Below are 569,438 nucleotides of genomic sequence, written 5' to 3'. Positions count from 1 at the left end.
TGTTTTGGAAAGCAAAGAGCTGGCCCTGGAGGGGGGAAAGCTCTGGGGGAAGCTGACAAAAGCAGCCATGGTGGCAGGCCGGTATAGTCTAGTTCCTGCAGTGATGTCCCCTCAGTAGGCCATGTCAGTGGCTGTTGGCAGTGAGGCCTTCCGAGATGGCAAAGGAAGATTAGGTTTTGTGGAAGAGATGGAATGGGGAGTATATCCAAAGGAGACATGGGTCAGAGGGAAAGAGAAGGAGGCAAAGAGAGTGAGTCACCTAGAGAAAAGTGTCTCTGTGAGGTACTGGAAGGTGGATGAGAAGCCCCATTCCCACCTGGATGAGGTAAGAAAGTGATGATTTGGATCCCACCTGGAGGTGGAATTCAGGTCTGTCCTCATGCTGGGCTGTACAGAAAGACCCGCGAGAGAGGATTCAGGGTCTTGTAGGAAACGCAGTATATCTGGGGAGAAAACAATACAGATTTTGGAATGTGGCAGTGCAAACTAACTTCTTCCAGAATGATATTTCAAGTGACCTGTGTTTCTACACCCACCTTACATCTCAAACCGTTTGCTCTTTTGTCCAATTTTTCCCTTTTCCTTCACGTTTGCAACCTCTCAGGCATCCTGAAAAGTGACTGCCATGGATTAGCATTGCTGCAGGTGTTGCAGGGAGACACTTGAAAGGTTGAACTCAAGATGGGGTTTCGTCCCGGAGCCTACCTTCAAAAGATCCAGCTTTCTCTGGGAACAGGAGCCTTTCAGCATCTTGAGGAGCTCACACACCTGAGGAACTTCAGCAGAGGTCACTGTAAAGGTTTGTGGAAGGTGAAAAGAGGTGGTTCACTAAGTCTGTTAGATGTAGTCCCTTTTCCATTCAAAGGAGCTGAGACCGTGACTCCGGAAATAGCTGGGCACTGGTGGTCTGTGGGTGGTGAGCAATTGTGCTCTACATCACTTGTTTTCCCTACTATTTACCCTCATTATTGTTGTTGTTGTTGTTGTTATTTTCCTCCTTTTCTGGCCTATTAAACTGTCTTTATGTCAACCCATGAGTTTTACCTTTTTTTCCACTTCTCTTCCCCATCCCACTGGGTGGGGGAGTGAGCGAACAGCAAACAGCTGTGTGGTTGTTTTAGCTGCCTGGTGGGTTAAAACACAACAGCCATACATGTCTTATCCTTGCAAATGTGAACAACAGCTCTTTAATGTCCCTGCAAAGCCTGACCTTCCTTCCTGAGATCATACACTTTTGCCATGCCTTGCCTCCCCTCGCCTCACCTTTTCTTTCCTTCACCATGCCAGGGGTTGCCCTTACCTTAATACTAGAGGCAGACACTGCCTCCTTCTCCACTGCACTGGGGCTTTGGGGCTCATCAAGCTGCCAGAGAAAATCCTCTCTATCTCCCTTTCACCTGCTCCAATGCTGTGCAGCTGGCTCACTTGCAGCTGCTTGCTCACTGGTGAATGCCAACCGCTTGCTGGGAATGATGAAGGAGCTTGGTGCCTGGGCGAAGGCACTCCAACCTGTGCCCTGTGGTTGGGCTGGTGCGTGCCCTGGGCCATTCAGGGACAGCTCATGATTCATGCTGAGTGCAGAATCAAATCCCGCTGTGACTGCCAGGTCTCTGCAGAGCTGGGGGTATCTCCTCTCGCACAGCACCTTTCTGGACCAGAGTTGCGTTGTGGCACTTGTGGGGCAGCTGAGGTCCTGGGCCTCAGGAAAGCTGAAATCTAGCCCTCTAGACATGTAGAGTCAATTGGGAAGACTCAAGACACCCAAAGAGAGGCTGTCTGCACTGCCCAGGGCCACTGCACAGGTCGTGGACTTGACAGAGTTGTCTTCTGCATGTCCTGTGTCCAAGGGTTCAGTGTGGCTGAGGGAAGACTGGTCTGCACTCGGTGAGAGCCGGAGATGCAGCTGATGAGAGTGAGGTTCCCAGCATGACACTTTCACTGACACAGAAGGCCTCTCCCTGCTCTCTGTCTGTCCTAGAGTACCCTGGACATAGATCTGGGCTTCAGCCATGGCATGGAGGTGGTGTAAGGGCTGGTAGGAGAGTTTGTGTGTTCACTTCTGATCATCGCATGATGAAGCAAGCCGTGCAGAGGTGACCAGGTATGCAGGCCGTGATACGAGCTCATGCTAGCTGGGGAGTTCAGAGGCCACAAATGATGAAATGCAGGATCAGTGTCTCCAGAAGGATGGTTTGTCCCATTTACCGTGCACATCTGCTTTGGGATGGGCTAAGTCCAGTGTGGGAGCTGATGTCTCCTCACTGACTGTGGGGAGAGTCTGGAGAGTCTGTTAAAGCAGGTCCAGAGGAGGGCCACACAAATGATGGGAGGGATGGAACCCCTGCCCTATGAAGAAAGGCAGAGAGAGGTTCTCCTCAGATTTTACTGACACGGCTTCTCCGCAAGTCTACCACATCCCTGAGCCTCCCAGCAGACTCTCTGAGAATGAAGCAGCACCCACAGGAGAAGAAGAAAGACCTAGGGAGTTCCTACTGCCATTTGGACATGCGCAAGTTCACTGGATGATGCATCAAAGGGGGTTCTGAGAGCTGACTGGGCAGCCCCTGGAAGGAAGATGGAGCAAATACTCTCACACTCACTCACAACCTTTGTGTACACTCATGCTTGCATTACAATTGAAGAAACTCCTCCAGACTTCATGTTCCCATCTACTCTTAGTGATCTCCTTAAGGGAGATGTGGGGGTATGAGACCAGCCCTAGATCTGGAAAGGAAGTGGAGCCTCACTGGGGGATTTACACAGCTGCAGAACATGGTGTGTCTAGGACAAGCCAGACTCCCCACAGCCTGCAAACACTGAGGCTGGGACTCCAGAGGTGAGTGTGACTGGTCCCAGTAACAAAAGGCACTCAGACTCTTCAAAGCATTCCTTCAAATGCCGTCTATTAGTGCTAAGAACAGAGAGAAAGAGAGGACAGTATAGGTAACCTTACATCCCTTCAGATGCTTAGAACCCTGAGCTGCTCTATGTCAGCTGCTCTGACAGAATGAGAGAATCACAGAAGAGTTGAGGTTGGAAGGCACCTCTGGAGGTCATCTGGTCCCACGCCCCTGCTCAAACAGGGCCACCTAGAGCAAGCTGCCCAGGACCGTATCTGGGTCAGTTGTGAATATCTCTAAAGAAGGAGACTTGGCAACCTCCCTGGGCAACCCGTGCCAGTGCTCTGGCACTTGCGCAATACAATATGTTGCCCTCTTGCCAGGGACAGGACACTGTGCAGATCCCATCCACAGAAGGGTTACCCCATTCTGGCCAGTTGTGCTTTTAGAGCATTTTCTCAATCGGAAACACCTCTAGTCACCATTTCTACTGTCAAACACTACAACCTTGCCAGTTGTTTAGTACAGGTGAACAACTACCAGCAGCTTTCACATCCCTGTTTCTTAGGGTGTAAATCAAGGTGTTCAGCAGGGGAGTCAGAGTGGTGTAAATAACAGCTGCAGCTCTGCCTGTAGATGGTGTATATCACCATTAAAAAAAGAACCTCTGGAACAATGCCCTTGAAGTGTAACACCCACATGGATCTTGTGCCCTTTTCACACCTTTCCAAGATCAATTTTCTTGGACAGGTTAACCAGGGGTCATGCCAAGAGCCACGAGCAGCTGTCCCTTCTGTCACAAGACATGCCATCCCTCCCTCTTCCACCAGGATAATTGCTGATGGTATCATCCTGAACAAGGACCTTCTGCTTATTACGAGGTCTACTGTGGGAGGGCTAGGAAGTCCAGCTGTGCTGCTGGAGATGATGGGTATTGATAGCATGACTAGGGAAGAAGGATTTCCGACATGGAAGTGAAGTGGCTTTATAAAACTTTGGCCTTCAGTTGTTTTGAGAGATGTTTCATTAGGCATAATTCCCTGGTGCAGGACGGTGGAAGGGGGTTTTCCATTCTTCCACTTGTACACTCTTGTCAGGACATCTGGATTTTCATGCAAGCAATAGGATACGAGGCTGTAGTGGCTGCCAAGAGACATTTCCACCCATCAGAAGGGATGAGATTTGCAGGTATAAAATCTCTTTGCTCCCCCCAGAATGGCAGCCAATTCCTGAGCACAAATTCTCAAGGGGGGGACCCATGAAGCAGTCAAGAGATGTGTCTTCCCCTTCAGCTCTCTTGGGAAGTGCACCCAATACCCTCATCCTTGCTGATCTTCACATGCTCCTGCAAGCTCTGTATCAGAGCAATTTGATCTCCCTCAGAAATACACCGTTTCTCTGTCCCCATTTCTGTGCTGACTGCCCTCACCTCCCACATGCTCAGCTCCAGTTTCCAGCATCGACGCATTCAGCAGCATGGGCGACATTTCCCTGCTACTCCTGCCCATGCATGCTGGCCATGACACCTAGACTGGATGGTGGAGTGGAGATGAAGGTGGAGTGGTGGCTATGGGCCATCCCAAAGGCTGTTCCCTGCTTTACCACTTGTGCCATTCTGCAAAGCAAACTATCTTCCAGAACCCCACACCCCCTGCCACCGCAGTGCACTTCCAACTATAGCGAGATAAATGCCCTTCCTCAAGAGCTCATGGGGATGCTAACGGGTCAGGGCCTCCTGCCTTTCTGGGCTTTTGTGGGCAGAGACAAGGCAAGGCAAGGCCTGATGGTCACTGGCAGCAGAGCATCCAGGGATGTCTTCCTCAGTTCCAAGTGACAGTGCCCAAAAGAGGAGCCACTGCAGGCTGTCCCAACCTCCCATTCCTCTGTGAATGGAGAATGTGCCCTCACCCCCTTCATCCCCAGAGCAACCCCCTTCTCCTTTGGCAGCATGGGGAGTGTCCACAGAGGGAAGGACCACAAGGCAGCCAGGCTTGAATGCAGCAGAACTTTAATGAGTCAAAAGAGGGAAACAAAGTCGCTCCAAGTGAAGGAGAGCAGTGCAGGGACCCCTGGAAGCAGTCAAGAGTCTGTGGTCCTTGGCCATGGAGAAGTTCCTGCGTGCTGTCTTTCCGCCTGCCCCATAGCTACAGAGGAGACAGATGGTGCCCACCAGGCTGCTCTTGGTGAGACCTTGCTGCCAAGGGGAACCAAAGCAAACAAGGAAGAGGGAGAGAAAAGCAAAGCCATCCAGCTATAGTGAAATCAACATCCAAAATCTCGATCCTCTGCCCAGCACCATCTTCTGAGTTCCTCAAGGTCTCTCAGTGGGGTGTTTCTAGCATCTTTCTCAGAGGAGGCACCTCCTGCCACCATAGCGTCTGGAAATGCCAGAGAGGTCACAGCACCCAGAGGTGATGGGCACTCCATCACAGCTGAGGATGCTGCCAACAGCAGCAGAGGTGGATGAGCCCACAACAGTGTTCTGTGGGAAGGAGCTGAGGATGGGGCCGGGCAGGGTCACCACCACAGCAGGTGGCTCAATGACGACGGTGGAGTTCTGGCACTGCCTGACACAGGGCTCGTTGCAGCTGTTGGCCAGCGGGGTTGGGCCACATGGCCGGCATGGCAGGCACTGGTTGTAGCAGGACATGTCTCTAAGGGTGGAGGTGCACCTGGAAGAGAGGGCAGGGAGGAAGCAGAGCACAAGGGCGGGTGAGGAGCAGCCTGCTATTTTCTGTGTCACAAAGGAGCCAAGGCCACTCCTGAGTGGGAAGCTGGAAGCTGGACCCACACAGACTTTATCGCCCTACAAAGAGCAGCCTGGTCCAGGGAGTCTCTATCCTAATTCGTAAACCAAAAGTCCTCTCAGCCCTGTCCCAGCATCTCTCTAAGCATACCTCCTCCCCATTTCTCTTTCCCGTAGTAATATGCTTCAAGCCCCAGCACAGGACAGAGCCAGTATCAGCTGAGAGGTCCATCAAGGAAATCTCTCACTTTGGAAGAGGAGGAGAAGGGGCTCCAGACTCACCTGGTTCCCAAGGAGAAGGAGACAGGAGAAGAGGATGAGAGAGCAGGGGCTTGGGCTGGCTTTTATACCTGCCCTGTGTTGCTGCAGGACCAGAAGCACCCTTTGCAGAGGTAACAATTTTCTGACAAGCTCATCTTGCATGCAAAACATCACAGCTAATGATACAGGCTGTGCTTTCTTTTCCAACACTGCTGCCTTTTCATTTCCAAGTTTGTGCCATGCCCATTCCCTGATGAAGGCTTCTTCTGAGCGCTGGGGTGAAAGGCTCCAGGATTTCTAGGGCAGGAATGCAGCAGCGCAGACAGAAGGCTCAGCCCAAGTGCTGGATGGGTCCAGAGCAGACAAGTGACGTTAGCCTGTGTCACTGTGTTGGGTCTGTTTGCAGTGCTGTTCTCAGGAAGAAGCTCCTGCCGTCCTTAGCTGGACCCCCAAGGGATGGCTTGTATGCGGATGTGCCACCTCCATCTCTTTCCTTCCCTCCTCAGCTCTCCCCCATGCTCACTTGTTCTTGCCTCCCCAGGTGTGTGGGTTGTGCTGCTAGGTTTTGACCCCATCCTGACTAACACTGCCCTCAGAAAAAAAATTCTTGCTGGTTTTGGCTCATCCCCTCTCTGTGCATCTGTGAGTACACAAAAATTGCCATGTGCTTGCCTGGGGCCTTGTCCTTCCCCAGAGTGCTCTAGCCCTGCTGCTGTTGTTCCTAGGTGTCCTTAGCCAAGTCCATGGTTCGTTGTGTTCCTATGTGTGTTCCTGTCTTGTGTGCTTTTGTGAGCAGCTGGGTTTGTGTGGATGGGTGTGGGAGCACAAGTTTGTGCATGATTCCATGCCAGTGTGCAGGAGACTGTGCCTCTGTATGGCGGGGAGTGTGTGTGCGTGTCTGTGTCTGTGTCTGTGTCTGTGTCTGTCTGTCTGTCTCCTTGTGCGTTCCTCATCAGGAGGGAATGTGCTGCTTATGGCAGGGACACTCTGCACTGCTCTGTCCATGAACACCACAGAGCAGCAGGTTCAAAAGATCTGAAGGAGCCGGAGTGCAGCTGAGTGGTGATGACACAAGCCTGCTAGAGATCTGTCTAGGGAAGAGGCCCTGAAATGCAGCCCCTGCCTCCTGAATCCTCTTTTTCCTGCCCCTCCAAAGCTCATGCTCCGCTGCTGCCGATTTTAGGTCCCAACAAGGATGGTTTCACTCCAGCTTGGATCCCTAGTTTAATTCCATGTGAACAATATTGTGAGTGCCTCAGCATGGCTGGCAGTCCCCACTCCCTGCCTCTCCAGACAACACCACAGCTGCTCTCCCCAGCGATAGAGAGTTCAAAAGGATGAGGTTTGCTTTATGGGCATGGAGAATGGCTGAGGAATCCTGCTGACCATGTGCTGGCCATCCCTGAGTGCCCCCTCTCATGTCCCAGCCAATGTCAAACGTACAACTCATTGACCTGGTGCTGTGTCAGGCAGGGACTGAGACCTTGTCCCAAAGAGATACTGAATGAAAGGAACACGAAGCCTGGCATTGCTGTGCTCTGAGGAGTGCGACAGACTCTCTGTCTTTCACAGGAAAGCCAAAGAGCTGATGACTGCTTTGGACTTCAGCCTACAAAGACTTTCATGCCCCCCATTGGACTCTCCCTGAGTGCCCAGCAACTGCTCCTGGGAAGCAAGGGACATTGGATCTGAGCTACATCCCCCAAAGCCTGATGCTGTCCCACAGGCATGTCCAGCACTGACCCTCTTTCCAACACAGGCTGTCCACAGTGTGTAAAGTTCCTGAGACCATCTCCCGTCCTGAATGTCTGCCTGCCTGGGCTCAGGTCCAACTTGGAGGCAGTGCTGTTGAGGGCTTCCCTCCTTCCCTGTAATGGCCTTTGGTGAGATGAGGGCCAGGGAGTTCTTCTGGAAGAGCTCAGCCAGGGCTGATTCCCCTCTCTGTGGAGCTGTTTTTGAGCTGAGGCTGCAGTGTAGCCAAGGGCCCACCTCAATGTTTTCTCAGGAGGTGACAGACACTGTGGAGAACAGAAGGGAGAGCAGGGTATGTGTACCTGGAGTTTAGAAGGATGTTTGACACCCTCTCCTTTACTTCCTTTCTGACCAAAAGGGAGGTGCAAGGGTTCATTAAGAGGATGATAAGGTGGGTGGAAAACTGGCTGGACAACCACACTCCAAAAGTTCTGACCATGAAGAAATGGGTGACTGGAAGCTCCCAAAGGCCAAAAAGAGCACAGGCAAGGTTTTGCTCCTGAGGGAGGAACCAGCCCATGTGGTCATGCAGGCTGGGGGCTGGCTGCCTTGGCAGCAGATGCACAGAAAACGATGTGTGGTTTTAGGAGACACCCAGCTGAACGGGAGACAGCAGTGTGCCCTTGCAGCAAACGGGACCAACTGCATCCTGAGCTGTGTTAGTCAAAGTGAGGCCAGCAGGTGCAGGAAAGGGACCCTGTCCCTCTGGCCCTTGTGAGACCACCACTGGAGTACTGCATCCAGGTTGGGGCTCCCTGGTCCAAGAAGGATATTGACAGAGTGAAGCAAGTCCAACAAAGGCCACCGAGTTGATTAGGGGGGCTGGCAAACATGATGTGTGAGGAGAGTCTGAGAGAACTGGGCCTGCCCACCTTGGAGAAGAGCTGTCTCAGGGGAGACCTTCTTGCTTCTACAACTGCTGAATCAGAGGGGACAGAGAAAATGGACCAAGACACTGGAACTGCTCAGCATTAGGAGTGGAGGCAATGGACATCAGCTGGGATATGGAGAAATCGGATTAAGCAGTAGCCTAAAAGAAAGAACAACAACTGGAAGGTGTTTCCCAGGGAGGTTGTGCAACCTCCATCCTGGGAAGTCTTCAAGGCTGGACTGCATATGACCTTGAGCAACCTGATCTAATGGGATCTGTTCTGAGCGTGGGATTGATCTAGATGACCTCTGGAGGCCCCTTCTCACCTACCTTCTGACTGTGTACCTTTCACGGTGCCCTACCTGACCCCTGCGTGCCCATGTCACACTTGTGCTCACATCCCCTTTACCACGACACAACTTTTAGGCATTGAGCTGGGAGCGCAGAGAGGCAGCTGAAGGGAGGCTCTGGGCCTCCTCCCTGCCATCTGCAGGGCATCAGTGGCTGCTGTTTCCAGCCCCTGAGCTCAGAGACAGCTCTGGAAAGCTGGTCCACCTCCTGGTCAGGGTCCTACAGCTGTTCCAGGCTGCAGCTGGCGCTGTGCAGGCTTCTTCTTGCTGAGGGGTCATTGCTGGAGGATGGGGAGAGTCGGACTGGCAGGAGCCAAACTTCTGCCGGTGCAGAGCCACGGAGCACTCTCAGCCCGGTCGAGACCCCGAGCATCGCAGTGGCAGGGCTCAGCCCCGGGGCGGAGCTGGTGGTGGAGGAGAGGAGAGGAGAGGAGAGGAGAGGAGAGGAGAGGAGAGGAGAGGAGAGGAGAGGAGAGGAGAGGAGAGGAGAGGAGAGGAGAGGAGAGGAGAGGAGAGGAGAGGAGAGGAGAGGAGAGGAGAGGAGAGGAGAGGAGAGGAGAGGAGAGGAGAGGAGAGGAGAGGAGAGGAGAGGAGAGGAGAGGAGGGGGGGAGAGGAGAGGAGGGGAGAGGAGGGGAGAGGAGGGGAGAGGAGGGGAGAGGAGGGGAGAGGAGGGGAGAGGAGGGGAGAGGAGAGGAGAGGAGGGGAGAGGGGAGGGGAGGTGGCACCGCGGGCGGAGCAGAGAGCCGGGGCTGGCGGGGGGCAGCGAGGCGCGGGCGGCAGAGCGGCGGGATGCGGCGGTGCCGGGGCGCAGGGCTGGCGGGGCTGGCCGCGGTGCTCCTGGGTGCGTGGGGCTGGCGGTGGTGGCGGGGGACCGGGCCGGTGCTGAGCTTGGGGTGTTCCCCGCAGGTCCCTGGAGGCTGCCGTCCCCTCTGGCTTCTTCACGGACCTCTGTCCCCGAGCCATCCTCCCGTCCATCTCTCCCTCTGCTACCATTCCACATTCCCTTAGAAAAATCATCGCTCTGTTCTTTCAGCAACCCTGTCTGACTCCTACTTTCCACCTGTGCCTTTCCATATAATTAATGCAGTCATTCCTTCCCACTTGCTACCTACTTTCTTTCTTTCTTTCTTTCTTTCTTTCTTTCTTTCTTTCTTTCTTTCTTTCTTTCCTTTTTCCCCCTTTTCTCTTCAGTGACTCCCCCCTTCCAACTCTCATTCCTACACTCATCTCTCCACCAATTCTTAATGGGCACTTCCATTACTGTACATGTCAACAGCCTCTGGAAATCCTTCTCCTCATCATATCTATATTGTCCTGGCTGCTTCTGCAGGATTTCCTCTGGGCAACAGCAGGCAGGGCTGGGCAGAAGGCAGCTTTTCAGGGTATTTTTTTCTTCTTTTTCTCGTCGGCAGTGACTGCGGGCAGAACCCAGGTGCAGCAGGAGCCGTCGGCAGAGACCACTGAGGGCACCGGCATCAACATCACTTGCTCACACCCCAACATACAGACCGGCATGTTCATCCACTGGTACCGTCAGCTCCCGGGCCGAGGCCCCGCATTTCTCGTGAGCGCTCTTAAAGAGTCCAAAGAGGTGCCGGACCCGCCGGGCCCCACGCCCCTTCCCCCGCCCGACCGGCACCGGCACCGGACCTGCTGAGGCTCCGCAGACCCCGCGCCACGCAGCCCTGCCAGGGACGTGCCCCCAACGCGGATCCGGAGACGCCCCCCGGGCAGAAACCTTCTCCCGCCCCTCACCCCATGCTCACCCCCGCACTCCCACCGGGGCGGAGACAGAAATCCCCCGGCACGGTGACGGCAGCGGGGCAGGAATCGCGACCGGAGCGGTGGCGGTGTCCGGCGGTGCCCGGGCAGGAGCGATTGCAGCCGCCGGCCCCGCTGTCTCCCGGAGAGGAGCAGCGCCTTGCTGCTGTGCAGGGGGAGGCGGGCAGCAGAGATCCTCCTGCCCACGGGCAGCCGGACAGCCCTCGGTCCTGCCGCAGGGACCGGCCACTGCTGACAGGGAACACGCAGGGCCTCTCTCGCCCTTCTGACGTGCCCCACTAGGTTAGCCAAGGCGACCCTGAGCAGGTGCTTTCCTCTGCTCTCTAAACACGGGCACTCCTCTCACAAGTGGGGAATGAAAAACTTTCCTGCCAAAAGAACACCGAAAAAGGGGTGGGGGGGGATGTTTCACATTTTGCTACTTTGTCAAAGCTGGGACATCCAATGTGCACTGGAGTCCTCCAGCTACAGGCTGTCACAGACCTTCCCAAAGGTTCCTGCCACTGTTACAAAGTCATCAAATGGAGTCAGGAGTTCAAGCTCCACACCCACAGGAGAAGGCAATGTCGGGGTCACAGGCTCCTTCAAGCACTCCCCACAGTGGCTCAGTGTTGAGACCACGAGCTTGTTTGACAGGATTCAGAGCCTTTGGACTTGAGGCCCAGCAGACAGGCTAAGAGCTTGGACTGGACACACTGACGGCAGCGTCAAGGGATGCCAGGTTCCTAGGTGGTGAGTGAGTCAGACACAGATTTGCTAAGTTGCCCAATGGAGCAGGAGGCCTCTGGGAAGAGACCATAGGCTCCAGGCAGTCCCCAGGGACCTCTGTGTGTCTCGAGTAGCTGAGAGAGCTGTTCAAAGCCCATGGTCAGAGGCTTCCAAGGCACAGAGGGAAGGATCAGCCCTGCTCCCTGTCCCAGCTGGGCTTCGTAACTGTGTTTCCAGAGAACTCCTGGCAGGTGGACAAACAAGGCACAGCAACAGGCACGGCCAGGCGAGCACATGGATCAGACACAAGTTCCCATGGATCGACCCCTCTTGTTCCTGCCTCCATCTGTCCCCATGCTTGCTCCAGGCCAAACTCACTTGATCCTTCCCTTTCCCTGCCTCTCATCCTTCCCCTAAACATCCCAAGTCTTGCAAAATCCCCAAATCCTTTTCCACAGAGTCCCGTAAGGAGTCCAATACACTTATAGGCAGAAACACTGTTGAATTCAGAAGGTGATCCTCTCCTCTCATCCACCTGGGGGGTGTCATCCCCAGACAAGAGGTCGACTCTGATACCTGAAAGGAGGTGGAGTAGAGGTCTGTGAAGAACAGGGTTGTACTGGATGTCCTCCCACCAGAGAGAAGCAGTGTCTCTGACTCTGTGTGGGATGTCAACAGCAGGTGCTGTTCCCAGAGACATTTGAAAAGGGAGAGAACTCCCCTGCGGGGAGAGAGAGTCAGACACCTAGATCTCGGAGCTTTTGCCTCTTCCTGGTTCTACCTCCTTTCAGACACTACGGAGGGGCAGGATACACTGGAGTGGCTGCAAAAGGGCCTGTCTCCATCCCTGAGAGAGGTGGGTGCAGGCTCCTGTCTCTGGCTGAGCACTGACTGGCAGGAGATGTTCATCACGGACACTCCTCCCCCGCAGGGGACTTGATGGGCTGGTTGTGATCTCCAGGAGAAGCAAAAAGCAGGAAAACAGCCTGCAGCCGTTAATTTTGTTCTTAACAGAAGAAAGTAGTAGAAGATAGTGCTGTGTTTTGGATTTATGATGAGAATAATGTTGATAGTACACTGAAGGTTTTACTTGCTGCCAAGCAGTCAAGGACTTTTCAGCTTCTCATACTGGCCTGCCAAGGAGAAGGCAGGGGGCACCCAAGAAGCTGGGAGAGGACACAGACACGGCAGCTGACCTAAACTGGCCAGACTTTTCCTACTGCAGCCCAGGATGCTGTTGGCCTTCCTTGCCCCCAGGCTGCATTGCCACAGCAGACTCAGGAACAACCCTGAGACACTGAAACTGAATGGGACACAGCAGTGAGTATTCAGGAGAAGTATCCCAGCTGCGTGTCCAGTTCTAACTCTTCCCTCAGCATCCACCAATGACCACCGTTGGAGAACAGCATGGTAGGAGACATGAGTGCTCCTGTGGCTTTCCCTCCTAGCCAAAGAAGCCCAAGGAAGGAAAATGTCTTCCCAGCCCGGCATCTGGGGATCAGTGAAAGCCTCACCTTGTGAGCAAGACCCATCAGCCAGGCACGGGACAAGATTCCCTGTTCAATCACTTGAGCTGTCCCCCTGCTTCTCATGTCTCTCCTCCAGCTCTGGGGACTCACCAGTGCTTGGGTGGGGGGAGTCGTTGTGTCCCTGAGTCCCAGAGGGTCCTCTGTCCAATGGAAAGCTGCTGATGTCTGCAGTTCTGTGATTTAGTTTGTTCATGTGTGCATGTTTCTCTCGTGATGCTCAGTCTGGTTTAGAAAGCAAAGAGCTGACCCTGGAAAGCATCTGTGCTGGAAGCTGACAAAAGCAGTGATGGTAGCAGGCCAGGATGGTCTCATCAATGGAGTGATGTCAGCTCAGTAGGCCATGGCATCAGGTGTTTGCAGTGAGGGCTTCTGAGGTGACAAAGCAAGCTGAGTCTCTGCCCCTGGAGAAAAATATCTCTGTAGGGTACTGGGAGGTGGATGAGAAGCCCCATTCCCACCTGGATGGGGTAAGAATGCGGTAAGAATGATGAGATTTGGATCCCATCTGGAGGTGCAGTTCAGGTCTGTCCTCATGCTGGGCTGTACTCAAACATCTCTGAGGGTGGATTCAGGATCTTGCAGGAAAGGCAGGACATCTGGGAAGGCAAACAATAGATATGTTGGAATATGGGGGCGCACACTAATGCCTTCTAGAATGACATTTCACAGGACCTGAGTGCTTTTCTACACCCACCTTCCACCTGAAACTCACTGCTCATTTGGCCAGCCTTTCCCTTTTCCTTCATGTTTGTAACTTCTTGAAAGTGACTGCCATGGCGTAGCATTGCTGCAAGGAGACGTTTTGGAGACTGAGCTCAACATAGGGCTTCCCCCCAGAGCCTTGCCTCCAGAAACCCACTTTTCTCTGGGCTCAGAAGCCTTTCAGTGTCTGGAGGAACTCACACACCTGAGCAAGTTCAGCAGAGGCCACTGTCAGGGCATGTGGAAGGTGAGAGTGACTGGTTCTCTAAGGCGGTCAGATCGAGTCCCTTTCCCTTTCACAGGGAAGAGGAACTAAAAGGGACAGTGACAAACAAAGCACACAAGGACACCAATCTCTGAGTAAGTGATAAGGGAGCCAAGGAGGGAGATCAGAGCTCTTCAGCCTCTGCTTGATGGGCCATTAGGAAACTGCGGGTGTGGCTTGGAAGTGGGTCAGGCTGAGCTTTGGAAGTGACAAGAAGGGACAGGAGGAACATGAGGATTATGGATGTTTGAGCGGGGTCCTGCGGGACTAGGCAACACTTCTTAAGCAATGCTGAGGGGAAAGGTCGAAGGTGGGGGCATGGAGGGGACTGGGGAGGAGCACTGGGAGGCAAGAGAAAGGATAAGAGGAGGTACCTGCACCCAAGCAGGGGCTGGTCAGTGCACTTGTTGGGAGGAGCCCTGTGCCTCTTCACCACAGTCCCTCCCCCAGCCGCCTTATTAAATCCTTTCTGAACCATCCTTCTGTGCAACATCACTCCTTTTGCCGCTTGTGAGTGGCAGTAAACAGAGAGAGTGGTGTGAAAGAGAGATCTGGGTGCCAGTAACTGGGCAAACAACCAATGGCCATAGGGATTGTAGGCCTGGGTGCCAGCACCTGAGCGGACCAGGGTGTGTGCAGCAAGGTCTCAGTGCCAGCAACTGGAGAAGAGGCCTCTGGTCACAGAACCTGTCGGTGTCTGTGCCAGCAGCTGAAGCGACCTGGGTGTAAGCCAGGTGTGAATGCCGGCAACTGGAGAGGGAAGAGCGTGTCACAGGGGTAATACATCTCACTGTCAGCAACTGGAGGGACCACATTGCACGTGTTTTTGTGGGAGGTCTAAAAACCAGTGACTTGGAGGGACCTCGGTGTGTTTCTCATTTCTCTTAGTGAATTTAACCCAATGTGCATGGGTGCATATGTGGAATTTGCTAGCATAGTTCAAGCTGGTGTAGGCAGTGAGTGGGAGGAAAAGCTGCATCTAAAACCTGAGCCAGAGGTGGGTGAGGGAGCCCACGGCCAGCACAGGGATATTAGACAGGCTGATATTACCAAGCCGTGGTAATGTCTGAGGGATCTGCAGTTGTGAGAGGAGGGGGTGATTGCATGTGTGTTTGCTATTGAACAAGAGTCTGGCCTAGCCAGAGAGAAGAACACTCCTGTGCTGGGTAAGAGGGCTGTGTTGGCTTTGCGTGCAAGGTTTTGGTAGTGGGGGGGGCTACAGGGGTGGCTTCTGTGAGAAGCTGCTAGAAGCTTCCCCTGTGTCTGATAGAGCCAATGCCAGCCGGCTCTAAGATGGACCCATCGCTGGCCAAAGCCAAGCCAATCAGTGCCTCTGTGATAACATATTTAAGAAGGGAAAAAAAACAAGTTAGAGAGAGGTTTTTTTATAGCCGGAGATAGGAGTGAGAAGATGTGAGAAACTCTGCAGACACCAAGGTCAGCGATGAAGGAGCGGGAGGAGGTGCTCCAGGCGCCGGAGCAGAGATCCCCCTGCAGCCTGTGGTGAAGAGCATGGTGAAGCAGGCTGTCCCCCTGCAGCCCATGGAGGAAGGATGAGGGGGTGTAGAGATTCCACCTGCAGCCCGTGGAGGACCCCATGCCAGAGCAGGTGGAGGCACCTGAAGGAGGCTGTGGCCCGTGGGAAGCCGACACTGGAGCAAGTTCCTGGCAGGACCTGTGGGCCCGTGGAGAGAGGTTCCCACACCGGAGCAGGTTTGCTGGCAGGACTTGTGACCCCATGGGGGACCCACACTGGAGCAGTCTGCTCCTGAAGGTCTGCACCCCATGGGAGAGACCCACGCGGGAGCAGTTCTTGGACTGTATCCCGTGGGAAGGACTCACATTGGAGAAGTTTGTGAAGGACTGTCTCCTGTGAGAGGGACTCCATGCTGGAGCAGGGGAACGATGAGAGGAGTCCTCCCCCTGAGGATGAAGAAGTGGCAGAAACAACGTGTGATCAACTGACTGCAACCCCCATTCCCCATCCCCCTGTGCTGCTGAGAGGGGAGGAGGTTGAAGCCGGGAGTGAAGTTGAGCCCAGGAAGATGGGAGGGGTGGGGGGAGGTGTTTTAAGATTCCATTTTATTTCTCATTCCTCTACTCTGTTTTGCTTAGTAATAAATTAGATGAATTTCCTCTCTAAGTTCAGTCTGTTTTGCTCGTGACGATAATTAGCGAGTGATCTCTCCCTGTGCTTCTCTCGACTCACAAGCTTTTCACTATACTTTTTTCTCCCCTGTCTAGTGAATGAGGGGAGTGATAGAGCAGCTCTGGTGGGCACCTGGCCCCCAGCCAGGGTCAACCCACCATAAGGGCCCAGGCTCCAGCACCTAGATGGGCTGAGGACCTCTGATGACTCTTGAGAAATGCATGAATGTGAGTGTGTTAGTGACTCCAGAGGGTGAGGGTGTGTGCATTTTGGCTAGGGAACTGTGTGTCACAGACATACTGGAGACAGTCCAACAAAGGGCTATGTAGAAGATGAAGAGGAGCCTGGAGCATCTGTGACATGGTGATCGGCTGAGCAAGCTGGGTCTGCTCAGCACAGAGAAAAGAAGTCTCGGGGGAGATCTCATCAGTATGTACAAATACCTGAGGGAGGCTTTGAAGAGGGCAGCGGCAGGCTCTTCTCCAAGGATGAGAGGGCAAGAGGCATTTGGCACAAACTGAAACAAAGGAGGCTCTCTCTTAACGAGCTGGGGTTTAGCACATAGTGCAAATACTGCCCTTGCTGAGACTCGCTGGCATTGTTAAGTTTTCATGGGATTTTCTTAGAAATAGATCACTCCTTATTTCTACTGTTGAGCAAAAGGACATTTATATGAAAGCACGGTGCTTCCCTCCCAGATCAAGACAACGACATGGTGGCAACGTTGCCAAATTTGCCAAGAGATATATACAGCTCAGCACAGCCCAGGTCTGTGCCTACCCAGGTCACATTAATTTAATGAGAAGGAACAGTTTGTTCTCTCTACCATGCCTGGTGCATGGGATCAGTTTGGAGTTAACCTGGAAAGGATGTGGTGGTAGGGCACCCCATCTGCAGTACCCCACCCCTTCACATGCCCTTTCAGCTCTGGGCTGCAGGGCTATTGCTATCTCCATCCTTCACAGTGCAGCACTCCAGTGGGTGCCCCATGTGCTCCCTGGGAGTAGGGGGTGGCCCCCTGATCCCTCACCCTGTTCCCTGCTGACCCCTCACCCTTTCCCCTGGAGTAGAAGTAGGTTGTCCTTGTCATCTCTGTGGCTGTGGCAGACCCCCTCTCCTCTCTCGCACTGTGTGTTATCCCAGCAGAACAAGACACAGCCAGAAGCCCTGGGCTGCTGCAGAGCAGGGCTCCTCTCCTGTCGTGGGGGATTGGGGGGAGAGGACTTATTCCCAGGCAGCTGAGGAAAGAAAGGGGAGACATGAGAGAAACAGGAGAGCCTTCTTTTCCCAGAAGAAATATCAGTGTCCCCAGAGAGCTAAGGACCCCAGAGGGAGATGTGGAACCTCATTGAGGAAGAAACCTGTGGCCTCCCAAATGGGAAATGTTGCCTCACACTTGTGGTTTTGCACCAGTTCCGTCAAGATGCTCTTACTATTGGAAACAAACTTAGAAGAGAGAGGAGAGGTACTTCAGACCACTTCACCACCTTTTCTCTCCCTTTCAAACCACCTCTCTCTGCTTCTGTCTTCTGATCCACCTGCTGTCACCAGAGGAGATCTCAGCTCTCTCCGCAGCCCCACATTTCTCCCTTTCCAATGCAAGTGAGCAAATCCTGCCAAAGCTATCCCAGGGACTTTTAAGCTCTCATCCCATTGACATTAACAGCGTGTCCCACTCTGCCTCCTGGCTGGCACATACCTGACATGGCTTCCAGTTTCCTCCTGCTTGGCAACACAGCCAGGGCTCCCTCTTTTCAAGCTTAGTATTGCATGTGCTCAGGGAGCTAGGACCCTTCAGAGGTGACAGGGATAGGGAAGCAGGATGAATCTTTTTGCCAGAGCTCCATGGGCTCCTCAACATGTGTGAGGGCTGCTGGTCCCAGCACAGAAAGGCCAAGTGCTACAGCCTGTTCCTTGGTCCTCTGGGCAGTAGGAGCAGGAGTAGGAATGATTAGCAGGGACACAGCACAGCTCTCCTCAGGGTCTATGGTGGCCTGAGAGCTCTGACCTCCTGCCCGAAATTACTCTCCAGCTGGCTGTCCCCAGGCCCCAGGATTTTCCTGCAGGGCAAAGGACAGAGAGCCTTCTCCACCAGGGGTTTGCATTCTCTCCTGGCTTGCTTCCTGAAGCCTTTCCCTGCAGAGCTGCTGACCTTCACTTTCTTCCAGGCACCATGGGGCAGACCACCATCACCCAGCAAGAAGGACAAGTCACAGTGAAGAAGAAAAAAGACACCTTCCAAACAAGCTGCACCTACCAGACCTCCTGCATTTGAGGCTCTCCCTGGTGCCAGCAGAGGAGAGGCCAAGCTCCCCAGCTGGTCTCATGTCACACGGCGCTGGCCCCAAGCGCAGTGCCCGTATCACCATGTTTCCCATTACCACAAGGAATGCGCAGCTTCCTGCGGCTGGAGGAAGTCGAGTCCACAATGTAATGCTTCCTGTCCATTCCAGACATCAATTTATGCAGACGGGCTCTTAAATATTCCCACAGCACACTACATGAAGATGAAGTCTTCTTATTGTCAGTGATGTAAATATACACAGAAAGCTCTGCTGTCTGGTAAAGTACAAGCTGCACATATGTGAGCCATTGCATTTACATATTATCAATTTGTTCATCCTGACCACTGTTAAGCACAGGAGGCTCATCCATCCTCCCCAACGGCAACTGGGTTTCTCTTGTCTCGAGACAGAGACACCTTAAAGCTGCTTCCATTACATTATTTCCCTCCTGAATTTCAGCCATGGCAGTTGATGTAAAGAGCTGCTGTATCTTTGCCTTCTCCTATCTGCATGACTAATGATAAACCAGAACAAATGCAGACAAAGAAAAACTCGACCCAGGCAGCTCCCAGCATGGGGCATCCATGGGCCCTCAATTCCCCTGTGCTCTCTGAGGAGACAGCCCCAGCCTCAGCCTCATATCAGCAGGTGTCTCATCTACCCCACTGGTAGAAAGAAAGAGTGCATGACTACCTCCCTGGTGGTTGCCGTGATCTCCTTCAGGGAGACCTGGGGATCTGTAACCAGCCCTCCCAGCTCCTGTGCAAGAAACAATACCGCGGCAGAGGATTGTGTGTCTGCTTCCAGCCCAGATTCCTGCAGGCTGCAAATGCTGAGGTCTGCAGACTGAAAAGAGCTTGAACCAATGAAGTTGCTCCCAGGTTATCTGCCAGTAAAGGTATTCTCTTCAAAAGCCAACCTCCCACCCCACAAAGAGCAGCTGAGAGGAAGAGATTTTGTATCAGTGTGTCAGTGTTGCAGTTCACATATCTGTGTTGAACTAGTTGCCTCCCCTCTCAGTAGCTTTGCCTTCCTCCTCTTGTGAGGAGTTTGAAGATGTGTGGGCTCAGAAAGTGGGTCGAGCGTCTGCTGCCAAACCAACCCTTGAGCAAGGCCTTGGGCAGAGGTGTTTCAGCAAGTTCAACACTTTGCTGCAGCAGTTCAGTAGGTCCCCTTCCACAGGGGAGGGAAGGTGGTCTCCAACCCCTCTGTGCATCAAAGCAGTCATTTGGAAAGCTTCTGGCCACCCTTGGGTCACACAGGCAGCAGCCCCAGCCTCTCTTCCTGCTGTGCCTCTCTCCTGCTTCCCTCTCCCCTCTGCACAGAAAATTGTGCTAGCCTTCAAGGTCACCTGCTGAGCTACCTCCTAGCAGACCTCCATGCAGACTAGGAGGCACATCCATGCCCAAGAGGAGACTGCCGGCCTCCCACTGCCATACTGCAGTCCCATGGCTGCTCACTCGAGGTCACCACTGATCAGGCTCCCCAACCACAGGACATGCTCAAGAGGGCATTTCTAGGGAGAGGCAAAGCATGGCAGGCCACTGGCTCTGGAGCAGCCTTCCTCAGTTCCCAGGAACAGTGCCTTAAAAGGGCCGACAGCACTGTATCCCACACTCCCCGTACTCTGCAAACAGTGAAGAATCCCCTTTTGCCTCCACTCTGAGCACCCCACCCTAGACTTACACCTTGCTCACTGAGCGCTTGGGACAGTGTCCAGAGAGGGAAGGACAACACAGAAAGAGGCTGGGCTGCAGCAAAACTTTCATGCCACAAAAGACAACAATGAAGTTAGTATGAGAGTTGTGCCACCGTGAAGAGAGCACCGGGCACAGTCAAGATTAGGTATCCTTTGGCTGTAGCAGAGTTCCTGCAGGATGTCCCTCGGCTTGCCCTGAGGAGGCAGGGGTGCTGCAGGTCCCTCCTAGGCTGGCCTGGGTAGACCAAAGGGGATGAGAAGCCAACATGGAGAGGAGAGAGCAAGGACAGAGCAGAAGGAGGGAAAGGCAGGCATGACCCATGCTTTCAGGCTGATCCCATCCAGCCTTACATTGCAAGGAGAGTCAGAGATGCTCGATCTCTCTGAACGAGAATGGCCAGGAACTCCATCCTCCCTTCACTCACATGTCAGCACACATAAATATACATGAGCATGCACACCCAGGTACAGAATCACAGAATCACAGAACGGTAGGGGTTGGAAGGCATCTCTGGAGATCGTCTAGTCCGTGTTCCAGTTTGTGCCCGCTGCCCCTTCTCGTGTCTCTGGGCACCACTGAAAAGAGTCTGGCCCCATCCTCTTGACACCTGCCCTCTAGATATTTAGAAGCATTTAGAAGACCTCTCAGTCTTCTCCTCTCCAGGCTAATCAGACCCAGCTCTCTCTGCCTTTCCTCATAAGAGAGATGCTCCAGTCCCCTCATCAGCTTTGTCCCCCTCCACTGGACTCTCTCCAGTAGCTTCTTGTCTTTCTTGAACTGTGGAGCCCAGCACTGCACACAGTATTCCAGATGTGGACTCACCAAGGCAGAGTAGAGGGGGAGGAAAACCTCCCTCGACCTGCTGGCCACACTCTTCTTAATGCACCCTAGGATACTGTTGGCTGCCTTGGCTTCAAGGGCTCATTGCTGGCTCATGGTTAACTTGTTGTCCACCGGGACTCCCAGGTCCTTCTCCGCAGCATTGCTTCCCAGCAGGTCAACCCCTAACGTGTACTGGTGCCTGGGCTTGTTCCTCCCTAGGTCCAGGACCCTACACTTGCCCTTATTGAATTTCATTAGGTTCCTCCCCACCCAACTCTCTCGCCTGTCCAGATCTCGCTGAATGGCAGCACAGCCTTCTGGTGTGTCGGCCACTCCTCCCAGTTCAGAATCGTCAGCAAGCTTGCTGAGGGTACACTCTGTCCCCTCGTCCAGGTCATTGACGAGTACGTTGAACAAGACTGGACCCAGTACTGACCCCTGGGGCACACCGCTAGCTACAGGCTTCCAGCCAGATTCTGTGCCACTTATCACAATCCTCTGAGCTCTGCCATTCAGCCAGTTCTCTACCCACCTCACTCACCACTCATCCCACCCACACTTCCTAAGCTTGCCTACGAGGATGTCATGGGAGATGGTGTCAAAAGCCTTACTGAAGTCAAGGTAGACAACATCTACTGCTCTCCCCTCGTCCACCCAGAAGGCTATCAGATTGGTCAGGCATGATTTCCCCATGGTGAATCCATGTTCACCACTCCTGATAACCACCTTCTCCTCCACATGCTTATTGATGACCCCCAGAATGAGCTGTTCCATCACCTTTCCAGGGATGGAGGTCAGGCAGTCTGGCCTGTCGTTTCCCGGGTCCTCCTTCTTGCCCTCTTTGGAGACCAGAGTGACACTGGCTTTCCTCTGGTCCTCAGGCACCTCTCCCGATCTCCATGACTTTTCAAAGATGATGGAGAGTGGCATAGCAATAACACCTGCCAGCTCCCTTGGCACTTGTGGGTGCATCCCATCAGGGCTCATGGATTTCTGAGAATCCTAGAATGCTTTGGGTTGGAAGGGACCTCAAAGATCAGGTAGTTCCAACCCCCCTGCCATGGGCAGGGACACCTTCCACGAGACCAGGTTGCCCAAAGCCCCATCCAACCTGGCCTTAAACACTTCCAAGGAAGGGGCATACACAACCTTTTTGGGCAACCTGTTCCAGTGCCTTACCACCCTCACAGTAAAAAAATTCTTCCTAACATCCAATCTAAATCTACCTTCTTTTAGTTTAAACCCATTAGCCCTTGTCCTATCACTACATTCTCTGATAAACAGTCCCTCTCCATCTTTCCTGTAGGCCCCCTTTAGGTACTGGAAGGCCACGATTAGGTCTCCCCGGAGCCTTCTCTTCTCCAGGCTGAACATTCCCAACTTTCTGAGCCTATCCTCATAGGAGAGGTGCTCCAGCCCTCTGATCATCTTTGTGGCCTCCTCTGGACTTGCTCCAAGAGCTCAGTGTCTTTCTTGTACTGGAGACCCTAGAACTGGATGCAATACCCCAGGAGGGGTCTTACAGGAGCAGAGTAGAGGGGCAGACTCACCGCCCTCCACCTGCTGACCACGCTATTTTTGATCGATCCCACTGTCCTTGTCACTGACAAAGATGTTAAACAGCGCTAGTCCCGGTACCGACCCCTGAGGAACACCACTCCTCACTGTTCTCCACTTGGACACTGAGCCATTGACCACAACTCTTTGAGTGCGACCATCCAGCCAATTCCTTATCCACTGAGTGGTCCATCCATCGAATCCATGTCTCTCCAATTTTGAGACAAGGATGTCATGCGGGACAGTGTCAAATGCCTTGCACAAGTCCAGGTAGATGACGTCTGTCACTCTTCCCTTATCCACTAACGCTGTAACCCCGTCGTAGGCGGCCACCAAATTTGTCAGGCATGATTTGCCCTTAGTGAAGCCATGTTGGCTGTCACCAATCACCTCTTTATTTTCCATGTGCCTTAGCATACCTTTCCAGGAGGATCTGCTCCACGATCTTGCCAGGCACAGAGGTGACACTGACTTGGACCTGGTGAGGCCCTGGTGAGGTCGCACCTCTAGTACTGCATTCACTTTTGAGTCTCTCACTACAGGAAAGACATTGAGGTGCTGGAGCATGTCCAAAGAAGAGCACCAACACTGGAGAAGGGTCTAGAGCACAAGTCTGCTGAGGAGCGGCTGAGAGAACTGGGGTTGTGCAGTCTGGTGAAAAGGAGGTTGAGGGGAGACCTTATTGCTCTCTATAACTGTCTGAAAGGATGTTGTAGTCAGGTGGGTGTCGGTCTCTTCTCCCAAGTAGCTAGTGATAGGACAGGAGAAAATGGACTCAAGTTGCACCAGGGGAGGTTTAGATTGGATGTTAGGAAAAATTTATTCACCAAAAGGGTTATCAAGCATTGGAACAGGCTGCCCACGAGTGGGTCACCATCCCTGGAAGTATTTATAGGAGGCGTAGATGTGGCGCGTAGGGACATGGTTTAGCGGTAGACTTGGCAACGCCAGGTTAATGGTTGGAACTGATGATCTTAAAGTTCTTTTGCAACCTAAACGATTCTGCGATTGTATGCCCTGGGGAAAGGCCAGGCACCACAGAACAGCTGTGTGGGGTTGGGCACTGGCTGCTGTTGTTGGGGCGCCCTGTCTAATGGAAGCTGCGTGTGTGTGAGACGCATGAGGGCCCTGGTGTGCGGCCTGGCCAGGCTGATTTCAACAGCAACCTGTGAGTGGCCTTAGCCCTGCACATCTGTGTACCTGCGGGGCTGTGCAGGGAACTCTTTAGGGGGTGGAGGGTGTATAGGGTGTAGAGGTGGAATTCCCTTCTTGACCTCTCCGAGCCTCCAGCAGTGCTGGGCTCCTCACTGGGGGATAGCAGTGATTGGGCTCTGCATCTGCAGGAGATGGCTCTGAGGCCAAGGGGCCATATTGGAGCAGAGACACCAGAATGTAGGGCCTGATCACCACTGGCTGTGGAGGAGCTGAGTATGTCTTCCTCAGCTCGGAGGGACAGCGACTGGAAAGGCCCCACTGCCTTGTGTCCAACCCTCCCATTGCCCTGGGAATGGTGAAAAGTCTGCTTGTGTCCTCCCCTTCTCCCCCACCACCCAAGGCAAAGCCTGTCATCCTTGGAAACACGAGACAATGTCCTCCAAGAAAAGGATTGTGTGGAGGCAGAAGCTGTGATGCAGAAAACTTTAATGACTGTGAAGGGGGAAACAAGTTCAATTGTAGAGGAGGCTGCCGGTGCAGGGACAGCACCAGTCTGTGCCCATTGTCCACAGTGGAGATCGCACAAGGCATACATCTGCCAGTCCCACAGAGGGAGAGGGATCAGCAGGTGCCCCAGGTTGGCTCTGGGGGTCTTTAACCACCTAACTTTACATCCCCTCAGATGCTGGGCACCCTGAGCTGCTCTACATCAGTTGTGCTCACAATGCTGAATGTTGGAAGGGACCCCTGGAGGTCATCTGGCCCACCCCCACTTGCTCAAGCAGGGCCACCTATTGCCAGTTGCCCAGGATCGTGTGTAGGTGGTTCTTGAGCATCTCTAAGGGGGGAAACTCAGCCACCTATTCCAGTGCTCAGTCACTCCCACAGAAGCGTAGAACACTGTTGCCCTCTCACCAAGGCACAGGCACTGTGCAGATCCCATCCACAGAAGAGTTGACAGTTGAGGGTTTGGGTATTTTTTTCTTCAGAGGAAACAGCTCTATTCCTCATTTGAACTGTCAAACACTAAAACCATACCAGTTGTTTATTGCATGTGAACAAATACCGGGAGCTTTCACATCCTTCTTTCTCAGGCTGTAAACCAAGGCATTCAGCAGCAGAGTGAGAGCCATGTAAACAACTGCCACCGCTCTGTCTAGTGACCATTTTGAGGTCACTTCGCACGTAGGTGAAGGCACACGGGCCATAGAAACAGGCCACAACAGTGAAACGGGAAGCATGTGTTGAGACAACTCTGCACTTGCCTTCCACACAGCAGAGTAGCAGGATGCTTCTCGCTCTGCACCTGTAAAAAGTGAGGATGAAGAGGAAGCAGGCAAGGACCACACCACCAATACAGAAGATGATCATGGCCTTGTTGTCAGAAGTGCCAGCACAAGCCATGGCCAGGAGATCTGGTGCATCAGCAAAGAAGTGGCAGATGTGCCTGTGCCCACAGTAAGCCAAATAGGAGGTGAGCATTGAACGCGGAGCAGGAGGCAGGCAACCGGCCAGACGCACACAGCCTGATGCTTGACGGCCCCATAGCACAGAGGGCTGCAGACAGCCAAGCAGTGGCCATGGGACATGCGAGGGTAGAGGAAGAATTGGTCCCTGCCCAGCAACTGAGAGGAGTACAGCTGGGCCATGCAGCTGTGGAAGGAAATGGGTATGCCCTCTGACCTGAGGAAGTTCTCCAGCATCTTTGGAAGAAAGGCACTTGAGAAGAGATACAGAATCTTTGGCCTTCAGTCATTCTGAGATATGCTTCAGGAGCCATAATTGCCTCTTGATGGAGGACATCAGTGTTGGGATTTCCATCCTTCCGTTTCTACACTTTTGTCAAGACTTTTCATGCAGGCAATCGGATATGAGACTGTAGTGGCTGCCAAGAGACATTTCAATCAATCAGAAGGGATGAGATTGACATGTAAAAAATACTCTCCCCCCTCAGAATGGCAGCCAATTCCTGAGCACAAATTCTCTGGAGGGACCCATGAAGCAGTCAAGAGCTCTGCCTTCCCCTTCAGCTCTCTTGGGAAGTGCACCAAGTAACCTTGTCCTTGCTGATCTTCACATGCTCCTGCAAGCTCTGTATCAGAGCAATTTGATCTTCCTCAGACAGACACCATTCCACTGACCTTATTTCTGTGCTGACTGCCCTCAGCTCCCACATGCTCAGCTCCAATTTCTAGCCTTGATGCATTCAGCAGCATGGGCGACTTTTCCCTGCTACTCCTGCCCATGCATGCTGGCCATGACCCCTAGACTGGACAGTGGAGGGGAGATGAAGGTGGAGTAGCAGCTATGGGCCGTCCCAAGGGATGTTCCCTGCTTTACCACTTGTGCCATTCTGCAAAGCAAACTATCTTCCAGAACCCCACAACCACCTCCTGCAACCCCAGTGAAGCTCCAGCCATAGCAAGGAGAATGCCCTTCCTCAAGAGCTCATGGGGTGCTGACCCCTCAGGGCATCCTGCCTTTCTGGGCCTTTCTGGGCAGAGAAACAGCAAAGTAAGGTCTGATGATCACTGGCAGCAGAGCATGCAGGGATGTCTTCCTCAGCTCCAAGTGACAGTGCCCAAAAGAGGAGCCACTGCAGGCTGTCCCAGCTTCCCATTCCTCTGTGAATGGAGACTTGTGCCCTCACCCTCCTCCACCACAGAGTAACCCCCTTCTCCTTTGGCAGCATGGGGAGTGTCCACAGAGGGAAGGACCACAAGGCAGCCAGGCTTGAATGCAGCAGAACTTCAATGAGTCAAAAGAGGGAAACAATATCACACCAAGTGATGGACAGCAGTGCGGGGCACACCAAGGTCAGCCAATCGTCTGCAGTCCTTGGCCATGGAAAAGTTCTTACATGGTGTCCGAATATCTGCACAACAGGTGGGAACGGATGCTCTGACCAAGCAGGCTGTGGTGGGACTTTGCTGCCAAGGGGAACCAAACCAAAGAAAAGGGAAAGAGAGGCACAGCCATGCCGCTATTCTGAAAACACATCCAAAATCTTGATCGTCTGCCTAGCACCATCTTCTGAGTTCCTCAAGGTCTCTCAGTGGGGTGTTTCTAGCATCTTTCTCAGAGGAGGCACCTCCTGCCACCATAGAGGCTGGAAATGCCAGAGAGGTCACAGCACCCAGAGGTGATGGGCACTCCATCACAGCTGAGGATGCTGCCAACAGCAGCAGAGGTGGACGAGCCCACAAGGGTGTTCTGTGGGAAGGAGCTGAGGATGGGGCCGGGCAGGGTCACCACCACAGCAGGCGGCTCAATGACGACGGTGGAGTTCTGGCACTGCCTGACACAGGGCTCATTGCAGCTGTTGGCCAGTGGGGTCGGGCCACATGGCCGGCATGGCAGGCACTGGTTGTAGCAGGACATGTCTCTAAGGGTGGAGGTGCACCTGGAAGAGAGGGCAGGGAGGAAGCAGAGCACAAGGGTGGGTGAGGAGCAGCCTGCTATTTTCTGTGTCACAAAGGAGCCAAGGCCACTCCTGAGTGGGGAGCCGGAAACTGTGCCAGGAACCACACGGTCTTCATCATCCTATAAAGAGCAGCCTGCCTCAGACAGGGTCTCTCCTAATGTGTATACAAAACCCACCTCAGCCTCGTACCAGGCTCTGTGTAAGGAAACCGTCTCTGCACTTTCCTCTGTCATGACAAGAAGATCCAAACTCCAGGGCTGGACAGAGCCAGTATCAGGTGGGATGCCTATCAAGTGGAGATCTCACTTTGGACGAGCAGGAGAAGGGGCTCCAGACTCACCTGGTTCCCGAGGAGAAGGAGGCAAGAGAAGTGGATGAGAGAGCAGGGGCTTGGGATGGCTTTTATACCTGCCCTGTGTTGCCGCAGGACCAGAGGCACCCTTTGCAGAGCTAACAATTTTCTGACAAGCTCATCTTGCATGCAAACCATCACAGCTAATGATACGGGCTGTGCTTTCTTTTCCAACACTGCTGCCTTTTCATTTCCAAGTTTGTGCCACGCCCTTTCCCTGATGAAGGCTTCTTCTGAGCGCTGGGATGAAAGGCTCCAGGATTTCTAGGGAAGGAATGCAGCAGTATGGGCAGAAGACTCAGCTCAAGTGCTGGACGGGTCCAGAGCAGGCAAGTGACACAAGCCTGAGTCCCTCTGTTGGGACTGTTTGCAGTGTCGTTCTTAGGATGAAGCCCCAGCAATCCTCAGCTGGACAACCATGGGATCCCGTGCATGAGGACGTGCCACATCCATCTCTTTCCTTCCCTCCTCAGCTCACTCTGATGCTCACTTGCTGTTGCCTCCGGAAGTGTTTGGGTTGTGCTGCTAGGTTTTGACCCCATCCTGCCTAACACTCATCAGTCCCCAGGGGTCCTCAGCAGAGTCCGTGGTTCCTTGCGTTCCTACATGTGTTCTTGTCTTGTGTGTCCTTGTATGCAGCCAGGTTTGTGTGGATGCATGTGGGAGCACAAATCTCTGCATGATTCCGTGCTGGTGTGAATAAGCATGGGGGGGGGGGGGTGTCCTTGTGTGTCCCTCATCACAAGGGAATACGCTGCTCTTTGCAGGGACACTCTCCAGTGCTCTGTCCATCAGCGCCACAGAGCAGCAGATTCCCAGCCTCAGAAGGAGCCAGAGTGCAGATTGAACGGCGATGGCACCAGCCTGCTAGAGATCTGTCCAGGGAAGATGCCCTGAAATGCCACCCCTGCTTCTTGAGACCACTTTTCCCAGCCTCTCCAAAGCTCACACTCCACTGCTGCTGATTCCAGGCCCCAACAAGGATGGTTTCACTCCAGCTTGAATCCTTAGTCTACATTCAGTGCTCTCCCTAGCAATAAAGAGTTCCAAAGGATGGGGTTTGCTTTATGCGCAAGTAGAAAGGCTGACGAATGCTGCTGACCATGTGCTGGCCATCCCTGAGTGGATCTGCTTCCACTGCAGTCTTGGTGGTGCCTGGGGTGGGACACAGGTCCTCTCTCATGTCCATGTCAATGTCAAATGTACTTGTGCAGTTCATCAGGCCGATGCTGTGCCAGGCAGGCACTGAGACTGTGGATCAAACAGGTACTGAATGAAAGGAACGTGAAGCCTGATACTGCTTCCTGTGAGTGGAAGGACCAACCCTGTGGCTTGCGCAGGAAAGCAAATGACTTGACGGCCACTTTGGACTTCAGCCTACAAAGACATTAATGCGCTGCACTAGAATCTCATTTTATTATTGAAAAAGAGTGGAATCAGGTTTGAGGCCATGTTTCCCAAAGTTTGCTACTCTCCCAGTCATGTCCAGAACAGACCCTTTTCTGACAAGGGCTGTTGTGCACAGTGGGTAAATTTCTGAAGCCCATCTCCCCTCCGGAATGTCTGTCAGCCTGAGCTCACGTCTAAGTTGCACGCAGTGCAGCCAAGGGCTTCTCTCCTCCCCTTTAGTGACCTTCATGAGATCAGTGCCAGGGAGCTCTGCTGGGAGAGCTCAGCCAGGGCTGATTCCCCTCTCCATGGAGCTGCTTTTGAGCTGAGGCTCTCGTGTAGCCAAGGGCCAACCTCATTGCTTTCTCAGGAGGTCACAGGCACTGTGGAACCAGAGTAGGGCAGGAGAGGAGTGTACCTACAACTTAGAGCTTTGACACAATTCTTCACTCCTTTATGATCAAATTAGTGAGAAATGGATTCAGTAAGAGTATGATAAGGTGTGTGGGAAATTGGCTGGATTACCAGGCTCAGAGAGTTGTGACCATGGTGCAAAGCCCAGCTGGCCAATCCTTATTACTGGGGTCTAGCAGTAGAGACAAAGTAGCAGGAGCAATAGTGTTTCATGTTTTCATGAACACCATGAGTAATGGGCAGTGGGGAATTAGCAGCAGGTGTGTGGATAATACCTGGGGAGGTAGTACGTGTCGGACACAGCTCCTATTCAGAGGACCTGGACAAGCTGGAGACATGGGCTGACTGGAAGCTCACAGAGGCCAAAAAGAGCAAGGGCAAGGTTTTTCTCCTGAGGGAGGAACCAGCCCATGTGGTCATGCAGGCTGGGGGCTGGCTGCCTTGGCAGCAGATGCACAGAAAAGGATGTGTGGTTTTAGGAGACACCCAGCTGAACGGGAGACAGCAGTGTGCCCTTGCAGCAAACAGGACCAACTGCATCCTGAGCTGTGTTAGTCAAAGTGAGGCCAGCAGGTGCAGGAAAGTGACCCTGTCCCTCTGGCCCTTGTGAGACCACCTCTGCAGTACTGCATCCAGGTTGGGGCTCCCTGGTCCAGGAAGGATATTGACAGAGTGAAGTGAGTCCAACAAAGGCCACCAAGTAGATTAAGGGGGCTGGCAAACATGATGTGCGAGGAGAGTCTGAGAGAATTGGGCCTGCCCACCTTGGAGAAGAGCTGTCTCAGGGGAGACCTTCTTGCCTTCTACAGCTACTCTTCAGAGGATACAGAGAAGATGGACCTGGTTCCTGGAAGTGCCCAGGAGGTAGAACATGAGGAGTTCTGATAGTTGGGGTTGTCCAGCCTGGAGAAGAGAAGGCTCTGGGGAGACCCAAATAGCAGCCTTCTAGTATCTAAAAAGGCCTACAGGAAGTGTGGTGGCCACCAATTATAGAATCATAGAATCATAGAATGGTTTGGGTTGGAAGGGACCTTAAAGATCATCTAGTTCCAACCCCCCTGCCATGGGCAGGGACACCCTCCACTAGACCACGTTGCCCAAAGCCTCATCCAACTTGGTCTTAAACACTTCCAGGGATGGGGCATCCGCAACCTCTCTGGGCAACCTGTTCCAGTACCTCACCACCCTCACAGTAAAGAATTTCTTTCTAACATCTAATCTAAATCGACCCTCCTTCAGCTTAAACCCATTACCCCTTGTCTTGTCAGTACACTCCCTGATAAACAGTCCCTCACCATCTTTCCTGTAGGCCCCCTTCAGGTACTGGAAGGCCGCAATTAGATCTCCCCGGAGCCTTTTTTTCTCCAGGCTGAACCAGCCCAAGCTCTGCTGCTTGTTAGATGCTCTGTTAGTTGTCAGGGCATATCCAGCATTTGAGCTGTCAGGATGAGACTTGTAGGGATTAAGTCCAGTCACCTCCACACTCCAGGGCCCAGGAGCCCAGGACAGTCCCTCCTGGCCCAGGGACCTTCCTTCCCCAGCCAGCTGTCCTCTGGCTGCCTTCCCCTTCATTCCTGCCCTGCAGGGCTCCTGCAGCCAGACAGGGCCTTTCAGGCTGGCTGAGCACAGGATGGCTTAGGGCTCCGTGGAAATTCTTCCAGTCCCCTCATGGCCTTGCTGGGCCTTGTTACTCTCCCTGGGGGCAGGCCTGCTTCTGGAATCCATCCCTCTCATGTCCCAGGTCCCTGAGGTGGTGGTTATTTCAGGGAGGTGATTTGCCACACTGCCGCCTTAGCTCTCACCCTCTCTCTGTGCTGCGCCTGTGCTCCATGGACGTAGAGTGCATCTCCATGCCTGCAAAGCAGGTGGGAGATGTCAGGCCAGGTCCCTGCTTTTGGTGGGGAAGTACTTGTGCCATGCACAGCATGACGGTAGTACTGGTGCCACAGGGAAGTCCCAGCCCTGGGCAAAGACACAACCGGGCTGTGCTGTCAGAAGAAGTGCTGCCTCTGCCAGCAGGGATGCTCTCTGTGGCAAGCCAGGAGAGGGTGAGCCCAGGGTGCTGAGCCCAGCCATCCCTCTCCCGTCCCGCCAACCCCGGCCCTGACTCCTCCGTGGGCCACGGCCGCGGCCAGAGCCCCGCTGCCGCCGCTCTCGCCTCCCTCTGCGCCCCACAAGGGCCGAGGCGAGATCTGGAAAAACGCCATCGCAGGGCAGGAGAGGGCAGGAGAGGGGAGGGGAGGGGAGGGGAGGGGAGGAGAGGGGAGGAGAGGGGAGGAGAGGGGAGGGGACGGGAGGGGAGGGGAGGGGAGGAGGGAAGGGGAGGTGGCGAAGAGGAGTATCCGGAGCAGAGAGCCGGGGCTGGCGGGGGGCAGCGAGGCGCGGGCGGCAGAGCGGCGGGATGCGGCGGTGCCGGGGCGCAGGGCTGGCGGGGCTGGCCGCGGTGCTCCTGGGTGCGTGGGGCTGGCGGTGGTGGGGGCGGGGGACCGGGCCGGTGCTGAGCTTGGGGTGTTCCCCGCAGGTCCCTGGAGGCTGCCGTCCCCTCTGGCTTCTTCACGGACCTCGGCTCCCGAGCCATCCTCCCGTCCATCTCTCCCTCTGCTACCATTCCACATTCCCTCTGAAAACTCAACGCTCTATTCTTTGTCGAACACTCCCCATTTTCTACTTCCCCCCGTGCCTTTCCATATAATTCATGCAGTCATTCCCTCCCACTTGCTACTTTCTTTCTTTCCTTTATCCCCCTTTTCTCTTCAGTGACTCCCCTCTTCCACCTATCATTCGTACCTTCCTTTCTCCACCAAGTATTAATGGGCACTTACTGCACATTTGGATATCCTCTGAAAACCCGTCTCCTCATCATCTCTGTATGGTCCTGGCTGCTTCTGCAGGATTTCCTCCGGGAAACGGCAGGCAGGACTGGGCAGAAAGCAGGTTTTGAAATTTTTTTCCCCTCTCTTTTTCTGCTTTCTGGCAGTGGCTGTGGGCAGAGCCCAGGTGCAGCAGGAGCCGTCGGCAGAGACCACCGAGGGCACCGGCATCAACATCACTTGCTCACACCCCAACATACAGACAGGAGACCTCATGTACTGGTACCGTCAGCTCCCGGGCCGAGGCCCCGCATTCCTCGTGAGCGCTCTTAAAGAGTCCAAAGAGGTGCCGGACCCGCCGGGGCGGCTGTGGGTGGCGGCAGACCGCCGGTCCAGCGCCCTGTGGCTCGCCCGACCCCGGCGCGGGGACGCGGCGGTGTATTACTGCGCCCTGAGAGACACGGGGAGAGGAGCCGGGGCTGCGGCCGGGCACGAACCACGAAGCAGGAAGGGCGGCGGGCGGGGCCGGGCGTGTGTGTCGGGGGCGGGGGGACAGCCCCGGCCGGGCCCGCCAGGGGGCGCTGCCGCTCCGCCCGCCGGGGCCGCCTCGCCCCGCCCGGCCCCGCCCGGCCACGGGCCCCGCGCCCCTTCCCCCGCCCGACCGGCACCGGCACCGGCACCAGCATCGGGCCCGCCGAGGCTCCGCAGACCCCGCGCCACGCAGCCCTGCCAGGGACGTGCCCCCGACGCGGATCCGGAGACGCCCCCCGGGCAGAAACCTTCTCCCGCCCCTCACCCCATGCTCACCCCCGCACTCCCACCGGGGCGCAGACAGAAATCCCCCGGCACGGTGCCGGCAGCGGAGCAGGAATCGCGGCCGGAGCGGTGGCGGTGTCCGGCGGTGCCCGGGCAGGAGCGATTGCAGCCGCCGGCCCCGCTGGCTCCCGGAGAGGAGCAGCGCCTTGCTGCTGTGCAGGGGGAGGCGGGCAGCAGAGATCCTCCTGCCCACGGGCAGCCGGACAGCCCTCGCTCCTGCCGCAGGGACCGACCAAGGGGGCATGGCAGCGCCTGGGCATCTCTTTCATCCCACTGACATTGCCAGGCCCTGGTCGAACAGAAAGACCCAGCTGAACCACTGCCAATACAAGGCCTTGCTTTGAAACCTCAACCAGAAATGCTTTCTTGGTAACTCTGTAAATCAGCTCTGAGACACAGTTACAAACTGATTCCTCCGGCTCCACAGTCCACTTCCCGATTGCTCCTGTGGGTGTTGGAGAGGCATCCTTTCGAGCGCGTAGTTCTACCTGACCACCAATGCGAGAACGAGATACTGATTCTCACAGACACCTACAAGTGTATCCCACAGTGGCTAGTGCTCAGGACAGAGAGCTTGTTGCACAGGATTCCCCTTCACCTCCAATTAAGAGCCTTTGGTGTTGAAGTGAAGTCCAGGAGGTAGGAGAGAAGCTTGAGCTGGGCACTTGTTGAATGACACATCTGAGACTCAAGGTCCAAGCTCAGCAGTGAGCCACAAAGAGATTTGCTAAGTTGCCCTATGGGGCTGAAGGTCTGAGGTGAGTGAGAACTGGAAAGAGACCCCTGATCACGGGTTCCTGGGCCCCTCCAGTCCCCAGTGTGGCCTGTGTGGCTGTAGGAGCTGGCTCAACTGTGAACGTCCGTGTTCACAGGCTTCCAAGGCAGGCAGGAAAGGTTCAGCCCTCTTCCCTGCTTCAGCTGGGGACTGGTGTGGCAGCTGTCGCTGTATTGCAAGGGAACTGCTTTGCAGTCACTGGAGAGCAGAGGGCAGTCCACTGTCCTGCTGCCATGGTCTCGACAAACAACAAGATGCTGAAGGCCTTGTGGGAGCAGGGTTGTGAATGGGGGCTGCTATGCTGATAACCTGCTTCCTGCAGTCCCTGCCAAGCGTGTGAGCAAAGGTCCCTGGGTGAGAAGTGGCAGAGGAGCCCTGCTCCAGACATTAAAATCAAGTGGCCCTTTTGCTTGCCTGAGTATTGGGGTTCTGGGGCCCGGGGTGGGACAAGCAGCTGGAGGTTGTGGGTAATGTGGGTAGGCGAAGGGACACAGAGGGACTGCCTGTACAACAGAGAGCTGTGTTGCAGAGTCTTCTTCCTGCCAGAGGGAGGGAGCGTGTCTGTCCCTGTGCGGCTGTTTTCTGCAGCAGATGCTCTTTACAGTTGTGTTTCTCTTCAGGTGCCTCCTCTATGGCCAGAGGTGAAGGGAAAGAGTGTGCAACACCTGGGCCCAGGCACTTCCTTGTGTGCCTGGTCCTTTCTCCATCCGGACACTCCCAGGGACAGGGTGGACATGGGTGGGTGCAGGGGTGCCTTCTCCATCTCCTGCAGGGCTGGGTGCAGGCCTGTGCAGCTGGCTAGGTGGTTGATGTCAGGAGAAGTTTGTGAGGGATGCCTGTCCCTTTGATGGATGTGTCATACTGAAACCATGAGTCTGTAATCTCTCTGGAGGGCTTTGAATCAAAAAAAATTCACTCAATAGCCAATGTGATTATTAAGCAGGTATCCTTTATTGCAGTGCTGGGAGTCGCACCGGGATATTTCCATGAAAATGCGTCTCAACGAGAAACAAATTGCACATGATTTATATTACATAACAGTTACATATTCATTAGGTTTCTGATAAATTTAATACATATTAATTATTATTCCAGGAACTCATGAATATATGCTACTGTCCTGATATGCCTGCACAGTTTCTTTCTCGGGTGGTCGTCAGGGGTCGTCCTCCTCAAATCTTCCTCTTTCTCCTCTTCTTCAGTGTACACAGCTGGGTGACCTCTTCTTCATTTCTCCATTTTGCAAGCTCAGCAACCTTGTTATCTGTCCTGCCCAGATGGTCCCAGGCTTGTTGGCATATCGGGCCCCCTTTATCAGGATGCCTCAAACTTTTTGTCTTTTTTCTAGTTCGTACCCAAGGACTGTTCCCTAATTTGCAGCTTCTCTTATCTGGTTTCTACATTCCAACTATTTTACTAATTGTTTTCTTTCATACTGGAGCATGAGACAGGTGAACCCTGAGTTTGTGGGGCCTGACGCAAGTGTTGCCAAATTATATATTCTCTTTTAAAATTGTTCTACGCTAATTAGTTTCCCTTATTCAGCTTTCCCAAGACGGGTCCATGGTAGAGTTTGGGGGAAAGACCCAAAGAGGCCTTCCTGGAGCAGCAGGGAGAGAGTTTTGCTCCACCCTCTGGGCTGTGGTTTGGAGGCCTCTTTGATCTGGCAGAGGCAGCAGAAGATGGGAAGTTGCAAGCATCAGGACCCTCGTGCTGGCAGGTCCTTGGGCACCCCACGAAGGGAGAGCGTGACATGGTCCTCATTTTCCTGGCAGCCCTGGTGGAACTGGCAGACTTTGGTGAGATGTGACTTTCAGGCTGGGGAGAATGAGGCAAGGGTTTGTGCAGCTGGTGGTGGAAGCGGGGAGACGTGAGTCCTGACTCCCCAGGGAAACTGGGAGTGTTTCTGTAGGGAGAGCAGGGGCTGCAGACGGGTACTGCAAATAATCTGGGACATGTCAGGAGGAATGGGCATAAGAGGAGGAACATGACCTCACTTTACATTGGCAGGTACTGAGCATTCCTGAATGTGCCGCTAATACATAGGCAGCCTGAAAGAAGGAAAGCTGCTAGGAAATGGAGCAATGAGGCATCCAGGAGCTTCTCTCCTAGATGTATTGCAGACAATGCTACCAGTCTCTGTAGGGGTGGTCGTAAACCTTGGGGGACAAACAGTGAAGGCTAACTCGGTGCAAGAGGAGCTGAAATGCCATACAAGGACAGGGCAAGGTCAGAGGACGTGTTGTGCCATATGGAGGAGCTGTTCTAGCAAGAAGATATGGTCAGAGGTGGGAGAGGAGCAGCTCACGTCTTCTACTGCTGAAGGAGAGACGAGCAGTTAACATAGCTCAGAGGCAGATATGGAGAGAATCAGTGGACTGAAAGACCAGCATGAAAAGCAGGGAGATGGGGGTGGGGGGGTGAGAAGTGACAAGAACCTGCAGAAAGAAGTGTGCAGGGACAAACAGCTCAGCATTTCAGAGGCTTCAGAGAAAAGTGAGATGGGAAGTGGGGACAGTTAGCAAGCTGATGAAGTGACAGATGGACACAGACACAGGCAAGCAAAGCTGAAAGCTCCTTCTGGCTTTACAGGTCATGCCCAAAAGGACTCTGTGCTCCAGTTCCCAGCAGAAATGACCATCCAGGTGGGACACAACGCGACTCTGCACTGCAATTTCTCCACCAGCTATTCCAATCCATACATGTTTTGGTACCAGCAGTGCCAGACTCAGTCCCCTCAGATGCTGCTGCGGGTGGACAAATGGAAACCTCAAGTGGATTCAGGGAGGTTCTCCTCTACACTGTCTGTGGAGACCTCGCAGGTGTTTCTGCATGTGCGGGATGCCGAGCTCCAGGATGGCACTGCCTATTTCTGTGCACTGAGCCCACAGCAGTGCCCACAGTATGCAGCACTGCACAGAAACGTGGGGCATGCTCTGAGGGGCGCTTCCCTCCCTGCCACTGCTTGCATATAGCTCTGAGCTCAGCCTGCCCAGCAGTGGCACCTGGAGGCTGTGGTGAGGCTGGATCTCTGCCTCCCTGGCCTGTGCTGCTGTGTAGCACATGGCAGCGTGACTTTTACAGCTGTGTCTAGATCCAGGGTCTTTGATGATGAAAAGGATCCAAGAAACCTGACCTGGTGCAGACCCATTGCAGGTTACACCACGCACAAGCCAAACCAGGCATGTAAATGCCCTCTCCTTAAAATAGCTGGTACACTGGAGTGAGTACTCAGGGCAAGCAACCTATCAGCTTGTCTTCTTGTTCCCTTTCCCTGTGCCTCCACTGATGGCCACAGCTGGAGAAGGAAGCTTTTGTTAGGAGACACAACTGCTCTTATGGTTTTGCCACGTGGCCATAGTAGCCCAAGAAGGGAAGAGCTCTTCCTTGCCCAGCATCTGGATGTCAGCTAAACCCTCAGCAAGTGAAAAGACCCATCAGCCAGACACAGGACAAGATTCTCTGTTCAAGCCCTTCCTGTACTCGTCCACTGCTGGAGAAGGGTCCTGCTCTTTTTCATGTCTCTTCTCCTTCTCAGGGGAATCACCAGTGCTGGAGGGAGCCCCTATGTTCCTGAGTCCATGACAGTTTCTCTGTCCAACAGCTGGTAACCACATCTCTGTGATCTTGTTTCCTCCCACAGGCAACAGGAATGGCTCTGGGGACGTATTCCCAGGCAATCCCACCCCAGCACTGCATGTGGAAGCTCATCTGGAGGGTGCTGACTTTCCAGCTTGATCTCACCCTCTGAGTTGGAATCTGTTACTCCTGAAGCATCATCCAGGTCACCTGAGAAGCCCCAGGGTACTTAGTTGTTGTCCTACTGCTGTTCCAGGATGGCCTGCCTCTCCCAAGTGATGTGGGTCTGCTCTGCCAGCCCTGGTGGAGGCTTTGCGTGCCCCTATTTATCTCAGGGGACTCTAGGCAGCATTGATGGAGTGTGGACAGCAGCCCTCAGGGGCCTGCACTCCACTGTGTCTCAGGTCCCTTGAACATTTCATGTCCTGCTTGTGGTTGATCTCCAGGGCTGCAGAGGGCTTCAACACACCGCAGACACGATTCTCCCCGCAAACCAACATCATCCCTAAGGAGGATTGAAAAGCAGTGATGGCTACCTGGGGACAGATCCAGGCTCAGGTAAAATGCTGTCAGCCTGTGTAGGAATGGCCCAACTCGTGAGGGGAAGGCTGGGTCAGTGCAAGGAGCGTTGAAATTCCTTTCTGCCTGTACAGGTGACGTGCCCAAGGACTCTGTGCTCCAATTCCCTCCAGAAAGGACCATCCAGGCAGGACACAACACAACGCTGCACTGCGATTTCTCCACCACCGATCCCAATCCCTACATCTACTGGTACCAGCAGCTCCCAAACCAGTCCCCTCAGGTGCTGCTGTGGTGAGCAAGTACAAAGCTTGCGTGGATTCAGGGAGGTTCTCCTCTGTGCAGTCTGCAGAGGACTCCCAGGTGCTTCTGTGTGTGCAGGATGCAGAGCTCCATGACAGCACTTTCTCTCTGGATTCTGAGCCTACACCCGTGCCCTCAGTGTGCAGTACTGTGCAAAAAGGGGAGGGTGTACCCTGGGGAGCAATTCTTTCCCCACCTCTCCTTGCATGGAGGTCTAAGCTCATCCTGCCCAGCACCCACACACTGGTGCTGTGGTGAGGCTGGGTCTCTGCCTCCCCAGCCTGTGCAGCAGGGAGAAAATCCGAGCATATTTCAATGAATCGCAGAATTGCTTATGCTGGGAGGCACCTTTTGAGACCATGCAGCCCCTGTTCAAGCCAGGTCACGTAGAGCAGGGTGCCCAGGACCATGTTCGGTCAGGTTTGTAAACTGGTGCCCACTGCCTCTTCTCCTGTCAGTTGGCACTACTGAGAAGACTCTCCTCTTCATTCCCTCCCATCACATATTTACACACATTGCCAAGATCCCCCACGAGCTTTCTCTTCCCCATGCTGAACACTGCCAGATCTCTCAGACTTTCTTCACCGGAATGACGCTTCAGTCCCTGCACCATTTTCCTGGGCTCACTCTGACATCTTTTTTGTACTTGGGAGCCCAGAACTGGCACTCCAGAGGTGGCCTGACAAGCGCGAAGTAGAGAGGAAGCGTCAGGTCCCTTGTCCTGCTGGCCACGCTCTTCCTACTGCAGCCCAGGATGCTGTTGGCCTTCCTTTCCCCCAGGGTGCATTGCCACGGCAGGCTCAGAAACAACACTGATCTGCTGAAACTGAGCAGGACACAGCAGTGAGTATTCAGGAGAAATACCCCAGCTGCTTGTCCAGCTCTAACTCTTCCCTCAGTGTCCACCAATGACAACTGCTGGAGAAGGGGGCTCTTGGTAGGAGACATGACTGCTCCTGTGGCCTTCCCTCCTAGCCAAAGAAATCCAAGGAAGAAAAACGTCCTCCTAGCTGGGCATCTGGGGATCAGTGAAAGCCTCACCTTGTGAGCAAGACCCATCTGTCAGGCACTGGACAAGATTCCCTGTTCAACTGCTTGAGCTGTCCCCCTGCTTCTCATGTTTCTCCTCCAGCTCTGGGGACTCACCAGTACTTGGCTGGGGGGAGTCCCTGTGTCCCTGAGTCCCTCTGGATTCTCTGCCCAACACAAAAATGCTAGTGGATGCATTTCTGGGATGTGCATTACTGGGATCTAGTTTGTCCCTCTTTGCACACCTGTCTTGTTGCGCTAATTCTGTTTTGGAAAGCAAAGAGCTGGCCCTGGAAGGGGGAAAGCTCTGGGGGAAGCTGACAAAAGCAGCCATGGTGGCAGGCCGGTATAGTCTAGTGCCTGCAGTGATGTCCCCTCAGTAGGCCATGTCAGTGGCTGTTGGCAGTGAGGCCTTCCGAGATGGCAAAGGAAGTTTAGGTTTTGTGGAAGAGATGGAATGGGGAGTATATCCAAAGGAGACATGGGTCAGAGGGAAAGAGAAGGAGGCAAAGAGAGTGAGTCACCTAGAGAAAAGTGTCTCTGTGAGGTACTGGAAGGTGGATGAGAAGCCCCATTCCCACCTGGATGAGGTAAGAAAGTGATGATTTGGATCCCACCTGGAGGTGGAATTCAGGTCTGTCCTCATGCTGGGCTGTACAGAAAGACCCACAAGAGAGGATTCCGGGTCTTGTAGGAAACGCAGTATATCTGGGGAGAAAACAATACAGATTTTGGAATATGGCAGTGCAAACTAACTTCTTCCAGAGTGGTATTTCAAGTGACCTGAGTGTGTTACTACACCCACCTTACATCTCGAACCGTTTGCTCATTCGTCCAATTTTTCCCTTTTCCTTCATGTTTGCAACCTCTCAGGCATCCTGAAAAGTGACTGCCATGGATTAGCATTGCTGCAGGTGTTGCAGGGAGACACTTGAAAGGTTGAACTCAAGATGGGGTTTCGTCCCGGAGCCTACCTTCAAAAGATCCAGCTTTCTCTGGGAACAGGAGCCTTTCAGCATCTTGAGGAACTCACACACCTGAGGAACTTCAGCAGAGGTCACTGTAAAGGTGTGTGGAAGGTGAAAAGAGGTGGTTCACTAAGTCTGTTAGATGTAGTCCCTTTTCCATTCAAAGGAGCTGGGACCATGACTCCGGAAATAGCTGGGCACTGGTGGTCTGCGGGTGGTGAGCAATTGTGCTCTACATCACTTGTTTTCCCTAGTATTTACCATCATTATTGTTGTTGTTGTTATTTTCCTCCTTTTCTGGCCTATTAAACTGTCTTTATGTCAACCCATGAGTTTTACCTTTTTTTCCACTTCTCTTCCCCATCCCACTGGGTGGGGGAGTGAGCGAACAGCAAACAGCTGTGTGGTTGTTTTAGCTGCCTGGTGGGTTAAAACACAACAGCCATACATGTCTTATCCTTGCAAATGTGAACAACAGCTCTTTAATGTCCCTGCAAAGCCTGACCTTCCTTCCTGAGATCATACACTTTTGCCATGCCTTGCCTCCCCTCGCCTCACCTTTTCTTTCCTTCACCATGCCAGGGGTTGCCTTTACCTTAATACTAGAGGCAGACACTACCTCCTTCTCCACTGCACTGGGGCTTTGGGGCTCAACAAGCTGCCAGAGAAAATCCTCTCTATCTCCCTTTCACCTGCTCTGATGATGTGCAGCTGCTCACTTGCAGCTGCTTGCTCACTGGTGAATGCCAACCGCTTGCTCTCTGTTGGCCTGAGAATATTCTCTGGGGTTACAGTTCCTGCCAACCGCTGTAGCAGGACGTGCTCTGTAAATAGCCCATTATCAAATTTGTGGAGGACTCAAGTTTTGCTCATTACAAGGCTTTTGGTAAAGGAGGGATGGACAATGTGGAAAAAATATATCTGGTGCCTGCAAATTAGTTCAAGCAGCTACAAGTGCTGCTGTTACCCAGGGATGACATGAGGGCTGATACAGTCTACTCTTTGCATGCTGAAACGAGGGACATTCTCCAGAAACCAGGTTTGGTGGCCTATGAGAAACCTAAGGTCTCTACAACTGCTCTTCAAAAATACTTGGCACACGAGAGCAGAGCAATCAGAAAAGGGGGAAAATAACTCCTGTCTTTCCAGAAGAAAAGAAGACAGAGGTAGAAAAGCCCCTGGAGACTCCTGAGGACCCCAGTCTGGTTGTTCAGCCTGTGTGTGGGAGCAGCAATGCTGCACAAAGCACCGGGGCCACTTCAGCCCCAGGGCTCTGGGAATGCCGAAGGAGCTTGGTGCCTGGGGGAAGGCACTCCAACCTGTGCCCTGTGGTTGGGCTGGTGCGTGCCCTGGGCCATTCAGGGACAGCTCATGATTCATGCTGAGTGCAGAACCAAATCCTGCTGTGACTGCCAGGTCTCTGCAGAGCTGGGGGTATCTCCTCTCGCACAGCACCTTTCTGGACCAGAGTTGCGTTGTGGCACTTGTGGGGCCGTTGAGGTCCTGGGCCTCAGGAAAGCTGTGCTGGAGGAAGGCAAGGCAACAGAGAGCAGTGTTGCATGTCTGAGCAGCAGTCACTGTCCTGGGGCTGCCTTCACCCGAGAGGGTGTTGGGTTCAGAGGGATTCCAGTGCATGGCCTGCTGTTGCCGATATCAACACTAACTTGTGAACACCTCAGCCAAGAGGTTGGCAACAACTGGGCCATGCCAGATGCTGTGCTGAAGGGGGATAGGGCTGCATGGGGAAGCTGTCCCTGCTGCCCATGCCCAGGTGTGATGACAATGGCCCCAAGATCAGATGATGGAGGGGTGGGACAGGTAGACTGAGGACTGTGGGCCATCTGCATGGCTATTTTCCCATTCCCAATTCCAGCCATCCTTTAGCAACGTATTCTTCTGACTCTCCTTCTCCAGTACAGCTCCTCCCAAAGCAAGAGGAGCACTCTTCTCCATGACCTTGGGGGACCTCCCTGGCACAGCCCACATGCCCACAGGTCCTCTCTGGAGGACAGTAGTTGTCAGGATTCCTGTTCACATGACATGCTCCAGGGCCAAGGGGGTATTTCTGAGAGGAGACACAGCAAGGCAAGGGCTGATGGCCATTGGCTGTGGAGTAACTAGGGTTGTCTTCCTCAGCCTCACGAGGCAGAACCTGAAAGAAGACTTCCTGCAGTGTGTCCCACCCTCCAATGCCTGTATAGGAGTCATGATGGCTCCTCCTAATTGCCGCTCAAAGCAATGTCATTCTCTCTCGGCGGTCAGTATGCAGATGGAAAGACCACCGGAGGGACACAGACAAGGTTGCATCAATTTATTACTGAGTCTAAAGAGGGAAATGAGGTCAATCCAAGTGGAGGTCCCCAGTGCGGGGACAAGCAGGAGCAGCAAAGAATCTGTTTCTCTTTTCCTGTTGACAGAGTTCCCACAGGACCAACCTGTTGACCTGCCTGGCAAAGGAGACAGTCAAGAAGATTACTCCATGCTGTGAGGTAAGCACAAGACACCAAAGACAAGAGAGGAAAAGTGTGAGGGGAAGAGAGGAAAGGTAGGCATTGGCCGTAGTTTCAGAGAGCTCAGGCTGGCCCAGTCTTGCCCTTGCTGTGCAAGCCACAGATGGTTTAAGCTGCCCTTAAAACGATGCCACAAATTTTGATCCTCTGTCCAGCATCATGTTCAGAGTTCCTGGGGGTCCTTGTCCGAGGCCGTTGCCAGTATCTTTAGCAGGGGGGGCATCTGCAGCCACAGTAGCAGCTGGTGATACAGGAGAGGTCACAGCACCCAGAGGTGATGGGCACTCCATCACAGCTGAGGATGCTGCCAATGGCAGCGGAGGTGGACGAGCCCACAACGGTGTTCTGTGGGAAGGAGCTGAGGATGGGGCCGGGCAGGGTCACCACCACGGGGGAGGGCTGGATGACGACGTTGGAGTTCTGGCACTGCCTGACACAAGGCTCATTGCAGCTGTTGGCCAGCGGGGTCGGGCCACAGGGCTGGCAGGGCAGGCAGGGCTGGCACTGGTCGTAGCAGGACATGTCTTGGGGCAGAGGTTCACCTGGGAGAGAGAGTAGGGAGGAAGCAAAACATGGCGATGTGTGAGGAGCAGCCTGTCACCACACCATGAGGGAGCCAAAGAACATGCAGGGCCAGGAGGTGGAGGCTCAGCAGAGATGTATGAGAGCTTCTTGGCCTCGTCCTGCCAGGGCCCATAAAAGCCACAGAGCTCCTATGCAGCCACTGTTTAGCCCCTGATTCCAGAAGCCACCTCAGTACAGTCCCAGCTTCCCTCCATGCCTAACCTTCTCCCCACTTCCCTCTCTCGTGACAAGCAGCCCCAACATCTGGCACAGAACAAAGCTGGTGTCACCTGAGAAGCCCACTGAGATGAGACCTCCTTTTAGAGAAATCAGAGAAGGAGAAGGAGCTTCCGACTCACCTGGTTCCCAAGGAGAAGGAGGCAAGAGAAGTGGCTGAGGAAGTGAGGAGTTGGGCTGGCTTTTATCATGGACCTTTGCTGCCAGAGGCATCCCTTGTAGAGGTGATTATTTTCTGACAAGCTCATCTTGAATGCAAAACATCCCAGCTAATGCTGTGGGCTGTGTTCTGGCTTCCTGCACTGCTGTCTCTTCATGTCCTGCTTTATGCCAGGCACATTCCTCAGTGAAGGCATCTTCTGTGTGACAGGATGAGAGGCCCAAGCATTTCCCATGCAGAACACGTCAGTGTGGGCAGAGGACTCATCTCACATGCTGGAAGAGTCCAGAAAAGATCACTCAAGATGAAGTAAACAGCTGGCTCAGACAACACACACGCACAGACACACACACAGGCACACACACAAATCTAGCCCTCTAGACATGTAGAGTCAATTGGGAAGACTCAAGACACCCAAAGAGAGGCTGTCTGCACTGCCCAGGGCCACTGCACAGGTCGTGGACTTGACAGAGTCTTCTTCTGCATGTCCTGTGTCCAAGGGTTCAGTGTGGCTGAGGGAAGACTGGTCTGCACTCGGTGAGAGCCGGAGATGCAGCTGATGAGAGTGAGGTTCCCAGCATGACACTTTCACTGACACAGAAGGCCTCTCCCTGCTCTCTGTCTGTCCTAGAGTACCCTGGACATGGATATGGCCTTTAGCCATGGCATGGAGGTGGTGTAAGGGCTGGTAGGAGAGTTTGTGTGTTCACTTCTGATCATCGCATGATGAAGCAAGCCGTGCAGAGGTGACCAGGTAGGCAGGCCATGATACGAGCTCATGCTAGCTGGGGAGTTCAGAGGCCACAAATGATGAAATGCAGGATCAGTGTCTCCAGAAGGATGGTTTGTCCCATTTACCATGCACATCTGCTTTGGGATGGGCTAAGTCAAGTGTGGGAGCTGATGTCTCCTCACTGACTGTGTGGAGAGTCTACAGAGTCTGTTAGAGCAGGTCCAGAGGAGGGCCACAAAAACAATCAGAGGGATGGAACCCCTGCCCTATGAAGAAAGGCAGAGAGAGGTTCTCCTCAGATTTTACTGACACGGCTTCTCCGCAGGTCTACCACATCCCTGAGCCTCCCAGCAGACTCTCTGAGAATGAAGCAGCACCCACAGGAGAAGAAGAAAGACCTAGGGAGTTCCTACTGCCATTTGGACATGCACAAGTTCACTGGATGATGCATCGAAGGGGGTTCTGAGTGCTGACTGGACAGCCCCTGGAAAGCAGATGGAGCAAATACTCTCACACTCACAAAGTTTGTGTACGCACATGCTTGCATTACAATTGAAGAAACTCCTCCAGACTTACATGTTCCCATCTACCCTTAGTGATCTCCTTAAGGGAGATGTGGGGGTATGAAACCAGCCCTAGATCTGGAAAGGAAGTGGAGTTTCACTGGGGGATTTACACAGCTGCAGAACATTATGTGTCTAGGACAAGCCAGACTCCCCACAGCCTGCAAACACTGAGGCTAAGACTCCAGAAATGAGCGTGACTGGTCCCAGTAAGAAAGGCACTCAGACTCTTCAAAGCATTCCTTCAAATGCCATCTATTAGCGCTAAGAACAGAAAGAAAGAGAGGACAGTATAGGTAACCTTACCTCCCTTCAGATGCTTAGGACCCTGAGCTGCTCTATGTCAGCTGCTCTGACAGAATGAGAGAATCACAGAAGAGTTGAGGTTGGAAGGCACCTCTGGAGGTCATCTGGTCCCACGCCCCTGCTCAAGCAGGGCCACCTAGAGCCAGTTGTCCAGGACCGTATCTGGGTCAGTTTTGAATATCTCTAAAGAAGGAGACTTGGCAACCTCCCTGGGCAACCCGTGCCAGTGCTCAGTTACTTGCACAATACAATGTGTTGCCCCCTTGCCAGGGACAGGACACTGTGCAGATCCCATCCACAGAAGGGTTACCCCATTGTGGTCAGTTGTGCTTTTAGAGCATTTTCTCAATCGGAAACACCTCTAGTCATCCTTTCTACTGTCAAACACTACAACCTTGCCAGCTGTTTAGTACAGGTGAACAACTACCAGCAGCTTTCACATCCCTGTTTCTTAGGGTGTCAATTTAGCGGTCCAGCAGGGGAGTCAGAGTGGTGTAAATAACAGCTGCAGCTCTGCCTGTAGATGGTTTGAACCACCATAGAAAAAAGGACCTCTGGCAACAATACACTTAGACTGAACTGTAACACCCACATAGATCTTGTGCCCTTTTCTGCCTTTCCAAGATCAATTTTCTTGGACAGGCAAACCAGGGGTCATGCCAAGAGCCACGAGCAGCTGTCCCTTCTGTCACAAGACATGCCATCCCTCCCTCTTCCACCAGGATAATTGCTGATGGTATCATCCTGAAGAAGGACCTTCTGCTTATTACGAGGTCTACTGTGGGAGGGATAGGAAGTCCAGCTGTGCTGCTGGAGATGATGGGTATTGATAGCATGACTAGGGAAGAAGGATTTCCGACAGGGAAGTGAAATGGCTTTATAAAAGTTTGGCCTTCAGTTGTTTTGAGAGATGTTTCCTTAGGCATAAGTCCCTGGTGCAGGACAGTGGAAGGGGGTTTTCCGTTCTTCCACTTGTACACTCTTGTCAGGACATCTGGATTTTCATGCAAGCAATAGGATATGAGGCTGTAGTGGCTGCCAAGAGACATTTCCACCCATCAGAAGGGATGAGATTTGCAGGTATAAAATCTCTTTGCTCCCCCCAGAATGGCAGCCAGTTCCTGAGCAGAAATTCTCAGGTGGGGGGACCCATGAAGCAGTCAAGAGATGTGCCTTCCCCTTCAGCTCTCTTGGGAAGTGCACCCAATACCCTCATCCTTGCTGATCTTCATGTTCTCCTGCAAGCTCTGTGTCAGAGCAATTTGATCTCCCTCAGAAATACACCGTTTCTCTGTCCCCATTTCTGTGCTGACTGCCCTCACCTCCCACATGCTCAGCTCCAATTTCCAGCATCGACGCATTCAGCAGCATGGGCGACATTTCCCTGCTACTCCTGCCCATGCATGCTGGCCAGGTCCCCTAGATTGGATGGTGGAGTGGAGATGAAGGTGGAGTGGTGGCTATGGGCCATCCCAAAGGCTGTTCCCTGCTTTACCACTTGTGCCATTCTGCAAAGCAAACTATCTTCCAGAACCCCACACCCCCTGCCACCGCAGTGCAGTTCCAACCATAGCGAGATGAACGCCCTTCCTCAAGAGCTCATGGGGATGCTGACCCCTCAGGGCCTCCTGCCTTTCTGGGCTTTTGTGGGCAGAGAAACAGCAAAGTAAGGCCTGATGGTCACTGGCAGCAGAGCATCCAGGGATGTCTTCCTCAGCTCCATGTCACAGTGCCCAAAAGAGGAGCCACTGCCGGCTGTCCCAACATCCCATTCCTCTGTGAATGGAGAATGTGCCCTCACCCCCTTCATCCCCAGAGCAACACCCTTCTCCTTTGGCAGCATGGGGAGTGTCCACAGAGGGAAGGACTACGTGGAAGGCCAGGCTTGAATGCAGCAGAACTTTAATGAGTCAAAACAGGGAAACAAAGTCACTCCAAGTAAAGCAGAGCAGTGCAGGGACCCCTGGAGGCAGCCAAGAGTCTGTGGTCCTTGGCCATGGAGAAGTTCCTGCCTGCTGTCTTTCTGCCTGCCCCATAGCTACAGAGGAGACAGATGGTGCCCACCAGGCTGCTCTTGGTGAGACCTTGCTGCCAAGGGGAACCAAAGCAAACAAGGAAGAGGGAGAGAAAAGCAAAGCCATCCAGCTATAGTGAAATCAACATCCAAAATCTCAATCCTCTGCCCAGCACCATCTTCTGAGTTCCTCAGGGTCTCTCAGTGGGGTGTTTCTAGCATCTTTCTCAGAGGAGGCACCTCCTGCCACCATAGCAGCTGGAAATGCCAGAGAGGTCACAGCACCCAGAGGTGATGGGCACTCCATCACAGCTGAGGATGCTGCCAACAGCAGCAGAGGTGGACGAGCCCACAACGGTGTTCTGTGGGAAGGAGCTGAGGATGGGGCCGGGCAGGGTCACCACCACAGCAGGCGGCTCAATGACGACGGTGGAGTTCTGGCACTGCCTGACACAGGGCTCGTTGCAGCTGTTGGCCAGCGGGGTCGGGCCACATGGCCGGCATGGCAGGCACTGGTTGTAGCAGGACATGTCTCTAAGGGTGGAGGTGCACCTGGAAGAGAGGGCGGGGAGGAAGCAGAGCACAAGGGTGGGTGAGGAGCAGCCTGCTCTTTTCTGTGTCACAAAGGAGCCAAGGGCACTCCTGAGTGGGAAGCTGGAAGCTGGACCCACACGGTCTTCATTTCCCTACAAAGAGCAGCCTGGTCCAGGGAGTCTCTCTCCTAATTCGGAAACCAAAAGTCCTCTCAGCCCTGTCCCAGCATCTCTCTAAGCATACCTCCTCCCCACTTCTCTTTCCCGTAGTAACATGCTTCAAGCCCCAGCACAGGACTGAGCCAGTTTCAGCTGAGAGGTCCATCAAGGAAATCTCTCACTTTGGAAGAGGAGGAGAAGGGGCTCCAGACTCACCTGGTTCTCAAGGAGAAGGAGACAGGAGAAGAGGATGAGAGAGCAGGGGCTTGGGCTGGCTTTTATACCTGCCCTGTGTTGCTGCAGGACCAGAGGCACCCTTTGCAGAGGTAACAATTTTCTGACAAGCTCGTCTTGCTTGCAAAACATCACAGCTAATGATACGGGCTGTGCTTTCTTTTCCAACACTGCTGCCTTTTCATTTCCAAGTTTGTGCCATGCCCATTCCCTGATGAAGGCTTCTTCTGAGCGCTGGGGTGAAAGGCCCTAAAATTTCTAGGGCAGGAATGCAGCAGTATGGGCAGAAGACTCAGCCCAAGTGCTGGATGGGTCCAGAGCAGGCAAGTGACACACGCCTGAGTCCCTCTGTTGGGGCTGTTTGCAGTGTCGTTCTTAGGATGAAGCCCCAGCAATCCTCAGCTGGACAACCATGGGATCCCGTGCATGAGGACGTGCCACATCCATCTCTTTCCCTCCCTCCTCAGCTCACTCTGATGCTCACTTGCTGTTGCCTCCGGAAGTGTTTGGGTTGTGCTGCTAGTTTTTGACCCCATCCTGCCTAACACTCATCAGTCCCCAGGGGTCCTCAGCAGAGTCCATGGTTCGTTGCGTTCCTACATGTGTTCTTGTCTTGTGTGTCCTTGTATGCAGCCAGGTTTGTGTGGATGCATGTGGGAGCACAAATCTCTGCATGATTCCGTGCTGGTGTGAATAAGCATGGGGGGGGGGTGTCCTTGTGTGTCCCTCATCACAAGGGAATACGCTGCTCTTGGCAGGGACACTCTCCAGTGCTCTGTCCATCAGCGCCACAGAGCAGCAGATTCCCAACCTCAGAAGGAGCCAGAGTGCAGATTGAACGGCGATGGCACCAGCCTGCTAGAGATCTGTCCAGGGAAGAGGCCCTGAAATGCCGCCCCTGCCTCTTGAGACCACTTTTCCCAGCCTCTCCAAAGCTCACACTCCACTGCTGCTGATTCCAGGCCCCAACAAGGATGGTTTCACTCCAGCTTGAATCCTTAGTCTACATTCAGTGCTCTCCCTAGCAATAAAGAGTTCCAAAGGATGGGGTTTGCTTTATGCGCAAGTAGAAAGGCTGACGAATGCTGCTGACCATGTGCTGGCCATCCCTGAGTGGATCTGCATCCACTGCAGTCTTGGTGGTGCCTGGGGTGGGACACAGGTCCTCTCTCATGTCCATGTCAATGTCAAATTGAACAGGCTGCCTGGAGAGATTGTGGATGCCCCATCCCTGGAAGTGTTCAAGGCCAGGTTGGATGGGGCTTTGGGCAACCTGGTCTCGTGGAGGGTGTCCCTGCCCATGGCAGGGGGTTGGAACTGGATGAGTTTTACAGTGCCTTCCATCCCAAACCATTCTATGAGTCTACAGTCTTCCTTGACATGGGGTTCATCTCTATGACCCATTTCAGTATCCATCCTCACCTCCTGTTGGTGTGTCATCTCATCTGTCCTGACTCTGCCTTAGGCAAGTGTCACACCTTCTCCATCTGCACTGCCTACCTCAATGTAATGGCCCCCAATTCTGTGCCCGTGGCCTCAAGTACCTGAGGACAGGATCCCAGAACCCTGCACACAGCATGGCTGCTGACTTCTTGCACCACAAGGATGCCCCTGTTGAATCCCCTCATGTTCAGCCTGAGGAATCAGGAGATGAAAGCTGACCTCACCAGGTGGTCTTGCAGGATGGGGCTGGGCTAGAGTCAGTAGGAATTCTCCCTCTACATGAGACACCTGTGGACTGAGGAAGAGGAGGGAGGATCATGGAGTTGTGAGTCATGATGCCAGCTGGGGAGAGAAGCTGCCTGAGAAAGTGCTGGAAAGGAGGGCTGGGTTTGTTCTTGTGTTTGAGAGGCAGGAAGGCTCCAGCTGGCTCCAGAAAGGTGCTCTTTCTCTCCCAGCAGCACTGATTTGTCCTCTCAGAGGTTCAGCTCCTCCCCCTGTACTTGTCCCACCTCCCCTGCTCCCACCACCTCCTCCTCTGCTCGCCCTCCTTGCCCTGAGAACTGCCCTTCAGCACTTGCTTCCTCCTGCATTCGTGCCTGACAGTCCACACCTGCATGGCATCCCCTGGAGACTTGACCTGAGAGCTTGCTTTTCCTTTCATCTTGATGGATGCGAGCACCCAGCAGAACCCCGTGCCCTTTCCTTCCAGGTGTCGTTTCAAATGCCCAGTTTCCCAATGAGACACTTGGAGGAAATAAGAGTGCTGTAAAACCAGCAGGTACTTCACTTCCAAAACGTCCTGCCACGCCCTGTTGCTGTGCGGTTCCCGCTGGCCAGCAACACCTTCCCCGTGGCCGAGGTGCCCGTGCCGGGGACAGCCTCTGCCCGCACTCCCGCACACCCAGTGTCGCTGCGGGCAGCTCCGCTGCGGCCGCTCTGTCCCGCGGCGCCGCCTTCCTGCTGGCTCCGTGCTGCCAGCGGCTGCTCGCGGGGCCGCTGCCGACCGTTCACGGGCCACTCGGCCGGCGACAGCGGCTGCAAGGGCGGCAGGAGCAGCCGGAGGGGCCCCGGGGCGGGGTTTTGGGGTGTCTTGTCCCCGGGCAGCAGCACCTCCCGACCCGTTGCCGGGTTCCATGAGCTACGGCAGCGCCGGATGTCCCCGCGACGGCGGCTCGTCCCGCTTCGGTCTGCGGCGGGTGGTGCGGGAGGACCAGAGCTCGGCAGCGCCGCGTTCCCCGGCCCCGGCAGGGCTCAGCCCCGGGGCGGAGCTGGGAGGGGAACAGGGGGAAGGGGAGAGGAGGCGGGGTGGGCGGAGCAGAGAGCCGGGGCTGGCGGGGGGCAGCGAGGCGCGGGCGGCAGAGCGGCGGGATGCGGCGGTGCCGGGGCGCAGGGCTGGCGGGGCTGGCCGCGGTGCTCCTGGGTGCGTGGGGCTGGCGGTGGTGGCGGGGCGCTGGACCTGGGGCTGCTTGGGACCGGCGCTGGGCAAGAGGCTCGCCTCTGGCCCTCCTGCTTCTCTCTTTCTCCCTTGCTCTTCCCGTCTTCTCCTTCCTTTCTCCCCTCAATGACTCCCCCCTTCCAACTCTCATTCCTACACTCATCTCTCCACCAATTCTTAATGGGCACTTCCATTACTGCACATGTCGACAGCCTCTGGAAACCCTGCACCTCATCATCTCTGTATGGTCCTGGCTGCTTCTGCAGGATTTGTTCTGAAAAACAGCAGGTAGGGCTGGATAGAAACTAGTTTTTGATTTCCCCTTCCCTCCCTCTTTTTCTCCTTTCTGGCAGTGGCTGTGGGCAGAGCCCAGGTGCAGCAGGAGCCGTCGGCAGAGACCACCGAGGGCACCGCCATCAACATCACTTGCTCACACCCCAACATACAGACCGACGATTACATCCACTGGTACCGTCAGCTCCCGGGCCGAGGCCCCGCATTCCTCACGTTCGGTCATAAAGGGACCAAAGAGGTGCCGGACCCGCCGGGGCGGCTGTGGGTGGCGGCAGACCGCCGGTCCAGCGCCCTGTGGCTCGCCCGGCCCCGGCGCGGGGACGCGGCGGTGTATTACTGCGCCGTGGGAGACACGGGGAGAGGAGCCGGGGCTGCGGCCGGGCACGAACCACGAAGCAGGAACGGTGGCGGGCGGGGCCGGGCGTGTGTGTCGGGGGCGGGGGGACAGCCCCGGCCGGGCCCGCCAGGGGGCGCTGCCGCTCCGCCCGCCGGGGCCGCCTCGCCCCGCCCGGCCCCGCCCGGCCACGGGCCCCGCGCCCCTTCCCCCGCCCGACCGGCACCGGCACCGGCAGCACCACCTCCTCCTTGCAGTCGGTGCCTGCGCTCGGCACCTCTTCTCCTTGATGGCTGCTGCGGAGCTGTGCTCCTGGAGGCAGCAAACAGCCACGCTTGCTCAGCGCTACACATGCAGACGGACACGGTCCCTGCAAGGCAGGGAGGGCAGTAGGGTGTGTCCCACGAGGCTCTCTTGCTTCCCCAGAAAGGGCTCAGAGCGTTCTGGGTAACGTGACATCCTCTGGCCTGTCCGTAAAGGCCTGCTGCCAGCGTTGTCTCAGAAATGCATCTCAGAGGGCACAGATTCCCATCCTGCCCGTGTCAGGCTGGTTCTTCTCTTGCCTCTGTCCTCCCCTTGCCAAGGCTGCTCAGCTGGTTTTGCCTTTTTTGAAGGCAAAGTGATAGCTGTACGTTCTTCACGTGAGGGCACGGCACAGGGATTTCATGGTGCCATGAGTAAACTGAATTCAAATGCTCCAGAAAGATGCTCGTTGGCCAGCGGACATCGGGCCACAGGGTCGGCATGGCAGTCACTGGTCATAGCAGGATACATCTCAGGTCCAGAAGTGCTCCTAGGAGACAGAGCAGAGGGGAAGCAGAGCACAGGTACATGTGAGGAGCAGCCTGCCATGAGCCAGTCACCCTTCCATGAGCCTTTCAAAGGCACCTGCTGAGCCATGAGATAGATACTGTGCAGTGAGGCAAAAGAGTTACCAGTGTTGCCAGGCCCAAGGAGGCTGCTGTGTATCTCTTAAAAGAATATCTCCTTCAGCCAAATCCCAAACACTCTCTGAATGAGACTTTCACCCCTCTACCCCCTCTCATGGCAAGCAGCACCATGACTCAGCATAGGATGGAGGAGTACACATCTGCATGAGCAGAAAAAGGACATGGGGAAAGGGCTTCAGACTCACCTGGTTCCCAAGGAGAAGGAGGCAAGAGAAGTGGGCGAGAGATCAAGGAGCTGGGCTGGCTATTATGGTGGCCCTGACCTGCCCCAGTGTGGTGGGCTGACCCTGGCTGGGGGCCAGGTGCCCACCAGAGCTGCTCTATCACTCCCCTCGTTCACTAGACAGGGGAGAAAAGGTATGATGAAAAGCTTATGGGTCGAGATAAGGACAGGGAGAGATCACTCACTAATTATCGTCACGAGTGAAACAGACTGAGCTTAGACAGGGAATTCATCTAATTTATTACTAAGCAAAACAGAGTAGAGGAATGAGAAATAAAATGGAATCTTAAAACACCTCCCCCCACCCCTCCCATCTTCCTGGGCTCAACTTCACTCCCGGCTTCCACCTCCTCCCCCCCTCAGCGGCACAGGGGGATGAGGAATGGGGGTTGCGGTCAGTTGATCACACATTGTTTCTGCCACTTCTTCATCCTCAGGGGGAGGACTCCTCTCATCGTTCCCCTGCTCCAGCATGGAGTCCCTCTCACGGGACGCAGTCCTTCACGAACTTCTCCAACATGAGTCCTTCCCACGGGCTACAGTCCTTCAAGAACTGCTCCAGCGTGGGTCTCTCCCATGGGGTGCAGACCTTCAGGAGCAGACTTCTCCAGTGTGGGTCCCCCACGGGGTCACAAGTCCTGCCAGCAAACTTACTCTGGCGTGGGATCCTCTCTCCACGGGTCCACAGGTCCTGCCAGGAGCCTGCTCCAGCATGGGATTCCCATGGCCACAGCCTCCTTCAGGTGCCTCCACCTGCTCCAGCGTGGGGTCCTCCATGGGCTGCAGGTGGAATCTCTACACCCCCTCATCCTTCCTCCATGGGCTGCAGGGGGACAGCCTGCTTCACCATGGTCTTCACCACGGGCTGCAGGGGGATCTCTGCTCCGATGCCTGGAGCACCTCCTGCCCCTCCTTCTGCACTGACCTTGGTGTCTGCAGAGTTTCTCACATCTTCTCACTCCTATCTCCGGCTGCAAAAAGCTCTCTCTCTAACTTGTTTTTTTCCCTTCTTAAATATGTTATCACAGAGGCGCTGATTGGCTTGGCCTTGGCCAGCGGTGGGTCCATCTTGGAGCCAGCTGGCATTGGCTCTATCAGACACAGGGGAAGCTTCTAGCAGCTTCTCACAGAAGCCACCCCTGTAGCCCCCCCCACTACCAAAACCTTGCCACGCAAACCCAACACATCCAGGCCCAGAGGTAGCTTCTAAGGAAGTGGCAATTTTCTAAGGTGCTCATGATGAACGGAAAACATCCAAGGTAATAACTTGGGCTGGGTGGTTGTTTTCCTTGATGCCACCTTTTCATTGCCTGGCTCTTGCCATACCCATTCCCTCATGGAGGCTTCTTCTGAGTGCTGGGATTGAGAGGCCCCAGGATTTCCGGGGCAGGAATGTGTCAGTGCCAGCAGACGACTCAGCTCAGGTGCCGGAGGGGTGCAGTGCAGGCAAGTGATGTTGTCCTGGGGTATGCTGGTGGGGTTGCCTGTGGCTACATTGACAGGAAGGGGCCCAGCTGCTCCCAGCCCTGCAATCCTTGGCTGCTCACCCAAGGGCTTCCTTGTGTAAGGCTGTCCCGTGTCTTTCTCTTTCTCTCCCTCCCAACTCACTCCAATGGTCACTTGGAGGGAGTAGGTGGGCTGCACTGCTAGATTTCATAGAGTCTAAATATTTTACCCATGCAACTAAGCAGCCTTCCCCAAGATTTGGGTATCGAGGCCTGCAAAGTTTATGATGTCCCTCGTTTTTTCAATGCTGCTGAAAATCAAAGCTATGTGGGCCCTCTTCTACCACTGGGAAATTATGGGGTAGACAGCATGATGCTGGAAGAGAAAAATCAATTTTGGGCATGGCACATAGCCCTTCTTGATGCCTTTGACATCCGTTGCCAGATTCAGTTCCAATTGGGCTTTGGCTTTCCTAACCTCATCCCTACATGCTTGGACAGTGCCTCTGGATTCCTCCCAGCTTACCTGTCTTGGCTTCCCTCTCCTGTTTTCTTCCTTCTTCTGTTCTGGTTTGGCCAGGAGCTCCTTGTTCATCCCTGCAGGCCTCCTGGCATGCTTTCCTGACTTTCTGGTCTTTGGGAATGGACTGCTCTTGAGCTTGCAGGAGGTGTTCCTGGGATGCTCAGCAGCTTTCTTGGGCCCTTCTAGCCTCTAGGGCCTTACTCCACAGGACTTTCCCAAGCAGACCTTTAAAGACACCAAAGCCTGCTGCCCCAAAGGCCTGGATTGTGAGCTTGCTATTTACCCTCCTCCCTCCCCTCAGGATCCTGACCACCTCCACCATTTCATTGTCACTGCAGCCCAGGCTGCCTTTGATCTTCACATCCCCAACGAGCTCTTCCTTGTTGGTACATATGAGGTCCAGCAGAACACCTGTCCTTGTTGGATCTTCTCTCACTTGGGTGATGAAGTTGTCGTCCATGCACTCCAGAAAACTCCTGGCTTCCTTATGTCCTGCTGTGTTGTCCCTCTAGCAGATATTGTGGTGGCTGAAGTTCCCCATGAGGAGCAGGGCCTGTGAATGTGAGGCTGCTCCTGTCTGTCTGTAGAAGGCCTCATCCACTGGCTCTTCCTGGTCAGGTGGCCTGTAGCGGATACACACTACAATGTCACTCTTACCTGTGCTCTCTTTAATGCTCACCAATATGCTCTCAGCTGCTGCATCACCTATCCCCAGGCAGAGCTCCATGCACTCCAACTGCTCTCTCACAGAAAGGGCAAGCCCCCTTCCTTGTCTTCCCAGCCTGTTCTTCTGAAGCAGCCTCTGTCCCTCCATTGCAACATGCCAGTCATGGGAGACATCCCACCCCGGTTCCGTGACCCCAGTGTGATTGTGTCCCTGCAGCTGCACACAGATCTCTAACTTCTTGTGTTTACTCTCCATACCACGTGCATTAGGGTACAGGCAATTGACAGAGGAGTCCAGCATGTTGACGTCCTAGAAAGGGTTTTGGGGACTTCTCCACAATGATGCCTTGTAGGCACTTCCTTGCTTACATGCAACTGCTAGAGGTGAGCCCACTTAAGCCCTGTTTTCTTGATCTTGTTCAAAAAACAAGGCTTCAAGGCACACGTGGCTCCTCTTTAGCTGTGTGGGCAGTGAACCTATTTTGTAGTTGTAAGCCCTTTGGTGGGGCAGGAGCCTTCCCCTTGGTGTTAGAAGTCACCAGGTTCCATGCTGGGGTTGTCCCCTCAGAAACTGCTCTTAGGAGTGTAAGGCCCTGATAACAAGTGAATGTCCAAACACCCATCTTGACATGGACAGGGATGGGCTGATGATGGACAGGGAGCGTTGAACAAGAACGGAGCCTGCGGAGGCAGGATAACGTCTTGTGAGACCACTCCTCTATTCCTAAAACACGTGAACAATGACCATCTGTGCCCTGTGCACCATGTGCCTGTGAAAGATCACCAGTCACTTGGTCAGCCCTGAAAGGGGGGGGGGGGGGGCAGTGAGACCCCCAGGACCCCCCAACCCACCAACTCATTTCTAGAACATTTCTGAACATTCCTGAGCACATACTGCGCCTGCTCAGTGATGACAGACCCCCGCCTATGGGGCGGGCACATCGGGTTATAAAAAGGGAAAAAGTAAGTTTTTGGCATGTGCCCATGTGGTGGGTTGACCCTGGCTGGAGGCCAGGTGCCCGCCAGAGCCGCTCTCTCACTCCCCTCATTCACCAAACAGGGGAGAAAAAGGCATAACGAAATGCTTGTAGGTTGAGATAAGGACAGGGAGAGATCACTCACTAATTGTTGTCACGAGCAAAACAGACTGAACTTAGAGAGGAAATTCATCTGATTTATTACTAAGCAAAACAGAGTAGAGGAATGAGAAAAATAAAATGGAATCTTAAAACACCTCCCCCCACCCCTCCCATCTTCCCGGGCTCAACTTCACTCCCAGCTTCAACCTTCCCCCCCTCAGCGGCACAGGGGGACGGGGAATGGGGGTTACGGTCAGTTCATCACACGTTGTTTCTGCCGCTTCTTCATCCTCATGGGGAAGACTCCTCTCATCGTTCCCCTGCTCCAGCATGGAGTCCCTCTCACAGGGTGCAGACCTTCAGGAGCAAACTGCTCCAGCGTGGGGTCCCCCACGAAGTCACAAGTCCTGCCAGCAAACCTGCCCTGGCGTGGGCTCCCCTCTTCACGGGTCCAGAGGTCCGGCCAGGAACTTGCTCCAGCGTGGGCTTCCCACGGGCCGCAGCCTCCTTCAGGTGCTTCCACCTGCTCCAGCGTGGGGTCCTCCACAGGCTGCAGGTGGAATCTCTACACCCCCTCATCCTTCCTCCATGGGCTGCAGGGGGACAGCCTGCTTCACCATGGTCTTCACCAGGGGCTGCAGGGGGATCTCTGCTCCGGCGCCTGGAGCACCTCCTCCCCCTCCATCTGCATTGACCTTGGTGTCTGCAGAGTTTCTTACATCTTCTCACTCCTCTCTCCAGCTGCAAAAGCTCTCCCTCTCTAAGTGTTTTTCTTCTTCTTAAATATGTTATCACAGAGGCACTGATTGGCTTGGCCTTGGCCAGCAGCGGGTCCGTCTTGGAGCCAGCTGGCATTGGCTCTATCAGACACAGGGGAAGCTTCTAGCAGCTTCTCACAGAAGCCACCCCTGTAGCCCCCCCGCTACCAAAACCTTGGCACACAAACCCAACACAGCCCTCCACCTGAAGACTACAACTATGAGCAGAGAACATCGCTGGATCCAAGGGTGGTGATATCTTTTCTCTCCCTCTCTCTTTTCTTTCTCTCTTTTCCTCTCTATCACTCTCTTTGTCTCTAACTTAATTTTCGGCATGTTAGGGTAATATCGTCACATGTTTTGCTGAAACCTTACCTTTCATAGTTCTGCTAAATTTTGAGCATTGTTATGACCTTTACCAAGCCTCTATCTTTTCTAGTTCCACTGAGTTTTAAGTAAATTTATAGTTGGTTTGAACCTCTAAAGTAATTGTCATTACTTCTGCTTACCGCGCAGAGAATTAAAAAGTTAACTCACTCTCACCCCCTGAGTGGGATTGGACAAGGAGTCTACAAGCGCTGGTCAGTTTTTCAGAACCACCTTTTAAAAGCACAGGCACAGGCATTCCATTGTGTTGAAAGTTAAGCAAGCAGGGCAGAAGACCAGCCTGGCTGAACAGGGAACTCCTCGCAGAGCTCAAGAGGAAAAAGAACTTGCAAGATCTTTAGAAGGAAGGTCAGGCTTTGCGGGGAGATTACAGAGCTGTCGTTCGCTTATGCAGGGAGGAGATATGAAAGGCTGTGGTGGTTTAACTTGGCAGGCAGCTAAAACAACCGCACAGCTGTTCGCTCACTATCCCTGCCCACAGTGGGATGGGGGACAGAATTGAAAAGAAAAAAAGTTAATACTCCTGGCTTTAGAAAAAGACAGTTTAAGAGGACAGAAAGGAAGGGAGGAAGAGGAGAAGTAGTAGAAGTAGAAGTAGCAGTAGCAGTAGCAATAATAATAATAATAATAATAATAATAATAATAATAATATAAATAATATTAATAATAATAAAGTATATAGAAAATAAGTGATGCACAGCACAATTTCTCACCACCTGTAGCCGATGCACAGCTGCTGCACCTCCTGGCCAACCCCCCAGTTATATACTGAGCATGATGTCATATGGCATGGACTATCCCGTTGGCCAGTTTGGGTCAGCTGTCCTGGCTGTGTCCCCTCCCAGCTTCTTGGATGCCCCCTGCCTTCTCCTTGGCAGGCCAGTATGAGAAGCTGAAAAGTCCTTGACTGCTTGGCAGCAAGTAAAAACATCAGTGTGTTATTCACATTATTCTCTCTCTAAATCCAAAACACAGCACTCTACCAGCTGCTAGGAAGAAAATTAACTCTACCCCAGCTGAAACCAGGACAAAGGGCAAAGCTCAATTAGAGTTGAAACTGGCTAGTGTCATGTCAGACAACAAGAAAGGCTTTTTGGAAGCATGTTAACAGCAAGAGGAGGCCTAAAGAAACCATTGGGCTGATACTTGTTGAAGATGGCCACCTGACTAATGGGAATGAAGAAAAAGCAGAGGTATTCAAAGCTTTTTTTGCCCCAGCCTTTAACAGTACCGGTAGACCTTGAGCTGCCTGGTCCTGTGAGTCAGAGGACAACAGCTGCGGGAAAAGTGACTTTCCATTGGTAGACACTGAAATTGGAAGGGACCAGTTGTATCAGCTGAATGTTCATAAGTCCATGGGGCCAGATGGGATTCATGCCAAAGTACTGAAGGAGCTGGCGGATGTTATGGTAGGACCCCTTTCAATCATCTACCAAAAGTCTTGGAGGTCTAGGGAGGTCCCTGCTGACCGGAAGCTTGCCAATGTTATCCCAATTTACAAGAAGAGCCTGAGGGAAGACCCAGGAAACTACAGACCTGGTAGCCTAACCTCAGTTCCTGGAGAAATAATGGAGAAGATTATACTGGTTGCAACTGAAAGGCATTTAAAGCGCAATGCAGTCATCAGGCAGAGTCAACATGGGTTCACAAAGGGAAAGTCCTGTGGAACTACTGTTCTTCTGTGATAAGGTCACCTGCCTAGTGGATGAAGGGAAGGCAGTGGATGTAGTTTTTCTGGATTTTAGTAAGGCTTTTGATACTGTCCCTCACAGCATGCTTCTGGACAAGTTGTCCAGCTGTGAGATGAGCAGGTACACGATGTGCTGGCTGAAGAACCGGCAGAACGGCAGGGCTCAAAGGGTTGTAGCGAACAGGGCTAGGTCTGGCTGGTGACCAGTCACCAGCAGTGTGCCTCAGGGCTCAATTCTAGGGCCAGTTCTTTTCAATATTTTTATCAGTGATCTTCATGCAGGAGTTGAATGCACCATGAGCAATTCTGCTGATGATACCAAACTGGGAGGTGCTGTTGACTCTCTTGAGGGACAAGAGGCCTTGCAGAGGGATCTAGATATTTGGAGCACTGGGCAATCATCAAAGGCATGCAATTTAATAAGATCAAATGCAGGATTCTGCACCTGGTACGGAGCACTGCCAGACACAAGTATAAATTGGGAGAGCAGCCCTGCAGCAAGGGATCTGGGGATGCTGGTTAACAGCCAGCTCACTATGAGTCAGCAGCATGCCCTGGCAGCCAAGAGGGCAAACCACATCCCGGGGTGCATCAAACCCAGTATAACCATCTGGTCAAGATTGGTGATTATGCCACTGTACTTAGCATTGGTGCAGCCTCACCTAGAGTGCAGCATGTAGTTCTGGCTCCCACAACTTAAAAAAGATGTTAAGATACTTGAATGTCTCCTCTCCTCTCCTCTCCTTCCCTTCCCCATGCCAGAGGTTGCCCTTACCTTAATGGACAATGTGGAAAAAGCATACCTAGTGCCTGCAAATTAGCATCAGCATCTATGAGGCCTGAGCTCTCATAGAGACCCTGAGCCAGGGGCCAAGCCAGAGCTGGGACCCATGGTTGCATTGGGTCTAGGTGGGCTTGGTCCTGATGCTCATTGTCCTTGTGTTACCATAGGACTCAGCACTGCCTCGCACAGAACCTGGACTGGGGGGAGGTGCCCCCCATCCTCACCCCATGCAGGAATGACCCTGTCCTCCACCCTGGTCCTGTGGTGCTGGCGGTGTGTGGGGTCTGTGTGAGAGCAAACCCCCACACCACAGAGTCCCAGGGTCTGCAGATGAGGGAAGGCCTTGGCCTGAGTGTGGGGAGCAGTGGTGCTGCACGAAGCACCGGGGCCACTTCAGCCCCAGGGCTCTGGGAATGCCGAAGGAGCTTGGTGCCTGGGGGAAGGCACTCCAACCTGTGCCCTGTGGTTGGGCTGGTGCGTGCCCTGGGCCATTCAGGGACAGCTCATGATTCATGCTGAGTGCAGAACCAAATCCTGCTGTGACTGCCAGGTCTCTGCAGAGCTGGGGGTATCTCCTCTCGCACAGCACCTTTCTGGACCAGAGTTGCGTTGTGGCACTTGTGGGGCCGTTGAGGTCCTGGGCCTCAGGAAAGCTGTGCTGGAGGAAGGCAAGGCAACAGAGAGCAGTGTTGCATGTCTGAGCAGCAGTCACTGTCCTGGGGCTGCCTTCACCCGAGAGGGTGCTGGGTTCAGAGGGACAGGGGGCTCCAGTGCATGGCCTGCTGTTGCCGATATCAACACTAACTTGTGAACACCTCAGCCAAGAGGTTGGCAACAACTGGGCCATGCCAGATGCTGTGCTGAAGGGGGACAGGGCTGCATGGGGAAGCTGTCCCTGCTGCCCATGCCCAGGTGTGATGACAATGGCCCCAGGATCAGATGATGGAGAGATGGGACAGATGGATGACTGTGGGCCATCTGCATGGCTATTTTCCCATTCCCAATTCCAGCCATCCTTTAGCAATGTATTTTTCTGAGTCTCCTTCCCCAGTACAGTTCCACCCAAAGCAAGAGGAGCACTCTTCCCCATGACCTTGTGGGACTGATGACGTCCCTGGGACAGCCCACATGCCCACAGGTCCTCTCTGGAGGACAGTAGTTGTCAGGATTCCTGTTCACATGACGTGCTCCAGGGCCAAGGGGGTATTTCTGAGAGGAGATGCAGCAAGGCAAGGACTGGTGGCCATTGGCTGTGGAGTAACTAGGGTTGTCTTCCTCAGCCTCACGAGGCAAAACCTGAAAGAAGACTTCCTGCAGTGTGTCCCACTCTCCAATGCCTGTATAGGAGTGATGATGCCTCCTCCTAATTGCTGCTCAAAGCAATGTCATTCTCTCTCGGCGGTCAGTATGCAGATGGAAAGACCACCGGAGGGACACAGACAAGGTTGCATCAATTTATTACTGAGTCTAAAGAGGGAAATGAGGTTACTGCAAGTGGAGGCCCCCAGTGCGGGGACGAGCAGGAGCAGCAAAGAATCTGTTTCTCTTTTCCTGTTGACAGAGTTCCCACAGGACCAACCTGTCAACATGCCTGGCAAAGGGAGACAGTCAAGAAGATTACTCCATGCTGTGAGGTAAGCACAAGGCACCAAAGACAAGAGAGGAAAAGTGTGAGGGGAAGAGAGGAAAGGTAGGCATTGGCCGTAGTTTCAGAGAGCTCAGGCTGGCCCAGTCTTGCCCTTGCTGTGCAAGCCACAGATGGTCAGCTGCCCTTAAAACGATGCCACAAATTTTGATCCTCTGTCCAGCATCATGTTCAGAGTTCCTGGGGGTCCTTGTCCGAGGCCGTTGCCAGTATCTTTAGCAGGGCGGACATCTACAGCCACAGTAGCGGCTGGTGATACAGGAGAGGTCACAGCACCCAGAGGTGATGGGCACTCCATCACAGCTGAGGATGCTGCCAATGGCAGCGGAGGTGGACGAGCCCACAACGGTGTTCTGTGGGAAGGAGCTGAGGATGGGGCCGGGCAGGGTCACCACCACGGGGGAGGGCTGGATGACGACGTTGGAGTTCTGGCACTGCCTGACACAAGGCTCATTGCAGCTGTTGGCCAGCGGGGTCGGGCCACAGGGCTGGCAGGGCAGGCAGGGCTGGCACTGGTCGTAGCAGGACATGTCTTGGGGCAGAGGTTCACCTGGGAGAGAGAGTAGGGAGGAAGCAAAACATGGGGATGTGTGAGGAGCAGCCTGTCACCACACCATGAGGGAGCCAAAGAACATGCAGGGCCAGGAGGTGGAGGCTCAGCAGAGATGTATGAGAGCTTCTTGGCCTCGTTCTGCCAGGGCCCATAAAAGCCACAGAGCTCCTATGCAGCCACTGTTTAGCCCCTGAGTCCAGAAGCCACCTCAGTACAGTCCCAGCTTCCCTCCATGCCTAACCTTCTCCCCACTTCCCTCTCTCGTGACAAGCAGCCCCAACATCTGGCACAGAACAAAGCTGGTGTCACCTGAGAAGCCCACTGAGATGAGACCTCCTTTTAGAGAAATCAGAGAAGGAGAAGGAGCTTCCGACTCACCTGGTTCCCAAGGAGAAGGAGGCAAGAGAAGTGGCTGAGGAAGTGAGGAGTTGGGCTGGCTTTTATCATGGACCTTTGCTGCCAGAGGCATCCCTTGTAGAGGTGATTATTTTCTGACAAGCTCATCTTGAATGCAAAACATCCCAGCTAATGCTGTGGGCTGTGTTCTGGCTTCCTGCACTGCTGTCTTTTCATGTCCTGCTTTATGCCAGGCACATTCCTCAGTGAAGGCATCTTTTGTGTGACAGGATGAGAGGCCCAAGCATTTCCCATGCAGAACACGTCAGTGTGGGCAGAGGACTCATCTCACATGCTGGAAGAGTCCAGAAAAGATCACTCAAGATGAAGTAAACAGCTGGCTCAGACAACACACATGCACAGACACACACACAAATCTAGCCCTCTAGACATGTAGAGTCAATTGGGAAGACTCAAGACACCCAAAGAGAGGCTGTCTGCACTGCCCAGGGCCACTGCACAGGTCGTGGACTTGACAGAGTCTTCTTCTGCATGTCCTGTGTCCAAGGGTTCAGTGTGGCTGAGGGAAGACTGGTCTGCACTCGGCGAGAGCCGGAGATGCAGCTGATGAGAGTGAGGTTCCCAGCATGACACTTTCACTGACACAGAAGGCCTCTCCCTGCTCTCTGTCTGTCCTAGAGTACCCTGGACATGGATATGGCCTTTAGCCATGGCATGGAGGTGGTGTAAGGGCTGGTAGGAGAGTTTGTGTGTTCACTTCTGATCATCGCATGATGAAGCAAGCCGTGCAGAGGTGACCAGGTAGGCAGGCCATGATACGAGCTCATGCTAGCTGGGGAGTTCAGAGGCCACAAATGATGAAATGCAGGATCAGTGTCTCCAGAAGGATGGTTTGTCCCATTTACCGTGCACGTCTGCTTTGGGATGGGCTAAGTCCAGTGTGGCAGCTGATGTCTCCTCACTGACTGTGTGGAGAGTCTACAGAGTCTGTTAGAGCAGGTCCAGAGGAGGGCCACAAAAACAATCAGAGGGATGGAACCCCTGCCCTATGAAGAAAGGCAGAGAGAGGTTCTCCTCAGATTTTACTGACACGGCTTCTCCGCAGGTCTACCACAACCCTGAGCCTCCCAGCAGACTCTCTGAGAATGAAGCAGCACCCACAGGAGAAGAAGAAAGACCTAGGGAGTTCCTACTGCCATTTGGACATGCACAAGTTCACTGGATGATGCATCAAAGGGGGTTCTGAGAGCTGACTGGACAGCCCCTGGAAGGAAGATGGAGCAAATACTCTCACACTCACTCACAACCTTTGTGTACACTCATGCTTGCATTACAATTGAAGAAACTCCTCCAAACTTAGATGTTTCCATCTACCCTTAGTGATCTCCTTAAGGGAGATGTGGGGGTATGAAACCAGCCCCAGATCTGGAAAGGAAGTGGAGCCTCACTGGGGGATTTACATGGTGTGTCTAGGACAAGCCAGACTCCCCACAGCCTGCAAACACTGAGGCTAAGACTCCAGAAATGAGCGTGACTGGTCCCAGTAAGAAAGGCACTCAGACTCTTCAAAGCATTCCTTCAAATGCCATCTATTAGCGCTAAGAACAGAAAGAAAGAGAGGACAGTATAGGTAACCTTACCTCCCTTCAGATGCTTAGAACCCTGAGCTGCTCTATGTCAGCTGCTCTGACAGAATGAGAGAATCACAGAAGAGTTGAGGTTGGAAGGCACCTCTGGAGGTCATCTGGTCCCACGCCCCTGCTCAAGCAGGGCCACCTAGGGCCAGTTGTCCAGGACCGTATCTGGGTCAGTTGTGAATATCTCTAAAGAAGGAGACTTGGCAACCTCCCTGGGCAACCCGTGCCAGTGCTCAGTTACTTGCACAATACAATGTGTTGCCCCCTTGCCAGGGACAGGACACTGTGCAGATCCCATCCACAGAAGGGTTACCCCATTGTGGCCAGTTGTGCTTTTGGAGCATTTTCTCAATCGGAAACACCTCTAGTCACCATTTCTACTGTCAAACACTACAACCTTGCCAGCTGTTTAGTACAGGTGAACAACTACCAGCAGCTTTCACATCCCTGTTTCTTAGGGTGTCAATTTAGCGGTCCAGCAGGGGAGTCAGAGTGGTGTAAATAACAGCTGCAGCTCTGCCTGTAGATGGTTTGAACCACCATAGAAAAAAGGACCTCTGGCAACAATACACTTAGACTGAACTGTAACACCCACATAGATCTTGTGCCCTTTTCTGCCTTTCCAAGATCAATTTTCTTGGACAGGCAAACCAGGGGTCATGCCAAGAGCCACGAGCAGCTGTCCCTTCTGTCACAAGACATGCCATCCCTCCCTCTTCCACCAGGATAATTGCTGATGGTATCATCCTGAAGAAGGACCTTCTGCTTATTACGAGGTCTACTGTGGGAAGGATAGGAAGTCCAGCTGTGCTGCTGGAGATGATGGGTATTGATAGCATGACTAGGGAAGAAGGATTTCCGACATGCAAGTGAAATGCCTTTATAAAAGTTTGGCCTTCAGTTGTTTTGAGAGATGTTTCATTAGGCATAAGTCCCTGGTGCAGGACGGTGGAAGGGGGTTTTCCGTTCTTCCACTTGTACACTCTTGTCAGGACATCTGGATTTTCATGCAAGCAATAGGATATGAGGCTGTAGTGGCTGCCAAGAGACATTTCCACCCATCAGAAGGGATGAGATTTGCAGGTGTAAAATCTCTTTGCTCCCCCCAGAATGGCAGCCAGTTCCTGAGTACAAATTCTCAGGTGGGGGGACCCGTGAAGCAGTCAAGAGATGTGCCTTCCCCTTCAGCTCTCTTGGGAAGTGCACCCAGTACCCTCATCCTTGCTGATCTTCATGTTCTCCTGCAAGCTCTGTGTCAGAGCAATTTGATCTGCCTCAGAAATACACCGTTTCTCTGTCCCCATTTCTGTGCTGACTGCCCTCACCTCCCACATGCTCAGCTCCAGTTTCCAGCATCGACATATTCAGCAGCATGAGCAACTTTTCCCTGCTACTCCTGCCCATGCATGCTGGCCAGGTCCCCTAGATTGGATGGTGGAGTGGAGATGGAGTGGTGGCTATGGGCCATCCCAAAGGCTGTTCCCTGCTTTACCACTTGTGCCATTCTGCAAAGCAAACTATCTTCCAGAACCCCACACCCCCTGCCACCGCAGTGCAGTTCCAACCATAGCGAGATGAACGCCCTTCCTCAAGAGCTCATGGGGATGCTGACCCCTCAGGGCCTCCTGCCTTTCTGGGCTTTTGTGGGCAGAGAAACAGCAAAGTAAGGCCTGATGGTCACTGGCAGCAGAGCATCCAGGGATGTCTTCCTCAGCTCCATGTCACAGTGCCCAAAAGAGGAGCCACTGCAGGCTGTCCCAACCTCCCATTCCTCTGTGAATGGAGAATGTGCCCTCACCCCCTTCATCCCCAGAGCAACACCCTTCTCCTTTGGCAGTGTGGGGAGTGTCCACAGAGGGAAGGACTACGTGGAAGGCCAGGCTTGAATGCAGCAGAACTTTAATGAGTCAAAACAGGGAAACAAAGTCACTCCAAGTAAAGCAGAGCAGTGCAGGGACCCCTGGAGGCAGCCAAGAGTCTGTGGTCCTTGGCCATGGAGAAGTTCCTGCCTGCTGTCTTTCCGCCTGCCCCATAGCTACAGAGGAGACAGATGGTACCCACCAGGCTGCTCTTGGTGAGACCTTGCTGCCAAGGGGAACCAAAGCAAACAAGGAAGAGGGAGAGAAAAGCAAAGCCATCCAGCTATAGTGAAATCAACATCCAAAATCTCGATCGTCTGCCCAGCACCATCTTCTGAGTTCCTCAAGGTCTCTCAGTGGGGTGTTTCTAGCATCTTTCTCAGAGGAGGCACCTCCTGCCACCATAGCGGCTGGAAATGCCAGAGAGGTCACAGCACCCAGAGGTGATGGGCACTCCATCACAGCTGAGGATGCTGCCAACAGCAGCAGAGGTGGACGAGCCCACAACGGTGTTCTGTGGGAAGGAGCTGAGGATGGGGCCAGGCAGGGTCACCACCACAGCAGGCGGCTCAATGACGACGGTGGAGTTCTGGCACCGCCTGACACAGGGCTCATTGCAGCTGTTGGCCAGTGGGGTCGGGCCACATGGCCGGCATGGCAGGCACTGGTTGTAGCAGGACATGTCTCTAAGGGTGGAGGTGCACCTGGAAGAGAGGGCAGGGAGGAAGCAGAGCACAAGGGTGGGTGAGGAGCAGCCTGCTATTTTCTGTGTCACAAAGGTGCCAAGGCCACCCCTGAGTGGGGAGCTGGAAGCTGGACCCACACAGTCTTTATCGCCCTACAAAGAGCAGCCTGGTCCAGGGAGTCTCTATCCTAATTCGTAAACCAAAAGTCCTCTCAGCCCTGTCCCAGCGTCTCTCTAAGCATACCTCCTCCCCACTTCTCTTTCCCGTAGTAACATGCTTCAAGCCCCAGCACAGGACAGAGCCAGTATCAGCTGAGAGGTCCATCAAGGAAATCTCTCACTTTGGACGAGGAGGAGAAGGGGCTCCAGACTCACCTGGTTCTCAAGGAGAAGGAGACAGGAGAAGAGGATGAGAGAGCAGGGGCTTGGGCTGGCTTTTATGCCTGCCCTGCATTGCCGCAGGACCAGAGGCACCCTTTGCAGAGGTAACAATTTTCTGACAAGCTCATCTTGCATGCAAACCATCACAGCTAATGATACGGGCTGTGCTTTCTTTTCCAACACTGCTGCCTTTTCATTTCCAGGTTTGTGCCATGCCCATTCCCTGATGAAGGCTTCTTCTGAGCGCTGGGGTGAAAGGCTCCAGGATTTCTAGGGCAGGAATGCAGCAGTGCAGACAGAAGGCTCAGCCCAAGTGCTGGATGGGTCCAGCGCAGACAAGTGACATTAGCCTGGGTCACTGTGTTGGGTCTGTTTGCAGTGCTGTTCTCAGGAAGAAGCTCCTGCCGTCCTTAGCTGGACCCCCAAGGGATGGCTTGTATGACCATGTGCCACCTCCATCTCTTTCCTTCCCTCCTCAGCTCTCCCCCATGCTCACTTGTTCTTGCCTCCCCAGGTGTGTGGGTTGTGCTGCTAGGTTTTGACCCCATCCTGACTAACACTGCCCTCAGGAAAAAAATTCTTGCTGGTTTTGGCTCATCCCCTCTCTGTGCATCTGTGAGTACACAAAAATTGCCATGCGCTTGCCTGGGGCCTTGTCCTTCCCCAGAGTGCTCTAGCCCTGCTGCTGTTGTTCCTAGGTGTCCTTAGCCAAGTCCATGGTTCGTTGTGTTCCTATGTGTGTTCCTGTCTTGTGTGCTTTTGTGAGCAGCTGGGTTTGTGTGGATGGGTGTGGGAGCACAAGTTTGTGCATGATTCCATGCCAGTGTGCAGGGGACTGTGCCTCTGTATGGGGGGGTGTGGGTGTGTGTGTGTATGTGTGTTCATGTGTCTCCTTGTGCGTTCCTCATCAGGAGGGAATGTGCTGCTTATGGCAGGGACACTCTCCACTACTGTGTCCATGAACACCACAGAGCAGCAGGTTCAAAAGATCTGAAGGAGCCGGAGTGCAGCTGAGTGGTGATGACACCAGCCTGCTAGAGATCTGTCCAGGGAAGAGGCCCTGAAATGCAGCCCCTGCCTCCTGACTCCTCTTTTTCCTGCCCCTCCAAAGCTCATGCTCCGCTGCTGCTGATTTTAGGTCCCAACAAGGATGGTTTCACTCCAGCTTGGATCCCTAGTTTTATTCAGTGTGACAACATTGGGAGTGTCCCAGCATGGCTGGCAGTCGCAACTCCCTGCCTCTCCAGACAACACCACAGCTGCTCTCCCCAGCGATAGAGAGTTCAAAAGGATGAGGTTTGCTTTATGGGCATGGAGGATGTCTGAGGATTCCTGCTGACCCTGTGCTGGCCATCCCTGAGTGCCCCCTCTCATGTCCCAGCCAATGTCAAACGTACAACTCATTGACCTGGTGCTGTGTCAGGCAGGGACTGAGACCTTGTCCCAAACAGGTCCTGAATGCAGGGAACACGAAGCCTGGCATTGCTGTGCTCTGAGGAGAACGACAGACTCTCTGTCTTTCACAGGAAAGCCAAAGAGCTGATGACTGCTTTGGACTTCAGCCTACAAAGACTTTCATGCCCCCCATTGGACTCTCCCTCTGAGTGCCCAGCAACTGCTCCTGGGAAGCAAGGGACATTGGATCTGAGCCACATGCCCCAAAGCCTGATGCTGTCCCACAGGCATGTACAGAACTGACCCTCTTTCCAACACGGGCTGTCCACAGTGTGTAAAGTTCCTGAGACCATCTCCTGTCCTGAATGTCTGCCTGCCTGGGCTCAGGTCCAACTTGGAGGCAGAGCTGTTGAGGGCTTCCCTCCTTCCATGTAATGGCCTTTGGTGAGATGAGGGCCAGGGAGTTCTTCTGGAAGAGCTCAGCCAGGGCTGATTCCCCTCTCTGTGGAGCTGCTTTTGAGCTGAGGCTGCAGTGTAGCCAAGGGCCTACCTCAATGTTTTCTCAGGAGGTGACAGACACTGTGGAGAACAGAAGGGAGAGCAGGGTATGTGTACCTGGAGTTTAGAAGGATGTTTGACACCCTCTCCTTTACTTCCTTTCTGACCAAAAGGGAGATGCAAGGGTTCATTAAGAGGACGATAAGGTGCGTGGAAAACTGGCTGGACAACCACACTCCAAAAGTACTGACCGTGAAGAAATGGACTGACTGGAAGCTCCCAAAGGCCAAAAAGGGCACATGCAAGGTTTTGCTCCTGAGGGAGGAACCAGCCCATGTGGTCATGCAGGCTGGGGGCTGGCTGCCTTGGCAGCAGATGCACAGAAAAGGATGTGTGGTTTTAGGAGACACCCAGCTGAACGGGAGACAGCAGTGTGCCCTTGCAGCAAACGGGACCAACTGCATCCTGAGCTGTGTTAGTCAAAGTGAGGCCAGCAGGTGCAGGAAAGTGACCCTGTCCCTCTGGCCCTTGTGAGACCACCACTGGAGTACCGCATCCAGGTTGGGGCTCCCTGGTCCAAGAAGGATTTTGACATAGTGAAGTGAGTCCAACAAAGTCCACCGAGTTGATTAGGGGGGCTGGCAAACATGATGTGTGAGGAGAGGCTGAAAGAACTGGGCCTGCCCACCTTGGAGAAGAGCTGTCTCAGGGGACACCTTCTTGCTTCTACAACTACTGAATCAGAGGGGACAGAGAAAATGGACCAAGACACTGGAAGTGCTCAGCATTAGGAGTGGAGGCAATGGACATCAGCTGGGATACGGAGAAATCAGATTAAGCAGTAGCCTAAAAGAAAGAACAACAACTGGAAGGTGTTTCCCAGGGAGGTTTTGCAACCTCCATCCTGGGAAGTCTTCAAGGCTGGACTGCATATGACCTTGAGCAACCTGATCTAATGGGATCTGTTCTGAGCGTGGGATTGATCTAGATGACTTCTGGAGGCCCCTTCTCACCTACCTTCTGACTGTGTACCTTTCACGGTGCCCTACCTGACCCGTGCATGCCCATGTCACACTTGTGCTCACATCCCCTTTACCACGACACAACTTTTAGGCATTGAGCTGGGAGTGCAGAGAGGCAGCTGAAGGGAGGCTCTGGGCCTCCTCCCTGCCATCCGCAGGGCATCAGTGGCTGCTGTTTCCAGCCCCTGAGCTCAGAGACAACTCTGGGAAGCTGGTCCACCTCCTGGTCAGGGTCCTACAGCTGTTCCAGGCTGCAGCTGGCGCTGTGCAGGCTTCTTCTTGCTGAGGGGTCGTTGCTGGAGGATGGGGAGAGTCGGACTGGCAGGAGCCAAACTTCTGCCGGTGCAGAGCCACGGAGCACTCTCAGCCCGGGCAAGACCCCGAGCGTCACTGTGGCAGGGCTCAGCCCCGGGGCAGAGTTGGTGGAGGAGGAGAGGAGAGGAGAGGAGAGGAGAGGAGAGGGGAGGAGAGGGGAGGGGAGGGGAGGGGAGGGGAGGGGAGGGGAGGGGAGGGGAGGCGGCACCGCGGGCGGAGCAGAGAGCCGGGGCTGGCGGGGGGCAGCGAGGCGCGGGCGGCAGAGCGGCGGGATGCGGCGGTGCCGGGGCGCAGGGCTGGCGGGGCTGGCCGCGGTGCTCCTGGGTGCGTGGGGCTGGCGGTGGTGGGGGCGGGGGACCGGGCCGGTGCTGAGCTTGGGGTGTTCCCCGCAGGTCCCTGGAGGCTGCCGTCCCCTCTGGCTTCTTCACGGACCTCTGTCCCCGAGCCATCCTCCCGTCCATCTCTCCCTCTGCTACCATTCCACATTCCCTTAGAAAAATCATCGCTCTGTTCTTTCAACAACCCTGTCTGACTCCTACTTTCCACCTGTGCCTTTCCATATAATTAATGCAGTCATTCCTTCGCACTTGCTTTTCTCTTTCTTTCTTTCTTTCTTTCTTTCTTTCTCTCTTTCTTTCTTTCTTTCTTTCTTTCTTTCTTTCTTTCCTTTTTCCCCCTTTTCTCTTCAGTGTCTCCCCCCTTCCAACTCTCATTCCTACACTCATCTCTCCACCAATTCTTAATGGGCACTTCCATTACTGTACATGTCAACAGCCTCTGGAAATCCTTCTCCTCATCATATCTATATTGTCCTGGCTGCTTCTGCAGGATTTCCTCTGGGCAACAGCAGGCAGGGCTGGGCAGAAGGCAGCTTTTCAGGGTATTTTTTTCTTCTTTTTCTCGTCGGCAGTGACTGCGGGCAGAACCCAGGTGCAGCAGGAGCCGTCGGCAGAGACCACCGAGGGCACCGGCATCAACATCACTTGCTCACACACCAAGATACAGACCGGCGTGTTCATGCACTGGTACCGTCAGCTCCCGGGCCGGGGCCCCGCATTCCTCGTGAGCACTCTTAAAGAGTCCAAAGAGGTGCCGGACCCGCCGGGCCCCGCGCCCCTTCCCCCGCCCCACCGGCACTGGCACCAGCATCGGGCCCGCCGAGGCTCCGCAGACCCCGCGCCACGCAGCCCTGCCAGGGACGTGCCCCCCACGCGGATCCGGAGACGCCCCCCGGGCAGAAACCTTCTCCCGCCCCTCACCCCATGCTCACCCCCGCACTCCCACCGGGGCGCAGACAGAAATCCCCCGGCACAGTGACGGCAGCGGCAGCGGGGCAGGAATCGCGACCGGAGCGGTGGCGGTGTCCGGCGGTGCCCGGGCAGGAGCGATTGCAGCCGCCGGCCCCGCTGGCTCCCGGAGAGGAGCAGCGCCTTGCTGCTGTGCAGGGGGAGGCGGGCAGCAGAGATCCTCCTGCCCACGGGCAGCCGGACAGCCCTCGGTCCTGCCGCAGGGACCGGCCACTGCTGACAGGGAACACGCAGGGCCTCTCTCGCCCTTCTGACGTGCCCCACTAGGTTAGCCAAGGCGACCCTGAGCAGGTGCTTTCCTCTGCTCTCTAAACACGGGCACTCCTCTCACAAGTGGGGAATGAAAAGCTTTCCTGCCGAAAGAACACCGAAAAAGGGGTGGGGGGGGATGTTTCACATTTTGCTACTTTGTCAAAGCTGGGACATCCAATGTGCACCTGAGTCCTCCAGCTACAGGCTGTCACAGACCTTCCCAAAGGTTCCTGCCAGTGTTACAAAGTCATCAAATGGAGTCAGGAGTTCAAGCTCCACACCCACAGGAGAAGGCAATGTCGGGGTCATGGGCTCCTTCAAGCACTCCCCACAGTGGCTCAGTGTTGAGACCACGAGCTTGTTTGACAGGATTCAGAACCTTTGGACTTGAGGCCCAGCAGACAGGCTAAGAGCTTGGACTGGACACACTGATGGCAGCGTCAAGGGATGCCAGGTTCCTAGGTGGTGAGTGAGTCAGACACAGATTTGCTAAGTTGCCCAATGGAGCAGGAGGCCTCTGGGAAGAGACCATAGGCTCTAGGCAGTCCCCAGGGACCTCTGTGTGTCTCGAGTAGCTGAGAGAGCTGTTCAAAGCCCATGGTCAGAGGCTTCCAAGGCACAGAGGGAAGGATCAACCCTGCTCCCTGTCCCAGCTGGGCTTCGTAACTGTGTTTCCAGAGAACTCCTGGCAGGTGGACAAACAAGGCACAGCAACAGGCACGGCCAGGCGAGCACATGGATCAGACACAAGTTCCCATGGATCGACCCCTCTTGTTCCTGCCTCCATCTGTCTTCCCATGCTTGCTCCAGGCCAAACTCACTTGATCCTTCCCTTTCCCTGCCTCTCATCCTTCCCCTAAACATCCCATGTCTTGCAAAATCCCCAAATCCTTTTCCACAGAGTCCCGTAAGGAGTCCAATACACTTGTAGGCAGAAACACTGTTGAATTCAGAAGGTGATCCTCTCCTCTCATCCACCTGGGGGGTGTCATCCCCAGACAAGAGGTCGACTCTGATACCTGAAAGGAGGTGGAGTAGAGGTCTGTGAAGAACAGGGTTGTACTGGATGTCCTCCCACTAGAGAGAAGCAGTGTCTCTGACTCTGTGTGGGATGTCTACAGTAGGTGCTGTTCCCAGAGACATTTGAAAAGGGAGAGAACTCCCCTGCGGGGAGAGAGAGTCAGACACCTAGATCTCGGAGCTTTTGCCTCTTCCTGGTTCTACCTCCTTTCAGACACTACGGAGGCGCAGGATACACTTGAGTGGCTGCAAAAGGGCCTGTCTCCATCCCTGAGAGAGGTGGGTGCAGGCTCCTGTCTCTGGCTGAGCACTGACTGGCAGGAGATGTTCATCACGGACACTCCTCCCCCGCAGGGGACTTGATGGGCTGGTTGTGATCTCCAGGAGAAGCAAAAAGCAGGAAAACAGCCTGCAGCCGTTAATTTTGTTCTTAACAGAAGAAAGTAGTAGAAGATAGTGCTGTGTTTTGGATTTATGATGAGAATAATGTTGATAGCACACTGAAGGTTCTACTTGCTGCCAAGCAGACAAGGACTTTTCAGCTTCTCATACTGGCCTGCCAAGGAGAAGGCAGGGGGCACCCAAGAAGCTGGGAGAGGACACAGACACGGCAGCTGACCTAAACTGGCCAGACTTTTCCTACTGCAGCCCAGGATGCTGTTGGCCTTCCTTGCCCCCAGGCTGCATTGCCACAGCAGGCTCAGGAACAACCCTGAGACACTGAAACTGAATGGGACACAGCAGTGAGTATTCAGGAGAAGTATCCCAGCTGCGTGTCCAGTTCTAACTCTTCCCTCAGCATCCACCAATGACCACCGTTGGAGAACAGCATGGTGCTCCTGTGGCTTTCCCTCCTAGCCAAAGAAGCCCAAGGAAGGCAAATGTCTTCCCAGCCCGGCATCTGGGGATCAGTGAAAGCCTCACCTTGTGAGCAAGACCCATCAGCCAGGCACGGGACAAGATTCCCTGTTCAATCACTTGAGCTGTCCCCCTGCTTCTCATGTCTCTCCTCCAGCTCTGGGGACTCACCAGTGCTTGGCTGGGGGGAACCCCTGTGTCCCTGAGTCCCAGAGGGTCCTCTGTCCAATGGAAAGCTGCTGATGTCTGCAGTTCTGTGATGTAGTTTGTCCATGTGTGCATGCTTCTCTTGTGATGCTCAGTCTGGTTTAGAAAGCAAAGAGCTGACCCTGGAAAGCATCTGTGCTGGAAGCTGACAAAAGCAGTGATGGTAGCAGGCCAGGATGTTCTCATCAATGGAGTGATGTCAGCTCAGTAGGCCATGGCATCAGGTGTTTGCAGTGAGGGCTTCTGAGGTGACAAAGAAAGCTGAGTCTCTGCCCCTGGAGAAAAATATCTCTGTAGGGTACTGGGAGGTGGATGAGAAGCCCCATTCCCACCTGGATGGGGTAAGAATGCGGTAAGAATGATGAGATTTGGATCCCATCTGGAGGTGCAATTCAGGTCTGTCCTCATGCTGGGCTGTACTCAAACATCTCTGAGGGTGGATTCAGGATCTTGCAGGAAAGGCAGGACATCTGGGAAGGCAAACAATAGATATGTTGGAATATGGGGGCGCACACTAATGCCTTCTAGAATGACATTTCACAGGACCTGAGTGCTTTTCTACACCCACCTTCCACCTGAAACTCACTGCTCATTTGGCCAGCCTTTCCCTTTTCCTTCATGTTTGTAACTTCTTGAAAGTGACTGCCATGGCATAGCATTGCTGCAAGGAGACATTTTGGAGACTGAGCTCAACATAGGGCTTCCCCCCAGAGCCTTGCCTCCAGAAACCCACTTTTCTCTGGGCTCAGGAGCTGTAGGTAGTTAGGGCCCGGCGGCCGGAAGATGTCGCGCTGTACGGAAAGATAAGACCCCTCTCTTAATAGCCAATAGTGTTTAATTTACGACATAAGCAGACGGATGTGATGTTGTAAACCTAAGCTATATAATGCTCTGTTGCCCACCAATAAACGCCATTTGCCGTCCACCACATTGGTGTCCGCGAGCTGATGGACCGAACGACCTGGGATTGGTCGTCGCGCCGTTCCTGAACGAGGTCGCCACGCCAATGATAGGCAACAAGTGGTGCCGAAACCCGGGAAACTCGCCTGGAATCGGGTGAACGGTGGCCGGAGCGGCAGGACCAGCCCGGCGGGGAGGACGCTCCCGGACCAACAAGGAGGATGGAAGCCCTTGTGAAGGACCGAATCATCGGACACCCCCGTAACCTGTATACCCCGGTGGCAAGAGAAGTTGACAAACTGCAATGCCTCTGCGTGATCTTGACTCTGGGGCTTGTTACTACAGGAAAGGCAGAATCAAATTACAATTACCATCAGCCATTTAAATGGTCCCTCCTTCGATTTTGTAACACGACTTCCGATAATGATCTAATTGATTGTTCTAATGCGGTTATTGATTGCTCAATTCTAGCCATGTCCTCATCTACTGCCTCTCTCAGGGCGCTGAATTCTTTGCTCTGTTGTACCAGGGATGTTACTCCTGTGCCTAGTCCTGCACCTCCTATAATCATTAGAGTAGCTATCGTTAGTACTGTAAAGGGTTCCCGTTTTGACAGATGATGTCCTGGGGTAATATATGAGTCGTAGGCATATTCTTCAGGATGGTAAAAGATCTTAGGGATTATAGACGCCTGGACGCAATATTCTGAGGATTCATCAAATATTTCCAAGGACAAACAAGGTGTAAGTCCAACAGTGGAACTAATCCACTTGGCATTTTTGACCGGTATTAACCACCTTGCTGGGGTTTTGTACCGTGTCTTACCAATACATAGTTGTTTATTGTGCTCTGGGACTTTGCCTATACACATGCCACTTCCCACCACCTGTGCCAATGTAATGGTTTGTTTTTCTGTGTCCCAAATACATTGGGCCGGATTTATGCCATTTGATTGTAAAGGCATATCCGTTATTCCTACAGCCTCATAAAAGGGTGGTTTTCTTCCGTAGCATAACCAGCAATGTTCTGTAAGGTTTGGATTAGTTTTGTTCAATACCTGGTAGCTAGCTTGCATCATTTTCCAGAGAGGATTTCCATAAGGAATTTCGACGGTGGGTGGCGTGGTAGATGTTTTCTGGTTGTTGGTCTTTCTAATTACGTAGTCCTGGCTGTGAATAGCCCGGACCACTCTCTTACCAATTGCTTGGTTGGGGCCTGTTGGCCATGGATCATTTGGGACAACCTCTTTTTTTATGATGATTAAACCACCTCTGTCTGTCCCTGGTTCTGTGTATCTTATTCCCCACATTTTTCCAAGTAACCAGCTGTTCTCTTGGGACTTGGTAACATTTAAGAAGAGGTATCGGCAATTTCCGTGTCCTCGCCATGCTTGCGGTGGAATGCACCCATATGGACCCCATTGGACTTTTAGGTATTTGTCTCTACCACTACCCGGTATCCAAGCAGGGGCTATGGTCTCACATCCCCAATAGCTACAGTAATATTGATTAGGGGAGTTGCAATATGCCTTTCCAGGATTAGAGCTAGGACACATATAAAATCCTAGGTATTCCCAGCACCGGTCTCTCGGGACAAGCTGGCACAAAGAGGTAGTGAAACTTGGCGCACCTGATGTTATTTGAGTTGCGATAATCTGGTGATCCTCAAATCGGAAGAGGGACCATTTAAATGGCTGATGAGGGTGGCCTGATTTTACCTGTTCTATGGTGACAAGCTCTAGGATCAAAATCACACAAAGGCATCGCGGCCCCCCCCCCGCGGGGGCTATTTTGTCGTTGTTTGATTTCTCCCAGTGCGGAATTTTCAGGTTCGGACGGGGTGTTTGTCGGCTTGTCGTCTTCTTTTGCCACCGGGGTGTACGGGTTACGAGGGCGTCCAATGATCCGGTCCTGTGAACAAAAACTCATAGTTTTCATTAGTTTTATTCTGGAGGTCTGGTTTAATAGATTTAAGCGGACACCACTTAACTATTCCATCTTTTTTGATTGCGGCATATCCTCGCCCTGTAAGGACTAATCTCCATCCTTTTTCCCATTCTCCCAGCTCATTTCTAATTATGACTAACGGGCCTTCCTCTAATGCCCGAGTGGCCCAATGTTTTTGGGTGGGACTATTCACCTCTTCTCCCCTGGGGAATTGGTTTAGTGCTAATAAAGCAGTCGCTAGTAAGCGCGCCTGATCTCCTGGGGGAACAGTGTTGGTAAAGCCTTCTGCTTTTGCTAATACCTCTAATTTAGATTTTAAAGTTTGGTTTGCTCGTTCGACTATGGCTTGTCCCGTGCTATTATACGGAGGGGGGAAATGTAGGTAGTTAGGGCCCGGCGGCCGGAAGATGTCGCGCTGTACGGAAAGATAAGACCCCTCTCTTAATAGCCAATAGTGTTTAATTTACGACGTAAGCAGACGGATGTGATGTTGTAAACCTAAGCTATATAATGCTCTGTTGCCCACCAATAAACACCATTTGCTGTCCACCACATTGGTGTCCGCGAGCTGATGGACCAAACGACCTGGGATTGGTCGTCGCGCCGTTCCTGAACGAGGTCGCCACGCCAACGATAGGCAACAAGTGGTGCCGAAACCCGGGAAACTCGCCTGGAATCGGGTGAACGGTGGCCGGAGCGGCAGGACCAGCCCGGCGGGGAGGACGCTCCCGGACCAACAAGGAGGATGGAAGCCCTTGTGAAGGACTGAATCATCGGACACCCCCGTAACCTGTATACCCCGGTGGCGAGAGAAGTTGACAAACTGCAATGCCTCTGCGTGATCTTGACTCTGGGGCTTGTTACTACAGGAAAGGCAGAATCAAATTACAATTACCATCAGCCATTTAAATGGTCCCTCCTTCGATTTTGTAACACGACTTCCGATAATGATCTAATTGATTGTTCTAATGCGGTTATTGATTGCTCAATTCTAGCCATGTCCTCATCTACTGCCTCTCTCAGGGCGCTGAATTCTTTGCTCTGTTGTACCAGGGATGTTACTCCTGTGCCTAGTCCTGCACCTCCTATAATCATTAGAGTAGCTATCGTTAGTACTGTAAAGGGTTCCCGTTTTGACAGATGATGTCCTGGGGTAATATATGAGTCGTAGGCATATTCTTCAGGATGGTAAAAGATCTTAGGGATTATAGACGCCTGGACGCAATATTCTGAGGATTCATCAAATATTTCCAAGGACAAACAAGGTGTAAGTCCAACAGTGGAACTAATCCACTTGGCATTTTTGACCGGTATTAACCACCTTGCTGGGGTTTTGTACCGTGTCTTACCAATACATAGTTGTTTATTGTGCTCTGGGACTTTGCCTATACACATGCCACTTCCCACCACCTGTGCCAATGTAATGGTTTGTTTTTCTGTGTCCCAAATACATTGGGCCGGATTTATGCCATTTGATTGTAAAGGCATATCCGTTATTCCTACAGCCTCATAAAAGGGTGGTTTTCTTCCGTAGCATAACCAGCAATGTTCTGTAAGGTTTGGATTAGTTTTGTTCAATACCTGGTAGCTAGCTTGCATCATTTTCCAGAGAGGATTTCCATAAGGAATTTCGACGGTGGGTGGCGTGGTAGATGTTTTCTGGTTGTTGGTCTTTCTAATTACGTAGTCCTGGCTGTGAATAGCCCGGACCACTCTCTTACCAATTGCTTGGTTGGGGCCTGTTGGCCATGGATCATTTGGGACAACCTCTTTTTTTATGATGATTAAACCACCTCTGTCTGTCCCTGGTTCTGTGTATCTTATTCCCCACATTTTTCCAAGTAACCAGCTGTTCTCTCGGGACTTGGTAACATTTAAGAAGAGGTATCGGCAATTTCCGTGTCCTCGCCATGCTTGCGGTGGAATGCACCCATATGGACCCCATTGGACTTTTAGGTATTTGTCTCTACCACTACCCGGTATCCAAGCAGGGGCTATGGTCTCACATCCCCAATAGCTACAGTAATATTGATTAGGGGAGTTGCAATATGCCTTTCCAGGATTAGAGCTAGGACACATATAAAATCCTAGGTATTCCCAGCACCGGTCTCTCGGGACAAGCTGGCACAAAGAGGTAGTGAAACTTGGCGCACCTGATGTTATTTGAGTTGCGATAATCTGGTGATCCTCAAATCGGAAGAGGGACCATTTAAATGGCTGATGAGGGTGGCCTGATTTTACCTGTTCTATGGTGACAAGCTCTAGGATCAAAATCACACAAAGGCATCGCGGCCCCCCCCCGCGGGGGCTATTTTGTCGTTGTTTGATTTCTCCCAGTGCGGAATTTTCAGGTTCGGACGGGGTGTTTGTCGGCTTGTCGTCTTCTTTTGCCACCGGGGTGTACGGGTTACGAGGGCGTCCAATGATCCGGTCCTGTGAACAAAAACTCATAGTTTTCATTAGTTTTATTCTGGAGGTCTGGTTTAATAGATTTAAGCGGACACCACTTAACTATTCCATCTTTTTTGATTGCGGCATATCCTCGCCCTGTAAGGACTAATCTCCATCCTTTTTCCCATTCTCCCAGCTCATTTCTAATTATGACTAACGGGCCTTCCTCTAATGCCCGAGTGGCCCAATGTTTTTGGGTGGGACTATTCACCTCTTCTCCCCTGGGGAATTGGTTTAGTGCTAATAAAGCAGTCGCTAGTAAGCGCGCCTGATCTCCTGGGGGAACAGTGTTGGTAAAGCCTTCTGCTTTTGCTAATACCTCTAATTTAGATTTTAAAGTTTGGTTTGCTCGTTCGACTATGGCTTGTCCCGTGCTATTATACGGAGGGGGGAAATGTAGGTAGTTAGGGCCCGGCGGCCGGAAGATGTCGCGCTGTACGGAAAGATAAGACCCCTCTCTTAATAGCCAATAGTGTTTAATTTACGACGTAAGCAGACGGATGTGATGTTGTAAACCTAAGCTATATAATGCTCTGTTGCCCACCAATAAACACCATTTGCTGTCCACCACATTGGTGTCCGCGAGCTGATGGACCAAACGACCTGGGATTGGTCGTCGCGCCGTTCCTGAACGAGGTCGCCACGCCAACGATAGGCAACAAGTGGTGCCGAAACCCGGGAAACTCGCCTGGAATCGGGTGAACGGTGGCCGGAGCGGCAGGACCAGCCCGGCGGGGAGGACGCTCCCGGACCAACAAGGAGGATGGAAGCCCTTGTGAAGGACTGAATCATCGGACACCCCCGTAACCTGTATACCCCGGTGGCGAGAGAAGTTGACAAACTGCAATGCCTCTGCGTGATCTTGACTCTGGGGCTTGTTACTACAGGAAAGGCAGAATCAAATTACAATTACCATCAGCCATTTAAATGGTCCCTCCTTCGATTTTGTAACACGACTTCCGATAATGATCTAATTGATTGTTCTAATGCGGTTATTGATTGCTCAATTCTAGCCATGTCCTCATCTACTGCCTCTCTCAGGGCGCTGAATTCTTTGCTCTGTTGTACCAGGGATGTTACTCCTGTGCCTAGTCCTGCACCTCCTATAATCATTAGAGTAGCTATCGTTAGTACTGTAAAGGGTTCCCGTTTTGACAGATGATGTCCTGGGGTAATATATGAGTCGTAGGCATATTCTTCAGGATGGTAAAAGATCTTAGGGATTATAGACGCCTGGACGCAATATTCTGAGGATTCATCAAATATTTCCAAGGACAAACAAGGTGTAAGTCCAACAGTGGAACTAATCCACTTGGCATTTTTGACCGGTATTAACCACCTTGCTGGGGTTTTGTACCGTGTCTTACCAATACATAGTTGTTTATTGTGCTCTGGGACTTTGCCTATACACATGCCACTTCCCACCACCTGTGCCAATGTAATGGTTTGTTTTTCTGTGTCCCAAATACATTGGGCCGGATTTATGCCATTTGATTGTAAAGGCATATCCGTTATTCCTACAGCCTCATAAAAGGGTGGTTTTCTTCCGTAGCATAACCAGCAATGTTCTGTAAGGTTTGGATTAGTTTTGTTCAATACCTGGTAGCTAGCTTGCATCATTTTCCAGAGAGGATTTCCATAAGGAATTTCGACGGTGGGTGGCGTGGTAGATGTTTTCTGGTTGTTGGTCTTTCTAATTACGTAGTCCTGGCTGTGAATAGCCCGGACCACTCTCTTACCAATTGCTTGGTTGGGGCCTGTTGGCCATGGATCATTTGGGACAACCTCTTTTTTTATGATGATTAAACCACCTCTGTCTGTCCCTGGTTCTGTGTATCTTATTCCCCACATTTTTCCAAGTAACCAGCTGTTCTCTCGGGACTTGGTAACATTTAAGAAGAGGTATCGGCAATTTCCGTGTCCTCGCCATGCTTGCGGTGGAATGCACCCATATGGACCCCATTGGACTTTTAGGTATTTGTCTCTACCACTACCCGGTATCCAAGCAGGGGCTATGGTCTCACATCCCCAATAGCTACAGTAATATTGATTAGGGGAGTTGCAATATGCCTTTCCAGGATTAGAGCTAGGACACATATAAAATCCTAGGTATTCCCAGCACCGGTCTCTCGGGACAAGCTGGCACAAAGAGGTAGTGAAACTTGGCGCACCTGATGTTATTTGAGTTGCGATAATCTGGTGATCCTCAAATCGGAAGAGGGACCATTTAAATGGCTGATGAGGGTGGCCTGATTTTACCTGTTCTATGGTGACAAGCTCTAGGATCAAAATCACACAAAGGCATCGCGGCCCCCCCCCGCGGGGGCTATTTTGTCGTTGTTTGATTTCTCCCAGTGCGGAATTTTCAGGTTCGGACGGGGTGTTTGTCGGCTTGTCGTCTTCTTTTGCCACCGGGGTGTACGGGTTACGAGGGCGTCCAATGATCCGGTCCTGTGAACAAAAACTCATAGTTTTCATTAGTTTTATTCTGGAGGTCTGGTTTAATAGATTTAAGCGGACACCACTTAACTATTCCATCTTTTTTGATTGCGGCATATCCTCGCCCTGTAAGGACTAATCTCCATCCTTTTTCCCATTCTCCCAGCTCATTTCTAATTATGACTAACGGGCCTTCCTCTAATGCCCGAGTGGCCCAATGTTTTTGGGTGGGACTATTCACCTCTTCTCCCCTGGGGAATTGGTTTAGTGCTAATAAAGCAGTCGCTAGTAAGCGCGCCTGATCTCCTGGGGGAACAGTGTTGGTAAAGCCTTCTGCTTTTGCTAATACCTCTAATTTAGATTTTAAAGTTTGGTTTGCTCGTTCGACTATGGCTTGTCCCGTGCTATTATACGGAGGGGGGAAATGTAGGTAGTTAGGGCCCGGCGGCCGGAAGATGTCGCGCTGTACGGAAAGATAAGACCCCTCTCTTAATAGCCAATAGTGTTTAATTTACGACGTAAGCAGACGGATGTGATGTTGTAAACCTAAGCTATATAATGCTCTGTTGCCCACCAATAAACACCATTTGCTGTCCACCACATTGGTGTCCGCGAGCTGATGGACCAAACGACCTGGGATTGGTCGTCGCGCCGTTCCTGAACGAGGTCGCCACGCCAACGATAGGCAACAAGTGGTGCCGAAACCCGGGAAACTCGCCTGGAATCGGGTGAACGGTGGCCGGAGCGGCAGGACCAGCCCGGCGGGGAGGACGCTCCCGGACCAACAAGGAGGATGGAAGCCCTTGTGAAGGACTGAATCATCGGACACCCCCGTAACCTGTATACCCCGGTGGCGAGAGAAGTTGACAAACTGCAATGCCTCTGCGTGATCTTGACTCTGGGGCTTGTTACTACAGGAAAGGCAGAATCAAATTACAATTACCATCAGCCATTTAAATGGTCTCTCCTTCGATTTGAGAATCACCAAGTTATCGCAACTCAAATAACATCAGGGCCAATCGCAATGATCACGATGACACTGATCTTTGGACCCTGCATACTAAATAGGCTCGTGTCGTTTGTCAAAAGCCGACTAGAGAAGGTCAACATTATGTTGGTAGAACACCAACAACTGCTTTAAGAATGTATTTACTCAGTGTTACCCCCAGTTATCCCTGAAGTTACCCCGACTTACACCCCATTACTAACGGTTACCCCCTAACTTCCACCCGTTTATTGTGCCTTATCTTTTTTATTCAAATTTATAACATATACTTTTTAAGAGTGTCATATAATATAGAATAAGAATAGAAATAGACCTTATTCTTAGAATTGTTATATTTTAACTAATTTACTTATGCATAGGGAGGGGGGAAATGTAGATAGCTAGGGCCTGGCGGCCGGAAGATGTCGCGCTGTACGGAAATATAAGACCCCTCTCCTAATAGCCAATAGTGTTTAATTTACGACGTAAGCAGACGGATGTGACGTTGTAAACCCAAGCTATATAATGCTATGTCGCCCACCAATAAACGCCATTTGCCGTCCACCACATTGGTGTCTGTGAGCTAATGGACCGAACGACCCGGGGTTGGTCGTCGTGCCGTTCCTGAACCAGGTCGTCACGCCAACGACAGGCAACAAGGAGCCTTTCAGCGTCTGGAGGAACTCACACACCTGAGCAAATTCAGCAGAGGCCACTGTCAGGGCATGTGGAAGGTGAGAGTGACTGGTTCTCTAAGGTGGTCAGATCAAGTCCCTTTCCCTTTCACAGGGAAGAGGAACTAAAAGGGACAGTGACAAACAAAGCACACAAGGACACCAATCTCTGAGTAAGTGATAAGGGAGCCAAGGAGGGAGATCAGAGCTCTTCAGCCTCTGCTTGATGGGCCATTAGGAAACTGCGGGTGTGGCTTGGAAGTGGGTCAGGCTGAGCTTTGGAAGTGACAAGAAGGGACAGGAGGAACATGAGGATTATGGATGTTTGAGCGGGGTCCTGTGGGACTAGGCAACACTTCTTAAGCAATGCTGAGGGGAAAGGTCGAAGGTGGGGGCATGGAGGGGACTGGGGAGGCAAGAGAAAGGATAAAAGGAGGTACCTGCACCCAAGCAGGGGCTGGTCAGTGCACTTGTTGGGAGGAGCCCTGTGCCTCTTCACCACAGTCCCTCCCCCAGCCGCCTTATTAAATCCTTTCTGAACCATCCTTCTGTGCAACATCACTCCTTTTGCCGCTTGTGAGTGGCAGTAAACAGAGAGAGTGGTGTGAAAGAGAGATCTGGGTGCCAGTAACTGGGCAAACAACCAATGGCCATAGGGATTGTAGGCCTGGGTGCCAGCACCTGAGCGGACCAGGGTGTGTGCAACAAGGTCTCAGTGCCAGCAACTGGAGAAGAGGCCTCTGGTCACAGAACCTGTCGGTGTCTGTGCCAGCAGCTGAAGCGACCTGGGTGTAAGCCAGATGTGAATGCCGGCAACTGGAGACGGAAGAGCGTGTCACAGGGGTAATACATCTCACTGTCAGCAACTGGAGGGACCGCATTGCACGTGTTTTTGTGGGAGGTCTAAAAACCAGTGACTTGGAGAGACCTCGGTGTGTTTCTCATTTCTCTTAGTGAATTTAACCCAATGTGCATGGGTGCATATGTGGAATTTGCTAGCATAGTTCAAGCTGGTGTAGGCAGTGAGTGGGAGGAAAAGCTGCATCTAAAACCTGAGCCAGAGGTGGGTGAGGGAGCCCACGGCCAGCACAGGGATATTAGACAGGCTGATATTACCAAGCCGTGGTAATGTCTGAGGGATCTGCAGTTGTGAGAGGAGTGGGTGATTGCATGTGTGTTTGCTATTGAACAAGAGTCTGGCCTAGCCAGAGAGAACACTCCTGTGCTGGGTAAGAGGGCTGTGTTGGCTTTGCGTGGCAAGGTTTTGGTAGTGGGGGGGGCTACAGGGGTGGCTTCTGTGAGAAGCTGCCAGAAGCTTCCCCTGTGTCTTATAGAGCCAATGCCAGCCGGCTCCAAGACGGACCCGCTGCTGGCCAAGGCCAAGCCAATCAGTGCCTCTGTGATAACATATTTAAGAAGGGAAAAAAAACAAGTTAGAGAGAGAGCTTTTTGCAGCTGGGGAGAGGAGTGAGAAGATGCAAGAAACTCTGCAGACACCAAGGTCAGTGCAGAAGGAGGGGCAGGAGGTGCTCCAGGCGCCGGAGTAGAGATCCCCCTGCAGCCCGTGGTGAAGACCATGGTGAAGCAGGCTGTCCCCCTGCAGCCCATGGAGGAAGGATGAGGGGGTGTAGAGATTCCACCTGCAGCCCGTGGAGGACCCCATGCCAGAGCAGGTGGAGGCACCTGAAGGAGGCTGCGGCCCATGGGAAGCCCACACTGGAGCAAGTTCCTGGCAGGACCTGTGGACCCGTGGAGAGAGGATCCCACGCCAGAATAAGTTTGCTGGCAGGACTTGTGACCCCGTGGGGGACCCACACTGGAGAAGTCTGCTCCTGAAGGTCTGCACCCCATGGGAGAGACCCACGCTGGAGCAGTTCTTGAAGGACTGTAGCCCGTGGGAAGGACTCACGTTGGAGCAGTTCGTGAAGGACTGCCTCCAGTGAGAGGGACTCCATGCTGGAGCAAGGGAACGATGAGAGGAGTCCTCCCCCTGAGGATGAAGAAGTGGCAGAAAGAACGTGTGATCAACTGACCGCAACCCCCATTCCCCGTCCCCCTGTGCTGCTGAGAGGGGAGGAGGTTGAAGCCGGGAGTGAAGTTGAGCCCAGGAAGATGGGAGGGGTGGGGGGAGGTGTTTTAAGATTTCATTTTATTTCTCATTCCTCTACTCTGTTTTGCTTAGTAATAAATTAGATGAATTTCCTCTCTAAGTTCAGTCTGTTTTGCTCGTGACGATAATTAGCGAGTGATCTCTCCCTGTGCTTATCTTGACTCACAAGCTTTTCATTATACTTTTTTCTCCCCTGTCTAGTGAACGAGGGGAGTGATAGAGCAGCTCTGGTGGGCACCTGGCCCCCAGCCAGGGTCAACCCACCACAAGGGCCCAGGCTCCAGCGCCTAGATGGGCTGAGGACCTCTGATGACCCTGGAGAGATGCATGAATGTGAGTGAGTTAGTGACTCCAGCGGGTGAGGGTGTGTGCATTTTGGCTGGGGAACTGTGTGTCACAGACATACTGGAGACAGTCCAACAAAGGGCTATGTAGATGATGAAGAGGAGCCTGGAGCATCTGTGACATGGTGATCGGCTGAGCAAGCTGGGTCTGCTCAGCACAGAGAAAAGAAGTCTCAGGGGAGATCTCATCAATATGTACAAATACCTGAGGGAGGCTTTGAAGAGGGCAGCGGCAGGCTCTTCTCCAAGGATGAGAGGGCAAGAGGCATTTGGCACAAACTGAAACCAAGGAGGCTCTCTCTTAATGAGCTGGGGTTCAGCACATAGTGCAAATCCTGCCCTTGCTGAGACTCGCTGGCATTGTTGTCTTTTGAGTTTTCATGGGATTTTCTTAGAAATAAATCACTCCTTATTTCTACTGCTGAGCAAAAGGACATTTATACGAAAGCATGGTGCTTCCCTCCCAGATCAAGACAAGGACATGTTGGTGGCAACGTTGCCAAATTTGCCAAGAGATATATACAGCTCAGCACAGCCCAGGTCTGTGCCTACCCAGGTCACATTAATTTAACAAGAAGGAACAGTTTGTTCTCTCTGACATGCCTGGTGCATGGGATCAGTTTGGAGTTAACCTGGAAAGGACGTGGTAGTAGGGTACCCCATCTGCAGTACCCCACCCCTTCACATGCCCTTTCAGCTCTGGGCTGCAGGGCTATTGCTATCTCCATCCTTCACAGTGCAGCACTCCAGTGGGTGCCCCATGTGCTCCCTGGGAGTAGGGGGTGGCCCCCTGATCCCTCACCCTGTTCCCTGCTGACCCCTCACCCTTTCCCCTGGAGTAGAAGTAGGTTGTCCTTGTCATCTCTGTGGTTGTGGCAGACCCCCTTTCCTCTCTCGCACTGTGTGTTATCCCAGCAGAACAAGACACAGCCAGAGGCCCTGGGCTGCTGCAGAGCAGGGCTCCTCTCCTGTCGTGGGGGATTTGGGGGAGAGGACTTATTCCCAGGCAGCTGAGGAAAGAAAGGGGAGACGTGAGAGAAACAGGAGAGCCTTCTTTTCCCAGAAGAAATAGCAGTGTCCCCAGAGAGCTAAGGACCCCAGGGGGAGATGTGGAACCTCATTGAGGAAGAAACCTGTGGCCTCCCAAATGGGAAATGTTGCCTCACACTTGTGGTTTTGCACCAGTTCCGTCAAGATGCTCTTACTATTGGAAACAAACTTAGAAGAGAGAGGAGAGGTACTTCAGACCACTTCACCACCTTTTCTCTCCCTTTCAAACCACCTCTCTCTGCTTCTGTCTTCTGATCCACCTGCTGTCACCAGAGGAGATCTCAGCTCTCTCCGCAGCCCCACATTTCTCCCTTTCCAATGCAAGTGAGCAAATCCTGTCAAAGCTATCCCAGGGACTTTTAAGCTCTCATCCCATTGACATTAACAGCGTGTCCCACTCTGCCTCCTGGCTGGCACATACCTGACATGGCTTCCAGTTTCCTCCTGCTTGGCAACACAGCCAGGGCTCCCTCTTTTCAAGCTTAGTATTGCATGTGCTCAGGGAGCTAGGACCCTTCAGAGGTGACGGGGATAGGGAAGCAGGATGAATCTTTTTGCCAGAGCTCCGTGGGCTCCTCAACATGTGTGAGGGCTGCTGGTCCCAGCACAGAAAGGCCAAGTGTTACAGCCTGTTCCTTGGTCCTCTGGGCAGTAGGAGCAGGAGTAGGAATGATTAGCAGGGACACAGCACAGCTCTCCTCAGGGTCTATGGTGGCCTGAGAGCTCTGACCTCCTGCCCGAAATTACTCTCCAGCTGGCTGTCCCCAGGCCCCAGGATTTTCCTGCAGGGCAAAGGACAGCGAGCCTTCTCCACCAGGGGTTTGCATTCTCTCCTGGCTTGCTTCCTGAAGCCTTTCCCTGCAGAGCTGCTGACCTTCACTTTCTTCCAGGCACCATGGGGCAGACCACCATCACCCAGCAAGAAGGACAAGTCACAGTGAAGAAGAAAAAAGACACCTTCCAAACAAGCTGCACCTACCAGACCTCCTACATTTGAGGCTCTCCCTGGTACCAGCAGAGGAGAGGCCAAGCTCCCCAGCTGGTCTCATGTCACACGGCGCTGGCCCCAAGCGCAGTGCCCGTATCACCATGTTTCCCATTACCACAAGGAATACACAGCTTCCTGTGGCTGGAGGAAGTCGAGTCCACAATGTAATGTTTCCTGTCCATTCCAGACATCAGTTTATGCAGACGGGCTCTTAAATATTCCCACAGCACACTACATGAAGATGAAGTCTTCTTATTGTCAGTGATGTAAATATACACAGCAAGCTCTGCTATCTGGTAAAGTACAAGCTGCACATATGTGAGCCACTGCATTTAATTATTATCAGTTTGTTCATCCTGACCACTGTTAAGCACAGGAGGCTCATCCATCCTCCCCAACGGCAACTGGGTTTCTCTTGTCTCGAGACAGAGACACCTTAAAGCTGCTTCCATTACATTATTTCCCTCCTGAATTTCAGCCATGGCAGTTGATGTAAAGAGCTGCTGTATCTTTGCCTTCTCCTATCTGCATGACTAATGATAAACCAGAACAAATGCAGACAAAGAAAAACTCGACCCAGGCAGCTCCCAGCATGGGGCATCCATGGGCCCTCAATTCCCCTGTGCTCTCTGAGGAGACAGCCCCAGCCTCAGCCTCATATCAGCAGGTGTCTCATCTACCCCACTGGTAGAAAGAAAGAGTGCATGACTACCTCCCTGGTGGGTGCTGTGATCTCCTTCAGGGAGACCTGGGGATCTGTAACCAGCCCTCCCAGCTCCTGTGCAAGAAACAATACCGCAGCAGAGGATTGTGTGTCTGCTTCCAGCCCAGATTCCTGCAGGCTGCAAATGTTGAGGTCTGCACACTGAAAAGAGCTTGAACCAATGAAGTTGCTCCCAGGTTATTTGCCGGTAAAGGTATTCTCTTCAAAAGCCAACCTCCCACCCCACAAAGAGCAGCTGCAAGGAAGAGACTCTGTATCAGCGTGTCAGTGTTTCAGTTCACATGTCTGTGTTGAACTAGTTGCCTCCCCTCTCAGTAGCTTTGCCTTCCTCCTCTTGTGAGGAGTTTGAAGATGTGTGGGCTCAGAAAGTGGGTTCGAGCGTCTGCTGCCAAACCAACCCTTGAGCAAGGCCTTGGGCAGAGGTGTTTCAGCAAGTTCAACACTTTGCTGCAGCAGTTCAGTAGGTCCCCTTCCACGGGGGGGGAAGGTGGTGTCCAACCCCTCTGTGCATCAAAGCAGTCATTTGGAAAGCTTCTGGCCACCCTTGGGTCACACAGGCAGCAGCCCCAGCCTCTCTTCCTGCTGTGCCTCTCTCCTGCTTCCCTCTCCCCTCTGCACAGAAAATTGTGCTAGCCTTCAAGGTCACCTGCTGAGCTACCTCCTAGCAGACCTCCATGCAGACTAGGAGGCACATCCATGCCCAAGAGGAGACTGCCAGCCTCCCACTGCCATACTGCAGTCCCATGGCTGCTCACTCGAGGTCACCACTGATCAGGCTCCCCAACCACAGGACATGCTCAAGAGGGCATTTCTAGGGAGAGGCAAAGCATGGCAGGCCACTGGCTCTGGAGCAGCCTTCCTCAGTTCCCAGGAACAGTGCCTTAAAAGGGCCGACAGCACTGTATCCCACACTCCCCGTACTCTGCAAACAGTGAAGAGTCCCCTTTTGCCTCCACTCTGAGCACCCCACCCTAGACTTACACCTTGCTCACTGAGCGCTTGGGACAGTGTCCAGAGAGGGAAGGACAACACAGAAAGAGGCTGGGCTGCAGCAACACTTTCATGCCACAAAAGACAACAATGAAGTTAGTATGAGAGTTGTGCCACCGTGAAGAGAGCACCGGGCACAGTCAAGATTAGGTATCCTTTGGCTGTAGCAGAGTTCCTGCAGGATGTCCCTCGGCTTGCCCTGAGGAGGCAGGGGTGCTGCAGGTCCCTCCTAGGCTGGCCTGGGTAGACCAAAGGGGATGAGAAGCCAACATGGAGAGGAGAGAGCAAGGACAGAGCAGAAGGAGGGAAAGGCAGGCATGACCCATGCTTTCAGGCTGATCCCATCCAGCCTTACATTGCAAGGAGAGTCAGAGATGCTCAATCTCTCTGAACGAGGATGGCCAGGAACTCCATCCTCCCTTCACTCACATGTCAGCACACATAAAAATACATGAGCATGCACACCCAGGTACAGAATCACAGAATCACAGAACGGTAGGGGTTGGAAGGCATCTCTGGAGATCGTCTAGTCCGTGTTCCAGTTTGTGCCCGCTGCCCCTTCTCGTGTCTCTGGGCGCGACTGAAAAGAGTCTGGCCCCATCCTCTTGACACCTGCCCTCTAGATATTTAGAAGCATTTAGAAGACCTCTCAGTCTTCTCCTCTCCAGGCTAATCAGACCCAGCTCTCTCTGCCTTTCCTCATAAGAGAGATGCTCCAGTCTCCTCATCATCTTTGTACCCCTCCACTGGACTCTCTCCAGTAGCTTCCTGTCTTTCTTGAACTGTGGAGCCCAGCACTGCACACAGTATTCCAGATGTGGACTCACCAAGGCAGAGTAGAGGGGGAGGAAAACCTCCCTCAACCTGCTGGCCACACTCTTCTTAATGCACCCTAGGATACTGTTGGCCGCCTTGGCTTCAAGGGCTCATTGCTGGCTCATGGTTAACTTGTTGTCCACCGGGACTCCCAGGTCCTTCTCCGCAGCATTGCTTCCCAGCAGGTCAACCCCTAACCTGTACTGGTGCCTGGGCTTGTTCCTCCCTAGGTCCAGGACCCTACACTTGCCCTTATTGAATTTCATTAGGTTCCTCCCCACCCAACTCTCTTGCCTGTCCAGATCTCGCTGAATGGCAGCACAGCCTTCTGGTGTGTCGGCCACTCCTCCCAGTTCAGAATCATCGCAAGCTTGCTGAGGGTACACTCTGTCCCCTCGTCCAGGTCATTGATGAGTATATTGAACAAGACTGGACCCAGTACTGACCCCTGGGGCACACCGCTAGCTACAGGCTTCCAACGAGATTCTGTGCCACTTATCACAATCCTCTGAGCTCTGCCATTCAGCCAGTTCTCTACCCACCTCACTCACCACTCATCCCACCCACACTTCCTAAGCTTGCCTACGAGGATGTCATGGGAGATGGTGTCAAAAGCCTTACTGAAGTCAAGGTAGACAACACCTACTGCTCTCCCCTCGTCCACCCAGAAGGCTATCAGATTGGTCAGGCATGATTTCCCCATGGTGAATCCATGTTCACCACTCCTGATAACCACCTTCTCCTCCACATGCTTATTGATGACCCCCAGAATGAGCTGTTCCATCACCTTTCCAGGGATGGAAGTCAGGCAGTCTGGCCTGTCGTTTCCCGGGTCCTCCTTCTTGCCCTCTTTGGAGACCAGAGTGACACTGGCTTTCCTCTAGTCCTCAGGCACCTCTCCTGATCTCCATGACCTTTCAAAGATGATGGAGAGTGGCATAGCAATAACACCTGCCAGCTCCCTTGGCACTTGTGGGTGCATCCCATCAGGGCTCATGGATTTCTGAGAATCATAGAATGCTTTGGGTTGGAAGGGACCTCAAAGATCAGGTAGTTCCAACCCCCCTGCCATGGGCAGGGACACCTTCCACGAGACCAGGTTGCCCAAAGCCCCATCTGACCTGGCCTTAAACACTTCCAAGGAAGGGGCATCCACAACCTCTCTGGGCAACCTGTTCCAGTGCCTTACCACCCTCACAGTAAAAAATTTCTTCCTAACATCCAATCTAAATCTACCCTCTTTTAGTTTAAACCCATTAGCCCTTGTCCTATCACTACATTCTCTGATAAACAGTCCCTCTCCATCTTTCCTGTAGGCCCCCTTTAGGTACTGGAGGGCCACGATTAGGTCTCCCCGGAGCCTTCTCTTCTCCAGGCTGAACAATCCCAACTTTCTGAGCCTGTCCTCATAGGAGAGGTGCTCCAGCCCTCTGATCATCTTTGTGGCCTCCTCTGGACTTGCTCCAAGAGCTCAGTGTCTTTCTTGTACTGGAGACCCTAGAACTGGATGCAATACCCCAGGAGGGGTCTTACAGGAGCAGAGTAGAGGGGCAGACTCACCGCCCTCCACCTGCTGACCACGCTATTTTTGATCGATCCCACTGTCCTTGTCACTGACAAAGATGTTAAACAGCGCTAGTCCCGGTACCGACCCCTGAGGAACACCACTCCTCACTGTTCTCCACTTGGACACTGAGCCATTGACCACAACTCTTTGAGTGTGACCATCCAGCCAATTCCTTATCCACTGAGTGGTCCATCCATCGAATCCATGTCTCTCCAATTTTGAGGCAAGGATGTCATGCGGGACAGTGTCAAATGCCTTGCACAAGTCCAGGTAGATGACGTCTGTCACTCTTCCCTTATCCACTAACGCTGTAACCCCGTCGTAGGCGGCCACCAAATTTGTCAGGCATGATTTGCCCTTAGTGAAGCCATGTTGGCTGTCACCAATCACCTCTTTATTTTCCATGTGCCTTAGCATACCTTTCCAGGAGGATCTGCTCCACGATCTTGCCAGGCACAGAGGTGACACTGACTTGGACCTGGTGAGGCCCTGGTGAGGTCGCACCTCTAGTACTGCATTCACTTTTGAGTCTCTCACTACAGGAAAGACATTGAGGTGCTGGAGCATGTCCAAAGAAGAGCACCAACACTGGAGAAGGGTCTAGAGCACAAGTCTGCTGAGGAGCGGCTGAGAGAACTGGGGTTGTGCAGTCTGGTGAAAAGGAGGTTGAGGGGAGACCTTATTGCTCTCTATAACTGTCTGAAAGGATGTTGTAGTCAGGTGGGTGTCGGTCTCTTCTCCCAAGTAGCTAGTGATAGGACAGGAGAAAATGGACTCAAGTTGCACCAGGGGAGGTTTAGATTGGATGTTAGGAAAAATTTATTCACCAAAAGGGTTATCAAGCATTGGAACAGGCTGCCCACGAGTGGGTCACCATCCCTGGAAGTATTTAAAAGAGGTGTAGATGTGGCGCGTAGGGACATGGTTTAGCGGTAGACTTGGCAACGCCAGGTTAATGGTTGGAACTGATGATCTTAAAGTTCTTTTGCAACCTAAACGATTCTGCGATTGTATGCCTGGGGGAAGGCCAGGCACCACAGAACAGCTGTGTGGGGTTGGGCACTGGCTGCTGTTGTTGGGGCGCCCTGTCTAATGGAAGCTGCGTGTGTGTGAGACGCATGAGGGCCCTGGTGTGCGGCCTGGCCAGGCTGATTTCAACAGCAACCTGTGAGTGGCCTTAGCCCTGCACATCTGTGTACCTGCGGGGCTGTGCAGGGAACTCTTTAGGGGGTGGAGGGTGTATAGGGTGTAGAGGTGGAATTCCCTTCTTGACCTCTCCGAGCCTCCAGCAGTGCTGGGCTCCTCACTGGGGGATAGCAGTGATTGGGCTCTGCATCTGCAGGAGATGGCTCTGAGGCCAAGGGGCCATATCGGAGCAGAGACACCAGAATGTAGGGCCTGATCACCACTGGCTGTGGAGGAGCTGAGTATGTCTTCCTCAGCTCGGAGGGACAGCGACTGGAAAGGCCCCACTGCCTTGTGTCCAACCCTCCCATTGCCCTGGGAATGGTGAAAAGTCTGCTTGTGTCCTCCCCTTCTCCCCCACCACCCAAGGCAAAGCCTGTCATCCTTGGAAACACGAGACAATGTCCTCCAAGAAAAGGATTGTGTGGAGGCAGAAGCTGTGATGCAGAAAACTTTAATGACTGTGAAGGGGGAAACAAGTTCAATTGTAGAGGAGGCTGCCGGTGCAGGGACAGCACCAGTCTGTGCCCATTGTCCACAGTGGAGATCGCACAAGGCATACATCTGCCAGTCCCACAGAGGGAGAGGGATCAGCAGGTGCCCCAGGTTGGCTCTGGGGGTCTTTAACCACCTAACTTTACATCCCCTCAGATGCTGGGCACCCTGAGCTGCTCTACATCAGTTGTGCTCACAATGCTGAATGTTGGAAGGGACCCCTGGAGGTCATCTGGCCCACCCCCACTTGCTCAAGCAGGGCCACCTATTGCCAGTTGCCCAGGATCGTGTGTAGGTGGTTCTTGAGCATCTCTAAGGAGGGAAACTCAGCCACCTATTCCAGTGCTCAGTCACTCCCACAGAAGCGTAGAACACTGTTGCCCTCTCACCAAGGCACAGGCACTGTGCAGATCCCATCCACAGAAGAGTTGACAGTTGAGGGTTTGGGTATTTTTTCTTCAGAGGAAACAGCTCTATTCCTCATTTGAACTGTCAAACACTAAAACCATACCAGTTGTTTATTGCATGTGAACAAATACCGGGAGCTTTCACATCCTTCTTTCTCAGGCTGTAAACCAAGGCATTCAGCAGCAGAGTGAGAGCCATGTAAACAACTGCCACTGCTCTGTCTAGTGACCATTTTGAGGTCACTTTGCATGTAGGTGAAGGCACACAGGCCATAGAAACAGGCCACAACAGTGAAACGGGAAGCATGTGTTGAGACAACTCTGCACTTGCCTTCCACACAGCAGAGTAGCAGGATGCTTCTCGCTCTGCACCTGTAAAAAGTGAGGATGAAGAGGAAGCAGGCAAGGGCCACACCACCAATACAGAAGATGATCATGGCCTTGTTGTCAGAAGTGCCAGCACAAGCCATGGCCAGACAGCCAAGCAGTGGCCATGGGACATGCGAGGGTAGAGGAAGAATTGGTCCCTGCCCAGCAACGGAGAGGAGTACAGCTGGGCCATGCAGCTGTGGAAGGAGATGGGTATGCCCTCTGACCTGAGGAAGTTCTCCAGCATCTTTGGAAGGAAGGCACTTGAGAAGAGATACAGAATCTTTGGCCTTCAGTCATTCTGAGATATGCTTCAGGAGCCATAATTGCCTCTTGATGGAGGACATCAGTGTTGGGATTTCCATCCTTCCATTTCTACGCTTTTGTCGAGACTTTTCATGCAGGCAATAGGATATGAGACTGTAGTGGCTGCCAAGAGACATTTCCACCCATCAGAAGGGTTGAGATTGACATGTAAAAAATACTCTCCCCTCAGAATGGCAGCCAATTCCTGAGCACAAATTCTCTGGAGGGACCCATGAAGCAGTCAAGAGCTCTGCCTTCACCTTCAGCTCTCTTGGGAAGTGCACCAAGTAACCTTGTCCTTGCTGATCTTCACGTTCTCCTGCAAGCTCTGTATCAGAGCAATTTGATCTCCCTCAGAAAGACACCATTCCACTGACCTTATTTCTGTGCTGACTGCCCTCACCTCCCACATGCTAAGCTCCAGTTTCCAGCATCGACGCATTCAGCATCATGGGCGACTTTTCCCTGCTACTCCTGCCCATGCATGCTGGCCATGACCCCTAGACTGGACAGTGGAGGGGAGATGAAGGTGGAGTAGCATCTATGGGCCGTCCCAAGGGATGTTCCCTGCTTTACCACTCGTACCATTCTGCAAAGCAAATCATCTTCCTGAGCCCCACAACCACCTCCTGCAACCCCAGTGAAGCTCCAGCCATAGCAAGGAGAATGCCCTTCCTCAAGAGCTCATGGGGATGCTGACTCCTCAGGGCATCCTGCCTTTCTGGGCCTTTCTGGGCAGAGAAACAGCAAAGTAAGGCCTGATGGTCACTGGCAGCAGAGCATGCAGGGATGTCTTCCTCAGCTCCAAGTGACAGTGCCCAAAAGAGGAGCCACTGCAGGCTGTCCCAACCTCCCATTCCTCTGTGAATGGAGACTGTGCCCTCACCCTCCTCCACCACAGAGCAACCCCCTTCTCCTTTGGCAGCATGGGGAGTGTCCACAGAGGGAAGGACCACAAGGCAGCCAGGCTTGAATGCAGCAGAACTTCAATGAGTCAAAAGAGGGAAACAATATCACACCAAGTGATGGACAGCAGTGCGGGGCACACCAAGGTCAGCCAATTGTCTGCAGTCCTTGGCCATGGAAAAGTTCTTACATGGTGTCCGAATATCTACACAACAGGTGGGGACAGATGCTCTGACCAAGCAGGCTGTGGTGGGACTTTGCTGCCAAGGGGAACCAAACCAAAGAAAAGGGAAAGAGAGGCACAGCCATGCCACTATTCTGAAAACACATCCAAAATCTCAATCCTCTGCCCAGCACCATCTTCTGAGTTCCTCAGGGTCTCTCAGTGGGGTGTTTCTAGCATCTTTCTCAGAGGAGGCACCTCCTGCCACCATAGCGGCTGGAAATGCCAGAGAGGTCACAGCACCCAGAGGTGATGGGCACTCCATCACAGCTGAGGATGCTGCCAACAGCAGCAGAGGTGGACGAGCCCACAACGGTGTTCTGTGGGAAGGAGCTGAGGATGGGGCCGGGCAGGGTCACCACCACAGCAGGCGGCTCAATGACGATGGTGGAGTTCTGGCACTGCCTGACACAGGGCTCGTTGCAGCTGTTGGCCAGCGGGGTCGGGCCACATGGCCGGCAGGGCAGGCACTGGTTGTAGCAGGACATGTCTCTAAGGGTGGAGGTGCACCTGGAAGAGAGGGCGGGGAGGAAGCAGAGCACAAGGGTGGGTGAGGAGCAGCCTTGTATTTTCTGTGTCACAAAGGAGCCAAGGCCACTCCTGAGTGGGGAGCCGGAAACTGTGCCAGGAACCACACGGTCTTCATCATCCTATAAAGAGCAGCCTGCCTCAGACAGGGTCTCTCCTAATGTGTATACAAAACCCACCTCAGTCTTGTGCCAGGCTCTGTGTAAGGAAACCGTCTCTGCACTTTCCTCTGTCATGACAAGAAGATCCAAACTCCAGGGCTGGACAGAGCCAGTATCAGGTGGGATGCCTATCAAGTGGAGATCTCACTTTGGACGAGCAGGAGAAGGGGCTCCAGACTCACCTGGTTCCCAAGGAGAAGGAGACAGGAGAAGAGGATGAGAGAGCAGGGGCTTGGGCTGGCTTTTATACCTGCCCTGTGTTGCTGCAGGACCAGAGGCACCCTTTGCAGAGGTAACAATTTTCTGACAAGCTCATCTTGCATGCAAAACATCACAGCTAATGATACGGGCTGTGCTTTCTTTTCCAACACTGCTGCCTTTTCATTTCCAGGTTTGTGCCATGCCCATTCCCTGATGAAGGCTTCTTCTGAGCGCTGGGGTGAAGGGCCCCAGGATTTCTAGGGCAGGAATGCAGCAGTGCAGACAGAAGGCTCAGCCCAAGTGCTGGATGGGTCCAGCGCAGACAAGTGACGTTAGCCTGCGTCACTGTGTTGGGACTGTTTGCAGTGCTGTTCTCAGGAAGAAGCTCCTGCCGTCCTTAGCTGGACCCCCAAGGGATGGCTTGTATGACCATGTGCCACCACCATCTCTTTCCTTCCCTCCTCAGCTCACTCTGATGCTCACTTGTTCTTGCCTCCCCAGGTGTGTGGGTTGTGCTGCTAGGTTTTGACCCCATCCTGCCTAACACTCATCAGTCCCCAGGGGTCCTCAGCAGAGTCCATGGTTCGTTGCGTTCCTACATGTGTTCTTGTCTTGTGTGTCCTTGTATGCAGCCAGGTTTGTGTGGATGCATGTGGGAGCACAAATCTCTGCATGATTCCGTGCTGGTGTGAATAAGCATGGGGGGGGGGGGGGGTGTTGTCCCTGGGTGTCCCTCATCACAAGGGAATACGCTGCTCTTGGCAGGGACACTCTCCAGTGCTCTGTCCATCAGCGCCACAGAGCAGCAGATTCCCAGCCTCAGAAGGAGCCAGAGTGCAGACTGAACGGCGATGGCACCAGCCTGCTAGAGATCTGTCCAGGGAAGAGGCCCTGAAATGCCGCCCCTGCCACTTGAGACCACTTTTCCCAGCCTCTCCAAAGCTCACACTCCACTGCTGCTGATTCCAGGCCCCAACAAGGATGGTTTCGCTCCAGCTTGAATCCTTAGTCTACATTCAGTGCTCTCCCTAGCAATAAAGAGTTCCAAAGGATGGGGTTTGCTTTATGCGCAAGTAGAAAGGCTGACGAATGCTGCTGACCATGTGCTGGCCATCCCTGAGTGGATCTGCTTCCACTGCAGTCTTGGTGGTGCCTGGGGTGGGACACAGGTCCTCTCTCATGTCCATGTCAATGTCAAATGTACTTGTGCAGTTCATCAGGCCGATGCTGTGCCAGGCAGGCACTGAGACTGTGGATCAAACAGGTACTGAATGAAAGGAACGTGAAGCCTGATACTGCTTCCTGTGAGTGGAAGGACCAACCCTGTGGCTTGCGCAGGAAAGCAAATGACTTGACGGCCACTTTGGACTTCAGCCTACAAAGACATTAATGCGCTGCACTAGAATCTCATTTTATTATTGAAAAAGAGTGGAATCAGGTTTGAGGCCATGTTTCCCAAAGTTTGCTACTCTCCCAGTCATGTCCAGAACAGACCCTTTTCTGACAAGGGCTGTTGTGCACAGTGGGTAAATTTCTGAAGCCCATCTCCCCTCCGGAATGTCTGTCAGCCTGAGCTCATGTCTAAGTTGCACGCAGTGCAGCCAAGGGCTTCTCTCCTCCCCTTTAGTGACCTTCATGAGATCAGTGCCAGGGAGCTCTGCTGGGAGAGCTCAGCCAGGGCTGATTCCCCTCTCCATGGAGCTGCTTTTGAGCTGAGGCTCTCATGTAGCCAAGGGCCAACCTCATTGCTTTCTCAGGAGGTCACAGGCACTGTGGAACCAGAGTAGGGCAGGAGAGGAGTGTACCTACAACTTAGAGCTTTGACACAATTCTTCACTCCTTTATGATCAAATTAGTGAGAAATAATAAACACAGTAAGAGTATGATAAGGTGTGTGGGAAATTGGCTGGATTACCAGGCTCAGAGAGTTGTGACCATGGTGCAAAGCCCAGCTGGCCAATCCTTATTACTGGGGTCTAGCAGTAGAGACAAAGTAGCAGGAGCAATAGTGTTTCATGTTTTCATGAACACCATGAGTAATGGGCAGTGGGGAATTAGCAGCAGGTGTGTGGATAATACCTGGGGAGAGGAACGGGTAGTACGTGTCGGACACGGCTCCTATTCAGAGGACCTGGACAAGCTGGAGACATGGGCTGACTGGAAGCTCACAAAGGCCAAAAAGAGCAAGGGCAAGGTTTTGCTCCTGAGGGAGGAACCAGCCCATGTGGTCATGCAGGCTGGGGGCTGGCTGCCTTGGCAGCAGATGCACAGAAAAGGATGTGTGGTTTTAGGAGACACCCAGCTGAACAGGAGACAGCAGTGTGCCCTTGCAGCAAACGGGACCAACTGCATCCTGAGCTGTGTTAGTCAAAGTGAGGCCAGCAGGTGCAGGAAAGTGACCCTGTCCCTCTGGCCCTTGTGAGACCACCTCTGCAGTACTGCATCCAGGTTGGGGCTCCCTGGTCCAGGAAGGATATTGACAGAGTGAAGTGAGTCCAACAAAGGCCACCAAGTAGATTAAGGGGGCTGGCAAACATGATGTGCGAGGAGAGGCTGAAAGAACTGGGCCTGCTCTTCTTGGAGAAGAGCTGACTCTGGGGAGACCTAAATAGCAGCCTTCTAGTACCTAAAGAGGCCTACAGGAAGTGTAGTGGCCACCAATTATAGAATCATAGAATCATAGAATGGTTTGGGTTGGAAGGGACCTTAAAGATCATCTAGTTCCAACCCCTCTGCCATGGGCAGGGACACCCTTCACTAGACCATGTTGCCCAAAGCCTCATCCAACCTGGCCTTAAACACTTCCAGGGATGGGGCCTCCACAACCTCTCTGGGCAACCTGTGCCAGTACCTCACCACCCTCACAGTAAAGACTTTCTTTCTAACATCTAATCTCAATCGACCCTCCTTCAGCTTAAACCCATTACCCCTTGTCCTGTCAGTACACTCCCTGATAAACAGTCCCTCACCATCTTTCCTGTAGGCCCCCTTCAGGTACTGGAAGGCCACAATTAGATGTCCCGGCAGCCTTTTTTTCTCCAGGCTGAACCAGCCCAACTCTCTCAGCCTGTCCTCATAGGAGAGGTGCTCCAGCCCTCTGATCAGCTTCGTGGCCCTCCTCTGGACTCACTCCAGCAGCTCAATGTCACTCCTGTACTGGGGCCCCCAGAGCTGGATGCAGTACTCCAGGTGGGGTCTCACAAGAGTGGAGTAGAGGGGCAGGATCGCCTCCCTTGACCTGCTGGTCACACTTCTTTTGATGCAGCCCAGGACACGGTTGGCTTTCTGGGCTGCAAGCGCACACTGCCAGCTCATGTTGAGCTTCTCAATCAATACCCCCAAGTCCTTCACCTCAGGGCTTCTTTTAATACATTCCTCACCCAGCCTATAATTGTGCTTGGGATTGCGCCGACCCATGTGCAGGACCTTGCACTTGGCCTTGTTGAACTTCATGCAGTTTGCACGGGCCCACCTCTCCAGCCTGTCAAGGTCCCTCTGGATGGCATCCCTTCCCTCCAGCATGTCGACCACACCACACAGCTTGGTGTCGTCGGCAAACTTGCTGAGGATGCACTCGACCCCATTGTCCATGTCGCTGACAAAGATGTTGAACAGTGCCGGTCCCAGTACCAACACCTGAGAAATGCCACTCGTCACTCATCTCCACTTGGACATTGAGCCATTGACCACAACTCTTTGAGTGCGACCATCCAGCCTATTCCTTATCCACCAAGTGGTCCATCCATCGAATTCATGTCTCTCCAATTTAGACACAAGGATGTCTTGTGGGACAGTGTCAAATGCCTTGCACAAGTCCAGGTAGATGATGTCAGCTGCCTGTCCCTTATCCACCAACACTGTAACCCCATCACAGAAGGCCACCAAATTCGTCAGGCATGATTTGCCCTTAGTGAAGCCATGTTGGCTGTCACCAATCACCTCCTTATCTTCCACGTGCCTGAGCATAGTCTCCAGGAGGGTCTGCTCCATGATCTTGCCAGGCACGGAGGTGAGACTGACCAGCCTGTAGTTCCCTGGGTCTTCCTTTTTACCCTTCTTAAAAATGGGGGTTATGTTCCCCCTCTTCCAGTCGGCGGGAACTTGGCTGGACTGCCAGGACTTCTCAAATATGATGAAGAGCGGCCTGGCCACTTCATCCACCAGTTCCCTCAAGACCTGCGGATGCAACTCATCAGGTCCCATGGACTTGTGCACCTTCAGGTTCCTTAGATATTCTCGAACCTGATCTTCTCCTACAGTGGGCGGTTCTGCATTCTCCCAGTCCCTGCCTTCTGTGACCTGGGCAGTGTGGCTCAAGCACTTGCCAGTGAAGACTGAGGCAAAGAAGTCACTGAGTACCTCAGCCTTCTCCATATCCTGGGGAACCAGGTCACCCGTTTCATTACGAAGGGGACCCACATTTTCCCTCGTCCTCCTTTTATCACTAACATACCTATAGAAGCTTTTCTTGTTGTCCTTGACATCCCCGGCTAGACTAATTTCTATCAGGGATTTGGCTTTCCTAACCTGCTCCCTGGCTGCTTGGACAGTTTCTCTGTATTCTTCCCAGGCTACCTGCCCTTGCTTCCACCCTCTGTAGGCTTCCTTTTTTTGTTTGGCTTTGCCCAGGAGCTCCTTGTTCATCCACGGGGGCCTCTTGGTGGTTTTGCTTGACTTCCTCTTTCTTGGGATGCATCGCTCCTGAGCTTGGAGGAGGTGACCCCTGAATATTAGCCAGCTGTCTTGGGCCCCTCTTCCTTCCAGGGCTTTGTCCCATGGTATTCTACCAAGCAGATCTCTGAAGAGGCCAAAGTCTGCTCTCCTGAAGCCCAGGGTAGTGAGCTTGCTGCGTGCCCTCCTCGCTGCCTGAGGATCCTGAATTCCACCATTTCGTGGTCACTGCAGCCAAGGCTGCCCTTGAGCTTCACATCCCCTACCAGGCCCTCCTTATTGGTGAGAATAAGGTCCAGCATGGCACCTCTCCTCATGGGCTCCTCTCTCACTTGGAGGAGAAAGTTGGCATCGACACATTCCAGGAACTTCCTGGATTGCTTGCACTCAGCTGCATTGTCCCTCCAGCAGATGACAGGGTGGTTGAAGTCCCCCATAAGGACCAGGGCTTGTGAGCGTGAGGCTGCTCCTATCTGCCTATAGAAGGCTTCATTGGCTCAGTCCCCCTGGTCAGGTGGCCTGTAGCAGACCCCCGCTGTGATGTCCCCTGCCCCAGCCCTCCCTTTAATCCTGACCCATAGGCTCTTGGTCAGCTCCTCATCCCTTCCCAGGTGGAGCTCCATGCACTCCAGCTGGTCAATGACATAGAGGGCGACGCCCCCTCCTTGTCTGCCCTGCCTGTCCTTCCTAAAGAGCCTGTACCCTTCCACCCCAACACTCCAGTCATAGGAGCTATCCCACCATGTCTCTGTAATGCCAATAGGGTCATAGCCTTGCAGGCACACACACGTCTCCAGCTCCTCTTGTTTATTCCACAGCCAGAGCCTGGTACCTGTTGCACAGGGGTACGTGGGATGGCAAGGTGGGTGAGGAGGTCTCAAGTACGTGAGGACGGGATCACAGAACACTGTGCACAGCATGGCTACTGACTTTTGCACTGGAACAGGCTACCCAGAAAGACTGTGGATGCCCCATCCCTGGAAGTGTTCAAGGCCAGGTTGGATGGGGCTTTGGGCAACCTGGTCTCGTGGAGGGTGTCCCTGCCCATGGCAGGGGGTTGGAACTGGATGAGTTTTACAGTGCCTTCCATCCCAAACCATTCTATGAGTCTACAGTCTTCCTTGACATGGGGTTCATCACTATGACCCATTTCAGTATCCATCCTCACCTCCTGTTGGTGTGTCATCTCATCTGTCCTGACTCTGCCTTAGGCAAGTGTCACACCTTCTCCATCTGCACTGCCTACCTCAATGTAATGGCCCCCAATTCTGTGCCTGTGGCCTCAAGTACCTGAGGACAGGATCCCAGAACCCTGCACACAGCATGGCTGCTGACTTCTTGCACCACAAGGATGCCCCTGTTGAATCCCCTCCTGTTCAGCCTGAGGAATCAGGAGATGAAAGCTGACCTCACCAGGTGGTCTTGCAGGATGGGGCTGGGCTAGAGTCAGTAGGAATTCTCCCTCTACATGAGACACCTGTGGACTGAGGAAGAGGAGGGAGGATCATGGAGTTGTGAGTCATGATGCCAGCTGGGGAGAGAAGCTGCCTGAGAAAGTGCTGGAAAGGAGGGCTGGGTTTGTTCTTGTGTTTGAGAGGCAGGAAGGCTCCAGCTGGCTCCAGAAAGGTGCTCTTTCTCTCCCAGCAGCACTGATTTGTCCTCTCAGAGGTTCAGCTCCTCCCCCTGTACTTGTCCCACCTCCCCTGCTCCCACCACCTCCTCCTCTGCTCGCCCTCCTTGCCCTGAGAACTGCCCTTCAGCACTTGCTTCCTCCTGCATTCGTGCCTGACAGTCCACACCTGCATGGCATCCCCTGGAGACTTGACCTGAGAGCTTGCTTTTCCTTTCATCTTGATGGATGCGAGCACCCAGCAGAACCCCGTGCCCTTTCCTTCCAGGTGTCGTTTCAAATGCCCAGTTTCCCAATGAGACACTTGGAGGAAATAAGAGTGCTGTAAAACCAGCAGGTACTTCACTTCCAAAACGTCCTGCCACGCCCTGTTGCTGTGCGGTTCCCGCTGGCCAGCAACACCTTCCCCGTGGCCGAGGTGCCCGTGCCGGGGACAGCCTCTGCCCGCACTCCCGCACACCCAGTGCCGCTGCGGGCAGCTCCGCTGCGGCCGCTCTGTCCCGCGGCGCCGCCTTCCTGCTGGCTCCGTGCTGCCAGCGGCTGCTCGCGGGGCCGCTGCCGACCTGTCACGGGCCACTCGGCCGGCGACAGCGGCTGCAAGGGCGGCAGGAGCAGCCGGAGGGGCCCCGGGGCGGGGTCGGTGTGGTTTTGGGGTGCCTTGTCCCCGGGCAGCAGCACCTCCCGACCCGTTGCCGGGTTCCATGAGCTACGGCAGCGCTGGATGTCCCCGCGACGGCGGCTCGTCCCGCTTCGGTCTGCGGCGGGTGGTGCGGGAGGACCAGAGCTCGGCAGCGCCGCGTTCCCCGGCAGGGCTCAGCCCCGGGGCGGAGTTGGCGGAGGCGGAGAGGGGAGGAGGCACCGTGGGCGGAGCAGAGAGCCGGGGCTGGCGGGGGGCAGCGAGGCGCGGGCGGCAGAGCGGCGGGATGCGGCGGTGCCGGGGCGCAGGGCTGGCGGGGCTGGCCGCGGTGCTCCTGGGTGCGTGGGGCTGGCGGTGGTGGCGGGGCGCTGGACCTGGGGCTGCTTGGGACCGGCGCTGGGCAAGAGGCTCGCCTCTGGCCCTCCTGCTTCTCTCTTTCTCCCTTCCTCTTCCCTTCTTCTCCTTCCTTTCTCCCCTCAATGACTCCCCCCTTCCAACTCTCATTCCTACACTCATCTCTCCACCAATTCTTAATGGGCACTGCCATTACTGCACATGTCGAGAGCCTCTGGAAACCCTCCACCTCATCATCTCTGTATGGTCCTGGCTGCTTCTGCAGGATTTGTTCTGCGAAATAGCAGGCAGGGCTGCGTAGAAAGCAGATTTTCAGGTTTTTTTCTTTTTTTTTCCTCCTTTCTGGCAGTGGCTGTGGGCAGAGCCCAGGTGCAGCAGGAGCCGTCGGCAGAGACCACCGAGGGCACCGGCATCAACATCACTTGCTCACACCCCAACATACAGACCGACGATTACATCCACTGGTACCGTCAGCTCCCGGGCCGAGGCCCCGCATTCCTCACGTTCGGTCATAAAGGGACCAAAGAGGTGCCGGACCCGCCGGGGCGGCTGTGGGTGGCGGCAGACCGCCGGTCCAGCGCCCTGTGGCTCGCCCGGCCCCGGCGCGGGGACGCGGCGGTGTATTACTGCGCCGTGGGAGACACGGGGAGAGGAGCCGGGGCTGCGGCCGGGCACGAACCACGAAGCAGGAAGGGCGGCGGGCGGGGCCGGGCGTGTGTGTCGGGGGCGGGGGGACAGCCCCGGCCGGGCCCGCCAGGGGGCGCTGCCGCTCCGCCCGCCGGGGCCGCCTCGCCCCGCCCGGCCCCGCCCGGCCACGGGCCCCGCGCCCCTTCCCCCGCCCGACCGGCACCGGCACCGGCAGCACCACCTCCTCCTTGCAGTCGGTGCCTGCGCTCGGCACCTCTTCTCCTTGATGGCTGCTGCGGAGCTGTGCTCCTGGAGGCAGCAAACAGCCACGCTTGCTCAGCGCTACACATGCAGACGGACACGGTCCCTGCAAGGCAGGGAGGGCAGTAGGGTGTGTCCCACGAGGCTCTCTTGCTTCCCCAGAAAGGGCTCAGAGCGTTCTGGGTAACGTGACATCCTCTGGCCTGTCCGTAAAGGCCTGCTGCCAGCGTTGTCTCAGAAATGCATCTCAGAGGGCACAGATTCCCATCCTGCCCGTGTCAGGCTGGTTCTTCTCTTGCCTCTGTCCTCCCCTTGCCAAGGCTGCTCAGCTGGTTTTGCCTTTTTTGAAGGCAAAGTGACAGCTGTACGTTCTTCACATGAGGACATGGCACAGGGATTTCACGGTTCATTTCATGAACCCAAACGCTCGAGAGAGATGCTCAGCGTCGTGGATGTCTCATCGTAGCTCAGCTCCCTTGTGCAAACACATTAGCAGCTCCCACCCAGTGTTTTTTCCCTTCCCAAGGACATGCACAGGGATCTCAACCCAAGGCTATTATTAACACAAACAGGCTCCCTGGGCATTTCAATTAGGCAGTTAGTAATAGCGTAATTAAGAAACCAACGCACCCAGGAATTACCAGACATGGAAGGAGTTGCAACAGGCATCAGCCCTCACATGGCAAAGGTGCATTCCAACAAACCACAAATGTTTGTCAGAGCTCTGCCAAGTTGTCTTTACCGTGGTCTACCACCTACTCCTCAGCCCTGGCAGGCCAGACCTTCAGCTGGGCAAACTGCTTACCTTGCCTTCCCACAATGGTTGATTTTCTTCCTCTGACACCAACAGACACAAAGGATTTACTCCAGCACACCTTTGGTTCCACCCTCCAGCCTGGGTAGCTGATTCCTTCAGGACTTAACAAAGCTGTTCCAAACAGGGCAGTACGTTGACCCAAAGGGAATACAAATGTAGTTAAGCAGGGTGACCTCCCCAGGTGGCACGTGGCCCTGCTTGTCTTTGACTTCTCCATGTGTCTCCTAACCATGGTGGGAATAGCCTCGTCCTTGTCACTGTGGGCAGTGAGCAGCCCCTGAGTGTCCCGATGCATTTCTTCCTTGGCAGGCTTTCCTTCTTGGAGATCTGCTGCACCAGCACTGTTGTCCCCAAAATGCTGGAGACTTTCCTTGCCACCAGAACTACCATTTGTGTTTCCCCCTTTCATTTTTCCACTTCTTCCTGTGTATGACTGAGTTCCTGATCCTCTCAGCTGTGGGGTTGTTTTTGATCATTATGTCATCATATGCAAACTGCTTGGTGAAAAACACTATCATGACAAAGAAGGTCTACTTCCTCGCAGTACTGGGAGGATGTGCCGTGGGCTTTGTGGTCATCTTGTCCCAGGTGGCTCTGCTGCTGCTGCAGCCTCCTTTCTGCACAAAGAAGGTTGTTGACCATTTCTACTGTCATGCTGGGCCAGCGTGAGCATGGCCTGTTTGAGATGGGTTGACTTTGGCTGGCTGTCAGATGGCCATGAAGCTGCTCTATCACTTCCCATCCTTCAACAAGGCAGGCAGAGAAAATACAACAAAAGGCTCGTGGGTCGAGACAAGGACGGGGAGATCACTCAGCAATTACCGTCATGGGCAAAACAGATTCGACTTGAGGAAATTAATTTCATTTATTGCTGGTTTAGAAGAGAGTAGGATAATGAGAAATAAGAACAAATCTAAAACCACCTTCCCCCTACACCTCCCTTCTTGCCAGGCTCAACTTCACTCCTGAATTCTCTGCCTCTTGCCCCTGAGCAGCACAGGGGGAAGGGGAATGGGGGTTGCATTCAGTTCATAACACGATTTCTCAGCCTCTCCTTCTTTGCCCCATAAACCAACTACATTCCACTCCTCACCTCTGTCAATCACATAGATAAGAATTATCAGTAATACACACATCCCGCACATAATCTACAATGTTCACAAACTTCGCTTACATCAACAAAAGACTTCCTCACACCAAAATCAAGATAACACCATCACAGCACCAACAAAAGTGGACAATTTACAGACACTCCACTCCTCGTCCCTTCACCACAATGACAACAGCAGAAATTCCTCACAATTATTCCACGCTCTGGTCGAGGGAGGTGATTGTCCCACTCTTCACGGCAGTGGTGTGGCCCCACCTCCAGTACTGTGTGCAGGTTTGGGCACCTCAACATAAGAAGGACGTCAAACTATTGGAGCGTGTGCAGAGGAGGGTGACAATGATGGTGCAAGGTCTCAAGGGCAAGACTGATGAGGAGCAGCTGAGGTCACTTGGTTGGTTCAGCTTGGAGAAGAGAAGGCTGAAGGGTGACCTCGTTGCAGTCCACTACTTCCTCAAGGGGGGCAGTGGAGGGGGAGGAGCTGATCTCCTCTCCTAGTGACCAGCAATAGGAGACATAGAAATGGTATGAAGCTGCTTCAGGGAAGTTCAGATTGAACATCAGGAAAAGGTTCTTCACTGAGGGGGTGACAGCTCACTGGAACAGGTTCCCCAGGGAAGTGGTCACAGCACCAAGCCTGTCAGAGTTGTAGGAGCATCTGGACAATGCTCTTAGTCATGTGGTTTAGTTTTAGGTTGTCCTGTGAGGAGGAGGGAGTTGAACTCAATGATCCTTATGGGTCCGTTCCACCCTGAGACAGTCTATGATTGTATGATTCTCTGATGACACAGTACGCATAAAAACACGTGCATGCACACCCAGTTACACAGGAACACGTGCGTGTGCACACAGACACACATTCATCCCTGAGACTTGTCCTCACATAAATGTTCACATGTGTTCGTGTTCACTTGCACACTCACACTTGCATGGAGGTACATATCCAAGCTCGTGTACAAACACAGATGTATATGTGCTCGTCTGCACACATTTATGCCCACGCATGTACACACACATGCACACTGACACCACACACACTTACTTGCTCATCTGCAAAAAACATGCACGTACACAAACACATGCACAGACACACTGAGAAATGCCCTTGTTCTCACACACACACACACACACACAGAGACAGAGGCAGACACTCACTCTCACGTGTGCTTTTGCAAATGCACGCACAAGTGCAAACAGACAGGCACAAATTCACCCCCAGGCACAGACAGATGCGTATGCACATGAGGAAGCACAGCCTCTCCCCACACACCCTGAGAACTAGGACTCCACCGGCCAGCTTCTGCCTCTGTGCCTGTGACACCTTGAGGCAAGGCCTTGAAAGCCCAGTGCTGCGAAGGTAAATGAGGCATGAGAGACAAAGTCAAAGCTAGAGACCATCCCTATTGCTGCAGCTCCAGGTGTTCACCACCTTACAAGTCCAAATAACCTCAAAGTCTGAGAAGCTCTGGCCCACCCCTGGTGATCACCGTAGGGCAATTGTGGGGGTCTGGGAGCAGTTCCAGCTTCATCCCAGGGAGAGGTGCCACCCTGACATGCTCAGATGGCAGTGAAGGGTTGTGTGTCTGAGGTGAGCAGATGGCCCGCAGCTGCAAATGGTGAGGCTGGGAGACCAGAGAGGAAGCTGGCCTGATGAAGTTGCCTCAAGAGAAACACCCTCTCTTCAAAAGGCAAACAAATCTGAATTAGCAGGTGGCATGAGGAGGAGATTTCAAACTGCCCGAGGCAAAGTGTCTGTCAGTTAACATGACTCATGAGAGCTCATGGAGCTGCACTGCTGAGAAGTTGGTCTCCACATGTGCTTTTAACACTGGAACTGTCTCCAGAGCCACAGGAGTGATGGCAGGAGGGTGCGCTCGGCAGTGCATAGGCACCAGGAGGACAAACCTTGTGCCCTGAGAGCCTCCCAGCAGGGCTGGCATTTTCCCAGGGTCCTCACCTGGCCTGAAAGGCTCCCATTCAGATCTCCCCCTACTCTGACCTACCTCCCTTGGAAGGAGTCCAGCTCCTAGCTGCGCTCTGCAAGTGCAGCACAGGAAGCATGGTGCCAGCCAGATGGGTTTCTTAGAAATCTTCTGGGAAATCAGCTGCAGCACTGCTAAATGAGCTGCTGTCGTTGTTAGCCTTGGGCAGCCATACTAGATGTGTACCATGTGTGCAAAAAGCATGCCTGCGAGCCTGAAGGGAGAGGGTCCTTAGCTTGTGAACACTTGACTCCTCTGCATGTAGAAGTGAGACCTGGGCAGCAGAGCTCTAGAGTTGGAGAAAGCCCTGGGAAGTGTCCTCATGCTTGCAAGCAGAGAACTAATGTCTTTGTTCCTGACACAGGCACACAAATGTGTGCTGATCCTCCTCGTCCTTCTCCCACTGTGCAGGAGGCTGCATCAATCATCCCTCCTCTGAGCAGGTTCTGGCAACCCTGCTCCTCCTTCCTCTGCCAGTCAGCCTGAGGCCCTGTTTTTGCAAGGGTTTTATCCAAGTTACACTGCTGGAAGGTCCTGATATTTCAAGAGGTCCTGGCCACAGGAGCTGCCGAGATGTGTTCTGGTGATTTTTGCATTGTGTTGTCCCCTGCACAGACACCTCCAGTGCTGCTCCAGATGGCATTCGGTGTAGATTCAAGGGATAGCACAGGCACTGACTGTGTCTGGGGAACGCTCTCTGGTGACCCAGGTCCTCTCATAGAATTGTAGAATGGTTTAGGCTGGAAGAGACCTTTAAAAGTCATCTAGTTCTAGGCTCCTGCAATGAGCAGGGGTATCTTCAACTAGATCAGGTTGCTCAGGGCCCCCTCCAACCTGACCTCGAATGTTTCCAGGGGCAGGGCATCCACAAACTCTCTGGGCAGCCAGTTCCAGGGTTTCACCACCCTCATTGTCAACAATTTCTTCCTTAGAGCTACTCTGAATCGACCCTCTTTTAGTTTAAAACCATGACCCCTTGTCCTATCGCTACAGGCCCTACCTCTTAGAAGCCCCCTTTAAGTATTGAAAGGCCTTCCCAGAGCCTTCCCTTCTCCAGGCTAAACAACCCCAACTGCTTCAGCCTTTCCTCAAAGGAGAGGTGTTCCATCCCTCTGACCATTTTTGTGGCCCTTCTCTGGACCCATTGCAACAAGTCTGTTTCTGTCCTGTGCTGAGGACTCCGGAGCTGGATGCAGTATTCCAGGTGGAGTCTCACCAGAGCAGAGTAGGGGGCCAGAATTATCTCCCTTGACCTGCTGGCCACGCTTGTTTTGATGCAGCCCTGGATATGGTTGGCTTTGTGGGCTGTGAGTGCACATTGCCACCTTATGTCCAGTTTTCCATCCACCAGTACCGCCAAGTCCTTCTCAGCAGGGCTGCTCTCAATCCCTTCATCCCCCAGCCTGTGTTGATACCAGGAGTTGCCCCAACGCAGGTGCAGGACCTTGCACTTGGCCTTGTTGAACCTCATGAGGTTCACATGGGCCCGATCCATGAGCTTGTCCAGGTCCCTCGGGATGGCATCCTGTCCCCCATGTGTTTCATCCGCACCATTCAGCTTGGTGTCATCCTCAAATTTGCTGAGGGTGCACTCAATCCCACTGTCTATGTCACTGAGGAAGATATTAAACAGTACTGGTCCCCATACGGACCCCTGAGGGACACCTCTCATCACTGATCTCCATCTGGACACTGAACCATTGACCACTACCCTCTGGATGTGACCATCCGGACAATTCCTTATCCACTGAACAGTCCACTCATCAAATTCATCTCTCTCCTATTTAGAGAGAAGGATGTTGTGGGGGACTGTGTCAAGGCCTCACAGAAGTCCACACAGATGACATCAGTAGCTCTTCCCTTGCCCAGACAATTCCTCTCTTAGCATGACAGGTTATTTCTTGTAAGGCTAAAGAAGTCCGTTTATTCTCAAAAGTGTTTCTGAGAAATTAAGCATGTCTTTCCTGAAATCCAGGAAATGTTCTCCCTCCTGGGACTGAAGTTCCTTTGGGCGGGCGACTCTTCCATTAGACGTGCTGGCCAATGCCAACCCAAAGTCACAAACGGGCAGAGATCCCAAAGACACCGTGTCACCTAAACCACTCGTCCAGATAGATGACCGAGACCCACTTGGCGCTGCTTGACAGACTGCCCCCTTCACTGCACCACACTGCTACACACCAGACGGGCAAGGAGTGTCTGTCCCAGACTGGGAGAAGAGCTGCAATTGCACCTTGGACTTCAGTGAGCACCACAGCGCTAAGCTGAAATGAAGCTTTGAGTAGCTCTGCTGCTTGTTAGATGCTCTGTTAGTTGTCAGGGCATATCCAGCATTTGAGCTGTCAGGATGAGACTTGTAGGGATTAAGTCCAGTCACCTCCACACTCCAGGGCCCAGGAGCCCAGGACAGTCCCTCCTGGCCCAGGGACCTTCCTTCCCCAGCCAGCTGTCCTCTGGCTGCCTTCCCCTTCATTCCTGCCCTGCAGGGCTCCTGCAGCCAGACAGGGCCTTTCAGGCTGGCTGAGCACAGGATGGCTTAGGGCTCCGTGGAAATTCTTCCAGTCCCCTCATGGCCTTGCTGGGCCTTGTTACTCTCCCTGGGGGCAGGCCTGCTTCTGGAATCCATCCCTCTCATGTCCCAGGTCCCTGAGGCGGTGGTTATTTCAGGGAGGTGATTTGCCACACTGCCGCCTTAGCTCTCACCTTCTCTCTGTCCTGCGCCTGTGCTCCATGGATGTAGAGTGCATCTCCATGCCTGCAAAGCAGGTGGGAGATGTCAGGCCAGGTCCCTGCTTTTGGTGGGGAAGTACTTGTGCCATGCACAGCATGACGGTAGTACTGGTGCCACAGGGAAGTCCCAGCCCTGGGCAAAGACACAACCGGGCTGTGCTGTCAGAAGAAGTGCTGCCTCTGCCAGCAGGGATGCTCTCTGTGGCAAGCCAGGAGAGGGTGAGCCCAGGGTGCTGAGCCCAGCCATCCCTCTCCCGTCCCGCCAACCCCGGCCCTGACTCCTCCGTGGGCCACGGCCGCGGCCAGAGCCCCGCTGCCGCCGCTCTCGCCTCCCTCTGCGCCCCACAAGGGCCGAGGCGAGACCTGGAAACACGCCATCGCAGGGCAGGAGAGGGGAGGGGAGGGGACGGGAAGGGAGGAGGGAAGGGGAGGTGGCGAAGAGGAGTATCCGGAGCAGAGAGCCGGGGCTGGCGGGGGGCAGCGAGGCGCGGGCGGCAGAGCGGCGGGATGCGGCGGTGCCGGGGCGCAGGGCTGGCGGGGCTGGCCGCGGTGCTCCTGGGTGCGTGGGGCTGGCGGTGGTGGGGGCGGGGGACCGGGCCGGTGCTGAGCTTGGGGTGTTCCCCGCAGGTCCCTGGAGGCTGCCGTCCCCTCTGGCTTCTTCACGGACCTCGGCTCCCGAGCCATCCTCCCGTTCATCTCTCCCTCTGCTACCATTCCACATTCCCTCTGAAAACTCAACGCTCTATTCTTTGTCGAACACGCCCTATTTTCTACTCCCCCCCGTGCCTTTCCATATAATTCATGCAGTCATTCCCTCCCACTTGCTACTTTCTTTCTTTCCTTTATCCCCCTTTTCTCTTCAGTGACTCCCCCCTCTTCCACCTATCATTCATACCTTCCTTTCTCCACCAAGTATTAATGGGCACTTACTGCACATTTGGATATCCTCTGAAAACCCTGCACCTCATCATCTCTGTATGGTCCTGGCTGCTTCTGCAGGATTTCCTCTGGGAAACGGCAGGCAGGACTGGGCAGAAAGCAGGTTTTGAAATTTTTTTTCCCCTCTCTTTTTCTGCTTTCTGGCAGTGGCTGTGGGCAGAGCCCAGGTGCAGCAGGAGCCGTCGGCAGAGACCACCGAGGGCACCGGCATCAACATCACTTGCTCACACACCAACCTTCAGGCTGACAGTTTTCAGTGGTACCGTCGGCTTTCAGACCAGGCACCGCAACACATTGTGACAGGAGTCACTGGAGCTAAACCAGTGCCGGACCCGCCGGGGCGGCTGTGGGTGGCGGCAGACCGCCGGTCCAGCGCCCTGTGGCTCGCCCGGCCCCGGCGCGGGGACGCGGCGGTGTATTACTGCGCCGTGGGAGACACGGGGAGAGGAGCCGGGGCTGCGGCCGGGCACGAACCACGAAGCAGGAAGGGCGGCGGGCGGGGCCGGGCGTGTGTGTCGGGGGCGGGGGGACAGCCCCGGCCGGGCCCGCCAGGGGGCGCTGCCGCTCCGCCCGCCGGGGCCGCCTCGCCCCGCCCGGCCCCGCCCGGCCCCGCGCCCCACGCCCCTTCCCCCGCCCGACCGGCACTGGCACCGGCATCGGGCCCGCCGAGGCCCCGCAGACCCCGCGCCACGCAGCCCTGCCAGGGACGTGCCCCCAACGCGGATCCGGAGACGCCCCCCGGGCAGAAACCTTCTCCCGCCCCTCACCCCATGCTCACCCCCGCACTCCCACCGGGGCGCAGACAGAAATCCCCCGGCACAGTGACGGCAGCGGGGCAGGAATCGCGGCCGGAGCGGTGGCGGTGTCCGGCGGTGCCCGGGCAGGAGCGATTGCAGCCGCCGGCCCCGCTGGCTCCCGGAGAGGAGCAGCGCCTTGCTGCTGTGCAGGGGGAGGCGGACAGCAGAGATCCTCCTGCCCACGGGCAGCCGGACAGCCCTCGCTCCTGCCGCAGGGACCAAGGGGGCATGGCAGCGCCTGGGCATCTCTTTCATCCCACTGACATTGCCAGGCCCTGGTCGAACAGAAAGACCCAGCTGAACCACTGCCAATACAAGGCCTTGCTTTGAAACCTCAACCAGAAATGCTTTCTTGGTAACTCTGTAAATCAGCTCTGAGACACAGTTACAAACTGATTCCTCCGGCTCCACAGTCCACTTCCCGATTGCTCCTGTGGGTGTTGGAGAGGCATCCTTTCGAGCGCGTAGTTCTACCTGACCACCAATGCGAGAACAAGATACTGATTCTCACAGACACCTACAAGTGTATCCCACAGTGGCTAGTGCTCAGGACAGAGAGCTTGTTGCACAGGATTCCCCTTCACCTCCAATTAAGAGCCTTTGGTGTTGAAGTGAAGTCCAGGAGGTAGGAGAGAAGCTTGAGCTGGGCACTTGTTGAATGACACATCTGAGACTCAAGGTCCAAGCTCAGCAGTGAGCCACAAAGAGATTTGCTAAGTTGCCCTACGGGGCTGAAGGTCTGAGGTGAGTGAGAACTGGAAAGAAGCCCCTGATCATGGGGTCCTGGGCCCCTCCAGTCCCCAGTGTGGCCTGTGTGGCTGTAGGAGCTGGCTCAACTGTGAACGTCCGTGTTCACAGGCTTCCAAGGCAGGCAGGAAAAGTTCAGCCCTCTTCCCTGCTTCAGCTGGGGACTGGTGTGGCAGCTGTCGCTGTATTACAAGGGAACTGCTTTGCAGTCACTGGAGAGCAGAGGGCAGTCCACTGTCCTGCTGCCATGGTCTCGACAAACAACAAGATGCTGAAGGCCTTGTGGGAGCAGGGTTGTGAATGGGGGCTGCTATGCTGATAACCTGCTTCCTGCAGTCCCTGCCAAGCGTGTGAGCAAAGGTCCCTGGGTGAGAAGTGGCAGAGGAGCCCTGCTCCAGACATTAAAATCAAGTGGCCCTTTTGCTTGCCTGAGTATTGGGGTTCTGGGGCCCGGGGTGGGACAAGCAGCTGGAGGTTGTGGGTAATGTGGGTAGGCGAAGGGACACAGAAGGACTGCCTGTACAACAGAGAGCTGTGTTGCAGAGTCTTCTTCCTGCCAGAGGGAGGGAGCGTGTCTGTCCCTGTGCAGCTGTTTTCTGCAGCAGATGCTCTTTACAGTTGTGTTTCTCTTCAGGTGCCTCCTCTATGGCCAGAGGTGAAGGGAAAGAGTGTGCAACACCTGGGCCCAGGCACTTCCTTGTGTGCCTGCTCCTTTCTCCATCCGGACACTCCCAGGGACAGGGTGGACATGGGTGGGTGCAGGGGTGCCTTCTCCATCTCCTGCAGGGCTGGGTGCAGGCCTGTGCAGCTGGCTAGGTGGTTGGTGTCAGGAGAAGTTTGTGAGGGATGCCTGTCCCTTTGATGGACGTGTCATACTGAAACCATGAGTCTGTAATCTCTCTGGAGGGCTTTGAATAAAAAAAAATTCACTCAATAGCCAATGTGATTATTAAGCAGGTATCCTTTATTGCAGTGCTGGGAGTCGCACCGGGATATTTCCATGAAAATGCATCTCAACGAGAAACAAATTGCACATGATTTATATTACAAAACAGTTATATATTCATTAGGTTTCTGATAAATTTAATGCATATTAATTATTATTCCAGGAACTCATGAATATATGCTACTGTCCTGATATGCCTGCACAGTTTCTTTCTCGGGTGGTCGTCAGGGGTCGTCCTCCTCAAATCTTCCTCTTTCTCCTCTTCTTCAGTGTACACAGCTGGGTGACCTCTTCTTCATTTCTCCATTTTGCAAGCTCAGCAACCTTGTTATCTGTCCTGCCCAGATGGTCCCAGGCTTGTTGGCATATCGGGCCCCCTTTATCAGGATGCCTCAAACTTTTTGTCTTTTTTCTAGTTCGTACCCAAGGACTGTTCCCTAATTTACGGCTTCTCTTATCTGGTTTCTACATTCCAACTATTTTACTAATTGTTTTCTTTCATACTGGAGCATGAGACAGGTGAACCCTGAGTTTGTGGGGCCTGACGCAAGTGTTGCCAAATTATATATTCTGTTTTAAAATTGTTCTACACTAATTAGTTTCCCTTATTCAGCTTTCCCAAGACAGGTCCATGGTAGAGTTTGGGGGACAGACCCAAAGAGGCCTTCCTGGAGCAGCAGGGAGAGAGTTTTGCTCCACCCTCTGGGCTGTGGTTTGGAGGCCTCTTTGATCTGGCAGAGGCAGCAGAAGATGGGAAGTTGCAAGCATCAGGACCCTCGTGCTGGCAGGTCCTTGGGCACCCCACGAAGGGAGAGCGTGACATGGTCCTCATTTTCCTGGCAGCCCTGGTGGAACTGGCAGACTTTGGTGAGATGTGACTTTCAGGCTGGGGAGAATGAGGCAAGGGTTTGTGCAGCTGGTGGTGGAAGCGGGGAGACGTGAGTCCTGACTCCCCAGGGAAACTGGGAGTGTTTCTGTAGGGAGAGCAGGGGCTGCAGACGGGTACAGCAAATAATCTGGGACATGTCAGGAGGAATGGGCATAAGGGGAGGAACATGACCTCACTTTACATTTGCAGGTACTGAGCATTCCTGCATGTGCCGCTAATACATAGGCAGCCTGAAAGAGGGAAAGCTGCTAGGGAATGGAGCAATGAGGCATCTAGGAGCTTCTCTCCTAGATGTATTGCAGACAATGCTACCAGTCTCTGTAGGGGTGGTCGTAAACCTTGGGGGACAAACAGTGAAGGCTAACTCGATGCAAGAGGAGCTGAAATGCCATACAAGGACAGGGCAAGGTCAGAGGACGTGTTGTGCCACATGGAGGAACTGTTCTAGCAAGATGATATGGTCAGAGGTGGGAGAGGAGCAGCTCACGTCTTCTACTGCTGAAGGAGAGACGAGCAGTTAACATAGCTCAGAGGCAGATATGGAGAGAATCAGTGGACTGAAAGACCAGCATGAAAAGCAGGGAGATGGGGGTGGGGGGGGTGAGAAGTGACAAGAACCTGCAGAAAGAAGTGTGCAGGGACAAACAGCTCAGCGTTTCAGAGGCTTCAGAGAAAAGTGAGATGGGAAGTGGGGACAGTTAGCAAGCTGATGAAGTGACAGATGGACACAGACACAGGCAAGCAAAGCTGAAAGCTCTTTCTGGCTTTACAGGTCATGCCCAAAAGGACTCTGTGCTCCAGTTCCCAGCAGAAATGACCATCCAGGTGGGACACAACGCGACTCTGCACTGCAATTTCTCCACCAGCTATCCCAATCCATACATGTTTTGGTACCAGCAGTGCCAGACTCAGTCCCCTCAGATGCTGCTGCGGGTGGACAAATGGAAACCTCAAGTGGATTCAGGGAGGTTCTCCTCTACACTGTCTGTGGAGACCTCGCAGGTGTTTCTGCATGTGCGGGATGCCGAGCTCCAGGACGGCACTGCCTATTTCTGTGCACTGAGCCCACAGCGGTGCCCACAGTATGCAGCACTGCACAGAAATGTGGGGCATGCTCTGAGGGGCACTTCCCTCCCTGCCACTGCTTGCATATAGCTCTGAGCTCAGCCTGCCCAGCAGTGGCACCTGGAGGCTGTGGTGAGGCTGGGTGTCTGCCTCCCTGGCCTGTGCTGCTGTGTAGCACATGGCAGCGTGACTTTTACAGCTGTGTCTAGATCCAGGGTCTTTGATGATGAAAAGGATCCAAGAAACCTGACCTGGAGCAGACCCATTGCAGGTTACACCACGCACAAGCCAAACCAGGCATGTAAATGCCCTCTCCTTAAAATAGCTGGTACGCTGGAGCGAGTACTCAGGGCAAGCAACCTGTCAGCTTGTCTTCTTGTTCCCTTTCCCTGTGCCTCCACTGATGGCCACAGCTGGAGAAGGAAGCTTGTGTTAGGAGACACAACTGCTCTTATGGTTTTGCCACGTGGCCATAGTAGCCCAAGAAGGGAAGAGCTCTTCCTTGGCCCGCATCTGGATGTCAGCTAAACCCTCAGCAAGTGAAAAGACCCATCAGCCAGACACAGGACAAGATTCTCTGTTCAAGCCCTTCCTGCACTCGTCCACTGCTGGAGAAGGGTCCTGCTCTTTTTCATGTCTCTTCTCCTTCTCAGGGGAATCACCAGTGCTGGAGGGAGCCCCTATGTTCCTGAGTCCATGACAGTTTCTCTGTCCAACAGCTGGTAACCACATCTCTGTGATCTTGTTTCCTCCCACAGGCAACAGGAATGGCTCTGGGGACGTATTCCCAGGCAATCCCACCCCAGCACTGCATGTGGAAGCTCATCTGGAGGGTGCTGACTTTCCAGCTTGATCTCACCCTCTGAGTTGGAATCTGTTGCTCCTGAAGCATCATCCAGGTCACCTGAGAAGCCCCAGGGTACTTAGTTGTTGTCCTACTGCTGTTCCAGGATGGCCTGCCTCTCCCAAGTGATGTGGGTCTGCTCTGCCAGCCCTGGTGGAGGCTTTGCGTGCCCCTATTTATCTCAGGGGACTCTAGGCAGCATTGATGGAGTGTGGACAGCAGCCCTCAGGGGCCTGCACTCCACTGTGTCTCAGGTCCCTTGAACATTTCATGTCCTGCTTGTGGTTGATCTCCAGGGCTGCAGAGGGCTTCAACACACCGCAGACACGATTCTCCCCGCAAACCAACATCATCCCTAAGGAGGATTGAAAAGCAGTGATGGCTGCCTGGGGACAGATCCAGGCTCAGGTAAAATGCTGTCAGCCTGTGTAGGAATGGCCCAACTCGTGAGGGGAAGGCTGGGTCAGTGCAAGGAGCGTTGAAATTCCTTTCTGCCTGTACAGGTGACGTGCCCAAGGACTCTGTGCTCCAATTCCCTCCAGAAAGGACCATCCAGGCAGGACACAACACAACGCTGCACTGCGATTTCTCCACCACCGATCCCAATCCCTACATCTACTGGTACCAGCAGCTCCCAAACCAGTCCCCTCAGGTGCTGCTGTGGTGAGCAAGTACAAAGCTTGCGTGGATTCAGGGAGGTTCTCCTCTGTGCAGTCTGCAGAGGACTCCCAGGTGCTTCTGTGTGTGCAGGATGCAGAGCTCCATGACAGCACTTTCTCTCTGGATTCTGAGCCTACACCCGTGCCCTCAGTGTGCAGTACTGTGCAAAAAGGGGAGGGTGTACCCTGGGGAGCAATTCTTTCCCACCTCTCCTTGCATGGAGGTCTAAGCTCATCCTGCCCAGCACCCACACACTGGTGCTGTGGTGAGGCTGGGTCTCTGCCTCCCCAGCCTGTGCAGCAGGGAGAAAATCTGAGCATATTTCAATGAATCGCAGAATTGCTTATGCTGGGAGGCACCTTTTGAGACCATGCAGCCCCTGTTCAAGCCAGGTCACGTAGAGCAGGGTGCCCAGGACCATGTTCGGTCAGGTTTGTAAACTGGTGCCCACTGCCTCTTCTCCTGTCAGTTGGCACTACTGAGAAGACTCTCCTCTTCATTCCCTCCCATCACATATTTACACACATTGCCAAGATCCCCCACGAGCTTTCTCTTCCCCATGCTGAACACTGCCAGATCTCTCAGACTTTCTTCACCGGAATGACGCTTCAGTCCCTGCACCATTTTCCTGGGCTCACTCTGACATCTTTTTTGTACTTGGGAGCCCAGAACTGGCACTCCAGAGGTGGCCTGACAAGCGCGAAGTAGAGAGGAAGCGTCAGGTCCCTTGTCCTGCTGGCCACGCTCTTCCTACTGCAGCCCAGGATGCTGTTGGCCTTCCTTTCCCCCAGGGTGCATTGCCACGGCAGGCTCAGAAACAACACTGATCTGCTGAAACTGAGCAGGACACAGCAGTGAGTATTCAGGAGCAATACCCCAGCTGCTTGTCCAGCTCTAACTCTTCCCTCAGTGTCCACCAATGACAACTGCTGGAGAAGGGGGCTCTTGGTAGGAGACATGACTGCTCCTGTGGCCTTCCCTCCTAGCCAAAGAAATCCAAGGAAGAAAAACGTCCTCCTAGCTGGGCATCTGGGGATCAGTGAAAGCCTCACCTTGTGAGCAAGACCCATCCGTCAGGCACTGGACAAGATTCCCTGTTCAACTGCCTGAGCTGTCCCCCTGCTTCTCATGTTTCTTCTCCAGCTCTGGGGACTCACCAGTACTTGGCTGGGGGGAGTCCCTGTGTCCCTGAGTCCCTCTGGATTCTCTGCCCAACACAAAAATGCTAGTGGATGCATTTCTGGGATGTGCATTACTGGGATCTAGTTTGTCCCTCTTTGCACACCTGTCTTGTTGCGCTAATTCTGTTTTGGAAAGCAAAGAGCTGGCCCTGGAAGGGGGAAAGCTCTGGGGGAAGCTGACAAAAGCAGCCATGGTGGCAGGCCGGTATAGTCTAGTTCCTGCAGTGATGTCCCCTCAGTAGGCCATGTCAGTGACTGTTGGCAGTGAGGCCTTCCGAGATGGCAAAGGAAGTTTAGGTTTTGTGGAAGAGATGGAATGGGGAGTATATCCAAAGGAGACATGGGTCAGAGGGAAAGAGAAGGAGGCAAAGAGAGTGAGTCACCTAGAGAAAAGTGTCTCTGTGAGGTACTGGAAGGTGGATGAGAAGCCCCATTCCCACCTGGATGAGGTAAGAAAGTGATGATTTGGATCCCACCTGGAGGTGGAATTCAGGTCTGTCCTCATGCTGGGCTGTACAGAAAGACCCACAAGAGAGGATTCCGGGTCTTGTAGGAAACGCAGTATATCTGGGGAGAAAACAATACAGATTTTGGAATATGGCAGTGCAAACTAACTTCTTCCAGAGTGGTATTTCAAGTGACCTGAGTGTGTTACTACACCCACCTTACATCTCGAACCGTTTGCTCATTCGTCCAATTTTTCCCTTTTCCTTCATGTTTGCAACCTCTCAGGCATCCTGAAAAGTGACTGCCATGGATTAGCATTGCTGCAGGTGTTGCAGGGAGACACTTGAAAGGTTGAACTCAAGATGGGGTTTCATCCCAGAGCCTACCTTCAAAAGATCCAGCTTTCTCTGGGAACAGGAGCCTTTCAGCATCTTGAGGAACTCACACACCTGAGGAACTTCAGCAGAGGTCACTGTAAAGGTGTGTGGAAGGTGAAAAGAGGTGGTTCACTAAGTCTGTTAGATGTAGTCCCTTTTCCATTCAAAGGAGCTGGGACCATGACTCCGGAAATAGCTGGGCACTGGTGGTCTGTGGGTGGTGAGCAATTGTGCTCTACATCACTTGTTTTCCCTAGTATTTACCCTCATTATTGTTGTTGTTGTTATTTTCCTCCTTTTCTGGCCTATTAAACTGTCTTTATGTCAACCCATGAGTTTTACCTTTTTTTCCACTTCTCTTCCCCATCCCACTGGGTGGGGGAGTGAGCGAACAGCAAACAGCTGTGTGGTTGTTTTAGCTGCCTGGTGGGTTAAAACACAACAGCCATACATGTCTTATCCTTGCAAATGTGAACAACAGCTCTTTAATGTCCCTGCAAAGCCTGACCTTCCTTCCTGAGATCATACACTTTTGCCATGCCTTGCCTCCCCTCGCCTCACCTTTTCTTTCCTTCACCATGCCAGGGGTTGCCCTTACCTTAATACTAGAGGTAGACACTACCTCCTTCTCCACTGCACTGGGGCTTTGGGGCTCAACAAGCTGCCAGAGAAAATCCTATCTCCCTTTCACCTGCTCTGATGATGTGCAGCTGCTCACTTGCAGCTGCTTGCTCACTGGTGAATGCCAACCGCTTGCTCTCTGTTGGCCTGAGAATATTCTCTGGGGTTACAGTTCCTGCCAACCGCTGTAGCAGGACGTGCTCTGTAAATAGCCCATTATCAAATCTGTGGAGGACTCAAGTTTTGCTCATTACAAGGCTTTTGGTAAAGGAGGGATGGACAATGTGGAAAAAATATATCTGGTGCCTGCAAATTAGTTCAAGCAGCTACAAGTGCTGCTGTTACCCAGGGATGACATGAGGGCTGATACAGTCTACTCTTTGCATGCTGAAACGAGGGACATTCTCCAGAAACCAGGTTTGGTGGCCTATGAGAAACCTAAGGTCTCTACAACTGCTCTTCAAAAATACTTGGCACACGAGAGCAGAGCAATCAGAAAAGGGGGAAAATAACTCCTGTCTTTCCAGAAGAAAAGAAGACAGAGGTAGAAAAGCCCCTGGAGACTCCTGAGGACCCCAGTCTGGTTGTTCAGCCTGTGTGTGGGAGCAGCAATGCTGCACGAAGCACCGGGGCCACTTCAGCCCCAGGGCTCTGGGAATGCCGAAGGAGCTTGGTGCCTGGGCGAAGGCACTCCAACCTGTGCCCTGTGGTTGGGCTGGTGCGTGCCCTGGGCCATTCAGGGACAGCTCATGATTCATGCTGAGTGCAGAACCAAATCCCACTGTGACTGCCAGGTCTCTGCAGAGCTGGGGGTATCTCCTCTCGCACAGCACCTTTCTGGACCAGAGTTGCGTTGTGGCACTTGTGGGGCCGTTGAGGTCCTGGGCCTCAGGAAAGCTGTGCTGGAGGAAGGCAAGGCAACAGAGAGCAGTGTTGCATGTCTGAGCAGCAGTCACTATCCTGGGGCTGCCTTCACCCGAGAGGGTGCTGGGTTCAGAGGGACAGGGGATTCCAGTGCATGGCCTGCTGTTGCCGATATCAACACTAACTTGTGAACACCTCAGCCAAGAGGTTGGCAACAACTGGGCCATGCCAGATGCTGTGCTGAAGGGGGATAGGGCTGCATGGGGAAGCTGTCCCTGCTGCCCATGCCCAGGTGTGATGACAATGGCCCCAAGATCAGATGATGGAGAGATGGGACAGACAGATGACTGTGGGCCATCTGCATGGCTATTTTCCCATTCCCAATTCCAGCCATCCTTTAGCAACGTATTTTTCTGAGTCTCCTTCCCCAGTACAGCTCCTCCCAAAGCAAGAGGAGCACTCTTCCCCATGACCTTGGGGGACCTCCCTGGGACAGCCCATATGCCCACAGTTCTCTCTGGAGGACAGTAGTTGTCAGGATTCCTGTTCACATGACGTGCTCCAGGGCCAAGGGGGTATTTCTGAGAGGAGACACAGCAAGGCAAGGGCTGATGGCCATTGGCTGTGGAGTAACTAGGGTTGTCTTCCTCAGCCTCAAGAGGCAGAACCTGAAAGAAGACTTCCTGCAGTGTGTCCCACCCTCCAATGCTGATATAGGAATGCAGATGCCTCCTCCTAATTGCCGCTCAAAGCAATGTCATTCTCTCTCGGCGGTCAGTATGCAGATGGAAAGACCACCGGAGGGACACAGACAAGGTTGCATCAATTTATTACTGAGTCTAAAGAGGGAAATGAGGTTACTGCAAGTGGAGGTCCCCAGTGCGGGGACGAGCAGGAGCAGCTAAGAATCTGTTTCTCTTTTCCTGTTGACAGAGTTCCCACAGGACCAACCTGTTGACCTGCCTGGCAAAGGGAGACAGGCGAGAAGATCACTCCATGCTGTGAGGTAAGCACAAGACACCAAAGACAAGAGAGGAAAAGTGTGAGGGGAAGAGAGGAAAGGTAGGCATTGGCCGTAGTTTCAGACAGCTCAGGCTGGCCCAGCCTTGCCCTTGCTGTGCAAGCCAGAGATGGTTTAAGCTGCCCTTAAAACATTGCCACAAATTTTGATCCTCTGTCCAGCATCATGTTCTGAGTTCCTGGGGGTCCTTGTCTAGAGGCCATAGCCACCATCTTTAGCAGGGCAGGCATCTACGGCCACAGTAGCGGTTCGTGATACAGGAGAGGTCACAGCACCCAGAGGTGATGGGCACTCCATCACAGCTGAGGATGCTGCCAATGGCAGCAGAGGTGGACGAGCCCACAACGGTGTTCTGTGGGAAGGAGCTGAGGATGGGGCCGGGCAGGGTCACCACCACGGGGGAGGGCTGGATGACGACGGTGGAGTTCTGGCACTGCCTGACACAGGCCTCGTTGCAGCTGTTGGCCAGTGGGGTCGGGCCACATGGCCGGCATGGCAGGCACTGGTTGTAGCAGGACATGTCTCTAAGGGTGGAGGTGCACCTGGAAGAGAGGGCAGGGAGGAAGCAGAGCACAAGGGTGGGTGAGGAGCAGCCTGCTATTTTCCGTGTCACAAAGGAGCCAAGGGCACTCCTGAGTGGGAAGCTGGAAGCTGGACCCACACGGTCTTCATTTCCCTACAAAGAACAGTCTGGTCCAGGGAGTCTCTATCCTAATTCGGAAACCAAAAGTCCTCTCAGCCCTGTCCCAGCGTCTCTCTAAGCATACCTCCTCCCCACTTCTCTTTCCCGTAGCAACATGCTTCAAGCCCCAGCACAGGACAGAGCCAGTATCAGCTGAGAGGTCCATCAAGGAAATCTCTCACTTTGGAAGAGGAGGAGAAGGGGCTCCAGACTCACCTGGTTCTCAAGGAGAAGGAGACAGGAGAAGAGGATGAGAGAGCAGGGGCTTGGGCTGGCTTTTATGCCTGCCCTGCATTGCCGCAGGACCAGAGGCACCCTTTGCAGAGGTAACAATTTTCTGACAAGCTCATCTTGCATGCAAAACATCACAGCTAATGATACGGGCTGTGCTTTCTTTTCCAACACTGCTGCCTTTTCATTTCCAGGTTTGTGCCATGCCCATTCCCTGATGAAGGCTTCTTCTGAGCGCTGGGGTGAAAGGCCCCAGGATTTCTAGGGCAGGAATGCAGCAGTGCAGACAGAAGGCTCAGCCCAAGTGCTGGATGGGTCCAGAGCAGACAAGTGATGTTAGCCTGGGTCACTGTGTTGGGTCTGTTTGCAGTGCTGTTCTCAGGAAGAAGCTCCTGCCGTCCTTAGCTGGACCCCCAAGGGATGGCTTGTATGACCATGTGCCACCTCCATCTCTTTCCTTCCCTCCTCAGCTCTCCCCCATGCTCACTTGTTCTTGCCTCCCCAGGTGTGTGGGTTGTGCTGCTAGGTTTTGACCCCATCCTGACTAACTCTGCCCTCAGGAAAAAAATTCTTGCTGGTTTTGGCTCATCCCCTCTCTGTGCATCTGTGAGTACACAAAAATTGCCATGCGCTTGCCTGGGGCCTTGTCCTTCCCCAGAGTGCTCTAGCCCTGCTGCTGTTGTTCCTAGGTGTCCTTAGCCAAGTCCATGGTTCGTTGTGTTCCTATGTGTGTTCCTGTCTTGTGTGCTTTTGTGAGCGGCTGGGTTTGTGTGGATGGGTGTGGGAGCACAAGTTTGTGCATGATTCCATGCCAGTGTGCAGGAGACTGTGCCTCTGTATGGGTGTGTGTGTGTGTTCATGTGTCTCCTTGTGCGTTCCTCATCAGGAGGGAATGTGCTGCTTATGGCAGGGACACTCTCCACTACTGTGTCCATGAACACCACAGAGAAGCAGGTTCAAAAGATCTGAAGGAGCCGGAGTGCAGCTGAGTGGTGATGACACCAGCCTGCTAGAGATCTGTCCAGGGAAGAGGCCCTGAAATGCAGCCCCTGCCTCCTGACTCCTCTTTTTCCTGCCCCTCCAAAGCTCATGCTCCACCGCTGCCGATTTTAGGTCGCAACAAGGATGGTTTCACTCCAGCTTGGATCCCTAGTTTAATTGCATGTACACAATATTGTGAGTGCCTCAGCGTGGCTGGCAGTCCCCACTCCCTGCCTCTCCAGACACCACCACAGCTGCTCTCCCCAGCGACAGAGAGTTCAAAAGGATGAGGTTTGCTTTATGGGCATGGAGAATGGCTGAGGAATCCTGCTGACCATGTGCTGGCCATCCCTGAGTGCCCCCTCTCATGTCCCAGCCAATGTCAAACGTACAACTCATTGACCTGGTGCTGTGTCAGGCAGGGACTGAGACCTTGTCCCAAACAGGTCCTGAATGCAGGGAACACAAAGCCTGGCATTGCTGTGCTCTGAGGAGAGCGCCAGACTCTCTCTCTTTCACAGGAAAGCCAAAGAGCTGATGACTGCTTTGGACTTCAGCCTACAAAGACTTTCATGCCCCCCATTGGACTCTCCATCTGGGTGCCCAGCAACTGCTCCTGGGAGGGAAGGGACATTGGATCTGAGCTACATGCCCCAAAGCCTGATGCTGTCCCACAGGCATGTCCAGAACAGACCCTCTTTCCAACACGGGCTGTCCACAGTGTGTAAAGTTCCTGAGACCATCTCCTGTCCTGAATGTCTGCCTCCCTGGCTCAGGTCCAACTTGGAGGCAGTGCTGTTGAGGGCTTCCCTCCTTCCATGTAATGGCCTTTGGTGAGATGAGGGCCAGGGAGCTCTTCTGGAAGAGCTCAGCCAGGGCTGATTCCCCTCTCTGTGGAGCTGCTTTTGAGCTGAGGCTGCAGTGTAGCCAAGGGCCTACCTCAATGTTTTCTCAGGAGGTGACAGACACTGTGGAGAACAGAAGGGAGAGCAGGGTATGTGTACCTGGAGTTTAGAAGGATGTTTGACACCCTCTCCTTTACTTCCTTTCTGACCAAAAGGGAGATGCAAGGGTTCATTAAGAGGACGATAAGGTGCATGGAAAACTGGCTGGACAGCCACGCTCCAAAAGTACTGACCGTGAAGAAATGGACTGACTGGAAGCTCACAGAGGCCAAAAAGAGCAAGGGCAAGGTTTTGCTCCTGAGGGAGGAACCAGCCCATGTGGTCATGCAGGCTGGGGGCTGGCTGCCTTGGCAGCAGATGCACAGAAAAGGATGTGTGGTTTTAGGAGACACCCAGCTGAACAGGAGACAGCAGTGTGCCCTTGCAGCAAATGGGACCAACTGCATCCTGAGCTGTGTTAGTCAAAGTGAGGCCAGCAAGTGCAGGAAAGTGACCCTGTCCCTCTGGCCCTTGTGAGACCACCTCTGCAGTACTGCATCCAGGTTGGGGCTCCCTGGTCCAGGAAGGATATTGACAGAGTGAAGCGAGTCCAACAAAGGCCACCAAGTTGATTAGGGGGGCTGGCAAACATGATGTGTGAGGAGAGGCTGAAAGAACTGGGCCTGCCCACCTTGGAGAAGAGCTGTCTCAGGGGACACCTTCTTGCTTCTACAACTACTGAATCGGAGGGGACAGAGAAAATGGACCAAGACACTGGAAGTGCTCAGCATTAGGAGTGGAGGCAATGGACATCAGCTGGGATACGGAGAAATCAGATTAAGCAGTAGCCTAAAAGAAAGAACAACAACTGGAAGGTGTTTCCCAGGGAGGTTTTGCAACCTCCATCCTGGGAAGTCTTCAAGGCTGGACTGCATATGACCTTGAGCAACCTGATCTAATGGGATCTGTTCTGAGCGTGGGATTGATCTAGATGACCTCTGGAGGCCCCTTCTCACCTACCTTCTGACTGTGTACCTTTCACGGTGCCCTACCTGACCCCTGCATGCCCATGTCACACTTGTGCTCACATCCCCTTTACCACGACACAACTTTTAGGCATTGTGCTGGGAGTGCAGAGAGGCAGCTGAAGGGAGGCTCTGGGCCTCCTCCCTGCCATCCGCAGGGCATCAGTGGCTGCTGTTTCCAGCCCCTGAGCTCAGAGACAGCTCTGGGAAGCTGGTCCACCTCCTGGTCAGGGTCCTTCAGCTGTTCCAGGCTGCAGCTGGTGCTGTGCAGCCTTCTTCTTGTTGAGGGGTCGTTGCTGGAGGATGGGGAGAGTCGGACTGGCAGGAGCCAAACTTCTGCCGGTGCAGAGCCACGGAGCACTCTCAGCCCGGGCAAGACCCCGAGCGTCACTGTGGCAGGGCTCAGCCCCGGGGCGGAGCTGGTGGAGGCGGAGAGGAGAGGAGAGGAGAGGAGAGGAGAGGAGAGGAGAGGAGAGGAGAGGAGAGGAGGGGAGGGGAGGGGAGGGGAGGGAGGGGGGGGGAGGGGAGGGGAGGGGAGGGGAGGGGAGGGGAGGGCAGGCGTCACCGCGGGCGGAGCAGAGAGCCGGGGCTGGCGGGGGGCAGCGAGGCGCGGGCGGCAGAGCGGCGGGATGCGGCGGTGCCGGGGCGCAGGGCTGGCGGGGCTGGCCGCGGTGCTCCTGGGTGCGTGGGGCTGGCGGTGGTGGCGGGGCGCTGGACCTGGGGCTGCTTGGGACCGGCTCTGGCAAGAGGCTCGCCTCTGGCCCTCCTGCTTCTCTCCTTCTCCCTTCCTCTTCCCGTCTTCTCCTTCCTTTCTCCCCTCAATGACTCCTCCCTTCCAACTCTCATTCCTACATTCATCTCTCCACCAATTCTTAATGGGCACTGCCATTACTGTACATGTCGACAGCCTCTGGAAACCCTGCACCTCATCATCTCTGTATGGTCCTGGCTGCTTCTGCAGGATTTGTTCTGAAAAACAGCAGGTAGGGCTGGGTAGAAACTAGTTTTTGATTTCCCCTTCCCTCCCTCTTTTTCTCCTTTCTGGCAGTGGCTGTGGGCAGAGCCCAGGTGCAGCAGGAGCCGTCGGCAGAGACCACCGAGGGCACCGGCATCAACATCACTTGCTCACACCCCAACATACAGACCGACGATTACATCCACTGGTACCGTCAGCTCCCGGGCCGAGGCCCCGCATTCCTCACGTTCGGTCATAAAGGGACCAAAGAGGTGCCGGACCCGCCGGGGCGGCTGTGGGTGGCGGCAGACCGCCGGTCCAGCGCCCTGTGGCTCGCCCGGCCCCGGCGCGGGGACGCGGCGGTGTATTACTGCGCCCTGAGAGACACGGGGAGAGGAGCCGGGGCTGCGGCCGGGCACGAACCACGAAGCAGGAACGGCGGCGGGCGGGGCGACAGCCCCGGCCGGGCCCGCCAGGGGGCGCTGCCGCTCCGCCCGCCGGGGCCGCCTCGCTCCGCCCGGCCCCGCCCGGCCACGGGCCCCGCGCCCCTTCCCCCGCCCGACCGGCACCGGCACCGGCAGCACCACCTCCTCCTTGCAGTCGGTGCCTGCGCTCGGCACCTCTTCTCCTTGATGGCTGCTGCGGAGCTGTGCTCCTGGAGGCAGCAAACAGCCACGCTTGCTCAGCGCTACACATGCAGACGGACACGGTCCCTGCAAGGCAGGGAGGGCAGTAGGGTGTGTCCCACGAGGCTCTCTTGCTTCCCCAGAAAGGGCTCAGAGCGTTCTGGGTAACGTGACATCCTCTGGCCTGTCTGTAAAGGCCTGCTGCCAGCGTTGTCTCAGAAATGCATCTCAGAGGGCACAGATTCCCATCCTGCCCGTGTCAGGCTGGTTCTTCTCTTGCCTCTGTCCTCCCCTTGCCAAGGCTGCTCAGCTGGTTTTGCCTTTTTTGAAGGCAAAGTGACAGCTGTACGTTCTTCACGTGAGGGCATGGCACAGGGATTTCATGGTGCCATGAGTAAACTGAATTTAAATGCTCCAGAGAGATGCTCGTTGGCCAGCGGACATCGGGCCACAGGGTCGGCATGGCAGTCACTGGTCATAGCAGGACATGTTTCAAGTCCAGAAGTGCTCCTAGGAGACAGAGCAGAGGGGAAGCAGAGCACAGGTACATGTGAGGAGCAGCCTGCCATGAGTTGGTCACCCTGCCATGAGCCTTTCAAAGGCACCTGCTGAGCCATGAGATAGATACTGTGCAGTGAGGCAAAAGAGTTACCAGTGTTGCCAGGCCCAAGGAGGCTGCTGTGTATCTCTTAAAAGAATATCTCCTTCAGCCAAATCCCAAACACTCTCTGAATGAGACTTTCACCCCTCTACCCCCTCTCATGGCAAGCAGCACCATGACTCAGCATAGGATGGAGGAGTACACATCTGCATGAGCAGAAAAAGGACATGGGGAAAGGGCTTCAGACTCACCTGGTTCCCAAGGAGAAGGAGGCAAGAGAAGTGGGAGAGAGATCAAGGAGCTAGGCTGGCTATTATGGTGGCCCTGACCTGCCCCAGTGTGGTGGGTTGACCCTGGCTGGGGGCCAGGTGCCCACCAGAGCTGCTCTATCACTCCCCTCATTCACTAGACAGGGGAGAAAAAGTACAACAAAAAGCTTATGGGTCAAGATAAGGACAGGGAGAGATCACTCACTAATTATCGTCACGAGTGAAACAGACTGAGCTTAGAGAGGGAATTCATCTAATTTATTACTAAGCAAAACAGAGTAGAGGAATGAGAAATAAAATGGAATCTTAAAACACCTCCCCCCACCCCTCCCATCTTCCTGGGCTCAACTTCACTCCCGGCTTCCACCTCCTCCCCGCTCAGCGGCACAGGGGGATGGGGAATGGGGGTTGCGGTCAGTTGATCACACGTTGTTTCTGCCACTTCTTCATCCTCAGGGGGAGGACTCCTCTCATCGTTCCCCTGCTCCAGCATGGAGTCCCTCTCACGGGAGACAGTCCTTCACGAACTTCTCCAACATGAGTCCTTCCCACGGGCTACAGTCCTTCAAGAACTGCTCCAGCGTGGGTCTCTCCCATGGGGTGCAGACCTTCAGGAGCAGACTGCTCCAGCGTGGGTCCCCCATGGGGTCACAAGTCCTGCCAGCAAACTTATTCTGGCGTGGGATCCTCTCTCCACGGGTCCACAGGTCCTGCCAGGAGCCTGCTCCAGCACGGGATTCCCATGGGGCCATAGCCTCCTTCAGGTGCCTCCACCTGCTCTGGCATGGGGTCCTCCATGGGCTGCAGGTGGAATTTCTACACCCCCTCATCCTTCCTCCATGGGCTGCAGGGGGACAGCCTGCTTCACCATGGTCTTCACCAGGGGCTGCAGGGGGATCTCTGCTCCGATGCCTGGAGCACCTCCTCCCCCTCCTTCTGCACTGACCTTGGTGTCTGCAGAGTTTCTTACATCTTCTCACTCCTATCTCCAGCTGCAAACTCTCTCTCTCTAACTTGGTTTTTTCCCTTCTTAAATATGTTATCACAGAGGCACTGATTGGCTTGGCCTTGGCCAGCGGTGGGTCCATCTTGGAGCCAGCTGGCATTGGCTCTATCAGACACAGGGGAAGCTTCTAGCAGCTTCTCACAGAAGCCACCCCTGTAGCCCCCCCCACTACCAAAACCTTGCCACGCAAACCCAACACACTCAGGCCCAGAGGTAGCTTCTAAGGAAGTGGCAATTTTCTAAGGTGCTCATGATGAACGGAAAACATCCAAGGTAATAACTTGGGCTGGGTGGTTGTTTTCCTTGATGCCGCCTTTTCATTTCCTGGCTCTTGCCATACCCATTCCCTCATGGAGGCTTCTTCCGAGTGCTGGGATTGAGAGGCCCCGGGATTTCCGGGGCAGGAATGTGTCAGTGCCAGCAGACGACTCAGCTCAGGTGCCGGAGGGGTGCAGTGCAGGCAAGTGATGTTGTCCTGGGGTATGCTGGTGGGGTTGCCTGTGGCTACATTGACAGGAAGGGGCCCAGCTGCTCCCAGCCCTGCAATCCTTGGCTGCTCACCCAAGGGCTTCCTTGTGTAAGGCTGTCCCGTGTCTTTCTCTTTCTCTCCCTCCCAACTCACTCCAATGGTCACTCGGAGGGAGTAGGTGGGCTGCACTGCTAGATTTCATAGAGTCTAAATCTTTTACCCATGCAACTAAGCAGCCTTCCCCAAGATTTGGGTATCGAGGCCTGCAAAGTTTATGATGTCCCTCGTTTTTTCAATGCTGCTGAAAATCAAAGCTATGTGGGCCCTCTTCTACCACTGGGAAATTATGGGGTAGACAGCATGATGCCGGAAGAGAAAAATCAGTTTTGGGTATGGCACATAGCCCTTCTTGATGCCTTTGACATCCGTTGCCAGATTCAGTTCCAATTGGGCTTTGGCTTTCCTAACCTCACCCCTACATGCTTGGACAGTGCCTCTGGATTCCTCCCAGCTTACCTGTCTTGGCTTCCCTCTCCTGTTTTCTTCCTTCTTCTGTTCTGGTTTGGCCAGGAGCTCCTTGTTCATCCCTACAGGCCTCCTGGCATGCTTTCCTGACTTTCTGCTCTTTGGGAATGGACTGCTCTTGAGCTTGCAGGAGGTGTTCCTGGAATGCTCAGCAGCTTTCTTGGGCCCTTCTAGCCTCTAGGGCCTTACTCCACAGGACTTTCCCAAGCAGACCTTTAAAGGTGTCTGCTTTAAAGACACCAAAGCCTGCTGCCCCAAAGGCCTGGATTGTGAGCTTGCTATTTACCCTCCTCCCTCCCCTCAGGATCCTGACCACCTCCACCATTTCATTGTCACTGCAGCCCAGGCTGCCTTTGATCTTCACATCCCCAACGAGCTCTTCCTTGTTGGTACATATGAGGTCCAGCAGAACACCTGTCCTTGTTGGATCTTCTCTCACTTGGGTGATGAAGTTGTCGTCCATGCACTCCAGAAAACTCCTGGCTTCCTTATGTCCTGCTGTGTTGTCCCTCTAGCAGATATTGTGGTGACTGAAGTTCCCCATGAGGAGCAGGGCCTGTGAATGTGAGGCTGCTCCTGTCTGTCTGTAGAAGGCCTCATCCACTGGCTCTTCCTGGTCAGGTGGCCTGTAGCGGATACGCACTACAATGTCACTCTTACCTGTGCTCTCTTTAATGCTCACCAATATGCTCTCAGCTGCTGCATCACCTATCCCCAGGCAGAGCTCCATGCACTCCAACTGCTCTCTCACAGAAAGGGCAAGCCCCCTTCCTTGTCTTCCCAGCCTGTTCTTCTGAAGCAGCCTCTGTCCCTCCATTGCAACATGCCAGTCATGGGAGACATCCCACCCCGGTTCCGTGACCCCGGTGTGATTGTGTCCCTGCAGCTGCACACAGATCTCTAACTTCTTGTGTTTACTCTCCATACCACGTGCATTAGGGTACAGGCAATTGACAGAGGAGTCCAGCACGTTGACGTCCTAGAAAGGGTTTTGGGGACTTCTCCACAATGATGCCTTGTAGGCACTTCCTTGCTTTACATGCAGCTGCTAGACGTGAGCCCACTTAAGCCCTGTTTTCTTGATCTTGTTCAAAAAAACAGGGCTTCAAGGCACACGTGGCTCCTCTTTAGCTGTGTGGGCAGTGAACCTATTTTGTAGTTGTAAGCCCTTTGGTGGGGCAGGAGCCTTCCCCTTGGTGTTAGAAGTCACCAGGTTCCATGCTGGGGTTGTCCCCTCAGAAACTGCTCTTAGGAGTGTAAGGCCCTGATAACAAGTGAATGTCCAAACACCCATCTTGACATGGACAGGGATGGGCTGATGATGACCAGGGAGCGTTGAACAAGAACGGAGCCTGCGGAGGCAGGATAACGTCTTGTGAGACCACTCCTCTATTCCTAAAACACATAAACAATGACCATCTGTGCCCTGTGCACCATGTGCCTGTGACAGATCACCAGTCACTTGGTCAGCCCTGAAGGGGGGGGGCAGTGAGACCCCCAGGACCCCCCAACCCACCGACTCATTTCTAGAACATTTCTGAACATTCCTGACCACATACTGCGCCTGCTCAGTGATGACAGACCCCCGCATATGCGGCGGGCACATCGGGTTATAAAAAGGGAAAACATAAGTTTTTGGCGTGCGCCCACCACCTGAAGACTACAACTACGAGCAGAGAACATCGCTGGATCCAAGGGTGGTGATATCTTTTCTCTCTCTCTCTCTCTCTTTTCTTTCTCTCTTTCCTCTCTATCACTCTCCTTGTCTCTAACTTAATTTTCGGCATGTTAGGGTAATATCGTCACATGTTTTGCTGAAACCTTACCTTTCATAGTTCTGCTAAATTTTGAGCATTGTTATGACCTTTGCCAAGCCTCTATCTTTTCTAGTTCCACTGAGTTTTAAGTAAATTTATAGTTGGTTTGAACCTCTAAAGTAATTGTCATTACTTCTGCTTACCGCGCAGAGAATTAAAAAGTTAACTCACTCTCACCCCCTGAGTGGGATTGGACAAGGAGTCTACAAGCGCTGGTCAGTTTTTCAGAACCACCTTTTAAAAGCACAGGCACAGGCATTCCATTGTGTTGAAAGTTAAGCAAGCAGGGCAGAAGACCAGCCTGGCTGAACAGGGAACTCCTCGCAGAGCTCAAGAGGAAAAAGAACTTGCAAGATCTTTAGAAGGAAGGTCAGGCTTTGCGGGGAGATTACAGAGCTGTCGTTCGCTTATGCAGGGAGGAGATATGAAAGGCTGTGGTGGTTTAACTTGGCAGGCAGCTAAAACAACCGCACAGCTGTTCGCTCACTATCCCTGCCCACAGTGGGATGGGGGACAGAATTGAAAAGAAAAAAAGTTAATACTCCTGGCTTTAGAAAAAGACAGTTTAAGAGGTCAGAAAGGAAGGGAGGAAGAGGCGGAGGAGAAGAAGTAGCAGTAGTAGTAGTAGTAGTAATAATAATAATAATAATAATAATAAAGTATATACAAAACAAGTGATGCACAGCACAATTTCTCACCACCCGTAGCCGATGCACAGCTAGTTCCTGGGCTGCTGCACCTCCTGGCCAACTCCCCAGTTATATACTGTGCATGATGTCGTATGGCATGGAATATCCCGTTGGCCAGTTTGGGTCAGCTGTCCTGGCTGTGTCCCCTCCCAGCTTCTTGGATGCCCCCTGCCTTCTCCTTGGCAGGCCAGTATGAGAAGCTGAAAAGTCCTTGACTGCTTGGCAGCAAGTAAAAACATCAGTGTGTTATTAACATTATTCTCTCTCTAAATCCAAAACACAGCACTCTACCAGCTGCTAGGAAGAAAATTAACTCTACCCCAGCTGAAACCAGGACAAAGGGCAAAGCTCAATTAGAGTTGAAACTGGCTAGTGTCATGTCAGACAACAAGAAAGGCTTTTTGGAAGCACGTTAACAGCAAGAGGAGGCCTAAAGAAAACATTGGACTGATACTTGTTGAAGATGGCCACCTGACTAATGGGAATGAAGAAAAAGCGGAGGTATTCAATGCTTTTTTTGCCTCAGCCTTTAACAATACCGGTAGACCTTGAGCTGCCTGGTCCTCTGAGTCAGAGGACAACAGCTGCGGGAAAAGTGACTTTCCATTGGTAGACACTGAAATTGGAAGGGACCAGTTGTATCAGCTGAATGTTCATAAGTCCATGGGGCCAGATGGGATTCATGCCAAAGTACTGAAGGAGCTGGCAGATGTTATGGTAGGACCCCTTTCAATCATCTACCAAAAGTCTTGGAGGTCTAGGGAGGTCCCTGCTGACCAGAAGCTTGCCAATGTTATCCCAATTTACAAGAAGAGCCTGAGGGAAGACCCAGGAAACTACAGACCTGGTAGCCTAACCTCAGTTCCTGGAGAAATTATGGAGAAGATTATACTGGTTGCAACTGAAAGGCATTTAAAGCACAATGCAATCATCAGGCAGAGTCAACATGGGTTCACAAAGGGAAAGTCCTGTGGAACTACTGTTCTTCTGTGATAAGGTCACCTGCCTAGTGGATGAAGGGAAGGCAGTGGATGTAGTTTTTCTGGATTTTAGTAAGGCTTTTGATACTGTCCCTCACAGCATCCTTCTAGACAAGTTGTCCAACTGTGAGATGAGCAGGTACACGATGTGCTGGCTGAAGAACCGGCAGAACGGCAGGGCTCAAAGGGTTGTAGCGAACAGGGCTAGGTCTGGCTGGCGACCAGTCACCAGCAGTGTGCCTCAGGGCTCAATTCTAGGGCCAGTTCTTTTCAATATTTTTATCAGTGATCTTCATGCAGGAGTTGAATGCACCATGAGCAATTCTGCTGATGATACCAAACTGGGAGGTGCTGTTGACTCTCTTGAGGGACAAGAGGCCTTGCAGAGGGATCTAGATATTTGGAGCACTGGGCAATCATCAAAGGCATGCAATTTAATAAGATCAAGTGCTGGATTCTGCACCTGGTACGGAGCACTGCCAGACACAAGTATAAATTGGGAGAGCAGCCCTGCAGCAAGGGATCTGGGGATGCTGGTTAACAGCCAGCTCACTATGAGTCAGCAGCATGCCCTGGCAGCCAAGAGGGCAAACCACATCCCGGGGTGCATCAAACCCAGTATAACCATCTGGTCAAGATTGGTGATTATGCCACCGTACTTAGCATTGGTGCAGCCTCACCTAGAGTGCAGCGTGTAGTTCTGGCTCCCACAACTTAAAAAAGATGTTAAGATACTTGAATGCGTCCTCTCCTCTCCTCTCCTTCCCCTCCCCATGCCAGAGGTTGCCCTTACCTTAATACTAGAGGCAGACACTGCCTCCTTCTCCACTGCACTGGGGCTCATCAAGCTGCCAGAGAAAATCCTCTCTATCTCCCTTTCACCTGCTCTGATGATGTGCAGCTGCCTCACTTGCAGCTGCTTGCCCACTGGTGAATGCCAACCGCTTGCTCTCTGTTGGCCTGAGAATATTCTCTGGGGTTACAGTTCCTGCCAACCGCTTTAGCAGGAAGCGCTCTGTAAATAGCCTGTTATCAAATCTGTGGAGGACTCAAGTTTTGCTCATTACTGGGCTTTTGGTAAAGGAGGGATGGACAATGTGGAAAAAGCATACCTAGTGCCTGCAAATTAGCATCAGCATCTATGAGGCCTGAGCTCTCATAGAGACCCTGAGCCAGGGGCCAAGCCAGAGCTGGGACCCATGGTTGCATTGGGTCTAGGTGGGCTTGGTCCTGATGCTCATTGTCCTTGTGTTACCATAGGACTCAGCACTGCCTCGCACAGAACCTGGACTGGGGGGAGGTGCCCCCCATCCTCACCCCATGCAGGAATGACCCTGTCCTCCACCCTGGTCCTGTGGTGCTGGCGGTGTGTGGGGTCTGTGTGAGAGCAAACCCCACACCACAGGGTCCCAGGGTCTGCAGATGAGGGAAGGCCTTGGCCTGAGTGTGGGGAGCAGTGGTGCTGCACGAAGCACCGGGGCCACTTCAGCCCCAGGGCTCTGGGAATGCTGAAGGAGCTTGGTGCCTGGGCGAAGGCACTCCAACCTGTGCCCTGTGGTTGGGCTGGTGCGTGCCCTGGGCCATTCAGGGACAGCTCATGATTCATGCTGAGTGCAGAATCAAATCCCGCTGTGACTGCCAGGTCTCTGCAGAGCTGGGGGTATCTCCTCTCGCACAGCACCTTTCTGGACCAGAGTTGCGTTGTGGCACTTGTGGGGCCGTTGAGGTCCTGGGCCTCAGGAAAGCTGTGCGGGAGGAAGGCAAGGCAACAGAGAGCAGTGTTGCATGTCTGAGCAGCAGTCACTGTCCTGGGGCTGCCTTCACCCGAGAGGGTGCTGGGTTCAGAGGGACAGGGGACTCCAGTGCGTGGCCTGCTGTTGCCGATATCAACACTAACTTGTGAACACCTCAGCCAAGAGGTTGGCAACAACTGGGCCATGCCAGATGCTGTGCTGAAGGGGGATAGGGCTGCATGGGGAAGCTGTCCCTGCTGCCCATGCCCAGGTGTGATGACAATGGCCCCAAGATCAGATGATGGAGAGATGGGACAGATAGATGACTGTGGGCCATCTGCATGGCTATTTTCCCATTCCCAATTTCAGCCATCCTTTAGCAACGTATTTTTCTGAGTCTCCTTCCCCAGTACAGTTCCACCCAAAGCAAGAGGAGCACTCTTCCCCATGACCCTGTGGGACTGATGACCTCCCTGGGACAGCCCATATGCCCACAGTTCTCTCTGGAGGACAGTAGTTGTCAGGATTCCTGTTCACATGATGTGCTCCAGGGCCAAGGGGGTATTTCTGAGAGGAGACACAGCAAGGCAAGGGCTGATGGCCATTGGCTGTGGTGTAACTAGGGTTGTCTTCCTCAGCCTCAAGAGGCAGAACCTAAAAGAAGACTTCCTGCAGTGTGTCCCACCCTCCAATGCCTGTATAGGAGTGATGATGCCTCCTCCTAATTTCTGCTCCAAGCAATGTCATTCTCTCTTGGCGGTCAGTATGCAGATGGAAAGACCACCGGAGGGACACAGACAAGGTTGCATCAATTTATTACTGAGTCTAAAGAGGGAAATGAGGTTACTGCAAGTGGAGGCCCCCAGTGCGGGGACGAGCAGGAGCAGCTAAGAATCTGTCTCCCTTTTCCTGTGGCACAGTTCCCACAGGACCAACCTGTTGACCTGCCTGGCAAAGGGAGACAGGCGAGAAGATTGCTCCATGCTGTGAGGTAAGCACAAGACACCAAAGACAAGAGAGGAAAAGTGTGAGGGGAAGAGAGGAAAGGTAGGCATTGGCCGTAGTTTCAGAGAGCTCAGGCTGACCCAGCCTTGCCCTTGCTGTGCAAGCCAGAGATGGTTTAAGCTGCCCTTAAAACAATGCCACAAATTTTGATCCTCTGTCCAGCATCATGTTCTGAGTTCCTGGGGGTCCTTGTCCGAGGCCGTTGCCAGTATCTTTAGCAGGGCGGGCATCTGCGGCCACAGTAGCGGCTGGTGATACAGGAGAGGTCACAGCACCCAGAGGTGATGGGCACTCCATCACAGCTGAGGATGCTGCCAATGGCAGCGGAGGTGGATGAGCCCACAACGGTGTTCTGTGGGAAGGAGCTGAGGATGGGGCCGGGCAGGGTCACCACCACGGGGGAGGGCTGGATGACGACGGTGGAGTTCTGGCACTGCCTGACACAGGGCTCATTGCAGCTGTTGGCCAGTGGGGTCGGGCCACAGAGCTGGCAGGGCCGGCAGGGCTGGCACTGGTCGTAGCAGGACATGTCTTGGGGCAGAGGTTCACCTGGGAGAGAGGATAGGGAGGAAGCAAAACATGGGGATGTGTGAGGAGCAGCCTGTCACCACACCATGAGGGAGCCAAAGAACATGCAGGGCCAGGAGGCGGAGGCTCGGCAGAGATGTATGAGAGCTTCTTGGCCTCGTCCTGCCAGGGCCCATAAAAGCCACAGAGCTCCTATGCAGCCACTGTTTAGCCCCTGAGTCCAGAAGCCACCTCAGTACAGTCCCAGCTTCCCTCCATGCCTAACCTTCTCCCCACTTCCCTCTCTCGTGACAAGCAGCCCCAACATCTGGCACAGAACAAAGCTGGTGTCACCTGAGAAGCCCACTGAGATGAGACCTCCTTTTAGAGAAATCAGAGAAGGAGAAGGAGCTTCCGACTCACCTGGTTCCCAAGGAGGAGGAGGCAAGAGAAGTGGCTGAGGAAGTGAGGAGTTGGGCTGGCTTTTATCATGGACCTTTACTGCCCCAGGCTGCCAGAGGCATCCCTTGTAGAGGTGATTATTTTCTGACAAGCTCATCTTGAATGCAAAACATCCCAGCTAATGCTGTGGGCTGTGTTCTGGCTTCCTGCACTGCTGTCTTTTCATGTCCTGCTTTATGCCAGGCACATTCCTCAGTGAACGCATCTTTTGTGTGACAGGATGAGAGGCCCAAGCATTTCCCGTGCAAAACACGTCAGTGTGGGCAGAGGACTCATCTCACATGCTGGAAGAGTCCAGAAAAGATCACTCAAGATGAAGTAAACAGCTGGCTCAGTCAACACACACGCACAGACACACACACAGGCACACACACAAATCTAGCCCTCTAGACATGTAGAGTCAATTGGGAAGACTCAAGACACCCAAAGAGAGCCTGTCTGCACTGCCCAGGGCCACTGCACAGGTCGTGGACTTGACAGAGTCTTCTTCTGCATGTCCTGTGTCCAAGGGTTCAGTGTGGCTGAGGGAAGACTGGTCTGCACTCGGTGAGAGCCGGAGATGCAGCTGATGAGAGTGAGGTTCCCAGCATGACACTTTCACTGACACAGAAGGCCTCTCCCTGCTCTCTGTCTGTCCTAGAGTACCCTGGACATGGATATGGCCTTTAGCCATGGCATGGAGGTGGTGTAAGGGCTGGTAGGAGAGTTTGTGTGTTCACTTCTGATCATCGCAGAGGTGACCAGGTATGCAGGCCGTGATATGAGCTCATGCTAGCTGGGGAGTTCAGAGGCCACAAATGATGAAATGCAGGATCAGTGTCTCCAGAAGGATGGTTTGTCCCATTTACCATGCACGTCTGCTTTGGGATGGGCTAAGTCCAGTGTGGCAGCTGATGTCTCCTCACTGACTGTGGGGAGATTCTGGAGAGTCTGTTAGAGCAGGTCCAGAGGAGGGCCACAAAAACAATCAGAGGGATGGAACCCCTGCCCTATGAAGAAATACAGAGAGAGGTTCTTCTCAGATTTTACTGACACGGCTTCTCCACAGGTCTACCACAACCCTGAGCCTCCCAGCAGACTCTCTGAGAATGAAGCAGCACCCACAGGAGAAGAAGAAAGAACTAGGGAGTTCCTACTGCCATTTGGACATGCACAAGTTCACTGGATGATGCGTCAAAGGGGGTTCTGAGAGCTGACTGGACAGCCCCTGGAAGGAAGATGGAGCAAATACTCACACTCACTCACAATGATTGTGTACACTCATGCTTGCATTACAATTGAAGAAACTCCTCCAAACTTACATGTTCCCAGCTGCCCTTAGTGATCTCCTTAAGGGAGACATGGGGGTATGAGACCAGCCCCAGATCTGGAAAGGAAGTGGAGCCTCACTGGGGGATTTACACAGCAGCAGAACATTGTGTGTCTAGGACAAGCCAGACTCCCCACAGCCTGCAAACACTGAGGCTGGGACTCCAGAAATGAGCGTGACTGGTCCCAGTAACAAAAGGCACTCAGACTCTTCAAAGCATTCCTTCAAATGCCATCTATTAGCGCTAAGAACAGAAAGAAAGAGAGGACAGTATAGGTAACCTTACCTCCCTTCAGATGCTTAGAACCCTGAGCTGCTCTATGTCAGCTGCTCTGACAGAATGAGAGAATCACAGAAGAGTTGAGGTTGGAAGGCACCTCTGGAGGTCATCTGGTCAAACCCCTCTGCTCAAGCAGGACCACCTAGAGCCAGCTGCCCAGGACCATATCTGGGTCAGTTTTGAATATCTCTAAAGAAGGAGACTTGGCAACCTCCCTGGGCAACCTGTGCCAGTGCTCAGTCACTTGCACAATACAATATGTTGCCCCCTTGCCAGGGACAGGACACTGTGCAGATCCCATCCACAGAAGGGTTACCCCATTGTGGCCAGTTGTGCTTTTGGAGCATTTTCTCAATCGGAAACACCTCTAGTCACCATTTCTACTGTCAAACACTACAACCTTGCCAGTTGTTTAGTACAGGTGAACAACTACCAGCAGCTTTCACATCCCTGTTTCTTAGGGTGTCAATTTAGCGGTCCAGCAGGGGAGTCAGAGTGGTGTAAATAACAGTTGCAGCTCTGCCAGTAGATGGTGTAAATCATCATTAATAAAAGGACCTCTGGCAACAATACCCTTAGATTGAATTGTAAAAACCACTTAGATCCTGTGGCTTTTTCCTGCCTTTCCAAGATCATTTGTCTTGGACAGGCAAACCAGGGGTCATGCCAAGAGCCACACCAAGAGCCACAAGCAGCTGTCCCTTCTGTCACAAGACATGCCATCCCTCCCTCTTCCACCAGGATAATTGCTGATGGTATCATCCTGAAGAAGGACCTTCTGCTTATTACAAGGTCTACTGTGGGAGGGATAGGAAGTCCAACTGTGCTGCTGGAGATGATGGGTATTGATAGCGTGACTAGGGAAGAAGGATTTCCGACATGCAAGTGAAATGCCTTTATAAAAGTTTGGCCTTCAGTTGTTTTGAGAGATGTTTCCTTAGGCATAAGTCCCTGGTGCAGGACAGTGGAAAGGGGTTTTCCATTCTTCCACTTGTACACTCTTGTCAGGACATCTGGATTTTCATGCAAGCAATAGGATACGAGGCTGTAGTGGCTGCCAAGAGACATTTCCACCCATCAGAAGGGTTGAGATTTGCAGATACAAAATCTCTTTGCTCCCCCCAGAATGGCAGCCAATTCCTGAGCACAAATTCTCAGGTGGGGGGACCCGTGAAGCAGTCAAGAGCTCTGCCTTCCCCTTAGCTCTCTTGGGAAGTGCACCCAGTACCCTCATCCTTGCTGATCTTCACATGCTCCTGCAAGCTCTGTATCAGAGCAATTTGATCTCCCTCAGAAATACACCGTTTCTCTGTCCCCATTTCTGTGCTGACTGCCCTCACCTCCCACATGCTCAGCTCCAATTTCCAGCATCGACGCATTCAGCAGCATGGGCAACTTTTCCCTGCTACTCCTGCCCATGCATGCTGGCCATGACCCCTAGACTGGATGGTGGAGTGGAGATGAAGGTGGAGTAGTGGCTATGGGCCATCCCAAAGGCTGTTCCCTGCTTTACCACTTGTGCCATTCTGCAAAGCAAACTATCTTCCAGAACCCCACACCCCCTGCCACCGCAGTGCAGTTCCAACCATAGCGAGATGAACGCCCTTCCTCAAGAGCTCATGGGGATGCTAACGGGTCAGGGCCTCCTGCCTTTCTGGGCTTTTGTGGGCAGAGACAAGGCAAGGCAAGGCCTGATGGTCACTGGCAGCAGAGCATCCAGGGATGTCTTCCTCAGTTCCAAGTGACAGTGCCCAAAAGAGGAGCCACTGCCAGCTGTCCCAACCTCCCATTCCTCTGTGTGTTGGGTTTGCGTGGCAAGGTTTTGGTAGTGGGGGGGGCTACAGGGCTGGCTTCTATGAGAAGCAGCCAGAAGCTTCCCCTGTGTCTGATAGAGCCAATGCTAGCCGGCTCCAAGACGGACCCACCGCTGGCCAAGGCCAAGCCTGTCAGCGCCTCTGTGATAACATATTTAAGAAGGAAAAAAACCAAGTTAGAGGGCTTTTGCAGCTGGAGAGAGGAGTGAGAAGATGTAAGAAACTCTGCAGACACCAAGGTCAGTGCAGAAGGAGGGGGAGGAGGTGCTCCAGGTGCCGGAGCAGAGATCCCCCTGCAGCCCCTGGTGAAAGACCATGGTGAAGCAGGCTGTCCCCCTGCAGCCCATGGAAGAAGGATGAGGGGGTGTAGAGATTCCACCTGCAGCCTGTGGAGGACCCCATGCCGGAGCAGGTGGAGGCACCTGAAGGAGGCTGTGGCCTGTGGGAAGCCCACGCTGGAGCAAGTTCCTGGCCGGACCGGTGGACCCATGCAGAGGGGAGCCCACGCCAGGGCAGGTTTGCTGGCAGGACTTGTGACCTTGTGGGGGATCCCACACTGCAGCAGTGTGCTCCTGAAGGTCTGCACCCCGTGAGAGGGACTCCATGCTGGAGCAGGGAAACAATGAGAGGAGTCCTCCCCCTAAGGATGAAGAAGCGGCAGAAACAACATGTGATAAACTGACCGAAACCCCCATTCCCCGTCCCCCTGTGCCGCTGAGGGGGGGAAGGTTGAAGTCGGGAGTGAAGTTGAGCCCGGGAAGATGGGAGGGGTGGGGGGAGGTGTTTTAAGAGTTGATTTTATTTTCTCATTCCTCTACTCTGTTTTGCCTAGTAATAAACTAGATGAATTCCCTCTCTAAGTTCGGTCTGTTTTGCTCGTGACAACAACTAGTGAGTGATCTCTCCCTGTCCTTATCTTGACCTACAAGCATTTTGTTATACCTTTTCTCCCCTGTTTAGTGACTGAGGGGAGTGAGAGAGCGGCTCTAATGGGCACCTGGCCTCCAGCCAGGGTCAACCCACCGCACTCTGTAAATGGAGAATGTGCCCTCACTCCCTTCATCCCCAGAGCAACACCCTTCTCCTTTGGCAGCATGGGGAGTGTCCACAGAGGGAAGGACCACATGGAGGCCAGGCTTGAATGCAGCAGAACTTTAATGAGTCAAAACAGGGAAACAAAGTCACTCCAAGTAAACCAGAGCAGTGCAGGGACCCCTGGAAGCAGTCAAGAGTCTGTGGTCCTTGGCCATGGAGAAGTTCCAGCGTGCTGTCTTTCTGCCTGCCCCATAGCTACAGAGGAGACAGACGGTGCCCACCAGGCTGCTCTTGGTGAGACCTTGCTGCCAAGGGGAACCAAAGCAAACAAGGAAGAGGGAGAGAAAAGCAAAGCCATCCAGCTATAGTGAAATCAACATCCAAAATCTCAATCCTCTGCCCAGCACCATCTTCTGAGTTCTTCACGGTGTCTCCATGGGGTGTTTCTAGCATCTTTCCCAGAGGAGGCACCTCCTGCCACCATAGCGGCTGGAAATGCCAGAGAGGTCACAGCACCCAGAGGTGATGGGCACTCCATTACAGCTGAGGATGCTGCCAACAGCAGCAGAGGTGGATGAGCCCACAACAGTGTTCTGTGGGAAGGAGCTGAGGATGGGGCCGGGCAGGGTCACCACCACAGCAGGCGGCTCAATGACGACGGTGGAGTTCTGGCACTGCCTGACACAGGGCTCGTTGCAGCTGTTGGCCAGCGGGGTCGGGCCACATGGCCGGCATGGCAGGCACTGGTTGTAGCAGGACATGTCTCTAAGGGTGGAGGTGCACCTGGAAGAGAGGGCAGGGAGGAAGCAGAGCACAAGGGTGGGTGAGGAGCAGCCTGCTATTTTCTGTGTCACAAAGGAGCCAAGGCCACTCCTGAGTGGGAAGCTGGAAACTGCACCCATACAGTCTTTATCGCCCTAAAAAGAGCCGCCTGGTCCAGGGAGTCTCTATCCTAATTCGGAAACCGAAAGTCCTCTCAGCCCTGTCCCAGCATCTCTCTAAGCATACCTCCTCCCCACTTCTCTTTCCCGTAGCAACATGCTTCAAGCCCCAGCACAGGACAGAGCCAGTATCAGCTGAGAGGTCCATCAAGGAAATCTCTCACTTTGGAAGAGGAGGAGAAGGGGCTCCAGACTCACCTGGTTCTCAAGGAGAAGGAGACAGGAGAAGAGGATGAGAGAGCAGGGGCTTGGGCTGGCTTTTATACCTGCCCTGTGTTGCTGCAGGACCAGAAGCACCCTTTGCAGAGGTAACAATTTTCTGACAAGCTCATCTTGCATGCAAACCATCACAGCTAATGATACAGGCTGTGCTTTCTTTTCCAACACTGCTGCCTTTTCATTTCCAGGTTTGTGCCATGCCCATTCCCTGATGAAGGCTTCTTCTGAGCGCTGGGGTGAAAGGCTCCAGGATTTCTAGGGCAGGAATGCAGCAGTGCAGACAGAAGGCTCAGCCCAAGTGCTGGATGGGTCCAGTGCAGACAAGTGACATTAGCCTGGGTCACTGTGTTGGGTCTGTTTGCAGTGCTGTTCTCAGGAAGAAGCTCCTGCCGTCCTTAGCTGGACCCCCAAGGGATGGCTTGTATGCGGATGTGCCACCTCCATCTCTTTCCTTCCCTCCTCAGCTCTCCCCCATGCTCACTTGTTCTTGCCTCCCCAGGTGTGTGGGTTGTGCTGCTAGGTTTTGACCCCATCCTGACTAACACTGCCCTCAGGAAAAAAATTCTTGCTGGTTTTGGCTCATCCCCTCTCTGTGCATCTGTGAGTACACAAAAATTGCCATGTGCTTGCCTGGGGCCTTGTCCTTCCCCAGAGTGCTCTAGCCCTGCTGCTGTTGTTCCTAGGTGTCCTTAGCCAAGTCCATGGTTCGTTGTGCTCCTATGTGTGTTCCTGTCTTGTGTGCTTTTGTGAGCAGCTGGGTTTGTGTGGATGGGTGTGGGAGCACAAATTTGTGCATGATTCCATGCCAGCATGCAGGAGACTGTGCCTCTGTATGGGGGGGTATGTGTGTGTGTGTGTGTGTTCATGTGTCTCCTTGTGTGTTCCTCATCAGGAGGGAATGTGCTGCTTATGGCAGGGACACTCTCCACTACTGTGTCCATGAACACCACAGAGCAGCAGGTTCAAAAGATCTGAAGGAGCCGGAGTGCAGCTGAGAGGTGATGACACCAGCCTGCTAGAGATCTGTCCAGGGAAGAGGCCCTGAAATGCAGCCCCTGCCTCCTGACTCCTCTTTTTCCTGCCCCTCCAAAGCTCATGCTCCACTGCTGCCGATTTTAGGTCCCAACAAGGATGGTTTCACTCCAGCTTGGACCCTTAGTTTAATTCAGTGTGACAACATTGGGAGTGCCTCAGCATGGCTGGCAGTCCCCACTCCCTGCCTCTCCAGACAACACCACAGCTGCTCTCCCCAGCGATAGAGAGTTCAAAAGGATGAGGTTTGCTTTATGGGCATGGAGAATGGCTGAGGAATCCTGCTGACCCTGTGCTGGCCATCCCTGAGTGCCCCCTCTCATGTCCCAGCCAATGTCAAATGTACAATTCATTGACCTGGTGCTGTGTCAGGCAGGGACTGAGACCTTGTCCCAAACAGGTCCTGAATGCAGGGAACACAAAGCCTGGCATTGCTGTGCTCTGAGGAGAGCGCCAGACTCTCTCTCTTTCACAGGAAAGCCAAAGAGCTGATGACTGCTTTGGACTTCAGCCTACAAAGACTTTCATGCCCCCCATTGGACTCTCCCTCTGAGTGCCCAGCAACTGCTCCTGGGAGGGAAGGGACATTGGATCTGAGCTACATGCCCCAAAGCCTGATGCTGTCCCACAGGCATGTCCAAAGCAGTCATCTGACCCTCTTTCCAACATGGGCTGTCCACAGTGTGTAAAGTTCCTGAGACCATCTCCCGTCCTGAATGTCTGCCTGCCTGGGCTCAGGTACAACTTGGAGGCAGAGCTGTTGAGGGCTTCCCTCCTTCCCTGTAATGGCCTTTGGTGAGATGAGGGCCAGGGAGTTCTTCTGGAAGAGCTCAGCCAGGGCTGATTCCCCTCTCTGTGGAGCTGCTTTTGAGCTGAGGCTGCAGTGTAGCCAAGGGCCCACCTCAATGTTTTCTCAGGAGGTGACAGACACTATGGAGAACAGAAGGGAGAGCAGGGTATGTGTACCTGGAGTTTAGAAGGATGTTTGACACCCTCTCCTTTACTTCCTTTCTGACCAAAAGGGAGATGCAAGGGTTCATTAAGAGGACGATAAGGTGCGTGGAAAACTGGCTGGACAACCACACTCCAAAAGTACTGACCGTGAAGAAATGGACTGACTGGAAGCTCACAGAGGCCAAAAAGGGCACAGGCAAGGTTTTGCTCCTGAGGGAGGAACCAGCCCATGTGGTCATGCAGGCTGGGGGCTGGCTGCCTTGGCAGCAGATGCACAGAAAAGGATGTGTGGTTTTAGGAGACACCCAGCTGAACAGGAGACAGCAGTGTGCCCTTGCAGCAAACGGGACCAACTGCATCCTGAGCTGTGTTAGTCAAAGTGAGGCCAGCAAGTGCAGGAAAGTGACCCTGTCCCTCTGGCCCTTGTGAGACCACCTCTGCAGTACTGCATCCAGGTTGGGGCTCCCTGGTCCAGGAAGGATATTGACAGAGTGAAGTGAGTCCAACAAAGGCCACCAAGTAGATTAAGGGGGCTGGCAAACATGATGTGTGAGGAGAGGCTGAAAGAACTGGGCCTGCCCACCTTGGAGAGGAGCTGTCTCAGGGGAGACCTTCTTGCTTCTACAACTGCTGAATCGGAGGGGACAGAGAAAATGGACCAAGACACTGGAAGTGCTCAGCATTAGGAGTGGAGGCAATGGACATCAGCTGGGATATGGAGAAATCGGATTAAGCAGTAGCCTAAAAGAAAGAACAACAACTGGAAGGTGTTTCCCAGGGAGGTTGTGCAACCTCCATCCTGGGAAATCTTCAAGGCTGGACTGCATATGACCTTGAGCAACCTGATCTAATGGGATTTGTTCTGAGCGTGGGATTGATCTAGATGACCTCTGGAGGCCCCTTCTCACCTACCTTCTGACTGTGTACCTTTCACGGTGCCCTACCTGACCCCTGCATGCCCATGTCACACTTGTGCTCACATCCCCTTTACCATGACACACCTTTTAGGCATTGAGCTGGGAGTGCAGAGAGGCAGCTGAAGGGAGGCTCTGGGCCTCCTCCCTGCCATCCGCAGGGCATCAGTGGCTGCTGTTTCCAGCCCCTGAGCTCAGAGACAGCTCTGGGAAGTTGGTCCACCTCCTGGTCAGGGTCCTACAGCTGTTCCAGGCTGCAGCTGGCGCTGTGCAGGCTTCTTCTTGTTGAGGGGTCGTTGCTAGAGGATGGGGAGAGTCGGACTGGCAGGAGCCAAACTTCTGCCGGTGCAGAGACACGGAGCACTCTCAGCCCGGTCGAGACCCCGAGCGTCACCGTGGCAGGGCTCAGCCCCGGGGCGGAGCCGGTGGAGGCGGAGAGGAGAGGGGAGGGGAGGGGAGGGGAGGGGAGGAGGCACCGTGGGCGGAGCAGAGAGCCGGGGCTGGCAGGGGGGAAGCGAGGCGCGGGCGGCGGAGCGGCGGGATGCGGCGGTGCCGGGGCGCAGGGCTGGCGGGGCTGGCCGCGGTGCTCCTGGGTGCGTGGGGCTGGCGGTGGTGGCGGGGCGCTGCACCTGGGGCTGCTTGGGACCAGCGCTGGGCCCGGGCCTCACCTCTGGCCCTCCTGAACCTTCTTGAACCTTATTCCCCCTCTATCCTCCCTTCTGCAGGCATCTCTTCTGCCCTTCATGAGCTCATGCCCTCTAAGCTTGCCTTTTTCTTTCTTTCTTTCTTTCTTTCTTTCTTTCTTTCTTTCTTTCTTTCTTTCTTTCTTTCTTTCTTTCTTTCTTTCTTTCTTTCTTTCTTTCTTTTTCTTTCTTTCTTTCCTTCTTTCCTTCTTTCCTTCTTTCCTTCTTTCCTTCTTTCCTTCTTTCCTTCTTTTTCTTTCTTGCCCTCTTGCCCTCTTTCCTTCTTTCCTTCTTTCCCTTTTTTCTCCCTTCCCTTCTCTTCTCTTCTCTTCTCCTTCCCTTCCCTTCTTCTCCTTCCTTTCTCCCCTCAATGACTCCCCCCTTCCAACTCTCATTCCTACACTCATCTCTCCACCAATTCTTAATGGACACTTCCATTACTGCACATGTCGAGAGCCTCTGGAAACCCCGCACCTCATCATCTCTGTATGGTCCTGGCTGCTTCTGCAGGATTTGTTCTGGGAAATAGCAGGCAGGGCTGGGTAGAAAGCAGATTTTCAGGTTTTTTTCTTTTTTTTTTTCCTCCTTTCTGGCAGTGGCTGTGGGCAGAGCCCAGGTGCAGCAGGAGCCGTCGGCAGAGACCACCGAGGACACCGGCATCAACATCACTTGCTCACACCCCGACATACAGTCTTACGACTTCATCTACTGGTACCGTCAGCTCCCGGGCCGAGGCCCCGCATTCCTCGTGAGCGCTCTTAAAGAGTCCAAAGAGGTGCCGGACCCGCCGGGGCGGCTGTGGGTGGCGGCAGACCGCCGGTCCAGCGCCCTGTGGCTCGCCCGACCCCGGCGCGGGGACGCGGCGGTGTATTACTGCGCCGTGGGAGACACGGGGAGAGGAGCCGGGGCTGCGGCCGGGCACGAACCACGAAGCAGGAAGGGCGGCGGGCGGGGCCGGGCGTGTGTGTCGGGGGCGGGGGGACAGCCCCGGCCGGGCCCGCCAGGGGGCGCTGCCGCTCCGCCCGCCGGGGCCGCCTCGCCCCGCCCGGCCCCGCCCGGCCCCGCGCCCCACGCCCCTTCCCCCGCCCGACCGGCACCGGCATCGGGCCCGCCGAGGCCCCGCAGACCCCGCGCCACGCAGTCCTGCCAGGGACGTGCCCCCGACGCGGATCCGGAGACGCCCCCCGGGCAGAAACCTTCTCCCTCCCCTCACCCCATGCTCACCCCGCACTCCCACCGGGGCGCAGACAGAAATCCCCCGGTACAGTGACGGCAGCGGGGCAGGAATCGCGGCCGGAGCGGTGGCGGTGTCCGGCGGTGCCCGGGCAGGAGCGATTGCAGCCGCCGGCCCCGCTGGCTCCCGGAGAGGAGCAGCGCCTTGCTGCTGTGCAGGGGGAGGCGAGCAGCAGAGATCCTCCTGCCCACGGGCAGCCGGACAGCCCTCGCTCCTGCCGCAGAGACCAAGGGGGCATGGCAGCGCCTGGGCATCTCTTTCATCCCACTGACATTGCCAGGCCCTGGTCGAACAGAAAGACCCAGCTGAACCACTGCCAATACAAGGCCTTGCTTTGAAACCTCAACCAGAAATGCTTTCTTGGTAACTCTGTAAATCAGCTCTGAGACACAGTTACAAACTGATTCCTCCGGCTCCACAGTCCACTTCCCGATTGCTCCTGTGGGTGTTGGAGAGGCATCCTTTCGAGCGCGTAGTTCTACCTGACCACCAATGTGAGAAAGAGATACTGATTCTCACAGACACCTACAAGTGTATCCCACAGTGGCTAGTGCTCAGGACAGAGAGCTTGTTGCACAGGATTCCCCTTCACCTCCAATTAAGAGCCTTTGGTGTTGAAGTGAAGTCCAGGAGGTAGGAGAGAAGCTTGAGCTGGGCACTTGTTGAATGACACATCTGAGACTCAAGGTCCAAGCTCAGCAGTGAGCCACAAAGAGATTTGCTAAGTTGCCCTACGGGGCTGAAGGTCTGAGGTGAGTGAGAACTGGAAAGAAGCCCCTGATCATGGGGTCCTGGGCCCCTCCAGTCCCCAGTGTGGCCTGTGTGGCTGTAGGAGCTGGCTCAACTGTGAACGTCCGTGTTCACAGGCTTCCAAGGCAGGCAGGAAAAGTTCAGCCCTCTTCCCTGCTTCAGCTGGGGACTGGTGTGGCAGCTGTCGCTGTATTACAAGGGAACTGCTTTGCAGTCACTGGAGAGCAGAGGGCAGTCCACTGTCCTGCTGCCATGGTCTCGACAAACAACAAGATGCTGAAGGCCTTGTGGGAGCAGGGTTGTGAATGGGGGCTGCTATGCTGATAACCTGCTTCCTGCAGTCCCTGCCAAGCGTGTGAGCAAAGGTCCCTGGGTGAGAAGTGGCAGAGGAGCCCTGCTCCAGACATTAAAATCAAGTGGCCCTTTTGCTTGCCTGAGTATTGGGGTTCTGGGGCCCGGGGTGGGACAAGCAGCTGGAGGTTGTGGGTAATGTGGGTAGGCGAAGGGACACAGAAGGACTGCCTGTACAACAGAGAGCTGTGTTGCAGAGTCTTCTTCCTGCCAGAGGGAGGGAGCGTGTCTGTCCCTGTGCAGCTGTTTTCTGCAGCAGATGCTCTTTACAGTTGTGTTTCTCTTCAGGTGCCTCCTCTATGGCCAGAGGTGAAGGGAAAGAGTGTGCAACACCTGGGCCCAGGCACTTCCTTGTGTGCCTGCTCCTTTCTCCATCCGGACACTCCCAGGGACAGGGTGGACATGGGTGGGTGCAGGGGTGCCTTCTCCATCTCCTGCAGGGCTGGGTGCAGGCCTGTGCAGCTGGCTAGGTGGTTGATGTCAGGAGAAGTTTGTGAGGGATGCCTGTCCCTTTGATGGATGTGTCATACTGAAACCATGAGTCTGTTATCTCTCTAGAGGGCTTTCCCAAGAGGGGTCTGTGGTAGAGGTGTAGGGACAGACCGAAAGAGGCCTGCCTGGAGCAGCAGGGAGAGAGTTTTGCTCCACCCTCTGGGCTGTGGTTTGGAGGCCTCTTTGATCTGGCAGAGGCAGCAGAAGACAGGAAGTTGCAAGCATCAGGACCCTTGTGCTGGCAGGTCCTTGGGCACCCCACGAAGGGAGAGCGTGACATGGTCCTCATTTTCCTGGCAGCCCTGGTGGAACTGGCAGACTTTGGTGAGATGTGACTTTCAGGCTGGGGAGAATGAGGCAAGGGTTTGTGCAGCTGGTGGTGGAAGCGGGGAGACGTGAGTCCTGACTCCCCAGGGAAACTGGGAGTGTTTCTGTAGGGAGAGCAGGGGCTGCAGACGGGTACAGCAAATAATCTGGGACATGTCAGGAGGAATGGGCATAAGGGGAGGAACATGACCTCACTTTACATTTGCAGGTACTGAGCATTCCTGAATGTGCTGCTAATACATAGGCAGCCTGAAAGAAGGAAAGCTGCTAGGGAACGGAGCAATGAGGCATCTAGGAGCTTCTCTCCTAGATGTATTGCAGACAATGCTACCAGTCTCTGTAGGGGTGGTCGTAAACCTTGGGGGACAAACAGTGAAGGCTAACTCGATGCAAGAGGAGCTGAAATGCCATACAAGGACAGGGCAAGGTCAGAGGACGTGCTGTGCCATATGGAGGAGCTGTTCTAGCAAGAAGATATGGTCAGAGGTGGGAGAGGAGCAGCTCACGTCTTCTACTGCTGAAGGAGAGACGAGCAGTTAACATAGCTCAGAGGCAGATATGGAGAGAATCAGTGGACTGAAAGACCAGCATGAAAAGCAGGGAGATGGAGGTGGGGGGGTGAGAAGTGACAAGAACCTGCAGAAAGAAGTGTGCAGGGACAAACAGCTCAGCATTTCAGAGGCTTCAGAGAAAAGTGAGATGGGAAGTGGGGACAGTTAGCAAGCTGATGAAGTGACAGATGGACACAGACACAGGCAAGCAAAGCTGAAAGCTCTTTCTGGCTTTACAGGTCATGCCCAAAAGGACTCTGTGCTCCAGTTCCCAGCAGAAATGACCATCCAGGTGGGACACAACGCAACTCTGCACTGCAATTTCTCCACCAGTGATCCCAATCCATACATGTTTTGGTACCAGCAGTGCCAGACTCAGTCCCCTCAGATGCTGCTGCGGGTGGACAAATGGAAACCTCAAGTGGATTCAGGGAGGTTCTCCTCTACACTGTCTGTGGAGACCTCACAGGTGTTTCTGCATGTGCGGGATGCCGAGCTCCAGGACGGCACTGCCTATTTCTGTGCACTGAGCCCACAGCGGTGCCCACGGTATGCAGCACTGCACAGAAATGTGGGGCATGCTCTGAGGGACGCTTCCCTCCCTGTCACTGCTTGCATATAGCTCTGAGCTCAGCCTGCCCAGCAGTGGCACCTGGAGGCTGTGGTGAGGCTGGGTGTCTGCCTCCCTGGCCTGTGCTGCTGTGTAGCACATGGCAGCGTGACTTTTACAGCTGTGTCTAGATCCAGGGTCTTTGATGATGAAAAGGATCCAAGAAACCTGACTTGGGGCAGACCCATTGCAGGTTACACCACGCACAAGCCAAACCAGGCATGTAAATGCCCTCTTCTTAAAACAGCTGGTACACTGGAGTGAGTACTCAGGGCAAGCAACCTATCAGCTTGTCTTCTTGTTCCCTTTCCCTGTGCCTCCACTGATGGCCACAGCTGGAGAAGGAAGTTTGTGTTAGGAAGCACAACTGCTCTTATGGTTTTGCCACGTGGCCATAGCAGCCCAAGAAGGGAAGAGCTCTTCCTTGCCCCACATCTGGATGTCAGCTAAACCCTCAGCAAGTGAAAAGACCCATCAGCCAAAGACAGGACAAGATTCTCTGTTCAAGCCCTTCCTGCACTCGTCCACTGCTGGAGAAGGGTCCTGCTCTTTTTCATGTCTCTTCTCCTTCTCAGGGGAATCACCAGTGCTGGAGGGAGCCCCTATGTTCCTGAGTCCATGACAGTTTCTCTGTCCAACAGCTGGTAACCACATCTCTGTGATCTTGTTTCCTCCCACAGGCAACAGGAATGGCTCTGGGGACGTATTCCCAGGCAATCCCACCCCAGCACTGCATGTGGAAGCTCATCTGGAGGGTGCTGACTTTCCAGCTTGATCTCACCCTCTGAGTTGGAATCTGTTGCTCCTGAAGCATCATCCAGGTCACCTGAGAAGCCCCAGGGTACTTAGTTGTTGTCCTACTGCTGTTCCAGGATGGCCTGCCTCTCCCAAGTGATGTGGGTCTGCTCTGCCAGCCCTGGTGGAGGCTTTGCGTGCCCCTATTTATCTCAGGGGACTCTAGGCAGCATTGATGGAGTGTGGACAGCAGCCCTCAGGGGCCTGCACTCCACTGTGTCTCAGGTCCCTTGAACATTTCATGTCCTGCTTGTGGTTGATCTCCAGGGCTGCAGAGGGCTTCAACACACCACAGACACGATTCTCCCCGCAAACCAACATCATCCCTAAGGAGGATTGAAAAGCAGTGATGGCTGCCTGGGGACAGATCCAGGCTCAGGTAAAATGCTGTCAGCCTGTGTAGGAATGGCCCAACTCGTGAGGGGAAGGCTGGGTCAGTGCAAGGAGCGTTGAAATTCCTTTCTGCCTGTACAGGTGACACGCCCAAGGACTCTGTGCTCCAATTCCCTCCAGAAAGGACCATCCAGGCAGGACACAACAAAACGCTGCACTGCAATTTCTCCACCACCGATCCCAATCCCTACATCTACTGGTACCAGCAGCTCCCAAACCAGTCCCCTCAGGTGCTGCTGTGGTGAGCAAGTACAAAGCTTGCGTGGATTCAGGGAGGTTCTCCTCTGTGCAGTCTGCAGAGGACTCCCAGGTGCTTCTGTGTGTGCAGGATGCAGAGCTCCATAACAGCACTTTCTCTCTGGATTCTGAGCCTACACCCGTGCCCTCAGTGTGCAGTACTGTGCAAAAAGGGGAGGGTGTACCCTGGGGAGCAATTCTTTCCCCACCTCTCCTTGCACAGAGGTCTCAGCTCATCCTGCCCAGAACCCACACACTGGTGCTGTGGTGAGGCTGGGTCTCTGCCTCCCCAGCCTGTGCAGCAGGGAGAAAATCTGAGCATATTTCAATGAATCGCAGAATTGCTTATGCTGGGAGGCACCTTTTGAGACCATGCAGCCCCTGTTCAAGCCAGGTCACGTAGAGCAGGGTGCCCAGGACCATGTTCGGTCAGGTTTGTAAACTGGTGCCCACTGCTGCTTCTCCTGTCAGTTGGCACTACTGAGAAGACTCTCCTCTTCATTCCCTCCCATCACATATTTACACACATTGCCAAGATCCCCCACGAGCTTTCTCTTCCCCATGCTGAACACTGCCAGATCTCTCAGACTTTCTTCACAGGAAAGATGCTCCAGTCCCTGCAGATATTTTCTGGGCACACTCTGACATCTTTCTTGTATTGGGGAGCCCAGAACTGGAGCCTGCACTCCAGAGGTGGCCTGACCAGCGCTAAGTAGAGAGGAAGGATCAGATCCCTTGTCCTGCTGGCCATGCTCTTCCTACTGCAGCCCAGGATGCTGTTGGCCTTCCTTTCCCCCAGGGTGCATTGCCACAGCAGACTCAGAAACAACACTGATCTGCTGAAACCGAGCAGGACACAGCAGTGAGTATTCAGGAGCAATACCCCAGCTGCTTGTCCAGCTCTAACTGTTCCCTCAGTGTCCACCAATGACAACTGCTGGAGAAGGAGGCTTTTGGTAAGAGCCATAATTGCTCCTGTGGCCTTCCCTCCTAACCAAAGAAGTCCAAGGAAGGAAAATGTCCTCCTAGCTGGGCATCTGGGGATCAGTGAAAGCCTCACCTTGTGAGCAAGACCCATCAGCCAGACACTGGACAAGATTCCCTGTTCAATCACTTGAGCTGTCCCCCTGCTTCTCATGTTTCTCCTCCAGCTCTGGGGACTCACCAGTGCTTGGCTGGGGGGAGTCACTGTGTCCCTCTGGGTTCTCTGCCCAGCAGAAAGTCGCTGATGTCTGCAGTTCTGTGATCTAGTTTGTCCATGTGTGCATGCTTCTCTTGTGATGCTCAGTCTGTTTTGGAAAGCAAAGAGCTGACCCTGGAAAGCATCTGTGCTGGAAGCTGACAATAGCAGTGATGGTAGCAGGCCAGGATGTTCTCATCAATGGAGTGATGTCAGCTCAGTAGGCCATGGTGTCAGGTCTTTGCAGTGAGGCCTTCTGAGGTGACAAAGAAAGCAGAGTCTCTGCCCCTGGAGAAAAATATCTCTGTGGGGTACTGGGAGGTGGATGAGAAGCCCCATTCCCACCTGGATGGGGTAAGAATGATGAGATTTGGATCCCACCTGGGGCTTCCCTCCAGAGCCTTGCCTCCAGAAACCCACTTTTCTGTGGGCTCAGGAGCCTTTCAGTGTCTGGAGGAACTCACACACCTGAGCAAGTTCAGCAGAGGCCACTGTCAGGGCATATGGAAGGTGAGAGTGACTGGTTCTCTAAGGCGGTCAGATCGAGTCCCTTTCCCTTTCACAGGGAAGAGGAACTAAAAGGGACAGTGACAAACAAAGCACACAAGGACACCAATCTCTAAGTGATAAGGGAGCCAAGGAGGGAGATCAGAGCTCTTCAGCCTCTGCTTGATGGGCCATTAGGAAACTGCGGGTGTGGCTTGGAAGTGGGTCAGGCTGAGCTTTGGAAGTGACAAGAAGGGACAAGAGGAACATGAGGATTATGGATGTTTGAGCGGGGTCCTGCAGGACTAGGCAACACTTCTTAAGCAATGCTGAGGGGAAAGGTCGAAGGTGGGGGCATGGAGGGGACTGGGGAGGAGCACTGGGAGGCAAGAGAAAGGATAAGAGGAGGTACCTGCACCCAAGCAGGGGCTGGTCAGTGCACTTGTTGGGAGGAGCCCTGTGCCTCTTCACCACAGTCCCTCCCCCAGCTGCCTTATTAAATCCTTTCTGAACCATCCTTCTGTGCAGCATCACTCCTTTTGCCGCTTGTGAGTGGCAGTAAACAGAGAGAGTGGTGTGAAAGAGAGATCTGGGTGCCAGTAACTGGGCAAACAACCAATGGCCATAGGGATTGTAGGCCTGGGTGCCAGCACCTGAGCAGGCCAGGGTGTGTGCAGCAAGGTCTCAGTGCCAGCAACTGGAGAAGAGGCCTCTGGTCACAGAACCTGTCGGTGTCTGTGCCAGCAGCTGAAGCGACCTGGGTGTAAGTCAGGTGTGAATGCCGGCAACTGGAGAGGGAAGAGCGTGTCACAGGGGTAATACATCTCACTGTCAGCAACTGGAGGGACCACATTGCACGTGTAAGGTCCAGTGACTGGAGGGACCTCGGTGTGTTTCTCATTTCTCTTAGTGAATTTAACCCAATGTGCATGGGTGCATATGTGGAATTTGCTAGGATCTTTCAAGCTGGTGTAGGCAGTGAGTGAGAGGAAAAGCTGCATCTAAAGCCTAAGCCAGAAGGGTAAGGGAGCCCACAGCCAGCACAGGGATATTAGACAGGCTGATATTACCAAGCCATGGTAATGTTTGAGGGATCCAAGAGTGTGGGGGAATTGTGAGAGGAATGGGTGATTTCACGCATCTCTTTGCTAGTGAACATCAGGCTGGCCTTGCCAGAGAGAAGGAAGACACTCAGGTGCTGGGTAAGAGGACACGGGCTGCAGGCCGGGTTATGAGATGGGCTGAGGGCCCATGCTGATGTTTGAAGGATATACAACATGGGTGTGCTTGTGACTCCAGAGGGTGTGTTTTCATTAGGGATCCATATGTCACAGACATACTGGAGACAGTCATGTGAAGGGCCTCTCTGGATGATGAAGAGACTGGAGCACATCTCGTATGGAGAAGGGTTGAGAGCGTTGGGACTCTTCAGCACAGAGAAGAGAAAAGAAGTCGCAGGGCAGCTCTTATCAATGGGTACAAATATCTGAAGGGAAGATGTGAAGAAGGCAGAGCCAAACTCTAGGGATGTGGCCCTGGCATTAGTGAGGATGGTGCAGTTTGAGGACTGTGGCTCAGTTTCTCTTCTCAGTAGAAATGCTCAAGTCCTCATCTTCCTCTATACATCTTATGTCTGCTGTGAAGTCTAAGAAGGTAGATCCCTCTCAGGAGTCCTTTGGAGGGTAAGCTTCAGATTTTCTCTTCCACCTGGGAAAGGCTGTGTCAGCCTTGGGACCCTCCACACCTCTAGGAACCTTCCTTTAAATCATGAAGAGGTCCAGCACGTCCGTGAGAACAGGAGGTGAGGATTCCACTGCGAGCAGGCCAGGAACAACCCCTTCACATGATGGGACTCCCAGGGCTCCCAAGGCCTCTCATTGTGGAAATGTTCAGAATGTCATTGGCTGAGGGAGCCACAGGTGTTGCTGCTGCAGGAGGGAGAAACCCAGAAGGAGCATTCAAACACAGGAAGAACAGATCACTTCTCTGCTTCTACAGTTTCCCCCCGCAGAGTCGTTTCCAGCAGCTCTGTTATCCGGGGCTGGGAGGTGGTTTTCTGACACTCTCTCAACTAAACAAACAGGCAGGCTGGTCTTGGCATGCACCTCGGCTATCCCATCCTCACAGCCTTCCTGGGCCAACTGCTGGATAATTCCTGGCTTTCTATAAATGCATATTTCTCCTTCTCCCAAGGAAACCCTTGCCAGCCTTATCAGGATCATGCAGAGAACTGCTCTTGAATAGCAGGAAAATGCTGGGAAATGCCACCTCACGCTTGTGGTTTTGCACTGGTTCTCTCAAGATGCTCTTACTATTGGAAACAAACTTAGAAGAGAGAGGAGAGGTACTTCAGACCACTTCGCCACCTTTTCTCTCCCCTTCAATCCACCTCTCTCTTCTGATCCACCTGCTGTCACCAGAGGAGATCTCAGCTCTCTCTGCAGCCCCACATTTCTCCCTTTCCAATGCAAATGAGCAGATCCTGCCAAAGCTATCCCAGGGACTTTTAAGCTCTCATCCCATTGACATTAACAGCGTGTCCCACTCTGCCTCCTGGCTGGCACATACCTGACATGGCTTCCAGTTTCCTCCTGCTTGGCAACACAGCCAGGGATTCCTCTTTCCAACGTTCATCTCAGCTGTGTGTTGACTCAGGGAGCTGGGAGCCTTCAGAGATGACAGGGATGGGGAAGCAGGATGAATCTTTTTGTCATACCTCTGCAGGTCCCTCAACGTGTGTGAGGGCTGCTGGTCCCAGCACAGAAAGGCCAAGTGTTACAGCCTGTTCCCTGGTCCTCTGGGCAGTAGGAGCAGGAGTAGGGAGGCGGAGCAGGGACACAGCACAGGTCTCCCTCAGGGTCCATGCTGGGCTGACAGCTCTGAGCTCCTGCCCAAAACTACTCTCCAGCTGGCTGTCCCCAGGCCCCAGGATTTTCCTGCAGGGCAAAGGACAGAGAGCCTTCTCCACCAGGGGTTTGCATTCTCTCCTGGCTTGCTTCCTGAAGCCTTTCCCTGCAGAGCTGCTGACCTTCACTTTCTTCCAGGCACCATGGGGCAGACCACCATCACCCAGCAAGAAGGACAAGTCACAGTCACAGAAAGACACCTTCCAAACAAGCTGCACCAACCAGACCTCCTACATTTGAGGCTCTCCCTGGTACTACCAGAGGAGAGGCCAAGCTCCCCAGCTGGTCTCATATCACACAGCAGCTGGCCCCAAGCACAGCAGCCATCTGACCACGTTGCTGAACACCACGGGGAAATACAGCCTCCTGCACCTGGAGGAAGTTGAGGGTTCTGACAGTGCCTTTTACCTCTGTGCTGTGCAAGACACCCCGGTGCAGGGAGCTTCCTTGGCTGTGCAACAACCCAAGGGAGGGAGGGGATGTGTCTGTGCAAGGCTGAGCTTGGGGGAAGGGGCCCTCAGCTGTCCCCTGGCAGTGCTGCTTCCCCTGTGCCCCCAGGGATCTGCAGAATAAGATCCTGTGATGTAATATTTAGTGTTCATTCCAGACAACAATTTATGCAGACATGATCTTAACTACTCCCATACCACACTAATTGAAGGTGCAGTCTTCTTATTGCCAATGCATGGGAAGCTCCACTGTCTGCTGCAAGCAGCACACACATGAGCCGTCGTATTTACATAGTAGCAATTCGTTCATCTTGACCACTATTAAGAACCACAGGCACATCCATCCCCCCCAACAGTAACTGGGTTTGTCTTGTCTCGAGACAGAGACACCTTAAAACTGGTTCCATTGTGTTATTTCCCTCTTGAACTTCAGCCATGAATGTTGATGTAAGGAGATGCTGTACCTTTTCCTTCTCCTATCTATTGGCTCCCAGCACGGGGTATCCATAGGTCCTTATTCCCCTGTGCTCTCTGGGGGAGTCAGCAAAGGCTCAGCTTTGTATCAGTAGGTGTCTCATCTACCCCACTGGATCATTGCCCCAGTGAATCTCTGGGGACATTGAATATTCTAGTGGGAGCTGGTCATTTCCTCCTGCTCGTCTCATATTATGAACTGGCACATCTGGTAGCAAGTGTCCTGTGTCTACTCAGTCAGGAATGAAGTGCACTACTCTCCTCCCCTAATGGATTTTTCTGCCTTTTTTTGCCTGGGCACACGGGTGGCTTCTCAAGGGAAATATCTCCATGAACAGCAGCTGCTGCAGAAACTCACCACACCAGGACAGGCACTGTCCCTCACTCTGCTGGGTGGGGGGGATGCTCTACTTTACAGACAGCCCCTCTCCAACCTCCACATAGTCACATGCATGACCTCCCAATGCCTGTACAGGCCCAAGACCCTGTCCCCTGGGCAAGCACAAAGTCTACCCTAGCACAACAGCACAGTTCAGAGAAAGGCTGCATTGCTGTTGACCAACAGTAACAAACATTACACCAACTTTGAAAATTGTTAAGGCTGTCCAAAGCAGCTGTAACATTGTGAGCCCTTGAAGTGTAACCAGCATCATCCCATTGGGAGCTGCACGCCCCAGTCCCCAAGAAGGAAAGGCCAGGCAGCTGGTGACCTGAGTCCATAGCAGGAGTTTGTGAGTTTTCAAATTTCAGGTGCAACTGGATATGCTAGACCAAGAAAGCAAGAGCAGGGAGGGAGGAATGAGGATGACCTCAGACCAGGTCAGGCAGTGCCCACTCTAGCAGGGTGCAAGGATGTAGGTGCTAATGGGTGACTTTTACCACCTCAGTGTCTGCTGCAGAAAGAAACTGGCTGGTCACATGCAAACCAGGACATGTCTGGAGCATATGGAAAGCAAATTTTTGATGCAGACAATCCATGAACATACTAGGGGAGAGGCTTTGTTGGACCTGCTACTCACAAGTGAAGAAGAGCTCTTGGATGATGTAAAATTCAAGGGCAGCCTTGCCTGCAGTGACTAGGAGATTGTGAGGCTTAAGATCTTCAGAGGACCGATCAAGAGAAACAGGATGACTACAGTCTTGGACTTGAGAAGAGCACATCTTAGTCTCATCAGGGTCCTACCTGCTTGCCAGGATGCTGTGGGAAACTGTTCTGGGGTGCAGAGGGTCCAAGGAGAGCTGTCTAACCTTCAAGGGCAGGCTCCTCACAGCACAAGGATGGTCCTCTGCAAAGTGGAGGAAAAAGTACAACTGGGGTGGAAACTAGCAAGGGAGGTAAAGAGAATCAAGAAAGGTATCTCTGAGACTATTGGCAGCAAAAGGAAGGCAAAGTAGATGAGGGCTTATTGCTTAGTGAGGAAGGGGACCTGGTGACAAATGATAGGGAAAAGGCCGATGTACTTGAGGCCTATTTCTCCTCAGTTTTTACTGGTATGGCTTCTTCTTAGGTGTACCACATGCCTGAATCTCCTCACAGATGCTCTGGGAATGAAGCAGCACCCACAGTAAAAGAAGAAAGAACTAAGGAGCTCTTAGATGCTGCAGCCTCCCCTCTCTTGAGCCATTTGGTACTTGGCATAATTTCTCCTCCCCTTTTTCTGGGCCGCATACCTGAGCAGCAGACCAGAGCATCAAGGCACCCCCTTAATGTGTCTGGTTCTTGCTTCCTTGGTAATGGTAAGTGGTACATCTGTGCTTGAACTGTGACATTCTTGTTGCTCCATTACTTGGGATAATGATCACCTCCTAACAACCTGCTACAGCTGTACATGAGCCATGGCCCAAAAGGGGGAGATGCCAGAAAAGTTCTGAGTCTCCACAACCGGTGGAAAGTACCAGAATATTTCATCATTCGAGCTGGGCTGGAGTGGAAAAGTACCTGATAAAAGTCAGTTATCTCAGACCCTATAAATAGTGATTCTAAGTGAGACCCTTTAGAGCTCTCCTGGATCGCAGCAGGCTGTGACCAGTATTCCCCCTGAACTGAGACTCCTCTCAGGCACAAACTTCGCAAGAATCATCTGCCAGGGTGAAGCCAGCCTTCTCGAGTCTCAGCTATCTCCCACTGAGGAATGCCAATGCACTGTATTTACTCTAAACTTGAAGAGGGAAATCTTAACTATAAGCTAACTCCATTCATCCACCTCTCTACTTATATACATGTTTAAATACAGACATTCGCCTTTATGAGTGAAGGTGACATATATTGCTGGGCCCAAATATTTCTGTTTGTCTGTCTTATACTTTGTGTGTGTGTGTGTGTACTGATCTATACACTTTGATTTAAGATACCTTATAGTAACTTAGTGTGAAACTTGTCATCTTTGAATCTGTAATTAAGCTGCTGTTTTGATCATAATATATTTTACTGAATTACTTGTAAATCTTTAAAATTAGTCAATCATTAGGCACTGCTAAAATTTAATTTACCTCATACTATTAATAAATTTTTAATTGACTAATCATCATCCGCAACAGGAGTTTTTACTACCATTTGGACATACACAAGTTCATGAGATCACATGGGATGCATCCAAGGGCATTCAGAGAGCTGACTAGACATTCTGTACTCAGCCTCTGGAAGGAAGATGGAGCAAATAGTGTCAGAAGCCTATTGTAAACTCATGGAAGGCAAGAAGGGGGTTTGGAGCAGCTCAGATGGGTTTACTGAGGGCAAATCATGCCTCCCCAACCTCATTGCTTTCTCTGAGGAGGTGACTGGCACTGTGGGGAAGGGCAGGGGCACTGGCTGTGGTATACCTTGACTTTAGCAAGACCTTTGACATACCCTCATGGGGGCACACACATGCACAATAACACCCACACAGTGGTAGGTATGCACACTCACAGGCATGCACACACACACCCCAATATGTGTGCACACGTGATCTCACACACATGGGCACAGCCACACACGTGAGCTTGCACACACCCCAAAGAGAACTCCTATGCGTGCTCTTACGAAGAGGTGTGCGCACACACATTTTCAAAGGATCCCATGTGCAGACACAGGCGCAGCCAAACCCCATACCAACACGTACACACAGATACTCAAACACAGATGCTTACACATACGCATGCTCCTGCACACGTCTTTGCATACAAATATACATACATGCTCGTGTACAGAGATGTACACACATAAAAGTACATCTCCACACACACCTATACCCACACACTTCCGTATACACAGACCAATGTCACTCCCATCCATTGTCGCCTGCATGAAGGCATGTGCATGTGCTAAAACATTCATAAACAGAGGTGACCGAACACACGCACAATGTTTGTGTACACTCATGCTTGTATTACAATTGAAGAAACTCCTCCAGACTTAGATGTTCCCAGCTGCCCTTAGTGGTGTATTCACATGGCAGCAGAGTAGTGTGCCTGGGAAAAGCCAGAAAACCCACAGCCTGCAAAAACTGAGGCTGCGACACCAGAAAGGACAGTGACTGGTCCCAATAAGGGCACTCAGACTCTTCAAAGTGTTCCTTCAAATGCCATTTAATAGCACTAAGAATAGAAAGAAAGAGGTAACCTTACATCCCTTGAGATGCTTAGAACCCTGAGCTGCTCTATGTCAGCTGCTCTGACAGAATGAGAGAATCACAGAAGAGTTGAGGTTGGAAGGCACCTCTGGAGGTCATCTGGTCAAACCCCTCTGCTCAAGCAGGACCACCTAGAGCCAGCTGCCCAGGACCGTGTCTAGGTGGTTTTTGAATATCTGTAAAGAAGGAGACTTGGCAACCTCCCTGGGCAACCCGTGCCAGTGCTCAGTTACTTGCACAGTGCAATGTGTTGCCCCCTTGCCAGGGACAGGACACTGTGCAGATCCCATCCACAGAAGGGTTACCCCATTGTGGTCAGTTGTGCTTTGAGAGCATTTTCTCAATCGGAAACACCTCTAGTCACCATTTCTACTGTCAAACACTACAACCTTGCCAGCTGTTTAGTACAGGTGAACAACTACCAGCAGCTTTCACATCCCTGTTTCTTAGGGTGTAAATCAAGGTGTTCAGCAGGGGAGTCAGAGTGGTGTAAATAACAGCTGCAGCTCTGCCAGTAGATGGCGTAAATCACCATAAAAAAAAGAACCTCTGGCAACAATACCCTTAGATTGAATTGTAAAATCTTCATCGTTCCCGTGCCCTTTTCCTACGGTCCAAGATGATTTTCGTTGGGGTCATGCCAAGAGCCACTAGCAGCTCTTTGGCAGTGCTTTGGCCAAAGGACTTACTCTTCTGTCAGAAGACTGCCATCCCTCCCTCTTCCACCAGGATAATTGCTGATGGTATCAATCTGAAGAAGGACCTTCTGCTTATTACAAGGTCTACTGTGGGAGGGATAGGAAGTCCAGCTGTGCTGCTGGAGATGATGGGTATTGATAGCGTGACTAGGGAAGAAGGATTTCCGACATGCAAGTGAAATGCCTTTATAAAAGTTTGGCCTTCAGTTGTTTTGAGAGATGTTTCCTTAGGCATAAGTCCCTGGTGCAGGACGGTGGAAGGGGGTTTTCCGTTCTTCCACTTGTACACTCTTGTCAGGACATCTGGATTTTCATGCAAGCAATAGGATATGAGACTGTAGTGGCTGCCAAGAGACATTTCCACCCATCAGAAGGGATGAGATTTGCAGGTATAAAATACCTTCTCTCCCCCCAGAATGGCAGCGAGTTCCTGAGCAGAAATTCTCAGGCGGGGGGACCCATGAAGCAGTCAAGAGCTCTGCCTTCCCCTTCAGCTCTCTTGGGAAGTGCACCCAGTACCCTCATCCTTGCTGATCTTCACATTCTCCTGCAAGCTCTGTATCAGAGCAATTTGATCTCCCTCAGAAATACACCGTTTCTCCGTCTCCATTTCTGTGCTGACTGCCCTCACCTCCCACATGCTCAGCTCCAGGTTCCAGCATCGACGCATTCAGCAGCATGGGCGACATTTCCCTGCTACTCCTGCCCATGCGTGCTGGCCAGGTCCCCTAGATTGGATGGTGGAGTGGAGATGAAGGTGGAGTGGTGGCTATGGGACATCTCAAAGGCTGTTTCCTGCTTTACCACTTGTGCCATTCTGCAAAGCAAATCATCTTCCAGAACCCCACACCCACCCCCTGCCACCACAGTGGAGCTCCAGCCATAGCGAGAATAATGCCCTTCATTAAGAGCTCATGGGGCTGCTGACCCCTCAGGGCCTCCTGCCTTTCTGGGCTTTTGTGGGTAGACATACAGCAAGGCAAGGCCTGATGGTCACTGGCAGCAGAGCATCCAGGGATGTCTTCCTCAGCTCCAAGTGACAGTGCCCAAAAGAGGAGCCACTGCAGGCTGTCCCAGCTTCCCATTCCTCTGTGAATGGAGAATGTGCCCTCACCCCCTTCATCCCCAGAGCAACACTTTTCTCCTTTGGCAGTATGGGGAGTGTCCACAGAGGGAAGGACCACAAGGCAGCCAGGCTTGAATGCAGCAGAACTTTAATGAGTCAAAAGAAGAAAAGAAAGTGGAGGACAGCAGTGCAGGGACACCCAGAGGCAGCCGAGATTCTTTGGTCTTTGCCCATGGAGAAGTTCCTGCATGATGTCTTTCTGCCTGCCTTATTGATGGAGAGGAGACAGATGGTCCCCACCAAGCTGGCGTTGGTGGGACCTTGCTTCCAAGGGGAACCAAAGCAACCAAGTAGAAGGGAGAGAAAGACAAAGTCAGTTATCCTGAAAAGCACATTGAAAAATCTTGCTGCTCTACATATTCTGAGTTCCTCAAGGTGTCTCTGTGGGGTTTTCCCAGCATCTTTATCAGAGAAGTCACCTCCTGCCACCATAGCAGCTGGAAATGCCAGAGAGGTCCCAGCACCCAGAGGTGATGGGCACTCCATCACAGCTGAGAATGCTGCCAACAGCAGCGGAGGTGGAGGAGCCCACAACAGTGTTCTGTGGGAAGAAGCTGAGGATGGGTCTGGCCAGGGTCACCACCATGGGGGAGGGTTGGATGACAACTGGTGCATGGGGTTGTTCCTCCCCAGGTGCAGGACTTTGGCTTTGTCCTTGTTGAACTGCAGGAAATTCCTGTCAGCCCATTTCTCCAGCCTGTTGAGGTACCTCTGGATGGCAGCATGATCCTGTGCTGTATCAGCCACTCTTTTCAGTTTAGTGTCAGCTGTGAACTTGCTGAACGTACACTTTGCTCCATCATTTCGATCATTAAGATGTTAAACAAGATTGGACAAGTATTGACCCCTGGAGACACTACTAGTTACTGGTCCCCAACCAATATTTATTCCACTGATCATCACTCACTGGCTGAAAACCGTTCAGCCAATATTCAATCCACCTCAGTATCTGCTCATCCAGCCTGTACACCACCAGCTTCTCTACAAGGATCCTATGGAAGACAGTGTAGAAATCTATACTGAAATCAAGATAGACTATATCCACCATTCTTTTCTTGTTTACCAAGCCAGTCATTTCATCGTAGCTGGATATCAGCATAGTCAAGCATTCCCTTTGGTGAATCCATGCTGACTACACCCAGTCACCTTTTGTCCTTCATATGCCTGGAAATTGCTTCCAGGATTAGCTGCTCTATCACTTTCCCAGGGTGTGTATGAGCTCCAGCAGAGATCCACCTCTCCTCATTGTCTCATCTATGACTTGGGTGATGAAGTTGTTGTCAACGCACTCCAGCAACCTCCTGGCTTGCTTATATCCTGTTGTGTTGTCCCTCCAGTAGATACCATATTGGCAGAGGTCTGCCATAAGCACCAGTGCCTGTGAATGTGAGACTGCTCCTATCTGTAGATGGCCTCATCCACTTGTTCTTCCAGGTCAGGCAGCCTAGAGCAGACACCCATTAAAAAGTCACCCTTAGCTGTCTTCTCTTCAATGCTTAACCACAAGCTCTCATCATCCATCCCCAGGTAGAGCTCGATTGAATCCAACTGCTCTCACACAGGAAGGGCAAGCCCCCCTACTTGTCCTCTCAGCCTATCATAGAATCATGGAATGGTTTGGGTTGGAAGGGACCTTAAAGATCATCTAGTTCCAACACCCCTGCCACGGGCAGGGACACCCTCCACTAGACCATGTTGCCCAAAGCCTCATCCAACCTGGCCTTAAACACTTCCAGGGATGGGGCCTCCACAACCTCTCTGGGCAACCTGTGCCAATGCCTCACCACCCTCACAGTAAAGAATTTCTTTCTAACATCTAATCTAAATTGACCTTCCTTCAGCTTAAACCCATTACCCCTTGTCCTGTCACTACACTCCCTGACAAACAGTCCCTCACCATCTTTCCTGTAGGCCCCCTTCAGGTACTGGAAGGCCACAATTAGATGTCCCGGCAGCCTTTTTTTCTCCAGGCTGAACCAGCCCAACTCTCTCAGCCTGTCCTCATAGGAGAGGTGCTCCAGCCCTCTGATCAGCTTCGTGGCCCTCCTCTGGACTCACTCCAGCAGCTCAATGTCACTCCTGTACGGGGGCCCCCAGAACTGGATGCAGTACTCCAGGTGGGGTCTCGCAAGAGCGGAGCAGAGGGGCAGGATCGACTCCCTTGACCTGCTGGTCACACTTCTTTTGATGCAGCCCAGGACACGCTTGGCTTTCTGGGCTGCAAGCACACACTGCCGGCTCATGTTGAGCTTCTCATCAATCAATACCCCCAAGTCCTTCTCCTCAGGGCTGCTTTCAATCCATTCCTCGCCCAGCCTATAGTCGTGCTTGGGATTGCGCCGACCCACATGCAGGACCTTGCACTTGGCCTTGTTGAATTTCATGCAGTTTGCCCACCTCTCCAGCCTGTCAAGGTCCCTCTGGATGGCATCCCTTCCCTCCAGCGTGTCGACCACACCACACTATCCTTCCAAAAGAGTCTATATCCCTCCATTGCAACATGCCAGTCATGGGAGCCATCCCACTCTGTCTCCGTGATCACAACATCACAGCCCTGCAACTGCGCACAGATCTCTAACGTGTTTATTCCTCATACTGCATGCAGTAGCATACAGGCACTTGACAGAGGCAGCTTAGTATGTTGACATCCCAGAAAGGGTTTTGGGGATTTCGCCACAGTGCTGCATTGTAGGCACTTCCTTGCTCACATGCAACTGCTAAAGGGGAGGCCACTTAAGTCCTGTTTTTTTGATCTTGCGATCCTTTCCTGTCACATCACCCCAGGACCTTTGCTCACTGGCTGCAGGTTACTGTCTCTCTCCCCCATCATTCCTCCTTACCAGGTCAGCCGTCCTACTGGCAAAGGTAACTTTGCCGCACTTGATGAGGTGGATCCCATCTGTCCTGAGCAGATGCTGCTCTGCAAACAGGGACCCATGGTTGTAGGACCCAAAACCCTGTTGCCAACTCCAGTTCCACAGCCAATTATTGATCTGCATTATCAGTGCCCTCCTCCTCACACACTTGCCCTTCTCCAGCAGGATTGAGGACAACACCATCTGGACCCCCATGCCCTTATCTAGTGCCCACAGAGCAGTAGTAATCACTTTTGACTCTGTTCAGATTTCTGCTAGCAGTATAATTTGTGCCCACAAGGAATAATGGTGGGGGGTAGTAGTCAGAGGGCTGAATGAGATTTGTCAGTTCCTCCACAACATCCCGGACCTGGGTGCGCAGTAGGCAGCAAAAGTCTCTTGATGATAGGCCAGGTTGACAGATTCTGTCCCTCACAGCAGGGAGGCACTCATTATGATCACTTGCCACTTCTTCCTGGTGGTCATGCATGATTTAGGGTCAGGTGGACCAGATCCTTTGCTTTAAGGCACACAGGCTCCTCTTTAACTTTAAGGGCAGTTAACCTATTTTGTGGTTATAAGCCAACTGCTCTCACACAGGAAGGGCAAGCCCCCCTACTTGTCCTCTCAGCCTATCATAGAATCATGGAATGGTTTCCTGGTGGGGCAGGAGCCTTCTGCTTCTCCACTGTAGTTGGGGTCTGGAGCTATTCAAGCTGTTGCATCTCAGAGAAAATCCTGTCTATCTCCCTTTCACCTTCTCTGATGCTGCTCAGCCTGCTCACTTCCAATCGCTTGCTGACTGAAGAATGCCTACCACTTGCTGTCATGCCTGAGAATATTGTGTGGTGTTAGTTGCTGCCAACTGCCGTACCAGCTGTAGACATCCTTTTATCAAATTTGTGGAGGACTTGCCTGGGAGTCTTAGAGATAACCATATAACCATTTTTTTTCCCCCTAATAAATAAATATGGTTGTGATTGGTGATTTGAGGAACTCTGCTTGTGAGAGTAATGAAATTGAGAAAGCTTTTACTAAGTATATTATCACAGGAATCTCAGCATTCTGGACATTATCCAGAATGTTTTTTGCTAGGGTAAAAAGAGCTGCACCATCACGCTCAACTCAAACTATACAGTGCTATTTAAAACCCCCCACTCTAAGCTCCAGATTGTGTCCCAAGCCAGACAGATATATCCTGGCAAAGCCAGGTTCTTTTTAAAGGCATTTGAAGAAGCTATGAAGGCACCATATGGGTACCTGGATGTCCATCTAAATGCTTGTACTCCAGAAGCTTTTAGGCTAATAACTGATCTTTTCCTACCAGAACTTTCTGCCATTTACATACTGGGGAAAAAAAAAAATAAATAAATTGGCATTCAACAATAAATAGAGAGGAACCGGACTGACAGCCTGTGCTGCTGCCTGTGCAGACTTGGAAACATGGTGTCTTACTGTCTGAAGTCTAAGCCGTCCTTCCTGGAGCTGTTGCTCTGCCTCTGCCACTGGCAGAAGAAAGCAATACTCTGTGCTCCTTCCAATGACCTGATAAAGGCCATTTCTGAAATTGCCCTGAACACCTTGAAGAGGAATATTGCATTAACATCCCACTATGTACATGTGCTGAAAAAGGGATGCAAATCCATTAAAATCCTGAGCAGTAAAAATGTGTCCTTCAAAAGGAAGAAGCTACTGGTGAAGCAAGCTGGAGAGTTTATTGATCCTCCTCTAAGTTTTTCTTTTTTGCCTGTCATGGGACTTTTGGTAAAGCAGGGATGGACTATGTGGGAAAAAATACATTGGTGCCTGTAAATCAGCTGAAGAAGCTATGGGTGCTGCCATTATCCAGGGAAGACATGAGGGCTGATACAGTCCACTCTTTGGATACTGAAATGAGGGATATTCACCAGAAACCAGGTTTCATGGCCTACAAGAAATGTATACAGCTGCTCTTCAAAAGTACTTGTCCCACAAGAAGCACAGCAATCAGAAAAGGGGGAAAATAACTCCTGCCTTTCCAGAAGAAAACAAGACAGAGGTGGAAAAGCCCCTGCAGACTCCTGCCTTGTTGTTCAGCAAGTGCCTGATAATATGTGTCCACAATATTGGAAGAATGCACAAGTTCTACAAGGTAAACTAGGGCAGCACAAGTGTTGTGGTTTAACCCAGCAGGCAGCTACAACAACCACACTGCTGTTTGCTCGCTCTACTCGCCCACGGTGGGATAGCGTAGAGACTCAAAAACTAAAACAAAAAAGGTAAACCTTGTGGGTTGAGATAAAGAAAGTTTACTAGGACAGAAAAGGAACAGAATACTGATACCAATAGTAGTAGTAGTAGTAGTAGACTAACGAGAAGTCAAACCAAGTCTTAAAACACCTTCCCCCCACCCTTCCCTTCTTCCTAGGCTTAACATTACTCCCTGTTTTCTCTCCCTCCTCCCCACCAGCGGCACAGGTGGACAGGGAATGTGGGTTGCGGTCAGTTGATCACATGTTGTCTCTGCTGCTACTTCCTCCTCAGGGGGAGGACTCCTCACACTCTTCCCCTACTCCACCGTGGGATCCCTCTCACAGGACACAGTCCTCCGTGAACTTCTCCAATGTGAGTTATTCCCATGGGATGCAGTTCCTCATAAACTGATGCAATGTGGGTCTCTTCCATGGGGTGCAAAACTTAAGGAACAGACTGCTCCAGCATGAGTTCCCCACAGGGTTACAAGTCCTGCCAGTAAACCTGCTCTGGTATAGGCTCCTTTCTCCATGGGTCCACTGGTCCTGCCAGGAGCCTCCTCCAGTGTGGGATTCCCATGAGGTCACAGCCTCCTTCAGGTGTCTCCACCTGATCCAGTGCGGGGTCCTCCATGGGCTGCAGGTGGATACCTGCTCCACCATCATCCTCCATGGGCTGCAGGGGCACAGCCTGCCTCACCATGGTCTTCCCCGCAGGCTGCAGGGGAATCTCTGCTCCAGTGCCTGGAGCACCTCCTCCCGCTTCCTCTTCACTGACCTTGGTGTCTGCAGAGTTGTTTCTCTCATGTAATCTCCCTCCTCTCTCAGGTTGCAAAAACTGTCAGTGATTGGCTTGGCCCTGGCCAGTGGCAGGTCTGTCTTGGAGCTGGCTGACATTGGCTCTGTTGACATGGGGGAAGCTTCTGGCGGCTTCTCAAAGAAGTCACCCCTGTAGCCCCCTGCTACCAAAATCTTGCCACACAAACCCAAAACAATGAGGAATAACTTCGTCACTTGGAGGGTGACAGAGCACTGGAACAGGCTGCCCAGAGAGGCTGTGGAGCCTCCTTCTCTGGAGATATTCAAAACCTGCCTGGATGTGATTCTGTGCAAACTGTTCTAGGTGATCCTGCTTTACAGGGGGCTTGGACTAGATGATCTCCAGAGGTCCCTTCCAACCTCTACCATTGAGTGATGCTGTGATAACATCTTGTCACAAGAACTCAGTGAGACAACTAGGAAAGATGCTCTCCTAGACTTGCTGTTTGTGAATAGAGAAGGACCTGTGGGAGATCTGATGGTAGGTGTTTGTCTTGGCCACAGTGATCATGAGATGGTTGAGTTTAAACTTCTGAGTGTAATGAGGAAAAAGGTCAGCAGAGTTGCTACCCTGGACTTCATGAGAGCAAAATTTAAGCCATTCAGGGAGGTTCTTAGCAGTGTCCCCTGGGAATCTGGTTTTGAGGGCTTAGGGGTCCATGAGTGCTGGTGAGTTTTAAGAATCACCTTATAAAAGCCCAGGAGCAGGCAAACCCCTTGCCTTGAAAGTCAAGCAAGCGGGGCAGAAGATGAGCCTGGCTGTACAGAGAACTCCTTAGGGAGCTCAAGAATAAAAAGAAATTGGATGATCTCTGTATGATGTGCGACCTGGCACAGAGCGTGGTGCAGCAGTTTGCATGTCATTTCGCGCAGGAAGGTCCTACTCCCCCTACCAGCTCAGGAGGTGAGTTCCATTGGTGGTCATCACCCCCTTGGAAGGAGATGAGCTGTGGTATCCACCTGGCAGAGAGCTCTGTCCTCTGGATATGGGAATCCAGACAGAGCTGCTGCAAAGACATGCAGCCTCCCAGGTCTCAGGCTGCAGGGAGTGCCAGAGCCTGTCACTGGGCATGGATGGTGGGTAGTGAGAACGGCTGTGTGAGGTGTGAGCAGGGGGCTGATCTGCTCAGCCTGGTGGCAGAGCTACGGGAGGAAGTAGAAAGGTTAAGGAGCATCAGGGAGGCTGAGAAAGAGAGAGCCTGGTGGAGCCAAGCTCTGCCCTCCCTGAGGCAGAAACAGGGACCAGACAAAACCCAAGATGAAGGGGACCCTGTATCCTCCCCCTGCCAGGTTACAGGCTGTAGCTTAAGAGAAAGGAGGGAATGGAAGCAAGTCCACACTCGGGGTGGCAGGGAACCTCCTCCTTGCCCACCTCGCCCTCCCAGGTGCCTCTGTACAACAGGTGTGAGGCTCTGGCTGTGGAAGGCCACTCAAAGGAGGACATGGATGAGAGTCGACCTACACCAGAGGTATTGCCATGGCCAGAAAGGCCCACGCCTGGTATCATGACTATATCCACGAGGAAGAAAAGGCGGGTTATAGTTGTAGGCGACTCCCTTCTGAGGGGTACAGAGGGTGCAATATGCAGGGCAGACCCTCCTCTTGGGGAAGACTGCTGCCTCCCTGGGTCCCGTGTTAAGGACATCACTAGGAAACTGCCCAGCCTGGTACAGCCCTGGGACTACTACCCACTACTGCTCTTCCATGTGGGTGGTGATGAAGCCACAATGCACAGTGCAAAAGTGATCAAGAGAGACTTCAGGGTCTCTGGACAGTTCCTGAGGGAATCTGGAGCACAGGTTATTTTTTTCTCCCTCCTTCCAGTTGCGGGCAGCGACATTGGGAGGAACAGATGGACCCAGTCCATTAATAATATATGACTCCGTCGCTGGTGTCATCGCTACAGTTTTGGGGTTGTGGACAATGGGATGGCCTACAGGGCACCAAGCTTGCTCAAGTCAGATGGGATTCACCTTTCTCAAAGGGGAGAAAGGGTCTTTGCCCAGGAGCTAGCATGGCTCATGGACAGAGCTTTAAACTAGGCATGAAGGAGGAGGGGGATAATACCAGGCTTGCCTGCGACAAGTTGTGGGATGACAGGCCAAGGTTGGAGGGACGAGGTGCCAGCCAGGACCCTCAGCCTTGTTGCTCAGAGACGTGCTGGACACACTGCAGCACGCTTGAAGTCTAGCGGAGATGAGCCAGGGGCTCCTCTGGTAATAGGCACCAACAGGGAATCACTGGTAAAGTACATCAAAGGAATTCCAGCCACTCCAGCCAGGAAGTCAGCTTCACTGGGGGCCCAGCTGAAATGCCTCTATGCAAACACACGTAGCATGGGGAACAAACAAGAGGAGTTAGAGACATGCGCACACCTGCAGGGCTGTGATCTTATTGGCATCACGGAGATGTGGTGGGATGGCTCCTATGAGTGGAGAGTAGGAATGGAAGGACACAGGCTCTTTAGGAAGGACAGGCAGGGGAGGTGAGGAGGGGATGTGGCTGTCTCTGTCAAGGACCCACTGGAGTGCCTGGAGCTCCATCTGGGGATGGATGAGGAGCCAACCGAGAGCTTATGGATCTGGACTGAAGGGAGGGTAGGGACAGGGGACATTGCAGTGGGGGTCTGCTACATGCCACTCGACCAGGAAGAGCAAGCAGAAGAGGCCCTCTACAGACAGATAGGAGCAGCCTGACATTCACAAGCCCTGGTCCTCATGGGGGACTTTGATCACCCCAATATCTGTTGGAGGGACAACACAGCAGGGCACAAGCAATCCAGGAAGTTCCTGGAATGCGTTAATGACAAGTTCCTCCTCCAAGTGACAGAGGAGCCAGTGAGGAGAGGTGCCATTCTGGACTTTGTTCTCACCAACAAGGAGGAGTTGGTGGGGGATGTGGAGCTCAAGAGCAGCCTTGGCTGCAGTGACCATGAAATGGTGGAGTTCAAGATGCTCAGGACAGTGAGGAGGGCGCAAAGCAAGCTCATTACCTTGAACTTCAGGAGAGTAGACTTCGACCTCTTCAGGGATCTGCTTGGTAGAGTACCATGGGACAAAGCCCTGGAGGGAAGAGGGGCCCAAGACAGCTGGCTAGTATTCAAGGATCACCTCCTCCAAGCTCAGGAATGATGCATCCCAACAAAGAAGAAGTCAGGCAAAAATACCCAGAGGCCTGCATGAATGAACAAGTAGTTCTTGGGCAAATTCAAATGCCTGCAGAGAGTGGAAGCAAGGGCAGGTAGCTTGGGAAGAATACAGAGAAACTGTCTGAGCAGCCAGCGATCTGGTTAGGAAAAGTAAAGCCTTGATAGAATTAAATCTGGCCAGGGACATCAAGGGCAAAAAGAAGTTTCTATAGGTACATCAGTGATAAAAAGAAGACAAAGGAAAATGTGGGCCCCCTCCAGAATGAAATGGGAGACCTGGTTACCCAGGATATGGAGAAGGCTGAGGTATTCAATGACTTTTTTGGCTCAGTCCTCCCCAGCAAGGGCTCCATCTGTACTGACCAGGTGATGGAAGGCAAAGGCAGGGACTGGGAGAATGAAGAACCACCCACTGTAGGAGAAGATCAGGTTGGAGAATATCTAAGAATCCTAAAGGCGACATGGACAGTGGCATTGAGTTCACCCTCAGCAAGTTTGCTGGCAACACCAAGCTGTGTGGTGTGGTCGACACGCTGGAGGGAAGGGATGCCATCCAGAGGGACCTTGACAGGCTGGAGGGATGGGCCCGTGTGAACCGCATGAAGTTCAACAAGGCCAAGTACAAGGTCCTGCACATGGGTCAGGGCAATGCCAAGCACCGCTACAGGCTGGGCGGAGAACTGATTGAGAGCAGCCCTGAGGAGAAGGACTCGGGGGTATTGATTGATGAGAAGCTCAACGTGAGCCAGCAATGCGTACTTGTAGTCCAGAAAGCCAGCTGTATCCTGGGCTGCATCAAATACAGTGTGACCAGCAGGACAAAGGAGGTGATTCTGCTCTACTCTGCTCTGGTGAGACCCCACCTGGAGTACTGCATCCAGTTCTGGGTTCCCCAGTACAAGAAAGACACGGACCTGTTGCAGTGAGTCTGGAGGAGGTCCACAAAGATGATCAGAGCACTGGAGCACCTCTTCCATGAAGACAGGCTGACAGTGTTGGCCTTGTTCAGCCTGGAGAAAAAAAGGCTCCAGGGAGACCTTATTACGGCATCCCAGTACCTAAAGGGGGCCTACAGGAAAGGTGGAGAGGGAGTGTTTGTCAGGGAGTGTAGTGATAGGGGTAATGGGTTTAAACGAAAAGAGGGTAGATTTAGATTAGATGTTAGGAAAAAATTCTTCACTGTGAGGGTGGTGAGACACTGGAACAGGCTGCCCAGAGTGGTTGTGGATGCCCCATCCCTGGAAGTGTTCAAGGTCAGGTTGGATGGGGCTTTGGGCAACGTGGTCTAGTGGAGGGTGTCCCCGCCCGCAGCAGGGGTGTTAGAACCAGATGATCTTTAAGGTCCCTTCCAATCCAAGCCATTCTGTGATTCTGTGATCCTATGGAAGGAAGGTCAGGCTTTGCAGGAAGATTACAGAGCTGTGGTTCACACGTGCAGGGAGAAGACACCAAAGGCCAAAGCTGAACTAGAGTTGAAACGGGCCAGTGTTGTGTCAGACAACAAGAGGTATTTTAAGTATGTTAATAGCAGGAGAAGGTGTAAGGAAAACATTGGACTGACACTTGATGAAGATGGTCACCTGAGAAACAGGGATGAAATAAAAAATCTAGGGTCCCTTCTGTTCAATATTTTTGTCAGTGGTCTGGATGCAGGACTGGAATGCACCATGAGGAAGTTGCTGACAGTACCAAACTGGGAGGTGCTGTTGACTCTCTCAAAGGATAAGAAATCCTGCAGAGGGATCTGGATAGATTGGAGCACTGGGCAATCATCAATGGCATGAAATTTAAGAAGAACAAATGACTGGTTTTGCACCTCAGAAGGACTAACACTGGACACAAGTAGAAATTGGGAGAGGAATGGCTGGAGAGCAGACCTGCAGAAAGGGCTCTGGGGGTGCTGGTTGACAGCAGGCTCACTATGAGTCAGCAGTGTGCCCTGGCAGCCAAGAGGGCAAACCGCATTCCTGGGTTCCAGTGACAGGACATGTGGGAATGATTCAAAGCTGCCCCGGGGGAGGTTCAAACTAGATATTAGGAGACCTTTCTTTACTGAGAGGGTGCTCAAACACTGGAACAGGCTTCCTAGAGAGGGCTGCTTGGTGCCCCAATTCTGTCAGTGTTTAAGAGGCATTTGGACAATGTCCTTAATAAGTTGCTTCAACATATGGTCAGCCCTGCAGTGGTAAGGGTCTTGGACTAGATGATCGTTGTAGGTCCTTTCCACCTGGAACATGTCTCCTCTCCTCTCCCTTGCCCTACCCCTTCCCTTGCCCCTTCCCTTGCCCCTTCCCTTCCCTTCTTTCCCCCCTTCTCTCCCCTCCCCTCCCCCCTCCCCCTTCCTCCTCTTCCTTCCCTTCCACTTCCCTCTCCCCCCTCCTCCTCCTCCCCATCCTCCTCTCTTCCCTTCTCTTCTCATATTTCCCAAAGAACAGCACACCTGAGTCTCTCATGCAGACCATGCTGACCAGCACTGCTCAGCCTGCTGCCGGCTGCCTTTTTACCACCCATACACAGCTGTTTCCCACACAGATTTACCCTTCTAAACTCCAGTAATACAGCTTATAGTCCAGAGAGGAAAGCACGACTTCCTCAAGATTCCCACACAAGATACCATTTCTGGAGGTCAATGGGTGAGAAGAAAAGTCCGAGGTAGTGAATTTGTCATGAAAAAGCAACCAGGAAGGACAAAATGGGCCTTCCAATCTGAATAACATGTTTTGACTTTTACAGTCCTCACTGACATGGAAGGACTGAAGAGGCATCTTACTAGAAGTCTGAGATTTCTGTATTTCCCCCTTACTCTCATCTGGCTGACACAGGTGTGAATGCTTTTTCATCTTCTGGGTTCTTTGGTTCTGATTGTGAGCTTCTCACTTGGGGCTGAGAATATAATGGGGCAAGACCTTCTGAGCATGCATGTTTGCAGCTGCCGAAGCCCAGAGATCACAGGACTGTCCTCATGGCCCCATGGCCCACAACCCCTGCACGCTCTCCTAAGCATAGAAGCCAGCTAGCAGCCCAGCAGCCTTTCATCATCACTGGGCCAGTCATCACCTTCAAAAGTTGACTATTCTTGTTCTATAAGAGCCAGCTGCATACTTGGGCGTAGGGTGGCTGTGTCATCCCATGCCATCCCAGCATCCTTTGCTCTACAAACTGACAATGCTGCTAAGGCAGCTGCTTGCCATCTGACAGCTGCAGATGTCAACGTGCGGATTTGCTGTGCCACCAGCAGACAGACCAGCTGCGAGCACGATTTCAGAGCAAGACTGTCCAGAGGGTTCGGGGTGTCCCTCCCAAAGCTAGCACTCCAGGGCGCCTTTCACTTCATGCAACGATTTGCATGCTCTGAGGGAAGTGCTCACAGAAATTCTTAACTGTTTGGACTCCATGAGGAATGAGGGGAACTGACAGTCACAGTCCCAAGACAGGAGATAATGGTTTCCTTTTCAGGACTTTCCCTTCTGAACAGGTGTTGTGGTTTAGCCCCAGACAGCAAAGCACCATGCAGCCCCTTGCTCACTCCTTTCCCCTGCCCCACACTGGGATGGTGTGTGGGGTTTTGTGTGGCAAGGTTTTGGTAGTGGGGGGGGCTACAGGGCTGGCTTCTGTGAGAAGTTGCTAGAAGCTTTCTCTGTGTCTGATAGAGCCAATGCCAGCTGGCTCCAAGATGGATCCGCCGCTGGCCAAGGCCAAGCCAATCAGTGCCTCTGTGATAACATATTTAAAAAGGAAAACAAAACAGCTGAAAAAGCTTTTGCAGCTGGAGAGAGGAGTGAGAAGATGTAAGAAACTCTGCAGACACCAAGGTCAGTGCAGAAGGAGGGGGAGGAGGTGCTCCAGGCAGAGATCCCCCTGCAGCCCCTGGTGAAAGACCATGGTGAAGCAGGCTGTCCCCCTGCAGCCCATGGAGGAAGGATGAGGGGGTGTAGAGATTCCACCTGCAGCCCATGGAGGACCCCATGCCAGAGCAGGTGGAGGCACCTGAAGGAGGCTGTGGCCCCATGGGAAGCCCATGCTGGAGCAAGTTCCTGGCAGGACCTGTGGATCTGTGGAGAGAGGGGAGCCCACACCAGGGCAGGTTTGCTGGCAGGACTTGTGACCCTATGGGAGAGACCCCACGCTGGAGCAGTCTGTTCCTGAAGGTCTGCACCCTGTGGGAGAGACTACGCTGGAGCAGTTCATGAAGGACTGTAGCCCATGGGAGAGACTCCATGTTGGAGCAGGGGAATGTTGAGAGGAGTCCTCCCCCTGAGGACAAAGAAGTGGCAGAGACAATGTGTGCTGAACTGACCGCAACCCCCATTCCCTGCCCCCTTGTGCCGCTGAGGGGAGAGGAGGTTGAAGCCGGGAGTGAAGTTGAGCCTGAGAAGATGGGAGGGGTGGGGAGGGAGGTGTTTTAAGACTTGATTGTATTTTCTCATTGCTCTACTCTGTTTTGCCTAGTAATAAATTAGATGAATCTCTTCTCTACATTCAGTCTGTTTTGCTTGTGATGGTAATTAGTGAGTGATGTCTCCCTGTCCTTATTTCAACCCAAGCCTTTTGTTATACTTCTCCTCCCCATCCTGCTGGGGGAGGGGTGAGTGAGAGGCCACGTGGCACCCAGCTACCAGCTGGGCCTAAACCATGACAGATGGGAAGGAGAAGGGGAAGAAAAAGGTAAAACTTGGGGCTTGGGATAAGGACTGTTTACCAGGACAGCAGAAGGAGAGCAGTATAATAACAACAGTACTTAGAATATACACATACTGTGTGCTACACAATGCAATTTACTGACCCCATGACCAGACACTCTGCCTGTCCCAGAGCTGCTGCTCCTCCCAGGCTAGCCCCATTCTTATGCAGAGCATGAGGACAACATCATATGGTATGGAATACACCTTTGGCCAGTTTGGGCCACCTGTCCTGGCTGTGTCCCCTCCCAGCTTTCTGTGAAAATTAACTCTATCCTAGCTGAAAACCAGGACAACAGGGCAGCTGTAGGAAGATCAGGCACTACAGATGGCCTACGAATGCCCCAATTCTGGGGACTGTGTTGACTCCCCCACACACCTAACTGTATCCAGGTTTTACCAGGGTCTAGCAAAGCCTTTTCCTACTGTGTGCCATCAGTCAGCTATCTCTGTCCTGAGCTGTGACCCACAAGTGTCTCATCCTTCCTCCACATCCAGTTTAAAGCTATCCTTCTATGCTGAGTGAGAGCTGAAGCAGTAACAGCAGTTGGATTAGGTAGCTAATGAAGCACCGTAACACTGACCCAGCACCTGGAGCTGTAGCAAAGATAGGAACATGCGCTGGGGTGCGCATCACGTGCCTGGCACCTCCAGGTTCTCCCACTATGATGTACTTGGTGCTGAGTTCATCCTGCAACAGGGAAATGTGCAGCACAGCGCATTGCAGGAGCTCCCAAACTATGTGCAGCCCAATATAAGCCTGTGCCCACTCAGGTCAGCTTATGTTTGGTTGGAACATGTCAGGTGTTTCCCACTTCTCTCATTTCTGTTTGGCCTGTTGCCACAAGCTGGTTAAAGCCATGCAGTGGGCCAACAGACCTGCTGGTTTTCAGGCACATGAGAGGATGATGAGATACAGCTGAGGAGGTCTGCCATGCAGGGACAAGCCAGGTGAGTACTGATCCCATGATGCACTCAGAGGTCTTGATATCTTCATTTAGCTTGGTAAAGGGAGTGTCCCTTTGGGCCCAAGCTGCAGATGCTCCCGAGGAAGGGCGGGGGAGCCCTTCTCCTGAAGCCACAGAGGAGCTGTTCTCTGCAAGTTTTCCCACCAGGCAAATAGCAATTGCAGTGGAGAGGGCATTAGCAGACTGGAGCTGAGGCACACCTTGCAGTGTCGTGGCAGGAAGAAGAGGACGAGACACCCAAGGGTGTCCTGACAATGCCACCTAGTTGCCCTTTACCCCCTGTCAGCTTTTGGGTTCCGGGAGAGCGGCGGAGGCGCGCTGGGAGGCGCGGGCCAGGAGCCTTCGTCTCCCGGGGCGCCGCGCTCCTTCTCTGGCGACGCCCCTGCCCCGCGTCCCTCCCCGCGCCCCCCCTTCTCCTCCCCCGAAGGGGCCGCGGCACCGGGGGGGCGGGCGGTGCCGGGCGTGTTCTGTTGGGGGCGGGCAGAGGCGTGGGCGCTGCCCCGGCGAGGGGCCGAGGTGGCGTGGCGGTGAGGAGCGGTCCCGAGCGCGGCTCCGCTCGTCTCCTCTGCGGCTCCCGCCGGGCCCTTGGTGCCCGGCCGGCCCCGGCGCGGCAGGGCATGGTGGCGCCCGGGCTGGGGCCGTGGCTCCTGGCCTTGTCCTTGGCCGCGGGGCCGGCAGGTGAGAGCCGGGCAGGGAAGGCAGCGAGGCCGGGGCTGGGCCCGGGGCTGGGGCTGCTGCCGCGGGCGGCCCTGCCCGTCCCGGGGCCCCGGGGCTGCGGCTGCTCCCGCGCCGGGCGCGCTGTCGCCTGGCGCTCGCCTTCCTTAGCGGGGAAGCGGGGAGCGGGTGGTGTGGGGGGGAGCGGGAGATGCAGATGCAGATGCAGACGGAGATGGCCATGCACATGCACATGCAGAGGCAGAGGGAGGCTTTCGTTCCGCGGTCGGGGCCGCGGTGGCGGGAGCAGGCGCGGCTGATCCCCGAGGAGGGCAGGCGGTGCCTTGCCCTGGTCGCGGGGCTTTGCCGGGAGAGAGGGCGGTGGCGGCTGTGGCTGTGGCGGGGCGGGTGTCGCCGGGGCGGCGGGTGAACGTCCTCGGGCCGTGGGCGCGCCCTGCCCGGCTGCCTGCGCTCTCCGTCCGCAGGGCTGTGGGCGCAGCTGAGGCTGGTGGAGACCGGCGGAGGGCTGCGAGCGCCCGGGGACTCCGTGCACCTCTCTTGCCGCGGATCCGGCTTCACCTTCGAGGATTATGTCGTTCTGTGGTACCGTCAGGCACCGGGTAGCAGTCTCGAGTGGGTGTCCTACATCAGTTACACGGGTACCACGAAGAAGTACGGGGCAGCAGTGGAGGGCCGAGCCACAGCCTCCCGGGACAATTCCCGTTCCGAGTCATCTCTGTCGCTGCGGGACCTGCGCCCTCAGGACTCTGCTCGCTACTTCTGTGCCGTTCGCACGGAGACAGGAAATCCAGCAGAGCCTGAACACAAACCTGGCAGGCAGCTGAAACAACCACATAACTCTTCGCTCACTGCCTGCTCCCACTGGGATGTGGGAGAGAACTGAAAATGGAAAAGGAAAAAAAATTGCTGTTGCTTTAGATAAAGACAATTTAAGAGGATAAAACAAAACAAAAATGAAGACGACAACAACAACAATATGTAAAAACCAAGTTGTGAACAGCACAATTTCTCAGCACCCAAAGTCGTTGCTCTGCAAGACCCCAAGCTGCCCTACTTCTCAGCCCACCCCTCAGTTCTCTACGGAACATGATGTTATACAATATGGACTATCCCTTTGGTCAGTTTGGGTTAGTTGCCCTGGTTGTATCACCTCTGAGCTACTTGGGTGTCCCCAGGCTTCTCGTTGGCAGGCCAGTATGAGAAGCTGAAAAGTCCTTGACTGCTCGGCAACAACAAAAAATGTCAGTGTGCTATCAACATTATTCTCACCCTAAATCCAAAACATAGCCCCACACCAGCTGCCAGAAAGAAAATGAACTCTGTCCCTGCCGAAACCAGGACAGTATCCAGCCCTTATTCTAGAACATCTGTGTCATGTGCAGATCCCACATTTTCCAATCAATTGCAATTAATCACTGCCATTTTCCCTGGCTTTTGATATATACACACAGATGTCATTGTCTTAGTAGACCGCCACTATGAAATGTCTGTACAATGGTCATAAATGTCCACAAAATGTCCATTGAGTTCCTTTAGTCTCTGACTTGGGGCTCCATCTGTCCTAACAGTCTTTCAGGGCAGGAGAGGTGGTGTGTGATGGTGGATTGCTGCATGCTGCATCCCGAACTTGTAGATGATCACTCCATGCTTGTGCTCTGTGGGTTGAAGATGTCAATCTGGAGGAAGTTGCTGGGCGCTCATTGCTGAAGCCTGTTCTGGTTTCATCACCTCTGCACTTTGTTGCCTTTCATCAAAGTTAATTCTTCATTACTCTGGATAATTCTTACTGTAATACTATGGCATATAGGAATCATAGCAGCAATGACATGCATTATCATCTAGCAATTACCATCATACAATTGAAATCATTGGCTATTTTCACCCAAAATCAAATCATCTTGAGGTACACATTGGACTGTCGCATCCTTCTGCATCACCCACCAAGTGCATCCAGGTCCTTGAGCAAAAGCAGTCCCACTAATGTGTCTGGGAGTAACCCAGCCTGTCTTCTTCATGTGCACTACAGGGACTTTATCTGCTTCTACAGTACGTAAAAGGTTTGATTGGGCAGGCCCAGCTCAATTGGTATACCCCCTAGAGTTAACTAACCAGGTGGCCTTTGCTAAATGTTTATCTCAATGTCTGAGGGTCCCACCACCCATTGCTCTCAGTGTAGTCTTTAGCAGTCCATTGTATAGTTTGATTTTCCCAGAGGCTGGTGCATGGTAGGGGATGTGATACACCATGCTGTTTGGCCCAGGTGTCTATAAGGTTGTTTCGGAAATGAGTCCCATTGTCTGACTCGATTCTTTCTGGGGTGCCATGTCACCACAGGGCTTGCTTTTCAAGGCCCAGGATAGTGTTCCAGGCAGTGGCATGGGGCACGGGATATGTTTCCAGCCATCTGTTGGTTGCTTCCACCGTTACAAGCACATGGTGCTTGCCTTGGCGGGTTTGTGGGAGTGTGATATAAGCAATCTGCCAGGCCTCACCATATTTATGTGTCAGCCATCGTTCTCCATACCAGAGAGGCTTTACCTGCTTGGATTGTCATGGATGACCTGTACAATAGCATTCATGGTTAAGTCCATGCCTCGATCACGAGCCCATCTACAGGTTGGATCTCTTCCTTGATGGCCTGAGGTGTCATGGGCCCACCGAGCTATGAACAATTCACCCTTGTATGGCCTGTCCAGATCTGCCTGAGCCATTTCAATCTTAGCAGCCTGATCCACTGCTGGTTGTTCTGATGTTCTTCATTGGGCCGACTCTTGGGTACGTGGGCATCTACATGACATACTTTTACAATCAGATTGTCTAGCCGGGTAGCAATATCTTGCCACAATGGGGTAGCCGAGATGGGTTTGCTTCTGTGCTGCCAGTTGCTCTGCCTCCATTGCTGTAACCACCCCCAGAGGGCATTGGCCACCATCCATGAATCAGTAGAGAGGTAGAGCATCGGCCACTGTTCTTGTTCAGCAATGTCTAAAGCCAGCTGGATGGCTTTCACCTCTGCAAACTGGTTTGATTCGCCTTCTCCTTCAGCAGCTTCTGCGACTCGTCGTGTAGGACTCCACACAGCAGCCTTCCACCTCTGATGCTTTCCCACGATGTGACAGGACCCCTCAGTGACCAGGGCATATTACTTCTCATTTCCTGGCAGTTTATTACACGGTGGGGCCTCTTCAGCACGTGTCACCCCCTCTGCTAGCGATACTCCAAAACCTTTGCCTTCTGGCCAGTCCGTGATCACTTCCAGAATTCCTGGGTAACTGGGTTTTCCTATTCAAGCCCGCTGTGTGATCAATGCAACCCACTTACTCCACATACCATCAGTTGCATGGTGTGTAGAGGGGACCCCGGGACAGTATCATTAACAAAAGCGCTGAACTATTCACTTGAGCTCAATTTTTCCAAGAAGTGTATTTATAAACTGCAATTGTGAAATTTTATATCTCTCCCCTCAATAAATTCGCTTTCTTTTTAAACTTTGCAAAAGTCTTTCAGTGGAAGTCCGTGCTGGGGCTCTGACAGGCAAACGTGGACTCTGATAAGTGGCTACACACATAATACTTTAGACATAAACGGTTGACCAAGTATGGGACTAAGACTATCCTTAGCCGCACCTAGACTCCTCTCTGAGAAGCAGTTTAGAAAGCAAGGGGGTCCTTTCTGAACCTCGTGACTCAACGGGAGGGCCTCCCTCAGTGACACGTTTGACTCGTACCCTTTTATGCGACACCCTCCAAGTGAAAGCAAACTGTGGCCTGCACTCTGCCGCCAAAGGGATGGAGAAAAACCCATTGGCAATATAGTTGTGGCATACCACTACCACTTGGCTGCCTTTGACTCCAGGTCACAGTGAAGTCCCAGCACGTCCAGTACAGCATCACTCAGCGGCAGCATGACTTCATCCAGGCCAGCATAGTCTACTGTAAATCTCCAAACGCCATTAGACTTTTGCGCTGGCCATCTGGGACTGTTAAAGGGTGAGTGGGTTCTGCTGATCACTCCTTGGATCTTCAGTTGACAAATCAGTTTATGGATGGGAATCAGGGAGTCTCGGTTGGTGCGGTATTGCCGTCGGTGCACAGCTGTAGTAGAGACTGGCACCTGTTGTTCTTTGATCCTGAGCAACCCCACCACAGAAGGGTCCTCTGAGAGACCGGGCAAGGTAGACAGCTGTTCAGTTTCCTCTGTCTCCAAGGCAGCTATGCCCAAAGCCCACCAGGGCCCTTTTGGGTCCTTGCCATACCCTCTCCGGAGGTAGTCTATGCCCAGGATGCACAGAGCCTCTGGGCCATCCACAATGGGGGCTGTTGCCACTCATTCCCTGTGAGGCTCACTTCGGCCCCCAGTGCAGTTAGCTGTTGGGATGCCCCTGTCACTCCAGAAATACAGATGGGTTCTGCCCCTTCAAATCTGGATGGCACTAGTGTCCACTGTGCACCAGTGTCCACTACAGCCTTGTACTCTTCTTGGTCTCACATGCCAGGCCATCAGGTCTACAGAGTCCAAAAAAACCCAATTATCCCTTGTCCCTCTCCTCCGCCTGGCTGGAGGCAGGGTCCCTCTAATCCTGCTCATTGTATTTGTTACTCACTTCTTGTAAAAATGACCTAGAAGTCTGTCATGCGGAGCACCACGCATCTGCTCGCTCACTCCGCCCCCCCCCCCCATCGGGATGGGAGAGACAATTGGAAAAAACGTGAGAAAACTTGTGCGTTGAGATAAAGACAGTTTAAGAGGTAAAGCAAAATCTGCACACGCAAGCAAAGCAAAGCAAAGCAGGGAAATCATTCACCACTTCCCATGGCTACGCAGGTGTTCAGCCATCTCCAGGAAAGCAGGGCTCCATCACACGTAACGGTTACTTGGGAAGACAAACACCATCACTCTGAATGCCACTGCCCCACAGTCCCTCCTCTTCCCCGAGCCTCTTATAAAGTGAACATGACATCATATGGTATGGAATATCCCTTTGGTCAATTTGGGTCACTTGTCCTGGCTGTATCTCCTCCCAACTTCTTGTGCACCCCCAGTCATCCTGCTGGCAGGGCAGTGCGAGAAGCAGAAAAGGCCTTGGCTCTGTGTAAGCACTGCTCGACAACAACATGTCTATATAACAAAACCATCTCTGTACTATATCAATACTGCTTCCAGCACAAATCCAAAACATAGCCCCATGCTAGCTATGATGAAGAAAATTAACCCTCTCAGCTGAAACCAGGACAAAGTCCCTTCAAGAGCATGGTAAAGATGATAAGACTATGAGCTTTTACTTCAGGGTTGAGGTGACCCAAAGACCCAACCTAAGCCAGCTCTTCCCAGCTCAGAATTCCCCATATTGACCAGAAAACGATAGAAGATTTACTCTTAAATGAAACCAGGCATATGACCACGGCCAGAAAAGCAGTCAACAAGAATCCGGGATAAAGTCCCCCACCTGCACGGGACCTGGCTTTACATCAATGACGATTCATCCAATATTGACCATACATCTGTACCACCTGCACGTGACAAGCATGTACTGATGCTGCGTAGGACAAGTACGTACCGATTATGCAAGCAGTAGTCAATGATCAGCCACATATATCAACCCTGCTTTCCTCTCCATCAGGATCCCGCCATGGATGAGGCTAGGGCACTGCTATGTGCCTAGCTAAAATATAAACCAGTACATTCCCTGGGGAATTCTATGCTAAGCATCCTTGTCTCCCTCCTAGGCCAGTATAGAACTGACTTTACATAGCGAAGTCTGGGTTGCAGTTTTCCCCTTTGCCCTGGCACATAGTCACCTGCAAAGAGGTGGATGTGCCTGTGAGTCTTTCAGAGAATGACAGGAAGTTTGAGGCTGGAAGGCATCTCAGAAGGTCATCTGGTGCAAGCCCCCTGCTCAAGCAGGGCCACCTAGAGCCAGATGCTCAGGACCATGTCCAGACAGCTTGTGAAGACCTCCAAGCATGGAGACTCCACAACCTCTCTGGGCAAACAATGCCTGGGTTCAACCACTCTGACGGTGGAAAAGCATTTCCCGATGTTCAGATGGAGCCCTCTGTTTTTCAGTTTGTGTGCATTGCCTCTTGACCTGTCACTGAGCACTGCTGAAGAGATCCTGGCCCTGCCTTCTCTGCACCCACACTTCATATGTTTCTCTATGTTGCTGGGATGGCCCCCGAGGCTTCTCTTCTCCAGAGGAAACAGTCACTGCTCTCTTGGCCTTTCCTGATGTAATAGGTTCACCATCCCATAATCACCATCGTGGCCCTTCACTAGACTCTCCCCAGTATGTCCAAGTCCCCCCTATCCTGGGGAGCCCAGAATTACTCCTAGTACTCCAGGTGTGAGTTCTGCGGTGTTGAGGAGAGGGGAAGGATCCCCTTCCTGAGCTGCTGGAAACACCTCTCCTGTGCAGCCCAGGACACCTTCAGGCCTCTTTGCTGCCAGGGCGCATTGCTGGCTCATGGTCAAGTTGTTGTCCAGCAGAAGCCTCGGGTCCTTTTCTGCACCTGTGATTTCCATCTGAGCAGACCCTGGGCTGCCCTGGTGCATGGGGTCGTTCCTCCCCCGGTGCAGGACTTTGCTCTTCCCCCTGAGAAAGTGCATGGGGTTCCTTCCTGTCAGCTCCTTCTCCAGCCAGTGAGGTCACTCCGGATGGCTGCACAGCCCTCTGTGTGCAAAGCTCACACTCCACTACTGCTGATTTCAGACCCCAACAAGGATAGTTTGACATCAGTTTGAATTCTTATTTTAATTCAGTATGACAGTATTTGGAGTGTCTCAGCATAGCTGCAAGTCATCTCTCTGTTCCTCACCAGCCCAAGACACAGCTGTTGTCCCAACTGCTAGAGAGTACTTGCATGTGGTTTGCTTTATGAGCTCTTTGTTTGAGGCAAGGAAACATTACTGGCTCATTGTCAACCCGGTGTCCAGCAGGACCACCCAGGTCCTTTTCTGCAAAGCTGCTTTACAGCTGGGTGGTCCCCAGCACATATTGGTGCATGGCGTTGTTCATCCCCAGGTGCAGGACTTAGCCTTTGTGCCCAAAGGGGTAAGCGTGGGTGCCTTGTTGCCCTCCCACAGGAACTTCCTGTTGTGGCTCTCAAGGTGCTCACATTGGTTGGGTAGTCTGTCGCAGTCACCTGTACCATCATGTCCTTGCACTGAAATCCCTCCTTCTTCTGGAAGTGGTCCTGTGGGAGCAGTGAGCACAGGTACCTTCTGGGCACTGCCAGGTCCTCCAAGAACAGTGGCTGCTTTGTTCACCACCTGGGCAGATTTCAGCTGAGGGTCTGTGATTTACAGGGCCAATCTTCCCTTGCAGCCCTGACTGAGAGAGGAGTTCATTACTGCAGAATTAGATGCACAGCAGTGAAGGCTTCTCTCTCCATTGTATGCAAAATACCCACCAAAATGAGAAACACAGCAAAGGCTGCGGATTCGCCAAGGGGCTGGAGAGAGGGAAGGGTGCTGCCCAGGAGCAGTTGTTCCCAGTGCCGAGGCTGCTCCTTAGCACTTCTCTGCTCACCGGCTCCAAATACCAGGATTTTGCCTCCTGCCCCTGTCCCTGTCCCAGTCTCGGTCCCTTTCTTTTCTGCTACGCCAGCAGTGGCTGGGGAGCCCCAAGCCCTTAGTCTGGCACAGGTGTAGCGCTTCACTGGGGATGGGGCTGCAGATCCCCCCACTCCACCACCCCACCAGCCTGCCCTGCCCCAGCCAGCACTGAGCCAACCCATTGGAATCAGGACACCATCCCCTTATTCTAGGAATTTATGTGTTCACCCATTAAAATACCTTTCTTCTCCCCCTTTATCACCTTCCTCTCCCTGTTCCAAGTCCTCATGCACACAGAAATACCAAACAGCTGCTTCCTAAATAACAGAGGCCAAATGAAGAGAAACCTGAAACCTGTTGAAAAGAACACTACACCTGCATTTCCCAGAGCCCTGAACATTATGAGGAGCCGTTGTGCTTTCAAAAGCCCTCCCACCAACAGAGAGCACACAAAAGCAGACACACTCTACAGCGAGGGAGAGATGTTCCCTCACAGTGTAAATGTGACGAAGGGAGAGGGAAACCCAGGGAAAAGTGCAAGAAGCCGCTGAGACCGTCGACACTCTGCTGCAAAGACAAGCAAAGGCAAAAGGTGAATTGGCCTCAGTCTTGCCCTCCTCACCCCAGAGGTGTGACTATGTCACACACTCTCTGGCACACTCTGCAGGATGCAGCCATTCCATTGTGCTGCCAAGAGTGCCTTGTTGTGTCTCCCGAGGGACAGAGATTCTGGAGACGGGAAAAAATGATCATCTTCACCATGGCTGTGCCAGCATGTGTCCTGCTAATCCAGTCAGGTGGGTGTATTCATGTACTTCCTATGCATGTGCCCCACAGTTGCTAGTAGGCTAGACGGAGGTCTGCGCTGACAAGGAGATGAGGGCAGGGAGAAATGCAGAGGGCTGATGGAAGTAGATATCTGACCTTTCCTTTTCTTTGGAAAGACAGAAAGGTTTGCGGTAAACACAGCCTTAAACACAGAGCAAGTGAGAGAAGGAAACAAGCTGCTCCGCAGACACATTTCTGCCCGTGTTGCAGGTCTGTTTGGAGGTGACCCCCAGAAGTGATTCTTCTTCGAGGCATCAACCACAGTTGGGCAGCAAGCGTTCTGCCCTGCCAGTCCACCACCGAGGACAGTGATAGCACTTTGAATGTCTTCTGGTACCACCAGCTCCCAGGGGAAATGTTGAAATACTAGTACACTACAGTTTACTGCTCTAGAAGCAGAGTAGTAAAACTAAGAAATACCTAAGTGACCAATAGCATTGCAGCTCATGAGGCAAGAGGCTCTACTTATTAATAAAATGTACCCCCTCACACTGCCCTGACATCATCAGATAATGATGATTGATAAAGACAAAGATGAATAAGATGATGAAGCTCAAGATGTAGATGATGACGATGACAATGATGATGATGACGATGACGATGGGGTTCTTCCAGGGTTGTGCTCGCTGTTCGGTAGCATTGGGTAGCCAAAGGCAATTTGGTCTGGGTAGCCCAGAGCCCAGGCAGGACTCAGCTTGGCCTGTTCTCCACATAGAACATGTCAAGGGGACTGCTGCAGCCACATGCATCCTGTCTCCCACAGGAGCTTTTTCCACCAGAACAGCCATAAGTACAGTAAAAAGGACATTACCACACTGGAGCTGAGGGACACCTTGTAGTGTCTTGGCAGGATGACAGGAAAAGACACTGAAGGGTGACCTAGCAATTCTAAATACTTGCCATTTATGACCTCTCAGATTTGGGGTTCAGGGTAGTGCGAGACAGGACAAATGCCAAGGGAGTAAGAGGGCTCTGAGTGGAGCAGAAAGTGGAGTGAAGGTGGGGCAGCCAGGGGGGACAAGTGTAAAGGCAGGGTAAATGTGGGGAAAGGAGGGCTCAGCTAAGCCAGAGCAGTTCTGCCTATGTGGACTCCCGTGTCTGTGGGATTCTTTCAGATCCGTCTTGTGGGCGCGGGCAGGGGACGGGGGTGAGGCCAGGGCGGGCTGGGGGTGCGGGGCACGGGGAGGGTCCTGCGAGGGGACGCTGCGGGCCGACAGCCCGTCCCTGACGCTGGGGCTGGGTCCGTCCCCAGCTGCGCCTGGCCGAGGCGCCCACCCCCTTCCGCAGGGCTCGACGTCAGGGCGACAAGCCGGGAGAGCGGCGGAGGCGCGCTGGGAGGCGCGGGCCAGGAGCCTTCGTCTCCCGGGGCGCCGCGCTCCTTCTCTGGCGACGCCCCTGCCCCGCGTCCCTCCCCGTGCCCCCCCTTCTCCTCCCCCGAAGGGGCCGCGGCACCGGGGAGCCGAGCCGGGCCGGGCGTGTTCTGTTGGGGGCGGGCAGAGGCGTGGGCGCTGCCGCGGCGAAGGGCCGAGGCGGCGTGGCGGTGAGGAGCGGTCCCGAGCGCGGCTCCGCTCGTCTCCTCTGCGGCTCCCGCCGGGCCGAGGTGCCCGGCCGGCCCCGGCGCGGCAGGGCATGGTGGCGCCCGGGCTGGGGCCGTGGCTCCTGGCCTTGTCCTTGGCCGCGGGGCCGGCAGGTGAGAGCCGGGCGGGGAGGGCAGCGAGGCTGGGGCTGGGCCCGGGGCTGGGGCTGCTGCCGCGGGCGGCCCTGCCCGTCCCGGGGCCCCGGGGCTGCGGCTGCTCCCGCGCCGGGCGCGCTGTCGCCTGGCACTCGCCTTCCTTAGCGGGGAAGCGGGGAGCGGGTGGTGTGGGGGGGGAGCGGGAGAGGGAGTGGGAGAGGGAGATGCAGAGGCAGAGGGAGGCTTTCGTTCCGCGGTCGGGGCCGCGGTGGCTGAGCAGGCGCGGCTGATCCCCGAGGAGGGCAGGCGGTGCCTTGCCCCGGTCGCGGGACTTTGCCGGGAGAGAGGGCGGTGGCGGCTGTGGCTGTGGCGGGACGGGTGTCGCCGGGGCGGCGGGTGAACGTCCTCGGGCCGTGGGCGCGCCCTGCCCGGCTGCCTGCGCTCTCCGTCCGCAGGGCTGTGGGCGCAACTGAGGCTGGTGGAGACCGGCGGAGGGCTGCGAGCGCCCGGGGACTCCGTGCACCTCTCCTGCCGCGGATCCGGCTTCACCTTCGGGAATACTGGTATTTGGTGGTACCGTCAGGCACCGGGTAGCAGTCTCGAGTGGGTGTCCCTCATCTGGGCGTTGGGTGCTAGAAGTTATGGCCCAGCAGTGGAGGGCCGAGCCACAGCCTCCCGGGACAATTCCCGTTCCGAGTCATCTCTGTCGCTGCGGGACCTGCGCCCTCAGGACTCTGCCCGCTACTTCTGTACGGTTCCCACGGAGACAGGAAATGCAGCAGAGCTTTAACACAAACCTCGCACCAGGGTCCTGGCTCTGGTCTCGGAGCTGGCAGGGAGGCGAGTCCCCCATATGTTCAGGGTTGTTCTCAGAGATTCATGTAGTTATGGCATAGAGTTTTCAAATGGTTGATTCTGACTGGGATGTCTTACCTGTTTATGTCCCCAAATGAGCTCTTTGCCATCTTCCCAGGTATCATGCCAACCCCTTCTCCTCTCACGCTCCAGAGTTCCTTCATCTTTGGAAACCAGTTTTGCTGTTTCCATCGAATCCCAGTAGTACGTGTACCCAGAAATAACCCAGCTTGGTGAGGGCTGTGAATAGCTGTGCTCTGGTTGTGGGCATGGCTCAGGTCAACTCTGTCCGGCCCAGGAGTTTTCCTGCCTGAGGAGCGAGCAGAAGAGATGGGGAAATCCCAAGGGTCATTTGGGATCTCCCTGGCAGAAAGGGGAAGCCTCTTCTACTCTGCCAGATCTGAGACTGTAACGGGAGCCAGAGCTTCTGAGCCCATGTGTTTGTACCTGCTGGATTCTAGAGATCACAAGCAGAAGGCCAGGGAAGTGGTGGAGTAGATGAAGTGATGGCTTGAGCTGTTCCCGGCTGCTCATGCTTGTCTCCTGGGGTTGCAGGTGGCCTTTCTCAGGTGCAGACAGAGGCCTCTGGCCCCACAGTAGGGAAGGTCTCAGAGTCTCTCATGCTTACCTGCCACATCTCTGGTGTGCCCATCCCCGACAGCAGGTACGCTTGGGACTGGATCCATGAGATTCCTGGCAGAGACCTGCAGCATCTAGTGTTGCAGTATCCCTTCACAGGACTCCAGCACATTGCTTCATCCTTCCAGACGTGAGTCACCAGCTCTGCAGACCCCTCCAGGAACCAGCTGTCGCTGGAAGCGCTCTCACCATCGCTTGCAGACGCAGCCACCTATTTCTGTAGCACCAGAGAGCTGGAAAAGGGCACAGTGCTTGAGACACGGGCAGGGCCAGCGCATGAAAGGAAGGAGGGGATTTAAATCCAGCAGGGTCTTTTGTGTTTGCTGCAAAGCAAGGCTTTTCAGAAACTTCTCAGGAATAGTCTGGTGTGGCTTTTCCCAGAAACAGGCACAGAGGTGCTGCAGCAGTAGCAGCTGCAGAATTTCCTACAAACACACACACAAAACCCTGAACGTGCTGTTACCTTCGTTCTTACTTCTCAGTCTCTCCCGCAGCCAGAAAGCCACAAGGAAAAAGGTTGGCCTAGGAAAAAAGCACAGTGAATGTAATTTCAACATGGATAGCTAGAGTTGGACTGAATTTTGAAACTTCCTGTTGTTCAGGGAGCCCCAGACTAGTGCAACAGAAGGAGCTGAGCCAAAGAGTGTCTTTTGACGTGATGAATAGTCTCTTTGTTGTGTTGTTAGTGTTGTCTCCATGCACATATATGCTCATGTGTGTACACTGAGGGCCAGCAGGGATTTTTGTAGGGGAACCACATCAAGGATGATGTGGAGGGTGCCCAGGGCCAGAACAACTCTCCAGCCTTCCATGCGTTTGGGGGCCGTATGGAACCCGGCATGTCCTACCATGCTAGGGCAGCTCTAAGTGACGGGGGGCACCATAGGTCCCCCTGGCCCTGCATCCGCCTGCTTCTTTTCCCAGTGTCAAGCCTCCGGCTTCAATGGGTTCCTCTACCCTCTGCAACTCCCCTTCCAAGCACTGTCCTGGATCCTGTCCTCAAGGGGCCATGTTGGAGCACCGGTTAAAAAAGAGGGGAGGGGAAGGATTCAGACAGTCTGTGGGGGGCCACTGTAGAGGTGTTACAGCAAAGTCAAATGTACTGCTGCTAAGGACAACAATTGTATAGAGCTACCCCTGTGTTAATAATTATCCAAACAAAGTAATAATTAAGATGTGATTGTCAAGAATTGGAAGCATAACTGATAAATTGTTACTTTGAGCAGCAAGCCTTGAAGAAACATTTGGACTTGCAAAAAGTACCGGGAAACTAGGGGAAAGGTAATTCCTGCAGGGGGAATTGCGACCACCGACCCATGGACCACCTCTCCCAGTTACACCAACTACTCAAAAGATAAAGGCAGAGAAACTGGGCACACGTTCTAGTTTGCATGCTAGATGACGAAACCTAAACTAATCATATGCATATAACAATTCATATGTATTAGAAAAGTGAATATGTTAATGTTATATGCTCCACTGATTTGGAGCTTTGCTGTGCTGTCTTGGGATGGACACCTGTATCTGCGCAAATATAAAATACCTCTGCTCTGTCTGAGTATTGGTGTATTGCACACCAGGTAAACAAACCCCCAGTTTTTTGGACAACAGAGTGGGAAGTGCTCCCCAAAATGGTGCTACCTGTCAAGATGGTGACACTGTGTCAGGGGTCAGTAGGTGTCACGTCCTGTGGCTGCAAAGGTCCGAGGGGGAGCACTAGCTTCCTGGTGTGTAGGGTAAGCACGGAGAAGCGATTGTCCCTGCTCTGCTGAGCAGCCCAAAGAGCCTGGTCCCTGCTGAGTCGTGCACGCATGAGTTTTGGAGGATGAGCTGCGGGGTTTGAGCCTGCACATCTACGCGAGAGCTTCAGTGTGAAGCATATCCTAGATCTCACCTGCCCAGTACCCTGTAGGTCCTTTGCTGCTTGGCAGGTCAGGAAGGGTTTTGAAAGGAAGACGCAGCTGGAGGAGTGACAGCAAAATGGACAAGTTGGGTGCTGGGTCAGAGTGGAGGGAGCAGGATGAGGAGCACATCTGCCTGGAGATGCCCTGTCCAAGCAGAGCTCAGCTCCAGGTGGTCCCATCCAGGAGCAGCAGCTCAGCAGCAGAAAGGGACATGGGCCCCCTGGGAAGACAAGCTGCCACCCCCAGGGCCAGCTCCAAAGTCCCAGCAGAAACACTGCGGTCCTTCCTCAGAGGAAGGTCGAGGGTGGCCCCACAGCAACACGTCACCTTTTGCCTAACAGAGGTTTTCCTGCCAAGCGAGCATTAAGTGCTGCTGCTCCTCCAGCCCCGCACCTCTCACCTTCTTTGTTGTCATATAGGGAGGGAGTGATGCGGAGGGACTAGGACTGACTGCAGGCAGAGAGGCAGAGGCAGGGAAGATGTGGGCAGAGCTGTTCTGCCGGCAGAGAGAAGCTGGAGGGAGGTAACAGAGAGTGGGTCTGGCCATGTGGACTGCCATGTGCGTGGGGTTATTGCCCATGGTAGGTAAGTGAAAGGAAGGGGTGATGCGCCCTGCCCTGCCCCCAGGAACTGAGCATGCCCCTGTGCTCTGCACAGCTCTGTGGAGCTCTGTGGAGCTGTGCTGACCGCTTGCAGCCTGACCTGTGCCTCTGGCCTGACTTCCCACCCATCCCTGCAGCACACAGTGGGAACAGCCCTCTTCCTCTTCTAGCCATGAGTTAGGCACCTCTGTCCAGCCTGCCTCTTCTGCAGCGTGGGGACAGGCAGGGCAGCGACCTGCTACTCCCACATCTTGGGGCCTAATGCTTTGCTCTTGGGCTGGACACTCTGCTCATGGGGCACTGCGAACCCATCTTGCAAAGACCAGCTCAAGGATGGCAGCGTGGGGCCCAAGCCCCACTTGACCATGGGAGGTCCTTGTCCCTCCTGTGTGCTTATCGGAAAGAGTTCCCTGACAGGGAGAAGGAGGGAGGGAAACGTCGTGTCTCCCTCCTCATGAGCCCTGATTCCTGGTACCAGCTCTATTCCTCTGCCCATCTCTGTCAGGTGGGCTCACAGAGAACAATTCAGTCCTCCTGCTAGTCCTGTGCCATCCAATGCCCCCACCAGTGCTGCCCTGACCTTTGCTCATTCTTGGAGTGATCAGGGCTTGTTCTCGTTCTCTGCAGCAGTCACTGCCCAGGTGGCCTTGGAGCAACACATGAGGGAACTAGCCGTGCGAGAGGGAAATTGAGTCACCTTCCAGTGCAGCATGAGTGGAGGCAGAATGAGCAACTACTACATATTCTGGTACTGGCAGGGGCCACGTGGCACTCTGGACTGGATTTTCAGGGAGGGTGATGCCTATGGAGAAGGTTTCCAGGGTCGCTTTAAGGGAACAGTGGAGAGCTCCCAGAACAGATTCACACTGCAGATCCAGGCAGCAAAGGAAGGGGATGAAGCAGTGTATTACTGTGGTGCTAGCCTCACCCTGGAGCAGCTCTGCAGCATAGTGGACCAAAAACTGTCTGACAGAGACTTTTCAGCATTTCTTTCTAGCAGCCACTAATCAGATGTTGGTGTGATGCAATGGCAGGTGCAGGAAACAGACCTTTGGCATGCTTGCAGGAGAAGACAGTGAAGGGAAGGCAGTGTGGTTGAAGGGCTGAGACTGTTAATGATGCAGGAGGATCTGTTCTGGGCACTTCACCTGGGTGGTGAAGTGCATGTAATTGCACATTGCCTGGGGTCCTGTCCAACGTGGCCCAGTTTTTCCTCCATGGCTGGGCTGTAGAGCTATGGGAACATGGAGATAGATGGGGAGTGGTGGCTTACAGGAGTACTGTAGTGGATGGAGCCAGGCTGTTCAGGAAAGGCAGAGGGCAGATGAGCATGGGTGACCTTGTGGTGGGTGGTTGCTACAGATCACCTGCTCAGGAAGAAGAAGTAGACAAAGTGTGGTGGTTTGAGCTTGTGTGCCACTATGTGCCCACTAAGCCACTCTATCAGTCCCTCTCCTCCTGTGAACAGGGGGAAAAAGTACAATGACAGGCTGATGGGTCGAGATAAGGACAGGGAGATGACCAGCAACTGCCATCACAGGCCAAAGGACTTGACTTGGGGAAATTAATTTACTTTATTGCCAATGAATCCAGAGTAGGATAATGAGAAATAAGAACAAATCTAAAAACACCTTCCCCCAACCCCTCCCTTCTTCGCAGGCTCAACTTCACTCCCAACTTGTCTCTACCTCCTCCCCCTGAGCTGTGAACAAGGACAGGGCATGTGTGCTGCAGTCAGTTCATAACACGTTTTCTCTGCCGCTCCTTTCTTCTCATGCTTATCTTCCTGATACTCCAGCGAGGTGTCCCACCCATGCAAAACAGTTCTTCATTAACTTCTCCAACACAGGTCCTTCCCATGGGCTGCAGTTTGTCACAAACTCCTCCGGTATGGGTCCTTTCCATGGGGTGCAGTCCTTCAGGAACAGACTGTTCCAGCATGGGTCCCCTGCAGAGTACAGGTCCTGCTAGAAAAACCTGCTCCAGCGTGCACTCCTCTCCGCAGGACCACCGTTCCTGCCAGGAGCCTGCTCCAGCATGAGCTCTCCACGAGGTCACAGCTTCATTCAGGGCAAATCTGCTTTCTGCAGCGTGGGGTCCTCCATGGGCTGCAGGGTGGATATCTATTCCACCATGGTCCAGCATGGGCTGCAGAGGGACAACATGCGTCACCATGGTCTTCATTACAGGATGCAGGGGAATCTCTGCTGCAACACCTGCAGCACCTCCTCCCTCGCCTTCCTCACTGACAGTCAGCATGGCTTTGTGCAGTGGAAATGGAGCTTAACCAAATGTGAACCCTTCTACAATAAGACGATGGGTCTTGGTGGATGGGGAGAGGGTGGGTGTTGTGTAGTCTGAATTGAGTTACACTTTCAGCACTGAGTTCCCTGGAAACATCGCAGACAAGGCTACTTATTATGGACCAGATAAGTGCTCAGTGACATGGAGTGTGCAAAGGTACATCTTCCTTGCTCCAGCCTTTCCCCCTGGCCTCTGGGACTCCTGAAGGATGGTTTTGCTTGTAAAGACTGAGAGGAATAAGGCATTCATTACCTCCACCATTTTCCATGTCCTGTATCACCAGGTCCTCACCCCATTCAGCAGTGGACCTGCATTTTCCATAGGCTTGTTTCTCCATGCAGGCCTCCTGGCATTTTAGCCTGACTCCTTGCTCGTTGGGATGGAATACTTTTGATCTCAGTGCTGGAGAGACTGTGGACTACTGTGCCAAGTCCTGGGCTCCTCAGCACAGAAAGGACATGGACATCCCACAGCAAAAGCAATGATGGGCCATGAAGATGAGGAAGGGAGCATCTGACATAGAAGGAGAGCCTGAGTGAGCTGGGTTTGTTCAGCGTAGAGAAGAAAATGCCATGGGGGGATTTGCCAGTGTGTGTAAATACCTGAGGCTGTGTAGTCTCCATTCCTGGAGATATTCAAAATGGAAGTGGACAACGTTGTGGGCAGCCTACTGTCCTGAACCCCAGAAGACAGCTAAGCCCCACGCAGCTGCTCGCTTAGTCACCTGTAGTGGGATGGGGGAGGGAATCAGAATTGTAAAAGAGAGAAAAATTCAGGGTTGAGATAAAGAGAGTTTTAATAAGTAAAGCAAAAGCTGCATGCACAAACAGAGCAAAATAAGAAATTTATTCTCTGCTTCCCATCGGCAGGCAGATGTTTAGCCATTTCCAGGAAAGCAGGCCTTCATCACATATAGCAGCTACTTGGAAAAGACCAATGTCGTAACTCTGAATATCTGCCTTTCCTCCTTCTTTCTCCCAGCTTTTATTGCTTCGCATGACATCATGCAGTATGGAACATCCCTTTGGCCAGATGTGGTCAGCTGTACAGCTGGTGGGGCAATGTAAGAAATGGAGAATGCTGATGCTGCATCTCTGATGCTGTGTAAGCACCGTTCAGCAGTTGCTAAACCATCGGTGTGTTATCAACATGGCTTTGGTCACAAAACCTCGCAGCTGCCCATACAGGCTGCTATGAAGACAAGTAATTCCATCCCAAGCAGTCCCAGTACGCCCACTCTAGCTGACCCTGCTTCGAGCAGGAGGGTTCAACTAGACCTTTTCCAGAGGTCCATTACAGCCTCAACCCTTCTGTCATCCGAGGAGCAAAGTGGCTCCTGTTCTGCTCCCCTTCCTTGCACCCTTCTCCTGGGGAGCCTGAAAGGACAGCGTCAGGCCTGATGGCCAGCCAGAGTTTTTAAGAGACAGCTTTGGGGGCTGGAAATGCTTTGGCAGTACTCCAGCATCCTTGGCTTTCTGACTGGCAGATAGACCTCCTGGCCTCATGCGCTGCCAACATGCCGCCATGTACCCCCTGCAATCCTCCGGCAGAGGCCTTTGGGTGTGATTGAATTCCCTGCCCTCCCCTCCCCTCGGTCCAGGAACCCTGCCTCCAGCAACCAGCTGTGGCCAGCAATAGGCCTCTCAGGCTCCAGGCAGCAGCCAGTCAACCGGTCAGATGGGGATGCGTGTTATTCCCCATGCTTCCAAAGCCAGGCTCTAGGTTTGTTTGATAGGATAGAAAATCATAATGATAATGATGATGATGATATAATTATAATAATAAAATATAGAAAACAAGTGATAACACCATTGCTGACCATCTGCTAAGCAATGCCCCAGCATTTCCCAAGCTGCGGTCATTCCCCTGGCCAGCTTACCCCAAGTTATATACCAAGCATGAATGGAATATCCCTTTGGCCATTTTGGGGCAGATGTGCCTTCCCACGGTGCTTCTTGTGCACCCCCAGCCTCCTCACTGGTGGGGTGGTGAGAGAAGCTTAAAAGTTATTGACTTGAAAAGCTTCTATAGGTATATTAGCGATAAAAGGAGGAGGGAAAATGTGGGTCCCCTCCGGAATGAAACGGGTGACCTGCTTACCCAGGATATGGAGAAGGCTGAGGTACTCAATGACTTCTTTGCCTCAGTCTTCACTGGCAAATGCTTGAGCCACACTGCCCAGGTCGCAGAAGGCAGGGACTGGGAGAATGCAGAACCGCCCACTGTAGGAGAAGATCAGGTTTGAGAATATCTAAGGAACCTGAAGGTGGACAAGTCCATGGGACCTGATGAGTTGCATCCGCAGGTCTTGAGGGAACTGGTGGATGAAGTGGCCAGGCCACTCTTCATCATATTTGAGAAGTCCTGGCAGTCCAGCAAAGTTCCTGCCAACTGGAAGAGAGGGAACATAACCCCCATTTTTAAGAAGGGTAAAAAGGAAAACCCAGGGAACTACAGGCCGGTCAGTCTTACCTCTGTGCCTGACAAGATCATGGAGCAGACCCTCCTGGAGACTATGCTCAGGCACATTGAAAACACGGAGGTGATTGGTGACAGCCAACATGGCTTCACTAAGGGCAAATCGTGCCTGACAAACTTGGTGGCCTTCTGTGATGGGGTTACAGCGTCGGTGGACAAGGGAAGACCAGCTGACATCATCTAACTGGACTTGTGCAAGGCATTTGACACTGTCCCACATGACATCCTTGTGTCTAAATTGGAGACACACGGATTTGATGGATGGACCACTCGGTGGATAAGGAATTGGCTGGATGGTCGCACTCAAAGAGTTGTGGCCAACGGCTCAATGTCCAAGTGGAGAACGGTGACGAGTGGCATTCCTCAGGGGTCGGTACTGGTACTGGCACTGTTCAACATCTTTGTCAGCGACATGGACAATGGGATCGAGTGCACCCTCAGCAAGTTTGCTGACGACACCAAGCTGTGTGGTCGACACGCTGGAGGGAAGGGGTACCATCCAGGCTGGCGAGGTGGGCCCATGCGAACTGCATGAAGTTCAACAAGGCCAAGTGCAAGGTCCTGCATGTGGGTCGGGGCAATCCCAAGCACGACTATAGGCTGGGTGAGGAATGGATTGAAAGCAGCCCCGAGGAGAAGGACTTGGGGGTGTTGATTGATGAGAAGCTCAACATGAGCCGGCAGTGTGCGCTTGCAGCCCAGAAAGCCAACCGTGTCCTGGGCTGTGTCAAAACCAGTGTGACCAGCAGGTCGAGGGAGTCGATCCTGCCCCTCTGCTCCGCTCTTGCGAGACCCCACCTGGAGTACTGCACCCAGCTCTGGGGGCCCCAGTACAAAAGAGACATTGAGCTGTTGGAGCGAGTCCAGAGGAGGGCCACGAAGCTGATCAGAGGGCTGGAGCACCTCTCCTATGAGGACAGGCTGAGAGAGTTGGGCTGGTTCAGCCTGGAGAAAAAAAGGCTCCAGGGAGATCTAATTGTGGCTTACCAGTACCTGAAGGGGGCCTACAGGAAAGATGGTGAGGGACTGTTTATCATGGAGTGTAGTGACAGGACAAGGGGTAATGGGTTCAAGCTGAAGGAAGGTCGATTTAGATTAGATGTTAGAAAGAAATTCTTTACTGTTAGAGTGGTGAGGCAGTGGAACAGGTTGCCCAGAGAGGTTGTGGAGGCCCCATCCCTGGAAGTGTTTAAGGCCAGGTTGGATGAGGCTTTGGGCAATGTGGTCTAGTGGAGGGTGTCCTTGCCCACAGCAGGGGGGTTGGAACTAGATAATCTTTAAGGTCCCTTCCAACCCAAACCATTCTATGATTCTATGGTGTAAACATTGCCTGGACACAATCAAAACATCAGTGTGCTATCCACATTATTCTCACCCTAAATCCAAAACACAGCATTATACTCAAAAATTAACTCTGTCCCATCTGATACCAGACAAGCTAAAATAAGAAAGCAAGTTTTCCTCAATACTCTTGCAAAAAAGCTTTTTTGGCAAGTCATCATGGTGTGAAAGCAGGTGTGAAAGGCAAAATGCTAACTGTGGTATCACTTGTGCAGAAGAATGAAGACAAACTGAGACTATGAGCTTTTACCTCAGGGTTGATGTGTCCCAATGATGCAGGTGTCTATGAGGTTGTTTCGGAAATGAGTCCCATTGTTCGACTCCATTCTGGGGTGCCATGTCACCACAGGACTTGCTTTTCAAGGCCCAGAATAGTGTTCTTGGTGGTGGCATGGGGCACGGGCTTTGTTTCCAGCCATTTGGTGGTTGCTTCCACCATTGTAAGTACATAGCACTTGCCTTGGTGGGTTTGTGGGAGTGTGACATAAGCAATCTGCCAGGCCTCCCCATATTTACATGTCATCCATTGTCCTCCACACCAGAGAGGCTTTAACGGCTTGGCTTGTCATGGATGACCTGTACAATAGCGTCCATGGGTTAAGTCTACCCCTTGATCACGATCCCATCTGTACTTCCTTGATGGCCTGTGGTATCATGGGCCCACCTCGCTGTAAATAATTCACCCTTGTGTGGCCAGTCTGGATCTTCCTGAGCCACTTCAATCTTAGCAGCCTAATTCCATATGCTGGTTGTTCTGATGTTCCTCTGCGGCCCAAATCTTGGGTACGTGGTCATCTACGTGACGTACTTTTATAACCAGCTTCTCTAGCTGGGAAGCAGTATCTTGCCACAATGGGGCAGCCCAGATGGGTTTGCCTCTGTGCTGCCAGTTGCTCTGCTTCCATGGCTGTAACCACCCCCAGAGGGCATTGGCCACCATCCGTGAGTCAGTAGAGAGGTAGATCATCGGCGACTGTTCTCGTTCAGCAATGTCTAGAGCCAGCTGGAGGGCTTTCACCTCTGCAAACTGACTGCAATGCAACAGGACCCCTTAGTGAACAGGGCATATTGCTTCTCATTTTCCGGCAGTTTATTACATGGTGAGGCATCTTCAGGATGCGTCACCGCCTCCTCTAGCAATATTACAAAATCTTTACCTTCTGGCCAGTCCATGATCACTTCTATGATTCCTGGGTGACTGAGGTTTACCACACGAGCCCGCTGTGTGATCACTTACTCCACCTAGCATCAGTTGCATGGTGTGTAGAGGGGACCCTCCCTTTGAACATCCAGCCCAGCACCAGCAGTCAGGGTGCCAGGAGGAGCTGTGCTTCGGTACCAAGCACCTCTGAAGCAGCTCCAACCCCTTCATATGCTGCCAATATCTCTTGTTCAGTTGGAGTGTGGCAGGCCTCGGATCCTCTGTATCCCCGACTCCAAAACCGCAGGGGTCCACCTCGAGTCTCCCCTGGTGCTTTCTGCCAGAGACTCCAGGTAGGGCCATCTTCCCCGGCTGTGGAGTAGAGCACATTCGTGACATCTGGTCCTGCCTGGACTGGCTCAAGGGCTACTGCATGGATAATTTCCTGTTTAATGTGTTCAAAGGCTTGTCGTTGCTCAGGGCCTCGTTTGAAATCATTCTTCTTCTGGGTCACTTGATACAGAGGACTTACAATGAGACTGTAATTTGGGATAAGCATTCTCCAGAAACCCACAACCCCTAAGAAAGCTTGTGTTTCCTGTTTGTTAGTTGATGGAGACATGGCTGCTATTTTGTTGATCGCATCCTTTGGGATCTGGCAGCATCCATCTTGCCATTTTATTCCTAAATCTGGATCTCTCGTTCAGATCCCTTGACCTTACTTTGTTTTATAGCAAAAGTGGATTTTCAAAGGATTTGGATTATTTTCTTCCCTTTCTCAAAAACTTCTTCTGCTGAGTTGCCTCATACAATGAAGTCATCCATGTATTGCAGGTGTTCTGGGGCTTCACCCCATTCCAGTGCAGTCTGGATCAGGCCATGGCAAATGGTGGGGCTGTGTTTCCACCCCTGGTGCAGCCGATTCCAGGTGTACTGGACACCCCTCTGTGGGACACCAGACTTGTCCGGGTTTGTTGGTGCCATATACAGGGTCACTGTGAGTCAGTAGAAACTAGCGGGGTCTGACTTGAGCGAAAGTGCAGATTGACCAACTTGCTTATCTTGCACTGATAAGCACCAGACCTGAACAAAGGCAAGGGATGAGCAACTTGCTCATCCTGACAGATGTGGCACCTCACGGTCTACCACTCGAATCCACTGAGTGATGCCTGGGGTGAGGGGAGGCTTCACAGCCTGATGTTACTTCAGTAGACCTAAATAGACCCCCGCACCTCTGTACCAAACCCGTTTGTTCTCTGCCTCTTCCTCCTTGATCAACAGCTCAACAAGCTTTGTTAAGGGCCAGTCAGCACAGAATACTTGACCACCTCACCAAAAGTATAAATCTGGCATTTAAAATCCTCTATTTTGAAGACGACAACTCCAGCTCTCGAGATGGGTCAATGGGCCTGGACCTCTGTCCTCCCCAAGTAAGGATGCCTCTTTGGTAAGGCTTGTGCCTCTGACTATGTTGGATGTTACCCTGGGAAAATATCATTCACAAAAGCGCTGAATTATTCACTTGGGCTCAATTTTTGCAGTAAGTGTAATTATTAATTGAAAATACAAACTTTTTATATCTGTCGCCTCAATAAATTACCTATCTTTTTCAACTTTGCAAAAGTGTTACTGTGAAAGTCCTTGGTGGGGCTCTGACAGGCAAACGTGGACTCTGATAAGTGGCTACACACAGAATCCTTTAGACATGAACAGTTGACCAAGTATGGGACTAAGACTATCCTTAGCCACACCTAGACTCCTCTCTGAGATGCAGTTTAGAAAGCAAGGGGGTCCTTTCTGAACCTTGGGACTCAATGGAAGGGCCTCCCTCAGCCACACGTCAGACTTGTACCTTTTTACACGACACCTTCCAAGTGAAAGCAAACTGTGGCCTGCACTCTTCTGCCAAAGGGATGGAGAAAAACCCATTGGCAATATAGTTGTGGCATACCACTACCACTTGGCTGCCTTTGACTCCAGGTCATAGTGAAGTCGTAGCACATCCAGCACGGCAGCAGTCAGTAGCGGTGTGACCATTCAGGACAGCATATTCTAATGTCAGTCTCCACTCTCCATTGCACACTGGCCATATGGGGCTATTAAAGGGTGAGTGGGTTCTGCTGATCACTCCTTGGCTGTCCAGTTGACGACAGGAATCAGGGAGTTTCGGCTGGTGCAATTTTGCCGTTGGTGCACCATTGTGGTAGTGATTGGCAACTGTTGTTCTTCGACCATCAGGAACCCCACCACAGAAGGGTCCTCTGAGAGACCGGGCAAGGTAGACAGCTGTTCAGTTTCCTCTGTCTCCAAGGCAGCTATGCCCAAAGCCCACCAGGGCCCTTTTGGGTCCTTGCAATACCCTCTCCGGAGGTAGTCTAAGCCAAGAATACACGGAGCCTCTGGGCCAGTCACAATGGGGGGCTTTTGCCACTCATTCCCAGTGAGGCTCACTTCGGCCCCCAGTACAGTTAGCTGTTGGGATGCCCCTGTCACTCCAGAAATACAGATGGGTTCTGCCCCTTCAAATCTGGATGGCACTCGTGCACACTGTGCGCTGGTGTCCACTGGAGTCTTCTACTCTTCTGGGTCTGACATGACAGGCCATTGATCCACACAGTCCAATAAACCTGGTTGTCCCTTTCATCTGTGTGGCTGGAGGAAGGGTCCCTCTAATCCTGCTCATTGTATTCGTTACTCACTTCTTGTAAAAATGACCTAGAAGTCCCTTCAAGAGCATCATAAGGATGATAACTGCAATACCACTTGTGCATAAGAATGAAGACAACCTGAGATTATGAGCTTTAACCTCAGGGTCAATGTGACCCAAAGACCCAACCTAAGCCAGCTCTTCCTAGCTCAGAACTCCCCTTACCAACCACAAAACAATAGAAGATTTACCCTCCAATGAAACCAGGCATATGACCATGGCCAGAACTGCAGTCGACCAGACTCTGGGATAAAGCCCCCCACCTGCACGGGACCCGGGTTTACATCAGTGATGATTCATCCACCACTGACCATACATCTGTACCACCTGCACGTGACAAGCACGTACTGATGCTGCGTAGGACAAGTACGTACCGATTATGCGCGCAATAGTCAATGATCAGCCACATATATATCAATCCTGCTTTCCTCTCCATCAGGATCCCGCCACGGATGAGGCTAGGGCACCGCTACGTGCCTAGCTAAAATATAAACCAGTACATTCCCTGGGAATTCTATGCTAAGCATCCTTGCGTCCCTCCTAGGCCAGTATAGAACTGACTTTACATAGCGAAGTCTGGGTTGCAGTTTTCCCCTTTGCCCTGGCACATAGTCACCTGCAAAGAGGTGGATGTGCCTGTGAGTCTTTCAGAGAATGACAGGGAGGCTGAGGTTGGAAGGCATCTCAGAAGGTCATCTGGTGCAAGCCCCCTGCTCAAGCAGGGCCACCCAGAGCCAGATGCTCAGGACCATGTCTGTAGAGCTTGTGAAGACCTCCAAGCAAGGAAACTCCACAACCCCTCTGGGCAATCTGTGCCTGTGGTCGGCCACCCTGACGGTGGAAAAGCATTTCCCGATGTTCAGATGGAGCTCTCTGTTTTTCAGTTTGTGTACGTTGCCTCTTGCCCTGTCACTGAGGCCCACTGAAGCCTGGCCCTGCCTTCTCTGCAACCGCGCTTCATATTTTTCTCTATGTGTCTATGTGAGGGTGAAGTTAACTTTTTAATTCTCTGCATGGTACTCAGGAGTAATGACAATTACTCTAGAGGTTCAAACAAATCACAAATTTACTTAGAACTCAGTGGAACTACAAAAGATAGTGGCTTGGCAAAAGTTATGACAATACTTAAAACTTAGCAGAACTACGAAAGGTAATGGCTTAGCAAAACTTGTGATGATATCATCTTAATGTGCCAAAAATGAAGTTAGAGACAAAGAGCGGGATAGAGAGGAAGAGAAAGAGACAAAGAAAGAGGGAGAGAGAGAGAGAAAAGATATCACCACCCTTGGATCGAGCAATGTTCTCTGTTTGTAATTGTCGTCCTCAGGTGGTGGGTGCACGCCAAGAACTTGTGTTTCCCCTTTTTATAAATCAAAATGCTCTGCATAGGCAGGGGTCTGTCATCACTGAGCAGGCACAGGATGTGCTCAGGAATGTTCCAGAAATGAGTTGGTGGGTTGTGGGGGTCTTGGGGGTCTCACAGTCCCCCCTCACTTCGGGGTCGACTGAGTGATGGCCCTTCACAGGCATGCACACACAGGGCACAGATGGTCTTTTGTCTACATGTTTCAGGAATAGGGGAAGGGGCTCACAAGAAGGTATCCTGCCTCTGCAGGTTCTGTCCTTGGTCGAGACAGATGTCTGCCACATTCCCTCGTTATCACTTTATCCCTGCTTGGGTCAAGATGGATGTTTGTGACATTCCCTTGTTATCGAGGCATTACACTATGTTGCTGAGATGCCCCCTGAGCCTTCTCTTCTCCAGGGGAAACAGTCCTTGATCTCTTACTTTCCTAAAGTAAGAGGAGAGGGGAAGCATCCCCTTCCTGAGCTGCTGGAAACACTCCTCCTTGGAGTGTTGATAAAGAGGAAGATGAATAAGAGGATGAATGAGATGATGAAGATGAAGATGAAGATGATGCCCTGGTGCATGGGGTTGTTCCTCCCCAGGTTCAGGACTTTGCTCTTCCCCCTGAGGAACTGCATGGGGTTCCTTCCTGTCAGCTCCTTCTCCAGCCTGTCCAGGTCCCTCCGGATGGCAGCACAGCCCTCTGTGTGCCTTGTGGGCGCGGGCAGAGGATGGGGGTGAGGCCAGGGCGGGCTGGGGGTGCGGGGCACGGGGAGGGTCCTGCGAGGGCACGCTGCGGGCCGACAGCCCGTCCCTGGCGCTGGGGCTGGGGCTGGGTCCGGGTCCGTCCCCAGCTGCGCCTGGCCGAGGCGCCCACCCCCTTCCGCAGGGCTCGACGTCAGGGCGACAAGCCGGGAGAGCGGCGGAGGCGCGCTGGGAGGCGCTGGCCGGGAGCCTTCGTCTCCCGGGGCGCCGCGCTCCTCCTCTGGCGACGCCCCTGCCCCGCGTCCCTCCCCGCGCCCCCCCTTCTCCTCCCCCGAAGGGGCCGCGGCACCGGGGGGCCGGGCCGGGCGGTGCCGGGTGTGTTCTGTTGGGGGCGGGCAGAGGCGTGGGCGCTGCCCCGGCGAAGGGCCGAGGCGGCGTGGCGGTGAGGAGCGGTCCCGAGCGCGGCTCCGCTCGTCTCCTCTGCGGCTCCCGCCGGGCCCTTGGTGCCCGGCCGGCCCCGGCGCGGCAGGGCATGGTGGCGCCCGGGCTGGGGCCGTGGCTCCTGGCCTTGTCCTTGGCCGCGGGGCCGGCAGGTGAGAGCCGGGCGGGGAGGGCAGCGAGGCTGGGGCTGGGCCCGGGGTTGCGGCTGGGGCTGCTGCCGCGGGCGGCCCTGCCCGTCCCGGGGCCCCGGGGCTGCGGCTGCTCCCGCGCCGGGCGCGCTGTCGCCTGGCACTCGCCTTCCTTAGCGGGGAAGCGGGGAGCGGGTGGTGTGGGGGGGAACGGGAGCGGGAGTGGGAGAGGGAGCGGGAGATAGAGGGTGAGGGAGATGCAGATGCAGAGGGAGATGCAGAGGGAGAGGGAGGCTTTCGTTCCGCGGTCGGGGCCGCAGTGGCGGGAGCAGGCGCGGCTGAGCCCCGAGGAGGGCAGGCGGTGCCTTGCCCCGGTCGCGGGGCTTTGCCGGGAGAGAGGAGGGTGGCGGGTGTCGCCGGGGCGGCGGGTGAACGTCCTCGGGCCGTGGGCGCGCCCTGCCCGGCTGCCTGCGCTCTCCGTCCGCAGGGCTGTGGGCGCAGCTGAGGCTGGTGGAGACCGGCGGAGGGCTGCAAGCGCCCGGGGACTCCGTGCACCTCTCCTGCCACGTATCCGGCTACAGATTTGAACTTTATGGACTTTGGTGGTACCGTCAGGCACCGGGCAGCAGTCTCGAGTGGGTGTCCTTCATCTGGACATCGGGTGATACAATTTATGGCCCAGCAGTGGAGGGTCGAGCCTCGGCATCCCGGAATGATTCCCGTTCCGAGTCATCTCTGTCGCTGCGGGGCCTGCGCCCTCAGGACTCTGCCTGCTACTTCTGTGCCGTTCCCACGGAGACAGGAAATCCAGCAGAGCTTTAACACAAACCCGGCAGGCAGCTAAAACAACCACATAACCTGTTGCTCACTGCCTGCTCCCATTGGGGTGTGGGAGAGAATTGAAAATGGAAAAGGAAAGAAAGATGCCGTTGGTTTACATAAAGACAGTTTAAGAGGATAAAACAAAACAAAAAGCAACATCATTGTCATCATCATCCAGATATTAAAAAGCAATTATGAAGAGCACAATTTCTCACCACCCAAAGTCATCTGCAAGACCCCAAGCTGACCTACCTCCCAGCCCAACCCTCAGTTCTGTACGGAACATGATGCCATATGATATGGAATATCCCTTTGGTCAGTTTGGGTCAGTTGCCCTTACTGTGTCCTCTCCCAGCTTCTTGGGCACCCCAGCCTTCTCATTGGCAGGCCACTATGAGAAGCTTAAAAGTCCTTGACTGCTTGGCAACAGCTAAAAACATGAGTGTGCTATCGACATGCTTCTCACCTGAAATCCAAAACACAGCCCCACACCAGCTGCCAGAAAGAAAACTCTATCCCTGCCACAACCAGGGCAGTATCCAGCCCTTATTCTGCCCGTCCAGTTCCCACATTTTCCAATCAATTGCAATTAATCACTGCCTTTTGATATATACACACAGATATAATTTTCTTAGTCAGTAGACCACCACAGTGAAATATCTGTACAATGGTCATAAATGTCCACAAAATGTCCATTGAGCTCCTTTAGTCTCTGACTTGGGGCTCCATCTGTCCTAACAGCCTTTCAGGGCAGGAGAGATGGTGTGTGATGGTGGATTGCTGCATGCTGCATCCCGAACTTGTAGATGATGCATCTGGAGCAGTCCATGCTTGCGCTCTGTGGGTTGAAGACATCAGTCTGGAGGAAGTTGCTGGGCGCTCATTGCTGAAGCCTGTTCTGGTTTCGTCACCTCTGCACCTTGTTGCCTTTCATCAAAGTTCATTCTTCATTACTCTGGATAATTCTTACTGTAATACTATGGCATACAGGAATCGTGGTAGTGAGGACATGTATTATCATGTAGCAATTACCATCATACAATTGAAATCATTGGCTATTCTCACCCAAAATGAAATCATCTTGAGGTACACATTGGACTGTTGCATCCTTCTGCATCACCCACCAAGTGCATCCAGGTCCTTGAGCAAAAGCAACCCCACGGATGGGTTTGTCTTTGCCTGAAGCAGGAGTAACCCAGCCTGTCTTCCCCAATGTATTCTTCATGTGCAATACAGGGACTTTATCTGCTTCTACAGTACGTAAAAGGTTTGATTGGGCAGGCCCAGCTCGATTGGTAGATGCCCTAGAGTTAACTAACCAGGTGGCCTTTGCTAAACGTATATCCCAATGTTTGAAGGTCCCACCACCCATTGCTCTCAGTGTAGTCTTTAGCAGTCCATTGTATCGTTCGATTTTCCAGGAGGCTGATGCATAGTAGGGGATGCGATACACCCACTCAATGCCATGCTCTTTGGCCCAGGTGTCTATGAGGTTGTTTCGGAAATGAGTCCCATTGTCTGACTCAGTTCTTTCTGGGGTGCCATGTCACCACAGGACTTGCTTTTCAAGGCCCAGGATAGTGTTCTGGACAGTGGCATGGGGCACGTGATTTGTTTCCAGCCATCTGGTAGTTGCTTCCACCATTGTAAGTACATGGCGCCCACCTTGGTGGGTTTGTGGGAGTGTGACATAAGCAATCTGCCAGGCCTCCCCATATTTATGTGTCAGCCATCGTCCTCCACACCAGAGAGCCTTTACCTGCTTGGCTTGTCATGGATGACCTGTGCAATAGCATCCATGGTTAAGTCCAACCCTCGAGCACAAGCCCATCTATACATTGCATCTCTTCCTTGATGGCCTGAGGTGTTGTGGGCCCACTTCGCTGTAAAGAATTCACCCTTGTGTGGCCAGTCTGGATCTTCCTGAGCCACTTCAATCTTAGCAGCCTAATTCTACCTGCTGGTTGTTCTGATGTTCTTCAGCGGCCTGACTCTTGGGTACCTGGGCATCTATGTGATGTACTCTTACAACCAGCTTCTGTAGCCAGGTAGCAATATCTTGCCACAGTGGGGCAGCCCAGATGGGTTTGCTTCTGTGCTGCCAGTTGCTCTGCTTCCATTGCTGTAACCACCCCCAGAGGGCATTGGCCACCATCCATGAGTCAGTAGGGAGGTAGAGCATCCACCACTGTTCTCGTTCAGCATTGTCTAGAGCCAGCTGGATGGCTTTCACCTCTGCAAACTGACTGCAATGTGACAGGACCCCTCAGTGAACAGGGCATATTGATTCTCATTTTCTGGCAGCTTATTACACGGCGTGGCCTCTTCTAGAAATATTCCAAAACCTTTGCCTTCTGGCCACTCCATGATAATTTCCAGAATTCCTGGAAGACTGGGGTTTACTACTCGAACCCGCTGTGTGATCAGTGTGACTCACTCACTCCACCTAGCATCAGTTGCATGGTGTGTAGAGGGGACCCTCCCTTTGAACATCCAGCCCAGCACCAGCAGTCAGGGTGCCAGGAGGAGCTGTGCTTCGGTACCAAGCACCTCTGAAGCAGCTCCAACCCCTTCATACGCTGCCGATATCTCTTGTTCAGTTGGAGTGTAGCGGGCCTCGGATCCTCTGTATCCCCGACTCCAAAACCGCAGGGGTCCACCTCGAGTCTCCCCTGGTGCTTTCTGCCAGAGACTCCAGGTAGGGCCATCTTCCCCGGCTGTGGAGTAGAGCACATTTGTGACATCTGGTCCTGCTCGGACTGGCCCAAGGGCTACTGCATGGACAATGTCCAGTTTAATGTGTTCAAAGGCTTGTCGTTGCTCAGGGCCTCGTTTGAAATCATTCTTCTTCTGGGTCACTTGATACAGAGGACTTACAATGAGACTGTAATTTGGGATAAGCATTCTCCAGAAACCCACAACCCCTAAGAAAGCTTGTGTTTCCTGTTTGTTAGTTGGTGGAGGCATGGCTGCTATTTTGTTGATCGCATCCTTTGGGATCTGGCAGCATCCATCTTGCCATTTTATTCCTAAATCTGGATCTCTCGTTCAGATCCCTTGACCTTACTTGGTTTTATAGCAAAAGTGGATTTTCAAAGGATTTGGATTATTTTCTTCCCTTTCTCAAAAACTTCTTCTGCTGAGTTGCCTCATACAATGAAGTCATCCATGTATTGCAGGTGTTCTGGGGCTTCACCCCATTCCAGTGCAGTCTGGATCAGGCCATGGCAAATGGTGGGGCTGTGTTTCCACCCCTGGGGCAGTTCGTTCCATGATTCAGTACAGAGGTAGAGCATCAGCCACTGTTCTCGTTCAGCAATGAGTAAAGCCCGCTGGATGGCTTTCACCTCTGCAAACTGACTTGATTCAACTTCTTCAGTAGCTTCTGTGACTCCTCGTGTAGGACTCCACACAGCAGCCTTCCACCTCCGATGTTTTTGCACAGTGCGACAGGACCCCTCAATGAACAGGGCACATTGCTTCTCATTTTCTGGCAGTTTATTACACGGTGGGGCCTCTACAGCACGTGTTACATCCTACTGTGTGGTATTCCAAAATCTTTGCCTTCTGGCCAGTCCACGTGATCTGGAGGGGACCCAGAATTCCTGGTTGACTGGGTGTAAAGCTCTGATAACAAGGGAATGTCGCAAACATCCATCTTGACCCAAGCAGGGATAAATTAATAATGAGGAAATGTTGCAAACATCTGTCTTGACCAAGAACAGAACCTGCAGAGGCAGGATACCTTCCTGTGAGCCCCTTCCCCTATTCCTGAAACATGTGGACAAAAGACCATCTGTCTCCACATGTGCCATCACTCGGTCGACCCCGAATTGGGGCGGGACAGTGAGACCCCCAAGACCCCCACAACCCACCAACTCATTTCTGGAACATTCGTAAGCACGTCCTGTGCCTGCTTAGTGATGACAGACCTCTGCCTATGGAACAGGGACATTGGGTTATAGAAAGGGGAAACACAAGTTTTCAGCATGTGCCCACCACCTGAGGTCTACCACTATGAGCAGAGAACATCGCTGGATCCAAGGGTCGTGATATCTTTTCTGTTTTCCTCCCTCTCCTTCTTTCCCTCTTTTCCTCTCAGTCACTCTCTGTGTCTCTAACTTCATTTTCAGCACATTAGGGTAATATCATTTCAAGTTTTGCCAAGCCACTATCTTTTGTAGTTCTGCTGGGTTTTAAGTAACTTTGTGATTTGTTTGACCCTCTTGAGTAATTGTTGTTACTCCTGATTACTGCGCAGAGAATTAAAAAGTTAACCTCACCCTCACCCCCTGAGTGGGACGAAACATTAAATTGGTGTTGCAGACAGGATTCTCTGTGAGAAACGGTACAGAGGTTCCATAAAAGGTGGTATCAGCCAGAGTGCTGAAGAAAGGAGAACTGATATTCGGTTCAAGCCAAAATCTCTGGCAGTAGGTCATGGCAACCTGGGATAAGCCTGGTCTTGACTGCAAATGAATCTCTTCAGGAGCTGGTTAGCAAACTACAGGCAGAATTGGAAACGGAACGGGTGAAATGGCAACTAGCTGAAAAAGCATTAGCGGACGATAAAAGAATCATGGAAAACTTGAAGGGTAGCCTGTGAGATGCTTTTGTGAGGGAAACAGAGCTGAAGTTGCAGCTCCCTGGGGACCTTGACAGTGACCCAGGATTTTCTAGCTTATTAAAAGAAGCCGACCTCATTACGAGGCAGGTTGCCCCTCACTACCCATGGGAGGAGCTGAGCACAGTGACAGAACCTGACCCTACTCCCAAGCTCTGGCCACTTATTAAAACTGAAGTTATGTATGACAGCGAGGATGCGGAACCCGCCGTTACCACTAAAGAGATACCTCATACCATTACTGAATTGGTGAAACTGCAGGAAAAATATAGTAGGCAGGCTAAGGAAACTGAGACGGAATATGTGTGGAGGGTCTCCCTGACAGGCGGAGACAGAATAAGGCTTTCAGAGGAAGAGGTTCAGGGATATTGGGGTCCTGGTGTATTTTTGACCGTAGATGACGAGCAGGAACCTTGGTCCCTGACCCAAAGGGCGGTGTATTGGGCCGGAGGGTTAGACCCCTTGGGGAGAGGAGATCCCATTGCCATCCCCACCCCTGGGGTAAGCCATCTTGCAGAGAGTGTACAGAAGGTGGCTTGCCTCCAGTTAATGCATGACAGGTGCCCAGTTCCCTGCCAGCCTTCCCTGATGTTGTTTGCCAATCTGGATAGGATGACTCCCTTGGTTAAAGGGTTACCTGATTCACGGAAGATTTATGCTGTGCAAATTGAAGACCGAGTAAGAGCCACTGTAGCCATGGGACCTCAGGGCAGACCGGGTCTTACCTGGGGGGAAGTTGCACGGGAAATGATCAATTATGGCTGCTGTGTGGGGTATGTTGGGAACGAGGGGATGGCACAAGCAGCGGTCTGTAAGGCCAAGACAGAAGAGAAAATACTCCGCCCCTGAGAGAGAAGCCTCAAGAAATTGGTTGTGGAAGGAAGGTCTAGATAAGGGTATTCCCCGAGAATTAATGGATGGCTTACCCCTCCCGAATATGCAGCTGCTGGTAAAAATATGGAAACTGATAGATAAAGGCCAGCCGGGAAAGAAAAGTGTCCCCACGGAACCTGTACCTCAGAGATTGGCCGCTCCCACGGCTCCCGCGCGGGGGGGGGCCTACCAGCCAACTTGCTGAGGGTACTCTCTGTCCCCTTGTCCAGGTCATTGATGATTATGTTCAGTAAGACTGGAGCCAGTACTGACCCCTGGGGAGCACCACTAGCTACAGACCTCCAACTACACTCTGGGCTGCTTGTCACAACCCTCTGAGCTCTGCCATTCAGCCAGTTCTCAATCCACCTCACTGTCCACTCCTCTAAATCACACTTCCAAAACTTACCTATAGAAGGCTATCAGATTGGTCAGGTGTGATTTCCCCTTGGTGAATCCATGCTGACCACTCCTAATAGCCTTCTTTTCCTCCACATGCTTAGATGTGACCCCCAGATGAACTGTTCCATCACTTGTCCAGCTACAGAGGTAATCCTGACTAGCCTGTAGTTTCCTGGGTCCTCCTTCCTGCCCTTTTGGATGACCAGAATGACATTGGCTTTCCTCCAGTGCTCAGGCAGCTCTCCTGTTCTCCTTGACCTTTCAAAGATGATGTGGCTTAGCAGTAACATCTCCCAACTTCCTGAGCACTTGTGGGTGCATCCCATCAGGCCCCATGGATTTGTAGGTGTTGAGTTTGCCTAGATGTTCTCTAACCCTGTCCTCCTCGCCCAAGGGGAAGTCTTCCTTTCTCCAGACTTTCTTTCCTACCTCCTGGGTCTGGCATTCCGGAGGACCAAATGTCTACAGCTGTTAAAACTTCATATCTGGTTTTAGTTGTGAAGCTGGAGGGTGGAGAGTGGAGTCCTACTTTTGTGGGTCACCAGGGTCCAAGGTGCCTCATTCTAAGTGGTGCCCACTACAGTTTCTTGGTTATGAAACCACGTCTCTATCTCCTTCTCAGCCCCTCTAATAGTTCGCAGCCTTTTAACTGTTTCCTGCGACTTGACCACCTGATGTAACAGAGCATCAACCTGTGCAGACCTTGTGCAGGTACTTCCCTTTTCACCAGGAGAAGGGTCTGGTCACTTCTGTCTGAGCAGATGCATCAGACATCTCAGGGGAGATGTTCTCCATAGAAACACTGGTTTTAGCTCTGAAGTGAGTGTCCACCATTTTGGCAGAGACCTAGAGCACTTCCCTGGGCTGTGGATCCACAAGCGGGTTGCAGGGCTCTCCCTGCACGCCCTCCCATGCATACTGCTACACGAACTGATGTTCTGTGCACTGTTTGCCCACCTTGTTCGCAGTGCGCTGGGTCACTGGCGCTCCCGAGGGCCATTTAAATTTCCTGTGGTTGCTCAAGACAATGCCCAAGCCACATCGGTCTCCCTCGTAAGAGCTGCCAGCTCCTGGCAGCTCTCTCTGCTCTTCCTTGGAATTCCCTGGCTCAAGGAATCCCCTGTCTGCCTTAATCTAGCACTCGGTGTCTGAGGAAGAAGCACAGTGAGCATTGAAGAAGTACAATTTGAACATGGAAATCTAGAGTTGAATTGAATTTTGAAACCTGATACTGTTCAGGGAGCCTCAGAGCAATGCAATACAAGGAGCTGAGCCAAAGAGTGTCTTTCCCCTGGACATGATGAATGGTCTCTCCGTTTTGTTTCTCGCATTGTCTCCATGTGCATATATGCTCATGTGTGTAGACTAAGATCCAGCATGGATTTTTGTAGGGGAACCCCAGGAAGGAGGATATGGAGGGTGCCCTGGGCCAGAACAACACTCCAGCCCTCCATAGGTTTAGGGGCCATAGCGAACACGGCATGTCCTGCTACAGATGATCTGTGCAGGAAGAAGAAGCAGACAAGGTGTGGTGGTTTGACCTTGTTGGCCACCAGGTGCCCACCAAGCCACTCTATCAGTCCCGCTCCTCCTCCGAACAGGGAAAACATACAGTGACAGGCTGGTGGGTCGAGACAGGGACAGGGAGATGATCAGCAATTACAATCACAGGCCAAACAGACTCAGCTTCGGGAAATTAATTTAATGCCAATGAAATCAGAGTAGGATAACGAGAAATAGGAACAAACCTAAACCCACCATCCCCCACACCTCCCTTCTTCCCAGGCTCAACTTCACTCCCTACTTCTCTACCTCCTCCCTCCGGGCAGTGAACAGGGACAGGTAATGGGAGTTGCAGTCAGTTCATAACCTGTTTCTTCTGACATTACTTCCTTCCTTCCTTCCTTCCTTCCTTCCTTCCTTCCTTCCTTCCTTCCTTCCTTCCTTCTCATGCTTGTCTTCTTGATACTAGAGCGAGGTGTCCCACCCATGGGAAACAGTTCTTCATGAACATCTCCATCATGGGTCTTTCCCATGGTCTGTGGTTGTTCACAAACTCCTTCCCCTGACTCCTTACTCATTCAGATGGACTACTCTTGAGCTCAGCGCTGGAGACGCTGTGGACTGCTGCGTCCAGTCCTGGGCTCGCCAGCACAGAAAGGACATGGACATCCCAGAGCAAAAGCAATGATGAGCCATGAAGATGAGGAAGGGAGCATCTGACATACAAGAAGAGCCTGAGAGAGCTGGGTTTGTTCAGCGTAGAGAAGAAAATGCCATGGGGGTATTTGCCAGTGTGTAAATACCTGAGGCTGTGTAGTCTCCATTCCTGGAGATATTCAAAATGGAAGTGGACAACGTTGTGGGCAGCCTACTGTCCTGAACCCCGGAAGGCAGCTAAGCCCCACGCAGCTGCTCGCTTAGTCACCTGTAGTGGGATGGGGGAGGGAATCGGAATTGTAAAAGAGAGAAAAATTCAGAGTTGAGATAAAGAGAGTTTTAATAAGTAAAGCAAAAGCTGCATGCACAAACAAGAGCAAAATAAGAAATTTATTCTCTGCTTCCCATCGGCAGGCAGATGTTTAGCCATTTCCAGGAAAGCAGGCCTACATCACAAATACCAGCTACTTGGAAAAGACCAATGTCGTAACTCTGAATATCTGCCTTTCCTCCTTCTTTCTCCCAGCTTTTATTGCTTCGCATGACATCATGCAGTATGGAACATCCCTTTGGCCAGATGTGGTCAGCTGTACAGCTGGTGGGGCAATGTAAGAAATGGAGAATGCTGATGCTGCATCTCTGATGCTGTGTAAGCACCGTTCAGCAGTTGCTAAACCATCGGTGTGTTATCAACATGGCTTTGGTCACAAAACCTCGCAGCTGCCCATACAGGCTGCTATGAAGACAAGTAATTCCATCCCAAGCAGTCCCAGTACGCCCACTCTAGCTGACCCTGCTTCGAGCAGGAGGGTTCAACTAGACCTTTTCCAGAGGTCCATTACAACCCCAACCCTTCTGTCATCCGAGGAGCAAAGTGGCTCCTGTTCTGCTCCCCTTCCTTGCACCCTTCTCCTGGGGAGCCTGAAAGGACAGCGTCAGGCCTGATGGCCAGCCAGAGTTTTTAAGAGACAGCTTTGGGGGCTGGAAATGCTTTGGCAGTACTCCAGCATCCTTGGCTTTCTGACTGGCAGATAGACCTCCTGGCCTCATGCGCTGCCAACATGCCGCCATGTACCCCCTGCAATCCTCCGGCAGAGGCCTTTGGGTGTGATTGAATTCCCTGCCCTCCCCTCCCCTCGGTCCAGGAACCCTGCCTCCAGCAACCAGCTGTGGCCAGCAATAGGCCTCTCAGGCTCCAGGCAGCAGCCAGTCAACCGGTCAGATGGGGATGCGTGTTATTCCCCATGCTTCCAAAGCCAGGCTCTAGGTTTGTTTGATAGGATAGAAAATCATAATGATAATGATGATGATGATATAATTATAATAATAAAATATAGAAAACAAGTGATAACACCATTGCTGACCATCTGCTAAGCAATGCCCCAGCATTTCCCAAGCTGCGGTCATTCCCCTGGCCAGCTTACCCCAAGTTATATACCAAGCATGAATGGAATATCCCTTTGGCCATTTTGGGGCAGATGTGCCTTCCCACGGTGCTTCTTGTGCACCCCCAGCCTCCTCACTGGTGGGGTGGTGAGAGAAGCTGAAAAGTCCTTGACTTGGTGTAAACACTGCCTGGACACAATCAAAACATCAGTGTGCTATCAACATCTTTCTCACTCTAAATCCAAAACACAGCACTGTGCTTGCTACTAGAGAGAAAATTAACTCTATCCCATCTGAATCCAGGCCAAGGTATAAGAGGAAAGTGAGTTTTCCTCAGCACACATGTAAAAAAGCTTTTTCTGTAAGTCATCAGGGTAGCAGCTGTGAAAGGCAAGATGCTAACTGCAGTACCACTTTTGCAGAAGAATGGAGATGACCTGAGACCGTGATCTTTTTTGTCAGGGCCCATGTGATGCAGAGACCCAACCTAGCACAGAACTCCCCATACCAACCAAAAAAACCACAGAAGACTGTCATGGTTTAGCCCCAGCCAACAGCTGAGCACCACGCAGTCATTCACTCACCCCCCCTCCCCCAGTGGGATGGGGAGGAGAATGGGGAGACAAACTCAAAACCTCGTGGGCTGGGGTAAGGAAAGTTTACTGGGACAGCAAAGGGAGAGAGAAATAACAACCACGGGACTTAGAATATGCAAAACTGGTGATACACAATGCAGTTTCTCACCCATTGACCGTACAACTCAGACCCGTCCTGAAGCCAGATCATCCCCCAGCCTCGCATCCTGAACCCATGCCCCCCTCCCGGACTAGCCCCCCTCCCGGACTAGCCCCCCCTTTGGTGATTCTTACTGTAATACTGTTCATATACATATAGCAAGTGTAGCAATTAACATCATAAAACTTAATTTACTGGGTTCTCACTCACCCAAAATCAAATCCCCTTGAGATACACATCGGACTTCCCCATCCTTCCGCATCACCCACCAGGTACATCCAGGTCCTTGAGCAAAAGCAATCCCACAGATGGGTTTGCTTTTGTCTGAAGCGGGGCTAACCCAGATTCTCTTACCCAACATGTTCTCCATACATACTATGGGGACTTTATCTCCTTCTACAGTATGCAGAAGGTTTGATTGGGCAGGGCCAGCTCGATTGGTAGACGCCCTAGAGTTAACTAACCAGGTGGCCTTTGCTAAACGTATATCCCAATGTTTGAAGGTCCCAGCACCCATTGCTCTCAGTGTAGTCTTTAGCAGTCCATTGTATTGTTTGATTTTCCCAGAGGCTGGTGCATAGTAGGGGATGCGATACACCCACTCAATGCCATGCTCTTTGGCCCAGGTGTCTATGAGGTTGTTTCGGAAATGAGTCCCATTGTCTGACTCAGTTCTTTCTGGGGTGCCATGTCACCACAGGACTTGCTTTTCAAGGCCCAGGATAGTGTTCTTGGTGGTGGCATGGGGCACGTGATTTGTTTCCAGCCATCTGGTTGTTGTTTCCACCATTGTAAGTACATGTTCCTCACCTTGGTGGGTTTGTGGGAGTGTGATGTAATCAATCTGCCAGGCCTCCTCATATTTATATGTCAGCTATCATCATCCTCCATACCAGACAAGCTTTCCCCTTTTGACTTGCTTGATTGCAGTGGATGTTTCACATTCACTGGGATCTGACCACACCTGTCTTGTAATTTTATTCCTAAAACCTGTATCTCCTGTGCAGGTCCCTTGACCTTACTTCGTTTTATGGCAAAACCAGTTTTCAGAAGGATTTGGACTATGTTCTTCCCTTTCTCAGAGACTTCTGATGTGTTGCCCCATACAGTGATGTCATCGATGTATTGCAGGTGGAGCTTCACTCTGTTCCAGTCTAGATCAGTCCATGGCAAATGGTGGGGCTGTGTTTCCACCCCTCAGGCAGTCAGTTCCAGGTGTACTGGATGCCCCTCCAAGTGAAAGCAAACTGTGGCCTGTACTCTGCTGCCAAAGGGATGGAGAAAAACCCATTCACAATATCAGTTGTGGCGTACCACTTGGCTGCCTTTCACTCCAGGTCATAGCGAAGATCTAGCACATCCAGCATGGCAGCACCCATTGACGGTGTGACTTCATTCAGGCCATGATAGTCTACTGTCAGCCTCCACTCTCCATTGGATTTGCACACTGTCCATATGGGGCTGTTAAAGGGTGAGCGGCTGTCGCTGTGGCGGGGCGGGTGTCACCGGGGCGGCGGGTGAACGTCCTCGGGCCGTGGGCGCGCCCTGCCCAGCTGCCTGCGCTCTCCGTCCGGCGGAGGGCTGCGAGCGCCCGGGGACACCGTGCACCTCTCCTGCCGCGGATCCGGCTTCACCTTCGGGAATTATGACGTTCTGTGGTACCGTCAGGCACCGGGTAGCAGTCTTGAGTGGGTGTCCTACATCAGCAGCTACTCGGGTACCACAAAGAAGTACGGGGCAGCAGTGGAGGGTCGAGCCACAGTCTCCCGGGACAATTCCCGTTCCGAGTCATCTCTGTCCCTGTGGGACCTGCGCCCTCAGGACTCTGCCCGCTACTTCTGTGCCGTTCCCACGGAGACAGGAAATCCAGCAGAGCTTTAACACAAACCTGGCAGGCAGCTGAAACAACCACATAACTCTTCGTTCACTGCCTGCTCCCACTGGGATGTGAGAGAGAATTGAAAATGGAAAAGGAAAAAAAATCTCATTGGTTTAGATAAAGACAGTTTAAGAGGATAAAACAAAACAAAAAGCAAGCAACAACAACAAAAAACCCCAACAACAACAATAATAGTAATATATAAAAAACAAGTTATGAATATCACAATTTCTCAGCAGCCAAAGTCATTGCTCTGCAAGACCCCAAGCTGACCCGCCTCCCAGCCCACCCCTCAGTTCTGTACGGAACATGACATCATATGATATGGAATATCCCATTGGTCAGTTTGGGTCAGTTGCCCTGGTTGTATCACCTCTGAGCTACTGTGGTGTCCCCAGCCTTCTCATTGGCAGGCCACTATGAGAAGCTGAAAAGTGCTTGACAGCTCGGCAACAACAAAATATGTCAGTGTGCTATCAACATTATTCTCACCCTAAATCCAAAACACAGCCCTACACCAGCTGCCAGAAAGAAAATGAACTCTGTCCCTGCCGAAACCAGGACAGTATCCACCCCTTATTCTAGAACATCTGTGTCATGTGCAGATCCCACATTTTCCAATCAATTGCAATTAATCACTGCCATTTTCCCTGGCTTTTGATATATACACACAGATATCATTGTCTTAGTAGACCACCACTATGAAATGTCTGTACAATGGTCATAAATGTCCACAAAAATGTCTATTGAGCTCCTTTAGTCTCTGACTTAGGGCTCCATCTGTCCTAACAGCCTTTCAGGGCAGGAGAGATGGTGTGTGATGGTGGATTGCTGCATGCTGCATCCCGATCTTGTAGCTGATCAGTCCATGCTCGCGCTCTGTGGGTTGAAGATGTCAATCTGGAGGAAGTTGCTGGGCGCTCATTGCTGAAGCCTGTTCTGGTTTCGTCACCTCTGCACCTTGTGGCATTTCATCAAAGTTCATTACTCTGGATAATTCTTACTGTAATACTATGGCATATAGCAATCATAGTAGCAATGACATGCTTTATCGTGTAGCAATTACCATCATACAATTGAAATCATTGGCTATTCTCACCCAAAATCAAATCATCTTGAGGTACACATGATGCATCCTTCTGCATCACCCACCAAGTTCATCCAGGTCCTTGAGCAAAAGCAACCCCACGGATGTGTCTGGGAGTAACCCAGCCTGTCTTCCGCAATGTATTCTCCATGTGCACTACAGGGACTTTATCTGCTTCTACAGTACGTAAAAGGTTTGATTGGGCAGGCCCAGCTCGATTGGTAGATGCCCTAGAGTTAACTAACCAGGTGGCCTTTGCTAAACGTATATCCCAATGTTTGAGGGTCCCACCACCCATTGCTCTCAGTGTAGTCTTTAGCAGTCCATTGTATCGTTCGATTTTCCAGGAGGCTGGTGCATAGTAGGGGATGCGATACACCCACTCAATGCCATGCTCTTTGGCCCAGGTGTCTATGAGGTTGTTTTGGAAATGAGTCACGTTGTCTGACTCAAGCCTTTCTGGGGTGCCATGTCACCACAGGGCTTGCTTTTCAAGGCCCAGGATAGTGTTCTGGGCAGTGGCATGGGGCACAGGATATGTTTCCAGCCATCTGGTTTTTGTTTCCACAATTGTAAGTACATAGCACTTGCCTTGGTGGGTTTGTGGGAGTGTGACATAAGCAATCTGCCAGGCCTCCCCATATTTATGTGTCAGCCATTGTCCTCCACACCAGAGAGCCTTTACCTGCTTGGCTTGTCATGGATGACCTGTGCAATAGCATCCATGGTTAAGTCCAACCCTCGATCACAAGCCCATCTTCACAATGCATCTCTTCCTTGATGGCTTGAGGTGTCATGCGCCCACCTTGCTGTAAAGAATTCACCCTTGTGTGGCCAGTCTGGATCTTCCTGAGCCACTTCAATCTTAGCAGCCTAATTCTACCTGCTGGTTGTTCTGATGTTCTTCAGCGGCCTGACTCTTGGGTACGTGGGCATCTATGTGATGTACTCTTACAACCTGCTCCTGTAGCCAGGCAGCAATATCTTGCCACAATGAGGCAGCCCAGATGGGTTTGCTTCTGCGCTGCCAGTTGCTCTGCCTCCATTGCTGTAACCACCCCCAGAGGGGTGACACCATCCATGAGTCAGTAGAGAGGCAGAGCATCAGCCACTGTTCTTGTTCAGCAGTGTCTAAAGCCAGCTGGATGGCTTTCACCTCTGCAAACTGGTTTGATTCGCCTTCTCCTTCAGCAGCTTCTGCGACTCGTCGTGTAGGACTCCACACAGCAACCTTCTACCTCTGATGCTTTCCCACGATGTGACAGGACCCCTCAGTGACCAGGGCATATTACTTCTCATTTTCTGGCAGTTTACTACACGGTGGGGGCTCTTTAGCACGTGTCACCCCCTCTGCTAGCGATACTCCAAAACCTTTGCCTTCTGGCCAGTCCGTGATCACTTCCAGAATTCCTGGGTAACTGGGTTTTCCTATTCAAGCCCGCTGTGTGATCAATGCAGCCCACTTACTCCACATACCATCAGTTGCATGGTGTGTAGAGGGGACCCCGGGACAGTATCATTAACAAAAGCGCTGAACTATTCACTTGAGCTCAATTTTTCCAAGAAGTGTATTTATAAACTGCAATTGTGAAATTTTATATCTCTCCCCTCAATAAATTCGCTTTCTTTTTAAACTTTGCAAAAGTCTTTCAGTGGAAGTCCGTGCTGGGGCTCTGACAGGCAAACGTGGACTCTGATAAGTGGCTACACACATAATACTTTAGACATAAACGGTTGACCAAGTATGGGACTAAGACTATCCTTAGCCGCACCTAGACTCCTCTCTGAGAAGCAGTTTAGAAAGCAAGGGGGTCCTTTCTGAACCTCGTGACTCAACGGGAGGGCCTCCCTCAGTGACACGTTTGACTCGTACCCTTTTATGCGACACCCTCCAAGTGAAAGCAAACTGTGGCCTGCACTCTGCCGCCAAAGGGATGGAGAAAAACCCATTGGCAATATAGTTGTGGCATACCACTACCACTTGGCTGCCTTTGACTCCAGGTCACAGTGAAGTCCCAGCACGTCCAGTACAGCATCACTCAGCGGCAGCATGACTTCATCCAGGCCAGCATAGTCTACTGTAAATCTCCAAACGCCATTAGACTTTTGCGCTGGCCATCTGGGACTGTTAAAGGGTGAGTGGGTTCTGCTGATCACTCCTTGGATCTTCAGTTGACAAATCAGTTTATGGATGGGAATCAGGGAGTCTCGGTTGGTGCGGTATTGCCGTCGGTGCACAGCTGTAGTAGAGACTGGCACCTGTTGTTCTTTGATCCTGAGCAACCCCACCACAGAAGGGTCCTCTGAGAGACCGGGCAAGGTAGACAGCTGTTCAGTTTCCTCTGTCTCCAAGGCAGCTATGCCCAAAGCCCACCAGGGCCCTTTTGGGTCCTTGCCATACCCTCTCCGGAGGTAGTCTATGCCCAGGATGCACAGAGCCTCTGGGCCATCCACAATGGGGGCTGTTGCCACTCATTCCCTGTGAGGCTCACTTCGGCCCCCAGTGCAGTTAGCTGTTGGGATGCCCCTGTCACTCCAGAAATACAGATGGGTTCTGCCCCTTCAAATCTGGATGGCACTAGTGTCCACTGTGCACCAGTGTCCACTACAGCCTTGTACTCTTCTTGGTCTCACATGCCAGGCCATCAGGTCTACAGAGTCCAAAAAAACCCAATTATCCCTTGTCCCTCTCCTCCGCCTGGCTGGAGGCAGGGTCCCTCTAATCCTGCTCATTGTATTTGTTACTCACTTCTTGTAAAAATGACCTAGAAGTCTGTCATGCGGAGCACCACGCATCTGCTCGCTCACTCCGCCCCCCCCCCCCCCCATCGGGATGGGAGAGACAATTGGAAAAAACGTGAGAAAACTTGTGCGTTGAGATAAAGACAGTTTAAGAGGTAAAGCAAAATCTGCACACGCAAGCAAAGCAAAGCAAAGCAGGGAAATCATTCACCACTTCCCATGGCTACGCAGGTGTTCAGCCATCTCCAGGAAAGCAGGGCTCCATCACACGTAACGGTTACTTGGGAAGACAAACACCATCACTCTGAATGCCACTGCCCCACAGTCCCTCCTCTTCCCCGAGCCTCTTATAAAGTGAACATGACATCATATGGTATGGAATATCCCTTTGGTCAATTTGGGTCACTTGTCCTGGCTGTATCTCCTCCCAACTTCTTGTGCACCCCCAGTCATCCTGCTGGCAGGGCAGTGCGAGAAGCAGAAAAGGCCTTGGCTCTGTGTAAGCACTGCTCGACAACAACATGTCTATATAACAAAACCATCTCTGTACTATATCAATACTGCTTCCAGCACAAATCCAAAACATAGCCCCATGCTAGCTATGATGAAGAAAATTAACCCTCTCAGCTGAAACCAGGACAAAGTCCCTTCAAGAGCATGGTAAAGATGATAAGACTATGAGCTTTTACTTCAGGGTTGAGGTGACCCAAAGACCCAACCTAAGCCAGCTCTTCCCAGCTCAGAATTCCCCATATTGACCAGAAAACGATAGAAGATTTACTCTTAAATGAAACCAGGCATATGACCACGGCCAGAAAAGCAGTCAACAAGAATCCGGGATAAAGTCCCCCACCTGCACGGGACCTGGCTTTACATCAATGACGATTCATCCAATATTGACCATACATCTGTACCACCTGCACGTGACAAGCATGTACTGATGCTGCGTAGGACAAGTACGTACCGATTATGCAAGCAGTAGTCAATGATCAGCCACATATATCAACCCTGCTTTCCTCTCCATCAGGATCCCGCCATGGATGAGGCTAGGGCACTGCTATGTGCCTAGCTAAAATATAAACCAGTACATTCCCTGGGAATTCTATGCTAAGCATCCTTGTCTCCCTCCTAGGCCAGTATAGAACTGACTTTACATAGCGAAGTCTGGGTTGCAGTTTTCCCCTTTGCCCTGGCACATAGTCACCTGCAAAGAGGTGGATATGCCTGTGAGTCTTTCAGAGAATGACAGGAAGTTTGAGGCTGGAAGGCATCTCAGAAGGTCATCTGGTGCAAGCCCCCTGCTCAAGCAGGGCCACCTAGAGCCAGATGCTCAGGACCATGTCCAGACAGCTTGTGAAGACCTCCAAGCATGGAGACTCCACAACCTCTCTGGGCAAACAATGCCTGGGTTCAACCACTCTGACGGTGGAAAAGCATTTCCCGATGTTCAGATGGAGCCCTCTGTTTTTCAGTTTGTGTGCATTGCCTCTTGACCTGTCACTGAGCACTGCTGAAGAGATCCTGGCCCTGCCTTCTCTGCACCCACACTTCATATGTTTCTCTATGTTGCTGGGATGGCCCCCGAGGCTTCTCTTCTCCAGAGGAAACAGTCACTGCTCTCTTGGCCTTTCCTGATGTAATAGGTTCACCATCCCATAATCACCATCGTGGCCCTTCACTAGACTCTCCCCAGTATGTCCAAGTCCCCCCTATCCTGGGGAGCCCAGAATTACTCCTAGTACTCCAGGTGTGAGTTCTGCAGTGTTGAGGAGAGGGGAAGGATCCCCTTCCTGAGCTGCTGGAAACACCTCTCCTGTGCAGCCCAGGACACCTTCAGGCCTCTTTGCTGCCAGGGCGCATTGCTGGCTCATGGTCAAGTTGTTGTCCAGCAGAAGCCTCGGGTCCTTTTCTGCACCTGTGATTTCCATCTGAGCAGACCCCGGGCTGCCCTGGTGCATGGGGTCGTTCCTCCCCCGGTGCAGGACTTTGCTCTTCCCCCTGAGAAAGTGCATGGGGTTCCTTCCTGTCAGCTCCTTCTCCAGCCAGTGAGGTCACTCCGGATGGCTGCACAGCCCTCTGTGTGCAAAGCTCACACTCCACTACTGCTGATTTCAGACCCCAACAAGGATAGTTTGACATCAGTTTGAATTCTTATTTTAATTCAGTATGACAGTATTTGGAGTGTCTCAGCATAGCTGCAAGTCATCTCTCTGTTCCTCACCAGCCCAAGACACAGCTGTTGTCCCAACTGCTAGAGAGTACTTGCATGTGGTTTGCTTTATGAGCTCTTTGTTTGAGGCAAGGAAACATTACTGGCTCATTGTCAACCCGGTGTCCAGCAGGACCACCCAGGTCCTTTTCTGCAAAGCTGCTTTACAGCTGGGTGGTCCCCAGCACATATTGGTGCATGGCGTTGTTCATCCCCAGGTGCAGGACTTAGCCTTTGTGCCCAAAGGGGTAAGCGTGGGTGCCTTGTTGCCCTCCCACAGGAACTTCCTGTTGTGGCTCTCAAGGTGCTCACATTGGTTGGGTAGTCTGTCGCAGTCACCTGTACCATCATGTCCTTGCACTGAAATCCCTCCTTCTTCTGGAAGTGGTCCTGTGGGAGCAGTGAGCACAGGTACCTTCTGGGCACTGCCAGGTCCTCCAAGAACAGTGGCTGCTTTGTTCACCACCTGGGCAGATTTCAGCTGAGGGTCTGTGATTTACAGGGCCAATCTTCCCTTGCAGCCCTGACTGAGAGAGGAGTTCATTACTGCAGAATTAGATGCACAGCAGTGAAGGCTTCTCTCTCCATTGTATGCAAAATACCCACCAAAATGAGAAACACAGCAAAGGCTGCGGATTCGCCAAGGGGCTGGAGAGAGGGAAGGGTGCTGCCCAGGAGCAGTTGTTCCCAGTGCCGAGGCTGCTCCTTAGCACTTCTCTGCTCACCGGCTCCAAATACCAGGATTTTGCCTCCTGCCCCTGTCCCTGTCCCAGTCTCGGTCCCTTTCTTTTCTGCTACGCCAGCAGTGGCTGGGGAGCCCCAAGCCCTTAGTCTGGCACAGGTGTAGCGCTTCACTGGGGATGGGGCTGCAGATCCCCCCACTCCACCACCCCACCAGCCTGCCCTGCCCCAGCCAGCACTGAGCCAACCCATTGGAATCAGGACACCATCCCCTTATTCTAGGAATTTATGTGTTCACCCATTAAAATACCTTTCTTCTCCCCCTTTATCACCTTCCTCTCCCTGTTCCAAGTCCTCATGCACACAGAAATACCAAACAGCTGCTTCCTAAATAACAGAGGCCAAATGAAGAGAAACCTGAAACCTGTTGAAAAGAACACTACACCTGCATTTCCCAGAGCCCTGAACATTATGAGGAGCCGTTGTGCTTTCAAAAGCCCTCCCACCAACAGAGAGCACACAAAAGCAGACACACTCTACAGCGAGGGAGAGATGTTCCCTCACAGTGTAAATGTGACGAAGGGAGAGGGAAACCCAGGGAAAAGTGCAAGAAGCCGCTGAGACCGTCGACACTCTGCTGCAAAGACAAGCAAAGGCAAAAGGTGAATTGGCCTCAGTCTTGCCCTCCTCACCCCAGAGGTGTGACTATGTCACACACTCTCTGGCACACTCTGCAGGATGCAGCCATTCCATTGTGCTGCCAAGAGTGCCTTGTTGTGTCTCCCGAGGGACAGAGATTCTGGAGACGGGAAAAAATGATCATCTTCACCATGGCTGTGCCAGCATGTGTCCTGCTAATCCAGTCAGGTGGGTGTATTCATGTACTTCCTATGCATGTGCCCCACAGTTGCTAGTAGGCTAGACGGAGGTCTGCGCTGACAAGGAGATGAGGGCAGGGAGAAATGCAGAGGGCTGATGGAAGTAGATATCTGACCTTTCCTTTTCTTTGGAAAGACAGAAAGGTTTGCGGTAAACACAGCCTTAAACACAGAGCAAGTGAGAGAAGGAAACAAGCTGCTCCGCAGACACATTTCTGCCCGTGTTGCAGGTCTGTTTGGAGGTGACCCCCAGAAGTGATTCTTCTTCGAGGCATCAACCACAGTTGGGCAGCAAGCGTTCTGCCCTGCCAGTCCACCACCGAGGACAGTGATAGCACTTTGAATGTCTTCTGGTACCACCAGCTCCCAGGGGAAATGTTGAAATACTAGTACACTACAGTTTACTGCTCTAGAAGCAGAGTAGTAAAACTAAGAAATACCTAAGTGACCAATAGCATTGCAGCTCATGAGGCAAGAGGCTCTACTTATTAATAAAATGTACCCCCTCACACTGCCCTGACATCATCAGATAATGATGATTGATAAAGACAAAGATGAATAAGATGATGAAGCTCAAGATGTAGATGATGACGATGACAATGATGATGATGACGATGACGATGGGGTTCTTCCAGGGTTGTGCTCGCTGTTCGGTAGCATTGGGTAGCCAAAGGCAATTTGGTCTGGGTAGCCCAGAGCCCAGGCAGGACTCAGCTTGGCCTGTTCTCCACATAGAACATGTCAAGGGGACTGCTGCAGCCACATGCATCCTGTCTCCCACAGGAGCTTTTTCCACCAGAACAGCCATAAGTACAGTAAAAAGGACATTACCACACTGGAGCTGAGGGACACCTTGTAGTGTCTTGGCAGGATGACAGGAAAAGACACTGAAGGGTGACCTAGCAATTCTAAATACTTGCCATTTATGACCTCTCAGATTTGGGGTTCAGGGTAGTGCGAGACAGGACAAATGCCAAGGGAGTAAGAGGGCTCTGAGTGGAGCAGAAAGTGGAGTGAAGGTGGGGCAGCCAGGGGGGACAAGTGTAAAGGCAGGGTAAATGTGGGGAAAGGAGGGCTCAGCTAAGCCAGAGCAGTTCTGCCTATGTGGACTCCCGTGTCTGTGGGATTCTTTCAGATCCGTCTTGTGGGCGCGGGCAGGGGACGGGGGTGAGGCCAGGGCGGGCTGGGGGTGCGGGGCACGGGGAGGGTCCTGCGAGGGGACGCTGCGGGCCGACAGCCCGTCCCTGACGCTGGGGCTGGGTCCGTCCCCAGCTGCGCCTGGCCGAGGCGCCCACCCCCTTCCGCAGGGCTCGACGTCAGGGCGACAAGCCGGGAGAGCGGCGGAGGCGCGCTGGGAGGCGCTGGGCAGGAGCCTTCGTCTCCCGGGGCGCCGCGCTCCTCCTCTGGCGACGCCCCTGCCCCACGTCCCTCCCCGTGCCCCCCCTTCTCCTCCCCCGAAGGGGCCGCGGCACCGGGGAGCCGAGCCGGGCCGGGCGTGTTCTGTTGGGGGCGGGCAGAGGCGTGGGCGCTGCCGCGGCAAGGGGCCGAGGCGGCGTGGCGGTGAGGAGCGGTCCCGAGCGCGGCTCCGCTCGTCTCCTCTGCGGCTCCCGCCGGGCCGAGGTGCCCGGCCGGCCCCGGCGCGGCAGGGCATGGTGGCGCCCGGGCTGGGGCCGTGGCTCCTGGCCTTGTCCTTGGCCGCGGGGCCGGCAGGTGAGAGCCGGGCGGGGAGGGCAGCGAGGCCAGGGCTGGGCCCGGGGCTGGGGCTGCTGCCGCGGGCGGCCCTGCCCGTCCCGGGGCCCCGGGGCTGCGGCTGCTCCCGCGCCGGGCGCGCTGTCGCCTGGCACTCGCCTTCCTTAGCGGGGAAGCGGGGAGCGGGTGGCGTGGGGGGGAACGTGACAGGCAGATGCAGAGGGAGATGCAGAGGGAGAGGGAGATGCACATGCAGAGGCAGAGGGAGGCTTTCGTTCCGCGGTCGGGGCCGCAGTGGCGGGAGCAGGCGCGGCTGATCCCCGAGGAGGGCAGGCGGTGCCTTGCCCTGGTCGCGGGGCTTTGCCGGGAGAGAGGGGGGTGGCGGCTGTGGCTGTGGCGGGGCGGGTGTCGCCGGGGCGGCGGGTGAACGTCCTCGGGCCGTGGGCACGCCCTGCCCGGCTGCCTGCGCTCTCCGTCCGCAGGGCTGTGGGCGCAGCTGAGGCTGGTGGAGACCGGCGGAGGGCTGCGAGCGCCCGGGGACTCCGTGCACCTCTCCTGCCGCGGATCCGGCTTCACCTTCGGGAATTATCACGTTCTGTGGTACCGTCAGGCACCGGGTAGCAGTCTGGAGTGGGTCTCTGTCATCTGGGCATCGGGTGCTACAAGTTATGGCCCAGCAGTGGAGGGCCGAGCCACAGCCTCCCGGGACAATTCCCGTTCCGAGTCATCTCTGTCGCTGCAGGACCTGCGCCCTCAGGACTCTGCCCGCTACTTCTGTGCCGTTCACACGGAGACAGGAAATGCAGCAGAGCTTTAACACAAACCTCGCACCAGGGTCCTGGCTCTGGGTCTCGGAGCTGGCAGGGAGGCGAGTCCCCCAGATGTTCAGGGTTGTTCTCAGAGATTCATGTATTTACAGCATAGAGTTTTCAAATGTTTGATTCTGACCAGGATGTCCTACCTGCTTATGTCCCCCAATGAGCTCTAAGCCTTCTCTTTGCTATCTTTGCATGTGTCATGCCAACCCCTTCTCCTCCCACACTCCAAAGTTCCTTCATCTTTGGAAACAAGTTTTGCTGTTTCCATCGAATCCCAGTAGTACGGTGTACCCAGAAATAACCCAGCTTGGGGAGGGCTGTGAATAGCTGTGCTCTGGTTTTGGGTACGGGTCTGGTCGACTCAGCTTAGCCCAGGAGTTTTCCTGCCTGAGGAGGGAGCAGAAGAAGTGGGAAGTACAGAGGGTCATTTGGGATCTCCCTGGCAGAAAGGGGAAGTCTGTTCTACTCTGCCAGATCTGAGACTGTAATGGGAGCCAGAGCTTGTGAGCATGTGTGTTTGCACCTGCTGGATTTTGGAGATCACAAGTAGAAGGCCAGGGAAGTGGTGGAGTAGATGAAGTGCTGGCTTGAGCTGTTCCTGGCTGCTCATACTTGTCTCCCAGGGTTGCAGGTGGCCTTTCTCAGGTGCAGACAGAGGCCTCTGGCCCCACAGTAGGGAAGGTCTCAGAGTCTCTCATGCTTACCTGCCACATCTCTGGTGTACCCATCACCGACAGCAGCTACGCTTGGGACTCTATCCTCGCCAGAACCAGGGCAATGATGAATATAGTCTCTTTGTTGTGTTGTTCATGTTGTCTCCATGTGCTCATCTCCACTAGACATGCATATTATGCTCATGTGTGTACACTGAGGGCCAGCATGGATTTTTGTAGGGGAAGCCCAGGAAGGAGGATGTGGAGGGTGCCCTGGGCCAGAACAACACTCCAGCCCTCCACAGGTTTGGGGGCCGTAGGGAACCCAGCATGTCCTACCATGCTGGGGCAGCTCCAAGTGACACAGGGTACCATAGGTCCCCCTGGTCCTGCATCCCCCTGCTTCTTTTCCCAGCCTCAAGCTTCCAGCTTCAGTGGGTTCCTTTACCCTCTGCAACTCCCCTTCCAAGCCCTGTCCTGGATCCTCTCCTCAAGGGGCCATGTTGGAGCACCCATGAAAAGAGAAGGGAGTGGAAGTGTAACTGTGGGATAGGGGCTGTGAAACAGAAACTATAGAATCAGGTTGAGATAATTAGTTTGTAACCAAGGTAATAGGTAATGAAGCTAACTGACCATGGCAAGGTACAATGCTGCTATGTTCCATGTACAGTCCCTACCAAACTGAACAATAGGTTCGGAGATATTAATCTTAAGAAGTTGTTATGGACAGGTGCACCCACAGCAAGGATACTGCACATGCCTGCAAGAAGAGGGTCACGCAGCGGACACAGGTGCGCGACCACTGACGACCACCAGAGATCCCTTGAGGACCACCAACTCAAATCACTGAGCATGCGTGACGGGGAGGAGAATATGGAAATGGATTTTAAGAAATGATTATCATAAGACTGCCTTTTCTGAGAAAAATGATGAATATGTATATTTTGATTCTATATAACCTGTGTGTTGGTAATCACCTGGCATGCATGTTGGGTAGAGCTATCCCCCGTGCATCCAGCGCTGCAATAAAGAATGCCTGCCTTTTAACACTACATTGGTGTTACGAGGTTTATTCCCAGGTTTCAGTGACAGAAGGATTCAGAGTTGGGGGCTTGAGCCTGAACATCTACCCCAGAGTTTCAGCACCAAGCATATTCAAGGTGTCACCTACATGGAGCCTTGTAGGACTTTTGCTGCTCAGGGGATTAGGGAGGGCTTTGACAGGAAGAGCCAGCTAGAGAAGCATCAGCACAAGGGAGCAAGTGGAAGAGAAGGGTGGTGGGCCGGAGCAGAGGGAACAGGGTGGGGAGCATGTCTGCTTGATCGTGTCTTATGTGCAAGCTGAGCTAGGCGTGTGGGCTCCTACCTGGGAGGAGCAGCAGCACAGAAACACCAAGGAACAGGGAGGAAAACCTGACATCCGCCAGGGTCAGCTCCAGAGTCCCAGCAGAGAAAGGTTGAGGGTGACACCACAGCAACATGTCACCTTTTGCCGAACTGTTGCTTCTCCAGCCCCTGCCTCTCGCCTTCTTTGTTGTCTCAGAGGGAGGGGGTGATGCGGAGGGACTAGGACTGACTGCAGGCAGAGAGGCAGAGGCAGGGAAGATGTGGGCAGAGCTGTTCTGCGGGCAGAGAGAAGCTGAACATGCCCCTGCTCTGTGGAGCTGTGCTGACCGCTTGCAGCCTGACCTATGCCTCTGGCCTGACCTCCCCACCCATTCCTGCAGCACACAGTGGGAACAGCCCTCTTCCTCTTCTAGCCATGAGTTAGGCACCTCTGTCCAGCCTGCCTCCTCTGCAGTGTGGGGACAGGCAGGGCAGCGACCCACTGCTCCCACATCTTGGGGGCGTAATGCTTTGCTCTTGGGCTGGACACTCTGCTCATGGGGCACTGCAACCCGGTCCAGCAAAGAGCTACAAGGATGATTAGAGGACTGGAGCATCACTCTCATGAGGAAAGGCTGAGAGAGCTGGGTCTGTTTAGCCTGGAGAAGAGAACACTGAGATGGGGTCTCATCAATATGTATAAATATCTACAATGTGGGTGTTCAAGAGGATGGGACCAGACTCTTTACAACGATGCCCAGCAACAGGACAAGGGGCAATGGGCAGAAACTGGAACACAGGAAGTTCCACCTCACCATGAGGAACAACTTCTTTACTTTGAGGGTGACAGAGCACTGGGACAGGCTGCCCAGAGAGGCTGTGGAGTCTCCTTCTCTGGAGATACTCGAAAGCCACCTGGACGCGATCCTGTGCAACCTGCTGTAGGTGATCCTGCTTTAGCAGGGGGCTTGGCCTAGATGATCTCCAGAGGTCTCTTCCAACCCCTACTGTTGTGTGATGCTGTGATAACATCTTGTCACAAGTACTCAGTGAGACACCTAGGAAAGATGCTCTCCTAGACTTGCTATTTGTGAATAGAGAAGGACCTGTGGGAGATCTGATGGTAGGTGTTTATCTTGGCCACAGTGATCATGAGATGGTTGAGTTTAAACTTCTGAGTGTAATGAGGAAAAAGGTCAGCAGAGTTGCTACCCTGGACTTCATGAGAGCAAAATTTAAGCCATTCAGGGAGGTTCTTAGCAGTATCCCCTGGGAATCTGGTTTTGAAGGCTGAGGGATCCATGAGTGCTGGTGAGTTTTTAAGAATTACCTTATAAAAGCCCAGGAGCAGGCAAACCCCTTGCCTTGAAAGTCAAGCAAGCGGGGCAGAAGATGAGGCTGGCTGCACAGGCAACTCCTCAGGGAGCTCAAGAATAAAAAGAAATTGGATGATCTCTGTATGATGTGTGACCTGACACGGAGCGTGGCGCAGCAGTTTGCATGTCATTTCGCGCAGGAAGGTCCTACTCCCCCTACCAGCTCAGGAGGTGAGTTCCATTGGTGGTCATCACCCCCTTGGAAGGAGATGAGCTGTGGTATCCACCTGGCAGAGAGCTCTGTCCTCTGGATATGGGAATCCAGACAGAGCTGCTGCAAAGACATGCAGCCTCCCAGGTCTCAGGCTGCAGGGAGTGCCAGAGCCTGTCACTGGGCATGGATGGTGGGTAGTGAGAACGGCTGTGTGAGGTGTGAGCAGGGGGCTGATCTGCTCAGCCTGGTGGCAGAGCTACGGGAGGAAGTAGAAAGGTTAAGGAGCATCAGGGAGGCTGAGATAGAGAGAGCCTGGTGGAGCCAAGCTCTGCCCTCCCTGAGGCAGAAACAGGGACCAGACAAAACCCAAGATGAAGGGGACCCTGTATCCTCCCCCTGCCAGGTTGCAGGCTGTAGCTTAAGAGGAAGGAGGGAATGGAAGCAAGTCCACACTCGGGGTGGCAGGGAACCTCCTCCTTGCCCACCTCGCCCTCCCAGGTGCCTCTGTACAACAGGTGTGAGGCTCTGGCTGTGGAAGGCCACTCAAAGGAGGACATGGATGAGAGTCGACCTACACCAGAGGTATCGCCAAGGCCAGAAAGGCCCACACCCCGTATCGTGACCATGTCCACGAGGAAGAAAAGGTGGGTTATAGTTGTAGGCAACTCCCTTCTGAGGGGTACGGACGGTCCAATAGGCAGGGCAGACCCTCCTCTTGGGGAAGACTGCTGCCTCCCTGGGCCTTTGTTAAGGACATCACTAGGAAACTGTCCAGCCTGGTACAGCCCTGGGACTACTACCCACTACTGCTCTTCCATGTGGGTGGTGATGAAGCCGCAACACATAGTGCAAATGCGATCAAAAGGGACTTCAGTGTCTTGGGAGGGTTCCTGAGGGAATCTGGAGCACGAGTTATCTTGTCCTCCCTCCTTCCAGTTGCGGGCAGTGATTTTGGGAGGAACAGATGGACCCAGTCTACTAATAATATATGGCTCCGTGGCTGGTGTCACTGCCACAATCTTGGGTTTTTTGACAATGGGATGGCCTACATGGCACAGGCTTGCTCAAGTCGGATGGGATTCACCTTCTCAAAGCTTTAAACTAGGCATGAAGGAGGAGGGGGATAATATCAGGCTTGCCTGTGACAAGTTGTGGGATGACAGGCCAAGGTTGGAGGGACGAGGTGCCAGTAAGGACCCTCAGCCTTGTTGCTCAGAGACGTGCTGGACACACTGCAGCACGCTTGAAGTCTAGTGGAGATGAGCCAGGGGCTCCTCTGGTAATGGGAACCAACAGGGAATCACTGGTAAAGTACATCAAAGGAATTACAGCCACTCCAGCCAGGAAGTCAGCTTCACTGGGGGCCCAGCTGAAATGCCTCTATGCAAACACACGTAGCATGGGGAACAAACAAGAGGAGTTAGAGACATGCGCACACCTGCAGGGCTGTGATCTTATTGGCATCACGGAGATGTGGTGGGATGGCTCCTATGAGTGGAGAGTAGGAATGGAAGGACACAGGCTCTTTAGGAAGGACAGGCAGGGAAAACAAGGAAGGGATGTGGCTTTTTATGTCAAGGACCCACTGGAGTGCCTGGAGCTCCATCTGGGGATGGATGAGGAGCCGACTGAGAGCTTATGGATCAGGACTGAAGGGAGGGCAGGAACAGGGGACATTACAATGGAGGTCTGCTACATGCCACTCGACCAGGAAGAGCAAGCAGAAGAGGCCCTCTACAGACAGATAGGAGCAGCCTGACGTTCACAAGCCCTGGTCCTCATGGGGGACTTTGATCACCCCAATATCTGTTGGAGGGACAACACAGCAGGGCACAAGCAATCCAGGAAGTTCCTGGAATGCGTTGATGCCAACTTCCTCCTCCAAGTGACAGAGGAGCCAATGAAGAGAGATGCCATGCTGGACCTTGTTCTCACCAAGAAGGAGGGGTTGGTAGGTGTGGTGGGTTGACCCTGGCTGGAGGCCAGGTGCCCAGCACAGCGACCCTATCACTCCCCCTCCTTAACTAGACAGGGGAGAAAAAGTATAATGAAAGGCTTATGGGTCGAGATAAGGATAGGGGGAGATCATTCACCTTTTACTATCATGGGCAAAACAGACCAAATTTAGAAAAAAAATTAATCTAATTTATTACCCAGCAAAACAGAGTAAAGCAATGAGAAATAAAACCAAACCCTAAACCCCCTCCCCCAACCCCTCCCTTCTTCCCAGGCTTAACTTCACTCCTGATTACTACCTACTCCCCCCGAGCGACAGAGGGGGACAGGGAATGGGGGTTGTGGTCAGTTCATCACATGTTGTCTGATTGTGTGTTGGGTTTGCGTGGCAAGGTTTTGGTAGTGGGGGGGCTACAGGGGTGCCTTCTGTGAGAAGGTGCTAGAAGCTTCCCCTGTGTCTGATAGAGCCAATGCCAGCCGGCTCCAAGACGGACCCACCACTGGCCAAGGCCAAGCCAATCAGCGCCTCTGTGATAACATATTTAAGAAGAAGAAAAACAGTTAGAGAGAGCTTTTGCAGCTGGAGAGAGGAGTGAAAAGATGTAAGAAACTCTGCAGACACCAAGGTCAGTGCAGAAGGAGGGGCAGGAGGTGCTCCAGGCGCCGGAGCAGAGATCCCCCTGCAGCCTGTGGTGAAGACCATGGTGAAGCAGGCTGTCCCCCTGCAGCCCATGGAAGAAGGATGAGGGGGTGTAGAGATTCCACCTGCAGCCCGTGGAGGACCCCACACTGGAGCAGGTGGAGGCACCTGAAGGAGGCCCGTGGGAAGCCCACGCTGGAGCAAGTTCCTGGCCGGACCGGTGGACCCATACAGAGGGGAGCCCACGCCAGGGCAGGCTTGCTGGCAGGACTTGTGACCTTGTGGGGGACCCCACGCTGGAGCAGTTTGCTCCTGAAGGTCTGCACCCCGTGAGAGGGACTCCATGCTGGAGCAGGGCAACAGTGAGAGGAGTCCTCCCCCTGAGGATGAAGAAGTGGCAGAAATACCATCTGATGAACTGACCATAACCCCCATTTCCCCGTCCCCCTGTGCCGCTGAGGGGGGGGAAGGTTGAAGCCGGGAGTGAAGTTGAGCCCAGGAATATGGGAGGGGTGGGGGGGAGGTGTTTTAAGAGTTGATTTTATTTCTCATTCCTCTACTCTGTTTTGCCTAGTAATAAATTAGATTAATTCCCTCTCTAAGTTCGGTCTGTTTTGCTCGTGACAACATTTAGTGAGTGATCTCTCCCTGTCCTTATCTCGACCCACAAGCATTTCGTTATACCTTTTCTCCCCTGTCTAGTGAATGAGGGGAGTGATAGAGTGGCTCTGGTGGGCACCTGGCCTTCAGCCAGGGTCAACCCACCACACTGATGCTCCTTCCTCCACAGAGGGAGGACTCCTCACACTCTTCCCCCAATCCAGTATGGGGTCCCTTTCACAGGAGAGAGTGCTCTACGAACTTCTCCAACATGAGTCCTTCCCACAGGCTGCAGTTCTTCATGAACTGCTCCAGCGTGGGTCTCTTCCACAAGGTGCAGACCTTCAGGACCACACTGCTGCAGCGTGAGTCCCCCATGGGTTCACAAGTCCTGCCAGCAAACCTGCTCCAGCTGGGCTAATCTCTCCACGGGTCCACAGGTCCTGCCAGGAGCCTGCTCCAGCACGGGCTTCCCACGGGGTCACAGTGTCCTTCAGGTGTCTCCACCTGCTCCAGCGCAGGGTCCTCCATGCACTGTAGGTGGAATCTCTGCTCCTCACCATCCAGCATGGGCTGCAGGGGGACAGCCTGCTTCACCATGGTATTTCACCATGGACTGCAGGGGAATCTCTGCTCCAGTGCCTGGAGCACCTCCTCCCCCTCCTTCTGCACTGACCTTGGTGTCTGCAAAGTTTCTCACATCTTCTCACTCCTCTCTCTGGATGCAAAAGCTCTCAGTAGGTTTTGGGGTTTTTTTCCTTCTTAAATATGTTATCACAGAGGTGCTAGCACTGTCGCTGACTGGCTCGGCCTTGGACAGTGGCGTGTCCATCTGGGAATCATCTGACATTGGCTGTATTGGACATAGGGGAAGCTTCTAGCAGCTTCTCACAGAAACTGCCTGTATAATCCCCCCTGCCCCTCCACTACCAAAACCTTGCCATGCAAACCCAAAACAGTAGGGGATGTGAAGCTCTAGGGCAGCCTTGGCTGCAGTGACCATGAAATGGTGGAGTTCAAGATACTTCTGGCAGCGAGGAGGGTGCACAGCAAGCTCCCTACCCTGGAGTTCAGAAGAGCAGACTTTGGAGTCTTCAGGGATCTGCTTGACAGAGACAAATGAGACAAATCCCTGGAGGGAAGAAAGGCCCAGGATAGGTGGCTAGTACTCAAGGATCATCTCCTCCAAGCTCAGGAGCCATGCATCCCAACAAAGAAGTAGTCAGGCAAAAACATCCAGAGGCCTGCATGGATGAACAAGGACCTCTTGGGCAAAATGAAACACAAAAAAGGAAGCCTACAGAGGGTGGAAGCAAGGGCAGGTAGCCTGGGAGGAATACAGAGAAACTCTCTGAGTAGGCAGGGATCTGGTTAGGAAAGCTAAAGCCTTGACAGAAATAAATCTGGCCAGGGACGTCAGGGGCAACAAGAAAAGTTTCTATAGGTACATCAGTGATGATAAAAAGAAGGCAAGGGAAAATGTGTCCCCCCTCTGGAATGATACAGGAGACCTGGTTACCCGGGATACGGAGAAGGCTGAGGTATTCAATGACTTTTTTGCCTCAGTCCTCCCCAGCAAGGGCTCTAGCCACGCTGCCCAGGTGATGGAAGGTAAAGGCAGGGACTGGGAGAATGAAGGACCACCCACTGTAGGAGAAGATCAGGTTGGAGAATATCTAAGAATCCTGAAGGCGACATGGATAGTGGGATTGGGTGCACCCTCAGCAAGTTTGCTGACGACACCAAGCTGTGTGGTGCGCTGGAGGGAAGGGATGCCATCCAGAGGGACCTTGACAGGCTGGAGAGATGGGCCTGTGTGTACTGTATGAAGTTCAGCGAGGCCAAGTGCAAGGTCCTGCACATGGGTCAGGGCAATCCCAAGCCCAACTACAGGCTGGGCAGAGAATGGATGACGAGCAGCCCTGAGGAGAAGGGCTTGGAGGTGTTGGTGGATGAGAATCTCAACATGAGCCAGCAATGCACACTTGTAGCCCAGAAAGCCAACCATGTCCTGGGTTCAATGAAAAGAAGTGTGAACAGCAGGTCAAGGGAAGTGATTCTGCCCCTCCATCTGCTCTGGTGAGACCCCACCTGGAGTACTGCATCCAGTTCTGTGTTCCCCGGTACAAGAAAGACATGGACCTATTGGAGCAAGTCCAGAGGAGGGCCACGAAGGTGATCAGAGAGCTGGAGCACCTCTCCTGTGAAGACAGGCTGAGAGAGTTGGGCTTGTTCAGCCTGGAGAAGAGAGGACTCCAAGGACATCTTATTGCAGCCTTCCAGTACCTAAAGTGGGTCTACAGGACAGTTGGAGAGAGTCTGTTAATCAGGGAGTGTAGTGACAGGAGAAGGGGAAATGGATTTCACCTAAAAGAGGATAGATCTAGATTAAAATTAAGGAACAAATACTTCACTGTGAAGGTGGTGAGACACTGGCACAGGCTGCCCAGAGAAGCTGTGGATTCCGCATCCCTGGAAGTGTTCAAGGCCAGGTTGGATGGGGCTTTGGGCAACCTGGTCTAGTGGAGGGTGCCCCTGCCCCTGGCAGAGGGGTTGGAACCAGATGATCTTTGAGGTCCCTTCCAACCCAAACCATTCTGTGATTCTGTGATCCTATGGAAGGAAGGTCAGGCTTTGCAGGAAGATTGCAGAGCTGTGGTTCACATATGCAGGGAGAAGACACCAAAGGCCAAAACTGAACCAGTGTTGAAACTGGCCAGTGTTGTATCAGAGAAGAAGAAAGGAATTCTAAGAATATGTTAATAGCAGGAGCAGGTGTAAGGAAAACATTGGACTGACACTTGATGAAGATGGTCACCCGAGAAACAGGGATGAAATTAAAATGGAGGCACTCAATGCTTTTTTTGCCTCAGGCTTTACTAATACCGATAGACCTTGGGCTGCCTGGTCCTCTGAGTTGGATGACCACGACTGCAGGAGCTGTGACTTTCCATTGGTGGACACTGAAATTGGAAGGGACCAGTTGTATCGCTTGAATGTTCACAAGTCCATGGGGCCAGCTGGGATTCAGTCAGAGTACCCAAGGAGCTGGTGAATGTTATGGCAGGACCCCTCTCAGTCATCTACCAGAGGTCTTGGGAATCTGAGGAGGTCCTTGCCGACTGGAAGTTATCTCAATTTTCCAGAAGGGCGTGAGGGAAGACCCAGGAAACTACAGACCTTTTAGTCTAACCTCAGTTCCTGGAAAAAATGTGGAGAAGGTCATAGTGGCTGCTGCTGAAAGGCATTTAATGGGCCATGCAATCATCAGGCACAGACCACCTGGGGTCACAAAGGAAAAGTGCTGTTTCACCAATTTGATATCCTCCTACAATAAAGTCACCTGCCTACTGGATGTAGGGAAGGTGGTGGATGTAGTTTTTCTGGGGTTTTATTAAGGCTTTTGATACTGTTGCTCACAGCGTCCTTCTGGACAAGTTGTCCAACTGCTAGATGAGCAGGTACACAGTGCGCTGGGTGAAGAACTGGCTGAATGGCAGGGCTCAAAGGGTTGTAGTGAATGGGGCTACATCTGGCTGGCAATCAGTCACCAGTGGTGTTCCTCAGGGCTCAATTCTAGGGCCACTTCTGTTCAATATTTTTATCAGTGGTCTGGATGCAGGAGTGGAATGCACCACAAGGAGGTTGCTGACAATACCAAACTGGGTGGGACTCTCTCAAAGGATAAGAAATCTTATGGAGGGATTTGGAAAGATTGCACCACTAGACAATCATCAATGGCATGAAATTTAAGAAGAACAAATGACTGATTTTGCACCTCAGAAGGACTAACACAGGACACAAGTAGAAATTGGGAGAGGAATGGCTGGAGAGCAGCCCTGCAGAAAGGGCTCTGGGGGTGCTGGTTGACAGCAGGCTCACTATGAGTCAGCAGTGTGCCCTGGCAGCCAAGAGGGCAAACCGCATTCCTGGGTTCCAGTGACAGGACACGTGGGAATGATTCAAAGCTGCCCCAGGGGAGGTTCAAACTAGATATTAGGAGACCTTTCTTTACTGAGAGGGTGCTCAAACACTGGAACAGGCTTCCTAGAGAGGGCTGCTTGGTGTCCCAATTCTGTCAGTGTTTAAGAGGCATTTGGACAATGTCCTTAATAAGTTGCTTCAACATATGGTCAGCCCTGCAGTGGTAAGGGTCTTGGACTAGATGATTGTTGTAAGTCCTTTCCACCTAGAACACTTCTCTTCTCTTCTCTTCTCTTCTCTTCTCTTCTCTTCTCTTCTCTTCTCTTCTCTTCTCTTCTCTTCTCTTCTCTTCTCTTCCCTTCCCTTCCCTTCCCTTCCCTTCCCTTCCCTTCCCTTCCCTTCCCTTCTCTCGCATCACATCGCATCATATCACTTTGCTTCTTTCTCCCCTGCTCTCCTCTCCCCTTCTCCTCCCTCACCTCCAGTACTAGTCCAGAGAGGAAAGCACGACTTCCTCAAGATTCCCACACAAGATACCATTTCTGGAGGTCAATGGGTGAGAAGAAAAGTCCGAGGTAGTGAATTTGTCATGAAAAAGCAACCAGGAAGGACAAAATGGGCCTTCCAATCTTAGTAAGATCTTTTCACTTTTACAGTCCTCACTGACATGGAAGGACTGAAGAGGCATCTTACTAGAAGTCTGAGATTTCTGTATTTCCCCCTTACTCTCATCTGGCTGACACAGGTGTGAATGCTTTTTCATCTTCTGGGTTCTTTGGTTCTGATTGTGAGCTTCTCACTTGGGGCTGAGAATATAATGCACATGCGTGTTTGCAGCTGCCGAAGCCCAATGATCACGAGAGTGGCCCCATGGCCCCATGGCCCACAGCCCCTGCCTGCTCTCCTAAGCATAGAAGCCAGCTAGCAGCCCAGAAGCCTTTCATCATCACTGGGCCAGTCATCACCTTCAAAAGTTGACTATTCTTGTTCTATAAGAGCCAGCTACATACTTTGGTGTAGGGTGGCTGTGTCATCCCATGCCATCCCAGCATCCTATGCTCTACAAACTGACAATGCTGCTAAGGCAGCTGCTTGCAGTCTGACAGCTGCAGATGTCAACGTGCAGATTTGCTGTGCCACCAGCAGACAGACCAGCTCTGAGCATGATTTCAGAGCAAGACTGTCCAGAGGGTTCGGGGTGTCCCTCCCAAAGCTAGCACTCCAGGGCGCCTCTCACTTCATGCAATGATTTGCATGCTCTGAGGGAAGTGCTCGCAGAAATTCTTAACTGTTTGGACTCCATGAGGAATGAGGGGAACTGACAGTCACAGTCCCAAGACAGGAGATAATGGTTTCCTTTTCAGGACTTTCCCTTCTGAACAGGTGGTGTGGTTTAGCCCCAGACAGCAGCTAAGCACCATGCAGCCCCTTGCTCACTCCTCCCCCCTATCCTGCCATGGGATGGGGAGGAGAATGGGAAGAAAAAGGTAAAACTTGTGGCTTGGGATAAGGACAGTTTCCTAGGACAGCAAAGAGTACTTATAGCAACAGTACTTAGAATATACACATACTGCATGCTACACAATGCAATTTACTGACCCCGTGACTGGACGCTCAGCCTGTCCCAGAGCTGCTGCTCCTCCCAGGCTAGCCCCATTCTTATGCAGAGCATGAGGACAACATCGTATGGTATGGAATACACCTTTGGCCAGTTTGGGCCACCTGTCCTGGCTGTGCCCCTCCCAGCTTTCTGTGAAAATTAACTCTATCCTAGCCGAAAACCAGGGCAACAGGGCAGCCGTAGGAAGATCGGGCACTTCAGATGGCCTACGAATGCCCCAATTCTGGGGACTGTGTTGACTCCCCCACACACCTAACTGTATCCAGGTTTTACCAGGGTCTAGCAAAGCCTTTTCCTACTGGGTGTCATCAGTCAGCTATCTCTGTCCTGAGCTGTGACCCACAAGTGTCTCATCCTTCCTCCACATCCAGTTTAAAGCTATCCTTCTATGCTGAGCGAGAGCTGAAGCAGTAACAGCAGTTGGATTAGGTAGCTAATGAAGCACCGTAACACTGACCCAGCACCTGGAACTGTAGCAAAGATAGGAACATGCGCTGGGGTGGGCATCATGTGCGTGCCACCTCCAGGCTCTCCCACTATGATGTATTTGGTGCTGAGTTCGTCCTGCAACAGGGAAATGTGCAGCACAGCGCATTGCAGGAGCTCCCGAACTATGTGCAGCCCAATATAAGCCTGTGCCCACTCAGGTCAACTTATGTTTGGTGGATCACCAAGTCGTTTGCGGAGAAAAGACTTCTGGTTAGGACGACTGCAGACACTACTGCACAATTGCAGTAGAGAAGGCAATAGCAGACTGGAGCAGAGGCACGCCTTGCAGTGTCGTGGCAGGAAGAAGAGGAAGAGACACCCAAGGCTGTCCTGACAATGCCGCCTAGTTGCCCTTTACCCCCTGTCAGCTTTTGGGTTCCGGGAGAGCGGCAGAGGCGCGCTGGGAGCCGCGGGCCAGGAGCCTTGGTCTCCGGGGGCGCCGCGCTCCTCCTCTGGCGACGCCCCTGCCCCGCGTCCCTCCCCGCGCCCCCCCTTCTCCTCCCCCGAAGGGGCCGCGGCACCGGGGGGGCGGGCCGGGCCGGGCGGTGACGGGCGTGTTCTGTTGGGGGCGGGCAGAGGCGTGGGCGCTGCCGCGGCGAGGGGCCGAGGCGGCGTGGCGGTGAGGAGCGGTCCCGAGCGCGGCTCCGCTCGTCTCCTCTGCGGCTCCCGCCGGGCCCTTGGTGCCCGGCCGACCCCGGCGCGGCAGGGCATGGTGGCGCCCGGGCTGGGGCCGTGGCTCCTGGCCTTGTCCTTGGCCGCGGGGCCGGCAGGTGAGAGCCGGGCGGGGAGGGCAGCGAGGCCAGGGCTGGGCCCGGGACGGGCAGGTCCGCCCGCGGGCAGCCCCAGACCCGGACCCACGGGGTGGCGGGGAGCGGGAGAGGCAGAGGGAGAGGGAGGCTTTCGTTCCGCGGTCGGGGCCGCAGTGGCGGGAGCAGGCGCGGCTGAGCCCCGAGGAGGGCAGGCGGTGCCTTGCCCCGGTCGCGGGGCTTTGCCGGGAGAGAGGAGGGTGGCGGCTGTGGCTGTGGCGGGACGGGTGTCGCCGGGGCGGCGGGTGAACGTCCTCGGGCCGTGGGCGCGCCCTGCCCGGCTGCCTGCGCTCTCCGTCCGCAGGGCTGTGGGCGCAGCTGAGGCTGGTGGAGACCGGCGGAGGGCTGCGAGCACCCGGGGACTCCGTGAACCTCTCCTGCCGCGGGTTCGGCTTCACGTTCAGGGATTTTTCTGTTTGGTGGTACCGTCAGGCACCGGGCAGCAGTGTCGAGTGGGTGTCCTACATCAGTTACACGGGTACCACGAAGAAGTACGGGGCAGCAGTGGAGGGTCGAGCCACAGTCTCCCGGGACAATTCCCGTTCCGAGTCAACTCTGTCCCTGCGGAGCCTGCGCCCTCAGGACTCTGCCCGCTACTTCTGTGCCGTTCCCACGGAGACAGGAAATGCAGCAGAGCTTTAACACAAACCTGGCAGGCAGCTAAAACAACCACATTAGTATTTGCTCACTACCTGCTCCCGGTAGGATATGGGAGAGAATTGAAAATGGAAAGGGAAAAAAAATTCTCTTTGGTTTCGATAAAGACAGTTTAAGAGGATAAAACAAAAGAATAATCATCAGCAGCAGCAGCATCCAAATATTAAAAATCAATTTTGAAGAGCACAATTTCTCACCACCCAAAGTCGATGCTCTATAATACCCCAAGCTGACCCGCCTCCCAGCCCACCCCTCTGTTCTGTACAGAACATGACGTCATATGATATGGACTATCCCTTTGGTCAGTTTGGGTCAGTTGCCCTGGCTGTGTCCCCTCCCAGCTTCTTGGGCAGCCCGGCGTTCTCCTTGGCAGGCCACTATGAGAAGCTGAAAAGTCCTTGACTGCTTGGCAACAGCTAAAAACATGAGTGTGCTATCGACATGCTAAATCCAAAACACAGCCACACACCAGCTGCCAGAAAGAAAATTAACTCTATCCCTGCCACAACCAGGGCAGTATCCAGCCCTTATTCTGCCCGTCCAGTTCCCACATGTTCCAATCAATTGCAATTAATCACTGCCTTTTGATTTATACACACAGTGTCCTGGTTCTGGCAAGGACAGAGTTAATTTCAGAAGGAGCCAGGAGAGGTGACCCAAGCTGGCCGGGGGTATTCCGTACCATGTGACATCATGCTCACCATAAAAGGGGGGCTAGTCGGGCAGGGGAGGGGCGGCGGGGTTTTCAGCACAGTTCCGAGACCAGGGACAGGCTGAGTGTCTGGTTGGTTCGTGGTCGTTGGTTCGGTAAATTGTTCTCTGTTATTACCCATTGTTAATACCTGTTATCAGTACTGTGGTTGATTGTTTCCCTCTCCCTTGCTGTCCCAGTAAACTGCCCTTATCCCAACCCTCGAAGCTTTGCCATTGCTTTTCCGTTCTCCTCCCCATCCTGCTGGGGGAGGGGTGAGTGAGCAGCCACATGGCACCCAGCTGCCGGCTGGGCCTAAACCACGTCACACAGATAGAATTTTCTTAGTCAGTAGACCACCACAGTGAAATGTCTGTACAATGGTCATAAATGTCCACAAAATGTCCACTGAGTTCCTTTAGTCTCTGACTTAGGGCTCCATCTGTCCTAACAGCCTTTCAGGGCAGGAGAGATGGTGTGTGATGGTGGATTGCTGCATGCTGCATCCCGAACTTGTAGATGATGCATCTGGAGCAGTCCATGCTTGCGCTCTGTGGGTTGAAGACATCAGTCTGGAGGAAGTTGCTGGGCGCTCATTGCTGAAGCCTGTTCTGGTTTCGTCACCTCTGCACCTTGTTGCCTTTCATCAAAGTTCATTCTTCATTACTCTGGATAATTCTTACTGTAATACTATGGCATACAGGAATCGTGGTAGTGAGGACATGCATTATCATGTAGCAATTACCATCATACAATTGAAATCATTGGCTATTCTCACCCAAAATGAAATCACCTTGAGGTACACATTGGACTGTTGCATCCTTCTGCTTCACCCACCAAGTGCATCCAGGTCCTTGAGCAAAAGCAACCCCACGGATGGGTTTGTCTTTGCCTGAAGCAGGAGTAACCCAGCCTGTCTTCCCCAATGTATTCTTCATGTGCAATACAGGGACTTTATCTGCTTCTACAGTACATAAAAGGTTTGATTGGGCAGGCCCAGCTCGATTGGTAGACGCCCTAGAGTTAACTAACCAGGTGGCCTTTGCTAAACGTATATCCCAATGTTTGAAGGTCCCAGCACCCATTGCTCTCAGTGTAGTCTTTAGCAGTCCATTGTATTGTTTGATTTTCCCAGAGGCTGGTGCATAGTAGGGGATGCGATACACCCACTCAATGCCATGCTCTTTGGCCCAGGTGTCTATGAGGTTGTTTCGGAAATGAGTCCCATTGTCTGACTCAGTTCTTTCTGGGGTGCCATGTCACCACAGGACTTGCTTTTCAAGGCCCAGGATAGTGTTCTTGGTGATGGCATGGGGCACGTGATTTGTTTCCAGCCATCTGGTAGTTGCTTCCACCATTGTAAGTACATGGCGCCCACCTTGGTGGGTTTGTGGGAGTGTGACATAAGCAATCTGCCAGGCCTCCCCATATTTACGTCAGCCATCGTCCTCCACACCTTTACCTGCTTGGCTTGTCATAGATGACCTGTGCAATAGCATCCATGGTTAAGTCCAACCCTCGAGCACAAGCCCATCTATACATTGCATCTCTTCCTTGATAGCCTGAGTTGTCATGGGCCCACTTCGCTGTAAAGAATTCACCCTTGTGTGGCCAGTCTGGATCTTCCTGAGCCACTTCAATCTTAGCAGCCTAATTCCATATGCTGGTTGTTCTGATGTTCTTCAGTGGGCCAACTCTTGGGTACATGGGCATCTACGTGATGTACTTTTACAATCAGATTTTCTTGCCAGGCAGCAATATCTTGCCACAGTGGGGCAGCCCAGATGGGTTTGCTTCTGTGCTGCCAGTTGCTCTGCTTCCATTGCTGTAACCACCCCCAGAGGGCATTGGCCACCATCCATGAGTCAGTAGGGAGGCAGAGCATCAGCCACTGTTCTCGTTCAGCATTGTCTAGAGCCAGCTGGATGGCTTTCACCTCTGCAAACTGACTGCAATGTGACAGGACCCCTCAGTGAACAGGGCATATTGCTTCTCATTTTCTGGCAGCTTATTACACAGTGAGGCCTCTTCAGCACACATCACCCCCTCCTCTAGGAATATTCCAAAATCTTTCATTTGATCATGTCATCTCCATGACATTTGATGTGACTGGGGTTTCCTATTCAAGCCCACTGTGTGATCACAGAATCATAGAAATATAGAATGGTTTGGGTTGGAAGGGACCTCAAATATCATCTAGTTCCAACCCCCCTGCCACGGGCAGGGACACCCTCCACTAGACCACGTTGCCCAAAGCCCCATCCAACCTGGCCTTAAACACTTCCAGGGATGGGGCATCCACAACCTCTCTGGGCAACCTGTGCCAGTGCCTCACCACTCTAACAGTAAAGAATTTCTTTCTAACATCTAATCTAAATCGACCCTCCTTCAGCTTGAACCCATTACTCCTTGTCCTGTCACTACACTCCCTCATAAACATTCCCTCACCATCTTTCTTGTAGGCCTCCTTTAGCTACTGGTAAGCTGCAATTAGATCTCCCCGGAGCCTTCTCTTCTCCAGGCTGAACAATCCTAACTCTCTCAGCCTGTCCTCATAGGAGAGGTGCTCCAGCCCTCTGATCAGCTTCGTGGCCCTCCTCTGGACTCACTCCAACAGCTCGATGTCTCTCCTGTACAGGTGACCCCAGAGCTGGGTGCAGTACTCCAGGTGGGGTCTCACAAGAGAGGAATAGAGGAGCAGGATCACCTCCCTCGACCTGCTGGCCACACTGGCTTTGACGCAGCCCAGGACACGGTTGGCTTTCTGGGCTGTAAGCGCACACTGCCGGCTCATGTTGAGCTTCTCATCAATCAATACCCCCAAGTCCTTCTCCTCGGGGCTGCTTTCAATCCATTCCTCACCCAGCCTATAGTCGTCCTTGGGATTGCCCCGACCCACATGCAGGACCTTGCACTTGGCCTTGTTGAACTTCATGCAGTTCGCATGGGCCCATCTCTCCAGCCTGTCAAGGTCCCTCTGGATGGCATCCCTTCCCTCCAGCGTGTCTACCACACCACACAGCTTGGTGTCGTCAGCAAACTTGCTGAGGGTGCACTCGATCCCATTGTCCATGTCACTGACAAAGATGTTGAACAGTGCCGGTCCCAGTACCGACCCCTGAGGAACGCCACTCCTCACCATTCTCCACTTGGATATTGAGCCGTTAACCACAATTGTTTGAGTGCGACCATCCAGCCAATTCCTTATCCACTGAATGGTCCATCCGTCAAATGCACGTCTCTCCAATTTAGAGACAAGGATGTCGTGTGGGACAGTGTCAAATGCCTTGCACAAGTCCAGGTAGATGATGTCAGCTTCTCTTCCCTTGTCCACCGACGCTGTAACCCCATCATAGAAGGCCACCAAGTTTGTCAGGCACGATTTGCCCTTAGTGAAGCCGTGTTGGCTGTCACCAATCACCGCCTTATTTTCCATGTGCCTGAGCATAGTCTCCAGGAGGGTCTTCTCCATAATCTTGCCAGGCACGGAGTTGAGACTGACCAGCCTGTAGTTCCCTGGGTCTACCTTTTTTCCCTTCTTAAAAATGGGGGTTATGTTTTGCCTCTTGCAATCAGTGGGAACTTTGCCAGACTGCCAGGACTTCTTGAATATGATGGAGAGTGGCCTGGCCACTTCATCCGCCAGTTCCCTCAAGACCTGTGGATCAGTGTGACCCACTTACTCCATGTAGCATCAGTTGCATGGTGTGTAGAGGGGACCCTCCCTTTGAACATCCAGCCCAGCACCAGCAGTCGGGCTGCTAGGAGGAGCTGTGCTTCGGTACCAAGCACCTCTGAAGCAGCTCCAACCCCTTCATATGCTGCCAATATCTCTTGTTCAGTTGGAGTGTAGCAGGCCTTGGATCCTCTGTATCCCCGACTCCAAAACCCCAGGGGTCCACCTCGAGTCTCCCCTGGTGCTTTCTGCCAGAGACTCCAGGTAGGGCCATCTTCCCCGGCTGTGGAGTAGAGCACATTTGTGACATCTGGTCCTGCTCGGACTGGCCCAAGGGCTACTGCATGGACAATGTCCGGTTTAATGTGCTCAAAGGCTTGTCGTTGCTCAGGGCCTCGTTTGAAATCATTCTTCTTCTGGGTCACTTGATACAGAGGACTTACAATGAGACTGTAATTTGGGATAAGCATTCTCCAGAAACCCACAACCCCTAAGAAAGCTTGTGTTTCCTGTTTGTTAGTTGGTGGAGGCATGGCTGCTATTTTGTTGATCGCATCCTTTGGGATCTGGCGGCATCCATCTTGCTATTTTATTCCTAAATCTGGACCTCTTGTGCAGATCCATTGACCTTACTTGGTTTTATAGCAAAAGTGGATTTTCAAAGGATTTGGATTATTTTCTTCCCTTTCTCAAAAACTTCTTCTGCTGAGTTGCCTCATACAATGAAGTCATCCATGTATTGCAGGTGTTCTGGGGCTTCACCCCATTCCAGTGCAGTCTGGATCAGGCCATGGCAAATGGTGGGGCTGTGTTTCCACCCCTGGGGCAGTTCATTCCATGATTCAGTACAGAGGTAGAGCATCAGCCACTGTTCTTGTTCAGCAATGACTAAAGCCCGCTGGATGGCTTTCACCTCTGCAAACTGACTTGATTCAACTTCTCCTTCAGCAGCTTCTGTGACTCCTCGTGTAGGACTCCACACAGCAGCCTTCCACCTCCGATGTTTTTGCACAGTGCGACAGGACCCCTCAATGAACAGGGCACATTGCTTCTCATTTTCTGGCAGTTTACTACATGGTGGGGCCTCTACAGCATGTGTTACATCTTCCTCTGCAATATTCCAAAATCTTTGCCTTCTGACCAGACCATGATCACTTCCAGAATTCCTGGGTGACTGGGTGTAAAGCTCTGATAACAAGGGAATGTCACAAACATCCATCTTGACCCAAGCAGGGATAAACTGATAATGAGGGAATGTGGCAGACATCTGTCTCTACCAAGGACAGAACCTGCAGAGGCAGGATACCTTCCTGTGAGCCCCTTCCCCTATTCCTGAAACATGTGGACAAAAGACCATCTGTCTCCACACGTGCCATCACTCGGTCGACCCCGAATTGGGGCGGGACAGTGAGACCCCCAAGACCCCCACAACCCACCAACTCATTTCTGGAACATTCCTGAGCACGTCCTGTGCCTGCTTAGTGATGACAGACCTCTGCCTATGGAAAAGGGACATTGGGTTATAGAAAGGGGAAAGACATGTTTTTGGTGCATGCCCACCACCTTAGGTCTACCACTATGAGCAGAGAACATCGCTGGATCCAAGGGTCGTGATATCTTTTCTGTTTTCCTCCCTCTCCTTCTTTCCCTCTTTTCCTCTCAGTCACTCTCTGTGTCTCTAACTTCATTTTCAGCACATTAGGGTAATATCATTTCAAGTTTTGCCAAGCCACTATCTTTTGTAGTTCCGCTGGGTTTTGAGTAACTTTGTGATTTGTTTGACTCTCTCGAGTAATTGTTGTTACTCCTGATTACTGCGCAGAGAATTAAAAAGTTAACCTCACCCTCACCCCCTGAGTGGGACGGAACATTAAATTGGTGTTGCAGACAGGATTCTCTGTGAGAAGCGGTACAGAGGTTCCATAAAAGGTGGTATCAGCCAGAGTGCTGAAGAAAGGAGAACTGATATTCGGTTCAAGCCGAAATCTCTGGCAGTAGGTCATGGCAACCTTGGATAAGCCTGATCTTGACTGCAAAGTAATTCCTTCAGGAGCTGGTTAGCAAACTACAGGCAGAATAGGAAACGGAATGGGTGAGACAGCAGCTAGCCGAAAAAGCATTAGCGGACGATAAAAGAATCATGGAAAACTTGAAGGGTAGCCTGTGAGATGCTTTTGTGAGGGGAAGAGAGCTGAAGTTGCAGCTCCCTGGGGACCTTGACAGCGACCCAGGATTTTCTAGCTTATCAAAGGAAGCCGACCTCATTGCGAGGCAGGTTGCCCCTCACTACCCATGGGAGGAGCTGGGGGCGGTGACAGAGCCTGACCCTACTGCCAAGCTCTGGCCAGTTATTAAAACTGAAGTCGTGTATGACAGTGAAGATGTGGAACCTGCCGTTACCACTGAAGAGATACCTTATACCGTTACTGAATTGGTGAAACTGCAGGAAAAATATAGTAGGCAGGCTAAGGAAACTGAGACAGAATATGTGTGGAGGGTCTCCCTGACAGGCGGAGACAGAATAAGGCTTTCAGAGGAAGTGGTTCAGGGATATTGGGGTCCTGGTGTATTTTTGAGCGTAGATGACGAGCAGGAACCTTGGTCCCTGACCCAAAGGGTGGTGTATTGGGCTGGAGGGTTAGACCCCTTGGAGAGAGGAGATCCCATTGCCATCCCCACCCCTGGGGTAAGCCATCTTGCAGAGAGTGTACAGATGGCGGCTTGCCTCCAACTAATTCATGACAAGCACCTAGTTCCCCGCCAACCTTCCCTGATGATGTTGTTTGCCAATCTGGATAGGATGACTCCCTTGATTAAAGGGTTACTTGATTCACGGAAGATTTATGCTGTGCAAATTGAAGACCGAGTAAGAGCCACTGTAGCCATGGGACCTCAAGGCAGACCGGGTATTACCTGTGGGGAAATTGCATGGGAATTGATCAGTTATGGCTGGCACGTGGGCTCTGTTGGAAGGGAGGGAACGGCACAAGCAGTGGTCTGTAGGGCTGAGACAGAGGAAAAAATACTCCGCCCCTGAGAGAGAAGTGTCAAGAAATTGCTTGTGGAAGGAAGGTCTAGATAAGGGTATTCCCCAAGAATTAATGGATGGCCTACCCCTCCCCAATTTGCAGCTGCTGGTAAAAATGTGGAATCTGATAGATAGAGGTCGGCCGGGAAAAGAAAGCATCCCCACAGTCCCTGTACCTCAGAGGTCAGCTGTTCCTACGGCTCCCGTGGAGGGGCTCACCAGCCCTCCAAAGCCAGGAAACTTCTTGCGCCATCCCCAGTGAGTGTGCCGGGGGATGGCCGGTGGGTGTATTTTAGAAGGCTCACCGAAATGAGCAGGGGGACCTACTGGTAACTTTTCCCCTTGGCCCTTTTCAGACTCCGGTCACTTTTCTGGTAGACACAGGGGCCCAAATGTCTGCTTTAAATGCTGATACCACAGGCCAGAGTGGGATCGTCCCTGATAAAAAACAGATATGGGTTACCTATGTGTTCCGATATTCCAAACCCCAACCTACAGCCTGAGTAAAGTGCTGGCTGCCGGGAGACTCCACCCCCACTGAGACCACTATGGTATTGGGAGTGCTCCCCACGAATATTCTGGGATTGGATTTATTGAAAGGGAAGTCCTGGATGGACTTGGAAGGGAGGGAGTGGAAGTTTGGGTCTCCGGCAACCTTGATAAGGCTTTTGCAGAGCACCCCTACACTTCCCCTGTCTAAAATCATGAATGTGAAAGCCTGTCCCTTACCACTGGGAGAGAGGGAGGGAGTCGCTCTGGTGATGAGAGAGCTGCAAGAACAGCGGGTAGTTTTTCAAACTCACTCCCCTTATAACTCTCCAGTGTGGCCAGTTCGCAAAACAAATGGCAAGTGGTGGCTAATGATGGATTATTGGCACTTAAACGCAGGCACCAGTCCCCTGACAGCAGCCATGCCTAATATAGCCGAACTGATGGTCACCATACAGGAACAGTCCCGTAACATTTTAGCCACCGTTGGTGTAAAAGACATGTTCTTCATGGTTCCTCTACAGGAAGGTGACCGAGATAGATTTGCATTTACATGGGAAGGTACACGATACACCTTTACTCGTTCGCCCCAAGGATATCGGCACTCACCTACCTTGGCGCACCATGCCCTGGCACAAGCACTATCAGAAATCACCCCTGAGGGGGGAGTTAAAACCTACCAATACATTGATGATATATTGGTGCGGGGGGTCCAATGCCACTGCAGTGGGACAAACCCAAAAGAAAATAATCACTCACCTGGAAAGTTTAGAACTTCAGGTTCTGGCAGAAAAGGTACAACTCCCCTCCCCCAAGGTGAAGTTCCTAGATATATGGTGGAAAGGAGGAGCGGTGTGTATTTCCCCCGAAGCTACCTTAGAACAGATCGAAATCCCAGAAAATAAAAAAGAGCTGCAACATTCCCTAGGCTTGCTGGTATTCTGGAGGAAACATATTCCAGAGATTTCTATCATAGCTTGTCCCCTTTACAATTTAACATTGAAAAACACTACCTGGGATTGGACACCTATTCATGAGGAAGCCCTAAAATTACTGGGTTTTGAAGCAGGAGCATATCAAGCTTTGGGTCCAATACACCTGACAGATCCACTCCAAATTTAATGCGGTTTTGCAATTCATGGGGCGTCTATACACACGCGGCAGCACGGACCAGCGGGTCCGACCCGCTCCATTGGGTTTTATTCACGCAGCTTTAAAGATGCAGAAAAGCGATACCTGGTCTGGGAAATGGGTCTTTTTGTGGTCAGTCTAGCCTTGCAGGAGGCTGAAAGAATGATAGGGTGACAATCCATCACCCTACGAGGGCCCTTTAATGCCCTGAGACCTGTTCTGGCAGCACCCCACCCCTGTGGGAGTCGCACCAGGAACCAGTTAGAAATGGTGTGCTGTCGCCTGTCGTTGGCGTGACGACCTGGTTCAGGAACGGCACGACGACCAACCCCGGGTCGTTCGGTCCATTAGCTCACAGACACCAATGTGGTGGACGGCAAATGGCGTTTATTGGTGGGCAACAGAGCATTATATAGCTTAGGTTTACAACATCACATCCGTCTGCTTACGTCGTAAATTAAACACTATTGGCTATTAGGAGAGGGGTCTTATCTTTCCGTACAGCGCGACATCTTCCGGCCGCCAGGCCCTAACTACCTACATTTCCCCCCTCCCTATGCATAAGAAAATTAGTTAAAATATAACAATTCTAAGAATAAGGTCTATCTCTATTCTTATTCTATATTATATGACACTCTTATATGTCATAAATTTGAATAAAAGGATAAGGCACGTTAAACGGGTGGAAGTTAGGGGTAACCGTTAGTAATGAGGTGTAAGTCGGGATAATTTCAGGGATAACTGGGGGTAACACTGAGCATACCTTCTTAGTATTCTTAAATATATATATCTATTCACTATTCTTAAAGCAGTTGCTGGCGTTCTACTAACATAATGTTAACGCTCTCTAGCCAGCTTCTAACAAACGACACGATTCTATTCAATAGACAGGGTCCAAAGATCAGTGCCATCATGATCATTGCGATTGGCCCTATCAAGGTAGATATCAGGGTGGTTAGCCATGGCGGGTGGTTAAACCATGATGCAAACCAATCTTCTTGTGCCTCTCGTTCCCTTTTTCGCTTTTCCAATCCCTCTCGGAATTTGGCCATAGTGTCCCTCACTACTCCTGTGTGGTCCGCATATATACAACACTCTTCTTTTAGTGCAGCGCACACCCCTCCTTGCTGTAAGAAAACCAGGTCTAATCCTCTTCGATTTTGTAACACGACTTCCGATAATGATCTAATTGATTGTTCTAATGCAGTTATTGATTGTTCAGTTCTAGCCATGTCCTCATCTACTGCCACTCTCAGGGCGCTGAATTCTTTGCTCTGTTGTACCAAGGATGTTACTCCTGTGCCTAGTCCTGCACCTCCTATGATCATCAGAGTAGCTATTGTTAGTACTGTAAAGGGTTCCCGTTTTGACAGATGATGTCCTGGGGTAATATATGAGTCATAGGCATATTCTTCAGGATGGTAAAAGATCTTAGGGACTACAGACGCCTGGACGCAATATTCTGAGGATTCATCAAATATTTCCAAGGACAAACAAGGTGTAAGTCCAACAGTGGAACAAATCCACTTGGCATTTTCGGCCGGTATTAACCACTTTGCAGGGGTTTTGTACCGTGCCTTACCAATATATAGTTGTTTATTGTGCTCTGGGACTTTGCCTACACACATGTCACTTCCCACCACCTGTGTCAATGTAATGGTTTGTTTTTCTGTGTCCCATATACATTGGGCCGGATTTATACCATTTGACTGTAAAGGCATGTCCGTTATTCCTACAGCCTCATAAAAAGGTGGTTTTCTTCCATAGCATAACCAGCAATGTTCTGTAAGGTTTGGATTAGTTTTGTTCAATACCTGGTAGCTAGCTTGCATCATTTTCCAGAGAGGATTTCCATAAGGGATTTCGGCGGTGGGTGGCGTGGTGGATGTTTTCTGGTTGTTGGTCTTTTTAATCACGTAGTCCTGGCTGCGAATAGCATGGACCACTCTCTTAGCAATTGCTTGGTTGGGGCCTGTTGGCCATGGATCATTCGGGACAACCTCTTTTTTTATGATGATTAAGCCACCTTTGTCTGTCCCTGGTTCTGTGTATCTTATTCCCCACATTTTTCCAAGTAACCAACTGTTCTCTTGGGACTTGGTAACATTTAAGAAGAGGTATTGGCAATTTCCGCGTCCTCGCCATGCTTGCGGTGGAATGCACTCATTTGGACCCTATTGGACTTTTAGGTATTTGTCTCTACCACTACCCGGTATCCAAGCAGGGGCTACGGTCTCACATCCCCAATAGCTACAGTAATATTGGTTAGGGGAGTTACAATATCCCTTCCCAGGATTAGAGCTAGGACACATATAAAATCCTAGGTATTCCCAACACCAGTCTCTCGGGACAAGCTGACACAGAGAGGTAGTAAAATTTGGTGCACCTGATGTTATTTGAGTTGCGATAATCTGGTGATCCTCAAACCGGAAGAGGGACCATTTAAATGGCTGATGAGGGTGACCTGATTTTACCTGTTCTACGGTGACAAGGTCTAGGATCAAAATCACACAAAGGCATCGTGGCCCCCCCCTGCGGGGGCTATTTCGTCGTTTGGTTTCTCCCAGTGCGGAATTTCCAGGTTTGGACGGGGTGCTTGTCAGCTTGTCATCTTCTTTTGTCACCGGGGTGTACGGGTTACGAGGGCGTCCAGTAATCCAGTCCTGTGAACAAAAACTCATAGTTTTCATTAGTTTTATTCTGGAGGTCTGGTTTAATAGACTTAAGCGGACACCACTTAACTATTCCATCTTTTTTGACTGCGGCATATCCTTGCCCTGTAAGGACTAATCTCCATCCTTGTTCCCATTCTCCCAGCTCATTTCTGATTATGACTAATGGGCCTTCCTCTAATGCTCAAGTGGCCCAATGTTTTTGGGTGGGACTATTCACCTCTTCTCCCCTGGGGAATTGGTTTAGTGCTAATAAAGCAGTCGCTAGTAAGCGCGCCTGCTTTCCTGGGGGAACAGTGTCGGTAAAACCTTCTGCTTTTGCTAACACCTCTAATTTAGATTTTAAAGTTTGGTTTGCTCGTTCGACTATGGCTTGTCCCGTGCTATTATACAGGATGCCGTGTATTAAGGTAATGCCCCATTTCAGAGCGAATGTTTGGACTGATTTGGATACAAAATTCGGACCGTTGTCTGTTTTGATCTGATTAGGGACGCCAAGCCAAGCCATGGCTGTCAGCCAGTGTTGGATGGTTGCTTTGGAGTCGGTCTTGAGGTGTTGTGTCGCTACAATCATCCCGCTATACGTGTCTACAGTCACCGCTAGCCATGCTCGAGGTTTCAGTAATTGACAGAATGTAAAATCCGTCTGCCACACTTCAGAGGCTTTGAGACCTCTGGGGTTGACTCCACTAGACCATAGAGGTGTTTTTTGCCAATGGGGGCACGTGGCTACTATGTGTTTCGCGTCAGTGGCTGAAATTCCACATCTCTTTGCTAGCGCTTTAGCTCCAATGTGGAGGGATTCATGTAGCTGGCGGGCATCTCTTAGTGTCCACAATCCTTTAGCAGCGGCATCTGCTTTGTCGTTACCGGTTTGGAAAAAGCCTTTAATTGGGTCGTGGCTGTTGACGTGGATGACCGATATGGTACCTTTTCGGGAAAAAAGCGCTTCTTCTAGCATTAGAGCTATTGTAGATGTCGACACACCGGGCCCTGACATGGCTAAGCAAAGCTTGGCCACGAACATTGAATCGGTTACTATATTGAGATGCTCCATTGGGAACAGTCCGCATGCCAGTACCACAGCCGCCGCTTCCAGCTGTTGAACTGAAAGCGCAAAATCGGTCATTTTGATACGGTGCCATTCTCCTTCCAATTGCCATACTGCTGCCGCGGTTGAGGTTACTGAGGATGTGTGAAGACCGTTGGTCCCGGCTGGGGCCGGTCCATGACCTTCTGTGGAAGGTCGATGTCGACGATTTTCAGCATTTGAGTCCAGGGGGGCTTTCTGGCATGCCGGACTTCTCCACCAAATCCGACGAGGGCTACAGCTAGATGTTCTGACATTGCCACTGATTGCGTTGGGAGCTGTTTGCGGAAGGGTAGGTATATTGTGGCAGGTTCAATGCCTAAATGCCTTAGGGCGAGTTTTCTGCCTTTCATGATGAGGTTACCAAGGCACTCGATTCCTGGGGAGAATGCACGTGATGGTTTTCCCAGGACTACCCACTGTATTGGTTGAGCTTTTTCAGGGGGGCCTTGGGCCAGTGCCCCTACTCCCCCTCCTGTCGTAAAATGCACATACAGATCGAGTGATACATTTGGCTTCCATCTGGCGAGTGAGCTTGACGATATCTGCTGCTCGATAAAGTCAAGAGAGCTCATTGCTTCTGTCGTTAGAGTTTTTTGTTCCCATGGGTTCTTGCCTTTCAGAAGGTCGTATAGGGGGGACATGGTTTCTGGAGGGACCAGGACGATATTGCGGAGCCATTGCAAGGATCCTACTAACTGTTGCATGTCGTGGAGCGTCTTGATGTTCCGACGGATTTTCATTTGGGGAGGGGTTATATAGGAGCCCGTGATGTTTACTCCTAAAAAACTTACACATGGTCCTCTTTTAATTTTTGCACTCGCGATTTCGAACCCGTTTGTTTTTAGAGTGTCTGAAACTGTCGACACCAGCTGGTCCACCTGACTCCCTGACGGTGCGGCGATCAAAATATCACCCATATATTGAATGATAGTTGCAGTCGGGTCGCTGCGTTGAACCGGTGCCAGTGCCCGATCTACCGTTATTTGGCAGATAGTAGGCGAGTTAATCATTCCTTGGGGTAGTACTTTCCACTGGAAGCGTAAATTGGGGCGTTGGCTATTTGGGAACACAACGGAAAAGGCAAATCGTTCTCTATCCTCCTCATGCAGGGGTATCGAAAAGAAACAGTCTTTAATGTCGAGAACAGCGCAAGGCTGTCCCTCTGGTATCATAGAGTTCATAGGTAACAGCGTTTGGACGGGACCCATTGGTTGAATTTTCTCGTTTACCTTACGTAGGTCATGGAGGAGGCGAAACCCCTCACCCGATCGTTTGGGTATTACAAAGACTGGGGTGTTCCATGGGCTAGTAGAAGGCTCTATATGGCCTCGTTGTAGTTCGCGGTCGATTAGCTCAAGAAGAGCATCCATTCGAGGCTTCGACAGGGGCCACTGCTCGACCCACACTGGGTCGGATGATTTCCACGTCAGTCTAATTGGTAGAAGTGGGTGTGTAGCAGTGGCCCTTATGGTAAATTTGTCACCCTGGCTTCTAATAGAGCCAGAGCGTCCCTTCCCAACAGGGGTGGGACTCCTGACATGACATATGGGAAAAGGTTGATGGTTTTCTCTGGTCCTTTTTCTGTGTGAAGCGTAATTGCTATTAATTGGGCGCTCTTCCGGGCTCGAGTTAATCCTCCGACTCCACCCACCAAGGGGGCATCTTCCAGTTTCCAGCGTGGGGGCCAGTTCGTTTCGGGGATAACGGTAACATCTGCTCCGGTATCGATCAGAAAGGGGACGCTAATGGTGGTGCCATCTAAGGTATTGTAGAGGGAACAGATTCCCCACACCACTGGCGGGTTATCACACCTTACTGTCAGGGCCACCCTGGGGTCTCGCCCCCGAGGGGTGGTAGTTGCCGTCCCTGAGGCAGGGATGGGTTCAGCTGGATCGTCGGTTGAACCATAAAGTCAGTCGCCCGTCGAGGGGGCAGCGGATTCAGGAGCGCTTCGCCCCATTCGGGGTTGGCATAGTTGGGCCGTCTTATGTCCCAAGTGGGAGAGGGCTGTGTGCGGCCCGGGTGCCCCCTCCCCTTTGCGTTTCCCTGGTTTTTAGATCTGCATTCCCTGGCGAAATGCCCTTTCTTTCCACAAGCCCAACACGGTCCTCTGGGTCGATTTTGACGCGGGGCGGGCAGTGTTGACGGGTCCCTAAGCCAAGGGCAGTTTGCTACGACGTGGCCTGCCTGGCCACATTTAGAACATACCATCATATTAGCTATTGCGGTGCGAACGGCAACTTGAATCGGGGCTAGATGTTCTTCATTCGCGACACGTTTAATCATGTCCGCGATAGTTGATCCCGCTGGCAGAGACCGTAAGATTTCTTTGGCTTTCGAATTACACTGTTGGCGCAAGCAGTCTGCAAGGACTGGGCCTTTTGCTTCCACAGGCAGGGTCGAGGAGTCGATCGCTGCCTGGAGGTGATCTACAAATTGTGTAAAACTCTCACTTTCATTTTGTTTTATTGTGGACCACGGCGATGGCTTGGCGACAACTCTGGAGGCTACACGGATAGCTTCTCTGGCCGCACGAGTAGTTGTCATAACTTCATGGGCCCGCAAGCCCTGGGCTTGCGCATGGGGGGTAATCATTGTTGGGTCGGTACCCATTAGCCGCTGCAGGCTGGAGCCGTGTAGTGGGTGGTCCGCCCGGGTTACTCGGGCTAGTTGCCTCGTACAGTTGTCCTCCCATTCTTGTTTAAAAACAATCATTCCTGCCCCGTCAAAGATCAGTCTGCAAGTCTGTTTTATATCGAATGGGAGCATATCGTCTCCTCCGAAAATCCCGTCTATTAGGGTGGAAACCAAGGCAGAATTGAGCCCTTTGTCTGCGATTGCTTTAACAATTGTTTGTATATCCTTAGGATTTATTGGCGAGTGGACCCTTTGACCCCCATCCGTCACCCGGACTGGGAATGCTAGCGCGGCCGATGGGGCCCAGTCGGCGCATGCGGTCTTTATTTTCCTCCAGTCCGTGAGAGGGATTTCTCCCCCTCCTGGTTCCTCTTTAATTTGGATGGGAATATTTTGGCCCTTGACTCTGTTTATCTTCGTTTCCTTCTCCTCTAAGTTCGAATCAGTTGTAAGCCACTCGTCCCAGGAAGTGTCTGATCCGGAGTCGGAACTTGACTGACTGGTTACTTCCGGGTTCCGGTACCTTTTTGTCGGGCTCCGGCCCCGCCCTTTTCCCTTGTGGGTGGGCCGTTCCCTCCATCTTGACCCGCCTCACCTTCTGATCGACAGGGTGTTTGCCCTATGAGGACATTTTTTCCGATAGCCGCTCTGATTGGGTTTCCGCCCCTCATTCACGCCCCCCTTCTCTCCCCGTTCGTCCCCGCTGCTTTTCTCCTCCTCGCTCTCATCCCCTTCTTGTTTGTGTGCGCTTGCTGATTTTAGCGCTTCCTCCCTGTTCCCGCCGGAGGCATTCTCGCCCTGCCCTTCTTTTTTGTGCTCGGCGCCATCTTGGGGCGCGTAGGGCGGTGGCGTAGTCCAGATTTCTTTAGATTCTGATTTTTCTGCGGTGCTTCTGGCCTCCTCGGCTAGCGCACCCCAGAAGGATTTAGCTCGTTTCTGTCCTTCCGTAAGCGGGTCGGGGTTTGGGAATTGAGGGGACGTGTCGCCCTCTTGCAGATCTTTAGGCTCAGCAGAATCACCAGCGTCTGGGGGGAGCAAAGTCTGTGTGGCTGCCCCGACTCCCAATTTCGGAGTGGCCAGCAGACAGCTCTTTGCCGCCCTCCAGGTCTCCTGCTCTTGTATAGCTTTCTGCAGGGCGTGTACCACTTTTCCCCATGATTTAAGGTTTTTCCCACAACCCGAGGACATCGTCTCCTCGGCTAACGCTTTAGTGCACTTCTCCCACACTTCAGGGTGGAGAATATCCACCGGCTGGTCAATGACCCCAATTTGTAAAAGTCTCGCAACTGCGAGAGTAAAATCTTTAGGTTTACAATCAATCCCCCACTGCTTATGTAATTGAGATACAACCTTCACAAGGGCTTCCATCCTCCTTGTTGGTCCGGGAGCGTCCTCCCCGCCGGGCTGGTCCTGCCGCTCCGGCCACCGTTCACCCGATTCCAGGCGAGTTTTCCCGGGTTTCGGCACCACTTGTCGCCTGTCGTTGGCGTGACGACCTGGTTCAGGAACGGCACGACAACCAACCCCGGGTCGTTCGGTCCATTAGCTCACAGACACCAATGTGGTGGACGGCAAATGGCGTTTATTGGTGGGCAACAGAGCATTATATAGCTTAGGTTTACAACATCACATCCGTCTGCTTACGTCGTAAATTAAACACTATTGGCTATTAGGAGAGGGGTCTTATCTTTCCGTACAGCGCGACATCTTCCGGCTGCCAGGCCCTAACTACCTACAGTGTGCCCAGCTGGAGCGTTACAGTCACACAGAGCAAGGGGGGGAGTGAGCGCGTGAGATGCTCCAAACACAGGAAAAATAACCCACTCCCTCAGATGAGGAAACCTCTCCTTCCTGCAGAAAGGCAGCCCATTCATTTGAATCCCACCTGAAAAATAAATGTCTGGTTCACCGATGCCTCTTCGAGGAGGGAGGGGAAAATATGGAAATACTGAGCAGTGGCTCTACACGTTGATTCTGGGAGCAAAGTGTACCAGAAGGAGAAGGGAGCGCTCAGGTGGGGGAACTGATGCCAGTTTGGGGTGTGGTAATGAGAGAGACAGGCAGGATGGAACTCGTACACATCTACACTGATTCTTGTGCCGTATCAAGGGGTGCATGGGGTGGCTGTCCTTTTGGGAACAAAATCGGTGGGAAGTTAACCAGGTGCCCGTATGGCAGCGAGAAAAGTGGGAGGAGATATTAAATGTGGCCAAGCAAAAGACCATATTGGTGGGGTGGGTAGCTGCCCACCAAGGAGCGGGATCACCCAGCCATGTTCTGAACAATCAGGTGGACTCACTCACCCGCCTGGCTATGCTGGCAGAAGAGAGAGAGGAGGAGAAATGGGAATGCTTATTGGAGTGGCTACACGTGAAACGTGGTCACTCGGGAGTCAAAGGTCTTCTTAAGGAGGCTGGCAGCAGAGGATGGCCTGTTACCCGAAAACTCTGTAGCACAGTAATTTCTGCCTGCGGGCTATGCCGTACCAGACTGGAAAAGCACCCTTACAAGACCCCCCACTGCATCTGAGTGATGGGAAAGGACTATGGGAAACCTGGCAGGTTGATTACATAGGGCCTTTCAAGAAATCAGAAGGGAAAAAATATGTGCTTGCTGGGGTAGAATATCGGGACTCGTTCAGGCCAAAGCAGTAGCACGGGCGACCGGCGAAAATACAGTGAAAGGGTTAAAGTTGTGGTTTAGCTTTTTGCCTAAACATAAATCGATTTAGTCGGACAACGGCAGCCACTTTACTGCCAGGGTGGTCCAGGAGTGGGCAAAAACTGAGAGAATACAGTGGACATTCCATACCCCTGTGGTGGGTTGACCCTGGCTGGGGGCCAGGTGCCCACCAGAGCCTCTCTATCACTCCCCTCGTTCGCTAGACAGGGGAGAAAAAGTATAACGAAAAGCTTGTGGGTCGAGATAAGGACAGGGAGAGATCACTCACTAATTATCGTCACAAGCAAAACAGACTGAACTTAGACAGGGAATTCATCTAATTTATTACTAAGCAAAACTGAGTAGAGGAATGAGAAATAAAATCAAATCTTAAAACACCTCCCCCCACCCCTCCCATCTTCCCAGGCTCAACTTCACTCCCGGCTTCAACCTCTGCACCCCAGCTCAGCGGCACAGGGGATGAGGAATGGGGGTTACGGTCAGTTCATCACACGGTGTTTCTGCCACTTCTTCATCCTCAGGGGGAGGACTCCTCTCATTGTTCCCCTGCTCCAACATGGAGTCCCTCTCACAGGGTGCAGTCCTTCACGAACTTCTCCAACATGAGTTTCTCCCACGGGGTGCAGACCTTCAGGAGCAGACTGCTCCGGCATGGGTCCCCCACGGGGTCACAAGTCCTGCCAGCAAACTTGCTCTGGCGTGGGATCCTCTCTCCATGGGTCCACAGGTCCTGCCAGGAGCCTGCTCCAGCACGGGATTCCCATGGGGCCACAGCCTCCTTCAGGTGCCTCCACCTGCTCCGGTGTGGGGTCCTCCATGGGCTGCAGGTGGAATCTCTACACCCCCTCATCCTTCTTCCATGGGCTGCAGGGGGACAGCCTGCTTCACCATGGTCTTCACCAGGGGCTGCAGGGGGATCTCTGCTCCGGCGCCTGGAGCACCTCCTGCCCCTCCTTCTGCACTGACCTTGGTGTCTGCAGAGTTTCTTACATCTTTTCACTCCTCTCTCCGGCTGCAAAAGCTCTCTCTAGCTGTTTTTTTTCCTTCTTAAATATGTTATCACAGAGGTGTTGATTGGCTTGGCCTTGGCCAGCAGTGGGTCCATCTTGGAGCCGGCTGGCATTGGCTCTATCAGACACAGGGGAAGCTTCTAGCAGCTTCTCACAGAAGCCACCCCTGTAACCCCCCCTGCTACCAAAACCTTGCCACCCAAACCCAACACAACCTCCTACTATCCCCAAGCTAACAGGATAGTAGAAAGGACCAATGGACTCGTAAAACGCATCCTGAGGCCTCACGACCCTGGGTGGTCCGCAAGACTCCCTGACGCCATAGCCAGAGTAAATGGTCAGTGGGGGATAAATGGATGCCCTAACATTACTGCTTTCTGTCCAACACCCCCCACCTTGCTCCCTGGCAAGAGGGAGAAAAAGGACCCCGTAGAACCCTTCCACTATCCAGGACAACCCAACAGTGCGGGAGGTGCCTCTGATCCTTAAAACTCCGCTGAACGCCTATTCATGGTTAGCTGCTGATGCCCATGGAAAGGAACACCAGATTAATACCAGATGGATTGTCCCATCCTTTTGACTACCAATTTGAAAAGAATCGGGATCATTTCCTTTGTTCTTTCTTACAGGTCTAACTACTGGAAACATCCTCCACCTCAGAAAGCTGAAGCTGGTGCTACTTTTGGGAATTTGTACTCGTAATCTGTGTGATACAGAGAGGTAACATAGCCAAACCACGATTGTGAATTCTGCTCAACACCGGCAATTGTGGATCTGGTCCTATGTTCTTTGTCTCTCCCGATGCGCTATAGGAACCACAAGCCAAAGTACCCCAAATGTGGCTTGGGAATTAGTTCAAGGTTTTGTTAGGATGTGGGGTTACCAAAATAAAGGTCTGTGTATTTAAAGATTTTTATGTCCCCTGTAAGTCTGTCGTTTATCTTTATTATGACTAATGCCACCTCTGGAACACTCCTGTCAAAAAATTGGACCATCAAGAATAACTGAGTGTATTTTTGGCTACAGCCAATGATAAGATGCAATATATATAGCGTCTGGAGTGAACCTCCAAAATGAGCCAAAGATGCGAAGTTATCCTCAACAGTGGCGTGTAAAGTTACCAGACCACCGGTTAAAGTCTCTATCCCTTCTCCGATAGGTGGATCAAACCCCTTATTTACCAGCACCAAAGGGAACATACCTGCTGCAAATGTCACTTTTGACAAATACACCAGGGAATACTCCTGTCGTTATTATCCATGGGATCCTCTGTTTGATCCATTGGCAAAACCTGATTTCTATGAAGCAAACTATTCTACTCAATGGAACCCAGAATGGTGTATCCTACTCCCGAATAAGACCCATGTAACCTCTTGAGATAGAAACAATTTGATGTGGGCTTGGTCAGGGAACAAAGTGCGACAAGTTTTTATAGAGCCCAAATCTGATCCACCTGTCAGGGAAGCTGAAAACCCCCTTTTTAATTGTTCTGAGACAATCACTTGTGATTCAGGACCAGGAGATCCTCCTGAAACTTGGTTTATTGATAGTCTCAGAACTCTAACCTGAGATATGTGCACATGCTGGGGATATCCTTCAAAGGGATGGCAAAATAGTGATAAAACTTGTAACCTCACTCTTCCCAGTAGTCACAATTTTATTAAACAGGAATGGTGTGGAATACCCTTCACTCATTATCCCCTACAAGGGACACCCTTAAACACCAAGCCTATTATATATGCTGTGAATTATATGGATCAATATACCTGTAAAACTAGCATATATCCGGCCCCGTTGGGGTTAGCATGGGGATGCTCCAATGGAAAATTTTACTCTTACTTAACATTGGAATATCATGCTGGCCTGAGGTGTGGATTAGCTATCCCTTCTTTGTGTCCCTCTCGTGTTTTCAATTTTACAGTACTTTCCCAGCGATCGCGTAGAGAGGTGGGAAGTAATCCAAAGGCTCGCCCCAACTGGGCCATTAATGGAGTCGAAACTCCCAATTATTATACTGCTGGACAACTAACTGTGTTAATGTTTGACAATATTTTTACCCCTTATGTAACCTTAAAAATTACACCAATTGCTCCTGGAAAATATTACCTGGCAGCTGCATCTTTTAAGTAACTGGACACGATATGATTTTGGAGAATTAAATTTACAGGTCCAACAGGTATCGAGGATGACCCTTCAGAATCGTCTAGCCCTGGATATGATAGTGCTTAAACAACAAGGAGTTTGTGGGATGTTAAATCTGACCGATGGAGAATGCTGCATCACCATACACAATGCTACTGCCTCAAGAGAGGAAGCTCGAACAAGAATGAAGGAGGTAACAGACCAGATGGCGGAACTCTTTCAATCCATGCAACCGAAAGACTCGTTTGATGGCGAGACCCCAAACTCTTGGTTACAATCCATCCTACGATCCATGGGACTCAGGGGATGGGGTCATGGTTAATGAAAATAGGACTAACATTAGTTGTCGGTTTCATATTATTAATGATTGGCATAGCTATTGTTCGCTGTATGATTACCCATGCCATCTCTTCCTTCTCTTCTCACCTTTCTCCTTCTGTTCACTATGTGAGAATCACCACCCTAGAAGATGATCTCCAAGAAGTAGTCAAGACATTTGTTTGAGCCACGGGGTGGTGTAAGGCCCTCATAACAAGGGAATGTCGCAAACATCCATCTTGACCCAAGCAGGGATAAAGTGATAACGAGGGAATGTGGCAGACATCTGTCTTGACCAAGGACAGAACCTGCGGAGGCAGGATACCTTCTTGTGAGCCCCTTCCCCTATTCCTGAAACATGTAGACAAAAGACCATCTGTGTCCTGTGCATGCATGCCTGTGAAGGGCCATCACCCAGTTAATCCCGAAGGGGGCAAGGGGGGGGACAACACACAGTGAGACCCCCAAGACCCCCACAACCCACCAACTCATTTCTGGAACATTCCTGAGCACATCCTGTGCCTGCTCAGTGATGACAGACCCCCACCTATGCAGAGCATTTTGGGTTATAGAAAGGGGAAAAACAAGTTTTTGGCGCTCACCCACCACCTGAGGACTACAGCTACAGGCAGAGAACACCGCTGGATCCGACAGTGGTGATATCTTTTCTCTCTCTTTCTCTTTCTCTCTTTTTCATTTCCTCTCCATCACTCTCTTTGTCTCTAACTTCATTTTTGGCACATTAAGTTAATGTCACAAGTTTTGCTAAGCCATTACCTTTTGTAGGTCTGCTAAGTTTTAGGTGTTGTTTTAACTTTGGCCTTCCCACTATCTGTTGTAGTTCTGAGTTTTAAGTAACTTTGTGATTTGTTTGAACCTCTAGAGTAATTGTCATTACTCCTGATTACTGCGCAGAGAATTTAAAAGTTAACCTCACCCTAACCCACTGAGTGGGATGGGACACCCTTCCCTTCCCCTTCCCCTTCCCCTTCCCCTTCCCTTCCCCTTTCCCTTCCACTTCCATTCCCTTTTTCCTTCCCCTTCCCTTCCTCCCATCCTTCAAGGATGATTAAGGGCCTGGAGCATCTCTCTTATGAGGAAAGGCTGACAGAGCTGGGTCTGTTTAGCCTGGAGAAGAGAAGACTGAGAGCGGATTTTATTAATGCTTATAAATATCTAAAGGGTGGGTGTCTAGAGGAAGGGGCCACACTCTTCTCTGTGGTGCCCAGTGACAGGACAAAGGGCAATGGGCACAAACTGGAACACAGCAAGTTCCATCTGCACATGAGGAAAAACTTCTTCACTCTGAGGGTGACAGAGCACTGGGACAGGCTGCCCAAAGAGGTTGTGGAGTCTCCTACTCTGGAGATATTCCAAACCCGCCTGGACGCGATCCTGTGCAACCTGATCTAGGTGATCCTGCTGTAGCAGGGGGCTGGACGAGAGGATCTCTAGAGGTCCCTTCAAACTCCTACCGTTCTGTGATGCTCTGACTGTGAATCTGTGACTTTGCTCTTCCCCCTGAGGAACTGCATGGGCTTCCTTATTGTCAGCTCCTTCTCCAGCTTGTCGAGGTCCCTCCGGATGGCAGCACAGCCCTCTGTGTGCCTTGTGGGCACGGGCAGGGGATGGGGGCAAGGCCAGGGCGGGCTGGGGGTGCGGGGCACGGGGAGGGTCCTGCGAGGGGACGCTGCGGGCCGACAGCCCGTCCCTGGCGCTGGGGCTGGCGCCTGGGCTGGGACTGGGTCTGTCCCCAGGTGCGCCTGGCCGAGGCGCCCACCCCCTTCCGCAGGGCTCGTCAGGGTGACAAGCCGGGAGAGCGGCGGAGGCGCGATGGGAGGCGCGGGCCAGGAGCCTTCGTCTCCCGGGGCGCCGCGCTCCTCCTCTGGCGACGCCCCTGCCCCGCGTCCCTCCCCGCGCCCCCCCTTCTCCTCCCCCGTAGGGGCCGCGGCACCGGGGAGCCGAGCCGGGCCGGGCGTGTTCTGTTGGGGGCGGGCAGAGGCGTGGGCGCTGCCCCGGCGAAGGGCCGAGGCGGCGTGGCGGTGAGGAGCGGTCCCGAGCGCGGCTCCGCTCGTCTCCTCTGCGGCTCCCGCCGGGCCCTTGGTGCCCGGCCGGCCCCGGCGCGGCAGGGCATGGTGGCGCCCGGGCTGGGGCCGTGGCTCCTGGCCTTGTCCTTGGCCGCGGGGCCGGCAGGTGAGAGCCGGGCGGGGAGGGCAGCGAGGCCGGGGCTGGGCCCGGGGTTGCGGCTGGGGCTGCTGCCGCGGGCGGCCCTGCCCGTCCCGGGGCCCCGGGGCTGCGGCTGCTCCCGCGCCGGGCGCGCTGTCGCCTGGCGCTCGCCTTCCTTAGCGGGGAAGCGGGGAGCGGGTGGTGTGGGGGGGAGCGGGAGATGCAGAGGGAGAGGGAGGCTTTCGTTCCGCGGTCGGGGCCGCAGTGGCGGGAGCAGGCGCGGCTGATCCCCGAGGAGGGCAGGCGGTGCCTTGCCGTGGTCGCGGGGCTTTGCCGGGAGAGAGGGGGGTGAGCGGCTGTCGCTGTGGCGGGGCGGGTGTCGCCGGGGCGGCGGGTGAACGTCCTCGGGCCGTGGGCGCGCCCTGCCCGGCTGCCTGCGCTCTCCGTCCGCAGGGCTGTGGGCGCAGCTGAGGCTGGTGGAGACCGGCGGAGGGCTGCGAGCACCCGGGGACTCCGTGCACCTCTCCTGCCGCGGATCCGGCTTCACCTTCGGGAATTATGACGTTCTGTGGTACCGTCAGGCACCGGGTAGCAGTCTCGAGTGGGTGTCCTACATCAGTTACACGGGTACCACGAAGAAGTACGGGGCAGCAGTGGAGGGCCGAGCCACAGTCTCCCGGGACAATTCCCGTTCCGAGTCATCTCTGTCGCTGCGGGACCTGCGCCCTCAGGACTCTGCCCGCTACTTCTGTGCCGTTCACACGGAGACAGGAAATGCAGCAGAGCTTTAACACAAACCTCGCACCAGGGTCCTGGCTCTGGGTCTTGGTGCTGGCAGGGAGGGGAGTCCACCAGATGTTCAGGGTTGCTCTCAGAGAGCCATGTGGTTAACAGCATAGAGTTTTCAAATGTTTGATTCTGACCGGGATGTCCTACCTGCTTATGTCCCCCAATGAGCTCTAAGCCTTCTCTTTGCTATCTTTGCATGTGTCATGCCAACCCCTTCTCCTCCCACACTCCAAAGTTCCTTCATCTTTGGAAACAAGTTTTGCTGTTTCCATCGAATCCCAGTAGTACGTGTACCCAGAAATAACCCAGCTTGGGGAGGGCTGTGAATAGCTGTGCTCTGGTTTTGGGTACGGGTCTGGTCGACTCAGCTTAGCCCAGGAGTTTTCCTGCCTGAGGAGGGAGCAGAAGAAATGGGAAGTACAGAGGGTCATTTGGGATCTCCCTGGCAGAAAGGGGAAGTCTGTTCTACTCTGCCAGATCTGAGACTATAACAAGAGCCAGAGCTTGTGAGCATGTGTGTTTGCACCTGCTGGATTTTGGAGATCACAAGTAGAAGGCCAGGGAAGTGGTGGAGTAGATGAAGTGCTGGCTTGAGCTGTTCCTGGCTGCTCATACTTGTCTCCCAGGGTTGCAGGTGGCCTTTCTCAGGTGCAGACAGAGGCCTCTGGCCCCACAGTAGGGAAGGTCTCAGAGTCTCTCATGCTTACCTGCCACATCTCTGGTGTACCCATCACCGACAGCAGCTACGCTTGGGACTGGATCCGTGAGACTCCTGGCAGAGACCTGCAGCATATAGTGTTGCAGTATCCCTTCACAGGACTCCAGCACATTGCTTCATCCTTCCAGATGCGAGTCACCAGCTCTGCAGACCCCTTCAGGAACCAGCTGTCACTGGAAGTGCTCTCGCCATGGCCTTCAGACATGGCCACCTATTTCTGCATCACCAGAGAGCTGGAAAAGGGCACAGTGCTTGAGAGACGGGCATGGCCAGGGCAGAAATGGAAGGAGGGGGTTTAAATCCAGCTGAGAGTTTTATGGTTACTGCAAAGCAAGGCTTTTCGCAGACTTCTCAGGAATAGTCTGGTGTGGCTTTTCTCGGAAACAGCACAGAGGTGCTGCAGCATCAGCAAAGTCTCCCACAAGCACACACAAACCCCTGAACATGCCGTTACCTTCATTCTTCCTTCTCAGTTTCTACCGTGGGCACAAAGTGACAGGGAAAAAGTTTTGCCTAGGAAGAAGCACAGTGAGCATTGAAGAAGTACAACTGGAACATGGAAATCTAGAGTTGAAGTGAGTTTTGAAACCTCCTATTGTTCAGGGCACCCCAGAGTAGTGCAACAGGAGGAGCTAAGTCAAAAACTCTTTTGACATGATGAGTATAGTGTCTTTGTTGTGTTGCTCCAAGTGACGCAGGGCACCATAGGTCCCCCTGACCCTGCATCCCCCTGCTTCTTTTCCCAGCCTCAGGCCTCCAGTTTCAATGGGTTCATCTGTCCTCCGCAACTCCCCTTCCAAGCCCTGTCCTGGATCGTCTCCTCAAGGGGCCATGTTGGAGCACTGGTGAAAAGAGAGGGGAGGGGAAGGATTCAGACAGTGTGTGGAGGGCCACTGTGGAGTGGGCAGTGCTCCCCAAAATGATGGTACCTGTCAAGATGATGTCACTGTGTCAGGGCTCAGTAGGTGTCGTGTCCTGTGGCCACAAAGGTCCGAGGGGGAGATCTGCATTCCTGCTGTGTAGGATAAGCACGGAGAAAGGATTGTCCCTGCTCTGCTGAGCAGCCCCAAGAGCCTGATCCCTGCTGAGTCCTGCACACATGAGTTTCGGAGATGAGCTGTGAGTCTTGAGCATGCACATCTACCCCAGAGCTTCAGAACCAACCGTATCCTGGAGGTCACCTGGCCTTTGTTCCTTGGTGGGTCAAGGAGAGGTTTACACAGGAAGAGACAGCTGGAGAAGTGTCAGCACGGGGGAGCGAGTTGGGTGCTGGGTCAGAGTGGAGGGAGCAGAGTGAGGAGCACATCTCCCTAGGGATGCCCTGACCAAGCAGAGCTGGGGTCCAGGTGGTCCCATACAGGAGCAGCAGCTCAGCAGCAGCAAGGGACATGGACATCCTTGGAGGACAAGCTGCCACCCCCAGGGCCAGCTCCAAAGTCCCAGCAGAAACACTTGCAGTCATGTCACCTTTTGTCTAACGGAGGTTTTCCTGCCAAGCGACCATCAACTGCTGCTGCTTCTCCAGCCCCCGCCTCTCGCCTTCTCTGTTGTCTCAGAGGGAGGGAGTGACGCGGAGGGACTAGGACTGACTGCAGGCAGAGAGGCAGAGGCAGGGAAGATGTGGGCAGAGCTGTTCTGCCGGCAGAGAGAAGCTGGAGGGAGGCAACAGAGAGTGGTCCTGGCCATGTGGACTGCCATGTGCGTGGGGTTATTGCCCATGGTAGGTAAGTGAAAGGAAGGGGTGATGCGCCCTGCCCTGCCCCCAGGAACTGAGCATGCCCCTGTGCTCTGCACAGCTCTGTGGAGCTGCGCTGACCGCTTGCAGCCTGACCTGTGCCTCTGGCCTGACCTCCCCACCCATTCCTGCAGCACACAGTGGGAACAGCCCTCTTCCTCTTCTAGCCAGGAGTTCGGCACCTCTGTCCAGCCTGCCTCCTCTGCAGTGTGGGCACAGGCAGGGCAGCGACCCGCTACTCCCACATCTTGGGGGCGTAATGCTTTGCTCTTGGGCTGGACACTCTGCTCATGGGGCACTGCAACCCGGTCCAGCAAAGAGCTACAAGGATGATTAGAGGACTGGAGCATCACTCTCATGAGGAAAGGCTGAGAGAGTGTCATGGTTTAGGCCCAGCTGGTAGCTGGGTGCCACGCGGCCGCTCACTCACCCCTCCCCCAGCGGGATGGGGAGGAGAAGTATAACAAAAGGCTTGGGTCGAGATAAGGACAGGGAGAGATCACTCACTAATTATCCTCAAGAGCAAAACAGACTGAATGGAGAGAGGAGATTCATCTAATTTATTACTAGGCAAAACAGAGTAGAGCAATGAGAAAATACAATCAAGTCTTAAAACACCTCCCCCCACCCCTCCCATCTTCTCGGGTCAACTTCACTCCCGGCTTCAACCTCCTCCCCCCTCAGCGGCACAAGGGGGCAGGGAATGGGGGTTGCGGTCAGTTCAGCACACATTGTCTCTGCCGCTTCTTTGTCCTCAAGGGGGAGGACTCCTCTCAACATTCCCCTGCTCCAACATAGAGTCCCTCTCACAGGCTACGGTCCTTCATGAACTGCTCCAGCGTAGTCTCTCCCACAGGGTGCAGACCTTCAGGAGCAAACTGCTCCAGCGTGGGGTCTCTCCCACAGGGTCACAAGTCCTGCCAGCAAACCTGCCCTGGTGTGGGCTCCCCTCCTCACGGGTCTACCGGTCCGGCCAGGAACTTGCTCCAGCATGGGCTTCCCATGGCCACAGCCTCCTTCAGGTGCCTCCACCTGCTCCAGCGTGGGGTCCTCCACGGGCTGCAGGTGGAATCTCTACACCCCCTCATCCTTCCTCCATGGGCTGCAGGGGACAGCCTGCCTCACCATGGTCTTCACCACGGGCTGCAGGGGGATCTCTGCTCCGGTGCCTGGAGCACCTCCTCCCCCTCCTTCTGCACTGACCTTGGTGTCTGCAGAGTTTCTCACATCTTCTCACTCCTCTCTCCAGTTGCAAAAGTTTTTTTTAACTCTTTTGTTTTCCTTCTTAAATATGTTATCACAGAGGCGCTGATTGGCTTGGCCTTGGCCAGCGGCGGATCCATCTTGGAGCCGGCTGGCATTGGCTCTATCAGACACAGGGGAAGCTTCTAGCAACTTCTCACAGAAGCCATCCCTGTAGCCCCTCCCACTACCAAAACCTTGCCACACAAAACCCAACACAGAGAGCTGGGTCTGTTTAACCTGGAGAAGAGAAGGCTGAGATGGGGTGTCATCAATGGTTATAAATATCTACAGGTCAGCTGTCAAGAGGATGGCGCTAGGAAGGGAAGGGATGTGGCTTTTTATGTCAAGGACCCACTGGAGTGCCTGGAGCTCCATCTGGGGATGGATGAGGAGCCAACCGAGAGCTTATGGATCAGGACTGAAGGGAGGGCAGGAACAGGGGACATTACAATGGAGGTCTGCTACATGCCACTCGACCAGGAAGAGCAAGCAGAAGAGGCCCTCTACAGACAGATAGGAGCAGCCTGACGTTCACAAGCCCTGGTCCTCATGGGGGACTTTGATCACCCCAATATCTGTTGGAGGGACAACACAGCAGGGCACAAGCAATCCAGGAAGGTCCTGGAATGCGTTAATGACAAGTTCCTCCTTCAAGTGACAGAGGAGCCAGTGAGGAGAGGTGCCATTCTGGACTTTGTTCTCACCAACAAGGAGGAGTTGGTGGGGGATGTGGAGCTCAAGAGCAGCCTTGGCTGCAGTGACCATGAAATGGTGGAGTTCAAGATGCTCAGGGCAGTGAGTAGGGCACACAGCAAGCTCACTACCCTGGAGTTCAAGAAAGCAGACTTTGGCCTCTTCAGGGATCTGCTTGGTAGTGTACCATGGGACAAAGCCCTGGAGGGACGAGGGGCCCAAGATAGGTGGCTAGTATTCAAGGATCACGTCTTCCAAGATCAGGAGCCATGCATCCCAACAGAGAAGTCGTCAGGCAAAAACACCCAGAGGCCTGCCTGGATGAACAAGGAGTTCTCGGGCAAAGTCAAACACAAAAACGAAGCCTACAGAGAGTGGAAGCAAGGGCAGGTAGCCTGGGAGGAATACAGAGAAACCGTCTGAGTAGCCAGGGATCTGGTTAGGGAACCTAAAGCCTTGGTAGAATTAAATCTGGCCAGGGTCATCAAAGGCAACCAGAAAAGTTTCTATAGGTACGTCAGTGATAAAAGGAAGGCAGGGGAAAATGTGGGCCCCCTCTGGAATGATACAGGACACCTGGTTACCCAGGATATGGAGAAGGCTGAGGTATTCAATGACTTTTTTGGCTCAGTCTTCACTAGCAAGGGCTCTAGCCATGCTGCCCAGGAGATGGAAGGCAAAGGCAGGGACTGGGAGAATGAAGAACCACCCACTGTAGGAGAAGATCTGGTGCAAGAATGTCTAAGAATCCTGAAGGCGACATGGGCAGTGGGATTGGGTGCACCCTCAGCAAGTTTGCTGCTGACACCAAGCAGTGTGGTGCGGTCAACACGCTGGAGGGAAGGGATGCCATCCAGAGGGACCTCGACAGGCTGAAGAGGTGGGCCCGTGTGAACCACATGAAGTTCAACAAGGCCAAGTGCAAGGTCCTGCACGTGGGTCGGGGCAATCCCAAGCCCAGCTACAGGCTGGGCAGAGAATGGATGGCGAGCAGCCCTGAGGAGAAGGGCTTGGAGGTGTTGGTGGATGAGAATCTCAACGTGAGCCAGCAATGCGCACTTGTAGCCCGGAAAGCCAACCATGTCCTGGTTGCATCAAAACCAGTGTGACCAGCAGGTCGAGGGAGGTGATCCTGCCCCTCTACTCTGCTGTGGTGAGACCCCACCTGGAGTACTGCATCCAGCTCTGGGGGCCCCAGTACAAGAGAGACATGGACCTGTTGGAGCGAGTCCAGAGGAGGGCCACGAAGATGATCAGAGGGCTGGAGCACCTCTCCTATGAGGACAGGCTGAGAGAGTTGGGGTTGTTCAGCCTGGAGAAGAGGAGACTCTAAGGACATCTTATTGCAGCCTTCCAGTACCTAAAGGGGGTCTACAGGACAGTTGGAGAGAGTCTGTTTATCAGGAATTGTAGTGATAGGAGAAGGGGTAGTGGGTTTAAGCTAAAAGAGGATAGATTTAGATTAGATATAAGGAAAAAATTCTTCACTGTAAGAGTGGTGAGACACTGGAACAGGTTGCTGTTCCAATCCAGGAAGACCTGGGCCCGGGAAGATTCATTGTTATACCCAGAGCAAGATTAAGACAGAAACAAGGTCTTATGCCGCTAACCGGAGGACTTTATTGAACAAAATATTCATTAAGAAAGTATCAATAGGAAAGGGAAAGAGAGACTAGAAGAGGAGGAAATTTAGTAATCAGTCAGGATAGAGTTGCAAAAGATAGTCACCACCATGGATCCAGCGGTGTCCCACGTAGTCTTCGTGTATTCTGGTGGTGAGGGTCCCCCTCGCCGTTTGACCGAGCAGTCTTTTATAGGCTATACAGGAGGTTGTTGCCTAGATGACGGCACGTACTGCATCCCTGCACATGCTCTTGACAGGCTGGGGTGGTCGCCTCTGTCTAGGCACACCCCCAAAGTGACGTGACTGTTCTTTTGACCCCTGTTGGTCTGTTCATGGCAACTGGGCTGAGCCAATCCGGCAGGGAGTCTGACGAAGAGCCTATCAGGGTTGTGAACGAGCTTTGAGACAGTCCACTCAAGACGTGGTCCCTCACATCCACCCCATGGCTCAAAGATCGTTGCTTCTTCACCCATGGTGGTGACAGAAAAAGTAAAGAAGATGGTGAGATGTGGAAAAGAAAGTGTAGTCTATACAATTTTCACAGTTGAAGGTTTGGGCTTAAGTCGATATATCGCGTGGATGTATTTAACATCCATTGTGAGGCGAGGCAGCTAGAAGTTGCTTACTGGAAACAGTGCGTTGAATCAACTGTACAAACCATGGAATCAAATACGGGAGGAACAATAGCAATGCAACAGTACATAACATATAGAAGAAAACGTGTTTGACCCATGGAGCACCTGGAAGCCAAGAGAAGGGATCAAATTCCCAACCCTTCCAGGTGTGGACAGGGACGTGAGCTAGTTTTCGTATGCCCGCAGTAATCCTCCTAACAACTTAACCTTTATTGTCAATTTTTAAACAGCAATTTGAATCATTTAGTTTACCACAGACATATTTATGAATAAAAGTGTGGCATCATCATAAACAACTCAAGCTAAACTATCTACAAATAGCAACAGGTCTGATGCACTGTAAATTCAAGTCCTCAGGACAACTAAAGTGAATAAACAGACCTCAAGTAACAATGTTAATGCCATTTAGAAGGAAAAACTCATACAAAAACATTTAAAGTTCATCACTTGCGATGTAACTTAAAAAAATAAACTAAAATCAAAATTAGCCGAAAGGTTCATAACTCAAGGTCTTATTTTCATTACACAAAGCTCAGGTGTCAGCCTATAACTTTTCAAAAGACCTCCAAATATACGCAACTGAGGCCAATTCTGCTGATTTGCTATTGCACAAACCATACTCAATATCTTTTCTTAAGACAAAACAATTCATCAAACAATAGCGAGTACATCACTAAACAGCATGAGCTCAATCTGAAGGGAATTCTTTAGGAAGAACAGATTTTTCCCCAAATTCTCAGTATTTTAAGTTTCCTGCTTGCTCTTATATTGTCTTTTAAAATTTTCATTTGTTTCAAAATGACAAATTATTGTGAGCCACCTATCACTTGATAATCAGGATGATCAAAGACTCCACTGATGATTACAAAAATGAAATCAACAGTGCATGCCATTGACTCTACTTCTTAATACAAAGGTCTCAAAAGTATTTCTACATCATAAATCTTTCTAAATTCTCCCCAACAATTGCAAATTTCCTGGTAAGTTTTAAAAGCTCACTAGGTGTCGTATGAAGAGATTTCTCAAAGTATTTAAGTTAAAATATTTGTTGCAGAACTAGTAAAAAGTTTCTCCATTTTTTTTATTTTTATTTTTTATTTATAAAAATAGATGCCTTTTTAAACTCACATCAAAGAGGCTCTTATCTCTTTGGCAAGGTACTGCTTTATGAAAAGTTCTCCAGTGTTCTTGCAATCAGCTTTTGTAATGTGTTCCCATTCCCCAAATGATAATTATAAAATAAATACTGCTTATAACTTTATAAATAAAATGTAAACTGCAGATTCTTTTCTGGAACAACAAAACATCGATGCATAAAAAAGTAAATTAAACACAAAGCAAATCAAGAAATAATAATAAAAAAAACCCCAACCTTAAAAGTCTAACACAAAGCCTCAACATTTTCTCCTAGGTTAAAGGCAGTCATGTACAAAGAAAAACTTCTTCCCTTAGCTGAAACATTTGAAAAAGGTCCACTTTCTTCACCGAAGGCAATAGAATATATCCTTCCAGATGCGAGTTACCAGCTCTGCAGACCCCTCCAGGAACCAGCTGTCGCTGGAAGTGCTCTTGCCATCACCTGGAGACACGGCCACCTATTTCTGCGTCACCAGGAAGCTGGAAAAGGGCACAGTGCTTGAACCACAGGCAGGGCCAGGGCATGAAAGGAAGGAGGGGGGGTTAAATCCAGCCAGGACTTTTGTGGTTGCTGCAAAGCAAGGCTCTTCCCAGGCTTTTCAGCAATAGTCTGGTGTGGCTTCTCCCAGAAACAGGCACAGAGCTGCTGCAGCATTAGCAGCAGCAGAGTCTCCCACAAGCACACACAAAGCCATGAACGTGACATTAGCTTCTTTTTTCCTTCTCGGTCTCTGCCGCAGGCACAAAGCAACAGGGAAAAATGTTTGCCTAGTAGAAGGACAGCGAGCATTGAAGAAGTAAAATTTGAACATTGAAAACTGGAGCTGAGTTTTGAAACCTCCTATTGTTCAGGGAGCCCCAGAGTAGTGCATCGGATGGAGCTGAGACAAAGGGTGTCTTTTGACATGAGGAACAGTCTCTTCATTGTGTTGTTAGTCCTGGTTCCATGTGCATATATGCTCCTGTGAGTCCACTAAGGGCCAGAAGTGACTCTTACGAAGAACTGATGCCCATGGGAAGGAATCACGTTGGTGAAGTTTTTGGAGGACTGTCCTGTGAGAGGGACCCCACGCTGGAGCAGGGGAAGAGGGTGAGGAGTCCTCCCCCTGAGGAGGAAGGAGCAGCAGAGGCAACGTGTGATGAGCTGACCGCAACCCCAATTCCCTGTAAGTCTGCACCATTGAGGGCTTCCTTGTCCTTATCTTGACCCATGAGCCTTTTGTTATATTTTCTCTTTTCTGTCTAATTGAGGAGGGGGAGTGATAGAGTGGCTTTGGTGGGCACCTGGCATCCAACCAAGGTTAAACCACCAAATTCATATTCAGGTGGAACTTCCTGTGTACCAGTTTGTGCCCGTTGCCCCTTGTCCTGTCTCTGGGCACCATTGAAAAGAGTCTGGCCCCATCCTCTTGACACCTGACCTTTAGATAACCATTGATAAGATCTCCTCTCAGTCTTCTCTTCTCCAGGCTGAAGAGTCCCAACCTTTCCCCATAAGAGAGACGCTCCAGTCCCCTAATTGTTTTTTTAGCCCTTTGCTGGACTCTCTCCAGTAGTTCCCTGTCTTCCTTGAACTGGGGAGCCCAGCACTGGACACAGAACTCCAGATGTGGCCTCACCAAGGCAGAGTAGAGGAGGAGGATAACATCCCTCGACTTGCTGGCCACACTCTTCTTAATGCACCCCAGGATACCATTGGCCTTCTTGGCCACAAGGGCACATTGCTGGCTCATGGAGAGCTTGTTGTCCACCAGGACTCCCAGGTCCTTCTCCACAGCGCTGCTTCCCAGCAGGTCAACCCCTGTCCTGTGCTGGTGCCTGGGGTTATTCCTCCCTAGGTGCAGGACCCTGCGCTTGCCTTTGTTGAATTTTGTTAGGTTCCTCTCCACCCAACTCTCTAGCCTGTCCAGGTCTTGCTGACTGGCACCACAGCCTTCTGGTGTATCAGCCACTCCTCCCAGTTTTGTATCATTAGCAAACTTGCTGAGGGTACTCTCTGTCCCCTCGTCCAGGCCATTGATGAATACGTGGAACAAGACTGGGCCCAGTACTGACCCCTGAATCCATGCTGACCACTCGCGATAAACTTCTTTTCCTCTACATGCTTAGACATGACACCCAGAATAAGCTGTTCCATCCCTTTTGCAGGGATGGAGGTAAGGCTGACTGGCCTGTAGTTTCCTGGGTCCTCCTTCTTGCCCTTTTTGAAGACTGGAGTGACGTTGGCTTTCCTCCATTCCTAAGGCAGCTCTCCTGTTCTCCTTGACCTTTCAAAGATGATGGAGAATGGCTTAGCAATAACATCTGCCAACTCCCTGAGCAATCGTGGGTGCATCTCATCAGGCCCCATGGATTTGTGGGTGTCGAGTTTGCCTAGATGTTCTCTAACCCTGTCCTCCTTGACCAAGGGAAGGTCTTCTTTTCTCCAGACTTTGCCTCCTACCTCTGGGGTCTGGCATTCCAGAGGGCCAGTTGTCTATAGCTGTTAAAACTTCATATCTGTTTTTGGTTCTGAAGCTGGAGGGTGGAGATTGAACCGCAGTCCTACTTTTGTGGGTCACCAGGGTCCAAGGTGCCTCATTCTCAGTGGTGCCTGCTACAGGTACTTGGTTATGAAACCCCCCTGTAGTGACGTCTCCTTCCTTCCCTGTTCCTTCTGGGTGGATGCATCAGAGATCTCAGGGGAGATGTTCTCCATAGGAACACTGGTTTTAGCTGTGAGGCGAGCATCCACCATTTTGGCAGAGACCTAGAGCACTTCCCTGGGCTGTGGATCCACAAGCAGGTTGCAGGGCCCTCCCTGCGCGCCCTCCCGCGCATACTGCCACATGAACTGACATTCTGTGCACTGGTTGCCCACCCTGTTCGCAGCTTTCAGGGTCGCTGGTGCTCCAGAGGGCCGTTTACATTTCCCGTGGTTGCTCCTGGCAATGCCCAAGCCACATCAGCCTCCCTCATGAGAGCTACTGTCTCCCGGTGGCTCTCTCTGCTCTTCCTTGTGTTTCCCTGGCTCCGGGAATGCCCTGTCCACCTTAATCGATCACTTGGCCACAGAATCTGAGGAAGAAGCACAGTGAGCATTGAAGAAGTACAATTTGAACATAGAAATCTAGAGTTGAATTGAATTTTGAAACCTGATACTGTTCAGGGAGCCTCAGAGCAATGCAATACAAGGAGCTGAGCCAAAGAGTGTCTTTCCCCTGGACATGATGAATAGTCTTTTTGTTGTGTTGTTCATTGTGTCTCCATGCGCATATATGCTCAGGGAGGTGTTTACACAGGGAGAGGCCACTGGAGAAGCATCAGCACGATGGACGAGTTGGGTGTTGGGGCAGAGTAGAGGAAGCAGGATGAGGTGCACATCTGCCTGGAGATGCCCTGTCCAAGCAGACCTGGGCTCCAGGTGGTCCCATCCAGGAGCAGCAGCTCAGGAGCCGCAAGGGACATGGACATCCTTGGAGGACAAGCTGCCACCCCCAGGGCCAGCTCCAAAGTCCCAGCAGAAACACTGCAGTCCTTCCTCAGAGGAAGGTCGAGGGTGGCCCCACAGCAACACGTCACCTTTTGGCTAACGGAGGTTTTTCTGCCAAGCGAGCATCAACTGCTGCTGCTCCTCCAGCCCCCGACTCTCGCCTTCTCTGTTGTCATACAGAGAGGGAGTGACGTGGAGGGACTAGGACTGACTGCAGGCAGAGAGGCAGAGGCAGGGAAGATGTGGGCAGAGCTGTTCTGCCGGCAGAGAGAAGCTGGAGGGAGGCAACAGAGAGTGGTCCTGGCCATGTGGACTGCCATGTGCGTGGGGTTATTGCCCATGGTAGGTAAGTGAAAGGAAGGGGTGATGCCCCCCACCCCTGCCCCCAGGAACTGAGCATGCCCCTGTGCTCTGCACAGCTCTGTGGAGCTCTGTGGAGCTGTGCTGATCTGTGCCTCTGGCCTGACCTCCCCACCCATTCCTGCAGCACACAGTGGGAACAGCCCTCTTCCTCTTCTAGCCAGGAGTTCGGCACCTCTGTCCAGCCTGCCTCCTCTGCAGTGTGGGCACAGGCAGGGCAGCGACCCGCTACTCCCACATCTTGGGGGCGTAATGCTTTGCTCTTGGGCTGGACACTCTGCTCATGGGGCACTGCAACCCCATCCAGCAAAGGGCTACAAGGATGATTAGAGGACTGGAGCATCACTCTCATGAGGAAAGGCTGAGAGAGCTGGGTCTGTTTAGCCTGGAGAAGAGAAGGCTGAGATGGGGTGTCATCAATGGTTATAAATATCTACAGGTCAGCTGTCAAGAGGATGGTGCTAGAGTCTTTTCAGTGGTGTCCACTGACAGGAGAAGGGGCAACAGGCAGAAACTAGAATAGAGGAATTTCTACCTCAAAACAAGGAACAACTTCTTTACTTTGAGGGTGACAGAGCACTGGAACAGGCTGCCCAGAGAGGCTGTGGAGTCTCCTTCTCTGGAGATATTCAAAACCCGCCTGGATGCGATTCTGTGCAACCTGCTGTAGGTGATCCTGCTTTAGCAGAGGGCTTGGCCTAGATGATCTCCAGAGGTCCCTTCCAACCCCTACCGTTATGTGATGCTGTGATAACATCTTGTCACAAGTACTCAGTGAGACACCTAGGAAAGATGCTCTCCTAGACTTGCTGTTTGTGAACAGAGAAGGACCTGTGGGAGATCTGATGGTAGGTGTTTGTCTTGGCCACAGTGACCATGAGATGGTTCAGTTTAAAATTCTGAGTGTAATAAGAAAAAAGGTCAGCAGATTTCAGGAGAAAGGTCGCTGGATTTCAGGAGAGGAAACATGAAGCTGTTCAGGGAGGTTCTCAGCAGTGTCCCCTGGGAATCTGGATTTGAGGGCTGAGGGGTCCATGAGTGCTGGTGAGTTTTTAAGAATCACCTCATAAAAGCCCAGGAGCTGGCAAACCCCTTGCCTTGAAAGTCAAGCAAGCAGGGCAGAAGATGAGGCTGGCTGTACAGAGAACTCCTCAGGGAGCTCAAGAATAAAAAGAAATTGGATGATCTCTGTATGATGTGTGACCTGACACGGAGCGTGGCGCAGCAGTTTGCATGTCATTTCGCGCAGGAAGGTCCTACTCCCCCTACCAGCTCAGGAGGTGAGTTCCATTGGTGGTCATCAATCCCTCGGAAGGAGATGAGCTGTGGTATCCACCTGGCAGAGAGCTCTGTCCTCTGGATATGGGAATCCAGACAGAGCTGACCACAAAAAGATGCAGCCTCCCAGGTCTCAGGCTGCAGGGAGTGCCAGAGCCTGTCACTGGGCATGGATGGTGGGTAGTGAGAACGGCTGTGTGAGGTGTGAGCAGGGGGCTGATCTGCTCAGCCTGGTGGCAGAGCTACGGGAGGAAGTAGAAAGGTTAAGGAGCATCAGGGAGGCTGAGATAGAGAGAGCCTGGTGGAGCCAAGCTCTGCCCTCCCTGAGGCAGAAACAGGGACCAGACAAAACCCAAGATGAAGGGGACCCTGTATCCTCCCCCTGCCAGGTTACAGGCTGTAGCTTAAGAGAAAGGAGGGAATGGAAGCAAGTCCACACTCGGGGTGGCAGGGAACCTCCTCCTTGCCCACCTCGCCCTCCCAGGTGCCTCTGTACAACAGGTGTGAGGCTCTGGCTGTGGAAGGCCACTCAAAGGAGGACATGGATGAGAGTCGACCTACACCAGAGGTATCGCCAAGGCCAGAAAGGCCCACGCCCTGTATCGTGACCATGTCCACAAGGAAGAAAAGGCGGGTTATAGTTGTAGGCGACTCCCTTCTGAGGGGTACAGAGGGTGCAATATGCAGGGCAGACCCTCCTCTTGGGGAAGACTGCTGCCTCCCTGGGTCCCATGTTAAGGACATCACTAGGAAACTGCCCAGCCTGGTACAGCCCTTGGACTGCTACCCACTACTGCTGTTCCATGTGGGTGGTGATGAAGCCGCAACGCATAGTACAAAAGTGATCAAAAGAGACTTCAGGGTCTCTGGACAGTTCCTGAGGGAATCTGGAACACGAGTTATTTTCTCCTGCCTCCTTCCGGTTGTGGGCAGCAACATGGGGAGGAACAGATGGACCCAGTCCATTAATAATATATGGCTCTGTGGCTGGTGTCACTGCCACAATCTTGGGTTTTTTGACAATGGGATGGCCTACAGGGCACCAGGCTTGGTCAAGTTAGATGGGATTCACCTTTCTCAAAGGGGAGAAAGGGTCTTTGCCCAGGAGCTAGCGTGGCTCGTGGACAGAGCTTTAAACTAGGCGTGAAGGAGGAGGGGCATAAGATCAGGCTTGCCTGTGACAAGTTGTGGGGTCACGTGCCAAGGTTGGAGGGACGAGATGCCAGTGAGGACCCTCAGCCTGGTTGCTCGCTGATGTGCTGGACACATTGCAGCACACTTGAAGTCTAGCGGAGATGAGCCAGGGGCTCCTCTGGTAATAGGAACCAACAGGGAAAGACTGGTAAAGTACATCAAAGGAATTCCAGCCACTCCAGCCAGGAAGTCAGCTTCACTGGGGGCCCAGCTGAAATGCCTCTATGCAAACACACATAGCATGGGGAACAAACAAGAGGAGTTAGAGACATGCGCACACCTGCAGGGCTGTGATCTTATTGGCATCACAGAGATGTGGTGGGATGGCTCCTATGACTGGAGAGTGGGAATGGAAGGATACGGGTTCTTTAGGAAGGACAGGCAGGGGAGGCGAGGAGGGGATGTGGCTGTCTCTGTCAAGGACCCACTGGAGTGCCTGGAGCTCCATCTGGGGATGGATGAGGAGCCAACCGAGACCTTATGGATCAGGACTGAAGGGAGGGTAGGGACAGGGGACATTGCAGTGGGGGTCTGCTACATGCCACCGGACCAGGAAGAGCAAGCGGAAGAGGCCCTCTACAGACAGATAGGAGCAGCCTGATGTTCACAACCCCTGGTCCTCATGGGGGACTTCAATCACCCCGATATCTGTTGGAGGGACAACACAGCAGGGCACAAGCAATCCAGGAAGTTCCTGGAATGCGTTGATGATAACTTCCTCCTTCAAGTGACAGAGGAGCCAATGAAGAGAGATGCCAATGGGGACCTTGTTCTCACCAAGAAGGAGGGGTTGGTAGGTGTGGTGGGTTGACCCTGGCTGGAGGCCAGGTGCCCAGCACAGCGACCCTATCACTCCCCCTCCTTAACTAGACAGGGGAGAAAAAGTATAATGAAAGGCTCATGGGTCTAAGTAAGGACAGGGAGAGATCGTTCACCAATTATCGACAGAGGCAAAACAGACAAAACTTAGAAAAAATTCATCTAATTTATTACCCAGCAAAACAGAGTAAAGCAATGAGAAATAAACCCAAACCCTAAACCCCCTCCCCCAACCCCTCCCTTCTTCCCAGGCTTAACTTCACTCCTGATTACTACCTACTCCCCCCGAGCAACAGAGGAGGATGGGGAATGGGGGTTGTGGTCAGTTCATCACATGTCATCTGATGCTCCTTCCTCCTCAGGGGGAGGACTCCTCACACTCTTCCCCTGCTCCAGTGTGGGGTCCCTTTCACAGGAGACAGTCCTCCACGAACTTCTCCAACATGAGTCCTTCCCACAGGCTGCAGTTCTTCATGAACTGCTCCAGCGTGGGTCTCTTCCACAAGGTGCAGACCTTCAGGACCACACTGCTTCAGCGTGGGTCCCCCACGGGGTCACAACTCCTGCCAGCAAACCTGCTCCAGCTGGGCTAATCTCTCCACGGGTCCACAGGTCCTGCCAGGAGCCTGCTCCAGCGCGGGCTTCCCATGGGGTCACAGTGTCCTTCAGGTGTCTCCACCTGCTCCAGCGCAGGGTCCTCCATGCACTGTAGGTGGAATCTCTGCTCCTCACCATCCAGCATGGGCTGCAGGGGGACAGCCTGCTTCACCATGGTATTTCACCATGGACTGCAGGGGAATCTCTGCTCCAGTGCCTGGAGCACCTCCTCCCCCTCCTTCTGCACTGACCTTGGTGTCTGCAAAGTTTCTCACATCTTCTCACTCCTCTCTCTGGATGCAAAAGCTCTCAGTAGGTTTTGGGGTTTTTTCCTGCTTAAATATATTATCACAGAGGTGCTACCACTGTCCCTGATTTGCACGCCAGTGGCGTGTCCATCTGGGAGTCATCTGACATTGGCTGTATTGGACATAGGGGAAGCTTCTAGCAGCTTCTTACAGAAGCCACCTGTATAATCCCCACTGCCTCTCCACTACCAAAACCTTGCCATGCAAACCCAAAACAGTAGGGAATGTGAAGCTCAAGGGTAGCTTGGAATGGTGGAGTTCAAGATACTTCTGGCAGCGAGGAGGGCGCACAGTAAGCTCACTACCCTGGGGTTCAAGAGAGCAGTCTTCAGGCTCTTCAGGGATCTGCTTGACAGAGTACTATGAGACAAATCCCTGGAGGGAAGAAAGGCCCAGGATAGGTGGCTAGTACTCAAGGATCATCTCCTCCAAGCTCAGGAGCCATGCATCCCAACAAAGAAGTAGTCAGGCAAAAACATCCAGAGGCCTGCATGGATGAACAAGGACCTCTTGGGCAAAATGAAACACAAAAAAGGAAACCTACAGAGGGTGGAAGCAAGGGCAGGTAGCCTGGGAGGAATACAGAGAAACTCTCTGAGTAGGCAGGGATCTGGTTAGGAAAGCTAAAGCCTTGACAGAAATAAATCTGGCCAGGGACATCAAGGGCAACAAGAAAAGTTTCTATAGGTACATCAGTGATGATAAAAAGAAGGCAAGGGAAAATGTGTCCCCCCTCTGGAATGATACAGGAGACCTGGTTACCCAGGATATGGAGAAGGCTGAGGTATTCAATGACTTTTTTGCCTCAGTCCTCCCCAGCAAGGGCTCTAGCCACGCTGCCCAGGTGATGGAAGGTAAAGGCAGGGACTGGGAGAATGAAGAACCACCCACTGTAGGAGACGATCAGGTTCGAGAACATCTAAGAATCCTGAAGGCGACATGGACAGTGGGATTGAGTGCACCCTCAGCAAGTTTGCTGACGACACCAAGCTGTATGGTGCGCTGGAGGGAAGGGATGCCATCCAGAGGGACCTTGACAGGCTGGAGAGATGGGCCTGTGTGTACTGTATGAAGTTCAGCGAGGCCAAGTGCAATGTCCTGCATGTGGGTCGGGGCAACCCCAAGCCCAGCTACAGGCTGGGCAGAGAATGGATGGCGAGCAGCCCTGAGGAGAAGGGCTTGGGGATGTTGGTGGACGAGAATCTCAACATGAGCCGGCAATGCACACTTGTAGCCCAGAAAGCAAACCATGTCCTGGGTTCAATGAAAAGAAGTGTGAACAGCAGGTCAAGGGAAGTGATTCTGCCCCTCCATCTGCTCTGGTGAGACCCCACCTGGAGTACTGCATCCAGCTCTGGGGGCCCCAGTACAAGAAAGACATGGACCTATTGGAGCGAGTCCAGAGGAGGGCCACGAAGGTGATCAGAGGACTGGAGCACCTCTCCTGTGAAGACAGGCTGAGAGAGTTGGGCTTGTTCAGCCTGGAGAAGAGAGGACTCCAAGGACATCTTATTGCAGCCTTCCAGTACCTAAAGTGAGTCTACAGGACAGTTGGAGAGGGACTGTTAATCAGGGAGTGTTGTGACAGGAGAAGGGGAAATGGATTTCACCTAACAGAGGATAGATCTAGATTAAAATTAAGGAACAAATTCTTTACTGTGAAGGTGGTGAGACACTGGCACAGGCTGCCCAGAGAAGCTGTGGATTCCGCATCCCTGGAAGTGTTCAAGGCCAGGTTGGATGGGGCTTTGGGCAACCTGGTCTAGTGGAGGGTGCCCCTGCCCCTGGCAGAGGGGTTGGAACCAGATGATCTTTGAAGTGCCTTCCAACCCAAACCATTCTGTGATTCTGTGATCCTATGGAAGGAAGGTCAGGCTTTGCAGGAAGATTGCAGAGCTGTGGTTCACATATGGAGGGAGAAGACACCAAAGGCCAAAGTTGAACCAGTGTTGAAACTGGCCAGTGTTGTGTCAGACAACAAGAAAGGAATTCTAAGAATATGTTAATAGCAGGAGAAGGTGTAAGGAAAACATTGGACTGACACTTGATGAAGATGGTCACCCGAGAAACAGGGTTGAAATTAAAATGGAGGCACTCAATGCTTTTTTTGCCTCAGGCTTTAATAATACCGATAGACCTTGGGCTGCCTGGTCCTCTGAGTTGGATGACCACGACTGCAGGAGCTGTGACTTTGCATTGGTGGACACTGCAATTGGAAGGGACCAGTTGTATCGCTTGAATGTTCACAAGTCCATGGGGTTGTCCTGTCCCACTCAGGGGGTGAGGGTGAGGTTAACTTTTTAATTCTCTGCGTGGTAATCAGAAGTAACAACAATTACTTTAGAGGTTCAAACCAATCATAAATTTACTTAAAACTCAGTGGAACTAGAGAAGATAGAGGCTTGGCAAAAGTCATAACAATGCTCAAAATTTAGCAGAACTATGAAAGGTAAGGGTTTAGCAAAACGTGTGACGATATTACCCTAATGTGCTGAAAATTAAGTTAGAGACAAGGAGAGTGATAGAGAGGAAAAGTAAGAGAGAAAGAAAAGAGAAAGAGAGAGAGAGAAAAGATATCACCAGCCTTGGATCGAGCAATGTTCTCTGCTCGTAGTTGTAGTCTTCAGGTAGTGGGCGCATACCAAAAACTTATGTTTTCCCTTTTTATAACCCGATGTGCCTGCCCCATAGGTGGGGTTCTGTCATCACTGAGCAGGCGCAGTATGTGCTCAGGAATGTTCAGAAATGTTCTAGAAATGAGTCGGTGGGTTGTGGGGGTCCTGGGGTTCTCACTGCCCTCCCCCTTCAGGGCTGACCAAGTGAGTGATGATCTTTCACAGGCACATGGTGCACAGGGCACAGATGGTCTTTGTTTATGTGTTTCAGGAATAGAGGAGTGGTCTCAGAAGATGTTATCCTGCCTCTGCAGGCTCCGTTCTTGTTCAACACTCCCTGGTCATCATCAGCCCATCCCTGTCCATGTCAAGATGGGTGTTTGTGACATTCCCTTGTTATGAGGGCCTTACACCACCCCGTGGCTCAAACAGACATTTTGATTTCTTCTTAGATGTCATCTTCTAGGGTGGTGATTCTCACATAGCAAACAGAGGGGGAAAGGAGAGATGAAAAGGAAGAGGTGGCACAGGTAAGCATAAGGCGAACAATAGCTATGCCAATCATTAAGAATATGAAACCGACAACTAATGTTAGTCCTATTTTCATTAACCATACCCCCCATCCCCTGAGTCCCATGGATCGTAGGATGGATTGTAACCAAGAGTTCAGTCTCGCCATCAAACCAGTCTTTTGGTTGCATGGATTGAGAGAGTTCCGCCATCTGGTCTGTTATCTCCTTCATTCTTGTTTGAGCTTCCTCTCTTGAGGTAGTAGCATTGTGCATGGTGATACAGCATTCTCCGTCGGTGAGATTTAACATCCCACAAATTCTTGTTCTTTAAGCAATATCATATCCAGGGCTAGAACTGTTCAGCAAGAAGTAAAACATCCCTGCATTATCAACACTGTTGGAATAACAAATCCAAAACATCGCATCAGATGAGCTCCCAGGGGAAAATTAACGCTGTCCCAGCTAAAACCAGCACACAGGCACCATTCTAATTAAGGGCACACACTCATTCAAGTGCAGATACAGGCATAACGTATGTACAAGCATAGATAGAGTCACAGACACCATCACACTCACAACTGCAGATACAAGTACAGTCACAGGCACAAGCACGCACACTCCATTACACCTACAGCTCCAGCTCGTGATACCAGTACGGCTAGAGGTGCCATTAAACTTTGCAGATGCCATTGCAGGTGGAGGAAACATTTAGGATGCCATTGCAGGTGGAGATACCGTTGCAGATACTCGTGCAGATAGCATGGCAGATGCAGATATCAATGCAGATCCCATAGCAGGTGGAGATGCCGTTGCAGATGCAGATATGACTGCAGAAGCAGAGACAATTGCAGATGCAAATACCATTGCAGAGGGAAATGCATCACAAATGCCATCACAGATACCTACATCATTACAGGCACAGGCACCCATTAAATATGCTGATACAATTGGAGATATCGGCACAAAATACAAACAGTTGGACATACCGTTACAGACCCTGATACCAGTACCGAGACCACGATACCAGTACCGACAGGCACACCAATACTGATACTATTAGTAGTACAGACACCATAAGAGATACCTTTTCAGCTAGCGAAAGAATGACTCATGCGGGTACAGAAACCAAATACACAGACACCTACAGAAACCACCGCAAGTCCATGTGCGGAGAGAGAGATACCATTGCCTACACAGGTATGTCGCATTGTGGTGGATTGACCCTGGCTGGGGGCCAGGTGCCCACCAGAGCCGCTCTATCACTCCCCTCATTCACCAAACAGGGGAGAAGAAGTATAACAAAAAGCTTATTGGTCGAGATAAGGACAGGGAGAGATCACTCACTAATTATCGTCACAAGCAAAACAGACTGAACTTAGAGAGGAAATTCATCTAATTTATTACTAAGGGAAACAGAGTAGAGGAATGAGAAATAAAATCAAATCTTAAAACACCTGCCCCCACCCCTCCCATCTTCCCGGGCTCAACTTCACTCCCGGTTTCAGGGGGACAGGGAATGGGGGTTATGGTCAGTTCATCACATGGTGTTTCTGCCGCTTCTCCCTCCTCAAGGGGAGGACTCCTCTCATCGTCCTGCTCCAACATGGAGTCCTTTTCACGGGAGACAGTCCTTCACGAACTGCTCCAGCATGAGTCTCTCCCATGGGGTGCAGACCTTCAGGAGTAGACTGCTCCAGCGTGGGTCCCCCATGGGGTCACAAGTCCTGCCAGCAAACCTGCTCTGGTGTGGGCTCCCCTCTTCACGGGTCGACAGGTCCTGCCAGGAGCCTGCTCCAGTGTGGGCTTCCCATGGGGCCACAGCCTCCTTCAGGTGCCTCCACCTGCTCCGGTGTGGGGTCCTCCATGGGCTGCAGGTGGAATCTCTACACCCCCTCATCCTTCCTCCATGGGCTGCAGGGGGACAACCTGCTTCACCATGCTCTTCACCAGGGGCTGCAGGGGGATCTCTGCTCTGGTGCCTGAAGCACCTCCTGCCCCTCCTTCTGCACTGACCTTGGTGTCTGCAGAGTTTCTTACGTCTTCTCACTCCTCTCTCCAGCTGCAAAAGCTCCCTCTCTAACTGTTTTTTTTCCTTCTTAAATATGTTATCGTAGAGGCACTGATGGGCTTGGCCTTGGCCAGTGGTGGGTCCGTCTTGGAGCCGGCTGGCATTGGCTCTATCAGACACAGGGGAAGCTTCTAATAGCTTCTCACAGAAGCTTTTCTTTCATGGTTCTTGACAGTTTGTCTCTCTTTTTTTTTTTTTTCCTTTCAGAAAGCAAACACTGAGAAAAGAAACAGTCTGTGGAAACACAGCATTTTGAAGACAAGTATATGGTGGGAGTTAAAACTAAATCTTAACTAAAATATGCAGATACCTATTAACGGAAGAGATCCTCTTTCTGCAACTTCTGGAACTAGGTATAAAAGGAAACATTTGGGCTTTCTACTGCAGGCAGCAGTAAAAACCAGGACTGATGCTGCTGCTCAGCCTGCTCTGGGTGCTCCCTGTGCGAAGGACACTATAGGACTGGGATGGTGGTTCCAGCTTTATTCAGATTCAGCCATTTTCCCCAGGAGACCTTTTCCTCTCCCTGCCTCTGCAGAGCCCGCAGCTCCATCTTCGTAGGGTGTAAAGGAGGGGGCTGTAACTGTGTCAAGGTGGAGAGGAAGCGCTGGGGAAGGAGCAGCAGAGCAATTGATAGATGAGAAAAGGCATAATAGTAACTTTCCAATCCATCTTTACAAGTGAAGATTAAAGGGAAATTAAGTTCCATTAATTAACCCCCAGGCCCCGCATGGCGTGGGCCACATCCAGACGAGCTGGACAGCGAGATCTGGACAGCCAAGAGAGCTGGATGGAGAGGAACCAAATGAAATTCAACAAGGGTAAGTGTAGGGTCCTGCACCCAGGGAGGAACAACCCCAGGCACCAGGACAGGTTAGGGCTTGACCTGCTGGGAAGCTGCGCTGTGGAGAAGGACCTGGTGGACAACAAGCGCTCCATGAGCCAGCAGCGTGCCCTCATGGCCAAGAAGGCCCATGGTGTCCTGGGGGGCATTAAGAAAAGCGTGGCTGGATGCTGGTCCAGGGCGCCAAGGCCGGAAGGCGCTTTTTGCACCCCTATGGCGGATAGGCGAGCCTGTAGCCCCAGTGTCAGTGGGGCTGTGAAAAGGCTGCTGAGGGAGGTTTCAGGCCAGACACCGCTTTGGGTGCTGGCACATTTTACCTGGGAGCAGGGGCTGGACATTTTCAGTTTGGAGGCGGGTGAGTGAGTCCACCTGAGTGTTCAGAATGTGGCTGGGTGATCTCCCCCTTGCTGGGCGGCTACCCACCCCACCAATATGGGCTTTCCCTCGGCCACATTTCATATCTCCTCCCCCTTTTCCCTTTGCTTTACTTCCCACTGATGTTGCTCCCAAAAGGAGAGCCATTCCGTGCACCCCTTGATACGGCACAAGAATCAGTGTAGATGTGTACGGGTTCCATCCTGCCTGTCTCTCTCATTACCACACCCCAAACTGCCATCAGTTCCCCCACCTGAGCACTCCCTTCTCCTTCTGGTACAACGTGCTCCCCGGAATCAACGTGTAGAGCCACTGCTCGGTACTTCGATAGTTTCCCCTCCCTCCTCCAAGAGGCCTCACTGAACCAGACAGGTATTTGTCAGGTGGGATTCAAAGGAAGGGGCTGCCTTTCTGCAGGAAGGAGAGGTTTCCTCACCTGAGGGAGTGGATGATGTTTCCTGGTTTTGGAGCATCTTGGGCGCTCTCTCCCCCCCTCACTCTGTGTGACTGGAAGGCTCCAGCTGGGCACACCACTTCTAACTGGTTCCTGGTGTGACTCCCACAGGGTTGGGGTGCTGCCAGTACAGGCCTCAGGGCATTAAAGGGCCCTCCTAGGGTGAGGGATTGTTGCCGTAGCATTCTTTCAGCCTCCTGCAAGGCTAGACTGACCACAAAGAGTCCTTTCTCCCAGACCGAGTATCACTTTTCTGCAGCTTTGAAGCTGCCTGAGTGAAACCCTCCGTTCCACGCTGCCACACATGTAGAGATGCCCCAGGAACGGCAAAACCCCGTTCCATCTGGAGCAGATCTGTCGGGTGTGCTGGGCCCAAAGCTTGATATGCCCCTGCTTCAAAACCCAGTAATTTTAGGGCTTCCTCATGAAGAGGGGTCCAATCCCAGGAAGCTCTTTTGCATGTTAGGTCGTACAAGGGATGAGCTGTGGCAGAGAAATCTGGACTATGCTTCCTCCAGAATCCCAGCAAGCCTAGGGTATGTTGCAGCTCCTTTTTGTTTTCTGGGATTTCTCTCTGTTGTAAGGTGGCCAAGGTTTTGGGGGAATACACACGGCTCCTCCTTTCCACCAGCTGCCTAAGAACTTCACCTCAGAGGAGGGGAGTTGTACCTTTTCTGCTGGAACCTGAAGTTCTAAACTTTCCAGGTGAGTAATTATTTTCTTTTGGATTTGTCCCACTGCAGTGGCATGGGACCCCCCACCAATATATCATCAATGTATTGGTACGTTTTAACTCCTGAATCAAAAAAAATTCACTCAATAGCCAATGTGACTATTAAGCAGGTATCCTTTATTGCAACGCTGGGAGTTGCACCGGGATATTTCCACGAGTGTGCGTCTCGACGAGGCACAAATTGTACGTGATTTGTATTACAAAAGAGTTACATATTCATCAGGTTTCTGATAAATTTAATACATATTCATTATTATTCCGGGAACTCCTGAATATATGCTGATGTCCTGATACGCCTGCGCAGTTTCTTTCTCGGGTGGTCGTCAGGGGTCATCCTCCTCAAATCTTCCTCTTTCTCCTCTTCTTCAGCATACACAATTGGGTGACCTCTTCTTCATGATGTCCATTTTGCAAGCTCAGCAACCTTGTTATCCGTCCTGCCCAGATGGTCCCAGGCTTGTTGGCATATTGGGCCCTCTTTATCAGGTTGCCTCAAACTTTTTGTCTTTTTTTCTAGTTCATACCCAAGGACTGTTCCCTAATTTACGGCTTCTCTTATCCCGTTTCTACATTCCAACTATTTTACTAATTGTTTTCTTTCATACTGGAGCACGAGAGAGGCGAAGCCTGGGTTTGTGGGGCCTGACTCAAGTGTTGCCAAGTTATATATTCTGTTTTAAAATTGTTCTACGCTAATTAGTTTCCCTTATTCATTCCTTTTTGAAAATCAGAGGCTGTGTTTACATTGCTGTGGAGTAAAAAAGTCACACAAGTGCCTTGGTACCAAGAACCCACCTCAGCATAGCTGTGGGGTTCTCCTCTGCATAACTTCACCTGCTTCCTAGTAGACACGGTGCTGCCCAAGCTCTGGGGTTTCCAGTGCTCAACCCAGCTTGGCCTGAGCCACATCAGGAGTTTCTACCCTGTGCAGCAAGAATTTCAGAAACTTAGGACAAAGCGTTCTGTCACTGCTGTTACGCTCACACATACCTTGCTGTAAGAGAGATTTGTAATTGGCAAGGAAAGAATTCCTTGTTGATTTGAGAAATCTCCAAGTGACCCACAGAGAACCCAGTCATCTGGAGGGTACATCCATACTGACCACGTGGCCCGTGGACTGAGCTGCGAGATAGGGAAGCTCCTGATGTCGGCTTCAAAGCAAGCCTCTTCCATCTGGTTTTGCTCCAGGTGGCTGCTTGGTTGCCATTTGTTTTAAAAAGACAATAGCACTGGGAATTCAGCTTGGGGGCTTGGAGAGGGAGAGCAGAAGCAAGCATGACTTTCCCAAGGGCAACTGCTTGGTGCTGGGAAGGACGCCCCTCTGTAGCAGCGTCAGCGTAGCTTACGGGTGATGCAGAGCTGAGAGGATCTCCCAAGTCAGTGCTGCAGGAACGTGGCAGTTTGAGGACCGTGTTACAGCTCTTCTTTTGCATATCACTGTTGCTCAGGCAGGGTGAGAGCTTTGGTTTCCATTCCTGTTATCTCCAGGAGGAGACGGCCATGGGAACCACCGCTGCTTATGCAGTTCTGTGCAAAATAAGTCTGTGGCATCAGAAGAAAGATTTGGAAGACTTTTTTATTGCCTTCCAAATGATTTTGCACACTGAAGTAAAAGAAAATCATCTCAGTTACTGAGACTGAATTAACTTTTTATTTTCCCTCTCCTTCAGGCCTATCTGAGGAAAATGGAGGAACAAATTGTGTAGGGGACATTTGGGTGTTGAGGGGGTGTAGATGTGAGATTTCAAGTAGTTTGTCCATGGCAATAGTGAGAGAGACTGTATTGTTCCACTGCATTTAGGGCTAACTGCCTGCTGCTGATCCTCCCTCAGCTCTCCCAGACGCACATCAGTCTGTACAGCTTTAGCACATATGTCGGAGAAAGAACAGAAAGTGCAAAAAATTAGCTGAATGAACTTTTTTTAACACCTTAATTGTATAATATTGCACTGTAGCCTTAAGATCAGGTTTAGCAAGAACGTTTCATTCTCCAGCCGCAAGCTTTAAGCAAATACTGATAACTGATATAAATGAGCAATATCAGGGCAGCAAGTAAGGTCTTTTAGATCTTTTAAATTGTTGTGGGGGTTTTTTCTTTTAATCACTGTAAGACTTGAGTTACAGTAAGCCCATTTCTCATCTGCTCTGCCAGTCAGCACAGTAAGCTTATCTGAACATCCCACTATTAGCCCAACTGAGTTACATGAATGTCACGTTTGCAGTTGGTGCTTCCATTTAATTGGACTGTTTTACTGTTTTACAGCGTAGCTCTGCTCTGAAACTGTTAGAGACTATAGCTAAACACTGAGAAAAGCTAATGGATGCTGTGTGCTTTTTTCCAAATTAAAGAGCATGGACAAGTTCAGAAATTTTTGATAGAGATGATATGAAGATGAATTAAGAACATAAATTAATTCAGGTGGAATTTCTCTGTATCTGCTAAAATGCTGCCTTTCTTCTTCCCCTTGAGGTATAGTCCATTTAGTGGAAGACTGTTCTCTAAGTACTGGAGACCTTGAGCGTGAACGGTATCTTCTGTATGGGGGTGCCCTTGCCCTTGAACGGTGATAACCATCTGGCCTTGACCTACAACGATTGTTACGACTCTTGCCTTCGTCTCTTCTTGGATACAGTGGCGATCGTGAGTGGGAACGAGAGTGGGAACGACTAAATGAGTGAGAGCAGGAGCCAGTGTGGGAGAAGCACTGCAGGGAGACTTGGACCTTAAAGAAACCTAAAAAAATGACGAAAACAATAGATGAAGTTAATTCAAACCAGTCACTGGGATGGGAAAGAAGGCCTAAATCTTGGGGGACCTCAAGTCTGGTGGCCTCCTGGAGAAGAAACAATTACCGTGAGAGATTTGGTGCTTATAGAGAACAGTGCCTGCCTGGAGTTTGGTCCTCAAAAACCTTTGCAGAAAGGTATGTTCTGAAGGAGCAGCAAAATAGCTTGCTAGTGACTCACACAGAAGGAACTCACTCGGGGGGGAGGACTGCTGCCCCTGCCCAGTTTTGGTTGGGAGGTGTCTGCAGGAATTGTGGGCTGGCTGGTGTCAGGTGTTTCAAAGGTGCTATGCGGCCACAGCACCACTTTGCATGGCAGAAGGTGACGTGGTAACTTTTGGTAGACTGATGATAGGGGTGAGACAGGCCAGCTGTTGGATGCATATTTGGCCTTTCCCAGGTCTAGAGCAGCAGCAGCAAGCTGTAAGGCATGACAGCTTGGGAACAACTGCTCTGAGTTCTGCGTCAGGTTTTGCCACCAGGAGCATCTCATGACACTTGTCTCACCCCTGCCTCAGCATCCAGGGCCACCTTGGCCCCAAGCGTCACTGAATGGACAGGCAGCCTTGTGCCGGGTACCGGTGCAAGGCTGGGAAGTGGCAGTAACTCCTGCCCCTAGTCCTGCCCCAAATTCAGCCTCATGGCTATTCCCTGTCTCTCGCAGGTCCTTTGCAATCTACAGCACGTGGGCAAGCAGCCTGAAGCACAACGCTCGATGCACAAAGCCTGGCTGTCTTCCTGCCGCCACTGGAGTCCCTTCCTGCGAGTGAGCTGCTCGCCCTCTTCTTTCTCTGCTCTGCATCTGCCACGAACTGAAGGGCCACTGGAGCTGGGGGGTCTACAGCCCTGATTTACCATTCCAGAGGTAAGGAGAGAAAGTGACTGTCCGAGGGTTTCATGGAGATGGGATAGCAGAGCTAAAGATACAAACAGATTCCCTCTGATTTCCAATATAACCTACAAGTAATCCACAGAACATAAGATCATTCTTTCAGCTTTGGCTAATAAGAAAGCCTTGTCACCTTTTGATCATCTGCCATTTTTTCCCCCTTTTCTCCTCACAAAACTTGTCAAATTCACTTTCCTCTAAACTGTTCATGGTTTTGGTAAATCTGCTTGCTCTGAGGAATCTATTTCATGGACAAACTCTAACCAGTTCTGCTCAGCATGAAACTCGGGAGTCAAGAGCACAGCGTGGAAATGTAACAACCAACTGACTTCAGTGCTAGAAAACTATTTTCTTGGACTTCATGCTTTTCATATGCAACAGTGTGGTGGATTGACCCTGGCTGGGGGCCAGGTGCCCACCAGAGCCGCTCTATCACTCCCCTCATTCACCAAACAGGGGAGAAGAAGTATAACAAAAAGCTTATTGGTCGAGATAAGGACAGGGAGAGATCACTCACTAATTATCGTCACAAGCAAAACAGACTGAACTTAGAGAGGAAATTCATCTAATTTATTACTAAGGGAAACAGAGTAGAGGAATGAGAAATAAAATCAAATCTTAAAACACCTGCCCCCACCCCTCCCATCTTCCCGGGCTCAACTTCACTCCCGGTTTCAGGGGGACAGGGAATGGGGGTTATGGTCAGTTCATCACATGGTGTTTCTGCCGCTTCTCCCTCCTCAAGGGGAGGACTCCTCTCATCGTTCCCCTGCTCCAACATGGAGTCCTTTTCACGGGAGACAGTCCTTCACGAACTGCTCCAGCATGAGTCTCTCCCACGGGGTGCAGACCTTCAGGAGTAGACTGCTCCAGCGTGGGTCCCCCATGGGGTCACAAGTCCTGCCAGCAAACCTGCTCTGGTGTGGGCTCCCCTCTTCACGGGTCGACAGGTCCTGCCAGGAGCCTGCTCCAGCGTGGGCTTCCCATGGGGCCACAGCCTCCTTCAGGTGCCTCCACCTGCTCCGGTGTGGGGTCCTCCATGGGCTGCAGGTGGAATCTCTACACCCCCTCATCCTTCCTCCATGGGCTGCAGGGGGACAGCCTGCTTCACCATGGCCTTCACCAGGGGCTGCAGGGGGATCTCTGCTCCGGAGCCTGAAGCACCTCCTGCCCCTCCTTCTGCACTGACCTTGGTGTCTGCAGAGTTTCTTACATCTTCTCACTCCTCTCTCCAGTTGCAAAAGCTCCCTCTCTAACTTTTTTTCTTTTCCTTCTTAAATATGTTATCACAGAGGCGCTGATTGGCTTGGCCTTGGCCAGTGGTGGGTCCGTCTTGGAGCCGGCTGGCATTGGCTCTATCAGACACAGGGGAAGCTTCTAGCAGCTTCTCACAGAAGCCACCCCTGTAGACTGCCCCCCCCCCGGCTACCAAAACCTTGCCATGCAAACCCAACACAAGGGTGCTGCAAGAATTGTGCACGGCACACTTTGCCCAACTTCCTCTTCACTCTTCCCCTGGATCTTAATACATAAGGACCTTTTGGAAACCAAAATTATCTTGCTCTTCCCAGGGCACGTTCCCAAAGTGTCTTTCTGAAGATAATCCATCTGCTAGCAGAGCCTCGGAGTGCATGTTGCTATTCTGGTCCCTGCAGTAACAGGAACTGTTTGGCATGACTTGTCAGGACCTGCTTCATCCCAGACATGAGACTACAGTCTCATTTTTTATTTAGAAATAAATACATTTCTTCCAGGGCTGAAGCCATGATGGAAGCATAACTGAAGGCTTCCTGAGTCTGCCGGCAGCCCGAGACCTCCTTGGTGCTGGGCAGGGGGAGAAGATGCTGCAGGAGAGGATGGAATGTGTTGTAAGGCCAGACCTCCAGACCTGTCTGGAGGTGTTTGAGATCTTGGGCTCTTCCTCCAGCGCTGGATCTACTTGGGACAGGAACGGGCAGCGGTGCCGCACTGCCAGGCACTGGGACTATGGTCCCTGTGTGTCCCTTTGCAGTGCCCAGTGCCTGATCAAGGAGAGAGAAAGGCCATTAGATAAGACTTTAAAGTGTGGGGGATTTTTTTTAATATGAAGGCACCACTAAGGAAAGCTATATCTTTTTTTTCTCCAAAGAAAAAAAAGGAGAGAATAAATGGGAGCACATCAACACATGCAAACCACAGCCTAGGGCACTGTGCACAAACATCAGCAGGCGTGCCAGGCAAGATGTAAATGAAATGTGGGCCCTGGTTTGCACAGAAAAAACCACAAGTGCAGAAAAGGGGGAGAGAGGGAGAAAAAGAGATACTGGGAAAAGAAAGTGCTACAGAAAAGTCAGGAGACCAGAAGGAAAAAGCCAGGAACCAGTACAATAACAGGGAAAAAAACCCAAAGCAACAAAAACCCCAACAGACTAAGAGAAAGCAAGAGGAAGAGAAGCCATTGCAAAGGATTATTGTTCTCGCCTGTTTTTTTCTTTCTCCATTACCTGAACCTGTCCCCAGGTGACTACAGGATTTCATTAACTCACTGTGTGACCCCTAGAAGAGTTTTATGGCCCAGGACAGACCCCAGTGGCCATGATGACCCAAAGTCACTGGCCTACTAGCCAACAGATCTGCTGAAGCCCTGCCAGCACAGGGGACCCTGTGTCCACTGCTCTGAGCCCTCCAGGCTGCAGAGCAAGAGCCATCAGGGCTTCAGATGTTGCAGGGTCCTGGATGGGGTTTCCATTCCTCCCCTGGAAGGTGCTGCCCCTTCAGAGCAGAACAGGGTACAGGAGCATCCCTTAAAGCCGAGTTAAACTGCTGTCAGGATCCCCTGGCTGATTTTGCAATGCAGGGGACACTCGCATGTCCCCTTCCATGGGCCGAGTGGAGCCCGGACACAGTTACCAAAGTACCAAAGAAGAGAGAGGGAAAGCATTTTCACTGTTACTTTCATTTATTTATTTTTTACTTGCCCAACCTTGAAAAGAACGAATGAGACAGCTAGAACGGTCCTTAATGCTGAAGGCCAGCACTCCTTCCTGGCAGGCCTGTGGTGGTCTGCCTCTCCAGAGGAGCGGCTGTCTCTTATGTCTTTGCTTGACACACTGCTGTTCTTCGTGTGCCGCCGTGGAGCGTCTGGCTTCCTCTCCAGCCTCCTGTCGGGCAGCCTTCTCATCTCCAGGCTGAAAAGACCCCGTCTCCAGGCCCCAGGGACCTCGGTGGCCCACTGAGGGACTTCTCCTGGTGCAGCGGCTGAAGCTGTGATGCCATGTTGTCTTGTCCCCTTTTCTCGGGGCTCAGTGCAGAAGAGATGACACCCCTTCAGAAGGGGTGAGGGGTAGGGCAGAGGACGGGGGACAGGAAGGAAGCCTGCAGGCCAGCCAGGCATGGAGGGTCAGCCTCCCGGCTAGCGCCAAGCGCGGAGGCAGGGCCGGCGGTAGGGCACTGGCCGGATGACCCTACGGCACCGCGTCGATGGTGGTGTGGAGGGGAGCCCTGGCACGATGTTGTGGTGCCAGGGGAGCCATCCTGGAGGTGGATCCACCTCCATCAGCTCCTCCTCATCTTCAGGTGGATCCACCTCCATTGGCTCTGCACCATCATCTACGTGGAAGAGGACCGCGTAGCTGATGGTGCCTCCCCTCTGACGCAGCCTCTTCCTCCACGCCTCCTGCAGCTGCTTCTGTGGGCGCCCACACAGAGGTGAGCGCCCACTTGCTTCGCCTCTTTGTGCCTTCATTCTTCCAGCTAGTGGAGAATTTGAGGACTTGAAAGCTCAGCAAATGTGGGACAAGTGCTGGGGGGCCAGTATTTATAGGGTCCGGAACAGAACGTGGTGAGGTAGCTTGTGACATCAGGAGGCCACTGTGATGGCTATGCAAATAGCCATAAAGGGCTATCCTAGCCGTTGGGGAGCCTGTGGCCTTAAAGGTACCCTACTGGGGGTAGGGGAGGGCGGCCCTGTCCTGGGGATCGCTCCCCTGTGTCCATTCCTAATGAAGGGACATTTCAGGGATGAGGTCTGAAATGTGGGTAAAGATTTTTCTGAGGAGGGATGGAAAGGTTTGGACTCTACCCACCCAACCTTTTTGGCTCCATTTTAATGGCCAAGGGATTGGTACAAATCTGTGTGAGCCAGATGGAGACTTTCCACCAACTTTGGTGGAGCTTGGATCAGGCCCAATGTGAGTGGGTTCTCCAGAGCTCGGGGAGAAGAGGGGGAAGCTTTGCAAGGTCTAAGTGGTCCAGAGAAATGAGAATCGCTCAGCTGCCATCCCCCTGGAATGAGCACATTGGTTGTTTCTGGCAAAGGCAATCTGTTCTTTCCACTCCTGAACGTTTATTTGGGTCAGGGTGGGAAAAATCCGATTTAGTTGCCAAAGTCCCACTGGGGTGGTAAAAATATAAATACCACCTATTATTACGTGTGTATTCTGAAAAGTGGTTAGTGAGTGTGTTTATGACATTTGGCCACTCGCAGGGAGTTACTCTCTCTCTGCCCCCTCCCCTCAATTCACGTGCTTCCACTCAATACGAGTCCTGCCGGGGCCTGTAAAACCACTGCGGGGGGATGGAGCCAGAGCGATCCTGTACCCAGCTCCTCGCAGGGCTTCCCGCAGCACAGCCTGCAGAGAGGAACCCTCCTTCCATGCTCTTGGCCCCACCTCACCGAGCCATTGCACGGATGTGTTGTGATGCTTTCCCAGTGCTAAAGCTACATCATCTGTTCAGGGACCCATTTCACGCCTCATCTACCAAGGATGTGAATTGTTCACAGCATCATCCTTGGACCCTTATCCCCAACAGGAGCAGGCAACGTGTTTCATCGTGGCAGCACTGAATTTGACCTGTGATGGGTCAAGTAGGGCAGCTGGCAAGGAGGATGAGTTATGAAGATGCTGTTACCATCCTTCTACCAACCTAGTAGAAGAATTCATTGCTGCTTTCTCAGGGTGGATGGCAATGGAGCCCTGTTGTGATGTGATTCACGTTTGGTTACTGGGAAAATGAAGAGGAGCTTTACCAACTACGTGTGAAGCCACATGACATCTAAAATCACAGCAGCTATCAATCCATCCCAAACCCGCAGTGCTTTGTGCAGAGCACTGCTTACAGACGCAGTTCTCAGCCTCTCCCAGCCCTGGCCAGACAGGGAACAGCAAGAACCCAGAGCAATTTTGGCACTGCTAGGAATAGATCGGATCCATGCTGCTCCAGCCCTAGAATGCATCATCTCCATCCAAGAGCTACAACTGCCCATCCCAGCGCTGTTCCTGCATGCATCTTTCCACTAGAGGAAACTTCAGCTGGAGAAGACGGTCTTTCTAACCTTTGCATCCAAAACAACATGATTACACCTTGGTTTCTGAGCGTTGCGTAGGACAAAGGCAGCACGTCACAAAGCAGGGCCACTCACTGTGGCTTTCAAAGTGAGATTTACATTTGTATTGTGCCTTACATACCTTGATCTTGTAGAGAGGGCTGGGATGTGTTTGCAGACTAGGTGGCCTGTGAACTGGGGAGATAGTCCAAAATAGTCCTTTTTTGGCTATTCAGAACTGCCAGTGGATTTGTGCCTCTTGTCCAAATGGTGCTTTCCAGCCCTGCACTCCCAACTTTGGGCCAGAGCCCTTCACAGTTGGCTTCTCAAGCCCCAGAAATGCCTTATAAGCTACACTGCATCTTATTAATTTGAATCCATGCTGTCCCCTTCTCTCATTTACTGCTTATTGCAGGGGGCTTTGGTTGTGTGTGTGTCAGCATCAGGACGCTCTGAGCTCAAGGCTCCTGCCTGACGTTGGCTGAACTATGCTGCCTCTGCAGCTTGGGACTGGCCTGGCGTTTTTCAGGTGGGAGAAAGGTACTTCTGATACTCTGGCACTATCAGAAAGCATCAGCGTTTGCATTATAGCAACACCTAAGAGTCCTGCTGGGTTAAAACCACCAGAGTGAATGACTGCGAAGAACATGCAGGCTCCTGCTCCCAAGGAAGGTTATGTCTTTCTAGCTAGCACAGTCCCTTCAGATTTACTCCCCAAAACAGCCCGAGGCAACAATCCGTTTGTTCCTCATGTCTTCTGCAAGCCCAGCAGCCCCATCCCCAGCAACGCACAGCAATCCAGAGTGAAAGAGGTGCCAGCACACAAATGGAAAGCAACCCTTGCGCCTGTGCTGGCAGCATCCGTCACAGGCTGGTGGCTGCGTGCGAGCTGTTGGTGCCAAAACAAGACAAAAAGATGCTCCCTCACCTGCCCGCGCTGACGATGCTGCATTTAGCTCACCTTCAGCGTGCTCTGCGAAGCAGTGAAAGGCATAAAAGCAAAGTCAAGTCATCTCCCAGCCTGACCTTGGGCTCGCAGGACCCCATGGACTTGCTCCCTTTTCTTCTGCAGCGAAAGCTGGCATGCACGCTCCCAGATAACAGCTTTTACCAAGAAAACCCGGCATCTTTAGGAGGAGCTGAGAGGTATAAAAAGCAGGTGCTGTGCAAAGACAGCAGAGCCTGCAAATGGAGAGTTCCCTTGCGGGCAGGTGGGAAACGCATCTTGCTAGCAGGAAAGAGGGCTGGGGGAGGTTTGCTCACACCAAGGTGGTGTTGGTTACAGAGCTCGTTGATTTGCCTATTTTGTGACTTAGCACACATCTCCATAACATTAGCTCACCCACTTCCTTCCCCAGCCTCCGAGGAATTGCCTGTTATTTGTATTCGTGGCAAATTAAAACCTCTTCAAACTCAACCCCCTGATTACGGAGAGAGGGCTGAGACCACAAGCAGAGCACAGTGGAGGATGCCACAGCCCATAGGCTGACCCCACGCCTCTCTGCAGACCCCACGTTTGCAGTTAGGACATTATTTACTCTGCTACTAGCAATGTTCTCTTAAAATATATTGAAGGAGAGATTGGGAAAATGAAGTGTATGAGATTTAGCTCGCACTAGAGGATTTCAGCATCCAAGAAAGCCAGAGCGTCCGGTCTCTCAGACATAATAGAAACCTCCTGCTTTATTAATGTTGCCTTATTTTTTTTTTTTTCCCCTTGTCCACAGGTCCTGGGCAGAAAGTCAAAGCTGTATTTGAGGAGCTTTCCTGGAGGTTTTCATTAATAACAGGGCCAGGGAATCCACTGCAAATGTAAAAATAATAGATTTGAGAGCCCTAAAAGGATGGAGATTTACTCACTGTGGAAATATTAGGGAGAAAGTAGGAGCGGGGCGTTCCCATGGCTCGGCGTTGCCTGCCTGTGAGCTTTGAAAGCTGCCCGAAGGCCAAGGAGATGCTGGGGAATGGGAGCAGGAAGGAAGGTTGCCTCTGAGTGGCACGGCAAGGCAGCTGCGGCGGCTCTGCTCAGCACTGATCTTCCACTGCTGGTGGACATGCCTAAACATAGGATCGTTTCAGGTCCTTCCCAGGCTAAAGAGAAAAAGGTTAGGTGGACAGAGAAGATCTGCTCCTTGTTCACGCCTTGGAGATGAAGGTGCAGGGTGGTGCTGATCCTCAGCAGGTCAGGAGGGACACGGAGAGATGTGGGCAGGAGAGAGGGATGCTGCTTGGTGCGAGAGAAGGACAACAGCATCCAGTTCTAGTGGGGATGCTGAGACCATGTCCCTTGCTTCCAGCTGACTCTTGCCAACAGGACTGTAACCGTGGGATAGGGGCCGTGAAACAGAAACTATAGGATCAGTTTGAGATAATTAGTTTGTAACCGAGGTAATAGGTAATGAAGCTAACTGACCATGCCAAGGTACAATGCTGCTATGTTCCATGTACAGTCCCTACCAAACTGAACAATAGGTTTGGAGATATTAATCTTAAGAAGTAAGTTGCCATGGACACGTGCACCTACAACAATGATACTGCGCATGCCTGCAAGAAGAGGGTCACGCAGCGGACAGGGGTGCGAGACCACTGACGACCACCAGAGACCCTTGAGGACCACCGACTCAAATCACTGAGCATGCGTGACGGGGAGGAGAATATGGAAATGGATTTTAAGAAATGATTATCATAGGACTGCCTTTTCTGAGAAAAACAATGAATATGTATGTTTTGATCCTACATACCTTGTGTGTTGGTGATCACCTGGCATGCACACTGAGTGGAGCTGATTCCCCATGCATCCAGCGCTGCAATAAAGAACGCCTGCCTTTTAACACTACATTGGTGTTACGAGGTTTATTCCCGGGTTTCGGTGACAGTTTTTGGCGACCCAGATGGGACACTGCTTTTGAACCTCGACGGATCCATGGGATTGCAGGACCTCCAGCCGGCACCGGGGAGTTCTCGGGGAGAACCTCCGATCCCCGGACCGAGGAGCTCTGAGCAAGACCCCTGGGAGAGGTAAAGGCATTCTTATTTGATCTGAATATTTGCACGAGTTGAAGGCCTTATTCAAGGAGCCCCGTGGCTCTCACCACCGCGACGGGACAGGCCCGCACCGGGACAGGCCCACACCAGGAGCACGGGAGGCCTGCTTATAAGGCGTGGTGAAAGCTGCGCACAGTTGGGCTAGGGAGACGTCTCAGGGAAAAGTCTCTGCTAGGCGAAAGCCTGTGGAGCAGGGCCCACCGGGGAGGGGAAGCCACCAAAACTGGGATTTCGGGTGGCAGGAGAAATCCCTGGGATTTCTGGTGGCAGGGGAAATCCCTGAGGGAGCTCTAATGTGGGTTGCGGTCCCTCTGACTAAGTGCTTGTGATAGTGCACAATCACAACCACTAAGTCCCTGGGAGATGGGTACTTTTCCGAGTAAGAAACCAATCCCATGAAAAACACCACTGGGATGTATTTTGGAACATTGGAAAGATCTGGGAAGAATTGATCCTTTGACTCGGGAACAATTGATTGAATATTGTAATCATTGGTGGCCACTGTATACTTTAGAGAGTGGGGAAAAGTGGCCAGAAAATGGGACATTGCAGTATAACACAATTTTGCAATTGATGCTGTTTTGTAAGAGGGAAGGGAAATGGAATGGAATGGCATATGTAGATTTGTTTTTCACACTGCGAAATCATCTGGAATGGCAAAGGCAATGTGAATTGGTTTCACCTAGTTCTGCGGTAATGGCATTAAAGGGGCAGGAACCTGATAAAAATTTGGAAAAGGTTGCTCAGCTTGTGATATTGGTAAACGGTGTTTTAAATGTGAATTTGAAGATGATGATGTTGAATTATTGGTTGCACCTCGTAGAAGGCTAGGAAATGATCAGGGGGATGAAAATCTGGAGGTTAATAATGCTTCCGCCCCTCCTGTGGAAGGGGAGGCGGAAGGATTCAGCCCGGTTGCTGGGAGGACAAGGAGAAGAGGGGGAGGAGATGGATTAACTCCCCTCCAGGCCCCTCTTCGACAGGCAGTTGGTAATGAGGGTCTGGTAATGGTAAAAGTTCCCTTCTCAATAACTGATTTAAGAGCATGAAAAGAAACTGCAGGCACTTACCGGGATGATCCTGAAAGAGTTGCCAAAGTAGTTGAAACAATAATCAGAACCCAAAACCCCAATTGGGAGGACTGGCAAGTAATATCGGATACTTTGTTGGAAGATACTGAAAAGAAAATGGTATTAAACACAGCCAGAAAACAAGTAGAGGAAGCTCATGCTAATGGGATTATACAAGGGACGGTAGACCAGAATTTTCCATCTACAAATCCTGAGTGGGACCCTAATCAACCGGGACCCAGAGGGACGCTAACTAGATATCAGAAGTGGATTTTGTTTGGCATTAGACATGCAATGCCAAAAGCAATTAATTAGTCTAAACTTTATGAAGTGAGACAAGAATTAAATGAGTCCCCTTCAGCCTTTATGGAAAGACTGAAGGTGACTGCTAGAAAATACACTAATTTGGACCCAGAGAAGAAAAAAAAACAACCAAAAAAACCCCCAAAAAACAACCCCAGAAACAAACAAAAAAGACACAGAAGAAGCTGTACAACTGGCCTCTATATTTATGGGACAATCAGCCCTAGAAAAAACTCCAGAAACTGGAAGGGACTGAGTCCAGAGACTTAGGTAAAATGCTTGAAGTAGCCTGGACTGTGTATAACAACAGAGAAAAAGAAAAAGAAGTCCGACAAATGTGAAGGGATGGAAAATTCTGGCAATCTTGACTGAGAATAATAAACATGTAAAGCGAAACTCAGCCATAAATCAGCAGAGGTTGTTGGTGCAACGGGGCGAAAAGAGAACTGGCTTTTCTTGAAACTGTTTTAGTTTTTGTACATGCCCGAATGCTTGTTGCCTTTATTGGGACGAGATTTATTAAGCAAATTAGATGCGCAAATAATTTTTAAAGATGGAGAAATTAGATTACTTATACCAGAATCAAAAGCCATAGAGGCGACAGTGTTTATGTTACAGGATTCCTCCAAGGAGGAACAGAGTCCAGAAGAAGTGGTGGACAATGCAGTAACCCCTTTGGTATGGGCAAGTGAAGTTCCAGGACGATCCAAACTGGCAGAACCGGTAAAGGTGACTTTAAAACCTGGGGCCAAGCTGGTAAGACAAAACGAGTATCCTATTAAGTGGGAGGCTCGAAAGGGATTAGAGGGATTAATTACAAAATTTTTAGAATATGGGTTGGTAGTAGAATGTGAATCAGAATACAATACCCCTATATTACCAGTAAGGAAATCAGGAGGCAAGGAATATCGATTAGTTCAGGATCTAAGGGCCGTAAATCAAATAGTTCAAGATACACACCCAGTAGTGGCCAGTCCATACACTTTACTGACATCTTTGAAAGAGGAACATAAATGGTTTACTGTACTGGATTTAAAGGATGCCTTCTTTTGCATACCTCTGGATACAAAAAGTCAAAGCATATTTGCTTTTGAGTGGGAAAGTCCTGCTACAGGATGAAAAATGCAACTAACATGGGCTGTACTTCCACAAGGATTTAAAAATAGCCCCACACTATTTGGAAATCAATTGGCAAAAGAGTTAGAAATGTGGAAGAAACAGAATCGAGGAGAAGGTACGCTATTGCAGTATGTGGATGACATCCTGATAGCAGCAGAAAGCAAAGAAACATGTTTTGAAATGACCATCAGTTTATGGAATTTCCTGGGCCAAGGAGGATACAGAGTTTCCAGAAACAAGGCCCAGACAGGGAAAGAAACAGTGATTTATTTGGGATTTGAGATATCTCAAGTACAGAGACGATTGGGAAATGAAAGAAAAAAGGGTCATCCTCGATACCTGTTGGACCTGTAAATTTAATTCTCCAAAATCATATTGTCTCCAGTTACTTAAAAGATGTACCTGCCAGGTAATATTTTCTAGGACAAATTGGTGTCATTTTTAAGGTTACATAAGGGGTAAAAATATTGTCAAACATTAACGCAGTTAGTTGTCCAGCAGTATAATAATTGGGAGTTTCGACTCCATTAATGGCCCAGTCGGGGCGAGCCTTTGGATTACTTCCCACTTCTCTACGCGATTGCTGGGAAGGTACTGTAAAATTGAAAACACGAGAGGGACACAAAGAAGGGATAGCTAATCCACACCTCAGGCCAGCATGATATTCCAATGTTAAGTAAGAGTAAAATTTTCCATTGGAGCATCCCCATGCTAACCCCAACGGGGCCGGATATATGCTAGTTTTACAGGTATATTGATCCATATAATTCACAGCATATATAATAGGTTTACTGTTTAAGGGTGTCCCTTGTAGGGGATAATGAGTGAAGGGTATTCCACACCGTTCCTGTTTAATAAAATTGTGACTACTGGGAAGAGTGAGGTTACAAGTTTTATCACTATTTTGCCATCCCTTTGAAGGATATCCCCAGCATGTGCACATATCTCGGATTAGAGTTCTGAGACTATCAATAAACCAAGTTTCAGGAGGATCTCCTGGTCCTGAATCACAAGTGATTGTCTCAGAACAATTAAAAAGGGGGTTTTCAGCTTCCCTGACAGGTGGATCAGATTTGGGCTCTATAAAAACTTGTCGCACTTTGTTCCCTGACCAAGCCCACATCAAATTGTTTCTGTCTCAAGAGGTTACATGGGTCTTATTTGGGAGTAGGATACACCATTCTGGGTTCCATTGAGTAGAATAGTTTGCTTCATAGAAATCAGGTTTTGCCAATGGATCAAACAGAGAATCCCATGGATAATAACGACAGGAGGTTTTCTTGGTGTATTTGTCAAAAGTGACATTTGCAGCAGGTATGTTCCCTTTGGTGCTGGTAAATAAGGGGTTTGATCCATCTATCGGAGAAGGGATAGAGACATTAAATGATGGTCTAGTAGCTTTACACACCGCTGTTGAATATAACTTTGCATTTTTGGCTTGTTTTGGAGGTTTACTCCAAATGTCATATATATCAGACCTTATCATTGGCTGTTGTTGAAAATACACCCAGTTATTCTTGACGGTCCAGTTGGGTGACAGGAATTTTCCAGAGGTGGCATTAGTCATATTAAAGATAAACGACAGATTTACAGGTGACATAAAAAAACCTTAAGCTTTCTTCGGCTGATCTAGGTAAGGACACAGACGTTTATTTTGGTAACCCCACATCCTAACAAAACCTTGAACTAATTCCCAAGCCACATTTGGGGTACTTTGGTTCCTGTAACACATAGGGAGAGACAAAGAACATAGGACCAGATCCACAATTGCCGGTGTTGAGCAGAATTGACAATCATGGTTTGGCTATGTACCTCTCTGTATCACACAGATTACGAGTACAAATTCCCAAAAATAGCACCAGCTTCGACTTTCTGAGGTGGAGGATGTTTCCAGTAGTTAGACCTGTAAGAGAGAACAAAGGAAATGATCCCGATTCTTTTCAAATCAGTAGTCAAAAGGATGGGACAATCCATCTGGTATTAATCTGGCGTTCCTTTCCATGGGCATCAGCAGCTACCCATGAATAGGCGTTCAGGGGAGTTTTAAGGGTCAGAGGCACCTCCCCCACTGTTGGGAGGTCCACCAGAACAGGTTGTCCTGGATAGTGTAAGGGTTTTACAGGGTCCTTTTTCTCCCTCTTCCCAGGGAACAAGGAGGGGGGTGTTGGACAGAAAGCAGTAAGTTTAGGGCATCCATTTTTCCCTCATTGACCATTTCCTCTTGCAATGGCATCCGGGATTCTTGCGGACCACCCAGGGTTGTGAGGCCTCAGGACGCGTTTTAGGAGTCCATTGGTCCTTTCTACTATCCTGTTAGCTTGGGGATAGTAGGGGGTATGGAATGTCCACTGTATTCCCTCGGTTTTTGCCCACTCCTGGACCACCCTGGCAGTAAAGTGGCTGCCATAATCTGATTGAATCGTTTTGGGTTTAGGTAAAAAGCTAAACCACAACTTTAACCCTTTCACTGTATTTTCCCCAGTCGCCCGTGCTACTGCTTTGGCCTGAACGAGTCCCGATATTACTTCCACCCCAACAAGCACATATCGTTTCCCTTCTGATTTCTTGAAAGGCCCTATGTAATCGACCTGCCAGGTTTCCCATAGTCCTTTCCCATCCCTCAGATGGAGTGGAGGATCTTGTTAGGGGTGCTTTTCCAGTCTGGTACAGCATAGCCCGCCGGCAGAAATTACCGTGCTACAGAGTTTTCGGGTAACAGGCCATCCTCTGCTCCCAGCCTCCTTAAGAAGATCTTTGACTCCCGAGTGACCATGTTTCACATGTAGCCACTCCAATAAGCATTCCCATTTCTCCTCCTCTCTTTCTTCTGCCAGCATAGCCAGGCAGGTGAGTGAGTCCACCTGATTGTTCAGAACATGGCTGGGTGATCTCCCCCTTGGTGGGCGGCTACCCACCCCACCAATATGGTCTTTTGCTTGGCCACATTTAATATCTCCTCTCACTTTTTCCTTTGCCATACGGGCACCTGGTTAACTTCCCACTGATTTTGTTCCCAAAAGGAGAGCCGCACGGTGCACCCCTTGATACGGCGTAAGAATCAGTGTAGATGTGTATGGGTTCAATACTGTCTCTCATTACCACACTCCAAACTGCCATCAGTTCTCCCACCTGAGCACTCCCTTCTCCTTCTGGTACAATTTGCTCCCCAGAATCAACGCGTAGAGCAACTGCTCGGTATTTCCATACTTTCTCCTCCCTCCTTGAAGAGGCATCAGTAAACTACACATTTTTTCAGGTGGGATTCAAATGAGGGGGCTTCCTTTATGTAGGAAGAAGGGGTTTCCTCACCTGAGGGTGTGGATGATTTTTCCTGTGTTTGGAGCATCTTTGGTGCTCCCTCCTCCACTTGATAAGTGTGACTGTAATGCTCCAGCTGGGCATACCACTTCCTGACCTTTTCCCCTGGTGCAACTCGCACAGGGGGTGGGGTACCTACCAGTATGGGTTTTAGGACCTTAAAGGGCCCTCGCAGGATTATGGATTGTTGCGGTATAATTCTTTCAGCCTCCTGCAAGGCTAGACTGACCACAAAGAGGCCTTTCTCCCAGACTGAGTATCTCTTTTCTGCATCTTTAAAGCTGCGTGAATAAAACCCAATGGAGCAGGTCGGACCCGCTGGTCCACGCTGCCACATGTGTATAGACGCCCCATGAATTGCAAAACTGCATTAAATTTGGAGCGGATCTGTCAGGTGTATTGGACCCAAAGCTTGATATGCTCCTGCTTCAAAACCCAGTAATTTTAGGGCTTCTTCATGAATAGGAGTCCAATCCCAGGTAGCTTTTTTGCATGTTAAATCATACGGGGGACGAGCTGTGATAGAAAAATCTGGAATATGTTTCCTCCAAAATACCAGCAAGCCTAGGGTATGTTGCAGCTCCTTTTCGTTCTCTGGGATTTTGATCTGTTCTAAAGTAGCCAAAGTTTTGGGGGGAATACACACCGCTTCTCCCTTCCACCATATACCTAAGAACTTCACCTTGGGGGAGGGGAGTTGTACCTTTTCTGCCAGAACCTGAAGTTCTAAACTTTCCAGGTGAGTGATTATTTTCTTTTGGGTTTGTCCCACTGCAGTGGCATCGGACCGCCCCGCCCCCCCAATATATCATCAATGTATTGGTAGGTTTTAACTCCCCCCTCAGGGGTGATTTCTGATAGTGCTTGTGCCAGGGCATGGTGCGCCAAGGTAGGTGAGTGCCGATATCCTTGGGGCGAACGAGTAAAGGTGTATCGTGTACCTTCCCATGTAAATGCAAATCTATCTCGGTCACCTTCCTGTAGAGGAACCATGAAGAACATGTCTTTTACACCAACGGTGGCTAAAATGTTACGGGACTGTTCCTGTATGGTGACCATCAGTTCGGCTATATTAGGCATGGCTGCTGTCAGGGGACTGGTGCCTGCGTTTAAGTGCCAATAATCCATCATTAGCCACCACTTGCCATTTGTTTTGCGAACTGGCCACACTGGAGAGTTATAAGGGGAGTTAGTTTGAGTAATTACCCGCTGTTTCTGCAGCTCTGTTATCACTGGAGTGATTACCTCCCTCTCTCCCAGTGGTAAGGGACAGGCTTTCACATTCACGATCTTAGACAGGGGAATGGTAGGAGCAGTCTGCAAAAGCCTTATCAGGCTTGCCAGAAACCCGAACTTCCACTCCCTCCCTGCCAAGTCCATCCAGGACTTCCCTTTCAATAAATCCAATCCCAGAATATTCGTGGGGAGCACTCCCAATACCATAGTGGTCTCGGGGCGGGGGGGTGTCTCCCAGCAGCCAGCACTTTACTCAGGCTGTAGGTTGGGGTTTGGAATATCGGAACACATAGGTAACCCATATCTGTTTTTTATCAGGGATGATCCCACTCTGGCCTGTGGTATCGGCATTTAAAGCAGACATTTGGGCCCCTGTGTCTACCAGAAAAGTGACCGGAGTCTGAAAAGGGCCAAGGGGAAAAGTTACCAGTAGGTCCCCCTGCTCGTTTTCGGTGAGCCTTCTAAAATACACCCACTGGCCATCCCCCGGCACACTCACTGGGGATGGCGCAAGAAGTTTCCTGGCTTTGGAGGGCTGGTGAGCCCCTCCACGGGAGCCGTAGGAACAGCTGACCTCTGAGGTACAGGGACTGTGGGGATGCTTTCTTTTCCCGGCCGACCTCTATCTATCGGATTCCACATTTTTACCAGCAGCTGCAAATTGGGGAGGGGTAGGCCATCCATTAATTCTTGGGGAATACCCTTATCTAGACCTTCCTTCCACAACTGATTTCTTGAGCCCCCCCACAAATCTTCTATCTTAGGGGCAGAGTATTTTCTCCTCTGTCTCGGTCTGATGGACTGCCGCTTGTGCCTTCCCCTCCTTTCCAACATAGCCCACACGCCTGCCCTAGTTGATCAGTTCCCGTGCAATTTCCCCACAGGTAAGACCCAGTCCGCCCTGAGGTCCCATGGCTACAGTGGCTCTTACTCGGTCTTCAATTAGCACAGCATAAATCTTCAGTGAATGAGGTAACCCTTTAATCAAAAGAGTCATCCTATCCAGATTGGCAAACAGCAGCATCGGGGAAGGTTGGCAGGGAACTAGGCGCCTGTCATGCATTAGTTGGAGGCAAGCTGCCATCTGTACACTCTCTGCAAGCTGGCTTACCCCAGGGGTGGGGATGGCAATGGGATCTCCTCTCTCCAAGGGGTCTAACCCTCCAGTCCAATACACCACCCTTTGGTTCAGGGACCAAGGTTCCCACTTGTCATCTATGGTCAAAAATACACCAGGACCCTGTCCTGGTTCTGGCAAGGATAGAGTTAAATTCACAAGGAGCCAGGACAGGTGACCCAAGCTGGCCGGGGGTATTCCGTACCATGTGACATCATGCTCACCATAAAAGGGGGCCAGTCAGGCAGAGGCGGCAGGGCACGGTTTCTGCGCGGTTCTGGGACTCTGGGACGTGCTGAGCGTCTGGGGGCTGAGTGTCCGGTCGGTCATCAGGAAATTGTTCTCTGTTATCACCCATTGTTAATATCTGTTATCAGTACTGTTGTTGATTGTTTCCCTCTCCTTTGCTGTCCCAGTAAACTGCCCTTATCCCAACCCTCCAGGCTTTGCTGTTGTTTTTCCGTTCTCCTCCCCATCCTGCTGGGGGAGGGGTGAGTGAGCGGCGCGTGGCACTCTGCTGTTGGCTGGGCCTAAACCATGTCAGTCCCCAATATCGCTGAACCACTTCCTCTGACAGCCTTATTCTGTCTCCACCTGTCAGGGAGACCCTCTACACATATTCCGTCTCAGTTTCCTTAGCCTGCCTACTATATTTTTCCTGCAGTTTTGCCAATTCAGTAACGGTATAAGGTATCTCTTTAGTGGTAACGGCAGGTTCCACATCTTCACTGTCATACATGACTTCAGTTTTAATAAGTGGCCAGAGTTTGGGAGTAGGGTCACGTTCTGTCACCGCCCTCAGCTCCTCCCATGGGTAGTGAGGGGCAACCTGCCTCGCAATGAGGTCGGCTTCTTTTGATAAGCTAGAAAATCCTGGGTCGCTGTCAAGGTCCCCAAGGAGCTGCAACTTCAGCTCTGTTTCCCTCACTAAAGCATCTCGCAGACTACCCTTGAAGTTGACGTGATTCTTTTCTCATCCGCTAATGCTTTTTCGGCTAGTTGCCATCTCACCCATTCCATTTCCAATTCTGCCTGTAGTTTTTTAACCAGGTCCTGAAGGGATTCATTTGCCTCCCACTCAGCTTGTGTGACAATGTATTTGTCCTTCTGGGCAGCTATCAATGCGGCTCCCAAGACACCACAAACCACAGCCTTTCCCTTTCCAGGCCTAAACTTATTTTCTTTTGCCAAGTCTCTTATCTGTTCTGCTACAGTTGTTGGGGACTGCCAGTGTCCCCCAGCCCACCTATGCCCTTTCAGGGTCGGGCAAGCTTTATAGCTCTTCAGCAAATTCAACAGTGGGGAGCAGTCAAGATCAGGCTTATCCTGGGTTGCCATGACCTACTGCCGGAGATTTCGGCTTCAACTGAAAATCAGTTCTCCTTTCTTCAGCACTCTGGCTGATATCCCATTTATGGAACCTCTTTACCGCTTCTTACAGAGAATCCTGCCGACGATGCCAATTTAATGTCCTGTCCCACTCAGGGGGTGAGGGTGAGGTTAACTTTTTAATTCTCTGTGTGGTATTCAGAAGTAATGACAATTACTTTAGAGGTTCAAACCAATCATAAATTTACTTAAAACTCAGTGGAACTAGAAAAGAGAGAGGCTTGGCAAAAGTCATAACAATGCTCAAAATTTAGCAGAACTATGACAGGTAAGGGTTTAGCAAAACGTGTGACGATATTACCCTAATGTGCCGAAAATTAAGTTAGAGACAAGGAGAGTGATAGAGAGGAAAAGAGAGAAAGAAAAGAAAGAGAGAGAGAGAAAAGATATCACCAGCCTTGGATCCAGCAATGTTCTCTGCTCGTAGTTGTAGTCTTCAGGTAGTGGGCGCATACCAAAAACTTATGTTTTCCTTTTTTATAACCCGATGCGCCCGCCCCATAGGTGCGGGTCTGTCATCACTGAGCAGGCGCAGTATGTGCTCAGGAATGTTCAGAAATGTTCTAGAAATGAGTCGGTGGGTTGTGGGGGTCCTGGGGGGTCTCACTGCCCCCCCTCCCCTTCAGGGCTGACCAGGTGAGTCATGATCTTTCACAGGCACATGGTGCAAAGAGCACAGATGGTAATTGTTTATGTGTTTCAGGAATAGAGGAGCGGTCTCACAAGATGTTATCCTGCCTCTGCAGGCTCCGTTCTTGTTCAACACTCCCTGGTCATCATCAGCCCATCCCTGTCCATGTCAAGATGGGTGTTTGTGACATTCACTTGTTATCAGGGCCTTACAGGGGCCAGCTGGGATTCATTTCAGAGTACCCAAGGAGCTGGCGAATGTTATGGCAGGACCCCTCTCAGTCATCTACCAGAGGTCTTGGAAATCTGAGGAGGTCCTTGCCGACTGGAAGTTATCTCAATTTTCCAGAAGGGCGTGAAGGAAGACCCAGGAAACTACAGACCTTTTAGTCTAACCTCAGTTCCTGGAAAAATTGTGGAGAAGGTCATAGTGGCTGCTGCTGAAAGGCATTTAATGGGCCATGCAATCATCAGGCACAGACCACCTGGGGTCACAAAGGAAAAGTGCTGTTTCACCAATTTGATATCCTCCTACAATAAAGTCACCTGCCTACTGGATGTAGGGAAGGTGGTGGATGTAGTTTTTCTGGGGTTTTATTAAGGCTTTTGATACTGTTGCTCACAGCATCCTTCTGGACATGCTGTCCCACTGCGAGATGAGCAGGTACACAGTGTGCTGGGTGAAGAACTGGCTGAATGGCAGGGCTCAAAGGGTTGTAGTGAATGGGGCTACATCTGGCTGGCAATCAGTCACCAGTGGTGTTCCTCAGGGCTCAATTCTAGGGTCACTTCTGTTCAATATTTTTATCAGTGGTCTGGATGCAGGAGTGGAATGCATCATGAACAAGTTGGCTAGCTATACCAACGCCCCTACCCCGCGTCCCTCCCCGCGCCCCCCCTTCTCCTCCCACGAAGGGGCCGCGGCACCGGGGGGGCGGGCCGGGTGTGTTCTGTTGGGGGCGGGCAGAGGCGTGGGCGCTGCCGCGGCGAGGGGCCGAGGCGGCGTGGCGGTGAGGAGCGGTCCCGAGCGCGGCTCCGCTCGTCTCCTCTGCGGCTCCCGCCGGGCCCTTGGTGCCCGGCCGACCCCGGCGCGGCAGGGCATGGTGGCGCCCGGGCTGGGGCCGTGGCTCCTGGCCTTGTCCTTGGCCGCGGGGCCGGCAGGTGAGAGCCGGGCGGGGAGGGCAGCGAGGCCGGGGCTGGGCCCGGGGCTGGGCCCGGGGCTGCTGCCGCGGGCGGCCCTGCCCGTCCCGGGGCCCCGGGGCTGCGGCTGCTCCCGCACCGGGCGCGCTGTCGCCTGGCGCTCGCCTTCCTTAGCGGGGAAGCGGGGAGCGGGTGGCGTGGGGGGAAGAGGGAGTGGGAGTGGGAGAGGCAGAGGGAGCGGGAGATGCACATGCAGAGGCAGAGGGAGGCTTTCGTTCCGCGGTCGGGGCCGCAGTGGCGGGAGCAGGCGCGGCTGATCCCCGAGGAGGGCAGGCGGTGCCTTGCCGCGGTCGCGGGACTTTGCCGGGAGAGAGGGGGGTGGCGGCTGTGGCTGTGGCGGGGCGGGTGTCGCCGGGGCGGCGGGTGAACGTCCTCGGGCCGTGGGCGCGCCCTGCCCGGCTGCCTGCGCTCTCCGTCCGCAGGGCTGTGGGCGCAGCTGAGGCTGGTGGAGACCGGCGGAGGGCTGCGAGCACCCGGGGACTCCGTGAACCTCTCTTGCCGCGGATCCGGCTTCACCTTCAGGGATTATGACGTTCTGTGGTACCGTCAGGCACCGGGTAGCAGTCTCGAGTGGGTGTCCTACATCAGTTACTCGGTTACCACAAAGAAGTACGGGGCAGCAGTGGAGGGTCGAGCCACAGTCTCCCGGGACAATTCCCGTTCCGAGTCATCTCTGTCGCTGCGGGGCCTGCACCCTCAGGACTCTGCCCGCTACTTCTGTGCCGTTCCCACGGAGACAGGAAATGCAGCAGAGCTTTAACACAAACCTGGCAGGCAGCTAAAACAACCACATTAGTATTTGCTCACTACCCGCTCCCGGTAGGATATGAGAGAGAATTGAAAATGGAAAAGGAAAAAAAATTCTCTTTGGTTTCGATAAAGACAATTTAAGAGGATAAAACAAAAGGAAAAGCAACATCAGCAGCAGCATCCAAATATTAAAAAGCAATTTTGAAGACCCCAAGCTGACCCTTCTCCCAGCCCAACCCTCTGTTCTGTACGGAACATGACATCATATGATATGGAATATCCCTTTGGTCATTTTGGTCAGTTGCCCTGGCCGTGTCCTCTCCCAGCTTCTTGGGCAGCCCAGCATTCTTGTTGGCAGGCCACTATGAGAAGCTGAAAAGTCCTTGACTGCTTGGCAACAGCTAAAAACATGAGTGTGCTATCGACATGATTCTCACCCTAAATTCAAAACACAGCCCCACACCAGCTGCCAGAAAGAAAATTAACTCTATCCCTGCCAAAACCAGGGCAGTATCCAGCCCTTATTCTACACGTCCAGTTCCCACATTTTCCAATCAATTGCAATTAATCACTGCCATTTTCCCTGTCTTTTGATATATACACACAGATATCATTGTCTTAGTAGACCACCACTATGAAACATCTGTACAATGGTCATAAATGTCCACAAAAATGTCCATTGAGTTCCTTTAGTCTCTGACTTAGGGCTCCATCTGTCCTAACAGCCTTTCAGGGCAGGAGAGATGGTGTGTGATGGTGGATTGCTGCATGCTGCATCCCGATCTTGTAGCTGATCAGTCCATGCTCGCACTCTGTGGGTTGAAGACATCAGTCTGGAGGAAGTTGCTGGGCGCTCATTGCTGAAGCCTGTTCTGGTTTCGTCACCTCTGCATCTTGTTGCCTTTCATCAAAGTTCATTCTTCATTATTCTGGCTAATTCTTATTGTAATACTATGGCATACAGGAATCGTGGTAGTGAGGACATGCATTATCATGTAGCAATTACCATCATACAATTGAAATCATTGGCTATTCTCACCCAAAATCAAATCATCTTGAGGTACACATTGGACTGTCGCATCCTTCTGCTTCACCCACCAAGTGCATCCAGGTCCTTGAGCAAAAGCAACCCCACGGATGGGTTTGTCTTTGCCTGAAGCAGGAGTAACCCAGCCTGTCTTCCCCAGTGTATTCTACATGTGCAATACAGGGACTTTATCTGCTTCTACAGTACGTAAAAGGTTTGATTGGGCAGGCCCAGCTTGATTGGTAGACGCCCTAGAGTTAACTAACCAGGTGGCCTTTGCTAACTGTATATCCCAATGTTTGAAGGTCCCAGCACCCATTGCTCTCAGTGTAGTCTTTAGCAGTCCATTGTATTGTTTGATTTTCCCGGAGGCTGGTGCATGGTAGGGGATGCGATACACCCACTCAATGCCATGCTGTTTGGCCCAGGTGTCTATGATGTTGTTTCGGAAATGAGTCCCATTGTCTTACTTGATTCTTTCTGGGGTGCCATGTCACCACAGGACTTGCTTTTCAAGGCCCAGGATAGTGTTCTTGGTGGTGGCATGGGGCACGGGATATTTTTCCAGCCATCCGGTGGTTGCTTCCACCATTGTGAGTACATAGCTCGTGCCTTGGTGGGTTTGTGGGAGTGTGACATAAGCAATCTGCCAGGCCTCCCCATATTTACATCAGCCGTCGTCCTCCACACCAGAGAGGTTTTAATGGCTTGGATTGTCATGGATGACCTGTACAATAGCATCCATGGTTAAGTCCACCCCTCGATCACAAGCCCATCTACACGTTGCGTCTCTTCCTTGATGGCCTGAGGTACCATGCGCCCACTTCGCTGTAAATAATTCACCCTTGTGTGGCCAGTCTGGATCTTCCTGAGTTACTTCAATCTTAGCAGCCTAATTCCATATGCTGGTTGTTCTGATGTTCTTCAGTGGGCTAACTCTTGGGTACATGGGCATCTACGTGGTGTACTTTTACAACCAGCTGTTCTAGCTAGGCAGCAATATCTTGCCACAATGAGGCAGCCGAGATGGGTTTGCTTCTGCGCTGCCAGTTGCTCTGCCTCCATTGCTGTAACTACCCCCAGAGGGCATTGGCCACCATCCGTGAGTCAGTAGAGAGGTAGAGCATCCACCACTGTTCTTGTTCAGCAGTGTCTAGAGCCAGCTGGATGGCTTTCACCACTGCCAACTGACTGAAATGCGACAGGACCCCTCAGTGAACAGGGCATATTGCTTCTCATTTTCTGGCAGCTTATTACACAGTGAGGCCTCTTCAGCACACATCACTGCCTCCTCTAGCAATATTCCAAGATCTTTCCCATCTGGTCCGTGATCATTTCCAGAATTCCTGGGTGACTGGGGTTTCCAACTGAAGCCAACTGTGTGATCATAGAATCTCAGAATCATAGAATGGTTTGGGTTGGAAGGGACCTTAAAGATCATCTAGTTCCAACCCCCCTGCCATGGGCAGGGACACCCTCCACTAGACCACGTTGCCCAAAGCCTCATCCAACCTGTTCTTAAACAATTCCAGGGATGGGACCTCCACAACCTCTCTGGGCAACCAGTTCCAGTACCTCACCACCCTCACAGTAAAGAATTTCTTTCTAACATCTAATCTAAATCGACCCTCCTTCAGCTTGAACCCATTACTCCTTGTCCTGTCACTACACTCCCTCATAAACATTCCCTCACCACCTTTCTTGTAGGCCTCCTTTAGCTACTGGTAAGCTGCAATTAGATCTCCCCAGAGCCTTCTTTTCCCCAGGCTGAACAATCCTAACTCTCTCAGCCTGTCCTCATAGGAGAGGTGCTCCAGCCCTCCGATCAGCTTTGTGGCCCTCCTCTGGACTCTCTCCAACAGCTCCATGTCTCTCTTGTACTGGGGCCCCCAGAGCTGGATGCAGTACTCCAGGTGGGGTCTCACAAGAGAGGAGTAGAGGGGCAGGATCACCTCCCTCAACCTGCTGATCACACTTCTTTTGATGCAGCTCAGGACACGGTTGGCTTTCTGGGCTGCAAGCGCACACTTCCAGCTCATGTTGAGCTTCTCATCAATCAATATCCCCAAGTCCTTCTCCTTGGGGCTGCTTTCAGTCCATTCCTCACCCAGCCTGTAGTCGTCCTTGGGATTGCCCCGACCCACATGCAGGACCTTGCACTTGGCCTTGTTGAACTTCATGCAGTTCGCACAGGCCCATCCCTCCAGCCTGTCAAGGTCCCTCTGGATGGCATCCCTTCCCTCCAGCGTGTCGACCACACCACACAGCTTGGTGTTGTCGGCAAACTTGCTGAGGGTGCGCTCGATCCCATTGTCCATGTCGCTGTCAAAGATGTCGAACAGTGCCGGTCCCAGTACCAACACCTGAGGAATGCCACTCGTCACCATTCTCCACTTGGACATTGAGCCGTTGACCACAACTCTTTGAGGGTGATAATCCAGCCAATTCTTTATCCAGCGAGTGGTCCATCCCTTGAATCCATGTCTCTCCAATTTAGAGACAAGGATGTCGTGCGGGACAGTGTCAAATGCCTTGCACAAGTCCAGGTAGATGATGTCAGCTTCTCTTCCCTTGTCCACTGACACTGTAACCCCATCACAGAAGGCCACCAAGTTTGTCAGGCAAAATTTGCCCTTAGTGAAGCCATGTTGGCTGTCCCCAGTCACCCCCTTATCTTCCATGTACCTGAGCATAGTCTCCAGGAGGGTCTTCTCCATAATCTTGCCAGGCACGGAGTTGAGACTGACCGACCTGTACTTCCCTTGGTCATCCTTTTTTCCCTTCTTAAAAATGGGGGTTATGTTCCCTCTCTTCCAGTCAGCAGGAACTTCGCTGGACTGCCAGGACTTCTTGAATATGATGGAGAGTGGCCTGGCCACTTCATCCGCCAGTTCCCTCAAGACCTGCGGATCAGTGTGACCCACTTACTCCATGTAGCATCAGTTGCACGGTTCACATGGTTGAGCCACAGCTGGCAGCTGAGCACCATGTGCCGCTCGCTCACCCCTCCCCCAGTGGGATGGGGAGGAGAACGGAAAAACAAAGGCAAAGCCTCGAGGATTGGGATAAGGGCAGTTTACTGGGACAGCAAGGGAGAGGGAAACAATCAAGAACAGTTATGATAACAGATACTCACAATGGGTAGTAACGGAGAACAGTTTACTGATCCGAGGACAGACCAACCGGAAGCTCAGCCCGTCCCCGAGCCATGCTGCCCCCCACCCCTGCCCGACTAGCCCCCTTTTATGGTGAGCATGATGTCACATGGTATGGAATAGCCCCCGGCCAGCTTGGCTCACCTGTCCTGGCTCCCTGTGAAATTAACTCTATCCTTGCCTGTCACACCAGAAATAGATATCGGTTCCACCCCTTCATAGCTCGATGGCATTAGGGTGCACAGTGCACCAGTGTCCACTAGGGCCTTGTAATCCTGTGGGTCTGATGTGCCAGGCCATCGGATCCACACAGTCCAATACACTCTATTGTCCCTTTCCTCCACCTGGCTGGAGACAGGGCCCCTCTAATCCTGCTCACCGTATTCACTACTCACCTCTCGCAAAAAGGACATAGAAGTCCCTTCAAGAGGATCATAGGTGCGATCAGGCCTTTCACTTGATCTGGGGGGCTGCCCGGTGGAAACTGGAGCAGCATTCTTTCTGGAAGAGTCCCTTTGTACAGCTGTCTTGCCTTGTAGCTCACGTACTCATGCCCGCAGGGTTGAGGTAGGCTTCCCATCCCATTTCCTCATGTCTTCTCCGTGGTCACGCAGATAAAACCACAGGATACCTTGTGGTGTGTATGCTCCATATCCCCTCTCCAGAGCAGAAAAACGCTTACTCCTAACAGCTGAAATACGGGTCTGTACAGGTGGGGAGTAAGATATATCCTCTTTGAGTTGCTGGATGTCCTGGGACAGTTTCTCCACAGCTGAGACGAGGGAGGAAGAAAGGCTCTCTTCATATTGCCAGAGTCGGCCAGCCACTTCATCCACTGTGGGTGCCTCTTCACTCTTCCAGTCGATTACTGCCAGTGAGTTGGCGTACAATGATGGTGCACTTCGCACAAATTTTTGCCACATGGGTCAGGTACACTGGACTTCATCGGGGTCTGTGGGCAACTGTGCGTTGTCCGGATCATAATAAACCATTTCCCGCACAGCTAATTCCCTCAGATATTGGATACCTTTCTCCATGGTGGTCCACTTGCCTGGCCGACATACGACATCTTCGCTGAAAGGATACCTTTCCCTCACACTTGACAGGAGTCGCCTCCAGAGGCTGAGGGCCTGTGCCTTCTTCCCAATTGCCTTGTCAATGCCCCCTTCCCTAGACAAGGATCCCAGCTGCTTGGCCTCCCTGCCCTCCAGTTCCAGGCTACTGGCCCCGTTATCCCAGCATTGGAGCAGCCAGGTAATGATGTGCTCCCCTGGCAGGTGGCTGAAATCTTTCTGCATATCTCGCAGCTCACTCATGGTTGGGGATCGGGTGATCACTTCTGGTTCTGGCTCTTCTTCTTGTTCTCATGATAGTCCCGGTTCATCATCATCTCTCACTAAGCGAACCGATTTCTTCGTGTATTTCTTTTTGTGTATAGGGGCAACTGATACTGGTATGGGTTGATCTTTTGGCTCGGCTACAGTGCTTGTTGCAGGGGCTTGGGTAGCTGCAGTGCCTGTTGCAGGGGCTTGGGTAGCTGCAGGGCCTGTGGGTCTGCTCTCTCCCTCTGGATGGTGCTGTCTACTATCAAGCAGTGTTTGATAGATTGTGGCCAGGGCCCAGCACAGTGCAGTAAGTTGTGTCTCCTTAGAATCCTCACAGCATTTTCCTTTCAAATATTCTACCATTTTATGAGGGTCTTGCAGTTGTTTGGGAGTGAAGCTCCAAACCATTGGGGGTGAGAAGGTCTCTAGATACCCGCCCATACTCTCCCACATGCCATGCCAGCCCTGACTATTCAGCCTTGGGGAAGATCCCTGGGTGGTATTCTTGAAACAATTTTTGCTAACCCTGAACAGGAGTTGGAAAACATTCAGGAGACCTAGCAATAGGAATATACTGGCCTGAACATTCCAAGGGTATTCAAAATTCTCAAAAATTGTTGTGACCAACCAAAAGGGAAAAGGGGAGGTGAAAGAGTGGGAGAAGGTATCCCCCCCATCTTCCCCATAGATTGGGTGCAATTATTAATCAATTCTGAAAGATATTGACTGAGGTACGGGCCTGACCGAAATGCTACGTACAAGTACCAGCTCAGACTCATGACTGTCGATGATATCATGGTCACTTGGGAGTCAAGGATCTTCTTAAGGAGGCTGGCAGCAGAGGATGGCCTGTTACCCGAAAACTGTGTAGCGTGGTAATTTCTGCCGGCGGGCTATGCCATACCAGACTGGAAAAGCACCCCTTACAAGACCCCCCACTCCACCTGAGGGATGGGAAAGGACTATGGGAAACCTGGCAGGTCGATTACATAGGGCCTTTCAAGAAATCAGAAGGGAAACAATATGTGCTTGTTGGGGTGGAAGTAATATCGGGACTCGTTCAGGCCAAAGCAGTAGCACGGGCGACTGGGGTGTCCTGGTTCTGGCAAGGATAGAGTTAACTTCACAAAGAGCCAGGACAGGTGAGCCAAGCTGGCTGGGGCTATTCCATACCATGTGACATCATGCTCACCATAAAAGTGGGGCTAGTCAGGCAGGGGCGGGTTGGGCGTGGCTCCGGGACAGGCTGAGCGTCTGTTTGGTCTGTCCTCGGATCAGTAAACTGTTCTTTGTTATCACCCATTGTGAATATCTGTTATCAGTACTGTTGTTGATTGTTTCCCTCTCCCTTGCTGCCCCAGTAAACTGCCCTTATCCCAACCCTCCAGGCTTTGCCTTGTTTTTCCATTCTCCTCCCCATCCCACAGGGGAAGGGGTGAGTGAGCGGCGTGTGGCACCCAGCTGCCAGCTGTGGCTAAACCACGTCATGGGGAAAATACAATGAAAGAGTTAAAGTTGTGGTTTAGCTTTTTACCTAAACCCAAATCGATTCAATCAGATTATGGCAGCCACTTTACTGCCAGGGTGGTCCAGGAGTGGGCAAAAACTGAGGGAATACAGTGGACATTCCATACACCCTACTATCCCCAAGCTAACAGGATAGTAGAAAGGACCAATGGACTCCTAAAACGCGTCCTGAGGCCTCACAACCCTGGGTGGTCCGCAAGAATCCCGGATGCCATTGCAAGAGGAAATGGTCAATGAGGGAAAAATGGATGCCCTAAACTTACTGCTTTCTGTCCAACACCCCCCTCCTTGTTCCCTGGGAAGAGGGAGAAAAAGGACCCTGTAAAACCCTTACACTATCCAGGACAACCTGTTCTGGTGGACCTCCCAACAGTGGGGGAGGTGCCTCTGACCCTTAAAACTCCCCTGAACGCCTATTCATGGGTAGCTGCTGATGCCCATGGAAAGGAACGCCAGATTAATACCAGATGGATTGTCCCATCCTTTTGACTACCGATTTGAAAAGAATCGGGATCATTTCCTTTGTTCTTTCTTACAGGTCTAACTACTGGAAACATCCTCCACCTCAGAAAGTCGAAGCTGGTGCTATTTTTGGGAATTTGTACTCGTAATCTGTGTGATACAGAGAGGTACATAGCCAAACCATGATTGTCAATTCTGCTCAACACCGGCAATTGTGGATCTGGTCCTATGTTCTTTGTCTCTCCCTATGTGTTACAGGAACCAAAGTACCCCAAATGTGGCTTGGGAATTAGTTCAAGGTTTTGTTAGGATGTGGGGTTACCAAAATAAACGTCTGTGTCTTACCCTACCTCGATCAGTCAAAGAAGGCTTAAGGTTTTTTTGTCACCTGGAAGTCTGTCATTTATCTTTAATATAACTAATGCCACCTCTGGAACATTCCTGTCACCCAACTGGACCGTCAAGAATAACTGGGTGTATTTTCGGCTACAGCCAATGATAAGATCTAATATATATAGCGTTTGGAGTGAACCTCCAAAAGAAGCCAAAGATGCGAAGTTATCCTCAACAGTGGCGTGTAAAGTTACCAGACCACCGGTTAAAGTCTCTATCCCTTCTCCGATAGATGGATCAAACCCCTTATTTACCAGCACCAAAGGGAACATACCTGCTGCAAATGTCACTTTTGACAAATACACCAGGGAATACTCCTGTCGTTATTATCCATGGGATCCTCTGTTTGATCCATTGGCAAAACCTGATTTCTATGAAGCAAACTATTCTACTCAATGGAACCCAGAATGGTGTATCCTACTCCCGAATAAGACCCATGTAACCTCTTGAGATAGAAACAATTTGATGTGGGCTTGGTCAGGGAACAAAGTGCGACAAGTTTTTATAGAGCCCAAATCTGATCCACCTGTCAGGGAAGCTGAAAACCCCCTTTTTAATTGTTCTGAGACAATCACTTGTGATTCAGGACCAGGAGATCCTCCTGAAACTTGGTTTATTGATAGTCTCAGAACTCTAACCTGAGATATGTGCACATGCTGGGGATATCCTTCAAAGGGATGGCGAAATAGTGATAAAACTTGTAACCTCACTCTTCCCAGTAGTCGCAATTTTATTAAACAGGAACGGTGTGGAATACCCTTTACTCATTATCCCCTACAAGGGACACCCTTAAACACCAAGCCTATTATATATGCTGTGAATTATATGGATCAATATACCTGTAAAACTAGCATATATCCGGCCCCGTTGGGGTTAGCATGGGGATGCTCCAATGGAAAATTTTACTCTCGAGGGCTTGAACACAAATGAAGGAGATAACAGACGAGACAGCAGAACTCTTTCAATCCATGCAACCGAAAGACTGGTTTGATGATGAGACTCCGAACTCTTGGTTACAATCCCTCCTATGATCCATGGGACTCAGGGGATTGGGGGCATGGTTACTGAAAATAGGGCTAACATTAGTCATTGGTTTCATATTTTTAATGATTGGCATGGCTATTGTTTGCTGTATGATTACCCATGCCATCTCTTCCTTCTCTTCTCTCCTTTCTCCTTCTGTTCACTATGTGAGAATCACCACCCTAGAAGATGATCTCCAAGAAGTAGTCAAGACATCTGTTTGAGCCATGGGGTGGTGTACAGCTCTGATAACAAGGGAATGTCACAAATGTCCATTTTGACCCAAGCAGGGATAAAGTGATAACGAGGGAATGTGGCAGACATCTGTCTCGACCAAGGACAGAACCTGCAGAGGCAGGATACCTTCTTGTGAGCCCCTTCCCCTATTCCTGAAACATGTAGACAAAAGACCATCTGTGTCCTGTGTGTGCATGCCTGTGAAGGGCCATCACTCAGTTGATTGCGAAGGGGACGGGGGGGGGGGAAGTGAGACCCCCAAGACCCCCACAACCCACCAACTCATTTCTGGAACATTCCTGAGCACATCCTGTGCCTGCTCAGTGATGACAGACCCCCACCTATGCAGAGCATTTTGGGTTATAAAAAGGGGAAACACAAACTCTCAGCATGCACCCACGACCTGAGGACTACAGCTACAGGCAGAGAACACCGCTGGATCCGACAGTGGTGATATCTTTTCTCTCTCTCTCTTTCTCTCTTTCTTTTCCTCTCCATCACTCTCTTTGTCTCTAACTTCATTTTTGGCACATTAAGATGATATCGTCACAAGTTTTGCTAAGCCATTACCTGTCATAGTTCTGCTAAAATTAAGTATTGTTTTACCTTTTGCCATACCACTATCGTTGTAGTTCTGCTGAGTTTTAAGTAACTTTGTGATTTGTTTGAACCTCTAGAGTAATTCTCGTTATTCCTGATTACTGCACAGAGAATTTAAAAGTTAACCTCACCCTAACCCACTGAGTGGGATGGGACACCCTTCCCTTCCCTTCCCTTCCCTTCCCTTCCCTTCCCTTCCCTTCCCATTCCCATTCCCATTCCCATTCCCATTCCCTTCCTCCCATCCTACAAGGATGATTAAGGGCCTGGAGCATCTCTCTTATGAGGAAAGGCTGACAGAGCTGGGTCTGTTTAGCCTGGAGAAGACTGAGAGCGGATTTTATTAATGCTTATAAATATCTAAAGGGTGGGTGTCTAGAGGAAGGGGCCAGACTCTTCTCTGTGGAGCCCAGTGACAGGACAAAGGGCAATGGGCACAAACTGGAACACAGCAAGTTCCATCTGCACATGAGGAAAAACTTCTTCACTCTGAGGGTGACAGAGCACTGGGACAGGCTGCCCAGAGAGGTTGTGGAGTCTCCTACTCTGGAGATACTCCAAACCCGCCTGGATGCGATCCTGTGCAACCTGATCTAGGTGATCCTGCTGTAGCAGGGGCTGGACGAGAGGATCTCTAGAGGTCCCTTCAAACTCCTACCGTTCTGTGATGCTGTGACTGTGAATCACAAGTGGAGCTGTGACTATGAATCTGTAACTTTGCTCTTCCCCCTGAGGAACTACATGGGGTTCCTTCCTGTCAGCTCCTTTTCCAGCCTGTCCAGGTCCCTCCGGATGGCAGCACAGCCCTCTGTGTGCCTTCTGGGCGCGGGCAGGGGATGGGGGTTAGGCCAGGGCGGGCTGGGGGTGCGGGGCACGGGGAGGGTCCTGCGAGGGGACGCTGCGGGCCGACAGCCCGTCCCTGACGCTGGGGCTGGGGCTGAGGCTGGGGCTGGGTCCGTCCTCAGCTGCGCCTGGCCGAGGCGCCCACCCCCTTCCGCAGGGCTCGACGTCAGGGCGACAAGCCGGGAGAGCGGCGGAGGCGCGCTGGGAGGCGCGGGCCAGGAGCCTTCGTCTCCCGGGGCGCCGCGCTCCTCCTCTGGCGACGCCCCTGCCCCGCGTCCCTCCCCGCGTCCCCCCTTCTCCTCCCCGGAAGGGGCCGCGGCATCGGGGGGGCGGGCCGGGTGCCGGGCGGTGCCGGGTGTGTTCTGTTGGGGGCGGGCAGAGGCGTGGGCGCTGCCCCGGCGGGAGGCCGAGGCGGCGTGGCGGTGAGGAGCGGTCCTGAGCGCGGCTCCGCTCGTCTCCTCTGCGGCTCCCGCCGGGCCCTTGGTGCCCGGCCGGCCCCGGCGCGGCAGGGCATGGTGGCGCCCGGGCTGGGGCCGTGGCTCCTGGCCTTGTCCTTGGCCGCGGGGCCGGCAGGTGAGAGCCCGGCGGGGAGGGCAGCGAGGCCGGGGCTGGGCCCGGGGCTGCGGCTGGGGCTGCTGCCGCGGGCGGCCCTGCCCGTCCCGGGGCCCCGGGGCTGCGGCTGCTCCCGCGCCGGGCGCGCTGTCGCCTGGCGCTCGCCTTCCTTAGCGGGGAAGCGGGGAGCGGGTGGCGTGGGGGGGAGAGGGAGTGGGAGTGGGAGAGGCAGAGGGAGCGGGAGATGCACATGCAGAGGCAGAGGGAGGCTTTCGTTCCGCGGTCGGGGCCGCAGTGGCGGGAGCAGGCGCGGCTGATCCCCGAGGAGGGCAGGCGGTGCCTTGCCGCGGTCGCGGGACTTTGCCGGGAGAGAGGGGGTGGCGGCTGTGGCTGTGGCGGGGCGGGTGTCGCCGGGGCGGCGGGTGAACGTCCTCGGGCCGTGGGCGCGCCCTGCCCGGCTGCCTGCGCTCTCCGTCCGCAGGGCTGTGGGCGCAGCTGAGGCTGGTGGAGACCGGCGGAGGGCTGCGAGCACCCGGGGACTCCGTGCACCTCTCCTGCCGCGGATCCGGCTTCACCTTCGGGAATACTGGTATTTGGTGGTACCGTCAGGCACCGGGTAGCAGTCTCGAGTGGCTGTCCTACATCTGGACATCGGGTACTACAAATTATGGCCCAGCAGTGAGAGGTCGAGCCACAGTCTCCCGGGACAATTCCCGTTCCGAGTCATCTCTGTCGCTGCGGGACCTGCGCCCTCAGGACTCTGCCCGCTACTTCTGTGCCGTTCCCACGGAGACAGGAAATCCAGCAGAGCTTTAACACAAACCCGGCGGGCAGCTAAAACAACCACATAACCCCTCGCTCACTGCCTGCTCCCACTGGGATGTGGGAGAGAACTGAAAATGGAAAAGGAAAAAAAGATGCTGTTGCTTTAGATAAAGACAGTTTAAGAGGATAAAATAAAGCAAAAAGGAAGACAATAACTACATCAACAACAAGAAAACAACAACAATAATAATAATATATAAAAAACAAGTTGTGAACAGCACAATTTCTCACCACCCAAAGGCGATGCTCTGCAAGACCCCAAGCTGACCCGCCTCCCAGCCCACCCCTCAGTTCTGTACAGAACATGACATCATATGATATGGAATATCCCTTTGGTCAGTTTGGGTCAGTTGCCCTGGTCGTGTCACCTCTGAGCTACTGTGGTGTCCCCAGCCTTCTCATTGGCAGGCCACTATGAGAAGCTGAAAAGTCCTTGACAGCTCAGCAACAACAAAAAATGTCAGTGTGCTATCGACATGATTCTCACCCTAAATTCAAAACACAGCCCCACACCAGCTGCCAGAAAGAAAATGAACTCTGTCCCTGCTGAAACCAGGACAGTATCCAGCCCTTATTCTAGAACATCTGTGTCATGTGCAGATCCCACATTTTCCAATCAATTGCAATTAATCACTGCCATTTTCCCTGTCTTTTGATATATACACACAGATATCATTGTCTTAGTAGACCACCACTATGAAACATCTGTACAATGGTCATAAATGTCCACAAAAATGTCTATTGAGCTCCTTTAGTCTCTGACTTAGGGCTCCATCTGTCCTAACAGCCTTTCAGGGCAGGAGAGATGGTGTGTGATGGTGGATTGCTGCATGCTGCATCCCAAACTTGTAGCTGATCAGTCCATGCTCGCGCTCTGTGGGTTGAAGATGTCAATCTGGAGGAAGTTGCTGGGCGCTCATTGCTGAAGCCTGTTCTGGTTTCATCACCTCTGCACCTTGTTGCCTTTCATCAAAGTTCTTTCTTTATTACTCTGGATAATTCTTACTGTAATACTATGGTATATAGCAACCATAGTAGCGATGACGTGCATTATCATGTAGCAATTACCATCATACAATTGAAATCATTGGCTATTCTCACCCAAAATCAAATCATCTTGAGGTACGCATTAGACTGTCGCATCCTTCTGCATCACCCACCAAGTTCATCCAGGTCCTTGAGCAAAAGCAACCCCATGGATGTGTCTGGGAGTAACCCAGCCTGTCTTCCGCAATGTATTCTCCATGTGCACTACAGGGACTTTATCTCCTTCTACAGTACGTAAAAGGTTTGATTGGGCAGGCCCAGCTCGATTGGTAGATGCCCTAGAGTTAACTAACCAGGTGGCCTTTGCTGACTGTATATCCCAATGTTTGAGGGTGCCACAACCCACTGCTGTCAGTGTAGTCTTTAGCAGGCCATTGTATTGTTTGATTTTCCAGGAGGCTGGTGCATGGTAGAGGATGTGGTACACCATGGTGTTTGGCCCAGGTGTCTATGAGGTTGTTTTGGAAATGAGTCCCATTGTCTTTCTTGATTCTTTCTGGGGTGCCATGTCACCACAGGACTTGCTTTTAAAGGCTCAGGATAGTGTTCTTGGTGGTGGCATGGGGCACGGGATATTTTTCCAGCCATCCGTTGGTTGCTTCCACCATTACAAGCACATGGTGCTTGCCTTGGCTGGTTTGTGGGACTGTGATACAAGCAATCTGCCAGGCCTCACCATATTTACGTTTTGGCCATCATCCTTCATACCAGAGAGGGTTTACCCGCTTGGCTTGTCATGGATGACCTGTGCAATAGCATCCATGGTTAAGGCTGTAAAAATACAGAAGCTTAGCTATAAGAAAACTTATGTTAACTAGAAAGCTGCTTAAGGCCTGGAACTGTTTTAAAGCCTATAATCATGGGAAAGGTGTTTCTAACCAAGGTAATAGGTAATTAAGCTAACTGACCATGGCAACGTACAATGCTGCTATGTTCCTTGTACAGTCCCTACTCAACTGGATCATAGGCCTGGAATATTAATCTTATGATGTAAGTTGTTATGGACAGGTGTATCCACAGCGAGGATACTGCGCACGCCTGGAAGAAGAGGGTCATCCAGCGGACACAGGTGCAAGACCACTGATGACCACCAGAGACCCCTTGAAGACCACTGACTCAAATCACTGAGTACGCGTGACGGGGAGGAGAATATGGAAATGGATTCTAAGAAATGATTATCATAAGACTGCCTTTTCTTGGAAGAATAATGAATACGTATATTTTGATTCTATATAACCTGTGTGTTGGTAATCACCTGTATGCACATTTGGTGGAGCTGTTTCCCCCGTGCATCCAGCGCTGCACTAAAGCAAACCTAGGGTAACTCACGTCTGGTAGATTTCTTTAACGGTTAAGGGCACCTCTCGATCACAAGCCCATCTACACGTTGCATCTCTTCCTTGATGGCCTGAGGTACCATGCGCCCACCGAGCTATAAATAATTCACCCTTGTGTTGCCAGTCCAGATCTGCCTGAGTCACTTCAATCTTAGCAGCCTAATTCCACCTGCTGGTTGTTCTGATGTTCTTCAGTGGGCTGACTCTTGGGTACGTGGGCATCTATGTGATGTACTCTTACAATCAGATTCTCTAGCCAGGCAGCAATATCTTGCCACAATGGGGCAGCCGAGATGGGTTTGCTTCTGTGCTGCCAGTTGCTCTGCCTCCATTGCTGTAACCACCCCCAGAGGGCATTGGCCACCATCCATGAATCAGTAGAGAGGTAGAGCATCAGCCACTGTTCTCATTCAGCAATGGCTAAAGCCAGCTGGATGGCTTTCACCTCTGCAAACTGGCTTGATTCGCCTTCTCCTTCAGCCGCTTCTGTGACTCATTGTGTAGGACTCCACACAGCAGCCTTCCACCTCTGATGCTTTCCCACGATGTGACAGGACTCCTCAGTGAACAGGGCATATTACTTCTCATTTTCTGGCAGTTTATTACACAGTGAGGCCTCTTCAGCACGTGTCACTGCCTCCGCTAGCGATACTCCAAAACCTTTGCCTTCTGGCCAGTCCATGATCACTTCCAGAATTCCAGAATTCCTGGGTGAGTGGGGTTTCGTATTCAAGCCCGCTGTGTGATCAGTGTGACCCACTTACTCCACGTAGCATCAGTTGCATGGTGTGTAGAGGGGACCCCGGGACAGTATCATTAACAAAAGCGCTGAACTATTTAGTAGAGCTCGATTTTTCCAATAGGTGTATTTATAAACTGCAATTGTGAAATTTTATATCTCTCCCCTTGATAAATTCCCTTTCTTTTTAAACTTTGCAAAAGTGTTTCAGTGAAAGTCCATGCTGGGGCTGACAGGCAAACATGGACTCTGATAAGTGGCTACACACAGAATCCTTTAGACATAAACGGTTGACCAAGTATGGGACTAAGACTATACTTAGCCATACCTAGACTCCTCTCTGAGATGCAGTTTAGAAAGCAAGGGGGTCCCTTCTGAACCTTGTGACTCAATGGGAGGGCCTCCCTCAGCCACATGTCAGACCTGTATGCTTTTACGCGACACCCTCCAAGTGAAAGCAAACTGTGGCCTGCACTCTGCCGCCAAAGGGATGGAGAAAAACCCATTGGCAATATAGTTGTGGCATACCACTTGGCTGCCTTTGACTCCAGGTCATATTGAAGCACGTCCAGCACGGCAGCACTCAGCAGCAGCGTGTCTTCATTCAGGCACCATAGTCAACTGTCAGTCTCCACTCACCATTAGACTTTTGCACTGGCCATCTGGGTCTGTTAAAGGGTGAGTGGGTTCTGCTGATCACTCCTTGGCTCTCCAGTTGATGAATCAGCTTATGGATGGGAATCAGGGAGTCTCGGTTGGTGCGGTATTGCCGTCGGTGCACAGCTGTAGTAGAGACTGGCACCTGTTGTTCTTTGACCCTGAGCAACCCCACCACAGAAGGGTCCTCTGAGAGACCGGGCAAGGTAGACAGCTGTTCAGTTTCCTCTGTCTCCAAGGCAGCTATGCCCAAAGCCCACCAGGGCCCTTTTGGGTCCTTGCAATACCCTCTCCGGAGGTAGTCTATGCCCAGGATGCACAGAGCCTCTGGGCCATCCACAATGGGGGCTTTTGCCACTCATTCCCTGTGAGGCTCACTTCGGCCCCCAGTGCAGTTAGCTGTTGGGATGCCCCTGTCACTCCAGAAATACAGATGGGTTCTGCCCCTTCAAATCTGGATGGCACTAGTGTCCACTGTGCACCAGTGTCCACTACAGCCTTGTACTCTTCTTGGTCTCACATGCCAGGCCATCAGGTCCACAGAGTCTAAAAAACCCGGTTGTCCCTTGTCCCCTTCCTCCACCTGGCTAGAGGCAGGGTGCCTCTAATCCTGCTCATTGTATTTGTTACTCACTTCTTGTAAAAATGACCTAGAAGTCTGTTGTGGTTTTACCCCAGCCAGCAGCTGACCACCACGCTGTTGCTCGCTCACTCCCCCCCCCCATTGGGATGGGGAAGAGAACTGGAAAAGTTAACATGAGAAAACTTGTGGGTTGAGATAAAGACAGTTTAATAGGTAAAGCAAAAGCTGCACACACAAGCAAAGCAAAGCAAGGAGATAATTCACCACTTCCCATGGGCAGGCAGGTGTTCAGCCATCTCCAGGAAAGCAGGGCTCCATCACGTGTAACGGTTACTTGGGAAGTCAAATGCCATCACACCGAACGAGGCCCCCTCCAATCTGTCCTCTTCTCCAAGCCTCTTATAAAGTGAACATGACATCATATGGTATGGAATATCCCTTTGGTCAGCTGGAGTCAGCTGTCCTGTCTGTATCTCCTCCCAACTTCTTGTGCACCCCCAGCCATCTGTAGCGGACTGCTACTGTATGCAGTTTGTCTCGACATCGCCATCGCACCACCATTTCCCTGAGTTGACATCCTGCCTCGGAGGGCACTGCCCCCCCCCCCCCCCCCCCGCGGTCTGCGGACGAGCGCCACTGTGCGCATGCGCAAAAGCCAGGGCGCAAAAAAAGGCTTCCCGAGGAGGCAACACGTACCGCACGTGCCGCACGAACTGCACATACGCAGCCGCGATCTGCGCATGAGCGTGGGACCCTATATAAAGGAGCACACGTGCTCCGGTAAGCAGCGGGGCTTTTTCTCCTTCTTCCTCTCTTCCTCGTGCATCTTCCGGGACCTGCTTTGACAAAACCTGTGACGCTTGGACACCATAGAGGGAGCCAACGGAACATCAGTGGACTTGGAGTGGTGGTAATTAGACTGGTCCCCGACTTGGTCCCTTCCCCTCTCTATCTCTCTACCTCTCTATCTCACTACCTCTCTATTTCTTTATCTCCCTATCTCTCTCTCCCTCTCTCATTTGCTCTTCCCCGCTCTCCCGGTTGTCTCTTTCTATACAGTCCTTATCCCCCTGTTCATAAAAAAATAAAGCTAAAAGGTGGAACGACATCTGACCTCGTTTGTGTCTTAATCTCGCTCTTGGGATCGTATCGAAACCTCCCCGATATCGGATCGGGACACCATCCCACTGGCAGGGCACTGTGAGAAACAGAAAAGGCCTTGGCTCTGTGTAAGCACTGCTCAACAATAGGTCCATGTAACAAAAACATCTCTATATTATCAATGCTGTTTCCAGCACAAATCCAAAACATAGCCCCATGCTACCTACTATGAAGAAAACTAACCCTCTCACCTGAAACCAGGACAAAGTCCCTTCAAGAGCATGGTAAAGATGATAAGACTATGAGCTTTTACTTCAGGGTTGAGGTGACCCAAAGACCCAACCTAAGCCAGCTCTTCCCAGCTCAGAATTCCCCATATTGACCAGAAAACGATAGAAGATTTACTCTTAAATGAAACCAGGCATATGACCATGGCCAGAAAAGCAGTCAACAAGAATCCGGGATAAAGTCCCCCACCTGCACGGGACCTGGCTTTACATCAATGACGATTCATCCAACATTAACCATACGTCTGTACCACCTGCGCACAATAAGCACTTACTGATCCTGCGTAGGACAAGTACATAACAATTATGCAAGCAATAGTCACCTATCTGCCACGTATACCAGCCCTGCTTTCCTCTCCATCACGATCCCACCGTGGATGAGGCTAGGGCACCGCTATGTGCCTAGCTAAAATATAAACCAGTACATTCCCTGAGCAATTCTATGCTAAGCATCCTTGCCTCCCTCCTAGGCCAGTGAAGAACTGACTTTACATAGCAAAGTCTGCACTGCAGTTTTCCCCTTTGCCCTGGCAGGTATCACCTGCAAAGGGGTGGATGTGCCTGTGGGTCTTTCAGAGAATGACAGGGAGGTTGAGGTTGGAAGGCATCTCAGAAGGTCATGTGGTGCAGGCCCCCCACTCCAGCAGGGCCACCCAGAGCCAGATGCTCAGGACCATGTCCAGATAGGTTGTGAAGACCTCCAAGCATGGAGACTCCAGAACCTCTCTGGGCAATCCGTGCCTGGGGTTGACCACCCTGATGGTGCAAAAGCGTTTCCCAATGTTCAGATGGAGCCCTCTGTTTTTGAGCTTGTATGCATTGCCTCTTGACCTGTCACTGAGCACCGCTGAAGAGAGCCTGGCCCTGCCTTCTCTGCACCCACGCTTCATAAGTGTCTCTATGTTGCTGAGATGGCCCCTGAGCCTTCTCTTCTCCAGGGGAAACAGTCCCAGCTCTCTCAGTCTTTCCTGATGCAAGAGGTTCTCCATCCCATAATCACATTTGTGACCCTTCACCAGGCACTCCCCACTATGTCCAAGTCTCCCCCTGGTGCTGGGGAGCCCAGAATTACTCCTAGTACTCCAGGTGTGAGTTCTGCAGTGTTGAGGAGAGGGGAAGGATCCCTTTCCTGAGCTGCTGGAAACACCTCTCCTGTGCAGCCCAGCACACCTTCAGGCCTCTTTGGTGCCAGGGCCCATTGCTGGCTCATGGTCAAGTTGTTGTCCAGCAGAAGCCTCGGGTCCTTTTCTGCACCTGTGATTTCCATCTGAGCAGACCCTGGGCTGCCCTGGTGCATGGGGTTGTTCCTCCTCAGGTGCAGGACTTTGCTCTTCCCCCTGAGGAACTACATGGGGTTCCTTCCTGTCAGCTCCTTCTCCAGCTTGTCGAGGTCCCTCTGGATGGCAGCACAGCCCTCTGTGTGCCTTGTGGGCGCGGGCAGGGGACGGGGGCAAGGCCAGGGCAGGCTGGAGGTGCGGGGCACGGGGAGGGTCCTGCGAGGGGACGCTGCGGGCCGACAGCCCGTCCCTGACGCTGGGGCTGGGGCTGAGGCTGGGGCTGGGTCCGTCCTCAGCTGCGCCTGGCCGAGGCGCCCACCCCCTTCCGCAGGGCTCGACGTCAGGGCGACAAGCCGGGAGAGCGGCGGAGGCGCGCTGGGAGGCGCGGGCCAGGAGCCTTCGTCTCCCGGGGCGCCGCGCTCCTCCTCTGGCGACGCCCCTGCCCCGCGTCCCTCCCCGCGCCCCCCCTTCTCCTCCCCCGAAGGGGCCGCGGCACCGGGGGGTCGGGCCGGGCGGTGCCGGGCGTGTTCTCTTGGGGGCGGGCAGAGGCGTGGGCGCTGCCCCGGCGAAGGGCCGAGGCGGCGTGGCGGTGAGGAGCGGTCCTGAGCGCGGCTCCGCTCGTCTCTTCTGCGGCTCCCGCCGGGCCCTTGGTGCCCGGCCGGCCCCGGCGCGGCAGGGCATGGTGGCGCCCGGGCTGGGGCCGTGGCTCCTGGCCTTGTCCTTGGCCGCGGGGCCGGCAGGTGAGAGCCGGGCGGGGAGGGCAGCGAGGCCGGGGCTGGGCCCGGGGGTGCGGCTGGGGCTGCTGCCGCGGGCGGCCCTGCCCGTCTCGGGGCCCCGGGGCTGCGGCTGCTCCCGCGCCGGGCGCGCTGTCGCCTGGCGCTCGCCTTCTTTAGCGGGGAGCGGGTGGCGTGGGGGGCAGCGGGAGAGGGAGATGGCGATGCACAGGCACATGCAGAGGCAGAGGGAGAGGGAGGCTTTCGTTCCGCGGTCGGGGCCGCAGTGGCGGGAGCAGGCGCGGCTGATCCCCGAGGAGGGCAGGCGGTGCCTTGCCCCGGTCGCGGGGCTTTGCCGGGAGAGAGGGGGGTGGCGGCTGTGGCTGTGGCGGGGCGGGTGTCGCCGGGGCGGCGGGTGAACGTCCTCGGGCCGTGGGCGCGCCCTGCCCGGCTGCCTGCGCTCTCCGTCCGCAGGGCTGTGGGCGCAGCTGAGGCTGGTGGAGACCGGCGGAGGGCTGCGAGCGCCCGGGGACTCCGTGCACCTCTCTTGCCGCGGATCCGGCTTCACCTTCGAGGATTATGTCGTTCTGTGGTACCGTCAGGCACCGGGTAGCAGTCTCGAGTGGGTGTCCTACATCAGTTACATGGGTACCACGAAGAAGTACGGGGCAGCAGTGGAGGGCCGAGCCACAGCCTCCCGGGACAATTCCCGTTCCGAGTCATCTCTGTCGCTGCGGGACCTGCGCCCTCAGGACTCTGCCCGCTACTTCTGTGCCGTTCCCACGGAGACAGGAAATCCAGCAGAGCTTTAACACCAGGGTCCTGGCTCTGGGTCTTGGAGCTGGCAGGGAGGCGAGTCCCCCAGATGTTCAGGGTTGTTCTCAGAGATTCATGTATTTACAGCATAGAGTTTTCAAATGGTTGATTCTGACCGGGATGTCCTACCTTTTTATGTCCCCGGATGAGCTCTGACCATTCTGTTTCCCTTCTTCCCGTGTGTCATGCCAACCCTTTCTTCTCTCACACTCCACAATTCCTTCCCCTTTGGAAAAAAGTTTTGCTGTTTCCATCGAATCCCGGTAGTACAAGTACCCAGAGACGGCCCAACTGGTGAAGGCTGTGAATAGCCCTTCTCTGCTTTTGGGCACGGCTCAGATTTACTCAGTCCAGCCCAGGAGTTTTCCTGCCTGAGGAGGGAGCAGAAGAGATGGGGAAATCCCGAGGGTCATTTGGGATCTCCCTGGGAGAAAGGGGAAGTCTGTTCTACTCTGCCAGATCTGAGACTATAACAAGAGCCAGAGCTTGTGAGCCCATGTGATTGCACCTGCTGGATTTTGGAGATCACAAGTAGAAGGCCAGGGAGGAGGTGGAGTAGATGAAGCGCTGGCTTGAGCTGTTCCTTGCTGCTCATGCTTGTCTCCCGGGGTTGTGGGTGGCCTTTCTCAGGTGCAGACAGAGGCCTCTGGCCCCACAGTAGGGAAGGTCTCAGAGTCTCTCACGCTTACCTGCCACATCTCTGGTGTACCCATCGCCGACAGCAGCTGCACTTGGGACTGGATCCGTGAGACTCCTGGCAGAGACCTGCAGCATCTAGTGTTGCAGTATCCCTTCACGGGACTCCAGCACATTGCTTCATCCTTCCAGACGTGAGTCACCAGCTCTGCAGGCCCCTCCAGGAACCAGCTGTATCTGGAAGTGCTCTCTCCGTCGCCTGCAGACACGGCCACCTATTTCTGGAGCACCAGAGAGTCTCCCACAAGCACACACAAACCCCTGAACATGCTGTTACCTTCATTCTTCCTTCTCAGTTTCTACCGCGGGCACAAAGTGACAGGGAAATTGTTTTGCCTAGGAAGAAGCACAGTGAGCATTGAAGAAGTACAACTGGAACATGGAAATCTAGAGTTGAAGTGAGTTTTGAAACCTCCTATTGTTCAGGGCACCCCAGAGTAGTGCAACAGGAGGAGCTAAGTCAAAAACTCTTTTGACATGATGAGTATAGTGTCTTTGTTGTGTTGCTCCAAGTGACGCAGGGCACCATAGGTCCCCCTGGCCCTGCATCCCCCTGCTTCTTTTCCCAGCCTCAGGCCTCCAGTTTCAATGGGTTCGTCTGTCCTCCGCAACTCCCCTTCCAAGCCCTGTCCTGGATCGTCTCCTCAAGGGGCCATGTTGGAGCACTGGTGAAAAGAGAGGGGAGGGGAAGGATTCAGACAGTGTGTGGAGGGCCACTGTGGAGTGGGCAGTGCTCCCCAAAATGATGGTACCTGTCAAGATGATGTCACTGTGTCAGGGCTCAGTAGGTGTCACGTCCTGTGGCCACAAAGGTCCGAGGAGGAGATCTGCATTCCTGCTGTGTAGGATAAGCACGGAGAAAGGATTGTCCCTGCTCTGCTGAGCAGCCCCAAGAGCCTGATCCCTGCTGAGTCCTACACACATGAGTTTTGGAGATGAGCTGTGAGTCTTGAGTATGCACATCTACCCCAGAGCTTCAGAACCAACCGTATCCTGGAGGTCACCTGGCCTTTGTTCCTTGGTGGGTCAAGGAGAGGTTTACACAGGAAGAGAAGCTGGAGAAGCATCAGCACGGGGGAGCGAGTTGGGTGCTGGGTCAGAGTGGAGGGAGCAGAGTGAGGAGCACATCTCCCTAGGGATGCCCTGACCAAGCAGAGCTGGGGTCCAGGTGGTCCCATACAGGAGCAGCAGCTCAGCAGCAGCAAGGGACATGGACATCCTTGGAGGACAAGCTGCCACCCCCAGGGCCAGCTCCAAAGTCCCAGCAGAAACACTTGCAGTCATGTCACCTTTTGTCTAACGGAGGTTTTCCTGCCAAGCGACCATCAACTGCTGCTGCTCCTCCAGCCCCCACCTCTCGCCTTCTCTGTTGTCTCAGAGGGAGGGAGTGACGCGGAGGGACTAGGACTGACTGCAGGCAGAGAGGCAGAGGCAGGGAAGATGTGGGCAGAGCTGTTCTGCCGGCAGAGAGAAGCTGGAGGGAGGCAACAGGGAGTGGTCCTGGCCATGTGGACTGCCATGTGCGTGGGGTTATTGCCCATGGTAGGTAAGTGAAAGGAAGGGGTGATGCGCCCTGCCCTGCCCCCAGGAACTGAGCATGCCCCTGTGCTCTGCACAGCTCTGTGGAGCTGCGCTGACCGCTTGCAGCCTGACCTGTGCCTCTGGCCTGACCTCCCCACCCATTCCTGCAGCACACAGTGGGAACAGCCCTCTTCCTCTTCTAGCCATGAGTTAGGCACCTCTGTCCAGCCTGCCTCCTCTGCAGTGTGGGCACAGGCAGGGCAGCGACCCGCTACTCCCACATCTTGGGGGCGTAATGCTTTGCTCTTGGGCTGGACACTCTGCTCATGGGGCACTGCAACCCGGTCCAGCAAAGAGCTACAAGGATGATTAGAGGACTGGAGCATCACTCTCATGAGGAAAGGCTGAGAGAGTGTCATGGTTTAGGCCCAGCTGGTAGCTGGGTGCCACGCGGCTGCTCGCTCACCCCTCCCCCAGCAGGATGGGAGAGGAGAAGTATAACAAAAGGCTTGGGTCGAGATAAGGACAGGGAGAGATCACTCACTAATTATCCTCAAGAGCAAAACAGACTGAATGGAGAGAGGAGATTCATCTAATTTATTACTAGGCAAAACAGAGTAGAGCAATGAGAAAATACAATCAAGTCTTAAAACACCTCCCCCCACCCCTCCCATCTTCTCGGGTCAACTTCACTCCCGGCTTCAACCTCCTCCCCCCTCAGCGGCACAAGGGGGCAGGGAATGGGGGTTGCGGTCAGTTCAGCACACATTGTCTCTGCCGCTTCTTTGTCCTCAAGGGGGAGGACTCCTCTCAACATTCCCCTGCTCCAACACAGAGTCCCTCTCACGGGCTACGGTCCTTCATGAACTGCTCCAGCGTAGTCTCTCCCACAGGGTGCAGACCTTCAGGAGCAAACTGCTCCAGTGTGGGGTCTCTCCCACAGGGTCACAAGTCCTGCCAGCAAACCTGCCCTGGTGTGGGCTCCCCTCCTCACGGGTCTACCGGTCCGGCCAGGAACTTGCTCCAGCATGGGCTTCCCATGGCCACAGCCTCCTTCAGGTGCCTCCACCTGCTCCAGCGTGGGGTCCTCCACGGGCTGCAGGTGGAATCTCTACACCCCCTCATCCTTCCTCTATGGGCTGCAGGGGACAGCCTGCCTCACCATGGTCTTCACCACGGGCTGCAGGGGGATCTCTGCTCCGGTGCCTGGAGCACCTCCTCCCCCTCCTTCTGCACTGACCTTGGTGTCTGCAGAGTTTCTCACATCTTCTCACTCCTCTCTCCAGTTGCAAAAGTTTTTTTTAACTCTTTTGTTTTCCTTCTTAAATATGTTATCACAGAGGCGCTGATTGGCTTGGCCTTGGCCAGCGGCGGATCCATCTTGGAGCCGGCTGGCATTGGCTCTATCAGACACAGGGGAAGCTTCTAGCAACTTCTCACAGAAGCCATCCCTGTAGCCCCTCCCACTACCAAAACCTTGCCACACAAAACCCAACACAGAGAGCTGGGTCTGTTTAACCTGGAGAAGAGAAGGCTGAGATGGGGTGTCATCAATGGTTATAAATATCTACAGGTCAGCTGTCAAGAGGATGGCGCTAGGAAGGGAAGGGATGTGGCTTTTTATGTCAAGGACCCACTGGAGTGCCTGGAGCTCCATCTGGGGATGGATGAGGAGCCAACCGAGAGCTTATGGATCAGGACTGAAGGGAGGGCAGGAACAGGGGACATTACAATGGAGGTCTGCTACATGCCACTCGACCAGGAAGAGCAAGCAGAAGAGGCCCTCTACAGACAGATAGGAGCAGCCTGACGTTCACAAGCCCTGGTCCTCATGGGGGACTTTGATCACCCCAATATCTGTTGGAGGGACAACACAGCAGGGCACAAGCAATCCAGGAAGGTCCTGGAATGCGTTAATGACAAGTTCCTCCTTCAAGTGACAGAGGAGCCAGTGAGGAGAGGTGCCATTCTGGACTTTGTTCTCACCAACAAGGAGGAGTTGGTGGGGGATGTGGAGCTCAAGAGCAGCCTTGGCTGCAGTGACCATGAAATGGTGGAGTTCAAGATGCTCAGGGCAGTGAGTAGGGCACACAGCAAGCTCACTACCCTGGAGTTCAAGAAAGCAGACTTTGGCCTCTTCAGGGATCTGCTTGGTAGTGTACCATGGGACAAAGCCCTGGAGGGACGAGGGGCCCAAGATAGGTGGCTAGTATTCAAGGATCGCGTCTTCCAAGATCAGGAGCCATGCATCCCAACAGAGAAGTCGTCAGGCAAAAACACCCAGAGGCCTGCCTGGATGAACAAGGAGTTCTCGGGCAAAGTCAAACACAAAAACGAAGCCTACAGAGAGTGGAAGCAAGGGCAGGTAGCCTGGGAGGAATACAGAGAAACCGTCTGAGTAGCCAGGGATCTGGTTAGGGAACCTAAAGCCTTGGTAGAATTAAATCTGGCCAGGGTCATCAAAGGCAACCAGAAAAGTTTCTATAGGTACGTCAGTGATAAAAGGAAGGCAGGGGAAAATGTGGGCCCCCTCTGGAATGATACAGGACACCTGGTTACCCAGGATATGGAGAAGGCTGAGGTATTCAATGACTTTTTTGGCTCAGTCTTCACTAGCAAGGGCTCTAGCCATGCTGCCCAGGAGATGGAAGGCAAAGGCAGGGACTGGGAGAATGAAGAACCACCCACTGTAGGAGAAGATCAGGTGCAAGAATGTCTAAGAATCCTGAAGGCGACATGGGCAGTGGGATTGAGTGCACCCTCAGCAAGTTTGCTGCTGACACCAAGCAGTGTGGTGCGGTCAACACGCTGGAGGGAAGGGATGCCATCCAGAGGGACCTCGACAGGCTGAAGAGGTGGGCCCGTGTGAACCACATGAAGTTCAACAAGGCCAAGTGCAAGGTCCTGCACGTGGGTCGGGGCAATCCCAAGCCCAGCTACAGGCTGGGCAGAGAATGGATGGCGAGCAGCCCTGAGGAGAAGGGCTTGGAGGTGTTGGTGGATGAGAATCTCAACGTGAGCCGGCAATGCGCACTTGTAGCCCGGAAAGCCAACCATGTCCTGGTTGCATCAAAACCAGTGTGACCAGCAGGTCGAGGGAGGTGATCCTGCCCCTCTACTCTGCTGTGGTGAGACCCCACCTGGAGTACTGCATCCAGCTCTGGGGGCCCCAGTACAAGAGAGACATGGACCTGTTGGAGCGAGTCCAGAGGAGGGCCACGAAGATGATCAGAGGGCTGGAGCACCTCTTCTATGAGGACAGGCTGAGAGAGTTGGGGTTGTTCAGCCTGGAGAAGAGGAGACTCTAAGGACATCTTATTGCAGCCTTCCAGTACCTAAAGGGGGTCTACAGGACAGGTGGAGAGGGTCTGTTTATCAGGAATTGTAGTGATAGCAGAAGGGGTAGTGGGTTTAAACTAAAAGAGGATAGATTTAGATTAGATATAAGGAAAAAATTCTTTACTGTAAGAGTGGTGAGACACTGGAACAGGTTGCTGTTCCAATCTGGGCCTGGGAAGATTCATTGTTATACCCAGAGCAAGATTAAGACAGAAACAAGGTCTTATGCCGCTAACCGGAGGACTTTATTGAACAAAATATTCATTAAGAAAGTATCAATAGGAAAGGGAAAGAGAGACTAGAAGAGGAGGAAATTTAGTAATCAGTCAGGATAGAGTTGCAAAAGATAGTCACCACCATGGATCCAGCGGTGTCCCACGTAGTCTTCGTGTATTCTGGTGGTGAGGGTCCCCCTCGCCGTTTGACCGAGCAGTCTTTTATAGGCTATACAGGAGGTTGTTGCCTAGATGACGGCACGTACTGCATCCCTGCACATGCTCTTGACAGGCTGGGGTGGTCGCCTCTGTCTAGGCACACCCCCAAAGTGACGTGACTGTTCTTTTGACCCCTGTTGGTCTGTTCATGGCAACTGGGCTGAGCCAATCCGGCAGGGAGTCTGACGAAGAGCCTATCAGGGTTGTGAACGAGCTTTGAGACAGTCCACTCAAGACGTGGTCCCTCACATCCACCCCATGGCTCAAAGATCGTTGCTTCTTCACCCATGGTGGTGACAGAAAAAGTAAAGAAGATGGTGAGATGTGGAAAAGAAAGTGTAGTCTATACAATTTTCACAGTTGAAGGTTTGGGCTTAAGTCGATATATCGCGTGGATGTATTTAACATCCATTGTGAGGCGAGGCAGCTAGAAGTTGCTTACTGGAAACAGTGCGTTGAATCAACTGTACAAACCATGGAATCAAATACGGGAGGAACAATAGCAATGCAACAGTACATAACATATAGAAGAAAACGTGTTTGACCCATGGAGCACCTGGAAGCCAAGAGAAGGGATCAAATTCCCAACCCTTCCAGGTGTGGACAGGGACGTGAGCTAGTTTTCGTATGCCCGCAGTAATCCTCCTAACAACTTAACCTTTATTGTCAATTTTTAAACAGCAATTTGAATCATTTAGTTTACCACAGACATATTTATGAATAAAAGTGTGGCATCATCATAAACAACTCAAGCTAAACTATCTACAAATAGCAACAGGTCTGATGCACTGTAAATTCAAGTCCTCAGGACAACTAAAGTGAATAAACAGACCTCAAGTAACAATGTTAATGCCATTTATAAAGAAAAACTCATACAAAAACATTTAAAGTTCATCACTTGCGATGTAACTTAAAAAAATAAACTAAAATCAAAATTAGCCGAAAGGTTCATAACTCAAGGTCTTATTTTCACTACACAAAGCTCAGGTGTCAGCCTATAACTTTTCAAAAGACCTCCAAATATACGCAACTGAGGCCAATTCTGCTGATTTGCTATTGCACAAACCATACTCAATATCTTTTCTTAAGACAAAACAATTCATCAAACAATAGCGAGTACATCACTAAACAGCATGAGCTCAATCTGAAGGGAATTCTTTAGGAAGAACAGATTTTTCCCCAAATTCTCAGTATTTTAAGTTTCCTGCTTGCTCTTATATTGTCTTTTAAAATTTTCATTTGTTTCAAAATGACAAATTATTGTGAGCCACCTATCACTTGATAATCAGGATGATCAAAGACTCCACTGATGATTACAAAAATGAAATCAACAGTGCATGCCATTGACTCTACTTCTTAATACAAAGGTCTCAAAAGTATTTCTACATCATAAATCTTTCTAAATTCTCCCCAACAATTGCAAATTTCCTGGTAAGTTTTAAAAGCTCACTAGGTGTCGTATGAAGAGATTTCTCAAAGTATTTAAGTTAAAATATTTGTTGCAGAACTAGTAAAAAGTTTCTCCATTTTTTTTATTTTTATTTTTTATTTATAAAAATAGATGCCTTTTTAAACTCACATCAAAGAGGCTCTTATCTCTTTGGCAAGGTACTGCTTTATGAAAAGTTCTCCAGTGTTCTTGCAATCAGCTTTTGTAATGTGTTCCCATTCCCCAAATGATAATTATAAAATAAATACTGCTTATAACTTTATAAATAAAATGTAAACTGCAGATTCTTTTCTGGAACAACAAAACATCGATGCATAAAAAAGTAAATTAAACACAAAGCAAATCAAGAAATAATAATAAAAAAAAACCCCAACCTTAAAAGTCTAACACAAAGCCTCAACATTTTCTCCTAGGTTAAAGGCAGTCATGTACAAAGAAAAACTTCTTCCCTTAGCTGAAACATTTGAAAAAGGTCCACTTTCTTCACCGAAGGCAATAGAATATATCCTTCCAGATGCGAGTTACCAGCTCTGCAGACCCCTCCAGGAACCAGCTGTCGCTGGAAGTGCTCTTGCCATCACCTGGAGACACGGCCACCTATTTCTGCGTCACCAGGAAGCTGGAAAAGGGCACAGTGCTTGAACCACAGGCAGGGCCAGGGCATGAAAGGAAGGAGGGGGGGTTAAATCCAGCCAGGACTTTTGTGGTTGCTGCAAAGCAAGGCTCTTCCCAGGCTTTTCAGCAATAGTCTGGTGTGGCTTCTCCCAGAAACAGGCACAGAGCTGCTGCAGCATTAGCAGCAGCAGAGTCTCCCACAAGCACACACAAAGCCATGAACGTGACATTAGCTTCTTTTTTCCTTCTCGGTCTCTGCCGCAGGCACAAAGCAACAGGGAAAAATGTTTGCCTAGTAGAAGGACAGCGAGCATTGAAGAAGTAAAATTTGAACATTGAAAACTGGAGCTGAGTTTTGAAACCTCCTATTGTTCAGGGAGCCCCAGAGTAGTGCATCGGATGGAGCTGAGACAAAGGGTGTCTTTTGACATGAGGAACAGTCTCTTCATTGTGTTGTTAGTCCTGGTTCCATGTGCATATATGCTCCTGTGAGTCCACTAAGGGCCAGAAGTGACTCTTACGAAGAACTGATGCCCATGGGAAGGAATCACGTTGGTGAAGTTTTTGGAGGACTGTCCTGTGAGAGGGACCCCACGCTGGAGCAGGGGAAGAGGGTGAGGAGTCCTCCCCCTGAGGAGGAAGGAGCAGCAGAGGCAACGTGTGATGAGCTGACCGCAACCCCAATTCCCTGTAAGTCTGCACCATTGAGGGCTTCCTTGTCCTTATCTTGACCCATGAGCCTTTTGTTATATTTTCTCTTTTCTGTCTAATTGAGGAGGGGGAGTGATAGAGTGGCTTTGGTGGGCACCTGGCATCCAACCAAGGTTAAACCACCAAATTCATATTCAGGTGGAACTTCCTGTGTACCAGTTTGTGCCCGTTGCCCCTTGTCCTGTCTCTGGGCACCATTGAAAAGAGTCTGGCCCCATCCTCTTGACACCTGACCTTTAGATAACCATTGATAAGATCTCCTCTCAGTCTTCTCTTCTCCAGGCTGAAGAGTCCCAACCTTTCCCCATAAGAGAGACGCTCCAGTCCCCTAATTGTTTTTTTAGCCCTTTGCTGGACTCTCTCCAGTAGTTCCCTGTCTTCCTTGAACTGGGGAGCCCAGCACTGGACACAGAACTCCAGATGTGGCCTCACCAAGGCAGAGTAGAGGAGGAGGATAACATCCCTCGACTTGCTGGCCACACTCTTCTTAATGCACCCCAGGATACCATTGGCCTTCTTGGCCACAAGGGCACATTGCTGGCTCATGGAGAGCTTGTTGTCCACCAGGACTCCCAGGTCCTTCTCCACAGCGCTGCTTCCCAGCAGGTCAACCCCTGTCCTGTGCTGGTGCCTGGGGTTATTCCTCCCTAGGTGCAGGACCCTGCGCTTGCCTTTGTTGAATTTTGTTAGGTTCCTCTCCACCCAACTCTCTAGCCTGTCCAGGTCTTGCTGACTGGCACCACAGCCTTCTGGTGTATCAGCCACTCCTCCCAGTTTTGTATCATTAGCAAACTTGCTGAGGGTACTCTCTGTCCCCTCGTCCAGGCCATTGATGAATACGTGGAACAAGACTGGGCCCAGTACTGACCCCTGAATCCATGCTGACCACTCGCGATAAACTTCTTTTCCTCTACATGCTTAGACATGACACCCAGAATAAGCTGTTCCATCCCTTTTGCAGGGATGGAGGTAAGGCTGACTGGCCTGTAGTTTCCTGGGTCCTCCTTCTTGCCCTTTTTGAAGACTGGAGTGACGTTGGCTTTCCTCCATTCCTAAGGCAGCTCTCCTGTTCTCCTTGACCTTTCAAAGATGATGGAGAATGGCTTAGCAATAACATCTGCCAACTCCCTGAGCAATCGTGGGTGCATCTCATCAGGCCCCATGGATTTGTGGGTGTCGAGTTTGCCTAGATGTTCTCTAACCCTGTCCTCCTTGACCAAGGGAAGGTCTTCTTTTCTCCAGACTTTGCCTCCTACCTCTGGGGTCTGGCATTCCAGAGGGCCAGTTGTCTATAGCTGTTAAAACTTCATATCTGTTTTTGGTTCTGAAGCTGGAGGGTGGAGATTGAACCGCAGTCCTACTTTTGTGGGTCACCAGGGTCCAAGGTGCCTCATTCTCAGTGGTGCCTGCTACAGGTACTTGGTTATGAAACCCCCCTGTAGTGACGTCTCCTTCCTTCCCTGTTCCTTCTGGGTGGATGCATCAGAGATCTCAGGGGAGATGTTCTCCATAGGAACACTGGTTTTAGCTGTGAGGCGAGCATCCACCATTTTGGCAGAGACCTAGAGCACTTCCCTGGGCTGTGGATCCACAAGCAGGTTGCAGGGCCCTCCCTGCGCGCCCTCCCGCGCATACTGCCACATGAACTGACGTTCTGTGCACTGGTTGCCCACCCTGTTCGCAGCTTTCAGGGTCGCTGGTGCTCCAGAGGGCCGTTTACATTTCCCGTGGTTGCTCCTGGCAATGCCCAAGCCACATCAGCCTCCCTCATGAGAGCTACTGTCTCCCGGTGGCTCTCTCTGCTCTTCCTTGTGTTTCCCTGGCTCCGGGAATGCCCTGTCCACCTTAATCGATCACTTGGCCACAGAATCTGAGGAAGAAGCACAGTGAGCATTGAAGAAGTACAATTTGAACATAGAAATCTAGAGTTGAATTGAATTTTGAAACCTGATACTGTTCAGGGAGCCTCAGAGCAATGCAATACAAGGAGCTGAGCCAAAGAGTGTCTTTCCCCTGGACATGATGAATAGTCTTTTTGTTGTGTTGTTCATTGTGTCTCCATGCGCATATATGCTCAGGGAGGTGTTTACACAGGGAGAGGCCACTGGAGAAGCATCAGCACGATGGACGAGTTGGGTGTTGGGGCAGAGTAGAGGAAGCAGGATGAGGTGCACATCTGCCTGGAGATGCCCTGTCCAAGCAGACCTGGGCTCCAGGTGGTCCCATCCAGGAGCAGCAGCTCAGGAGCCGCAAGGGACATGGACATCCTTGGAGGACAAGCTGCCACCCCCAGGGCCAGCTCCAAAGTCCCAGCAGAAACACTGCAGTCCTTCCTCAGAGGAAGGTCGAGGGTGGCCCCACAGCAACACGTCACCTTTTGGCTAACGGAGGTTTTTCTGCCAAGCGAGCATCAACTGCTGCTGCTCCTCCAGCCCCCGACTCTCGCCTTCTCTGTTGTCATACAGAGAGGGAGTGACGTGGAGGGACTAGGACTGACTGCAGGCAGAGAGGCAGAGGCAGGGAAGATGTGGGCGGAGCTGTTCTGCCGGCAGAGAGAAGCTGGAGGGAGGCAACAGAGAGTGGTCCTGGCCATGTGGACTGCCATGTGCGTGGGGTTATTGCCCATGGTAGGTAAGTGAAAGGAAGGGGTGATGCCCCCCACCCCTGCCCCCAGGAACTGAGCATGCCCCTGTGCTCTGCACAGCTCTGTGGAGCTCTGTGGAGCTGTGCTGATCTGTGCCTCTGGCCTGACCTCCCCACCCATTCCTGCAGCACACAGTGGGAACAGCCCTCTTCCTCTTCTAGCCAGGAGTTCGGCACCTCTGTCCAGCCTGCCTCCTCTGCAGTGTGGGCACAGGCAGGGCAGCGACCCGCTACTCCCACATCTTGGGGCGTAATGCTTTGCTCTTGGGCTGGACACTCTGCTCATGGGGCACTGCAACCCCATCCAGCAAAGAGCTACAAGGATGATTAGAGGACTGGAGCATCACTCTCATGAGGAAAGGCTGAGAGAGCTGGGTCTGTTTAGCCTGGAGAAGAGAAGGCTGAGATGGGGTGTCATCAATGGTTATAAATATCTACAGGTCAGCTGTCAAGAGGATGGGGCTAGACTCTTTTCAGTGGTGCCCAGTAATTGGAGAAGGGGCAACAGGGAGAAACTAGAATAGAGGAATTTCTACCTCAAAACAAGGAACAACTTCTTTACTTTGAGGGTGACAGAGCACTGGAACAGGCTGCCCAGAGATGCTGTGGAGTCTCCTTCTCTGGAGATACTCGAAAGCCACCTGGATGCGATTCTGTGCAACCTGCTGTAGGTGATCCTGCTTTAGCAGAGGGCTTGGCCTAGATGATCTCCAGAGGTCCCTTCCAACCCCTACTGTTGTGTGATGCTGTGATAACATCTTGTCACAAGTACTCAGTGAGACACCTAGGAAAGGTGCTCTCCTAGACTTGCTGTTTGTGAATAGAGAAGGACCTGTGGGAGATCTGATGGTAGGTGTTTGTCTTGGCCACAGTGATCATGAGATGGTTGAGTTTAAACTTCTGAGTGTAATGAAGAAAAAGGTCAGCAGAGTTGCTACCCTGGACTTCATGAGAGCAAAATTTAAGCCATTCAGGGAGGTTCTTAGCAGTATCCCCTGGGAATCTGGATTTGAGGGCTGAGGGGCCCATGAGTGCTGGTGAGTTTTTAAGAATCACCTTATAAAAGCCCAGGAGCAGGCAAACCCCTTGCCTTGAAAGTCAAGCAAGCGGGGCAGAAGATGAGGCTGGTTGTACAGAGAACTCCTCAGAGAGCTCAAGAATAAAAAGAAATTGGATGATCTCTGTATGATGTGTGACCCGACACGGAGCGTGGCGCAGCAGTTTACACATCGGTTTTTGCATGGAGAGCCTACTCCCCCTACCAGCTCAGGAGGTGAGTTCCATTGGTGGTCATCAATCCCTCGGAAGGAGATGAGCTGTGGTATCCACCTGGCAGAGAGCTCTGTGCTCTGGATGTGGGAATCCAGACAGAGCTGACCACAAAAAGATGCAGCCTCCCAGGTCTCAGGCTGCAGGGAGTGCCAGAGCCTGTCACTGGGCATGGATGGTGGGTAGTGAGAACAGCGGTGTGAGGTGTGAGCAGGGGGCTGATCTGCTCAGCCTGGTGGCAGAGCTACGGGAGGAAGTAGAAAGGTTAAGGAGCATCAGGGAGGCTGAGAAAGAGAGAGCCTGGTGGAGCCAAGCTCTGCCCTCCCTGAGGCAGAAACAGGGACCAGACAAAACCCAAGATGAAGGGGACCCTGTATCCTCCCCCTGCCAGGTTGCAGGCTGTAGCTTAAGAGAAAGGAGGGAATGGAAGCAAGTCCACACTCGGGGTGGCAGGGAACCTCCTCCTTGCCCACCTCGCCCTCCCAGGTGCCTCTGTACAACAGGTGTGAGGCTGTGGCTGTGGAAGGCCACTCAAAGGAGGACATGGATGACAGTCAAGCTACACCAGAGGTATTGCCATGGCCAGAAAGGCCCACGCCTGGTATCGTGACTATATCCACGAGGAAGAAAAGGTGGGTTATAGTTGTAGGCGACTCCCTTCTGAGGGGTACAGAGGGTGCAATATGCAGGGCAGACCCTCCTCTTGGGGAAGACTGCTGCCTCCCTGGGCTGTTGTTAAGGGCATCGCTAGGAAACTGCCCAGCCTGGTACAGCCCTGGGACTGCTACCCACTACTGCTCTTCCATGTGGGTGGTGATGAAGCTGCAACGCATAGTACAAAAGCGATCAAAAGGGACTTCAGTGTCTTGGGAGGGTTCCTGAGGGAATCTGGAGCACAAGTTATCTTTTCCTCCCTCCTTCCAGTTGCGGGCAGTGATGTTGGGAGGAACAGATGGACCCAGTCCATTAATAATATATGGCTCTGTGGCTGGTGTCACTGCCACAGTCTTGGGTTTTTTGACAATGGGATGGCCTACATGGCACCAGGCTTGGTCAAGTCAGATGGGATTCACCTTTCTCAAAGGGGAGAAAGGGTCTTTGCCCAGGAGCTAGTGTGGCTGATGGACAGAGCTTTGAACTAGGCATGAAGGAGGAGGGGGATAATACCAGGCTTGCCTGTGACAAGTTGTGGGGTGACAAGCCAAGGTTGGAGGGACAAGGTGCCAGCCAGGACCCTCAGCCTGTTGGTCGGAGACGTGCTGGACACACTGCAGCACGCTTGAAGTCTAGCGGAGATGAGCCAGGGGCTCCTCTGGTAATAGGAACCAACAGGGAAAGACTGGTAAAGTACATCAAAGGAATTCCAGCCACTCCAGCCAGGAAGTCAGCTTCACTGGGGGCCCAGCTGAAATGCCTCTATGCAAACACACGTAGCATGGGGAACAAACAAGAGGAGTTAGAGACGTGCACACACCTGCAGGGCTGTGATCTTATTGGCATCACAGAGATGTGGTGGGATGGCTCCTATGACTGGAGAGTGGGAATGGAAGGATACGGGCTCTTTAGGAAGGACAGGCAGGGGAGGTGAGGAGAGGATGTGGCTTTTTATGTCAAGGACCCACTGGAGTGCCTGGAGCTCCATGTGGGGATGTATGAGGAGCCAACCGAGAGCTTATGGATCAAGAAGGAGGGGTTGGTAGGTGTGGTGGGTTGACCCTGGCTGGAGGCCAGGTGCCCAGCACAGCCACACTATCACTCCCCCTCCTTAACTAGACAGGGGAGAAAAAGTATAATGAAAGGCTCATGGGTTGAGATAAGGATAGGGGGAGATCGTTCACCAATTATCGACACAGGCAAAACAGAGTAAAGCAATGACAAATAAACCCAAACCCTAAACCCCCTCCCCCAACCCCTCCCTTCTTCCCAGGCTTAACTTCACTCCTGATTACTACCTACTCCCCCCGAGCGACAGAGGAGGATGGGGAATGGGGGTTGTGGTCATTTCATCACATGTCATCTGATGCTCCTTCCTCCTCAGGGGGAGGACTCCTCACACTCTTCCCCTGCTCCAGTGTGGGGTCCCTTTCACAGGAGAGAGTGCTCTACGAACTTCTCCAACATGAGTCCTTCCCACAGGCTGCAGTTCTTCATGAACTGCTCCAGCGTGGGTCTCTTCCACAAGGTGCAGACCTTCAGGACCACACTGCTCCAGCATGGGTCTCCCACGGAGTCAAAAGTCCTACCAGCAAACCTGCTCTAGCTGGGCTCATCTCTCCATGGGTCCACAGGTCCTGCCAGGATCCTGCTCCAGCGCGGGCTTCCCACGGGGTCACAGTGTACTTCAGGTGTCTCCACCTCCTCCAGCGCAGGGTCCTCATGCACTGTAGGTGGAATCTCTGCTCCTCACCATCCAGCATGGGCTGCAGGGGGACAGCCTGCTTCACCATGGTATTTCACCATGGACTGCAGGGGAATCTCTGCTCCAGTGCCTGGAGCACCTCCTCCCCCTCCTTCTGCACTGACCTTGGTGTCTGCAAAGTTTCTCACATCTTCTCACTCCTCTCTCTGGATGCAAAAGCTCCCAGTAGGTTTTGGGGTTTTTTTCCTTCTTAAATATGTTATCACAGAGGCGCTACCACTGTCGCTGATTGGCTCGGCCTTGGACAGTGGCGTGTCCATCTGAGAGTCGTCTGACATTGGCTGTATTGGACATAGGGGAAGCTTCTAGCAGCTTCTCACAGAAGCCACCTGTATAACTCCCAATGCCCCTCCACTACCAAAACCTTGCCACGCAAACCCAAAACAGTAGGGAATGTGAAGCTCAAGGGCAGCCTTGGCTGCAGTGACCATGAAATGGTGGAGTTCAAGGTGCTTCTGGCAGCGAGGAGGGCGCACAGTAAGCTCACTACCCTGGGGTTCAAGAGAGCAGTCTTCAGGCTCTTCAGGGATCTGCTTGACAGAGTACCATGAGACAAAGCCCTGGAGGGAAGAAAGGCCCAGGATAGGTGGCTAGTACTCAAGGATCATCTCCTCCAAGCTCAGGAGCCATGCATCTTAATAAAGAAGAAGTCAGGCAAAAACATCCAGAGGCCTGCATGGATGAACAAGGATCTCTTGGGCAAAATGAAACACAAAAAAGGAAGCCTACAGAGGGTGGAAGCAAGGGCAGGTAGCCTGGGAGGAATACAGAGAAACTGTCTGAGCAACCAGGGATCTGGTTAGGAAAGCTAAAGCCTTGACAGAAATAAATCTGGCCAGGGGCAACAAGAAAAGTTTCTATAGGTACGTCAGTGATAAAAGGAAGGCAGGGGAAAATGTGCCCCCGCTCTGGAATGATACAGGAGACCTGGTTACCCAGGATATGGAGAAGGCTGAGGTATTCAATGACTTTTTTGCCTCAGTCCTCCCCAGCAAGGACTCTAGCCATGCTGCCCAGGAGATGGAAGGCAAAGGCAGGGACTGGGAGAATGAAGAGCTGCCTGCTGAAAGAGAAGATCAGGTTCGAGAACATCTAAGAATCCTGAAGGCGACATGGACAGTGGGATTGCGCGCACCCTCAGCAAGTTTGCTGATGACACCAAGATGTGTGGTACGGTCAACACGCTGGAGGGAAGGGATGCCATCCAGAGGGACCTTGACAGGCTGGAGAGGTGGGCCTGTGTGAACCACATGAAGTTCAGCAAGGCCAAGTGCAAGGTCCTGCACATGGGTCGGGGCAATCCCAAGCCCAGCTACAGGCTGGGCAGAGAATGGATGACGAGCAGCCCTGAGGAGAAGGGCTTGGAGGTGTTGGTGGACGAGAATCTCAACATGAGCTGGCAATGCGCACTTGCAGCCCAGAAAGCCAACTATGTCCTGGGTTGCATCAAAAGAAGTGTGACCAGCAGGTCAAGGGAAGTGATTCTGCCCCTCTACTCTGCTGTGGTGAGACCCCACATGGAGTACTGCATCCAGTTCTGGGTTCCCCAGTACAAGAAAGACATGGACCTGTTGGAGCAAGTCTAGAGGAGGGCCACGAAGATGATCAGAGAGCTGGAGCACCTCTCCTATGAAGACAGGCTGAGAGAGTTGGGCTTGTTCAGCCTGGAGAAGAGGACACTCCAAGGACATCTTATTGCAGCCTTCCAGTACCTAAAGGGGGCCTACAGGACAGTTGGAGAGGGTGTGTTTGTCAGGGAGTATAGTGATAGGAGAAGGGGAAATGGATTTCACCTAAAAGAGGATAGATCTAGATTAGATGTTAGGAAAAAATTCTTCACTGTGAGGGTAGTGTGACACTGGCACAGACTGCCCAGAGAGGCTGTGGATTTCGCATCCCTGGAAGTGTTCAAGGCCAGGTTGGATGGGGCTTTGGGCAACCTGGTCTAGTGGAGGGTGAGCCTGCCCATGAAAGAAGGTTGGAACCGGGTGATCTTTGAGGTCCCTTCCAACCCAAACCATTCTGTGATTCTAGGATTCTACGGAAGGAAGGTCAGGCTTTGCAGGAAGATTGCAGAGCTGTGGTTCACATATGCAGGGAGAAGGCCAAAATTGAACCAGTGTTGAAACTGGCCAGTGTTGTGTCAGACAACAAGAAAGGAATTCTAAGAATATGTTAATAGCAGGAGCAGGTGTAAGGAAAACATTGGACTGACACTTGATGAAGATGGTCACCCGAGAAACAGGGATGAAATTAAAATGGAGGCACTCAATGCTTTTTTTGCCTCAGGCTTTAATAATACCGATAGACCTTGGGCTGCCTGGTCCTCTGAGTTGGATGACCACGACTGCAGGAGCTGTGACTTTCCATTGGTGGACACTGAAATTGGAAGGGACCAGTTGTATCGCTTGAATGTTCACAAGTCCATGGGGCCAGCTGGGATTCATGTCAGAGTACCCAAGGAGCTGGCGAATGTTATGGCAGGACCCCTCTCAGTCATCTACCAGAGGTCTTGGGAATCTGAGGAGGTCCTTGCTGACTGGAAGTTATCTCAATTTTCCAGAAGGGCGTGAGGGAAGACCCAGGAAACTACAGACCTTTTAGTCTAACCTCAGTTCCTGGAAAAATTGTGGAGAAGGTCATAGTGGCTGCTGCTGAAAGGCATTTTAATGGGCCATGCAATCATCAGGCACAGACCACCTGGGGTCACAAAGGAAAAGTGCTGTTTCACCAATTTGATATCCTCCTACAATAAAGTCACCTGCCTACTGGATGTAGGGAAGGTGGTGGATGTAGTTTTTCTGGGGTTTTATTAAGGCTTTTGATACTGCTGCTCACAGCATCCTTCTGGACATGTTGTCCAACTGTGAGATGAGCAGGTACACAGTGCGCTGAGTGAAGAACTGGCTGAATGGCAGGGCTCAAAGGGTTGTAGTGAATGGGGCTACATCTGGCTGGCGACCAGTCACCAGTGGTGTTCCTCAGGGCTCAATTCTAGGGCCACTTCTGTTCAATATTTTTATCAGTGGTCTGAATGCAGCAGTGGAATGCACCACGAGGAGGTTGCTGACAATACCAAACGGGGAGGTGCTGTTGACTCTCTCAAAGGATAAGAAATCCTGCAGAGGGATCTGGATAGATTGGAGCACTGGGCAATCATCAATGGCATGAAATTTAAGAAGAACAAATGCCCAATTCCTTCCACCCGGGAAGGACTAACACAGGACACAAGTAGAAATCGGGAAAGGAATGGCTGGAGAGCAGCCCTGCAGAAAGGGCTATGGGGGTGCTGGTTGACAGCAAGCTCACTATGAGTCAGCAGCGTGCCCTGGCAGCTAAAAGGGCAAACCACATTCCTGAGTGCATTAAAAACATTAAACCAGTGGGTCAAAAGAGGTGAGTATCATGCTCTATTCAACGATTGTGCAGCCTCACCTTAAGTACTCTGCAGGTCTGGGTCCCACCAGTTAAAAAGGATGTGAAGGTCCTTGAATGTGTCCAGAGGAGGTCAACAAAGGTGGTGAAAGGGATGGAAGGAATGTCCTATAAAGAGCAGCTCAGCGCACTGCATTTGTCTAGTTTGGAGAGAAGGAGGCTAAGGAGCACCCTCATCGCTCTCTACAGCTTCCTGATGAGGGGAAGTGGAGAGGGAGGTGCTGATCTGTTCTCCCTGGGATCCAGTGACAGGACATGTGGGAATGATTCAAAGCTGCCCCAGGGGAGGTTCAAACTAGATATTAGGAGACCTTTCTTTACTGAGAGGGTGCTCAAACACTGGAACAGGCTTCCTAGAGAGGGCTGGTGGACCCCCCATGCCTGTCACTGTTTAAGAGGCATTTGGACAATGTCCTTAATAATATGATTCAAATTTTGGATCAAGATCACAGGAGTGTCCTTGTGGTCCCATGGCCCACAACCCCTGCACGCTCTCCTGAGCTAGCAGCCCAGAAGCCTTTCATCATCACTGGGCCGGTCATCACCTTCAAAAGTTGACTATTCTTGTTCTATAAGAGCCAGCTGCTGTGTCATCCCATGCCATCCCAGCATCCTATGCTCTACAAAATGACATTGCTGCTAAGGCAGCTGCTTGCAGTCTGACAGCTGCAGATGTCAACGTGCGGATTTGCTGTGCCACCAGCAGACAGACCAGCTGCGAGCACGATTTCAGAGCAAGACTGTCCAGAGGGTTCGGGGTGTCCCTCCCAAAGCTAGCACTCCAGGGCGCCTTTCACTTCATGCAACGATTTGCATGCTCTGAGGGAAGTGCTCGCAGAAATTCTTAACTGTTTGGACTCCATGAGGAATGAGGGGAACTGACAGTCACAGTCCCAAGACAGGAGATAATGGTTTCCTTTTCAGGACTTTCCCTTCTCAACAGGTGGTGTGGTTTAGCCCCAGACAGCAGCTAAGCATCAGGCAGCCCCTTGCTCACTCCTTCCCCCTGCCCTGCCCTGGGATGGGGAGGAGAATGGGAAGAAAAAGGTAAAACTTGTGGCTTGGGATAAGGACAGTTTCCTAGGACAGTAAAGGGAGAGAAAGATAACAACTTATGACAAAGTATACGCATATTGCGTGACACTCAGCCTGTGCCAGAGCTCCTTCCTAGCTAGCCCCCTTCTTATGCAGAGCATGAGGACAACATCATATGGTATGGAATACACCTTTGGCCAGTTTGGGACACCTGTCCTGGCTATGTCCCCTCCCAGCTTTCTGTGAAAATTAACTCTATCCTAGCTGAAAACCAGGACAACAGGGCAGCCATAGGAAGATCAGGTACTACAGATGGCCTACGAATGCCCCAATTCTGGGGACTGTGTTGACTCCCCCACACACCTAACTGTATCCAGGTTTTACCAGGGTCTAGCAAAGCCTTTTCCTACTGGGTGTCATCAGTCAGCTATCTCTGTCCTGAGCTGTGACCCACAAGTGTCTCATCCTTCCTCCACGTCCAGTTTAAAGCTATCCTTCTATGCTGAGCGAGAGCTGAAGCAGTAACAACAGTTGGATTAGGTAGCTAATGAAGCACCGTAACACTGACCCAGCACCTGGAGCTGTAGCAAAGATAGGAACATGCGCTGGGGTGGGCATCATGTGCCTGGCACCTCCAGGTTCTCCCACTATGATTTATTTGGTGCTGAGTTCATCCTGCAACAGGGAAATGTGCAGCACAGCGCGCTGCAGGAGCTCCCAACCTATGTGCAGCCCAATATAAGCCTGTGCCCACTCAGGTCAACTGATGTTTGGTTGGAACATGTCAGGTGTTTCCCACTTCTCTCATTTCCATTTGGACTGTTGCCATGAGCTGGTTAAAGCCATGCAGTGGGTGAACAGCCCTGCTGGTTGACGTGGTTTAGCCCCAGCCAGCAGCTGAGTGCCACGCGCTGCTCACTCACCCCTCCCCCAGCGGGCTTGGGAGGAGAACGGAAAAACAACGGCAAACAGATATTAACAGTGGGTGATAATAGAGAACAATTTACCAGTCCAACGACCGACCGGACACTGGACGCTCAACCCATCCCGGAGCCACGCGGAATCTGAACCTGCCTGACTAGCCCCCTTTTATGGTAAGCATGGCATGCATCACATGGTATGGAATAGCCCCTGGCCAGCTTGGGTCACCTGTCCTGGCTCCTTGTGAAATTAACTCTATCCTTACCAGAACCAGGACACTGGTTTTCAGGCACATTAGAGGATGATGAGATGGAACTGAGGAGGTCTCCCATGCAGGGACAAGCCAGGTGAGTACTGATCCCATGATGCAAAGGTCCCAATACCTTCATCTGGCTTGGTAATGGCAGTGTCCCTTTGGGACCAGGCAGCAGATGCTCCTGAGGAAGCCCTTCTCCTGCAGCCACAGAGGAGCTGTTGTCTGCAAGAAATTTTCCCACCAGGCCAACCACAGTTGCAGCGGAGAGGGCATTAGCAGACTGGAGCCGAGGCACACCTTGCAGTGTCGTGGCAGGAAGAAGAGGACGAGACACCCAAGGGTGTCCTGACAATGCCACCTAGTTGCCCTTTACCCCCTGTCAGCTTTTGGGTTCCGGGAGAGCGGCGGAGGCGCGCTGGGAGGCGCGGGCCAGGAGCCTTCGTCTCCCGGGGCGCCGCGCTTCTCCTCTGGCGACGCCCCTGCCCCGCGTCCCTCCCCGTGCCCCCCCTTCTCCTCCCCCGAAGGGGCCGCGGCACCCGGGGGGTCGGGCCGGGTGCCGGGCGGTGCCGGGTGTGTTTTGTTGGGGGCGGGCAAAGGCGTGGGCGCTGCCCCAGCGAAGGGCCGAGGCGGCGTGGCGGTGAGGAGCGGTCCCGAGCGCGGCTCCGCTCGTCTCCTCTGCGGCTCCCGCCGGGCCCTTGGTCCCTGGCCGGCCCCGGCGCGGCAGGGCATGGTGGCGCCCGGGCTGGGGCCGTGGCTCCTGGCCTTGTCCTTGGCCGCGGGGCCGGCAGGTGAGAGCCAGGCGGGGAGGGCAGCGAGGCCGGGGCTGGGCCCGGGGCTGGGGCTGCTGCCGCGGGCGGCCCTGCCCGTCTCGGGGCCCCGGGGCTGCGGCTGCTCCCGCGCCGGGCGCGCTGTCGCCTGGCGCTCGCCTTCCTTAGCGGGGAAGCGGGGAGCGGGTGGTGTGGGGGGGAGCGGGAGAGGGAGATGCAGATGCAGATGCATATGCAGACGGAGATGGCCATGCACATGCACATGCAGAGGCAGAGGGAGGCTTTCGTTCCGCGGTCGGGGCCGCAGTGGCGGGAGCAGGCGCGGCTGATCCCCGAGGAGGGCAGGCGGTACCTTGCCCTGGTCGCGGGGCTTTGCCGGGAGAGAGGGGGGTGGCGGCTGTGGCTGTGGCGGGGCGGGTGTCGCCGGGGCGGCGGGTGAACGTCCTCGGGCCGTGGGCGCGCCCTGCCCGGCTGCCTGCGCTCTCCGTCCGCAGGGCTGTGGGCGCAGCTGAGGCTGGTGGAGACCGGCGGAGGGCTGCGAGCGCCCGGGGACTCCGTGCACCTCTCTTGCCGCGGATCCGGCTTCACCTTCGAGGATTATGTCGTTCTGTGGTACCGTCAGGCACCGGGTAGCAGTCTGGAGTGGGTCTCCGTCATCTGGGCATCGGGTGGTACAAATTATGGCCCAGCAGTGGAGGGCCGAGCCACAGTCTCCCGGGACAATTCCCGTTCCGAGTCATCTCTGTCCCTGCGGCACCTGCACCCTCAGGACTCTGCCCGCTACTTCTGCGCTGTTCGCACGGAGACAGGAAATCCAGCAGAGCTTTAACACAAACCTCGCACCAGGGCCCTGGCTCTGGGCCTGGGAGCTGGCAGGAAGGTGAGTCCCCCAGATGTTCTCAGAGATTCATGTATTTACAGCATAGAGTTTTCAAATGGTTGATTCTGACCGGGATGTCCTACCTTTTTATGTCCCCGGATGAGCTCTGACCATTCTGTTTCCCTTCTTCCCGTGTGTCATGCCAACCCTTTCTTCTCTCACACTCCACAATTCCTTCCCCTTTGGAAAAAAGTTTTGCTGTTTCCATCGAATCCCGGTAGTACAAGTACCCAGAGACGGCCCAACTGGTGAAGGCTGTGAATAGCCCTTCTCTGCTTTTGGGCACGGCTCAGATTTACTCAGTCCAGCCCAGGAGTTTTCCTGCCTGAGGAGGGAGCAGAAGAGATGGGGAAATCCCGAGGGTCATTTGGGATCTCCCTGGGAGAAAGGGGAAGTCTGTTCTACTCTGCCAGATCTGAGACTATAACAAGAGCCAGAGCTTGTGAGCCCATGTGATTGCACCTGCTGGATTTTGGAGATCACAAGTAGAAGGCCAGGGAAGAGGTGGAGTAGATGAAGCGCTGGCTTGAGCTGTTCCTTGCTTCTCATGCTTGTCTCCCGGGGTTGTGGGTGGCCTTTCTCAGGTGCAGACAGAGGCCTCTGGCCCCACAGTAGGGAAGGTCTCAGAGTCTCTCACGCTTACCTGCCACATCTCTGGTGTACCCATCGCCGACAGCAGCTGCACTTGGGACTGGATCCGTGAGACTCTTGGCAGAGACCTGCAGCATCTAGTGTTGCAGTATCCCTTCACGGGACTCCAGCACATTGCTTCATCCTTCCAGACGTGAGTCACCAGCTCTGCAGGCCCCTCCAGGAACCAGCTGTATCTGGAAGTGCTCTCGCCATTGCCTGGAGACACGGCCACCTATTTCTGCATCACTAGAGAGCTGGAAAAGGGCACAGTGCTTGAACCGTGGGCAGGGCCAGCACAGAACAGCAAGGAGGGGATTTAAATGCAGCTGGGTCTTTTGTGGTTGCTGCAAAGCAAGGCTGTTCCCAGACTTCTCAGGAATAGTCTGGTGTGGCTTTTCCCGGAAACAAGCATAGAGGTGCTGCAGCAGCAGTAGCATCAGCAGAGTCTCCCACAAGCACCCACAAACCCCTGAACATGCCGTTACCTTCTTTTTTCCTTCTCAGTCTCTTCTGCAGGCACAAAGCAATAAGGAAAAAGTTTTACATAATCACTGAAGCAGAGAATGATAGAGGTGGAAGGGACCTCTGGAGACTATATAGTCCATCCCCCCCTGCTAAAGCAGGATCACCTAGAGCAGGTTGCACAGGATCATGTGCAGGTGGGTTTTGAATGTCTCCAGAGAAGGAGACTCCACAACCTCTCTGGGCAGCCTGTTCCAGTGCTCTGTCACCCTCCAAGTGAAGAAGCTTTTCCTCATTGTTTTGGGTTTGCTTTGAAAAGTTTTGGTAGCGAGGGGGCTACAGGGGTAGCTTCTGCTAGAAGATTCCCCCATGTCCGATAGAGCCACTGTCAGCTAGCTCCAAGACAGACCTTCTGATGGCCAAGGCCAAGCCCATCAGTGACAGTGATAGCACCTCTGTGATAACATGTGTAAGAAGGAAAAATAAAACCTTAGGAGCAGTTTTTGCAGCCAGAGCGAGGAGTGAGAATATGTGAGAGAAAAAACTCTGCAGACACCATGGTCAGTGAAGATGGAGGGGGAGGAGGTGCTCCAGGTGCCGGAGTAGAGATTCCCCTGCAGCCCATGGTGAAGACCATGGTGAGGCAGGCTGTCCCCCTGCAGCCTATGGAGGTTAACGGTGGAGCAGATATCCACCTGCAGTGCAAGGAGGACCCCATGCCCGAGGAGGTGGAGACACCAGAAGGAGGCTGTGGGAATCCCAGGCTGGAGCAAACTCCTGGCAGGACCTGTGGAGAGAGGAGTTCATGCTGGAGCAGGTTTGCTGGCAGGACTTGTGACCCCGCGGGGGACCCACGCTGGAGCTCTCTGTTCCTGAATGACTATACCCCATGGAAGAGACCCATGCTGGAGTAGTTTGTGAAGAACTGCAGCCTGTGGGAAGGACTCACTTTGGAGAAGTTCATGGAGGACTGTGTCCTGTGAGAGGGACCCCACGCTGGAGCAGGGGAAGGGTGTGAGGAGTCCTCCCCCAGAGGAGGAAGGAGCAGCAGAGAACGTGTGATGAACTGACCACAACCGCCATTCCTTGTCCCCCTGTGCTGCTGGTGGGGAGGAGGGAGAGAAAACGGGGAGTAATGTTAAGCCTAGGAAGAAGGGAGAGGTGGGGGGAAGGTGTTTTAAGACTTGGTTTGACTTCTCATTAGTCTACTCTGGTTTGTTTGGTAATAGATTAGATTAATTTTTTCTAAGTTGAGTCTGTTTTGCCCATGACGGTAATTGGTGAATGGTCTCTCCTGTCCTTATCTCGACCCACGAGCCTTTCGTTATATTTTCTCTCCCCTTTGCAGTTGAGGAGGGGGAGTGATAGAGCGGCTTTGGTAGGCATCTGGCATCCATCCAGGGTTAAGCCACCAAACTCATATTCAGGTGGAAATTCCTGTGTTCCAATTTGTGCCCGTTGCCTCTTGTCCTGTCAACAGGCACCACTGTAAAGAGTCTGGCCCCATCCTCTTGACACCTGACCTTTAGATATTTAGAAGCATTTAGAAGACCTCTCAGTCTTCTCCTCTCCAGGCTAAACAGAACCAGCTCTGTCAGCCTTTCCTCATAAGAGAGATGCTCTCCTATCACCTAATCATCCTTGTAGTGCTGGCCTCTCTCCAGTAGTTCCCTGTCTTGAACTGAGGAGCCCAGCACTGGACACAGAACTCCAGATGTGGCCTCACCAGGGCAGAGTAGAGGAGGAGGATAACGTCCCTCGACCTGCTGGCCACACTCTTCTTAATGCACCCCAGGATACCATTGGCCTTCTTGGCCATGAGGGCACATTGCTGGCTCATGGAGAGCTTGGTGTCCACCAGGACTCCCAGGTCCTTCTCCACAGTGCTGCTTCCCAGCAGGTCAACCCCTGTCCTGTGCTAGTGCCTGGGGTTATTCCTCCCTAGGTGCAGGACCCTGCACTTGCCTTTGTTGAATTTCGTTAGGTTCCTCTCCGCCCAACACTCAGGGCTGTCCAGATCTTGCTGACTGGCACCACAGCCTTCTGGTCTATCAGCCACTCCTCCCAGTTGTGTATCATCAGCAAACTTGCTGAGGGTACTCTCTGTCCCCTTGTCCAGGTCATTGATGAATACGTTGAATAAGACCAGAGCCAGTACTGACCCCTGGGGAGTACCACTAGCTACAGACCTCCAACTACACTCTGGGCTGCTTGTCACAACCCTCTGAGCTCTGCCATTCAATCCACCTCACTGTCCACTCATCTAACTCACACTTCCGAAGCTTGCCTATAGAAGGCTATCAGATTGGTCAGGTGTGATTTCCCCTTGGTGAATCCATGCTGACCACTCCTAATAGCCTTCTTTTCCTCCACATGCTCAGACATGACCCCCAGATGAGCTGTTCCATCACCTGTCCAGCTACGGAGGTAATCCTGACTAGCCTGTAGTTTCCTGGGTCCTCCTTCCTGCCCTTTTGGATGACCAGAATGACATTGGCTTTCCTCCAGTGCTGAGGCATCTCTCCTGTTCTCCTTGACCTTTCAAAGATGATGGAGAATGGCTTAGCAATAACATCTGCCAACTCCCTGAGCAATCGTGGGTGCATCCCATCAGGGCTTATGGATTTGTAGGTGTTGAGTTTGCCTAGATGTTCTCTAACCCTGTCCTCCTTGCCCAAGGGGAAATCTTCCTTTCTCTGGACTTTCTTTCCTACCTCCAGGGTCTGGCATTCCAGAAGGCCAGGTGTCTATAGCTGTTAAAGCTTCATATCTGTTTTTGGTTGTGAAGCTGGAGGGTGGAGATTGAACCGCAGTCCTACTTTTGTGGGTCACCAGGGTCCAAGGTGCCTCATTCTCAGTGGTGCCTGCTACAGGTTCTTGGTCTCAGCTGTCTCAGCCCCTCTACTACTGCACAGCCTTTTAACTGTTTCGTGCAACTTGACCACCTGACGTAACAGATCGTCAACCTGTGCACACCTTGTGCAGGTACTTCCCTTTTCACCAGGAGAAGGGTCTGGTCACTTCTGTCTGAGCAGATGAATCAGACATCTCAGGGGAGATGTTCTCCATAGAAACACTGGTTTTAGCTCTGAGGTGAGTGTCCACCATTTTGGCAGAGACCTAGAGCACTTCCCTGGGCTGTGGATCCACAAGCAGGTTGCAGGGCTCTCCCTGCATGCCCTCCCACATGTACAGCTACACGAACTGACGTGCTGTGCACTGCTTGCCCACCCTGTTCGCAGCGCTCTGGGTCACTGGCGCTCCCGAGGGCCATTTAAATTTCCTGTGGTTGCTCAAGGCAATACCCAAGCCACATCGGTCTCCCTCGTAAGAGCTGCCAGCTCCTGACAGCTCTGTCTGCTCTTCCTTGGGATTCCCTGGCTCAAGGAATCCCCTGTCTGCCTTAATCTAGCACTCGGTATCTGAGGAAGAAGCACAGTGAGCAATGAAGAAGTACAATTTGAACATGGAAATCTAGAGTTGAATTGAATTTTGAAACCTGAAATTGTTCAGGGAGCGCCAGAGTAGTGCAAGAGATGGAGCTGAGCCAAACCGTGTCTTTTCCCCTGGACATGATGAATGGTCTCTCTGTTGTGTTGTTTGCGTTGTCTCTGTGTGCATATATGCTCATGTGTGTAGACTGAGAGCCAGCATGGAAGGAGGGGAACCAGTAGAGGAACTCCAGGAAGGAGGATATGGAGGGTGCCCTGGGCCAGAACAACACTCCAGCCCTCCACAGGTTTAGGGGCCGTAGCGAACACGGCATGTCCTGCTACAGATGATCTGTGCAGGAAGAAGAAGCAGACAAGGTGTGGTGGTTTGACCTTGTTGGCCACCAGGTGCCAACCGAGCCACTCTATCAGTCTCGCTCCTCCTCTGAACGGGGAAAACGTGCAATGACAGGCAGATGGTTCGAGACAAGGACAGGGAGATGACCAGCACTTACAGTCACAGGCCAAACAGACTCAGCTTGGGGAAATTAATTTATTGCCAATGAAATCAGAGTAGGATAATGAGAAATAAGAACAAACCTAAACCCACCATCCCCCACACCTCCCTTCTTCCAAGGCTCAACTTCACTCCCTACTTCTCTACCTCCTCCATCTGGGCTGTGAACAGGGACAGGCAATGGGAGTTGCAGTCAGTTCATAACCTACTTTTTCTGACCTACCTTCCTTCCTTCCTTCCTTCCTTCCTTCCTTCCTTCTCATGCTTGTCTTCTTGATACTACAGCGAGGTGTCCCACCCATGGGAAACAGTTCTTCATGAACATCTCCATCATGGGTATTTCCCATGGTCTGCAGTTCTTCACAAACTCCTTCCCCTGACTCCAAGGTTGTGGGCAGCCTACCGTCCTGAACCCCGGAAGGCAGCTAAGCCCCACGCAGCTGCTCGCTTAGTCACCTGTAGTGGGATGGGGGAGGGAATTGGAATTGTAAAAGAGAGAAAAATTCAGGGTTGAGATAAAGAGAGTTTTAATAAGTAAAGCAAAAGCTGCATGCACAAACAGAGCAAAATAAGAAATTTATTCTCTGCTTCCCATCGGCAGGCAGATGTTTAGCCATTTCCAGGAAAGCAGGCCTTCATCACATATAGCAGCTACTTGGAAAAGACCAATGTCATAACTCTGAATATCCCCCTTTCCTCCTTCTTTCTCCCAGCTTTTATTGCTTCACATGACATCATGCAGTATGGAACATCCCTTTGGCCAGATGTGGTCAGCTGTACAGCTGGTGGGGCAATGTAAGAAATGGAGAATGCTGATGCTGCATCTCTGATGCTGTGTAAGCACCGTTCAGCAGTAGCTAAACCATCGGTGTGTTAGCAACATGGCTTTGGGCAGAAAACCTCGCAGCTGCCCATACAGGCTGCTATGAAGAAAAGTAATTCCATCCCAAGCAGTCCCAGTACGCCCACTCTAGCTGACCCTGCTTCGAGCAGGAGGGTTCAACTAGACCTTTTCCAGAGGTCCATTACAGCCTCAACCCTTCTGCTATCCGAGGAGCAAAGTGGCTCCTGTTCTGCTCCCCTTCCTTGCACCCTTCTCCTGGGGAGCCTGAAAGGACAGCGTCAGGCCTGATGGCCAGCCAGAGCTTTTAAGAGACAGCTTTGGCGGCTGGAAATGCTTTGGCAGTACTCCAGCATCCTTGGCTTTCTGACTGGCAGATAGACCTCCTGGCCTCATGCGCTGCCAACATGCCGCCATGTACCCCCTGCAATCCTCCGGCAGGGGCCTTTGGGTGTGATTGAATTCCCTGCCCTCCCCTCCCCTCGGTCCAGGAACCCTGCCTCCAGCAACAGGCCTCTCAGGCTCCAGGCAGCAGCCAGTCAAGCGGTCAGATGGGGATGCGTGTTATTCTCCATGCTTCCAAAGCCAGGCTCTAGGTTTGTTTGATAGGATAGTGTCCTGGTTTCAGCTGAGATAGAGTTAGTTTTCTTCATAGTAGCTAGTATCGGGCTATGCTTTGGATTTGTGTTGGAAACAGTTCTGATAATATAGAGATCTTTTTGTTATATAGACATGTTTTTGGTATGGTTGAGCTTACACAGAGCCAAGGCCTTTTCTGCTTCTTATACCGCCTCTCCAGTGGGATGGCTGGGGGTGCCCAAGAAGTTGGGAGGGGACACAGCCAGGACAGCTGACCCATACTGACCAAAGGGATATTCCATACCATATGATGTCATGCTCAGGTCCCCCACAATCCAATATATCCTCATTAACCACCACCACCATTCTCATCCTGTGGTATAATATAACGTAACATAATGTAACATAACATGCTGTTATCATTCCCTTAGTCTATGGACCACCCTTTCAAAATGTCCACAAAATGTCCACTGAGTTCATTTAGGCCATGATTTTGGGCTCCCATCTGTTATGGTGGTCACTCAGGACAGGAGAGGTGGTGTGATGCGTGGAGTTACTGGGCACCAAAGAAAGCTCAGATCAGGTCCACTGCTGCACTCGCACTGCTTCTTGTAAGGCTTGTCCTCCATTGGTTCACGTGGTTCCTGCTACAGTAATTTCTATAACATGCAACTCAAATGATGGGTTGCAACAATATAAACGCTACAGTTTCTACCCCTGGTCCCTTTGAGCCAGACCATCAAGTTTACCATTGCAATGAACACCTCCCCTTGCCCCTGCTCCGGCTTGGACTTATCCACAGACTGCAGTCTCTTAGGGGTGTACCTGCTCCAAGTGGAGCCTAATCCATGACCCACAGTCTCTCCAGGGGTACACCTGCTGTGGCAGAGACTTCTCCACAGCCACAGTCGCTTTGAGGTGCACCTGTTCCAGCGCGGCCTTCTCTATGGGCCACAATGCCTTCATAGATATAATTGTTCCAGCGTGGCCTTGCCCACAGTCACTTTAGTCCCTTCAGAAATAAACCTGCCCTGTCATGGGCTCATCGATGGCCACACACTTTGAAATGTTCCAGCATGACCCCATGCACAGCCACTGATGCTTCAAGGTGTACCTGCTGCAGCATGGACTTATCCTTGCCACAGATGCTTTGAGGTGTACCTTCTCCAGTGTGGACTTATCCTTGGCTCACAATCCTTCCAGAGCTATACCTGCTGCGGCACAGACATAACCACAGCCACACACGCTTCAAGATATACCTGCTGCAGCACAGAAATAACCATGGTTGTAGACGCCTCAAAATATTCCTACTGTGGGACGGAGTTATTCATAGCCACAGACGCTTTGGGGTGTCTTGCTCCCACATGGACTCATCCACAGGTCACACTCCCTTCGACTCGAGTGCACACAGGAATTCCAGCCTGTCCAGTTGTGGTGGGTTGACCCTGGCTGGGGGCCAGGTGCCCACCAGAGCCGCTCTATCATTCCCCTCGTTCACTAGACAGGGGAGAAAAAGTACAACAAAAAGCTTATGGGTCAAGATAAGGACAGGGAGAGATCATTCACTAGTTATCATGACAAGCAAACCAGACTGAACTTAGAGAGGAAATTCATCTAATTTATTATTAAGCAAAACAGAGTAGAGGAATGAGAAATAAAATGGAATCTTAAAACACCTCCCCCCACCCCTCCCATCTTCCTGGGCTCAACTTCACTCCCGGCTTCCACCTCCGCCCTCCTCAGCGGCACAGGGGGATGGGGAATGGCGGTTACGGTCAGTTCATCACACGTTGTTACTGCCACTTCTTCATCCTCAGGGGGAGGACTCCTCTCATCGTTCCCCTGCTCCAGCATGGGAGACGGTCCTTCATGAACTGCTCCAATGTGAGTTTCTCCCACGGGCTACAGTCCTTCAAGAACTGCTCCCACGTGGGTCTCTCCCACGGAGTGCAGACCTTCAGGAGCAAACTGCTCCAGTGTGGGGTCCCCCATGGGGTCACAAGGCCTGCCAGCAAACCTGCCCTGGCGTGGGCTCCTCTTTCCACGGGTCCACAGGTCCTGCCAGGAGCCTGCTCCAGCGTGGGCTTCCCATGGGCCACAGCCTCCTTCAGGTGCCTCCACCTGCTCTGGCATGGGGTCCTCCATGGGCTGTAGGTGGAATCTCTACACCCCCTCATCCTTCCTCCATGGGCTGCAGGGGGACAGCCTGCTTCACCATGCTCTTCACCAGGGGCTGCAGGGAGATCTCTGCTCTGGTACCTGGAGCACCTCCTCCCCCTCCATCTGCACTGACCTTGGTGTCTGCAGAGTTTCTTACATCTTCTCACTCCTCTCTCTGGCTGCAAAAGCTCTCTCTAGCTGTTTTTTTTCCTTCTTAAATATGTTATCACAGAGGCGCTGATTGGCTTGGCCTTGGCCAGTGGCGGGTCCGTCTTGGAGCCGGCTGGCATTGGCTCTATCAGACACAGGGGAAACTTCTAGCAGCTTCTCACAGAAGCCACCCCTGTAGCCCCCCCCACTACCAAAACTTTGCCACGCAAACCCAACACACCAGTACAGCAGCACAGGAAGAGCAGTGATGCCCTGGCCATCTGCCAGCCCAGGCACATTGCCATTGCCGTTAAAATGTTCCCAGGCACAGTGCAGTGAGATGATAAGCAGTACAGCAGTACAGCAAAGAGCAGCCGCTAACAAGCACTAGACTCTACTATACAGTAAGGCAAGCAAGCCCCATGGCAAGCACAGGGGCCTGCCAATTAATAGCTAAACAGCAATAACAGCTATAAATTCAATCTAGCACATTCCAATCAAATCTGTCACTATCTCAAACCCTTTGAGCTCCACGTTGGGTGCCAAAAAGGACTGTTGTGGTTTTACCCCAGCCGGCAGCTGAGCACCACGCAGCCACTCGCTGAGCTTATAAGGGGCTTGGGGAAGAGGAAGGATGGAGGGGCAGGGGTGTGCTGCAGAGTTTGGAGCGATGGCGTTTGTCTTCCCAAGTAAGGGTTACACATGATGGAGCCCAGCTTTCCTGCAGATGGCTGAACACCTGCCTGATGATGGGAAGTGGTGAATGAATTCCTTGTCTTGCTTTGCTTGCACATGTGGCTTTTGCTTTACCTATTAAACTGTCTTTATCTCAGCCCATGGGTTTTCTGACTTTTACTCTTCCAATTCCCTCCCCCATCCCACCAGGGGGGAGTGAGCGAGCGGCTGCGTGGTGCTCAGCTTCCAGCTGGAGTAAAACCATGACAGGTAGAAAATAATAATGATAATGATAATGATGATATAACAATAATAATAGAACATATAAAACAAGTGATACACAACACAACTGCTCACCATCTGCTAAACGATGCCCTAGTATTTCCCAAGCTGCAGTTGTTCCCACGGCCAGCTTACCCCAAGTTATATACCGAGCATGAACGGAATATCCCTTTGGCCAGTTTGGGGCAGCTGTCCTGGCTGTGTCCCTTGCCACGGTGCTTCTTGTGCATCCCCAGCCCCCTCACTGGTGGGGCAGTATGAGAAGCTGAAAAGTCCTTGACTTGGTGTAAACATTGCCTGGAGACAACCAAAATATCAGTGTGCTATCAACAGTATTCCCACCCTAAATCCAAAGCACAGCACTGTACTCCCTACTAGGAAGAAAATTAACTCTATCCCATCTGAATCCAGGACAAACTGTAAGAGAAAAGCAAGATTTCCTCAACACACATGTAAAGAAGCTGTTTTTGTAAGACATCAGGGTAGCAGCGGTGAAAGGCAAGATGCTAACTGCAGTACCACTTGTGTAGAAGAATGAAGATGAATTGAGACTATGACCTTTTACCTCAGGGCTGATGTGTCCCAATGACCCAGGTGTCTATGAGGTTGTTTGACATTTGACAGATGTGGCGCCTGACCATCTACCACTCGAATCCATTGAGTGACGCCTGGGGTGAGGAGGAGGCCTCACAGCCCGACGTAACATCAGTAAAGCTAAACAGACCTTCACACCTCTGTATTGAACACCTTTGCTCTCCAGTACTTCACCCTTGATCAACAGCGCAACAAGCCTTGTTAAGGGCCAATTGGCACACGATACTTGCCTCAGTCCTACCTCACCAAAAGTATAAATCTGACATTTAGAATCCTTATGGGGCTCTGACAAGCAAACGTTGACTCTGATAAGTGGCTACACACAGAATCCTTTAGACATAAATGGTTGACCAAGTCTGGGACTAAGACTATACTTAGCCATACCTAGACCCCTCTCTGAGATGCAGTTTAGAAAGCAAGGGGGTCCCTTCTGAACCTGAACCCCCTCAATGGGAGGGGCTCCCTCAGCCACATGTCAGACCTGTATGCTTTTACATGACACCCTCCAAGTGAAAGCAAACTGTGGCCTGCACTCTGCTGCCAAAGGGATGGAGAAAAACCCATTGGCAATATAGTTGTGGCATACCACTTGACTGCCTTTGACTCCAGGTCATATTGAAGCACGTCCAGCACGGCAGCACTCAGCGGCAGGGTGTCTTCATTCAGGCACCATAGTCAACTGTCAGTCTCCACTCACCATTAGACTTTTGCACTGGCCATCTGGGTCTGTTAAAGGGTGAGTGGGTTCTGCTGATCACTCCTTGGCTCTCCAGTTGATGAATCAGCTTATGGATGGGAATCAGGGAGTCTCGGTTGGTGCGGTATTGCTGTCAGTGCACAGTTGTGGTAGAGATTGGCACCTGTTGTTCTTTGATCCTGAGCAACCCCACCACAGAAGGGTCCTCTGAGAGACCGGGCAAGGTAGACAGCTGTTCAGTTTCCTCTGTCTCCAAGGCAGCTATGCCCAAAGCCCACCAGGGCCCTTTTGGGTCCTTGCAATACCCTCTCCGGAGGTAGTCTAAGCCAAGAATACATGGAGCCTCTGGGCCAGTCACAATGGGGGGCTTTTGCCACTCATTCCCAGTGAGGCTCACTTCGGCCCCCAGTACAGTTAGCTGTTGGGATGCCCCTGTCACTCCAGAAATACAGATGGGTTCTGCCCCTTCAAATCTGGATGGCACTAGGGTACACTGTACACCGGTGTCCACTAAACATCGTACTATTGCGGGTCTGACGTGACACGCCATTGGATCCACACAATCTAATAAACCCGGTTGTCCCTCGTCCCTTTCCTCCACCTAGCTGGAGGCAAGGTCCCTCTAATCCTGGTCATCGTATTCATTACTCATTTCCTGTAAAACACATCCCTTTAAAATCCCTTCAAGAGCATCATAAGGACAATAAACGCAATACCACTTGTGTAGAAGAATGAAGATGACCTGAGACTATGAGCTTTAACCTCAGGGTGGATGTGACCCAAAGACCCAAACTAAGCCAGCTCTTCCCAGCTCAGAACTCCCCTTACTGACCAGAAAACAATAGAAAATTTACCTGCCAGTCATCCAGGCATATGACCATGGGCAGAACTGGAGTCAACCAGAATCCGGGATAAAGCCCCCCACCTGCACAGGACCTGGCTAAAATATAAACCAGTACATTCCCTGGGGAATTTTATGCTAAGCATCCTTGCCTCCCTCCTAGGCCAGTGAAGAACTGACTTTACATAGCAAAGTCTGAGTTGCAGTTCTCCCCTTTGCCCTGGCAGGTATCACCTGCAAAGATGTGGATGTGCCTGTGAGTCTTTCAGAGAATTACAGGGAGGTTGAGGTTAGAAGGCATCTCAGAAAGTCATCTGGTGCAAGCCCTCTGCTCCAGCAGGGCCACCCAGAGCCAGATGCTCAAGACGTTGTCCAGACAGGTTGTGAAGACCTCCAAGCATGGAGAATCCACAACCTCTCTGGGCAATCCGTGCCTGGGGTTGACCACCCTGATGGTGCAAAAGCGTTTCCCAATGTTCAGATGGAGCCCTCTGTTTTTGAGCTTGTGTGCATTGCCTCTTGCCCTGTCACTGAGCACCGCTGAAGAGAGCCTGGCCCTGCCTTCTCTGCACCCACGCTTCATATGTTTGTGTTGCTGAGATCCCCCCTGAGCCTTGTCTTCTCCAGGGGAAACAGTCCCAGCTCTCTTGCCCTTTCCTGATGTAAGAGGTTCTCCATCCCATAATCACCTTCATGGCCCTTCACTAGACTCTCCCCAGTTTGTCCAAGTCTCCCCTATCCTGGAGAGCCCAGAATTACTCCTAGTACTCCAGGTGTGAGTTCTGCGGTGCTGAGAAGAGGGGAAGGATCCCCTTCTTGAGCTGCTGGAAACACTCCTCCTTGGACTGTTGATAAAGAGGAAGATGAATAAAAGGATGAATAAGATGATGAAAATGAAGATGATGACGGCAACAATGATGATGACGACGACGACGGGGTCCTTCCAGGGTTGTGCTCGCTGTTCGGTAGCATTGGGTAGCCAAAGGCAATTTGGTCTGGGCAGCCCAGAGCCCAGGCAGGACTCAGCTTGGCCTGTTCTCCCCATAGAACATGTCAAGGGGATTGCTGCAGCCACATGGGTCCTGTCTCCCACAGGAGCTTTTTCCACCAGAACAACCATAAGTGCACTAAAAAGGGCATTACCACACTGGAGCTGAGGGACACCTTGTAGTATCTTGGCAGGATGACAGGAAAAGACACTGAAGGGTGACCTAGCAGTTCCAAATACTTGCCATTTATGACCTCTCAGATTTAGGGTTCAGAGACAGGACAAATGCCAAGGGAGTAAGAGGGCTCTGAGTGGAGCAGAGAGTGGAGTGAATGTGGGGCAGTCAGGGGGGACAAGTGTAAAGGCAGGGTAAATGTGGGGAAAGGAGGGCACAGCTAAGCCAGAGCAGTTCTGCCTATGTGGACTCCCGTGTCTGTGGGATTCTTTCAGATCCGTCTTGTGGGCGCGGGCAGGGGATGGGGGTGAGGCCAGGGCGGGCTGGGGGTGCGGGGCACGGGGAGGGTCCTGCGAGGGGACGCTGCGGGCCGACAGCCCGTCCCTGGCGCTGGGGCTGGGGCTGCGTCTGTCCCCAGCTGCGCCTGGCCGAGGCGCCCACCCCCTTCCGCAGGGCTCGACGTCAGGGCGACAAGCCGGGAGAGCGGCGGAGGCGCGATGGGAGGCGCAGGCGAGGAGCCTTCGTCTCCCGGGGCGCCGCGCTCCTCCTCTGGCGACGCCCCTGCCCCGCGTCCCTCCCCGCGTCCCCCCATCTCCTCCCCCGAAAGGGCCGCGGCACCGGGGGGTCGGGCCGGGCGGTGCCGGGTGTGTTCTGTTGGGGGCGGGCAGAGGCGTGGGCGCTGCCCCAGCGAAGGGCCGAGGCGGCGTGGCGGTGAGGAGCGGTCCCGAGCGCGGCTCCGCTCGTCTCCTCTGCGGCTCCCGCCGGGCCCTTGGTGCCCGGCCGGCCCCGGCGCGGCAGGGCATGGTGGCGCCCGGGCTGGGGCCATGGCTCCTGGCCTTGTCCTTGGCCGCGGGGCCGGCAGGTGAGAGCCGGGCGGGGAGGGCAGCGAGGCCGGGGCTGGGCCCGGGGCTGCGGCTGCGGCTGGGGCTGCTGCCGCGGGCGGCTCTGCCCGTCCCGGGGCCCCGGGGCTGCGGCTGCTCCCGCGCCGGGCGCGCTGTCGCCTGGCGCTCGCCTTCTTTAGCGGGGAGCGGGTGGCGTGGGGGGGAGCGGGAGAGGGAGATGGCGATGCACAGGCACATGCAGAGGCAGAGGGAGAGGGAGGCTTTCGTTCCGCGGTCGGGGCCGCAGTGGCGGGAGCAGGCGCGGCTGATCCCCGAGGAGGGCAGGCGGTGCCTTGCCGCGGTCGCGGGGCTTTGCCGGGAGAGAGGAGGGTGGCGGCTGTGGCTGTGGCGGGGCGGGTGTCGCCGGGGCGGCGGGTGAACGTCCTCGGGCCGTGGGCGCGCCCTGCCCGGCTGCCTGCGCTCTCCGTCCGCAGGGCTGTGGGCGCAGCTGAGGCTGGTGGAGACCGGCGGAGGGCTGCGAGCGCCCGGGGACTCCGTGCACCTCTCCTGCCGCGGATCCGGCTTCACCTTCGAGGATTATAACGTTCTGTGGTACCGTCAGGCACCGGGTAGCAGTCTGGAGTGGGTCTCTGTCGTCAACATATGGGATAGTCCAAGTTATGGACCCTCAGTGAGGGGTCGAGCCACAGCCTCCCGGAATGATTCCCGTTCCGAGTCATCTCTGTCCCTGCGGGACCTGCACCCTCAGGACTCTGCCCGCTACTTCTGTGCTGTTCGCAGGGAGACAGGAAATCCAGCAGAGCTTTAACACAAACCTCACACTAGGGTCCTGGCTCTGGGCCTGGGAGCTGGCAGGGAGGCGAGTCCCCCAGATGTTCAGGGTTGTTCTCAGAGAGCCATGTGGTTAACAGCATAGAGTTTTCAAATGTTTGATTCTGACCGAGATGTCCTACCTGTTTATGTCCCCAAATGAGCTCTAAGCCTTCTTTTTGCCATCTTTTCATGTATCATACCAACCCTTTCTCCTCTCACACTCCACAATTCCTTCCCCTTTGGAAGCAATGTTTGCTGTTTCCATCGAATCCCAGTGAATACTTTGGGCACCCAGAGATGGTGCTGGTGAGGGCTGTGAATAAGCCGTCTCTCACGCTTACCTGCCACATCTCTGGTGTACCCATCACTGACAGCAGCTACACTTGGGACTGGATCCGTCAGACTCCTTGCAGAGACCTGCAGCATCTAGTGTTTCAGTATCCCTTCACGGGACTCCAGCACATTGCTTCCTCCTTCCAGACGTGAGTCACCAGCTCTGCAGGCCCCTCCAGGAATCAGATGTAGCTGGAAGTGCTCTCTCCATCGCCTGCAGACATGGCCACCTATTTCTGCATCACCAGGAAGCTGGAAAAGGGCACAGTGCTTGAGCCATGGGCAGGTCCAGGACAGAAATGGAAGGAGGGGGTTTAAATGCAGACAGGTCTGTTGTGGTTGCTGCAAAGCAAAGCTGTTCCCAGACTTCTCAGGAATAGTCTGGTGTGGCTTTTCTCAGAAACAGCACAGAGGTGCTGCAGCATCAGCAAAGTCTCCCACAAACACCCATAAACCCCTGAACGTGCCGTTACCTTCTTTCTTCCTTCTCAGTCTCTCCCACGGGCACAAAGTGACAGGGAAAGTTTTGCCTAGGAAGAAGCACAGTGAGCATTGAAGAAGTACAACTGGAACATGGAAATGTAGATTTGAATTGACTTTTGACACCTCCTATTGTTCAGGGCACCCCAGAGTAGTGCAACAGAAGGAGCTAAGTCAAAAACTCTTTTGACATGATGAGTATAGTGTCTTTGTTGTGTTGCTCCAAGTGACGCAGGGCACCATAGGTCCCCCTGGCCCTGCATCCCCCTGCTTCTTTTCCCAGCCTCAAGCCTCCAGTTTCAATGGGTTCGTCTGTCCTCCGCAACTCCCCTTCCAAGCCCTGTCCTGGATTGCCTCCTCAAGGGGCCATGTTGGAGCACTGGTGAAAAGAGAGGGGAGGGGAAGGATTCAGACAGTGTGTGGAGGGCCACTGTGGAGTGGGCAGTGCTCCCCAAAATGATGGTACCTGTCAAGATGGTGACACTGTGTCAGGGCTCAGTAGGTGTCACGTCCTGTGGCCACAAAGGTCCGAGGAGGAGATCTGCATTCCTGCTGTGTAGGTTAAGCACGGAGAAAGGATTGTCCCTGCTCTGCTGAGCAGCCCCAAGAGCCTGATCCCTGCTGAGTCCTACACACATGAGTTTTGGAGATGAGCTGTGAGTCTTGAGTATGCACATCTACCCCAGAGCTTCAGAACCAACCGTATCCTGGAGGTCACCTGGCCTTTGTTCCTTGGTGGGTCAAGGAGAGGTTTACACAGGAAGAGACAGCTGGAGAAGCATCAGCACGGGGGAGCGAGTTGGGTGCTGGGTCAGAGTGGAGGGAGCAGAGCGAGGAGCTCATCTGCCTAGGGGTGCCCTGACCAAGAAGTGCTGGGCTCCGGGTGGTCCCATCCAGGAGCAGCAGCTCAGCAGCAGAAAGGGACATGAACCTCCTGGGAGGGCAAGCTGCCACCCCCAGGGCCAGCTCCAAAGTCCCAGCAGAAACACTTGCAGTCATGTCACCTTTTGGCTAACGGAGGTTTTCCTGCCAAGCGAACATCAACTGCTGCTGCTCCTCCAGCCCCCACCTCTCGCCTTCTCTGTTGTCATACAGAGAGGGAGTGACGTGGAGGGACTAGGACTGACTGCAGGCAGAGAGGCAGAGGCAGGGAAGATGTGGGCAGAGCTGTTCTGCCGGCAGAGAGAAGCTGGAGGGAGGTGACAGAGAGTGGTCCGGGCCATGTGGACTGCCGTGTGCGTGGGGTTATTGGCCATGGTAGGTAAGTGAAAGGAAGGGGTGATGCCCCCCGCCCCTGCCCCCGGGATCTGAGCATGCCCCTGTGCTCTGCACAGCTGTGGAGCTCTGTGGAGCTGTGCTGACCGCTTGCAGCCTGACCTGTGCCTCTGGCCTGACCTCCCCACCCATTCCTGCAGCACACAGTGGGAACAGCCCTCTTCCTCTTCTAGCCATGAGTTAGGCACCTCTGTCCAGCCTGCCTCCTCTGCAGTGTGGGGAGAGGCAGGGCAGCGACCCGCTACTCCCACATCTTGGGGGCGTAATGCTTTGCTCTTGGGCTGGACACTCTGCTCATGGGGCACTGCAACCCCATCCAGCAAAGGGCTACAAGGATGATTAGAGGACTGGAGCATCACTCTCATGAGGAAAGGCTGAGAGAGCTGGGTCTGTTTAGCCTGGAGAAGAGAAGGCTGAGAGGGGGTGTCATCAATGGTTATAAATATCTACAGGTCAGCTGTCAAGAGGATGAGGCTAGACTCTTTTCAGTGGTGCCCAGTAATTGGAGAAGGGGCAACAGGGAGAAACTAGAATAGAGGAATTTCTACCTCAAAACAAGGAACAACTTCTTTACTTTGAGGGTGACAGAGCACTGGAACAGGCTGCCCAGAGAGGCTGTGGAGTCTCCTTCTCTGGAGATACTCGAAAGCCACCTGGATGCGATCCTATGCAAACTGTTCTAGGTGATCCTGCTTTAGCAGGGGGCTTGGCCTAGATGATCTCCAGAGGTCCCTTCCAACCCCTACTGTTGTGTGATGCTGTGATAACATCTTGTCACAAGTACTCAGTGAGACACCTAGGAAAGATGCTCTCCTAGACTTGCTGTTTGTGAATAGAGAAGGACCTGTGGGAGATCTGATGGTAGGTGTTTGTCTTGGCCACAGTGACCATGAGATGGTTCAGTTTAAAATTCTGAGTGTAATAAGAAAAAAGGTCAGCAGATTTCAGGAGAAAGGTCGCTGGATTTCAGGAGAGGAAACATGAAGCTGTTCAGGGAGGTTCTCAGCAGTGTCCCCTGGGAATCTGGATTTGAGGGCTTAGGGGTCCATGAGTGCTGGTGAGTTTTTAAGAATCACCTTATAAAAGCCCAGGAGCTGGCAAACCCCTTGCCTTGAAAGTCAAGCAAGTGAGGCAGAAGATGAGGCTGGTTGTACAGAGAACTCCTCAGGGAGCTCAAGAATAAAAAGAAATTGGATGATCTCTGTATGATGTGTGACCTGACACGGAGCGTGGCGCAGCAGTTTGCATGTCATTTCGCGCAGGAAGGTCCTACTCCCCCTACCAGCTCAGGAGGTGAGTTCCATTGGTGGTCATCAATCCCTCGGAAGGAGATGAGCTGTGGTATCCACCTGGCAGAGAGCTCTGTCCTCTGGATGTGGGAATCCAGACAGAGCTGTGGCAAAGACATGCAGCCACCCAGGTCTCAGGCTGCAGGGAGTGCCAGAGCCTGTCACTGGGCATGGATGGTGGGTAGTGAGAACGGCTGTGTGAGGTGTGAGCAGGGGGCTGATCTGCTCAGCCTGGTGGCAGAGCTACGGGAGGAAGTAGAAAGGTTAAGGAGCATCAGGGAGGCTGAGATAGAGAGAGCCTGGTGGAGCCAAGCTCTGCCCTCCCTGAGGCAGAAACAGGGACCAGACAAAACCCAAGATGAAGGGGACCCTGTATCCTCCCCCTGTCAGGTTGAAGGCCGTAGCTTAAGAGGAAGGAGTTGTCCCGTCCCACTCAGGGGGTGAGGGTGAGGTTATCTTTTTAATTCTCTGCGTGGTAATCAGAAGTAACAACAATTACTTTAGAGGTTCAAACCAATCATAAATTTACTTAAAACTCAGTGGAACTAGAGAAGATAGAGGCTTGGCAAAAGTCATAACAATGCTCAAAATTTAGCAGAACTATGAAAGGTAAGGGTTTAGCAAAACGTGTGACGATATTACCCTAATGTGCCGAAAATTAAGTTAGAGACAAGGAAAGTGATAGAGAGGAAAAGAAAGAGAGAAAGAAAAGAAAGAGAGAGAAAAGATATCACCAGCCTTGGATCCAGCAATGTTCTCTGCTCATAGTTGTAGTCTTCAGGTAGTGGGCGCATACCAAAAACTTATGTTTTCCCTTTTTATAACCCGATGTGCCCGCCCCATAGGCGGGGGTCTGTCATCACTGAGCAGGTGCAGTATGTGCTCAGGAATGTTCAGAAATGTTCCAGAAATTAGTTGGTGGGTTGTGTGGGTCCTGGGGGTCTCACGGCCCTCCCCCCCCTCCCCCCGCCCTTCAGGGCTGACCAAGTGAGTGGTGATCTTTCAGAAGCACATGGTGCACAGGGCACAAATGGTCATTGTTTATGTGTTTCAGGAATAGAGGAGCGGTCTCACAAGATGTTATCCTGCCTCCGCAGGTTCCGTTCTTGTTCAACACTCCCTGGTCATCATCAGCCCATCCCTGTCCATGTCAAGGCGGGTGTTTGTGACATTCACTTGTTATCAGGGCCTTACAGGAGTGAATGGAAGCAAGTTGACACTCGGGGTGGCAGGTGAACCTCTTCCTTGCCCACCTTGCCCTCCCAGGTGCCTCTGTACAATAGGTGTGAGGCTCTGGCTGTGGAAGGCCACTCAAAGGAGGACACGGATGACAGTCAAGCTACACCAGAGGTATCGCCAAGGCCAGAAAGGCCCACACCCCGTATCGTGACCATGTCCACGAGGAAGAAAAGGCGGTTTATAGTTGTAGGCGACTCCCTTCTGAGGGGTACAGAGGGTGCAATATGCAGGGCAGACCCTCCTCTTGGGGAAGACTGCTGCCTCCCTGGGGCCTTTGTTAAGGACATCACTAGGAAACTGCCCAGCCTGGTACAGCCCTCGGACTACTACCCACTACTGCTGTTCCATGTGGGTGGTGATGAAGCTGCAACACATAGTGCAAATGCGATCAAAAGAGACTTCAGGGTCTCTGGACAGTTCCAGAGGGAATCTGGAGCACAAGTTATCTTTTCCTCCCTCCTTCCAGTTGCGGGCAGTGATGTTGGGAGGAACAGATGGACCCAGTCCATTAATAATATATGGCTCTGTGGCTGGTGTCACCGCGACAGTCTTGGGTTTTTTGACAATGGGATGGCCTACATGGCACCAGGCTTGGTCAAGTCAGATGGGATTCACCTTTCTCAAAGGGGAGAAAGGGTCTTTGCCCAGGAGCTAGCGTGGCTGATGGACAGAGCTTTGAACTAGGCATGAAGGAGGAGGGGCATAATATTAGGCTTGCCTGTGACAAGTTGTGGGATCACATGACAAGGTTGGAGGGACGAGGTGCCATTGAGGACCCTCAGCCTTGTTGCTTGCTGACATGCTGGACACATTGCAGCAAGTTTGAAGTCTAGTGGAGATGAGCCAGGGGCTCCTCTGGTAATAGGAACCAACAGGGAAAGACTGGTAAAGTACATCAAAGGAATTCCAGCCACTCCAGCCAGGAAGTCAGCTTCACTGGGGGCCCAGTTGAAATGCCTCTATGCAAACACATGTAGCATGGGGAACAAACAAGAGGAGTTAGAGACGTGCGCACACCTGCAGGGCTGTGATCTTATTGGCATCACGGAGATGTGGTGCTATGGCTTCTGGACTTTGTTCTCACCAACAAGGAGGAGTTGGTGGGGGATGTGGAGCTCAAGAGCAGCCTTGGCTGCAGTGACCATGAAATGGTGGAGTTCAAGATGCTCAGGGCAGTGAGTAGGGCACACAGCAAGCTCACTACCCTGGAGTTCAAGAAAGCAGACTTTGGCCTCTTCAGGGATCTGCTTGGTAGTGTACCATGGGACAAAGCCCTGGAGGGACGAGGGGCCCAAGATAGGTGGCTAGTATTCAAGGATCGCGTCTTCCAAGATCAGGAGCCATGCATCCCAACAGAGAAGTCGTCAGGCAAAAACACCCAGAGGCCTGCCTGGATGAACAAGGAGTTCTCGGGCAAAGTCAAACACAAAAACGAAGCCTACAGAGAGTGGAAGCAAGGGCAGGTAGCCTGGGAGGAATACAGAGAAACCGTCTGAGTAGCCAGGGATCTGGTTAGGGAACCTAAAGCCTTGGTAGAATTAAATCTGGCCAGGGTCATCAAAGGCAACCAGAAAAGTTTCTATAGGTACGTCAGTGATAAAAGGAAGGCAGGGGAAAATGTGGGCCCCCTCTGGAATGATACAGGACACCTGGTTACCCAGGATATGGAGAAGGCTGAGGTATTCAATGACTTTTTTGGCTCAGTCTTCACTAGCAAGGGCTCTAGCCATGCTGCCCAGGAGATGGAAGGCAAAGGCAGGGACTGGGAGAATGAAGAACCACCCACTGTAGGAGAAGATCAGGTGCAAGAATGTCTAAGAATCCTGAAGGCGACATGGGCAGTGGGATTGAGTGCACCCTCAGCAAGTTTGCTGCTGACACCAAGCAGTGTGGTGCGGTCAACACGCTGGAGGGAAGGGATGCCATCCAGAGGGACCTCGACAGGCTGAAGAGGTGGGCCCGTGTGAACCACATGAAGTTCAACAAGGCCAAGTGCAAGGTCCTGCACGTGGGTCGGGGCAATCCCAAGCCCAGCTACAGGCTGGGCAGAGAATGGATGGCGAGCAGCCCTGAGGAGAAGGGCTTGGAGGTGTTGGTGGATGAGAATCTCAACGTGAGCCGGCAATGCGCACTTGTAGCCCGGAAAGCCAACCATGTCCTGGTTGCATCAAAACCAGTGTGACCAGCAGGTCGAGGGAGGTGATCCTGCCCCTCTACTCTGCTGTGGTGAGACCCCACCTGGAGTACTGCATCCAGCTCTGGGGGCCCCAGTACAAGAGAGACATGGACCTGTTGGAGCGAGTCCAGAGGAGGGCCACGAAGATGATCAGAGGGCTGGAGCACCTCTTCTATGAGGACAGGCTGAGAGAGTTGGGGTTGTTCAGCCTGGAGAAGAGGAGACTCTAAGGACATCTTATTGCAGCCTTCCAGTACCTAAAGGGGGTCTACAGGACAGGTGGAGAGGGTCTGTTTATCAGGAATTGTAGTGATAGCAGAAGGGGTAGTGGGTTTAAACTAAAAGAGGATAGATTTAGATTAGATATAAGGAAAAAATTCTTTACTGTAAGAGTGGTGAGACACTGGAACAGGTTGCTGTTCCAATCTGGGCCTGGGAAGATTCATTGTTATACCCAGAGCAAGATTAAGACAGAAACAAGGTCTTATGCCGCTAACCGGAGGACTTTATTGAACAAAATATTCATTAAGAAAGTATCAATAGGAAAGGGAAAGAGAGACTAGAAGAGGAGGAAATTTAGCAATCAGTCAGGATAGAGTTGCAAAAGATAGTCACCACCATGGATCCAGCGGTGTCCCACGTAGTCTTCGTGTATTCTGGTGGTGAGGGTCCCCCTCGCCGTTTGACCGAGCAGTCTTTTATAGGCTATACAGGAGGTTGTTGCCTAGATGACGGCACGTACTGCATCCCTGCACATGCTCTTGACAGGCTGGGGTGGTCGCCTCTGTCTAGGCACACCCCCAAAGTGACGTGACTGTTCTTTTGACCCCTGTTGGTCTGTTCATGGCAACTGGGCTGAGCCAATCCGGCAGGGAGTCTGACGAAGAGCCTATCAGGGTTGTGAACGAGCTTTGAGACAGTCCACTCAAGACGTGGTCCCTCACATCCACCCCATGGCTCAAAGATCGTTGCTTCTTCACCCATGGTGGTGACAGAAAAAGTAAAGAAGATGGTGAGATGTGGAAAAGAAAGTGTAGTCTATACAATTTTCACAGTTGAAGGTTTGGGCTTAAGTCGATATATCACGTGGATGTATTTAACATCCATTGTGAGGCGAGGCAGCTAGAAGTTGCTTACTGGAAACAGTGCGTTGAATCAACTGTACAAACCATGGAATCAAATACGGGAGGAACAATAGCAATGCAACAGTACATAACATATAGAAGAAAACGTGTTTGACCCATGGAGCACCTGGAAGCCAAGAGAAGGGATCAAATTCCCAACCCTTCCAGGTGTGGACAGGGACGTGAGCTAGTTTTCGTATGCCCGCAGTAATCCTCCTAACAACTTAACCTTTATTGTCAATTTTTAAACAGCAATTTGAATCATTTAGTTTACCACAGACATATTTATGAATAAAAGTGTGGCATCATCATAAACAACTCAAGCTAAACTATCTACAAATAGCAACAGGTCTGATGCACTGTAAATTCAAGTCCTCAGGACAACTAAAGTGAATAAATAGACCTCAAGTAACAATGTTAATGCCATTTATAAAGAAAAACTCATACAAAAACATTTAAAGTTCATCACTTGTGATGTAACTTAAAAAAATAAAATCAAAATTAGCCGAAAGGTTCATAACTCAAGGTCTTATTTTCACTACACAAAGCTCAGGTGTCAGCCTATAACTTTTCAAAAGACCTCCAAATATACGCAACTGAGGCCAATTCTGCTGATTTGCTATTGCACAAACCATACTCAATATCTTTTCTTAAGACAAAACAATTCATCAAACAATAGCGAGTACATCACTAAACAGCATGAGCTCAATCTGAAGGGAATTCTTTAGGAAGAACAGATTTTTCCCCAAATTCTCAGTATTTTAAGTTTCCTGCTTGCTCTTATATTGTCTTTTAAAATTTTCATTTGTTTCAAAATGACAAATTATTGTGAGCCACCTATCACTTGATAATCAGGATGATCAAAGACTCCACTGATGATTACAAAAATGAAATCAACAGTGCATGCCATTGACTCTACTTCTTAATACAAAGGTCTCAAAAGTATTTCTACATCATAAATCTTTCTAAATTCTCCCCAACAATTGCAAATTTCCTGGTAAGTTTTAAAAGCTCACTAGGTGTCGTATGAAGAGATTTCTCAAAGTATTTAAGTTAAAATATTTGTTGCAGAACTAGTAAAAAGTTTCTCCACTTATTTTTTATTTATAAAAATAGAAGCCTTTTTAAACCCACATCTGTGCTGGGTTGACCCTGGCTGGGGGCCAGGTGCCCAGCAGAGCCGCTCTATCACTCCCCTCGTTCGCTAGACGGGGGAGAAAAAGTATAACGAAAAGCTTGTGGGTCGAGATAAGGACAGGGAGAGATCACTCGCTAATTATCATCACGAGCAAAACAGACTGAACTTAGAGAGGGAATTCATCTAATTTATTACTAAGCAAAACAGAGTAGAGGAATGAGAAATAAAATCAAATCTTAAAACACCTCCCCCCACCCCTCCCATCTTCCCAGGCTCAACTTCACTCCTGGCTTCAACCTTCTCCCCCCCTCAGCGGCACAGGGGGACGGGGAATGGGGGTTACGGTCAGTTCATCACACGTTGTTTCTGCCACTTCTTCATCCTCAGGGGGAGGACTCCTCTCATCGTTCCCCTGCTCCAGCATGGAGTCCCTCTCATGGGAGACAGTCCTTCACAAACTTCTCCAATGTGAGTCTCTCCCATGGGCTACAGTCCTTCACGAACTGTTCCAGCGTGGTCTCTTTCATGGGGTGCAGACCTTCAGGAGCAAACTGCTCCAGCGTGCATCCCCCACAGGGTCACAAGTCCTGCCAGCAAACCTGCCCTGGCGTGGGCTCCTCTCTCCATGGGTCCACAGGTCCTGCCAGGAGCCTGCTCCAGTGTGGGCTTCCCACGGGCCACAGTCTCCTTCAGGTGCCTCCACCTGCTCCAGTGTGGGGTCCTCCACGGGCTGCAGGTGGAATCTCTACACCCCCTCATCCTTCCTCCATGGGCTGCAGGGGGACAGCCTGCTTCACCATGGTCTTCAACCACGGGCTGCAGGGAGATCTCTGCTCTGGCGCCTGGAGCTCCTCCTCCCCCTCCATCTGCACTGACCTTGGTGTCTGCAGAGTTTCTTACATCTTCTCACTCCTCTCTCCGGCTGCAAAAGCTCTCTCCCTAACTGTTTTTTTCCCTTCTTAAATATGTTATCACAGAGGCGCTGATTGGCTTGGCCTTGGCCAGTGGTGGGTCCGTCTTAGAGCTGGCTGGTATTGGCTCTATCAGACACAGGGGAAGCTTCTAGCAGCTTGTCACAGAAGCCACCCCGTCGCCCCCCCCGGCTACCAAAACCTTGCCATGCAAACCCAACACAACATCAAAGAGGCTCTTATCTTTTTGGCAAGGTACTGCTTTATGAAAAGTTCTCCAGTATTCTTGCAATAAGCTTTTATAATGTGTTCCCATTCCCCAAATGATAATTATAAAATAAATACTGCTTATAACTTTATAAATAAAATGTAAACTGCAGATTCTTTTCTGGAACAACAAAACATCGATGCATAAAAAAGTAAATTAAACACAAAGAAAATCAAGAAATAATAAAAAACCAACTTAAAAAGTCTAACACAAAGCCTCAACATTTTCTCCTAGGTTAAAGGCAGTCACGTACAAAGAAAAACCTCTTCCCTTAGCTGAAACATTTCAAAAAGGTCCACCTTCTTCACTGAAGGCAATAGAATATGCATTGTGACAGGTAAAACCCCTGTATCTCTTGTCAATATTGAAACACAAAAAATATTTAAGAAGTTTTAATTCAAATATTAGCAATAAAACATCTCACATATTCTTAGGATGCTAAGTAGTCATTTTATCTCCATTTCCACATTGGCATACAACAAAGGTATTCACTAATGCATAAAGCTTATTGTGAATTGCCTTTGTTGTATAGATGTCATGTATTAATGTACTCAGGATAACTTGTTAGGCTTTGTGCATTTTGTTTGTTTTGAAGGAAACCTGCAATACTCTGTCCCCAAGGCGGTATCCATTCAGGGGAAATAGGGGCAGCAGTCCATGGCCAGCTCTCGAGGCCAGTTGGACCACCACAAACCCAACAATTGCTAAGGTTAAATGCGTGGGCTATTTGGTAGCCTAAGGCTATGAATTCATTTTCCCACTCCCATCCTGAACTGGTGAAAGGGAAACCTCCCGTGGTGTTAGGGGCAAGGAAAATGTATGCCCAAAACAGTGCCTGTGATAGTACACTACACATCCTATGAATATCAACAAAACTATAACTACCAGTACTATACAAAGAATCAGGATTAACATCTGTCTCTTCTCCGGGGAAGATCTTGACTTGGTTCCGTGGGCTCTGTCTGTAAAAGGGAAAAGAAACGGTACTCGGTTCTAAAAGAACTGGTAGCAAATCAATATTAGAAAGAAGGAACAATCCACCTTGTATTAATTTTGTGTTCTTTCCCATGGGCATCCTTTGCTTTCCAGGCATACTTATTCATTGGGGTTTCCAGTACCAGGGGTACGGCCCCCACAGTGGGGAGTTCGACCAAAACGGGCTGGCCCAGAAAGTACGATGGATTCTTGGGATAATCAGAGCCGCATGGGGCTGGCATAATGGTTGGAGCCTTCGGACAAAATGCTGTGATTTTTTGGGCATCCATTTATTCCCCAGCGACTGTTGACACCAGTAACTGCATCCCATAGTCGTTTGGCCCATCTGGGCTTACGCAGCTTAAGAAAGTGCTTCAACAAACCATTAGTTCTTTCTACAATTCCATTTGCTGATTTAGTGGGCCATCCTGTTACCAACTTTTCTAATTTATCTATTGGCAATCCGTCCATTAAGTCATGTGGGATCCCCTTCTGTTGTCCCTCCGCCCACAGTCCATTACGTCTGTTCGGGATATCTCTTCCTCCCAGTGGTGTTACGAGGGATGCCCTTTTACTGTTGGTTGGGTGCAGGGAAGGTTTCAGTTCTGTGTGTCTTATAGACCTTTTGGATCTGTCTTAACAGATGGAACGGCCACGGGGCTGTACTTCCACCCGTAATTAATTAATTCCTGAGCAACCTCTTGCCAGATCCACACTTTCCTTTCCTGGGGTCTACGATTGGGGGTCACTATTTCTTCTAACATGGCAACAGCCCTGTTGCCCTGGGACATCACCTGTATTTTTCCTTGCAGTTGGATGCCAACAGCTTTTAGGGAATCAGGGAGGCCCCTTATAAGGGGTGTCATTTGTTCTGGGTTGGCTGGTATCATCATCGGGGACTCTTGTTTAGGTCTAAGTTCCCATTCGTACATCATTTGCAGACATGCTGCCTTCTGCACGTTTTCTACTAATTGGTCGACTGTCCCTACGATAGCAAGGGGGTCCCCCCTCTCCAAAGGGTTGAGTCCTCCAGCCCAATAGGCTTCTCTTTGGATTAGAGACCAGGGTGCACGGTGGTTGCCAGTGGTCAAGAACACTTCTGGCCCCCAGTAGCACTCGGCTTCCTTCTCACTTAACAGTATCTGGTCCCCCCCGACAATGACACTCTCCAAACGTATTCTGTCTCTGACTCCTCAGGGTTACGGCCAAAATCCTTTTTCAATTTAGCTAGTTCAATAGCGGAATATGGGACCTCCTTAGTAGTGATTTGAGGAAATTCATCCTCATCGTCCTCATATTTAAATTCCGTCTTAACCAAGGGTCGCAAAAAACTGGTAGGGACATCCGATTTGTCCAACCTTGATTTTGCTTCCTCCAATTCATTGTAAGAATATTCAATCCTTTTCCCAGGAGGCCTAGGACTGTCCTTGCCCACAAGGACTTGCTCTTTTAGAGTGGATTGCAAATGATTGGCCTGAGTTCTTTCCGCTTCCAATTGGTCCTTTAAACTCTTTACTTGCCCTTGCAAGGACTGGACCAGGTCCTGTAAAGACTGTATCATTTGGGATTCCACCGTGCATTGTTGCTCTCTAGATTCTACAGCTGCAACCAAGCTGGCGCCCAATACGGCAGAAATAATCACTTTTCCTTTTCCTGCTCTTAGTTTCGCGTCTTTGCGCAAGGCGCTCATTCGGTCAACCACGCTCTGCAAATTATGCCAATTTCCCTGAGCCCAGTCCACCCCAGGCACAGAGGGTTTATATTTCTCCAGAAAATCAAACAAAACTTCTTTTCCTGAAGGAACGGTTCTATTATCACTCATTTTGTTTAAAGCAGGAAAGCAGTTGTCTCAGGAAGACAGCACACAAGTTTCAAACAAAAAAACACAAGCCCGCCCCCCCTTACATTCTTGAGAGGTACACACGTTATGCAAAGCAGGGTGAAACACGGCACTCTCGCTTCAAGGTATCCTGTCCTAGTAGCCAATTAAATGTTCCGATCCAAGAAGGCCCAGGCTGGGAAGATTCGTTGTTATACCCAGAGTGAGATTAAGACACAAACAAGGTCATATGCTGCTAACCGGAGGACTTCATTGAACAAAATATTCATTAAGAAAGTAGTGATAGGAAAGGTAAAGAGAGAATAGAAAAAGAGGAAATTTAGCAATCAGTCAGAATAGAGTTGCAAAAGATAGTCACCACCATGGATCCAGCGGTGTCCCATTGGTCCGTAGTCTTCGTGTATTCCAGCGGTGAGAGTCCCCCTCGCCGTTTGACCGAGCAGTCTTTTATAGGGTATTCAGGAGGCTGTTACCTAGACGATGGCACGTACTGCATCCCTGCACATGCTCTTGACAGGCTGGGGTGGTCGCCCCTCTCTAGGCACACCCCCAAAGTGACGTGACTGTTCTTTTGACCCCTGTTGGTCTGTTCATGGCAACTTGGCTGAGCCAATCCAGCGGGGAGTCTGACGAAGAGCCTATCAGGGTTGTGAACAAGCTTTGAGACAGTCCACTCAAGACGTGGTCCCTCACAGTTGCCCAGAGAGGTTGTGGATGCTCCATCCCTGGAAGTGTTCAAGGCCAGGTTGGATGGGGCTTTGGTTAGCCTGGTCTAGTGGAGGGTGTCCCTGCCCATGGCACGGGGGGGTTGAAACTAGATGATCTTTGAGGTCCCTTCCAATCCAAACCATTCTGTGATTCTAGGATTCTATGGAAGGAAGGTCAGGCTTTGCAGGAAGATTGCAGAGCTGTGGTTCACATATGCAGGGAGAAGACACCAAAGACCAAAGCTGAACTAGTGATGAAATGGGCCAGTGTTGTGTCAGACAACAAGACAGGTATTTTAAGTATGTTAATAGCAGGAGAAGGTTTAAGGAAAACATTGGACTGACACTTGATGAAGATGGTCACCTGAGAAACAGGGATGAAATAAAAATGCTAGGGTCACTTCTTTTCAATATTTTTATCAGTGGTCTGGATGCAGGAGTGGAATGCACCATGAGGAAGTTGCTGACAATACCAAACGGGGAGGTGCTGTTGACTCTCTCAAAGGATAAGAAATCCTGCAGAGGGACCTGGATAGATTGGAGCACTGGGCAATCATCAATGGCATGAAATTTAAGAAGAACAAATGCCCAATTCCTTCCACCCGGGAAGGACTAACACAGGACACAAGTAGAAATTGGGAGAGGAATGGCTGGAGAGCAGCCCCGCAGAAAGAGCTCTGGGGGTGCTGGTTGACAGCAAGCTCACTATGAGTCAGCAGTGTGCCCTGGCAGCCAAGAGGGCAAACCACATTCCCGAGTGCATTAAAAACATTAAACCAGTGGGTCAAAAGAGGTGAGTATCATGCTCTATTCAACGATTGTGCAGCCTCACCTTAAGTACTCTGCAGTTCTGGGTCCCACCAGTTAAAAAGGATGTGAAGGTCCTTGAATGTGTCCAGAGGAGGTCAACAAAGGTGGTGAAAGGGATGGAAGGAATGTCCTATAAAGAGCAGCTCAGCGCACTGCATTTGTCTAGTTTGGAGAGAAGGAGGCTAAGGAGCACCCTCATCGCTCTCTACAGCTTCCTGATGAGGGGAAGTGGAGAGGGAGGTGCTGATCTGTTCTCCCTGGGATCCAGTGACAGGACATGTGGGAATGATTCAAAGCTGCCCCAGGGGAGGTTCAAACTAGATATTAGGAGACCTTTCTTTACTGAGAGGGTGCTCAAACACTGGAACAGGCTTCCTAGAGAGGGCTGCTTGGTGCCCCAATTCTGTCAGTGTTTAAGAGGCATTTGGACAATGTCCTTAATAAGTTGCTTCAACATTTGGTCAGCCCTGCAGTGGTAAGGGTCTTGGACTAGATGATCGTTGTAGGTCCTTTCCACCTAGAACACTGTTTTCTTCCTCTCTCATCTCGTCTCGTCCCATACACCTCTTCTCTCGCATCACATCACATCGCATCACCTTGCTTCCTTCTCTCCTGCTCTCCTCTCCCCTCCTCCTCCCTCCCCTCCAGTACTAGTCCAGAGAGGAAAGCACGACTTCCTTAAGATTCCCACACAAGATGTCGTTTCTGGAGGTTACAGGGAGAGAAGGAAATTCCAAGGTAGTGAATTTCTGATGAAAAAGGTACCAGGAAGGAGAAAAATGGGCCTTCCAATCTTAGTAAGATCTTTTCACTTTTACAGTCCTCACCGAGGTGGGAGGATTGAAGAGGCATCCTACTAGAAGTCTGAGATTTCTGTATTTCCCCCTTACTCTCATCTGGCTGACACAGGTGTGAATGCTTTTTCATCTTCTGGGTTCTTTGGTTCTGATTATGAGCTTCTCACTTGGGGCTAAGAATATAATGAGGCAAGACCTTTTGCAGCTGCCAAAGCCCAAAGATCACAGGAGTGTCCTTGTGGTCCCATGGCCCACAGCCCCTGGCTGCTCTCCTAAACATAGAAGCCAGCTAGTAGCCCAGCAGCCTTTCATCATCACTGGGCCAGTCATCACCTTCAAAACTTGACTATTCTTGTTCTATAAGAGCCAGCTGCATACTTGGGTGTAGGGCGGCTGTGCCATCCCATGCAACCCCAGCATCCTATGGTCTACACACTGACAATTCTCCGCCATGGGATGGGGAGGAGAATGGGAAGAAAAAGGTAAAACTTGTGGCTTGGGATAAGGACAGTTTCCTAGGACAGCAAAGGGAGATGAAAATAACAACTTATAACAAAATATACACATACTGCGTGCTACACAATGCAATTTACTGACCCCATGACTGGACACTCAGCCTGTCCCAGAGCTGCTGCTCCTCCCAGGCTAGCCCCATTCTTATGCAGAACATGAGGACAACATCATATGGTATGGAACACACCTTTGGCCAGTTTGGGACACCTGTCCTGGCTGTGTCCCCTCCCAGCTTTCTGTGAAAATTAACTCTATCCTAGCCAAAAACCAGGGCAACAGGGCAGCCATAGGAAGATCAGGCACTACAGATGGCCTACGAATGCCCCAATTCTGGGGACTGTGTTAACTCCCCCCCACACCTAACTGTATCCAGGTTTTACCAGGGTCTAGCAAAGCCTTTTCCTACTGGGTGTCATCAGTCAGCTATCTCTGTCCTGAGCTGTGACCCCCAAGTGTCTCATCCTTCCTCCACATCCAGTTTAAAGCTATCCTTCTATGCTGAGCGAGAGCTGAAGCAGTAACAGCAGTTGGATTAGGTAGCTAATGAAGCACCGTAACACTGACCCAGCACCTGGAGCTGTAGCAAAGATAGGAGAAACATGCGCTGGGGTGGGCATCATGTGCGTGCCACCTCCAGGCTCTCCCACTATGATTTATTTGGTGCTGAGTTCGTCCTGCAACAGGGAAATGTGCAGCACAGTGCATTGCAGGAGCTCCCGAACTATGTGCAGCCCAATATAAGCCTGTGCCCACTCAGGTCAACTTATGTTTGGTGGATCGCCAAGTCGTTTGCAGAGAAAAGTCTTCTGGTTAGGACGACTGCAGGCACTACTGCACAATTGCAGTAGAGAAGGCATTAGCAGACTGGAGCAGAGGCACACCTTGCAGTGTCGTGGCAGGAAGAAGAGGACGAGACACCCAAGGGTGTCCTGACCATGCCACCTAGTTGCCCTTTACCCCCTGTCAGCTTTTGGGTTCCGGGAGAGCGGCGGAGCTGCGATGGGAGCCGCGGGCCAGGAGCCTTCGTCTCCCGGGGCGCCGCGCTCCTCCTCTGGCGACGCCCCTGCCCCGCGTCCCTCCCCGCGCCCCCCCTTCTCCTCCCCCGAAGGGGCCGCGGCACCGGGGGGCCGGGCCGGGTGCCGGGCGGTGCCGGGTGTGTTCTGTTGGGGGCGGGCAGAGGCGTGGGCGCTGCCGCGGCGAGGGGCCGAGGCGGCGTGGCGGTGAGGAGCGGTCCCGAGCGCGGCTCCGCTCGTCTCCTCTGCGGCTCCCGCCGGGCCCTTGGTGCCCGGCCGACCCCGGCGCGGCAGGGCATGGTGGCGCCCGGGCTGGGGCCGTGGCTCCTGGCCTTGTCCTTGGCCGCGGGGCCGGCAGGTGAGAGCCGGGCGGGGAGGGCAGCGAGGCCGGGGCTGGGCCCGGGGCTGGGGCTGCTGCCGCGGGCGGCCCTGCCCGTCCCGGGGCCCCGGGGCTGCGGCTGCTCCCGCGCCGGGCGCGCTGTCGCCTGGCGCTCGCCTTCCTTAGCGGGGAAGCGGGGAGCGGGTGGTGTGGGGGGGAGCGGGAGCGGGAGAGGGAGATGCAGATGCAGATGCAGACGGAGATGGCCATGCACATGCACATGCAGAGGCAGAGGGAGGCTTTCGTTCCGCGGTCGGGGCCGCAGTGGCGGGAGCAGGCGCGGCTGGTCCCCGAGGAGGGCAGGCGGTGCCTTGCCGCGGTCGCGGGGCTTTGCCGGGAGAGAGGGGGGTGAGCGGCTGTGGCTGTGGCGGGGCGGGTGTCGCCGGGGCGGCGGGTGAACGTCCTCGGGCCGTGGGCGCGCCCTGCCCGGCTGCCTGCGCTCTCCGTCCGCAGGGCTGTGGGCGCAGCTGAGGCTGGTGGAGACCGGCGGAGGGCTGCGAGCGCCCGGGGACTCCGTGCACCTCTCCTGCCGCGGATCCGGCTACAGATTTGAACTTTATGGACTTTGGTGGTACCGTCAGGCACCGGGTAGCAGTCTGGAGTGGGTCTCCGTCATCTGGGCATCGGGTGGTACAAATTATGGCCCAGCAGTGGAGGGTCGAGCCACAGTCTCCCGGGACAATTCCCGTTCCGAGTCATCTCTGTCCCTGCGGGACCTGCACCCTCAGGACTCTGCCCGCTACTTCTGTGCCGTTCTCACGGAGACAGGAAATCCAGCAGAGCTTTAACACAAACCTCGCACCAGGGTCCTGGCTCTGGGCCTGGGAGCTGGCAGGGAGGCGAGTCCCCCAGATGTTCAGGGTTGTTCTCAGAGATTCATGTATTTACAGCATAGAGTTTTCAAATGGTTGATTCTGACCGGGATGTCCTACCTGTTTATGTCCCCAGATGAGCTCTAAGCCTTCTCTTTGCCATCTTCCCATGTATCACGCTAACCCTTTCTCCTCTCACAGCCCACAATTCCTTCTCCTTTGGAAACAAGCTCTACTGTTTCATAGAATCATAGAATGGTTTAGGTTGGAAGGGACCTTAAAGATTGTCTAGTTCCAACACCCCTGCTATGGGCAGGGACACCCTCCACTAGACCACGTTGCCCAAAGCCTCATCCAACCTGGCCTTAAACACTTCCAGGGACTGGGCCTCCACAACCTCTCTGGGCAACCTGTGCCAGTGCCTCACCACTCTAACAGTAAAGAATTTCTTTCTAACATCTAATCTAAATTGACCTTCCTTCAGCTTAAACCCGTTACCCTTTGTCCTGTCACCACACTCCCTGATAAACAGTCCCTCACCATCTTTCCTGTAGGCCCCTTCAGGTACTGGTAAGCCGCAATTAGATCTCTGCGGAGCCTTCTTTTCCCCAGGCTGAACAATCCTAACTCTCTCAGCCTGTTCTCATAGGAGAGGTGCTCCAGCCCTCTGATCACCTTCGTGGCCCTCCTATGGACTCTCTCCAACAGCTCCATGTCTCTCTTGTACTGGGGCCCCCAGAGCTGGGTGCAGTACTCCAGGTGGGGTCTCACAAGAGAGGAGTAGAGGAGCAGGATCACCTCCCTCGACCTGCTGGTCACACTGGTTTTGACACAGCCCAGGACACGGTTGGCTTTCTGGGCTGCAAGCGCACACTGCCGGCTCATGTTGAGCTTCTCATCAATCAACACCCCCAAGTCCTTCTCCTCAGGGCTGCTTTCAAACCATTCCTCGCCCAGCCTATAGGTCTACTTGGGATTGTGCTGACCCACGAGCCTGATCAGCCTGATCCCTGCTGAGTCCTGTGTACATGAGTTTTGGGGCATGAGTTGTGGGTCTTGTTGAGTCCTGCACATCTACCCCAGAGCTTCAGAACCAACTGTATCTTGGAGCTCACCTGGCCTTGGGGAGTCAGGGAGAGGTTTACACAGGAAGAGTTAGCTAGAGAAGCGTTAGCATGGGGGAGCGAGTTGGGTGCTGGATCAGAGTGGAGGGAGCAGAGTGAGGAGCTCATCTGCCTAGGGGTGCCCTGTCCAAGCAGAGCTCAGCTCCAGGTGGTCCCATCTGCAAGGAGCAGCAGCTCAGCAGCAGAAAGGGACATGGACCTCCTGGGAAGACAAGCTGCCACCCCCAGGGCCAGCTCCAAAGTCCCAGCAGAAACACTGCAGTCCTTCCTCAGAGGAAGGTCGAGGGTGGCCCCACAGCAACACGTCACCTTTTGCCTAACAGAGGTTTTCCTGCCAAGCGAGCATCAACTGCTGCTGCTCTTCCAGCCCCCACCTCTCACCTTCTCTGTTGTCACAGAGGGAGGGAGTGATGTGGCGGGACTAGGACTGACTGCAGGCAGAGAGGCAGAGGCAGGGAAGGTGTGGGCAGAGCTGTTCTGCCGGCAGAGAGAAGCTGGAGGGAGGTGACAGAGAGTGGGTCCGGGCCATGTGGACTGCCATGTGCGTGGGGTTATTGGCCATGGTAGGTAAGTGAAAGGAAGGGGTGATGCGCCCTGCCCTGCCCCCAGGAACTGAGCATGCCCCTGTGCTCTGCACAGCTCTGTGGAGCTCTGTGGAGCTGTGCTGACCGCTTGCAGCCTGACCTGTGCCTCTGGCCTGACCTCCCCACCCATTCCTGCAGCACACAGTGGGAACAGCCCTCTTCCTCTTCTAGCCATGAGTTAGGCACCTCTGTCCAGCCTGCCTCCTCTGCAGCGTGGGCACAGGCAGGGCAGCGACCTGCTACTCCCACATCTTGGGGCGTAATGCTTTGCTCTTGGGCTGGACACTCTGCTCATGGGGCACTGCAACCCCATCCAGCAAAGGGCTACAAGGATGATTAGAGGACTGGAGCATCACTCTCATGAGGAAAGGCTGAGAGAGCTGGGTCTGTTTAGCCTGGAGAAGAGAAGGCTGAGAGGGGATCCCATCAATATGTATAAAGGTCTGCAGCACGGGTGTTCAAGAGGATGGGACCAGACTCTTTACAACGATGCCCAGCAACAGGTCGAGGGACAATGGGCACAAACTTGAACACAGGAAGTTCCACCTCACCATGAGGAACAACTTCTTTACTTTGAGGGTGACAGAGCACTGGAACAGGCTGCCCAGAGATGCTGTGGAGTCTCCTTCTCTGGAGATACTCAAAACCCGCCTGGACGTGATTCTGTGCAACCTGCTGTAGGTGATCCTGCTTTAGCAGGGGGCTTGGCCTAGATGATCTCCAGAGATCTCTTCCAAGCCCTACCATTGAGTGATGCTGTGATAACATCTCGTCACAAATACTCAGTGAGACAACTAGGAAAGATGCTCTCCTAGACTTGCTGTTTGTGAATAGAGAAGGACCTGTGGGAGATCTGATGGTAGGCGTTTGTCTTGGCCACAGTGATCATGAGATGGTTGAGTTTAAACTTCTGAGTGTAATGAGAAAAAAGGTCAGCAGAGTTGCTACCCTGGACTTCATGAGAGCAAAATTTAAGCCATTCAGGGAGGTTCTTAGCAGTATCCCCTGGGAATCTGGTTTTGAGGGCTGAGGGGTCCATGAGTGCTGGTGAGTTTTTAAGAATCACCTTATAAAAGCCCAGGAGCAGGCAAACCCCTTGCCTTGAAAGTCAAGCAAGCAGGGCAGAAGATGAGGCTGGCTGTACAGAGAACTCCTCAGGGAGCTCAAGAATAAAAAGAAATTGGATGATCTCTGTATGATGTGTGACCTGACACGGAGCGTGGCGCAGCAGTTTGCATGTCATTTCGCGCAGGAAGGTCCTACTCCCCCTACCAGCTCAGGAGGTGAGTTCCATTGGTGGTCATCAATCCCTCGGAAGGAGATGAACTGTGGTATCCACCTGGCAGAGAGCTCTGTGCTCTGGATGTGGGAATCCAGACAGAGCTGTGGCAAAGACATGCAGCCACCCAGGTCTCAGGCTGCAGGGAGTGCCAGAGCCTGTCACTGGGCATGGATGGTGGGTAGTGAGAACGGCTGTGTGAGGTGTGAGCAGGGGGCTGATCTGCTCAGCCTGGTGGCAGAGCTACGGGAGGAAGTAGAAAGGTTAAGGAGCATCAGGGAGGCTGAGATAGAGAGAGCCTGGTGGAGCCAAGCTCTGCCCTCCCTGAGGCAGAAACAGGGACCAGACAAAACCCAAGATGAAGGGGACCCTGTATCCTCCCCCTGTCAGGTTGAAGGCCGTAGCTTAAGAGGAAGGAGTTGTCCCGTCCCACTCAGGGGGTGAGGGTGAGGTTATCTTTTTAATTCTCTGCGTGGTAATCAGAAGTAACAACAATTACTTTAGAGGTTCAAACCAATCATAAATTTACTTAAAACTCAGTGGAACTAGAGAAGATAGAGGCTTGGCAAAAGTCATAACAATGCTCAAAATTTAGCAGAACTATGAAAGGTAAGGGTTTAGCAAAACGTGTGACGATATTACCCTAATGTGCCGAAAATTAAGTTAGAGACAAGGAGAGTGATAGAGAGGAAAAGAAAGAAAGAAAAGAAAGAGAGAGAGAGAAAAGATATTGGTTCTGATTGTGAGCTTCTCACTTGGGGCTGAGAATATAATGGGGCAAGACCTTCTGAGCATGCATGTTTGCAGCTGCCGAAGCCCAGAGATCACGAGAGTGGCCCCGTGGCCCACAGCCCCTGCCTGCTCTCCTAAGCGTAGAAGCCAGCTAGCAGCCCAGCAGCCTTTCATCATCACTGGGCCAGTCATCACCTTCAAAAGTTGACTATTCTTGTTCTGTAAGAGCCAGCTGCATACTTTGGTGTAGGGCGGCTGTGTCATCCCATGCCATCCCAGCATCCTTTGCTCTACAAACTGACAATGCTGCTAAGGCAGCTGCTTGCAGTCTGACAGCTGCAGATGTCAACGTGCGGATTTGCTGTGCCACCAGCGGACAGACCAGCTGCGAGCACGATTTCAGAGCAAGACTGTCCAGAGGGTTCGGGGTGTCCCTCCCAAAGCTAGCACTCCAGGGCGCCTTTCACTTCATGCAACGATTTGCATGCTCTGAGGGAAGTGCTCGCAGAAATTCTTAACTGTTTGGACTCCATGAGGAATGAGGGGAACTGACAGTCACAGTCCCAAGACAGGAGATAATGGTTTCCTTTTCAGGACTTTCCCTTCTGAACAGGTGGTGTGGTTTAGCCCCAGACAGCAGCTAAGCACCATGCAGCCCCTTGCTCACTCCTCCCCCCTGCCCCGCCCTGGGATGGGGAGGAGAATGGGAAGAAAAAGGTAAAACTTGTGGCTTGGGATAAGGACAGTTTCCTAGGACAGCAAAGGGAGACGAAAATAATAACAGCAGCACTTATAACAGAATATACACATACTGCGTGCTACACAATGCAATTTACTGACCCCATGACTGGACGCTCAGCCTGTCCCAGAGCTGCTGCTCCTCCCAGGCTAGCCCCATTCTTATGCAGAGCATGAGGACAACATCATATGGTATGGAATACACCTTTGGCCAGTTTGGGCCACCTGTCCTGGCTGTGTCCCCTCCCAGCTTTCTGTGAAAATTAACTCTATCCTAGCCGAAAACCAGGACAACAGGGCAGCTGTAAGAAGATCGGGCACTACAGATGGCCTACGAATGCCCCAATTCTGGGGACTGTGTTGACTCCCCCACACACCTAACTGTATCCAGGTTTTACCAGGGTCTAGCAAAGCCTTTTCCTACTGGGTGTCATCAGTCAGCTATCTCTGTCCTGAGCTGTGACCCCCAAGTGTCTCATCCTTCCTCCACATCCAGTTTAAAGCTATCCTTCTATGCTGAGCGAGAGCTGAAGCAGTAACAGCAGTTGGATTAGGTAGCTAATGAAGCACCGTAACACTGACCCAGCACCTGGAGCTGTAGCAAAGATAGGAACATGCGCTGGGGTGGGCATCATGTGCGTGCCACCTCCAGGCTCTCCCACTATGATGTATTTGGTGCTGAGTTCGTCCTGCAACAGGGAAATGTGCAGCACAGTGCATTGCAGGAGCTCCCGAACTATGTGCAGCCCAATATAAGCCTGTGCCCACTCAGGTCAACTTATGTTTGGTGGATCGCCAAGTCGTTTGCAGAGAAAAGTCTTCTGGTTAGGACGACTGCAGGCACTACTGCACAATTGCAGTAGAGAAGGCAATAGCAGACTGGAGCAGAGGCACACCTTGCAGTGTCGTGGCAGGAAGAGGACGAGACACCCAAGGGTGTCCTGACCATGCCACCTAGTTGCCCTTTACCCCCTGTCAGCTTTTGGGTTCCGGGAGAGCGGCGGAGCTGCGATGGGAGCCGCGGGCCAGGAGCCTTCGTCTCCCGGGGCGCCGCGCTCCTTCTCTGGCGACGCCCCTGCCCCGCGTCCCTCCCCGCGCCCCCCCTTCTCCTCCCCCGAAGGGGCCGCGGCACCGGGGGGCCGGGCCGGGTGCCGGGCGGTGCCGGGTGTGTTTTGTTGGGGGCGGGCAGAGGCGTGGGCGCTGCCGCGGCGAGGGGCCGAGGTGGCGTGGCGGTGAGGAGCGGTCCCGAGCGCGGCTGCGCTCGTCTCCTCTGCGGCTCCCGCCGGGCCCTTGGTGCCCGGCCGACCCCGGCGCGGCAGGGCATGGTGGCGCCCGGGCTGGGGCCGTGGCTCCTGGCCTTGTCCTTGGCCGCGGGGCCGGCAGGTGAGAGCCGGGCGGGGAGGGCAGCGAGGCCGGGGCTGGGCCCGGGGCTGGGGCTGGGGCTGCTGCCGCGGGCGGCCCTGCCCGTCCCGGGGCCCCGGGGCCGCGGCTGCTCCCGCGCCGGGCGCGCTGTCGCCTGGCGCTCGCCTTCCTTAGCGGGGAAGCGGGGAGCGGGTGGTGTGGGGGGGAGCGGGAGAGGGAGAGGCGGAGGGAGATGCAGAGGCAGAGGGAGGCTTTTGTTCCGCGGTCGGGGCCGCAGTGGCGGGAGCAGGCGCGGATGATCCCCGAGGAGGGCAGGCGGTGCCTTGCCGCGGTCGCGGGGCTTTGCCGGGAGAGAGGGGGGTGAGCGGCTGTGGCTGTGGCGGGGCGGGTGTCGCCGGGGCGGCGGGTGAACGTCCTCGGGCCGTGGGCGCGCCCTGCCCGGCTGCCTGCGCTCTCCGTCCGCAGGGCTGTGGGCGCAGCTGAGGCTGGTGGAGACCGGCGGAGGGCTGCGAGCACCCGGGGACTCCGTGCACCTCTCCTGCCGCGGATCCGGCTTCACCTTCGAGGATTATGTCGTTCTGTGGTACCGTCAGGCACCGGGTAGCAGTCTCGAGTGGGTGTCCGTCATCAACATATTGAATAGTCCAAGTTATGGGCCCTCAGTGAGGGGTCGAGCCACAGCCTCCCGGGACAATTCCCGTTCCGAGTCATCTCTGTCGCTGCGGGACCTGCGCCCTCAGGACTCTGCCCGCTACTTCTGTGCCGTTCTCACGGAGACAGGAAATCCAGCAGAGCTTTAACACAAACCCGGCGGGCAGCTAAAACAACCACATATCCCGTCGCTCACTGCCTGCTCCCACTGGGATGTGGGAGAGAACTGAAAATGGAAAAAAAGATGCTGTTGCTTTAGATAAAGACAGTTTAAGAGGCTAAAACAAAACAAAAAGTAAGACAACAAGAAAAAACACCAACAAAAACAATAGTAATATATAAACAAGAAGCTTATGAAGAGCACAATTTCTTACCGCCCAAAGTCGTTGCTCTGCAAGACCCCAAGCTGACCCGCCTCCCAGCCTACCCCTCAGTTCTGTACAGAACATGACGTCATATGATATGGACTATCCCTTTGGTCAGTTTGGGTCAGTTGCCCTGGTCATGTCACCTCTGAGCTACTGTGGTGTCCCCAGCCTTCTCGTTGGCAGGCCAGTATGAGTAGCTGAAAAGTGCTTGACAGCTCGGCAACAACAAAAAATGTCTCTGTGCTATCAACATGATTCTCACCCTAAATCCAAAACATAGCCCCACACCAGCTGCCAGAAAGAAAATTAACTCTGTCCCTGCTGAAACCAGGACAGTATCCAGCCCTTATTCTAGAACATCTGCATCATGTGCAGATCCCACATTTTCCAATCAATTGCAATTAATCACTGCCATTTTCCCTGTCTTTTGATATATACACACAGATGTCATTGTCTTAGTAGACCACCACTATGAAATGTCTGTACAATGGTCATAAATGTCCACAAAAATGTCCATTAAGTTCCTTTAGTCGATGACTTTGGACTCCATCTGTCCTAACAGCCTTTCAGGGCAGGAGAGATGGTGTGTGATGGTGGATTGCTGCGTGCTGCATCCCGAACTTGTAGCTGATCAGTTCATGCTCGCGCTCTGTGGGTTGAAGACGTCAATCTGGCGGAAGTTGCTTGGTGCTCATTGCTGAAGCCTGTTCTGGTTTCATCACCTCTGCACCTTGTTGCCTTTCATCAAAGTTCATTCTTATTGTAAGATAAGATAAGATAAAGATAAAGATAATTCTTATTGTAATACTAGGGCATATAGCAATCGTAGTAGCGATGATGTGCATTATCATGTAGCAATTACCATCATACAATTGAAATCATTGGCTATTCTCACCCAAAATCAAATCATCTTGAGGTACACATTAGACTGTCGCATCCTTCTGCATCACCCACCAAGTGCATGCAGGTCCTTGAGCAACAGCAATCCCACGAATATGTCTGGGAGTAACCCAGACTGTCTTCCCCAAAATATTCTTCACGTGCTGGAGGGACTTTATATCCTTCTACAGTACGTAAAAGGTTTGATTGGGCAGGGCCAGCTCGATTGGTAGATCCCCAAGAGTTAACTAACCAGGAGGCCTTTGCTAAATGTATATCTCAATGTCTGAGGGTCTCACCACCCATTGCTCTCAGTGTAGTCTTTAGCAGGCCATTGTATTGTTTGATTTTCCCAGAGGCTGGTGCATGGTAGGGGATGCGATATGCCATGCTGTTTGGCCCAGGTGTCTATGAGGTTGTTTTGGAAATGAGTCCAGGATAGTATTCAGGGCAGTGGCAAGGGGCACAGGGTATGTTTCCAACCATCTGTTGGTTGCTTCCACCATCACAAGCACATGGCACTTGCCTTGGCGCATTAGCAGGACTGTGATGTAAGCAATCTGCCAGGCCTCCCCATATTTACATTTCAGCCATCGTCCTCCACACCAGAGAGGCTTTACCCGCTTGGCTTGTTATGGATGACCTGTGCAATTGCCACTTCTTTTTCATGATCTCATCTGTACATTGCATCTCTTCCTTGATGGCCTGAGTTGTCATGCACCCACCTCACTGTAAATAATTAACCTTTGTGTTGCCAGTCCAGATCTGCCTGAGTCACTTCAATCTTAGCAGCCTAATTCCATATGCTGGTTGTTCTGATGTTCTTCAGTGGGCCAACTCTTGGGTACATGGGCATCTACGTGACATACTTTTACAATCAGATTCTCTAGCTGGGAAGCAATATCTTGCCACAATGGGACAGCCCAGATGGGTTTGCTTCTGTGCTGCCAGTTGCTCTGCTTCCATTACTGTAACCACCCCCAGAGGGCATTGGCCACCATCCATGAGTCAGTGGAGAGGTAGAGCACCAGCCACTGTTCTCGTTCAGCAATGGCTACAGCCAGCTGGATGGCTTTCACCTCTGCAAACTGACTTGATTCAACCTCTCCTTCAGCAGCTTCTGCAACTTGTCGTGTAGGACTCCACACAGCAGCCTTCCACCTATGATGCTTTTGCACAGTGCGACAGGACCCCTCAGTGAACAGGGCACATTGCTTCTCATTTTCTGGCAGTTTATTACACATTGGGGCCTCTATAGCACGCGTTACATCCTCCTGTGCGATATTCCAAAATCTTTGCCTTCTGACCAGTCCATGATCACTTCCAAAATTCCTGGGCAACTGGGTGTAAAGCTCTGATAAGAAGTGAATGTCTCAAATATACACCCAAGCCAGATGCTCAGGACCATGTCCAGACAGCTTGTGAAGACCTCCAAGCATGGAGAATCCAGAACCTCTCTGGGCAATCCGTGCCTGGGGTCAACCACTCTCATGGTGCAAAAGTGTTTCCCGATGTTCAGATGGAGCCCTCTGTTTTTCAGTTTGTGTTCATTGCCCCTTGACCTGTCACTGAGCACCACTGAAGAGAGCCTGGCCCTGCCTTCTCTGCACCCACGCTTCATATGTTTCTCTATGTTGCTGAGATGGCCCCTGAGCCTTCTCTTCTCCAGGGGAAACAGTCCCAGCTCTCTTGGCCTTTCCTGATGCAAGAGGTTCACCATCCCATAATCACCATCGTGGCCCTTCACTAGACTCTCCCCAGTATGTCCAAGTCTCCCCCTGGTGCTGGGGAGCCCAGAATTACTCCTAGTACTCCAGGTGTGAGTTCTGCAGTGTTGAGGAGAGGGGAAGGATCCCCTTCCTGAGCTGCTGGAAACACTCCTCCTGTGCAGCCCAGCACACCTTCAGGCCTCTTTGGTGCCACTGCCCATTGCTGGCTCATGGTCAAGTTGTTGTCCAGCAGAAGCCTCAGGTCCTTTTCTGCACCTGTGATTTCTGTCTGAGCAGACCCCGGGCTGCCCTGGTGCATGGGGTTGTTCCTCCCCAGGTGCAGGACTTTGCTCTTCCCCCTGAGAAAGTGCATGGGCTTCCTTCCTGTCAGCTCCTTCTCCAGCTTGTCAAGGTCCCTCCGGATGGCAGCACAGCCCTCTGTGTGCAAACCTCACATTCCACCACTGCAAATACTCCATGCAAAGCTGACACTCCACTACTGCCAATTTCAGGCCCCAACAAGGATAGTTTGACATCAGTTTGAATTCTTATTTTAATTCAGTATGACAGTATTTGGAGTGTCTCAGCATAGCTGCAAGTCATCTCTCTGTTCCTCACCAGCCCAAGACACAGCTGTTGTCCCAACTGCTAGAGAGTACTTGCATGTGGTTTGCTTTATGAGCTCTTTGTTTGAGGCAAGGAAACATTACTGGCTCATTGTCAACCCGGTGTCCAGCAGGACCACCCAGGTCCTTTTCTGCAAAGCTGCTTTACAGCTGGGTGGTCCCCAGCACATATTGGTGCATGGCGTTGTTCGTCCCCAGGTGCAGGACTTTGTGCCCAAAGGGGTAAGCGTGGGTGCCTTGTTGCCCTCCCACAGGAACTTGATGAAACCAGCTCCTTCCTGTTGTGGCTCTCAAGGTGCTCACATTGGTTGGGTAGTCTGTCGCAGTCACCTGTACCATCATGTCCTTGCACTGAAATCCCTCCTTCTTCTGGAAGTGGTCCTGTGGGAGCAGTGAGCACAGGTACCTTCTGGGCACTGCCAGGTCCTCCAAGAACAGTGGCTGCTTTGTTCACCACCTGGGCAGATTTCAGCTGAGGGTCTGTGATTTACAGGGCCAATCTTCCCTTGCAGCCCTGACTGAGAGAGGAGTTCATTACTGCAGAATTAGATGCACAGCAGTGAAGGCTTCTCTCTCCATTGTATGCAAAATACCCACCAAAATGAGAAACACAGCAAAGGCTGCGGATTCGCCAAGGGGCTGGAGAGAGGGAAGGGTGCTGCCCAGGAGCAGTTGTTCCCAGTGCCGAGGCTGCTCCTTAGCATTTCTCTGCTCACCGGCTCCAAACACCAGGATTTTGCCTCCTGCCCCTGTCCCTGTCCCAGTCTTGGTCCCTTTCTTTTCTGCTGCGCCAGCAGTGGCTGGGGAGCCCCAAGCCCTTAGCCTGGCACAGGTGTAGCGCTTCACTGGGGATGGGGCTGCAGATCCCCCCACTCCACCACCCCACCAGCCTGCCCTGCCCCAGCCAGCACCGAGCCAACCCATTGGAATCAGGACACCATCCCCTTATTCTAGGAATTTATGTGTTCACCCATTAAAATACCTTTTTTCCCTCCCTTTATCACCTTCCTCTCCCTGTTCCAAGTCCTCATGCACACAGAAATACCAAACAGCTGCTTCCTAAATAACAGAGGCCAAATGAAGAGAAACCTGAAACCTGTTGAAAAGAACACTACACCTGCATTTCCCAGAGCCCTGAACATTATGAGGAGCCGTTGTGCTTTCAAAAGCCCTCCCACCAACAGAGAGCACACAAAAGCAGACACACTCTACAGCGAGGGAGAGATGTTCCCTCACAGTGTAAATGTGACGAAGGGAGAGGGAAACCCAGGGAAAAGTGCAAGAAGCCGCTGAGACCGTCGACACTCTGCTGCAAAGACAAGCAAAGGCAAAAGGTGAATTGGCCTCAGTCTTGCCCTCCTCACCCCAGAGGTGTGACTATGTCACACACTCTCTGGCACACTCTGCAGGATGCAGCCATTCCATTGTGCTGCCAAGAGTGCCTTGTTGTGTCTCCCGAGGGACAGAGATTCTGGAGACGGGAAAAAATGATCATCTTCACCATGGCTGTGCCAGCATGTGTCCTGCTAATGCAGTCAGGTGGGTGTATTCGTGCACTTCCTATGCATGTGCCCCACAGTTGCTAGTAGGCTAGACGGAGGTCTGCGCTGACAAGGAGATGAGGGCAGGGAGAAATGCAGAGGGCTGATGGAAGTAGATATCTGACCTTTCCTTTTCTTTGGAAAGACAGAAAGGTTTGGGGTAAACACAGCCTGAAACACAGAGCAAGTGAGAGAAGGAAACAAGCTGCTCCGCAGACACATTTCTGCCCGTGTTGCAGGTCTGTTTGGAGGTGACCCCCAGAAGCAATTCTTCTTCGAGGCGTCAGCCACAGTTGGGCAGCAAGCCTTCTGCCCTGCCAGTCCACCACCAAGGACAGTGATAGCACTTTGAATGTCTTCTGGTACCACCAGCTCCCAGGGGAAATGTTGAAATAGTAGTAGACTAGAGTTTACTGCTCTAGAAGCAGAGTAGTAAGACTAAGAAATACCTAAGTGACCAATAGCATTGCAGCTCATGAGGCAAGAGGCTCTACTTATTAATAAAATGTACCCCCTCACACTGCCCTGTCATCATCAGATAATGATGATTGATAAAGACAAAGATGAATAAGATGTTGAAGCTGAAGCTGAAGATGATGATGATGAAAATGATGATGACGACGGGGTTCTTCCAGGGTTGTGCTCACTGTTCGGTAGCATTGGGTAGCCAAAGGCAATTTGGTTTGGGCAGCCCAGAGCCCAGGCAGGACTCAGCTTGGCCTGTTCTCCACATAGAACATGTCAAGGGGACTGCTGCAGCCACATGGGTCCTGTCTCCCACAGGAGCTTTTTCCACCAGAACAGCCATAAGTGCAGAAAAAAGGGCATTACCACACTGGAGCTGAGGGACACCTTGTAGTGTCTTGGCAGGAATGACAGAAAAAGACACCGAAGGGTACCCTAGCAATTCCAAATACTTTGCCATTTATGACCTCTCAGATTTTGGGTTCAGGGTAGTGCGAGACAGGACAAATGCCAAGGGAGTAAGAGGGCTCTGAGTGGAGCAGAGAGTGGAGTGAATGTGGGGCAGTCAGGGGGGACAAGTGTAAAGGCAGGGTAAATGTGGGGAAAGGAGGGCACAGCTAAGCCAGAGCAGTTCTGCCTATGTGGACTCCCGTGTCTGTGGGATTCTTTCAGATCCGTCTTGTGGGCACGGGCAGGGGATGGGGGTGAGGCCAGGGCGGGCTGGGGGTGCGGGGCACGGGGAGGGTCCTGCGAGGGGACGCTGCGGGCCGACAGCCCGTCCCTGGCGCTGGGGCTGGGGCTGCGTCTGTCCCCAGCTGCGCCTGGCCGAGGCGCCGATCCCCTTCCGCAGGGCTCGACGTCAGGGCGACAAGCCGGGAGAGCGGCGGAGGCGCGCTGGGAGGCGCGGGCCAGGAGCCTTCGTCTCCCGGGGCGCCGCGCTCCTCCTCTGGCGACGCCCCTGCCCCGCGTCCCTCCCCGCGCCCCCCCTTCTCCTCCCCCGAAGGGGCCGCGGCATCGCGGGGCCGGGCCGGGCCGGGCGGTGACGGGCGTGTTCTCTTGGGGGCGGGCAGAGGCGTGGGCGCTGCCCCGGCGAGGGGCCGAGGCGGCGTGGCGGTGAGGAGCGGTCCCGAGCGCGGCTGCGCTCGTCTCCTCTGCGGCTCCCGCCGGGCCCTTGGTGCCCGGCCGGCCCCGGCGCGGCAGGGCATGGTGGCGCCCGGGCTGGGGCCGTGGCTCCTGGCCTTGTCCTTGGCCGCGGGGCCGGCAGGTGAGAGCCGGGCGGGGAGGGCAGCGAGGCCGGGGCTGGGCCCGGGGCTGGGGCTGCTGCCGCGGGCGGCCCTGCCCGTCCCGGGGCCGCGGCTGCTTCCGCGCAGGGCGCGCTGTCGCCTGGCGCTCGCCTTCCTTAGCGGGGAAGCGGGGAGCGGGTGGTGTGGGGGGGAGCGGGAGAGGGAGAGGGAGTGGGAGAGGCAGAGGGAGGCTTTCGTTCCGCGGTCGGGGCCGCAGTGGCGGGAGCAGGCGCGGCTGATCCCCGAGGAGGGCAGGCGGTGCCTTACCGCGGTCGCGGGGCTTTGCCGGGAGAGAGGGGGGGTGGCGGCTGTGGCTGTGGCGGGGCGGGTGTCGCCGGGGCGGCGGGTGAACGTCCTCGGGCCGTGGGCGCGCCCTGCCCGGCTGCCTGCGCTCTCCGTCCGCAGGGCTGTGGGCGCAGCTGAGGCTGGTGGAGACCGGCGGAGGGCTGCGAGCACCCGGGGACTCCGTGCACCTCTCCTGCCGCGGATCCGGCTTCACCTTCGGGAATTATGTCGTTCTGTGGTACCGTCAGGCACCGGGCAGCAGTCTCGAGTGGGTGTCCCTCATCAGTGCATGGAGCAATACAAATTATGGCCCAGCAGTGGAGGGCCGAGCCACAGCCTCCCGGGACAATTCCCGTTCCGAGTCATCTCTGTCGCTGCGGGACCTGCGCCCTCAGGACTCTGCCCGCTACTTCTGTGCCGTTCTCACGGAGACAGGAAATCCAGCAGAGCTTTAACACAAACCTCGCACCAGGGTCCTGGCTCTGGGTCTTGGAGCTGGCAGGGAGGCGAGTCCCCCAGATGTTCAGGGTTGTTCTCAGAGAGCCATGTAGTTAACAGCATAGAGTTTTCAAATGGTTGATTCTGACTGGGATGTCTTACCTGTTTATGTCCCCAAATGAGCTCTAAGCCTTCTTTTTGCCGTCTTTGCATGTATCATACCAACCCTTTCTCCTCTCATACTCCACAATTCCTTCCCCTTTGGAAGCAATGTTTGCTGTTTCCATCGAATCCCAGTGAATACTTTGGGCACCCAGAGATGGTGCTGGTAAGGGCTGTGAATAAGCCGTCTCTCACGCTTACCTGCCACATCTCTGGTGTACCCATCACCAACAGCAGCTATGCTTGGGACTGGATCCGTCAGACTCTTGGCAGAGACCTGCAGCATATAGTGTTGCAGTATCCTTTCACAGGACTCCAGCACATTGCTTCATCCTTCCAGATGCGAGTCACCAGCTCTGCAGACCCCTCCAGGAACCAGCTGTTGCTGGAAGTGCTCTCGCCATCACCTGGAGATATGGCCACCTATTTCTGTAGCATTGGAGAGCTGGAAAAGGGCACAGTGCTTGAGAGATGGGCAGGGCCAGGGCAGAAAAGGAAGAGGGGGTTTAAATCCAGCCGTGTCTTTTGTGGTTGCTGCAAAGCAAGGCTGTTCCCAGACTTTTCAGGAATAGTCTGTTGTGGCTTTTCCCAGAAACAGGCACAGAGGTGCTGCAGCAGCATTAGCAGCAGCAGAGTCTCCCACAAACACCCACAAACCCCTGAACATGCCATTACCTTCTTTCTTCCTTCTCAGTCTCTTCTGCAAGCACAAAGTGACAGGGAAAAGTTTTGCCTAGGAAGAAGCACAGTGAGCATTGAAGAAGTACAACTTGAACATGGAAATCTAGAGTTGACCTGACTTTTGAAACCTCCTATTGTTCAGGGCACCCCAGAGTAGTGCAACAGAAGGAGCTGAGTCAAAAACTCTTTTGACATGATGAGTATAGTCTCTTTGTTGTGTTGCTCCAAGTGACACAAGGCACTATAGGTCCCCCTGGCCCTGCATCCCCCTGCTTCTTTTCCCAGCCTCAAGCCTCCAGTTTCAATGGGTTCGTTTGCCCTTGGCAACTCCCCTTCCAAGCCCTGTCCTGGATCGTCTCCTCAAGGGGCCATGTTGGAGCACTGGTGAAAAGAGAGGGGAGGGGAAATGATTCAGACAGTGTGTGGAGGGCCACTGTAGAGTTGTTACAGCAGAGTCAAATGTAACCAAGGCTACTGCTGCTAAGGACAGCAACTGTATAGAGCTACCCCTGTGTTAATAATTATCCAAACAAAATAATAATAAAGATGTGATTGTCAAGAATTAGAAGCATAACTGATAAATTTTTACTTTGAGCAGCAAGCCTTGAAGAAACATTTGGACTTGCAAAAAGTACCAGGAAACTAGGGGAAAGGTAATCCCTGCAGAGGGAATTGCAACCTCCGACCCATGGACCACCTCCCCCAGTTACACCAATTACTCAAAAGATAAAGGCAGAGAAACTGGGCACGCGTTCTAGTTTGCATGCTAGACAATGAAATCTAAACTAATCATATGCATATAACAATTCATATGTATTAGAAAAGTGAATATGTTAATGTTATATGTATAAATAGCCACTGATTTGCAGCTTTGCTGTGCTGTCTTGGGATGGACACCTGTATTTGCGCAAATATAATCTGCTCTGTGTATTGGTGTATTGCACACTGAGTACACAAACCCCCAGTTTTTTGGACAACACAGTGAGCAGTGCTCCCCAAAATGGTGCTACCTGTCAAGATGGTGACACTGTGTCAGGGCTCAGTAGGTGTCACGTCCTGTGGCCGCAAAGGTCCGAGGGGGAGCACTGGGTTCCTGCTGTGTAAGATAAGCACGGAGAAGGCAGTGTCCCTGCTCTGCTGAGCAGCCCCAAGAGCCTGGTCCCTGCTGAGTCCTGCACACACGAATTTTGGGTCATGAGCTGTGGGGTTTGAGTCTGCATATATACCCGAGAGCTTCAGTGCCAAGCATATCGTGGATCTCACCTGCCCAGTGCCCTGTAGGTCCTTTGCTGCTTGGAGGGTCAGGAACAGTTTTGAAAGGAAGAGGCAGCTGAGGAGTGTCAGCAAAATGGACAAGTTGGGTGCTGGGTCAGAGTGGAGGGAGCAGAGTGAGGAGCTCATCTGCCTAGGGGTGCCCTGTCCAAGCAGAGCTGGGCTCCAGGTGGTCCCATCTGCAAGGAGCAGCAGCTCAGCAGCAGAAAGGGACATGGACCTCCTGGGAGGGTAAGCTGCCACCCCCAGGGCCAGCTCCAAAGTCCCAGCAGAAACACTGCAGTCCTTCCTCAGAGGAGGGTCTTGGGTGGCCCCACAACAACACGTCACCTTTTGCCTAACAGAGGATTTCCTGCCAAGCGAGCATCAACTGCTGCTGCTCCTCCAGTCCCTGCCTCTCGCCTTCTCTGTTGTCATAGAGGGAGGGAGTGATGTGGAGGGACTAGGACTGACTGCAGGCAGAGAGGCAGAGGCAGGGAAGATGTGGGCAGAGCTGTTCTGCCAGCAGAGAGAAGCTGGAGGGAGGCGACAGGGAGTGGTCCTGGCCATGTGGACTGCCATGTGTGTGGGGTTATTGCCCATGGTAGGTAAGTGAAAGGAAGGGGTGATGCGCCCTGCCCTGCCCCCAGGAACTGAGCATGCCCCTGTGCTCTGCACAGCTCTGTGGAGCTCTGTGGAGCTGTGCTGACCGCTTGCAGCCTGACCTGTGCCTCTGGCCTGACCTCCCCACCCATTCCTGCAGCACACAGTGGGAACAGCCCTCTTCCTCTTCTAGCCATGAGTTAGGCACCTCTGTCCAGCCTGCCTCCTCTGCAGCGTGGGCACAGGCAGGGCAGCGACCTGCTACTCCCACATCTTGGGGCGTAATGCTTTGCTCTTGGGCTGGACACTCTGCTCATGGGGCACTGCAACCCCATCCAGCAAAGGGCTACAAGGATGATTAGAGGACTGGAGCATCACTCTCATGAGGAAAGGCTGAGAGAGCTGGGTCTGTTTAGCCTGGAGAAGAGAAGGCTGAGAGGGGATCCCATCAATATGTATAAATATCTACAGCATGGGTGTTCAAGAGGAAGGGACCAGACTCTACAATGATCCCTAGCAACAGGACAAGGGGCAATGGGCACAAACTTGAACACAGGAAGTTCCACCTCACCATGAGGAACAACTTCTTTACTTTGAGGGTGACAGAGCACTGGAACAGACTGCCCAGAGATGCTGTGGAGTCTCCTTCTCTGGAGATACTCAAAACCCGCCTGGACGGGATCCTATGCAACGTGCTGTAGGTGATCCTGCTTTAGCAGGGGGCTTGGCCTAGATGATCTCCAGAGGTCCCTTCCAACCCCTACTGTTGTGTGATGCTGTGATAACATCTTGTCACAAGTACTCAGTGAGACACCTAGGAAGGATGCTCTCCTAGACTTGCTATTTGTGAATAGAGAAGGATCTGTGGGAGATCTGATGGTAGGTGTCTTGGCCACAGTGATCATGAGGTAGTTGAGTTTAAACTTCTGAGTGTAATGAGGAAAAAGGTCAGCAGAGTTGCTACCCTGGATTTCAGGAGAGGAAACATGAAGCTATTCAGGGAGGTTCTTAGCAGTGTCCCCTGGGAATCTGGTTTTGAGGGCTGAGGGGTCCATGAGTGCTGGTGAGTTTTTAAGAATCACCTTATAAAAGCCCAGGAGCAGGCAAACCCCTTGCCTTGAAAGTCAAGCAAGCAGGGCAGAAGATGAGGCTGGCTGTACAGAGAACTCCTCAGGGAGCTCAAGAATAAAAAGAAATTGGATGATCTCTGTATGATGTGTGACCTGACACGGAGTGTGGTGCAGCAGTTTGCACATCAGTTTTTGCATGGAGAGCCCAGTCCCCCTACCAGCTCAGGAGGTGAGTTCCATTGGTGGTCATCAATCCCTCGGAAGGAGATGAGCTGTGGTATCCACCTGGCAGAGAGCTCTGTCCCCTGTGCTCACCAGAACAGATGTGGCAACCCAGACAGAGCTGTGGCAAAGACATGCAGCCACCCAGGTCTCAGGCTGCAGGGAGTGCCAGAGCCTGTCACTGGGCATGGATGGTGGGTAGTGAGAACGGCTGTGTGAGGTGTGAGCAGGGGGCTGATCTGCTCAGCCTGGTGGCAGAGCTACGGGAGGAAGTAGAAAGGTTAAGGAGCATCAGGGAGGCTGAGAAAGAGAGAGCCTGGTGGAGCCAAGCTCTGCCCTCCCTGAGGCAGAAACAGGGACCAGACAAAACCCAAGATGAAGGGGACCCTGTATCCTCCCCCTGTCAGGTTGAAGGCTGTAGCTTAAGAGGAAGGAGGGAATGGAAGCAAGTTCACACTTGGGGTGGCAGGTGAACCTCCTCCTTGCCCACCTCGCCCTCCCCGGTGCCTCTGTACAACAGGTGTGAGGCTGTGGCTGTGGAAGGCCACTCAAAGGAGGACATGGATGAGAGTCGAGCTACACCAGAGGTATCACCAAGGCCAGAAACGCCCATGCCCTGTATTGTGACCACGTCCACAAGGAAGAAAAGGCGGTTTATAGTTGTAGGCAACTCCCTTCTGAGGGGTATGGAGGGTGCAATATGCAGGGCAGACCCTCCTCTTGGGGAAGACTGCTGCCTCCCTGGGTCCTGTGTTAAGGACATCACTAGGAAACTGCCCAGCCTGGTACAGCCCTTGGACTGCTACCCACTACTGCTGTTCCATGTGGGTGGTGATGAAGCCGCAACGCATAGTACAAAAGCGATCAAAAGAGACTTCAGGGTCTCTGGACAGTTCCTGAGGGAATCTGGAACACGAGTTATTTTCTCCTGCCTCCTTCCAATTGCGGGCAGTGACACTGGGAGGAACAGATGGACCCAGTCCATTAATAATATATGGCTCTGTGGCTGGTGTCACTGCCACAGTCTTGGGTTTTTTGACAATGGGATGGCCTACAGGGCACCAGGCTTGCTCAAGTCAGATGGGATTCACCTTTCTCAAAGGGGAGAAAGGGTCTTTGCCCAGGAGCTATTTGGGCTCATGGACAGAGCTTTAAACTAGGCATGAAGGAGGAGGGGGATAATACCAGGCTTGCCTGTGACAAGTTGTGGGATGATAGGACAAGGTTGGAGGGACAAGGTGCCAGCAAGAGCCTGTTGCTCAGAGGCGTGCTGGACACATTGCAGCAAGTTTGAAGTCTAGTGGAGATGAGCCAGGGGCTCCTCTGGTAATAGGAACCGACAGGGAAAGACTGGTAAAGTACATCAAAGGAATTCCAGCCACTCCAGCCAGGAAGTCAGCTTCACTGGGGGCCCAACTGAAATGCCTCTATGCAAACACATGTAGCATGGGGAACAAACAAGAGGAGTTAGGGATGTGCGCACACCTGCAGGGCTGTGATCTTATTGGCATCACGGAAATGTGGTGGGATGGCTCCTATGAGTGGAGGGTAGGAATGGAAGGACACAGGCTCTTTAGGAAGGACAGGCAGGGGAAGTGAGGAGGAGATGTGGCTATCTGTGTCAAGGACCCACTGGAGTGCCTGGAGCTCCATCTGGGGATGGATGAGGAGCCGACCGAGACCTTATGGATCAGCACTGAAGGGAGTGCAGGTGGAGGGGACATTGCAGTGGGGGTCTGCTACATGCCACTCGACCAGGAAGAGCAAGCAGAAGAGGCCTTCTAGAGACAGATAGGAGCAGCCTGACGTTCACAAGCCCTGGTCCTCATGAGGGACTTCAGTCACCCCAATATTGGTTGGAGGGACAACACAGCAAGGCACAAGGACACAACGCGTTGATGATAACTTCCTCCTTCAAGTGACAGAGGAGCCCACGAGGAGAGGTGCCATGCTGGACCTTGTTCTCACCAACAAGGAGGGGTTGGTGGGGGATGTGGAGCTCAAGAGCAGCCTTGGCTGCAGTGATCATGAAATGGTGGAGTTCAAGATGCTCAGGGCAGTGAGTAGGGCACACAGGAAGCTCACTACCCTGGACTTCAAGAGAGCAGACTTTGGCATCTTCAGAGATCTGCTTGGTAGAGTGCCATGGGAGAAAGCCCTGGAGGGAAGAGGGGCCCAAGAGAGGTGGCTAGTATTCAAGGGTCACCCCCTCCGAGCTCAGGTGTGATGCATCCCAACAAAGAGGAAGTCAAGCAAATCCACCAAGAGGCCCCCGTGGATGAACAAAGAGCTCCTGGGCAAAGTCAAACAAAAAAAGGAAGCCTACAGAGGGTGGAAGCAAGGGCAGGTAGCCTGGGAAGAATACAGAGAAACTGTCCGAGCAGCCAGGGAGCAGGTTAGGAAAGCCAAAGCCCTGATAGAAATTAGTCTGGCCAGGGATGTCAAGGACAACAGGAAGAGCTTCTATAGGTATGTTAGTGAGAAAAGGAAAGTGAAAATGTGGCCCCCCTCCGGAATGAAATGGGTTACCTGGTTACCCAGGATATGGAAAAGGCTGAGGTACTCAGTGACTTCATTGCCTCAGTCTTCACTGGCAAGTGCTTGAGCCACACTGCCCAGGTCACAGAAGGCAGGGACTGGGAGAATGCAGAACCGCCCACTGTAGGAGAAGATCAGGTTCGAGGATATCTAAGGAACCTAAAGGTGCACAAGTCCATGGGACCTGATGAGATGCATCCGCGGGTCTTGAGGGAACTGGCGGACGAAGTGGCCAGGCCACTCTCCATCATACTTGAGAAGTCCTGGCAGTCTGGCGAAGTTCCCGCCGACTGGAAGAGGGGGAACATAACCCCCATTTTTAAGGGTAAACAGGGTAAACCATCCAGCCAATTCCTTATCCACCGAGTGGTCCATCCATTGAATCCATGTCTCTCCAATTTAGAGACAAGGGTGTCGTGTGGGACAGTGTCAAATGCCTTGCACAAGTCCAAGTAGATGATGTCAGCTGCCCTTCCCTTATCCACTGACGCTGTAACCCCATCATAGAAGGCCACCAATTTTGTCAGGCACGATTTGCCCTTAGTGAAGCCGTGTTGGCTGTCCCCAATCACCTCAGTGTTTTCCATGTGCCTGAGCATAGTCTCCAGGAGGGTCTGCTCCATAATCTTGCCAGGCACGGAGGTGAGACTGACTGACCTGTAGTTCCCTGGGTGAGGAATGGATTAAAAGCAGCCCTGAGGAGAAGGACTTGGGGGTATTGATTGATGAGAAGCTCAACATGAGCCGGCAGTGTGCACTTGCAGCCCAGAAAGCCAACCATGTCCTGGGCTGCATCAAAAGAGGCGTGACCAGCAGGTTGAGGGAGGTGATCCTGCCCCTCTGTTCCGCTCTTGCAAGACCCCACCTGGAGTACTGCATCCAGCTCTGGGGGCCCCAGTACAGGAGAGACATGGAGCTGTTGGAGAGAGTCCAGAGGAGGGCCACGAAGCTGATTGGAGGGCTGGAGCAACTCTCCTCTGAGGACAGGCTGAGAGAGTTGGAGCTGTTCAGCCTGGAGAAGAGAAGGCTGCAGGGAGACTGTATTATGGCATTCCAGTACCTAAAAGGGGGTCTACAGGACAGTTGGAGAGGGACTGTTAATCAGGGAGTGTAGTGATAGAAGAAGGTGTAATGGGTTTAAACGAAAAGAGGGGAGATTTAGATGAGATGTTAGAAGAAATTCTTTACTGTGAGGGTGGTGAGACACTGGCACAGGCCATCCAGAAAAGCTGTGGATGCCCCATCCCTGGAAGTGTTCCAGGCCAGGTTGGATGGGGCTTTGGTTAGCCTGGTCTAGTGGAGGGTGTCCCTGCCCATGGCACGGGGGTTGGAACCAGATAATCTTTGAGGTCCCTTCCAACCCAAACCATTCTGTGATTCTAGGATTCTATGGAAGGAAGGTCAGGCTTTGCAGGAAGATTGCAGAGCTGTGGTTCACATATGGAGGGAGAAGACACCAAAGACCAAAGCTGAACTAGTGATGAAATGGGCCAGTGTTGTGTCAGACAACAAGACAGGTATTTTAAGTATGTTAATAGCAGGAGAAGGTTTAAGGAAAACATTGGACTGACACTTGATGAAGATGGTCACCTGAGAAACAGGGAAGAAATAAAAATTCCAGGGTCACTTCTGTTCAATACTTTTATCAGTGGTCTGGATGCAGGAGTGGAATGCACCATGAGGAGGTTGCTGACAATACCAAACGGGGAGGTGCTGTTGACTCTCTCAAAGGATAAGAAATCCTGCAGAGGGATCTGGACAGATTGGAGCACTGGGCAATCATCAATGGCATGAAATTTAAGAAGAACAAATGCCCAATTCCTTCCACCCGGGAAGGACTAACACAGGACACAAGTAGAAATTGGGAGAGGAATGGCTGGAGAGCAGCCCCGCAGAAAGAGCTCTGGGGGTGCTGGTTGACAGCAAGCTCACTATGAGTCAGCAGCGTGCCCTGGCAGCTAAAAGGGCAAACCACATTCCTGAGTGCATTAAAAACATTAAACCAGTGGGTCAAAAGAGGTGAGTATCATGCTCTATTCAACAATTGTGCAGCCTCACCTTAAGTACTCTGCAGGTCTGGGCCCCACCAGTTAAAAAGGATGTGAAGGTCCTTGAATGCGTCCAGAGGAGGTCAACAAAGGTGGTGAAAGGGATGGAAGGAATGTCCTATAAAGAGCAGCTCAGCGCACTGCATTTGTCTAGTTTGGAGAGAAGGAGGCTAAGGAGCACCCTCATCGCTCTCTACAGCTTCCTGATGAGGGGAAGTGGAGAGGGAGGTGCTGATCTGTTCTCCCTGGGATCCAGTGACAGGACATGTGGGAATGATTCAAAGCTGCCCCAGAGGAGGTTCAAACTAGATATTAGGAGACCTTTCTTTACTGAGAGGGTGCTCAAACACTGAAACAGGCTTCCTAGAGAGGGCTGGTTGGCACTCCAAGTCTGTCACTGTTTAAGAGGCATTTGGACAATGTCCTTAATAATATGATTCAAATTTTGGATCAAGATCACAGGAGTGTCCTCGTGGTCCCATGGCCCACAGTCCCTGCACGCTCTCCTAAGCATAGAAGCCAGCTAGCAGCCCAGCAGCCTTTCATCATCACTGGGCCAGTCATCACCTTCAAAAGTTGACTAGTCTTGTTCTGTAAGAGCCAGCTACATACTTGGGCGTAGGGCGGCTGTGTCATCCCATGCCATCCCAGCATCCTATGCTCTACAAACTGACAGTGCTGCTAAGGCAGCTGCTTGCAGTCTGACAGCTGTGGATGTCAACGTGCGGATTTGCTGTGCTAGCACTGGACAGACCAGCTGCGAGCACGATTTCAGAGTAAGACTGTCCAGAGGGTTCGGGGTGTCCCTCCCAAAGCTAGCACTCCAGGGCATCTCTCACTTCATACAACGATTTGCATGCTCTGAGGGAAGTGCTCACAGAAATTCTTAACTGTTTGGACTCCATGAGGAATGAGGGGAACTGACAGTCACAGTCCCAAGACAGGAGATAATGGTTTCCTTTTCAGGACTTTCCCTTCTGAACAGGTGGTGTGGTTTAGCCCCAGACAGCAGCTAAGCACCATGCAGCCCCTTGCTCACTCCTCCCCCCTGCCCCGCCCTGGGATGGGGAGGAGAATGGGAAGAAAAAGGTAAAACTTGTGGCTTGGGATAAGGACAGTTTCCTAGGACAGCAAAGGGAGACGAAAATAATAACAGCAGCACTTATAACAGAATATACACATACTGCGTGCTACACAATGCAATTTACTGACCCCATGACTGGACGCTCAGCCTGTCCCAGAGCTGCTGCTCCTCCCAGGCTAGCCCCATTCTTATGCAGAGCATGAGGACAACATCATATGGTATGGAATACACCTTTGGCCAGTTTGGGCCACCTGTCCTGGCTGTGTCCCCTCCCAGCTTTCTGTGAAAATTAACTCTATCCTAGCCGAAAACCAGGACAACAGGGCAGCTGTAAGAAGATCGGGCACTACAGATGGCCTACGAATGCCCCAATTCTGGGGACTGTGTTAACTCCCCCACACACCTAACTGTATCCAGGTTTTACCAGGGTCTAGCAAAGCCTTTTCCTACTGGGTGTCATCAGTCAGCTATCTCTGTCCTGAGCTGTGACCCCCAAGTGTCTCATCCTTCCTCCACATCCAGTTTAAAGCTATCCTTCTATGCTGAGTGAGAGCTGAAGCAGTAACAGCAGTTGGATTAGGTAGCTAATGCAGCACCGTAACACTGACCCAGCACCTGGAGCTGTAGCAAAGATAGGAACATGCGCTGGGGTGGGCATCATGTGCATGCCACCTCCAGGCTCTCCCACTATGATTTATTTGGTGCTGAGTTCATCCTGCAACAGGGAAATGTGCAGCACAGCGCATTGCAGGAGCTCCCAACCTATGTGCAGCCCAATATAAGCCTGTGCCCACTCAGGTCAACTGATGTTTGGTTGGAACATGTCAGGTGTTTCCCACTTCTCTCATTTCCATTTGGCCTGTTGCCATGAGCTGGTTAAAGCCAAGCAGTGGGTTAACAGCCCTGCTGGCCTTCAGGCACATTAGAGGATGAAGAGATGCAACTGAGAAGGTCTGCCATGTAGGGACAAGCCAGGTGAGTACTGATCTCATGATGCACTCAAAGGTCCCAATACCTTCATTTGGCTTGGTAAAGGCAGTGTCCCTTTGGGCCCAGGCTGCAGATGCTCCCAAGGAAGGACGGGGGAGCCCTTCTCCTGCAGCCACAGAGGAGCTGTTGTCTGCAAGAAGTTTTCCCACCAGGCCAACCACAATTGCAGTGGAGAGGGCATTAGTGGACTGGAGCCGAGGCACACCTTGCAGTGTTGTGGCAGGAAGAAGAGGACGAGACACCCAAGGGTGTCCTGACAATGCCACCTAGTTGCCCTTTACCCCCTGTCAGCTTTTGGGTTCCGGGAGAGCGGCAGAGGCGCGCTGGGAGGCGCGGGCCAGGAGCCTTGGTCTCCGGGGGCGCCGCGCTCCTTCTCTGGCGACACCCCTGCCCCGCGTCCCTCCCCGCGCCCCCCCTTCTCCTCCCACGAAGGGGCCGCGGCACCGCGGGGCCGGGCGGTGCCGGGTGTGTTCTGTTGGGGGCGGGCAGAGGCGTGGGCGCTGCCGCAGCGAGGGGCCGAGGTGGCGTGGCGGTGAGGAGCGGTCCCGAGCGCGGCTCCGCTCGTCTCCTCTGCGGCTCCCGCCGGGCCCTTGGTGCCCGGCCGGCCCCGGCGCGGCAGGGCATGGTGGCGCCCGGGCTGGGGCCGTGGCTCCTGGCCTTGTCCTTGGCCGCGGGGCCGGCAGGTGAGAGCCCGGCGGGGAGGGCAGCGAGGCCGGGGCTGGGCCCGGGGCTGGGGCTGCTGCTGCGGGCGGCCCGTCCCGTCCCGGGGCCCCGGGGCTGCGGCTGCTCCCGCGCCGGGCGCGCTGTCGCCTGGCGCTCGCCTTCCTTAGCGGGGGAGCGGGAGAGGGAGATGCAGAGGCAGAGGGAGGCTTTCGTTCCGCGGTCGGGGCCGCAGTGGCGGGAGCAGGCGCGGCTGGTCCCCGAGGAAGGCAGGCGGTGCCTTGCCGCGGTCGCGGGGCTTTGCCGGGAGAGAGGAGGGTGGCGGCTGTGGCTGTGGCGGGGCGGGTGTCGCCGGGGCGGCGGGTGAACATCCTCGGGCCGTGGGCGCGCCCTGCCCGGCTGCCTGCGCTCTCCGTCCGCAGGGCTGTGGGCGCAGCTGAGGCTGGTGGAGACCGGCGGAGGGCTGCGAGCGCCCGGGGACTCCGTGCACCTCTCCTGCCGCGGATCCGGCTTCACCTTTGAGAATCATTCTGTTCGGTGGTACCGTCAGGCACCGGGCAGCAGTCTCGAGTGGGTGTCCTATATCAGCAGCAAGTCCGGTTCCACAAAGGATTACGGCTCAGCAGTGGAGGGTCGAGCCACAGTCTCCCGGGACAATTCCCGTTCCGAGTCATCTCTGTCGCTGCGGGACCTGCGCCCTCAGGACTCTGCCCGCTACTTCTGTGCCGTTCGCACGGAGACAGGAAATCCAGCAGAGCTTTAACACAAACCTCGCACCAGGGTCCTGGTTCTGGATGTCGCAGCTGGCAGGGAGGTGAGTCCCCCAGATGTTCAGGGTTGTTCTCAGAGATTCATGTATTTACAGCATAGAGTTTTCAAATGGTTGATTCTGACTGGGATGTCCTAGCTGTTTATGTCCCCAAATGAGCTCTAAGCCTTCACTTTGCCATCTTTGCATGTATCATGCCAACCCTTTCTCCTCTCACACTCCATAATTCCTTCATCTTTGGAAACAAGTTTTGCTGTTTCCATCTCTTCCCCATAGTTTGGGTACCAAGAGATGGTTCTGGTGAGGAGTGTGAATAGCTCTGGTTTTGGCCATGGCTTAGGTCGTTACAGTCCAGCCCAGGACTTTTCCTGCCTGAGGAGTGACTAGGAGAAAAAGGGAAATCCCGAGGGTCATTTGGGATCTCCCTGGGAGAAAGGGGAAGTCTGTTCTACTCTGCCAGATCTGAGACTGTAACGGGAGCCAGAGCTTGTGAGCAGGTGTGTTTGCATCTGCTGGATTCTGGAGATCACAGTCAGAAGGCCAGGGAAGTGGTGGAGTAGATGAAGCAATGTCTTGAGCTGTTCCTGGCTGCTCATGCTTGTCTCCCGGGGTTGTGGGTGGCCTTTCTCAGGTGCAGACAGAGGCCTCTGGCCCCACAGTAGGTAAGGTCTCAGAGTCTCTCACGCTTACCTGCCACATCTCTGGTGTACCCATCGCCGACAGCAGGTACGCTTGGGACTGTTTCCGTGAGACTCTTGGCAGAGACCTGCAGCATATAGTGTTGCAGTATCCCTTCACAGGACACCAGCACATTGCTTCATCCTTCCAGATGCGAGTCACCAGCTCTGCAGACCCCTCCAGGAACCAGCTGTTGCTGGAAGTGCTCTCGCCATCACCTGGAGATATGGCCACCTATTTCTGTAGCATTGGAGAGCTGGAAAAGGGCACAGTGCTTGAGCGATGGGCAGGGCCAGGGCATAAGAGGAAGGAGGGGATTTAAATCCAGCTGGGTCTTTTGTGGTTGCTGCAAAGCAAGGCTTTTCGCAGACTTCTCAGGAATAGTCTGATGTGGCTTTTCTTGGAAACAGGCACAGCGGTGCTGCAGCAGCAGCAGAGTCTCTCACAAGCACACAGAAACCCTTGAACGTGCTGTTACCTTATTTCTTCCTTCTCAGTCTCTCCTGCAGGCACAAAATGACAGGGAAACAGGTTTACACACTCACAGAAGCACAGAATGGTAGAGAATGGAAGGGACCTCTGGAGATCATCTAGGCCAACTCACCTGCTAGAGCAGGATCACCTAGAGCAGGTTGCACAGGATCATGTCTAGGTGGGTTTTGAATATCTGCACAGAAGGAGACTCCAAAACCTCTCTGGGCAGCCTGTTCCAGTGCTCTGTCACCCTCCAAGTGAAGAAGTTCTTCCTCATTGTTTTGGGTTTGCATGGCAATGTTTTGGTAGCAAGGGGGCTACAGGGGTGACTTCTGCAAGAAGCTGCCAGAAGCTTCCCCCATGTCTGACAGAGCCAAGGCTAGCCGTCTTTCAGATGGACCCACTGCTGCCCAAGGCCAAGCCCATCAGTGACAGTGATGGTGCCTCTGGGATAATATATGTAAGAAGGAAGAAAAAAACAACCTAGGAGCATTTTTTGCAGCCAGAGAGAGGAGCGAGAATACGTGAGAGAAAGAACTGTGCAAACCCCAAGGTCAGGGAGGAAGGAGAGGCAGGAGGTGCTCTAGGCACTGGAGCAGAGATTCTCCTGCAGCCTGTGGAGAGGACCATGTTGAGGCAGGCTGTGCCCCTGCAGCCCATGGAGGATGATGGTGGAGCAGATATCCACCTGCAGCCCATGGAGGACCCCACACCAGAGCAGGTGGATGCACCAAAAGGAGGCTGTGACCTTGTGGGAATTCTGTGCTGGAGCAGGCTCCTGGCAGGATCTGTGGACCTGTGGACAGAGGAGCCCTTGCTAGAGAAGATTTGCTGTCAGGACTTGTGACCGCATTGGGGACCCACACTTGAGCAGTCTGGTCCTGAAGGACTGCACCCCATGGGAAGGACTCACATTGGAGAAATTCATGGAGGACCGTGTCCTGTGAGAGGGACCCCACGCTGGAGCAGGGGAAGAGTGTGAGGAGTCCTCCCCCTGAGGAAGAAGGAGTGGCAGAGACAACGTGTGGTGAACTGAACACAACCCCCATTCCCCTTCCCCCTGTGTCGCTGGTGGGGAGGAAGGAGAGAAAACCAGGAGTGAAGTTGAGCCTGGGAAGATGGGAGGGGTGGGGGAAGGTGTTTTAAGACTTTATTTCTCATTAGTCTACTCTGTTTTGTTTGGTAATAGATTAGATTATTGTTTTCTAAGTTGAATCTGTCCTTATCTCGACCCTCGAGCCTTTTGTTATATTTTCTCTCCCTGGTGCAGTTGAGGAGGGGGAATGATAGAGTGGCTTTGATGGCCACCTGGCATCCATCCAGGGTTAAGCCACCACACTTATATTCTGGTGGAACTTCCTGTGTACCAGTTTGTGCCCGTTGCCCCTTGTCCTGTCAGTGGGCACCACAGAGAAGAGTCTGGCCCCATCCTCTTGACATCCACCCTTTAGATATTTATAAGCATTGATAAGATCCCCTCTCGGTCTTCTCTTCTCCAGGCTAAACAGACTCAGCTCTCTCAGCCTTTCCTCATAAGAGAGATGTTCCTGTCCTCTCATCATCCTTGTAGCCCTTTGCTGCACTCTCTCCAGTAGTTCCCTGTCTTGACGTGGGGAGCCCAGCACTGGACACAGAACTCCAGATGTGGCCTCACCAGGGCAGAGTAGAGGGGGAGGATAACCTCCCTTGACCTGCTGGCCACACTCTTCTTAATGCACCCCAGGATACCATTGGCCTTCTTGGCCATGAGGGCACATTACTGGCTCATGGAGAGCTTGGTGTCCACCAGGACTCCCAGGTCCTTCTGCACAGCGCTGCTTCCCAGCAGGTCAACCCCTGTCCTGTGCTGGTGCCTGGGGTTATTCCTCCCTAGGTGCAGGACCCTGCAGTTGCCTTTGTTGAATTTCATTAGGTTCCTCTCCACCCAGCTCTCCAGCCTGTCCAGATCTTGCTGAATGGCAGCACAGCCTTCTGGTGTATCAGCCATTCCTCCCAGTTGTGTATCATCAGCAAACTTGCTGAGGGTACTCTCTGTCCCCTTGCCCAGGTCATTGATGAATATGTTGAATAAGACCGGAGCCAGTACTGACCCCTGGGGAGCACCACTAGCTACAGACCTCCGACTACCCTCTGCGCTGCTTATCACAACCCTCTGAGCTCTGCCATTCAGCCAGTTCTCAATCCACCTCACTGTCCACTAATCTAACTCACACTCCCGAAGCTTACCTATGAGGGTCTATGAGAGACAGGGTCAAAAGCCTTGCTGAAGTCAAGGTAGACAACATCCACTGCTCTCCCTTCATCCACCCAGCATTTCATGCCAATCATAGAAGGCTATCACATTGGTCAGGCATGATTTTCCCTTGGTGGATCCATGTTGACCACTCCTAATACCCTTCTTTTCCTCCACATGCTTAGAGGTGACCCCCAGATGAGCTGTTCCATCACCTGTCCAACTACGGAGGTAAGCCTGACTGGTCTGTAGTTTCCTGGGTCCTTCTTCTTGCCCGTTTTGAAGACTGGAGTGATGCTGGCTTTCCTTCATTCCTAAGGCATCTCTCCTGTTCTCCTTGACCTTTCAAAGATGGTGGAGAGTGGCTTGGCAGTAACATCTGCCAACTCCCTGAGCACTCGTGGGTGCATCCTATCAGGCCCCATGGATTTGTGGGTGTCGAGTTTGCCTAGATGTTCTCTAACCCTGTTGTACTTGACCAAGGGAAGGTATTCCTTTCTCCAGACTTTGTCTCCTACCTCTGGGGTCTGGCATTCCAGAGGGCCAAGTGTCTGTAGTTGTTAAAGTTTCATATCTGTTTTTGGTTGTGAAGCCGGAGGGTGGAGATTGAACCGCAGTCCTGCTTTTGTGGATCACCCTGGTCCAAGGTGCCTCATTCTCAGTGGTGCCTGCTACATGTACTTGGTTATGAAACCACCTGTCTATCTCCATCTCACCCCCTCTAATACTGCACAGACTTTTAGCTGTTTCTTGCAACTTGACCACCTGACGTAACAGATCATCAACCTGTGCACACCTTGTGCAGGTACTTCCCTTTTCACCAGGAGAAGGGTCTGGTCACTTCTGTCTGAGCAGATGCATCAGACATCTCAGGGGAGATGGTCTCCATAGAAACACTGGTTTTAGCTCTGAGGTGAGTGTCCACCATGTTGGCAGAGACCTAGAGCACTTCCCTGGGCTGTGGACCTTCAAGCAGGTTGCAGGGCCGTCCCTGCGCACCCTCCTGCGCGTACTGCCACGCATATTGACGTGCTGTGCACTGTTTACCCACACTGTTGGCAGCGCTCTGCATCGCTGGTGCTCCCGAGGGCCATTTAAATTTCCTGTGGTTGCTCAAGGCAATACCCAAGCCACATCAGTCTCCCTCATGAGGGAATGAATGGAATATCCCTTTAGCCAGTTTGGGGCAGCTGTCCTGGCTGTGTCCCTTCCCACGCTGCTTCTTGTGCACCCCCAGCTTCCTTACTGGTGGGGCGGTGAGAGGAACTAAAAAGTCCTTGACTTGGTGTAAACATTGCCTGGACACAATCAAAAAACATCATTGTGCTATCAACATTTTTCTCAGCCTAAATTTAAAACACATCATTATACTCGCTACTAGGAAGAAAATTAACTCTATCCCATCTGAATCCAGGACAAGCTATAAGAGGAAAGCGAGTTTTCCTCAACACTCCTGCAAAAAAGCTGGTTCTGGAAATCATAAGGGTAGCAGCTGTGAAAGGCAAGGTGCTAACTGCAATATCACTTGTGTAGAAGAATGAAGACAAACTGAGACTATGAGCTTTTACCTCAGGGTTGATGTGTCCCAATGACACAGGTGTCTATGAGGTTGCTCCGGAAATGAGTCCCATTATTTGACTCAGTTCTTTCTGGGGTGCCATGTCACCACAGGACTTGCTTTGCAAGGCCCAGGATAGCGTTCCAGGCGGTGGCATGGGGCACGGGATATGTTTCCAGCCATCTGGTGGTTGCTCCCACCATTGTAAGTACATAGCGCTTGCCTTGGCAGGTTTGTGGGAGTGTGACATAAGCAATCTGCCAGGCCTCCCCATATTTATATGTCAGCCATTGTCCTCCACACCAGAGAGCCTTTACCTGCTTGGTTTGTCATGGATGACCTGTGCAATAGCATCCATGGTTAAGTCCACCCCTCGAGCACGAGCCCATCTATACATTGCATCTCTTCCTTGATGGCCTGAGGTGTCATGGGCCCACTTCACTGTAAATAATTCACCCTTCTGTGGCCAGTGCAGGTATTCCTGAGCCACTTCAATCTTAGCAGCCTAATTCCACCTGCTGGTTGTTCTGATGTTCTTCAGTGGGCCAACTCTTGGGTACGTGGGCATCTACGTGGAGTACTTTTACAACCAGATTCTCTAGCTGGGAAGCAATATCTTGCCACAATGGGGCAGCCCAGATGGGTTTGCTTCTGTGCTGCCAGTTGCTCTGCTTCCATTGCTGTAACCACCCCCAGAGGGCATTGGCCACCATCCATGAGTCAGTAGAGAGGTAGAGCATTGGCCACTGTTCTTGTTCAGCAATGTCTAGAGCCAGCTGGAGGGCTTTCACCTCTGCCAACTGACTGCAATGCGGCAGGACCCCTCAGTGAACAGGGCACATTGCTTCTCATTTTCTGGCAGCTTATTACACGGTGGGGCCTCTACAGCATGCGTTACATTCTCGTCTAAAGATACTCCAAAATCTTTGCCTTCTGGCCAGTCTGTGATCACTTTTATGATTCCTGGGTGACTGGGGTTTCCTACTTGAGCCCTCTGTGTGATCAGTGCGACCAACTTACTCCACGTAGCATCAGTTGCATGGTGTGTAGAGGGGACCATCCCTTTGAACATCCAGCCCAGCACCGGCAATTGGGCTGCCAGGAGGAGCTGTGCTTTGGTACCAAGCACCTCTGAAGCAGCTCCAACCCCTTCATATGCTGCCAATATCTCTTGTTGAGTTGGAGTGTGGCGGGCCTCGGATCCTCTGTATCCCCGACTCCAAAACCCCAGGGGTCCACCTTGAGGCTCCCCTGGTGCTTTCTGCCAGAGACTCCAGGTAGGGCCATTCACCCCAGCTGTGGAGTAGAGCACATTTGTGACATCTGGTCCTGCTCGGACTGGCCCAAGGGCTACTGCATGGATAATTTCCTGTTTAATGTGTTCAAAGGCTTGTCGTTGCTCAGGGCCTCGTTTGAAATCATTCTTCTTCTGGGTCACTTGATACAGAGGACTTACAATGAGACTGTAATTTGGGATAAGCATTCTCCAGAAACCCACAACCCCTAAGAAAGCTTGTGTTTCCTGTTTGTTAGTTGGTGGAGACATGGCTGCTATTTTGTTGATCGCATCCATTGGATTCTGGTGGCATCCATCTTGCCATTTTATTCCTAAATCTGGATCTCCTGTGCAGATCCCTTGACCTTACTTTGTTTTATAGCAAAACTGGATTTTCAAAGGATTTGGATTATTTTTTTCCCTTTCTCAAAAACTTCTTCTGCTGAGTTGCCTCATACAATGAAGTCATCCATGTATTGCAGGTGTTCTGGGGCTTCACCCCATTCCAGTGCAGTCTGGATCAGGCCATGGCAAATGGTAGGGCTGTGTTTCTAGCCCTGGGGCAGTCGATTCCAGGTGTACTGGACACCCCTCTGTGGGATGTCGGACTTGTCTGGGCTTGTTGGTGCCGAATACGGGGTCACTGTGAGTCGGCAGAAACTAGCGGGGTCTGACCTGAGCAAGAGTACAGATTGACCAACTTGCTTAACTTGCACTGATAAGCACTGGACCTGAACAAAGGCAAGGGATGAGCAACTTGCTCATCTTGACAGATGTGGCACCTGACGGACTTCCGCTCGAATCCACTGAGTGATGCCTGGGGTGAGGGGAGGCTTCACAGCCTGATGTTACTTCAGTAGACCTAAATAGACCCCCGCACCTCTGTACCGAACGTGTTTGTTCTCTGCCTCTTCCTCCTTGATCAACAGCTCAACAAGCTTTGTTAAGGGCCAGTCAGCACACAATACTTGATCACCTCAGCGAAAGTATAAATCTGGCATTTAGAATCGTCTGTTTAAAAGAGAACTCCAACTATCCGGACGGGTCAACGGACCTGAACCTCTATCCTCCCCAAGTAAGGATGCCTCTTTGGTAAGGCTTGCGCCTCTGACTATGTTGGATGTTACCCTGGGAAAGTATCATTAACAAAAGCGCTGAACTATTCACTTGAGGTCAATTTTTGCAGTAAGTGTAATTATCAATGGCAATTCTGAACTTTTTGTATCTGTTGCCTAAATCAATTAACATATTGGCTATCTTTTTCAACTTTGGAAAACTGTTTCAGTGAAATTCCTTGGTGGGGCTCTGACAGGCAAATGTTGACTCTGATAAGTGGCTACATACAGAATCACAAAATGGTTAGGGTTGGAAGGGACCTCAAAGATCATCTAGTTCCAACCCCCCTGCTGCGGGCAGGGACGTCCTCCACTAGACCACCTTGCCCAAAGCCTCATCCAACCTGGTCTTAAACACTTCCAGGGATGGGGCCTCCACAACGTCTCTGGGCAACCTGTTCCAGTGCCTCACCACTCTAACAGGAAAGAATTTCTTTCTAACATCTAATCCAAATTGACCCTCCTTCAGCTTAAACCCATTACCCCTTGTCCTGTCACTACACTCCCTGATAAACAGTCCCTCACCATCTTTCCTGTAGGCTCCCTTCAGGTACTGGTAAGCTGCAATTAGATCTCCCCGGAGCCGCCTTTTCTCCAGGCTGAATCCTTTAGACATAAACAGTTGACCAAGTGTGGGACTAAGACTATACTTAGCCACACTTAGACTCCTCTCTGAGATCAGTTTAGAAAGCAAGGGGGTCTTTTCTGAACCTCGTGACTCAATGGGAGGGCCTCCCTCAGCCACACGTCAGACTTGTATACTTTTACGCGACACCCTCCAAGTGAAAGCAAACTGTGGCCTGCACTCTGCCACCAAAGGGATGGAGAAAAATCCATTGACAATATAGTTGTGGCATACCACTTGGCTGTCTTTGACTCCAGGTCATAGTGAAGTCCTAGCACGGCAGCAGTCAGTAGCAGTGTGACTTCATTCAGGCCAGCATATTCTAATGTCATTCTCCACTCACTATTAGACTTCTGCACTGGCCATCTGGGGCTGTTAAAGGGTGAGCGGGTTCTGCTGATCACTCCTTGGCTCTCCAGTTGACGACAGGAATCAGGGTGTCTCAGCTGGTGTGATATTGCTGTTGGTGCACAGTTGTGGTAGAGATTGGCACCTGTTGTTCTTCGACCGTCAGGAACCCTGCAACAGAATTTAGGAATTCCATCTGAGCAGCCCCTGGGCTGCCCTGGTGCGTGGGGTTGTTCCTCCTCAGGTGCAGGACTTTGCTCTTCCCCCTGAGGAACTGCATGGGGTTCCTTCCTGTCAGCTCCTTCTCCAGCCTGTCAAGGTCCCTCTGGATGGCAGCACAGCCTGCAGATCCCCCAACTGGCTGCAGATCCCCCTGCTCCACCACCCCACCAGCCTGCCCTGCCCCAGCCAGCACCGAGCCAACCCATTGGAATCAGGACACCATCCCCTTATTCTAGGAATTTATGTGTTCACCCATTAAAATACCTTTTTTCCCTCCCTTTATCACCTTCCTCTCCCTGTTCCAAGTCCTCATGCACACAGAAATACCAAACAGCTGCTTCCTAAATAACAGAGGCCAAATGAAGAGAAACCTGAAACCTGTTGAAAAGAACACTACACCTGCATTTCCCAGAGCCCTGAACATTATGAGGAGCCGTTGTGCTTTCAAAAGCCCTCCCACCAACAGAGAGCACACAAAAGCAGACACACTCTACAGCGAGGGAGAGATGTTCCCTCACAGTGTAAATGTGACGAAGGGAGAGGGAAACCCAGGGAAAAGTGCAAGAAGCCGCTGAGACCGTCGACACTCTGCTGCAAAGACAAGCAAAGGCAAAAGGTGAATTGGCCTCAGTCTTGCCCTCCTCACCCCAGAGGTGTGACTATGTCACACACTCTCTGGCACACTCTGCAGGATGCAGCCATTCCATTGTGCTGCCAAGAGTGCCTTGTTGTGTCTCCCGAGGGACAGAGATTCTGGAGACGGGAAAAAATGATCATCTTCACCATGGCTGTGCCAGCATGTGTCCTGCTAATGCAGTCAGGTGGGTGTATTCATGTACTTCCTATGCATGTGCCCCACAGTTGCTAGTAGGCTAGACGGAGGTCTGCGCTGACAAGGAGATGAGGGCAGGGAGAAATGCAGAGGGCTGATGGAAGTAGATATCTGACCTTTCCTTTTCTTTGGAAAGACAGAAAGGTTTGGGGTAAACACAGCCTGAAACACAGAGCAAGTGAGAGAAGGAAACAAGCTGCTCCGCAGACACATTTCTGCCCATGTTGCAGGTCTGTTTGGAGGTGACCCCCAGAAGCAATTCTTCTTCGAGGCGTCAGCCACAGTTGGGCAGCAAGCCTTCTGCCCTGCCAGTCCACCACCAAGGACAGTGATAGCACTTTGAATTTCTTCTGGTACCACCAGCTCCCAGGGGAAATGTTGAAATAGTAGTAGACTAGAGTTTACTGCTCTAGAAGCAGAGTAGTAAGACTAAGAAATACCTAAGTGACCAATAGCATTGCAGCTCATGAGGCAAGAGGATCTACTTATTAATAAAATGTACCCCCTCACACTGCCCTGTCATCATCAGATAATGATGATTGATAAAGACAAAGATGAATAAGATGTTGAAGCTGAAGATGAAGATGATGATGATGAAAATGATGATGACGATGATGACGACGGGGTTCTTCCAGGGTTGTGCTCACTGTTCGGTAGCATTGGGTAGCCAAAGGCAATTTGGTTTGGGCAGCCCAGAGCCCAGGCAGGACTCAGCTTGGCCTGTTCTCCCCATAGAACATGTCAAGGGGACTGCTGCAGCCACATGGGTCCTGTCTCCCACAGGAGCTTTTTCCACCAGAACAGCCATAAGTGCAGAAAAAAGGGTATTACCACACTGGAGCTGAGGGACACCTTGTAGTATCTTGGCAGGAATGACAGAAAAAGACACCGAAGGGTGACCTAGCAATTCCAAACACTTGCCATTTATGGCCTCTCAGATTTTGGGTTCAGGGTAGTGAGATCGGACAAATGCCAAGGGAGTAAGAGGGCTCTGAGTGGAGCAGAGAGTGGAGTGAATGTGGGGCAGTCAGGGGGGACAAGTGTAAAGGCAGGGTAAATGTGGGGAAAGGAGGGCACAGCTAAGCCAGAGCAGTTCTGCCTATGTGGACTCCCATGTCTGTGGGATTCTTTCAGATCCGTCTTGTGGGCACGGGCAGGGGACGGGGGTGAGGCCAGGGCGGGCTGGGGGTGCGGGGCACGGGGAGGGTCCTGCGAGGGGACGCTGCGGGCCGACAGCCCGTCCCTGGCGCTGGGGCTGCGTCTGTCCCCAGCTGCGCCTGGCCGAGGCGCCGACCCCCTTCCGCAGGGCTCGACGTCAGGGCGACAAGCCGGGAGAGCGGCGGAGGCGCGATGGGAGGCGCGGGCCAGGAGCCTTCGTCTCCCGGGGCGCCGCGCTCCTTCTCTGGCGACGCCCGTGCCCCGAGTCCCTCCCCCCCCCCCCCCCTTCTCCTCCCCCGAAGGGGCCGCGGCACCGGGAGCCGGGCCGGGTGTGTTCTGTTGGGGGCTGGCAGAGGCGTGGGCGCTGCCGCAGCGAGGGGCCGAGGCGGCGTGGCGGTGAGGAGCGGTCCCGAGCGCGGCTGCGCTCGTCTCCTCTGCGGCTCCCGCCGGGCCCTTGGTGCCCGGCCGGCCCCGGCGCGGCAGGGCATGGTGGCGCCCGGGCTGGGGCCGTGGCTCCTGGCCTTGTCCTTGGCCGCGGGGCCGGCAGGTGAGAGCCGGGCGGGGAGGGCAGCGAGGCCGGGGCTGGCCCCGGGGCTGGGGCTGCTCCCGCGCCGGGCGCGCTGTCGCCTGGCGCTCGCCTTCCTTAGCGGGGAAGCGGGGAGCGGGTGGCGTGGGGGGGAGCGGGAGATGCATTTGCAGACGGAGATGGCGATGTAGAGGGAGATGCAGAGGCAGAGGGAGATGCAGAGGCAGAGGGAGACTTTCGTTCCGCGGTCGGGGCCGCAGTGGCGGGAGCAGGCGCGGATGATCCCCGAGGAGGGCAGGCGGTGCCTTGCCCCGGTCGCGGGGCTTTGCCGGGAGAGAGGGGGGTGGCGGCTGTGGCTGTGGCGGGGCGGGTGTCGCCGGGGCGGCGGGTGAACGTCCTCGGGCCGTGGGCGCGCCCTGCCCGGCTGCCTGCGCTCTCCGTCCGCAGGGCTGTGGGCGCAGCTGAGGCTGGTGGAGACCGGCGGAGGGCTGCGAGCGCCCGGGGACTCCGTGCACCTCTCCTGCCGTGGATCCGGCTTCACCTTCGGGAATTATGTCGTTCTGTGGTACCGTCAGGCACCGGGTAGCAGTCTCGAGTGGGTGTCCTACATCAGTGCATGGAGCAATACATATTATGGCCCAGCAGTGGAGGGTCGAGCCACAGCCTCCCGGGACAATTCCCGTTCCGAGTCATCTCTGTCGCTGCGGGACCTGCACCCTCAGGACTCTGCCAGCTACTTCTGTGCTGTTCGCAGGGAGACAGGAAATGCAGCAGAGCTTTAACACAAACCTCCCACCCGGGTCCTGGCTCTGGGCCTGGGAGCTGGCAGGGAGGTGAGTCCCCCAGATGTTCAGGGTTGTTCTCAGAGATTCATGTATTTACAGCATAGAGTTTTCACATGTTTGATTCTGTCAGGGATGTGCTATCTGTTTAGGTCTGCAAATGAGCTCTGACCCTTCTCTTTGCCATGTTCCCATGTATCATGCCGACCCTTTCTCCTCTCACACTCCACAATTCCTTCACCTTTGGAAACAAGTTTTTCTGTTTCCATTGAATCCGGGTAGTACGAGTATCCAGTCATGGCCCAACTGGTGAGGGTTGTAAATAGCTGTGCTCTGCTTTTTGGCAAGGCTGAGGTTGTCTTAGTCCAGCCCAGGACTTTTGCTGCCTGAGGAGTGACTAGGACAAAAAGGGAAATCCCGAGGGTCATTTGGGATCTCCCTGGGAGAAAGGGGAAGTCTGTTCTACTCTGCCAGATCTGAGACTGTAACGGGAGCCAGAGCTTGTGAGCAGGTGTGTTTGCATCTGCTGGATTCTGGAGATCACAATCAGAAGGCCAGGGAAGTGGTGGAGTAGATGAAGCAATGTCTTGAGCTGTTCCTGGCTGCTCATGCTTGTCTCCCGGGGTTGTGGGTGGCCTTTCTCAGGTGCAGACAGAGGCCTCTGGCCCCACAGTAGGTAAGGTCTCAGAGTCTCTCACGCTTACCTGCCACATCTCTGGTGTACCCATCGCCGACAGCATCGGGACTCCAGCACATTGCTTCATCCTTCCAGACGTGAGTCACCAGCTCTGCAGACCCCTCCAGGAATCAGATGTAGCTGGAAGTGCTCTCTCCATCGCCTGCAGACATGGCCACCTATTTCTGCATCACCAGGAAGCTGGAAAAGGGCACAGTGCCTGAGCCATGGGCAGGGCCAGGACAGAAATGGAAGGAGGGGGTTTAAATCCAGACAGGTCTGTTGTGGTTGCTGCAAAGCAAGGCTGTTCCCAGACTTCTCAGGAATAGTCTGATGTGGCTTTTCTTGGAAACAGGCACAGCGGTGCTGCAGCAGCAGCAGAGTCTCCCACAAGCACACACAAACCCCTGAACATGCCGTTGCCTTCTTTCTTCCTTCTCAGTCTCTCCCATGGGCACAAAGTGACAGGGAAAAAGTTTTGCCTAGGAAGAAGCACAGTGAGCATTGAAGAAGTACAACTTGAACATGGAAATCTAGAGTTGACCTGACTTTTGACACCTCCTATTGTTCAGGGCACCCCAGAGTAGTGCAACAGGAGGAGCTGATTCAAAAACTCTTTTGACATGTTGAGTATAGTCTCTTTGTTGTGTTGCTCCAAGTGACGCAGGGCACCATAGGTCCCCCTGACCCTGCATCCCCCTGCTTCTTTTCCCAGCCTCAAGCCTCCAGTTTCAATGGGTTCGTCTGTCCTCCGCAACTCCCCTTCCAAGCCCTGTCCTGGATTGCTTCCTCAAGGGACCATGTTGGAGCACTGGTGAAAAGAGAGGGGAGGGGAAGGATTCAGACAGTGTGTGGAGGGCCACTGTGGAGTGGGCAGTGCTCCCCAAAATGGTGGTACCTGTCAAGATGGTGACACTGTGTCAGGGCTCAGTAGGTGTCGTGTCCTGTGGCCACAAAGATCTGAGGGGGACCTCTGGGTTCCTGGTGTGTAGTATAAGCACGGAGAGGGTATTGTCCCTGCTCTGCTGAGCAGCCCCAAGAGCCTGATCCCTGCTGAGTCCTGCGCACATGAATTTTGGGGATGAGCTGTGAGTCTTGAGCGTGCACATCCACCCCAGAGCTTCAGAACCAACCGCATCCTGGAGCTCACCTGGCCTTTGTTCCTTGGGGCATCAGGGAGAGGTTTACACAGGAAGACACAGCTGGAGAATGTCAGCATGGGGGAGCGAGTTGGGTGCTGGGTCAGAGTGGAGGGAGCAGAGTGAGGAGCTCATCTGCCTAGGGGTCCCCTTATCCAAGCAGAGCTCAGCTCCAGGTGGTCCTATCTGCAAGGAGCAGCAGCTCAGCAGCAGCAAGGGACATGGGCCCCCTGGGGGGACAAGCTGTCACCCCCAGGGCTAGCTCCAAAGTCCCAGCAGAAACACTGCAGTGCTTCCTCAGAGGAAGGTCGAGGGTGGCCCCACAGCAACACGTCACCTTTTGCCTAACAGAGGTTTTCCTGCCAAGCGAGCATCAACTGCTGCTGCTCCTCCAGCCCCCACCTCTCACCTTCTCTGTTGTCTCAGAGGGAGGGAGTGATGTGGAGGGACTAGGACTGACTGCAGGCAGAGAGGCAGAGGCAGGGAAGGTGTGGGCAGAGCTGTTCTGCCAGCAGAGAGAAGCTGGAGGGAGGCGACAGGGAGTGGTCCTGGCCATGTGGACTGCCATGTGCGTGGGGTTGTTGGCCATGGTAGGTAAGTGAAAGGAAGGGGTGATGCGCCGTGCCCTGCCCCCAGGAACTGAGCATGCCCCTGTGCTCTGCACAGCTCTGTGGAGCTCTGTGGAGCTGTGCTGACCGCTTGCAGCCTGACCTGTGCCTCTGGCCTGACCTCCCCACCCATTCCTGCAGCACACAGTGGGAACAGCCCTCTTCCTCTTCTAGCCATGAGTTAGGCACCTCTGTCCAGCCTGCCTCCTCTGCAGCGTGGGAACAGGCAGGGCAGTGACCTGCTACTCCCACATCTTGGGGGCGTAATGCTTTGCTCTTGGGCTGGACACTCTGCTCATGGGGCACTGCAACCCATCGTGCAGAGACCAGGTCAAGGATGGCAGCGTGGTACCCAAGCCCTGCTTGCCCATGAGAGGTCTTTGTCCCTCCTGTGTGCTTACAGAGCAGTTTCAGGGACAGGATGGGTTCCTCACCATCCCAGTTTGGTAAAGGCAAAGGGATTTTTATCTCTCTCAAAGGGGGAAGAGGATCTTTGCCCAGGAACTAGTGGGGCTCATCGACAGAGCTTTAAACTAGGCTTGAAGGGGGAGGGGGATAACATCGGGTTTGCCAGCGACATGTTGTGGGATGATGTGCCCAGGTTGGAGGGACAGGGAGCTCGCGAGGGCCCTCGGCCTACTGCTCAGAGATGTGCTGGATGCACTACAGCATGCTCGAAGCCTAGAGGAGACGAGCCGGGGGCCTCGGATGCAACAGGAACCAACGGGGTAACACTGGGAAGATACATCAAAAGAATTCCAGCCACCCCAGCCAATAAGTCAGCCTCATCGGGGGCACGACTGAAATGCCTCTACGCGAATGCACGGAGCATGAGGAATAAACAAGAGGAGCTGGAGGTGTGTGTGCCTGCAAGGCTATGACATTATTGGCATTACAGAGACATGGTGGGATAGCTCCTATGACTGGAGTGTTGGGATGGAAGGATACAGGCTCTTTAGGAAGGACAGGCAGGGCAGGCGTGGAGGGGTGTTGCCCTCTATGTCAACGACCAGCTGGACTGCATGGAGCTCCACCTGGGGATGGACGAGCAGCTGACCAAGAGCCTGTGGGTCAGGATTAAAGGGAGTGCTGGGGCAGGGGACATCATAGTGGGGGTCTGCTAGAGGCCACCTGATCAGGGGGACCGAGCCGATGAAGCCCTCTATAGGCAGATAGGAGCAGCCTCACGCTCACAAGCCCTGGTCCTTATGGGGGACTTCAACCACCCTGACATCTGCTGGAGGGACAATGCAGTTGAGCGCAAGCAATCCAGGAAGTTCCTGGAATTTATCGATGATAACTTTCTCCTCCAAGTGACAGAGGAGCCCGTGAGGAGAGGTGCTATGCTGGACCTTATTCTCACCAATAAGGAGGGCCTGGTAGGGGATGTGAAGCTCAAGGGTAGCCTTGGCTGCAGTGACCACAAAATGGTGGAATTCAGGATCCTCAGGGCAGCGAGGAGAGCACTCAGCAAGCTCACTACCCTGGACTTCAGAAGAGCAGACTTTGGCCTCTTCAGGGATCTGCTTGGTAGAATACCATGGGACAAAGCCCTGGAAGGAAGAGGGGCCCAAGACAGCTGGCTAATATTCAAGGGTCACCTCCTCCAAGCTCAGGAGCGATGCATCCCAACAAAGAGGAAGTCAAGCAAATCCACCAAGAGGCCCCTGTGGATGAACAAGGAACTCCTGGGCAAAGTCAAACAAAAAAAAGGAAGCCTACAGAGGGTGGAAGCAAGGGCAGGTAGCCTGGGAAGAATACAGAGAAACTGTCCGAGCAGCCAGGGATCAGGTTAGGAAAGCCAAAGCCCTGATAGAAATTAGTCTGGCCAGGGATGTCAAGGACAACAGGAAAAACTTCTATAGGTATGTCAGTGATAAAAGGAGGACAAGGGAAAATGTGGGTCCCCTCCGGAATGAAACGGGTGACCTGGTTCCCCAGGATATGGAGAAGGCTGAGGTACTCAGTGACTTCTTTGCCTCAGTCTTCACTGGCAAGTGCTTGAGCCACACTTCCCAGGTCACAGAAGGCAGGGACTGGGAGAATGCAGAACCGCCCACTGTAGGAGAAGATCAGGTTCGAGGATATCTAAGGAGCCTGAAGGTGCACAAGTCCATGGGACCTGATGAGATGCATCTGCGGGTCTTGAGGGAGCTGGTGGACAAAGTGGCCAGGCCACTCTCCATCATACTTGAGAAGTCCTGGCAGTCTGGCGAAGTTCCCGCTGACTGGAAGAGGCAAAACATAACCCCCATTTTTAAGAAGGGTAAAAAGGAAGGCACCAGGGAACTACAGGCTGGTCAGTCTCACCTCTGTGCCTGGCAAGATTATGGAGCAGACCCTCCTGGAGACTATGCTCAGGCACATGAAAAACACGGAGGTGATTGGTGACAGCCAGCACGGCTTCACTAAGGGCAAATTGTGCCTGACAAACTTGGTGGCCTTCTATGATGGGGTTACAGTGTTGGTGGATAAGCGAAGAGCAGCTGACGTCATCTACCTGGACTTGTGCAAGGCATTTGACACTGTCCCGCACGACATCCTTGTGTCTAAATTGGAGACACATGGATTTGATGGATGGACCACTCGGTGGATAAGGAATTGGCTGGATGGTCGCACTCAAAGAGTTGTGGTCAACAGCTCAATGTCCAAGTGGAGAACGGTGACGAGTGGTGTTCCTCAGGGGTCGGTACTGGGACCGGCACTGTTCAACATCTTTGTCGGCAACATGGACAATGGGATCGAGTGCACCCTCAGCGAGTTTGCCGCCGACACCAATCTGTGTGGTGTGGCCAACACACTGGAGGGAAGGGATGCCATCCAAAGGGACCTTGACAGGCTGGAGAGGTGTGCCCGTGTGAACTGCATGAAATTTAACAGGGCCTAGTCCGAGGTCCTGCATGTGGGTCGGGGCAATCCCAAGCACAACTACAGGCTGGGCGAGGAATGGACTGAAAGCAGCCCCAAGGAGAAGGACTTGGGGATATTGATTGATGAGAAGCTCAACATGAGCTGGCAGTGTGCGCTTGCGGCCCAGAAAGCCAACCATGTCCTGGGCTGCATCAAAGGAGGTGTGACCAACAGGTCGAGGGAGGTGATCCTGCCCCTACACTCTGCTCTTGCGAGACCCCACCTGGAGTACTGCATCCAGCTCTGGGGGCCCCAGTACAGGAGAGACATGGAGCTGTTGGAGAGAGTCCAGAGGAGGGCCACGAAGGTGATCAGAGGGCTGGAGCACCTCTCCTCTGAGGACAGGCTGAGAGAGTTGGGATTGTTCAGCCTGGGGAAAAGAAGGCTCCGCAGAGATCTAATTGCGGCTTACCAGTACCTGAAGGGAGCCTACAGGAAAGATGGTGAGGGACTGTTTGTCAGGGAGTGTAGTGACAGGACAAAGGTTAATGTGTTCAAGCTGAAGGAGGGTCGATTTAGATTAGATGTTAGAAAGAAATTCTTTACTGTGAGGGTGGTGAGGCAGTGGAACAGGTTGCCCAGAGAGGTTGTGGATGCCCCATCCCTGGAAGTGTTTAAGACCAGGTTGGATGAGGCTTTGGGCAATGTGGTCTAGTGGAGGGTGTCCCTGCCTGCAGCAGGGGGGTTGGAACTAGATGACCTTTAAGGTCCCTTCCAACCCTAACCATTCTATGATTCTATGATTTTCCCTGATAATGCAAAACCTTTGAGTAGGAAAATCGGAAAGAGTTCCCTGTCTGACAGGGAGAAGGAGGGAGGGAAATGTGGTGTCTCCCTCCTCATGAGCCCTGATTCCTGGTACCAGCTCTATTCCTCTGCCCATCTCTGTCAGGTGGGCTCACAGAGAACAATTCAGTCCTCCTGCTGGTCCTGTGCCATCCAATACCCCCACCAGCACTGCCCTGACCGTTGCTCATTCTTGGAGTGATCAGGGCTTGTTCTCGTTCTCTGCAGCAGTCACTGCCCAGGTGGCCTTGGAGCAACACATGAGGGAACTGGCCATGCAAGAGGGAGACAGAGTCACCTTCCAGTGCAGCATGAGTGGAGGCAGAATGAGCAACTACTACCTGTTCTGGTACTGGCAGGGGCCACGTGGCACTCTGGACTGGATTTTCAGGGAGGGTGATGCCTATGGAGAAGGTTTCCAGGGTCACTTTAAGGGAACAGTGGAGAGCTCCCAGAACAGATTCACACTGCAGATCCAGGCAGCAAAGGAAGGGGATGAAGCAGTGTATTACTGTGGTGCTAGCCTCACCCTGGAGCAGCTCTGCAGCAGAGTGGACCAAAAACTCATGGACAGAGAATACAGACTTCTGAGCAGACTTTCTTTCTAGCAGCCACTAATCAGATGTTGGTGTGATGCAATGGCAGGTGCAGGAAACAGACCTTTGGCATGCTTGCAGGAGAAGACAGTGAAGGCAAGGAAGTGTGGTTTGAAGGTCTGAGGCCATTTATGATGCAGGAGGATCTATTCAGGGCACTTTAGAGCCTGGGTGGTGAAGTGCATGTAATTGCATATTGCCTGGGGTCCTGTGCAGCGTGGCCCAGTTTTTCCTCCATTGCTTAGCTGTAGAGCTATGGGAACATGGAGATAGATGGGGTGTGGTGGCTTACAGGAGCACTGTAGTGCATGGAGTCAGGCTGTTTAGGAAAGGCAGAGGGTGGATCAGCATGGGTGACATTGGGGGGGGTGGCTGCTCAGGAAGAAGATGTAGATGATGCGTAGCAGTTTGACCTTACTGGCCACCATGTGCCCACCAAGCCACTCTATCAGTCCCCCTCCTCCTGTGAACAGGGGGAAGAAGTACAATGACAGGCTGATGGGTCGAGACAAGGACAGGGAGATGACCAGCAATTGCCATCACAGGCCAAAGGACTTGACTTGGGGAAATTAATTTAATTTATTGCCAATGAAATCAAAGTAGAATAACAACAGGAACAAACCTAAAACCACCTTCCCCTGACCCCTCCCTTCTTCGCAGGCTCAACTTCACTCCCAACTTGTCTCTATCTCTGCCCCCTGAGTAGTGAATGAGGACAGCGAATGTGTGCTGTAGTCACTTCATAACACTTTTTATTTGCCACTCCTTCCTTCTCATGCTCATCTTCTTGATACTCCAGCGAGGTATCCAACCCATGGGAGACAGTTCTTCATGAACTTCTCCAACACGGGTCCTTCCCATGGGCTGCAGTTCCTCACAAACTCCTCGGGCATGGCTTCTTTCCATACAGTGCAGTCCTTCAGTTCCAGCATGTGTCCCCTGCAGAGCACAGGTCCTGCTAGAAAACCAGCTCCAGCATGGAGCCAAACCAGCTCCGCAGGACCACCATTCCTGCCAGGAGCCTGCTCCAGCATGAGCTCTCCACGAGGTCACAGCTTCGTTCAGGGCAAACCCACTTTCTCCAGTGTGGAGTCCTCCATGGGCTGCAGGGTGGATATCTGCTCCACCATGGTCCACCATGGGCTGCAGAGGGACAACATGTGTCACCATGGTCTTCACTACAGGCTGCAGGGGACTCTCTGCTGCAACGCCTGCAGCACCTCCTCCCTCGCCTTCCTCACCGACAGTCAGCATGGCTTTGTGCAGTGGAAATGGAGCTTAACCAAATGTGAACCCTTCTACAATAAGACAGTGGGTCTTGGTGGATGGGGAGAGGGTGGGTGTTGTGCATTCTGAATTGAGTTACACTTTCAGCACTGAGTTCCCTGGAAACATCGCAGACAAGGCTACTTATTATGGACCAGATAAGTGCTCAGTGACATGGAGTGTGCAAAGGTACATCTTCCTTGCTCCAGCCTTTCCCCCTGGCCTCTGGGATTCCTGAAGGATGGTTTTGCTTGTAAAGACTGAGAGGAATAAGGCATTTATTACCTCCGCCGTTTTCCATGTCCTGTATCACCAGGTCCTCACCCCATTCAGCAGTGGACCTGCATTTTCCATAGGCTTGTTTCTCCATGCAGGGCTGCTGGCATTTTAACCTGACTCCTTGCTCGTTGGGATGGATTACTCTTGAGCTCAGCCCTTGTGAGACTGTGGACTACTGCACTCAGTCCTGGACTCCCCAGCTCAGGGAAGGCATGGACATACCAGAGGAAGTGAAATGTCGGCCCATGAAGATGAGGGAGGGATCATCTGACATACAAGACGAGCCTGAGAGAGCTGGGTTTGTTCAGCGTAGAGAAGAAAATGCCATGGGGGGATTTGTCAGTGTGTGTAAATACCTGAGGCTGTGTAGTCTCCACTCCTGGAGATATTCTAAATGGAAGTGGACAAGGTTGTGGGCAGCCTACCGTCCCGAACCCCGGAAGGCAGCTAAGCCCCACACAGCTGCTCGCTTAGTCACCTGCAGTGGGATGGGGGAGGGAATTGCAATGGTAAAAGAGAGAAAAATTTAGTGTTGAGATAAAGAGAGTTTTAATAAGCAAAAGCTGCATGCAGAAACAGAGCAAAATAAGAAATTTATTCTCTACTTCCCATTGGCAGGAAAGCAGGCCTTCATCATGTATAATAGCTACTTGGAAAAGACCAATGTCGTAACTCTGAATATCCCCCTTTCCTCCTTCTTTCTCCCAGCTTTTATTGCTTCACATGACATCATGCAGTATGGAATATCCCTTTGGCCAGATGTGGTCAGCTGTACAGCTGGTGGGGCAACATAAGAAATGGAGAAGGCCCTGATGCTGCATCTCTGATGCTGTGTAAGCACCGTTCAGTAGCTAAACCATCGGTGTGTTATCAACATGGCTTTGGTCACAAAACCTCGCAGCTGCCCATACAGGCTGCTATGAAGACAAGTAATTCCATCCCAAGCAGTCCCAGTACGCCCACTCTAGCTGACCCTGCTTCGAGCAGGAGGGTTCAACTAGACCTTTTCCAGAGGTCCATTACAGCCTCAACCCTTCTGTCATCCGAGGAGCAAAGTGGCTCCTGTTCTGCTCCCCTTCCTTGCACCCTTCTCCTGGGGAGCCTGAAAGGACAGCGTCAGGCCTGATGGCCAGCCAGAGTTTTTAAGAGACAGCTTTGGGGGCTGGAAATGCTTTGGCAGTACTCCAGCATCGTTGGCTTTCTGACTGGCAGATGGATCTCTAGTCTTTCCTCCTGGCCTCGTGTGCTGCCAACATGCCGCCATGTACCCCCTGCAATCCTGTGGCAGAGGCCTTTGGGTGTGATTGAATTCCCTGCCCTCCCCTCCCCTCGGTCCAGGAACCCTGCCTCCAGCAACCAGCTGTGGCCAGCAATAGGCCTCTCAGGCTCCAGGCAGCAGCCAGTCAAGCGGTCAGATGGGGATGTGTGTTATTCCCCATGCTTCCAAAGCCAGGCTCTAGGTTTGTTTGATAGGATAGAAAATCATAATGATAATAGTAATAATGATGATGATATAATAATAGAATATATAAAACAACTGATACACAGCACCATTGCTCACCATCTGCTAAGCAATGCCCCAGCATTTCCCAAGCTGCGGTCGTTCCCCCAGCCAGCTTACCCCAAGTTATATACCAAGCATGAATGGAATATCCCTTTGGCCAGTTTGGGGCAGGTGTGCCTTCCCACGGTGCTTCCTGTGCACCCCCAGCCTCCTCACTGGTGGGGTGGTGAGAGAAGCTGAAAAGTCCTTGACTTGGTGTAAACACTGCCTGGACACAAGCAAAACATCAGTGTGCTATCAACATTTTTCTCACCCTAAATCCAAAACACAGCACTGTGCTTGCTACTAGAGAGAAAATTAACTGTATCCCATCTGAATCCAGGCCAAGGTATAAGAGGAAAGCGAGTTTTCCTCAGCACACATGTAAAAAAGCTTTTTCTGTAAGTCATCAGGGTAGCAGCTGTGAAAGGCAAGATGCTAACTGCAATACCACTTTTGCAGAAGAATGGAGATGACTTGAGACCATGATCTTTTACGTCAGGGCCCATGTGATGCAGAGACCTCACCTAGCACAGAACTCCCCATACCGACCAGAAAACCACAGAAGACTGTCATGGTTTAGCCCCAGCCAACAGCTGAGCACCACGCAGCTACTTGCTCACCCCTGTCCCCCAGTGGGATGGGGAGGAGAATGGGGAGACAAAGGCAAAACCTCATGGGCTGGGATAAGGACAGTTTACTGGGACAGCAAAGGGAGAGAGAAATAACAACAAGGGTACTTAAAACAGACTATGCAAAACTGGTGATACACGATGCAGTTTCTCACCCACTGACCGTACAACTCAGACCCGTCCTGAAGCTGGATCATCCCTGAGCCTCACAACCTGGACCCCCCTTGGGTGATTCTTACTGTAATACTGTTCATATACATATAGCAAGTGTAGCAATTAACATCATAAAACTTAATTTACTGGCTATTCTAACTCACCCAAAAATCAAATCCCCTTGAGGTACACATCAGACTTCCTCATCCTTCCACATCACCCACCAAGTGCATCCAGGTCCTTGAGCAAAAGCAACCCCATGGATGGGTTTGCTTTTGTCTGAAGTAGGGCTAACCCAGACTCTCTTCCCCAAAATGTTCTCCAATACATACTATGGGGACTTTCTCTCCTTCTACAGTGTGTGGCAGTTTTGATTGGGCAGGGCCAGCTTGATTGGTAGACCCCCTAGAGTTAACTAACCAGGTGGCCTTCACTAAATGTGTATCCCAAAGTTTGAAGGTCCCATCACCCATTACTCTGAGTGTAGTCTTTAGCAGTCCATTGTGTTGTTTGATTTTCCAGGAGGCTGGTGCATGGTAGGGGATGTGATACACCCACTCAATGCCATGCTGTTTGGCCCAGGTGTCTATGAGTTTGTTTCGGAAACGAGTCCCGTTGTCTGACTCAATTCTTTCTGGGGTGCCATGTCAGCACAGGACTTGTTTTGCAAGGCCCAGGATAGTGTTCTGGGTGGTGGCATGGGGCACGGGATATGTTTCCAGCCATCCAGTGGTTGCTTCCACCATTGTGAGTACATAGCTTGTGCCTTGGTGGGTTTGTGGGAGTGTGATATAAGCAATCTGCCAGGCCTCCCCATATTTATATGTCAGCCATCATCCTCCATACCAGAGAGGCTTTACCCGCTTGATTGTCATGGATGACCTGTGCAATAGCATCCATGGTTAAGTCCACCCCTTGATCATGAGCCCATCTGTACATTGCATCTCTTCCTTGATGGCCTGAGGTGTCATGGGCCCACCGAGGTATAAATAATTCACCCTTGTATGGCCAGTCCAGATCTGCCTGAGCCACTTCAATCTTAGCAGCCTAATTCCATATGCTGGTTGTTCTGATGTTCCTCAGTGGGCTGACTCTTGGGTACGTGGGCATCTACGTGACATACTTTTACAACCAGATTCTCTAGCTGGGCAGCAATATCTTGCCACAATGGGGCAGCCCAGATGGGTTTGCTTCTGTGCTGCCAGTTGCTCTGCTTCCATGGCTGTAACCACCCCCAGAGGGCATTGGCCACCATCCATGAATCAGTAGAGAGGTAGAGCACCAGCCACTGTTCTCATTCAGCAATGGCTACAGCCAGCTGGATGGCTTTCACCTCTGCAAACTGACTCGATTCACCTTCCCCTTCAGCAGCTTCTGTGACTCATTGTGTAGGACTCCACGCAGCAGCCTTCCACCTCCAATGCTTTCCCACAGTGCGACAGGACCCCTTAGTGGGTTTTGTATTCAAGCCTGCTGTGTAATCATTGTGACCAACTTACTCCATGTAGTTGCATGGTGTGTAGAGGGGACCCTCTCTTTAAACATCCAGCCCAGCACCGGCAGTCGGGCTGCCAGGAGGAGCTGTGCTTTGGTACCAAGCACCTCTGAAGCAGCTCCAACCCCTTCATATGCTGCCAGTATCTCTTGTTCAGTTGGAGTGTAGCGGGCCTCGGATCCTCTGTATCCCCGACTCCAAAACCCCAGGGGTCGACCTCGAGTCTCCCCTGGTGCTTTCTGCCAGAGACTCCAGGTAGGGCCATTCTCCCCGGCTGAGGTGTAGAGCACATTTGTGACATCTGGTCCTGCTCGTAGTGGCTCAAGGGCTACTGCATGGATAATTTCCTGTTTAATGTGTTCAAAGGCTTGTCATTGCTTAGGGCCGCATTTGAAATGGTTCTTCTTCCACGTTATGTGACAGAGAAGGCTTACTATCAGACTGTAATTTGGGATAAGCATTCTCCAGAAACCCACAACACCTAAGAAAGCTTGTGTTTCCTTTTTGGTGGTTGGTGGAGACATGCCTGCTATTTTGTTGATCACATCCACTGGGATCTGTCGATGCCCGTCTTGCCATTTTATTCCTAATAACTCGATCTCCTGCGCAGGCCCCTTCACCTTACTTTGTTTTATGGCAAAACCAGCTTTCAGAAGGATTTGGACTATGTTCTTCCCTTTGTCAGAGATTTCTGCTGCTGCGTTGCCCCATACAATGATGTCATCAATGTATTGCAGGTGCTCTGGAGCTTCACTCTGTTCCAGTGCAGTCTGGATCAGGCCATGGCAAATGGTGGGGCTGTGTTTCCACCCCTGAGGCAGTCGGTTCCAGGTGTACTGGACACCCCTCCAAGTGAAAGCAAACTGCGGTCTGCACTCTGCCACCAAAGGGATGGAGAAAAACCCATTCGCAATATCAGTTGTGGCGTACCACTTGGCTGCCTTTGACTCCAGGTCATAGTGAAGTTCTAGCACATCCAGCGTGGCAGCACTCATTGACGGCATGACTTCATTCAGGCCACGGTAGTCTACTGTCAGCCTCTACTCTCCATTGGACTTGAGCACTGGCCATATGGGGCTGTTAGGGGTGAGTGGGTTCTGCTGATCACTCCTGGACTCTCCAGTTGAATGAATCAGCTTATGGATGGGAATCAGGGAGTCTCGATTGGTGCAGTATTGCCATTGGTGCACAGTTGTGGTAGAGATTGGCAACTGTTGTTCTTTGACACTGAGGAACCCCACAACAGAAGGGTCCTCTGAGAGACCGGGCAAAGTAGACAGCTGTTCAGCTTCCTCTGTCTCCAAGGCAGCTATGCCCAAAGCCCACCAGGGCCCTTTTGGGTCCTTGAAATACCCTCTCCGGAGGTAGTCTAAGCCAAGAATACATGGAGCCTCTGGGCCAGTCACAATGGGGGGCTTTTGCCACTCATTCCCTGTGAGGCTCACTTTGGCCCCCAGTGCAGTTAGCTGTTGGGATGCCCCTGTCACTCCAGAAATACAGATGGGTTCTGCCCCTTCAAATCTGGATGGCACTCGTGTACACTGTGCACTGGTGTCCACTTGAGTCTTCTACTCTTGTGGATCTGACATGCCAGGCCATTGGATCCACACAGTCCAATAAACCCGGTTGTCCCTCTCCTCCATCTGGCTGGAGGCAGGGCCCCTCTAATCCTGCTCATCTTATTCGCTACTCACTTCTTGCAAAATTGACTTAGAGGTCCCTTCAAGAGGATCACACATACGAGTAGGCCTTCCACTTGGTCTGGGGGACTGCCTGCTGGAAACAGGAGCGGTGTTTTTCCTGAAAGAATCCCCTTTTGTGACTGTTTTGCCTTGCAATTCATTTACCTGTGCCTGTAGTGGCAAGGTAGGCTTTCCATCCCACTTCCTCATGTCCTCTCCATGGTGACGCAATAAAAAACACAGAGTGCCTCATGGTGTGTACCCTCTATATCCTCTCTCCTGAGCAGTGGAACACTTACACTGAATAGCTGAGATACTGAGGTGGGGAGTAGGACATACCCTCTTTGAGTTCCCGGACCTACTGGAACAGTTTCTCCATAGCTGAGATGAGTGAGGAAGGGAGGCTTTCTTCATATTGCCGGGGTCAGCCAGCCATTTCATCCACTGTGGGTGCCTCTTCGCTTTTCCAGTCCATTACTGCCAGTGAGTTGGTGTACGATGATGGTGCGCTCCGTACAAACTTCCACCACATGGGCCATGTGCACTGGACTGTGTCAGGGTCTCTGGGTAACTGCGTATTGTTCGGGTCATAATAAACCATCTCCCACACAGCTGATTCCCTCAAGTGCTGGATACCTTGCTCCATGGTGGTCCACTTGCCTGGCCGACATATGACATCTTCGCTGAAAGGATACCTTTCCCTCACACTTGACAGGAGTCGCCTCCAGAGGCTAAGGGCTTGTGTCTTTTTCCCAATCGCCTTGTCAATGCCCCCTTCCCTAGACAGGGATCCCAGCTGCTTGGCCTCCCTGCCATTCAGTTCCAGGCTACTGGCCCCGTTATCCCAGCATTGGAGCAGCCAGGTAATGATGTGCTCCCCTGGAAAGCAGCTGAAATCTTTCTGCATATCTCGCAGCTCACTCATGGTCGGGGATTGGGTGATCACTTCTGGTTTTGGCTCTTCTTCCTGTTCTCGTGATGGTCCCGGTTCATCGTCATCCTTCACTAAGCAAACTGATTTCTTTGTGTGTTTCTTCTTGTGTATAGGGGCAACTGATACCGGTATGGGTTGTTTTTTGGTTCCCCTGTAGTCCCTGTCATGGGGGTTTGAGTAGCCGCAGTGCCTGTTGTGGGGGTTGGGGTAGCTGCAGTATCGGTGGGTCTGTTCTCTCTCTCTTCCTCCTGATGGCACTGCCTACTATCAAGCAGTAGATCATGGCCAGAGCCCAGCACAGTGAGGTAAGTTGTGTCTCCTTGGAATAGCCACAGCATTTTCCTTTCAAATATTCTATCAGTCACTTTATCAGGGTCCTGTAGTTGTTCAGGGGTGAAGTTCCAAAACATTGGAGGTGAGAAGGTCTTTACGTATCTGCCCATACTCTCCCACATGCCATGCCAGCCCTGACTATTCAGCCTTGTGGAAGATCTCTGGGTGATATTCCTAAAACACTTTTTTGTAACCTTGAACAAGACTTGAAACACATTCAAGAGACATAATAAAAAGATATAGTGGCTTGAACATCCCAAGGGTATTCAAAATTCTCAAAAGCTGCTGTGACTAGCCTGAACGGAAAAGGGGAGGTGAAAGAGTGAGAGAAAGTATCCCCCGCTCTGGTCTTCCCCATAGATTGGGTGCAATTATTAATCAATTCAAAGAGATGTCTTCCAAGGTATGGACATGACAGCAAAGCCCCATACCAATACCAACTTAAGCTCATGACCATTGATGTTATCATATCAGAAGTTGATATTGCACAGTACAGCAAAATGAGAATCCAAACCCCTCTCCCAGAGATGATAAACAGCATCGCAAGAAGTACATACAACAAGTAAGGGTTTACATACCACAGCCACGTGACCAAACAAAACACCACTGTGGCCAGTGGCTGCTTAAAATAATACAATAAATACAACTTTGTTTTAACAGGCTCCACTCAAATCTGTCATTATCTCAACCCTTCATGCCCCATGTTGGGCACCAAAAAGGACTGTCGTGGTTTAGCCCCAGCTGGCAGCTGAGCACCACACACCTGCTCGCTCACCCCTCCCTCGGTGGGATGGGGAGGAGAATGGGGAGACAAAGGCAAAACCTCTTGGGTTGGGATATTGACAGTTTTCTGGGACAGCAAAGGGAGAGGGAAATAACAAGAACAGTACTTAATAGAATATGCAAAACTGGTGATATACAATGCAGGTTCTCACCCACTAACTGTACAACTCAGACTGCACACTCAGACCCATCCCAAAACTGGACCGTCCCTGAGCCACGCATCCTGGAGCTGCACCATCCCTCCCCGACTAGCCCCTCTTTTATGCTGAGCATGATGTCACATGGTATGGAATACCCCCTTTGGCTAGTTTGGGTCACCTGTCCTGGCTGTGTCCCACCCCAGCTTCAGGTGAAAATTAACCCTATCCTAGCTGAACCCAGGACACAAGTACAGGGGGGCAATCACTTCCCTAGTCCTGCTGGCTACACTATTCCTGATACAAGCCAGGATGCTGTTGGCCGCCTTGGCCACCTGGGCACACTGCTGGCTCATGTTCAGCCAGCTGTCATCCAATACCCCCAGGTCCTTTTCTGCTGGGCAGCTTTCCAGCCACTCTTCCCCAAGCCTGTAGCGTTGCACGGGGTAGTTGTGACCCAAGTGCAGGACCCAACACTGAGCCGTGTTGAACCAAATACAGTTGGTCTTGACCCATCGATCCAGCCTGTCCAGATCCCTTCAGAGCCTTCTCTACCCTCAAGCAGATCAACACTCCCACTGAACTTGGTGTCATCTGCAAACTTACTGAGGGTACAATCACTTTGTCCAGATCATTGATAAAGATATTAAACAGAACTGGCCCCAGTACTGAGCCCTGGGGAACACCACTTGTGACCGACCACCAACTGGATTTTACTCCATTCACCACAACTCTTTGGGCCCAGCCATCCAGCCAGTTTTTTACCTAGTGAAGAGTACGTCCATCCAAGCCATAAGCAGCCAGTTTCTCCAGGAGAATGCTTTGGGAAATGATTTCAAAGGCTTTACTAAAGTCTAGGTAGACAATATCCACAGCCTTTCCCTCATCCACTAAGCAGGTCACCTTGTCATAGAAGATCAGGCTGGTCAAGCAGCACCCATGCTGACTGGGCATGATCACCTGGTTATCCTGTACATGCCATATGATGGCATTCAGGATGATCTGCTCCATAATCTTCCGTGGCACTGAGGTCAAACTGATAGGCCTGTAGTTCCCTGGATCCTCCTTCCAGCCCTTCTTGCAGGTGGGTGTCATATTGGCTAACCTCCAGTCCACTGGGACCTTCTTGGTTAGCCAGGACTGCTGATAAATGATGGAAAGTGGCTTGGTGAACACTTCCGCCAGCTCCCTCAGTACCCTTGGGTGGATCCCATCTGGCCCCATAGACTTGTGTGTGTCTAAGTGGTGTAGCAGATCACTGACCATTTCCCCTTGGATTCTGGGGACTTCATTCTGGTCCCTGTCCCTGTCTTCCAGCTCAGGGGGCTGGGTACCCGAGAACAACTGGTCTTACTGCTAAAGACTGAGGCAAAGAAGACATTAAGTACCTCAGCCTTTTTCTCATCCTCGTGAATATGTTGAGCAAGACTGAACCCAGTACTTACCTCTGAGGAACACTGCTAGCTATAAATGCAAAGCAAATGCTACTTTATTTCTTCTGTTACTACCCTAATTTCTTGTAGGTTTCAGAAGCTCAGGAGTTTCCCCAAGCAGATATTATTGATCTCTTTTTAAATCACTACTTTTAGCTGTCCTCTCCATAGTGGAGATTGTGATGTACTGTTTGATCTTAAATATCTAGTTTCCTAAGATCACTTTAGTGTCTCCAGAAAATCTATGACTAGTAATATTTCTGTCTTGGTAGAAGGGTTGAATGGGATGGTTCTGTCCACAAGAACGTAATGCCCACCACATCTTGACAGATGAATCCCAGAACCAGCTCTCCTTGCCAATAAAAGCCATGGACACAACTTCTTATATATGTGTGGACATGCAAGGAGCTACTCTCAGAGTGAGCAGTTCCCCAAAAAAGGAAATTGTGTTGAAGTACAAATGGAGATTTTTTTTGAGGGTCAGGAAGAATTATGCTGGAAGGGTCAGGATAGTTTCTTCTGGAAAGAAGTAGCATAGACCTTTCAGTAAGGGATGAACAAATTCAAACAACCATGCATGCACAAAACACCTGCTAGTTCCCCTGTAAAATGTTATCTTCGTCTGCCTAGGACACTTTTCTAGAGGAAGGGGGGACTCCATCTCTTACCATTGCCTCTGAAACAGGACTGAAGGAGAGGTCTTCAGTGTCACCTTGTGGAACACAGTCTAAACATTCAGTCTAACGTCTCACAGGCAGTACTGGAGCGCCTCCTGCAATTTCTTGCGGGCGATGCACCAGGACAGAGAAAGAAAAAACAAAGGCAGAACTCAACTTTTAAATGGAACAAATCCAAGCTGTGAAGACAGGTGTGTTTCTGTGGCCACCCAAATGGAAGAAGGCTGTTTAACTGCATCTGAGATCTCAGTGACAAGCAGGGTGCGGTCTCACTGCTCTGGGAAGATTTGGCAGCAAGTGAAGGGTGTGGGAGAGGCACCTGTATGCGCCCAGGCGTGTGGCAGGAAGTATTCAGAGCTTGTTCTCTTTGTCCTGCCAACAGTTCAAGAGACTGAAAGTATCACATCAGCCAACTTGACAAATTTTCTGGAGGAGTGAAGCAATGAGGAGGAGAAAACAATCTGACACAATAAAGGGAACAGCAGATGAACATGCCCATGTTAACAACAGAAAATATAGCAGCACTGGTATTAAAAAAGTTATTAAAAATGAAAAATACATCTTTGTACTTGGTAATAACAATAATGCAAATCATATTGAATAATAGAGCATGGAACCAGGCAGATTTGTGAACAGGATGAAATAATGCTTTTGCATCTTAGAAATGGGTTTGAGGATTCAGAAACTGCTCCACAATTCCAGGTAACCATTAATCAAAATCATTAAAGTAAGCTAAAAAACACATTAAAAGCCAACTAGATGTTCCCCACCTTTAAACTCAACTGAAAGGACATATAAATAAATCAAAAGTCCAAAGCATAGCCAACTCAGTGGTCAAATAATCTAGTTCACAAGATCAAAGAAATTGAGAAAAAAATGGTGGATAAAAATCAGGAAAAAAATCCCAAGATGCTTATAAAAATGGCACTCAAACAAGAAATATTAAAAATCAAATACCTTAGTATTTGCAGCTTTAGCACATCAAGACAAACAGAGTACACTAAACCACCGTCAGCTAAATAAAAATAACTTTTGAACACTTCATAAACACAAACTCATTTTTTATTTGGCATGAAAATAGGCTTTGAGAACATAAACACTTGAAGGCCCAGAAAGAGTTAGGAAATGTGGAATGAAATAAGTTGACAATTAATAAGAATGGGTCAGCTAGTGCCCAGATATTCTTTAAAATATTTCACCTGAAGTGTCTTGATATTTATTAAGAACAAACAAGTAATCAGGTCCTTTAAGTGAGAACAGCTCTAACAAGTCAAAAGGAGCAATATTCCTTTTTGACAAGTATGGCCAATATTTTAGTGAGACATTAATATGACCCTATCTGCCAAAAAAAAGCAATGGTGATAATGTTATTTTTTTAGTGTATAGCAACCCTTCTGAAACAGTATTAGATTGTTCAGAAGTAGAACAGTATAGAGGAAGAGGAAAATAAAATCCAGCTCTTCAAAGGACATGAAAGAGGAGACATCACCTGGCACTAAAAAAAGCAAATGTTTTTTGTAGAACTGTCTACCACTGTGTGGAGTACGTACCACAGTGACTGAAAAGGACTGAACCACTGCACACAAATTGTCTCGCTCACTGACTTCTCTTGAAGGTGGAAACACGGTGCCTGCATAGTCTCTTTTTCCTCAGAGCTGTATGCACCCACATAAATTTGATTCCCAGAATGACTCAGCAGGAGATCCTCTATGTGCAAGGCCAGTTTCCCCAACATTCAGCATCAGATGTTGGATCTTGCAAGGGAATTAATTTTACACATCTGACAGTCAGCTCAAGTTGGGCAAGTGGAGATTAACTGCATTTTAGATGTTTCCATTTAAGCTTTGGATTATGTTCCTCTCTGTCTCAGAGCACAGGGGAGGTAAGATTTGTTCACACTTTTTTGGTAAGAACAAAGATCCTTTGAGCTTCATAACCAACAGTGGCCAGAAGCAGATGCATGAAGAATGAGACCAGGAGACTAGAAAGGATACTTCACACTAGCATAATCTCCCAGCTACTAGACATCAGAACAAGGACTTTGAATAACATATGGTTCCTTTGTATTTACCTGGGAATCCTGAAGGTTGGACTGTAAAGACTGAGTCAAAGAAGGCACCAAGACACTTTTCCAGTGTCTTTTGTCTCCAGTCAGTAGTGAGCCCACATTTCCCCTAGTTCTTCTTTGGCTGATGATGTACCTCTAGACACCTTTTTATTGCCCTTCAGATCTCTTGCCAGATTCAATTCCAGATGCATTTTGGCTTTCCTAACCCGATCCCTTCATGATCAGACACGGTCTCTATAACCCTCCGAGATCATCTTCCTCTGATTCCACCTCTTGCACATTTCCTTTTTATTTATGAGTTTGTTCAGGACCCCCTTGTTCATCATTTTGTCCTCCTGCCACCTTTGCTTGACTTACTGCTTTGTAAGGATGAACCATTCTTGAGCTTGAAGGAGCTAATATCTGAAAATCAATCAGCTCTCCTAGAACTCTCCTCCATCTGGGACCATAACACATGGGGTTCTTCCAAGCAGATCCCTGAAGAGCCCAAATTCTGCTCTCCTGAAGTCCAAGTCTGTGGTCCTGCTTTTTGCATTGCTTCCTCCTCTCTGGATCCTGAGGTCAAACACCACATGATCACTGCAGCTGAGACTGCCCCAACCTTCACATCCACCACTGATGCTTTTTCATTTGCATGTAGGAGGTCCAGATCCTAAGTGACTTGTGTCAGCAAATTTTCATCAGTACACTGCAGAAAACCGCCCAATTGCCTGTGCCTTGCTGTGCTGTCCTGCTAGCAGACATTTGTCATGGTTCATGCCTGGTCCCATGAGGACCAGGGCCAGTGAACGTGATGCATCTTCCAGTTGTCTGAAAAAGGCTTTGTCTACTACTTCTTCCTCATCTGGTGATCTCTAGTAGCCACCCACCACAATGTCACCCATGCTCATCTGCCCTCTAATCATGACCCATATACTATTAGCTGGCTCACTGTACATCCCAAAGTAGAGGTCCATGCATTCCGGCTGCTCCTTGAGAGAAAGTGCAATAGCCTCTCCCCATCTTCCCAACCTGTCTTTCCTAAACAGCCTGGCTCCATCCACTATGGTACTTCTTTAAGCTACCCCACTGGACATCCATGATCCCATAGTTCTGCAACCAGGTGGCAGAGGATAAACTGGGCCATGCTGGACAGGAGCCCAGGCAATGTGCACTAATCCGCACTTCACCATGCATTTCAGTTCTTGGGTCATGTGAGTTATCCCACCAGATGTCTGTGTTGTCAATGAGATCATAGCCCTGCAACTACTAGAAGAGCTATAAATTCACAGAATCATAGAATGGTTTGGGTTGGAAGGGACCTTAAAGATCATCTAGTTCCAACCCCCCTGCTATGGGCAGGGACACCCTCCACTAGACCACATTGCCCAAAGCCTCATCCAACCTGGCCTTAAACACTTCCAGGGATGGGGCCTCCACAACGTCTCTGGGCAACCTGTGCCAGTGCCTCACCACCCTCACAGGGAAGAATTTCTTTCTAACATCTAATCTAAATCAACCCTCCTTCAGCTTGAACCCACTACCCCTTGTCCTGTCACTACACTCCCTGACAAACAGTCCCTCACCATCTTTCCTGTAGGCTCCCTTCAGGTACTGGTAAGCCGCAATTAGATCTCCCTGGAGCCTTCTTTTCTCCAGGCTGAACAATCCCAACTCTCTCAGCCTGTCCTCATAGCAGAGGTGCTCCAGCCCTCCGATCAGTTTCATGGCCCTCCTCTGGACTCTCTCCAACAGCTCCATGTCTCTCCTGTACTGGGGCCCCCAGAGCTGGATGCAGTACTCCAGGTGGGGTCTCGCAAGAGCAGAGTGTAGGGGCAGGATCACCTCCCTCGACCTGTTGGTCACACCTCTTTTGATGCAGCCCAGGACACGGTTGGCTTTCTGGGCTGCAAGCGCACACTGCCGGCTCATGTTGAGCTTCTCATCAATCAATACCCCCAAGTCCTTCTCCTCAGGGCTGCTTTCAGTCCATTCCTCGCCCAGCCTATAGTTGTGCTTGGGATTGCCCCGACCCACGTGCAGGACCTTGGACTAGGCCCTGTTAAATTTCATGCAGTTCACACGGGCACACCTCTCCAGCCTGTCAAGGTCCCTCTGGATGGCATCCCTTCCCTCCAGCGTGTCAGCCACACCACACAGATTGGTGTTGTCGGCAAACTCGCTGAGGGTGCACTCGATCCCATTGTCCATGTTGCCGACAAAGATGTTGAACAGTGCCGGTCCCAGTACCGACCCCTGAGGAACACCACTCGTCACCGTTCTCCACTTGGACATTGAGCTGTTGACCACAACTCTTTGAGTGCGACCATCCAGCCAATTCCTTTACCACCGAGTGGTCCATCCATTGAATCCATGTCTCTCCAATTTAGACACAAGGATGTCGTGCGGGACAGTGTCAAATGCCTTGCACAAGTCCAGGTAGATGACGTCAGCTGCTCTTCCCTTGTCCACCGACGCTGTAACCTCATCATAGAAGGCCACCAAGTTTGTCAGGCACAATTTGCCCTTAGTGAAGCCGTGCTGGCTGTCACCAATCACCTCCGTGTTTTTCATGTGCCTGAGCATAGTCTCCAGGAGGGTCTGCTCCATAATCTTGTCAGGCACAGAGGTGAGACTGACCAGCCTGTAGTTCCCTGGCGTCTTCCTTTTTACCCTTCTTAAAAATGGGGGTTATGTTTTGCCTCTTCCAGTCAGCGGGAACTTCGCCAGACTGCCAGGACTTCTCAAGTATGATGGAGAGTGGCCTGGCCACTTTGTCCACCAGTTCCCTCAAGACCCGCGGATGCATCTCATCAGGTCCCATGGACTTGTGCACCTTCAGGCTCCTTAGATATCCTCGAACCTGATCTTCTCCTACAGTGGGCGGTTCTGCATTCTCCCAGTCCCTGCCTTCTGTGACCTGGGAAGTGTGGCTCAAGCACTTGCCAGTGAAGACTGAGGCAAAGAAGTCACTGAGTACCTCAGCCTTCTCCATATCCTGGGGAACCAGGTCACCCGTTTCATTCCGGAGGGGACCCACATTTTCCCTTGTCCTCCTTTTATCACTGACATACCTATAGAAGTTTTTCCTGTTGTCCTTGACATCCCTGGCCAGACTAATTTCTATCAGGGCTTTGGCTTTCCTAACCTGATCCCTGGCTGCTCGGACAGTTTCTCTGTATTCTTCCCAGGCTACCTGCCCTTGCTTCCACCCTCTGTAGGCTTCCTTTTTTTTGTTTGACTTTGCCCAGGAGTTCCTTGTTCATCCACAGGGGCCTCTTGGTGGATTTGCTTGACTTCCTCTTTGTTGGGATGCATCGCTCCTGAGCTTGGAGGAGGTGACCCTTGAATATTAGCCAGCTGTCTTGGGCCCCTCTTCCTTCCAGGGCTTTGTCCCATGGTATTCTACCAAGCAGATCCCTGAAGAGGCCAAAGTCTGCTCTTCTGAAGTCCAGGGTAGTGAGCTTGCTGAGTGCTCTCCTCGCTGCCCTGAGGATCCTGAATTCCACCATTTTGTGGTCACTGCAGCCAAGGCTACCCTTGAGCTTCACATCCCCTACCAGGCCCTCCTTATTGGTGAGAATAAGGTCCAGCATAGCACCTCTCCTCACGGGCTCCTCTGTCACTTGGAGGAGAAAGTTATCATCGATAAATTCCAGGAACTTCCTGGATTGCTTGCGCTCAACTGCATTGTCCCTCCAGCAGATGTCAGGGTGGTTGAAGTCCCCCATAAGGACCAGGGCTTGTGAGCGTGAGGCTGCTCCTATCTGCCTATAGAGGGCTTCATCGGCTCGGTCCCCCTGATCAGGTGGCCTCTAGCAGACCCCCACTATGATGTCCCCTGCCCCAGCACTCCCTTTAATCCTGACCCACAGGCTCTTGGTCAGCTGCTCGTCCATCCCCAGGTGGAGCTCCATGCAGTCCAGCTGGTCGTTGACATAGAGGGCAACACCCCTCCACGCCTGCCCTGCCTGTCCTTCCTAAAGAGCCTGTATCCTTCCATCCCAACACTCCAGTCATAGGAGCTATCCCACCATGTCTCTGTAATGCCAATAATGTCATAGCCTTGCAGGCACACACACCTCCAGCTCCTCTTGTTTATTCCTCATGCTCCGTGCATTCGCGTAGAGGCATTTCAGTCGTGCCCCCGATGAGGCTGACTTATTGGCTGGGGTGGCTGGAATTCTTTTGATGTATCTTCCCAGTGTTACCCCGTTGGTTCCTGTTGCATCCGAGGCCCCCGGCTCGTCTCCTCTAGGCTTCGAGCATGCTGTAGTGCATCCAGCACATCTCTGAGCAGTAGGCCGAGGGCCCTCGCGAGCTCCCTGTCCCTCCAACCTGGGCACATCATCCCACAACATGTCGCTGGCAAACCCGATGTTATCCCCCTCCCCCTTCAAGCCTAGTTTAAAGCTCTGTCGATGAGCCCCACTAGTTCCTGGGCAAAGAACCTCTTCCCCCTTTGAGAGAGATGAATCCCATCAGGGTTCATCAGGCCTGGTGCCATGTAGGCCGTCCCATTGTCAAAGAACCCAAAGTTGTGGCATTGACACCAGCCACGGAGCCATGCATTTATGGACTGCATCCGCCTGTTCCACCCAACATTGCTGCCCTCAACTGGAAGGAGAGAGGACAATATTACCTGTGCTCCTGAATCCTTCAGTGTCCGTCCCAAGAGCCTGAAGTCCCTTTATATCACTTTTGCATTATGTGTCTCTGCTTCATCCCCACCCACATGGAGGAGCAGCAGTGGGTAATAGTTGAGGGACGTACCAGGCTGGGGAGTTACCTAGACATGGGCCCTGGGGAGGCAGCAGACTTCTCTGAGAGGAGGGTCTGCCCTGCGTATTGGACCCTCTGTACCCTTCAGAAGGGAGTCCCCTACAACTATAACCCTCCTTTTCTTCTTTGTGGGAGTGGTCACAACACAAGGCATGGGTTTTCTCGTTTGTTACCCATATTCCATGCATTTGTGCACAGGCACTTTAAAGAGGCACCCAGTCATGCTGATTTCCCAGAAAGTATATGAGGGCTTTCTTTTTCCTCATAGATACTTCCTTATTTATATACATACACTTGAGGTGGACCCCTTTCAGCCTTTTTTAATTTTTTTTTTATTGTTATTGTTATGAAGTCTGTCCTGTTCATATCATTCCTCATACATTTTGTACCAACTCTTCCTACTACTTTCTCACCTGATTATTCTCCCTCCCCAGTTGTTCCTACTTTAAAGCTCTTCTTATCAGGTTGGCCAGCCTGTTGGCAAAGATTTTTTTTGTCCCATTTAGTCAGATGGATCCCATCTCTTCCAGTCCTCAATTCTCAAAAAGGGTCCCATGGTCATAGAAACCAAGCCCCTGTTGCCAATGCCAGCTGTGCAACCGTGACTGGCAGGATCCATCCCCTCCTCCTCACTACACTCCCCCTCCCCAGCAGGATCAAAGAGAAACCCATCTGGGCCCACATGCCCTTGACCATCACCCCCAGAGTCTGCTTGCTACTTTCCAGGACTCCCCTGGGAGTATCATTAATACACACGTGGAAGAACAAGCAGGTTGTAGTAGTTTGTAGGCGTAATAAGTTTTGCAAGTCTTTTAACAATGTTCCCAATCCAAGTCTTGGCAAGGAGTAAACCTCCCTAGATGACAGGTCCAGCTGTCAGACCGGGCTTCTGTTCCCTGCAGCACGGACCCTTCCGTTGCTAACACACATCACTTTTTCTGGTGCTTCTGTGTGGCTCATGGTCAACGGGCTCAAACACCTTGCTTGACAGAGCTCCCAGCCCCTGATTTGCTATGACAGGACTGAATCTTTTCTGTAGTTCCAAATCTTCAGGTATAGAAGAGCCTTCCTCTTGATGTAGCCTCCTCTGTTGGAAAAGGCAGGAGTGGGCTCTTAAAGCTGCAGGGCCTTGGAGACTGAGTCCATGTCTTGCCATCAAGGTCCAGATAGTGCTAATGATGCAGAAATTGATCATCATGAAGGATTTGATCAAAGTGCAACATGTCTTTTACTCTTTAATAGACAGTTCCATGGGTACAAAGCCTCTACCTAACAAAACCCAGTCATTTTACCTACTTTCTCATCTTACCTAAAACAACATAAAGACTTCCTAAGGCAGCAAATGACCCCCAGACACTAACTCTAAGAATCCAGATTAGGCATATCCTCATGCTCATGAGCTTTGAAACCAAATTCATGCAGACAGTTTCCTGCAGCACAGAAGGATTTTCATAAATGCTTTGAAATAGCACTAAAAGTGCTTTCTTCCCCCCTGCTTTCTATACAGATTAACTCCATGAGACTTCACAGGTGTTGTGTATTCTCAAAGTTTTTACTTATAATTCAATATTTTTGGTCTTATTTTAGACCATTATTTGAAAGCCATATCATGCTTCTTCATGTGGTATGTTGGGACAGAAACCACTCAAGAAGTCATGTGACTGCCTGCATAATCCAAAATTCTGGGTAGTGAAAAAGAAGGAAGAGACAGTTTTTGTAATGAAATATGTCACTGTGTTTGGGGACTGGAGTACCACAATGATATAAACAACATAGCATCCTGTACAAAAACTCAAAGAAGGAAAAAAGGCAATATATTTTGGAGAAGAAAGGAGATGGGTGACTGAAATGATTAAGGAGACAAATACAAGATTCTTTTTGTATTTCTATTTATCCTGAAAATATAGAGCTCACAGGGTTTCTAAAAGATGGAAGAAAGGGAGAACTTGGAAATTTTGTACTCAATCAAGCTATTTGAAGTCATTGAACTATTCAATTATTGTTTTTCCCTTTCCAGTTTTGGAAGAAAATGTGGCTCTGGATACCTTTATGGGGTTGCACACATGGATAATTAGGAAAAATATCTGGATTTTCATCTCCTGTTTTTACCACACTTTTGAATACCATGAGGAAAGAGATATTTATTGGAATAAGTATTAGCAGTGTGAGGACAGATAAGCTTACATTTGGAAGTGGGACCACTCTCGCAGTTGAACCAAGTAAGTACCATTATTTTATCTCTAAAAATTATGTTAAAATTAAGGTGGGGGAGGACAAAGGAATCTAATGGTTTAGGTTCACTGTAAGAATTTTCTGCTGCAGTAATCCCTAGAATGCACTCTCTCTGGCCAAGGTTTCAAGCTGAACCCTCAGCTTGTATCTGCTTAGGAAGGCTTCACAGGAACAACTGGGCTACCTCTGTGTATTACCGCCACTCCATGATCCCCAAACCTTTGGTGTGCACTACTTAAATTTAACATCTTATAATTTATTCCCAGTCTGGATAGCACTCTAGCCAAAATTTACTGTGAAGTGTCCTATCCTCCAGTGGATTTTCACTGCCTCATTTCGAGCAGGAATGCTCAGTGAAGAGCTGACAGTAGAGAGAAGTTTTGAGACAGATCTTTAGCTCTCTGGTATAAGAAGTTAGTTTTTGACACTGGCACCACACTTGTAGTGTCACCAGGTAGGTAATTCCATTGGCATGGAGACAGAGGAGAAGGAGGTTGAATATCCTTTAGCTTAAATTTTCACAACTGTCTCATCCCAAGACCACTTAGAATTAATGAAAATTGGCTACAGAGTTGCCTAGGCTTTGAAAATGCAAATGTGGTAAGTGGGATTATAATAAACCTTTGTTATTCCTATCTTTATTTGGAATTTCATGATGTACAGAAAAGGGGTAGGTTACCCTAACCTTTTATATGTGATTGTGAATGTTGGGGCAGCAGGGGAGTTTGTCAGGGTGATCTTTGTTACACTAAACATCCAGGTGTGTACCTTAAGACTTGTTGCGATGCTTTCAGAGGTCTGTCTGTCTTTAAAGTGCTGCAAGAATGTCCCATGTAATTTTACATACCTAAAACATCCTACTCTCATTCCAGAAGGGCATGGGACTCCCTTAGGGGCTGTCTAATATCTGTCCAGGTCTGTAGGATATCTTGCATGGGAATAAATGTCTATTTTGGAACAATTTAAGTTCGCTTCCAATTCCAAAGGGACAAAGGAATAAAAAGTTATAATTCTGAAGAAAGATCTGTTCTTTCCAACCAGTGAATCCTCAGTTGTAAATGTAGGACCAGAAGAGACTGTCAGATTCCACTATTTTAACATCAGTCTACATTGATTTGAAGATTATATTTGTAAAAAAAAAAAAAAAAAAAGAACTAAAATATCCCATAACAAATAGTAGAATTTGGCAAGAAAAAAAAACAACCAATGAAACACAGTCTAAGAGCTGGCAGGTGGAAGATTGAGCAATGGTATTGCTGTTTCAGACATTTACAAAAATGCTGATATGATACTCTTGTTTGTCAGATAAAGGGTCTTATATGTCTTTTTTAAAAAGTTTAGCCTGTTGGTTCTTCTGCTGACAAGAAAAGATTTCTTTCTCATCAGCTGAAGGTAGCATGTGGCTCATTGACTGCAACAAGTTTAAGGAAACTTTTACAGTACATTACTTGAATTTCTAAAACATCTTCACTGAGTTTCCCACAACTTGGGTTAGAGAACATGTCATTTTAGAAAACAAAGGCATTAGCCTTGTCCTCTCCTTTACTGTGAAATGCTTTAAATCATTCTTTCTCTGTCCTGCCTATCTATCTTCTCTGACATCCTGATGCAAAATTACATGAAACTTCAGCTGAGTGAAGTTTCTATGCTGTTAATGATTGCTCTTTTTTTAGCTAAGGATAGGATGATATTTTCAAAGCTGCACAAAGACTTTAGGATTATGTTTGACAGTAAAAGATAATAGGCCTTAAGCATCTAAGTCACTCAGTATCTGTTGAAATACTTAATAAGTTGAAACCAAATTTTCCAGAATTTGAGCAACCTGACCCTTTTATTGTTAAAACTGGATTTCTTTGGGAGGTGCTAATATGCATTTTAAGATGCTAAGAACAGACATACTTTATTACCCGAATCTTTTGAGAATCCCAAAATCAAAATGACATAGAAAAACGTGCATCAGAAGTCACTATAGGATGGTCAAGGCATATTGTCCTCTTGAGGGTTCAGTTAAGGACAGATAAGGTTTTTGTTTCATTTTGTTTTGTTTTTGTTTATTCTAGAAAAAACTTTCATTAAGAATACTAAGGCCCATAACATTATGGGGTATATAGCTCTTCTGATGACCTTGTAAGATTGAAGGGAAACAGAAGTACAATTTTTTGTGCTAATAAAATTCCACTGCCAGAATGTAATACACAAATCCCTCCCAAAAGCAAGCAGTGGTGGAAATTCATGACTGTATTTTCAGGTAATGCAAAATAATGGGACTCATTTGAGACTTCTGGGGTCTGATACAGAAATAATTCTGCTTTATTAACTACAATTGCACTGTGTCCATTTGTTCTTGCTGAAGATCTTACCCAGTGAGTTATGCAAGAGAAGCAGCTTGCTAGTATACTGGCTGCTAGAAATACTGGAGATCAGAACACATGAAAAGCCTTTAAAGATCTTCTCAGATAACAAAGAATGCACAGGACTAACAGGTTCTGGCAAAACCATATTACAGCACCTGGAAAGGAAATGTACATAGGACAAATAGCAAAATGAGCCTTTTTTGATTTATGCATTTTAACTGTGTGTTACTGCTGCTCTCATCTTTGGAGAGGGGACTCAACTGACCGTGGAGCCAAGTAGGTATTCTTTATGCATTAACCTTTTCTAAGTTGTTATTGCTTGAATTTTCTCTTTTTTTCGTTTTCTTCCTCCTAAAACTCAGCCAGCCACTCCCACATGCTTTAAAGTCTCTAATTAGACTTTAGGCTTTCTATGTATAACAATTAGACAATTTAAGTGTAAAAACCATGCTGATCCTACTTCTCAGGAGCTGCCAAAGAATTTGGGCTCTGCAAGGGCAAGTCTTGTCTGTTATCATGCTGAATTTCTTTGGGACCTAGCATCTATCCACTTAGCCATCTTAATAAGCTTTTCATAGACATTGTAAGGTTTTAAAGTCATTCCTGGACAGTCTAAAGGGACATAAAGTTTCTATGGAGGTTGACATTGAAGTTCCTAAGACTTTCTATTCTGTCAGAGTTAGAAAGACAGCACTGAGAGGAGAGAAGGATAATGTACAAACCCATTAAATGGAATCTTATGCAACATTTTTGTACTAGTTTAATCTTATTCAGAGTATGGGTTAAACTGAATAGGTCAAATGAAGTCAATGCATGTTTGAGTCCTGTTTGGTATCTGTTTGCTGTAGGTGTTGAGAAGCATGGAGTTGTGCCTGTTTTATTAGTCGAGCCAACCCATGAAGTTATGGCAGAGTACTACCTGGCTTTCAACTCAGTTCAGTATTGGGGTATAGGTGGTGGGGAAAGAGAGTAAAATCAGAGCCCCTTGATCAAACCTTGAAAAAATACCCTGTGATGAATAAAATGTTAGACCTGAGGGATCTCTTGACCAGACTGCAAGGCAGATGCCATGCAAAATTCAAAGCCTAATGCACCTCTCTTTAGCAAAGAGATGCATGAGGATGCTTCTGACAAATTGGACATGTAAATCTTTTTTTAATATGTCTGATGATAGCCTTTCATAAGCTGAGCCCTTTTTGGCAAGGAAGCATGCTATATGATTCCCTTCAGTTTCATGTTTTTATTATAATTCATGTTGCTAATCTTGTCCTGACATTGGTATGTGGAATGTTCCTAGTTTCTCCATCTATAACCTGAGGGCAAAGACGTTTTATTATTTTTAAAAAATCATGATATCATAATGATTTGTTGGCTACTAAATTATTTTGAGACCAACTGTTTCCTTAAAAGACATCCCCTTCAAGTTTAAGCAATCTTATTTCATTACTTGTATGTCTTACAAGAAATTCACAGAGAAGGCTGCTGCTATATTGTTGAAATTGAGGCTTTTGCAGTTGTCAGGCCTTTGTCATTCATGTATGTTGCTTGGAACTGGGAATTCAACTCTAGAATTATTTCAAAACTGAAAAAATACATCTAAGTGTTTCAGAGTAACTCTTCTGAAAGATGCGTGAGAGAGCAAGGATCCCAAATCCTGTGAAAACTTGTCAGCATCTTTTAGGTTCTTTCAAAACTGCAGTTCCAGGGCACGTTTTTCATGCCTAGAAGTTTCTTGGTATCTTAATGCTAAAGGAGTACCACTGAAGGTTATTACACTAATCTAAAGAAGGTTGTAATATTTGTCCAGGGACATCAAGTTCATAGGCCTCAGGGTGTTCTTTCCTTCAAATCAATTTATTATACAAATTCTGCATTATGCTTCTAACTGCCCCTGGAGCTGCGAGACTAACAATATGGCACAGCACATGGATGAGAAAGGCCACACTTTTTGGAACAGGCACAAGAATTTCTGTTGAACAAGCACCAATCCTATTCTCTTTTCATGGTCTCCACACTGGGTTGGAATTTCTTACACCATGTGCAGTGTCTAGTGGGGAAAACCTCCCCCACAATTGAAAGTTCTTGACCTTATCAGAAACTCCTGGTGAAGTGGAGATATGCAATTCACAGGCTTCTGATTGCTTCTGTCTTTCTTTCCCATCTTAGAGACAAAAATCCTTCTTGCATCTGAGCATTTGTTACTGTAAAGATCAACCTTGTCCCCCACTCCAGAAGCAGTACTTCATTTCTGCAACTAATGTCATTCATTGGAGTAACCTCGCACAACAGTGAAGCAACAAACTGACTTCTCTTTGCCCTACCACTCTTGCTATGGTTAGACCTTTTAGCCACATCAGAAGATTTGGGGGAGGGGAGGGAGAGTAAAGGAAAAACAGTTATTCCCTCATGTCTCATGAATATGCAAGACAGTCCTTGATAGAAGTGTTATTTTTAGGAATCAAATTGTTGAGAAAGCAGAATAATTTGACTCATGGAGTGGCAAGCATAAAAGTTCTCTTCTCATTTGCAGATCCCTTACTTATAAAATAAAGAATTCAAATATAGGCACAAACTTTGGCAAAAGGAAGCTTAGAATCATGTGGAATTAAAACTCCTATAAAAAAACCCCTACTCTCATACATCCTTTCTGTCTTTGATCTGATCTTTTGGAAGCAGTGGCAAGAAAAAATTACAAAAAGGCAGTTAGTAATTGATAATGCTAGGAATTAGTCACAGCTAGAGTATATATGAACTTTAAGTGACTTAGCACTCAGGCAAGCTTGCAATAAAATCAAATCATGCCAAACAATGCTTTTTTTCACAGACAATCAAAAAAGTTCTGTCCCAGAAGTCCTTGTGATGTTATCAGAGAAAGCAGAAAAAGATAGCAGCATTGGAAGAGCAGCTTGTTTGGCAAGGAATGTCAGTACAAAAACCATCAGCTTGGAGATGTCCCCTGATGACGTTGTGTATGAACAGAGTACACCCGTTTTGACATCAGATGGGATGTACAATGCCATTAAGGTGGTCAGTGTGACAGAAGGCACAGACGTGATCTGCAAGGCCAAATGCAACGATGACGTTTATACAGCCAATGCAACATCGACAGGTACAATTTTGTGGTACAGCTGCTACTTATTTCTGGAGGCAGTGTCTTCTAGTGCTTGCTATTTCTTCAGCTAGTAATCATTGCCCTGGGTAACCATCAGAAATGGGAAAGACATCTGGTACTTAAGCAGGTAGAACTGAAAGATATTTAAAAGCATCTAAAATAAATGGTCTTAACTGTTTAACAACTTGGAGCTAATTTTTTTTGGGGGGAGGGGAAGATACAATAATTTTTTAAAATGTACATTTACTTATGACTAAATACTTCACCACATAGCAGCAAACCTCCTAGAGCACAGCCTGAAATAGCCTTTCTAAAAACAACAAAAAGTTACAGTGATGGTGTGTTTTGGTTTTTTTTCCTAAACCACTTTTTATATTTTGGGGTGTTGTTTGTGTCAAAGCTCAAATAGTAAAACCAAAACAACTGAGGAATTCTTTTATTTCCTTCAATTGCATGGAGAAATTTTCGAACAAGTTTAATATTAGAATTAGTGACCAGTCACCTGAGCCTCAGACTGTACTGCCCACATTTTCCTATGGGAAGGGTCATATGAACATTTTGTTTAATCCTTTTTTAAAATTTGGATATAGTTTATGATGCCTTTTCTTTATCATGCTACAGAAAAGAAGACTGAAGAACCAGTAACAGAAAAGGTTTGCAACACCACAGACACCTCTGCACAAGGTTAGTTACCTAAATAGATTGTGAAGTTATATTACTCCATTGGGGATAAATGCATGGAAATGTATTTTCTCAGTGGTAGAGGAATCAGAATACAATATATTCATCAAACACAATCTGCTTTTTCAAGGTAGCTATTTTCATAACAGACAAGCAACAGTAAGCAAAATCCAATCTAGGCAGACATCCTCCTCCCCTGTTGTTGCCATGTTTCTCTATCTTTTCCTTTGCTGCTGTTTCTTTCTCTGAAACTATTACCTGTGTTTTTTTCCACTTCCTGCCAATATCACGATATCCAGTGTAGACCATGATCTCTCCCATCTTTTCTGTATCACTGAGCAGATACCCAAGTGGAGAAAGCAAACATGCTGTCGATGGCTGTGTTGGGTTTGAGAGTCCTGCTGGCAAAAAGTATCGCCTTCAATACACTCATGAGTATCAAGTTGTTTCTTTTCTGAGGTAAGGAAGCACATAGCTTGATCTGTAGAAATACTGGAGGCACATGCCAGGAATGACTGCCTGTGCAGTTCTCTAACCCCACAAGCAATGATACCTGTTCATCTGCTCCTGTTTCCTTTAAATAACACTTGTAGGATTCTGGGGGAAAAAACAATGACAAAAAAACCCCAAACCCAACAACAAAACCCAACACAAAACCCTAACTTGCAAACACCCCACCCCCACCCCTCAACCCACAAAGAAAATAGCCTCTTTCTGTATCCAAAGCTCAGTTCTTGGTGGCTGGTCCCCAAATTTTCTTTGCAGCAAACTTTCTTTGCCAGAGCAACTCAGGGATTACCAGAAGTGCCTAAGAGATATCTCATTGACTGTTTCAAGTGGCAGAGCACAAAGCCTGGAGAAAAATCAAGTCAAATAAGGAGTCAAAACAAGGCTTCCAAACCAGAAAAATGTGAGGTAGTGGGAGGAAAGAGAGGAGGGGGGGAGGATTTTTAAATTAGGGCATCCAAAGAGGCACAAAAGATAGTCCAGCCTTAGTTTTGTGAGTCTACCTGTCTTGATCTGGCAGCTATCATGGCATGTAGGCTCAATTGCATTAAATGTAGTTTAAAACACACTTTGCTCTTCCAGGCAGTGGGGAAGCAAGGCAACAGCAATCTGAAGAACAGCAGGAGAGAGCATGTCCCAGCAGCACAATGGGTTGAACAGCCAAACATGTCAAATCTGCTGGCAATAACCATCCAGAACACAACACAGCACCTTCCTCTTAAGATATGTTATACTGTTGAATCCTGCCTAGCTAGTTTATATCATTGTAAGAGTCGTAACTGCTTTTGCTATTTCTTTTTCTCTGTGAACTGAGGAGAGTGTATTTTTCCTCATCCCCCTGATAAGTAGAAATTGATCTCCCCACTCTAGCCTTTGCGTAGAAGCATCCAACCTGCTTCAACAGTTTTGAAAAATCCAATCCTCACTATTGATATATGACCCTTTTAAAACACCTTTTACAGGCATGTTGCATTACTGTCTGTAGAACTGATGTATTACTGCTGAGAGAATTCAGGCACGGTAGATGCTATTTACAGCTTTAATGTTTATTAGGTAGCTTTAATAACAATAATTTTCTAAGGTAGATGAGACAATCTGTGTTGGATCTGAAATGATTCAATTCGACCAGATAATGTTCAACCATAGAAGCATTTCTTTATTAAACCTGTATTTCTTCTGCAAAGTGTATGGCACATGCATTTTAGGTGTCTGTAGTAGTGACCAAAATAAAGTTTTACTAAGCCAAAATGCTGTGGTTTGTTCTGTGCTTTTTCTGCTGAATTTGGGATGGAGATTGCTGAAATCCAACTGTCCTAATGACCAGTGAGATTAGGAATACAGCTTTGATAACCTAGATTTCCTGTTGGCTGAATTTGTCTTTTCTAGACTTTGTACAGGGAAGTGGGGATTCTCTTTGGTACATTAAAAAGCTTCAGTAGGGCCATGAATTCTAGACTTAGGGGATTCAAATGAGGTCTGGTCTTTCAGATCACTTTGAAGAGACTCCAGCAATATATTTTTCACCATAGCAAAAATAGACATATGTCTAAGGAGTTATCAGTTAAGAGACAGCTTGATATGAGCATGAGGAAGGAAAATGCACATATCAGAAGAGATCAAGCTGTTTTTTTCCACTCATTGCTACTAGGAAGAGGCCAACAGGAAATGTATGGTGGTTTGATGGAGTGATAGTTTCCATAGCAACTTGACAGTCTAAGAGACCCCAACACACATTCCCCAACTCATCTTTCTCTCACAAGCAACAGGCAGGATGCTGTGGTCAACATTTATGACTAAGTTACACCATGCAAGATTAACTCCCCCTTGTTTAGAAAAACAAGTTAACCACATCCTGAAGGGGAAATAAGGTTTTTCACATACTGACTGTGTTAATGCTGGCTTTAAGACAGCCTCTACAGAGTGCGTAGTAAGATGTGTTTAATTTAGCTTTGTCAGGTTAGTCCCTCAGACCCTGCAGACAACTAGAGGAAGACCCTCACCCTATGCAGAAGATAAGTGAAATTTGCATGGAAAATCCAAAAACAGTGAAATGCTTATTTAGTGCATTCTACCACCATAATGTAAATCAGGGGAAGTTGTTCACTAGTATTTTTATCTGATTTTCTGATGACACACTGAACCTTTTTATCTTGCACTCCACACCTCTTCCCAATCTCTCAGGCAAGACTCAGACAGGGACTATTATTTCTGTGTCTCTGTACAAATCATGGAGTGACATTTTCCTGAGTAGTCCTTGGTTGTGCCTGAGAGCTTTGGCAGACCTAAAATCTTGCAACACTGCACAAGCAAGGAGAAGGATCTACAAATGTGTGACTACTGAGGGATAGCATTAACTCATAAACAAATTTATCAGGCAGATAAAGATGTCAGTCTCTAGTGTTTCAAACACCCACCCACATTGGTGTGGGACACCAGAGTTCTAATTTCCATCACAAAGAGATTCTTAACCTGAGTGACACCTCCATGGTCAGGTTTTTCAGACCTCCTTGTGCACCACTGGGAAAATGGTTGGTGTGGGAACATCTATGCCATAACTAAGCCCCTAAAATGTCAGTTACCCAAGTCTCTGTTATCTGGATCTCAGTCAAAAAACCAGAGAAACTGGTGTCTTTGAGAAAATGGTTCGAAGTCTTCAGACCTATGGATCGTGAGAAGGAGGGAACACCCATCCATCAGACTCTTATCACAGTGTATCACTCACCCACAGTGAGCAGAATTAGTCCCCATTGGAGTGGGCTTGCCTGGTGGGCAGGTCTGTGGCTCCCCTAAGACTTTATTTCAGGTCAGAGTATGTGAAATAAGAGATCTGTTTCACAGCTGGCCAAAATAATATTTCTGAGACATGATGCCAAAGATAGATACTGAAGACAGGCCAGGCATCCTCATACTGTAGCCAAAGCTGGTGAAGTCTGTTTTTCTCACTTCATCTGGAGAAAACTAGTTGGTTGTCTCTGTCTGGCCTTCTTCTGGAAGGAAAGGATTAGCTTCCTGTGGCAAGAAGCAATCTATGCTGGCTTAGACTAACTGGGGATAAGACAGGAAGAGGGAACAAACTGCATAAATACACCCTTGGGGAGAAAGAGGTATCTATACCCAGTGAGAAATTTTGGCACCTAGGCAGCTGATGTTTAGAGAAGGGAGGTTAATGGAAAAGGCAATACCATGTTAGACCACAAGACTCAGCTGGAAGAAGCAGATACATGTGCAGACACACAACCCCTTTCCAGCTTTTAAACTTCTAGACCGATTGTGCTGGATTTTTCATTTGAACCATTTCCCCTGTCAGGAGCTGTCTAGGTCTAATTATTTTAGTTTGAGTAAGGAAAGAGCTTTTAGCTGCTCTGTCCTACTTTCTGTCATTGTGACTTCCTGATTGCCTCCCACTAGCAGTGGCTTTTCACTTGACAGTTGCAAATCTAAAATTTTGAGCCAATGCAGAACATGCAGTTTAAGAAAACAGGAGAATATCATTGTTTGCAGAATAAAATCCATAACAGGGAGCTTTTATACAGCCCAATAGTAGGATTGTGTTGGTGTGGCTAATTCCACAGAAGAGGGCAGAGTCTGCAGCTCTGCCAGCTGATATGAGCTAAGGGAAAGTTTTTCTAGAGAAATTGTTCTCCACAGTAAAATATCCTCTGTTTAAAATTATCCCTAAATAGGAAAACACACATTGTCATTTAAGACATCCAATGATACCAGAATAATTGAGGATGATGATAAGCAGAACTCTGTGGTACAAAGCATTTTGTACTAAAATAGAGAAGGCTCCGGGGAGACCTTATAGCAGCTTTCCAGTAGGTAAAAGAGCCTACAAGAAAGCTGGAGAGGGATTTTTTACAAGGGCAGGTAGTGATAGGAAGAGGGGTAATGGTTTTAAACTGAAAGAGGGCAGATTTAGGTTAGATATAAGGAAAAAATTCTTCACTGTGAGGGTGGTGAGACACTGGCACAGGTTGCCCAGAGAAGCTGTGGATGCCCCATACCTGGAAGGGTTCAAGGCCAGGTTGGATGGGGCTTTTGGCAACCTGGTCTAGTGGAGGGTGTCCCTGCCCATGGCAGGGGGGTTGGAACTAGATGATCTTTGAGGTCCCTTCCAACCCAAACCATTCTATGATTCTATGATTCTATGATTTTAATAGTACTGTCTGTGTTCTCCTACAGATTTAATTGTGTCCAAATTTGTGTTCAGACTGCCTTTGAATATCTCCAGGGCTGGAGTTACTATCCCTGGAGATATTCAAAAGCCATCTGGACATGGTCCTTGGCAAACAACTCTAGATAGTCCTGCTTGAGCGGGGGAGACCAGATGACCTCCAAAGGTCCCTTCCAACCTCAATCACTGTGTATTTCTGTGATACCTTTGTCACACACAGAACGTTTGCCTAGAAATTTCAAAGAAGAAAGTCCAGGTTAGGAGAGTAATTATTTGGGTAGGAGAAATAAATTGCACATTAACAGTTCAATTCAGTAAGGAAAAAACCCAGCTTATCTTGCCCTATAGCTGTAGATAGAGTGGTCAGGAGCACTAACACAGTCAAATAAAGCACAAGAAGATAAGTCAGTCATTAAATACTTAACAAAGGACAAAACTGCAGTATGGGACTTGAGAAGGCAGTGATACCAGTAACATTTAGCACAAGGGCTTGAATACTTTTCTTTGCCATCTCTCACACTGAGAGATGGAGGAGAACTGAACCTCAAGAAGTTTCAATATTGCTGGTGTGAGGCAGGCTGTAAGGAGTTGAAGCCCACAGCTCATGAGTGAAGTCTGTTCTGAGTAAGCCCAGGGGAAATTCTGATTCACACCCTTTCTCCTTTTAATACAGACCTAGGAAACTCAAGACATAAAAAAAGATGTTCATCTGGTACATGTCAACAGCATACCCATAACTCCTAAGGTTGTAATTGAAGTCTACTAGAAGTTATAGACATTTATTGCAGTGAAAATGACAAAGTGTATAGTTTCCTAGATAAGTTTAAAAGTACTTTGGAAGGATCCCATTAATATATCATCAAAAATGACCACTCAAGCAATGAGAATCAACAAAGCAAATCCTTCAATAGTGCAATTCTGCATGATTTGCTCAGAATGACTGCTCAAAGGTGTATTCCCTCCTTCTATGCCATGTGTCAGCAAGGGATTTTTTTGCTTCCCCTCCCTGTTACATTGCTTTATGAAACCTTCTGTCTGCCACTTGCAGAACAAGTTGCAGCTTTTTTTCTCTAGCAAAAGGCAGGAAAAATCTGATGTTCATGTGCTTATTTTTCTTATCCAAAGCAAGCTGGTTGCCTGCACTTCTCCCTCTGCCTCCTACTTTCCAATTCAAAGAGACAGGATGACACTTTTAGAAAACAGCTGAAATTTCAGCTTAGAAAGTCCCCAGGAGTCCAAACCAGATGCAAAGAGAAGATATAACAGATGAGACACAGCATCTCGGGGGGACGGTCCCTTTTAGCATTGCAGCTGGTGTGGACTCCTGGGCTGCCAGAGATATCGAGAGTAACATGGAAGATATACACTGTCTGTGTTTAGTTTGGCATTGTCCTGGTTCTGGCGAGGATAGAGTTAATTTCACAAGGAGCCAGGACAGGTGAGCCAAGCTGGCCGGGGGGTATTCCATACCATGTGACATCATGCTCACCATAAAAGGGGGGCTAGTCGGGCAGGGGAGGGGGCGGTGCGGTTTCGGGACCGTCCAGTCGGTCGGTTGGTCGTTGGATTGGTAAATTGTTCTCTGTTATTATTATTAATGTGAATATCTGTTATCAGTATTGTTGTTGATTGCTTTCCCTCTCCCTTGCTGTCCCAGTAAACTGCCCTTATCCCAACCCTCAAGGAGAGGGGTGAGCGAGCAGCGTGTGGTGCTCAGCTGCCAGCTGGGGCTAAACCACGTCAGGCATCTTGGAAGAGGACTCACCTGAAGAAGAGTATTCTTCCTCCTGTGTACCTAGTTGATCCTAGATGTTCATCCATAAGATGTGAAGAGCTTAAAATGCCCACGAGGTCTGGTGTTATGGGGCAGCTAGAGTTCTTGGTAGCTTTTAAGTTCAAGATCCTTTGAATCCTCAGGGAATCCAGCATCAGAATTGGTGCAAAAACTTTTGAGAATGCTTGGCCCAACATGTTGAATAATTCAGATCTTTTTTCTAAAGGATTACAAAAAGTAAGTCAGGTGGTTCAGGAGGGGAGAGCATATAATGCACCATTCCCTACTAAGTATTTGGAAGAAAATATGGCTTTTTTTTTACTAATACAAAGTTTTATTGCTTTAGTTTTCCTGAGTATTTCTAAGTCTTACTACATCTGCTGCAATACAATCCCATTTTGAATAAAGAGTTTAAGGAACCAATTTCACCATCGGCACTTTTATTTACACGAAATGGCAATATTTACAATACTTAATCAAATTATGTCACATGACAGCTTTCTTTAAATTTAAGCCATTTAAGTTGAAGGTTTCAAAGGGTTGCATAGGCTTGTATTATATTTTTTATTGTATTACAAGGACTTTCATTTTTATCTAGACATCATCATGGTCATTTCTCTGTTAGATTTATTTTAACTGTAGAATAATTTATATAGCCTAGTTGTTCAGAAAGCCACTTTACTTTTCTGTGGAAGAGTTAATTAAAATGATGATGATGATGATGTCTAGATTTCAAGTGAAAATCTAAACTACTTTGCGAACTCCTGAAAATCTCCTCACCTGAATGCTATTTAAAGACAATACAATGTCTTAGGTAAGATGAGCTGTTTTACATTCCTTTCCAATAATACTTTAAGTACTGCTCAATTTTGTCAACATTAGGAAATTTAAAATTGTGTTTCTGTTTGGTATAATTTTATGACTGTTCTGCTCTAATCTATTTTATTTTTTTTTGCATTGTTTTCTTCTTTTACTTTAGTAAGATACATATGGTATGCTTAGCCATTGTTTTACCCATTGGTAGTCCTTAGCTCACATCCTGGGTCAGGGAGGCTTCAGATCTTTTTGAGCTGTATGGAGCATTAAATCCCCATTGCTAACAATGTCTTAGCCTAGTTTAAGTCTGCTGTTCTTTTCTGACTGCTACTGAGTGCCATGGGCATTCTCTGGCAAATGTTTACAGTTAATTTTATGAAAAAGTTACATCTTCACCTTTCTATTGGGGATCTGCTGCTTGTCATTTTGATAGCTTCTCCTCCAAGTTGCAGATACTTCTAAGAAGCCAGTTATATTTAACCGCATGCTACAGGCAGAATGAGAATGTAGAGAAGTTCACAGAGCCCAATATGACTCAGAAGGTGCAACATCTGCATTTCTACTGACTAGTGATACCTGCAATCATTCAGATACAAGAGCTTCCCTCATCACTGATAGGAAGCAGACCTCTGCCTGATAAAAGTAAGGTGTTGCATGCCACGAATTTTTGCAGACTCTTCTGGTTTTATAGAGAGTGAAACTGCTGTAACAGCCAGAAACTTTGAGACTTGACTGTCAAAAGATTCCAACTACAAACAGCTTCTCAGTCCTTTTGCTGTCAGCAGGTCATAGCATGGTATGTTTTGTGGTTTCTCATCATAAAAGGACACGAGCCACCCACAATGTGAACTTAAATAAAACCTTTTAAGTACTTTCAGGCAAATGTTCACCTCCAGCACATCAAGTTTAACCTTATTTCCCTGGGCCTCACAGATAGAGTATGCTAACACCTGCATGTCGCTTGTTGCTGAGCAAGAATGGTGATAGCTCTCTCGTGTGGCAGAGAACGTTAAAAGCACCCTAAGTGAATAAACATCTTTCCAAAAGGTTAGATGGAAAAGCACCATGAAGAACAAGTAAAACTGAATAGCAGGGAGAATATTTTACATTTTCTTCCACATTTTTATTTATATATGGGGAAAGGAGTGTTTACGCTTCCAGCTTATTGTCCTGGTTTTCGCTGAGAGGGTTGATTTTCTTCATAGTAGCTAGTGTGAGGATATGTTTTGGATTTGTGCTGGAGACAGAGTTGATAATATAGAGATGTTTTTGTTCTATGGACTTCTTGTTGAGCAGTGTTTACACGGGGCCAAGGCCTTTTCTGCTTCTTGCACTGCCCTGCCAGCGGGATGGCTGGGGCTGCACAAGAAGTTGGGAGGAGACACAGACAGGACAGGTGACCCAAACTGACCAAAGGCATATTCCATACTACATGACGTCATGCTCAGTTTATAAGGAGCTTGGGGGAAGAGGGGGGGGGGGGCGGCGGCGTTCGGAGCGATGGCGTTTGTCTTCCCAAGTAACCGTTACGCGTGATGGAGCCCTGCTTTCCTGGAGATGGCTGAACACCTGCCTGCCCATGGGAAGTGGTGAATGAATTCCTTGCTTTGCTTTGCTTGTGCGCGCAGCTTTTGCTTTACCTATTAAACTGTCTTTATCTCAACCCACGAGTTTTCTCACTTTAACTTTTCCAATTCTCTCCTCCATCCCGATGAGGGGGGGAGCGAGTGAGTGGCTGCGTGGTGCTTAGCTGCTGGCTGGGGTAAAACCACAACTCCTATATATTTCTTGCTTCTGCAGAAATGTATGGGAACACCCCAAGCAAGATTAAATATCTCTAAGTTTTCAGTGCCCAGCCTCACACAAGACACAAAGGATGGTAAAGCTTCATAGCCAAAAAGGCTCTGGTAGCACAACACAGGACTCCCAGTCTCATTCCTTTACTGTCTTGGCTTTTTCAGAGACAATAAGAATGTAATAGAAAGGGAGAAGTTCAGAGACAGTATCAATATCTCTGTACGCAGACTGCCAAAGGAAAGTGCTTACACCAGCCTCAAATGATGCACGGGATTTTGTATCCTCTGGCAAACTGTTACAACACAAATAATACTTACTCCAACTATATGTGTAAAAAAAAAAAAAAAGGAACACCCATCTGAAACACTTTCCAGCTCAGCCCCATGAACACGCATGTATCAAAGCCACAGTCTTACCCTTGCAAAAAACCTTGTTTCTTACTTTTCCCCATGTGATACCCCACTGTCTTCTAGGGCTAGAACACTTCCTCACCCTTGAGTTTTTAAATGGCTTATATGCACTGCACATCAACCTGACTTGGGGTTTATTTAGTACTTTCTTGCCAAAGGAGACTCAAGAGGTTTGCTGTAAGTGGGTCTAAAAATGGGTCTGGATATTATGTGGCTAATGATGCTTATTTCTTACTACTGTAAAACCCAGCTAGGTGTAAGAGCTATGTCTGTGATTACTATTGCATGTACTTGTATCCTCTTGTGCAAGGGTTACAGAATCACAGAAGCACAGAACAATAGAGTTTGGAAGGGACCTCTGGAGATCATCTAGTCCAACCCCCCTGCTAAAGCAGGATCACCTACAGCATGTTGCACAGGATGGTGTCCAGGCAGGTTTTGAATACCTCCAGAGAAGGAGACTTCACAACCTCTCTGGGCAGCCTGCCCCAGTGCTCAGTCACCCTCAGAGTAAGGAAGTTTTTCCTTATATTGAGATGGAACTTCCTGTGTTCCAGTTTGCGTCCATTGCCCCTTGTCCTGTCACTAGGCACCATAGAGAAGAGTCTGGCCTCTTCCTCTTGACATCCACCCTTTAGGTATTTATAAGCATTGATAAGATCCCCTCTCGGTCTTCTCTTCTCCAGGCTAAACAGACCCAGGTCTCTCAGCCTTTCCTCATAAGAGAGATGCTCCTGTCCTCTCATCATCCTTGTAGCCCTTCGCTGCACTCTCTCCAGTAGTTCCCTGTCTTGACCTGGGGAGCCCAGCACTGGACACAGAACTCCAGATGTGGCCTCACCAGCGCAGAGTAGAGGGGGAGGATAACCTCCCTTGACCTGCTGGCCACACTCTTCTTAATGCACCCCAGGATACCACTGGCCTTCTTGGCCATGAGGGCACATTGCTGGCTCATGGAGAGCTTGGTGTCCACCAGGACTCCCAGGTCCTTCTGCACAGCGCTGCTTCCCAGCAGGTCAACCCCTGTCCTGTGCTGGTGCCTGGGGTTATTCCTCGCTAGGTGCAGGACCCTGCAGTTGCCTTTGTTGAATTTCATTAGGTTCCTCTCCACCCAGCTCTCTAGCCTGTCCAGATCTTGCTGAATGGCAGCACAGCCTTCTGGTCTATCAGCCACTCCTCCCAGTTGTGTATCATCAGCAAACTTGCTGAGGGTACTCTCTGTCCCCTTGTCCAGGTCATTGATGAATACGTTGAATAAGACCGGAGCCAGTACTGACCCCTGGGGAGCACCACTAGCTACAGACCTCCAACTAGACTCTGCGCTGCTTATCACAACCATCTGAGCTCTGCCATTCAGCCAGTTCTCAATCCACCTCACTGTCCACTCATCCAACCCACACTTCCTAAGCTTGCTTGTGAGGATGTTATGAGAGATGATGTCAAAAGCCTTGCTGAAGTCAAGGTAGACAACATCCACTGCTCTCCCCTCATCCATCCAGCTGGTCATACCAGTCATAGAAGGCTATCAGATTGGTCAGGCATTGGTCAGGTTGCATTTGGAATAAAGAGCTTACATATACTCAAAAGGGCTACTCAAAGCAAAGCCCAAAATTTCTGGGAGTTTTAACTTGGTAAAAGTAATCAAAATACATGAAATGAGGTGAAAAAAATCCCCCCCCCTTTTTGGAAAAAAAAAAAAAAATCATATTCCATCAGTATATTCTTTTCAATATAAACTTTATAATTGAGACGATAAACCAGGCTTTCTTTGACTTTCTGGTCATATAACCTTTTACAGATATTTTTAAGAGATAAACTGATTGTTTTCTTGTTATCACTTTAAACAATACCAAACTGCATGAGAATGCTAAATATTAAGTAGCTTTTTGTACAACTGAATCCTTCTGTTGTCTTATAGAGCATTAAAAATACAATATCATAAAGATACTCCTGCATTCTGTTGGGCATAATCTGACCTGTCTGTTCTGTTTCCCCAAAACTTCCTGATAAAATTAGATATATTGATGTAAACCGAATTTCTTTCCTTGATCTCTCCTGCTACCTGCTGGTAAAAGTGTTTATTGTTCTCACAACATTTTTGATTTGATGAAATTCAGTAAATAGGTCAAATGAAAAAAAAAAAAGAAACAAAAAATCCCCACCCAAACCCCATAACAAGAATTGTCTCTGCACATGCCACAAATTAAACTTCTTTGCTTCTTTGGTCTTCGTTTGCATTCTTGCCTTGCCAGCAGGTGCAGATAAAACCCCTTGCTATGTGATACAGAGGCTTTAGAAAGTCCAGTGTCAGAAATGCACAGCTGAAAGATGAATAGCTGAACTGAGATTCAAATAAGCTTTATTTGAAGATACAAGCTAAAACTGGTGTAGAGTTGTAAGTGATTTGTAACAGAAGAAATGGAGTAGAATACAGGAAACACTTGCAGCACTGCTTTAGAAATTCATTAATATTTCTAAAGGAGCTTTAAACTGCAAGTTATTCAAGGAACCTGGTGGTCAGAATGTTCTAAACTAGAGGAAAGATGTCTTGATGGGATTAAGGGATGTGTTTGTGTCCTGAAAAGCTGTTACGTCTAAAACAGGGTAGGGGCTTCCAAAGGTGTGGATCTCTTGCTAAACAAGAAGTCTGAAGCAGCAAGTAACGCAGTAAAAACTTTCTGACTTCAGGCAGTGAAGAGACTGATAAGAAGGTGGATGAAAACATGTGCCAAAGTGTTTGATGTCCTATGATAAAGAGATTGTAAGGCAAGTTGTTGCATCTAGGAAGGCTATAGCTGAGATGCACTCAGGAACTATGTTCTTCTGGCTCCTTTGAACTATGAGGGTTTCTGCAGAGGGGTTTCTCACTGTGGAAGGACCAAACCACGCTAATTCCATGAAGTTCTGCCTATGGACCTGGCTGTTTCTGGAAACAGGTAAGTCTGCTGTTGGCCAGGAATTTTGCATGCCACAAACTTGTGTATATAATACTTCTTTAATTTCATTGAACTGGGAATTCAGGGTGCCATACATTGGAATCCTTCTCTTCATTAGGTGTACTGCAGTCACAATAGTGACTATACTGGGGGGTGTGCTCTTGAACAGACGTAATCGGGTTTAGTGGTACAGTCACTCAAGGGGAGGGCAGATGTTAAAGGACTGTCCTTAGAGATGGTCACTCACTATAGGACTCTGGTAAAATGACTTATTTTTGGTGTCCACTGGAGAGAGAAATTAAATTCCTTAAAACTTCTTATGTACCCGAATGATGCAGGGACTCGAAGGAGGATGGAATGGTGTAAATAGAAAGGCAGAAGTGATCTGTTCTTGCTTTGAATTTTGTTCCATTTATATGTTTTATAGTAACATCAGTGGGAGAGTTTCCATTTGTTGAACAAGTTTGCATATTTGGAACTCTGGGTGAGATGTTTAAAACTGCTGAGTGGTTTGATCTGCTGCTTTTCATCCTATAATGAACTGGGCAGTTTTTCCTCCCCACGTCTCAGCCATATTTTAGTTGAAAATCTTTAGCTTTAGTAGAGCAGCTTGGAAAGCTAATGATTTTCTATATAACTAACTTTTGCATAGGCAGACACAAAGGTTTCCCACCACTAAACTTATAAACTGAACAACAGTAATTCCTTCCTCCCTCCTTTACTTTCTCCCTTTACTTACTTCCCTCCTTCCTTTCCTCCTTCCTTACTATGTTGTATCTTGGGTGTTAGTGATGCAAACATTATTTAGAAAGAAATGAGTACTCAAACCTCAATAAACCAAACACTACACTAATGTTGAAGAGAAGTGACTGAGTTTTGTAAGGAAAGAAAAGGAGCTCACAGGGGAGATATCTAGAGGGTTTATGTTAGCTTTTCTTTAGCAACGTAAAGAGGTTATTCCCTATATTTTTCAGTAGAAAATCACAATGAATAAGAAAGATCATTGAGTGCTAGGAAATGGCCTTTGTCTGTAATTTGCAGCCCTAGTTGTTTGAAAGCTTTGCACTTAACTCTGAGCAAGGTCAAAGAACAGAAATTTGCCCTCAGTGCTCTATCATGCAATGAATCTACCTGCCTAAATTAATTATTCATGAGCTGAGCAGAATTAGATTGAGAGTTGAATCTGGAGAAACTGTAGTTAGAGAAGTGCACCCAGTCAAGACGAATGACTCCAATGAAGCCAAATAAGGCTTGTTATTTATCCTAGATGAAAAGAGCACTCAGTAGTTTTGTGACGGCACATGGTCCCAGTAACTTAAAGTTCTCAGCTATTGCATAATGCTGGTGTAGCCAAATCAAAGCGAATCTTTCAGAAGGGGATATGCCTGAAAGTCAGTGCAAGTAGGTCTCAAAACAGAAATAGTTATTAGTGTAAATGTATGCAATATCTCAAACTAGATAATTTTAGAAGTCTTTCTGCAATATAATACTAGCCTTCAGGCAATTTGGAGGTTGCCATTAGAAACCACAAAATACAAGCAAAGTAGTGCCTGAAACACAGGAGGCTCCGTCTGAACATCAGGAAACACATTATCACTGTGAGGGTGAACAAGCTCTGACAGAGGTTCCCCAGAGAGATTGTTGAGTCTCCCTTGTTGGACATATTGAAAAGCTGTCTGAACATGTTCCCGGACAACCAGCTTTAGGTAGCCCTGCTTGAGCAGGAGGCTTGGACCAGATGATCTCCAGAGGTCCCTTCCAGCTTCAGCCATTATGTGATTGTGTGGCTGCATGTGGTCTTGTCTCCTTTCTGAAAGAAATGGTAATGTACCCTGAATTTTTTAACCTTAGTCTGTAAGTTGAAACAGACTCTTCAATGGAAAGGCTTTGTTCAGGTGCTCTAGCTCGGGGTTCAAAAACAGTAAAAGGAAATTTAATTGTAATATTAATTGGAAAGACTAACTTAACCAATAGGATATGATATTTTGTATGGATATGACACATTTCACACTTGACAAGAGGAAGGTGCAAAGAGGAGGATAAAAAGAAAAAACAAATTTTTTGTAATGGGCTGAAAGACAGTGAAGGAAAAAGAAATTCATGTCTGAAATAACACTGAAAGTGGTACTAAGTAATTAATTTTCAACCACAAAAGATGGTAAAAAAGAAAAAAAAAGATAACTACAGTGGGGACAGGCATTATCCTTGTAGGGTGTTATAAGTTTTTGTAAAGCTGTTAGCTATTGTGTGAATAAGGATAGCTGGTTAATAACACTTGGGACTGGAACAAGACTGAAAGTAAATCCTGGTAAGAACAGAAGATAGAGGGGTAGAGGTGGATGTGAAAGGCCGTTCTAACAGTTAAAAAGTGAGGTCTTGAAAAGAATAAGACTGGGGGTGCAAAGTCAGTTTTCCTCAGCAAAAACGTACCTATTTTAGAATAGATGAAGCTCCTGATAGAGACTATGTATCACTGACAACACTATGAAGGCTGTGCACTTCGTTGTACACAATTTCTGGCTGTAAGAGCATGCTCAATTACTGCAATTAAACTCCATAAAGGCATGATTCTGTAGAATCAGTGCAGATTTGCTTCATGTTCTCTGTTCTACAGATGAAAAGTCAAGCTGTAGAAAGGAACCGTAACAAGATTTTTTAACAGTTTCTTTTCACTTCCATAAGAAGGAGAGCTGAATTCCCACTCAGGGATGGGACAGGTTTGAATTAATCCTGCTGTTTACTTAGGGTCAGCTGTTCTGAATTCATGAAGCAGGGAAGAAACCCATCATTGTGGAGATCATACAACTGTCCATATAGTGGGAGTGGACCTGTGATAAATGACTGCATCTGTGTCTGCAGAAAAGGAGTTTTGCTCTAAGGGTGGAGAGGCCATGTGTAGAATCTGGTTTGGAAGTCAACCAGTCTGGAACCTAATTAGAATTATTATTAAGACATAGCTGTATAGGAAAGAAAAAAAGTGTATACCAAACTTTGGTCAAAGTGTAATGCTTTCAAGATATTAAGCTGAAATACTTACTATAGGATTGCAATAAGCCTTTGGTAGTTCTGAAGATGATTTAGCAAAACTGATGAAGTTTGGGAATAGATTCAAAGTATCCCACAACTAACAAAGGAGAAGTTTAGACCATTTCCTGGAACCTACTTTAGTACTGAATGGTTAAAATAGTATATCAGGTGCAAGCTGGCTGTTTAGTAAATATTTTCATGGTGACATAGCATTGAACAGTTCATATCAAGACACATATTTGGAAGAGGACGTATTTGCATGTGCTTTCAAATAAGTCCAAATGGGGGAAAACATCTCCATGAAATGTGTTGGTTTACAGCTAAACTAGACAAACATGATCAAATCAGTATTTGTTCTCAATAATTCAGCAGTTTTGATCCAGTATCCTGTTAATTCAAAGTGAACACTTAAGACTGCTTTTAACATACTTTAGTGTTTTAGTTCTCAATATCACTGTATCAGACTGTACAGCTTTGTAGGGTGCCCATTGTAGTAGAAAGTTATGTGCTTTTTTTAGTTTTACAGTGAAAGTCTAATAGAGAATTCTGAGAAAGTGGTGGGGACGGAAGCATGTAGTTGTCTCAAAGAACTTTTCTAGATCGAACTCTTGGAAGTAATACACTTTGAATTTGCGTTAAAGAACAGGGCATGTTTTGCACCAGGCTGAAACAAGTAATTTTCCTTGCTTAAATTGTGAGAACTCAGCAAGTTTAAAGTTCACGTTTTTGTAAAGCTGCTTGGTTTTTTGTAAAGTTTCTTACAGTTGTGATATACCAGTTTTGAGAAAATCATCTTTTGTCAAGGAACAGCTTAACAATAAATTCAAGGAAGTCTGAAGAACATTCCAGAGTAACTACTGAGCAGCAGTACAAGGTTGCCTGGAATTGGGTGACTTTCACACGTTTTTGAATCTGAGTTCTGAGTGACATTTTGAGGTGGTTTGGTAATAACTTCAATGGCAGTGGAAATCCTGGAAGTGGCAATGCATTTAGCTTTGGGACAAGGACTCTTCTGGAGGTAAATACAAGTGAATATAGTGGAAGAAGAAGAAGAAAAAAAACCCCATATGTTGGAATAAAGAATTATCTGAGTATATTCCACTGTTATGTTTGCATGTCAGTTTTCAGGCTTACTGATGTATAGCTAGTAATGTGTAGACAAGAAAGAGATAATACTGAATTTTGGGGCTGCAAAGCCAGATTCTAGGAATCTCTGTGCATCTATTGGAATTAAAATAGAGGCAGAAAGTGAGACTGAGTTGCTCTGTAGAATGTCTATAATTTTAGTTGTAAAGGAAGATTATGGAAGTGTTTGTGGGGGTGTTTTTTTGTTTTGTTCCCCCGCACCAAAACTGGGAATGTGACAACAGAGGCAAATTAATAACTTAGAGAGGAATAAATCCTTAAGGCTTGGTCATAATTTTGGTGCTGTTCAGGGGATGGGGGGCATTTGAAAAAAAGCAAAACAAAAACCTGAAGTGAAGAAATATTGTTGTGTTTAGGCTCTATTGGATGAGGAGTTTAGATAGTTTTAATGTGAGCTGCCTCAGTGTTGCAGGCTGGTGTAAACTGGAATAAGATAAGCACTAACAGAGGTGGGTGGAGGAAGTGCTATAGAAAAATTTCCTCTCTTATCTTGCTTTTTCTTATCCATCTTCATGGTTACAGTTAATGATTCTTTTACAGTTGGCTGTTATCATAGAATGATGCAACTACAGTCTCTTCTGTGATAGATATGAGCTGGGCTGGTAAGATAGGATCCCATAGCAGTGAGATTCACAGTAGTGAATTGTCACAAGAATTTTTACTAGGGTTTTGATCTAGGAAGCTGAGAAGAAACACCCCAGGAGATCTATGTATACACATAAAAGTTAAAAAACTCCTTTGAGTCAAAAGCTATTGCCAGCATTTTTGGTAAAGCTCTTTGTCACAGTGAAACTTCATAGGTATCTATGAAAAGCTGACTTTTGGAAAGGGGACAAGGCTGTCTGTTCATCCAAGTAAGTGCCAGAAATGAACAAAAATCCTGAACTTGATAATGCTGTGATGAGCTTTGGCATTTAGGGATTTTAAAGATTTTTTTTTTTTTCCCTTAATGAGAAACTCTCCAACTATCTGTGTTTCTACAGTTAGTGGCTGTGTCACATTTCAGATAAAGAATAAGCGAATTCTCATCTTGAAATTGTCAGACTTGTGAGTCCAGGTTTACTCCCTTTAATATAAAGCATTTGGGGTCAAATCTGCTAGCCCAAGCAGCAGATTTGCTTCTGTCTTCATCACTGTTTTTTGAGGTGTTTTTTTAGACTTAGTATCTTCAAGATGAGAACTGTGCTTGAAAAATGCCTGTGTTTTTCTACTGATTATAGAGGAACATTAGGACATCTGTACTAAGTTTAGATAACTTATATGGGCAGCATATGTTTCTGGTCTGTATAAAGACAAGTAATTTCCTTGAACATGTAGTCCAGTCAAAAAAAAAAAAAAAATTGAAAGATCATTTAATAAGTAGGGAGAAAGTCTGTGATGGATCAAAACTTTCCATGGCCAGGATTTTGTAAAGCTCTGTTGTGGTGTAACTTTGGAGGTGGCAATCAAGAGCTTAAATCTGGAAAAGGAATGCACTTAAAAGTAAAGCCATGTAAGCCTAAGAGAAATGTGAAAGGCTTTAAAAAGCAAGTGGCTGTGTTCCTGAGGATTGCATGCATACAGATGTGGGCCACAGATGTCCAATACTAGTTCCCCATTGAGTTTCACTGATGAGTTGGGTCATTGTTTTATTCTAAGTTTCTAGAATGGAAATGGGGAATGATATGTGAGTACTTACATTTCAATATTCCAAGAAATTTGCCTTTTAATTTACATATAAATTAGATTTTAAAAGCACTGGAATATCAAAGCTTGTTAAGAATTTATGAATGTCCTTGCCTGGGGCCCTTGATCACTGAAATCTATTGATGAAAAAGATTTTTGAGTGTCTTTAGCTTCCAACAATTATTTATCTTAGTGTTTTAGCAACCAGCTTTTTTTAGTGTTCAGAAAATATCAGCATGCATGGATTTTTCTCCCAAGGCAGACAGTCAGATCTTCGATAGGAGCAAGTAAGAGCTTAGCATTTTCTAGAAGTATCTACTTTCATTTATTTGCAGATGGCTTACAAAAGTCAGACAAAAAGCAGGTTTCATCCCACCTACAGTAGCTCTATACTTTGGATGAGACTGTTCCTGCCTGTGTGATTAGATATGACACAATCCTTAAGCAGAAGTAGAAGCAATTTGCTGCAGCATGTTTTGGCAATGTTCTCAGAGAGCAACTACCTCTGGAGTTTAGCCAGAGTTGCTCATGTTTGCCAGCAAATGAGGTACCACTAAGTTCGTTAAAGTTTTGATTACTGCCTACATCATTGTTCTGAGTTCTTCTTGCAACTGGTAATTCACCTTCAGGACTGGAAATAAACTGGTGGTAAACCAGGTATTTTTTCCAAGTGAAGAATTGCCTCGTAAATGTTTTTAGGATTGAAAGTAGATGTATATCTATGGTGATGGAGTGATAATTACTCCTTGGTGAAAGAAATTCATTTCCAATTTAAAGTGGAAAGAAAAGAAAGGAACACATACAATTATATGTAACAGGTTGAGGGTAATGCCTTTAGTTAAGCCATGAGTCTCATTCAGTAATAAACTATGGATATCATCATTTAATATTCCCAGTTGCATTTAGTTAACTTCTCTTCTAGGAGAGGAGGAGTTAGAAGGCAAATAGATTTCTCTGGATGGTTTTTGTAAAGCACTTGCTGGCTGTGTGAATACAGGAAACTCTGGGAAATTAACATTTGGACAAGGAACAAGAATTGTTGTAATACCAAGTAAGTGAGAAGTGAAGAATTTCATATATAAACAACCTAAATTCCATTTCCAAGTTTCAGCTTCTCATATCAACCCAATTTTAGTAATTACAATTCCATGTCCTTTTTTTTTTTTTTTTTTAGCATTTAATTTGTTTGAAAGTTTAGGAAATCTTGTTTCTGTTCTGATGACTATCCATAAGATTGAAAAAAATTTCAATATTGATTTTTCTTATGTAGTATGTTACAAGGGCAGTGGTGCGGAATGATTCAGACAATTTGTTTTTTATTCTTGGCACAATGATGGTTGCAGAGAAATGTTGCAATGTTAAATACTGTCCTCTTTTTGTATCTGTGCTTCATATGAAATATCTTAAATGGAAAAAAATAATGAAATGTAAAACTTGTTTGCTTTTACAAACCCAAAGTATATACTGATGTGGACAGTAAGGTATTAATTGATGCCATTTGTGGTAAGATTCGATTTAGTAAAATTTTAACCAATAAAAGTAAATTTCTGTGGATAAGTCATCAGCACAGCAAGACACTTTGCTTCATATTTATTCCTAAAGATTTTGGAAAGGCAATATTTAACTCTATCATTCAGTGGTGATTTAGAATCTGTTAAATTCTTCCTATAATGGTTTACATAAAGTGCTTTGTCATGGTGTGGCTGGTGGTTATGGGAAGTTCACTTTTGGTGGAGGAACTCACCTGTTTGTGCTTCCAAGTAAGTCTTCCAGTAAAAATAGTGATCTCAGACCATACTGTTTCAGCACATCCCAGATCCAGTGAATCCATTCAGTGCGACTCCTGTGTCCTCAGCAGAGCTGGGTGCAGAAATGTTCTTGTTCTTTGGTCATAGATATCTTCTCCCAGGGCATATGCACACTCATCAGATGAATTCAGCAGTATAAATCAGACAGGCTAACTTCAAGTTTCTGTTAAATTCTGTTCTGGCCTTGCAATTTCAATGAGGTACTTTTATAAAGAAGTTTGTATTCAAGCCCTTCAGCGCCAGGTTTTCATTTCCAAGCTAATTTCTGACAAAGTGCATAGATTTTTTTTTCAGGGGCTATGAGACAAGTAGCTACTAATTTCCTACCTGTTTTGAGACTTTAGCAATGCTAGTTCAAAACTGCTGCATTGTCCATGCAAGCTAAGCAATTAAGAAGTAATTGGAAGTTTAACGAACCTCTCTTTTAGGCTTAGATATCCAAGCTACTTAAAATGTTACCTTGTTCTGCTGGGTTGATTGACTTCATTGTCTGTTGAATACCCGTGATAAAATGGTCATTTGTGCTGCTGTTGAGAGGCAGATATACCTGAGAAACAGAAATCAGTAAAGTAAAATGAAGTTTCTTTTCACTTGCTAGAAATAAATCAGAAAAATCTTTTGTTAATAGGAAAGACATTTCCAGTTTGCAGTTTTAGTTTAAAGAAAATATCTGAGGAGAAAAGGAAGAAAAACAGTCCAGACAGCATTCCCCATAAAATATTTATCTATATATGACTTGTTTTTTTTTCCATTTTGTGCCATTAAAGGCACAATTTTTTCTTTATAGTCAGGTCCTGGGACCCACCAGGATGCTTTTAGCCAAGAAATTCTTAAGTTCAAACTTCAGTGTTGATTTTTGTAGAGGACTCTCAGGCAGTGCAACTGTAAGAGGAAGAAAGCAGATATTTGGATGAGGGACACAGTTAGTTGTGACACCAAGTAAGTGTAGTCTAGTTAATGACATTCAGCTTTTTTATCTTTTTTCTCTTTATACTCTTCAAGATGCGGAGATCTATCTGGCTTTGAAGATACAGTGTGGGGTGAGAGAAATTGAAAACTGGAAGCTAGTCAAAGGCCAGGGAGCCTCGACTAGGGTAAGGTGATCAAATTTACTGAAGGACATGAAAATACAGTTTGAAGGGCCAATTTCACTTGCTCTGAAATAAAACAAAAAATATCTGAAGTTTTCCAAAGCTATTTTGCAAATGTACTCAGCTCAAGTTGGTCCATAATGTCAATCTGTAGTGTCCTTCTTCTGTTGTGACAGTCTCAAATACTGCAGGAATCTTATACTTTTCTTGCCTGTGTTATGTAGGGGTCAGGCTAAATAACCTTAGTAAGTCCTGATTCTTGATTTGTGATCAGAATGGTATTTCTGTCAGATTTTGCCTTAGATTCATAGTTGAGAAGGTGTGGTTCTGCTGAATTCTGTGAGAAGTATTTCTCTTTTACAAAGGACAGAAAATACTGGCTAGGGGACATTCTGGTAATAAAAAGTGATATGTAGAAAATGATAAGAGGAAACTCAAAGTTTTCTTAGTAAGGGGGCACCCCAATCTGTAGGTTAATTCAGCTACAGACTTTGACTTGATCCGGATCCTATTAAAAATGCAGTGAGTGATTTATGCCCTAATCATGTGTGAAAAGGAGGACTATGTGGGGTTGCATTCTAAAAACCTTACATAAACAACTCATTCACTTAAACATATGTGGGACCACACAGTATATGCAATGAATACCTTAAAAGTGCATATCATTCACAGAAATTCATTAGGATTATGGTTAATTATTTGACTGAAAGGGCAAGTTCTTTCTTTATCTCACTTATGTTTTAGTCTGCATGTAAGATCTGAACTCAGTGATGAAAAAAGAATGAAGGCTTGTAGTTAGGGTGCAAGCATTATCCTGTCCAGGTAGCTTACAGAATGGAAAACTTTTAATGAGATTTCAAATATATGCCTAGATTTTCTTTGTTGGGTTGCTTAAGTCTAGGATGGGATCATCTTGGTTCATTCCTGTGCAGAAATCATCACAGATCAGGCATTTCCCTAGTTTGTGTACAACTGCAATGTAGGAAAGATTTTTGCAAAGGAATTAAATGATGTGTGAATTCAGGAACCAGTTATTACAAGTTGCAGTTTGGCAAAGGAATAAAACTCAGTGTTAAACCAAGTAAGTGCATGATCTGAACAAAAGTATCTTGAGAAATATTGGAGAAACTGATGCTTGGAATTAATAATACATATTGATCATGGGAAGACAGTCTACTTACATATCTACTGCTTCTAGGGCTAAAATGATAGTGTGGCTGGAACGTGTAGTATAAAGACAGCTGCAAGAAAAATCTGGGTTTATAAGGTCTGATAGTAATGGTTTGTGGAGAGCTGTTATGAGATGAGTCCTTCTTACAGTAATTACAGTGGAGAGTTTCTACTCACACGAAGAAACAAGGACTAGATTCCCAGCAAAATGAAAACAGTGTAAATCAGCATGGAGTGCCAGAGAGCTGTGACAAATCTTTCCCCAAACTACAGAATTGTTTCATTTTTCAAGCTGCTTGAGCTTTGTGGAATTGGTAGAAGGAGCCATTGCAGACAGTATAAAAGAATAGATTTTCCTTGTGCTTTTCTCATTTATCCCTTTTGAAGAGTACCTTGGGGCCTACCCATGTGTGGAATTACATGAGCAAAGAGAGGAGAAGATGGCTCTTCAGAGAATCAGGAAGTCTTTGCCCTATTAAAAAGAGTGATTTAATATGCATTAACATAGAGAGAAGAGCCTGCAGAAGTTCTGCTCCTGTGAAATACTGGACCAGGTGTCCTAGCTGGACATTCTGACTGCTCAGTTACATCGTCCTCTGCAAAACTGTTCAGGACTGGGGGAATGAAGTGCTTCTGATAATGTTTATCTCTCTTTACCAAGGCACAGCTTTGACAATAAATCTTAACTGTATGATTTCTGTACAGAGGATCTTAGTTTATTCCTGGCTATGCCAAAACATCCCATGTTCAGGGCACTTCATCTTTCTTGACTTGTAAAAAGTATTGATGTGAAACCTGCTAGGAGACAGAGAAGAGACAACCCAGCCTTCATATTGTGGGGATATCTAACAGGCATTTTGCACATATAGTTTTATTTTGAAGACTAGAGTCTCCTGCCATGGAACCTGAAGTGTGCAGAAGAGCATGGGGGTTTTTGTAAGGGAGCTTTTGACAGTGTGTATTCAGGAAATGCAGCCAGTCTCATCTTTGGAAGAGGAACCAAGCTGCTGATAAAGCCCAGTAGGTATCTCTTCACCAATATGGTTAGGAAAGACAGAGTACTTCAGGTCTTTTGTCAGATCTTCCTTAAAATACAGAGGCAAAATCTTCTTTAAAATACAAAGGAAAGAGGGCATGGGGAAGAAGAGCACATTCTAAACAATTTGCTTTTATCTTCGCTGTCATGTTTATGTGATTCTGCTAAAATCAGTGAATGACCTTTGTGTTGTGCAAGCACCATGTTAGTCAGGATGAACCCTACAGGGGAATATATTTGAGATTAGCGTTCATGAATAATCTTTGCTCAAAAGTTTAGGTGAAAATAGCTTCTGGGACTTAGGTTTGGATCCCTTATTGGGTTCATTGCCAACTGAATAATCAAGAAAAATTCTCTGGGAGTTTCCTTCTATTTTTAATTAGCTTCTTTCTCTTATGTGTCTCATCCCTTGCTTAACTCTAGCTGGCTGATCTGTCTCAATTCCTTCTTTAGACCATGAGAAGTTTTAGAAACAACTATGTTAGATGTTTTTTAAAATGGTGGAAATTTCATCCCACTTTGATATGTCTGGCAATGTGTTCTGGATTTTAAAGGCTGAGGTTTCTCTCCTTTACAATTTTTATACAGAGGTTTTATTACTGTGGGACAAATGAGTTTTCCTGCAAACTCACCTGTGGGAGAGGCACAAACCCAATTATGAAATCAGGTACATCTTAAAACAAATAGTTGTTTTGAATTATAAATGAAAGGCTGAGATTCTCCTAACTATGGCAAAAATTATTCTACTTAAAAATTGTCCAAGGAGCTTCAACTTCATTATGCTAATGGTAATGGACTTGATTTTCTACTTCATGCATTTCAGAATTTTTTCTATCTGCATTTCTGTGGAGATGTCAGAGGCATGCAACTAGAAAGGCATCCTAACTTGGAGTCAAAGGAATGTGACAAGGGTGACACCTGTTTTCCCCCTTGATCTCTTTTGAAAAACACATATACTTGTCTGGACCAAAAGTTGTGTGTGGTTTTTGTTAGTGGATGTATCACTGTGTGAATTCAGCATCCAACTGGAAAGTCACCTTTGGAAGTGGGACACAACTGGTGGTAAAACCAGGTAGGTAGAAATCCTGAAGGTATAAGGATAGGAAAGCCTAATTTCCCTTTCTGTGAAACAGTCATTAAAATTCCATTGTTCTTTTCTTCTCTGGGCAATCAAAGGTAAAGCTTGACCTTGCCTCAAAGAAAAAAAAAATCATTATAAAGCTAAACACATATTTGGAGGACTGGACTCTATGCATCATTGAGAGCTATAACATTTGTGAACATTCAAAATGAGTTTAACACAGGTTCTGGAGTAATGACTATAATAATAATTTTCTAGGCAGCCTTTACTGTCAATTGTCCTTGTGAGAGGACCAAGAGACAGCATTCATCCCAATGGACAGTATGCTGCATGTTTCTTTTTCTCCAAAAAAGAATAAGCACATCAGTCATAGCTTTCCACACCTGGAAAGAGGATCCATATCCCAAATATTCCTTCTCTTCACCACTATATGTTCCCACAAATCTCCCAGACCTGCAGGGACACTCACTGTCCTTTTATTTCCATTGCCCAGAAACTTGTCCTCATTAATTCTCATAAGCTGCAGTTCTTGTATCTGCTGGGAAAACTGTCTTATATTTTGCTCTGCTGCTCCTGCTTCTGACTACAGACAGATTTCTGTCCAGGTTTTCACTCCTTGACAAAAAAAGCTGGGCTGTCTTGGAAAGAGATCCAAACAAGCAGGACGTTCTTTCTTTGGGGAATCAAGAAAGGTATTTTTAAGACTTGTATTATGTGCAGGAAGGTCCAGGGGGAGATCTCTGCTTTTAATGTTAATCTAATGCTGAAGGAGGAATTTTGCTGTCAATGCTTGTAGCATTTCTTCAGCTGAATGAAGGACAAAACTTACCGGAGTGGTCATATCTGTCAAAACTGAAAGAGATCATCAACTAGGAAAATCTTTAAGAGAAATCTAAGTTAAAGTTGCCAAGGAATTTACTTGGGTATAATAAGTTAAAAGAAATGCCGAGCAGGAACTAATAAGCTGCTGGAGGAGAAAAAAAGGGGCGTTATTTTGAAGACAAATACTGTGTGAGTAGCTATGGAAACAAATTCACCTTTGAAGTGGAGTGCAGCTAAGGGTAAAACCAAGTAAGTTTTAAACAATTTTCTGCTCAAAATTGTACAAAAAAGGAAAGATACAAAAAAATCATGCTAGTGATATATTGTATGAGTTGAAGAAAAGTCTACTAAGATATGCCCTCAATTATTCACATCTGTCAGTAATATACTTAATTCCTTTCAGATAAGCAGTGTAGGGCCCAGAAGCCATTTCCTCAGGGATGGACGTTTTGTGCCATGGCCATTCAAAGACAGGTTGCCTTTGGACATGGAACCAGGCTCATGGTAAAACCAAGTAAGCTTTCCGAGATTTGGGACACTGAGTTGTTCAGTGGAAAACTTCAGTCCAGCTAAAATAAAGTAAAAGTTTGCTGAGAGAGCAATGCAATGCAGTTCAGAAGCAGTGGCTGTTGCCAAAAAGTAACAGCAGTGAGCTCTTGGTTGCTATAGCATCTGCTGGATATTGTAGAGCAGGAGAGATGGTCGGCAGAGCAATAATGTAAAGTAGACAAGCTGTGGGGCTTTCTGTGAGAGAACACTTGAAAACTGGCAAGTGCTGTAGGTGTGTGCAACTTATTTTCCCACTGTGAGTAGTTTCACGCTTGCAACATTGCCTAAGCAAGCCTTGTACCTGTGTATGGCTGTGGAATGTTGTGGGGGATAGGTAAAGGGGGTTCAGTTCCGTTCCTTACCTCAGGACTTTGAGGTAACTCAGGCAAGGCTCAGATCATGCTCAGTGCAAATGCTTCCCGATAGTCGTGTCAAATAGCTCTCGGTACGTCGATTGTTTTTCTGGGCATCACCAGGGAGAGAAAAGCTGCAGATCATTGTGATACTTGCTGTCAGCCTGGCTAAGGTGTGGACAGTGAAAGGAGGAACCTAACGTGGCTGAGCAGACAGCCACAGGTGGAAGGACCCTCAAAAAAGCCAAGCTAGTGAAATTGCCTCCTCTCCCTTCACAGGGTCCAAGAATGCCGTCAGTGCCATCTTTAAAGAGGTTGTGGTTGGACAGAATAAACCTTAACTTGAGCCCTGCATGATTTTTGGAACAGTGTCACCTGTGCTGCGCTGGGAAAGTCCTTGTCAGCCACACTAAGGGCTTCCTTGCTCTGGGGAGAGGAGAGCATTTGTGTAATGGCTTTTCTTGCTGTGAGTGTTGGTGCAGGCAGGTACACCTTTGGCTGGGACAAAGCTAAGTGTGAAGCCTTGTGAGTAGTCTCAGAGCTACTTTTTCCCCCTGCAGGGCTGAAATGTCCAAGGCAATAACGTCCAGGGTTAAATTGTGGGAAGCACGCACAACCCTGTACCCTCTCTCTGGGCATGGAAAAGCTGTGAGCTGCTGTGGGAGGAGGGGGAGCAGGCAGAAGGTTTGTCTTTGGGAAGGGGAGAAATCTCTTTGCAAAGGCCTGTAAGTGCTGTGAGATTGAGACAAACGCGTGTGTCTCAGCAGCCATGTCCTGAGCAGCGCTGGCCGCTCCTGAAGGGGTTCAAAGGCAGCGCTGCCAGCCTTGTGGGCAAGGGCAGTGTTGGAGGAAAAGCAGTTGTGTGTTAGCCTGGTGTGTGTAGGGATGCTGTCATAGCTCAGGAACTAGTAATTTCCCTTGTTTTTCACCATTTTCTCCATACTCTGCTGGGAAGGACAAATGTCAGCCTCTTCTGCAGGTGATGGTGTTTGCTTTCTGCTAACTGGGGGTTGTTGTAAAGCTGGGCGTGGCTGTGGCAATTTGCAGGAGCAGGTCTTGGCAAGCTCACCTTTGGGCACGGAAGCAGACTTTCTGTGAAACCCAGTAAGTAGCTCTGTGTTCACTGGCTTTCATTGTGCCCCAAAGGAGCATCTTTCTGTACCCCCTTGATCTCTATGGGAAACCTTGTACTGTTTTATGGACTAAAAGCTGTGTGCGGTTTTTGTTAGTGGATGTGTCATTGTGTGATTACAGCATCCACCTGGAAAGTTGCCTTTGGGAGCGGGACACAGCTGATGGTGAAACCTGGTAGGTAGAATACCAGGCTGAAGGAAGAAGGATAGGAAAGTCACATCCCTTAGAAAATAAAAACCAACAAAAAAACCCCCAAACTAAAACCAGCTGAGCTGTCTTAGAAACTGGTTTGCACAGGGATGGTGTGTGTGTGTGTGTGTGAGACAGAGAGAGAGAGAGAGAGAAAGAAAGAAAGAAAGAAACAAACAAACAAACAAACAAACAGCAGCCAGAACCAAGAAAGACGTTTTGAAGGTTTGTGCAGGAGGGTCCAGGGGAAGATCTCTGCTTTTAGGGCTGATTTTTTAGGGCTGAGAAAGGAGTTGTGATCACAATCCCACATCTTTTCACTCCCTGGGACAAGGATCCACTCAGGGGTCATCTCTGTCAGAGCTGAAAGGGATAACCAGCCGTGGCTGTTGTAAAAGAAGTGTCCAACCAGCAATGCACAGATTTGGAAGGACTAAGCTAGTGCAGGGGACATGTGACTTAGAGGGTTTTTGTAGTGAAGGCAAACACTGTGTGAGTAAGTATGGCAACCAAGTCATCTTTGGAGGTGGAACTCAGCTAAGGGTAAAATCCAGTAAGTTTTAAAGCCTTTTTCCTGCTCCACTTGGTGGAACAGTTTTGTAGTCATGAGCTAGCATAACTGCAATGGAGGGAGGCTGGTTCAATCTGTGGGGCTTTTTGCTCTGCTTTCTCTGCTGGCAGCAGAGACCCTGATTCAACAAAGCCGTGAATTTTCTCCTTCAGCTTACTCCTGCCGGCTCTTGCTCTCTGCCTTTCACATAAGCAGACCGGTGTCCTGAACCCTCTTTCTTGCTCAGGGATAGACATTTCGTACCATGGCCATCCATACTCATGACAGTTGGGGTGGGCTGCTGATGGCTCTGTCTAGCACAGCCCTGGGTGGTGGTCCTCTGGTCTGTGGAAGAAAGGCTGAATTAATAATGCTCTTGTTTGCTCCAGAATTCCATGTGTGATCCCTCCCATAGATGAGATTCCCAAGAGATTACTTATCAAGGCTAGAGTTATTCCTGGCTTCAAATGCCTGGTGCTGATGGGAAGGAGCTGATTTCCTAGAGATGAGTTGTAGAGTAACTGGCATGAGAGCTGAGGGTTTTTGCTGGAGAGCGAAAGACTGTGTGAACAGAGGGAACCTCAAACTGACGCTGGGGACGGGGACACGCTTGGTTGTGAAGCCCAGTGAGTACAACTGCTGCCCAGTGGGTTTTTTTCTTGTGCTCTGTTATCCCAATCCTCCCTTTCCACATCCCTGAGCACTGACCTTTGTCTGATCAGAGCAGGCTCGGTCCTGTCTCTGGTAGAGCACGGAATGGCCAGGGCCTTTCCTGAGCTGGGCTCTACTGGGCCCTCCTTTCCCAGCCCACCCTTCCTTTACTCAGCAAGAGGATCAGTCCTCGTTTGGCAGAAGTAGGCACCAGCGGATGGTGGTTTACTACAGCGTACAGCGTGTCTGGATGTCTGCTGAAAGTTTTCTGCTTATGGGGGGCAAAGCCAGGGGCTCGGCTCGCCAAGAGCAGGGATTGCCTCTCTCTCTAAGGACGTGGATGAGCTTGTGTTCTTGTTGAGCTGAAAACCACGGTGTGAACTCCGGCAAGCTCACACTTGGCCAAGGGACACGACTTCAGGTTTTGCCTAGTAAGTGCCGCCACTTTCTTGTGTTCTCCTTCCATGCGTGGCCAAGCTACTCACTGGCCAACGGGCAGCGGGCTTTCCAGCATCTCCTCCTGGGCTGGTGGCTCTTCAGCCGTGGGGTTACATGCCGCTTGCTTCCCGCCAGGAAAGGCTTTGGCTGAGGGCAGGAGCAACAGTCCTCCCAAACAGGGTTTGTACCCGTAGGTCCAGTGGTGCTCTTGATCCCACAGACAGATCAGGGAGGTCTTCACTTCAGGACATAGCTGACTCGGAGTGACAGTCAGCACTGTCTAGTTGGGCTGTGTGTGCGCAGCTTTGCCAAGTATTTGGGAAGGTTTTTGTTGAGAGAGGAAATGCTGTGTGACCACGGGAGCTGGTGCATACAAAACTGTCTTTGGCTCTGGAACGAGACTCAAAGTTAGGCCACGTAAGTCCACCACTGTTCCTATGCTTTCTGTTTTATTGGAGGCCTTGAGCCAGGAGGCAGTGTGGGGGCAGGAGGAGGAGGTTTGGGGGGTGCCCCTTAGTTCTGGCCCCATCCCAGACCTCATCCCACACAGGCAGACTGTCACCCTCTGCTCCTGCCCTGGGATCCTCCTGCGTCGTGTCACCCTTATAGTGCCCTCGTAGCCTTGGGATGGCTGGGTAAAGGTTTGGGGAGAGGTGCTGCTTCTGAAGGGGCTTGTTGGGCTTTTTGTTATGGAAGGAAATGCTGTGGGATTATGGTTATGGCACCAACAAGCTGACGTTTGGCTCAGGGACCAGACTGTCCGTCCAGCCCAGTGAGTGTGCAACTTTTTGTGTCTCCTCTTTCAAAAGTCCTGGAGTGTCCACCAGAGCACCCTGCAGATGTACTTGTATTTGTGTAACCTTTCATAGGGGAAGGAGAAAATAGGTGATATTTCATGATACTCTTGAGCCTAGAAGCATTTTGAGGTGGAGGACTTCTGGCATTTAGGGGAACCTGCTATTGATGTGGTGCTCCAGGATGCTGATAATCTGGAAGCAATCAGAAATAGAGGCACAGTTTAGGAAAGAGAGATAGAGACACCTACTTCTGTTCAGTACCTGTGTATGGCTGTGGAAGGCTGTGGGGGATAGGTAAAGGGGGTTCAGTTCCGTTCCTTACCTCAGGACTTTGAGGTAACTCAGGCAAGGCTCAGATCATGCTCAGTGCAAATGCTTCCCGATAGTCGTGTCAAATAGCTCTCGGTACGTCGATTGTTTTTCTGGGCATCACCAGGGAGAGAAAAGCTGCAGATCATTGTGATACTTGCTGTCAGCCTGGCTAAGGTGTGGACAGTGAAAGGAGGAACCTAACGTGGCTGAGCAGACAGCCACAGGTGGAAGGACCCTCAAAAATGCCAAGCCAGTGAAACTGCCCACCACTGACCCACTCTGCAGACATGCAGCAGGTTTCCGCTTGAGAGTGAGCATCCCGCTCACCCAGGGTGTAGGTGAAGAGGCCGCCAGCACAGCCGGATTGGTGGAGGTGTCTCCATCCTGGAGCCAAGCCTCTGGGTTTCTGTCAAGTGCTCTGCTGTGGTCACAACCGCCTCAAATTCACCTTTGCCTCGGGGATCAAAGTAACTCTCTGGCCAAGTAATTGGGTTAAAGCCTGCATGGTGCAATCCTGCCTGACAATTTTGTCTTCAGGCTGTGCTCCAGCAACAGGTCAAGCACACAGGAGAGGAAAGGTAAACAGATCTCTCAGGGAAAGCTTATGTTGTTGCTGAGCTAGAAAACTGATGGACAGATAACCTTGACTGTCCACTGCAGGGCCGTGTAGATGTACTTCTTGTACCTCGGTCATGTTACAGATGGGAAGGAGAGGAATTGTAAGGTAAACTCAGAGAAAACTTATGTTTTTGCTAAACTAGAAACCTGTTGGACATTGCATGGGAAGAGAGCATAATGGTAGCAGAGAGTGGTCGGAGTAAATTAGAAAAGCTGTGGCAAGAAAGTGCTTTGTCCCTTTTGCAAAACAAACCAAGACCAAGCCATTTTGGCACTCTGTCCTGAAAAGTCCCGGTGCCAGTGAATGACTGGTATTCTCCAAGCAGCAGCCTAAGGAAGTCATCCCTGAGTTTTTCCTCTTTCCCTCCTCTCGGTGCTGCAGTTCCCAAGGCAAATGCTGTCTCCTGTGCAAGGGGCTCTTCCCACTCCTCACAAAAGGAAACCAGAGCGGGTGAGAGACCGGAGTGAGCCTTGGGTTCTTGTCAGAGCGTATAGCATTGTGTGACTGGCTACACAGGAAAACTCCAGTTTGGGCCAGGGACAAAGCTACGTGTTCTGCCAAGTACGTTTTCTTCTCCTGCTTCTCCACTCTATGCTGTCTCCTCTTGCTGCATTGCCATTCTTAGGCAGCTTAAGGTCAGAAAGAAAGTCAGAGGTGCAGGAGAAAGACATGGAGGATTTGTTTTTCCCTAGCCTTGCAATGGCTGAGTAAAGGGTTTGGACAGAGGTGCTGGTTCTGAGGTGGCTTGTTGGGCTTTTTGTTATGGAAGGAAATGCTGTGGGATTTGGGCTCCAGCTATGGCAAGCTGACGTTTGGCTCAGGGACCAGACTGTCCGTCCAGCCCAGTGAGTGTGCAACTTTCTTGTGTCTGGTCTTTCAAAAACCCTTGTGTGTCCACCGTAGCGCCCTTTAGATGTACTTCTTTTATGTGGTTCACATTACAAATGGGAAGGAGAACATAGGTGCTATTTCAAGATACTCTTGAGCCTAGAAGCGTTTCCAGGTGGAGGACTTCTTGTATTTAGAGAAACCTGCTATGGACACGGTGCTCCAGGATACTGATAATCTGGAAGCAATCAGAAATAGAGGCATGTTTTCAGAAAGAGAGACGGATTGGCCAGCTTGTGCTCAGTACCTGTGTATGGCTGTGGAAGGCTGTGGGGGATAGGTAAAGGGGGTTCAGTTCCGTTCCTTACCTCAGGACTTTGAGGTAACTCAGGCAAGGCTCAGATCATGCTCAGTGCAAATGCTTCCTGATAGCCATGTCAAGCGCTCTTCTTGCCCTCTGGGTTTCTGTCAAGTGCTCTGGTGTTGTGACAACAGCTTCAAACTCACTGCTGGCTCAGGGACTGAAGTCACAATCTGAGTTAACTGATTAAAGTTACTGGCCAAGTAAGTGGGTTAATGTCTGCGTGTTGCAATCTTGCCTGACAATTATATCCTAATTCTGTGCTGTGACTTGGCAATGAAAGGAATTGGGTAGTTCAAATGCACAGCACTGGTTTATATACTGTGGTACTTCTTGCATTGTAAAAAAACCCACCTGCAGATGGAAGTCCTGACTGATAGGAAGGTGGACTTCATCAGTTATTCTGGCCTTAGACTGTGTTCCTCCTGTTCCCATCTCTTTTTGCCATTGCAGCACAACAATGCTTTAGGATCATGTCTGCAAATGTCTTTGCAGGATCTGTTGCGCCAGGCCTAACTGTAAAGTCAGTAGACTAATTTTTCTTCAGTACTGAATCTCCATAAACACTCTTATACACTGGCTCTTAGCCAGCAACATGAGGGGGGTTTTAGGTTCTGAAGTTTAGCATTGAGTGGACAGGAAAATGACAGATGTTGGAAGGGACATTTGGACATGATCTAGTCCAAACCCCTCGCGCAAAGCATTGTCAAGTGATTCTACGACTCTGTGGGCTAAGACAAATTCTCATGGTTTTCCTGCAAAAGCTTTTGAAAAATGCCCACATAATCAATTGTTTCTAAGGTGAGGGGAAAAAAGACAATTCTGTGATGTCTTTTTTCTGAGCTGTCTGATGCATACCTGAAACCTTAACTGAAGGACAAGCAAGGTTGGAATTCGTGAAAAGCAATGTCTATGAACACAGGGTTTTATGAGCTGAGAAACAGTGATCGCTGGCTCCAGAATCACACCTGAGAGGAGGCAAGGCTGTTTTTAAACGAAGTAAGATGCTAAGCAGAGCATGCATGCATGGTATTCTGGATTTAGAATTGTCCATAGGAGAAGCTGAGCAATTGGGAAGATTTGCTGTTGTTATAGCGAATGTGTCATTGTCATACAGTTGTCTTCTTCACTTGTCTTGATAGTTGGACTCTTACCTTCATACTGTAGGTCAGTGCCTGATTGTTGTAGAAGTGGCTAAATAGTGTCTGAGCTCTTGATCTAATGGGGAATGCTGCAGCACAGGCAAAACAGTAACCAAACAATGAAAAATAATAGAGAAAGTAATTTTGAAAGTTTTGTGTATAAGGAGAGTTCACTCAGCTGGTGCCTGTGAAAATTGACCTGGTTTAAGGAGACTAGTGGATTCTCCCCCCTGTATTTTTCTTCCAGATATGAATGTTAGCAGCCATGTGCATTTACTTAGCAAAACCGGGGACGAAATCATCTTTGTCTTGGTGATTGAGAAGGAAAAGAAAGTTTGAATGTTTTGGCTTGGAACATAAGCTTTTTTTTTTTTTTTTTTTTTTTTAAAATAAGCTCTGCATCATGATGCCAATTATGGGTCAGTAAATAAGTTCATATTTGGCAAAGGAACAAAATGGTCAGTAAAACCCCAGTAGTTATTCAGGCCATTGCATGGGAAAATGAGGAAGGTGGGGTCTGAGGAACCGGGATTATTTCCTTACTTACTGGAAAAAAGTTCCTTATAAGGGCATGTTTTCAAAACGCATCTGAATGCTATTCGGGCATTCCGTGACCCAGTAGAGACATATTTTCTTTGCTTTCAACTTGGGATTCAGTTTGCCACAGCCCTTGATAACAGCAAGGTAGTCATCATGCCGTAATGAAAACACGGAATGCTCTTGAGCAACCAAATATCAGAAAATGAGGAAGGAGAGGGGGATTAGTGGGAAGAGCCTTAGGCTGGGAAACCATCTGCAGTGACTAATTGTAGGCACCACATTTTGGATATAACAACACAAGCTACTTAAAGTGTTCCCTGCTAACTAAGGAGTAGGTTCTTCCCATCTCTAATACCTGAGGTGACTGTAATCAAATCTAGTTATTCCCATGCATTTGAACACAGAAGAAGGTATTTGGCAAAGAGAGCTAGAGGAGGTCTGTGGAAAACTGCATGGGTACTCATAGCTTCTCTCAGAGGCAGCTCCATGAATGTATCTGAGGCCTTTGACACCCATGAGGTGGCTGAATGAAGAGGCCCATTTTGCAAAGACCTGTCACACGGTGCTAGTACTGGATGGGGAAAACTCACATGGGGGAGTGGAACCAAACTTCTTGTTGCCCCAGGTGAGCTGTCTCTTCTCTGAGTCAAGGTGGACTCAATATAGATGACACTGTACTCCAGCTTCCAAAATAACAGTGTAGTGGCTTTGTGGGGCAATTTGGGATGGTTTTAGTATTCCCAGGAAAGAAGTGTTAGACTTTCTATTTAGCAACTGTGCACCAGCAAAGCGTCCATCCTGGGGAAAGGAAGCAAGTGAAAAGTGAAAACAAGTAAGTGAAATACAAGAACAGAGATGAGGAAAAAAATGTAATGGTCTTCAGTGAGTGTTGCAGGGTGGTTTTGTTCTGGAAAGGGAATTGCCTTGTGGCTCTTGCTTGTGGTATTAATGAGTCTGTTGTGTGGGGAGGAAGAAGAACAAGCAATGCACGTGGAGATAAGATGTAATGCATTGCAAGTGTGCCCGTGGAGAAGTTGTAGGATTTCCCTGAGGAATGTTAGTCAGGTGTTTGGGGTGGATAGGAGTGTACAACGTTTTTTGCTAGGGCAAACAACACAGTGTCTATGAGTACCTACCTACTTTCGCTTGGACATGGAACCAGGCTCATGGTAAAACCAAGTAAGCTTTCCGAGATTTGGGACACTGAGTTGTTCAGTGGAAAACTTCAGTCCAGCTAAAATAAAGTAAAAGTTTGCTGAGAGAGCAATGCAATGCAGTTCAGAAGCAGTGGCTGTTGCCGAAAAGTAACAGCAGTGAGCTCTTGGTTGCTATAGCATCTGCTGGATATTGTAGAGCAGGAGAGATGGTCGGCAGAGCAATAATGTAAAGTAGACAAGCTGTGGGGCTTTCTGTGAGAGAACACTTGAAAACTGGCAAGTGCTGTAGGTGTGTGCAACTTATTTTCCCACTGTGAGTAGTTTCACGCTTGCAACATTGCCTAAGCAAGCCTTGTACCTGTGTATGGCTGTGGAATGTTGTGGGGGATAGGTAAAGGGGGTTCAGTTCCGTTCCTTACCTCAGGACTTTGAGGTAACTCAGGCAAGGCTCAGATCATGCTCAGTGCAAATGCTTCCCGATAGTCGTGTCAAATAGCTCTCGGTACGTCGATTGTTTTTCTGGGCATCACCAGGGAGAGAAAAGCTGCAGATCATTGTGATACTTGCTGTCAGCCTGGCTAAGGTGTGGACAGTGAAAGGAGGAACCTAACGTGGCTGAGCAGACAGCCACAGGTGGAAGGACCCTCAAAAAAGCCAAGCTAGTGAAATTGCCTCCTCTCCCTTCACAGGGTCCAAGAATGCCGTCAGTGCCATCTTTAAAGAGGTTGTGGTTGGACAGAATAAACCTTAACTTGAGCCCTGCATGATTTTTGGAACAGTGTCACCTGTGCTGCGCTGGGAAAGTCCTTGTCAGCCACACTAAGGGCTTCCTTGCTCTGGGGAGAGGAGAGCATTTGTGTAATGGCTTTTCTTGCTGTGAGTGTTGGTGCAGGCAGGTACACCTTTGGCTGGGACAAAGCTAAGTGTGAAGCCTTGTGAGTAGTCTCAGAGCTACTTTTTCCCCCTGCAGGGCTGAAATGTCCAAGGCAATAACGTCCAGGGTTAAATTGTGGGAAGCACGCACAACCCTGTACCCTCTCTCTGGGCATGGAAAAGCTGTGAGCTGCTGTGGGAGGAGGGGGAGCAGGCAGAAGGTTTGTCTTTGGGAAGGGGAGAAATCTCTTTGCAAAGGCCTGTAAGTGCTGTGAGATTGAGACAAACGCGTGTGTCTCAGCAGCCATGTCCTGAGCAGCGCTGGCCGCTCCTGAAGGGGTTCAAAGGCAGCGCTGCCAGCCTTGTGGGCAAGGGCAGTGTTGGAGGAAAAGCAGTTGTGTGTTAGCCTGGTGTGTGTAGGGATGCTGTCATAGCTCAGGAACTAGTAATTTCCCTTGTTTTTCACCATTTTCTCCATACTCTGCTGGGAAGGACAAATGTCAGCCTCTTCTGCAGGTGATGGTGTTTGCTTTCTGCTAACTGGGGGTTGTTGTAAAGCTGGGCGTGGCTGTGGCAATTTGCAGGAGCAGGTCTTGGCAAGCTCACCTTTGGGCACGGAAGCAGACTTTCTGTGAAACCCAGTAAGTAGCTCTGTGTTCACTGGCTTTCATTGTGCCCCAAAGGAGCATCTTTCTGTACCCCCTTGATCTCTATGGGAAACCTTGTACTGTTTTATGGACTAAAAGCTGTGTGCGGTTTTTGTTAGTGGATGTGTCATTGTGTGATTACAGCATCCACCTGGAAAGTTGCCTTTGGGAGCGGGACACAGCTGATGGTGAAACCTGGTAGGTAGAATACCAGGCTGAAGGAAGAAGGATAGGAAAGTCACATCCCTTAGAAAATAAAAACCAACAAAAAAACCCCCAAACTAAAACCAGCTGAGCTGTCTTAGAAACTGGTTTGCACAGGGATGGTGTGTGTGTGTGTGTGTGAGACAGAGAGAGAGAGAGAGAGAAAGAAAGAAAGAAAGAAAGAAACAAACAAACAAACAAACAGCAGCCAGAACCAAGAAAGACGTTTTGAAGGTTTGTGCAGGAGGGTCCAGGGGAAGATCTCTGCTTTTAGGGCTGATTTTTTAGGGCTGAGAAAGGAGTTGTGATCACAATCCCACATCTTTTCACTCCCTGGGACAAGGATCCACTCAGGGGTCATCTCTGTCAGAGCTGAAAGGGATAACCAGCCGTGGCTGTTGTAAAAGAAGTGTCCAACCAGCAATGCACAGATTTGGAAGGACTAAGCTAGTGCAGGGGACATGTGACTTAGAGGGTTTTTGTAGTGAAGGCAAACACTGTGTGAGTAAGTATGGCAACCAAGTCATCTTTGGAGGTGGAACTCAGCTAAGGGTAAAATCCAGTAAGTTTTAAAGCCTTTTTCCTGCTCCACTTGGTGGAACAGTTTTGTAGTCATGAGCTAGCATAACTGCAATGGAGGGAGGCTGGTTCAATCTGTGGGGCTTTTTGCTCTGCTTTCTCTGCTGGCAGCAGAGACCCTGATTCAACAAAGCCGTGAATTTTCTCCTTCAGCTTACTCCTGCCGGCTCTTGCTCTCTGCCTTTCACATAAGCAGACCGGTGTCCTGAACCCTCTTTCTTGCTCAGGGATAGACATTTCGTACCATGGCCATCCATACTCATGACAGTTGGGGTGGGCTGCTGATGGCTCTGTCTAGCACAGCCCTGGGTGGTGGTCCTCTGGTCTGTGGAAGAAAGGCTGAATTAATAATGCTCTTGTTTGCTCCAGAATTCCATGTGTGATCCCTCCCATAGATGAGATTCCCAAGAGATTACTTATCAAGGCTAGAGTTATTCCTGGCTTCAAATGCCTGGTGCTGATGGGAAGGAGCTGATTTCCTAGAGATGAGTTGTAGAGTAACTGGCATGAGAGCTGAGGGTTTTTGCTGGAGAGCGAAAGACTGTGTGAACAGAGGGAACCTCAAACTGACGCTGGGGACGGGGACACGCTTGGTTGTGAAGCCCAGTGAGTACAACTGCTGCCCAGTGGGTTTTTTTCTTGTGCTCTGTTATCCCAATCCTCCCTTTCCACATCCCTGAGCACTGACCTTTGTCTGATCAGAGCAGGCTCGGTCCTGTCTCTGGTAGAGCACGGAATGGCCAGGGCCTTTCCTGAGCTGGGCTCTACTGGGCCCTCCTTTCCCAGCCCACCCTTCCTTTACTCAGCAAGAGGATCAGTCCTCGTTTGGCAGAAGTAGGCACCAGCGGATGGTGGTTTACTACAGCGTACAGCGTGTCTGGATGTCTGCTGAAAGTTTTCTGCTTATGGGGGGCAAAGCCAGGGGCTCGGCTCGCCAAGAGCAGGGATTGCCTCTCTCTCTAAGGACGTGGATGAGCTTGTGTTCTTGTTGAGCTGAAAACCACGGTGTGAACTCCGGCAAGCTCACACTTGGCCAAGGGACACGACTTCAGGTTTTGCCTAGTAAGTGCCGCCACTTTCTTGTGTTCTCCTTCCATGCGTGGCCAAGCTACTCACTGGCCAACGGGCAGCGGGCTTTCCAGCATCTCCTCCTGGGCTGGTGGCTCTTCAGCCGTGGGGTTACATGCCGCTTGCTTCCCGCCAGGAAAGGCTTTGGCTGAGGGCAGGAGCAACAGTCCTCCCAAACAGGGTTTGTACCCGTAGGTCCAGTGGTGCTCTTGATCCCACAGACAGATCAGGGAGGTCTTCACTTCAGGACATAGCTGACTCGGAGTGACAGTCAGCACTGTCTAGTTGGGCTGTGTGTGCGCAGCTTTGCCAAGTATTTGGGAAGGTTTTTGTTGAGAGAGGAAATGCTGTGTGACCACGGGAGCTGGTGCATACAAAACTGTCTTTGGCTCTGGAACGAGACTCAAAGTTAGGCCACGTAAGTCCACCACTGTTCCTATGCTTTCTGTTTTATTGGAGGCCTTGAGCCAGGAGGCAGTGTGGGGGCAGGAGGAGGAGGTTTGGGGGGTGCCCCTTAGTTCTGGCCCCATCCCAGACCTCATCCCACACAGGCAGACTGTCACCCTCTGCTCCTGCCCTGGGATCCTCCTGCGTCGTGTCACCCTTATAGTGCCCTCGTAGCCTTGGGATGGCTGGGTAAAGGTTTGGGGAGAGGTGCTGCTTCTGAAGGGGCTTGTTGGGCTTTTTGTTATGGAAGGAAATGCTGTGGGATTATGGTTATGGCACCAACAAGCTGACGTTTGGCTCAGGGACCAGACTGTCCGTCCAGCCCAGTGAGTGTGCAACTTTTTGTGTCTCCTCTTTCAAAAGTCCTGGAGTGTCCACCAGAGCACCCTGCAGATGTACTTGTATTTGTGTAACCTTTCATAGGGGAAGGAGAAAATAGGTGATATTTCATGATACTCTTGAGCCTAGAAGCATTTTGAGGTGGAGGACTTCTGGCATTTAGGGGAACCTGCTATTGATGTGGTGCTCCAGGATGCTGATAATCTGGAAGCAATCAGAAATAGAGGCACAGTTTAGGAAAGAGAGATAGAGACACCTACTTCTGTTCAGTACCTGTGTATGGCTGTGGAAGGCTGTGGGGGATAGGTAAAGGGGGTTCAGTTCCGTTCCTTACCTCAGGACTTTGAGGTAACTCAGGCAAGGCTCAGATCATGCTCAGTGCAAATGCTTCCCGATAGTCGTGTCAAATAGCTCTCGGTACGTCGATTGTTTTTCTGGGCATCACCAGGGAGAGAAAAGCTGCAGATCATTGTGATACTTGCTGTCAGCCTGGCTAAGGTGTGGACAGTGAAAGGAGGAACCTAACGTGGCTGAGCAGACAGCCACAGGTGGAAGGACCCTCAAAAATGCCAAGCCAGTGAAACTGCCCACCACTGACCCACTCTGCAGACATGCAGCAGGTTTCCGCTTGAGAGTGAGCATCCCGCTCACCCAGGGTGTAGGTGAAGAGGCCGCCAGCACAGCCGGATTGGTGGAGGTGTCTCCATCCTGGAGCCAAGCCTCTGGGTTTCTGTCAAGTGCTCTGCTGTGGTCACAACCGCCTCAAATTCACCTTTGCCTCGGGGATCAAAGTAACTCTCTGGCCAAGTAATTGGGTTAAAGCCTGCATGGTGCAATCCTGCCTGACAATTTTGTCTTCAGGCTGTGCTCCAGCAACAGGTCAAGCACACAGGAGAGGAAAGGTAAACAGATCTCTCAGGGAAAGCTTATGTTGTTGCTGAGCTAGAAAACTGATGGACAGATAACCTTGACTGTCCACTGCAGGGCCGTGTAGATGTACTTCTTGTACCTCGGTCATGTTACAGATGGGAAGGAGAGGAATTGTAAGGTAAACTCAGAGAAAACTTATGTTTTTGCTAAACTAGAAACCTGTTGGACATTGCATGGGAAGAGAGCATAATGGTAGCAGAGAGTGGTCGGAGTAAATTAGAAAAGCTGTGGCAAGAAAGTGCTTTGTCCCTTTTGCAAAACAAACCAAGACCAAGCCATTTTGGCACTCTGTCCTGAAAAGTCCCGGTGCCAGTGAATGACTGGTATTCTCCAAGCAGCAGCCTAAGGAAGTCATCCCTGAGTTTTTCCTCTTTCCCTCCTCTCGGTGCTGCAGTTCCCAAGGCAAATGCTGTCTCCTGTGCAAGGGGCTCTTCCCACTCCTCACAAAAGGAAACCAGAGCGGGTGAGAGACCGGAGTGAGCCTTGGGTTCTTGTCAGAGCGTATAGCATTGTGTGACTGGCTACACAGGAAAACTCCAGTTTGGGCCAGGGACAAAGCTACGTGTTCTGCCAAGTACGTTTTCTTCTCCTGCTTCTCCACTCTATGCTGTCTCCTCTTGCTGCATTGCCATTCTTAGGCAGCTTAAGGTCAGAAAGAAAGTCAGAGGTGCAGGAGAAAGACATGGAGGATTTGTTTTTCCCTAGCCTTGCAATGGCTGAGTAAAGGGTTTGGACAGAGGTGCTGGTTCTGAGGTGGCTTGTTGGGCTTTTTGTTATGGAAGGAAATGCTGTGGGATTTGGGCTCCAGCTATGGCAAGCTGACGTTTGGCTCAGGGACCAGACTGTCCGTCCAGCCCAGTGAGTGTGCAACTTTCTTGTGTCTGGTCTTTCAAAAACCCTTGTGTGTCCACCGTAGCGCCCTTTAGATGTACTTCTTTTATGTGGTTCACATTACAAATGGGAAGGAGAACATAGGTGCTATTTCAAGATACTCTTGAGCCTAGAAGCGTTTCCAGGTGGAGGACTTCTTGTATTTAGAGAAACCTGCTATGGACACGGTGCTCCAGGATACTGATAATCTGGAAGCAATCAGAAATAGAGGCATGTTTTCAGAAAGAGAGACGGATTGGCCAGCTTGTGCTCAGTACCTGTGTATGGCTGTGGAAGGCTGTGGGGGATAGGTAAAGGGGGTTCAGTTCCGTTCCTTACCTCAGGACTTTGAGGTAACTCAGGCAAGGCTCAGATCATGCTCAGTGCAAATGCTTCCTGATAGCCATGTCAAGCGCTCTTCTTGCCCTCTGGGTTTCTGTCAAGTGCTCTGGTGTTGTGACAACAGCTTCAAACTCACTGCTGGCTCAGGGACTGAAGTCACAATCTGAGTTAACTGATTAAAGTTACTGGCCAAGTAAGTGGGTTAATGTCTGCGTGTTGCAATCTTGCCTGACAATTATATCCTAATTCTGTGCTGTGACTTGGCAATGAAAGGAATTGGGTAGTTCAAATGCACAGCACTGGTTTATATACTGTGGTACTTCTTGCATTGTAAAAAAACCCACCTGCAGATGGAAGTCCTGACTGATAGGAAGGTGGACTTCATCAGTTATTCTGGCCTTAGACTGTGTTCCTCCTGTTCCCATCTCTTTTTGCCATTGCAGCACAACAATGCTTTAGGATCATGTCTGCAAATGTCTTTGCAGGATCTGTTGCGCCAGGCCTAACTGTAAAGTCAGTAGACTAATTTTTCTTCAGTACTGAATCTCCATAAACACTCTTATACACTGGCTCTTAGCCAGCAACATGAGGGGGGTTTTAGGTTCTGAAGTTTAGCATTGAGTGGACAGGAAAATGACAGATGTTGGAAGGGACATTTGGACATGATCTAGTCCAAACCCCTCGCGCAAAGCATTGTCAAGTGATTCTACGACTCTGTGGGCTAAGACAAATTCTCATGGTTTTCCTGCAAAAGCTTTTGAAAAATGCCCACATAATCAATTGTTTCTAAGGTGAGGGGAAAAAAGACAATTCTGTGATGTCTTTTTTCTGAGCTGTCTGATGCATACCTGAAACCTTAACTGAAGGACAAGCAAGGTTGGAATTCGTGAAAAGCAATGTCTATGAACACAGGGTTTTATGAGCTGAGAAACAGTGATCGCTGGCTCCAGAATCACACCTGAGAGGAGGCAAGGCTGTTTTTAAACGAAGTAAGATGCTAAGCAGAGCATGCATGCATGGTATTCTGGATTTAGAATTGTCCATAGGAGAAGCTGAGCAATTGGGAAGATTTGCTGTTGTTATAGCGAATGTGTCATTGTCATACAGTTGTCTTCTTCACTTGTCTTGATAGTTGGACTCTTACCTTCATACTGTAGGTCAGTGCCTGATTGTTGTAGAAGTGGCTAAATAGTGTCTGAGCTCTTGATCTAATGGGGAATGCTGCAGCACAGGCAAAACAGTAACCAAACAATGAAAAATAATAGAGAAAGTAATTTTGAAAGTTTTGTGTATAAGGAGAGTTCACTCAGCTGGTGCCTGTGAAAATTGACCTGGTTTAAGGAGACTAGTGGATTCTCCCCCCTGTATTTTTCTTCCAGATATGAATGTTAGCAGCCATGTGCATTTACTTAGCAAAACCGGGGACGAAATCATCTTTGTCTTGGTGATTGAGAAGGAAAAGAAAGTTTGAATGTTTTGGCTTGGAACATAAGCTTTTTTTTTTTTTTTTTTTTTTTTTAAAATAAGCTCTGCATCATGATGCCAATTATGGGTCAGTAAATAAGTTCATATTTGGCAAAGGAACAAAATGGTCAGTAAAACCCCAGTAGTTATTCAGGCCATTGCATGGGAAAATGAGGAAGGTGGGGTCTGAGGAACCGGGATTATTTCCTTACTTACTGGAAAAAAGTTCCTTATAAGGGCATGTTTTCAAAACGCATCTGAATGCTATTCGGGCATTCCGTGACCCAGTAGAGACATATTTTCTTTGCTTTCAACTTGGGATTCAGTTTGCCACAGCCCTTGATAACAGCAAGGTAGTCATCATGCCGTAATGAAAACACGGAATGCTCTTGAGCAACCAAATATCAGAAAATGAGGAAGGAGAGGGGGATTAGTGGGAAGAGCCTTAGGCTGGGAAACCATCTGCAGTGACTAATTGTAGGCACCACATTTTGGATATAACAACACAAGCTACTTAAAGTGTTCCCTGCTAACTAAGGAGTAGGTTCTTCCCATCTCTAATACCTGAGGTGACTGTAATCAAATCTAGTTATTCCCATGCATTTGAACACAGAAGAAGGTATTTGGCAAAGAGAGCTAGAGGAGGTCTGTGGAAAACTGCATGGGTACTCATAGCTTCTCTCAGAGGCAGCTCCATGAATGTATCTGAGGCCTTTGACACCCATGAGGTGGCTGAATGAAGAGGCCCATTTTGCAAAGACCTGTCACACGGTGCTAGTACTGGATGGGGAAAACTCACATGGGGGAGTGGAACCAAACTTCTTGTTGCCCCAGGTGAGCTGTCTCTTCTCTGAGTCAAGGTGGACTCAATATAGATGACACTGTACTCCAGCTTCCAAAATAACAGTGTAGTGGCTTTGTGGGGCAATTTGGGATGGTTTTAGTATTCCCAGGAAAGAAGTGTTAGACTTTCTATTTAGCAACTGTGCACCAGCAAAGCGTCCATCCTGGGGAAAGGAAGCAAGTGAAAAGTGAAAACAAGTAAGTGAAATACAAGAACAGAGATGAGGAAAAAAATGTAATGGTCTTCAGTGAGTGTTGCAGGGTGGTTTTGTTCTGGAAAGGGAATTGCCTTGTGGCTCTTGCTTGTGGTATTAATGAGTCTGTTGTGTGGGGAGGAAGAAGAACAAGCAATGCACGTGGAGATAAGATGTAATGCATTGCAAGTGTGCCCGTGGAGAAGTTGTAGGATTTCCCTGAGGAATGTTAGTCAGGTGTTTGGGGTGGATAGGAGTGTACAACGTTTTTTGCTAGGGCAAACAACACAGTGTCTATGAGTACCTACCTACTTTCGCTTGGACATGGAACCAGGCTCATGGTAAAACCAAGTAAGCTTTCCGAGATTTGGGACACTGAGTTGTTCAGTGGAAAACTTCAGTCCAGCTAAAATAAAGTAAAAGTTTGCTGAGAGAGCAATGCAATGCAGTTCAGAAGCAGTGGCTGTTGCCGAAAAGTAACAGCAGTGAGCTCTTGGTTGCTATAGCATCTGCTGGATATTGTAGAGCAGGAGAGATGGTCGGCAGAGCAATAATGTAAAGTAGACAAGCTGTGGGGCTTTCTGTGAGAGAACACTTGAAAACTGGCAAGTGCTGTAGGTGTGTGCAACTTATTTTCCCACTGTGAGTAGTTTCACGCTTGCAACATTGCCTAAGCAAGCCTTGTACCTGTGTATGGCTGTGGAATGTTGTGGGGGATAGGTAAAGGGGGTTCAGTTCCGTTCCTTACCTCAGGACTTTGAGGTAACTCAGGCAAGGCTCAGATCATGCTCAGTGCAAATGCTTCCCGATAGTCGTGTCAAATAGCTCTCGGTACGTCGATTGTTTTTCTGGGCATCACCAGGGAGAGAAAAGCTGCAGATCATTGTGATACTTGCTGTCAGCCTGGCTAAGGTGTGGACAGTGAAAGGAGGAACCTAACGTGGCTGAGCAGACAGCCACAGGTGGAAGGACCCTCAAAAAAGCCAAGCTAGTGAAATTGCCTCCTCTCCCTTCACAGGGTCCAAGAATGCCGTCAGTGCCATCTTTAAAGAGGTTGTGGTTGGACAGAATAAACCTTAACTTGAGCCCTGCATGATTTTTGGAACAGTGTCACCTGTGCTGCGCTGGGAAAGTCCTTGTCAGCCACACTAAGGGCTTCCTTGCTCTGGGGAGAGGAGAGCATTTGTGTAATGGCTTTTCTTGCTGTGAGTGTTGGTGCAGGCAGGTACACCTTTGGCTGGGACAAAGCTAAGTGTGAAGCCTTGTGAGTAGTCTCAGAGCTACTTTTTCCCCCTGCAGGGCTGAAATGTCCAAGGCAATAACGTCCAGGGTTAAATTGTGGGAAGCACGCACAACCCTGTACCCTCTCTCTGGGCATGGAAAAGCTGTGAGCTGCTGTGGGAGGAGGGGGAGCAGGCAGAAGGTTTGTCTTTGGGAAGGGGAGAAATCTCTTTGCAAAGGCCTGTAAGTGCTGTGAGATTGAGACAAACGCGTGTGTCTCAGCAGCCATGTCCTGAGCAGCGCTGGCCGCTCCTGAAGGGGTTCAAAGGCAGCGCTGCCAGCCTTGTGGGCAAGGGCAGTGTTGGAGGAAAAGCAGTTGTGTGTTAGCCTGGTGTGTGTAGGGATGCTGTCATAGCTCAGGAACTAGTAATTTCCCTTGTTTTTCACCATTTTCTCCATACTCTGCTGGGAAGGACAAATGTCAGCCTCTTCTGCAGGTGATGGTGTTTGCTTTCTGCTAACTGGGGGTTGTTGTAAAGCTGGGCGTGGCTGTGGCAATTTGCAGGAGCAGGTCTTGGCAAGCTCACCTTTGGGCACGGAAGCAGACTTTCTGTGAAACCCAGTAAGTAGCTCTGTGTTCACTGGCTTTCATTGTGCCCCAAAGGAGCATCTTTCTGTACCCCCTTGATCTCTATGGGAAACCTTGTACTGTTTTATGGACTAAAAGCTGTGTGCGGTTTTTGTTAGTGGATGTGTCATTGTGTGATTACAGCATCCACCTGGAAAGTTGCCTTTGGGAGCGGGACACAGCTGATGGTGAAACCTGGTAGGTAGAATACCAGGCTGAAGGAAGAAGGATAGGAAAGTCACATCCCTTAGAAAATAAAAACCAACAAAAAAACCCCCAAACTAAAACCAGCTGAGCTGTCTTAGAAACTGGTTTGCACAGGGATGGTGTGTGTGTGTGTGTGTGAGACAGAGAGAGAGAGAGAGAGAAAGAAAGAAAGAAAGAAAGAAACAAACAAACAAACAAACAGCAGCCAGAACCAAGAAAGACGTTTTGAAGGTTTGTGCAGGAGGGTCCAGGGGAAGATCTCTGCTTTTAGGGCTGATTTTTTAGGGCTGAGAAAGGAGTTGTGATCACAATCCCACATCTTTTCACTCCCTGGGACAAGGATCCACTCAGGGGTCATCTCTGTCAGAGCTGAAAGGGATAACCAGCCGTGGCTGTTGTAAAAGAAGTGTCCAACCAGCAATGCACAGATTTGGAAGGACTAAGCTAGTGCAGGGGACATGTGACTTAGAGGGTTTTTGTAGTGAAGGCAAACACTGTGTGAGTAAGTATGGCAACCAAGTCATCTTTGGAGGTGGAACTCAGCTAAGGGTAAAATCCAGTAAGTTTTAAAGCCTTTTTCCTGCTCCACTTGGTGGAACAGTTTTGTAGTCATGAGCTAGCATAACTGCAATGGAGGGAGGCTGGTTCAATCTGTGGGGCTTTTTGCTCTGCTTTCTCTGCTGGCAGCAGAGACCCTGATTCAACAAAGCCGTGAATTTTCTCCTTCAGCTTACTCCTGCCGGCTCTTGCTCTCTGCCTTTCACATAAGCAGACCGGTGTCCTGAACCCTCTTTCTTGCTCAGGGATAGACATTTCGTACCATGGCCATCCATACTCATGACAGTTGGGGTGGGCTGCTGATGGCTCTGTCTAGCACAGCCCTGGGTGGTGGTCCTCTGGTCTGTGGAAGAAAGGCTGAATTAATAATGCTCTTGTTTGCTCCAGAATTCCATGTGTGATCCCTCCCATAGATGAGATTCCCAAGAGATTACTTATCAAGGCTAGAGTTATTCCTGGCTTCAAATGCCTGGTGCTGATGGGAAGGAGCTGATTTCCTAGAGATGAGTTGTAGAGTAACTGGCATGAGAGCTGAGGGTTTTTGCTGGAGAGCGAAAGACTGTGTGAACAGAGGGAACCTCAAACTGACGCTGGGGACGGGGACACGCTTGGTTGTGAAGCCCAGTGAGTACAACTGCTGCCCAGTGGGTTTTTTTCTTGTGCTCTGTTATCCCAATCCTCCCTTTCCACATCCCTGAGCACTGACCTTTGTCTGATCAGAGCAGGCTCGGTCCTGTCTCTGGTAGAGCACGGAATGGCCAGGGCCTTTCCTGAGCTGGGCTCTACTGGGCCCTCCTTTCCCAGCCCACCCTTCCTTTACTCAGCAAGAGGATCAGTCCTCGTTTGGCAGAAGTAGGCACCAGCGGATGGTGGTTTACTACAGCGTACAGCGTGTCTGGATGTCTGCTGAAAGTTTTCTGCTTATGGGGGGCAAAGCCAGGGGCTCGGCTCGCCAAGAGCAGGGATTGCCTCTCTCTCTAAGGACGTGGATGAGCTTGTGTTCTTGTTGAGCTGAAAACCACGGTGTGAACTCCGGCAAGCTCACACTTGGCCAAGGGACACGACTTCAGGTTTTGCCTAGTAAGTGCCGCCACTTTCTTGTGTTCTCCTTCCATGCGTGGCCAAGCTACTCACTGGCCAACGGGCAGCGGGCTTTCCAGCATCTCCTCCTGGGCTGGTGGCTCTTCAGCCGTGGGGTTACATGCCGCTTGCTTCCCGCCAGGAAAGGCTTTGGCTGAGGGCAGGAGCAACAGTCCTCCCAAACAGGGTTTGTACCCGTAGGTCCAGTGGTGCTCTTGATCCCACAGACAGATCAGGGAGGTCTTCACTTCAGGACATAGCTGACTCGGAGTGACAGTCAGCACTGTCTAGTTGGGCTGTGTGTGCGCAGCTTTGCCAAGTATTTGGGAAGGTTTTTGTTGAGAGAGGAAATGCTGTGTGACCACGGGAGCTGGTGCATACAAAACTGTCTTTGGCTCTGGAACGAGACTCAAAGTTAGGCCACGTAAGTCCACCACTGTTCCTATGCTTTCTGTTTTATTGGAGGCCTTGAGCCAGGAGGCAGTGTGGGGGCAGGAGGAGGAGGTTTGGGGGGTGCCCCTTAGTTCTGGCCCCATCCCAGACCTCATCCCACACAGGCAGACTGTCACCCTCTGCTCCTGCCCTGGGATCCTCCTGCGTCGTGTCACCCTTATAGTGCCCTCGTAGCCTTGGGATGGCTGGGTAAAGGTTTGGGGAGAGGTGCTGCTTCTGAAGGGGCTTGTTGGGCTTTTTGTTATGGAAGGAAATGCTGTGGGATTATGGTTATGGCACCAACAAGCTGACGTTTGGCTCAGGGACCAGACTGTCCGTCCAGCCCAGTGAGTGTGCAACTTTTTGTGTCTCCTCTTTCAAAAGTCCTGGAGTGTCCACCAGAGCACCCTGCAGATGTACTTGTATTTGTGTAACCTTTCATAGGGGAAGGAGAAAATAGGTGATATTTCATGATACTCTTGAGCCTAGAAGCATTTTGAGGTGGAGGACTTCTGGCATTTAGGGGAACCTGCTATTGATGTGGTGCTCCAGGATGCTGATAATCTGGAAGCAATCAGAAATAGAGGCACAGTTTAGGAAAGAGAGATAGAGACACCTACTTCTGTTCAGTACCTGTGTATGGCTGTGGAAGGCTGTGGGGGATAGGTAAAGGGGGTTCAGTTCCGTTCCTTACCTCAGGACTTTGAGGTAACTCAGGCAAGGCTCAGATCATGCTCAGTGCAAATGCTTCCCGATAGTCGTGTCAAATAGCTCTCGGTACGTCGATTGTTTTTCTGGGCATCACCAGGGAGAGAAAAGCTGCAGATCATTGTGATACTTGCTGTCAGCCTGGCTAAGGTGTGGACAGTGAAAGGAGGAACCTAACGTGGCTGAGCAGACAGCCACAGGTGGAAGGACCCTCAAAAATGCCAAGCCAGTGAAACTGCCCACCACTGACCCACTCTGCAGACATGCAGCAGGTTTCCGCTTGAGAGTGAGCATCCCGCTCACCCAGGGTGTAGGTGAAGAGGCCGCCAGCACAGCCGGATTGGTGGAGGTGTCTCCATCCTGGAGCCAAGCCTCTGGGTTTCTGTCAAGTGCTCTGCTGTGGTCACAACCGCCTCAAATTCACCTTTGCCTCGGGGATCAAAGTAACTCTCTGGCCAAGTAATTGGGTTAAAGCCTGCATGGTGCAATCCTGCCTGACAATTTTGTCTTCAGGCTGTGCTCCAGCAACAGGTCAAGCACACAGGAGAGGAAAGGTAAACAGATCTCTCAGGGAAAGCTTATGTTGTTGCTGAGCTAGAAAACTGATGGACAGATAACCTTGACTGTCCACTGCAGGGCCGTGTAGATGTACTTCTTGTACCTCGGTCATGTTACAGATGGGAAGGAGAGGAATTGTAAGGTAAACTCAGAGAAAACTTATGTTTTTGCTAAACTAGAAACCTGTTGGACATTGCATGGGAAGAGAGCATAATGGTAGCAGAGAGTGGTCGGAGTAAATTAGAAAAGCTGTGGCAAGAAAGTGCTTTGTCCCTTTTGCAAAACAAACCAAGACCAAGCCATTTTGGCACTCTGTCCTGAAAAGTCCCGGTGCCAGTGAATGACTGGTATTCTCCAAGCAGCAGCCTAAGGAAGTCATCCCTGAGTTTTTCCTCTTTCCCTCCTCTCGGTGCTGCAGTTCCCAAGGCAAATGCTGTCTCCTGTGCAAGGGGCTCTTCCCACTCCTCACAAAAGGAAACCAGAGCGGGTGAGAGACCGGAGTGAGCCTTGGGTTCTTGTCAGAGCGTATAGCATTGTGTGACTGGCTACACAGGAAAACTCCAGTTTGGGCCAGGGACAAAGCTACGTGTTCTGCCAAGTACGTTTTCTTCTCCTGCTTCTCCACTCTATGCTGTCTCCTCTTGCTGCATTGCCATTCTTAGGCAGCTTAAGGTCAGAAAGAAAGTCAGAGGTGCAGGAGAAAGACATGGAGGATTTGTTTTTCCCTAGCCTTGCAATGGCTGAGTAAAGGGTTTGGACAGAGGTGCTGGTTCTGAGGTGGCTTGTTGGGCTTTTTGTTATGGAAGGAAATGCTGTGGGATTTGGGCTCCAGCTATGGCAAGCTGACGTTTGGCTCAGGGACCAGACTGTCCGTCCAGCCCAGTGAGTGTGCAACTTTCTTGTGTCTGGTCTTTCAAAAACCCTTGTGTGTCCACCGTAGCGCCCTTTAGATGTACTTCTTTTATGTGGTTCACATTACAAATGGGAAGGAGAACATAGGTGCTATTTCAAGATACTCTTGAGCCTAGAAGCGTTTCCAGGTGGAGGACTTCTTGTATTTAGAGAAACCTGCTATGGACACGGTGCTCCAGGATACTGATAATCTGGAAGCAATCAGAAATAGAGGCATGTTTTCAGAAAGAGAGACGGATTGGCCAGCTTGTGCTCAGTACCTGTGTATGGCTGTGGAAGGCTGTGGGGGATAGGTAAAGGGGGTTCAGTTCCGTTCCTTACCTCAGGACTTTGAGGTAACTCAGGCAAGGCTCAGATCATGCTCAGTGCAAATGCTTCCTGATAGCCATGTCAAGCGCTCTTCTTGCCCTCTGGGTTTCTGTCAAGTGCTCTGGTGTTGTGACAACAGCTTCAAACTCACTGCTGGCTCAGGGACTGAAGTCACAATCTGAGTTAACTGATTAAAGTTACTGGCCAAGTAAGTGGGTTAATGTCTGCGTGTTGCAATCTTGCCTGACAATTATATCCTAATTCTGTGCTGTGACTTGGCAATGAAAGGAATTGGGTAGTTCAAATGCACAGCACTGGTTTATATACTGTGGTACTTCTTGCATTGTAAAAAAACCCACCTGCAGATGGAAGTCCTGACTGATAGGAAGGTGGACTTCATCAGTTATTCTGGCCTTAGACTGTGTTCCTCCTGTTCCCATCTCTTTTTGCCATTGCAGCACAACAATGCTTTAGGATCATGTCTGCAAATGTCTTTGCAGGATCTGTTGCGCCAGGCCTAACTGTAAAGTCAGTAGACTAATTTTTCTTCAGTACTGAATCTCCATAAACACTCTTATACACTGGCTCTTAGCCAGCAACATGAGGGGGGTTTTAGGTTCTGAAGTTTAGCATTGAGTGGACAGGAAAATGACAGATGTTGGAAGGGACATTTGGACATGATCTAGTCCAAACCCCTCGCGCAAAGCATTGTCAAGTGATTCTACGACTCTGTGGGCTAAGACAAATTCTCATGGTTTTCCTGCAAAAGCTTTTGAAAAATGCCCACATAATCAATTGTTTCTAAGGTGAGGGGAAAAAAGACAATTCTGTGATGTCTTTTTTCTGAGCTGTCTGATGCATACCTGAAACCTTAACTGAAGGACAAGCAAGGTTGGAATTCGTGAAAAGCAATGTCTATGAACACAGGGTTTTATGAGCTGAGAAACAGTGATCGCTGGCTCCAGAATCACACCTGAGAGGAGGCAAGGCTGTTTTTAAACGAAGTAAGATGCTAAGCAGAGCATGCATGCATGGTATTCTGGATTTAGAATTGTCCATAGGAGAAGCTGAGCAATTGGGAAGATTTGCTGTTGTTATAGCGAATGTGGCATTGTCATACAGTTGTCTTCTTCACTTGTCTTGATAGTTGGACTCTTACCTTCATACTGTAGGTCAGTGCCTGATTGTTGTAGAAGTGGCTAAATAGTGTCTGAGCTCTTGATCTAATGGGGAATGCTGCAGCACAGGCAAAACAGTAACCAAACAATGAAAAATAATAGAGAAAGTAATTTTGAAAGTTTTGTGTATAAGGAGAGTTCACTCAGCTGGTGCCTGTGAAAATTGACCTGGTTTAAGGAGACTAGTGGATTCTCCCCCCTGTATTTTTCTTCCAGATATGAATGTTAGCAGCCATGTGCATTTACTTAGCAAAACCGGGGACGAAATCATCTTTGTCTTGGTGATTGAGAAGGAAAAGAAAGTTTGAATGTTTTGGCTTGGAACATAAGCTTTTTTTTTTTTTTTTTTTTTTTTTTAAATAAGCTCTGCATCATGATGCCAATTATGGGTCAGTAAATAAGTTCATATTTGGCAAAGGAACAAAATGGTCAGTAAAACCCCAGTAGTTATTCAGGCCATTGCATGGGAAAATGAGGAAGGTGGGGTCTGAGGAACCGGGATTATTTCCTTACTTACTGGAAAAAAGTTCCTTATAAGGGCATGTTTTCAAAACGCATCTGAATGCTATTCGGGCATTCCGTGACCCAGTAGAGACATATTTTCTTTGCTTTCAACTTGGGATTCAGTTTGCCACAGCCCTTGATAACAGCAAGGTAGTCATCATGCCGTAATGAAAACACGGAATGCTCTTGAGCAACCAAATATCAGAAAATGAGGAAGGAGAGGGGGATTAGTGGGAAGAGCCTTAGGCTGGGAAACCATCTGCAGTGACTAATTGTAGGCACCACATTTTGGATATAACAACACAAGCTACTTAAAGTGTTCCCTGCTAACTAAGGAGTAGGTTCTTCCCATCTCTAATACCTGAGGTGACTGTAATCAAATCTAGTTATTCCCATGCATTTGAACACAGAAGAAGGTATTTGGCAAAGAGAGCTAGAGGAGGTCTGTGGAAAACTGCATGGGTACTCATAGCTTCTCTCAGAGGCAGCTCCATGAATGTATCTGAGGCCTTTGACACCCATGAGGTGGCTGAATGAAGAGGCCCATTTTGCAAAGACCTGTCACACGGTGCTAGTACTGGATGGGGAAAACTCACATGGGGGAGTGGAACCAAACTTCTTGTTGCCCCAGGTGAGCTGTCTCTTCTCTGAGTCAAGGTGGACTCAATATAGATGACACTGTACTCCAGCTTCCAAAATAACAGTGTAGTGGCTTTGTGGGGCAATTTGGGATGGTTTTAGTATTCCCAGGAAAGAAGTGTTAGACTTTCTATTTAGCAACTGTGCACCAGCAAAGCGTCCATCCTGGGGAAAGGAAGCAAGTGAAAAGTGAAAACAAGTAAGTGAAATACAAGAACAGAGATGAGGAAAAAAATGTAATGGTCTTCAGTGAGTGTTGCAGGGTGGTTTTGTTCTGGAAAGGGAATTGCCTTGTGGCTCTTGCTTGTGGTATTAATGAGTCTGTTGTGTGGGGAGGAAGAAGAACAAGCAATGCACGTGGAGATAAGATGTAATGCATTGCAAGTGTGCCCGTGGAGAAGTTGTAGGATTTCCCTGAGGAATGTTAGTCAGGTGTTTGGGGTGGATAGGAGTGTACAACGTTTTTTGCTAGGGCAAACAACACAGTGTCTATGAGTACCTACCTACTTTCGCTTGGACATGGAACCAGGCTCATGGTAAAACCAAGTAAGCTTTCCGAGATTTGGGACACTGAGTTGTTCAGTGGAAAACTTCAGTCCAGCTAAAATAAAGTAAAAGTTTGCTGAGAGAGCAATGCAATGCAGTTCAGAAGCAGTGGCTGTTGCCGAAAAGTAACAGCAGTGAGCTCTTGGTTGCTATAGCATCTGCTGGATATTGTAGAGCAGGAGAGATGGTCGGCAGAGCAATAATGTAAAGTAGACAAGCTGTGGGGCTTTCTGTGAGAGAACACTTGAAAACTGGCAAGTGCTGTAGGTGTGTGCAACTTATTTTCCCACTGTGAGTAGTTTCACGCTTGCAACATTGCCTAAGCAAGCCTTGTACCTGTGTATGGCTGTGGAATGTTGTGGGGGATAGGTAAAGGGGGTTCAGTTCCGTTCCTTACCTCAGGACTTTGAGGTAACTCAGGCAAGGCTCAGATCATGCTCAGTGCAAATGCTTCCCGATAGTCGTGTCAAATAGCTCTCGGTACGTCGATTGTTTTTCTGGGCATCACCAGGGAGAGAAAAGCTGCAGATCATTGTGATACTTGCTGTCAGCCTGGCTAAGGTGTGGACAGTGAAAGGAGGAACCTAACGTGGCTGAGCAGACAGCCACAGGTGGAAGGACCCTCAAAAAAGCCAAGCTAGTGAAATTGCCTCCTCTCCCTTCACAGGGTCCAAGAATGCCGTCAGTGCCATCTTTAAAGAGGTTGTGGTTGGACAGAATAAACCTTAACTTGAGCCCTGCATGATTTTTGGAACAGTGTCACCTGTGCTGCGCTGGGAAAGTCCTTGTCAGCCACACTAAGGGCTTCCTTGCTCTGGGGAGAGGAGAGCATTTGTGTAATGGCTTTTCTTGCTGTGAGTGTTGGTGCAGGCAGGTACACCTTTGGCTGGGACAAAGCTAAGTGTGAAGCCTTGTGAGTAGTCTCAGAGCTACTTTTTCCCCCTGCAGGGCTGAAATGTCCAAGGCAATAACGTCCAGGGTTAAATTGTGGGAAGCACGCACAACCCTGTACCCTCTCTCTGGGCATGGAAAAGCTGTGAGCTGCTGTGGGAGGAGGGGGAGCAGGCAGAAGGTTTGTCTTTGGGAAGGGGAGAAATCTCTTTGCAAAGGCCTGTAAGTGCTGTGAGATTGAGACAAACGCGTGTGTCTCAGCAGCCATGTCCTGAGCAGCGCTGGCCGCTCCTGAAGGGGTTCAAAGGCAGCGCTGCCAGCCTTGTGGGCAAGGGCAGTGTTGGAGGAAAAGCAGTTGTGTGTTAGCCTGGTGTGTGTAGGGATGCTGTCATAGCTCAGGAACTAGTAATTTCCCTTGTTTTTCACCATTTTCTCCATACTCTGCTGGGAAGGACAAATGTCAGCCTCTTCTGCAGGTGATGGTGTTTGCTTTCTGCTAACTGGGGGTTGTTGTAAAGCTGGGCGTGGCTGTGGCAATTTGCAGGAGCAGGTCTTGGCAAGCTCACCTTTGGGCACGGAAGCAGACTTTCTGTGAAACCCAGTAAGTAGCTCTGTGTTCACTGGCTTTCATTGTGCCCCAAAGGAGCATCTTTCTGTACCCCCTTGATCTCTATGGGAAACCTTGTACTGTTTTATGGACTAAAAGCTGTGTGCGGTTTTTGTTAGTGGATGTGTCATTGTGTGATTACAGCATCCACCTGGAAAGTTGCCTTTGGGAGCGGGACACAGCTGATGGTGAAACCTGGTAGGTAGAATACCAGGCTGAAGGAAGAAGGATAGGAAAGTCACATCCCTTAGAAAATAAAAACCAACAAAAAAACCCCCAAACTAAAACCAGCTGAGCTGTCTTAGAAACTGGTTTGCACAGGGATGGTGTGTGTGTGTGTGTGTGAGACAGAGAGAGAGAGAGAGAGAAAGAAAGAAAGAAAGAAAGAAACAAACAAACAAACAAACAGCAGCCAGAACCAAGAAAGACGTTTTGAAGGTTTGTGCAGGAGGGTCCAGGGGAAGATCTCTGCTTTTAGGGCTGATTTTTTAGGGCTGAGAAAGGAGTTGTGATCACAATCCCACATCTTTTCACTCCCTGGGACAAGGATCCACTCAGGGGTCATCTCTGTCAGAGCTGAAAGGGATAACCAGCCGTGGCTGTTGTAAAAGAAGTGTCCAACCAGCAATGCACAGATTTGGAAGGACTAAGCTAGTGCAGGGGACATGTGACTTAGAGGGTTTTTGTAGTGAAGGCAAACACTGTGTGAGTAAGTATGGCAACCAAGTCATCTTTGGAGGTGGAACTCAGCTAAGGGTAAAATCCAGTAAGTTTTAAAGCCTTTTTCCTGCTCCACTTGGTGGAACAGTTTTGTAGTCATGAGCTAGCATAACTGCAATGGAGGGAGGCTGGTTCAATCTGTGGGGCTTTTTGCTCTGCTTTCTCTGCTGGCAGCAGAGACCCTGATTCAACAAAGCCGTGAATTTTCTCCTTCAGCTTACTCCTGCCGGCTCTTGCTCTCTGCCTTTCACATAAGCAGACCGGTGTCCTGAACCCTCTTTCTTGCTCAGGGATAGACATTTCGTACCATGGCCATCCATACTCATGACAGTTGGGGTGGGCTGCTGATGGCTCTGTCTAGCACAGCCCTGGGTGGTGGTCCTCTGGTCTGTGGAAGAAAGGCTGAATTAATAATGCTCTTGTTTGCTCCAGAATTCCATGTGTGATCCCTCCCATAGATGAGATTCCCAAGAGATTACTTATCAAGGCTAGAGTTATTCCTGGCTTCAAATGCCTGGTGCTGATGGGAAGGAGCTGATTTCCTAGAGATGAGTTGTAGAGTAACTGGCATGAGAGCTGAGGGTTTTTGCTGGAGAGCGAAAGACTGTGTGAACAGAGGGAACCTCAAACTGACGCTGGGGACGGGGACACGCTTGGTTGTGAAGCCCAGTGAGTACAACTGCTGCCCAGTGGGTTTTTTTCTTGTGCTCTGTTATCCCAATCCTCCCTTTCCACATCCCTGAGCACTGACCTTTGTCTGATCAGAGCAGGCTCGGTCCTGTCTCTGGTAGAGCACGGAATGGCCAGGGCCTTTCCTGAGCTGGGCTCTACTGGGCCCTCCTTTCCCAGCCCACCCTTCCTTTACTCAGCAAGAGGATCAGTCCTCGTTTGGCAGAAGTAGGCACCAGCGGATGGTGGTTTACTACAGCGTACAGCGTGTCTGGATGTCTGCTGAAAGTTTTCTGCTTATGGGGGGCAAAGCCAGGGGCTCGGCTCGCCAAGAGCAGGGATTGCCTCTCTCTCTAAGGACGTGGATGAGCTTGTGTTCTTGTTGAGCTGAAAACCACGGTGTGAACTCCGGCAAGCTCACACTTGGCCAAGGGACACGACTTCAGGTTTTGCCTAGTAAGTGCCGCCACTTTCTTGTGTTCTCCTTCCATGCGTGGCCAAGCTACTCACTGGCCAATGGGCAGCGGGCTTTCCAGCATCTCCTCCTGGGCTGGTGGCTCTTCAGCCGTGGGGTTACATGCCGCTTGCTTCCCGCCAGGAAAGGCTTTGGCTGAGGGCAGGAGCAACAGTCCTCCCAAACAGGGTTTGTACCCGTAGGTCCAGTGGTGCTCTTGATCCCACAGACAGATCAGGGAGGTCTTCACTTCAGGACATAGCTGACTCGGAGTGACAGTCAGCACTGTCTAGTTGGGCTGTGTGTGCGCAGCTTTGCCAAGTATTTGGGAAGGTTTTTGTTGAGAGAGGAAATGCTGTGTGACCACGGGAGCTGGTGCATACAAAACTGTCTTTGGCTCTGGAACGAGACTCAAAGTTAGGCCACGTAAGTCCACCACTGTTCCTATGCTTTCTGTTTTATTGGAGGCCTTGAGCCAGGAGGCAGTGTGGGGGCAGGAGGAGGAGGTTTGGGGGGTGCCCCTTAGTTCTGGCCCCATCCCAGACCTCATCCCACACAGGCAGACTGTCACCCTCTGCTCCTGCCCTGGGATCCTCCTGCGTCGTGTCACCCTTATAGTGCCCTCGTAGCCTTGGGATGGCTGGGTAAAGGTTTGGGGAGAGGTGCTGCTTCTGAAGGGGCTTGTTGGGCTTTTTGTTATGGAAGGAAATGCTGTGGGATTATGGTTATGGCACCAACAAGCTGACGTTTGGCTCAGGGACCAGACTGTCCGTCCAGCCCAGTGAGTGTGCAACTTTTTGTGTCTCCTCTTTCAAAAGTCCTGGAGTGTCCACCAGAGCACCCTGCAGATGTACTTGTATTTGTGTAACCTTTCATAGGGGAAGGAGAAAATAGGTGATATTTCATGATACTCTTGAGCCTAGAAGCATTTTGAGGTGGAGGACTTCTGGCATTTAGGGGAACCTGCTATTGATGTGGTGCTCCAGGATGCTGATAATCTGGAAGCAATCAGAAATAGAGGCACAGTTTAGGAAAGAGAGATAGAGACACCTACTTCTGTTCAGTACCTGTGTATGGCTGTGGAAGGCTGTGGGGGATAGGTAAAGGGGGTTCAGTTCCGTTCCTTACCTCAGGACTTTGAGGTAACTCAGGCAAGGCTCAGATCATGCTCAGTGCAAATGCTTCCCGATAGTCGTGTCAAATAGCTCTCGGTACGTCGATTGTTTTTCTGGGCATCACCAGGGAGAGAAAAGCTGCAGATCATTGTGATACTTGCTGTCAGCCTGGCTAAGGTGTGGACAGTGAAAGGAGGAACCTAACGTGGCTGAGCAGACAGCCACAGGTGGAAGGACCCTCAAAAATGCCAAGCCAGTGAAACTGCCCACCACTGACCCACTCTGCAGACATGCAGCAGGTTTCCGCTTGAGAGTGAGCATCCCGCTCACCCAGGGTGTAGGTGAAGAGGCCGCCAGCACAGCCGGATTGGTGGAGGTGTCTCCATCCTGGAGCCAAGCCTCTGGGTTTCTGTCAAGTGCTCTGCTGTGGTCACAACCGCCTCAAATTCACCTTTGCCTCGGGGATCAAAGTAACTCTCTGGCCAAGTAATTGGGTTAAAGCCTGCATGGTGCAATCCTGCCTGACAATTTTGTCTTCAGGCTGTGCTCCAGCAACAGGTCAAGCACACAGGAGAGGAAAGGTAAACAGATCTCTCAGGGAAAGCTTATGTTGTTGCTGAGCTAGAAAACTGATGGACAGATAACCTTGACTGTCCACTGCAGGGCCGTGTAGATGTACTTCTTGTACCTCGGTCATGTTACAGATGGGAAGGAGAGGAATTGTAAGGTAAACTCAGAGAAAACTTATGTTTTTGCTAAACTAGAAACCTGTTGGACATTGCATGGGAAGAGAGCATAATGGTAGCAGAGAGTGGTCGGAGTAAATTAGAAAAGCTGTGGCAAGAAAGTGCTTTGTCCCTTTTGCAAAACAAACCAAGACCAAGCCATTTTGGCACTCTGTCCTGAAAAGTCCCGGTGCCAGTGAATGACTGGTATTCTCCAAGCAGCAGCCTAAGGAAGTCATCCCTGAGTTTTTCCTCTTTCCCTCCTCTCGGTGCTGCAGTTCCCAAGGCAAATGCTGTCTCCTGTGCAAGGGGCTCTTCCCACTCCTCACAAAAGGAAACCAGAGCGGGTGAGAGACCGGAGTGAGCCTTGGGTTCTTGTCAGAGCGTATAGCATTGTGTGACTGGCTACACAGGAAAACTCCAGTTTGGGCCAGGGACAAAGCTACGTGTTCTGCCAAGTACGTTTTCTTCTCCTGCTTCTCCACTCTATGCTGTCTCCTCTTGCTGCATTGCCATTCTTAGGCAGCTTAAGGTCAGAAAGAAAGTCAGAGGTGCAGGAGAAAGACACGGAGGATTTGTTTTTCCCTAGCCTTGCAATGGCTGAGTAAAGGGTTTGGACAGAGGTGCTGGTTCTGAGGTGGCTTGTTGGGCTTTTTGTTATGGAAGGAAATGCTGTGGGATTTGGGCTCCAGCTATGGCAAGCTGACGTTTGGCTCAGGGACCAGACTGTCCGTCCAGCCCAGTGAGTGTGCAACTTTCTTGTGTCTCCTCTTTCAAAAATCCTCATGTGTGCACTGGGGCACCCTGTAGACATAGTTGTTTCACCTGAGTCACATAATAGCTGGAATTTAATGCAGACGACGTAAACCATCAGGGGAGTTTCTGCGATGGTGGGCATGCACCATCTATTTGGTAGGGTTTTTGTTGAGAGAGGAGATGCTGTGTGACCACAGGATCTGATATGTATAGAACTGTCCTTGGCTCTGGAACAAAACTCAAAGTTAGGCCATGTAAGTCCAACACTGCTCCTATGCTCTGTTTCCTTTGAGATCCTTCTTGGGGTGGTTCAGTGTAGAAGTGTGTCTGGGTGTTTGGTTACCACCTATTGATGGACTTTGTTTTAAGGCAATGTGCTGGCTTGGTCCAAAACAATCCTTCTTGCTCCTAGTTTGTGTGGGACAGACAAAGTGACCACACATCTACTCCCGGTATCCCATGGTGTGGCTTTCCTACGCCATTCCATCCCGGTCAAGTTTCTGTTGCAATGGGAAGTATTATCACCCTTCTGCTGCCCCTTGTAGCCTTGGCATGGCTGAGTAAAGGCTTGTGGAGAGGTGCTGCTTCTGAAGGGGTTTGTTGGTCTTTTTGCTATGGAAGGAAATGCTGTGGGATTTTGGCTATGGCTACAAGGTGACATTTGGCTCAGGGACCAGACTGTCCGTCCAGCCCAGTGAGTTTGAAGCTTTCTTGTGTGTAATTTGTCAAAAGTATTTGAGAGTCCACCGGAGGTGGCCAATAATGTTGGTTAGATTATTCCAATAAGAATCTTGTTGTGCCGTGTTCTCAAGTGTTAATCCAGCATATGTGCATACCAGTGCAACATTTTGCAAAGCATAGTGTCACAGTGTGAGTTATGGCAAAGTTACTTTTGGAGCTGGAACCAAACTCATGGTTTCTCCAGGTATGTCTGAATCCTCAGATGTGATTCCTCTTAGAAGTACTTCTTTCCCTTTGCAAGTTATTTTGCCTGTTTCGTTACTCCACAATATATTAGGAATAGGACTATAAATTTTCAGCTGGTATAAAAGGAAGTGATTTCCATGGCTGCATATATATTTTTCCCTCCTGATTCCTGATGATGAATAGCCATAGCAGACGTTTTAGATACGCAAGAGTATTTTTCTTGGAAAGTCAACAGGAAGTGGGCTGATAAATAAAAAAATCCTCATGTAGAGCAGAAGCAAAAGGAAATGGTGAAAGCTAGCATGAACCAGGAAAATACAGAGTGGTGAGTCTAGTCTCATAAAGCTGTAGTAGGTAGAAAGGACTTTTCTAGTGTGTGGATACTAATACTTTAAGATAACAAGACTCCTAAGGACCTTTAAAGGCCTCTTCCAACCCAAACTGTTTTATGATTCTAATTGTATGCAGATGCAAAATATAAGCACATATCGGGTCTTTGCTGTATAGACCCTGTAATATAGGGAGTGGGTTTCTGTCATATTGTGAAGCATTATATAAATACTGGAAGATCAGGAATCAAGCTTATCCTTGAGAATGATACCAAGTTTGTAATCACAGACAACTAGTGTTGAGTGCTGTGAAATCACCTTGGCCTTCAACATCTATGTGAAGTTTGAAGCACCTTAGAAGTGAAGCTCTGAAACTCTTGGAGACCAATGTGATGGGGTGTGAGGGGTGGAATAGCTACCCAGACAGAGGGGAAAGAGGTCAAGAATCAAAGTTCATTACTGAATTACTTTTGTGGAACGATGGAAAGGCAACCCTGACCACAAATCAATTTTCTCTGAACAAAAAAGCATGAAAAAAATTGTACTTCGACACGTGCTGCCACAAGTGTCTGAAAAAAAATCTTGCCAAACCCCTACACCTGTTCTCCTGTTTAAAACTCTTTGGAAAAGGTAAAGAAAGTAAAGAAGATCCTGAGACACCAATATTTTTTACATATAAATGTATCAATTTTTCCAAATTTCTTAAGAATACTTTTCAGAGCATTTAATACTTAAATGTTTGGATTTACTCCTGAAAAGTAGTATTTCCATTTCTTAAAATGGTAGTGATTGTTAAGATAATTTCAAAATAATTTTATTCTGAAAGTTAAAAAACACAGCAATATAAAGACACTATTCATTCCGAAAACCTCTGGGAAAATGCCTCATATTTCAAATGACCCTCCTGACCCTGTTCAAAAATATCTGAGAAAAATAAGAATCTCACGTTTATATGGCGCAAGACAAAGGAGCTATAAATCAAGGCTCTGCCTGAGTTCATTTACATGTCCCTAAATTTAGCATTATGGTCACATCTGTATGCAACTCCTCCAGTTCTTGCTCTGGTCACACTGTGGAACCTAAGAGCTTCCCGAATGCATACTGAAACCTCAGTGTTTAATGGCAGAATAAGCAATGGTCTCCCTGCCACATACATAAAAAAGTGCGCTTTCTACTTAAAAGCTAAATGGCAAATTTGCTCTGGAATCACTCTTCAGATGGCAAATCCAAGGGAATGGGATGATGGAGTTGTACTATGCCGTTGATCACTAGGTGAGCTGTGAAGTAACAGTAAATAAACTAATTTTTGAGAGAGGAGTCTGACTGGCAGACTAAATAAACAAGGAATGAGATGAAGAATGGAACTTGGATGCAGGTTGCTTTCTGGAAGCAATGGGATAAATATGGTGGAGGGGAATATTAAGGAACAGGTGTATGGGAGTTTGAAAGATGCAAAACACCACATGAAAAGAAAGTTAGTTGGAAGAAAAATCCTAGATAGATTAATCTGTCTAATCATAGAGATAAATATGATTTCTTTTGGTGGATTATTTTATTACTCTAGATATTGTAGAGGCCTGTGCTATTGTGTGACTATGGAAGTAGTTACAAACTCACATTTGGGTCTGGGACAAGACTTCTGGTTTTGCCAGGTACATTTATCCTGATTTTTTGCATGATTTGCAAGATTGCTGTGGGTACACAACAAGATCTGGGAAATGGCAGCTGTCAAAAGCATAGCCTGAGGTCTCACCTTAGCCAATGCAATTAATTCCACACAGCTGTCTGAACAGTCTTCCTTGAGGCAGCTGCAGACAGGCATGTGCTTTGAGTGCTCTTCCATCAATTGCATTCCTGGGATAAGCTCAGACAAAGCCTGTTTTTGCTCTTCTGTCAAGTCAGTCATGTGAATTTGTTCTCTCTAAAGGGTAAATCTATGTCACTTCCATTGGCAAAGTCATGGATGATATAAGTCAGATGAAAATGCATTGAAATACAAGACTGGCTGTAATATTTATATTGCTGAACATGAGTGGGCAATGTGCACTCACAGCCCAGAAAGCCAACCATATCCTGGGCTGCATAAAAAGAAGCATCGAAGGAGGTCATTTGCCCCTCAGCTCTCGTGAGACCCCCCTGCAGTGCTGCGTCCAGCTCTGTGGTCCCCAGTACAAGAAGGACATGGAGCTGTTGGAGCGAGCACAGAGGAGGCCACAAAGATGATCGGAGGGCTGGAGCACCTCTGCTATGGAGACAGGCTGAGAGAGTTGGGGTTGCTTGGCCTGGAGAAGAGAAGGCTCCGGGGAGACTTTATTGCAGCCTTTCAGTAAAGGGGGCTTATAAGAAAGATGGGGACAAACTTTTTAGTAGGACTGGTAGCAACAGAACAAGGGGTAATGGGTTTAAACTAAAAGAAGGTAGATTCAGACTACATATAAGGAAGAAATTGTTTGATGAGGGTGGTGAAACACTGGAACAGGTTGCCCAGAGGGGTGGTACACGTCCCATCCCTGGAAATATTCAAGGACAGGTTGGACAGGGCTCTGAGCAACCTGATGTAGCTGAAGACATCCCTGCCTATTGCAGGAGGGTAGGACTAGATGACCTTTAAAGGCCCCTTCCAACCCAAACCATACTATGATTCTATGATTTAGAAAATATCCACTTATGGTGATTATCACAATTTTAGCTGGACTTTGCTTGTAGCAGAATCCCAGCAAGGAACAGTATACCTATAACATTTTTAATATTAGTGTTGATATGGGAATTGGACTGCCTTTTAGCTGTTTTGTCTGATGTACAGGTACTGTATTATCCACAAATTTTGCAAGTGGATTCTGTTTGTGACTGGGACTTGAATCCAGATTTGCTGAGCTGTCACAGCTACCAGGCCATACTTAATGCTTACTTCTGCTACCACATATCTAAGTGAGAGTGTATGAATCCTGAGGTAATAGAGTTAGAAGGCTCAGATTGCCTTTGCCACTGCCTGTGAAGCTCTAAGATCTAGACAGGGTCACAATGCGCCACTGAAACCTGTAAGGAAATAACTGTAACCAAGGTCAAAGAGGTTCTTGCAAAGATTTTCTGGGTCATGTGAATTATGGGGGTGGGGAAGGATACAAGCTGACATTAGGAAAAGGAACCTTGCTGGTGATCAAGCCAGGTGGGTAGTAAATGCTGAAACATTCAGGAGAAAACTTGGACTGAAAGGCAGTGGTCCTAACTACATTGCACAGTGAACAGGAATTTTAGGTGATGTTACAGACAGAAAAACACAGATTGTTCCTAGTATTGTCACAAAAGGTGTAATACATAATTGTAACCAGTGAACAAATGAACATTTTTTTATTTTATCTCCCTGATTCTGACACTGATAATTTTCTAGTAGATTTCTTTGGTACTTTATAATGACTTAAATCAATGTGTTTTGTCATTGCTCCCTTAAGTTATTCCCTGGAATGTCTGCTGACCTGGTTGTCAGTATGCATTGGGAAAACCTGTCTACATTTTTGTAGAGATTGGCACCAGTGTGCCAGTCAGGGATATGTGAAACTCACATTTGGAGCTGGGACCAAAATTCTTGTTACCCCAAGTAAGTTTGAGCTTTCAGTTCAATATTAACACCAGGATTGACAAAGAGACTTTCATGGAAGCATGGTCCAACTTCTTTTTGGCTTCCCTTGACAAAAACCAGTTGGAATAGAGATGCAGTCTTGCAATCCAAGGAATGCTTGGCTATGGTGTGGCAGTGATTCACTGCAGGAGAGAACAGCTAGAGAAGATGGTAATGTTCACACAGGTTTAACAGTCACGGCATGGTGTAGTCACACATAGAGTGCTGTAAGCAGTTCACACATGACTGAATGCTACATAAAAAGTTCAGCACTTTTATAGAGTTTCTGGCTATTAATGTTTTCAGGCTTGATGATTATCTTTAAAATATTATCTGGAGGTTATTCTTACTGATGGCTTAGAGATTGGATTTCCTAACTCTTAACCTAAGAGAATACGTCATGATTTTTGGTTTTAAAATCCACGAGTAAAGTCCCCTTCCATATTTGTAAAAACTGATGTTACGGGGTGAGCAGTCAGGAACTAGAAAAATTGGAATGGGAACCAAACTTCTTGTGATGCATAGTAACTCTCTTTCCTTTCCTCAGTTGGATTTTAAAATGCTTTAGAAACCTGAAAAGATGGAATGAAATTTCAAATATCCTTGTGTGTCAACATCTGGTAGACAGCTTTCCCACATATTTTGGATGAGGAGCCATTGGAATATGCAGCTGGTAGGCAGGAATTTATTGCAAAGGCTTCTCATTGAGTGGGAAACTGAGAGAGACAGTAAATTTGTGTTTGGAAGAGGGACTAGATTTAAAGTCAACCCAGGTGAGTAAGATTTGGAGAAAGACAGGTGAGGAAGGTATGAAGGCAGGAGCAGTGTCCACTGGTTAGTGTTTCTGAATAGGTCTACCTTTATGGAAAATGAACGTAAATTCTAGATGAAGAGTGGACGGAGGAATGAAGGCTGAGAGAAAATGAACCCAGGATTATTTTTCAGCATGGTGCTTGTGAAGATGGAGCAGGGAGACTGGGAATAGTGGGAAATGAGACAGCATCGCCAATGTCTTAGGTTAATGATGTTGGCATATCATTAACATTAACTTCTGAATCCTATCAGACAGTAATAGTGTTTTGCCTTAGATTGAGGTGGAAAAAAATTCAGAAATACCTCTGGGTTCATGTTTAAGTCTTAGTTTCACACTGCATTGTGAAGAAATTTCCCAGGTGACTTAGACTATAGTATTTGCAAACTGGGGTGTGTGGGATACTGGAGCTAGGAGAGTAATTTTTTGAAATGGCACAAGGCTATGATCCCAAATAAGTTATCAAATTAAATGTACCCATTAAATAGACTGATCAGGAAAGGATATAATTCTGGTGTGAAATAGATATCTGTATCTGAGGCAATTTCACAAGTGTAAGATCAAAAGTTTTTCTGACTTTTTGATATCAACATAAAAAAGATCTTCCGCCTGTTTTTAGAAAGGCATTTCAGGTTGATTCTTTTGATATTTTTTTTTCTTAGTCATTAAACAAATCTAATTTTTTTTTGGCTGGCACTACATGAATAGTTAATCTCTAATTCAGAAAGTTTCTTTTTTTTGAGTTGAAATTATTTGAATTGAGGGTTGAACTAGATGACCTTTAAAGGTCCCTTCCAACCCAAACCATTCTATGATTCTATGAATTTTTTTCCAGAAACTAAATCTCTGGCATATAAAATTGAAAACTCATTCTGGAAATTAAAACTCACTCTGGTTTCGGAAGAAAAACCATGCAAAAGTATTTTGTGAAAATGATATGTTCTCAGAAGGTTCATTAGCAGCCACTTCAAGGCTTTTTGTTTCCAGACAATTGTTACACAGACATGTTAAGCCATCTCATTCACTTGTGAGCTTCAAAGAGTCGATTAGATAAAAAGAATTGCTCCTTATGACCTCCAAAAATCTTTCCTTAACATTGTTGAAAGGAGCAGCAGAGGAGATCATAGTAATCTCTCCCACAGTTTAGGTGAGGCATGAATAAATCTGTACATGAACACAAATAGGATATTGCTTCCCAATATGAAATTTAAGAAAACTTCATCTCAACTCTTCCTTAATGTGAACACATGCTATAAGCCCAGGATTTATCCTATTTTGGTTCTAGAGAACTATTTAGTCCACTGAACACTTGATTTCTCCTCACATACTGGATATCTTCCTCTATTGATTCAGCTTTAGTTTTGGTTCAGCTAGAAATCTTCCCCTTTAAAGGTTTGCGAGAAAGATATTGGATGGGTTTGGTAGTTCGACTTCCCCAAGTGAATTACAGGAGCAACAACAAACACATTTTTGGGATGGGGACCAGAATTATGCTTGAATCTTCTAAGTGAAGCAGCATATTCACATTTGCAAATACTGAATCTCTGCACAGAGTCCTAGTATTTTGGATTACTTGGCTGATGCTAGACTAGGACCTGGCTTCCTTTATCTGAGTGTGTCCAGACATGAGCACTGAAAGTCTAGAGAAGGGTTCAGGTACTAAATGTGGACATCTAGTCTTGCTGTAGACATCCGAGCATCCATGCAGGGCTGGCAGATTTCACAAAGGACCTCTGGTAGACCTTTTGGAACCTCCATCAGAGAACAGCCAGCAAACATCACTAAAGTGTTTGTTAAGTCACTGGAGTTGCTCCTCTGGGGTCACGATTAGTGTATGAGTGTGTGAGGGGCTATATATTTCCTCTGAGTTGGGACATAGCTCTAGATTGACTCTAGCTGTGGAATACCATTCTTAGACTGAGGAGCAGTAAGAGGATCAAAGACCTCTATCACACCAGTTCCAGTCTGAACAGAGATTCAGAGAGCTTGCTTTGGAGAGAATGAAGAATGAAATAAATCTCTTTATAATACAAGCTGTGTGTTAAACTAGTTCAGGATTTCTACTGCAGCTTGTTTGGATAAAAAAGCGTAAGTCTCACTCTGATGTTGGAACAGGCTTCTATTGCGCTCTCCCTGAAATCAGCATCGGGAGTTGGCTTTCTCTGTAAACTGGTCAGGAATACCATTCCAACAGTTCCTGTTCTTCCAACTGGAAGATATCATTCAGTAAAGATCAAATTAGTCAGGGTGGACAGCTCAGAGTATCATGATTTACTTCTCAATCTTTCCTGCAAACACAGGTCATAAATATCAATACAGCATCTCCAACACATCTACCAACTCATTAAGACAGAATAACAGGAAACATAGGTCACAGTGCTGTGGTTAGCTGATATTTACCAAGACTGCTATCTGCAAACTTTCATAACAGTGTGAAAATATGCAAAGGAACTTATCAGAAAAAGACTCTAGTACCAGAACAAAGCCAGCAGCCATGCTGAGCAAGAATGAGAAATGAGTATTTTGCAAAACAGGTGCTGCTGAAGCTGCCTGCAAAAACCAGATCTTATTTTTTTATCTGCTCAAGATAAAAGCATTGTACAGATTGAAAGGGAGAAAAACACCCTAATTTGGAGAGAGATGGATACGTAGTTCTTCAGAAACCATAGTACTCATAATGAGAGAGATGCAGAACAGCTTGATCAATTCCTCCTCTTCTCTTTCGTATCCATGTACTCCATGACAATGATATACCCTGGTTCATCTGTATTTTATACAGGGATCTACCATCAAGCTTTTTGTTTGCTCCTGTCTTCCTCTCCCTAATAAATGATCACTGAAATCTATTTACAAAACAATAACTGGGAGTATGGGAGGTGGGGAGTGAGGTTGAGGGAGTCAGAACATACATTACACTGTATTCTGTGTAGTTGGGAAAGAGACAGTCTCATCAGGTTTTTCAAAGCCAGGGCAAAGCTGGGAGAGATGAAATACAATTCAGGAGATGGGCCAGAGAATGAATCATTAGGCTTTGTGGATTATTTTTTTCTCTGAGATCATACTAATAAAGAAGTATGGCTATTTCTCTAAGGTGCTGACAACTGACAATTGAACAGATGAAAAGCATTTATCTCAGTGATAGAACTAGGGCCTGCACTTGCATAAGATTTTGAGATAGTTTCTAAAAGCCAAGATTTAGTCCAAACTTCCATCATGGGAAGAAATTAAAACTTCTTCAACTGGGACCTAAGTTATTCTTAGCATTTCTACAAGATTTATCAGTGTGGTATGTGAACAGGGGTGAAGAAAATATTAATCTAAACCCTCAACCCTATATGATAACATTTTGTCAGTTTACAAATGTGAACTGAAGCTCCTGTTCAAACCTGTGACTGTGAAGTGTAATGGAAAATGCAGCTGATGGGTTGCTGAGAGCACCAAATCTGCATCTTGGCTACAGTTTGTCTCTAATCATATTTCATCTGTTCATCATTAGAGTACTGCAATGCCCATAACATTTTACTATTAAGCACAGACAAAGATTTAGGAAAGCACCTTCTCAAAGAATCAGACTTCAAGAGCTGGACAAGATGAAATGTATGCTTAGAGTACAAGTTTACAAAGCTAAATGTGCAAAAAAAGAGTTTAACCACAGGTAGGGTTTTGATATGTGTGGAAAATCCTAGACTAACTGACTTGCTAGCAGAATTTGGAGCAAGAAAACAGCAATAAATCCCAGGTGTCTTATATCTGCAGCCTTTAGTTCCTCAAACCCTTCTTCTGCAGGGTAAAATTTAGTAAAACATCTTGCACTGCACTGTCAGTTGGTGGAACATAATGAAACATTCATTTGTTTCATCTTTATTTCCCTAAATGCAACATGTGTTCCTACCTTGCAGTGGCTTTCCTAGCCTTCTCCTACAGGAACACAATTAGCTAGACTGGTGGTAACTGTGGACACCCTAAGACTTGGTAGTTTATCCATGGTCTCTTAGGACAGGTGACAGCAGTTGGATTTTGAACGTCAGTGGTGGATTGGACTACACATTTGCAGAAAAGGCAGAATGCCCCTGGACTGTTCAGTTCTCTCCAGACACATCTCGTAGCAGTGAAGCAAGAAGACAGCGCGTTCTCTGCCTGTTATACGCGTTCGTGAATGCATCCAGACCAAGGTCCAAAAGGAAACCCAGGCTGCAGAGTAGACTTAAATGAGTTGTTACAGAGAGGAATGACTAGGTTAGATATGGACATCTAGGGCGTGGATGCACACATGAGTATCATTTGAGATGCTCTAGGGATCCTGCCTGACCACTCTCTTGTGTCTCCCACACAACATAAGTCAACATAAGTCTCATGTAGGTCCTGCATCATCTGCTGTGGATGCCTTGGTTCTCTAAAGGTGTCCTAGCACAACATGCCTATGACCAGGCAACTTCCCACTAGAATCATGGAAAAACCTCCATACCTTTGAGTCCGTATGTTAAGATTGAAGGAACTATGACTGTGTATTCTCATCTAATGTCTCGTCTCTTCTCCATTTCCAGATGTTACTCCATCTCCTTCAGTCTACAGGCTGACCTCTAAAGATTATAAGGATTTGGAAATGTGTCTTATCACAGATTACTCCCCTGAAAACATTACTCTTCCCTGGCATGATAAGCAGACAAATGTTGTAGTAGAGGTGGCAACACCAGAGAACAAACAGGAAGCGAGCTACCTGTCCACCTACTGGGCCAAGAAAGATGTAATGCGGTGTGGTGCAAATCACGAGGGCTTTGGAAAACTGGAGGGCGAGGATCCTGAAAAAGGTAATGGCATTGTTGGATGTGTGTACAGGGCTAGCGGTACTCTGGTCTCTGTGCTATTGGTATGAGCACGACTTTTTCACATCTCCCAACCCTGCAAGCAGTACTGAATTATGGTCCCACAGTCCAGAGGAATGTTGCCTTGTTGCCTCTGTTTTCTTCTGCCTTCGTCCTAGGTGGAAACAAGATTAAGGGTTGATAGACTGGTACAGCTAGAGCAGAGAGATCTTAAAATCACACTGTGGGGGATATAAACCTTGAAATTCCTTTGTCTGATGGGACACTAAAGTTTAATTAGATCATATTTTATGCTTGCACTGAAAACAGCAGAAGTGAGTGTTTATGGGAGGATTTACTGGTCAGAAACTCTAATCCAGCCCTTCTAAGCAGAGATATCTTTATGAACTTCTGAAGAAGTAGATTTCTGTTATTGATTAAATTTATTGTTACTATCTGCAGGTGCCAGTGCTGTCTGTGTTACAGGGGTGTCTCTACACTTCAGGACAGGTATGTACACAGCATTTTAGGAGTAAAGCTTGGCCTGATTAAAGGAAATGTCTTCCTTGCTAATGTTCCCTGTTTGCAGAATTCCTGTTGGAGCAAAAAGCTCAGACTGGAAATTTCCAAAAGGGCCCCACAGGCTTTAAACATCGAGGCTGGAAGTCATTGGGTTAATGTAGTTTTAGAAATCCGAGCTGGTATTTTTCTGTGACTAGTGTAGCCAGTGCCTACATGCTCTTGCTAGGATTAGCCAAACTACTAATCCCCATCACACAATGATTTAAGGTACTGATATGAGTCAGCTTTACTGGATGTCTGGCTGCATTTCAGAATTCAAAAGTGTTGGTTATATTTTTGGGTGCACAAATACCTACTGAACCAAAAGATAAGCAGGTGGTTTCTGCAGTGTGTGCTCAGAAGCAGGCTTGCACGAAAGATACGGTGCATCTGAGCAAGCTTTGCTTCAGCTCATGGCTGTGGGAGTATATTAGCTGGTGCTGGAGCACAAGCAATTGCTCTTCCTGCTAGTTCAAAGGAGTTGAGCCTGCCTCTGCACTTGCCCTGTTTACAGAACAGCTGTACTTTTGCAAACATGCAGCCTTACGGAAAAGAAAGCAGTTACCCAAATGTTTCCAAAACATCACTTCAGAAAAATACTCACAAATAAACTTGGCTGATTTGATCAGTCATTTCAGAGAGCAGTTTTCAAAGGTAAACATAAAATGACTTTTTTCCTCAGTACAGGTCAATGTATTTTCAAATTAAAATGACTTTGTATCTATTGATTAATAGAAAATCCAGATAGACTTTGTGTCCTTTGAACAAAATTTAACTTGTTTCCCCCCTGCCTATCTTAACAAATTTTAGGGAGAGGAAGGAGGGTTGCCTCCAGCATCCTGGGTTCATAGTATTTAAAACAGCTATATGGTTGGCAGACTTGCATATTGGACAATTGGGTGGCTATTGAATGAAAACCTAGCCCTTGAAACATCAATTGGAAGAAATGAAAGCATCCCAGTGAGACAGTCCTGCTCACTGTCTCATTAGCCATCCTACTGGCTAACTCAATCCCACACGGTGGAACGGCTTCATTAAGAAGTGCTTTTAAGTCTGTCTGGACGTGAAGATGTCTCAGTTCCCTTGTGACTTTCATTCTCTGTTACTTTGACAGATGAAAACCTGAACATGCTGTCTTTATCACAGCTGGGCCTGAAAATAATTTTAATGAAAGGAATAATTTTTAATGTGCTGATGACGATGCTTATGTGGAAAAAAAAGTGAGTATGGATGAGGCCTCTGACAGAAAACATCTGAATCAGTTCATTAGCTACGAATGTTCCTTCTCTCTGTAGTAACTGTTTATGCAGTCTATCCATACTTTTCTGTATACCAACAGTAAAATCTCTCTGCTCCTTTGGCCATACCATTGCTTTTGCTCAGCCCTCAAGTCTATTTACTTCTCCTTTATCCTTAAAAAAATTAACTTTTTTCTTCTTTCTAGACATCTGTCCCTTCTATTTCTACATCCATCCCTTCCCTTGTCTGCATTCATCCGTCTATCCATCAGATTCATGCCCTGACCAGTCTCCAGCTGGGAAAGTTTTATGCTTATTGACTGTAAAACCTCAGACATATATTAGTTTTGGCCCAGTGTTTCTTTCTCCTCTTCCTTTTGCCTAGACATTTAGGTACATCTGCGTGGCTGCGCCTGTATCCCAAATAAGGATTCAATATACCTTTATTGCTGTTACAGGAATGAAAGTAACCAGATGGTGCCGTCCTGAAGTGCCAAGAAATCTTTTGAGGAATCTTTACCAGAGCATCGTGTGCAAGAAGGAACACAGACATTCCTGCTGCAAGGGATATTACTTGCTGTTTCTATGTATCTCACTCGCCATTATAGAATAAATTGCTTCATTTGCATTGTTATAAAGCTACTAAAAATTCTCAGCATTCTACTCCCCCACATGCCTGACTCATTTAGCATGACAATGCTTCTTTTTGCATGAAGCACAGTTTGCTATAACTACAAATTGCCAAACATTTGCTGAAAAGCAAAGGGAATCTTATTCAAGGTGCTATGCACCATGTCCCGCTATCTTTTGCTAGATCAGAGCAAGGTATCTTTTTTATTCCCTAAAAGATATGCTGCTAGGTTTCCTAGAAGTCCTTCAGTGAAATTCTCACTTCATTATCACAGAAGAAAAAAATGTTTTTTCCTATTTTTTAAAGTCTATCTGGCCTTAATGTTTTCTGAATTTAAAACAGCTTAAGCTTTGGCTTTGCTTTTGGTTAAAATAAGAACTACTTTTGCTCTTTTCAGTTCTAACAATCTTAGATTTCCCAATTTCTTTTTATAATCATTGCATAAAACTATACTGAAATATTTACCTGTCCATGTGTGCAGCCTTTGGAAACAGTGCATGCAAGTTTCACTTGCATGCTGCTAATTCTTGAATTGTACAGGCAAGCACCCCGATGTCCTGGCATTTCTTTAGGTCTTTGGCTGCTATTAAACAATTCTTATCAAAAATAAGAAATTTGTTTGCCTTTTGTATCTGTAGTTTGAGGAACTTGTTTCACCCTTCAGATGAGCTTTAGGCATGAGCCTGGCCTTTGGGGTGGAGGAGGGAAGGGGTGTCTGGACTCCTCACCCTGACGTGGACACCAGGCACTGTTTGCAATAACTGGCTGGACTCACTGGGGCGGGGGGGAGAACAGTGACACAGCCCCCTTCCAGGGCATCCTTGCTGTGTCTGGGTGAGGACAGTGTGGCTGGCTCAGAGGGAGGGGAACGGAGGAGGGCATCTCTCCTCCAAGAGGAGACTCTGTGTTTTGTGAAGACAACGGTGAAATATGGTTTGCCCACAGTGAGAGGACTAGTAAGTGGTCCAGGTTCTTGAAGGCAGATGTCTACTGCTGTGGGGAACACAGAAGCCTGGGGTGTCCTGCCTTTAAATGTCCCCCCGCTCCCAAGTGTCACTGGAGACCAAGGCACCTGCTTTGCATTAATGACACCAACCCAATGGCCTGTGTGTCCAGGTTCTGTCAGTCACTGACAAGACTGGAAAGAAAATTTCTCCTTTTGTGACAGTGGTTTCTCCATCTTCCTCTGAAGCACCAGAGATTCCTCTGGAGGAAGAAATGAGAAGGGTGCTCTGAAAGAAAAACACTGTCCCTGCAAAGCTTGAACCTTGCTTGTACCTCACACCAGTGCCCAAACTGAGTGGCAGGGAAAGCCTCCCTAGACTGGTGGGGGTGATTCCTTCTCGTGGGCTATTTCTCACCCTGCCAGATCCACAGCCATTGCAAGGAACTCTTGAGTTTGGAAAGGCTCATGCCTCAGATGCTTTTAGCCAAAGCCCTGGTGCTTCATGTGGGAGAGGGTCCCCGTGTGAAGACCATGCCAGCATCCCTGCCACAGGATCTGACTCCACAGGGCGCAGCAGCAGCACAATAAATTCTCCCTGGTCTCCTGCCACAATGCTGCCACCTGACCATTAGCAGGTGGCCTGCCACAGGGTGACAGAGTTACCGACCCCTCCTGCCAAGGAACAACTTCGAACTTTCCAGGTTTATTACCCTGATTATTTTATAGTACAGATCTTCAGGGACTGTCGTGGTTTAGCCCCAGCCCCAGCTGAGCACCATGTGGCCGCTCACTCACCCCTCTCTGGTGTGATGGGGAGGAGAATGGGGAGACAAAGGCAAAACTTCGTGGGTTGGGATAAGGGCAGTTTATTGGGACAGCAAGGGAGAGGGAAACAATCAACAACAATACTGATAACAGATATTCGCAATGGGTGATAACGGAAAGCAATTTACTGATCCCACGACCAACCAACCGGACGCTCAGCCTCTGTCCTCCAAACCCACCCCTCCCCAACTAGCCCCCTTTTATGGTGCGCATGACGTCACATGGTATGCAATAGTCCCTGGCCAGCTTGGCTCACCTGTCCTGGCTCCTTGGGAAAATTAACTCTATCCTAGCCAGAACCAGGACAGGGACTCATTCTCTTGTCTCTCCCTTGGCACAACAGTCACTCTAATGTCTCTCCAGCTGCAAAAAGCCCACGGCTCTTCAACTGCTAGATTAGATTCCAGGCAGCTCTTGAAACGTACATTTTGCTCGTGATGAGGTCTGCCGCTTCACAGGGAAACAGCTTGATGAAGCTACCTAAACCATATTTGAATTATGAAGCAAGACCAATCATTACATTTCACAGATTTCCAACTGATTAACCTCACTGCAGAAACTTTCAGGGATTTGGAAGAAAAATTTCCACACTCATTTACCTTTAGCATCAGTTTTAAAAATTAATTTACATCTTAAATCTTTTGTGTTACACTCCAAACCCACTCCTAGCTGTACAGTCAAGGAGGACAGTGTGCTGCCTCTGGTTCTACATCTCAGTCTTTTCTCTTCCCTGTTAAATGACCCCTGTGATAAGATTTGCTGAGTGAGAAGATGAGTGTACAACTAAAGTAAAATGTTTTGACTAAAGTGACTTTTAGCATGTGAGCTCCAAAACAATGAATTTGTAGGTCTAGTTTAAAGATACTTTCAGACATTTGGCTTTCAATCTCCCACCACCACCATGTGCCCCCCCATCACCATTTTGCACTTTCTTGTTTATTTCAAGAAAGAAAAACCACAGTGCAAAGCAAAGGCAGGAAATAACATGGTAGGACAGGATGTGGGAGGAGTCTCATGGCCCAGGTGGGGCAGGAAGAGGATGCACCACCAGTTCCATGACGTCACCATCGAGATCTGGGTCACCTTTTGATGGTCCTCTATACCCTACCACAGAAACCGCTTCCTCTGGAAAGTGGAGCGCAAAACAGGGGGTGGGGGGAGCAGGGCTGGCGTGACACATGGCAGGGTGGAGGAGAAGCGTGTGGAAAAGAACAGCAGACGTTAGCCCACAAGCCAAAGTCGAATGAGGTTCAGGCACCCTCCCTTCCTGCCCCCTCACCGCAGCCTGCCCTTGGGTCTGGGGAGAGTTGTTTTGGGTACAGCAGGAAAGATTGAGCTATGTATAGCGTAGGCAGGGGAAAGGAGGAGAGAAAATACACTATAAAGTGTAGTGGGTGGTGGGGAGAGATCTTATAAGTGTGTAGGATTTCTGAATTTGCTGATAGGCCTCTGAACCCTGTTATAGAGGCAGTGAATCCCTGCAGAAAAATCCTTTCACTTCTCCTGACCCAAAAGAGAAGGGAGGAACATGGGGCAGGCCAGAGAGTCCTCTCACAGGGAAGGAGATGTTGCCATTGTCCATCTCTAGCACCCTCTCCACTATGCCAGCTCCTGCCCCCCAATACCTACCTACAGGTAGGAGATGACTTTGCATCATTTCCAGGGGTTTTGTTGGAGAAAACACCCTGCCCGACATTTGTCATCTCTCAGCAAACCCGGCGCTGTACATGAAACAGCCTCTCTTCTTGCCCTCATCTACACTGTGAACAGGGACTGGAGCACAGTCTGTTTAAGGAGCAGAGCTTGAAGATATCTACAGACTTGTTGAAGCTTATTCAGATGTGGGAGTAGCTCTAATCGGATCTAAATTCTAGTGCTGAGTTTATGGCAACCAGAGGCATTGCAAGCTGCTAAAAATCAGGAAAAAGCCCCCCGAAACCACAGAAACCCCACGGTTTTAACTTTTCCACAAGCTCCCATGCAGTTCTTAGAAGCGGCCACAGGAGGGTCCCAGCCTGCAGCTCTCTCTGAAGCCAAAGCGCGGGGACACCGAGTCACACAGACCACAGGGCGGCACTCGCGGCTTGCGGGGAGCGGCAGACAGGGCCACCGCGGTGCTCTGGCCGCGGGCCGGGCTGGGTGCCGGCCGCTCTCACGGGAAGGGGCAGCTCGGGGGCTCAGGCTGCCCTGCCCGCTGCCCCTCGGTGCAGAGCTGGCACCGCTGCAAACAAGCCCAGCTCAATGCCTGGGGCCGGCCAGGCGGTGTTGGGGCTGGCGTGAATTCTCTGCTCCTTCCACAGACCCAGGCAGCGTCCTTTGGGACGGTAAAGGCCCTGCTGCCTCACTCCTCACAGGTATATTAGGCAAGAGACTTAAGAGCCCCAGGTTTCACACCTTTATGGGATTAATGGCTGCAGCACAGCTGGAAATGCTGGAAGGAAAAAGGGGGTAAACGGGAGCCACCGTCCAGTGCTGAGAGGTTGAAGCCATCAGACCCCGTTTTACCTCCCAAGTGCCAGCAGACACACATTTCTTTGTCACATTGCCTCAACACACATTTTACCCACCCAGTGTTTCAGTTGCAGAGTAAACCAGACAAGCGTGAAGCAGGATCAGTGCAAGGATGAGGCCTCATGCATGAAGGTAACCCAGGTAAATTCTGCAGCCAAGGGCATGGAGGGGCTACCTGGGGTTAATATCTCATCCTGTGCCCATAATCAGATCACCACAGAGCTCTAACTTCTCATCAGGACAAAGAAGCATTTGACCTCAATGCAGGAGCGAGCTTGGGCTGCAGGAGGCAACAGCTGAGAGCCAAAACCATTGAGTTTAAGCATTTCACAACACTTTACAGGGGGAAGGACTTTCAATGAGGGGTGACCTTCTCCACAGACCCAGAACAGCTCAAGTGCAGCTCTGAGGCACTGACACAGCTTGGCAGCCCCTTCCAACGCCCTTGGGTTCGTCAGCACACCAGACTGAAGAAAAGCTGACACTGTATCACTGCCAGGCCCCAGTGAGCCTGTAACTCCAGCTGGGACATCCAGCTGTGCCCCACCTGCCTCTGAGGGATATGGGAGATGGGTACACCTGGGGACATGCTGGAGGACACCCTCCGCTTCCTTCTGTTCATGACCGCTAACCACTGCCTAACCCAAGTTTTCCACACCTTTGAAGCCTTGGGGCACTCTGACAACATACTTTCCATAAGATAGAGGGGCAGGAAACAGAGAAATGAAAAGGGTGGATGACAATTGAATTTCCACAACAATTTGTTTCCTTCTTCTCCCTGAAACTGGGGCACAGAAAAAAAGCCTTCTGGGTAAGGAGGGAGAGGGGTAAAAACAGGGAGTCGTGCCTGAGAGGGAACTTGGGTGTCAGAAGAATCTCTGTATTTGTCACCAAAAGGGAAAAGACTGCAGTATTATAAAGAGTTTTATTGACGGAAATGATTACAGTAACTGTAATGAGGCAGCAGATCCCTCCATAGGACAGTCTGTGGGGAAAAATCTTGAGCACAGCATTCCCTTCCTCCACCAAGGAAGCAGGTCTGCTGGGGAACAGCACTTCCCAATGCCAGGCTGTGTAATCACAGCTCAAGAGCAATTCAAGACCTGGAAAGGGAAAAAGGCAACATGAGCCACATTTCTGCAGAGGGAAATACCTCCTAAGCTCCTATGGATCTTGTGGCCCTTGCAACAGTAATGACGGCCCTGTTGAGCACCAAACTGGTTGCAACAGTAACTTTCCAGCACCAAACTCTCCTTGTCCCAAACTCCGTCCTCTCACCTGCTGAGAACCTCGAGGCTGGGGCACCAGTCATACTATGGCCTCCAAATAGGACAATGCTCACAAATAGACGCCAGGAGTTCCAGCTCCCAAAACCCCTCTTGCAAAGAGGAATGGGGTATTTCTCTCGTAAGAGAGAAATGCGGGTAGGTTTCTGTAACACTCCTAGTTAAACTGACTTTTAAAAGTCAAAAAATACATGCACAAAACCAGAAAGCTGTAAATCCTAACCTTGTGTCAACTTAGAGGATGACAGCTTAAGCATACTTGGCCAAGACGAAGCTGGGAGCCTGGAGTCCTGGATTCACTATCTTTCTAGTTCCCCCCTAACTCTACAAAAGTACTGAAGTCACGTGAGCTGTGGTTGCCTCTGTTGTAACCCCACAGATCAGTACCTCACAGTCTCTTCTAGGGCTCAGCCCACAAAATTGATGACAACGAGATGGAGGATGGTGTTGGCAAAGAGGAAATCGGCAAATGCCCGCTCTGGTGAAATGCCTTGGAACTCGCCTTTGTTCTGGGGGTTGATCTGGATCCGGAGGCAAACTGCGTGGCAGACAAAGAACGAGAGATTAGTGATCACAAAAGGAAGTCATGGTGGGAAACACAGTCTTCCTGAAGCAGCCCACCCCAGCCTACGTCACTGTTCCACCAGGATACCACAAGAAAAGGTAATTCTGCGTTTGTTGTAAGATGAGCAGGACACTGCCAGGGGATTTGCAATCAGCTCTCCCACAGCACTGCGCTATCAGGGGTGGCCAAGGGAGTCCTGAGGGGAACACACTTATAGCAGGACAGGACTTAGGTAGAAATGGGGATATTTCTGTGTCCTCCACTAGGCGTGTTGGGGAGGGCTGCACAGGAACAAGGTGGTGTTGGGGATATTATGGGAGAGCAACACCCAGAAGCACTCATTGCTAGGGACTGGGTTTCACCGTGGGGTGGTTGCTAAAGGACACCAACACGAGAGGAGACACGGACAGCCCGGGCCCGACGAGCCGGGCTCTGCGGCGCACAGGGGCAGGACGCGCAGGTTCACAGCCGCCATGGAGCGTCCTCTGTGGGGCGGGAGCCGGGCGGGTCCTGGGCGCAGAACCGGGCGTTACGGGGAGGCGCGGTGGCGAAGGGGATACCAGGGAGAACCGCGCGGGGCACTGACCGCCGAGGATGAAGCTGCCGACGGCGGAGATGAAGCCGCTGAGGAAGGAGTTGAAGGGGAAGGTGCCGACGCCGAGGCAGTAGCCGAACTGGAGCGCCCCGGTGAGCAGTACGTAGAGAAGGTAGGCATCCAGCACCTTGAGGCGGCTGGGCGTGCCGCTGCCGTACTCCGCGAGGAAGCGCCGCACCACCGAGCCCACCGAGCCCGCACCCGCCGCGCCCGACATGGTCCCCCGCCAGGCTGAGCTGGCCGGAAGCAGCACGAGCAAGCGCTTCCGGGGCACTGCGGGGCGGCGCAGGCGCACGCCCAATGCGCCGCCGGGTCAGTGAATGCTGCGCAGGTGCGGTTCTCCTGCCCGCGAAAAGGCGGAACTGGGAGGCACCGCCCGCTGCTATACGCATGCGCCCGCGCACGGGTGGTGGAGGAGGCGAGGCGGACGGGGTTCTCAGATGGCGCATACGCCGAAGGTCTTCTTGAGTCCACGCCCCTGAAGCGTTCCAAGAGCCAATGAGAGCCAAGCGGCGGCTGTTGCTAGGCAGATTAGACAGCGGTTCCCTGAGGCCGCACGGCCGTGTGCCCCCGCCGCGCTCCAGCCTGCGGCCCCCGCGGGTCGTGAGTGGCCGCGGCGCCGGGTCCTGCTGCCCGGGGCTGTGCTCGCCGTGCAGACGCTTGCGGGGCCCCGATCCCTGGTTTCGGGGCACGCTGTTGCAGTGCCGTGGGGCGCGTGGAGGGGGTGGCGTGGGTGGCGGCTGGGGCCGCGCTGGGTGTGGGGAGGCTGCGGGCCCGTGCCGGCCCTCCCGCGGGCAGAGTTTCGCGGTCCCCCGTGTGTGGCCGGGCACACCCGGGGCAGCGCCTGGCCCGGAGGCCGCAGCGAGCTGCCTGGCCGCACCTGCCCGTCACTGCTGGCTGCTGCGAGGGGCCGGCTGCCCGAAAAGGGCCGGTTTGGGGAAAACCAACACTGCTGGGAATGGCGGGCCCTGTTGCTCTGGCTTGGGGTGGGAGGGGAGAGGCTCAGGGTGCGGGGTGGGGTGTGTTTGCTGAAGGTTTTACAGAAAGCCTGTCCCAATTCTTCAGGAGGTGTTGGAAGCCTGACTTTGGTGGCCCCCTCCTCAGAGCTGGGGAAGGGCAAACTGTTGTTTTCCTTTGTTTTTTATTAAAAACTCATGACCGTGAGCCTGAAGTGAGAGCAGAATGACTCTGCTTCTTTTTGGGGAAAAAAAGACTTTTCAAGAGACCAGAAGCAGAGCTTTTCTATCCAAATCTTACTTCTGTTTAAATCCTTCCAACCTTCCTGTGACTCCCAAACCAGGGGTGCTCTCGATGTGGACAGCAGATACTCCCAAACAGTCCCTGAAATGAAGGTGGGACATTTTCCTATCCCCAGCCCTCTGACAGGAGTGATGCTTGTGTTTCACTTGAACTACATCACAGCTTCAGTCCTGTAGCCTGAATCTTTGGAGACCTTATCCCTCCTATCTTGTGTGCTTACTCCCTGTGGATGTCTTCTCCTTTTCTGTCCCTGGGATGGGGATAGAAATACCCCCAAGAAACAACACTTGTGTTGATGTGGCAGGGAATGCACCCATCTGGGGGTTGGACAGGGGAAGTGTGTACACATTCCCTTCTTTGGTTTCAACTTATGCTGAGTGTTTCCCCATTGAAATCCATGTCTATAAGTGGTAGAGCTAAGCTGGGATGTTTACAGGTGCCCCATCCTCTGATCATGCCTCCAGTGCCTCCTGAAGAGCTTCTTCCTGTAGAAGAGGCCTATATTTCTGAGCTCAGTTTCTGTGGCTAGGAGATGGGATTAACAGCTTGATTTTGCTAGGACACAGTCTGGCGGGTTACCTGTCTTCCTTCTACAGCCTCTGGTATCCTGATGTGTTACAGTCTCACTAGTCATGGAGGAAATTGGGACCTGAGCATGGATATTCCCACAGGTTTTCTCTGCATTGCCCATAAGGGGACTGGGACCTTTTTCCTTTAGGCAGTTGCCCATTTTTGTGGCATCTCTGGGAATAATAATTTGCCTGTGTCTCCTCTTGTCCAGCACAGGAGCAAAGGCATGTGTGGGAATGGATTCCACAGCCATGTCCCTTGCTTCTTCCCCCAAATACTAGCTGCTTCTCTTGTGGAGGTCCTCCTCATATTCACATCTACAGAGAAGCATCAGAAACTGTAGGGTTTCCTCTTCACCTTACCAAGCCCAGCCATCTCTATGACACTATGTCCTGGGTGAAGATAGTTGATGCAGTCTTGGGGCACTCCAGCAGTTCTGGTGGTGCTCAGGATTGCTGGGGAAAGACAGGCTTGAAGCTATCTCCTTTTGTCAGAGGAGCCTGCTTTTGATGTTCTCTCCATGGCCCTGAAGAACAATGTTTTGGGAGGGAGATAACAATCGCCTACCCCAGAGGCAGGCTGTAGATAAAATACTGGTGAGCTGCGGAATGGGGAGGTGAATTATAATGTGGTGAACCTCGAAGTTCAAAAGGTGATATCAATAATGCAAAGTCCAACTGGCACACAGCTCTTAGTGGAATCCTTCAGGGATCAATACTATCTTTATTAACAAGGTGGATGATGGGATAGAGTTCACTCTCAGTTTGTGGACAATACCAAGTTGGAAGGAGCAATTGATACACTGGAGGGCAAGGCTACTATTGAGACTGACCTTGACAGGCCAAGAAATATATCAAAAGAAACACCTCCAAGTTCAATGAAGTTTAGAGCAAAGTCCTGATTCCTGATGTGGGATAACCACGGAACAGAAGAGTCATGCAGCTGATTGGCTGGAAAGCAGCTTTGCAGAAAGAGACCTGGAGTTCCTGTGAACAAGTGAATATGAGTCAGTAAAGAAAGTGTATTCTGGGCTGTCTTAAAAAGACCATTGGTAGCAGGTCAAGGACAGTGATTCTTCCTCTTTGTTCAGCACTTGCAAAACCCCTTCTGCAGTACTGAGTGTAGTTTAGGACTCCCCAGAACATGGTAGACTTTGGTATACTGGAGCAAGTCCAGGAGAGGTGGAGGCTGGAGCACAGGATATATGCTGCTGAGACAACTGGGTTTGTTCTGTCTCAAGAAGAGATGGCTCAGGTGGGATCTTACTGTGACATTCAGCTACGTTTTGGGAGGGTATATAAAAGGCAGAGCTAGAATCTTATTGCAGGTGCACAGAGATAGGATGAGAATCAGTGGACACAACATGAGAAATTTCAGTTAGATATTCAGAAAAGATTTTTCACAATGTGGTTAAATAATCAAGCAAGGACCCTGAAAAGTTCATTAATATCTTTTAGATTTTCAGAACTGAACTCAACAAGGCCTTGAGCAGCTGCTCCAGTTTGGGCCTGCTTTGAGTGGGAGCTGAACCAGACATCTCCAGAGATCTCTTCCAAACTATATTACTCTCTGATTTATGATAATCTAATGATTCTACAAATGATAATTTTAAAAACACCCCTGTAGGCATGTACTCCCATTTTCTATGCTTCTAACACCCTTGCAACTCCCACAGCGATTCTTTGCCCATTTTTCTGCAGCACCACTTCTTTTGCTCCCCTTAAGCATCTCCTTGGTCTTTGCCTCTGTCCTGCATTGTTCTTCTCTGTCTAGAACCAATATTTATCCTGCACACTTGAGATTTAATATCTAATAAACTTTTAATTCCTCATGACTGAGTCAACCAATTTAGTAGCTGAAAAAAAAATCCACCACACAACTGATTCTGTTGTTCACAAGGCCTTTGAGAAGAAAGCAATGGCCATTACTCCACCTAAAGACCTGGAATGGAAGCTCAAGGATTAATTGTTGCATGATATTTCTTTTTGCACTGACAAGTGGGAGTTCTTAGGCTTTTGCTGACCCGCTATCTGAAATCCATCTCTTCTGCTCCAGCCATGCTGACTTGAAAACACCTGAAGCTTTTTACTTGTGCTGATCCTTCCCCCAATGTAGAAGCAAAACAGCTAACACCTCTCATAGGCAGAGGTTTGCAGACTTCTCTAGTTAGGAGATATCTGCAGCGTGACCCGATAACCTCACTGAGTCAGCATGACCTGACTGTTGAAGGAATGAATTTTTTGTAAAAGGGTGGACTGTTAGACACTCCTTACCTGAAGTAATCCATTCTCTGTTGTGATTTACCATGTCCTGCTTATCTGACATGGCTTGGTGAAGAATGAGCCATATAACCCAAAGGTGTATAAATTCTGTAACTGCCCTATTTGGGCAGAGTTCACATCAGCAGAGTCTGTGACTGCTGTTCTCTGTCTCTCCTATAGTTGTAGCAATAACCTGCTTCTGTCCTGACAGTCTCAGTTGCATCCTGTGACACCAAGCAAAGTGGAAGTTGCAGATCTTGTAGACACACTGTTCAGTGTTGTGGTAATGTCGGGGGAAATTTGGATTGTAGAGGCAGCACGTGAAAGTGCCATGGTTTACAGTCAAATGCATAATTGCTCCCATCTCTCTGCTCTAAGGTAAGATCAGCTGCAGGATCATTCTATTTTATTTTCTTAAGTGCATTTTCTCTTAGAGTTATGCTAGCCTTAGAGCTCTCTGTCCTCCTGCTAATATTGATGTGTTTCCTTTACTGCATTGTTGTCACTGTAACTTTTCTTGTCCTCCATGCTGGGAGCATGAGGAAATATGCACAACTCGTAAAGGTCTCCCTTTGCAGGCAGCAACAAGAGACGTTTGACTCTGGTGGTAGTCTGCCTCATTTTGCAATTCTGCTGTTGGGTGGCAGTTACCTCACCATGGGTGTAGTTGAGTGTACGTCACATGAGTATCACCCCCTTGCCTTGATCACAAGTTTCATAGCTGAGTGTAATGAGATGTGGTCAGTAGGACAGTGTAAGTAAGAACTGCGTGTGATGAGCCTTCACAGAGACTGGATTGACAAGTTTGTGCTGACATTTGTCTATAACCCCCCCATAATAGAGATATGGGGGGAGCACTGGTATGCAGACGCTGTAGACACAGAGGACGTGAGGTGGAAAGGATACATGTTGGTGCCAAGCTGTTAGTAGCTTCCAAAAGCAAGAGGTAAGAGCATTTGTCATGACAGCATGGCTGTCCCAGGGTTCATAGTTCCAGCATGCCTTAAGCTGACAGATGCAGTGCATCTGTGATATGACTACTGCACTCAGTGAGCCACAACACCAGCAGTAGATGTAACTGCAAGAAATGGCAAATACCTATAAAGTTTGAGTTACATATTGAAACTCGCCAGCTGGTGTCTGCAAAGAAGAAACAGAAAATTCATTTACGATTAGTACAATGTGAATAAATGTGAATAGAGAAAGCTGCTTTCCTAAGGGTTAGGATTGCTAGGACGTAATGACCATCGATTAGCTTGCACCAAACTAGTTTTTATCACAATTTTTGTGTATTGAGTGTATACACCCATGAAAACTTAAGTGATGAAGTTACAGAGAGAAGCCCGAGGGCTATCAAAAGGCACTTTAGGGCATTGGGGCGATTGGTCCAAGGAGTGAGTGCACAGGTGGTATTTTCCTCTGTCCCTTCAGTAGTAGGGATAATACTCGTGAACAGAGAAGGTCTCGTGGGGGAAGTGGCGATTGGTGGCCGCCTTGGCCATAGTGACCATGAAGTGGTAAAATTTAAAATCTTTGGTGATAGGAGGAAAATTGCCAACAAAACTTCAACCCTGGATATGGGGAGAGCAGACTTCAGGCTGCTCAGGGAACTAGTCAGTCAAGTCCCCTGGGAAACTGCTCTTGAAGGCATCGGGGTCCATCAGTGCTGGTCACTTTTTAAGGCCCACCTCCTAAGAGGTCAGGAACAGGCGATTCCAACATGCCGCAAGTCAAGCAGGTGGGGCAGAAGGCCGGCTTGGCTGAACAGGGATCATCTAGAGCTTAGGTGGAAAAAGAAAGTGTATGCCCGCTGGAAGCAGGGTCAGGCAACGTGGGAGGACTACAAGGATGCTGCTGGCCTTTGTAGGGAGAAAATTCGTGTGGCCAAAGCTCAGTTAGAGTTGAAGCTGCCCAGTATTGTGGGGGACGATGAAAGGGGCTTTTTTAAGTACGTTGATAACAAAAGGAGGACCAGAGAGAATATTGGCTTGTTACTCAACAAGAATGGTCACCTTACAAACAGGGACATAGATAAAGCAGAGATGTTTAATGCCTTATTTGCCTCTGTCTTCAACACTGATGACGGGCTCTGGGACCCCAGTTGCCCCGAGTTGGAGGACCATGACTGCGGTAATGATAAACTCCCAGCTGACCCTGAACTTGTGCGGGACTTGCTGCTCCACCTGGATGCATACAAGTCCATGGGGCCCAATGGGATTCATCCTAGGGTGCTCAGAAAGCTGGCTGATGTCATTGTGAGACCTCTTTCAATTATTTTTCAATGGTCTTGGGAATCTGGAGAGGTCCCGGTTGACTGGAAGCTGGCAAACGTTGTTCCAATCTTCAAGAAGGGCAAGAAAGAAGACCCTGGTAATTACAGGACTGTCAGTCTCACTTCAGTGCCTAGTAAAATCATGGCGAAAATTATGCTGGGAGTTATCGAAAAACACCTGAAGGACAATGCAGTCATTGGTCACAGCCAACACAGGTTCATGAGAGGAAGGGCCTGTTTAACAAACGTAGTTTCCTTTTATGACAAGGTCACCCATCTAGTTGATCAAGGGAAGCCAGTTGATGTCATTTTTTTAGCTTTCAGTAAAGCTTTCGATACTGTCTCTCACAGTATCCTTCTGGACAAAATGTCCAGCATACAGTTTGACAAAAACATAGTGCGATGGGTGAGCAACTGACTGACGGGTCGGGCCCAAAGAGTTGTGGTAAACGGGGTTACATCAGGCTGGTGGCCAGTCACTAGTGGGGTTCCCCAGGGCTCCATTTTAGGGCCAGTTCTTTTTAATGTTTTCATAAACGACTTGGATGTAGGACTAGAAGGTGTTGTGAGCAAGTTTGTGGATGACACCAAATTGGGAGGAGCTGTTGATTCCATTGAGGGTGGAGAGGCCTTGCAGAGAGATCTGGACAGACTGGAGAACTGGGCAATCACCAACTGCATGAGGTTTAACAAGGGCAAGTGCTGGGTTCTGCACCTGGGAAGGGGCAACCCTGGCTATACACACAGACTGGGCAATGAGATGCTGGAGACCAGCCGTGCTGAAAGGGACTTGGGGGTCTTGGTCGACGGCAAGTTGAACATGAGTCAACAGTGTGCCCAGGCTGCCAGGAAGGCCAACCGTATCCTGGGGTGCATCAAGCACGGCATTGCTGGCTGGTCTAGGGAAGTGATTGTCCCACTCTACTCTGCGCTAGTGCGGTCTCACCTCGAGTACTGCGTGCAGGTTTGGGTGCCACAGTACAAAAAGGACCTAAAACTGTTGGAGAGTGTCCAAAGGAGGGCAACAAAGATAGTGGAGGGTCTAGAGGGGAAGACGTATGAGGAGAGGCTGAAGTCCCTTGGTTTGTTCAGCCTAGAGAAGAAGAGACTGAGGGGAGACCTCATCACGGCCTGCAGCTTCCTCATGAGGGGGAGCCAAGGGGCAGGCACTGATCTCCTTCCTCTGGTGACCAGTGATAGAACTTGAGGGAACGGCATGAAGCTGCAATGGGGAGGTTTAGGTAGGATATCAGGAGAAGGTTCTTCACCGAGAGGGTGGTCGGGCACTGGAACAGGCTCCCCAGGGAAGCGGTCACAGCACCGAGCTTGACAGAGTTCAAGAAGCGTCTGGATAACGTTCTCAGTCATATGCTCTGATTCAGCTGGTCCTGTGTGGGGCCTGGAGTTGGACTCGATGATCCTTATGGGTCCCTTCCAACTCAGGATATTCTATGATTCTATGATTCTATGATTCTGTTTGCCCACTAATGATGTATAATGCAAGTGAAAGTACAATTGCATCTATATAGTGCATGTATTTGCCAGATGATGGTAAGGCAAAAGGGTAGAATAGAGTGGGAATAGTACAACCTTACCTTGATTAAGATTTGAATACCAGAGTGCAATGAGCCATGATAGAAAAGACAGTGCAAAAGAGTCGAGTGTGATGAGCTGTGGTACAGACCATGGATTAACGAGTGGCAGAAATATATCTGAATCTGCTGGAAAGACATATCACAATGTCATCTTGGATGGTTTCCACTCTTACATCAGAACTTCCTCATTACTAACCATCCTATGCTGTTGATTTATTAATAGCTCCAGGAACATCATCAAAGTAGAGAAAAAACACGTTATGAATAAACAGATGGGCTGTAGCTCGGAGTCCCCCTCTTCCCTCCAGTACTAAGTGGTTAATGGTCATTTTGTTTATTTCTTCTTGGTGCGTGGTGAATGGCTTCGCTCAGGAAGAGGGAAGGTGTTAACAGTCAAAGTAGCATTTTGATTCTTGAAGAACTGACATTTGCAGTAATGTCTGTTTGTCATTTTGTCCTCTCCACAGCTACAAATTGGGCTGATTGAGATGAGTGAATCCTAATTTAAGGAACTGGGATACTCCTTCTCACTGACTTAGAAACTGACTTGTCTCACATGTTCCTACAAAAGTGTGTTTCCCCTACTAGCTTTAGCTGTCTGCTTTAGGCACCCATGTTAGTCACTTTACTCCTATTAGTGAATAGACAGATGGTGCCAAAGGGTGGTTTAATACCCTAGTTCCTGTCTGATGTTGGTGCTTTGAACTTAGCTCCTGGTAGTAACCACAGTAGCTAGGGAGCTAGCTATTCCTTAGTTCATGTGCTGAGTGCGGTGGAGTGGGCTCCCTTCAGTTGTCCTGCATGTGGGATGGGATAACCCCATCTGTTGGTGCAGGCTGGAAGCTGACTGGCTGTGGAGCAACTCTGCAGACAGACCTGGGGGCTCCTGGTGGATGACATGCTGAACACATCAGCAGTGTGCCTCTGTGACAACAAAGGTTCACTGCATACCGGGCTATGTTTGCAAGAGGTGCTAATTTCAGGATAGGTGCTAATTTCTTGTTGCTTGGCGCTTGTGAGACTGCATCTGGAGAACTGTGTACAGTATAGCTCCCTCCGCCTAGTGAAAAAACCCGAAGATGTTATCAAAATGGTGTGAGACCAATGGAGGATGAGCAAGTTGATCAGAGAAATGGGGCACGTGACACATGAAGAGAAGCAGAGGGAGAAGGCAAAGTTGAGAGGAGGGATCTAGCTGTACTGTCCACTGTTTGAATGGGATTTATAGAGAAGTCAGAGCCAGACCTCTCAGAAGTGCACAGTGGAAGGACAAGAGGTGGGGGTCATGGCTTAAACAAGTAAATCTCCACTGGACACAAGGGAATAAGTCTTCACGATGAAAATGGTGAAGCAAGAGGTAGTGCCCTGGAAAGTGGTGGGATCCCCATGCGTGGAGATACCCACACTTACCTAGAGAAGGTCATAAGTAACCTTGAACAGCTTTGAAGCTAGCCTTGCTTTTAGCAAGGGATTGGACCTCCAGAGGTCCTTTCCAATCTCATTTTCTCTATGGTTTGATTATATTCATGCAGTTCTTCAAACTCACAAATGTTTTCCCAGAAGGTGTTTGGCAGATTTCAATACCTAATTGGTCCGTGAGCTTTCACTCAGTGTCAGTGAGGAAGTACAAGAAAGTAATATGCTACCACTATTACAAAAAGAGGCTGAAAGGGGAGGAAATTTATTTGCCAAAAATCAAATGTCAAACTAAATGAAGGAGAAACATCAGACTCAGAATCCTTTTTGAAGCATCCTGGATTGTTGTGGATATGCTGGTAACTATTTGGACCATTTCTTAGAGTTTGGGTGGGATTTTTTGGAGACAGGGAAAGATTAAAGAGACAGTGGCTTGGAAAACAGAACTTTTAACCTTCAAACTGAAGTAAAAGCTTTTAGTTGTTACTGAGGGAGTTTCTTGCTTTAAGGGACTGCTCTGAGCTTCCAGATAATATCTGTCCATCTGTGGTATTAAAAAATATGTTCTAGGTTTTATATGTTTTGTGAGAGGGGAGTTGTTTTGTTTTGGTGTCTTTTGAGAAACAATCATGAGATGATGCTAATAAAACTCTGTGTTTTGCTGGAAAAAGGGCACTAAAGGGGAAAGATTTTATAAGAATAATGTGATAAGAAGAGTTGTAGCATTGTAGCTCGTATCTACCCTTTTGTTGAGCATTTTGTAAGGAGCATTTGAAGAAGGGAAATTGGGTGGGATGTTTGGTACGGGCTATGAGCTATCTAAGAAGTGCTTGCTTTCCCTGGAAACTCATTGTCTTGGTGTTTATTTCAATCATTCAGAAATACTGAAATGAGTCTGAAATGAGTCTAAAACCAGATTCAAAGATCCAAACACTATAGATAAAACCTGGGTGCAAAATGAGCCTTATGTCTCTTTTTAGGGAAAGGAGGGCTGGTGTCTGGGAGAAAAAGGAGGGAGAATGCAGTTAAAACCCCATAGATGGGACCTTGCCAGCCTTTAAGAAAAGAATGTGATTGAAGGGCATCAGCTGGGGTTTTCAGGTTCCACTTCACTTCCACAAGGTAATTGCAGCCACAGTGGTGACTACAGTAGCAGTATAGTACAGGAGTGCAGTAGACACAGTGCACTGGATGATGTACTTTTCTGAGTTTGCAGTAGGATGTTGTAGGGTGAAGGAATACTTGGAGACAGGTGCTCTGAAGAAGAAAAAATGATCATCAGCATTGGAGTTGATCTACTGGAGCTGTAGAGCTGAGGGTAAATGAAAAGTAAACAAAATTTTCCCATACTTTTTCCCCCTTCCCCCTCTTATACTCTTGGTTAGTGTAGCATCCATCTATTTCTCTGTGCATTTTGCTCTCTCAGTGGTAACCAGCCGTCCTCTCTGCAGCATTGCTTTCTTTCTGTCTAGCCTTTTCTCTGTAAAGTCTTCCCCTTTGTCTGTCTTTTTACCTCCTTTTAACTGCAGTAAATTTCTCTTTTGCAATACTAATGTATCCATCAACTAGTCTAATCTGCTTCAGCGTGAGCCTACAGTGTGATTGCATTCCTCTGCAGTACTGCTTTTTTTGGAATTCATTTTAACTAGTAAGTCTTTGGGCACCTAGTCAAAGTACTCACCGTGTGCATTTGGCTTTTTTCTATATTTGATGGAGGGTGAATATTGTCAGACCGTTCAGAGATGCATCTGTCTTGGAGTATACAACAGTTTCTGCATGTGCACCTCTCTCAGCTATGCTAAGAGAGAACTATATGAATCATTTAAACTGGAATGAGGGCTCAATGTTACAAATGGAGCTTGGGATTCCATTTACGTGAACAAGATTGTTAATAGGTGGTTACTGTGGCTGCTCCGGTCTTTTACAAGGGGTTCATTACTGGTTTTGCCCATTAATGTTAGCAAAGCCAAACTGATGTGCCTTTTTTTCTTTTTCTGCTAGCAATGAAACTTCAATGAACCACACAACAGCAGTGGAATTTGTCCTCTTGGGACTGACCAATAGCCGCCATTTGGAGATCATCCTCTTTCTGTTTCTTGTGATAGCCTACTTCTTGATCCTGCTTGGAAACATTACTGTCATCAGCATCACTCTTGTGAATCATTTCCTTCAGACCCCAATGTACTACTTCCTCAGAAATTTTGCCCTTTTGGAAATCACTTTCACCTCCACGTTCATTCCCAGCACCCTCTACAGCCTTCTGACAGAAAGGAAGATGATTTCCCTGCCTGGCTGTTTCCTTCAGATGCTGCTTTTCTTTTACCTGGGTACCTGCACATTTTTCCACGTGGCAACAATGTCCTTTGATCGCTATGTCGCCATTTGCCGCCCTTTGCATTACACAACGATTATGAACAACAGATTTTGCCTCCAACTGGTCCTGGCTTGCTGGGCAGTGAGTTTTCTCTTGATGTTTCCTCCCACCATTATGATTGTCCAGTTGCCTTTCTGTGGTCCCAATGTCATGAACCACTTTTACTGTGATACCTCTCTGTTGTTGCAACTGTCCTGCACAGACACAGGGTTCATCGAAGGACTAATGCTTATCATAATAATTATCATCATACCCGGTACCTTAATAGTAACTGCTGTTTCTTATGGCTGCATTATTATCACCATCTTGCGTATACCATATTCCACGGGTAGGAAGAAGGCATTTTCCACTTGCTCAGCTCACCTTGTGGTGGTGATGATATTTTACAGCACATCTATTTACAGGTATATCCGCCCAACACAGCGAGGTGGGCAGGACTCTGACGAAGTTCTTTCTTTCTTCTTCTCTGTGGTGACTCAGATGCTTAATCCATACATCTACTCACTCAGGAACAATCAAGTCAAACAAGCCTTAGAGGAGAGCATGCTGAAGGCATTTTCTAGCTCTGTAAAGCAGTTATGAATGTTGGAGTCGCCTGTCCAAGTGACTGAATTGTTTCCCACTTGCAACATCAGCACTGTGTAACTGAATGAAAGATACTGATTTCAAATGGTTTATGCTTTCTACACATTATGTAGTTCCTTCTTCTGTTAGCAACCAAAATATGCCAACACAGAAAGGATCTTCTGTTTTCCCAGTACCTAGCCTCAGCTTTGTCTGTGTAATTTTTACTCCTTGCTGTGGTGGGTTAGCCTTGGCTGACAACCAGATTCCCACCCATATGATCACTTGCCCCTTCTACCCCATAGTGGGACAGAGCAGAGGCAGAAAACAGGAAAAAAAGAAAGAAGAAATCTTGTGGGTTGCAATAAAGTCAGAGAGATGGTTTACCAGTTGCTGCTGGGAGCAAAACAGACTGGATTTTGGGAAAATCAATTTAATTTATTGCCAATTAAAATAGCTTTAGTTTGTGAGAAACAAAGTTAAATACTAAACCAACACCTTTACTTCCCCATTTCCCATGGTTAATTTCATTCATTTATTCCAGACTGCTCTACTGCTGTGCCAAGCAGCACAGGGAGGGTGAGGAGGGTTATGGTCAATACATAGTGGTTTCCCCATGCTGCTCCTTTCCTCGCACACTTTGCCTCTGCTCCAACGTGGGTTCCCCACAGGCTGCAGTGGATATCTGCTCCTCCGTGGAATATTTCCTCCTTCTCTGATCTTGCTGTTCCCCCTGTCGTTTCTCACTCCTTTTGCTCTCCACTCCTCTCTCTAGCTGGCCATTTCTGCCCTTTCTTAATGATGTTTTCCCAGAGGTGCCACCAGCTTCACTCATGGGCTCAGCTTGGCCTGTGGTGGGTCTGTTTTGGAGCTGGCTGGAAGTGGCTGTGTCTGCCACAGAGCAGACCCTTGTCTCTTCTCAGAGAGGCCACACCTGCAGTCCCCTTGTTACCAAAATCTTACCATGTACACCTGTGGAGGGTTAACCTTGTCTGGCAGTCAGATGCCCATCAAGCAGCTCTCTAACTGCCCCTCCTCAACAGGACAGGGGGAGAAAATAAGAAGAGAAAGCTCATGGATTGAGATAAAGGCAATTACCAATTTCCATCACAGGTAATGGCTGAACCTGGAACTCCTCGGGGAGCTCAAGAGGAAAGAAATTGTACAATCTCTGGAAGCAAGGTCAGGCTTCTCAGGAAGATTACAGAGCTGTGATTTGGTATGCCGGGAGAAGACACGAAAGGCCAAAGCTTAGTTAGAGTTGACACTGGCAAGTGTCGTGTCTGACAACAAGAGGAGCTTTTTAAGTACGTCAATAGCAAAAGGAGGTCTAAAGAAAACATTGGACTGGTACTTGTTGGAGACGGTCACCTGACTAATAGGGATGAAGATAAAGCAGAGGCATAGAATCATAGAATGATTTAGGTTGGAAAAGACCTTTAATATCGTCAAGTCTTGCCATTAACCTAACACTGCTGAGTCCACCACTAAACCATGTCACTAGGCACCACATCTACACTAAATCCCTCCAGGGATGGTGACTCAATCACTTCCCTGGGCAGCCTGTTCCAATGCTTGACAATCCTTTTGGTGAAGAAATTTTCCCTAATATCCAAGCTAAACCTCCCCTGGCGCAACTTGGGGCCATTTCCTCTTCTCATGTCACTTGTTACTTGGGAGAAGAGACCGACACCCACCTGGCAACAACCTCCTTTCAGGTAGTTGTAGAGAGTGGTAAGGTCTCCCCTGAGCTTCCTTTTCCCCAAACTACACAATCCCAGTTCCCTCGGCTGCTCCTCATCACACTTGCTCTCTAGACTCTTCACCAGCTTCATTTCCTTTCTTTGGACACGCTCCAGCACCTCAATGTCCTTCTTGTAGTGAGGGACCCAAAACTGAACACAGTACTCGAAGTGCAGCCTCAGCAGTGCCAAGTACAAAGGGACAATCACTTCCCTAGTCCTGCTGGCCACGCTATTCAGATGCAAGCCAGGATGCTGTTGGCCTTCTTGGCCACCTGGGCACACTGCTGGCTCATATTCAGCCGGCTGTTGACCAACACCCTGGGTCCTTTTCTGCCGGGCAGCTTTCCAGCCACTCTTCCCCAGCAGCGCTGCGTGGGGTTGTTGTGACCCAAGTGCAAGACCCAGCACTGAGCCTTGTAGAATCTCTGTTTGTTCCCGTAGCTCTTTGAGGAAACTTGCAAAGTCATGAAGTGTTGAGATCCTCATATTTTTAGAAAAATAGCATAACCTCAAACATTAAAAGATAAATAAACAATATGATCCAAACTGCTATGTTAAGCTTGCTCAATTTCATTCCCCTGGCAAGAGACCCTGCAAAGGAAGTGCCCTGCCCTCTTTATTTTGTTAATAACTGATTTCTTTACTTGTTCCTTGTCTAGGGTCTGATTAAGAAACTAACTATATGTGGCCAGTTTGATTTATTGGATTCTTCTTAACAGGTTTTTCCAACTACCAACAACTGCAGCCAACAAGCCCTATACATTTTATGCAAATTGCCTGATGATCCTTTGCTTCTGATATGGTTTTTTCCCCAAGTAGGGTCGGTTAATAGGTTAAGAAACTGAATCGTGGACAAGAGCTTTGTTTCAGAGTAACACCAAAACCAAGGAACAGCACTTGGGCCACGCAAGTGTGAGGTCCAATGTCTGCTGCTAACCCACCACTAGGAAGGAATTTTGGGGATAATCACAGCAGTGTGTGATCATTGTGCTGTAACACATGTAGAAGTTGACATAGTGTGTAGTTTGTATGGTTTTAAAATGTTTTTGTGATTTTCTACCTATCTAGTTCTGTAAATACACTTGGGTTAGAAGAAAGATTTATGTTTGCCCCAACAAGAGACCAGTCTCTTTGGACTGGTAACATACAACTTTCTGCTTGAAAGCCTTTTATTGTCTTTGCCTTTCCTAATCAATGGACTTGGTCATGCTTAGTCACTCTGGTTTCTCTTATTTTTCTTTGACTATAACTTCTTATTGCAGATGACAAGTGTCAGCACTTGTGTCTAGTTTTCAATTACAATAACAACTTTATTTTTGTATTTGGATCACCGGCACTTTTGGACTTTATGTATTTGGATCACCAGTAAATTTATTTTCAACAAACTTTATTACTACATTCCTGTCATAACAAGAGGTGATGAATAGGAGCCAGACTGCTAGTAAATACTTTCTTTAAAAACTACAGTTTGCAGATTATGCTACAGAAAACCAAAGAAAATAATCCAAAGCAATAACTAAACTAAAACACAGGGCTTGAGTCAGTGCTTGTGAGGTCACTGGAGCCTGAGTAGCTGATAGGGCAGGAAGAGGCATATGGCTGGTGTGTGCTTGTGAGGTCACTGGTGGCCCAGACTGCACAGGCAGTGGAGGTATCTCGTGCTGGTGTTCCTGCTTGCTTCTGTCATCTCTGCAGTCCTTCAGGGGGGTTGGTGTTGGACCACTTGATAAGGGAACAGTCTTCTTATCAGAGTGATAAGAAGTGATTAAAAAAAAAAAAAAGGAAGCCTACAGAGGGTGGAAGCAACGGCAGGTAGCCTGGGAAGAATACAGAGAAACTGTCCGAGCATCCAGGGATCAGGTTAGGAAAGCCAAAGCCCTGATAGAAATTAGTCTGGCCAGGGATGTCAAGGACAACAAGAAAAGCTTCTATAGGTATGTTAGTGAGAAAAGGAGGATGAGGGAAAATGTGGGTCCCCTTCGTAATGAAACGGGTGACCTGGTTCCCCAGGATATGGAGAAGGCTGAGGTACTCAGTGACTTCTTTGCCTCAGTCTTCACTGGGAAGTGCTTGAGCCACACTGCCCAGGTCACAGAAGGCAGGGACTGGGAGAATGCAGAACCGCCCACTGTAGGAGAAGATCACGTTCGAGAATATCTAAGGAACCTGTAGGTGCACAAGTCCATGGGACCTGATGAGTTGCATCCGCGGGTCTTGAGGGAACTGGCGGACAAAGTGGCCAGGCCACTCTCCATCATACTTGAGAAGTCCTGGCAGTCTGGCGAAGTTCCTGCTGACTGGAAGAGGGGGAACATAACCCCCATTTTTAAGAAGGGTAAAAAAGAAGACCCAGGGAACTACAGGCTGGTCAGTCTCACCTCTGTGCCTGGCAAGATCATGGAGCAGACCCTCCTGGAGACTATGCTCAGGCACATGGAAAAACACGGAGGTGATTGGTGACAGCCAACATGGCTTCACTAAGGGCAAATTGTGCCTGACAAACTTGGTGGCCTTCTATGATGGGGTTACAGCGTCAGTGGATAAGGGACGGGCAGCTGACATCATCTACCTGGACTTGTGCAAGGCATTTGACACTGTCCCGCACGACATCCTTGTGTCTAAATTGGAGAGACATGGATTCAATGGATGGACCACTCGGTGGATAAGGAATTGGCTGGATGGTCGCACTCAAAGAGTTGTGGTCAACAGCTCAATGTCCAAGTGGAGAACGGTGACGAGTGGCGTTCCTTAGGGGTCGGTACTGGGACCAGCACTGTTCAACATCTTTGTCGGCGACAGGAACAGTGGGATCGAGTGCACCCTCAGCAAGTTTGCCGACGACACCAAGCTGTGTGGTGTGGTTGACACGCTGGAGGGAAGGGATGCCATCCAGAGGGACTTTGACAGGCTGGAGAGGTGGGCCCGTGCAAACCGCATGAAGTTCAACAAGGCCAAATGCAAGGTCCTGCATGTGGGTCGGCGCAATCCCAAGCACGACTATAGGCTGGGCGAGGAATGGACTGAAAGCAGCCCTGAGGAGAAGGACTTGGGGGTATTGATTGATGAGAAGCTCAACATGAGCCGGCAGTGTGCGCTTGCAGCCCAGAAAGCCAACCATGTCCTGGGCTGCATCAAAAGAGTCATGACCAGCAGGTCGAGGGAGGTGATCCTGCCCTTCTACTCCGCTCTTGTGAGACCCCACCTGGAGTACTGCATCCAGCTCTGGGGGCCCCAGTACAGGAGAGACATGGAGCTGTTGGAGAGAGTCCAGAGGAGGGCCACGAAGCTGATCGGAGGGCTGGAGCACCTCTCCTCTGAGGACAGGCTGAGAGAGTTAGGATTGTTCAGCCTGGAGAAAAGAAGGCTCCGGGGAGATCTAATTGCGGCTTACCAGTACCTGAAGGGGGCCTACAGGAAAGATGGTGAGGGACAGTTTATCAGGGAGTGTAGTGACGGGACAAAGGTTAATGTGTTCAAGCTGAAGGAGGGTTGATTTAGTTTAGATGTTAGAAAGAAATTCTTCCTTGTGAGGGTGGTGAGGCAGTGGAACAGGTTGCCCAGAGAGGTTGTGGATGCCCCATCCCTGGAAGTGTTTAAGACCAGGTTGGATGAGGCTTTGGGCAATGTGGTCTAGTGGAGGGTGTCCCTGCCCATAGCAGGGGGGTTGGAACTAGATGATCTTTGAGGTCCCTTCCAACCCTAACCATTCTATGATTCTATGATTCTATGATTCTATGATTCTATGATTCATGAGAAGAGGAGGAGTCTTGGGAGAAAGGGGGATGAAGAGGCTTTAACATGGCAACTTAAGGGTGAACATGTAAAAAAGATTTTCTTTCCTGTATAAGGTTCAACTCTGGGTCAAATACTTCTTTAAGCAGCCATTTTCCCTCTGTTCCATTCAGCAACATCTGTGTATCCTGAGCCTGTTCTTAATGCTGTAGATTAAATGGTTGAACAGGAGACAAAACCCAATGTTATAAACAGAGACTGCTTTGCTGAGGTGCTCTTCTGCTTTGGGTGGGTTTAGGTCACATGAAGAGGCAGCTGTCACAGGATATGGAGATCACAGTGAGCTGAGAGGTGCAGGTGCAGGAGGCGTTTTGCCTTTCCTGAAGCCGCATATGTCACAGTAATGATGATGTTAATATAAGACACAAAAGTGATGGCGAGTGTATCCAGGAGAAAAACCCCACATCTGTCAAGAAACTCAGGTAGTTCAGGAGCTCTGGCTCAGGTAGTTCAGGCTCTAACCCTGGGCCAAAACTAAGGAGGAAGTGCCCTGGCCAAGACAAGATAAGCAGAGCACATGCTTCCATGTTTGTTGTGCTTAAATAGTGTGGTGGCCTACAGATGGTCATGTATCAGTTGTTCTCGAGAAATACTTATTATTTTGGATAGCCAGCATTGGTTCCTATGAAATTCCCTCAAGCAATATGGGTCTGCTTTCCACTCACCTCTCTAAGAAGCCTACCCTATTTGGAAGGACATCTGGGTGCTCATGATGGCAGAGTATCTGAGTGGGATGCAGATGGCCACATAGCGATCAAGTGATATGATAGCCAAGAGAATTACTTCAGTAGTGCCAAAAAAGAGCTAGAAATAGCGTTGTGAGATGCATGCAGGCACAGAGACAGTCTTTTCCAAAGAGATGAAATCTTTCATCATTTTTGTAACAACGGCTGTTGCCACCATGATATCCAGGAAAGAGAGAAGGCAAAGGAAGAAATACATGGGGCTGTGGAGTCGACGATCAGCCAGTGTGACTGAGAAGATGGTCACATTCCCAGAGACTGTCAGTACATAGATTATGAGAAACACGATGAAGAAGAGGACATCCAGTTCCCAGACCATGAGAAAACCCAGAAGTATGAATTCAGTCACCACAGAGCTCTGGTTAAACATCAGCTTGGCAGACATCTGTGACTTCAGCTCGGCAAGATGGTCTTAGTAATGAAACAGAAAAATGTATTTCAATGCAAATGTTTTCTTAGTCCTGGTAGGTATCATTAATTGAACTCTGGGAGGGGGCGGGGGGGGGCTTCTAAGATGGAATGTCTCTTTCCTTCTAAATATACATTTTATTGACAGGATGGTTTCCACTATCTCATTAATATGGAGTAAAAGATCATACCTGGAATCTAAAAACTGTCATAACTTAGTTCGAAAGGAACTTTTGGAGGTCTTGTCCTGCTCTTCGCTCCAGTTAGTGCTAACTTCAAAATTAGGTCATATTACTTAGGGTCTTGCCCACTAAATTTGTGATGATGTCAGAGGATGGAGATCCTACAACCTCTGTGGGTTTCTGATCCAGTCTTAACAATGCTGAAAAGAATTTATTTTTCTCCTATCTAGTTAGAATTACCTATGCTTCAATTTTATCAGATTGTCTCTTCGTCTTTCAAGGTGCACATCTGAGAAAAGTGTGACTCCATCTACTCTATAATCTCCCTTAAAGAGTTGAAAACTGATGATAGATACCAGGAGCTGACCCTCCTTCCCCCCTCACCATTTTTGCCTTCTCTTTTCTAGTCAAAACAGATTTAGTTCTCACTGCCTCTCTCCTCATATACTCAGTCTTCCAGGACCTTCGCTCTCTGATGGTCTTTTCTGATGTTCCTTCATTTTCCTCCACATTAATCTTATACTGGGCAGCATGAGGGCAAACTAAACATTGTTTTCCTGTTTCTGCCCCCACTACTACCAATTAGAGGGGAAGAAAAATTTCCATTTACCCACTAGATGAACTCTTGCTAATGCAACCAGGTGAGTTGCCAGCCTTCATCAATGCAAGGACACAGTGCTGACTCGTGATCAACTTATACTGTCCACGAGGACTCCCACATAACTTTCTAGAAAGCTGTTCCTTAGTCAGCCAGTCTACTGTTACTCATCCATTTTTTCAGTACATAAACTACCCAAATTCAGTTTGCATACACCAATCTCCCCCAAAATGCTTTACCATCTGTATTGCTGTGTATGCAGTGCCTAACAAATGCTGCTTGAAGGGACACTGGAGCAGGCAAGTAAAATACCAAGAAAGAACAGAGTTCCTGGAGTGCAAATAATAGAGGTTTATGATCTTTATGGTAACCTTAATGGTTGCCATCTGAATTAAGAAATTATCATTGTGCTGCCACTGTCTTTCCTGTAACGTTGAGGTAGACTGATGTTTGTGATACTAAGTGTATATGATGAAAGGGAAACAACTACCAGAATCAACTGTATGTGAAAAATGTACAGTTTTGAGAAACAACTCTTTGTGTTGATACAGAGAAACATCACATGAGAAGACATTCTTCACATCTAATATAGTTGCCTCTGCCTCTCTAATGGTAAATGCAGACTACAGAAATTGTGACCATAGAAATTAGTGTCCTAGAAGTAGTTTATATAATGTATATAGCTTATATAATGTATTTTTGTTGACCAGGCAGAGATTAATTACACCCTGGTCTCTGCTGCCGATATCTGCATATTTTCAGGAGACTGGGGAGTGATGAATGTATGTGAGGTACCTCCATGTAGTCAGATGAGTCCAACCTCTAAGCTTCTACCTTTGAAAAGATGAGATGAGAGAAGCCAGGAAAGAAAAAATTACCCAAAGCAAAACAGTTCCATAATCAAATCTTGTACATACCTTTGGAGCAATTTCTTCTAGCTTGTTTTGCAGAGAGAACGCTGGATGGATACTTCATTTTGTTTAGGATGGTGACCACTATTATGACTGTCCACCCAATCTAGTGACTTTGAAATAACAACACTCAATGGATATATCTAATGGTTTCCCTGTGATCTAGAACAGAGGAATCAAATCAAAGTACTTACTGGGAGGGGTGAATGAATAGATGGAATAAAAGTATAGTATGGAGGAAGGAAAGAGATGGAGTCTCTCTTTAAGCATTAATGCATTTATTAAGAAGAACAGGTAACGGCTTTACTTTTATTCCTTGAAACAAAAGAAGGAGGAGATGGACAGAACAACTTAATGCTTTTAGCTGACAATACCCTGTAGACACATCTATGAAAATGCCAGAGAAAACATCCCAAATGACTATGCTAAAACAAAAACTACAGGATTTGTCATGTGCTCCCCAGCTGAACACATTAACATTGAAATAGTGGAATTAACAGGCCATCTCAGGCCATCTTAGGTCATCTCTCCAGCACAGCTACAGGCTGGGCAGAGAATAGATTGAGAGCAGCCCTGAGGAGAAGAACTTGGGGGTGTTGGTTGATGAAAAGCTCAACCTAACCCGACAATGTGTGCTTGTGCGTCCTGGGCTGCATCAGAAGAGGTTCCAGCAGGTTGAGGGACATGATTCTTCGCCTCTACTCCACTCTCATGAGACCTCACCTGGAGTACTGCATCTAGCTCTGGGGCCCCCAACATAAGAAGGACATGGAGGTGTTGGAGCAAGTCCAGAGGAGGCCACGAAGATGATCAGAGGGCTGGAGCACCTCTGCTATGGAGACAGGCTGAGAGAGTTGGGATTGTTCAGTCTGGAGAAGAGAAGGCTCTGGAGAGACCTTATTGCAGCCTTCCAGTACCTAAAGGGGCCTACAAGAAATCTGGAGAGGGACTGTTTAAAAGGGCATGTAGTGATAGGAAGAGGGGTGATGAAAGGGGGTAGATTTAGATTAGATACAAGGAAGAAATTCTCTATGAGGGTGTTGAGGCACTGGAACAGGTTTCCCAGAGAGGTTATAGATGCCCCATCCCTGGAAGTGTTCAAGACCAGGTTGGATGAGGCTTTGGGCAATGTGGTCTAGTGGAGGGTGTCCCTGCCCATGGCAGGGGGTTTGGAACTAGATGATCTTTGAGGTCCCTTCCAACCCAAACCATTCTATGATTCAATGATTCTGTGATTTCATGGCATTGAGGATCAATAAAATACAGAAGTAAGGAGTGGTTTGGAATGCTGTCAACATCTAAATGAAATGAAAATTTCTGTAGGATTTCTGTTAGCTGTTTTGTGCTTCATTAGACCTTACCCTTTCAGTTTGCATATATACTATGCATTGTAGATTTACGTGGTTTATACTTAACATAAGGGGCAGACATATCTTAGCATTGTGAACTTCATTTTCAGACAATGATACTTTTGCATGCTGCAGTGCTGAGTACTACAGTGCCTAAATGCCTTTTTACAAGGTCCAGTAATGTTTCTCTCTCTAACTTTGCCAGAAATCAATAGGAACCACTGTAGGCCTTACGCTTCTATGCAGTAGAAAACATTTACAGATCCTGTCTTCCTTTGTCTATAAAGGGTAACTATATTGTTGGTGGCTCAAGGTAGCTGTCATTTAGCACCTTGCCACACAAGTCATGCAGAAGGAGCATCGTGCTTTCGGGACAATGAAGGGCCTGCCCACAAAGAATTGTAGTCACATCAAATACCACAGAATAAATAATGGAGCAATCATTGTGGCATTCATATGAGATGAGGGATAGCATGAACCTTGCTCTTTTGCAGCTCAGGAAAATTTACACTAGATTATACTGGTCTTCCCCCTCTTCCCATCTCTCTGAATGTTTACCAATTTACACAAAGTAGGAAAGTTCTTGCAGGAAAGTTTGAGAACAATAGAAAAGTTCAAATGTTTATTTGAATGGAATGGCAATCAGCTGTAAGACATTGTTTTCAACTAGGCAGGAAAGGATTTGCTCCTCTTTACCATATATCAGTAAACAGTGGGCATCTAGCTCTCTGAAGGTGGGCCTTGTAGCTCTGTTTTATTATTTTTGAGGTCTTAGTGTTATTCCAAAGTAAGAGAAATTCTTAAACCTTCAAATGTATTTATGGAACAGTAATATTTGCTTTGGTTTGTTTCTTGTAAGACAGGAAAAAATCTACCTGATCATCATTACTGTTACTATTTATCTATAACTAGCTAGAGACTTAGGCAAATAAAAGTTTAAATCAGTTGGACATGTACTCCAGCATAACTGCAATTGGATGCAAAACTCGCCCACTTGTAAATGAAGGAGCTTGCTTTCTTAGAAGTAAATGATTCATGGTAAACTGTCAATCCCTTACAATAAGAGTATACTATACTAGTGTACTACTAATGATCAATAGTAACTTTGGAGTTAGGATTTCATTGGGCTTGGCACTGCATATATATAGAAAAAATCCATTATTAATTGATTGCCACAAAACATTCACAGTCTAAGTATATGGCAACAGACAAACTTTTTCCTTGAATAGAGAAGTACAAAGAGTTGTTTGTTCTCAATATGCCAACAGTTTAGTGATCCAGATTAACAAAGGCATTTGGAATCAGAGGGCTGCACATTTCTAACGTGCTTTGTAGATCTGGACCACAGGGTTCTAACTCCTTTATTAATTCTTTTATGAAGAAATTTTTGTTTCTAGCCCAAAAAGATTTGCACAAAAGTTCTATTTTGCCCTCATTCCATATGAAGAAAAATCTGGCTTTGATGTTACAGACCTGGGATCAAGGTGCTAACTAGATCAGTGTGCAACTTATTTGAATTAGCATCATGTAGCCACCATCTCACCTGGAACTTCTGGGGAACTAATGCCTAACCATTCTTTTAGAGGAGGCCTCATGACAGAAGTACATATGGGTCTAATGCCACAGCTCCTTTGTCGTTGTGCACCAAGGGAAGTAGGTGAGGCATGCCACCTCCAGCCACTCCAATGTTGCTGTTCACTGATATCCAAAGGAAGAAATGAGCCCAGAGGCCTTGAGTTATGTGTATGTCAGCTGCACTGAAGAATGGGTTGCACTGTCTCACTTGTGCCTGATCAGCCTCCACAGAACTGTCTGTGTAATCCAGGAAAGTGATTTGGCTTGTTTGCAGAAATCTGTAAATTAGATGTAAGCTTCTTTACAATCAATCAGCACCTCCTGAGAATGGTGCAACTTCCTAATGCAGGTGTCTAAACTATCTGGACTGAGTTGCCACCTGCAGCTGCTCCATTACTTGTGAGCTGTTACATGCAAACAGGTTTCTGGTCTCCTAGAAGTCTACCTATTAGATGGTAATAACAGATTGTGTCACTGACATAATCTGCACCTGTGATTTGCAGTGAAGAAACCAAAGTTTCTGACAAATCAGGCAACTGATTTCACTGAAAAGACTTAATGGGCAACACTAGGATTATTACCTTGTCTGGCATTGTCTTTTATGATGTTCAGTGGAACGGGTTTAACAGGGACAAGAAGAACAAAATACAGATGGTGAAGATTGTAAAGACATTTTACAGACAACAGGACAGAGGAGGAAATAGTTCTTCGATATTTGAAAGAGCTATGGTTGCCTGAAAAGATTTACATTTTACAGTGTGACTGAATTTGACAAAAGATCAATCGGGGGAGCAAGCTCCACATTGTTTATTGTTCACTCAGTAAAAGTAATAAAGTGAGGCATCATTGTCAGTAAAGTTTGTTGCAAGAAGACTTCTCCTCCCTCCTTTTCCCATAATAGATTTTTTTTTTCCATTTTCTTTCTTTATCATCTTTAAATCAAAGTATTTCTCTTTATCTTTGAAATAATTAATGAGGAGCTCTATTGCAACATTAATGATAGTAAAACATTCCATATAACAAATTTATTTAGCTGCTATCAAGAGGTTCAGTTTGGTGTTAGTAAAACTAGTCAGGATTTAGGTAGCTAATACCTATGAACTAGAACTGGGTACTGAGGTCCCACATGTATCGATTTCTGAAGAATGGGAACAAGTTTTTTATATGTTCCCATTCATCAGAGAACGAAACCATGCTTTTAGAAAGACCTACTGTTCACCTTCATGCATGAATACATTGACAGTGATCACAGTCTAGAAAGAACAGTAATTAGAGAATTTAACGTGCTAATCCATAGAATCATAGAATCACAGAATGGTTTGAGTTGGAAGGGACCTTAAAGATCATCTAGTTCCAACCCCCGCTGCTGTGGGCAGGGACACCCTTCACATCCAGTGGTGGTGTTTACATTTACAAGACTCCGTGCTGTCCCAGGGTAGATATCTTTCCTCCCCCTTATTCTTTGTCAGTTACTTAAAAGCCTTCATCATTTGGTGTTGGAGAATATGCCTGGAGAGGAGAGACAGACCTCAGCCTTAGCTAGTGCATTAGAACAGCAGGAGTATGAAACATCTTGGACTTAAACCCTGACTTTCATCTTATTACAAAGGTAACTAACTTACTGTTCATGTGAAAATTTTTGAAAACAAACTCCCAGGAAAGTGGATTTATGTTCTTGCAGCACCTCTCATTTCAAATACATCATGGAGTTTAGAAGCCTCAACAAAAATAGGATGTCTTCTTGTCCCTTAAACTTTGTTGTGGTTTTCTTAGATTGGAAAGAAATTGCAAGAGATTAGTAGAAACTTACTTCAGTGACATGTTTTTCTTTCAAAATCTTATTTTAGTCCTCTTAACTTTCTTTTTGAAGATTGGATTTGGCTGTAGAGTGGTATTATGAACTACAGCAGCTGTATAATTTTCCATCTTTAGAAATCAGGAATAAACAGAAAAGCTAGTACTGATGGAAAAGAAAACAAAAGTATTGAGTAGATTATTGATAGCATGCCTTCATGTTAGAGATTAATTTCCCTTTCAGTTCTCTGCTGATTCATGTTTCATATACATTTAAATTTAAAACATAACATTGAATCCTCCCTCTCCTTTCTTCCCCCAGTTATTCACAGCACAAGCCACATAAGTAAATGTTGCAATGGAAAACCAAACCATGGTCAGGAATTTCATCCTTGTGCGTTTCACAGCTGGCAGGAAGTTACAGATCTTTATCTTTGTGGTTCTCCTCGTGATCTATGTCTCAATTATAATTGGAAACTTAGTGATTGTCACCATCAGCATCGTGGACCATGGGCTCCATGTGCCCATGTATTACTTTATTTGGAACTTTTCACTGTTGGAAATTGCTTTCACTTCCTCTGTCATTCCTAAGGTCTTGTTCAACCTAGCATCAGGAGAAAAGACAATTTCTGTGATTGGTTGCTTTGTTCAATTTTTTTTATATTTCATCTTTGGCATGACAGAGTTTCTTCTCTTAGCAGCAATGTCATTTGACAGGTACGTAGCCATCTGCTACCCCTTGTGTTACTCTACCATAATGAGCAATAGGCTTTGTAGCTTATTAGTGCTTGGTTCATGGGGGCTGAGTTTTGCACTTCTAATTGGTCCATCAATTGTTGTCTTCAAGTTACCCTTTTGTAACCAAAACATTAACCGTTTCTTCTGTGACAGTGCGCCTTTGGTAAAACTTTCCTGCACAGAAACACCTGTTCTGGATCTTGTTAACTTCTCAATAGCTTTTTTTTCTCTTCTGGGCACTCTCATTATCACAGTCCTATCTTACGCCAATATAATTTTCACTATATTGCACATTTCATCTGCTTCAGGGAGGCGGAAAGCCTTTTCTACTTGTGCATCTCACCTTATTGTTGTCTTCATCTCTTATGGGAGTTGCATTTTCATGTATGTTAAACCTATACACATGGGTGAGCTTGACATCATCAAGGGGGTAGCTATTCTCAATACAGTGGTATCTCCTCTGCTCAACCCATTCATCTTCAGTCTGAGGAACAGGCAGGTTCAAAAAGCCTTGCAAAAATATTTCTCCATGTGCAGTTCTTACAGAACAATTCTGAGTCTGATGAAAAGTGAAAGGTAAAGAAAATTTGCAGGGAACCACCTTAAAGGCTGAAGACATATAAATATTCCAAGTATGCATTTGTGCAGTGAATGTCAGAAACTTTGTTATTATCTCTGCTCTGCTGTCCCTACATGACAAAAACTGGTGGAAGATGAGTCTCCAATACACTTTAGCAATGTAGCAGCTGATTCTGAAATGAGAACCAGGCATCCAATATATACCATACTGGAAATACAAGAGTGATTTAAGAGGACAAGAATAAGAGGAGAAAGAGCATACTGGTGTATGAAGATGGACTGCAGCAAATTGAACTTGCCACAGGAATGTGCACTGGGTGAGGTTACAGAAGAAGGAAGTTTTTATTTGATCTAGAGAGTGGTCAGTGCTGTGAATTTGTGAACTTCAGTTTACAAGGTCTGCTTATTTCTGTTTCTGTGTTTATTCTATTCTGTGTAGCAGAATTTTTCTTTCAGTTTAGGAGAAACAGAACCAGTGTTGTTTTGTCTGGGACCCTGGTGGGTGGTGGGATAGTTTAAGGCATATATATTTGCTTACTGCCTGTGTCTAGTGAAAGAAGAATGAAAAAAAAAAAAAAAACTTGAAGCTGTTTTGGTGACAGATGCAGGCCAGGATTTTAGCAAACACTTGAAAACATGAGCTCAGTCATTAGCTAGCGTCTCCATGGACACACTTTTAGATCATAAAGTGCAAATCAGTCTAAAAACGTGTCTTAGGTGTGCAAACTGAGCATTAAAATGCTTTTGTTACTCTCTATAATGAGCAGTTCACATCTTCACATCAGTACGGTTAAGACAACCACAAAAACAGACATTCCCTTTTCCCTTTTAACTGTTACTAATTGAAGCTTGTGTGTGGTCGGAAATATTTATTTATGTATTTACTCATCCAATTATTTCTTTATTTATTTATTCACTATAGAGAAACTAGAAATAGTAGTAGATTTACAAAGTGTGTCTGTGTTCTAGACTTCAGCACAATACCTGCAATGGGATTTCATTTGACTAATTACTACTTTAAATAGAGTATTTTCAGAGCTCTGTAAAATATATCAGGGTATGTGCTCCTGAACCTGCAGCATCAGGTGAAATCAAAGATGATCTTTGGAGGATCTTAGCTGACAGCATTAGTGAAGGCAATAAAAGGGATTTTCAGTAAGACTAGACTTGCTTAATGGAGACGTTATAATGTAGATTTAAAAACTCACCAGTCATCCCATTTTTACTGCTCTAGCAGGGACTCAGTCTCACTGAGGGAGGTATGGAGGTTTTGCGGTTGTTGTAAAATGTGCAAGTAGGGTGGCCAGGCAGGATGGTGTTACAATAGTAGGTAAGGGAGGAGGTAAATCAGGCCATCCCTGTACAAAGTAATAGGTTCAGAAGGGAAGTCCTGTTTTATTGAACACAGCTGCTCTTTTGTGTAATTTTGTCAGATAGATCAAGCACAATCTTCAACCTGTTTGTACACGCATGTAATTCTTTGATGTTTATGCACATATACTTTGTTGCAACCCAAGGCAACTGATGCATACACAAGCTGATCTCTGATTCAAAGTTACAATATAGTGAATAGCTTGCAAGTAAACACTAACATTGTTATAG

At 50.7% G+C, this 569,438-nt stretch overlaps 8 protein-coding genes, 2 long non-coding RNA genes, 1 pseudogene and 8 gene segments (V, D, J or C); 14 read left to right on the top strand and 5 right to left on the bottom strand.

Moving 5' to 3' along the window:
• Positions 1–31,455: 31,455 nt before the first annotated feature.
• On the top strand, positions 31,456–32,957 carry LOC129195226 (uncharacterized). Its single transcript, XM_054801061.1, has 3 exons — positions 31,456–31,507; positions 32,032–32,395; positions 32,696–32,957. The coding sequence occupies exons 1-3, from the start codon at positions 31,456–31,458 to the stop codon at positions 32,955–32,957; spliced, it is 678 nt and encodes a 225-aa protein (XP_054657036.1).
• Positions 32,958–35,208: 2,251 nt separating this feature from the next.
• LOC129195225 (T cell receptor alpha variable 10-like) lies at positions 35,209–37,066 on the top strand. The segment is given in 3 exon segments: positions 35,209–35,254; positions 36,048–36,357; positions 36,994–37,066. Coding segments are annotated over 3 exon segments (429 nt in total).
• Positions 37,067–42,570: 5,504 nt separating this feature from the next.
• Positions 42,571–46,306, bottom strand: LOC129195224 (feather keratin Cos2-3-like). The gene is made up of 4 exons (XM_054801060.1): positions 46,249–46,306; positions 44,634–44,698; positions 43,283–43,433; positions 42,571–42,905 (listed from the first exon to the last, which is right to left on the bottom strand). The coding sequence occupies exons 1-4, from the start codon at positions 46,304–46,306 to the stop codon at positions 42,571–42,573; spliced, it is 609 nt and encodes a 202-aa protein (XP_054657035.1).
• Positions 46,307–50,677: 4,371 nt separating this feature from the next.
• LOC129195223 (T cell receptor alpha variable 4-like) lies at positions 50,678–55,072 on the top strand. The segment is given in 3 exon segments: positions 50,678–50,729; positions 51,098–51,381; positions 54,887–55,072. Coding segments are annotated over 3 exon segments (522 nt in total).
• A 6,665-nt stretch (positions 55,073–61,737) lies between these two features.
• On the bottom strand, positions 61,738–62,588 carry LOC129195361 (feather keratin Cos2-3-like). The gene is made up of 2 exons (XM_054801308.1): positions 62,450–62,588; positions 61,738–62,072 (listed from the first exon to the last, which is right to left on the bottom strand). The coding sequence occupies exons 1-2, from the start codon at positions 62,577–62,579 to the stop codon at positions 61,738–61,740; spliced, it is 465 nt and encodes a 154-aa protein (XP_054657283.1). The 5' UTR covers positions 62,580–62,588.
• Positions 62,589–103,857: 41,269 nt separating this feature from the next.
• On the top strand, positions 103,858–534,996 carry LOC129195352 (M1-specific T cell receptor alpha chain-like). Its single transcript, XM_054801303.1, has 9 exons — positions 103,858–103,909; positions 104,275–104,558; positions 124,587–124,603; positions 193,482–193,496; positions 494,018–494,067; positions 531,695–531,958; positions 532,415–532,462; positions 533,628–533,733; positions 534,210–534,996. Exons 1-9 carry the CDS (start codon positions 103,858–103,860, stop codon positions 534,238–534,240), a joined length of 867 nt encoding a protein of 288 aa, XP_054657278.1. The 3' UTR covers positions 534,241–534,996.
• On the bottom strand, positions 123,063–123,880 carry LOC129195354 (feather keratin Cos2-3-like; annotated as a pseudogene).
• LOC129195360 (feather keratin Cos1-1/Cos1-3/Cos2-1-like) lies at positions 137,541–137,855 on the bottom strand. The gene has a single exon (XM_054801306.1). The coding sequence runs from the start codon at positions 137,853–137,855 to the stop codon at positions 137,541–137,543; it is 315 nt and encodes a 104-aa protein (XP_054657281.1).
• On the top strand, positions 206,025–207,151 carry LOC129195355 (Ig heavy chain V region 914-like). The segment is given in 2 exon segments: positions 206,025–206,192; positions 206,656–207,151. Coding segments are annotated over 2 exon segments (396 nt in total).
• LOC129195363 (uncharacterized) lies at positions 228,220–303,524 on the top strand. Its single transcript, XR_008573897.1, has 3 exons — positions 228,220–228,356; positions 230,537–230,873; positions 303,127–303,524. It is a non-coding gene; the product is annotated as an uncharacterized LOC129195363 (long non-coding RNA).
• Positions 242,479–243,452, top strand: LOC129195357 (Ig heavy chain V region C3-like). The segment is given in 2 exon segments: positions 242,479–242,662; positions 243,003–243,452. Coding segments are annotated over 2 exon segments (399 nt in total).
• LOC129195364 (uncharacterized) lies at positions 248,544–265,796 on the top strand. 3 transcript variants are annotated; one of them, XR_008573899.1, is made up of 2 exons: positions 248,544–249,329; positions 263,094–265,796. It is a non-coding gene; the product is annotated as an uncharacterized LOC129195364 (long non-coding RNA). The 3 variants fall into 3 exon arrangements; XR_008573900.1 differs by lacking the exon at positions 248,544–249,329 and adding an exon at positions 261,876–261,932; XR_008573898.1 differs by lacking the exon at positions 248,544–249,329 and adding an exon at positions 262,774–262,801.
• LOC129195362 (Ig heavy chain V region C3-like) lies at positions 266,970–267,954 on the top strand. The segment is given in 2 exon segments: positions 266,970–267,117; positions 267,544–267,954. Coding segments are annotated over 2 exon segments (399 nt in total).
• LOC129195358 (Ig heavy chain V region 914-like) lies at positions 357,350–358,790 on the top strand. The segment is given in 2 exon segments: positions 357,350–357,510; positions 357,984–358,790. Coding segments are annotated over 2 exon segments (396 nt in total).
• Positions 404,326–405,344, top strand: LOC129195356 (Ig heavy chain V region 914-like). The segment is given in 2 exon segments: positions 404,326–404,450; positions 404,875–405,344. Coding segments are annotated over 2 exon segments (396 nt in total).
• On the top strand, positions 455,728–464,122 carry LOC129195353 (T cell receptor delta constant-like). The segment is given in 5 exon segments: positions 455,728–456,207; positions 461,399–461,683; positions 462,308–462,370; positions 462,707–462,826; positions 463,457–464,122. Coding segments are annotated over 4 exon segments (561 nt in total).
• Positions 534,997–539,575: 4,579 nt separating the features above from the next.
• DAD1 (defender against cell death 1) lies at positions 539,576–541,371 on the bottom strand. The gene is made up of 3 exons (XM_054801305.1): positions 541,102–541,371; positions 540,338–540,488; positions 539,576–539,767 (listed from the first exon to the last, which is right to left on the bottom strand). The coding sequence occupies exons 1-2, from the start codon at positions 541,325–541,327 to the stop codon at positions 540,358–540,360; spliced, it is 357 nt and encodes a 118-aa protein (XP_054657280.1). The 5' UTR covers positions 541,328–541,371; the 3' UTR covers positions 539,576–539,767; positions 540,338–540,357.
• On the top strand, positions 540,485–554,676 carry LOC129195346 (olfactory receptor 49-like). Of its 3 annotated transcripts, none has more exons than XM_054801296.1 (2): positions 540,485–540,613; positions 552,486–554,676. In XM_054801296.1, exons 1-2 carry the CDS (start codon positions 540,537–540,539, stop codon positions 553,438–553,440), a joined length of 1,032 nt encoding a protein of 343 aa, XP_054657271.1. In that variant the 5' UTR covers positions 540,485–540,536; the 3' UTR covers positions 553,441–554,676. The 3 variants fall into 3 exon arrangements, with proteins under 3 accessions (XP_054657271.1, XP_054657273.1, XP_054657272.1); XM_054801298.1 differs by lacking the exon at positions 540,485–540,613 and adding an exon at positions 542,203–542,462; XM_054801297.1 differs by lacking the exon at positions 540,485–540,613 and adding an exon at positions 545,527–545,579.
• An 11,583-nt stretch (positions 554,677–566,259) lies between these two features.
• LOC129195347 (olfactory receptor 49-like) overlaps positions 566,260–569,438 on the top strand; it is a 3,372-nt gene continuing 193 nt past the window's right edge. The window contains exon 1 of the mRNA XM_054801299.1: positions 566,260–569,438. This exon is cut by the window's right edge and continues 193 nt beyond it. Coding sequence (XP_054657274.1) covers positions 566,878–567,837 — 960 coding nt within the window. The 5' untranslated portion in view covers positions 566,260–566,877 and the 3' untranslated portion in view covers positions 567,838–569,438.

This window comes from Grus americana, chromosome 22, assembly GCF_028858705.1.
Source record: "Grus americana isolate bGruAme1 chromosome 22, bGruAme1.mat, whole genome shotgun sequence".
In the NCBI taxonomy this organism is placed as follows: domain Eukaryota; kingdom Metazoa; phylum Chordata; class Aves; order Gruiformes; family Gruidae; genus Grus; species Grus americana.
This window is presented reverse-complemented; position numbering and strand designations above follow the sequence as displayed.

Excerpts from the sequence above, each read along its gene's own strand:
- LOC129195226 (XM_054801061.1), top strand. The coding sequence starts at position 31,456 with ATGCGGCGGTGCCGGGGCGCAGGGCTGGCGGGGCTGGCCGCGGTGCTC. Across the intron at positions 31,508-32,031 it reads GCTGGCCGCGGTGCTCCTGG|TGGCTGTGGGCAGAGCCCAG; the intron begins GTGCGTGGGGCT and ends GCTTTCTGGCAG. Across the intron at positions 32,396-32,695 it reads GGCGGCGGGCGGGGCCGGGC|ACAGAAATCCCCCGGCACGG; the intron begins GTGTGTGTCGGG and ends ACCGGGGCGCAG.
- LOC129195224 (XM_054801060.1), bottom strand. The coding sequence starts at position 46,306 with ATGTCGCCCATGCTGCTGAATGCGTCGATGCTGGAAATTGGAGCTGAG. Across the intron at positions 44,699-46,248 it reads TGGAGCTGAGCATGTGGGAG|ATCTAGGGCTGGTTTCATAC; the intron begins GTGAGGGCAGTC and ends CTTCCTTTCCAG. Across the intron at positions 42,906-43,282 it reads TCTCCTTGGGAACCAGGTGA|GTGAACCTCTGCCCCAAGAC; the intron begins GTCGGAAGCTCC and ends TCTCTCTCCCAG.
- LOC129195361 (XM_054801308.1), bottom strand. The coding sequence starts at position 62,579 with ATGAGCTTGTCAGAAAATAATCACCTCTACAAGGGATGCCTCTGGCAG. Across the intron at positions 62,073-62,449 it reads TCTCCTTGGGAACCAGGTGA|GTGAACCTCTGCCCCAAGAC; the intron begins GTCGGAAGCTCC and ends TCTCTCTCCCAG.
- LOC129195352 (XM_054801303.1), top strand. The coding sequence starts at position 103,858 with ATGCGGCGGTGCCGGGGCGCAGGGCTGGCGGGGCTGGCCGCGGTGCTC. Across the intron at positions 103,910-104,274 it reads GCTGGCCGCGGTGCTCCTGG|TGGCTGTGGGCAGAGCCCAG; the intron begins GTGCGTGGGGCT and ends CCTTTCTGGCAG. Across the intron at positions 494,068-531,694 it reads CAGACTGTCCGTCCAGCCCA|ATGTTACTCCATCTCCTTCA; the intron begins GTGAGTGTGCAA and ends CTCCATTTCCAG.
- LOC129195360 (XM_054801306.1), bottom strand. The coding sequence starts at position 137,855 with ATGTCCTGCTACGACCAGTGCCAGCCCTGCCGGCCCTGCCAGCTCTGT.
- LOC129195346 (XM_054801296.1), top strand. The coding sequence starts at position 540,537 with ATGGTGGGAAACACAGTCTTCCTGAAGCAGCCCACCCCAGCCTACGTC. Across the intron at positions 540,614-552,485 it reads CCAGGATACCACAAGAAAAG|CAATGAAACTTCAATGAACC; the intron begins GTAATTCTGCGT and ends TTTTTCTGCTAG.
- DAD1 (XM_054801305.1), bottom strand. The coding sequence starts at position 541,327 with ATGTCGGGCGCGGCGGGTGCGGGCTCGGTGGGCTCGGTGGTGCGGCGC. Across the intron at positions 540,489-541,101 it reads CGGCAGCTTCATCCTCGGCG|TTTGCCTCCGGATCCAGATC; the intron begins GTCAGTGCCCCG and ends TCTGCCACGCAG.